The 576716-nt window shown below is 43.9% G+C and overlaps 2 protein-coding genes, 1 long non-coding RNA gene and 1 other non-coding gene across 6 annotated transcripts; all 4 read right to left on the bottom strand.

The window, feature by feature from the left end:
• Positions 1-143933: 143933 nt before the first annotated feature.
• Positions 143934-146592, bottom strand: LOC131414550 (uncharacterized). The gene is made up of 3 exons (XR_009222199.1): positions 146452-146592; positions 145123-145278; positions 143934-144057 (listed from the first exon to the last, which is right to left on the bottom strand). It is a non-coding gene; the product is annotated as an uncharacterized LOC131414550 (long non-coding RNA).
• A 77677-nt stretch (positions 146593-224269) lies between these two features.
• XXYLT1 (xyloside xylosyltransferase 1) lies at positions 224270-399685 on the bottom strand. The gene is made up of 4 exons (XM_058556087.1): positions 399127-399685; positions 366979-367126; positions 300173-300305; positions 224270-225841 (listed from the first exon to the last, which is right to left on the bottom strand). The coding sequence occupies exons 1-4, from the start codon at positions 399628-399630 to the stop codon at positions 225445-225447; spliced, it is 1182 nt and encodes a 393-aa protein (XP_058412070.1). The 5' UTR covers positions 399631-399685; the 3' UTR covers positions 224270-225444.
• Positions 399686-405606: 5921 nt separating this feature from the next.
• ACAP2 (ArfGAP with coiled-coil, ankyrin repeat and PH domains 2) lies at positions 405607-562182 on the bottom strand. Of its 3 annotated transcripts, XM_058556084.1 has the most exons (24): positions 561893-562181; positions 501033-501090; positions 488182-488301; positions 487114-487167; positions 465126-465184; positions 463351-463534; positions 460062-460106; positions 456115-456210; positions 449699-449773; positions 444603-444715; positions 439851-439871; positions 436758-436809; positions 434812-434912; positions 434096-434201; positions 427436-427644; positions 427022-427091; positions 424386-424477; positions 422820-423004; positions 421623-421715; positions 420407-420594; positions 419870-419979; positions 418225-418335; positions 415966-416027; positions 405607-410087 (listed from the first exon to the last, which is right to left on the bottom strand). In XM_058556084.1, exons 1-24 carry the CDS (start codon positions 561943-561945, stop codon positions 409987-409989), a joined length of 2358 nt encoding a protein of 785 aa, XP_058412067.1. In that variant the 5' UTR covers positions 561946-562181; the 3' UTR covers positions 405607-409986. The 3 variants fall into 3 exon arrangements, with proteins under 3 accessions (XP_058412067.1, XP_058412069.1, XP_058412068.1); XM_058556086.1 differs by lacking the exon at positions 421623-421715 and having other exon boundaries at positions 561893-562182; XM_058556085.1 differs by lacking the exon at positions 439851-439871.
• Positions 448752-448917, bottom strand: LOC131415101 (U1 spliceosomal RNA). Its single transcript, XR_009222331.1, has one exon. It is a non-coding gene; the product is annotated as a U1 spliceosomal RNA (small nuclear RNA).
• Positions 562183-576716: the final 14534 nt, after the last annotated feature.

The following is a 576716-nucleotide window of genomic DNA, read 5'->3' as shown; positions in this document are numbered from 1 at the left end:
TGGTGTGGAGTGGTTTGCTCTCCACCGTGGGCCAGGTTCAGCCAACTGTCCCTCAATCAGCTTCCCTGTTTAACCCCCCAGAGTGTCCTGTGGTCCAACCCTCCTCCTCCCACCCCTCTGCCTTATGAACTGCCTAGTTTGTCCCTGTCCCTTGCGTGCCTCTCCCAGCACCCTCCCCTTCCTCCCCACTGAGCTGCACCTCATACCCCATCTGCATGGACTTGGCCAGCTCTCCCTCCTGGGGCCACGCTGAGTTCTACTGACTCCTTCTCCTCCCTTGGATCTGATGCTCCTTGAGGCAGGTGTGTGTATAAGCTAAGGAGTTAAGCATGTGGCTGAGAACTTCAGACATCAGTCCCTCCATCCTTTCCCCCTAATGGGCTGCTTCCCCAGAACAGTGAATAATGAAAATGCACCTCCGTGTTATTCTCCAACAATTTGTATTATCTCACTTCTCTGCTGCAGAGTCCAACTCCGATTGATTGAAACTTTAGACACACATAAGAAGGAAATTTTCATGTTTGTGGGAAGACTAAAGTGCTGAGGCATATATTATTGTCCTCGGCTCTAGTCTCCGGACCTGAATATCCAGACATGGCTACTGTGGGACAGTCAGCGCCGTGGTCACTGACTCTTCTGAAGTCTTGGTCCCTGCAAATACACATCTTAGGCTAAGGCCAGGATTCTGTGTTCTATTTTCTGACAAAGACATAGGTGAGCTCACAGGCAGCAGAGCTCTGCAACCCTTAAACAACACAAAAAATTCTGCAATTTTCCTCCAGGGAAAAGAGAAACTATAAGAACACACACAGTTCCTCCTCAGAACAGCTCTTAGTTATCCCAGTGAATTGGGGGTCATTGGGGTCAACATCATCAAAAAGCATGCATTGAGTGCACTTGGCAAATATTGCCTTCAAAATACTCTCCGCAAGGGGATTGATGGGAGAAAGAAGGGACATCGACATTTTAGGTTTTGCATACTTTTGTATTTGTCCTAAGTTTTATAAACATGTTTTGTTTTGATAACTAAAAACAAACAAAAAATATTTTCCTCTGAATGCCTTCTCCTTTAAGCATAGCATCAGAGAACTGCAGGCTCTCAAGGGGCTATAGGGCCCTTGGAGATGTCTAGCCCAGCCCCCCCCTTGACAGAGGAGGAAACTGGGCTGGCAAAGGGGAGGGACTGCCCCAAGGTCACTCAGCTTATCACATACCAGACAGAACTTTGGAATCCATTTCCCAGACACATCCATTTATAAACTAATTGTTCCACAGCTAATCCAATGGAACATGGGCTGCTGCAGAAAGTGTGGCCTGAAATTTCCCCAAGAAAAAAGAAAAGGCAATTAAGGGTGTGCTAAAAAACCTGAGTGTGACCATTCTGGAGGTGGGCTTGTTAAAGCTCAGAATTGAGTGAGAAAGTGCTGAGAGAACAGGGACAGGGTAAGTGAGGACACTGAGCTAAAGAGCACTTTAGACATAGACAGCATCACCCTGTCTACATCGCTACTGATATTTCTGTACTCCTTAATCTGTGTATTGGGAGAGAGAGAGAAAGCGGTTGAGTGAAATGAGGATGGGGAGGTGGGGGATGGTGACTGATGGAGCAGATCAGGCAATTTAATGGCTTCTCCTTTCCCAAGCTCCAGGGAGAAAACACAAGTTGCAAGAAGATGGGAGAGTGTGGAAAGGGATGGCCCCTGGAGTGCTTTGGAAATCCTGAGAGAAAGAGCTTCCTCGCAGCCTGTAGTGAGGGGACTTGGGAGTTCAGAGAGCTGGAAGGTGATGCTGCCCCACGAGCTAGGGTAAGTTATGGGGGTAAGGATCCTTCTTTTCCTGTTGTTTGCTGGTGTTGAATGCTGGCTTCTTAAGATATCACCAAAGCAATCTGCTGATGAGAAAAAACTGAATTTATTCTTACTGCAGTAAGGGAGAGTTCTACTTCACAGAGTCTTAGGAGTGTTCAGGAGGGAGTCCAACCAAATCAAGACATTTACTGGGATGTTGAAGTCTGGTTTAAGATGAGTCTTTCAACTAGAGGGAAAGGATTGATTAGGATTGGGTAAGTCTTATGGCGGGATAGGTAGGATTGATGGACACAGCAAGGCAAGGACTTTGAGGCAAGGGGTTCAAAGGTTATTGGGTTGTAAACTGTCATTTGATGCTTTCTATTGGAGAGTTGATAAGTCTTTCAGAAAGTTCTTGGAATGAACAATAAAGTTATTTGCAACTTTTATCTTGCTGGGAGAGAATTTTTTAGAATGGTTGATGAAGAGTTTTCTAGAATGGTTCATAATATTATGTTGATGAAGACAGTAGAATAAATAATGTAGACTGTAAGCTGTCTGGGTGTAGATGATTTCCATTCTCACTGGGATGACTACCCTAGAGTGTTATGCTCAGTTCTGGGCAATCACATTTAAAGAATGTTAACAAATTGGGCATGTCCCAAGGTTAATGACCAAGACAATGAAGCAAAGTCCTATGGGAAATGACTGGATGAACTGAGGTATTCAGCCTGCAGAAATGAAAAGTCTGGGACTTGCTCCACAGCAAACGGCTGCTGGGGAGATGAGGCAGTTGCCCTGTTCTCTAGGGACCTAGAAGGCAGAATGCCAATGGATGAGAGACACAGAAGCAGGTCTTAGCTTAGCTTAAGAAAGAAATCTCTAAGAGTTAGAAGGGATGGGCTCTCTCACAAAGTGCTCAGCTCTCTGCCAAAAAACTATTCAGGAAGGTGATGTTGATGCTGTTGTGGAGGCCATTCATGCATTTACTTATGGGTTCTTCTCTCTCTCTCTTTTTAAAGTACTACCCATATTTTAAGACCAAGTTCAAATGCTACCTCCCTTCATAAAGCTCCTTAATCCCTCCCCAGTTGAAAATGATCAATAATTCTGATTGCCTATATTATTTCCGTGTCATTATCACCACCTGCCTACCATTATTGAGAGGCTCTGCCTCTGGATCACCGGGTGACTTGGAGCAGGTCTTGTCCTCTCTCTCAGCCTTGGTTTTCTCATCCATAAGATGATGGGTTTAGGTAGGAGTTTAAGCCAACCTTGCATGTAGTGGCTCTCAGTGACCTGAAAAGATTGCAAAAGCCAAGACACAGATGGACATGAAAGCTGTCCTCATAATAAGTCCTGTTATCTAACGTAATAGGGAATCCTGACACAGGATGACTCCATAGGTAGATGGTGTAGCACATCAAGTATGTGCGGGCTCTGGGCCAGCTTCTCTGGGTTTCCCCTCATGGTCCAAGATGGCAGCCACAGCTGCAAGTAATACTTCCTCATACAGATATGCCCAAATACAGGAAGGAGCAAGTAAGGAGTCTCTGTTTATGAATGAAGAAAATACTCCCAGCAGCCCTCACAGGCTTCCCTTTTCATCTCATTGGCTGGGGTGGAGTCACACTGGCGTGCCTCAACCAGTCACTGGCAAAAAGAAAGGAATTAGCTTAATTGGCTTAAATTGGTCAATGTGCATGTGGCGTGCCCATTGAAACACATGGGCACCCAGTACCTGAACAAAATCGGGGTGCCATTAGCAAGGAAGAAGGAGCTATTGGGTGGGCAAAGCACACAGTCTGCCGTAGCTAGAATTTCTGACTAGACAACTCCTGAGGTTGATTCCAACTCTTTGATTCTATTTCTAGGATTCTTTCCAGTTTGAGAATCCCAATTTTTGTAAGTAGAGGCATGTGCCATATAACGACGTTTCAGTCAACAACCAACTGCGTATACAACAGTGGTCCCATAAGATTAGTACCATGTAGCCTAGGTGTGTAGGAGGCTATACCATCCAGGTTTGGGTAAGTACATTCTATGATGTTCACATGATGAAGTCGCCTAACGACACATTTCTCAAAATGTATCCCTGTCGTTAAGCAACGCATGACGGTAGCCACTTCTTTTTTAAAAACTGCTTTTCTGACTTTCTTATGGCCCAATTTTCCTCTCCCACTCCCTGTCTTTGAGGCTGCAATTAGCCCCTGGTGACACATTTGGCAGGCGAATGCTGTGAACACAGCCCTGATGAGCTGCGTGCAGGCCCAGACAGTAAATGCAGGCAGCTAATTGTAGTTTTATTCTCTCCCTCAACTTCCCTGCAAAAAAAGAAATAAGAGGAGACTGGGATGCGAAGTATAAGTTGAGGAAATGCTAGTTGCTGAGACACACCCTCTTTGATTCTGCTCTGAACCAGATCTGGACAGGCATCTTGAAGGCTGAAATGGGGTGGAGATATGCTTGATGGGTTGGTCTCTCTCATCTGTCTAGGACTCCTGAGATAACCAGGGTTATCCTGAAATAACCCAGGCTGGCAGCCCAAAGCCAAAATCTGCCTTAGTGTCCAGGACCTGAATGCCAGGACATGGAAAAGGGATGGCTGGGCCTTTGACTTTCTCTGTGTGAGACAGAGCCCTGCCTCCCAGTAAGACTCAGTTAGTGAGGATTCTTGCAAAATAGGAAAGGAGCAGTTAGGTTCTAAGCAAGCAAAAATAAAAGGCCAATGTCCATTATGTGGTTTCAGAGGCTCTGGCTCTTCACCCTCTGCCCACCCACTCCCAGCCCGGGCTCCCTGTGTTCTCATGCTGAGAAATTCATCCACAGATTGTGCTACTAACCTGCATTTGCCAAAGGGCAAGCAGGGGAGGACGAAGGCAGAACACTCAGTCTGCTGTCGTTTCTCATCAATTTCACAGTTTTGCATCTGAACTGCATGTGACAAATATGGTCATTGGAAGACCAGAGTTGCAGCCTGCACAGCAGGAAGTGAGGACTGGCGTCAGATTGGGTCATGTTGACGATGATATGCTGCCCAAGGGTGTTGGTTAGAGACCGTCTATCCCACACCCTGTCACTGAAGCCTCAAGTGTTCCAAACCCTGTGCTAAGTGCAGTAGAGGTGACAGAGAGCACTGAGACTGGGATCTGCCCTCAGGGAAGTCACAGACAGCCTGCTGGAGGTAAGGCACACACATCTGAACTCATGACACAGGCAGGCTGCATGGGTTCTGTTAGGTCAGGACAATATCCCACTGAATCACTGCTGGTTCCCCAGCACCTAAAATAGGATTTAATCATTACTGATTTCTTACTATGAGCCCAGCTCCACGTTAAGCTTCTTACATGTGTGATTTCATTTAAATCTTTCTTACAACCTTATGCATCTGGTAATATTATTTACAGGTGAATAAGCTGAGGCCCAGCATGAAGTAGCAGACACAGGATTTGGATAGAGAGCCTCTGATTCCAGAACTTGCAGCCTTAACCATCATACTACACTACCTCCAGCATCAGGCATATAGTAGATACTCAAAATGCATTTGTTAAATGCCCGAATGAACGATTGAAATACCAAAGAACAATTTAAGCAAAGCCCTGTGGGAGCTCAGAAAAGAGAATTCTGTTTGGGATGATTAAAGGAAGCTTTCATGAAATCCTATCTAAGCTCAGGTCCATGGATGGATAGAGAGATTGGGAGAAGGGCATGTGTGGCAGACAGATGCTAAAGTGGCCCCCTCCTCCTGATATTCACGCCCTTGTGTATTCCTCTCCCCTTGAATGTGGGGAGGACTTCTGACTTGCTTCTAACCAATAGAATACACAAAAGTGACTGACGTCACTTCCACGATTACATGACATAAGATTGCAATGCCTGTCTTACTAGAAGACTCTCTCCTTTGCTGGCTTTGAAGAAACAAGCAGTCATGGGAGCCCATGTGGCAAGGAACTGAAGGGCAGGCTCTGGCCACCAACCAGCTAGGAATGAGAGCAGCCTTTCACTGAAAGCCAACAAGAAACTGAGGCCATTGTCCGACCAACTGCAAGGGCCTGAATCCTACCAACAGCCACATAAGCTGGGAAGACAGTCCTTCTCCAGTTGAAACTTGAGATGAGATCACAGAAATTATGAGACAATAAATGTGTATTGTTTTAAGCTGCTAGGTTTGTGGTAACACTGTTATGTTAATAGATAACTATTATAGCATCATTGGCAGAGAAAACAGCAGAAGCAAAGACCTGGAGGTGGAAAGGCATGGGGAACATTAGGAAATTTCTGCTTGTTCTATGAAGTGAGTCCCAGGAGGTGGAGGTTGGAAAGGTTGTTGGGGCCAGACCATGGGGGCTTTCAAAGACAGAATGAGTTGTCTGGGCTCTGTTCTGTAGGAAAGGAATTTCCAGTGCTGGTAGATCCTGGGAGGGACCTCTATGGGGAGCGAGCTGGTCCCTTTGAGCGACTCTCAAATTATAATATGTTGGTGAATGTCTCCAGGTAAGTCTTGTCCATATCTCTGGGGCTTCCAAATGGGGCTCTGGCTCAGATCCTGAGGTAGGTAATCCCAAGTCTCACTTTTTGGGGGACTCACGTTAGCTTGTGACAGAGTAGCAATCAGCAGCAGAGGCCTCGAGGAGACAAGGACACATCTGAGTTGTGTTGGTTCCCTCAGCCTCCCCCTATCCTTGCAGCACTGAATCCAGGACTGAACCCCCAGTTAGGGCCCAAAGGGGACTCCAGGAACCATCAGGGCCACAGCTAAAGTGGCTCAGCCTCAAGCTGCAGTGACATCAGCTCGCTCGTAGCCAATGGAGACAATGCCATGGCTTTTCTTTCTTTCTTTTTTTTTTTTTTTTTGGTGAGGAAGACTGGCCCTGAGCTAACATCTGTTGCCAATCTTTCTCTTTTTGCTTGAGGAAGATTAGCCCTGAGCTAACATCTGTGCCAGTCTTCCTCTTTTTTTTTTATGTGGGACCCCGCCACTGCACGGCTTGATGTGCGGTGTGTAGGTCCACCTGCGATCCGAACCCGTGAACCCTGGGCCACCGAAGCAGAATGTGCAAACTTAACCGCTACGCCACCAGCCTGGCCCCTGCCATGGCATTTTGAAAATGACTATGGAGCATGCAAGAGCATGGCAAATAATTAATGGGGTTTTAAATTCAAGTGTTTGTAGATGGATTAAAGAAAAAGTTGGTCTCATCTTTTGAAAAGGCTATTCTGTGAAGACCTCTTAATGCCGACTCCCTCTCCTTGTAATCAGTTCGTTGAATGATTCAAAAGCCATCATCTTAGTGAGGGGCTGGGGAGGCAGAAGATCAAGGAAACCCAGCTAGCATTGTGATGATGTGTGAGATCTTTAGCTCCGGAGAGGAGGAAGTTGTTCTGAGATGGAAGAGGCCCTTGTTTAGTTGGGGTTCAGGGAAAAAAGAGCTGCCGTGTCTCTCATATCCAGCTATTGGGAGCGTGGTCAGAAGTCTGGCTCGCTGGTGCCTGATGGTCCTGGGATGTTCTAGTGAGGAAGGGAGAGATGAGGTCAGGGTGGCAAGAAGAGAAATGGGAGGCAGTGCAGCAGCCCTGGGAGCGTCACTACCCCGCAGGGAATTTAAAATGTGCAGTCCCTCAGGACCAGAAATGACAAGGGAGTCTGGCCAACACTCAGAAGAATAAAACATCCAAGGGAAAAACCAAGGCCACATTCCAACCGTTCCAGTCACTGCCCCTGGTTACAGAAAGAAAAACAACTTTAAAGGGCATCCCAGAGAGAAGAATTTCATTCATTCACCAGACGCTGAGCTGGGCACGGGCCACGTTGTGGGGATGAGATGTGGCTCCTGCCCTCCAGGAGCTCCAGGGCCAGTGTGGGGGTGCAGCAGGAAACCGATGTGGGGCTCTTGCGGGGATCTGTCCAGCAGGCTCCAGGTGCAGAGGGTGGGGAAGGAGGCTGCCCGAGGAGGAGCCATAGAGCAGGCAGGCGATTACTGATTGCCTGACAGACAAGGCTGGGAGGCCATGGCAGGTGCACATAGGCACGCTGTGGGGAACACACCACAGAGGTGAGGCTGGAAGCCTGCTTTCAGGGCCAGACTGAATCCCAAATCGTATTTTTGAACAAATCAGCTCAGGAAGCTCTCCAGCTCCTGCCTGAGTTGCCATCTACTCTGAGAAAAGCGGTTTGGAATAGGAGTACCAAAGTCCAAGAAATAGCCCCTGACTTCCTCAGACTTCCCCTTCCTCTCAGGGACTCCCTCCAGTAAGTTTGGCAGTGCGTCTCTCTCACTGGGTCTCACTTTAGAGATTTCCTGCTGAAAAGAAGCATTGGTGACCTTTGGTGGGGAGTGGACCCTGTTGTCTTACCTATCATCATTGTCACTCAAGGACCGCCCATTGCCTAAGACAAGGTCTAAAACCCTTGTTCTAGTCTTCACCCCCCTCCACTTAACTGGCCCCCAGCTTCCTGTCCAGGGCCATTTCCCACCACCCTCCTACGTAGCTCCTTCCCTCCAGAGCCACCAAATCCCTGGAGAACTGAACAGGCCTCTCCAGGTTCTGGCTCACATTCCCTTCCTCTGCTCCATTTCCACACACCCAAATACTACCCACACTTCAGGCTCGGCTAATGCAGCCTTCTCCTCTGATCCATTTCCACTTATAGCTGGGAATGATTGCCCCCCGCCCCCAAACTCCCATAGCCCTGCAAGCAGCCACACCTCTCTTGGGGTGCTTAGCACTTGCTCCCTTACAGGATGGTGACTTGTATCTCTGGGTTTGTTTTCCTACAAGACTGGACACTGGAGTCCATCAAATCCTATTGCACCACTTAATAAATAGCTGTAGACCTTGTAGAGGGGTAATATGTGCTTCTCATCTGGAAGAGTGGAGCTTGGAAGGACATTTATCCTCTCCAGGGTGAGAAGTGTTCGATTTCAGGTACTCTGGGGGAGAATTCACCACAACACAGCCCAGCTTGCAAGACCTTACCACCATTTTTCTCCAAGCAGGTTATTTAACCTCATGAAGTCCTGATTTCTACAAAACATGGGGATAATATAGCAATTACCTTAAAGAACCTTTGAGGTGTACATGAGACAATGCATGCAAATTGCTTAGCAGAACACCTAAGCATTCTATTAGTTTATTCAAGAAATACATATGGGGCATCTATCATGTGCCAGGCACTGGGGAGACAGCAGTGAATGAGACAGACCAAGTTACTGCTCCAACGAACCTACACTCATCAAAACTCGTGTAAGCAAATAAAGAATATAGGATGAGATGCTGACAAGTGCTTCGAAGAAAATAAACCAGGATAAGGGATGGAGAGTGTCGGGGTAGGGAGGAGAGATCTAGTTTAGCAAAGACCTGAATTAAGAGAAGGAGCCAGCCATGCAAGACCTGAAGGAAGGTCATTCCTGGCAAAGACCAGGAGGAATAAGTCTGAGCTAGTTACACTTGTAACCTAGTGACCAGTTCCTTTTCTCTGCCCCACAGACCGTGTCTTCTGAGACAGGAGAAGTTGAGGAGATGGACCTTAGCTTCACTCCAGCCAGGCCGACGCCTTCAGAGAGATGGTCCTCACCGCCCAGGAACCCATAACAATGGAGGCCACTGGCCATCGCTGATCAGGGAAGACTGAAGACTTCCCCTACCTGTTCCAAATCCTGCCCCACCTGCCTCAATGCCTCACCTTCTCTGGTCTACAGGGAAGGTTTAAGTGTTTCTTGACTTAAGGGTCATTGTTATTGTGTCATGTACACACAGAGTCAAAGAGGGAGTGAAAGTTCCTGGGGGATGTTGTCCCACACGGATACACCCCAGGCTTTCAGAAGTTGCCCACAAGGATCTCCCTTCTTCCCTCACTCTTTTCCTTCTTTCTTCCTTCCTGCAGCCCACTCCCTTGTAGTGTTTCTCAGCCAGGGGCCATATACCCCTTCACTCTCATTCCAGGAGGGGTTGGAATGAGAAGGGAGCATTTTTGATGGTCACAATGACCGGAAGGTGCTACTGGCATTTAGTGGGCTGGGAGCAGGGAGGGGCTAACCATCCTACAATGCACAGGACAGTCCCACACAATAAAGGATTGTCCTGCCCAAAAGGTGAATGCCGACAGTAATCCCTCAACATCCCCTCAAATGTCACCACGTCCCATTCTTCCCTACCTGGATTCTGTCATTTGTCTCTTCAGAAATAATCAAACCTCAGTCCCCCAAAGTCCCCACTGTGTGTCTTGCAAATTTAACAGTCTCAGGTGAGGAACGCCAGTGCCTTCTGTCTCCAAGCAGTTACTACCGCTCTACCAAGAGAGGAAGGGCTGCTCCCCAGAGGGAGGGGGCAGTTCTGGTCCTGTGCCTGGGCCAGCAGAGAAAAATGGTGGTGAGTTCTTGCAAGCTGGCTTGTGCTGTGGTTAGTTCTTTCCTCTGAGAAGATAAATGTCCCTCCAAATTCCTCCCTTCTAGATGAGAAATACATATTATCCCTACTAACACCACTCCCATCACGCTCAGACTTACATTACAAAGCTTCCTATATGAACTTGACAACAGAGGTCCAAATGCCTCTCCTTTAAAGGCAGTGGCAATGGTGCTGGCAGGGGTGGATCCTCAGTTTGCCATTTGCCACCACCATCATCATCATCATCATCACTATTATTAACGGTACAAGGCCTTGCACAGATCCTTAGACTGGCTGGAGTTATGTCACCACACCAGACTGTGTGGTGACTGTTAAGAAAAGATGCAGCAAGACCTCGCTTCCACCACCAAGATCCTTGGGCAAACTGACTTTCTGATTTGCTTAACCAGCGGCCTAGCGCTTTATTAAAAGTGCCCAAGAGAAATTCTCTCGAGAGGAGGAAAGGTGCCAGGGGGCACTGGAAGGGCTCATTTTTCATTCCTTCTCTTAGGGAATTGGCAGGAAAAGGGGCGATGACTGTTCCCTGCAGAAAGCAATGCTCCAGATGGCTCCTGAGAGCCACCCCGGGGAAGCTGCTCCTTGGCAGTCTCCTTCGCAGGACGACTTTCTGAACACGTAAGCCAAAAGCAGTATTTGTGGGAGGTTCAAAGGAGGACCCCTGACAGCAGGTGTTCTGTCCCACTCTTCCCAAACTGGATGTGTGTGTCTGTTGACTAAAACAGTCAGTAGATCCTACCTGTCCACAGAACGAGGTGTGCCAGTAAGGGCTTTTCAGGAAACAGGTGGCCACTCAATGGGGTAATAGGTCAGAGACAGAGGTGTGGATAGGACTAAGGAAGGTTGAAGAACCCCAGGGCTGGCAGCATTGGGGAGCAGTTACGACCCCAGGCCTGAAGGGGCGTGGGAAGGAGTGATGGTCAGAATCCTGAAGGTGAGCTGTGGCTGCAGCCATTGGCAAAGGCTGTGGCCAAACCATATAGCCTGGCCTCCATCTCAATCTCCTCTTGCTGGCGGAAAGCAGAGAGCCAGGAACTCACTGATGCAGCCTGTACGTGTCACACTCCTGGCCCAGAACAGGAGGGATGGATCGGGGAACTTTTACAAAGCACCCCAAAATTAATGCCTTAAGACAATAACCAACAATTTAGCCTTTGATTTTGTAGATTAGCAGTTTACAGTTTGAGCTGGGCTCAGTTGGGTAGTCCCTTTGGTCTGACCTGCGCCTGGCTTGGCTGACCTCGGCTAGCCTCGCTCATGGGTCTGCAGTCAATTGGTGGGTTGGCCAGAACCGGCTAGTCTAGGATGGCCTTGTCTGAGGTTGTTAGAAAGATGAGGGCCTCTCGATGTGGATCTCTTGCGCCCTCCAGGTTGCCAGCCTGGGCTGGTGTACAAAGCAGACAAAGGGCCCAAGAGCAGCAAGTGGGCAAACCCCAAAGTACAAGCACTTTCAGCCCTCTGCTTACGCTGCATTTGCTTCTGCACATTTGGCCAGAACAAGTCACATGGCCATCCTGAATCAGGGGGTAGAAAAATAGATTCCACTTCTTGAAGGGAAGAGAAGAACGTGTGGCTATTGATTGCAACCTACCATCGTCTGTGCTCAGCCACAGTTATCCACATTCCTCCTACATGCAACATATGCTCTCCCATATCCCAGGACCTCCAAACCTGCATCCCTCCCATCTGGGCTTGTTCCTGTAGCAGTAGCTTTGGCGGAGTAACAAACCACCCCAACACTTAGAAGCTGAAAACAACAACCATTCATTTAGCTCACAATTTTGCAGGTTGGCAGTTTGGGCTGGGCTCAGCTAGGCAGTTCTGCCAATCTCTGCTGGGGTTCACTATGCTTCTGTGGTCAGTGCCCCTCCACATGACCTCTGGTCTTTCGGCATGCTCCACGTGGTGGCAGGATTCCAAGAACAGCAAGAGAGGACAACCCCCAAGGTACAATTACTTTTCAAGCCTGTGCTTATGAGCAACTGCTCACATCCCATTGGCCAGGCACGTCACATGGCTGAGCTCAGACTCAGAGCAGAAGAGCAGTGAAAGGTACAGGGCAAGGGGGCATGGGTCCAGGGAGGGAATAATTGATGATCGTTTTGTAATTACTCTACCACAGTGGAGTGGAGACTAGACCTGGAGAGAGAAATAGAGAATATGCAGCTCACAGGTCTAAATTTTGTAATACAGTATTTAAGCCTTTTGAGAATGGGTCCCACCTATCTCCCCAACATCAACTCTACTTATTCCTGAACACGCCCCACACAACTGCCTAACTGGCTCTTCACAGTTTCGTGTACCTGACCTGGCTTTTCTATCTTCCTACTCATTGTTCCCTGGGTTATCCCTTATCTTTACCTAACCAAATCTTCTACATCCTTCTTAACCCAATTCAGAGCCACTTTCTCCCAGATATCTCTCCTGATTCTCATTCCCAGCCCCTTCCCCTACCACACACACACACCACTACCACCACCTCCGCCACCACCATCACCAAGCTGAACATGACTCTGAATTCCTGTCTACAATTTCTAGAGCCCTCTCTCTGTGCCTCTTTTCAGGCACTTATTTGCAGGTGGATGTTGTCTTCTTTCTTGGACTGTGAGCCGCCAGTGGGCTGGGTCCTTGTGTCACCCATTCTTTGTCTCCCCCACAGTGCCAGCACAGACTAGAGGTCCTCTTCACCTGAGGAGGTCAGTGCTGAACAATTCAAAGACTGCTGAGGCAGACAGTGCAACAGAGCCACGAAACGAGTTTCAGCGAGGACCCGGTCAGGAAACCCATGCCTCCAAGAAGCAGCTTACAGGAATCAGCAGAGAAGAACCCAGAAGAACAGGAGTTAGGGCACTGAGTGAGGGCAGGGCTTTGGGCTTGCCAGAAGACCAGAGGCTGAAGTCACGAGGAAACAGTCCTCAACTCCATCTGAGGAACAACTTCCTCTAAGAGAACAGTGCAGATTTAGAATGGGCTGGCAAGAAGAGGGGTGAGCACCCTCATCGGGCAGGATCTGTCTTCTGGTTAGTTTCTGAGAGAGTGTTTTTGCAGGGTCCTTAGTCTATTTGCATTTAAGGTTTGCACATTAATAATCACTTCATTAGACTCCTGTTGCTCCTTGGCACACAGGAGTGTGCATTCACAGGCTCACAAATGAAGGGATTTCAGGAGCCAGCAGCTCTCTTCATGGCGCAAACCTGCTCTGAGCTGGCAGCCAGCCAGTTCCCTGAGAGTCAGCTGGGCACTGGCACATCGTGTACCGTGGGCAGACTGGCATGTGGTTAGATTGGGGGGTGGAAGGTGTGGGAAGGGAAGGTAGATGACTGGGCAAGTGTCAGTCTGAAGGAATTCTAAAATGTTAGAGAAGGCCATTCCAGTCAATTTCCTACCACACACAGACACACACAAACACACACACACACACTTGAACACACCTGAGGGATGGGGAGTCCTCCCGCCTGTGAGAATCCAGTAGCTCAGCCAAGCAGGGCTTCTCCCCTAGGGTGGGGGGAGGAACTGAGACAGCCCCTGTGGGCTCACTCTTCCCTGACACTGACACTCTTACCACCCAACTCCCCTGGGTTCTAAGTGACAGAAATGCCCCAGAGAGGCGACATGGCCTCCCTAAATGCCAGAACGAGCCAGGACTAGAACCAAGTCTTCTGTTCTTGAGTGCCAGGAGTGACGGAAGGGAAGGGGTGCTCACATCGGTGGAAGGTGGCTCCCATGTGGCACCACGCCTTCAGGTAGGCAGTGAACAGAGGCCCCCTCACTGGGAGCTGGGTCTAGAGTCGCCCTTCTGACCCCTCTCAATAATGGGGGAGGGGATAAAACTCCCCCGGGGACCAAGCTCTTTATCAATATGTCAAAACCCTGCACATCCTACAAGGCCCATGTCAGATACCACCTCCTGCTCTTGTCTTCCCATAAATCACCCTGACTCTAACCCAAATGTGACTTCATGCCCTCTCAGGAACTTTGCACTTCTTTATGGCTCTGGGCAGACTGCTTCTGGAATTTTAGTTAGTTGTGTGTATACCTTCTTGATAATCCCTGACCGTGAATTCCTTAGGCTCGTATTGTTCCTTCTCCCCACTCCCACCCTCAGCACCCAGCCCAGGACCTGGCTAAGGGCAGCATGTGACAAACACAAGCTGGATTCATGATGTCTCTTTGCCTTTCCCCCACGAGCATGACAAGACCATCTTGCTTTCTCGTTGGCCAGCACCAGCACCTCCCAATAAATCAGACCTACATTTCCCTGTCTCCTTTCCACTCCTTTTGGATGAACAGGAGCAGACCCTCGGGCCTCCTTGTTGGGAAACTTTCTGGCCACTTGCCACTGTCTCAGATACTTCCCAGGGCTGGGAGCTATTCTCCAAAGCTCAGGAGGCCCTCAGCAGACAGGGTGGAATTTGATGAACAACGCTTCCACCTGCAAAGCCCTGCGAACAGCTTTGATGCCACCAGCATCCCCAGCGACTGCCATCTGACCCCCTGTACTGGCTGGAAGTTTCTTCCTGTTTGCTACCAGGTGTGCCAAACCTTGTGGGCTGAGCTTTCTTAGGGCTGTGTGAGGCTAGAGAGGGCTCTCTCACATAAAACATTGCCTCTGAGTTTATGTAATCCCTCTGGGATTACTAACTGAAACCACTCACCCTCTTCTGGCTATGAAGAAGAATCCAGTTAATGCCTGAACAGCCTATACTGTTCCAAGGAACTGGCCCTTCTCCAAAACCCCAGCCCTTTCCACATGGGAGTTCCGGAAGCTCAAGAGGAAAGTCAATGTTCTCCTCAAAAGCAGACATCAGCTCAGTGGATCTCAAGTGCATCCCACAGAATCCCTAGCAAGCAGGTGGTTCAGAATGGATGGGGATGGGCTGGAAGAAAAGCATAAAGTTGCTAGACCCTGAGCCAGAGAAGCAGATGCTTGAAGACCTGGGAAGAAAGTTTTCACCACCCTCACCACCTCGTGGTTTCCCATTGTCTACAGGAAAGTCAGGTGATTTTGTCCAGAATTCAGACACTTCACATCATGACTCCAATCATTCTAGTCTCATCTTCTGCTGGACCTCCAAACCACTAGCCATCTTGGAGCATTTGTGCTCCCCAAATATGCCCAACTCATCCCACCTACAGGTCTTTGTTCCATCTACTGAAACATCCTTTGTCTTAGAATGGATTCTCAGACCCTGAGTCATGGATTGAAGAGCAAGTATTTTGTGGAGAGGGGGTGAGGGAGGTGATCGAGAAAACACCAGTAGGATAGTGGGGAAGGAAGGAAATCAATCATTTCATTATAATTGAGCAGATTCCCATTGTGGACACCTAAGTTTCATTTCTGCTGGGGAACTCTGGGAGACAGTGTAGGACCCACTTCAGAGCTGTCCCCACCTAAGAGTAGAGGGAACTGGGGTGCTTATTCACCAACTCCCATCAGTCACTGGTGGTGGGGTTCTGCGGGGAGTGGGGAGGCATTGACTCCACAGCATGCGAGTCCAGCTTGCATGGGAATGGTAACTGCCGTGGGGATATGGACAGGGCACCAGTAGTGTAGCCCTCCCCTTCCATGTCTTGCTTTCCTCTCCCACTGCCATTTTTTAGTCTCTCCAAATGGCCTGCTCATCAAAGTACAAGGACGCCTCCTCCAAAAAGCCATTCTGATCTTCAGTCAGAACCAATGACTCTTGCCTCTGATAACCACAGACAATCACAGTACAGCTGTCACAAAATCCTCATGTTTGCCCTATAGGTTTTGCCCTCACTCAGCTTGATGTTCAAGGCTGAACTGACAACTGGGCTGTGTGGTGGTGATAGCGGTCCTCCTGCATTGATTTCTTTCCTTTCTGCTTTACATGCAGTGGTGTCTGTGGTTTGTATACTCATAGCAGGTCTTCAATCCCATGAACATTAGGAGTTAGAAAATACCTCTTTAAAAGACCATTTGGTACTATTGCCTGAATCTGTTCTTATTGCAAAAAGGAAAATGAAAATTTAGATGATGTTGTTTGAAGCAGTGCATGCTAATTGCTGTGTTTTTATATAATATTAACAGTTTTGTTTGCATAAAGATATTATATCTACAGTCATATAAAAATAAGAACAAATACCTCAATCCAAATTGCTCTCTCCAAGTTACCTGGAGCTGTGATGTGTCATAACTGAAAGTATCTACTCTTGCTCTGAAGAAAGAGGAGAGAATGCAAATTAAGGAAAACAGGAAAGAAAGAAGCCCCAAACTCACAGAGGGTTAAAATGGCTACATGTTCCACCATACACATGATGGTGTTTGCTGAGGAGTATGGCTCTCACTTGGTTATTAACTATTTCTGAGGGTCACGTTCATCTCCACCAGCAGGTGGAAAATCCAGAAGGCTGACTCAGCCTCTAAAACGAAGAAGCACCTCTGTCCACCAGAGCCACCCAACAACAGAAATGGCAACAGACCCTGGGTGAGCATGAGCCTGGGAAGTTATGGAGAAAGTTCCTGTCTAAGGAAGGAGGCTGGGCCCTTCTATTGGCCAAAAAGATCCAACTCTAAGTCTAAGTGCCAGAATCCAGCTCAGCAGCTTCGCATATATCACCATTTCTAGTTCCAAGCGGGTCACCTGCTGTCCTTACTTCCCAGGTGTCCCAAGTGATAGAGGGGATCACCTCCTCCTTGGAGTCACCATGGGCCTGCTGGCTTCCACGGCCTTTCTCGCTTGCTCCATTTATTTACTCGGATCACCACTGTTGCCTACACAGCCACCTCAGTATGGGGGCTCCCAGGGGCAGACAGCCTATTGTCTTCATTTTAGGATACCCAGTTCCCAACACAGCACTTGTTGCAAATAATATTGTATCAGTGACATCCGTATTTGTCATGTAAATGAGTTACGTTTAAGTCCTCTGCAGTCTCCTTCCACTTATTGCCCCTCGGCCCTTCCTGAAGGCCTAACCCCTCACCTCCTCTCCAGTAGTTCCTCTGTTGGTCCCTGTCCACAGAGCTCATTGATAGATGAGTTTGACTCTGGACTTAAAGGAGACAGTTACAGTCACATACATCTTTTAGAGTGAGGAGAGGGTATCTGGATACCTGAAAGAAACAAAACCTACTAAAACCAACCTTATATTTCTACTTATCTACCCAATAAGGAGAGAAAGTATTTTTGCCAGAGAATTATAATAGAGACTCACATCTACCCTTTTTCCTCCATTCAAAAATCCTACCCATCACTCAATACACTTCTCAAACACCACCTCTCCAAGAAGCATGTCTGATCCCTAGCCAGTCATAAGGCCCTGTCCTGCAAGCCCACACACACTGCCTTTGCTATGGCACTCACAATTTACTGCCCTCTGCTGCATTACTCATCACCAGACTGCAGGTCCTGGTGGGTAGGGGTGGGTCTGATTCATCTCTGTCCCACCTCACCCCAGCCCCACTCCCACCCCCAGGGCCTGGCCAAGACAGGAGGTAGGCTGGGTAAATTGAGTTTCATAGGATAAAGGGAAGTATAGCCGGGAGCATAACTTGGCGGGATGGATTTCAGTTTAACTTCCCAAGAAGCCCTGAGCTCTGAGTCTGGGAAGCTGGTGTCTTCCTGGCCGGTGACCTCCTCTCCTGGGCTCTTGGCAAGAACCCAGCTGACTTTCCCTGTCCTCTTGTAGCCCCGCCACAACATTCCCCTGCTCATCATACAGCCCTTGAGAAGGCTTCTTGTACTTATGAAGACAGAGTTGGGCAAGACGGTCATAAAATTCCCACGGGTGTGGAGCTGAGGGAGGTTCTCACCCAAGGCTGCTGTCCCTGCTGTAGCGTGCCTGCCAAGTGGATTTCCAGCCTTGGCTTGAACAACTGCACTGATGGGGAGATAGCACTCCTGTCCTTGGACGGCTGAGTCTAGGGCACACTTTCCTTAGATTCACGTCCACCATTTGAGCCCAATTCTACCCCTGGGAGCTGCATAGAGCAAAGACCCTCCCTCTTCCCCAGAGCAGCCCTTCAGATGTTTGGGGACAGCTCTCTTGTCCTCTTGAATCTTCTTACTCCAGATGAAACATCCTCAGCTCTTACACTGTTTTTACTTGTCCCAACAAGGCTATTGTTTTTAAGTGCTCTTGAAAGAACATTCTCCACAAGGTGAAATAGGAGTGAGTAGTCATGTTGATCCAGCCCCTTGCTGCATCTCAGCAAGAAGAAATACTTTCACATCTCTCCAGTGGTGCAGAAATAATTGGCAAGACTCACATTCGTACACTCACTTGCTCAAATCACGCCGACTGAAGGAGACTGTGAGAGTTTGAAGACAGTGCGTGGGTTCTGGTTTTGTAGAAAAACAGAAGGTCAGCCCCCAATTCAGTTGTTATTATTTTTCTTTAAATATCGATGCGTGTAAAGCAAGGAGCCTGAGAACCAATAATTCAATTGAAAACTTTCCCTTGAGAACTTTGGGGCAGGGCCTGGAGGACCAGAACGTGGGCCAACCAGGTAATAGAGCATCTCAATAGCAAGAAGGGGAAACTGATGGAAGGAAAATTCCCAAAGGATTCCTGAAGAGCTTTGTTTTAGTGAAGCACTTCTTAATCTTGTTTTCCAGAATCCTCCCTTCAGAGAACACCAGATAGTGTTCAATATGCCAGATCTCTTAAAAATGAATTGTAAAAAATTCTACTAGAGGCCGGCTCCGTGGCTTAGCGGTTAAGTGCACGCGCTCTGATGCTGGCGGCCCGGGTTCGGATCCCGGGCACGCCCCAAGGCACCACTTCTCCGTCCAACCCGAGGCCGAGTCCCATGTACAGCAACTAGAAGGATGTGAACCTATGACATACAACTATCTACTGGGGCTTTGGGGGGAAAAAAATGAATAAATAAAATCTTTAAAAAAAAAAAAATTCTACTAGAGTCCTTTCTTCCTCCCACCTCTCCTTCCCTCCTTCCTTCCTTTCCCCCTCACCTTATTCCAAAATGTATTTGAGGTAACAAATGATTCATTGTTTTTGTGTCCTGTGCTTTAATGCTGTTGAATTGCTCGTTGCTTCACATGAGTGGGCCTGTGTTTGGAGTCCAAAATCTTCTTTTGATAAAGAGTTTGGGCCAAAGCTGAACCTGCAGTCATGAGCTCTAACCTATAATCAAATTAAATATCATAGTATTAGATTAATTTTAGCCCCATGTGTCCACTGCTATTTCATTCAATTAATTTTTTAAATTGGTACAAAATCCTCTCTAAAAGTGAATTTTATGTAGACGTATCATATAGATATGTCTGTATAAGACCCTTAATAATCTTTTTATTGAAGAGACTAAGCAAAAAAAATTTTAATGTCTAAGAGTCTTCATTACATCAACTTAAATCCAACCAATGCTAACTTTTGAAAGGGAAATAAGGAGCTGATGATAACGTCTTCACGTTTGCTCGCTTCTAAGCCTAGGGACACGTGGGAGAGGAAAATACATGCTCAGAACGTGCCAACCTAGAAGACGTTCTAGTTTTGAAAAGAGAATGTCTTCTCTCCTTCCTAAACATCACAGCTCCCGAACCTTCCTCAGCCTCATCCTACACTCTTACGTCACCTGAATGAGGAAGTCAATTTTGCTACCTGCTTAAGGCTTGAGATAATAGGCGTGATTCATCCAAACACCTTACCGCATGTCAAAAGTATAAATCCCGGCCTCTGAGAGTCTGAGGAAAAGATGGGTTGAGAGGAGTCGAGGAAGACTTATTAGGGCTTCTTTCCTGAGGAGCCAGGTGCTCTGGCCTGACCACTCAGCCTGGACACTCCACCCTATTCCTCTTTTCTGAACCCTATGAAGTTTGTCATGGCTCATATCCCAAGGAGCCTGTGAAGAAGCTGATGGTGTGGCTTCTTTTCAAGGGCAAATATCCCTGGTGACCCCACACTGGTAGAGCTGCCCCCAGCCCCACCCTTCTAAGGAGAACCCTGCTTAGAAGGCAGCCTCTGGAAAGCTTTACCCCTTCATTCACTGAGTAATTCCCCTTGGCTCAACCAACATGAATGTTTGGACCAGTCCTTGTTCTAGGCCCCGAGGAATTCAGAAATTAATAATAATGATATTAACACAGTAGTTCATATAATCCAGGCTCAAAAGCCAGCATGGATTAGCTGTGGCAGTCTTGTTCAAAACTTTGATTAACAGATAAAGCAATCACTTGCAGTCAAGCATACATGAGGTATGTGTCTGAAATGGTTAAAAGCCAAGAGGACTGAGTGGTTTCCTAGGGTGGGAGGTAGAGCAATGAGAAGGAACTGCTAACGATATAAACTGCAGAGGTAGGAACCTGCTCCACCAGGGGCATGAGCCGGAGGATCTGCAGAGTGGGAGCCTCTGCAGGCTGCAGGTGGAAGGCTGGAGGATCAGAGGGGGATGCAGGAGTGGTGTCTGAGAGGTCAGCTGAAGGCCTGGGTTCCTCCGGAGCTGGAGCTTCATGTTTTCAGTTGGACTTCTAGGTGTTTTTAGCACATTTCTGAGACCAGGCTGGGCTGATTTAAAGGAGATAGGAAGGAGCCAAACAGAGGCTGCAGGAGGAGAAAATTCACAGAGAGGTTTTTGCTGAGGAAAGCAAGGGATGCTCATGGTGAGGGGTTGCTCCTCAGATTACAGAGAAAGAACCTCAGGAACCAGAGGATGAAGACTGGACCTCACGGGGAGAGACTCCTCCTGTGGGCCTCTCTGAGGCCTCTAAACTCCAACCAGCCATGGAAATAGAAGGCTCATCTTTAATTTGTACCAATTTTTCTGACAAACTCAATTTGAAGATTCAGCTCAATTGCAATCAACAAAGTAAGCCAACCAGAAAATCACTTGCTTTCCTTGGAGTGATGAAGACCATCAGCAACCTCAAAGGAGCCAGAGAGTTTGCAGGCCTCCATCAGGACACAGAGGCTCTGCATTTCTGTCCTCAGAATGAACTAAGGCCTAGTCCACCCAGAAGGCTCCTTCCCAGATCCCATTTCCCAAGGTGCTTTTGGGAAGGCAACAGCTTGCAGGGGAAAGAACGCTGGACTGGGGTCAGGAGGCCGGGGTTCTAGTCCTGTCTCTGCTACTAACTGCTGGGTGGCCCTGGATAAGTCACTTCTCCTCCTGGAGGTGCAGTTTTCTCATCTTTGAAAGGGATGGGGAGCAGGAAATAATCCCTGCTGTGCCCACTTTTCAGGGTGATTATGCAGCTCAAATAAGATAATGGATGTGAAAGCTGGTTTCGTACATTATAGGGCATTGAGCAGATGCTCCTCTCTCAGTGTAATGGTGATGATGCACCATTGTGGATAATGGTGGCTGAGTCTCTTTTTATGTGCAACTCCTATAAATATCACACCAAGAGACAAATTCCTGATTTTAATGGCCTAACTTTATGTGTCTCATCCATCCCTGGGTTTTCATCTTGGCTCTGAAGGATCATTTTGAGCTTTGCAAGAGGGAGTTTGGATGGAATATCTCAGAGCATCTTTCTCCGCCTGCCAAGGACAGGACTCCTCTTAGATGTCTCCCCTTGAGAGTCAGGGAATTGGAGCATCAGTACCCACACTGCAGCCAAGCTCTCTCTGGTGTCACCTGGAAGAAGGGGGAGGTGGATGATGTTCAAAGCCTTTCCCAGATCTCAAGCTCCAAACCTAGCACATTCTTCCCCTGACACTCCAGCTGTCCAACCTCATTCAAGCCAGAAAGAAAGGACACACAGAGAGAGCTAGGCGAGTCAGGGTATGCCTTGTAGGAGATTACGATTTTCTGTGTGTGTGTGTGTGTGTGTGTGTGTGTGCACTCATGGTGGGTACACTCAATGAATTGCAATTCTGGTTCTACCCCCTGCATCTCCCCACACCACATCCAATCGCTAAAAGTTTTCTCTAGGATAGATAGAAATGGACATTATTTTGTAGAAAAGGAAACTGAGGCAATGACAAAAGTGAACTACCAGTGGTTTTGAGAGATTCTCTGGCTAAGCAGGGATCAGAATCCTGAATCACCAAGTTCTCAAACTTTTTCTGAGCATGCAGGTGGCCTGTGCTCTTGTCTGAAGTGAGCTTGCAGCCTGATCCTAGGAGCAGATGGCTGGTGCTTTCTGTGGAGGAGGGAGCAGGGGAAAGGGATAGGCTGGGCTCCTTAGCCTATCTTAGGATCTCAAAGCTGAGGGATCACGGGGTTCCACGGGCCTCCAACGCTTTACCATCAAAAACACTTCCAAAAGATATCCTTCATCCTAGCTTCACATTTAGAAAGATTTTGTATACTAAACAAACTAAATATATTAAGTTAAAATAAATATATTTCCCTAATATTTATTAAAGAAATACATGACTGCTGTAGGGGTTTCTAATCAGCATGAGAGCCCCAATATGTGGAATCTATACAATGCTAGTCAAAAGTGGTGGAGTTCTTTAGTCAAGTCAGCCGTTTGCTGGGAAATGTAAATTTCCGTCAGTCCTTTTGAAATTGCAGACGCATGGGCCGGCCCCGTGGCTTAGCGGTTAAGTGCGCGCGCTCCGCTACTGGCAGCCCGGGTTCGGATCCCGGGCGCGCACCGACGCACCGCTTCTCTGGCCATGCTGAGGCGGCATCCCACATACAGCAACTAGAAGGATGTGCAACTACGACATACAACTATCTACTGGGGCTTTGGGGGAAAAAAAAGGAGGAGAATTGGCATAGATGTTAGCTCAGAGCCGGTCTTCCTCAGCAAAAAAAAAGAGGAGGATGTTAGCTCAGGGCTGATCTTCCTCACAAAAAAACAAAACAAAACAAAAAAGAAATTGCAGACGCAGACCATCCTTGAGGACTTCTGGTAATCTAGGGACCCAGAAGTCAGAGCTTCTGGATCAGACCAACTCCCCTTTTACAGATAAAGAGAGTGAAGCCCAGAGGGAAGAAGTGACTTGTCCAAGATCACACAGGGAGTTGGTGGCAGATCTGGGACTCAGGTAGGAATGGGAAGTGACAGCTCATCACACCTGCTACAGAATTCCCGTTACATCAAGTATTGTAAAATCCAGCTCTCAAGTGACTAGACTCTGTCTTCCAGGTGACATCGTAGCAGTGGAATGAGCCCCAGCCAAGTTCATAGTGACATCCCAAAGCCTGCCTGTGCTGTTTTCCCCCATCTCGTGTTTAGCTAGGAAATGCAAAGCCCAATCCTTTTGTGAAGCCAAACAGGCAGATATCTCTTCAGGGCCCTCTTGGCTCTGGCTGGACTCCTGGGCCTCCGAGGGAAGCAGAGCCTTCACTGCACGAGGCTTGCCTACTGAACAGACACCGGCGGGTGAAGAGGGAATGGGGGTGCATTTTCAGTTCAAGCTGGATCCTATTTACTCTAATAATTATGGCGCTCTGATCTGTTTTTTCTTTTTTATCCCTCACAGAGAAGGTGATGGAAATGTCATTTCTTTGTCATTGAAAGTTAAACTTCCTTTGGCTCAGTACTGGGGACTGGGTTATAGAACATTTGCACCTCTGGCCAAGTGACTCTTTTATAGCAGTGACATGACTGTCCGATCCTTAGGTCCTACCTCTGACTTTATACGTGCTTGTGTTCCTTCTTCCTGTGGAGATCTGAGGAAAGCATGAGCTTTAAAAAGACATGTGAATTTATTTATTTATTTTTTTATTTTACCTTCATTTATTCCTTTTCTCATGCTCTCTTTTCTTTTATGGAAATTCAAGTGTCTGATCTATATCATTTTCCTTCTGCTTGAAAATCTTCTTCTAACATTCTTGAAGGGCAAGTCTGCTGGCTGGGAATTCTCCCAGTTTTTGTTTGTCTGTAAAAGTATTTCTTTTTCACATTTGAAGGATAATCTCAATGGAAATAGAATTCATTGATATAGGTTTTTTTTTTTCAGCATTTTAGAGATTTCATTCCACTCTCACTTGCATGTTTGTGTTTTTTTTAATGAGAAATCTGCTGTAATTCTTATCTTTGTTCCTCTGCATTGAAAGTATTCCCCAATCCCTGGATTTCCTCCATATTTTCTCTTTATCTTTGGTTTTCTGCAATTTGACTGTATGATACGTCTATGTGTAGCGTTTTGAGTATTTATCCTGTTGTTTTTAAAACTTTATGGTTCTGTGGTTTGGTATCTGTCATTAATTTGGAAAGTTCTCAGGCATTATTTCTGCATATATTTCTTCTGCTCCATTCTCTCTTTCTTCTCTTTCTGATATTCCAATTACATGCATGTTGCAACTTTTGATATTGCTCCACAGTTCTTAGATATTCTATTCTATTCTATTCTATTCTATTCTATTCTATTCTATTCTATTCTATTCTATTCTATTCTATCCTACCCTATCCAATTCCATTCCATCCCATCCCATCCTATCCTATCTCCTCCGTCCCTTTTTTGGTCTCTTTGCATTGCAATTTGAGAAGTTTCTATTTACTTATGTTCTAACTCAGTGATTCTTTCCTTAACCATGCCAAGTCTATTGATGAGCCCATCAAAGGCAGTCGTCATTTCTAATACTGTGTTTGTTCATTTCTAGCATTTCCTTTTTATTCTTTCTTATAGTTTCCATCTCTCTGCTGACATTTCATCTGGTCTTGCATGTTGTCTACTTTTTCCTTGAAAGCCTTTACCATATTAGGCATTGTTACTTAAAATTCGCTGTGAGATAATTCCAACATCTTTTCATATTAAAGTATCGTTCCAATGCTTGTTTTGTCTCTTCAGATGGTATTTACTCTTGCCTTTTTGCATGCCTTGTAAATTTTGTTGAGACAAGACATATTGTATACGGTAATAGTTACTGAGGTAAACAGGCCATTAGTATGAGGATTTATGTTAATCTGCTAGAAGTTGGGGTCCATTTAATGTTTATTTTAGCTATAGGCTTCAAATATATTGAGGTTTCAAATTATTCTGATAATCTTGTTTTTCTTCCTTCTTGGCTTTCAGTTTCCCTTTGTACCGCTTTTTAGAGAGAGCCTGTCTCTTACTGCTCTTTTTCTGTAATCCATTGTTATTATTTCTGGAGTTTTGTTAGTGTTGTGATAGGTTATGGAGGAAAAGGGGTATGCTCTATCTTCTGATTAAGTGTCAGTCTTCTAATGGGCCTGTGTCTCAGGGGTTTAGTCTATGAAGTATTTCTGCTCCTTCTCCAGGAGTAGAGTTCTTGTCTCTCCCATCTCCCAGTCCCCTCTTAAGCCCCAGTGTTTCCAGTATATTTTCTGTTTTTTTTCTTTCTTTTTTTTTTTTAATTTTTTGTTTATTGCAGTAACATTGGTTTATAACATTGTATAAATTTCAGGTGTACATCATTATACTTCTATTTCTGCATAGATTACATCATGTTCACCACCAAAATACTAATTACAACCCATCACCACACACATGTACCAAATTATCCCTTTCACCCTCCTCCCTCCCCCTTCCCCTCTGGTAACCACCAATCCAATCTCTGTCTCTATGTGTTTGTTTATTGTTGTTATTATCTACTACTTAATGAAGGAAATCATACGGTATTTGACCTTCTCCTTCTGACTTATTTCACTTTGCATTATACCCTCAATGTCCATCCATGTTGTCACAAATGGCTGGATTTCATCATTTCTTATGGCTGAGTAGTATTCCATTGTGTATATATACCACATCTTCTTTATCCATTCGTCCCTTGATGGGCACTTAGGTTGCTTCCAAGTCTTGGCTATTGTGAATAACACTGCAATGAACACAGGGGTGCATGTACCTTTACAAATTGGTGTTTTCAAGTTCTTTGGATAAATACCCAGCAGTGGAATAGCTGGATCATATGGTAGTTCTATCCTTGATTTTTTGAGGAATCTCCATACTGTTTTCCATAGTGGCTGCACCAGTTTGCACTCCCACCAGCAGTGTATGAGAGTTCCCTTCTCTCCACATCCTCTCCAACACATGTTGTTTCCTGTCTTGTTAATTATAGCCATTCTGACGGGCGTGAGGTGATATCTCATTGTAGCTTTGATTTGCATTCCCTGATAGTTAGTGATTTTGAACATCTTTTCATATGTCTGTTGGCCATCTGTATATCTTCTTTGGAGAAATGTCTGTTCAGGTCTTTTGCCCATTTTTTAATTGGGTTGTTAGTTTTTTTGTTGTTGAGATGCATGAGTTCTTTATATATTTTGGAGATTAAGCCCTTATCAGATGTACGGTTTGCAAATATCTTCTCCCAATTGTTAGGTTGTCTTTTCGTTTTGTTGACGGTTTCCTTTGCTGTGCAGAAGCTTTTTAGTTTGATGTAGTCCCATTTGTTTATTTTTTCTATTGTTTCTCTTGCCCGGTCAGACATGGTGTTTGAAAAGATGTCGCTAAGACTGATGTTGAAGAGCATACTGCCTATGTTTTCTTCTAGAAGTTTCACAGTTTCAGGTCTTACATTCAAGCCTTTAATCCATTTGGAGTTAATTTTTGTGTATGGTGTAAGGTAAGGGTCTACTTTCATTTTTTTGCATGTGGCTATCCAGTTTTCCCAACACCATTTGTTGAAGAGACTTTCTTTTCCCCATTGTATGTTCTTGGCTCCTTTGTCAGAGATTAGCTGTCCATAGACGTGTGGGTTTATTTCTGGGCTTTTGATTCTATTCCATTGATCTGTGTGTCTGTTTTTGTGCCAGTACCATGCTGTTTTGGTTACTATAGCTTTGTAGTATATTTTGAAATCAGGGAGTGTGATACCTCCAGCTTTGTTCTTTTTTCTCAGGATTCCTTTAGCTATTCGGGGTCTTTTGTTGTTCCATATAAATTTTAGGATTCTTTGTTCTATTTCTGTGAAAAATGTTGTTGGAACTTTGATAGGGATTGCATTGAATCTATAGATGGCTTTAGGAAGTATGGACATCTTAACTATGTTAATTCTTCCAATCAGGAGCACGGAATATCTTTCCATTTCTTTGTGTCTTCTTCAATTTCTTTCAGCAATGTTTTATAGTTTTCGGTGTACAGATCTTTCACCTCTTTGGTTAAGTTTATTCCTAGGTATTTTATTCTTTTTGTTGCAGTTGTAAATGGGATGGTATTCTTAATTTCTTTTTCTGCTACTTCGTTGTTAGTGTACAGAAATGCAACTGATTTTTGTATGTTGATTTTGTATCCTGCAACTTTACCATATTTGTTTATTACTTCTAAAAGTTTTCTGGTGGATTCTTTAGCGTTTTCTATATATAAAATCATGTCATCTGCAAATAGTGACAGTTTCACTTCTTCCTTTCCAATTTAGATCCCTTTTATTTCTTTCTCTTGCCTGATTGCTCTGGCTAGGACTTCCAGTACTATGTTAAATAGGAGTGGTGACAGTGGGCATCCTTGTCTGGTTCCTGTTCTTAGAGGGATAGCTTTCAGTTTTTCACCATTGAGGATGATATTAGCTGTGGGTTTCTCATATATGGTCTTTATTATGTTGAGGTACTTTCCTTCTATACCCATTTTATTCAGAGTTTTTATCATAAATGGATGCTGTATCTTGTCAAATGCTTTCCCTGCATCTATTGAGATGATCATGTGATTTTTATTCTTCATTTTATTAATGTGGTGTATCACGTTGATGGATTTGCGAATGTTAAACCATCCCTGCATACCTGGAATAAATCCCACTTGATCATGGTGTATAATCTTTTTAACATATTGTTGTATGCGATTTGCTAGTATTTTGTTGAGGATTTTTGCATCCATGTTCATCAGTGATATTGGCCTGTAATTTTCTTTTTTAGACATGTGAATTTAAATTTGCGACTCCCAAGTAAAACTTTCAGATAAATCCTCCTTTGCCAATTGCTCAGTATACACGTAGCAGCCCCCATTCATTCATTCAATAAACATTTAGTGATGCTCCTAAAAGTCCAGGTTCTGAGCTAGGAACTGGGGATGAACGAGTGAGTGAATGTGTGAATGAATGAATGCCACCCTCTGTCTAGGGTGCACTTCCATACCACGTTTTTCATTCCCCTGGTGACACTTGCAATTACTAAATGTCTCTTTCCCTGTTAGAATGTAAGCGCATGCACGTGTGCATAGATTGTTTCTGTCTTATTTATCACTCCAAGCCAGCCCCTGGCACAGCCCCAGGCACATCCATATTTGTTATATGGAGGATGGTTGGTTGGAAGGAAGGAGGGATTGGTGAATAAATGAGTGAACAAATGCACAGGTGAGAGATAGTGGGTTTCACCAAATATTTTTTCATTTCCTTACTTATTCATTTTTATGTATATTTTCATTCTCCTGTATTCATTCATTTATAGCTTGCCTTATTCCAGAAAGGATTTAAAGCATCTTCCTCAGAGGTGGAAGTTTTAATTTTTGGCCCCAAAGCAAACATTTCAGAATGTGTTCTCATATCCTTAGTTCATCATAATTCAGAATTGGACAACATTTCCTGAATACCTGCCCAGGCAAGGCGGGTCATGGAGGGATCATGAAGCAGGATTCTTGCCCTCCAGATGCTGAGTATGGTGGTGTGAAAGACATATCCCCGAGTGACAACAGTTCTGGGGAAAATGAAGGGATTCATCCAAGGAACACCTAATGCACTGGAAACAATGGGGAAGGAAGGGCATTTGTCTGAGCAGAACCAATCCTGTCTTGTTCTTTGTGTATCCCCCACAGTGCTGGCCATTCAGCAATTGCTCAGTACTTTTCAGAGATTTTATTAACATATGGGGAAATTAAGTGCCACTTAGGACAAAGATTTATTTTCTTAGTGTCCATGGAAACCAACTACTTCAGTTGCCCATTTTGCTGGAAGGCAGTGGGCAGAAATAAATACATTGTGGGAATTCTTTTGACTCCTTTTATTGCAAGCCATAATAAGCACGAATAATCTGTCAGTCTGTGGGCTGGGTGCTGGGATGATGTTGAAGTAAACACAGTCTAGCGTAGACAAGTCAACAGGTGATCATAATACAATGTAATAAGCGTAGTGACTGAGGTCCATGCCGGGGATGCCGTGGGAGTAAAGAGGAGGGCCACTTACTCTGGGCCAGCAGCTTCAAGGAAGCTGCTTGAAAAACCAGTAGGACTTAGCCAAGAGAAGAAGGAAGTGAAGAGGATGTTCCAGACACACAGACTCTTCTGAACAGTGGCCAGGGGACATGAAAGGACATAGCATGTTTGGGAAACTCTGAGTCATTCCATTTCATTGCAGCATGGGGTGTGTGGAGGAGGGGGATCACAGAGAAATCAAGAGGTGAAGCCAGAGATCTAGCATGTGCTAGATCATGAATGACTTTATGAGTTGTACTAAGGAGTTCAGATTTTATTTCAACTGCAATAGAGAAGCAGACACTGCAGAATTCTTAAGCAGGAAAGTGACATGACCAAATACATGTTCTAGAAAGATCTCTTGGGCATGACACAGAGTGGTTAGAGAAAGGAAAGGCTGGTGGTGGGGATCACTTAGCAGACTGTTACACTGCAGCAGGAAGGTACGAGGCCTGGACTAAGGCAGTGACACTGGGAATAGTGAGGACAGATGGCTTCAAAACTACTGCAGAAATATCTGTGAAAAACAGAAACTGCTCAAGAGAGAAGCCAGCAATGGGTCTTCTGGTTTTCAGTTTAAACTACCCTTCCCTAGTTCCTGCATTTCATCAGCCTCTGCCGCTGGAACCCATTTCACTTCAGATGGTTTTAGAACTCTCTTACTGGCAAGAGAAAAAGCCACCCCTAAGTATGACTTTATAAGCAAATCTAACCCTTTTCCTTTTAAGCTCATCCATCAAAAGTGAACCCTTTCACCTTAGCTTTCCGCAGGGAGATTTTTCTCTGAATTTTCTTAATCAGCAGGGGTGAGCTGACGGCAGTTCTGCAGCTCAAGTCTATTCAAAGTTGCTCCTTCAAAGTGCCAGGGGCCCTGCTGTTGGCCTGAAACTACACACAAGGGTTTTCACCCCTCTGCACCCTGGATCACCTGGGGGGCTTTAACTTCTGCCCTTTTGTACTTCTGTTTTCAGAGCTGCTCTGGTGTCTGCTGTTTCTCAAAATAATCCTGATGCCGGAGAGGCATATTTTGGGGTGGCACATTGACAAGAGATTCTCACATACTGAGGTATACGGGGTAACTGGGTTCAAAACTGATTCGGCTTGAACTGAAAAGCCTGACTTATGGCCTATCAAACACACATTGTACATCTGCTTAGCCGTTAAAGAATGTACTCTCCTACAACAACAATACTTACTTTCCCTCCTAAGCCCTATTGGTAACGCCCTATTGGTAACGCCCGGATTAGTCCCTTTCCTGACATCATGGTCACGTTGACCTGCTAATTTGCAACTGAATACCTTTTGAAATTTTGGTGAAAATGTATCCTGGGTGTGTTTAATGAATGTTCCTTGCTCTAAAAAGTTATAAGACTGTATTGAAAACCCTGGTTCTCCAGATGCTTTCTAAAGTCTTCCTGGGTTATAACCCTCACTCTGGCTCAAGTAATCTCACCTTATTTCTCTTATCTGTAGAATAGTTATTGGTTATTTTGCATCGACAGCATTCTGCTACCCTTCATGCTCATCTTAGTTTCTCCAGCAGCGGCCCAGTAAATTAGACGGGCCAAAGACAGATTAATGAGAAAAACAAGCAGAAGTTTATTAACATGCATATCACACACGGACACATGGGAGCACTGAGTGATGAGTAACTCAAAGTGGGGCTTAGAATTTGGGTTTGAATACCAACAAAATGAAAAGGGGTTTGGGGCTTCTGGGAAGGAGGCAAGTTTGGGGAAGGTGACTAGGAAAACTATGGTAAACAGGGTTGTTTAGCAAGATTTGTTCTGCAGATTTAAATTGGTGCCTTCTCCATTGACAAGAGTTATTAAGAGTCCTCCTTTTACTGGTACGAGAAAGTAAGACATCTCTACAGAAGGAAATTTCCTTTATGAAAGGAAAATTAATGTACTTTCTTTGGAGCTTTTCCTGAATCTGTTGGTTCTCAATAGCCTTTGGTTCAAAATAATCCATATGCCAAAAAGGAATATTTTGGGGTGGCATATTCTGATATCCTTCAATCGCATAAACCCAGGGTGAAGCCTGAAAGAGCCCACAGACCTGCAGGAGTTCTGTTTTCACCCTAAACAATTCTGCTAATCTTGTCCTCTCTTCTCCAATATGTCAATGTTGATTTCAATACAAAACTAATGTTTATGAATCACCAAACGAGTTTTACCCCAAGAAGATGGTCCATACTTATTTCTGTAGCTTCTTGACCCCACTGACACCCTAGTGTGTACACTGGAGATGATAATGATGTTGATGATGACTACTCTGGTGATGGTGAGTATTGTGTACATAGCCCAGGTTGAGGTAGAAGTGGGGGCAGAATATACCACCCCAAAATATGCCTCTTTGGCATAAGGATTACTTTTGGCTGATTATTTTTAAGACACAGCAGATACAGGAAAAGCTCTGAAAACTGAGTACAAGTTACCCTTTTGTAAGAGATATTTACATTTATAAGGGGAATCTCCATGTGTAAGGATGTCTCCCTCCTTGTTCAGGAAGAGAAGGATGACTCTAAACCACAAGAGACTCTTATCAACAGAGAAGGCAACGACTTAAATCTACACAGCAATCTTACCCTTGTTTACCGTGCTTTTCCTAGTGACCTCTCGTAACCGGCCTCCAGCACCACCTCTCCCCTGCAAAACATCTTCTTTTGTCTTTAGCTGAAGACATTATTTAAGATGGTGGCTTAGGTCATTTCAGAGAGTTATTCAGTTTTCCTAGGTATCGCCCATGTATACAGGAGGTATACATGTTACTATACTTTTGTTTGAGTGGCTATGTCTTATTACATGTGCAGTGGAAAGTGCATGGGATTGTGTGGCCTTGGGAAATACGTTTAACTTCTTGGAGATTCTGTTTGTTTACCCGTAAAATGGGACAGAAATATCAAATTTAATGTTGTTATTAGGATGAGAGATATTCTATATGCCTGGCACCTGATAGATACTCAATAAATGCTGATGACTATTACTATAGAATTCCCTAATATCCACCAAAACTTTGTAACCACGGGCCCTCTAGGACCAGTTCAAACGTACTCCATCTTATCAACACAAGGTTCTTCAGAGGCAAGCCAAAAATTTGCAAGTCACGTAGCCAGAGCATGCACAAGGAGAAAATCTTGACCTGAAATGATAGTGGAACCGAAGATTCTCCCCATCCACAGAACAAAAGGACTGGCGCACAACTGAAACTTGCAAGTCAGACTCTTATCAGAAGTGAGCGAGTCTGTTGTCTAGGAAGATCTGGTGTTAAAGCCCCTTTCACACCTTACCATAAGTGTTTAAAGCCCTTCAATCAAAACCTGCCCCATCAGTGTTTCCAGGTACCAGCCTGTTCTCCATAACCTCTTAAATTTCACCCCAAACCCTTAATCTGGGAGACAGATCTGAGAGCTTTGCCTCCTGTCTTCTTGCTGCTCGACCTCGCAATAAAGCCTTATGTTTTCTCAAAAGCTGATGCTGTAATGATTGGCTTTTTTTATGCACATTGGGCAGAGAAACCCATCTTTGTGTGCTAACAACTTGTCTTGCTATAAGGTGGAGAATTGGCAGCTGATGTCTGCTTCATATTCGTGACCCTCTCAAGTGGGATCCTTCTTTAGGCGTCTCTGAGGCCCCTCAGCTCAGGGCCTGGTGCAGAGTAGATCTCTTAGATGAACACATTGTAAAATCCCCTCTGGTACAGCTGGCGCATAGGGAGACCCAGCAATCAAACATACTGATTACTCACTAATAAGATCACGCACGGGGTCTCATTTTCTTGTGTCACCGTGAGAGAGCTAGTTAAGGGCGAGGCCTAGTGTGAGGACAGCCAGATAACAAAGCACACTGCCACCAGTAGAGACACTGTGAGTGCCTGAACCAGAAGCTATGGGAGTCCAGTGGCCTCCTCTGCAGCCATAGGGCTCACGCATCTTCTACTGGTAAGCCCCAGGAATGCTCTGAACAACAGAATCCTGCATCAGGAGAGAGTAGCTGGCATTTTCCACTGCTCTTAGGCAACTGGGCTTCTCCTGTTCCAAGCCCCCTTCCCTTTAGAGTGCAGACGTCTGGAGAGCAAAGGTGGAGCCTGTCTGAACTAAAGTTGGGGGAACATGTGCTTAAGCAGTCCCCACCCACCTCGGCTCCCCAGCCAGCGCCTAGGAGAACCTGGGGCAGCTGCAGAGCCATCTGTTCAATGTACGGAAAAGGAGGATGGTCATGTCACGTGGAACCTTCAGGCCTGGCGGCCCGCATTGCTGCATGTTCCCAGGGGTGTAGCAAATGGCTAATATCTTGTTGATCCCAAACACCAGGGGTTCAGTAACTGAGGGAGCTATAAACTTTCAAGATTTCTGAGGAGGAGGTGGAGGGAGGAGGTCATCATCTCCCCCCTCCTGCATGGGCCACAGTTTTATGACAGTGATTGACAGCTCACACACTTTGGAGGCAGCAGTGCTACATTCCAGTCCCACCACTGACACATGGTTGCTTTGTGGCCTTGGGCAAAGTACTCAATCTCTCTGTGCCTTTATTCCTTCAACTATACGATTGCATTAATGATACCTTGGGGGTTAGAATTTGCTACCCCTAAATGTGTCTCTTTGGTTTGATTATTTTTAGGAACAAAAGACTCAGAAAGAAACTTTGACCTTCTCCCCTAACTTCCTAAGAGAATTAAGATAACAAGCCTGTCCCAGGAAGGAGCTATCGCCATAGATAACTCTAGGTGTGATAGACAGGAAGGCATCCAGCAAGCCCCATTTTTATCAAAGTTCTCTCTCTATAGATGGCCCAGGAAACATTTATTTACCAAACATTTGCTTTTCTGTCTCCATGTAAATTGCCTTCCTCCCCTTTGAAGTCCCAAACCACTACCCCCAACATCCTCCTTTGTCTTTAGCTGATGGTGTTATTTAAGGTAGTGGCTTCAGCCGTTTTGGTGAGTTACTCAGTTTTCCTGAGTTTTTCCCATGTACACGTGGTATTAAACTTTGTTTGATTTTCTCCTGTTCTTCTGTCTCATGTCAATTTAATTCTTAGACCAGCCAGAAGAACCTAGAGGGTAGATGAATTGTCTTCCTCCCCGACAATACCAACAACCTCCTGGGACTGTGGTAAGGAGTTGAGATAGTCCACTTAAAACCCTGCACACAATGCCACAGCAAGTTTGCAGGAAGTGTTCTCCTAAAGCTGGTTATATTTATGGGCTTCCCTTGGCCTGAAATGCCTCTCCCTGTCCCGAAATGCCTCTCCCTATCCCATCTCTACCAGCAAACTCTTCCTAGTTTTCAGACTCCATGAGAAAATTCCCCTCTTCTGTGATGCCTTCCACAGCTCCCGCAAAGCTGCCTCCCCTTCTCTAAGCCCCGAGAGCCCCCTGAAGGAACAGTTGCTCCTTGAACAACCGTTGACCGAGTGGAGTCTGGGTACTAGGGACTAGGCTAAATGTTATGGATGCAAAGGTTAAAATAAAAGTTGTCCTTTCCCTCAAGGAGATCATAATCTGGTGGTGAAACTGATCAGAAACAATTACAATCCAGTTGGAAAATTGCCGCCTTCATGGGTTTGGAGAGCACTGGGGAAGGAGAGTCACCACAAATGCTGATCAATTGTATTGTGATTTTGTCTATAAGTCTGTTTTCTTAGCTAGACTTCGAGCTGCTCAAGAGTGGTAGCATTCATCTCTATATCCCTCACTGTGCTAAGCAATAAATGGGTGTTGCCCATGAATGCATGAATGCATGAACAAATGATTGCATGTTGAAAGCCTACTGCAATGGTGGGGTCTTAAGCACATCTGCAGGGCCTGAGGCCCAGGCTTTCTTTCAGGGTGCTGCATGCTTAATGGAGACCTGCTCTGCACCCCTACTAGATTTCCGGGCTTCATACAGTAGTTCTGGTCCTGACTCTACTGATGATCATGTGTCTAAGCCTCAACTTCTGCATCTATAAGGATGATAATGATGATTATAACTGCTCTGTCTAGCTCACGGCAGTGTTGGGAGGTTCACATGGGATTCACTCTTTCAACAAATATTCATTGAGCACACCCTTTTACTTTCTCCATGTAACGTGGCCCAGCAGGAGAAAGCAAAGTGTGAGGATGCTGGACCCAGATGAAAAGACAAGGTGATGTCAGAGGGAAGACAGGGAGCTGACAAAGCTAGAATGTGACAACCCTGAACAAGACCAGTGTCACCAGTGGGGTCTTGGGATTCTGCCCGGGGGTCAAAGCCTCTGATTTACCCTTCTCCTGGCTAGAGCTACTCACAGCCTGTGCTCCATAGACTTGTCATATCTGTTAGAGGAAATGTATTTATTTATTTATTTATTTATTGTGAGGAGGACCAGACCTGAGCTAACAACCAATGCCAATCCTCTTTTTTGCTGAGGAAGACTGGCCCCGGGCTAACATCCGTGCCTGTCTTCCTCTACTTTATATGGGATGCCGCCACAGCATGGCCTAAGAAGCGGTATGTCGGTGCACGCCCAGGATCCGAACCGGCGAACCCCGGACCACCGCAGCGGAGCGCACACACTTAACTGCTTGCGCCACCCGGCCGGCCCCTGTTAGAGGAAATTTAAATGTAAACTTGTAAGATGGGGATACATTGAGGGGCTTAATGGGGAGTTCTTTCCAAAGTGTACCTGTTTGCTCCTTCGTGTCTTTATCTTTCAGGAAGAAAGAAAGGAAGGAAGAAGGAAAGAATAAGAAGGATGGGAGGAAGTGAGGGAGGGGGGAAAAGGAAGAAGGAAAGAATATTTTTGTGCCTAAGAGAACCAGCCATCAACAGACAACAAATACTTGTTTCACGTCCCTTTGTGACGGGCATTAGGCTGAACGCTGGGGCGGGGAGTGAGGCAGTGGAGAAGGCGTGTAAGGAAATGAATCAGCTACTCCTTTCAGGAAGCTCACATTAATGTAGGGGAGGACAAGACATGAACATGCATAGCTCTCATGGGAGAGAGAGAGGTATCTTATCTTCATCTTTTTGTTGATAGCTTGCTTTATACTAGAAGGTATTATTACATAAAATATAACTAGGGGGCATAAGTTAAAAGAAAGAATGAAAGGAACAAAATAAGGGTAAGGGTATAGAATGGGGCCAGGAATGATTCGAAACTAGGTGAACCAGCAATAAAAACACATATGCTAAGAGAGTAAACCACAAACTTGCCTCTAAACTTTCTAGGGCTAGTGGGAAAGGCAATCTGGTCAGTGAGCCAGTTCATGGTGCCCATAAAATAAAAACTGACCCGTTGCTCAGGGGTGATTCTGGCCTCTCTCCTCAGGGTCTTAATTAAGAGAGCACCGAGTGAGGAAATGAGCCACGTCCTCACAACATCTCTCTGACCAGGATTCTCACAGGATGTGTTCTTATGTGCTTCTCAGTGCAGACTCTCGGCTTACCTCATCCCTGCCCCCATGGCTATTCCATCCTCGGGATGGAGCACAGAGTAAAATGTGGCGTTAGATTAGGGCACTTAGCATTCTGGAAAGGGAGAAATGCTGGCCAGTCCAGGGAGAGAGGGAAGGGTGAGATTTGGGCAAGGGGAGAGGGGCTGCGGTGAGGGAGAGTATGCTAAGCGAGCACAGGCAGAAGGGTGAGGATGTGCAGGGCGATGAAGAACAAATATTAGGCTACGGAGGATCACCCTTTCCCTCCTCCTGGCCTCCATCAGCAGGAGGAAAGAGGGGGCCCTAGTGTTCTATATGCTCCCGTCTCAAACCCACAGGGAAAGTCTCTCCCGAGGGAAAGTCTAGGTCTTTATTCCAGTGTGGCCAGCAGAAAGGCAGAGGCCACTGTAGGCCTGACCCTGTGAGTACCTCATCTCTAGGATAATATGGTGGCAGTGGAAAGGGGAAATGTTGGGGATGAGATTGGAGATGTGGTTCTCTACTAGGGGCAATTCTGCCCTCCAGGGAGTGTTTGGCAATGTCTAGAGACAATTTTGTTTGTCACAACTGGGGAGGAGATGCTACTGGAATCTAGTGAATAGAGGCCAAGGATGAAGCTAAACATCCTACAATGCACAATACAGCCTAGACAACAGAGTGTTATCTGGTCTACAATGTTAGTAGGACTGAGGTTGAGGGCCCCTGGATTAGGGGGAAAGAAAAGACTATATGGTGGAGACAGAGATCTCTGCCAATCCCTTCAGTCTCAGTGTGCTGAGAGTCAGGAGACTCAGGTTCCACCCAAAAGATAATGTGTAAGATGATGATGGTGGTGATGATGACAACAATGATGACTTCATTTGTCCACACAGTAGTTCCTAATGGAGTCTTACACACATTTCCCCCCATAACCTTCAGGCAATATGGACCCTCATTATGGAAGAGGAGACTGGAGCCCAGAGAACATAAGTGACTTCTTCAATATCTGCTTTAAGCTGTAGTATTTGTTTCTTGTTTCTTCTTTTCCTCCTCCTCCTCCTTCCGGAATGTCAGTGTCTGACTGCCCTCTTCCCCCAGCCACTTACGTTGGGAGAATTCCCTAATGTATAAATCTGGAAGCTGAAGAGGGCAAATACTTGCTTTCCCAGTCTTCCTTGAGGATAGAGTGTGGGCCAATCAGCCTCACCCATCTTGGACTTTGAATTAGGAATTAGTGACCATAGTGAAGCAGGAGCACGGGCAGATTCTTTCTTGCAGTGGTGGTGGTGGTGGTGGTGATGGTGGTGGTGGTGATGGTGGGGGTGGTGATTGCCGTGGTGGTGGTGGTGATGGTGGTGGTGGTGGTAGTGGTGGTGGTAGTGGTGATTGTCACGGTGGTGGTAATGATGATGGTTGTGTGGCAGGTGATGCTGGTAGTGGTTGTGGTAGTGATGATGATTGTCATGGTGGTGGTTGTGGTAGTGGTGGTGGCAGTGGCATCTAGTGCCCAAGGCTGGTGATATTACGAGTGAGCTGATATTACGAGTGATATTACTGAGCTGTATGGTTTTGGCAGTGGAGAAGGCAGCAGCCTTCTCTCCAGGCTGGTTTTGTTCCTGTGGTTCCGGCAATGGTTCTGGCTGCACAGTAACCTTTCGTTTCTGTCTGTTTCCCAGTCATTCTGGCTGGGTACGCTGTAAGCTCTGTGATATCCTCACAACATTCCTTCTCAGCTTCAATGGGCCAGAATCAGGTTTTGTTGCCTACAAGGAAGAATCCTGACTGCTACACTCTGGTGTATGACCTTGAGCAGATGCAGAGGACTTAGCTCTCACTAGAGCTCAAACATGAATCTAACGGGACCTGTGCAGGGGCCAAATCAGAATCTCAGGTACTGCTCAGAATGGCTCATCTCCTCCAACAATGAGGCTGTGCCACTCATTCAAGTCCTGCATGGCCGGCTCCTTCTTCCCCTAGGATGGGTGCTCTCCCCAGGGGCTCTTCTTCCCAGGGCCTCTTAACACCCCCTGCCCTCAAACTTTCCTTGGGCCATAGCTCCCCAGTTTGCAGGATGAACCCTGGTGTGTATAACTCCACCTGTGGATACCACTTGAATTCTTTTCCCAGAATCCATGTTATCCCCCACACCACCTATCATTTCTAAAATTCTCCTTTTTGAGCTGAGACCCACTGTCACATATGAATTTGCTGTTGAGGTCAGTGCAGCGTCCAGGCAGCCCATCCCAGACTACCGCTCACTAGAGGCCAGCAGCCTGTGGATAGAGAGGGGACCAGAAAGGGAGCCCCCTCTCTGCAGGGAGTGCCAGGCTCCTTCTCAGCCTCCCCTGGGGAGAGAGTTAGCAAGGAAGGAATCAGCTGGCTCTGAGGAGCAGCGCTCCATCCCCGGAGACTTCCAGCCACTTATCAGCGAGTCTGTGAGGCACACGGCCTAGCTGCCCCTAGAGCAGGTGGAGTCGTGTTTCTTCTGGGCACTGAGGCCTGGCACACAGCCCCGAGCTGTGAAGGCAGCGTGACACCAAATCCCTCCCTTGTGATACCGGGGCAGCGAAGACAGAACCAGAAAGACAAGCTCCCGCGGCTCCCGGAGGGGCCCGAGGACACTGTCTAGAGGGAGGAGAATCTCTTCACTCCTATCACACAGACGGCCATGAGCTCTAAGCCTCAGATGGGGCAAAGCAAACCTAGCAGGGGCTTTGTTTACGTCCTGCTCAGTCACTGCAGCCTTGGCGGAGTCATGGGGCAGGGGAGAGGAGCGGGGCCTGCACATTCCTCCTCGGGGTGGAGGGGCAACGGGGGCCCTGGCCGGTGACGGAGCCCATGGTCCTCTTGCCAGTTGCTCGTGGTGTCCCCTCCCTGGGAGCCCCCATTCCAGCCTGTGACATAGGCTTCCCTCCCTTTTGAGGTTTCCCCTGAAACTGTTTTCTCTTTACTTCCTTCGATAATAGGTTCCACCATGTCATGTTGAGATAATTAGAAATGGCTTTCCCACCCTTCCCAGAAACACCTAAGAAGGGATTTTACAACGCTGCGTTGTGGAATGGCTTTGGTGTCTTTGGGATGTAGAATTTAAAAACATTTATATAATCAAATCTATCAATCTCTTCTTTTATTGTAACTGCCTTGGTGTCATGTTAAGAGAAGCTTTCTCTGTCTCAAGATTACATTAACAGTCTCAATTTTTTCTTCTAGTAATTTTTTTATAGTTCTCTCTATGAGAAAGAGTTTGTACTATTATTATACCCATTTTATGGATGAGAAAACTGAGATTCAAAAAGGTTAAGTTGCCCATAATTGCACAACTGACAAGCAGGATTTGAATCCAGGACCTTCTATTTCCAAAGCTGGTGCTCCTTCCATTACATCATGCTGCCTCCACCTGGGCGTCACAGAGGGCTTGGCATATGGTAAGTATTTCATTTTAGTCCTCCTCATTCTGTGTCAATAATGTGATATACCAAAATTAATTTGTCTGTGGACTGTATCAGTAGAAGTGTTCTGCCTGGAGCAAGGAAGGAAGCAGTCTTATTCCTGGAACATGGGGCTCGGAGGAGCCAGGCAGGCCAAGTTCAATTCCAATCCACTGTCTTCTGCTGCCTCCTAGGCCGACCCACCCTGGGCATCTTGCTTCTCCTGTAAAACATGAACAATGGTAGGTACTTCATATTGGTGGTTATAGTGATTAAATGAGGTAATGTAGAGAAAGTAATCCACACAAAGTCCGGCACTTAGGAACTGCTCACCAAATGCTGGTTTCCCTTGCCTCAGGGCTCCAAACCTCAGAAGGACTTGCCCAAGCGGAACATACTCAAATGAGGGCATCAGGCTGAGAGAGGGGAGCACTTCAAAATTCAGTCACCTGAGGAGCATCACCTGGAGATGTTCAGCCTGGAGAGCGTTCATAGCCCACGGCACCAGAGCTGCGAAACAGGGTCCTCCATGGCCCCGGAGTCTGGAGCTCTTTCCAAAACCACCTGGGACCCAGAGGCTTCCCGGAACCCACTTTTCTCCTGGGCCCTGGCATGGCTTTTTCTAGGCAATGCTAGAGAAAATAACAAAGGTCCGGACGCAAGTCATTTGTGATTACTGATTTAATAATATTTTAAAAACTCTATTAACAAAAGTTAATAAAATAATAAAAATATAATAAGATAAATTAATAAAAATTGACATTCAACCTGGAAGACTCTCTCCTACTGTTGTTTTAACAAGCATTCACTTCATGTACGTTGATGTGTTTTGAGGGTTTTCTCTGAAACATAAAAATCTGAGGCTAGCTCTCCAGTGGTTGGCCTGGCGGGACCCTGTACCCATTCTCCCGGTGGACCCTCTGCTCTATTCACAGCCACAGAGAGCCCTACTTCCCCTCTAAGTCCTTTCGCAAGCAACCAAGTCACCAGACTGGGGAAGAAAACGTAGGAGACTCACCCCTCAACCCACACTCCATCTTGGTGAGCCCACTTTAAGCATTTGACACACTGCAGGCAAATGACATATTTAAAATATCACGTGCACCCTCCTTCTCCTGAAACCACGATTTCTTGCTAATCCCCAGACTGCAGAATGGAGTACATTCCATTTCCTAGAAACACAGCCTTTGCCTATTCAGCAAGGAGAGGCTTTCAGCCCAAGAACTACGTTTGGGGAGTCCCAGCTGCTGCCTCACTCAGCAGACAGCAATCTCCATAATGTCGCGGGAGTCCTCCCCACCCTGTCCTTAATACACACTCAGGCATACCCATTCCATTAAACTGTGCTTGGTGTTTCACAGAGAACAGGGCTTCTCCCACTACACGGCTTAATGCTCTTACTGCCAAACTTAATTATCGCAGTAACTCAAGCTCACATTAAAAGCGAGAGATGGGGCCACTTTATCCTTATCATGAATTAGTAATCTTTCCCTCTGGAGATGCCTTCCCCGAAAATGCTCACTGAAGGGATCTACGTTGAATTAACTGTGTCCACATGAAGCTCCCACCTCCTGTGAGTGTTGTGGGCTTCTGTTTGGAGTGGATGAGATCATCCACCTTCCTCCTTCCTTCCTTCTCTCTCTCTCCAGGTCAGGTTGGGGCCCTGGTCAGGGAAATCGTGTGCCCCACTAAGCGCCTCCTGGAAATTAAGAGCTACGATAGGGGCAAAAGCGCTGGACTTTAAGAGCCGACTCCACCACTGAAGCCGTGGGACCCTGGTGAGCAAGTCACAATCTCTCTGAACCTCAATTCTTCGTCTGCAAAATGGGGAGTCCTACCTACCTCATTGGGTTGTTATGGGTATCAGAAGAGGAGAAAAAGCCATGAAAGCTTCAAAAACCGTGAACTCTCATAAAATGTTGTTGATTTCTATTAAGTGGCCTCTGGGTTGTAAACCGGACTGTGTGGGGGTGCTGCCCAGGTGTCAGGAGCCACCAGGTTTCTACTTAAAACACTGAAAAAAAAAATCCTATCCCTCAGCAACTCTCAGTCCTGGTAAAGCAAAAAGTTCCGTCTATTAGCACAATAAGAGTAAAGAAAATAACAATATTAATAACCATAATGATAATGATAACAGCTGGTATTTGTCGAGTGCTTCTTATGCGGCAGGGACTGTCCCAAGAGCATCATATATGTTTAACTCCTGTATTCCTCTTTTGTGCTCTCCTGGAGCTAGCTAGTACAGTCCTGGGAGAGCGATTGTTAAATGTCCAGGGATTTTCTGAGCCATTGTTAAACCATTTATAAGTGAAAATTGACCATGATGGGAGTATTTACAGCAGAGAAATCGGCAAATGCTACAAATCAGGGCTATTTGTTCACTTACTTATTTATTGAACCAATTTACCAGGAATTATATAGTCTCCATTTCTTTTTACAGCTGGGAAACTGAGGCCCAGAGAGATTAGATGAAGATAATAATAATCCTTTGATGTTGAAATGTTCAACATGCATTGCTGCTGCTTCTCCTCTTTCTTCTTCTTCTAATATCCCATTTATTTTCTATTTTCCTCCATAGGTATTTCATTAAAAACAACAACAGACGGCCAGCCCTGTGGCCATGTGGCTAAAGTTCTGTGCGCTCTGCGTCAGCAGCCCGGGTTGGTGGGTTCGGATCCCGGGCGTGGACCTACTCCACTCGTCAGCCATGCTGTGGAGGCATCCCACATACAAAATAGAGGAAGATTGGCACAGATGTTAGCTCAGGGCAAATCTTCCTCAAGCAAAAAGCAACAACAACAACAGCAACAACAACAACAACCCATTTCTCACACATCTCATGGATCAGACACTTGTGCTAGGAGCCTTGGAGCCTTGGATACCTGGTTTCAATAGTTAAAGAGGAAGAAAAACATGTCAACAAATGGTTCTCAATCTGGCTACACATCAGAATCACCTAGAGAACGTTTTAAAGACACCAACAGCCTGTGCCCCTTACCAGCTGTTGATCCATCTGATTAATCATCAGCATCTCTAAGGGCCAGAGAAGGGAGTGACTCGTTCAAATTATTGCTGAATGGGACTAGAACCCACAGTTTTAAAGTTTGACTTCAGATTTCTTTCTACTATCCCCACCAATCAATCAGTCAACCAATCAATATTTGATATGTTAGTGCCTTGCACACGTTAAGTGCTCAAACCCACACATGTAAAAAGCAAAAACTTCATGCATTAATCTTCCAAAATTATTCTTTCCTCAGGGAAAAAGGCATTCCTCCTAAGAAGAGCTCACTCAAGTCATGGGAAGGTCATGCACTGAAAGAAACGATCAGGCCACGTGGTTTGCTCAGTTTACAAAGCTTTCAAAATGACCTGCCTAAAAATTACCCGAGAGGCACTGGAAAGTTCTGTAAAAACTGAAGCCCAGAGAAGCAATGACACATAGCAAATAAGTGCCAGAACCAAGGAGTGATTCCTGTGGAGGGCTCCTGCCACCCCACCCTGCTGCCCCTCCTCCCACACATCCCCATGGTCCTGGGGCCATCCCTCCTGAGCCCTGTGTAAATCCAGCTTCCTCCCCTGGATGTGTATGCCCTTTTACCCCCTCCCTCCCCTCTTTCATTTCTCAGATATTTAATGATCACAGAGCACAGATCCTGACACCTAATTTGTGCTCAGTAAATACTAATTTGGGATGGATAAATGGACAAATGACTGCATTCCTCATAACTCTGGGCTCTGGGGCTACAGGAATGAATGAGACATGGTCTGACCCTCAAGATGCTCAAAGTCTAGTTGGAGGCATGTGGGGTGGAGGAAAAAGCTTGGGATTGCACCAAGACAAATACACACCAGAAACCTGGCTCCGCAGGGAAAGTGGGGAAATGGTTTGAGTAGTCTGAGCCCCAGCTTCGTCCTCTGTAAAAGGGGGATGTTAATGCCCACATCATGCAGTTGTGGTGAAATTTAAATCACGTATAAAGTCATCTAGGAAGTTTCTCAGTGCATAGTAGGGATGCAATATTATTATTCATGTCTTAGACCAAGAGTTAGAAAGCCAAAGAGCCAAAAAGATACCGGTCTGAAGCTGAAGCTTCGTGTCAAGTGGTTGCTTGCCTCAAGGAAAAATCTAAAGCGTTCCTTGTGCCATCCTTTGTGGCAGCTTCTTCCTGCTCCACCAAGTCTGCTCCCAGGCCAGGCATGTCAGGGCCAGGCGGCCACATGCACACTTGCTGCTCTGCTGTCATAAATGGCTCAGAGATGCCCGGGTATTCCTAAATACACACAGACTCCTGGCCCAGACTTAGCTGGTAAATCTCTCCCCAGGGCACTGCCTGGCTTATCTCCTTACTCAAAGGAGGTTCTCAGCAAATGTTTGTTCGACAAAATTATCTTTTAAGTAAACACACACACACACCCTCTTCACCTTCATTTCCCTTCCGGGAATATACTCCTCTAAAATAAAAATGCCCAGTTTAATGCATAATAATTGCCGGTTTTCTTTTGGTAATTTTCAGCTGCTGGAGTGGATAAGGAGGGATTGGCCAGTGGATTGCCCCCCCACCAACACACACACACACACACACACATACACACACACACACACTATTCTTTATGGCTATATTCTGGGTTTTTGTGGTTGTTTTTTTACCACCACTACTATAACACTAACCACAATTTGTAAATATATATTTACATGTTTATAGTGTTTTCTACTATTAGATTGTAAGCTTCTCAAGGGCAGCAGTCTTGTCTGTTTTATTCACCACAGACTCTTCAGAGCCGAGCACAAAGCCTGACACTTGGCAGCAGGTAGGAAACACGTGTTGGATGAATGTGTGGGTGATCAGTCTGGGCGGGCTTAGAAGCGGACCACAGTGCACCAGCTGAATGTGCCAGGTATGGGGCACTGGCCTCCAAAGTGGCTGCTCACCCCAGGGCTGCGTGAGATGATCTATTAGGGCACAAGAGGAAAATATTAGGACATTTATCTGCATTTATTTTTACCTGAATAAAAAGGAAGAAAGAAATACCAAGTTTTCTGTTGTAGCCAGTTTATGGAGTGGACTAATCTCAATAGGGTACAAGCAGGAAACAGCTTCATTTTTCTCCCACCTCTGCCTTCAAACATGCCCTTTTGGATCTCCTTTTCCCTTCCTTGATGACAGCTCAGACAGCTACCTCAGCTTGTTGGTCACATATGAATGGTGTCATGTTCAGGTATTAAAAAGTCCAGGCCAGTCTAAATCAAACTTCAAAATCACATCCAATTAGATACTCTTGCTCTTCCCTGTCTCAGGCCTAACTCACGGCTTGAGGACCTGTAACAGGCAGGAGGGAGACAGAGCTGTTCTTGCATGCTTCCTCCACATGCTCCCCTCCTATTGCCGGCTCCTCCAGGTTGGGGGCAGGGAAGGGAGCATCAGAGGAAGAGGGACAAGGTCTTGCATGATTGTTATGCTGTTTTAATCTGGCTATTGGTGCCTTCTGTTGAGGTAGCCATCCACCAAATCCTGTCTGTTTCATGGGACGTGTTTGTGTGTTATTTGGAGATGTCCCTCCCTCTCCCTCTCCCTCTCCCCCCATGGATACCCACACGCTGCACTCACTGTCTCTGTCATTAGCAACATGCTCTCTGAACGACCTCTTACAAAACCCCCTTCTTAGCTCCTGTAAGCCTCCAGCTTCAAGGCCACCCTATTGGGAATGTCCCTCCAGATGCACCATCTCTGAGAGTCCTCTGGACCATCCCCTTGGCCTGTGTGGACTCATGTGTCCTTGCCCAGCCGGACTGTGTCAGTGCAGGCTGCTCCCACCTCTGCCTCTTTTCTGGTCCTGCATCACAGGTGGCACCAACGAGCCTTTCGCCTTCACTCCCTTCTGGGTATGTGGTAGGCTCTAGTGATTATGTACATCTTGGGATGCTCTTTAGTTTCTCTCAGGAAACTTTTCTCACAATGCCCCCCTATGATAAAGCTACTCTCAGGAGCTCAGCAAGCCTCAGGCCAGAGAGTGGGTTCCATAACTCTCTTTCTTGCAGACACTCCTGATCTTTTTGAATGGATCTCCCAAAGTCCCCTTACTTTGCTTGGAGTAAGGTAAGTGCCTTCTATTCCCTCTCACGGGAGCAAAAGACCTCTCTACTTTTATGAATTCCCTGACTTCAATAGCTTCTTTGAAATGTCTAGGTCTGATTTATCCAGGGGGTCTGATAAGCTCTTGATAAGTCTTTGCTGTCTTAAGTCCCATCTGAACATGTTTAGCAGCTTTCTTTAGAATGTAGGGATCCTTATTCCACATTCTCTTTGTATATATAATTGATAAACAAATAAATAAATAAAACATGTTAGGAAGGGGTATTCAATTTTTTTACTGGTAGGTGCTCATTCAACAAAGCTTGGGAACTACTGGTCTCAAGAGTAGTTGCAGAAAGACATTTAGTGACATGCAGAACAAGATTTGGCAAAAATATTTTTGAAAATACAAAATTTTATGTCATGAATTAACCAATGATTTAATGCCACAGACATGTAACCAACATATGGCACAAGAATCTTTACAATTTGAAATGCAAACATGATTTTTTGAAATGAAGGGAGCAGAATGGACTGGCTTTGACATCTGATGAAAAGTCTCCAATAAATGCTCACACTCCATTGAAAAAGATATGATTTCTAAATATCTCCAAGGCCAATCTAAAAGACGTTCACATCTTGTTGCAGATTCTGGGTAACTAGACCAAGCAGACTTAGGACACCAACTTATATATACTTGATTTAGCTTAAAAATAAATGTAGAACTAAATAGATGCTTCCTGGTGGGAAGCAAAGTAGAAAACATCAATGATCAGGCCAAATTGAGAATCCCTAGTCTCAGGGACCTGCTATGCAATCGTCACCCAGGGACCTGCTACAGAATCGTCACCCAGCAAGAGCGGCCCCAAAGGTGACAGGCCAGGGGAAATGTCTTGATAAGGCAGAGTACAAGAACAAGCATGACATAAAAATGTTTAAAAACAACACCCACTTTTGTTCTGGAAATATCTACCTACATTATAAAATATTGTGAATTAAGTGTTACAGTCTAAAGGAAAGGATTTTGAAAGGTAGAACATTTGTCTTTTTACCCCTTGCCGGTAGTAGAGGACCTGGCACAATATGGTACTTCATATATGTGGGTGGATCAGATACCTGAACAATACACCAAGGAGATGCATGCCCCGGCTCAAACGACGTCTTTCCTTCAGGTTGTAGGAGATCAGGTCATTTTAATTACATCTCCCCTGAAAAACACTTCACTTGATCTTGAAAATCACAAATGGTGACATTTGTAGCCTTCTTAAAATGCGAATAAATTGTTGACATTTCTATAAACAGAAGCCAGACCCCAGGGAACTTATTTCCAATCTAGTCCCTCCAGCTTCAGCAGGAGCATTGACTCTGCTTGCCGACAGGAAGTGCTAAGAAGACATGTTTAATAAGTGAGATCACATAACTCTGACCAGGTTGACGTGTGAAAGGTCTGATGTATATTTTATCTATGCTTTGCATTGAGTTAAAACTTCACTGCCAAAGACATTGGCTTCTCTCACAGCTGTTTCTCTACAATGCAATTTCACAAAGACAGGATGTTGTTCTCAAAATGTATCTTTTGGCTCTCTACAGGCCAACAGCTGGCTGGGTGTCACAAACAAACCGGAAAAGTATGTGTAGTGATTCTAGCTCACTAGGGAAGCTGAGTCTACGGCTTCAAAGGCAGAGCAGCAGTGAATTGGAAAAAAAGGTAGTAAATAATGCAGAGAGGTTGCTGATTTCATTGAGAGCCCAGGAAAGCAAAGGCTGGAGATGGTAAAGATCCTAGAGTGGAGAGTGCCTGGGGACGGCTAGTGAACACAGAGAGGAATACAAAACCAGCTTGCGGTGGTCAGACTGGTCTACATCAGGTCTCACAGAGACTTGCAAACCACACTGAGCACAGATGACAAATTTGTTTCTCACATCAGAAAAACCCCATTTGACATAGTTGTGCTAACATCAGCGATATGGTAGCAGTCGTGGTGATAGTAACAGCAGACGTTTATGGAGCACTCACTCCCAGGCAATGTACTAGTGTTTTTCATGCTTTTCTCATTTGACGTCTGTAAGACTCTGAGATGAAAAATTTCCTTCCCCTCAAATACAGATACCGAGACTGAGACTCAGAGATAGGAAGTAACTTACCCCAAATCCACAGCTGGGATATGAAAGCTAGGATGTGAATCTAGTTCATCTAGCCTGAAAGCGTGTTCTCTAAACCATGGCTTTTTATCAATTCCCAAATAAAAAACAAATGGTGTCGGGCCGGCCCCGTGGTTTAGCGGTTAAGTGTGCGCGCTCCACTACTGGCGGCCCGGGTTCGAATCCCGGGCGCGCACCGACGCACCGCTTCTCCAGCCATGCTGAGGCCGCGTCCCACATACAGCAACTAGAAGGATGTGAAACTATGACATACAACTATCTACTGGGGCTTTGGGGGAAAAAAAAAAAGGAGGAGGATTGGCAATAGATGTTAGCTCAGAGCCGGTCTTCCACAGCAAAAAAAAGAGGAGGATTAGCACGGATATTAGCTCAGGGCTGATCTTCCTCACAAAAAAAATAATAAAATATCAATTTAAAAAAAAAAAAAAAACAAATAGTGTCCCTACAGTGCAGTGGAGGAAAGGATAGCCTTTTCATTAAATGGTTCTGGGTCAACTGGGTGTTCATACAGGAAAAAAAACGTATTTTAACCCCTGCCTCTCACTAAACACATAAATCAATTCCAGTTGAGTTATAGAGCAATAAAGGTTTTAGGACAAAACATAAGAGAACATCTTCACGACCTTGGAGTATGTAACAATCTCTTACACAGGGCAAAAAAGTCACTAACTACAAATAATCAAATTGATAAATTGGATTATATTAAAAGTAAAAACTTCTGCTCATCAAAAGACACTGTTGAGAAAGTAAAAGGCAACCCACAGAGTGGAAGAAGATATTTGTAAGACATAGAGGACTAATATCTAGACTATATAAAGAACTGCAAATCAATAAGACAGAGACAGAAAATACAGTAGAAAAATGGGCACAGGACTTGGACACTTCACAAAAGAGAATATCCAAATGGCCAGTAAACACGAAAAAATGACAAGTTATTAGTCATCAGGCAAATGCAAATCAAAACCAATAGGCAATCTGCCTACACACCCATCAGAATGATCAAATTTAAAAAGAATGAGAAATACCAAGCATTGGCAAGGATGTGGAGCAACCAGAACTCGCAGAAGCTGTCAGTAGTTAACTGATACAATAACTTCGGAAAACTGTTTGGCAGTATCTACTAAAGCTAAATATATACATACCTTGTGTATAATTTCACTCCTGGTATAGATCCAACAGGAAAGTGTATATAGGTTCACCAAAAGATACGTACAAGAATATTCGTAGTAATGCTGTTCATAACAGCTGAAAACAAAAACAACCCAAATGCCCATAACAATAGAATGGGAAAATAAATTATAATATACTCAAAAAATAATCGTGAAAGTACATGAACTACAACCACATACAACAATTATGGATCAATCCTATAAATGTGATGTTGAGTGAAAGAAGCCAGACACGAACAAGTGTATTCTGCATGTTTCCTTTATTTTAAGTAGGAAAACAGACAAAATTCTATGCTATTAGAGGTCAGGTTAGTGGTTACCTAGAGAAGGGTGTAGTACTAGAATGGAGTACTAGGGAGGCTGGACTTCTCAAGTCCAACCCCCTCAAGTGTGATGATGTTCTGTTTATTGATCTATGTGCTGGTTGCAAAGGTGTATTTAGTTGGTGAAAATTTATCGAGCTGTGTACTTATTGTATCAGTTAGCTATTGCCATAAGAAACCATCCACAAACCCAGTGGCAGACAGTAAGCATTTATTTCCTGCTGACTGGTTTGTGGGTAGTTAGAGTTCCAGGTTGGGCTGGGCTGGCCTCGGCTCTAAGCTGCAGGATGAGTGCAGGGCTGCTCCACACGTCTCTCATCTTCCTTTAACCGGCAGCTATCCAAGGCATGTTCTTTTAAGGTGAAAGGGAGGATCCCAAGAAGGGTGAAAGGAAACACACAGGTCTCTTAAGATCTTGGCTAGGAACCAGTGCCTTTTGCTGTCCTTTGCCCACATTCCATTGGCTGAAGCAAGTCACGTGGCCACGCCCAACATCAGTGGGGAAATATGCCCCTTTCATGGAGGTCAGGGTGAGGAGTGAATATTTGGTGAACAATAATCTAATCCAGGATATTTATGATAGGTGCAGTTTTCTGTGTGTACTTCATATTCAAAAAAAATTTTTTTTGAAGAAACAGTGGAAAAAAGGTGTGGGAACAGCTATATTTCCCTGTCCTTACATCCTATCCCTCTCGGCCCTTAATGGAGAAGGGATAATGCTCATGAAACTTTTCTATACAAGCACAGGGAAAAAAGGAAGGAAAAACATGTGCTTCCTAGCACACAATTCACGTCCTGTCTGCTGGGCCCGAGAGAGAAATGTCTCCCTGGTCTGCACCCCTGCCAGAGAAATGACAGCAACAATTCAGCCCTTCCTGTAGGTGCAGCTGAGGGATCTGCTCTCAAGTGCTGCCAGGTTTTCCCAGCCTCTGCTCCTTACCTTCAATGGCTCCCTATCATAGTCAAATTGCTTAACAAAGCTTGACCTGTTTTCAATGAGAAGAAAGGAGCTGAATATTTAAAGGCTCAAGATTTGTGCAAGACTGATTAAACCTTTCCCCCTATTAACCAACAGTTCTGAAACAGTCTCTCTTTTCATAGCAGAGGCAGCAGGTTTTAAAAGCAGGCAGTACATTACCATAAGGCAACACTCCCGCTTCCCCCATCTGGTTTGCACTGTGTTGAGAGTGTGGGAAGTTTGAGGACAGGTGTTTCCCCTGCCCCATCTGCAGGCCTGACCATCAACCCCACTCCATCTCCTACCCCCACCCAGTACTAAAAACCAGAGCTTTTCGTGTGCCCCGAAGAGAAGAAAAAGAGTGTGGGATTCTATTCCTTCTCTGTAGGTAGATAACATCGGAATGTCCGCAGTGACCATTCACCCCCCATCACGGCTTCTTGCATATAAACTCTGTCTCCAGCCTCAGACAGGCTGGTGTCAAGTCCTGGCTCTGTTACCTACTTCCTGTGTGGTCGTGGACAAGTCATCTAATCACTCTAACCTTCAGTTTCTCCATCTGTTAAAAAAGGGGGATTTGTTTATTCATTCAATGGACCCTTATTGAAAGACCGCTATGTGTCAGGCAGGGTGCTAGGCTCTGGGGATACAATGTCAAATGAGATAGATGTGGTCCCTGCCATCAAGGAGTTTACATAGGGGGAGGTAGAGTAAAAAATCAAATTTATGTCAACATAATCACAATCACAGCCATGAGTGTTATGAAGAAAACAAACCATGAGCTGAGATGGAGAATAATGGGGGAGTCAAAGAGGTGAAAGGTGACACTTAAGCTGAACCTCAGAGGAAGAGGAGCTAACCAGGGCGTGGGCTTGTTAGGTAAAGAGCATATATGCAAAGGCTCTGGGTCTAGCAAGAGCTTGGTGCTGTCAAGAAACGGAAGGAAGGCCAGTGAGGCCGGGCAAGGGGAGGATGGCATCTGGTGAGGCTGGAGAAACTGACAGGAGCCCTATCCTGTAGGGCTCGGTAGTCAGGGAAGGAATTTGGATGGTATTTAAGGCAATGGGCAGCCATTGAAGTGCTAAAATGAACATACTGGCTGCTGTGTAGAGATTGGGTTGGGAGAGTGTGCTGGTTAAGAATGGAAGTGAGGAGATCAGTCAGGAGGCTGACGCAAGAGTCCTGAGAGACATGGTGATGGCAGCGGAGATGGGGAGAAGTAGACAGAGTCGAGCATCTCATAGGGGTAGAATCCCCAGGACTTATTGACAGATTGGGGATGGGTGAGCATGTATGTGTGTGTGTTGGTAGGGTGGTCTCCCTGAGCCAGTGGGTGAAAGTGGGTGCCACTTACTGGTATGGGGGAGGATTGATGAAGAGAACAGTTTGAAAGATCAAGATTTCTGATTGATTACATAAGTTTTGGGATATGGGTGAGGCAGCCAAATGAGGATGTAATGACTATGGCAGACCGGACTCAGAAGAGGTCTCGTCTGGAGATAAACATGTAGGCACCAGCGACTTACAAGTAAGTGTGAGCTTACTTACTGTCCTAGACCCTTCAGGCTGCTATAATAAAAATACCATAGGCCGGGTGGTTTAAACAACAAACACTTATTTCTCACAGTTCTGGAGGCTGGGAAGTCCAAGCTCAAGGCATCCATGGATGCCAGCGTCTAGTGAAGGCCCACTTCCTGATTCATAAACAGTTGACTTCAAACTGTGTTCTTACATGGTGGAAAGGGTGAGGTTGCTCTCTGGGGTCTGTTTTATAAGGGCACTAATCCCATTCATGAGAGCTCCACCCTCATGACCTAATCACTTACCTAAGGCCCCACCTCCCAATACCATCACATTGGGGGTTAGGATTTCAACATATGAATTTGGGGGAGAAAGAAACATTCAGACCATAACATTCATGCTGACAGCGCTTTAGGAGAGAGGTGGCTTAGGGAGAGAGTGAGGGGAGGGCTGAGGAGAGGGCTCAACAATGGCAGAAGGTCACCAACATTTAGAGTAGGGAAGACAAAGACGGGCCAGCAGAGGACCCTACCAACGATGGCCAATGTGGTGAAAGTAAGGACAGGAGAGGGAGGGGTCACAGACAGGGGGTGTTTTAAGAAGTTAGGATGCTCATCTGGGTCCAATGTTGCTGAGACGAGGACGAAAGCAAGATGTATTGATAAGTGAATAGCAAGACATGGAACCATCTGTATAGTATATCATAATTTGTGTTTTAGAAAGGTGTGTCGGGCGGGTGTGGGTAGAATATTTTAGCTGATTTGCAGGTTTACCTATAGAATAACTCTGGAAGTCTCTGCCAGAACCTGGTAACAATGTCTACCCCCAGAGGGGAGAACTGGGTGGTGGGAGATGGAGCGGGCGGGGTGGGAAGAAGACTTTTCACTGTGTATCGTATCCTTTAGTCACTTTTACAGTTTTCTGTCATGTGACTATATGACTATTCAAAATTACAATTAAAATGAAAGAAAAGTACCTTACATTGTAGATTTGCTGGGAGGATAGTGACACATTCTTGACATGCTTGTCATGAGGATTAAATGAAATGACACATGGAAACTGCTTAGCTCGGGCCCCAGCCCTGTGCTCAGGGAGAGTTGGTTGGGAGCCCTCCGCTGCTGCTTCTGCAGGAAACAGCAGAAAGAGCCTCGGCCCGCTTGTTAGGTGCCCAGGGCTGCCATAACAAGCACCACAAACTGGGGGGCTTAAAACAACGAAAATTTATTCTCTCCCAGTTCTGGAGGCCAGAAGTCTGACACTGGTGTCCGCAGGGCTGTGCTCTCCGTAAAGGCTCTAAGGAAGACTCCTCCCTTGCCTCTGGAGCGTCTGGTGGTGGTATCAGTCTCCGGCACTCCTTGGCTTGCCGCTGCATGGCTCCAATCTCTGCCTCCATCATCACACGGCCATCTTCTCCCTGTGTGTCTGTATCTTCACATGATCTTCTTATAAGGGCATCAGTCATTGTATTTAGGGCCCAACTTAATCCAGTATGACCCTAACTTAACCAACTACATCTGTAAAGACCCTGTTTTCAAATAAGGTCACATTCACAAGTACCAGGTGGACATGAATTTTGGGGGACACTATTCAACCCAGTATAACCTGGCAGGTCAGATTTTCACAGCCACGAACTTATCTCTGATCCACCCCCAGCTCCCTGGGCCATCTGATTCCAGTCTGTAAAATGAAAGGGGGGCACTAAAGGTGCTCTGAGCTGCCCCCAGCCCCAACATGCTGAGTTTCCTTAGATGCTCCCAGAACCCTCTCGAGTGAGTACATAGGGCGGCAGGAACAGGACTGAAGAGGCCGAGACCTGTGTGCTTCATGCTGCCTCATGTGAGGGGGTGTCTGTGGCTGTCACTGCAGACGCCCCCAGGATGCCAAACCATTGGGGAAGATGTCTGAAGACATGGGCTGGGGAGGGTCCAGACTTGGGCCTTAATGAGGCTTGAACTCTGGGCAAGTCACAGCTCAGAATAATAATAAGCAAACCCAGTCCTGCCCAGCGTCCTTTGTCACCTAATTCAGGGGACACGTGCAAACACATTCTTGCGGAAAGAGGAGTCAGAACAAACTGGATTTGGCATGGCAGATTCCCAGGGACATCTGAGGTCATGAACTAAGAAAGCGTGTGCTGCTGAGTCAACCCACAGGAACTGCGAGGTGAGGTGGGGAGGGGAGAGGAGGGGAAGACACCTCGGATGGAAATTTGCTGGAAACCGACTCCACGGTGTTTCCAGGGGTTGAACCAAGTTCCCTCTGGGTAACTGGGTTACAATAAAAACAACGATGACGTTATCCTCCATTTACACAGAACTTTGCCCCTCACAAAATGCTTTTACATCTGTTATCCCATATGATTTGATTCTCCAGAGTGGTGAGTGGGTGGGAACTTTGACTCAGCTTTACAGATGTGGACATTGAAGCCCAGAGTGGTGATGGACTTGCCCGAGACCACACTAACTGCTCGGGTGCTTCAAGCTGTCCTTTTGGGCCCCACCATACACAGGGTCTCTCCCAGGGCTGCTTCCAAGGAGGTTCATCCAGGACGCTGGTCTTGAGAATCACCAGTCAAGTCTCCAACCCCCAAGACACCCCCAAAAATGTTAATGTTAAGATGATAATCTTTGGGGCCAGTCCCGTGGCCTAGTGGTTAAGTTCAGCGTGCTCTGCTTTGGCGGCCGGGTTCAGTTCCTGGGTGTGGACCTACACCACTTGTCAGTGGCCACGTAGTGGTGGCGGCTCACACTTAAAATGGAGGAAGATTGGTACAGATGTTAGCTCAAGGCGAATCTTCCTCAGCAACAAAAAAGATGATAATCTTTCACACGGACAACTTGTTTGCCCATTCTTGTGAGAAGTATAAATACATACATCTTTATGAGATGTTGCTATTTTTTATTTATTTATGACATACAATAGAAACAAAAGCAGAGTGCTAGCTATGCAAACATAGATTCAAGAAAAGCCTGGAAGACCCCTCTAGTGCCTAAGCCACTCCAGATAGATCTCCTGGAGTGACAACAGGGCTGTCCTGACCCACAGGAGCCGCACCATGAGAGGCAAGCCCTTATTCTGCCAGAGAGGGTGCTTGTGGGACCACGTGGTCTTCGGAAAACAGCCTCACCCCTCCCAGATGAGCTTAAGCGTGGGGTCCTGCTGAGGACACTGCCCTGGGAGAGACCCTGCCTTGGGTGGGGCAGGGAGCAGGTTAGACGCCACCGCAGGGCCGGTTTCCATGGTGGGGGGAGCTTGTTCCACTGCTGGCTGGTGGGGGGTCTGGAGATTTGGCCAATTAGGCCAATTAGGCCAACTGCATGGCCATTAGGCAAATATTTGGGGCTTGTTTTTGGTTATGGCTTTAAACAGAGAAAAGGAATCAATTCATCTTGGACAAGTGGTATTTTATACTTATAGGAGGTATTTTATACTTATACTTGGGGAAGTGGTATTTTATACTTATAGGAGGACCAGCATTGAATCTGGTCATCCTTGGGCTGCAACTAAAATTGCACAGTCTCCCCTCTGTGGCTTTCAGACCTGGGCCAGCAGCTCAAGCACAAGAAATCATGGGACAGAGAACACCTGGTATCAGAGAAAGGTGTGGAAGGAAGGAAACAGATCCAGAGCCGTAGACTTGCCCAAGGTCACACAGCTCATAATGGAGTGATTGAACCATGTAGGGGCAGGAACCACGTCTATCCATGACACCATTTGTCCCCAGCACCCATCAAGGTGCCTGGCAGAGAGCGGGTGTCCATGAGGAGAGCTGACTGAGTGAAGGCAGGCAGGGAGGGAGGGAGGAGTGAGCATCAGGGCACCTGTGCTTGGTGATCTGTGTCACCGTTGTGAGCTGACAAACAGAAAGATGCAGGGAAAGAGCGAGCATAGAGAGAGTATATATATATGAGGAACCTGGAGGCCAAGACCAAGGCAATGGGTGTGAGCAGATGTTTCAGGAAGAGTGGCAGGGATGGAGCAAGTCTGAGAGGATGGGGACTCCAGAGAGGGGTCCACGTTCCCAAGTCGGGCTGCTGGCCTGGCCTGGGCTGGCTGTTGGTGGTGGTGACTCGGCCAGTGGAAGAAAAGATAACCAGGAATGTTTTCCCAATAATCCTGGTGCTTCACACCCTGGACATGGACTCTTGAGAGTCAGGCCTCCCTGCATTGTCTGCTGGAGCCCTGCGGGTGGAGTGAACGGAAGCTGGGAGGGAAGAGAGGGTAGGCATCCACCCTCCCAGAAGAAGGGAAACAGCAGCAACCTGCAAGTCTGCTCAGCCTGTTACCTCTTACACATCCCGTATCTCATTTGATTCCTGAACCAGCCCTGTGAGGCCCCCATTCTACAGATGAGAAAACTGGGTCCTTCTGAGCTCTTCTCACATATCGTTTAGTTATCTGTTAAATATTGATAAACCAAACTAAGAAGGACTGTGAGGGTATTTTAGTTTAATAAGGAGTAATTCTTTAGTAACTCCAAGGATAGAACCTCTGATGGGCTTTGCTGATTCTGATTTTTGGTGGGGAAGTATTTGGGGTCAGAGAAATCCCAGCAGCATCAGATCAGTCAACCTTTTATCGAGCATTTACTATGTGCTGGGCGCTATTTCTATACTTATATTGTCATATTTACTCCTCACTCCCCTAAGAGGTGGGGGCTATTATTATCTCTAGTTTACAGATGATGAAACAAGGCACTAAGACATTAATTACCTTGTCAAGGTCACCTGATAATAAATGGTGGCCTCAGAATACTTTTAACTATATTTACTTGCTGATGTATGAGACTAGCCTATGCCAAATATCAGATCTTTGGGGACAAAAGGAGGGGACCTGGAGGTGGTGTAATCTGCTCGTGGGGAGGGAGAGTGGAGCAGGAAGAATAGACGAGAAGCAGGAAGGTTATTTTTTGGACAGTGGCCAAGGTACATGAGAATCACAGATTTAAAAAGCAAATTTAGGGGCCGGCCCGGTGGCGTAGTGGTTAAGCTTGTGCGCTCTTCTGTGGCAACTGGGGTTCGCAGGTTCGGATCCTGGGTGCGAACATACACACCGCTCATCAGGCCATGCTGTAGCGGTGTCCCACCTACAAGACAGAGGAAGACTGGCACAGACGTTAACTCAGGGACCATCTTCCTCGAGCAAAAAGAGCAAGATTGGCAACAGATGTTAGCCCAGGGCCAATCTTCCTCACCAAAAAAAAAAAAAAAACAAATTTAGACTTTAAAAATTCTGCATCTTTTTTGTTATTTCTTAAGAACTGTATCCCATACTGTAAAATACCTATATACATAGAGCTTTAGTTTAAGATGTGTTCTTTGGTTCATCAGGCAAGGATAAATGAGGACTCATCAGGGAGACTATTCTGGAGATGATGACTTCTAATGATATGGTATGTGAGGCCGTGTCTTCGTGGAAAATAAGCTCCCCAGTTTAACAAATTCTGGGCCCTGGTTTTATTGTGTTTAGGGGAGAAAATGTTCTCAAGCTTTCTCTGGGTGCCTATCTCTGGGGAAGAACAACTCTCCTCCTGGTTCTCAGCTGGGCTGAGCTGGGCAGGCCTCTGCTTCATGTTTCCTTAGCTTGGAAAGATCATTTGGTTTCAAAGAACTGGACCCTGTTTTGCACCTGAGTCTCAAAAGACCGTCTGCATGATCTTCCCTTAAAAGCTGTGGGTGTAAATGGTGGTAGAGAGAAAGTGTCACTCAGTACAGAGTCATCTGGCCTCAAGGCTACCGCTGTCCTTTTCAGGGGAAGTTCCCAGAGAACTCTTCTGACAGGCACTCTTGGCCCCTGGATGCACCATCACTGCTGTGAATTCCTTGAGGCAAGGTCTATAGCTTCATTACAGACCCAACAGCTTGAGATGAAGAAATGAAAATGTGAAGCTCTTGTCTGATATTCGTGGTGGTACCTGCACCTAGAATCTGATATTTCTGGATTGATTTAGACCAATGGGCGTGATGGGGAGAGATGAAACCCAGAGAAGCCAAGATGTGATCCCCAGTTAGGTCCATAGTATGCTTCTTTCAGCACTTCCAGCTCCAGGGTCTCACTCCATCCTTACTGGGTCACTCTGAGAGCAGAGCAGGGATCATTAGGTCTGCTTTACAGATGAGGAATAGGAGCCCCGTTGGAGGTCCCAGGGTGAGCAGTGGTGGAGCCAGGCCCCGAATCCTCAACTCCTCTTGCTCTCTCCTCCAGCCCCTATCCTGTATGACTTACACCTCACACACAAGGCTACGGCAAGGGCCCCCAGGACGGCTTTCAGACGTCCTGAAACTCTTCCAACTGAACTCAAGGTTCTGAGTATTGATGCCACCCGTGGAAACAGTGGTGGGGAGCTGCATGCAAAGGTGGTGAAGATGGCGGCCCACAGGGGAAAAGTGCTATTGACCAAGACTGCTGGCAGCCCCCACTCTGGGCAGGAAAATGCCAGAGGATACTCAACACACTGACCTGGAAACCTGAGACTCACATGGCTATTTGGGGCAGAAAGAACACAGCAGTGATCTAATTCAAATTCCAGAGGCTAAAATCCACTTTCCCCTGTCACTTCCTCCCAGATCTGAGTTTTAATCCCCGGATCACACAGAATATATCTAACTGTTCTTCCAACGGTTAGCCCTCAGAAATGTGGCAACAGGCTGGGCCCAATGATCTTATGCTCAGGATTTGTTCCCTTACTGACTGAGCTTCCACAATGTGCATGGGTGCCATGCCCCAGAGCCGAACTCAACACAATTCTTGTTCAGAAAAAATGGAAAGCTCCCTAGCACAGAAATGACAAATGTGCTCACCATCCGGGCAGCCCCCCATGAAGGCCTGTAGAAGGCATGGGCGGGTGATACGTGAATGCGGTATTTCACATCTTACGTCTTTCTGTAAAGCCGTTGTGTTTTTGGTAGCAGAGCAGGGCATGCTATGAAAATCTGAGTGTCATATCGAACTCCTGCTTCATTCTTTTTCCTGGACTCTAGCAAAATGAGAAATTCTCAGTTTTGGTCGTCCAGGGAGGAGTACAGATGAGATATGCTGAATGTCAGGATGCTGGGGTTTGAGCAGCGCCAGCCACTCGTGCTGGATGGGAGAACGGCCTCCCGTGTGCTCTCAGGGGCTGTGGTGAGGGTCACTAAGAAAGTTGCGCTGAGTTCTTGGAGAGATGGATCTTACTCATCCTTGAATGCCTAGGGCCTGGGACAAAGGAGGCATCTGATCATGCCAGTCAGGACTTGTTTTCTTCCTCCTATCTGTATCTCTTTTTAAACATTCTAGGAATAAAGTTGATTTTAGAGGAAAACTCAGAAGGAACGAAAGGCAAGTGGGCCTGCTCTGGTCCCGGGCTTCTTACCTCCACTGGCCAGCCCCCATGAGAGGCAGCATCCCAATGCCCTTCCACTGCCCCCTCCCTCACCCTATCACCACACCACATCCCCCGGGGGAAGCCAGATTGAGGAATCACCCCCAGAGCTCTGTTTCCAGCCATGGATGCTAAAGGCCAGGACAAGGGAGCCAGCATTGCCAGGACCCCAGCTCTCTCCTGCACCCTGCAAGCCCTGTCCTAGTGTAAAGCCTCTCCTCCTCACCGCCCCCACCTCGGCCCAGACAGGTTCAGCAGCTAGGAGAGTGAGGATCAGCTGGTCTGGGACCACCACAGCTGCACAGGACTAGCTGTTTCCTTGACTTCTTGGCTCCTTCCTGACTGGCTGGGTTGTGAGTGGTGGGAGGGTGAGGGACGCTGGGCAGGGAAAGATGCCTCTCTCCCGCTCACTTATTAACTCAGGGAATGCAAGGGCTTTTACAGCTGCTGAAAACATTTCTCACCTTGACAGAACCCAGATAACAAAATCCATCCAAGAAAAACGCAAGTAACTAGTGATAGAGCCAGCGTTTGCCTCTCTGTTTCCATTGTCCCCAAGTCAGAGAGGAGCAGAAAATCTTCCAAAAAGCCGAAAGTTATAACATGCCTTTGAGGAGACTCCATCTCACTTCCTTGCTTTTGCTGACTTCCACCTGCCCTCCTTCTATTTTCCCTCGTCTCCTAAGCAGTATTTTCCTACAGTCCCAAGTTCCCATATTAAAACTCTTGGAAAAAACCAGTAAACTAATTGCTTCTCTTTCCTTTGTGCACGTGTATGTGTGTGTGTGTGTGTGTGTTTCAATATTCATAAGCAACTTGGCTGAAGACAGACACTTGGTAAGAGAAACACAAGAACTTTCCAGAGAAACCCTGAAGCGGATTGATAAAAGTACCAGCCAGAGGGGCACAGCCTCCCTCTCCTCCCAAAGCTGACCTGGACCTACTCCTCTACAGGCCCAGCGTGCTTCCCCTGGGGGTTTGTGAGGCTGAGTCCTTCCTCCTCCATCCTGCCTGCAACAGGGCCAGGAATTTGCAAACAGAACTTGGGTAGGGGCGCAGATGCCCGGACCCTCGCAGACCGAACTCTCTAGCATGGCATGCAAGGTGCTTCCTAACTGGATCCGGGCCCACTCCTTCAGCCTCTCCTCTTGATTCTGTGGACCCCTCCTCAGTCTGTCTCACACTCTGCCCCTCACTCCTTCCCCACCCCCCATGCCCTGGCTATATCTACCTACTTGCCAAACCCCTTTCCCTGACCTCCTGTCTCTGCCTAACCAACTCCTAATGTGCATCCAAACTCCAGCTCAATGTCCGGTTCCTCAGCAAAGCTTCTCCAGACCTTCTTTCCTCCACAGGCAAAGTCAGTGCATGCCGGATTCTGGGGGCTCCCCCAACCCTCGGTACACATCTTTATCATGACACTCAACGCCCAGCATTGTAACCACACGCTATCTACCTCTCTCTCCCTACTGGTCTTTGAATTTCGTGACGCACAATAACGGTTTGTTGAAACTCTGCAACAAGTTTATTTTCTTGATCAAACAACCCTCTGATAGTATATCAAAGAGAGTCAGAACGGATGCAGTGAGGCATTTTCAAATCCACAGACCAAATTGATTTTTCCGAGAACTTCATCAAATTTCGCATGAAGGGTACAGTTCTTAACTTGATTTTTAAATTAAGAAGCAGCTTTAAAAACTATTAAGTCATGCTGTTTTCCAATTACGTTAGCATTTGCAACTCAAAATCTTTGTAATCAATAACGCTGTGAAACTCGGAAAGTATCATATGCTATCAGCTTGCTGGCTGAAGCTGGGAGGGGCTGACGGGGGTCCCCCGGCTAAAGATTCTGTGCTATTGGTGAGCACCAGCGGTCGCAATTGGGACCAGAGGGAACACTCCAGGAAGGCGGAAAACACTTCTACTGTGATATTTATTTTTCCTTTCTGTTTGTCTATATTTTCTGTACTATACAAGTATCACTTTTGTAATAAGAAAAAGCAATAAATTTTTTAAAGTACAAAATGACAAGCAATTAGATTGATTAAAACTATAAAAGCTCAATGAGGAAGGCAGGGAAGAAGAAAGACTCTTTACCAAACATGTTTCTGCCCCTGAGACCTGCAGCCTGAGCCCTGGGCAAGAGGCCTGATGGCTGTTCCAATGGTCACGCGGAATCATAAGGCCAGAACTTCCGGGATGGGGAGGGGGGGACGACACATTGAGAACTGCAGGAGCCCTTCCTCTGCCCAGCTGTCACATGCTCCTGTGCTCACGGCTCAGACAGGCTGCAGACGACCCCACGGGAGCACTGGTAAACCATACCATTTGAGTTTTAGACCCAGCTCCGAGACTCACAGCTGTAGGACCTTAGACAAGAGGCTACTCTGGTTTCTTCACCTCTTAAGGGGATCACGTGTCTGCCTCCCAGGGATGTCTGTGACATGGATTATAAACTATAGAGTGGTACATACACGAGAGGGGTTATTGTAATTATTGTTGGTTCTGGGAGAAAGTGGGACTGACAGGCTGTATGAGTAGAATTCACATCACCTTTTGCAGGTTCACAGACATTTCATGAGCTGAAAAATACTCACATCTCCACAATGGCATAGGTAGGTTATTATGATTATTCGCAATTTACAAATGATAAAACCGAGGCACCAAAAGTTAAGCAAATTGCTCCACTTGCCATCCAGTTAGGGGCAGAAGAGCTCGAATCGGAACCCAGCCAACGACAGCAGAGCCTGTGTTGGTAAAGCAGGCATCGTGATGACTCACACACACAGGCACACGCACGCACATTTGCACACACTCCCCCTTTGCATCCCAAACACGCCACCCAGAGTGTAGCTGCACTCTGCAGTTTCAATCCTGAATTTCGGTTCTTTAAAACCTAATGGCCCAAGAAACTGCTAACAGTTCACCTCTGGGGAGTAGGAATGTGGGGTCAGGGTGGGTGAGGGAGGCTTCACTTTTCATTTTATACAGTTTCATTTTATTTTGACTCTTCCCATGAACATGTGTCATATTTATAAGAATTGCTAAAGAGACATATTGCTCCTCATTGGTAGGATTGTGCTTCAAAACGAAATTTCAAAGTTTAATGGAAATAAAGAATCCTTTGCCGCTCACGGGTTTTGGTGCATTATTTATCCAGTGCCCTGGCTGCTGGGGAGCTTTCCAATGCCCGCTGGAATCAAGCCCGGGTGTCCTGATTTCCCCACCTCCAGCTCTCAGCCAGAGCGGCCAAGCCAACCCAGCCCCTTCCTGTGGTTTGCAGCTCAGCCAGCCTGGTGGAGGGAGCAGGGAGGGGTAGGGGGAAGGGAGAGGAGAAAGGAAGGAGTAGAGGGAAGCGGGGAGGAGGCCAGTGTTGGGCCCCATCCACGGGAAGCCAGGCCTGGGCCTTTCCAGCAGGGAGACCTTCAAGCTTGGTGAGAATAGGGTCAGGTCACAGTCCTGGCCTCCAAATTCTAGTGATGGAGGCCACCAAGGAAAGGTGAAAACACATAGGGAGATCTGGATCTGAGGGGAGGCAGGCTGAGAAAAAAGGAAATGAGATCCAGATCACCTTGTGGGAAGAACAGGAGGCACCAGCTGAAGGGGCACGGATAGAATCCTCCATCTCTGGCCTCAGCGCCCCCACTGGTGGCTCCTCTGCTTTCCTTCCAGGGTCCAGGGCAGTCTGAGGGGCAGGAGTCCACCAGGGCAGTGACCCAGGAGGGGTCCAGGAGCCTGCTCGTGCCGGGCCTGAATCTGGGCACAGGCTGGTGCCATCTTGCAGCCAGCTCTAATTAAGTTTCTGGAGGAACACAGACATGCTCTCATGCATTATTCCCTCAGAGCAGGGCCTGTCAGGCAGAAGGAGGAGAGAGAGGAGGCTGGCTCCCTCCTGTTATGTGTACCCACTTAGCAATGTCACTTTAATTTTTCAAAAACATTCCTTGACAGACCCACGCCTGTGCCCTGCTCAGGGAGCCTAGCCCAGCTAATAGACCAGCTGGGGGGCAGCTGGAGCCTGTCTGCCTGACTTACCAGGGAGAATCCATTAACCAGTCATCAGCTCTTCTGGCTCCAGAGACCTCGGTGCTGGGAGGTCTGAGTACAGTGTGTTGAGTGTACAGAATAGCCCCTGTGGTACTACCGGGAACCAAAGCATCCCTCTGATGCTGAGAGCCCACAGCCTCCGTGGGACGTTTTCTTTGCTACTTCTGCTGCAAACAAGCAATTGGAGAGTTTGGCTTTCTCCTCCAGCTGGCTTCAGGGCATTATCAGGGCTGGGCTCGGCCACTGCTGCTGTCAATATTTGCCCGGCTGGAGAATGCTCACTCATATTAACCAGGAAGCAATGAATGAGAAGCCCTTCTGCTCCCTTATTAGATGCTGTACAGGCATAAAGCAGGCTCTGGAATGTTATCTGTTCAAAACCCTTGGATGTCTAAATATTTACCAAGAATGTGATTGACATTCCCTCATTCAGCACAGCCAGTGTCCACGGAGTGTTGGAGACAGGAAGGGTGCCCACCCCCTCCAGGAGAGCAGGTGCCCCTCCCTAACCCCAGCTTTCCACTGGAAGTGCCAGCTCCCTGCAATCCTAAACCTTCCATCACCCTGTCCTTGAAGGACCTTTGGGACAGCCTCTCCAGCTACACACCCCACACGGAGCCCCAGACTCTGCTGCATGAGACTTCTCAGACTTTTCCAAACACACAGGCCCTTTCTCATGATGAGTGTTTATATTTTCGTGTGTGTGTGTGTGTGTGAGGAAGACCAGCCCTGAGCTAACACATATTGCCAATCCTCCTCCTTTTTTTTTCTCCCTTTTTCTCCCCAAAGCCCCAGTATATAGTTGTGTGTCATAGTTGCACATCCTTCTAGTTGCAGTATGTGGGATGCCACCTCAGCATGGCCAGACAAGCGGTGCGTCGGTGCGTGCCCGGGATCTGAACCCAGGCCGCCAGTAGCGGAGCGTGCGCACTTAACCGCTAAGCCACGGGTCCGGCCCCCAGTGAGTGTTTATATTGATTGCTCCACCTGGCAATCTCTTTCCAGTAGGCCGCTCTTGGCAGCATAGGCACACTTGTAGGTCAAGGATGGCAAAAAGACTTCATCTGGGGTGCCAACTGTGATTGACTCGTGGGCACTGCTGGAAGCTTTGTAATGGCCACATCCAATCTGTGAAGTGACTTCTCAGGGATGTACACTCTGCCTGTGGGGGACATCGAGGCACATGTTTCATGGATTTGTCATTGGTCTACTCAATTGAAAATGCCACCTCCTCCATGATGCCCTCAAGACCCCTACCCTCCAAAGTAAATGTGAGCTCTTCCTCCCCGCATTCCCTGGGCACCCAGCTCATTTTTCATTTTCCACCTTGTATGACAATTATTTGAATAGCTCATTCCCCTTCTCCTGCTAGCCGCTGGGTTCCTTAGGGTAGTGACTCATCTCTGTATCCTCCTTAGAGTGTATCGTTCTTTGCTTGGAGTCAGTACTGTCAAGGTGGCTGAATTGAAGGTCTTTCCTGGGGAGAGCTAGCTGAGAGCAGACTCATCTTGAATACTCCTCACAGCGAGCATATTTTGAAAGGGGGCTGGTTGAGTCCACACCCCTGCTCTGGGGGAGGTGCTGCTTCAGAGCAGGTGTCAGGGCTACTGGGGCCACAAGGCAACTTGCTGGGGTGGCAGTGGGGGTGGTAGGGTTGCCAGATAAAATATATACACCCGTTTAAGTTGAATATAAGTGTAAGTATAGCCTAAATATTGCATGGGACATACTTATGCTGAAAAATTATTCATTGTTTATCTGAAATTCAAATTTAACTGGATGTCTGGTATTTTTATTTGCTAAATTTGGCAACCCTAGATGGAGGTGCTAGGGAGAAGGTGCAGGAGATTGTCTCCATAGACTTGCTAGGATCAGTTCTGTCTACTAGCCTGTGTCTTCATGGCAGAACAGCCTGGTTGGAGGGCAGAGGGGACAAGCAGAGCCAAGCTGGCCCCCAGTTGTGGTTTTCCACACTCGCAAGTCTCCTGGTGCTTCCAGAGGAGGCTCTCTGATGTTCCCCCACCAGGGCCCTCACGGGTCAGGCTTCCTACAAAAGCCAGCTCCAGTGAGACCCAGGCAGGGGGAGCTGTGCAGAGAAACATCAGGAAGCCCTCAGAAGGTTCTTGAGTGTGTTTAGCTGTAAGCTTCATTAGTGAGGACCAAGTCTGTCATGTTCCTCATTAAATCCAGAGGCCCTTGCACAATCTTTGTCATCAAGTAGGTGCTCAATAAATATTTACTAAATAAATGAAGAGCTTGGTGCTACAGGGCCTTGTCCACCCATAATTGGACTTGCCTCATCCACAGTGATAAAAATGCGCAAAAAGGAGTTCGCGTTAAGCCTTTCCTTTACAGAAGTCATCACTGATTTCCATTACCCAGCAAAGTGTCCAAGTGCATTAGGCTAATTTGGATTTAAAATCAATTAATGTACCCTCAGGGAACTTGGCTACTATAAAAGCAAGATAAAACTGCATTTTCTTAAGTTAATTTATTTCCATTTAAAAGGTAATTAATACTTTTCATTGATGTGAATTTAGAAAACAAGGAAAACTACTGTGAAGGGGAGAAGCCCGTGCCGTCTCAGGACCTTGGGCCCACTGAGTTATTACAGTGACTCTGAGTTACAACTGGGTTTTGTGGTGCCGGCCTTCTCATTCCTTGTCTTTACTGAGGGGTGCTGAACACGTTTCTTTTCTCCTTTTCCTCTTCTGCCAAAAACTCTGATGGAGGATGCAGTCTGATCCTGCATTCTGAGATTTGATCAGAAGTAGGTGCTCTGGGATGAGAAAAGCCCAGAGGCCGGAGGAGCCATCAACCAGGCGATAGCTGGAATAGTCAAATGTAATGAGGTACCCCTGGCTTGGGGGTGGCAGTGGGGCCACAGAGGTGAGATGGTGGGGCAGGAGGAAGGGACCTCAGTGACCAATGCTGTGCGAACCATAAAGGGACAGTTAGGAAAGATTTCTAGCTTCCTGACTTGGTGACTCGGGGAATGGTGAGGGTACCAGCCAGGACTTAGTTGCGAACAACAGAAATGATTCTGGATTTCTAAGAAGAAATGGAATTTATTTTGTGTATGTGTATTAGAGCTCACTGAATCCCTGTGAAGCCTGGAGAACCAAACTCAGAAAATAGGCAGGACCAAGAAAGGCTGGGACCCAGGTCACACCACAAGAGCAGCCTGGTCAGGTCACAGCCAAAGCATCCCTACCCCTGGGCACTTGCTGCACCTGCGCACCTCCACTGCTGCTATGAAAAATCTCTACCCTTGCATCACTCTCAAGAACCAAGATCCCTTTTGCATGGTCTGAATGGTCATGCCTAAGTCATGTGCCCATACCCCATCCCTAGGGGGCAGGTGTGGGAATGTCTGGCCCCCTTCAGACTCACATTTATTGGAATTTCCTCCAAATAAGATAGGGATCAGATGATAGGAAAGGAAAAAAAGAAAGAAGAGAGAGAGAGAAACAGCAAGTGATCCATATGGTGGCATTAAACTGGGGAGTAGAAGGGGAAAAGCAGGTCTGTATGGGGTAGGACAATGAGTTCAGTTTTGAGCATACTGAGTTTGAGACACCCACAGGTGTCCAGGTGGAGCTGTGGAGAGAGGTTGACATTGGAGATGCTGATCTGGGAGCTGTCTTCAAAGAAGTGACAGGCCATTGGCATAACATCCTTCCCTGGGTCCCTGTGGCTCCTCCAGCCATCCTTGCATTCCACATCTTCAATAATTGATGTCTTCTGAGAAGCACAGGACTGAAGGCAAGTGCCCTGCAGGAGGTGAAGGTTTGGCTGGGTCCTCTTTTCTCAGAAGTCCCAATTCCTGGCTTGAGTTTCAGATCATGAAAAATGACTAGCAAATAAAGGAAGTTAAGCTGGTTGGGGCCAGGACATAAAGGCAGCTTAGCCTACAGCTGATGAGAAATAAGCTGGAAGAATTACCTCTCCTTTTAGGGCTTCATAACCTTAATTTCCAGGAAAACCTCAAGGGCAGCATGGGAGCTCTGGAATGTTCAGGGCCCTGGAGCCTGTGAACTGCCAGGAGACTTAAGGATCATTTAATCCAACTCCTTACGTTATACACAAGGGCCCGACGCTCAGAGGATCCCACAAACTGCAGCATCCTTTCGAGTTCTCTGATTGTGAAAAAGTGACACTACCTTTCACCCACACCTCCGCCCCATCCTGCCGACAGTGCCACCCACCTGAGAGGAAGGGAGGCCTCGTGTAGGATGCAGCTGGGTGGAACCCCTCCTCTTCCTCTGGAGGCAGTGACGTCCATCACTCCTAGGAGACGATGAAAATGCTGCTATTGTTAAGTTTTGGCGAGTAGATTCTGGATTATTCTCCCATGGGGCTGGTCATGAGTCACTATAGCACATCCTCAGGAAGAGGCTGGCTGGACTCCCAAAATGACCAGACCCTGCGGTGAACTTGGAATCCAGTGAACTTGGACTGTGAACTGGGAGTTTCTTGTGGCTGCTCCTGTCATGAGTGGGGGGCTTAACATCGAGGAGAGACTAGAAACCCACTTCTGGTGTTGGCATCAGAGAGTACTCAGTTAATAGAGTGCAATAGCCCGAGTGTGGTCCTCACTATGATGCTGGAGGGTTAAATAAGGGAACGTGGGGGAAAGGCCCTGCAGGTGCCTGCGCAGAGAAGCTGTTCAATAGAAGCCCACTTCCTCTTTCTCTTCTTATAGGAGGTGGTCCTTAAACCGGCCCTTGAAGATGACCAAGTCCTCTCCTCACTCCAAATAGACAGTAAAAGGAGTAGGTAGTAAGGAGACCGCAACAGCCCTGGGGGAAGTGATATTCACAGATTCCAGAATTTCAGTCAAATCCTTCCTTCCTTTTTGGTGATTAACCTATAGACTCTGGGTAGCTGTACAAGACAGACATTCACCCAAAGTGGAGTGAGGAGGCATGAACTACAGCAATCCTGGGTTAAATAAAGAAGTTAAATGGCTCTACGCCATGGAAAGAGAGTTTAGAGTGAATAAATGAAGGAATGAATGAATGACCATAACCTGGTATGGCCGTGGTATTCATTGGCTATGCCATCTTCTGGAAAGGAAAGGACATTGTGGCTTTGCTCATGCTCTCCCCTCCCCTTCCTACACCTCTCTACCGCTGCATGTCCAATGCCCCCCTCCACCCACGTGGCTCAAATGTCATATCCTCTAGTAGCAAGCCTTTCTTGATTCACCAACTCAGAAATTCTCTCTTTCCTCTGTCCTCTCGAAGGCCTCACTTCCGCTCTCACAAGGCCCTTATTTCCAGGCCAAGTGGTGGTTATTGCTGTGTGTGTCTTATCTCTGCGTGCCCTCCAGTGCCCAGTGCCTAGAGTAGCCCCTTGCACAGGCTGTTAAGGATTTCTTAGCCTTCCAAGGACTCCCAAAGGCCCTGTCCCTTTGTCTAGGATTGTTTGAGTGACTTTGGTACAAAAGAGCTTTGAATAGACATGGGGTAGAGATGCATTTCTTGGAATGAGCGGGAGTGGGCTCAGAGCGGGAGGAGGCCTGGGATGGGAGATGTGTCCTCTGGCAGAGGAAGGATGAAACAGATCCAGACTGAAATGAGTGGAAAAACCCTGTCTCAGGCCCAGAGTGAGGCCCGAGGGGCCAGGTGGAGACGACCATGGCTGTGTGTAAGGAGAATGAGACAGGTAGGTGTGAGGAAGCCTTGAGGTGTAGGGAAGGGTGAAGAGGTCAGCGCAAGGCAGGGCTTTAAAACCAGCTCCCTGTATCTCTCTTCTTGACCTAACCAGCTGGGTGCCCATGGCCCCAAGACAGGGGAGAGCTCACATAGGTGCTCAGTAAATGTTGAATAAAATAATCATGATGATGATGATGATGATGATGATGATGATGATGATGATGATGATGATAGCCAACGTTTTTTGAGTATTTGCTATGTGTCAGGCACTGTTCTAGGTCTTCCCTTTTTTTAACATGTATTTCTTTGTTTAATCTTCTCATTAACCCTGTGAGGTAGGTAATATTATTGCCCTCATTTTACAGATGATGAATTGTAGGCACAGAGAGGTAAAGTAGCTTATCCACAACGTCACAGCCAGTAAATGGTAAAGCCAGGATTTGAACCCACTCTCTTTACCCTCAAAGTCTGGTCTCTTAGCCATTGTGCAATAGAGCATGGTGTTGATAATACAACACTTGCTCATCTAGTTTTTGCCCCAACCTACACCACCCCCTCTCAAGATATTTTCTGCTAAAGCTGCTTGTCCTAAAAAATGATAAAATTTCTCTTTTAGGGGATAATTCATAGCCTTAAAGCTCAAATAATAACTTTTGGAGTAATCTACAGACAAAGTCCTCCTCAAAGGAGAAGCTCTAAAGGACTGATAGAAGCAATTAGAAATAATGGAATCATCTATTCCACTTACTTCTGAAGGTTCGTTCCACTGCAATTCACTTTCTACTTTATTTTATACTTACTAGGACCCAAGTAAGTGAGAAAAAGAAATCCAGATTTTTGTTTGATGGAAAGGAAGACTCAGAACAATGAAATAAACGCTGTTCAAAAAGCAACCTTCACGCCCCTGAGTGTTAAGTAACTTATTTATTCATATCTGTACGGATATTAATTCACTCTTCCTGGATCTATTTTCATGACATAAACAGAGACTATAAATCAACATTTCTACATAATTTTTGAAAAATAAATGCTTTGCTGCTTAGGAATATGGCTTGTGTAGTGGCAGTATATAGAGTTAGGATGCTTTTCAGCTGCAAATAACAGAAGTCCCCAACTCAACCTGGCTTAAGGAATAAGGACAGGCATCATTTCCCAGAACTGGAAGCACAGAGGAAGGGAAAGCCCCAGCCTGGATCAATCAGCAGCTCCATAAAGTCATCAAGGACTCGATCTGTGTTTCATTCTTCCACTCTGCTGTCCTCACCTGCATTTGGATCCTAAGATGGCCTGCTAGATGGCTGTGGCCATCTCAGGTGTAATCCAGAAATGACAACATCCAAAGGAATGACAGAACCTGTCTCTTTCTTATGTCTCTTTTTTTAGAAGCAAGAAAACCTCCCCCAAAAGACTCCCAGCAGACTTCCAGTCAACCCCATTGTTGGCCTTGGGTCATAGTCCTATTTCTAAAGCAATTGCTGGCTTACACAGTCCTGCTGGGAAGCCAACAATCATGACCACCGCAAAGAGACACCAGTCATTTTCCAGGCTGCATTTCTGAAATAAACGCCATTTCTTTGTCCAGCTACCAAACTTTCACAAGACCATGGAATCAAAATCTTAAAAAGAATAAAAACGTGAAATTTCATAAAATTGGGCCTGTATTTTCTCCTAGCTGATGATTAATTGTCACCGTCACCACAGCAAGTCACCTCACTTTCCATAAAAGTAACGGTCCCTGAAGATTGTGAAATATGGATTTGCTAACCAAATATTATTTTAAATGCAACAGAGCAGCTTGCCGTTTAGAAGAACTATTTGGTGAAACTTTTTTTAATGAAAAATGATCAGAACTTCAGGTTAAATGATGAGTTGAATGGGCACATTAATCTCCTCTCCATCCCTAAACATCACTTTAAAAAATAATAACATACTAAACAAAAGGCATAATCTCATAAGGACAAAGAGGGTGGGAAAGAAGTCAGCAGCAGCAAAATTTCAGAGCTGGAAAGCAGATGGATGAGTCGTATGTGACTTAGCAGATTTAAGAAAGCCAAATTCTAAGACAGCCATATGGAAAGCCAAGAAATATTCTGATTTATATGGTAGAACTCTCAAAAGGCTCAAGAATTGGTGGCACTAGGTACCTTTGGGGTGGAGGAATGGACGGCTAAAATGTGAGGATTGATTAAAAACCTGTAGTAGTGGGGCCGGCCTGGTGGCGCAAGAGGTTAAGTGCGGGCGCTCCGCTGTGGGCGGCCCGCGGTTCGCCGGTTGGGATCCCGGGCACGCACCGACGCACCGCTTGTCAAGCCATGCTGTGGTGGCGTCCCATATAAAGTGGAGGAAGAAGGGCATGGATGTTGGCCGAAGACCAGTCTTCCTCAGCAAAAAAGAGGAGAATTGGCTGATCTTCCTCACCAAAAAACAAAAAAAAAAGAAAGTCTGTAGTAGAAATGGCTGGACTTCTGGTTCTCTTCTTCTGCTCAATGTAGTAGGGACTTTCCTCTGCAGAAGACTGGAGGCTGATTCTCAATAAACAATGAAAGAGAGGATCTGTATTGAAGGAACGTAGTGAGATTGAGGGCAGAGGTATCATACACAAAACAGAGCAATTAAATGAAAGTTTTTGTACTATCTGTCGAGATCACCAACTTTCTTCTCCCATCCAGCACCCTGAATACTGGAAACCACGTTCTACTATTCAGGCAGGAGATGGAAGATTATTATTCTCCAGGGCAGCTGAACAATCCAAGAGAAAAGATAAAAAGATATTGATATGACGGGTCCCTAGCCAGATCACTCTGCGGTGAAAACCACAGTTGATAAGCATCCCCCTTCCCCTCCTGCCAAGCTTCCAATCTGTTGTTAAAGCTCCACTTTTAAATATATATGAAGAGCAAAGAATCACCATATATTGGTGGAAAGTCTCTAATATAAAAGAGGCCATCACAAACAAATAGAAAGAAAAAAGTAACTTGGATAACTATGCAAAGAGAGTAAGACTTAAAAAAACACCTATCATTAATAGCTTTGCAGAGATAAGATATTGCATTCTGTGAAACAGAAACAGGACACTATAAGAACAGGAAAAAAGCCTTTGCAAATTAAAAATATGAAAACATAAATGAAAAACTTAATGGAAAGAGTAGAAAATTAAGGTGAAGAAATATCCCAGAAAGTAGAGCAAAAAAAGCAATGGATGGAAAATAAGGAAGAAAATATTTTTTAAAAAAAGATAGAGGATCAATTGTGGAGATCTGACATCCAAATGAAAGGAGCTCCAGAAAGAAAACGGAGAAGAAGAAATCACCAAAAAAAAGTTTAAGAAATTTTCCTAAAATTGAAAGACATAAATTTCTAAGCTAAAAGTGCCCACTAAATGCCCAGAAAAATGGATAAAACTAGATGCAAAGCAGGCACAGAATTGTGAAATTTCAGAACGATGAGGACAAGAGAAGAACGTACAAGCTCCAGGGGGTAAGAGAGAGATTGATTTCATACAACAAGAATCAGAATCAGAATGTCTTGAATTTCACAACAGCTAAACTGGAAACAACGTGACAATGCAGCTGTGCCTTCAAAATTGAGAGACGACACTTTCTCACCTAAAATTATACATCAATTAAGTGTGAGAAAAAAAACTAGAAATTTCTTCAAAAGTACAAGGACAAAAAAAGAAAGTATTCCCATGCACTCTTTCTTAGAAAACTAGAGGATGTGCTCCACCAAAATGATTGAGTAAACTGAGAAAGAAGAGAGAACACAGGATTGAAAATAGAGAAGATCCAATTCCAGAGAGAGGTGAAGGGACTCCTTGTGGTGATGGTAAAGGAAGACCTCAGGTTGGATCACATCCACAAGTGACTTTTTCAAGAAAATAAAATTGACGGAATACTTATTGTGCTTAAATATATTGAGAGAAAATGTACACACTCAGGAGAGAGATTAAATTGAAGTTGAGTATGTAAAAAACTTAGCAAATGAGAAAAAGGCAATCATTAACTCCAGGGTAAACAAAAAGTTGGGCAGAAAGGAAAAGGAACCATAGTATACAACATGGTTCAGCTATAAATAGTGTTTACAAAGTCAGAATAAGGTAAACAATGAATATGGATCTAACTTAAAGTACCGTATAACATTAGTACAGTGGGAGAGCAGGAAGTGTAACTGCATGGATACCTGTCTAGTGGTGGTAACGGGGTAGAGAAAGGTGTTTGAGCCTCATCTTCCACAGTTGGAAGTCAATAGATGATGCCAAAACTGCAAAATCTATGAGTAAAAATATCACCATCTATGAAGGAAATACCAAAAGAATCGGTTGAAAGAGCTAAAAATGGTTGCCGCAGGATAGTGAGAAAAGGCGTCAGAGTGGGGAACTGCTTTTTTTCCAATGGCAAGTAGAATTCTTTGAACTATGTATTTGTGAAACTTCGATAAAATTTTTAAAATGTGAAAAATATACCTCAATTATGTGTTATTAATTCAGATTTTTTGTACCTGGAATTTATTGAAACGGCTCACATTTGCAGGCATGGCTTTGCATTCCCAGAGTGTAATGAAGGATGCCTTATTCTCATAGTGAAGGTCTGACCTAATCCTCTACGGTGCAATTGAATAGCAAGTCTTGATGACAGCAAACAAAAGCCTTGGTAGCCAATCCTCCTGTAGGGGTTTTTATAATTAGTTTTATTTTTCTAGAAAAATGAAAAACAAGTTATTTTCTGTTGAGCGCACATGGATCCCTGGCTTGTGCTCTCAGAGGACGTGGAGGAGTCACTTCAGATTCCTGCCTGGTGCAGGTCAAATTATGAAATGTTACCGACTGTATATTTATCCTCTGTCCATTCAGTGAACAGACCCAGAGGGAGCACCTCACATAGGTCAAGTAGATGGATGGAGACCTGGATGGATAAGACACAGTTTTTGCCTTCAGAATGCTCACAGTCTAGCATCTTGAAGTCTAGCACAGGGGCTTACACTTCATGCTCTCTCTTGCCCCTGGGCTTTTCCTCATGTTTCCCCTCTCCCTGGAATGGCTTTCTCCCAGTCCCCTCCTCTTTTCTCCCCTTGAACTGGTTACCTCTAATTCATTATTTCAGATTCAGCTAAGGGATCATCTCCTCCAGGAATCCCTCCCTGACTCTTCTTCAACCCTGGGTGAATTAGGGGCCACTCCTCTGGGCTTCCATCCCTTCTTCTGGTGACAAACCCCAGCCGCTTAGCCTCAAGAATAGGCACATGATACATACTGGACCAATCAAATCATCCCATCTCCCCCTCCTTGTGATTGGTGCGGGGATTGGTATGGGATCTAAGCAAGTCAATCAAGATCCTTCCTGGAATTTTTCTAACTGGGACTGGTAGAGAAGAGTCCCTTATTTCCCTAAAAGTGAGTTTCCAGGGTCCAGGTTCCCACATAAGTGGAGTAATTTTGTTTAAAAGAGGGAAATCAATATCAAGACAGAAGCAGAAATAAAAGATGGAGAGCATTTGCAATTTGCTGTGGTAGGGCAAAACAAAAAAGTTGTTTGTTGTGTAAAACATTTGTAAAGATAATAAAGTAGATATGATTGAGACATTTTCAGTAAATACATACTGAATTTGATAAGAAGTTTCCTACCAGCAATCAAAAAAGAATCAATAAAATTAGTTGCCTGAAATCAGAATTAAGTATTCAACAAAAAATTTAAACTATTTTTTTTATTGGTGAGGAAGATCAGCCCTGTGCTAACATCTGCCAATGCTCCTCTTTTTTTTTTTTTGCTGAGGAAGACTGGCCCTGTGCTAACATCCGTGCCCATCTTCCTCCACTTTATATGGGATGCCACCACAGCATGGCTTGCCAAGCGGTGCGTCGGTGTGCGCCCAGGATCTGAACCGGGGAACCCTAGGCCGCCGCAGCGGAGCGCGTGCACTTAACCACTTGCACCACTGCGCCAGCCCCAAAACTGTTTTTAACAGTATCTGAGCTAGTGACTTTAGCCAGCTATAAAATGATTTGGATTTTTGCAAACACACACACAAATTTTAGATAAATGATGATAAATTTTTTTTATTATTCATGAAAATTTTGTTAGAAAATTATGAACAAAAAATATATTTTACTAATTGTGAGCGAGTTCCAGTTAAGCTACCAAACAATTGTTCATAGAATGCAAGACCTTTTAATAACATAAAAAACAATTGATTCAACATTTTAAAAATTGCAAGTACTTTTCTTTAGCTTTAGATGAGTCAGGCAACATAAAAGATTCTGCTTGATTAATATTTTGTGTACATTTTGTCTCATAAGACTTCCAAATTTATGAAGAAATGTTGTGAATTTATGGCCAACAAAACCAAACTTGTGGCATAGATATTTTTGAATCTTTTTTATCTGTCAAATAGGAATTTCAGCTAGATGTGAAAAATTAGTCTCTATCATGATGGATGGTGCGCAAGCTATGTTAGATTTTTAAATCCAGGTTTATTGGAATTCTGAAACAAGAGACTGATGTTTTCCTCTACGAAAGTGTCTTTTTCTCAGGTTTTGAATAAGAGTATGTAAAGTGTCATAGATATAGTTGTTCTAATCATTCAATATACACATGCAAATGTGTAAATTATTGCCAGTTTATGGAAATGTTGAAAAAAAAAAAGACAATAAATTTAATGATCTTGGGTCCTTTGCCAATGCTTGTTGGTTCAATGGTAGAAGAATTTTTTAAAAAGATTTGCTGTCCTAGGTCTAATTCAAGATTTTCTTGAAGCAAAGAGAATGCTTGCCAAATATTAAATAACCATAGATAAAATATGGCAATATCATACTACATATGAATGAGTTACATTTGAAGTTCCCAGGAAAGGAAAAGCTTTTTTGTGACCTGGCTGGACAGATATGTTTTTGTCCTGATACTAAAACTGTGTATAATAAAAATCAATAATAATGTTTTTGTACATTTTCTAACATGAATCAGTATTCCTAAGATTTTAATTGTATGTAGTAGCATCATTTAAATTTGCTGCAAAAACTGTAAGAAAATTTGAAGAATGCTTTGCTGATATTAGCAAATTTAGAACTGCTTTTCAATTCATGCAATACATGTTTGAAGTCTATGCTAATAATACTTAGCTGACTCAAGAGTTAGTCAGTTTACTGATTCTGAACAGAAGTAATTTTGAAACTAATATACTTTTTTCTTCAAAGTTAAATTGGTTCTTCTGAAAAAGACAAATCAGTTTTGTTGATGTGGATATGAATATTAAAGAAAAATTACTTTTTGATACTCTATTCAGTTACTGGAAAACTTTTAAGCATGTTTGAAACAACTTGAGCATGTGAATGTACTTTTACAACTGTAAATTTTATGAAATCGAAATACAGATAAAAAATTTCCAGTGAAAATTTAATGGCCAAATTAAGATGTGCCGTAAGTGTAAATTACACACTGGATTTTGATGACTTGGCCAAAAAAAAGAATATAAAATATCTCATTAATAATTTTTTATATTGAGTACATGCTGACATGATAATATTTTGGATATATTGCATTAAATATATTATTAAAGTTAATTTCATCTGTTTATTTTTACTTTTCTTAATGTGGCTATGAGAGAATTTAAACTTAATCTGAGTTTCATATTCTACTTTTCTTGGACAGCACTGGTCTAGATCATGTGTTCCTTCATCAGGATTTGTGTCTTAATAGCTACAATAGTATATATTACTACATGTTGTGTGCCAGAGATTGTGTTAAAGGCTTTACAAACACATTTAACTTCAAAATGACTATATGAGGTAAGTTTACTGATTAGGAAACCAAGGTCAGCGATGTTAAGTAATTTGCCCAAGATCACACAGCTAGTAAGTAGTATAACCAGACTTCTTTCTCAGGGTCTGTCACATCCCCAAACCCGAGCCCTTAATCACAACTGTGGTACCTACCACATGCCCAACATTAGTGTTTCCATGCAGGAATTCCTTTCCTGCATTTCTCAGGTCATTTATGTTTTCCAAATCCTAAATAACAAGAAAAATCAATCAAGAAATTGGGAAAATGGGAACAAGTATTTTAATTCTTCTGTAAGAATTAAAGACTCATAATTAACATACAGACACCGCTAGTCAAAGGCATCCACTGATGTCAAGGCAAAAACAAGAGCAGGAATCACTGATGCACGGAGTTGAAGGCTAAGGTTGACACTTCTGGGGCCTGGGACACAGGAATCACAGTCTCACTGGTCAGTCATGCTTGTGGCTATTGCCTTCTTATAAATGTGTGTTCCTGGACCTTTCTGCTGCTATTGGCAAGTCTTTGCTCCAAACACAATAAATATTAATAAGTTTATACAAATAGTAGGCATTAATACAAATTCCATGAATGGTATTCCAAGGAAGAACAAGTTTTGGAAGCAAAATTTAGTCCTTAAATTGGCATTTCCACAGATGATTCTGTGAGATGCTATTATCCTTGCTAGGAGACCCAGATGTCACATTATTCAAAAACTACCCAATGATGTTCCCTGGTGTTTTCCAATGTTTGAATATTTGCTAGAAACTACAGTTCTTTACAAATACTGCCAGAGCATAAGTGCTTTATAAATATTATCAAGTACAAATATTTTACAAAGGCTGCCAGACTTAATATTTCTTATTTATTAAATAAAAATGTTTAGATATCCATAATAATGACTGAAGAGTATGAAGAATGTTGGAAAGTATTTTTAAAATAACTTACAGTTTTGGTAATTCCAGAGCATTCTTAGAAATTCCAATTTTTTATTCCCAATTCCCAAAGATTAATGTCTGTTGGGAATTTGGAAATAGTACCTGGCATCTTAGGCCTTTAAGAATGTTTTTTGAAAGAAAGAAAAAAGGAAGTGATGGTTAGGATCCAGAACACTGGGATCTTTCTCTCACGGAAGTAGAGGTAAGAAGGGAAAAATTGGATACTAAGGCAAATATATCTGTAGCTGTGGAAATAAGTGAGACAGAGAAAGACAAATACTGCATGGTATCACTTACATGTGGAATCTAAAGAAAAGCCAAACTTACAGAAACAGAGAGTAGAAAAGTGGTTGCCAGAGGCTAGGGGGTGGGGGAAATAGAGAGAGGTTGGTAAAAGGGTACAGACTTTCAGCTATGAGATGAATAGGGTCTGAGGATCTAATGTACAACACGGTGACTACAGTTGATCACACTGTATTGTATAATTGAAATTGCTAAGAGGGTAGAACTTACATATTCTTACCAAAAAAAAAAACAAAAAAAGATAAATACGTGAGATTATGAATGTGTCAATTAACTAGATGGGAGAAATCTTTTCATAATGTATACATCTATCAAATCACCACAATGTAGGCTTTAAATATCTTCACGATTTTATTTGTCAGTTATACCTCAATAAAGCTGGAAAAAATGTTTATTCAATAACAAAACTGGATTCTTTCCCTTACAAAAAAAATTCTGTGGCTGTGGGTAGGAGGTTTTGACGTTGCCGTGGAGTGGCCTCTGTTCTCTAATGAAGTAAAGGAGGGGTCTTTTGTTGAGAGCGAGGCAGGCAATGGCCAGCAGAGGGTTCTTAGGGGACTTGTAAAGGTTTGAAAATGCCCTTGAAGGGGATGAGAGAGAGTCGCCTTGGGGTTTCAGGGACGCCTCTGAGCTCTCAGCTGAAGTCCTGAGCACACGCTAGAGTAAAGAAAGGAAGCACATGACAGGCTCCCAATGCTCCAGGACCCTGTAGATGTTCTCTGTAGACACAGGGGTGTCCACCTGCACACACATAAGCACACCCAAGCACACACTCATACACACACACCTAGAACAATACTTGAAATAACAGGCTGCTATGCAAGGTCCCCGCCGCCCGAGGTGTGAGCTGTCAGAGAGGGAGGTCAGTGCTCTCATGGACACCAGGAAAGACATTGTGAGTGGGGGCGGGGAGAGGAAGACATTCTCTAGCAAATATGACATTTTCGAGCAACTGAATCCAGTGCCAGAAATGACTGCTTTGCTACCCCTTGACTCGCCCTGCATTTTACTGCGTCCTTACAAAACCATGCCTGCGAGCTTTTGGAGGAACCCAAATTTGGCCCCTCCTTCTCAATGAACTAAGAGTCAGGTGAGCTGGTTTCCAGCCTCAGCTGTGCCACTAGTTCAGTGAGCGGCCCTGGGCTTCTCTGGGCCCAATTTCCCGTGTGTATAATGTGTTGGTAAGTGGGGCTTGGGAGGGGAGGCATTGCTTTACTTGTCTTCCGTGCTGTGTTGTTTTTTTGTTGCAAGGAATAGAGACCCACGCAGGTTATCTCAAGTGATGAGGGTTGTTGTAGGAACAGAGGAGCAATGAGGAAGGCAAAGATCTCAGGCGAGCCCAGGCACAGCCATGTGGCCTGACCCTGTGGAGCCTGGCTCGTAGTTCTGCGCTCAGGGGGACCTTCAGAGTCCCCGAAACCCTTTGTGGGTTAATTGTCCACGCACAGCAGCTCTGGTGCTCCACCCTTACCTTAGCTAGGTGCTCTCTCTCTCTCTGCTTCTCCTTGGATGCCTGCTTGCTTCTACCTATCATGGAGCATTGATAGAAAATCCGTTTGGCTCAATCACCCACCTATTTGGTTTGGACTAACCTTTTGGGCTAAGCCACCTCACAGAACAGCTACTCAGCCTACAGATCTGCTGCCTTTGGGTCAGGTGCCCACCCCAAACCTCTCAGCTGTGTCCAGGGAGGGATGGTCACGTGACAGAATGTGGCCACCCTGCTCTAAGGCTGCTCCGTCACAGGGTCCGTGAGATGGCAGATACCCTGTTCCCCAGGGCTCCCTGCCTCCAGCTCTGCCGCTTCAGGAGGTTAACCTCCTGCAACCCCATCCTCTACCCCCAATAACATTTCATCGTTGCCTGCTGGTGCCAGGCTCAGAGCGGGCTGGTTCGCATTACCTCATGTAACTCTCTCAACAGTTCTCACTGTTAGACATCCCCTCCTTACGGAAACAGAAACTGAAACCCAGTGCCACCCGGATAACGGGGGGCAGAACCAGGATTGGAACATAGTTCTGCATAAGTCTAAGACCTCTTTTCTTTCTGTTCTGTTATCCTCATCCTATTCCCTTGCGAGGGAAAACCTCGCAATCTTTACAATCAACTTCTCCCGTAGACTCTACATCCCAAAGAACAGTCATTTATTCAAGAGGGCAATCAGGGCAAGACTCTGCCAGTAACAATCCATGCCTAGTCCCTTCCCCAAGTGCAAGGGGCCCTCAGGCCAGCCCTGCCTTCCAGGAGAGCCTGGCCCAACAGCCACAGCAGCCACAGCAGCGACCACACAGCACGGGCACTCAGCTTGTCCTCCCCAAGCCAGTGAAGGTGGCAGAGGAACAGTCTGGAAATAAATTAAAACAGACCGATTCTTCTCTGGGTTTAGTTTAAACCATATCGGAAAAATTGCCTCTAAATAAAATTGGATAGCAGACCTGGCAAACCAGTGCAAGTAATTATATCAACTTGATGGTGGTAATTACTTTTCATAAAACTTGGTTACTTCCCATCTCCAGTAAATCTACCCCATGATAATTCTGTAATATGTATTCATTGTACATAAAACCAGGAGTCATTACCAAGTGTGCTATGAATGAATATGCACCGAGTTTCATGCCTTCTCCAAAGACCTTGAATGGTCTACGGTTCATGCAGCCCATTGGCAAGCACCCAGGCCACACAAGATGGCTCTTTGGCTGGGGCCTGGGAGTTGCGGCATGGGATAATGGCAACCTTTTAACATTTCTGGATTTTGCTAAGAAACTGGTAGTATCAGAGGAAGACACCCTAATAAGGTGGTGGCAGAGAGTACAACGGAGACCATTAGGAGAATTGAACACATCCCGCAGCCTCCTCATTTCCCCTGACCCTCTAAGCCAGGTTTCCCTGCTTGGGGGCTGGAAGAGACACACAGCGGTAGACACACAGCAGCCCCTCTCCTAGGAGAGCATTGCACTCGGGGCGGGATGCTGCCTCCTAGTCTGGCCTTGCCAGTCGGTGGGCTGTGTGGCCTTAGGGAGCCTCATCTCTTCTTTGCGTCCGATTCCTGGTCTGTAAAGATAAGGATTACACCGTTTTAGTTTTTCATTAATTAAGTTGGTTCAACAAGTCCTCCTCAAGTGCCTCTTCTGTGCCAGGCACTGTGTTTAGTGAGAAGGACACAGCAGTGCTTGAGGCACTCCCTGCCTTCTTGATGTTTATGGTCCAGTAGGGAACACATTGAACAAGTAATAAGAGGTCTGCTAATTATTATGATGGAAAAATAGAAGGTGGGAAGGAGTATTTAACAGAGGATTTAATCCAGCTTATTGGGGAGTGTTAGGGAAGGCTCCCTGGAGGTAGTGACACTTTAGCTAAAGGAGACACCTCAAGGAGATGGTGGAGAAAATCTCTGGCAGAGGAAAGGTGCTGATGGCTAAGAATAGGGAGCTGGCTTCACCCACAGCCTGGCATTCCTTGAGGGCAGGAATCCTGTCTTGGTCTTCTTCATATGCCCTGGCTGGAACCTGGTGGACCTTGGGTAAGTGTTTGCTGGCTGGATGGCCATCTGTTATTTCATAACGCCTTGTAAAGCCGCTCTTCTGACCTGGAGTGGATAAATAGGAACCAGTCCAGGCCCTACAGCCTGCTGTTGGTGGAGCAACATCTGCTGACCTCCAGACCAGTGCTCTGTCCAGATGTGAGGGTCAGACGAGGTCCCACAGGAAACAAGAGTTTGAGACTTAAGAGCTACTGAACACATGAGAAAGGGTGATTATTTCCGTAGCTTTCTTCTTTTTTTCCCTCTCCACATGGCAACCACTGGGCCTTTTGCTCCTAGAACAGCTGCCCAGCTGCCTCATTTTCTGCTTGGACGTCATTTCAGAGTGTGGACTTGACACTCTTGTGCTTCTCTTCTCCATCTGTGCCTGAATTGGCAATTCAAAGGAGCAGTCCTCCCTCCTGCCTGGAAGCTAGAAAGGTGCCTTCTCCCTAGGCCCTGGGGAGCCCCGCTGCTCCCCTGGGGTCAGATCAGGACCAGAGGGCTCTCCATAGCACCCCCATCAGACTCTGCAGGAGCTGCCAGGGAATCTCACCAATGCATGTCTGGGGAGTGGAGGGGAGGAGCATACATTTCCATATTAATTGGTTATTTAGCATCAATTTAAAAAGCTGACAAGTCCCAAACCCAGACACATTATATTGACTCCCTAAACAAAAGGAGGCTCTGCTATCTCTGTTCAGGTTTGAGTTAGCGCTATCAGCTGTGCCAAGGATCTTGAGGCTGACAAGGGGTTACTTTCCAAAATATGTAAAGAAATCATAAACTCAACAACAAAAAGACAAACAACGCGATCAAAAAATAGGCAGAGGATGTGAACAGACATTTTTCCAAAGAAGATATACAGATGGCCAATAGGCATGTGAAAAGATGTTCAATGTCCCTAATTATTAGGGAAATGCAAATCAAAACCACAAGGAGATATCACCTCACACTCATCAGAATGCCTATAACTAACAAGATGAGACATAATAAATGTTGGAGAGGATGTGGAGAAAAGGGGACCCTGCATACACTGCTGGTGAGAATGCAAACTGGTGCAGCCACTATGGAAAACAGTATGGAGATTTCTCAAAAAATTAAAAATAGAAATACCATACAATCCAGCTATCCCACTACTGGGTATTTATCCAAAGAACATGAAATCAACAATACAAAGAGATCTATGCATCCCTATATTCATTGCAGCATTACTCACAATAGCCAAGATGTGGAAACAACCCAAGCACCCATCAACTGATGAATGGATAAAGAAGATGTGGTGTATATATATACATATTTATATATATATATATATACACACACACACACACGATGGAATATATATATGATGAATAACATCATATATATATGATGGAATACTACTCAACCTTAAAAAAAGACAAAATTGTCCCATTCGCAACAACATGGATGGACCTTGAGGGCATGATGTCAAGCGAAATGAGCCAGACAGAGACAGACAAACACCATATGATTCTCCTCATATGTAGAAGATAAACAAATGCATGGATAAAGAGAACAGATTGGTGATTACCAGAGGGGAAGGGAATGGGGAGATGGGCAAATGGGGTAAAGGGGCACATATGTATAGTGACGGATAGAAACGAGACTACTGATGGTGAGCACAATGCAGTCTACATAGGAACTGATATACAATAATGTACACCTGAAATTACACAATGTTATAAAACAATATGACCTCAATAAATAAATAAATAAATGAGGATCTTGAGGTCATTTCTACCTTGACTCGAACGCTCATTATTTCAGAGGAAGTTCCTCTGGTTTTTTGGTCTTATTCTGAATCAATCCCTTGTTGCTCAAGACCCTCACTACTACCTCCCCTTCTCCTGGGTCAGGGGAACAGAGAAATATTTGAGACGACATCCAGGGAGAGTCTGTTTTTCCCGACACGACACAGATTCTAGACAGACTGTGGCTGTGGTCACCCTCATGCTATCCATTTCCCTTTCTCTACCCAACTCGGTGAGTTACAATGACCCCACCTACTCCAGACAGAAATTCACACAGCTGCATCCTGGAACAGCTCTTCCCACTGCTCTCCACTTAATTGTCCCAATTACAGGATTGTTACAGACTTAGATAAGAGAATAAAAGAAGAAATATTGAAACAAGGACAGAATAATTGAAGGTGGTAGGGGATCAGATAATTATGATTGAAAACCTAGGTTAGTAGAACCCACCGCGATTGTGTATGAAACAAGAGAGCAATAGAGTTCAGCTTATTTAATAAAAGGCATACAAGATGGTCAGGGGAGATAAATGTCACCTGAGACAGTGTTCACTAAAATGTTCAGAATTTGATTTGTTGGGTTGTGATGTGTTGAGAGGACAGAGCACAGATTGCCAGGCTGTCCCATCAAAACTGGAAACACCCTGGGGCGGCCCCGTGGCTTAGTGGTTATGTGCCCGCTCCGCTCCTGGAGGCCCGGGTTCAGATCCTGGGTGCGCACCGATGCACCGCTTCTCCGGCCACGCTGAGGCCGTGTCCCACATACAGCGACTAGAAGGATGTGCAGCTATGACATACGACTATCTACTGGGGCTTTGGGGGGAAGGGGATAAATAAATAAATAAAATTTTTTAAAAAATAAATAAAACTGGAAACACCCTGCTTCTTCTCTGACCCGGTGGCAGCAACTCAAGGATGGACCATGGCTCTTGGATGCACTTTTCAAGCCAGGGTAAGAATTAGAGTTAGTTCAAAGTCTCACCTTTAAGGAAGTGATAGCAAAGCTATTCTGCAAAGGAAGAGATGTGAGATTATATCCAGGCAACTTCCCTCAGGATTCAGTGGTCAGGAAGGGGTCCTGAGCCTACCCATTGGCCAGTCATTGGCAAAGAGAAAGTGCTCTGGAGGTAGTCACACGAAAGGAGGATGGACACATAGATCAAATCGGGACTCTGCCAGCAATACCCTCCATCTCCAACATCTCCACCAAGCAGAGTTTAGACCACTGGGAAGAGAGGTGGGAAGGGAATGGGATAGAGTGAATGGCTGAGGTGGGAGGAAGGGGCCAGCACACAAATAACCAGGCACAATTGCAATCAAACTTAGAATGGTGAGGGGTGTACTCCAGGCATTCACAGATTCCCTTAACATGTTGTAGACATAAAATTCCTTCTTGACCTCTCCATGTACCACCTCTCAGAGTAACAAACTCAAAAAATTTCCTCCTCCCTAGGTAAAGTAGCCATTCATTTTACTTGTCCTAAGTTGTCTCCTTTAACAGACATTCCTTGTTGGCTCTTCTGGGATTTGGTCAACACTCTTGTGTTTCTGCCTCTCATACCCTTTTTGTCTCCATATACTTTAGGGAGATCTTCTTTTTGCCACATTCCTAGGTTTTTAGTCTACCCTGCCTTCTTAGATCTTCTCCAGCCCACCAGACCTTCCTCAGGACATGGGGAGTGAACTGGCACAAAGAAAGTTCTACCGGTCTGTGGCTTACCTTATTATTTTCTTAATGTGTCTTTAAAAGAGCAAAAGTTTGTAATTTTGGAGAAGTCTAATTCTTCGAATTCATTTTTTTCTCTTATGAAAATGTGCTTTTTCAGTTCCAAGAAATCTGCCTCCTCCCAAGGTCGCAGATATTTTCCCCTATATTTTCTTCTAGAAGTCTTACAGTTTTAAGTTTTATATCTGAGTCGATGATCCAGGTCTTGTTAATTGTTCTGTATGGCGTGCTATAAGGGCCAAGGTTCACTTTTTTCCACAGAGATATCCATTTGATCAAACACTACTTATTGAAAAGACTTTTCTTTCCCCCATTGAACTGTCTTGGCTCCTTTGTAGAATATCAAGTGACCATATATGTGTGGTTCTATTTCTGAATTCTCTACTTTTCCTCATTTATTTCCATGTCTATCTTTTCACAGATGGGACACTGTCTTCATTACTATGGTTTTATAGTTACTTTAAAAATTGCACAGTGTAAAAAGTCCTCCAATTTCATTCTTTAAAAAAAATTGCTTTGGTTTTTCTAGGTCCTTTGTATTTCCAAATAAATTCTAGAATCAGTTTGCCAATTTGTGTTTTTTAACTTGAATTTTGATTGAGATTGTGAGAAGTCTATAGGTCGTTTTGGGGAGAATTGCCATCTTAACAATATTGAGTCTTCCAAATCTTGAACATGGTGTATCTTAGGTCTTTAATTTCATCAATTTTTAATTTTCAGTGTTTAGGTCTTGGACATGTTTTGTTAGATACATACCTAAGTGATTTATGTTTTGAGAGGACACTATCAAAATCTCCTACACTCAGTTTCCCCTATTATTAATATCTTTTGTTAGAATTGTCTATTTCTCCCTTTAATTCTGTCAAATTTTGCTTCATATATTTTGAAGCTCTGTTATTGGGTGCATGCACATTTATAGTTGTTATATCTTCCTGCAGAATTGCTCCTTTTATCCTTTATAAAACGTTTCTTTATCTATAGTAATACTCTTTATCTTAAAGTTTATTTTAACTGATATTAATATAGCCACTCTGACTTTTTATGCTTTCTTATGTGTTACTTTTCTATCCTTTTATATTCAATCTATCTGTGTCATTATTTTTAAAGCACATCTCTTCTAGACATCATATAATTGGGTCTTGTTTTGTTTTTTTGCTTTTAATTCATTCTGATAATCTCTGCCTCTTAATTGGGGTATTTAGTCCATTTCTGTTGGGTTCAGGTTAGCACTGTGCTCTTCATTTCCTGTTTGTGTCAACTGGTCTTCACTCTACTGTTCTTTCTTTTCTGATTTATTTTGGGTTAATTGAATGCTGTCTAGAATTCCATTTTAATTTTTCTATTGGCTTATTAGCTATACCTCTTTGCATTGTTTTTAAGTGGTTGCTCTAGATATTTCAATATATATCCTTAGCTTTTCACAGTCTGCTTAGAGTTAATACTATACCACTTCACTCAGAATGTAAGAACCTTCTAACTCCATACTCATTTTAACTCCCATCTTTTATGTTATGTTTCTGACAAATATTACATTTACATACTCTATAAACCCTACAGTACAATGCTATAACTTTTGCTTTAAACTTTAAGATGTTTTTTAAAGAAATGAAGAGAAAAAAGATAGTTTAAAAAATATATACCCGCACCGTTGCCGTTTCTGGTACTCTTTACCTGCTGCTGAAGATCTGATCTTCCAGCTGGTACCATTTTCCTTTAGTCCTAAGATCTTCCTTTAGCATTGCTTGGAGTGCCAGGCTGCTGGTGATGAATTCTCCTGGTTTTCCTTTCTCTGAAAATGACTTCATTTTTTTTTATTCTTGAAGGATAGTTTTTACTAGATATAGAATTCCATGTTGACAATTTTTCCTTTCAATATTTTACTTTTTATTTTATTTTAGAACCGTTTTTTTATTTACAGGAAAATTTCAAAGATAGTACAGAGTTCTCATTTACCCCATACCCAGGTTCCCCTATTATTAACATCTTTTATTAGTATTGTACACTTGTTACAATTAATGAATTAGTATTTTCTGGTCGAGATGGTAGAGAACTAGTATAATTTTTTCCTTAATTGTTTGGTAGAATTCACCAGCAAAATCATATGGCCTTAGTGCTTTCTTTTTTGGAAGGTTATCAGTTTTTGATTCAATTTCCTTGATACATATAAGCTTATATAGATCATCTATTTCTCCTTGTGTGAGTTTTGGTAGTTTATGTCTTTCAAGGAATCAGTCCATTTCATCTAAGTCATTAAATTTGTGGGCATAGAGCTGTTCATAGGTCTCTTTTGTTATCTTTTAATGCCCATGGGATCAATAGATGAATCTTTTTTTATTTCTGATACCGGTAATTTGTATCTTTTTCTTTTTTTCCTGGTTAGTCTGCCTAGACATTTATCAGTTTTATTGATCTTTTCCAAAAACCAGCTTTCAGTTTTGTTGCTTTTCTCTATTGTTGTCCTGTTTTCAATTTCATTGATTTCTGCTCTAAATTTTATTATTTCTTTTTCTCTTCTTGCTTTAGGCTTAAATTTCTCTTCTTTCTCTAGTTTTCTAAAGTCTAAGCTTAAATTATTGATTATAAATCTTTCTTCTTTTCTAATATATGCATTCAATGCTATAAATTTCCCTATAAATGCTGATTTCACTGCATCTCACAAATTTTGATAACTGTATTTTTATTTTCATTTAGTTAAAAATATTTCTCTTGAGACTTCTTTGACTCATGTGTTCTTCACAAATGTATTATTATTTAATCTCCAAATATACAGAGATTTTCCAGCTATCTTTCTGTTACTGATTTTTAGTTTAATTCTACTGTGGTCTGAGAATACATTTTGTATGATTTCTAGTCCCTTAAATTTGTTAAGGTGTGTTTTATGGCCTAGGATGCACTCTATCTTCAAGAATGTTCCATGTGAGCTTGAGGAGAATGTATATTCTGCTGTTTTTGGATGGAATATTTTAGAAATTTCAATAAGATCAAGTTGATTGATAATGCCATTTAGGTCAACTACATCTTTACTGATTTTCTGTCTGCTTGATTTATCAGTTCCTGAAAGAGGTGTGTTGAAGTGTCCAACTACAATAGTGGATTTTGTCTATTTCTCCTTGAAGCACATAGTTTTTGACTTACTTTTTTTTTTTTTTTTTGGTGAGGATGATTGGCCCTGGGCTAACATCTGTTGCCACTCTTCCTGTTTTTGGTAAGGAAGATTAGCCCTGAACTAACGTCTGTGCCCATCTTCCTCCGTTTTGTATGGGGGATGCCTCCACAGCATGGCCTGATGAGCAGTGTGTAGGTCTGTGCCCAGGATCTGAACCTACGAAACCCGGGTTGCCAAAGTGGAGCACGCAAACTTAACCATTAAACCACCAGGCTGGCCCCTTGACTCACATATTTTTGATGTTTTGTTGTTAGATGCATACACATTTAGGATTGTTATGTCTTCTTGGAGAGTTGATCCCTTTATCATTAGGTAATGCCCCTCTTTATCTCTGATAATTTTCTCTATTCTGAAGTGTGCTTTGTCTGAAATTAATATAGTCATTCCAGCTTTCTTTTAATTAGTGTTAGCATGGTATATCTTTCTCCATCTCTCCAAGGTTAACGTATCTGAGTCTTTACATTAAAGTAGTAATGTAGCAACATATAGTTGAGTCTTCTTATTTTATTCAGTCTGACAATCTGTCTTTTAACTGGTATATTTATACCATTCACATTTAAAGCAGTTATTGATATAGTTGGATGAAGATCTACTATATTTGTAACTCTTTTCTGTTCATTATATTTGTTCTTTGTTTTATTTTTTCCTCCTTTTTTCTGCCTTTTCTGGTTGTAAGTAAACATTTTATATGTTTATTTTATCTCCATTTGCATTTTATCTCCTCTCTTAGCATATCATATACACTTTATTAAATTTTCAGAAGTTGCCCTAGAGTTTGCAACATACATTTTTTAACTAATCTAGGTATATCTTTAAATGACATTATACCACTTTACATGTAGTGCAGGCGCCTTATAACAGAGTATTCTCAATTCTCCTCTCCCATCCTTTATGACACTGCTATCATTCATGTCATTTATCCATAAGCTGTAGTCACCCAATATGTTGTTACTATTACTATTTAAACAAATATTTATCTTTTATATCAATTAAGAATAAGAAAAGTTGAAGATTTAATTTTGCCTTCATTTATGTCTTCTCCAATACTCTTCCTTCCTTTATGTAGTAAAACCATTTTAAAAGAGGAGGCTCACTCTGTGTCATCCCTTTCTTCTAAATGTCAATTCCCCTCCAGTTTCTGTGTGCTCTTAAGTGCCTTCAGCTGGTTGTTTTTTATATTTTCTTCAGAGTTCATCATTGTTGCCTTCAGGAGGGTTGGTCTAATACAAGCTACTCCACTACTGCCAGTGGAGCTCCTTGATTAGGGCTATTCTGTCCATTTTCATAAGAGGTATTGGTCTGTAATTTTTCTTCCTTGATCAATTTTGTCAATCAAGGTTATGAAGACATTATAAGAAGAGTTTGACCATCGTTTTCAAATATAGATTTGGACCTTTTTCTTACCCTAAATAAATTTCCTCCTCTGTGTCCTCATTCAGTCCATCAGTATTTATTCAGATTCTACTACATGCTACTGTGGGCTAAGCACCGGGAATTCAAAGATGAATAAACTCTGCTTCCTGCACCTAAGGAGATCCAAGCCTAGTGGCAGTGACACAAGCATATCTCACATTTATATAATCCAAAGTCTTGTCACACACGACATCATACTCAATCCCCACAAAAAACCTGTGAAATTCATGTAACGGGTATCGCAATCCCCGCGTGACAGACTTTCTGGCCCCCCAGTGTTATCTGGAGAACTTTTAACCATTACTAAATCAGTGTTTCACTGCTGCTCCTGACCTGGAGCACACTATATAAACTCGGCCATGTGAAAAGCAGCTGAACTACAGATTAACAATGGGAGCTCGTATTTGATTGATTAATCTGTTTATAGTGACTTAACATGTTAAAAAAATATTTCCACATAGATGGTCCCAAAGGCCTATCATTAAACTTTGCTTCAGCTGCTTTCAAGGATGAGTTCTGCAATAGGTCTTATTGCTGGTGGTCAAACATTTCACTGCCCCTCCCTATAATGCTCCTTCGGTAGGAGGAAACTTCCCTCTCCCACTGATGTCAGGCGTGATCCCGTGATTTACTTTGGCCAATGAAAAGCTCTAACTCCAGGATGTGGTTTGCCTTATCTTTGTTCCTTATTCCATAAGCCCAGCAAGGTCCCAGACGAAGGCTTTTTCATCAGCCCAGGTCATGAAGTGAAGACAAGGTGAAGGAGGGCCACAGCAAACCTATTATGGACATATAACATAAGAAAGAAAGAAATTCTGGTTGTGTTAAGTCTCTGAGATTTGGGAATAGCTTGTTACCAAAGCATCACCAGAACTATCCTGATTTAGTACAATTAGTACAAGAGATAGTACAATTACTTACTTAGCATGAGAGACAGTACAATTACTTATCTCTTTGAGGTGTCCCTCAGGGCCACCCAAAGCTAAAGTTATTACGTAGCCTAAATAGCCATCAAATTTCAGTGAAAATTCATCTGGTTTCTTTTGTTTGATACGTTAACAGACAGACATAAATATGATTTTATTCCTAGAGATAATAACCCTGAAATTCAGAGAGGTGAAGTGAGTTGCCTAAAATCACACAGTTTATAAACCAAAGAGTTGGGACTTGAACCTAGGTCTCCTAACTCCTAGTCCACTCTTTTTCTACATCACAGTCTACCTCTTTTTGAAATTCCTCTGTCTTTTGTGTGTGTTTTAGTTATGTTTAATGTTGTGTCATGTTTAAGAGATTAGTTTGGAAGATGAGTTGTATTTTTGTTTGTATTCTCTAAGAGTGGGAAAACAAATTTGAGCATGAGTCTTTACAAAGAGGCTGCAGCCGCAGATCAGTTCCTGCCAGAGAGAGACAGGAAGTCAGCAGAGGCTCCAAAGAACATGTTTAAACCAATGAGGGTAATGAGGACCTTTTGATCCAATGGGAGTCAGTGTGCGCAAGCAACCAGCCAGTTATCAACAGTGGGCAGCTGTATAAACGGACCGGTGCATTTCTGCCAGACCAGTGCTTTGGATAACCGTGAAATCCTGTAAGGAAACTAAAAGAAACAGAAGAGAGAAAGTGGACCATTGTATTAGCCAGTAGCTGCAAGTATCTTTTTTGTTTTTTTTTAGAGTGTTCTCTCAATGGACTCCTTCTAACTGACATGGATAGTAGTCACAGAGGAGAAATCTAGTTGATGTTACTTTACCTGAACGATCAAACATGAACATCCCCTATAATGGGACAAAAGATATCTTGTGCTGCCCCTCTCGTGAAATGCAATGGAAGTAAACAATATCATCTATGTACTATACTTGTCAAAAACGTTTAACATAAAAGAAATCATGGAGAAACAATCAGAAACATTCAAATTCTGCAAAACAACTTGCCTATATTCCTCAAAAATGTCAGCATCATGAAATATTAAAAAAAAGTTAGGGGGACTAGTCTAAGAGAAAAGAGACTAAAGGGGCATAGCAACTAAATGCATTGTGTGGTCTTTGATTGTATCCTAGATATTTTTAAAATCCAGCTATAATGGACATTGGGAAAACTTAAATATGGACTATATGTCTGATAACAGTTTTGTATCAATGTCAAGTTTCCTCAATGTGATTGTGGTTATATAGAATGTCCTATTTGTAGACATATAGTATAAAGTGTGAAGAATCATGATGTTTGTGACATACTCCCACATAGTTAAACAAAATTAAATGTATTCATATATGCACATCTATACACATTTTAATATACACAAGTAGATGTGTTTGTGTGTGCAGAGAGAAATAGATAAAGCAAATACGGCAAAACGTTAAAATTGGTGAATCTAACTGAAGGATATATAGGTGTTCATTGTACTAGTCTTAATATTTTTATTGAAGCATCACAGAAAAGTGTACAGATCAGAAGTGCATGGCATCGTACTGTTCTTGAAACTTTTCTGTGGGACTGAAAAATTTTAAATAAAATATGGGGAGGAAAGCAGCAATCAGAGTAGATTATATACACTAAAAAAATTGTAGTTTATACATTATTTAAAAAGTCGGTTATGTACACTCTTAGTTGCACATGCCTGAATGGGCAGACCCTGAAACGGATGTTACTGCTACCAGGTGTCTCCTCTACTTGGGGCAGATATCCGAGATGGAGGTCAATTTCTTAAGAATAAATTTTGAGCCTTACTAGCATTTGCCACAAGCCTCAAACTCTCTAGCAAGTGACACAGTGACACACCAGAGCTCTCCTCGTGTCTTGTAAGACCTTCCTACCATGGACACAGAATTCTACTTGGGAGTGGGGAGGGGTCAAACCTAGAATTATTCACAGACCTGGAGGTTTTCCAAACCAAGGGTAAGCATGTGCCTCTTCCATCCCATTGCCCTCCTCTGGGAAGGGGCTGGTAAGCTTGCAGAGTTCAAGGATCCTCCTGGGAGGACGAACCCCAAACCAACCCTGACTCCTTCCTTTTGAAGATCCACATTATTAGAAGCTTGGCATGAGATGACTGGGTCTGGGGCCAGCTGACAGGAGAGGACTCCAAGTAGATCCATTCCTCTCTCCCCAAGCTCCCCATGGTGCGAGTTGGGGAAAACAAAAGAAGCTTAGCCCTCCCCCAAGGGCAGAGCACCCTCCCCCCAGCCCCTGTTGGCTGTTGTAAGGCTGAGGAGGAGCAGAAGGGTATTCTCAGGCAGAACCCTGATGGTTTGTTCTTCCTTCCCCTCTTTAGCCCATACCAGGACCCTTCAGGCTGAAAGTACCTGAGAACTCCCAGACCATACAGGGCGGGGAGTGCTGAGGGGGATGGGACTTCCTGTGACTTTGGCTGTGGGGGTGGCTAAAGTGATTAGTTTGAACATTGCAAGCAGATGTAATCATATTTGTCTTCCAAGCTGGTAAAGCAAGTTTTTGTGCAGCAGGGGTCAAAGGCATTTTCAAAGTCAAAGAAACGTTATCAACCTATTCCTCAACTGTAGAACACACTCACTCGAGGACATATGTTCACCTTCTCCCTTCCCCTTCTCCCTGTCTGCCCAGTTCCTCCACACTCCCCTCCCCTCAGGTGGAGAGGCAAGCAGGCGGGAAGTGATGATATGAGCCAGCGCAGAGACAGGAAGGTGAGTATTCAAGAACCTTGAACCTTGGTCCAGTCACTCGGCGTCTCCCTACACATTCCTTTCTCTTGCCTTTGCCTCCCATCAATGAAGCAATACTAGAGCTCAACACCGCACAGGAAGCTTCAGTCTAAAAAACATTTCTTTTCTGGCTTCAAAGAAAGCTGAACCTTCTTTTATAAAGTGATCCAAGAGTAAGGATTATTCATTTCCCTGAATTGACTCGGTTTTGAACCAGGTCTCTGAGCCAGGACACATGTTTTAAGTGAAATCACACATACTCAAAGTGTGTTTGTGTAGCCCAGTCTCGTCTGGAAAAACCAGTGACACAAGGATTTTTTTAAAATTCCAAAGCAGTGAAGTATTTGGAGCTCAGTAGCCCAGGGATGTGAATTATGCTGTCAACTCTGTTATTTTAATTGTTTATTTTATTTATCTTTATTGTGATAAACATTAACCTATTTCAACAAACAGGAGGATCCAACAGTCCATCCTAGACAAAGAAAATCATGGAGTTTGACTCCTGGCAACACTCTCTATTGCCATGAACTCTCTTGCTACTGACAAGAGAGGGTTTGGTGTTTATCATGGGAAGAATATCAACCAAAAGTAAAACGTGCCAAAAACTTTATCTACTTGTGTCGCAGTCAAATAGCACAAGAGGCACTCGTTTCTCCCACCCTGCTGCTAACATCATGGTTTCGCTTTAAGACCACGCGCGGTCTCCAGAAATAGATTTCAACACCCTGCTTGATGTTTTGCTGTACCGTGGCTTGGCACTGTAATTGCAGATTAAATCCAAAGGCAGGCCCCTTTCCTGACAACACTGCCTACGTTTCAACAGCCTGTCTCACTGGACTGCACCTGTGGAGATGAGAGCCACAGCCAAAATCTCTCTGTGGCGGACAAAAGTACCAAGAGCTGGTTGTGTGGAAATCAGGAAGGCGCTCTAGTGTGAACAAGACTCACTTGCAGATAGACCAACAACGAACCCTACATCCTTTTTCTAGAGGGACGTGAAAAATGGCTCCATTAAAATACTGTATTTCACATTCTCTAAATAACTGAGCTTCCTGACGGGCATTCTTTCTCGGAGCTGGAGAGGAAGCTTGACTCAGCTCGGCTTTGTGGACACATGAAGTCCTGAGGGACATGCCAAGGGCAGGATGGGCTTGAGCAGGAGAGCGGCGGGCAGTCCCAGCCCCTCCACAGCTTGAGGCACGAGGGGACAGGGGGACAGAGAGGAAGAGAGTGGGAAAAGTTGGACAAGGACTAACTGCAAGCCAAGGTCGCTGCTCTGATTCACTCATTCCTTCCTGGAAAGAGAGTGTTGTTGTGCTTAACCTCGTGGCCTCAGATTTCCAGGATGTTGCTGGCTCTCGGGATCTCTCTGGGGCTTGCTTATTTACCAGGCTTCTAGGCCCAGGGACAGAAGGATGTGAGAGGAAATTACTCAAGTGGGACACAAAGAAAAACCACAGGCAAAGCAAAAGGCTTTTAAAATGTTGTTCGCATACATCTTCCCATGGACAGTATAATCAATTAAACAGATGCCATATTTTTATTGCCTGCTACAGCTTAAAAGTGTATTTCATGGAGTTTCACACTAATTTTTTTTCTCGAAAAGAATGTCATTTAGAGAATGGTCAAAATGATAAAGCAAATGAAGGAAAGCAAATTTAAAACTTCTGGAACACTTAATTTAACCTTTTGCAAGCCCATCTCTGAATACGCCCAAATATATGCAAGATCTTTCTTCAAGTTATCAAGAGGAAGAGGACAAAGCCTCTGCAAGTAATCTCCCACAGTCCTCTCCTGCAAATGTTGGATTTATCAGACCAACTCAGGCTGAGTTTGATGCTGTGCTTTGTTACCATTCGGCACATGGTCGGGGATCTGTGAAGGGATGCCTGTGAGGACAGCAATAAGCAAGTGACTTCGGGGGGGGGAGCTGGAGGACCTTCCTGGTGTACTTGATAAAACTGGAGATGGGTGGGTTCTCCAAGCAAGGAGATGTTGTCTGGTGAGAGGCCTTTCTGAAGAGAAGATCCAGTCAATCTCAGAAGATCTCCCCAGTGGACAGATTTGTACTGTGTGGCCCCAGTGGACCAAGGTAGGACCAAAAAGGAAACAGGGTTTAGTTCTTTCTATCAGGTGCCTCAGGAGGAGTGAACCCCCTGACCTTGGCATATCTCTGGCAAACACTAGATGGCTATTGCTGGAAGGCTATGGAAGGGGCTCTTGTGTTGTGTAGATGCCAGAACCAGACCAAAGAAAGGCAGGGTAATAAGAGGGTATTTCCCCAAGGAAGGAGGTTTTTCTGTATCAGCATTTTGAGTTCCCAAGCAAAGGCTCATTCTGAAAAGGTCAGAGCACATAAGCACTGTACCTTCCTGAGGGTAGGGACTTAACTTATTCGTTCTTGTGCTCCTCTATAGAGGGCACAATGTTGAATGAACGAATGAATATTGATCTGCTCCGTAGGGAAGATAATGGGGTACTATGTTACCCAAGCACAGGGGACAAGCAGAGGAGTACAGGGAGAAGGCTAGGTAAGTATATCAGGGAAAGATTATGAAGGATCTTAGGTGCCAGATAGAAGAATTTGCACTTAGTATGGCAAACTAGCACATGCCCTAGCCTAAGCATAGGGAATGGTCAGCTTGGACTCCCAAATCTTCCCAGCTCACACCTCAGGTATCTTCCTGCTCACACTCCAGGTCTTCCCCACTTCACACTCTAAATCTCCCAAGGTCACACTCCAAATAACCTCTAACTCAGGATGGTTGTGAAGTATTTCTGTGAAGTCTTTTCAAGACTTAATCCTTGCTAGAACCAATTAATCAACATCATTGTCCACCCAATCTCTCCAAGACTGTGGCAGAGACAGTTAACATTACCAAAGACTGATGTTCCCCTTCTGGAGTGTAGAGTTGCCACTACAAAGCAGTTTCCCTGTTAGAGACTATTTCTCAGCCTCTCTTGCATCTAGGAGGGGACCATGTGACTAATTTTCACCAATAAGGTAATAATAGAACCAATATATTTCACTTCTGTGTTGTTGTGATTAAGAAGTAGTCATGTCTTCTCCACGGTCTCTTTAATTATCCACCAATTGAATGAGGAGGCCCTAGCAGAGGGGAGAGTTTGAGATAGAAAAGGCCTAGATCGTGGAAGCCTGCCTACGAATGCCTGCATTGGACTATGCCATGAATGGGAAATAACGCCTATTGTGTTAAGCCACTGAAATTTTCCGGTTGTTTATCATAGGAGTTAGATTACTCCAATTCATATAGAGACCCAGTTGGAATCATTTAGAGCCCCAAGAATGGACTCAGGATCAAGGGGCACCTAAAAGTGCCTAGCACAAAGAAGGAGCTCAATGAACACTTGGTGGATAAATAAATCAAAATTCTCTGGGTCGTCAACACTTTGGAAAAGCCTCTGAGTAAGAGTCATCCATTCCCCTCTGAGGGATAAGGCCTTAAATTACATCCTAACTTTAGAGAAGGGCAAGATGAGGGAGGGTGAGTGTAAGTGGGCCACTCAGAGAGGGAGAAGGGCACAGATACAGGAATCTGAGGCACAAAAGTCTCCAATTACAATTTTGCAATGGATTTTTTGATCCTTCCTGGAGCACCGTCCCTTCGCCAACAACTGTAGCTGCCTCACTGACCACACGGCTGCCAGCTGCAGAGCCCATTTCATTCCATAAACATTTAGCGATACCCACTTTATGTCAAGTTCTGAAGGTATGTCAATAACCAAGACATAGTCCCTGACCCAAGGAACATGCAAATGATAGAGGTGCACAAGCATTAAGCTCCAGAGGAGCTGAGTACTGCTGAGTTGTGCTAAGGAGCTGGAAAGAGTATTACTCCTAAACCCCAAATGTATAACTTTTCTTGAACCCATCAACGAGCTGAGTTTTCAGGACAACCAAGCAGCCTGAAATCTAAGAAAGACAAAGCCTTCAGAGAAGAGACAATGTGTGAGCACTGGTTCATCTGTGGCAGAGCAGATGGCAGATGGGAGTTGAAGACACAAGGGAAACTGCAGACACAAGAGGAGTTCACACATATTCATAGACTCTTCTCTAAGAATCTCCACCAGGAGTTCTCAAGAAAGATGGTGGCAGGTGGGACAACAGTCAAAAGCTCCCTCAAGTGGTGGAGTCATGGAGGTAGGAAAAGCTGATGCTAAAGGAAAAAGTATAGAGCACTGTCCAGAACCTTCTCCCCTGTGGCCTTAAGCCAGTAGGGGAAGGGCAAATCCTGTCACCCCAGGGAACCCATTGTAAGTAGGGGAAGGGTATAAGATGAAAACCTCTGCCCCTGAGGAGGGGCAGGAAACCATCCAGAGTCCATGATTAGAGGTCTTCTGCCCCCAGGGTGAGGGGTGGGGAGAGCAGGAAACTCTTTAGCAAAAGAACAGCCTAAAATATGTGTCAGAGATTGCCTGCCACAGGGAGAGGGGCGGGAATACTGAGAAAGTTCAAATCTCGAAATCAAGGGACACATAGGCCCTGCTTAAGACTGATCAGGACAACAAAATACACCCCTGCCCCCAGCCTGTTATTTAGGCTAAGAGGCACTGAATAACCAGTAATAGCCATCTACTGCCAAGGGAGGAGCAAGAGCTGGGGAGGGACACTCTCTGAGGTGCACAGGGAAGGCTGAAAGCTGAGGATGGAGCAGAGACATTGAGCAAAAACCCTACCCTAATCACAAAGCAAAGCGAGAGGAATTTGAAGCCAGTAGTACACTGAAGGTAACCATAGCAACAAGACCCCAAACCAGTTCAGCTGCTGACTAGATTAACTCAAACCCCTAAAATTAAAGCCTAGCAGAAAAGAGATGTGTCCATTTCCAGGAATAAATTTTTATCTTCATCTTTACTGTCCTGCACAGGATGTCCAGCATTTAATCAAAGATTATGAAACCCAGTAAAAAGCAAGAAAAAAACAACTAACTATCAAGACACAAAGCAATCAACAGAAGTAGACTCAGAGATTACTCAGATGTTGGACCTAACAGACAAGGAATTTAAAGTAACTATGATTAATAAATTAGAGACTCTAATGGAAAAAGTGAACAATATACATGAACAAATAGGGAATTTTGGCAGAGAGATGGAAGTCTAAGGAAGAATCAATTGGAAATGCTATAAACAAACAATACTGTAACAGAGATAAAGAATGCCTTTAATAGCTCATTAACAGACTGAATGTAACCTAGGAAAGAATCAGTGAACTTGAACATAGGTCAATAGAAATTATCCAGACTGAAACAGAAATAGACAAAAAGAAGGAAAAAATTAGAACAAAGCATCCAAGAGATGTGGGACAATATCAAATGGTCTCTTACATGTGTAATTGGAACCTCAGAAGAAGGATGAGAGAACAGGGCAGAAGAAATATTTGAGTAGATAGCAGCCATAAAATTTCCAAAAATGATGAAATACATCAAACCACAAATCTAAGAATCCTAGAGAACCTCAAGCAGTACAAATATGAGTCCACCAAACCACACCTAACTTTATCCTGTCTTATAATGCAGGTCTGCTGGTAACGAATTCTCTCAGCTTTTGCTTATCTGAAAATATCTTTATTTCTCCTTCATTTTTGAAAGATTTTTTTCCAGTAGGTATAGAATTCTGAATGGACGGTTTTGTTTTCAGCACTTTAAAGATGCCCCTGCATTATCTTCTGGCTTACATAGTTTCTGGTGAGTGATCTGCTGTAATTCTTATCCTTAGTCCTCCGTATTTGATGTATCTCTTTTTTTATGGCTTCCTTCAATATTTTCTCTTTATCTCTGGTTTTCAGTAGCCAGGAGTAAGGATGAAGAATACAGTGAATTTTTTCCCATCAGTGTCTTACATTACAAATGCTATAAATTCACGTAACATTATCCCCAAAACAACAGAGAAGTTGACAAAGAGACATAGATAGAGTCAATGATGCATTCACAGCCACACAAGAAACAGTGAGAATCAGATGTGTGTGTAGGAAACCCAGATATCTCAATTCTTAATCAGCTACTCAAACATCCTGCTTTGAAAACATAGGTGATCAAATCAAAGGATATATTTGTCTTCATCAGCTAAATAGGTTAGGAGGGTGATAAGACAATCACAATGCATTGAGATATTTACTCAGTTGAGAAATCAATAACGGGGTCCTCTTGCTGGTATTGTTGGACGCCTGGAGTGGCTATTCAAATGCAAATAAACAATAGAGAGATTTTCAGCTGGCTGCAGGTTGTTCATCTTATTTATGTTCTGTTTTGCTGGAAATATAGGAGAGTATGTGGTATTGAATATTAAACCTAAGGAGCAGCGAAGGTGCTACAATGCAAGGTTGCTTCTAAGGTTACACTTTTTAGCCAGCCCAAGTGGCTGAAGAACAGGAATGATTTCTCCAGGCTGGATCAGGTTGATAAAAGGAAAGGGTTTTAAATATGGGTCACACTCTTATAACAGATTGGATTTAGGATGGCTTAGTTTCAGAGCATCTCACATTCTTCTTTTAAGCTTTCCATCTCCTGATAGCGTGTTTCCTTTAGAACCAGAGATTATCAAGAACACTGAATTCTCTTGGTTATAGAAAGTTAAGCCTCAAGGCAGTGTGTGGGCAGGAGACACCAAAGAATTCTCCTCTGCCTTTTTAAATTTCAGGCCAGTAGACATCATATGTGTGTCATGGAGAGAAGAATTGGGAGGAGGGCATTAATATTAACACATTAAATTTTAACACACCAGATGCGTAGGTCAGTGGTTCTCACAATTCAATAAAAACAGACAAAAAATGGGCAAAGGACATAGATAGAAGTCCACAGAAAAATAAAAACAAATGACCAATAAATACAGGAAAAGATTTTCAACCTCACTCCTAACTAAAGAAACATAAGTTTAAACAACCCAACACCATTTTTCACCTTTCTGATTGACAAAGATGAAAAAATCTATTACCCAGTGTTGACAAAGGTAGGGGGAAGTAGACCCAAGAGTCAGAGACCCTTAGTGGGGGTTTAAAACCATGCAGTCTTTAGAGATAGCAATTTGATGTATATCACAATTATTAAAACAAATTGCCATTTGACTTATCCATTTCACTCTTACATAGTTATCCAATAGGTATACGTTTGTAGAGTCCAAATGTTCATGGAAATAGCTATAAATATTCATGATTATACATACCATGGATATTCACTGCACACACCAACCTGTTGAATCTCTGTTTCCAAATTGCCAGAATGGCATTAAAAGGAGGCCCCAGCACTTGGTTAGAGCCACTCTGCCCCAGCCCAGCAGCACCAGCACTGTGTGCAAAGTGACATGGAGCTTTGGTGAAAGGCTCTCTCCAAGATGGCCGGAGGAGGCAAAAGGGAAATTCTGCTTCTTCGTTCTGGAGATTCTGTCTTCTCAAAGACAGCCCCATGGGAACGCAACAGAAAAGTCAACAGCAAAGGCAGTCTGACTTCAAGGCAATGTGAAGAGCTATTTAGCCAAATGGCCTCCAGGCTAATGAGAAATCCTACCTTCCAACCCCATAAATTTTCTTTGAGAAACCAAATGGAAATGCAGAAGCTTCCCCTCCTGCCTTTTCTGGGAGCGGACAGGAAAGGACATGAGAACTTTGACAAATGCTTTGGGATGCTCTAAAACTTAATTAAATGAACACTAAAAAGCTCAAGGACCCAAAGGCTGTCTCTCCATAATAGAGCCCTTCTCACAGCTAAATCTCAAGTTGTAGCCGTGATTTACAGAAGCTTTAACCTTAGGGAAAATTAATTTTAAATAATTGCTAAAAAATTCTTTCCATTATTTTAAACAACGTCATGTTAACTTCTTTTCCAGCTAAACAGTAATTTCTCACTCTGATTTTTTTAAAAAACCTTTTGGGTGCTCTGTGCTTGTAAACTAAATATTAGGCATCGCCAACTTCTCGTGATCTCACCTGGAGATCATATGAGGCAGGAAATGAAACAAATTACTCTCCTGATGAGAATAACAGGTACCCTTCGGGCCTTCAGACTGTACACATACAAACCAGTTAGGGAGGAACCGCCAGATGTGTAGACAAGCAGCAAATTATCGATTGAACCAGATTTCTATCATTTGATGATATATTTTCCCCTAATTTTCTTGTTTGCGTAGACCCAACCTCAGCATTTTACATGGACTTAGAGCCTACCACGAATCTTTAAATCTCTAATAATAAGTCCCAATCGATTTCTTCCACAGAACAAAGGCCAACGCTCTTAACTTCCGTGAAGCTGGAGGTAGCACATAAAGACTCGCAGAGTAGCTGAGAACATGGGCTATGAATTCAGACGGGCCTGGGTTCAGGTCCTGGCTCTGCCGTTAATTTGCTGCTGTGGCTTTGGACTAATTATTTCACCTCTTTGAGCCTCAGTTACTTCATCTGTTAAAGGAATAACAACCATCTTGCAAGTGCCTGACAGCAGCTTGAATTAAGCGAGATCGTGTAGCATCAAGCATTTATCAAAGGTCCTAGAATGCAATAAGGGCCAACCAATGTTAGTTATCATTATAATTAGAAGAAGACCCTGGCACTGATGACTCACTGCTTCCATTTCTATAAAATAAGGCAGTCAGACCAGGTCATCTCCAAGGGGCCCTCAGAGCTGACCTATAAGGGGTTATTGCTGAGCTGCTGGCTTAGGATTAGCTAAGCAAATGGTCCTAGTTCCCTAGTTCTGATTTCCATAGTAGAGAGTTTCTGCTGAAGCTATTAAGTGTGAAAACACCGAAGAGCTGCCCTCTCCATCTGAGCTGGCCTAGAGATGTAATGAGTTCTCCATCATTGAAGGCATCCAAGGAGAAGCTTGACGACCACTTGCTGGGAATAAGATAGAAAAGATTCAAACGTCAACAGGGGTCAAACTACACAAAGTTTGGGGTCATTTCTGACCCAAAGCTCCCATAATTACAAAAAACAGAAAGTCACGTGCTCTAAATTCCCCAGGAATCAGCCTTGCTGTTAGAATCAAGTGGCCCCCTAGAAAAGCTGTGTGTCACCCTGTATCTATTTGTCCATCCAAGCCAAAGAAACATTTCTACAAACCAAAACCAAATCTAAGTCTTCCATGCAGAGGAGGTGAAGGACCAGGTCAGATACTTTTCCAAATGAACTACCGCCTGTTGCTGGTGCACCTGGCTGCCTCACCCAGGAATTCGCAATGGAATTCCGGGCCTGGGACTGGGAGGGTGGAAAAAAGAGCCAGCAGCTGAATTTGGTAGTGAGAAGCCAAGTAAAATAGTGAGACGCTGGGTAAAAACTATAGGGGGCTGGGAGTTTCATCCACAAGAATGATTCCCTCTCCTTGGAAACACTAATGAAATCTGGACTTCCTTATTTTATTGCCTAATTTGGTTTCATATGGACTTGGGTACCAAGTCCTGGGAGACAAAGAGGAAGACCCATTGACATCATCATTGGAACAAGCCAAGGCTTCATGCGTCAACATGCCAGCGCTGAAGCCCTGGCCCTGGCAATGGCCCTGCTATCAAATTTCACTTTATTGATATGGCCCTTGGGAAAATCTCAGCACCTCTGGGGTCTGGTACCTGCCGCTGCCCATGCTTCTTCTGTGCAGATGTTTTCTGGTTCTCACTCCTCCTGGGCCTCCAAGCACTTTGCAAAATGCCCTTAATGAATTCTTACTGCAATTGCTTATCAATAGCACCTCCTTTCTGTGATGAGAAAGCAGGCCCAGGACGGTGAGGCGACTTGTTCAGGATTGCACAGGTGTTCTCCCAGCTGACACCAGTGGAATTTTAAATACTGGGCAGAAACAGCAGAACAAACAGTGCTCTTGGAATTGATCACCCTGGGTTCAAATCCTATGTGTCTGTGTGATCCTAGACAAATTACTGAACCTCTCTGTGCTTCAGCTTTCCTAATCATTAAATGGAAATGAAAATAAAAAGCAACTCGCGATATTGTTGTGAGGATTGAAATGAGTTAATGATGTGCAGAGCTTAGAATAGCGCCTGGGGGTGGTAGGTGTTGGGGAATAGTAGTTGTTACTATCGTGGGTGCCCACATCACTCAGATGCCCTGGGTATTGGCAGGGAAAAGAGTGGCTTTATGAGTGGAAAGGATGAAAAGCCTGACCCCCAAAGATATGTGGTGCAAAGACCAGCTTTCTGCCTCACCCTCCTGCGGGCTGCCCATCTTCCAGGCTGGCTGCTGTTCCACACTCAGTGCTGCTCTCTGCTCCTGCAGACTTCAATAGGGTGGTTTGAGGTCCACCGTCTGCCCAGAATGGACACCTTTCAAGGTAAACGGGAAAGCAAGAGAAGCTGTAGGTGGGAGCTTAGAGCTGCTGGTCCCCTGGGAGAAACAGCAGTGAAAGGCTTCCTATGCTGCCTCCCCCCCGACAAATGCCCTTGGCTCCTCAGGCTGCTGCCTCTGCCAAAAGCCAGCCGTGGTCTGGGTTATACATTTTCCCCTGAGAAACGACCTGAGCACAGCCTTTTCGGGGATTAGTAATGATGGCTGGGGAGGGTGAACAGTTCAGAAACCCTCAGGCATCATCCCAGGCTCTGCTTTCCTGCAGGCGATGAGGTCTCCGCCTTCTCTGGGAGAGGAGCAGGCCTTCAAGACTGCAGGGGCAGCACTTCTGTGACTGTCCTGTGCAGCCTTCCTGAATGCCGATGGGCTCACTGGGCCAGCTGGGCCCCCAGTGCTCACCCCAACATTAACTGGTAGTCAGCATGGCCCAGACCCTGCGCTGGTACGCGGTTCAGGGGACTTGGTGGGGATAGGTAAGATGCGTGGTGGGCCAGGCTTCCTGTTCTCAGAGATGAGCCCAGAGGCGCCGATCAGACAAGTGCACAAGTAGCGGTGAGACAGGCTAGGGAGTAAGAAACGCCACTTAGGAACTGAGAAGGGGGCCACATCACTTCTAACTATAGAGACCCCAGAAGGTCTGGCAGAGGAAGTGGAATTTGGGCTGGGCAGAGTTGGAATGTGCTGGGATGGAGTGGAAAGGCTCTCCAGGTTGCATGAGCAAAGGGGCAGGAATCTGCTGGGAAGAAGGGCATGGTCCAGCTTGACTGGGGTGTGGGCCTGAAGGGAGTTTGTGGGAAATGGTGCTCAATCAGCAGCAGAACCCAAACACCAGGCTGAACCACGGGGCTCTCCAGTAGGTAATAGGGATAGGCTGGAAGGTTGGGGCTGCCCTGGATTGGAGGAGTGCAGGCCGTCTGTTGGATCCTGAATTCAAATAGCATCCCTTGTCTTGATGACAGTCCTGAGTTATTGAGTACTGGTCAGGTGACATTGGCAGAGCACATGATATCAGTGGGAGACCACAGGTCTGCAGGACCCTGGGATTCTTGCATGAGCCCCAGGGTATGTACTCCTTCCCCCATCCCATCACAATACCTTCCCGACCCCTTCAGTGTGAGAGGGGCACTGCCTACCCCAGACCTAGGCCAGGCTCCACATGCGTTAGGGACAGCTGTGCCTGCTAGTGTCCCCAGAGGGCCCAGAACAGGAAGAACCAGCTCTGATCTGCTTCCTTCCCTCCACGGTCAAGGGAAATGTAAGCAGGGTTCTTTCACGCGGCCCCACTAGACTGATGGGCTTGCGCAGGCCTCTGCGGCAGACAGAGGCCTTGTGTTCTCAGCTACCAGATCCGAATGCCTGGTGTCAGGAGGGTTCTCACTTGCAGCAGGGCTAGACCAACTCTGCTGGCTCTCCAGCATCTGGGACTCGGGCGCTCTGGCTCTGACCCAGGATGAGGCACGTGCCTGTCCGGGGTCAGAGGATCCGCTCACAGCAGAAGCTGCTCTGTGCTCGGTTAAGCAAAGCCTTTCCCCAGATGGCATCATTTGGTCACCAGCTGCCAGGGCAGCATCTAGAAAGCGCTGGCCACTCTGGTCGCTGCTCCATCTCTGCCTGCAGCACCCCTGGCAAACACGATGCCAACCCACAGACAATACCCACTGCTGGCCAGAGGGCTGATGCTGCACACACCACGTGAAAGCCTAACGTGGGTGGCTTGTGTTGGTGGCAGTCATTGAAAGTTCCCTGTGCCCTGTGCCCAAGCCTGGTTCTGGGGTCAGCAGTGGCCTGAATGAGAGGGTGTGCCTAACTAGGGAGTGAGAATTCAGTTTAATTCAATTTAATTCAACTTAAGGATTTATTGAGCACGTGTAAGAACTGGACCCCGGGCTGAGCTTAGAGATAATCAGAAGCAGATCCTGCCTCCAAAAGGTCGCAGTTGATAGTTCAGGGGTAAGACAGGAGCAGAGAGGGTGATGACACGAGGCTTTTGTGCACGCTGTTCCCTCTGTCTAGAATGCCCTTCCCTCACCTCTTCACCTAATTAACTCTTCCTGCAGCTTTCAGCACCATGTGATTTCCTCGGGGACGTCTTCCCTGCCTTCCACCACTCAGGCAAATCTCCCATCACATTTGCACATTGCCCTATGTTCTGCTCATCGGCAGCACTTGTCACTGTTGAAACTTTAGTTATCTGTGCGGTTATTTTATTAATGTATGTCTCCCCAGTAAGGGATGGAAAGCTCCCTGAGGGCAGGAACAAGGTCCATTCCCTTCACCTTCACTTCGCCTGGCCCAGTAGGAACCCAGTAAATATCTGTTGGGTACACACACGGATAAACAAATGAATACGAGGCCAGGTCACTGGCAGAATGTTGCAGATGGAAAGGTGAGAGCATTTAAACGGCTGGGACTTCAGCTAGGATTGAAGGATAGGAAAGGTGTCCTGCAGGAGCTGGCAGGTAAGAAGGAGCTTGGCGACTTGGTGGGCCTTTGACAGGTAGAGATGGGGGTGAGGGCCTCCCAGGGCAGGGAAGAACAGGAGCAGAGCCTTAGCAGTAAGGAAGCACGGGCTGTGTTTGGTGACTAGCAAGAGTTGGGTTTGTCTGGAGCACGAGGAGGAAAGGCATGGTGAAAAATGAGGTGGGAAGACAGGTGACATGGGGTAAAGGGCCTTGGATGCCAGGCTAAGGGCTGGGATTGTTATGGTGGCCGGGGGGGCCCTCGCTCTAGGGAGAGGGGCTGGACTGGGGAGGACCAATTAGGAGGCTGTGGCAGCAGCTCAGGTAGGAACTCATGAGACGTGGCCTGCAGGGCTGGTGGGGAGAGAGGTCATGGGCATTTAGCTAAGGAAGCAGCTCTGGTTCATCCCTCAGCCAGAACAGGACAGGGAGCAGGGCACAGGGAGCAGACCCAAGAGCCTGCCCCCAGCTAGCTGTGTCGCCCTGATGGAGCTTAGACTGGACTGGATGGCCACTGCCTGGCTCTGATGTTCTGGGACTGTGAAATCTTGCCCAGCTGGGCTACAATGAACTTCTTTCTCCCTCCTCTGGCCTGTGGGAAGAAAGATGAAGGTGACAGATGAAGGTGACCCTGAACAGCAAGTGCATCCCATGCAGGAGTGTGCTGGGCATCCTTCATTTGCCCCTCCAGACCCACTCTCCACTCTTCTCCACTCTGTTCTGGGCCTTGGGAGGCAAATCCTTGCACTGTGCCAACCTGGCTGACTTGCCCTCTGGCTCCAATTGGGTTCAGCTACATGGTATAATAAAAAAATGTGTTTGGTCTTTGTCCCCAATTCCTGGCACAGAGTTCCTAAACCCTTGGAATTTCCTGAGTGATAAGAATGTCTTTTCTTATTAATAACGAGCCCCTTTTGACCATACCTGAGTTCCTGCTAATGCAGTGACTCTGGGTGTGGCCCCTAAATAGCGTCAGGATGGGACTGGTCACCTGAAAAGACCAAACAGGAGATCAGAGGGTGAGAACTTTCAGCTCTAAACTCTGACCTCCAGGGAAGGGTGGGGGCTGGACAGGGGGTTATGAAAACTATTGAACAATGAGATCCAGGGAGCTTCCAGGTTGCTGGACACATGGATGTGCTGGGAGGGTGGTACACCTGGAGAGGGTGTGGAAGCCCTGGGTCATCCCGCCCCCACACCTTCCCCTATGCATGTCTTCCATTTGGCTGTCCCTGGGTTGTATTCTCTACAACAAACTGGTAAATGTAAGTAAAGTGTTTTCCTGAGTTCTGTGAGTCATTTTAGTGAATTATTGAACCTGAGCGGGGGTCATGGGAGCCCTCAAATTTGCAGTCCTGTTGGACAGAAGTGTGGGTAGCATGGGGCCCCGGAACTTGCAACTGGCATCTGAAGTCAGAGCTTGTGGGACTGAGCCCTTAACTTGCGGGACTGAGCCCTTAACTTGCGGGGTCTGCGCTAATTCTGGGAGTTAAAGTCAGAATTGAATTGTTGGACACCCAGTTGGTGTTGGAGAATCAGAAAATTGCGGAATTGGTGTGGAAAAAACCACACAAGCTACTGGAAGGAACCAGCAGAAGAGCAGGGTTAGGGAACGAGTTCCCTCAGCTGCCCCCTGCAGGGCACCACATGTTGACTGCAGCCCCTGGGGAAGGCACAGCTCCTGCCCATTGGCTCTCTCCCATGGCTGTAGCTCTCACTGGGTGCCTGCAGCCCCTCCCTTGCTTTGCCCCTGCCAGCCCTCAGGTATTTCACCATCCCATGTCAATTTCCTCTAGTCCTGCTCAGAATAACAGATTGTTGGCCCTACTCCAGAATTTCTGATCCAGTAGGTCTATGGTGGGGCCTAAGAATGTGCATTTCTAACAGGCTCCCAGGTGAAGGTGATGCTCCTGATCCAGGGTTCACATTTTGAGAACCACTGTCCTAAACGTTTAGTTCCCAGCCTCAGCCAAGAACCCTGGAGGACTGGGGAAATTACGGGACTCAGAATTCCTGAACCTATGTGCATTATTTGAAGTCTGAATAAATAATTCTTAGACATAAATGTACTACAATTTTTCAAATTAATGTAAATGCTGTTGTAATACAACTTTATTTGAAAGTGTTAGAGCTCCGGGTAGCTTTTTGTAAGTAGGCATAGTCTCAACAAAATGATATTAAAAATAGAACTACAATCACAAGGGGGAGGTCCACAAACTGGAGGTTGTAGGAACCCCTAGCCCTGGAACATGCTGCCCATGTGCCTGTGGTCCTGTCCAGAGGAAGGAGTTTGGTGGAAAACCTCGTGTTCTCTGCCTGACTGAACTTTTCCTCTGGTCTGTCTGTATTTCTATCTCTCCACCTCACTTCTGTTTGCCCAGCCCTCTGTGTCCTCCAGTTCAGGATCGAGGACAGCCAGCACCGCATCCAATGCGTTACCAACGTTGTGCTAATGAATTGGCAATGTTGGCATAAGGTGCCCTGGTTGATTTCCACTTGAGGCCATTATCCTTGTAGATTCGAGCTGGAATCACTTTTTTACCCCCTTTCCTTGTTCTGGGTTAGAACACTGAAACAAGGAAGACTCTGGAAATTATTTGTTAATCAATCCCTTTATTTGAAAGGGAGAAATCGTTATCCAGGGAGGGGAATGGTGTTCAAGGTTACTCCAAGTTGGCGGAACACAGTCTCCTGACTCCACTGTAGCCCTCTTTCCATCCTACTGGAAAAGGCACTTATTAAACCCTCAGTAAGTTAGGTTTTAACATTATTCAAGGTCTCTGGTCAATTCATCTTAGGCCTTTGTGCTAGTTTCTATCCGAAGAAATAAATACAAACCTATTTAATGTCGTTCTTCTCTTTTAAGTATGTTGCTATTTTGAGAGCAATTGGGGAACAAAATTCCAACCCCATTAATAGGTCTTTATATTTATAGAGTCTTTTTCACTTTCCTATATGCCTTTCCCTATCATCCTACCGTTTAATTTTCTCCTCTGGAAGAAGACTGGGGCCTGTCAGATGCTGTGTTCAATCTTGGACATGACATTGTCACCATTTGGAGAAGAGGCAGAGAACAATTTGGCTCCTTGATTCCCCAGTGGGCCTTTCAGGATTGCAGGGTGGGGTGGGGTGGAATAGGAGAGCTGGAGGAAGGAAGGCAGAAGGGAAGAATCAAGAACAGAGGAGGGTAGGTGTCTCTGAGCGGCTCCCTGACTCCAGCCTCTCAGATCAAGGAGTAGGGTGCTGCCAGGGTCTCAGGAGGCCTGATCTCTGCAGGGAGGCCTGGGGCTGTGAGGAGAGGGGAGATCTTGGGGCCTGAGGCATGGCACAGGGTCCACACTTTCACCCTCTGGAACCCAAACAAGGCTGGGGAACACATGTGAGGAACAGTGCTGGTCTGAAAGGATGGAGAGAACCCAACCTGAGGTCCAGCAGAGAGGTCCCTCTTTCGCTCTCTCCTCTTCTCTTCCTCTCTCTCTCCCTGGCTTTCTGTACTTTCTCATTCATATATTTTCTCATGTCTTTTGGTTTTCTAGTCTTTCTCTCATCAATCACCTATTCTATTTATTTCAGCTCTATCTAGAACCTTTATTTATCCCCTTTCTCTCTTGACGTCCATCTCTATTTGTGTGTCTATGGTGCTGAGTACTGAACAGATAACAAATTGCTTCAATTCAGAGCAGATGTCTTCTGCTGAGTTTCTTCTTGGCCTCTGAGGTGACCTGTAACAGGGCCTGTACCCTATCTAGTTGTATTGTCTCGTTTCACTAACCCAGTGCTGTTTTATTTCTCATGAAGAATTTGTCTTGTCTCCTCAGCTGCCCCATAAGTGTCCTAGGGAATAGGCCCACAGTCTCTGGATCCTGCTCTCCTCATCAGCCCCTATGGCCAGGCCCATCTGTAGGTGCTCAGGAAATGGGTGTGGAGAGATTGATGTCTCCTCCCACCCCCTACACAGGCTTCCAACATTCACTTCCTGATGGCATTTCTTCAGCTTGGGTGATGGCACATTCCAAGGAGGAGGCTTTATCCCCTAATAATCTCCATTTTTTACTTCAAATAAAAACACACTAAGTAAAAAGAACACTCATTTAGCAAATATCACCTCCAGACAAATCGCTAGACATTCACGCCCTTTACCACCAGTTTTCCACCCAAGTCTTTCTGACACAGAAATTCTGGACTGGCTCCTGGTCTAAGATCTCTCCCCCATTCTTCAATTATTCACACTACGTATATACTCACTAAAAAAAATTTTTGAGTAATGATTAAGTGTCAGGCACTTAGCGAAGAGCTAGTGACACAGAGAAGATGACCACTTAGGCCTTGTCCTTGAGGAGGTGATGGTCTGGCAACGGAGCATGACAGGTATACAAACACATTTAAATAGACATTCACTTAAAAATGTATTTTAGTGAGGATATACTGTGTCAGGGACTGTTACAGGTGTTGGGGCCTTGGCAGAAAACAACAGAAGAGCACAATAATAGAAAAGAACCCTGATGGAAGTACTGACACTATATACCCATTGTGGCAGGTTAGGTTCTCCAAGGAAGCCAACTCTGAGATGGAGCTTAGCATGAGGGTGTTTATTAGGGAGTGCCCTTGGGATCGATACCTGTGGAAAGGAGCGGAAAGCCCAATTGGACAGAGAGAGAAGTCCAGTTGCAAAGCAGACTCAACAACAGCATTGGCCAACCCCACGGGATCCGGAGCTAAAGCATCCCATGTCAGAGCTGTCCTGCTTTGGGTCAAATGACAGGGCCATTATACTCTCTCTTTGATCAGTGTTGGATCGGGGCCACCTCAGGAAGGATGTGACCTTGGTTGAGGTGGCTCTTTGCAGCTGAGGTGATTCCTAAAGGAGAATTCCTAAAGCCTTCAGCTGTCGGCAGATAGCCCTCCCTGAAGCTAGGGCAACAAGCACTTCATTAAAGGGATAACCGAGTGTGTACCTCTGTTTCCATCACTCCCACACCGGGGGGAGGAGGGAAGGTGCAGAGAATGTTCTTGTGCACCAGTATCTGTGTCTCCTTTTCTTCCTGGACTACCAGTAGACTGAGTGTCCAAGAGCTCTTGCATCTAGTGGGGCCATGCAAGTAGTTCTTGCCAATGAACAAGCACTTGCAGGTTTGCCCTAAAAATTTCCCAAGAGCTTCTTCATGATCTCTCTTCTCTTGCCTGCCAACTAGACACCAGAATCCAGTGAAGGAGTCCAGCACCCTAACACATACATTGCACAATGGAAGGAGCCTGGGTTCCTGAGTAGCAACGAGGAGCAGAGCTCTCCCTTCTCTCACCCCACCCCTGAGGTGATATTGCCCTGGAACATGAGAAAGAACAAACTTTTACTTTGTATCAATTGTTACCTTCACTGATGTTTGGCTGCTGTTTGTTTCAGCAATTAGCATCCCTTGAGTAATACTAGTTTCTTGAAGTGGGGCTTTCCCATTAGGAAAATGAAAATATGAGGCCTTGGCTGAAGAAGGAGGAAAGAGATGTAACAGGTTAGGTAACTGGAGATCCTTGTTATACTCAGACAAAACATTTGGTAAAAGCTGTTGCCTGTGATAACTTGGAAGTCAAAAACAGGCTTTAGGGGAAGAGGATGGAAATGAGAATATTAATGCTGTGTGTTGGTTGTTGTTGGCTGCATTCAGCAAGATATTACAAGAAAAAGACGATCTCAGGAAAGAACTGGCCAGTTTGCAAGAAGAAATGGCATGGAATAGAGAGGCAGAAATTCAGGGCCTTGCAGAGATGGGAAAAAACTACCTTTTTACAATGGATCTGTTAATTAACTCGATGGCGGGAATTCTTTCACAATGTTTACTTATATCAGACCATCATGTTGTACACTTCAAATATATTACAATTTTGTCAATTATACCTCAATAAATCTGAAAAAACCCAGAACTACCTCTTCTAGGAAACTGTCTTTTTCTTTGGGCTCTATCCTTCTACCTCCCCAGATAAAATTAATCACTGTATTAATTCACATTAGTGGGGATCTGCTAACTGCTACAACAATCCCCAAATCTCAGGGATTTAATACCGTGAAAGTTTTATCCTCAGACACTGTCCAATGTCTGAATTTTTAAAAATTTTGAGCAATGAAGACCCAATGAATCTTCTCAGCTAAACGCAGTGAATCAGCAAAAGTCAATTTGTGGACTATATCTTCCTACCCAGGCCTGACAGTCTCAAGGTAGCCACCATTAAGTTGAGAACAAACGGCATGAGGAAGCAAATAAAAATAAGGCGGAATTGAGAATTATGACTCCGAAAAAAAACTTTGGGTACAGTTACTGGCGCACAGAACTGACTAAAAGCAAGTAGATGAGCAGCCCTCTAAGTTTGTGAGAGAATTGTATTGCCAAAGAAGCCAGGAGCCTGGATTTAAAAGGCCTTTGACCATTCTAATGCCCCTGAAGAGCCTACATTTTGAGCTAGATGCGGTGACTGGGTGAGACGTTGCTTCTGTTCTCTGGGGAGGGGGTGAGTGAGAGGAAGAAAACAAGTGGACGGTCTGTGGCAGAAACTGCTAATGCTCTCCTGTACTGCTTCACACTGCTGGAGTACTATATGTGTTTGCTTGGGCTGCCATTACAAAATACCATGGACTGAGTGGCTTAAACAACAGAAATTTATTTCCTCATGGTTCTAGAGGCTAGAAGTCCAGGATCAAGGTGTCAGCAGGGTTGTTGGTTTCTCCTGAGGCCTCTCTCCCACGCTTTGTAGATGGCTGCCTTGTTGCCATGTCCTCACATGATCTTTCCTCGGTTCACATACATCCCTGGTGTCAGTCTGTGTGTCCAGATTTCCTCTTCTTAAAGGACACCAGGCAGATTAGATTAGAGACCACCCTAATGGCCTCATTTTAACTTAATCACCTTTTTAAATACTGACACATTCTGAGGTACTGGGGGTTAGGGTTTCAATATATGAATCTGGGGGGACACAATTCAGCCCATAACAAGTATATTTCCCAGCCCCCTCGCATCTAGGTGGGCCATGTTCGCCAACAGATTGCTGGCAGATATGACATTTCAGATATGACATTCCACTTCCAGCCTGGCCCCTAAAACCACCCATGAGAACTTTCAGTCTCTGTCTCCTTTCCCGCCAGACTGTGCAGGGAATCCAGGGGAAGACCTGGAGGCCTGAGAAGACAGGGAGGCCACACAATGAAAGGAGCCTGGGTCCTGAGTGCATGTGGGTAGCAGAGCCCTCTACCCCCCAACCTACATTGAACTATATCTGAGAAAGAAATGTTCACTGAATGAAACCCCTGAGACTTGGAGATTGTTTGTTACAGCAGCCAGCAGATCTCCACTAATACAAATAGAGATTCATTTAATGCATCTTAACCAGGGCTCAGCCAGGCCTGCAGTGTGGCTGACAAAGGAATGAGCATGTCAGTACCTAGTGTGTGGTTTTTTTTTTTTTTGTGAGGAAGATCAGCCCTGAACTAACATCCATGCTAATCCTCCTCTTTTTGCTGAGGAAGACCGGCTCTGAGCTAACATCTATTGCCAATCCTCCTCCTTTGTTTTTTTTTTCCCCCAAAGCCCCAGTAGATAGTTGTATGTCATAGTTGCACATCCTTCTAGTTGCTGTATGTGGGACGCGGCCTCAGCATGGCCGGAGAAGTGGTGCGAAGGTGCGCACCCGGGATCCAAACCTGGGCCGCCAGCAGCGGAGCGTGCGCACTTAACAGCTAAGCCACGGGGCCGGCCCCCCTGGTGTGTTTCTTAATAAAAGTTATGGCTGGAGTTGTGTGGGTTTAAGTAAAAATTTTCAAACATCAAGTGAGAAAATCTGACACTCATCCTCTCTAATTACCTACTCCAAGTAGCAATTAAAAAAAAAAAAGGCAGTCTTCCTTCTTGCCAGTTTCTTGCCAGATGTACATCTGAGTCTGTACGTCACCCTCAGTCCTGGTCAGAGGCACTATTGTTTATCAAGAGGAAAAATATTTTAAAATCTTAAAATACAATTAAAAAAATTTTAAATTCATACGTAATGTGAGTTCCTACCATCCAGGGAAGTTTGCCGTTGCTTCATTGGTTTGGCTTCAAAGGTTGGTTCTATGGAGCACCATCCCTCCTAAGTACTCAACCTGGAACTGAGATACGCCCCCGGGGTTCTGGCTACAGGATTCAAGGGCAATGATCTCAAGCAATTCTAGTCAAGTATGCTTTCTGTAAATGGAAATCTGTATTATTTTAGCACAAATATATAAATAAACAAATGTTACAAATGTTTGCCCCCCTGTCTAAAAGAACATTTAATGGAGGATATAATATGGAGCCAGACTGAAAGAAACATTAGCGCTTTGACTCCGAACTAGTGCCTCGCTGTGCCGACTGTGGTAGGTCACCCAGGCTTTGCAGTCAGGCCACTGGGTTCAGAAACAACCTGCCACCTGGCAGCCATCTGTGACTTGGGGAAGTTGTTTCAGCTCTCTGAGCATGAGTTTCTTCATCAATAAATAGAAGTGGTGGTGACAGTAACATCACCTCCCTCACAAGGTGGTATGACAATGAAACTAGAGAAAGCATGACACTTAGTAGAGCGCCTAGGACACAGTAAACACTCAAAGGTTAGCCATTACTACCTTCTCCTGCAGAACTCGATGTTCCTTCCTCCACCAGCAGATCCTCTGACTTGCCCTCTGAAGCTTCAGTTGTTGGTGAGCTTGTTCACAGCCCGCTGTCCCTTGGCTGTCGGCTCCTCCTGCCTGCGTTCCTCTCCTGGCTGCACAGACTCCATCACGGACTGTCCTGCTAATCCCAAAGTCTAACGTCGCCATGTGGCATCTGCCTGGACACCAAGCAGTCTCCATTCTGCGAATTTCCTCTTCTTCTTGGGCTTCCCTTTCAGCCCATTGAAAATATTTGTGAGTTATTTTATTTATTTAACAAACATTTAGTACGTGTGTGATGCAATTTTGAATTTCTAGCCTAATTATTATTCTAGAGCAACACTTACTTCAATAGGTCATGTTTGCTGATTTTATATAAACCGTATATGGAATTAATCAACATACTTTGGATTACTAGTTTTTAATATGCTCTACATTTGTTAGTCCTTGGAAATCTTGAAGAGCAAACTACCATGCTTACATAACATGATAATGATAGATGGGTATCCTGCAAATGTAAGGAGAGCCTGGATGAAAAGACCCCACTTATCTGTCTTGGTCCAGGGGGCTCTCAGCCTGGGTTCCGTCCTTTGTAGGCACCAGAATAATCCTGATTGCTCCAGCAGGCCTCTGTACGGGAAGATTTGGTGGGAACTAGAAAGGCCCCTGGGTGGATGAGATGCCCAGACTTTCCCCTCTCCTGCTCTTGCTCGTCCTCTCCTGACACAATGACCGGACCTGCGCTTGGGCAAGTCTAGTTGCCAAGCCCTGACCCCACCCCTGAAAAGAGGGGGGCTCTAAGCAAGCGTTCCTGTAGTATTTGCTGAAAAGGAGGAAGCAGCTCCTTCCTCTCTTAACCTTATTATTAGCAACACCAGCTAATCTGAGCTCAGGTGCATGGGAACGGCCTTTCTGCTCTATGCCAGAAAAGAAGCCACATGGGGGCTGGCGGGTTTGTGGTTCCTCTATGTGAATGCGTGCATGCGTGCACGCGTGCACTGTTGCTTGGGGTTTCTTCAGCCTCTATCTTTCTCTCTCTTAAAGATTGTTTGTCTCGTATTCTCATGACATCATCACAACCAACGTCCCCACTGGTTCTTAGTGTGGCCCAGAGAGCTGCACAGGGAAGGAGCTCGTGGAATTTATCATGCCAGGCATGGAAGAGGGCAGAGGCTGCCCTCTGGCTCTCATCACAGGGCAAAGGATTGGGACCCAGGCCTCCTGACTCCAGTCCAGCTTCCTCTCCCTCTGACTCCTGCCTTCAAACAGCTTTGACCGTGTCCTTCCCTGCTTTACAGGATCTCCTGGAGCCCTAATGTCTGAGACCCAAATCCCTCACTTTGGGCTTTGATGGGCAGGGCACTCACCCACCTTAATCATTAGTTAACTCATCCATTCAGTCAAAGGACCTCTCCTGAGTCTCTTGAAGGAGATGGGACACACAGAGGACTGGAAGCCGGGAGCGATCAGGTCAGATCAGTGTGGAGAGTGGATTGGGAGTTGGAGAAGGTTGCAAAGAGGGCTGTGGGCCTGGCCTGGAGGCAAGGAGACCAGCTAGGAGGGTGTTGTCAATCTGGGGAGAAAAAGTGAGGGCCTAAAATAAAGTAGTAGCAAAGTGATCAGCATGGTTGGGGATGCAACGTGGGTCCAAGTAGCCAAATCCCGTGGCTTTCAGCCCCAGTGCTAGAATCAGATACTTCCCCAACTCTCCTTTCCCCTTCATCCTCCATACTGGTTCTGGGGCTCTGCTTATGGCTGGCACACATCCCCTTTGTCTGAGGCCTCACACCCTTTGGTTATCAACTCCTACTCCCACCAGCCTCTCCCAGGCCGATTTCTGTGGTCCCCATTATTTTAGCAGCAACATTCTTAGGGCTCCCTGTGGCAGTTTGTTGTTAATAAAAATGGTCTAAATGACAGGTGCACCCCCCACTGTGCCCATCTTCCTGTCAGATGATTTGTTACACCTGCCTCAGAAGTCTAGATGGAAGTGACCCATTTTGCAGAATTGTGGAATGAATAACACTGGTTGCCTTTACTTGCCTCCCCTGACCCCTTCTATTTTCAGTACTTTTTTTGCGCTTGAGAGTATTGACTCCCCATCTTTCCACATAAGCCTCCACTTCATTGGGAAATGCCAACTACTGAATCAATAAAAGAGAAGTGTGCTAATTCACAGGACATTGTAAGGCGGAACAGGGGCTGGTACTGAACGTTTCAACTGAAATCGATAAGGAAAAAAAATTGGGGGTAGGCAATGAATAAACTTTTGCTTCCTTCATCTTTTGAGATGGGAAAGGAAATTGAATGTGAAAATATTTCAAAACAAGGAGGGCTTCAAAAGGATGTGATGCCAGAGGGGACATTGCTTATACAGAGAAATGAATTGAAAATGCAGTTTGTGGCTCCCAAATTTGGGGTATGTGCCCGGAGGCTGTCCCTTGGCTTTACTCAGGCTGACAAGGACTCTGGAATGGGCAAGGTGAGTCCTGGGTGGCTTTGCACCTTCAAGGCCCATCTGGCCTCAGAGGGGCGTGACAAAGGGAGGGGAGGGAGAAAGAGCCTGTGGGTGGCAGAGAGGAATCTTGGAACACTGTTACCCCAGACAGAGGGAAGGAAGGGGAGAACCCTGCTTTCATGAGTCATGCCCATTTCATAAAGTTTGTTTTAACAATAAAATCAGAGACTCTCAGGATTAAAAATGGACAGTCAGGGGTACTTGGTCCAATCACTATCCAATGATGTTTGAATCTCTTCCACCACGTCCTTGACAAGAGGCTGTGTATTCCGTTGAGCGTCTCTAGGTACAGGTCACTCACTATCTCCCAAAGCAGCATACGACATCCTTGGCAATTCTGGCAACAAAAAATTATTTAAAAGGAGTTGTATTCTGCTTCCTTGTAACTCCCCCCGCCCATCCTAGCTGATTCCTATAGAGCCTAGAGCACGTCACAGCTGGCTCTTCCCCGGGATACCCTTCCGTCCTGGTGGACAGCTCTTAGGACTTTTCTTACCCACCTCTACCCCCAACCATCCTCAGCCTTCCTCAGATGACTCGGTTCGCTGCTCCTCACCATCTGGAAGCAACCCAGTGTTTTGTTGTTCCCCCTGCAGGGTGATGCTTAGAGCCTCAGATGACCCTCCCTGATGTGGCAGGCTACCCTCTTTACTGTGGGTACCACTGGCCTCCTGGGCAGCCTGGGCACTCAGCTGGCTCCTCCCACAGCTGGCTTAGTCGGCCTCTCGTATCCAAGATCACGGGCCTTCCTTGGATATGCTGACCTTCATTCCGGGCCCTCTGGCAGGACTTGGCTTGTCCCCAGGGGGGTGTCAGTCATCTTCCAGCCAAAGAGTGGGGAGGAGGGAGCTATCTGCAGCTCCACCCACCCAAAGCAATGTTCAACGTTGAATGGGGAACCAGAAGTGGGGAAGGCCCACCAGCCCCGAGCTGGGGAGCCAGAGAGAGGAAGACCTCTGAGGCGTCCTGAAACCCTGCTCAACTGGGAGTCAGGACACCAGGGCCTCATCTTGGCAAGCCCCCATCACCTCCTCTGAGAAGTCATCCTCGATCACCCCCTCCCAGGGAGGCGTTAGTCCCCACTTGCAGCAGCTCCTGTGCAGGATGAACTGCCTCTACCACCGCTGGCCCCCTGGAACCGGGACATCGACCAGACCCACAGCTGTTCGCAGACAGTTGTGGGCCTTCTTCATTTCTCTGGCCCCGGGGCCTGTCACCGCACCTGGGCCATAGCCATGCTCAGTCTCCATCGTTCCATGGAAGAGTGAGTGCTGTGGCTCACCAAGGCTCCCGTGGCGGCGGAGAGCGGAGCAGTCTCCCTCCCCACACGGCCTCTAGTCAACTCCCCTTCACACAAGTCTTTGGGAGGACCGTGCATCCCTGTAGATGGCCCTGGGCTACACCCACAGAAGAACCAGCTCAGCAGAGTCACCCCTCGCTTCTCTTCTCTATCAGCCTGAATGTGTCATTTCTGCTCTCGTGTAGGCAGATTGATGGTGTGTGAGGAGAATTGAGCGGGGAGAGTGGGGAAGATCCAGCAGTGCATTCTAGGAGGGCATTTACCTGTGTTTGGTCTTTTCTTTTCTACAGCAGGGGTGGGTATGAGGGAGTCTTTTATAAAATACAGGTATCTAGAAAAGCTAGATGCCAGATGAACCAAACTGAGGTTAAACTGCTCTTCTGCCGCTCTGTTACTCAGTATCACTTAACCTCACCTTTCTGTCTTTGCAGGTGACAGAAGCAGGTAAGCTTTTAGCACGTGAGGTTCACAGCTGCTGCTGCTCACCCCTCAGCACCTCACCCCGCCTTGTGGGAGCCCGTGGCCTGAATGACACTAGAAAGGTTCATTAGTTAAACCACGTCTTTGTGTGTGTGTGTATGTCCAAATGCCCCCACACGGCCCAGTGGTGCTGGTTACCCCTCCCTGGCTCCCGGCCACCATGCTCAGGGCGTCACCTGTACTTCCTGCTTCACCTCTCAGCTGTCACTAGACCCACCTTACAGATGAGGAAACCAAGGCTCAGGGCTGTTCAGTATCGTGGCCAAAGTCACACTGTCTTTGAGTGTAGACCAGGATTTAAATTCAGGCTTGTCTGACTCCGAGCCTGTGCTGTTCCTCTACTGTATACTTGGGCTCAGAGCACTGGCCATTTGCAGCAAGGCTGCAGTAGTTGGAAGTTATAAACTTTATGTTTTGTAAAAAAAGTGTAAAAACTAATTTTATTTATTTAATCTCTAGTAGAAGTATCATAAGTGAGAAACGTTTTTTTTAAGAAACAAAAAAATCCTAACTTAGGATCATATACTTTAGTCGACCCATAAACTCTTTTACTATTGTACATTAAAGAGGCATAGCACACAGGGGAACCTCAGTAAACTAATGAAAAGCCTAGAAAATGATTGATCTAATAACTCAACAGGTTAGCTGAGGGAGGCATGCTCCCAGGAGTTTATTCCAAACCCAGGCCAGCGATCTCTCAGGCTGTTTTTTAGCTCTCATGGCTGAGCCGCCTCTACTTTCCAGGCTTTGTGCGGGGCAGTTTAACATGTTATTTCGTTGAACCCTCACAAGAACCCATTTCTGATGAGAGGCGGGTCCAGAGAGGTTAGCTGATCTGCCTGAGCTAAAACATGGCAGAGCAGTGATTTGAACCCAGGTCTGTCTGATTCCAGAGCCTAAGCACTTCCTTCTAGACACAGTTCCCTTCCAGGGTTCACAGTCCCTCCATAACTGGACTGAGGCCATGATGCCCCCTGGGAGAGGACAAGACCAGAGGGACTCATTATCATTAGAAGATGATCCTCTATGACTTGAGTGATGCAGAACGAGCCTCCAGGTCAGTATTGAGCTCTGTCAGCAGGAATGAGCGAGGCCGAGTGGATACAGGGGTCAAGAGAATGACCAGGAAAGAAAGAGGCAAGAAAGGAGGAGTCCTTGGGTCAGGCAGACGTGGGTTTGAATCCCAGCGACTCGTCGGCTACCTGTAACAACCTCAGTCAGATCATTGGATACTGAGCCTCAGTTTCCTCATCTATAAAATGGAGACAATAACTGAATGTACCCCATAGGGTTGTGTGAGGATTAAATGAGATGAAACGAGTAAAATACTTAGCAATGTAGTTTCTATACAGTATATTAGTTTTTATGAACTTTTAGGAAGAAAAAGAGAGGAAAGAAAAGGGAGAGAACACAGAAGTGTTAGGAAAGGGAGGAAAAGGGAAGACTCCCTCCATGCCTACCCCCCAGTAGACTCTGGGATTCCCTGTTCCCGTGCTCTGTAAGCAATAGAAAGAGGGTGTCCATGCATTTGCTCATTCTTAATCCTTATTCAGTGAACCGTGTGTCAGCTGCTAGGCTAGTTCTTGGTGGGGGTGGAGGGAGGGCTCTGCCCTCCAGGAACACTGCCCCTGCATCTCGTAGGGAACATAAGATGTGCACACACACCACTGCCACTGAGGAAGGCCAGCGGGCACGACCCGAGATAGGCAAGCAGCAGGATTTGGGAAGCCAGCTCCCTGCCCAACTGCCCTTGATGAGAAGGAGCCATGGGGGGTAGCCCCTGGAATGTAAATCCCCAAATTTCATTGAGCTCAATCCTGCATGGTGAAGACATGAATGTGGGGTGTGTCTGAACTTCAGTAAATTTATAGCACTTCAAAATAAAATGAAAAAGAGACAACAGAAAGCCTCCTAGCTTCCTTCAGTCTTGGCATCCACCTTCTCCCCCTTCCCTCAAGGTGGTCAGGGTCACTCAACATCTGCTGAACCACCTCTGGCTCCCAGGCAGGGAAACACTTTCTGTGTTTCTGTCACTTTCTGTCACTAGAGTTCTATTGATGTTTGTTTAAAAAGCTTTTGCTTATGAGTTGATTGGATTAGAGGAGGACAGCCATGCTCCTTGGGTCCCCTGAAACCTCTTATAGTCATGTGCCCAGGGCCTGCAAGGCATGACCAAACCCAACCTCCTGAGAATGAGCTGGGCCCTGGCTGAGCACCCCAGGTCCTGGCACCTGGCCTTGCCCTGACCAGTACGCCATTGCTTCCCTGTTTGAAATAAAGGGCTCTGTTGGAATGAGGCCACACACAGTTAAATGCTTTAAAAGGAAAACAAAACAATACATCATCCGCTCTTCCGCTGTGATGTTTGCTGTGGCGTGGAGGGTGTGGAGTGCAGGTTTGCAGCTCTGTGGCAGGTTGTGTCCTTGTAGGGACAGTGGCGTGATTATGCAGAAGCTGCCTTTATAAATGGCTCATGGTCATGGCCCAGGCGAGCACGGCGCCTGCCTGAATGTCTGGGCTGGAGAATCCATCAGGGCTGCCATGACGCCTGTGGCTGAGAATGCGCCGTCACAGCCCAGGTGCCCTCCATGCTGCCCACTGGAGGCTGAGACGGAAATCTGCCTACTCCAGGGAGGCAGGTTTGGAAAGCTGCTCTATGCTGGCTTGCCACTCGTGGGGCTGCTATTCCTCAAGGGTTTCATAGGTCTTAAGTCACAGTAATTTTCCCAGCCTCCTAACACTCCTTTGAAGGGATGCCCCAGATCATGTTGTCACTCTCCTGGCAGATGGGCCCCTTCTCCTCTTTGACCCCTGACTCACAGTATGATCCAGAACTTCCTTAGGCTCCAGACGACAAAATAGGAGAGAAGCCACCCTAGACCTGGCCTTGTGGCCCCCACAGTAGGAATGGAGTGGAAGAGTCAGGAGTCCCCAGACTTTCAGACAGTCTCTGAGCTTGGTGCCCAATTTCCACTTCCAAAGGCCCAGGAACCTCAGGACGGAGGGACCTGAGGCCTAGGTGGTCTGGTTTATTCTCTCTCACTTGCCATCCAATGCCCTCCATAATGACATCTACCATTATTCAACACTGACTAAATGCCAGGCCCTGTATTGGATGATTTTTCCAAGGAGTACTTCACGTGAGCCTTTGTAACAACATGATCATCTGGCAGTTATTAATCCTGTTTTCGGATGAGGGAAACTGGGACTCAGAGAGGTTAAGGCATTTGCCTTGCTCAGGGTCACACTGCCACTAAAAAGCATTGACAAGGATTAGACTGCATAGGCATCTGATTCCAAATTTCATGTTCTTTCTGTCTTTTTGTGCTGTCTCTCTCTGTACTCCTCCCAAATACTGTTCTAGAACACCTTCAGTGATGAGGAACTCCCTACATCCTGAGGACACCCATTCTGTCCCTGTGCTTCTGACAGTGAACTGAAGTCTTTCTAAAGGTCCCATCACCTGATCCTAGTTCTAACCTTTGGGGCCTCAACAAACAAATCTGTACCCTCTGCCCTCGTGTTTGATGATGGCTCTCAGTCCCCATAGGGCTTCTCTTTTCTAGGCCGACCTGCCTCCAGTGCTTCTCCCATTCCCCAGAGGACGGACACCCACATCCCCCCCCACCCTCCTCTCTCGCCTCTGGACATCACTGTCCTGTTCCCGTCAGAAAGGGTCCTGGTACACGTCGCATGGCAGGAGACTTGGGGACCTCTCAGGCTACTTGCTTCATGTTTTAAAGTGTTATATTTATTTGTATTATTAAACTTTTTTAAACTACGAAGTAATCCATGGACATAGGTGAAAATATTCAAATAGCACAGGAGAATCTAAAGCAAAAAGTAAAAACCTCCCCCCATGCTCTTCTAAACCCGGTGCCGCTCCCAAGAGGAAACTTCTATTTTTATTTCTTATGGTAATTTCTACTATAATGTTTAAAAGCACAATTATACCTTGATTTTTGGCTTATCTTGAGATAGCGTCTGTTGACAGCTCTTCACGGAGAATTCAGCACACTTACACCACCTCTCACCTCTCTGTATTGCTTTTACCTCCCAATTTCTTTAGTTATGTTACTTATTTTAGCTCTTCTACTGGTTATTCTCAATAATCTACCTAAAAATCCATCTTCATTTATATTCTATATACAGCATCCATTAACTCCTCACTATGGAAGTTGAGGAAATCAGCGAACCTCTCTTTTTACTACCTCTCTCTCACTCTCAATTTTATTATATTATTTTTTACAGTTTCAAGGTTTATAACATTTGCACTCTGTTCTGTAGCTACAAGTAAATGTTCCACATTTTGTCCACAATGTCTAAAGGTTGAAAACCAATAAACAGCATTGTGACTAGATGAACAGTATTCACTGGACATACAAATAATATGACCGGATCTACAGAGAAGAAGAAAATGTAATTCGCAGTCATGATGGCTGTGACATTCTAAGGAGGCTTTTCTATGGAGCAAAGAGTCTAGTAGACGCTCATAATGTCCTTTCAGCTTTCTTCGCTCCTTCTCGGTCAATTCCAGCTGCACTTTTTCTTGTCTCTCATGTCATCCTCTTTTTAAATTCCTTTTTAGTTTTGCTAGAGTATTTCCTCAAAATCTGGGTTTTTAAAAATTATTGTATTGAGGTCATATTGGTTTATAACATTGTGTAATGTCAGATGTACATTATTATTTATCAATTTCTGTACAGACTGCATTGTGCTCACCACCAGTAGTCTCATTTCTATCCATCACCATACATACGTGCCCCTTTATCCCTTTTGCTCTCCCCCCACCCTCTTCCCCTCTGGTAACCACTAATCTGTTCTCCTTATCCACATGTTTGTTTATCTTCCACATATGAGTGAAATCATACGGTGTTTGTCTCTGTCTGGCTTATTTCACTTAACATAATACCCTCAAGGTCCATCCATGTTGTCGCAAATGAGGCGATTTTGTCTTTTTTTATGGCTAACTGGTATTCCATTGTATATATATATATATCACATCTTCTTTATCTATTCATCATTTGATGGGCGCTTGGGTTGCTTCCAAGTCTTGGCTATTGCAAATAATGCTGCAATGAACATAGGGGTGCATAGATCTCTTTGGATTGTTGATTTCATGTTCTTTGGATAAATACCCAGTAGTGGAATAGCTGGGTCGTATGGTACTTCTATTTTTAATTTTTTGAGAAATCTCCATACTGTTTTCCATAGTGGCTGCCCAAGTTTGCATTCCCACCAGCAGTGTACAAGGGTTCCCTTTTCTCCACATCCTCTCCAACATTTGTTATTTTTTATCTTGCTAATTATAGCCATTCTGATGGGTGTAAGGTGATATCTCTTTGTGATTTGGATTTTCATTTCCCTAATAATTAATGATGTTGAACATCTTTTCACGTGCCTGTTGACCATCTGCATATCTTCTTTGGAAAAATGTCTGCTCATATCCTCTGCCAATTTTTTGATTGGGTTGTTTGATTTTTTGTTGTTGAGTTGTATGAGTTCTTTATATATTTTGGAAATTAACCCCTTGTCGGATATTTGATTTGCAAATATTTTCTCCCAGTTAGTGGGTTGTCTTTTTGTTTTGTTCATGGTTTCCTCTGCCTCACAGAAGGTTTTTAGTCTGCCGTAGTCCCATTTGTTTATTTTTTCTTTTGTTTCCCTTGCCTGAGTAAACATAGTAGTCAAAAAGATACTGCTAAGACCGATGTCAAAGAGTGTACTGCCTTATTTTCTTCCAGGAGTTTTATGATTTCAGGTCTTACATTCAAGTCTTTAATCCATTTTCAGTTAATTTTTGTGTATGGTGTAAGATGATGGTCTACTTTCATTCTTTTGTACGTGGCTCTCCAGTTTTCCCAGCACCATTTATTGAAGAGACTTTCCTTTCTCCATTGTACGTTCTTGGCTCCTTTGTTGAAGATTAGCTGCCCGTAGATGTGTGAATTTATTTCTGGGCTCTCAATTCTGTTCAGTTGATCTGTGTGTCTGTTTTTCTGCCAGTACCATGCTGTTCTGATTACTATAGCTTTGCAGTATATTTTGAATTCACGGAGTGTGGTGCCTCCAGCTTTGTTCTTTTTCTCAGGATTATTTTGGCCATTCGAGGTCTTTTGTTGTTCCATATAAATTTTAGGATTCTTTTTTTGTTGAGGGTGTGTGATTGGTAAATGATGGTAGGCTGAAAATTGGTCTCTCAAAAGATATTCATATCCAAATCCCTGGAACCTGTAAATGTTACCTTTTACGGAAAAATAGGGGTCTTTGCAGATGTAATTAAGCTAAGGATTTTGAGGTGGGGAGATTATCCTGGATTATCCCAATGGGTCCTAAAAGCAATCACAGGTGTCCTTATAAGAGAGAGGCAGATGGAGATATCTCACCCAGACACAGAGCAGAAGGAGATATGAAGATGGAACAGAGAGAGATTTGAAGATGCTGGCCTTAAAGACTGGAGTGATGCAGCCACAAACCAAGGAATGCCAGCTACCATCAAAAGCTGGAAGAGGCAAGGAAGGGTTTTCCTCTAGAGCCTCCAGAGGGGTGTGGCCCCGCCAACACCTTGACTTCACCCAGTAATACTGATTTCAGACTTATGTCCTCCAGAATGATGAGAGAATAAATTTCTGTTGTTTTAAGCCACCAAGTTTGTGGTGATTTGTCACAGTAGCCACAGGAAACTAACACAGTAACATTGTAAATTCTTCCATACCTGAAAATGACTATTTTGGGTGCTACCCCCTTATTGACAGTTTCTCTATGTATAAAATTCTATTTCCTATACTAAAAACCATTTTTCCTCAGAACTTTGAGGACATTAAACCACAGGCTCCTAGCATCCTGTATAGCTGATGAGAAGAAATTTCATGTCAGTCGAATCTTGTTACTTTTCAAGGTACCTATTCTTCCCTGTTCTGTAAGCTTTTATGTTTTTTGTCTTTATCCTTAGAGTTCTATCACTCCAGCAGAATGTGTCTGGATATTGGTCTTTAGTTCATAAATCCCTCTTGACACTCTGTGGACTGCTTCAATCTGAAGACTCCAAATTTCTTCAGTTCAAGAAATATTTCTTCTATTTTTTTTAATGTCCGTTTCCTGTTGAAACTCCTATTGGACAGATTTTGAACCTTCTGATTTATCTTCCATGTCTCCTGACCTTTCTCTGATATTTTATTCCTTTGTTTTTTTGCTCTATATTCTGGAGATTTCCTTTCCAAATTACCAATTTGGTTCTCAGTCTTGTCCACTACGTCATTCAGCTTATCCCATTGAATTTTTAATTTCATCAATCATGCTTTGAAAATCTGGAAGATCTCTGTTTTTGTTCTCAGATGACTTTTTGCATTTGAGAAACAAGTCTGCTCCTGTTTTATGGATGCAATCCTCTTGATCTCTCTGAGGACACAAATTACAATTTTTTTAATGTTCTTACTAGTTTCTTGAATTATGCCTGATTCTTCCAGGGCTACCTTGCCCTTATTTATGACTTAAGCATCCCTCAAATGTCAAGAGGAAGTTGGCAGAAGGGTATGAATTCAGAAAACACGCTTAAATCTCAAAACAGAGGGACATGTATAGTTTGAAAACTATACATATCCACAAAGAGATAAACATACCCCACAGTTTGAGAAAACGCCAAAGATTATTCTAAGTCATATCCTACCCCCCCACCTACACACCATCTCCATCCCCACATTTTTGTTGAGAACCAGTGGACCAGATCAGCAATTCTCCATCCTGGTGGAACACTAGAATCAACTAGGGAACTTCTAAAAATTACCTGGGCCTGGGAAACCCCAGGTAAAGCTGTTGTGCATCCAAGGTTGTGAATCACTGGAATAGACTATCTCTAAGGTCTTGCTTTGGTAATTGTGGCCCAGGAACCAGCAGTATCAGCATCACCTGGGAACTTACTAGAAACGCAGAATCTCAGGACCCACTCCAGATGTTCTGAGTCAGAATCTGCATTTAAACAATGCTTATCAGTGATTGATAAGCACATTAAAGTTTGAGTGGCACTGCTTTATGGGAGATCATACGGCACTGTGGTGTATTCAGGTGTGACCTCCAGAGTCTCACAAATCTGAACTTGAAGCCCAATCCTGTCACTTAACTAATTCAAGAGCACACTAAAGTTGGAGAAATATGGCTATAGAGCACTTAGCACCATGCCTGGCCAGTGGCAGAGGCTCAATAAACGTTATACTCTTCCTCGTCTACTTTTTCAAAAATTCTTTCCCAGGTCTGAGATTTTTCAGCAGGAATGTTTCTCCTATGCCCCCATTTCTCTCCTGTCTGTAGAACAGCCGATTTATCACACTCTTTGATCTTTCCCCTCTCTGGTACTATCAGAGCTGTACCATCCATTCACTCTCTCTAGCACTATTTTAAATGATGGCTTCTAGTCTCACTTGTAAAACTTAATAGCAAAATACTTTTGATACACAAGCTTCTTTGAAGTCGACCCAATCTATATTCCAGAGTTAAAAAGATGTTCTGCATATGGCTCTTTCTCGTACGAACCTGGTGTGTCAGTTGAACAGACAGCTGTGGTCTCTGCTCTGCTGGTTCCATTTTCCCTGGTTCCATTTTGAGCTCCCTGGAGAAGCATGAAAAATTGATTCTGTGTCAGGAGATGATGACACGTCCTGCGGCTGGATTCATGTTGAGGACACCTCTGATTCACCACCAACTCCCTCTTATGGAGTTCACAGTGAACTTCCTCCTGTACTTTCTAATTTGTCCTTAATCCTCCCCTCAAGTCAAGGTTAGAAGAAGGGCTGTCTGCCTCTGTTTTACAAATGAGAAAAGAGAGACTGGGATACTTTCTAAAGGAGATACACACACACACACACACACACACAGGATGCCTAAGTCGTCTTAACCAGATTCAGTGTTCCAAGAACACAAGAAGAAATTGTGTCTCCAGCAGCCGCTAACCATCAAGTCTGGAGATAATTAACCAGCTAGCATCCCCTCCCCAATGATTCAGGCTCTTGAGGAGTCACCATCTGCAGCCGGTTAAAGCAAAGCACCAAGTGACCCTTCCAAGGAAAACCTGTTGCCCTCTCTTTTACTCCCTCTGCTCTCATCCCTGCACTAGGGGACTCTCCCTTTCCCAACCCATGGACACTGGAAGCTTGGCTCACACATGGGTACCAGATCACATGCAGTAATTGCCCAGGGATGCTGAAAAGGCTCGTGCACATGTGTGCTCATCCCAGGCCTGCTCTCTGCCTTTCTCCGTCTGTCTGTCTCTCTCTGTCTCTGTCTCTGTCTGTCTGTCTGTCTGTCTCTCTCTGTCTCTCTTACACACACACAAGCACCCTAGAACTTCTCTCAACAGCTCTTGAGTGCAACTAGAGGGCTGCCCTGTCAGCAGAAGAGAAATTAGGAAAAGCCATTGCATCATGTTGAAGCTATGTTTCTAAGACTTTCATGAAAGTCAGGTCACATGAACCTCCTGGGGGGTCTCACTGAATGTCAGGTTCTGATTCAGTAGGTAAGAGTGGAGTCTGAGATCCTGCATTTCAAATAAACTCCCTGGCAATACTAAAGCTGCTGGTTTATGGACCACACTTTGGCAAGAGATCAGAATGACCTCCCCTTGGGGCCGGCCCTGTGGCCAAGTGGTTAAAGTTCAGCACACTCCACTTCAGTGGCCCGGGTTCGCAGGTTCAGATCCTGGATGCGGACCTACTCCACTCATCAGCCATGCTCTGGAGGCATCCCACAGGCAAAGTGGAGGAAGATCGGCACAGATGTCAGCTCGGGGCTAATCTTCCTCAAGCAGAAAAAAAAAGAGGGAGATTGGCAACGAATGTTGGCTCAGGTGAATCTTCCTCACCAAAAAAAATAATAATAATTAAAAAAAAAAAAAAAAGAAGAATGACCTCCCCATCCTGGGGGGTCTTCCGGGACCAATGGAGGAGGCAGATGTCACAAGGGAGAGAGGGCCTGCAGTGGTGCTGCCTGCTGAGGGTGGACACCCTGAGCCTGCGTCCTCACGTGATTCTGTCACTATGTCTAACTGATCCATTCGGAAGATGGTTACTGAAGGAATGCTATTATTTTAATTTATTCCACAAAGCATATCAGTAAGTCAAAGGAAAAACGACATGCACATCTCAACAAGTGCTGTTGGGACATTTGACAAAATTCACATCAATTCCTGAAAGAGGGAAAAAAAAGAATATTCCCTTTATATGATAAAGAATATCCTTCTTAAACCAACTTCAAGCATGATACCTAATGGCAAGACCCTTAGGAGCAATCTTATTAAAGTCAAGGACAAACAAATATCTGCTAGCCCCACTATTAATTAACACTCTTAAAATTGGGGGCCAAGGCACATGAACCAGAAATAAATGTAACGATAGAAAAGGAAGAGGAGACATAGTTATCATAATTTGCAGATGGTGTAATTGTTGTCCCACAAAATCCAAGAATCATCTGAAAATTTTTAGCATTAATAAGAAAGCTCGGTAAAGTAGTGGAATACAAAAGGAAGACAAAAAGCAACAACATTCATTCATACACGTCCAACAATCAGTTAGGAAATATGTGGAGGAAAGTTTCCTCTCACGTATGACAACAGAAATAAGACAAGTAGAAATTCACTTAATAATGTCTACATAACAGTAGAAATTTAACTTCATAATTTCTATTTTTTAATGTGCAAGACATCAAAAAAATATAAACCCTTACGAAGAGCCCTAAATGACTGGGTACACGGTGAGACACACCACGCTCCTCAGTGGGCAGATTAAATAGTCCCTGACTGTCAATCACGTTTAAGAGGGAAGCAGGAACATGCTGGCTGAAAGTGCCCAGAGTGGATGTGGCTTGTTGGCTGTGGCCTTCACTGTAAGGTGACCTGGCTGGGCCATTTCTCAGAAAATTCCTTATATTATTATCTTTAGGGATTTTCTCTTGGCCAGGCCCTGGAGAAGATTCATCAACCTCCTGCCTGGAGTGTATACACCTGGCTGCCCGTGTTCTGGGAGCTAAGCAGGAAAGGAAGCCTGGAGAGTCTTAACATTCACCATGCAGACTTTCACATACGCCTGCTGTCTTCAATACAGCACCCTTGCCGTCAGCTGGGCCCTGGGTTCCCCAGTCCAGCACCCACTGTGTTACCCTTTCCCGAGATAAAGCAGCAGTCTTCAGCAGGGGTGCAGAACACATCTGGCTGCATGGAGTGGGGGTGGAGGTCTTAGGATCTATCTGCTTTTTAATTGACTTGCAACCAATCCTCCTCTTTTGAATGCTACTTTGCTCCCACTTACAGAAGAACTAGGTGCCCCTGTTCCTGAGTACCGCACAGAATCCCCAGATTGGGTTATTTCTCAACTTTCCCCACTACTGACTTAGTATTCAGCTGTAATATGTCTGCTAAGTCAGTTACCACTTGTCCAGCTGCTTCTCAGCTTCCCAATTTTGTCGCTATTGCCTCCTCTCCTGTGCTATTTCTGCATTTATGCTTTCAAAAAATCCAATATGTCATCTTGAATGTGACCAGAGAGCAATCAACTCAGGGGCCCAGATGGAAAAAACACTGGTATTGACTGCATACGTTACAGCGCAAATCCATTTCCAAGAGCAATGAGGAGGGAGAGGAAGAAAGTAGGGATCAGAGAAGAAGAGCACCTCGTTTAGAACATAAGGGAGGGGGCATGGGATTTTTTTCTCCTAAAACAACATCTTTTTAGACGTAAATTGGTATATCTCCTTTGCATAGCAAGTTGGCACTAAGTATCAACAGTCTTGAAAGTATTCAAGTGCTTTAACCCAATAATCTCAATTTGAAGCTAGTCTAAGGAATAATTAAAAAATCTCAAATAAACCTCACAAAGTTCATCGAAGCTTTTTTTTTTCCCTTGTTGAGGAAGATTGGCCCTGAGCTAACACCTGTTGCCAATCTTCCTCTTTTTGCTTGAGGAAGAGTGGCCCTGAGCTAACATCCGTGCCCATCTTCCTCCATTTTGTATGCGGCTCACTGCCATAGCATGACTTGACAAGCGGTGCAGGTCCGCTCCTGGGATCTGAAGCCGCGCACCCTGAGCTAGCAAAGGGGAGCACACGGAACTCAACCAGTACGCCACTGGGCCAGCCCCAAAGCATATTTATGATCATGATAAGTTGGAGATAATTTAAATGTCCAACAGTAGGAAAATTTTTTTTTTTTTGGTGAGGAAGATTGGCCCTGAGCTAACATCTGCCAATCCTCCTCTTTTTTTTGCTGAGGAAGACTGGCCCTGGCCTAACATCCACACCCATCTTCCTCTACTTTATATGGGATGCCGCCACAGCATGGCATGACAAGCGGTACATCGGTGCACACCCAGGATCCGAACCGGTGAACCCTGGGCCACCGCAGTAGAGCGCGCGCACTTAACCGCTTGCGCCACCAGGCTGGCCCCAGTAGGAGAATTTCTAAGGAGCTTACAAAACATCCACTTGGTGAAATATATGATACAATCATTAAAAAAGATGTTTATCAATAAAAAACAAGTTAATAAAAATGAGTAATAAAAATATGGAAATTATTTACATTTAGCAAAAAAACAGGATAAAATTAAATATGTATTATCCTCAAAAATATGTAAAACAAATTTTTTAAAAACTTTGCCTAGAAAAGGAGTGCAAGAAAATACCTCAAAATATTAACATATAGTAAAGTTTCATTTTTTCCCTTTCTTTCTACTTTTCCATAATGAGCAAGTATTCTTCTTTATTAACAGCTTTATTGAAATATTCACATACCATACAATTCACTCATTTAAAGTGTACAACTTGGTGGTTTTTAGCATGTTCACAGCTATGCGCAACCATTGCCACAGCCAATTTTGGACATTTTCATCATATCAAAAGGAAACCCTGTATACTTAAGCTACCACTCTCCAACCCCCAAGCCCCTCTCTCAGCCCTAAGCAACCACAAATCTACTATTTCTCTATAAACTTGCATATTGTGGACTGGAATCATATCATGTGTGGTCTTTTGTGACTGGCTTCTTTCATTTAGCATAACGTTTTTAAGGTACATCCATGTTGTAGCATATATGAGTACTTCATTTCTTTTTTGGCTGAATAATATTCCATGGTATGGATATTTCATATTTTCTTTATCCATTCATCAGCTGATAGACATTTCAGTTGTTTCTACCTTTGGCTATTATGAATAATGATGCTATAAACATTCATATACAAGTTTTTACATGGACATATGTTTTCATTTCTCTTGGGTACAAACCTAGGAACAGACTTGCTGGGTCATATGATAGCCCTGTGTTTAACCATTTGAGGAAGTAACAAACTGTTTTCCAAAATGACTGCACCATTTTACATTCCCCCCCGTACTGTATGAGGGTTCCAATTTCTCCACATCCTCTCCAACACTTGTTCTTTCCTGTCTTTTTGATTATAGCCGCCCTAGTGGGTGTGAAGTGGTATCTCATTGTGGTGTGGATTTTCATTGCCCTGATGGCTAATGACATTGACCATCTTTTCATGTGCCTATTGGTTTTTGCATATCTTCTTTGGAGAATTGTCTATTCAAGTCCTTTGCCCAATTTTGAATTGGATTATGTCTTTTTATTATTGAGTTATAAGTATTTCTTCTTGCTTTGATGTTGTTATTTTCCACTGGACTTCTTTGGATCTCTTGACAAATCAATCATCCCAGGTCAACTTTTCACATGCTTTCCAGGTATTTTTGTTAAAAAAAAGTCATTCTCCAGGCAGAAACTAATTGTAGCAGACATTTGTCTGGTAGTTGTTGTCGTTTTGATGGCCCACCATCTGGAACACTTCCCCATGCTTGTGAATTTACCACCCTGTGAGTCATGATAGGAAGCAGAGCCCTCCTCCCACTGAGGAGCCAAGAAGGCCAGATCTATGTGTTTCCAGCCTCCCTTGCAGCTAGGAGTACATGGTTTGGACTCAGCCAATAGATTCACCTGCCCCAGACTTGAGCCAGGAGCTGATGATGAAAAACAGGAGGATCAACAGAAAAAGCATTCCAGTGATGGCAGAATCTGTGGCCGTGATATCCAGTGTTGGGGGTGGGGCAGACGGAGCAGCAGAGCCGGCAGTAATGAGTGCTCCATGTCTTGGGGTGGTGATGGCGGTGGGATGGCAGGGATGCCAGCTGAGGCTTTGAGTTTCCCAGCAGATGTAACAATAGCATCTTCCCCTGCCTTGTTCTGGGCTGTGGTTTAGGTATGAAACTGAGCACTGCTAGTCTTCTCTGTTCTGGTCTATTTTCTAAGCTCATAAATTTCTTTTTGGTTTAAATTAGCAGAATTGCTTTCCACTGTTGCAGTAAGAAGCTTGACTTAGCCAAAGATGATGTTTCTCTTCCTGAGAAATGTCTCCTTTATAGTTGACTCACGTGCAACAGAACATTTAGACCATAATGAGATGACAACAACCTGGGATTGGATGACGTATGAGAAGCTTAAACAGATGTTGTGCCTTGATTGAATGCTGCAGGCTACAAAGCCCCCGAACATAGACAAAACCTGGGTGAGAGGGATTTACTGTTTTACAGAATGAACACAGAGAAGCAAAAGAAATTCTGGCTAAGGTGGCACCAAGTCCTGATTTATGAATTTAAAACATGACCTTTATAGTACCAGGAAATAACCAGCTCCATGGTCCCGTTAACCAAATGCTGGTATCGACTGGGTGCATTAGAGGGAGAACTCATTGCCATGATTCTCAGTGGGAGTCTGCTTTTTATACTGAATCTGGTAGCCAGACTCCAAGATGGCCCCTGGCAATCCTAACCCCCTGGTATTCAAGCCCTGTGTAGTCTCTTCTCAATGGAATCAGCTGGTCTGTGTGAGGAATGGCAGAAATGACAATGTGTGACATCCAAGGCTAGGACACAAAAAGCATGGCAGCTTCCCCCTTGGCCTTTTGGATCACTCTCTCTGGGGAAGCTGGCCATCGTGTCAGGAAGACACGCAGCAGCCCTGTGCAGAGGCCCACATGGGGAGCAACTGAGGCTCCCTGCCACAGCCAGCACCCCTTCTTAACCCAAACTGACATCTGACTGCAATCTCAGAGAGACCCTGAGCCAGAACCGCCCAGCCCAGCTGCTCCTGGCTTCCTGACCCAGAGACACCACGACAGATATTAAATGATTATCGCTGGGTTGTTTTTTTTTGAGGAAGATTGACCCTGTGCTAACATCTGTTGCCAATCCTCCTCCTTTTTTCCTTTTCTCTCCCCAAAGCCCCAGTAGATAGTTCTATGTCATAGTTGTACATCCTTCAAGTTGCTCTATGTGGGACGCCGCCTCAGCGTGGCTTAATGAGTGGTGCATAGGTCCGCGCCTAGGATCTGAATCCACGAACTCCAAGCCACTGAAGCTGAACGCGCCAACTTAACCACTACGCCACGAGTGGCTGGCCCCAGTATTGCTGTTTTAAGCCTCTAAGGTTTGGGCAATTTGTTATGCAGCAATAGGTAAATAATACACCCACTAATAGTCCATATACTTCTTCTCTATTTTGAGAACCCAATAAATTCCACTGTGTAGGCAATGCGAACACTCCAATAACCACTCTTTGAACAATTTGTATATTTAAGAATATTGTTTTTCCAATGTGGTGTGTTCCTCTGCAGAACTGGCATTTTCCTGCTCAATTATGAAAATTTCAAAATAAAATCTGACCTATTCCCCACATATGTGATGCTGGAGATGTTCTGGAGGGTTTTCTCCCTTTTGGAAGGGGCTGGGGTATGTAGAGTGCTTCCTGGTTAGTGCTGGAGCTGAGGGATGCTACAATAAGCCAGGACTACAGGAAGCTAGGGTAAATGCCCAGTGTGGAAGCCACAGCTCAAAGGGTCAGGATCTCAGGCCTGGTCAGGACACAAGTGCCCCAGACATCCAACAGCACCACAAGTTTCTCTCTCAAGGGCCTTGAATCTGCTTCAATCCCTAAGACACAGCAATTTAATAAAATTCTTTTTTTAGCCATTACAGCACACCGCGAAGCCTGTGCTGTCCAAACCTCTTAGATTCTTCACACTGTAAACCATTCCCCATCCTCAGCATGAAGAAGCCTCTTTACCTAGAAAAAAATATTTACAAAACTTCTAAACTCTGCCAACACTACACTTGGAAAAATGTCAACAATGATTAAGCATGTCTTATGCTGTGCTCAAGTAGTTGTGCAGATTGACAGGCAAAACTATTTAACAATCAAGTCAATCAACAAATAGGTACTTTGTTTTTAGAAATGGACCAGTTTACCAATGCTCTGAAACTGGCAAAGCACCCTGTTTTATCCAACAACCACACCCCAGCTACCCTGCTCCCATGCACACACTTGACACTTTGTGATCATTTGCAAAGTAAACAAACATGACACAGATTTTTTGCAAACAGTATTGAGATTCTAACAAAGACTGGATGTGACTGTGTCCTTTGGATATGCTCCATAAAGGCAGATTTTGCCTGCTCCAGGACCCCCAGTCCTCCCACCCCACCTGCAGGTGCTCCTAGGTCCCACTTAGCAGACCAGCAGGTGGCACAGCTTCCCACCTTTCCCCCTAAGAACAGCCACAGCACATGGGTGTGGCTGCCTCTCTCATCTCCTTCTCCTTCTGGTCTTTTCTGGCACCTGGTTCTGCCTTCCTGAGAAAGAAAAGACCTTCAGCCTGCTGAACCCTCCACAGCTGCTGATGCTTCAAGGACAAGCGTCTCCTGTTGTGAATTTCTCCAATGAGACCTTTGGAAGTTAAATAACAAGTTCACTTCAGCCAAGCCGACGCCGTGCACACTCACCCTGGCAGCTGTAGTGGGGCTTTGGTCACACTCCCCACTCCCTAGACACAGTGTCCACTCTCATCCCCAAGGACTCTGACTCAGTAACTCCAGCCCTCCTCATCTCCATCCAAAAGGTGAGTCCAGGTCAACCCAGCAGATGCCAGTTCACAGAAAACTGAGAGACCAATTCACTGAGAGCCAACTATAGAACTCAAGAACTTGCTAAGCAAACACTTTGCCAAATTTATCTAATTCACTTACTGGAATGTGCAATGGGAATATTTAGCATCACTAATGGGAATATTAGATTTTGGTAACTGATGTATGACACATAGAAAGGTACATTTCAACAGCAGCAACCAAATATCAGCTTTTCTATTGGAAATTTTTAGTTGTTGTTGATATTTTGGATGAGATTATTTAGGCTAATGTTGACCTCTTTCAAACACTCTTGAATTTAAATTTGGATTACCATCCATTGGATGGATCCATCTCTAGAACCATTCAGAGCCTCCAGTCACAACCCACCCGGAAAACATGCCCTCATGCCTCATCTCTGGGAGGGGGGTGCTTCTTCAGAGCCTATGCCCCTTGGCTCTGTCAAGGGGAGTCTTGGCAACAACTGTCCAACACAGCTGGCTCTGGTAGGGCCCAGCAGTCTCCAATGGCTGGTAAGAAAACTTGCAAGACGCGGGACCACAGCAGGCCCTGCCCACGAGCTGCTAGGGCTAATGCCCCACCCTTGGGGGACAGGTGTTGAAGGGCATAGCAACCTATCAGTCCCCTCCCTTGCCACCTTCCACTGGAGAGGCTGGAGATGGTAAATACTTGCTTTCCCAGATACTCTTTCCTCAGGGATGGCCACAGGACTCAGCCCTGCAGTCAGTAGACAACCACACACAGGTCTGTTAAGGGGGTTCTGTATGTGGGGGATAGTGGCAGTGAGAGCAGTCCTCCATGGGAACAAAAAGAAGGGGTGCATTGCTGTAGAAAATTTAAAAGTCATCCTGCTCTTTCCTCTCACCAAGTGTCAGATACCCTCCCAGCTAGGTGGATCACTCCCCTTGCCACACCCACCACCCCCTCCAACCTCAAAGAGCTCCTGAACCAGTGCAGGAGATGAATCCATAAATATACTAAAAGCCAGAGCCTGTTCTAGACACTAAGAGGAAAGTACTCATCAGGCTGCACAAATCACTCAGGCTCACTTTGGGGAGAGTGATGATTTCCCCTCCAGTCAGCCCCATGTTCTTTATTAAAGCAGCTCATTAGTGAGTGCAGTGACCTGGGTCTCCCTGTTGTTTCCTGAGAGCATCACTACCCCCAGACATTCAGGGCCTGGGGAAGCTCATGTCCCCTTGTCCTGGCTATGCTAAAGGAGCAGCTGAGGGAAGAGCCTCTGCTTCTGCTGATTAGATGCTCTCTGGGGCCTGTGCCTTCACCCACCTGCACCTCTCATCCAGGTGCTCCCCCTTCCTTCAGGCTCAGGCACAGGAAACCTTCCAGGACCCGTCCCGTGGGCTTGCTCAGCAATCCCCATCCCCACAGCTGATCTACACCCTGAGGCATGGAGGCCCAGTGGGACGAGTTCTAAACTAGGACTCAGGAAACCTGGGTTCTACTGACCTACTGTACTGCTCTACTGGTCAGCTGTGTGACCTGGGATAAGTCACTCCCCCTTTCGGAGCTCAGTTTACCTGGCCGTACTGAATGATCTTTAGGGGGTTCTTCCTGCTCTAATGTTCTCTTCCCCTCCCCCTTTCCCTCTGTCTCTCATATATCTGTCTGTGTATGTTTTACAAAAACTATAACATTATGTTAAAAAACAAAATTCAACCAAATAAATTTAAAGATCTAATTGGTTTTATTAAGTGATTCTTGATTCGAATTGGGCAGCATCCCATCTAGCAAGTAGAGATACTCGGAGGAGTTAATACAAAATGGAAGGTTTTTACAGAGAGGAGAGGAGAGCAAGGAAGTTATTAGCAAAAGAAAAGAAAGGGTTATTTTTGGGCCAGGCTATCTCCTCATGGCGAGAAGGGAAGGCAAGGCTTTTATCATGCAGATTGCCTCTTCTTCCTCTGAGGGATGGAGAGGGCCCATGTGACAGATTACCTCATTGGTACTGACCAGAAAATTCCAGACTGATTGATTAAGATTACATTTTTGGGGAAGGTGGAAACTGCAATTAGGTCAGGTATTAAATCTAGGTTTGGTGTCATGGGCTTTAGCACAAGTGATGCCATTTTGGGCCTGTGGTTTTCTCTTTAACAATTGTATTGCTCTAAATTTTTAAACATGCTTTTAAAATTTTGAGAAAAATAATATATTAGTTATATACTTTCTAATGATTTTTTAAATGATTCCATTTCACTTTCCACAAGGCCTGGAAAGCTCATCTTCAGTGGAATGGAGAAGGATTTGTAACTTCCTAAGCACTTCACTCTTGATTTAATCCACCTGGGATTTTAGTAGCTTTGCCTCACTTCACGAGCCAGTGTGGATAATTAAGGCAGAAGTAGTGCTACCTCCTGGAGTTGAGTTATTTTCAGTGACACAGCTTCTAATTTTGCCAAATGCAATGCCATTACTTGCCCAAATTGTTGGGCAACTAGCGTGCACTTGAAGTAGATGCCAGTGCTGATGCCTTCGTGGATGCTGAGTCAAGCCCTAGGGGTTCATTTAGGCACTGAGCACAGGATGGATGCAGCACCGACTACAGCAACCCAGCACTCCAGGGAGATCCAACCCTCACCAGCTGCAGGAAGGACCCAGCCCCCTGGGGCAGAATGCACTTCAAGGACATCAGAAGCAGAACCCTGGGGGAATAGGAGAAAAGATAAAGACCCAGTATCTAGACTCAGAGAGCAGGGCAGTTCCTGCCACCCAAAATGGTGCATGCTGCTTATTCGGAAAATGCATTATCATTTCCAGGTACTGAGGCCTATTGGGGGACTTCATGTCCATCAGTGCAATGGCCTGAAGGGGGCACAGTGGGCATTTGACTTCCAGTTAAGGGAGTGATCTGAGCTGATGTAGCAAGGCCCCTTCCTGCTCCAAAAATATAGGAATGCTAGGTAAAATACAGACAATTAAATTTCCGAATCTATAACCAAGTTCAGAAGCTAAAGAAATCTGTGGCTGCTCGAATGAAAAGGAGACTCGCACTGGTGATCAGGGGTTGAAACACACCCTGCATATGCCTTAGAGGGTGAGCTGTTTTGTGGGGGTTTTTTTTGACTTATCAGAAATTACATTTAATTGAATATGCAGTTATTGTCTTGTGTCTTTTTAAAATTAAATTAAGGTACAATTTACATACAGTAAAATTCATCATTTTTAATGTAGAATACTGTGAACTTTGACAAGTGTATACAGTCATGTAACCACTATACCAGTCAAGGCATTGAACAGTTCCATCACCCCCTAAATTCCCCTCTGCCCTTTGTAGTTAACCATTCCCCCACCCCCTGTCCCTTGCAACCACTAATCTAGTTCTGTCCCGATAGTTTAGGCTTTTCCAGAATTCCATATAAATGGAGTCATATCATGTTTAGAGATGCTGCAGTTTTAATTCTCACCTATGGAGGGATATCAAGTCTATAGTCTTAAAAATAGCAGAGATACTGGAACTGAGCTCCTTGAATAAGCCAGGAGTCAGGAAAGGGCTTTCCTATTTAGGATCTGGGATTAGAAAAACTCTGCTTGCTGGGCCAAATATTAGGCAGAAAATTGGGCCACTTATCCTGGCCTATGATGGACATAGCCACCCATGAGATATCTGTGTGGTATAAAGATATGGAAAGGGATTCTCATACTACAGCATGGTGTGGATGTCATGTCCTGAGCCTAAAAACGCACATGAAAACTGGTCCATAAACTGTTTATCTTTAGACACAGCAGAGGTAATCACAATATCACACCATAGGAATATCCCCACAATTGAAGCATGTGTAGGACCCCCACAGAAGACAATTCCTCAGCCACAAAATTACAAGGCATGAAAGGAAGTCCAAAGCCATGAGCAATAATCAACAGGTACAACAAACAAACACAGGTGAGAAACTAAAAATTATACAGAAGTCTGAAAGGGACTTCAAAATAGCTATGCTTATAGTATTCAAAGAAATTAAAGAAGAAACAGGTTTGTAAGGCAAAAACAGGCAAACTTTTTATCTTTACTATAAAAGATAAAAAGAAGGATTGAAAAATATGCCAAACAGTAAATTACAGAAATGAACAATATAATAATAATAACAATTACCAGACACAACCAAAGGAGGAATTAGTGAATAGGATGATAGAGCTAAGGAAATCACAGAGATGTAAAATATGAGAGAGGAATTAAGAGACATGGAGTAGAGACTGAGAAGCCACAATATATGTCTAATAGGAATTCTGGAAGTAAAAAATATTTAGACTGGGAAAGAGGTGATATTTAAAGAAATAGTGGCTGAGATGTCTCCAGTGTTTAGGAGAGACATGTGGCCTTACACTGAATAAGCACATTAGGCTCAAGCAGGATAAATAAACATATATCCACATCTACAAAGAAAAAAAAAAATCATAAAAGCTAGTTTAGCAAAAATATAGATACCTACAAAAGAATGGCTATCAGATAAACAGCAGAGCTTTCCTCGTCAACATAGATACCATAAGACAATGGAATTACAGTGCGTAGCTTTACTACAAGGATATGTTCTGAGAAATATGTCGTCAGGCAATTTCATCATTGTGTGAACCTCATACAGTGTGCTTATACAAACCTAAATGGTATAGCCTATTACACACCTAGGCTATATGGTACTAATCTTATGGGACAACCATCATATACAGGCATGTCTCAGAGATATTGTGAGTTTGGTTCCAGACCACTGCAATAAATTGAATATGGCAATAAAGTGAGTCACACGAAGTTTTTGGTTTCCCAGTGCATACAAAAGTTTGTTTACACTATACTATAGTCTATTAAGTGTGCAACAGCATTATGTCTAAAAAAAAAATCTATATACCTTAATTAAAAATATTTTATTGCTAAAAAATGCTAATCATCATCTGAGCCTTCAGTGAGTTGTAAACTTTTTCTAACAGAGAGTCTTGTAAAAAATGCAATATCTGTGAAGTACAATAAAGCCAAGCACAATAAAATGAGGTATGCCTGTATGCGGTCCATCATTGACCAAAACGTCATTATGTGGTGCAAGACTGTATATCTTCAAAGTGCTAAGGAAAAATATCTTCCAAGGGGATGCCATTGTGGGACATTTCCTTCTCCTCTCTCAATATGTTTAGACTTAAGGGAGTCAAAATACTTGTAAATAAGCTCTCATTTACTTTAGCATGTTCCTTTCAGGAAATGACCAAAGAGTATCACTCCTGTGAGGGGTGGGATTGGTGATATAGGGCTTACTAAGTCCAGATGACTTTGGGACTATGAATCACTCCCAGAATTCTATACCCAATTAAACTATCATTTAAGAGTGAGGCAAAATAAATACTTTTTAAAAGATCTACTGAAACAGTTTAAGCCCAGAGATCCCCCCCAAAAGAGCTAAAACTAGTAAACAATTTCATTCTGAAGGAAAAGAAAAAAGAAAATAAGCCCTGAGGCAAAGAGTTACTAAAAAAAAAAAAATTAATTGAAAAGTAAGGATAAGCAAAGAAATCAGTAAGATCTAAATAAGTATTGAATCATCAGTTTGAGGAGGTTTAAAAACATGGGGGAATTAAAATACTAGAGATAGTAACAGGATGATGAGTGGGGGAGGATAATAAAGAAACTTACAGTGAATAAAATTTCTAGTTTTATTCAGGAGGAGGACAAAGATATTGATTAACCTCAGATTTTGTTGGAAAAATGTACAGTGAAGTAAGTATATTAAAAACTTTAGGAAAACACTAAAAGACCAGAAACAGGATGCATAACTGCCAAATCAATCGAAGGCCAAAGAGGGAAGGAAACCAAATCAATCCCACAGAAATCAGGAAAAAGGGAGTGGGTAAGGCAAAGAAATGATACATGGAAAATGAGAAATGAGATTATAGATATAAATCCAAATAATCACAGTAATCATATAAATCATAAACAGATTAATATTGCCTATTAAAAGATAGACACTCAGACTACACTTAAATATCCAGATATGTGCAGTTTACAAGAAGCACACCAAACATAACGATACAGTTGGAAAATAATTAGAGAGAAAAAGATATACCAGGTTATCAGTTAGAAAACTTTCATTACAATTATTGAAAAGTCAACTCAAATTGGTTAACAATAAAGTAGATTTATTAGCTCAGATAAGCAGAAACTCCAGAGGCAGGATCAGGTTGATTCAGCAACCATGTCATCAAGGATCCAGTATCTTCCCATCTCTGCTCTCTCTTCCATAGTTATCAGCTTTATTCTAAGGCTGGCTTCCCACTGGGAGGAAAATGGCTACAAGATTTCTAGGCTCCATGTCACATATCCCACCAAGAAAAGCCAAGGCCATTCTAAAGAAGAAGAACAAAAGGGCAGGGGACACGACTTAACCAACAGGCTATAAAGACTTATTATAAAGCTGTAGTAATGAAAATAGGGTAGTATTTGTACAGTAACAAAAAATAGACCAAATTAACTGACCAGACAGTCTGGAAACTACATCTATACGGTGTTGGGACAATGGCTTTCCAAGAAAAGAATAAATTAGGTTTCTATCTTATAATATGCACAAAAATAAATTCCAGATAAATTAAGGTCTAAATATTAAAAATAAAACTTTTAAGCTATTAGAAAAAAATGAGAATATCTTTACAACAGCAGATAAGAGAAAGCTTATAAGACATAAAAAGAAGAAACCATCTAAAAATTAATAGATTTGATGATATCAAAATCAAAATATTTTATGCCAAAAAAGTGACAGAAGTCATTTGCAACATGTAACAGCAAAAAAAAGTGGTTACCGGAGTATATAAAGACCTTCTACAACTCAATAAGAAGAAGACATTCAGCCCAATAGAAAGCAGAGTAAGAGAGACGAAGGGGTAGTCATAGAAGAGGAAGCCCAAGTGGTCAATGAACACAAGAGAAGATGCTCAGCTTCCCCAGCACTCAAGGAAAACAAACTGAAACATTATCATACAGTTTCAGTTCTCGTGTTTCGGAAAGAATTCAAAAGTCTAATACTAATCCTTGTGCGACTATGAGAGAATGGGAACATATACGCTGCTGGTTGGGGGGATAAATTAGCACAGCCATTGGGGGGACAGCTTTACAGTTTCCATTAAAATTGAAAAATGGACAGACTAAATGACCCAGCAAATTCCCAAAGTATTGACCCTAGAGAACCTCTTCTATGTGGTCACAGAGCCACCTCAGCATTGTTGTAATAATGAAAAAAAATTTAAACATCCTAAATTTCCATCAAAACTATAATGAATAAAGTAAAAGTGGTATATATTAATTAGCAGCAGTGAAAATGAATGAACTAAATCTGTATGTCTCAATATGAACAGATCCCCCAAACCCTACACTGAGGGAAAAAAAGCAAAATGGCAGAAAGATGTAAAAAGTGCGATATTATTTATTTATACTATTACATAAATTTTTTAAAATACAAAAGACAATACTTTACATTGCTTTTAGGAACATGTATATGTTATAAACATTTTTTAGGTGGACAAGAAGGAACATATCAAATTTATGACAATAATTTCCTCAGGAAGGGGAAGGAGAGAAATAGGATTGGGTAATGATAAATGTGAGATTCGATTTCATGGGGGATTTTTCTTTCTACAGCTCCCTGTGGGAGCAGCCTGAGGCTGGGGCTTCAGATTTCACACTGCTGGGCTTCTTCCCCTTCCCCCATCTGCTTCTCCCACTCCCTTACCAATTTCTTCCGGGAGAACTTCCTAATAAGCCGCGGCATGTGAATCTTCATCCAGGGGAGCCTGTCTTAGGACAGTGATCGAAGGCATCAAGTCTCTCCCCCAATCCTCCAGCTGGTCTCTCTTTGGTAGGCTGAAAAATGGTCCCTCCAAAGATATCAACATCCTGGAACCTGTGAATGTTACCTTAAATGGCAAAAAAGAGTCTTTGCAGATGTGATTAAAGGTCATGAGATGGGGAAACTATCCTGGATTATCTGGATGGGCCCTAAATGCATCACACCTATCCTTATAAGAGGGAGGCAGAGGGAGATTTGACCACACACGGGCAGAGGAGAAGGTCAGGTGAAGACGCATCAGGGAGAGAGATTAGAAGATGCCAGCCTTGAAGACTGGAGTGATGGGGCCACAACCCAAGGAATGCTGGCAGCCACCAGAAGCTGGAAGAGGCAAGGAACAGATTCTCCCCTAGAGACTCCAGTGGAGGCCACAGCCTTGCTGACACCTTGATTTTGGACTTCTGGCCTGCAGAACTGTGACAGGATAAGTTCTGTTGTTTTAAGCCACCCACTTTATGGTGATTTGTTAAAGCAGCCAGAGGAAATGAATACACCCTCCTATTAATAAAAGCTATACCTCCATCATGCTTACCATGTTCCAGGCCTGTGCTAAACTTTTTACACTAATTATCTAATTTAAGCCTCAAAATAACTCTCTGGGTAATTTAGAGATGAGTAAACTGAGGCTTGAAGAGGGAAAATGACTTGCCCAGGGTCACAGAGTCAGGATTCAGACACAGGCAGGCTGACTCCTGAGTCATCCTTCTCTACACACACTGTGTCCCATCTTCCAAGTTGAGGTGGCCCAGCAGGGACGGTTATTAAGCAGAGAAGGAAAGGGAGGTATGTCCACCCGCTGCTGTGTGTCTGGCCCCCAGGAAAAAGTGTTATAAACCTGGATACAGACACCTCTCCACCCGCCAGCCCCCCACCCACCAATTCCAAGGAAAGGCAGCCTGGGGTCTGGCTGGTAGGCAGCCCTCTCTGCCAGTACCGAGCAGGGTGGGTGGGCGGGCAGCTGAGCAGATGGAGGGAGACAGGTGCTGACTGTGCTGAGGGCATGTTCAGGAAAATGTCACTCCCCATCCTAGCCCCTGTGTCTAAACGTCACCAGACACCAGAATCTTCCCACAAGAGTGGCTCATTACAGAAAAGAAAAGAAAAAAAAGAAATAGCCCAAACCACTCCTCACCTGAGAGCTGCATTCAACAAAGGAAAATTAAACTCTTAAGGAAGCAGGTGCTTCTTGGCTGGGAGGATGCCAAGGGGGCCCAGGAACGCCATCAGTCCTCAGGACTCCATTAGCTTCCCTTTGAGGCACTGGGGTCTTTGTTGATCTCTTCTCTGGCTGAGAAAGAGGGCCCTGTGTTTTGATCCCCTCCATCTACCTGCCAGGGTCCCTCACTGAGAAATGTCACGTCTGCCACCACTCACACCACTGCCTCGGCTCACAGACCCACTGCTCAGCTGTGGCCTAGGCCGTGTTGCCATGGCAGAACCTCCTAACACTCACTCAGCCTTGACCGTGGTCTCCAGATACACCGCACATATTCTCTGGGCACAACACCCACCAGAGAAAAATCAGACACAGCCCCTACCTTGAAAGAACTCAAGACTAGTGATTTACCCCCTCACAGCCTGTCCCCCTGCTGTCCTGCTCTGAAGCGGCTGGAGGCTGGGAGGCTCAGGCCTTACCCAAGGAGTCTACTCAAAGTCTCAGCTGATCTGGAATTCGTTGGGAGCCAGAGGATGGTGCTCACCTGTTCTCCTGCTTCCTTCAGGTTGGTGCAGAGCCCCATCTCCCTCCTTGCCTTCTCTCCACCTTTGCTCCCCCTCCCCACACCATAGTGCCATGCTTCATCCTGCAGCTGTCCCGTGCACTCTGCCCAGCAAGCCCCACTTGTCCTAGGTCTTTACTTTTCTCTGAACTAAAGAGATCTCTGTCTTGCTAATACTGACTGCCTTTCAAAGCCTAATTATGAAGCTAAATTATCACTCCCATAAGGGGCAGGAGAGAGGGGAGGGAAATGGACATGGGGTGGAGAGGACCAAGAGTTTCTTCTTGTCTCTTGGTGCAGAGATTAAAGGACTGAAGGGGGAATTATAGGGAAACTGAGGCTCAGAACGGTCCACTAAGCTGCCCAAAGCCACACACTTATTAGTGGGGGAGCTGAGACCCTACCGTTGACTTTCTCAGAAAGTGGGCAAGGATAAGAAACGGGTTGTGGGCACATCAACCAGGCTGGGCAGAGCCTGCCCCAGGTTGTTCACAGTGTTCAACACCCCCTCCCTGGCCCCAGGCAGCACCCCGGAGAGAGCCTAGAATAACACCCCCTGTGAAAGCAGACAGGCACTCTGAAGGCTGGTCAGGGAGGGCCGCGGAGTTGCCCCAGGACACGCATGCGCTATGCTCCTGCCATAGAACTCATTTCAGCATAGCACATACTCACGAAGGCCTGCTCTGCCCGGGAAGGGTACCACTCCCTGAGAAGGACACACAGATATCAGGGCTGTCCCTCACCTCCAGGAGTTCACAGCCTTCTGAAGGAGATGGACTGCTGCTCTGGAGGCGGCACCAAGCAGATCGCCTCAAGTGAGACATCTGGGTCAGTTATGAAGTCACTGGCTCTGCGCTGCCTCGAGCTGGGAGTCTGCACGCACATTTCCGCTTTACCAGCTGGCTCTGTGTTAGGCTCTGCCGACAGGGGGCGCTAGGAGCAGACTACAGGCTGGAGGAGGGAGCCCGGGCTCGCTCTTTCCTGTTTGTTCCCCGTCTGCTTCCTGTGGGCTTCCTGTTTCTGTGAGCACCATCCCAGCAACCGTTCTTCTGGCTTGCCGCAGGCAATGCCAGACTGAAGCAGCAGCCGAGTCCAGTTCGCAGCTTTTCCAACTCTCGCAGAAACAGTTTCACCCCAGCCTGCCCCCCAAGAGACGCTGTCAACAGCCTGCTGGCACCCCTGCTCAGAGGTCTGGGTCCCAGGCACATGGGCCCTCCCTCCTCTGAAGTCTGAGTTTCAGCTCCACAGGGCTCCTGCTCTGTGTTTCTGCATTTTTCCCTTTGCTCCCTCAGCCAGAGGAATGGCGGCTGCTGCCTGCAGTTGCTACCTCTGTTCCTCCTGAAGGGTATCCTTTTACCCTTCAGGTACCCAGTTACACCTTTATGCCTAACAGTTCTGTCTATTAAGTTCTCTCTGTTCTGGTTACTGGACACTGACTGATAGACTATCTTCAGCGGATACCTACTGTTTTGATCTCTCTCACAGTATCCCTCTGATCCCTCTCTGATAACAACATCCCCCACATTTACAAAACTGCTCTTCCCACAGGACCCATTCCGTATGATTCTATTTGACTGGCAATGGCAGTGCCCTGCTGCCCTAACCTGGCCTGGATGTGGTGTTGGTCCCAGAGGTGGGCAGGTGGCCTAAGCCAGACAATTAGAGCCTTCCCCTGGGACTTTATACACTGAAGTCTTTTTTCCAAGGTCATTGCTGGGTTGGTTTAAACTGAGTTGTCTGCAGCCATGCCTCTCCCTTCCCCCACCCCACCCTCATGTCATCCTATCTGTAATAGAAAAGAACAAAGAATACACAAAGAAAAAAGATTGAGCATTGGAGAGAGAGAGAACTGACAACATTGTTGAGCTCTGAATCCAGTCACGTCCGATGTCCACTGTCTTTCCAGTCTTTCCCAATTTCCTGAGCCAAAAATTCCCCTTTGTTTTTAAGCAGGTGTGAGTTGGGTTTCCGTCACATTCAACCAAGAGTCCTGACTAATATAGCTGAGGCCAAGCTCCTCAGATCTGAGTCGTCCAGAATCAAGGTGAGTCAGGACCTCGTCTAGTCAAATTCCTCACCAGGTACAGCAACCCCTCTGCCATGTCTCCACCCCACGGCAGCCCTGGAGATACGAGAAGACAACTCACATGTCCCTCTGGACAGAAGCAAGGAAGCTCTGGAGAACGAAACCAACCAGAGCACAAAAGGAGCCACCTGAGATCCTGTTTATGAATGTGCTTGGCAAAGGGCGGAGGTGCCCAACCAGCCGTAGCTGAGCCAGGATCAAGTTGAAGAAGCAAAATCTAAGAGGAAACCAAGAAATAAAGGAGTCAAAGTATAGTCCAACTCCCATCCCAGGGTCTTGAGCATAATCCTGCCCTGTACAGTTTTTTTGCCTCCCATTTGTGTGAGAAATATATAGACAATATGTGTTATGGCAATTATAGGATCGTATTAGTATAACTTATTTCCCTAGTCAGGCTCCTTTTGGAAATGTTGGGTTTCAAAGCTTGCTGTAATCAAAAACATTCTAATCCAGAGCAACTTTCCCCTTCCTGCAGGAATAGGGTCACAGGGACATTAGAGATCATTTAGTCCTGCCCAACCCTCACCCTGCCCCACACCCCAGATAAAGAAATGGAGGCTTCTCACTGAATCACGCAGCTGGTTACTCTCTAGGTCAGGAGCAGAGCCCAGGTCTCCTTTCCAGATTGTCAGGGGTCTGACTGAATGGAAACCTCACAGAAGGCAGAGGCCTCGCAGCCATCACCCCTCCAGCGTTAGTCTGACAGGATTTCCTGCAAGGTTCTTACGGGAGGAACAGGACAGCTGAAGGCCCTGGGGTCAATAGGCCCGCAGGGCCATCCTCTCCAGCTGCGGTCATTTGTACGGGATTTCCCAAGAGTCAGAGCTTCTCTCAGCTATATTTGCAAAATTCTTCTCTGCACCAGAAACTTGAACAAAAACACAGTTAAATGGCACCAATTTGCCAACCTCAGCCAAAATCCAGCAGGCATGGCAGTGATGGAAAAGATCCCTGGGCTAGCAGCCAAAGTTGGGCTTTAGGTCTGGCCCACAACTCGCTGGACAATTTGGGGTGAGTCATTTAGCCTCACTGGGCTTTTGCTTCCCCATTTGACACATGGGGGAAATGGCATTATAATTCCCATCCTTCCTACTTCCTCGGGCTGTTGTCTCCAACTCCCGCATCCTAGCACACTGCCCTGACCCTGCCAGCCCCTCAGTCAGTGCCTCCCCAGGCAACAATGGGACAGCGCCCATCGCTGGTACATGGTTTCCAGGAGTGCTGAGGAGGGGGCGCGCTGGGCCTGGGATTCACTTGAGAGACATCCATGAGCGGGTGTCACACACCCTCACTCCTGTCTTCTGAATCACAGAAACTGCAGCTCTCAGGGCTGCCAGGTCAGCCCCACATCTGCAATCACCCTGCTGACTACGCCTAAGAGCTGGGAGACCAGGACGGATCTCCAGGGGCCTGCGAAGCAGAGACTTTTATTCCTGCTACTCTGAGAATTCCCTTCATGGCTTGACTCACCTTTGCCTGGGTCTCAATTTCAACCCCGAGAGTCACAGAAACCCAGCACGTCAGAGCCGTGGAGGAGAACTCACAGACGTTAGCCTCCTCGCTCCCCACCCATCTTATAGATGAGACAACGGGGAGCCAGGGGGTAGAAGAGGCTTCTCTGAGATCACACAATAAGCCAGGGACAGGGCAGGGACCAGGACCTGAGCGCACAGGTTGGGACAGTTTTCCAGATCAAATCCCAGACCCACTTTATTCTAGACGTGTGCCCTTGGGAGAGTCACCCAACTACCTTGTGGGGTCCTGGGGAGGACGAAGGGTGTTTATCTATGTAACTTAGAACAGTGCCTGACAGAGTAATTTGTAATTATGGGCTCTTGTATTATTGACCTGCTCTAACAAACATATCCCAGATGTTCAGAGTCTTAACACAATAGAAGTTTATTTATCACTTTTGTAACATTCCAATGCTGGCATTCCTTATTGGTGGGTAATTTACCCTGTGGTGACCAGGAACCCCTGCTCACTGGATGTTGTGGTTTCACCATCCCCTGGGACTTGGGAGTCCTCTGTTTCCAGCTAGCAGAAGGGGAAAGAGAAAGAGAAGCCCCATCAATTTCTAAAGCCTCAGCGCAGAGGTGTCACATGTGATTTCCACTCACATTCCATTGGCTAGAGGCAGTTACGTGGCCGTACCTGAGTGCAGAGGGAGTTGGGAAATCTCATCCCTGGCTGAGCAGCCACCTCCAATGAACAAGCCCACAATGTGGAGCAGGAGCACAATTTTTTAAAAACAGCCATCTCTGCAACAGCTAACAAATCGTCCCAAAACTTAGTGGCTTAAAACAACGTTTATTGGTTCATGATTCTGTGCATCAAATATTTGGGCTGGGATGAGCAGGGGTTTTTCTGCTGGTCTCGTCTGGGCTCACTTCTGCAGCGTCAGTTAGCTGACAGCTCGGCTGGGCCTGGAGGGTCTAGGATGGCCTCAGACACATGTTCAGCCCTGAGCATGCTGTCAGCCAGGGTACCTCGGTCTCCTCCACACGGCCTCTCCAGCAGGCTATCACTCGCGTGATAGCAGAATTCCAGGGTAGCAAGAAGAGATCCCGCAAGGCTTCTTGAGGCCTAGATTTGGAACCCACATAACATCACTCCTGCCACATTCTGTTCATGAAAGCAAATCACAAGTCAAGTCCAGGTTTAAGGAGTGGGGAAGCTGACTTCTGACTTCTTGATCGGAGGAGCTGCAAAGAATCTGTGGTCATTTGCAATCTACACACATGGTTGGAGGAGGAGAAAGAGCAGATTTGGGAAGAGCAGGTGTATTCTAGGCAGACCAATGTTGGGGGAAGAGGGAGAATCTCCCTCTGCCCTTTTCCTTAAGGTTCTTATGGCTGGCCAAATAATTAACAAGACAGGTTAGCAGGAGAAAATAATACCAAGTTTAATAACATGTATACATGGCAGAAAGCAGGGACACTGCGTTTCTCAACACAATAGCAGAAATTCTCGTCTTAAATACCATGTTCAGCCAATGACAAAGGAGGATGTTGGGGGTCGGGGCGTCAGTTACAGGAGATTACCACTAAAGCACAGTAAACAAGAGTAAGGTTATTATGCAGATTTAAGGCCTCACCTTCCACATTGATAAGTCTCTAGAAATGAGGTCATCCCCCCTCTTCCCAATACAGAGAGGGAGATACCTTTACAAATGGAGATTTCCCATATAAATGTAAATGTTTGTCTGGCAACTCCTTGCAGGGCCATCCAGAGAATGTGGCCAGAAAGACATAAGATGGGCTTATTGATGCCTTTTCTATTGTAACATCTATTTTACATTATATTACAGCCATCAGATAGAAGATCTGTTCCAGGAAGGAGTTACTACGTCAAATTCTTTAGACAGTTAGTGGGGGAGGTCAAATGTCCCTCAGAGAAAACAATCAAGGTAAAGAGATATATTTCAGGGTGGCCAAATCTTGATCTCCCACACCAACAAAACACTAACGTCCTCTGCCATGGCTATCTGCTCGTCAGGATTCAAGATGACATATGGCTGCATCATACACACATGTTACTGATGGAATCCACAAGTCCACTGGGGAGAGACAGAGAGAGAGAGAGATGATTTCAATAGCACCACTAACTCCAGAACACATGCCTGGGAGTGAACATGAGACACTGGAAACCACTTGACTTGCAAAAGGATTTTTGCCCAGTCTTTCGAGTTATTCTCCACCATTTTTTGGAAAGCTCACAAAAAATGTTCTACTAAGACTTATGAAATGACTATTAACCAGATCTGTTGTTATTTCCCTTAGAGGCACCTGATTCAACCCATTATTTTCAGATAAGGTTGGGAAATCTAAATCTATTAATTTATTTAAACTCTTGCCAATACAATATTTTTAATAAAATCCTTTTGTATTATCACTTGCTTTAAATATGTTTTCACAATACCTAGAAACTGCAAATTCAGTTCATCAATCTACGGAAAACATCTCTCACACAACTTCTCGTACAAGTTGTTAAATCTGCCAACCAAATCAGATTTACTTTCCATCAGAAAATTATTGGTTATTTCAAGGAATACCATAAAATCTACTGGAAAATAAATTTTGGAATAAATCTCATAAGATAGTGTCCTAAAAATAGTCAGGTCAGGAGTTACATGGTTTCGATCCAATATAATTATTTAATCTATTTTGTAAGTTATAAAAATAAAATAATCCTCCTTCCTGCCCCGTCTGGGACAAGTACGGGGAGCTGCTACCCTGTCTCCCTGCCTTGCACCCTCCAATCCCAGCGGGCAGGCTCGGCTCTCTGGGCTCCCCCTTCACCAGCTTCTGGCCCAGCCCCAAAGGCTTCCTCGGACTTCACATTCAGTGCCCTTCCCCTCCGAGCCTGGACCAGTAGGTGTCACACAAACACACACACACGCATGTACACACACCCCAGAGGTTGCCTCCCTTTGGGTTTGAAGCTGAGCCCAGAGAGAAATGCCAAGTACAAAAGAGAACAATAGAGTTCATTTTTCACATTCTTCCAGGATCCATGAACTTTAGGGTAATTAGACAGATGTGAAATGAACGTGGGGCTCTTTTTTAATCTATGTCTACTTAATTGCCTCAGTTGGGAGAGCCATTAATACATGATTCATGGAAATAGCTGCTGTAAAAATTAAATTATCTCAGATGTGTTGCAACCTGCTGTCCAGATACTCTTTAGAGAGTTTAGAGCTGTTAATAGTTTCAGGTTGACTCTCTTCCTTTACACAGCAGACAATGCCCCAGGCAGAGCGACTCTCTCCCCAGAGCTGAGCATTTGACTCATTGTCAGAGGGAAAAACTAAGATCAAGGCTAAACACAAAGTGCCCGACGCAGGTGGTGTCTAAAGCAGAGTGGGAGCTCCAGGGCTGGGGCCTTCCAACTGGCAAGAGCCAGGCTGGCACCCGATCATCCAAAATGCCTCCCCACCGCCATGGGGATTTAATGCAAGCCAACAAAACGCCAGAAAAGTGGAGGAAAAAGACAGAAAGCACATACCCCCAAATGCAGCAGTGGTTATCTTCAAAGTGAGGTCAGAGAGTCGACTTGATTTTTGTTTTATTGTGCTGTTTTTCTGCATCGAGTTTGCATTACTTTTGAAATTAGGGGAAAATATGTGATTTTCAAGAATCTTGCACAGAGCATCTCAAAGCACACTTGATTATAAAAAGGCAGACAGACTGCACACAGATGATCCTCTCACCTCTCTTTGTCAGTGTGAAGATGTTTGAGTCCAAGGTGGGTAGAGATCACGAAGACCCCATCACGGCAGGATTGACGTCAAGAGAGTAGAGACCCTCGTCATGCTGTTAACATGGCTCAGTCCATCCTCTGGAGCTCCAGGGACTTCCCAGCCTGCTTGCCCATGACGTCAGGCCAGAGAATCCACTGCCAGACATGTTTTCACAGCCAAGGGTAGCGCTGTATCCACGTGAGCAAGCTTGGGGACTGCGGAAGAGCAGGAAGCCAGCTACCCAAAAGGTACAGGAAAGAAAGGTTTTCCCTGACCCAAAGTAGAAACTGTGCTTCTAGGGGTGCAGAGCTCTTGACTGGAGCTTCCAGGTTCAGAATTTCACCCCAAAGGGCAAAGTTAGAGGACATGGAACTGCTTTTCTGCTATAAAGAGGTAACCGCCTGTGTCCCCAGGTTTCACAGTTTTCCTACAATTACCTTAATTTAAGGTCCAGATGCCATCCTTTAAAACATAATCCTGCAAACTTAGAGACAGAAAATAGATTAGCGATTGCCTAGGGATGGGGGTGGGAATGGGGATTAACTGTAGATGGTACAAGATATCCTAGCGCGAGAATGAAAATGTCGTAAAACTGATTTATGGTGATGGCTGTGCCACTCGGTAAGGTTCCTAAAACTCATTGAATTATACATTGTAAGGGCTGAATTTTATGATATGTAAAGTACATCTCAATAAAGCTGGTAAAAAAATTAAAATTAGAACAACCAAACACTTGCTATTGATGTACCCTTCTCCCTGAAAACTCCCCAGCCGCCTTCACTGCAGGGAGCTGGCAACTCCCTCCTCAGGGCTCCTGAGGCCCTCCTGGGGCTCGCTCCCACTTTAGGCTTGAATATTTGTAATACGGTAATATTTGTGGCTGTGCCTGCATTTCCATCTGGACTGGGCCTCATCGTCTGATTGCCTCCCGTCCCTGGCCCAGGGCCACACTGGTCCTGCCCATTGGACCACATGGTAAGCGTGTCTGGAGTGAATGAAGGGAGGGAGGAGGAGTTGGCCCACAGGTTTCCACCTTTCTGCCTTCGTCCTTTGCTGCCTCCCAGCCCTCTCGTGGAGGAAGCCGACAAGTGTCCCAGGTCCCGCAGGCTGAACACAGCCTCCCTGGAGACCCAGGTGTTTTGGTGGAAAGTGCTGCTGGAGAGCAGGAATCAGTTCCAATGTTCAGGACCTGCCTTAACAAAGGACATTAGGGCGAAAATTCCCCTTTCCCAGATCTACTAGATTCTCTGGGAATTCTCTACTTACCATCTTTATTCCCTAAAAGACTTTGGGTCCGTTTCTCATTTTTGCTCTAAGAAGTGATACAACGAACATCACTGGGCATGTGTTCCTGCACACATAAGCAAGTGTTGAACTAGAACAGTGGTTCTCCAAGTGTGGTCCTGGGACCAGCAGCATCAGCATCACCTGAGAACTTGGTAGAAATGCAGATCCTCAGACACCTCCCCAGACTGAATCAGAAACCCTAGCATTGGGGCCAGGCAATCTATTTTAACAAGCCCTCCGGGTGGTTTGGATGCAAACTACGGTTTGAGAACCACTGCTCTAGACTAGCATGTGTCTCCAGAAATGGATCACTTGGTCCTTGGGTATGCACATTTTAGAGTTGACCATATACCCCCGAAGCAGCTTACCAACTTACCTCGCCCATGGCCTATGGGGCCTCCTCACCTCTGCACCAGTACTGGCACGGTCAGTCCGTTCCCTTTTTGCCACGCTGATGGATGGAAATGGTATCTCATTTTGGTTTAAATTTGCATTTCCATGATTATTAAAGAGGTTTTCATATACTTATTGGCCATTCAAGTTTCTTCCTCTTCTTTCATTAATTTTATAAACATAAAAAATGATTGAAAAACACACGCGAACTTCAAGCTGTATCCACTTGCCTCATCATCATGTTTATGAAATGGAAACCCGGACCAGAGCTCCACAGTGTGTCTGGCTGCTCAGACACCTTCCTGGTCAGTTTCTTGTGCCCTCAGCTCTGATCTCAGTGCCCAGGCCTCTCCCAGGACCACCTTCTGGGCTGAGGCTTATGTTCTCTTCTCATAACCACAGCCATCACATCCTGGGCCCATCTGCCTGGGAACAATCCCTGCCCAAGAATTAAGACAGGGAAAGCATCTCTCCCCAGCACAGCCCAGCCACGTGTGGATCAGGCCTCATTCAAGAGATCAAGGACAACAGATACTTAACAAGTCCAGAGATGCACTCATTCAATCATTTATTCATTCAACCAAGAACTATGTATTGCATCAGCAATGTGCCAGGCACGGGGCTCCGCCCAACGGTGAGTGAGAACCATCACTGTACCTGCCCTCATGGAGCGCACGGTTCCCTGGAAGAGAGACATTAAATGAACAATTACACAAAGTAATGTCAAGTTGCAACCAGCACAAGTGCCAAGAGGGAGAGGTTGATGGTATGATGAGAACTGGTAGGTGGTCAGGGAAGGCTTCTCGAGATGTGATGGCTCAGCTGAGAGCTGGAGGCAGCAGAGGAATGCTGTCCAGGACCACCCAGAGTCCCCAGATCCTGGAAGCCCACCCCAGCCCTGCATGCACAGCTCCAAGTACACTGTGAGAGCTGAGAGAACGGGGCTGCCTGGAGCTGGGACCCTAGACACTGGCCCAGGCCCACTCAAGTCTCTTGGCTGGGCACCCACACCCCAGCGTCCTAGCCCGAGAGGCCCACGAGGTCTTATGTCTGCCTCAGCAACAGGACAAAGACTGCATTTCACCAGCCGCCATCAGAATCAGACAAGTCCAGGAAGATTCAACTGCTCGGGGACTGAAGATCTCGGAAGCAGAGAGCCCCAGAGAACCTCAATGGGATGCTGTCAGCTATCTTTTTAGGCAGATACAGTCTAATTTGTTTTTTAAAGTGCTGCAAAGAAAGGAGGGAGGAATCATTTCTTTCCACCAACACTGACCCTCCCACTTGGGCTAGAGATCTCTTCTCCGTGAATTTATGATAATGTCGCTGTTAACAATTCACAAATGCGGTGGAGGGGTTGAGTCGCTGCTGCCTGGGCATCCACAGGGGAGGGAAGCTGTCATCCCCAGCTCTCTCTCTCAAAGATTGTTATAAAACCCCCTTCTACCCCTTCCCCTGGGTAGTGAAATGGAGCATCCACTGCGTTGATTCCTAATGGGCACAGAGAGCCAACTCCCTGCAGGGTCTAGAGTTCACATCAGAATGATCTTATTTAAAATGAGTTATTTGTGAAAGGCCTGCATTCTGCCCCCTGTGATGCAGAAGATTACACCCTCCCTAGGCTTTAGACAGAGCATGTTGACCTGACTGGTGGTGCCAAGAGATTCCCGGAGCAGCAGGATGGGTTATTTCAGAGATGGTTCTGTGAGACTGCATGGAAAGGTTGGAAAACTCCCCTTCTGGATTTTGGTGATTCAGTGACATAGCAGAAAGAAGAGTGGTTGGGACAGGCTCCCCCTTCCTGACCCCAGCCCAGTTTCCTGAGGCACCCTGAGACTTCACTCCTCTCAAATCTTAATTGTATTCTCTATAATTTAAGGGGCAGGACCAGATTTTCTCTAAAATTTTTTCCATTTTAATGTCCATGACTATTAATCAATTTTCATTTTTCTATCCCCATGGTGTATTCATGTGATTCTTGGTGGCTTACAAAAATAAATTTGGCACAAATTTTAACAACTTCAGCGACGAAGTTGGAAAGCAAAAAAGAGTAAACTTGAGCCCTATATACTTTGTTAGAGGTAGGCCAAAATTTGCCTCTGAGCTTCCTAGTAGCCAATGCAAGGAGGGAAATACAATCAATTACAAGACTAAGAGCATAGATTTAGTGAGGATAAGTGAGTTGTTTAGGAAATGGTCAACTCTTCTTGGTTCTAAGGTCTGAGAGAAATTTCTCACTTAGGTCTTCAAAAAGAGAGAAGTCTGTCATGTTATGAGTAAATCCTCAGCAACATCTTTTCAGGAAACACATTAACCTTCTTATTAGGTCTCCCAGTGTCAGCCAGTGAATTGGGCATAATATAATTTGACCCAGATCAAAAAACTGCAGTCCACATCTCAAGTTCTCTGGTGGCTTTTGTAAGCCAAGAGGACAATAGCAGAGTAGCTAGAACAGTATTTCTCAACTGAGAGCCCAATGACTCCTGGGGGTCACCAGATAAGCTCTTGAGTTTGACCACACTAATTTGAGGAGGTACTTCTCAATCATTTTTATGTAAGTTCCTATAGAGGCAGAGGAAAAGAGAAGCATACCCTAGGGGCCACCTGGGCCAAAGGTCATCTACCTGCAGCGCCAATATAATATTACCATAATGGGACACAGTTGTCCCTTGGGCATACCACTGTTCCACCTCTCCCCTCCTCCCCGTGCACCTCCGTGCTGCCGCTGTCTCAGCTACTCTGGGACAATGGCTGGCCCAAGACTCGCTAGCACTGGTCTGGATGAAACAGCCTTTCTTGGCTCCCAATCGCCCCGTAGAGTAAGGCTGAAACTCCTCTGCATGCCCCTCAAGGCTCCTCTATGCCATCCACCCCACCTTCTCCTCTCCACGGAGAAACTTCTCCCTCCTTCCCTCCCATCCCTGAGTCAAGTCCCCAACACTCCAGCCAACCCATTGATTTGCTTCGTGCAGACACTTACCAACTTCTGCGTGTGTTCCATTTGCCTCTCCCCCACCCAAATAAGTTTCGCTTTTGACATTTCTCCCATCCTCCAAGATTTGCTCAAAGACCACCAAAGCCAAACCTTCCCTACTTTTCCAGGAGACATAACCTCCCTCCCTCCCATAGCACTTGGTCAATGCCACATTCATTCACACAGCTCTTGATCCTGAGGCCTGCCAGCCCTCAGCCCACAAGAACTTCAGTTTCCGGGGTTTAGGTCTGTCTCCCCAGCTTGAACAGAGGCTTCTTGAGGGCAAAGGACTCAGCTCGCAAGTCTTAGCCCTCCGGGGTCTCAGCCCTCTCTCCAACTCCCCAGCAGAAGTTCAGCAAGTGTGTGCAGAATTCACCTGCAGAAGAGAGAGGCATGGTGGGGCTGCATCAGGGGAGGGGACGCCGCAGGGGGCACCTTGCTCTGATGGGTGGGGAGGGAGCCAGCCAGTGGCAGGCCTGCCAGCTGGATGAGCTGGGGAGGGGCAGGGACTTCTAATCCCTTTGTCACAGCAGGGTTATCCTGGACAGTGGCCAAGGCGAGAACGGGAAAGTGGTGGCCTCCCCGCACAGATGAGCACCTGACACGTTTTGTGCTTATTAGCACAAAGCACTTGCTGCATCTGTTTATTTAACCAAAGCTTTCTGATCACAACGGCCATCAAACACATTGACGTGTTTGAAATTCTGCATTCATGCAACTCGAGCGTCAGCCTTCCATCTGCCAGCTGTGCCATGTATTAATTAAAACAGTGGATGAGGTGAGCCTGGTTAATCCTCTGGGGGAAAGGTGGGGCTTCTTTTTCAAAGGGATAGGGATTCAGCTTACAGGGTGTGCTAGTTTGCCTTTCAGATTTCCAAATGGGCATTTGTTGGGCACCACCGTGCCCAGCACCTTCTGCTAGGTTCCTGAGCATTCCGGAACACTGAGGTACGTGTGCAGGTATGTGCGATTGTGTGCATGTGACATACACGCGTGTGAGGGCTTGTTTGAGCCCTTGGGCTTGTTGGAGGGTGCACGTGCACGTCTGCGTCTGTACAACTGACAGGGCGCAGCCCCCACGCACTGCCTCAGTGAATGCACTTGGCGGGCAGACCAGGTTCCGTTTGCTCTTTGTTGTGCTTAAAGCATCAGGGAAGTGTACCGCTCACATGGATCACCTGAGATTAAGAGAGAGAGACTTTGTATTGACGCTGACGTCTTTGTGCTGCTCAGAACTGGGACTCTATCATTTCCCTCGCGAGAACCCAGTCCGCAGGCTGGGAATACTTTGATTGTCGCCAGCTCCTCAGGGAAGGGCTCATTAACTCCTCCCAGATGAGTTGTTTAGTTATTTGTCTCATTCCGAATGGCAGCTCAGGACCACGGAAGGCAGGACAACTCCGTGGGGGAGGCTTTTACGTGAAATACGAGGAAAGGGAGCCCTTGGAACCGTGCAAGGACACGGGGGCCCTAAGGGAAGGAGCCTAGGCCTGGAAGTTGTGGGCTCTGGGGTCTGGAGTCTGGGGTCTGGGCCCTGATCCACAATGTGATCTTGGAAAAGTATCCCCCTGTCTTGGGACCTGTTTTCTCATTTGCAAAACGAAGGAGTTAAATTGTGTCATTTCTAAGGTCTCTTCTGTCTACCAAGCTCTAAGACTGTTGCACAAAATGGAACTATTCTGCTGTTTTTGGTGGGAATCATAGACTCCTAAAAATGTCAGAGCTGGAAGGGACCTTAGCCCAACCTCCACACTTCCCAGAAGCCAGCAACTTGTTGAGTGCAAGTCCAGGTAGAATGGACAGAATATCTATTCTGGGATAGATTAGAACCACCCTGGCTCCTTGGTGCTGTCTTGAAAGCATTTCATTTCTGAGAGGTGACAGAGCTCATATACCCTCACCTTTGGTCAGGACTTGGCTCAGGCCTCAGCTGCTTTCCAGACTCCCATTCTCTCATTGAGCCCCCTCCCCCCAGCACCAGGCATATGTTCCTATCATAGCATCTGAAATCTTCGGGGGTCTTGCCACACAGAGGGTGGTCCTCAGCAGCAGCAGCATCACTCGGGAGCTTGCTGGAAAGGCAGAGGCCTCAGCCAGACCTCTTAACCAGATCCCCAAGTGATTCAGTGGCACTTTAAGCTTGAGAGCTATTATTCTAGGGCACCTTGGTCTATTCTCTGTCTATTCTACTCACTGGTCTGTCTCCCCAACTAGACAGTGAGCTCTTTAAGGGTAGGGCCCACAGTTCATTCGTTTTTGCATCTCAGGGCTTGGAATGCTCCCTGATGCAAAATAGGTGCTCACTGGGTACTGAATAAATAAATGATTGAAGGGAGCGTGTGCAGGCTTCTTGAAGAAAGTGAACTTGGTACCAAATCTTAAAGAGAAAACCTGGTGCTGATGGACAGAAAAAGCGGGCATCTGGGAAATAGCCCCCTCCCTCCTGCCCAGAGGCAGGGGGTTAAGGACTAGCCTGGCTGGAAGGGAGAAGTGTGGCAGGAAAAAGCATGAGAGGAGGGTTGGAAGGAAAAGAAGAAGGGAGGGAAGGATGTTGAGGAGTTGAAAGATGGCTAGATCCGGGCATTGGGGACAGATCCCCCCATCTCACATCCACCTCCTCTAATCTCATTTCCGATTGTCAATGAACCTTGGAGGTGAACACAATGGTTGGAAATGAGGCTATGGGTCCAGAGAGACTGGGTTCAAATCCCAGTTCCACCACATACATGGTGTGTGATCTTGGGCAAGTCACAGAACCTCTCCATGCATCAGTTTCCTCATCTCTAAAATGGGGAGCATAGAAATACCTTCCTCCGAGGGTCCCCGTGAGGACTGAAGGAGATAACCCAATGCACTGGCACGAGGAAAGGGCTCGTGGATGTGAAAGGATTGAAAGTGCAAGAAGAAAGTCGCATCACCAGCTTGCTGGGGGCCTGTCCCCCCTGAGGGTTTGGCACCAAGCTCGTTTGCAGGCTCTAAACCTGGGCTCTTGCATCAAAGGCTGCAGTTTTCCCTCCCACTCAGGAACTCTTCTCTCCCTGAGACCCTCGGGCTTGTATTTCTCAGGGGGGTTTTCCCTCTAGTCTCCAGGAGTCCTCACTTCACAGAGGAGAAGACTATGCCATCCACTCAGCTGTTTTTATTGTAGGGCAGCTTATCTGAGGAGCCGTGCGTGGCATGGCTTTCCCAGGGCATAAAGTCTAGTCGATGGCTTCCAGCCCTGCCGCCCAAATGCCATTGCAGTTATGTTGGCAACTGACAAGAAGTGTGGAGCGTGTTTGTATCATTGGATGAGAGAAAGCCTGTTGGCACCAGCCAGGGGTCTCCTAGCTGCCTCCTTGTACCCTTAGCTGTGTCCAGGCTTCTGTAGCAGGGCCACCCACCTACAGTCATGCAGTTGGTGCACACTATAGTCAGTGTGAGTGGCATCCCCCTGGAACTGGACAGTGCACAACCTGAGCAGATGCACGCAGTGTTCCTCTCCCCAAGCCCCACAGCAATTCCTGTTATGTTCCTTGTGAATAATTTAAGAGCCTTAGGAACAGCCCAGTATGCGTTGGGCACCAGCAGTTCAAAGTGGTCAGAGATCTGCTCTTTTAAAACAGTCCCTGCCAATTTTAAATGATACTCTGGTAAAAAGAATATTAATCTCCATCCAGGCCCTCTAGCAGAGGGAAGAGCTAGGGAAAAGGACACAGCAGGAGAAGTCCTAGAATATGCACTCAGCTCATTCCTTTCTGGGGGCCCTGTCCCCTGGGCTTCAGATTGTAGGCAGGTCTGCCATCAGCCAAGCACAGGGGACACACTCTCTGAGACACGTCGTGTCCAGGGCTGTGAGGGCAAGTGCTGAGCAGTGAGCCCAACACTGAAGGCAGCTGCAAACCATTCTGTCTGCACCAGCCAACGGTTTTGGCACCATTCGTTCCAAATCACCTGACAAATGTGCCCTGAGCATTGCCAGAGTCCTCTCCAAGAAAATGGCCCCTTAACCCCCCCGCCCCATGTCTAATGAAGCGCTTCTCATGTTTGAATGTGTACGGCAGTCAAGAATTGGTGGCCCATTTATTCTTAATAATGTTACTGAAAAATACCAGTAATTACATAATGACGACAGAAAAATCGCATTTAAGTAAATGAAGAGAAGAATGATTTTTTTTATTACATTTCCCCAATGAATATGTAATTATAAGCTATAAAAGCACCTTCCCGACTCACAAAATGACCACTTTTTGTCCTTGTGAGAAGAGATGAGATGTGTACTCATTCATGCAGGTCAGGTAGCCTGAGATATTTGGGGTAAGCTGCCCTCCTTGGTCCTCCCAATTGCACTGCTCCATCCTGAGCCAGCTGGGAGGATCAGCTCTGGCCCCACATGCCCCGGGAGTTGCACATGGGGAGGAGAAGAGGGGGCGGGGAAGAGTCTATGTGCGCGGAACCTCTCTGTACCCCTGCACACAACACCCACCCCATTTCAGGGAGAAGCCCACCATCCTTCCAAGCCCAGAGCCAATGCTGCCTCCTCCAGGGAGCCTTCCTGATGGCCCAAACTGTGCTCTGATCCATTTTTAAAAGGAAGGGAGGGATCCCAGTGTGGCAGAAACTGCTGTTTGCCTCTTCCTCCTGGGCACACAGCTGGAGCACATTCCCCGGCCTCCCCTTATAATCAGGCGCGGCCCCATGACTGAGTTCTGGCTGGTGGAATGTGGGTGGAAGCAGTGAGTTCCAAGCATGGTGCATACAAACGTCCCACGTGCAGTATTCGCTCTCGTTCCCCACCCACTGGCTGATGGAGAGGCCTCTGAGCAGTGAGGAGGGGAGCCACATGAAGGAAGGACATTGGGAGCCTGACTGATTGACGGAGCAGGGGGTACCCTGCTTTAGACTGTGCCATAAGTAAGAAATAAATCTGTATCGTGTTAAAGCCACTAAAAACTTTGAGTCATTTGTTATAGCAGTGAGGCTCTCCTGACCGATAAATCCAAAGATCTGAGGCCCCTGGTGAGCCCAGGTCTCCATGGAGGCCCCTCTCTGAGGTCCAGCTGTGGGTGAAGCCAGCAAGTTCCAAAACCCACTCTGCCTAATTTCCCACTTGCAACATCTCTCTCTCCATTTTCTCCCAGCCTGGCGCCCTCCACCTGCTCCTCATCGGGTCCAAACTCCCTCACACTAAGGTCTGGGTGACTTGATGGCCCCAGGTGAGCTTGCATTTTCAAAGAAGTTGCTAGACAGGGCAATGTTTAACTCAAAGGCAGAAAGCTCTGAGTGTGGAATCTTAGGCGTGTAAGACAGGCCATTGAAGGAGACAATTTAGGAAAAGGGGTCATTCCAGGCCCTCTCGAATCACCCCAGCCTCAGGCTCAGATGCGAGGGTGAGACTAAAAGGCCTCTAGAGTCCCTTCCGGCCCTAAACCTCTCTGTGTCTTGTCACCAGTCACTCTGGTGCACCAGCCTCTTCCAGCCCCCTTTACTCCCCTGCCCACGCATCCCCAGATCGAGGCTCCTGCGAGGCTCTATCTCCTGGTAGCCCTGGTCCTGTGTGGAGCGAGGCTCAGGCAAGCTTTGCGGGGCATACAGCACTGCCCGTTGGCTTCCCAAGCCGCCAAAGGAGCCATGTCTGGCCCACCACACTGCACCAAGGCTGCTGACCTCTGGGAGGGTGGTTCCAGAAGGAGACTGGATTCAGGAAAGAGCTTGTCTTCCCTGAGGTCCCTGGGTCTGAATCTTTCTCTCGCCCACCCCGGAGAAGGCTTTGCCCAGGCCCTCTGGGCGCACTGACAGGTGCATGCAGGTGGGGATGCCCTCTCTTGCAGCCTCCCCTGCTGCTGGCTGTCCAAGGAGCAGAGCAGCTAATCCAATCCAGCCCTCGCCACACAGCTTCAGTTTCCAGATGAGGACAGTGGGAGAAAAACTAACAGCATCCCTTGACTTTTAGATTTGTACAACACTGCAGTTTCCCGAGTATTTTCAGCAAGGCCACAACAGTGCTGTGGTGCAGAGCAAGGATTCTGGATGCAACCCGCGTTGAATCCCAGCCCTACCACTCGACCTTCGACACGTTCCATTACCTTTCTGAACCCTGCTCCCTCCTCTGTATCACGGGCTCATAAAAACAGCACCCCCATCATGGGGGCATTATAGAGATTCAACGATTTCATGTATATAAGGCCTGGATCAACGCCCGGCACACAGTAAACACCGTATCAGCGTCAACTATTAGAATTGTCCATTTCCCCATCCCTCTGTCTACTATTTATTTTGATTTTCAGCTGGCCTGGAAGACTGGCAGAATGACTACCCCATTTCGCAGCAAAGGAAAACAGGCTTAGAGAAACTGTGTGACATCTCAGATCATACAACCAGGCAGTGGCTGAGGCAGGATAAGAGGCCAGTCTCGACCCCGAGTCTAGTGCGTTTGCCTCGTGCCTCGCTGCTGCCTTGTGTGTCTTTGGGGGCCTTCTTAGACCTCTCATCTGGGAAGGCCCCATCTCCTTCCCTCAGCAAGGGTGAGACTCTGGAGGGCAGGAATCTTGTCCTCCAGTTCTCAGGACCTCCCCGCCTCCCTCCAGGGATGGAGGACTGGGCTGCTCAGGTCAGCCTGCTGCTCGCCAACTTGGTAGCTTCATGCTAGCCCCGGATTTCTCATTTGTCTCTCCCCGGGAGGCCCCAGACATCCTGGGCTTCCACTTCCCTGCCTCTTGCTGCATGTCTCCCAAGTGCTGAGGGCTGGGGGAGGGTGATTTGCAGCCTGCAGCTCTGACTGCCTAGGCAGGCGCTCCCAGGAGGGCTGGTGCACAGTCTGAACAGAGCAGGCAGACCCAGAGTGGTGGTGCTGCCGATGACAACACAGAGCGAGGAGGCTTCCGCCAGCTCCAAGCATCAGGGGTCCCCAGGCAAGAGGCAGCCTCTCTGCCTGGCCAGATTTGGGGCCATTTCACCATCTCTCACGTTTGAGTTAGCCAGACATGACCGGCCTGCAGTCCCCTGAATCCGCGATGGAGCATTAGCTCTTGCACACAGGCTATCTGCCCACAGAGGAGGGGCTCGGGGTCCGTGAACTCTCAGCCTGCAGGCTCACATCCTATGGTCTGGTCTGAGGCCACGGCCACCGAAATGGCCTCGTTCTCCCCGACTCTCCCCACCATTCTGTTTTAGAAGCCAGTATCATGTCTCAGGTTCACTTACACCTTTTGTTATTAAGGACAAGTAAAAGAAGCAAAATGCACGAAGGATGGCTTAGGCAGCTCTGGAGAATTCTGACCCACATTCAACCAGCAGCTACCTCAAAGCATTTGTGAAAGGATCATGGAGTTTCCGAGTCCTTTGTAAAACACCTAAAAAAGAAAAGAAGAGAACTCGCACCTCATCCATCATTCGCCTATGGCCTCACATTTGGGTCTGATTGCTAAAATTTCGTTTATGAAAAATCTTCAGCTCCGTGGACTTTGCCTTCACAACACTTGATATCTATGGCTAATCAAATCTAAAAGCAGATTCTAAAATTTAGACAGGAAATCAGAGGAACCGGCAGAGCCAAAGCCATTTTGGAAAAGAGCGAAGTTGGAGGATGTACACCCCCACTTCAGACTTCCTGTGACAGATGGACGGTGTGGAATTGGTAAAGGAGAGACTCAGACCAATGGGGCGGAATAGAGAACCAGAAATAGACCCACGCCTATTGGGTGTTGAATTTTGACAAGGGCACCAAGGCAATTCATAACCCTTGTCACTGCCGTCATTTAAAATGTGTCGACGTTTTGGTAAACTGCCCGTCTCTCCTCCCAGGCTGCGTGCCCAGAGAGGAGAAAGACCATCTTTCTTGTCCACAGCCTTGTCCCCAACCCCCAATACAATGCCTGGCACAAACTCGAAGCTTAACAAATACATTTTGAAGAAAAGATGGGGGAAGGCTGGCAGGCGGGCAGGCTTTCTTGATCCTTAGGGCGTGAGTGGGATCCTTTTCCAGACTCAGACTTCTGTCATCATCCATGTAGCTATCCCGCTTTCTTCGCACATACAAGATGTTGCATAATGTTTTATTTGCTTTACAGCTCTCTTTACTTCCACAATGTGGTTTTTCCAGTTACAAAGACATGAGTATCAATAGCAAGCAGCCTTTTGTGCCATCTGCTCTGGCGGGAAGGATGGCATTCTTAAGATTGCTCATCTTCACTGCAGCTCCATGGTTTAATCAGCCCAAAAACCTTTTGCAGCTTCTTCTGTCATCTGGCTGTGGTCTGGGTGAGGATTTCTTCTGTCTTTTATAAGGACACTTGTTATTAGTTTATAGCCTACCCAGATAATCCATGATGATCTACTTTCAAGATTCTTCATTGTATTACATCTGTAAAGACCCATTTTCCAAATAAGGTCACATTCTCAGGTTCTAAGGATTAGGGCATGGGCATATCTTTTTAGGGGTCACCATTCAACCCGCTATACGTGTGTACCCACAAACTCACATCCAGGACCAACACCTCATAACTATGAGCTGGGCTGCTACATAGGCATCATTTAACTAACAGTTGTTTTCACAAACGTCAAATTATATCATCCTCAAAGAGATCTGGGAGGTGAGTATTATCATCCTATTTTAAGCAAGAGGAGACTGAGATCCAGAGAGTTTAAACGATGGCTCAAGATCACACAACTTCTAGAAATTAGAGCTAGGACTTAAACCCAGGCCCATGTGGCAAGAGACCACAGATTTTTTTCTCTCTTTAGCAAAAGGAGGATGTTTTTTTCCAAGGAGAAAGTTGGGGCCCTCAGGCTGCTGCTGCAGAAACCTCATTGGAGGTACCCTTCTTCCCCTCTCACTACCTCCTACCACTCCCAAATCTGGGCTCACATCTGCCAAGCCACCCCTGCATGGAGAAAAGGCCTGGGCTAGGCCGACGTCAGTCACCCGTCTGCTCCTCCCCCATCCTGTCTGAACTGAGGTCTCACACAGGCCTCCAATGCAGGCCATAGGTGGCATTCCTTCAAAGAAAGAGGAAATGAATGAATGGCCTATATCAGTCATACCACTGGAGGAGGGAGTCAGGTATCTTGCGGACTGACCAACATAAGGAAGAATTTTCTAGCAACTTGCATTGCCCTCCAATGGACTTTCAAAGGAGGCAGTGACCTCCCCCTGTAGATGTTCAATCAGAATCCAGATGACCACCTGTCAGGGACGCTGTCAGGGGCTCCTGCCCTGCGGGAGATGTGGCACTAGAGGACACCTGAAGGTTCTCTGAAGAGGACACCATCTATATCCAAGGCCGTGCCTTCCTTCTCCACAACATGGGCAGCTCACAGACAGATGATGCAGAAAGGAGCCAGATATGGGGGAACACATACCGTACGCGTGACAGTTCAGGTCCTCCAAGAAGCTGACACCAACCAGAGTTTAGATGTACAAGGGATCTACTGGAGAATTACCTGTGAAGGGTAAAGGGGAGAGAGCCAGGATGGGGAGAGACCCTCTAGACCACAATGCAAGTCTGACCTGGGAAGGACAGGGCCCTCGGCCCTGGGGAGACGTGCAGCAAGAGATAGGGAAGTGGACAGGCCCCAGCCAGCGACCAAGCACAGCAGGGCTTCTAACACAGCATCTTCCTGCCTGACAAGGGACTCTTCCAGCAGGTGACTTCAGCTCAAGGATGCACCATTGGGGGTCTGAGACTCTTCCTCCCCAGTCTCTCCTCCTGTCCTCTCTCCTTCCCAGGTCAGGGCTGAGCTGCCTATAGATTGCCTTTGCCAACCCACCCCCCCCAGTTCCCAATACCAGCCCCTCTGGATCGTGCCACCCTCTGCCCCCTGGGGCACAGCTGGGCAGCTGCTCCTGCCCCAGCTCTCCAGCACTCACTCTTGACAGCACAGCCCCAGCTCTCCTCCCTCTGGCACTGGCTGGCTGTTCTGGATCTCCATTTCCGTGGAGGGAAGGAAACATCAGGGGGCTGACTGAGGTCCAGCAATCCGGGCCCTGGGCCGTGAGCCTCCCCTCTGTCGGCCCAGGGGAGAAGCAAGAGCATTGGTGCGGGCGAGACACGAGAGCAATCCAGGCACGGCAGAGACTAACTCCCCACTGAATAGCTGAAGGAAGTGAGGCACCCACTTCTCAGGCCGATGAGACAGCCTCCTCTCTACATGCAAGGCAGCCTAGTGGCAATCTCAAACGGCCATTCCAGAGGGTTCCAGAGGCTCCCTGCCCCCCGGAAATGAGGGACAATGAGAAACTAAGACACCAAAGATTCAGCACCCTGAGCACTTATACAGGTCAGGTCCTGCAATGGCTGTGAGAGGTGGAAAACAATGAGGTCGCTCTGGAACCTCAGGCCTTCATTTAGCAAGCGTTTACTGAGCCCCTGCCACGTGCCAGGGATGGAGGCAACACAGGCCCTGCTCCTGAGCTCAGGCTCTTGGTGCTCACCCTCAGGCCCTGTGCTCCCCACGGGCACACGCAGGAGACTCTGCCTTCAAGCAGCCTGGGCAGCTCCAGACGCCCGCCCTTAACACGAGGTAGAGTGAGAGAGGACAGGTGAGGGGCGGGTGAAGGCTGAGGGGCTTCCGAGGAACGAGAGATGGGAGCAAAGGAAGAGTTCAGGCTGAAAACAGAGCAGAATGGAATTGGGCAGCCAGAGAAGTAAAGCTGACCTCACTCCTCTCGGAGGGACTGGTTTGGGGAAAGGCCGTATAAGTCAGTCCTATCTTCCCATTAATTGTTGTGATTTCAGAGATGCTCATCTCCCCCCCACGCCCCACGCCATTTCAGTACCCAGCATCCCAGGCAGTCCCAAGGGGCAGTTGCCTCGGCTCTGCAATCTAGGTCCCTCCCCCGCGTGTATAGCCTCAGAGAAGCAGTAGGAGCAGGGAGCAGTGTCTGTCTCCTCAGCTGGGCTCAACCCAGTCTAAGGCTAGCAACACATGGTCTTGCGAGTATCGCCCACATCACCAAAACTCAGGGGGCACACAGGATTACAGATCAAAGCTCCTACTTCTAGGCCTCGGTTCTCTTCTCAGAACACTCGGAATTTCAGCCAGATTTACACAGTGAAGAATTTCTACAGTTCCAGGCCAGGGACAATGCAGATCGCCCTATATTAAAGACTGCATTTTACTGCTGTTCCTATCTTTATAGGATAGAGAGTTGAAAGCAGAGCTAAATACCACTATTTAGGTATTTATGGTAAACATGGGTGGTTACCTGCAAGGCTGCCTTACAGAAGCCAGGACATTACTTAATACCCTGTCTCTGTCCTCTCGCAGCCAGAGCACCTAGCCATAGCAGGATAAAACATCTCAGACAGCTTTACATCCGCAATATCGGAATCCAGCTGCTTTCTGCTGCTGGTGGCTGCAGCATTTACAGTGACTCAGATCATTTTCACAGCTTTTAAGTATATTCTCTCAGAGCAACCAAAATACATGATAGGAAATGATGCAGTGTTAAATTGGCCCAGTATCTTATACCAAATGTTTCAAGAAGCAGAGAAGTATACTTAAGAAAATATATGGAGAATGCACAGTTTGCTTTACCAAATGGAAATTGTTTCTCCCCCAAGCTTCCCTCAGCATTGTTAGGGGGAGGGAAGGCTTTGGGAGAAAGCTAATTCTCCAGGAGATGAGAACCCTGGATGAAGATAGGATCTCTGGCAGGAAATGAATGGGGTACTTCATAAAGGTGCTTTTCACTCGGAGCGCTGCTTAGAAGGTACAGAGCCAAGCTAACAGGCCTGTGTGATGGTTCTAATTATTGGTTACACCAGGCCTCAGTGCCCAGCCTTGTCTCCTGATGGTATCTCATACTCAGAGTCACCATGATCACGGCGCAGTTTTATGTACTGCAATTTCCTCACCAGGCTGCTCAGTGCTCCAGGAGAGGCTGCCCAGAGCACAGCTAGCACACTTGGTATTTTCAAGGTTGACTGCAAGGGCCTCAGGAAGCCCCCTTTGACCAGTCCAGACTGTGCTGGCTTCTTTCTCGGAACCCTTGCAGCACCTGGGTCTGCACCTAGGAATGTAGCTCCTAACTCAGAGAAGGGCTGGACGGGGCCATGGGGCTCACAGTTCCCCTTGCCCACCCTACCCCTCCATCACCCATTCTCTCCTCAATGTTCCCAAGAAGAACTGTCTAGACTCTGCACACCTGCAGAGGTGGGCACTCACGACCTCATGAGGGAGGTCGGTCCGTCCTCAGGCAGGTCTTACCGTCAGGAGTAGCTCCACAACATTAGACCAAGACGAGTACCCCCCATTTCCACTCAAGGCTCACAGTTCTACCTCTGGCAGCCACACAGCAATTCTGACTCTTCTTCCATCTGACAACTCTTCCAGAGTCCTGGCTAAACAGCTCCTTTTCTTTTTATAATTCTCACCCCCAAATACCACTGATTCTTCCCTAATGGTTCAGCTATCTTTTCCCATCAAGGGGAACTTAGGAGCTGGCCTTTTCTTCCTTCGTGTTCAAGAGCCTCCCCTGCCCCACCTCCAGCTCCCACATCTTTCTCGCCACAACCCTTGTACAGGACGGAGCACATGGTAGACGACTACCATGCAGATGCCCAGCAGACTCAGCACCCTCTGCCAAAAGCCACGCCAAAGACTGGCTCCTATTCTTCTGAGGCTCTCTGAGTGAGGTTGGGGAGATCAGTAAGTCTCTTGAGAATATATCAAGCACTATGAAGACCACATAGCAAACTCAAACCAAACACAGAGCAGTCCTGAGCTCCACAATCCATGGTGGATAAAAAAGGACCTCCTGATAGCCCATCACAGATGGCCTCTTGGTCCTGAATCTCAGCAGGGAGCTCCTGACATCAGCAGACAATGACCTGAGGTCTGTTTTCTGACTGTAGCTTAGATGGTGAAGAATTTTCCAAATCCTTTAGAGATGGGCCTTCTTTTACAAATGAACTTTCACAAGAATATAAAACAGCTACAGCAAAGCTTCACAGGATGACACTCTAGCAGGAGGCCTAAGCCCCACAGCTGAGCTTCCCTTCACCCCTTAGAGACCACTGAGAATCTTTCTTGGAACCCTGGGGTTCCATGGAACACAGTGTAGGAACCACCACTCCAGCTCTTCCACTGTAAGTTGGATTTATGGAGGACCTGCCAAATCACCAAACATTTCATCTCACACAACTCTTGCAGCTCGTAGAAGATAGGACAACTCAGACTCAAGAACTCTGAGGTTGGAAAGAACCATAGACATCACCTGGACAAACTCTCTTGCACTTGACAGGGAAGGAAATGAAAAATCCCGACGGGAGAAAAGCCACGTAAGATGCAGAGCAGGTGGCAGCCGAGCAGGATAACAACCCACAGCAGAAAGGAGAAGGTGCCCTCACTGAATGAGAGATGGCAAGGCCTTGCTGAAGCAACGTTGAGACCCTGGGAAAGTGGCCACCAGAGACCTACACTGTCCCTGTTGGAGCTCTCTCTCAGGGCCCAAAGTCCTATTGGTGGCCCTCAATGTCCATTCCCTCCCTGCATGGTGCTCCGCCTAGGCCTGCCCCATGGACCACTGCTCTTCCCGCCTCTCATTCTGTTCCCATCCCTTCAGCATCCTCCTCTCTATAAGTTAAACTGATGAGTGTTAAAAAGCCTGAGAGGCCTGTTCTCTCTCAAATAATATACAGTTTGGGGGTGAATTTGCCTGTTTCTTTCACATTGTCTAATTTATTGGCATTAATTTGTTCACAAAACCCTCTTCTTATCTTTGCAATGTCTGCAGCGGCCACAGCGATGGCCCCTTTACATTCCGGAATGGGTTCTTTGAGCCTTGTCTCATGTTTTCTTTAGCAGTCTTGCCATAGGTTTGTCTATTTTATTAATTTTTGCCAAGATCACTATAGCCATTTCATTAATTTATGCTTTTATCATTATTTTCTTCCTTCCATTTTCTTCAAATTTACTCTTTTGTACTTTTGCTGATTTCTTGAGTTGTAGGCTTAGCTCATTCATTTTCAGGTTACTTTGTTTTTAATAACAGCTTTATTGAGATATAATTCACATACCATATTAATTCACCCATTAAAAGTGTATAATTTGATGGGTTTTAGTATATTCATAGAGTTGTGCAACTGTTACCATAGTCAGTTCTGGAACATTTTATCACCCCAAAAAGAAACCCCATACCCATTCTCCCAAAACACCTCCTCCTTCCCACCCTCAGCCCTAGGCAACAATCAATCTACTTTCTGTCTTTATGGATGCATCTTACATAAATGGAATTATATAATATGTGGTCTTTTGTGATTGGCTCCTTTCATTTAGCAAAACAATTTGGAGGTTTATCCATGTTGTGGCATGTATCAGTACTTCCTTTCTCTTCATTGCCCAATAATATTCCATTGTATGGACATATCACATTTTGTGTATCCATTCATCAGTTGATGGACATTTAGGTGGTTTCTGCTTTTTGACTATCATAAATACTGCAGCTATGAACATTCATGCATAAGTTTCTATGTGGATGTAGGTTTTCATTGCTCTTGGGTACATACCTAGGAGTGAAACTGCTGGGTCATATATGGTAACTCTACGTTGAATGTTTTGAGGAACTGCCACACTGTTTTCCAAAGTGGCTGCATAATTTTACATTCCCACCAGCGGTGTACGAGGGTTTCAACTTTTCCACATTGTCATCAACGTTGCTATTATGTGTCTTTTTGATTATAGTCATCCAGTGGGTATGAAGTGGTATTTCATTGTGACTTTGATTTGTATTTCCCCAATGGTCAGTGATGTTGAACCATCATCATGCACCATTTCATGCGCTTATAGGCCCTTTGTATGTCTTCTTTGGAGAAATGACTATTCAAGTCCTTTGCCCATTTTTTACAGCGGGTTATAAGTCTCTCTATTGTTGAGTTGTAAATATGTTCTAGGTATAAGTCCCTTATCAGATATATGATTTGAAAAATTTTCTCTCATTCTGCGGATTGTCCTTTCACTTTCTTAATGGTACCCTTTGAAGCACAATTAATTTTGTTGATGTCCAATATTTTTCTTTTGTTGATTGTGCTTTTGGTATCATATCTAAGAAACCATTGCCTAATCCAAGGTCATGAATAATTACACCTACATTTTCTTCTAAGAGATTAATAGTTTTAGCTCTCAAATTTAGGCCTTTAATCCATTTTGAGTTAATTTTGTGTGTGTGCGTGTGTGTGTGTGTGTGAGGAAGACTGGCTCTGAGCTAACATCCATTGCCAATCCTCCTCTTGTTGCTGAGGAAGATCAACTCTGAGCTAACACCTGTGCCCATCTTCCTCTATTTTTCATATGGGATGCTACCACAGCATGGCTTGATGAGTGGTTAGTAGGTCTGTGCCTGGGATCCAAACCTGCAAACCCCGGGCTGGCGAAGTGGAGAGTGCAAACTTAACCACTACGCCACTGGGCCAGCCCCTTGAGTTAATTTTTGTGTGTTGTGTGAGGTTAGAGGTACAACTTCATTCTTTCGCACGTGGATATCCAATTATTCCAGCACCATTCGTTAAAGACTATTCTTTCTCCATTGAACTGTCTTGGCACCATTGTTGAAAACAATATATGCAAGGGTCTATTTCTGGACTCCCGATTCTATTTCATTGATCCCTACAAGCTACTTTTTAAATATATGTATGTAAGGTTATCCATTTTCCTCTAAGGACCACCCTTTAGATGTATCCTACATACTTAATATGTAAAGTATTAATTATTACTCAATTTCAAATATTTTCATAATTTTTGTGTGTGTGTGTGAGGTAGATTAGCCCTGCGCTAACATCCGATGCCAATCCTCCTCTTTTTGCTGAGGAAGACTGGCCCTGGGCTAACATCCATGCCCATCTTCCTCTACTTTATATGGGATGCCACTACAGCATGGCTTGACAAGTGGTGCGTCTGTCCACGGCCAGGACCCGAACCTGCAAACCCTAGGCTGCCGAAGCGGAGCTCACAAACTTAACCCCTATGCCACCAAGCCAACCCCAATATTTTCATAATTTTAGTATTATTTCTTCCTTGATCCATGGATTATTATATTAGTTATTAAATAACCAAATAAATTTGGTGTATTGATTATATATTAATTTTTAGTTTTATTATATTATGGTCAGAGAATGGGGACTATAGATATTAAAACTTAGAGGATTTTCTGGAGATTTATTTATGACCTAAAGAGAGTTCAATTTTTGCAAATGTTTCGTGTATATTTTTGTGTGTGTGTGTGAGGAAGATTAGCCCTGAGCTAACATCTGTCACCCATCCTCCTCTTTTTTTTTTTTTTTTTTAGGTGAGGAAGACTGGCTCTGGGCTAACATCCGTGCCCATCTTCCTCCACTTTTTTTATATGGGACGCTGCCACAGCATGGCGTGACAAGCAGTGCATCGGTGCATGCCTGGGATCTGAACCTGCGAACCCGGGGCCACCACAGCGGAGCACGCACACTTAACCGCTAAGCCACCAGGCCGGTCCTTTCGTGTATATCTTAAATGTAGTCTCTAAATGTTGGGTGCATGGTTCACATACATACCATTTGATCAAATTTATTAATTACATTATCCAAATCTTCTCTTTTCTTAGTAATTTTAATAGTTAATACCACCTCATGGTTTAAAAATCAAAACATGTCCCTTCTACACGTCCATACTCCAATCCCTATGGTCAACAATAGTTATTAATTTTTTTTGCATAGTCTTTTCATGTCAATGCAAAGACAGAAAGATAAGGATGTAAATTCTTATTATCACCATCTTTCTTAGATAAAGTGCGGCTAATTATATAGACTTTTCCTGGCTTTGTTCAGTTCACAATATACCCTGGATGTCTTTCCACATCAGTGCATAGAGAGCCTCTCCATTTGTTTTTATACCTGTGTAGCAGTCTGTTGGGTAGACACACCACAGCTTGTTTAACCAATCCTCTACAGAAGGACATGGATTGCTTACAGTTTTTTGGTATTACAAATAACACTGCTACAAATAAACTTGTCCATATGTCATTCTGTACGTGTGCAAGTTCTTTATTCGTTTTAGGAACACTTTCGTTCTTTATCTGACCATCTTTCTATTATCCAAATTTCCTGGAACTCTAGTCTTCTGTTCATTATATCTTCAGACTCTTGTACATGATGGATAGTTTCCTCATCTTTAGTGTGGCTTGTGTTTTCCATCCTAGAACACCTTTCATCCTAGATTATGGAATAGTCCCTCCAGAGTATTGCTGTATTTTCTTCTCCAGGCAAATCAAAAGTATTAGCAGCCTGGGCCACATTTTTTTATTAAGGTTTTTGGCTTGGGAGTTTCCTAGACTTCTGGGTAGTATAAATTCAAACCTAAATCTCTATGTGAGACACAGGCACTGAGTTTTGATTTCTCAGGGGAGAATTTTTCACTCTGAGCCCAAGCAGAGACAGACATGCTTTCTTGTTATCTTGCAGAGCCAGTGGACAGTTTTTTTCCTAATCTATGCTTTCTCTGAGGGTGTGGCCCTCCAAAAATGCTGGCTTTAAGCAGGGGTCTCAATCTTACTCTCTGCCTATGTGGCCCAAGTTCTCATTTCCCGCCCCCATGTGGACGAGAGCCCAAGCCCCTAGGTCAGTGAAACTGACAACACCATGACAGCCACACCTACCTCTTCATCAGTCTCTCCCCACACCAGCCCACCTCCATTCCAGGAGTCAGCAGCAGCTGATTCCCTTTCTGCCATAGCTTTAGGTCTCTTCATTTCTGGTGCCTCGTCACTTTTCCTTCTTGTTTGCACACATGGCTATTCATTTACAATAATTTTTGTTACATTTTATCCAAGTGCTTGTGGAAGAAGAATTTATGTTTATCCAACATTTTCCTACAGTCCATTTTCTCCCTGAGCTTTACAGCGATTCACATCAACACACTTTACCATCCACCTACCACCTGTTTGGTAAACGCAAGTAACTATTCCTTATAAGAATCATGGTATTTTGGGCTGGTAGAGGACCTCACAGATAGTCCAAGACTCCGAGGGCTAAGTTGCAGTTGCTTTTGCAGGAACTCTACTCTGTCTAGGATTCTGGGACAATTCTTTTCTCTTTCCATTTTGCTACACGGTTCTCCTTTTATTCTACTTAATCATACAGATTGTGGATTTTTTATTAAAACGATTTAATATCCATTTTGGAAACAGCCAAGGATGGTGTCAATAAATAGATTCTCATTTTAACCCCAATATTTTCAGATGAAACATGAGGTCAAGGGAGTTTAACCAACATACTTACTTAAGGCTCCATGGGTGGGGTGACTTTAACCAGAAGTGAAGAGATCTTTCTGACTCCCTACACAAACAGTGAGTGATTGGAGTCTTTTATTGGTATTTCTGCCCTTTTGTTCTGTATCATTAGACACTACGATGCTATTTATCAATGTCGGTTTATTATCTATAAGGAGTTTATTATCTCTTATCTATATCCATATCTGCACTCCCTTTGATCTTAGAATATTTTCCCTCGACCTCTCCCCTGACATGTAGGACTTATGTAATGTTGATATTCCCCTACTCCGCTGATGCTGGACTTGAAAAAGGACTCAAGCAATATTTCTTATGCCAAAGAATATTCAAGCTCCACTCCATATGGAAATATTTCAGTGCGTTGGGCAGATGGTTTATGTCGCAAGATTCTCCAAGCTAACTGGAAGATAGAAGGAGACCTCCGAGGACAAACATCTCCAGATTGGGGCTGGAGGTCATGTTGACAAGCTGAGGCCTCCCACTTCTCCTGAAAATACATCTGCTGCTGGTCATGGAATGGATTGTTATGGTGATGGAAGTATTGCGGGGAGTCAATAAAACTAGAAAAGAATTGCAAAATGTTCAATGGTTTTGTGACATATAATGAGCTTCGTTCAAAAGGTTACCCTTTGATCTAGGCTGGAAATATATGGCTCCCTCCCAATATGAAGCAAGCATCATGATGTTGAAACAGTCTTTGTTTTCTCTACGCTATTCCAGGACACCTAGGGTAACCAGTCCTCAGATGGGGTCCTGTTACCAGTTTGAGATTTGTCGTACCTTTGGAGCTAGAACCATTCAGGATATCTCGTCTCTCACCGGCTGCCTCCTTTTCTAAGATGCTTCCAAGATAAAAGAACTAATAAAATTCTCTAAAGAGGACAAAACTTTGATAACCCAGAGTCAGCAGAGGAAATGCTGAGTTTAGGAAAGAAAATTCCAGAAAGCACCAGCAAACAAAAATATCAAATGATACGCCATTTCCAGCCATTCCATCATGCCTGCTCAAGTGAGATGAATACTATGCTAACTTATCAGTGAGCACAATGGTACATCTGCTCCATCATAATTATCCGATACTTAGGAGAACTGACCTGGAATGAGAGTACAAGAATCACATAATCTATTCTGAGTGCACAGCATTTTTAAGTCCATTCCCTTGGGGAAGCTGAAAGGCAGGTCACTATCATTTGCGTAGGCTAGAAGTAATTTGATTTTGTTAAGTTTCTTACAATACATAGAATTATAGAATCATAAAATCTCAAGGTTGGAAGAGAACTTAAATGTTATTTAGTCCATCCAATTCAAGAATCTCCTTCACAATATCCCTACAAATTGGTTATACAAGCTGTGCTTCAACAGCTTCAGTGATGTGGCTTGCTTTTTCTCAGGAAGGCTAAAGGGACTGTTCTTTCCCCAATATGAAGAGGCACAGATTTCCCAGGGAAGGTCACAGCTTTTCGAAAACCGGGTTTTCTACAAAGTCACGCTGACCCATTTCAGCAGGCTCCTCCTCTTCCTCACCACCCCCTGATTCACCTCTTGGGAGTTCTTCAAACCCTTCTCATTTGTCTCAAATCCTGCCCCACCACTTCTTCCCACCTCTCACCAGGCGTCTTCATTTCCACATTTACTGAGGACATCCAGACCACCAGGCAAAAGCCATCAGACCCTCCCCTCCAGCTCTCTCTCATTGTTCATCTTTTCCTACCCCCTGTGCTCAAGGAAGAAGTATCTCTCTTCTTGTCCCAAAGTAAACATTCCTCTCACTGTGCAGGGAGCGGAGTTTATGGTAAGAGTGTGTCTCAGCCTTTCCTACCCCTTTTTATGTGGATATTTTCTCATTCACCTGACGTGTAGCAGTTGCTCTGTTAGCTTCTGGATTTCCTTCAGAAGAAACTGTTCCATGTATAGCTGTAGATTCAGTGTATCCATGGGAGGAGGTGAGTTCAGGAGCCTCTATGCTGCCATCTTGGACAGGAATCTGTAAACCTTCTTCTCTTGCTGGAAATCACACACCTGCTGTCATGGGTTAAATCTGAATGACCAGGCAGGTCCTCTCTTTCCTGTAGCTCCAACTTCTCCACCTCTCCTGGATCATTCTCCTCAGACTATAGATATGCTCAGGCCTTTCCTATATTTAAAAAGAGGCTCTCTTCACTCTGCCGCCCGTCTCATCCTTCTTGCCTCATCCTTCTTGTATTAGTTAGGCAAGATTAGGTTATGCAGCTGTAACAAACAGTCCCGAATCTAACACAACAAAAGTTTGGTTTATTTTTCCTCACTCAGGCAAAGTCCACTACAGGTCAAAGTGACTTTCCAGAGCAACTGTCTTCCATGCAGAGACCAGCAAAGGAGGGTGCTTTAATCCTGTGCCTCCCCCTTCTCAACACAAGGCCTCCCCCACTTGCTCCAGCAGGAGTAGTGACAACCCCCTCTTAACTCCAAGGAGGTTAAGAAATGTTCCTCCTGTGTGCCAGGAAGGAAAAAAGAACTGGAAACAGATATTAACTAGAAGGTTTTACCACACCTTCACCAATTTCCTTAAATACAAATTCAATGTCTGCTGTCTCCACTTCCTTGCTTCCTAGTTGTATCTTAACCCCGAAAATGGCTTCTGCCCCACATTCTATAAAAAATCCTCATTCTCCCAATGACCAATGGTGAAACCTTACAGTCTTGGCTTTTCCTACTTGAATCACAGGAACTCAGCCTCTTGCAGAATCCCCTTCACTGCACTGTGCTTCAATGTTGTGCTCTGGGCTTTTCTTGACAGTCACTATAAGAAATAGCCAGAATTGATTTTCCACACTTACTATGGAATTTTTATGAAGAATTAGTCTATGATATGCCCCTATTTTCTTTATATAAAGTCTAGGTAAAAAATAATTTTAGAATTTTGTGCTACAAAAGTGCCGTCTCTCCTAAGAAAACATGTTTGTATCTTTTTTTGGGGGGCATGAGGAAGATCAGCCCTGAGCTAACATCTTCCAATCCTCCTCTTTTTGCTGAGGAAGATTGGCCCTGGGCTAACATCCGTGCCCATCTTCCTCTACTTTACGTGGGACACCGCCACAGCATGGCTCGACAAGTGATGCGTCAGTGCGCGCCCGGGATCTGAACCTGTGAACCCCGGGCCAACGCAGCAGAGCGGCGCACTTAACAGCTTTCGCCACCGGGCCGGCCCCATGTTTGTATCTTTTATATAACAGTCAATGTTTGTTTATTATCCTAGCTGCCAAGAAGCTTGGAACCAAAGCATATGATCCATTTTAATACTAATACTTATAAAGATATATAAATCAGAAAGAAGTAAAATTGTCTTTGCGGGTAATATGATCTTATATATAGAAAATCTTAAAGATTCCATCAGAAAACTTAAAACTAATCAATGAATTCAGTAAAGTTTCACGATACAAAATCAACATACAGAAATCAGTTGCATTTCTAAACACTAACAATAAAACACCTGAAAAAGATATAAAGACAGCAATCCCATTTACAACAGCATCAAAAAATAAAATACTTAGTAATAAATTTAACCAAGGAGGTGAAAGGTCTCTATACTGAAAACTATAAGACTTTGATGAAAGAAATTAAAGACACAAACAAATGTTCATTGATTAAAAGAATTAATATTGCTAAAATATCCATGCTACCCAAAGCCATCTATAGAGTCAATGCAATACCTATCAAAAGTCCAATGACATTTTTCACGGAAATAGAAAAGACAATCCTAAAATTTGTATAGAATCACAAAAGAGCCAAATAGCCAAAGCAGTCCTGAGAAAGAAGAACAAAGCTGGAGGCACCACACTTGCTGATTTCAAACTACCCTACAAAGCTATGGTATTTAAAACAGTATGGTACAGGCATAAAAATAGACACATAGACCAATGGAACAGAGTAGAGAGCCCAGAAATAAACCCACACATATACAGTCAACTAATATTTGACAAGGGAGCCAAGAATACACAATGGGGAAAGGATAGTCTCTTCAATAAATGGTGGTGGGAAAACTGGATAACCACATACAGAAGAATGATATTGGATTCCTATCTTACACTTACAAAAATTAACTCAAAATAGACTAAAGACCTAAACATAAGAACTGAAACCATAAAACTCCTAGAAGAAAACAGGGAAAAGTTCCTTGACATTGGTCTTGGCTATGATTTTTTGGATATGACACCAAAAGCACAAGCAAAAAAAGCAAAAATAAATAAGTGCGAATACATACATTAAAAAGCTTCTGTACAGCAATAGAAACAATCAACAAAATGAAAAGGCAACCTATAGAATGGGAGAAAATACTTGCAAATCACATATCTGATAAGGGGTTAATATCCAAAACATATAAAGAACTCATGCAACTTAATAGCAAATAAACAAACAAATGGGCAGAGGAACTGAATAGAAATTTTTTCCAAAGAAGATATACAATGGCCAACTGATACATGAAAAGGTGTCTGACATCACTAATCATTAGGGAAATACCAACATAAACCATCATGAGATATCGCCTCACACCCGTTAAAATGGCTATCATCAAAAAGACAAGACATAACAAGTGTTGGCAAGGATGTGAAGAAAACGGAACCCCTGTGTACCATTGGTGGGAATACAAATTGGTACAGACGCTATGAAAAACAGTATGGATCTTCCTCAAAAAATTAAAAATAGAACTACCATATGATCCAGCAATCCCACTTCTGGGTGTACGTCCAAAGGAAATGAAAACGGGATCTCAAAGAGGTATCTGCTCTCCCATGTTCACTGCAGCATTAATCACAATAGCCAAGATATGGAAACAACCTAAGTGTCTGTCAATGGATGAGTGGCTAAAAAAGATTTGATATATATACACAATGGAATATCACTCAGCCATGAGAAAGAAGGAAATCCTGCCATTTGTGACAACATGGATGAAACTTGAGGGCCTTATGCTAAGTGAAATAAGTCAGACAGAGAAAGGCAAATACTGTATGATTTCACATATATGAGGAATCTAAAAAAGCCGCTCATAGAAATAGAGAGTAGAGTGGTTGTTACCAGGGGCTGAGAGGTGGGGGAATGGGGAGATATTGGTGAAAGGGTACAAACTTTCATTTATAAGGTGAATAAGTTCTGAGGATCTAACGTACAGCATGGTGATTATAGTTAACAATATTGAAGCCACAAAACAAGTCTCCATAAATTTAAGAAGATTGAAATAATACCAAGCATCTTTTCTGACCACAACGGTATGAAACTAGAAATCAACTATAGGAAGAAAATCAGAAAAGCCACAAATACGTGGAGATTAAACAAAATGCTACTGAACAATGACTAGGTCAATGAAGAAATCAAAGAAGAAATCAAAAAATACCATGAGACAAATGAAAATGAAAATACGACATGCCAGAATTTATGGGATACAGCAAAAGCGGTTCTAAGAGGGAAGTTTATAGCAATACAGGCCTAGCTCAACAAACAAGAAAGATCTCAAATAAACAATCTAACAATGCACCTAAAGGAACTGGAAAAAGAAGAACAAACAAAGCCCAAAATCAGTAGAAGAAGGGAAATAATAAAAATCAGAGCAGAAATAAATGAAATAGAGACCAAAAAAACAATAGAAAAAATTAATAAAACCAAGAGCTGGTTCTTTGAAAAGATAAACAAAATTGACAAACCTTTAGCTAGACTCACCAAGAAAAAAAGAGAGAAGGCACAAATAAGTAAAATCAGAAAGGAAAGAGGAGAAATTACAACAGATACCTCAGAAACACAAAAGATTATAAGAGAATACTATGAAAAGCTATATGCCAACAAATTCGACAATCTGCAAGAAATGGATAAATTCTTAGAATGATACAACCTTCCAAAACTGGATCAAGAAGAAGTAGAGAATTTGAATAGACCAATCACCAGTAAGGAGATCAAAACAGTAATCAAAAACCTCCCCAAAAATAAATGTCCAGGACCAGACGGCTTCCCTGGTGAATTCTACCAAACATTCAAAGAAGACTTAATACCTATCCTTCTCAAACTCTTCCAAAAAATTGAGGAGGGGGGAAGCTCCCTAACTCATTCTACAAAGTCGACATTACCCTGATACCAAAACCAGAGAAGGACAGCACAAAAAAAGAAAACTACAGGCCAATATCACTGATGAACATCGATGCAAAAATCCTCAACAAAATACTAGCAAATCGCATACAACAATACGTTAAAAAGATTATACACCATGATCAAGTGGGATTTATTCCAGGTACGCAGGGATGGTTTAACATTCGCAAATCCATCAACGTGATACACCACATTAATAAAATGAAGAATAAAAATCACATGATCATCTCAATAGATGCAGAGAAAGCATTTGACAAGATACAGCATCCATTTATGATAAAAACTCTGAATAAAATGGGTATAGAAGGAAAGTACCTCAACATAATAAAGACCATATATGAGAAACCCACAGCTAATATCATCCTCAATGGTGAAAAACTGAAAGCTATCCCTCTAAGAACAGGAACCAGACAAGGATGCCCACTGTCACCACTCCTATTTAACATAGTACTGGAAGTCCTAGCCAGAGCAATCAGGCAAGAGAAAGAAATAAAAGGGATCCAAATAGGAAAGGAAGAAGTGAAACTGTCACTATTTGCAGATGACATGATTTTATATATAGAAAACGCTAAAGAATCCACCAGAAAACTTTTAGAAGTAATAAACAAATATGGTAAAGTTGCAGGATACAAAATCAACATACAAAAATCAGTTGCATTTCTATACACTAACAACGAAGTAGCAGAAAGAGAAATTAAGAATACCATCCCATTTACAACTGCAACAAAAAGAATAAAATACCTAGGAATAAACTTAACCAAAGAGGTGAAAGAGCTGTACACGGAAAACTATAAAACATTCTGAAAGAAATTGAAGAAGACACAAAGAAATGGAAAGATATTCCGTGCTCCTGGATTGGAAGAGTAAACATAGTTAAGATGTCCATACTTCCTAAAGCCATCTATAGATTCAATGCAATCCCTATCAAAGTTCCAACAACATTTTTCACAGAAATAGAACAAAGAATCCTAAAATTTATATGGAACAACAAAAGACCCCGAATAGCTAAAGGAATCCTGAGAAAAAAGAACAAAGCTGGAGGTATCACACTCTCTGATTTCAAAATATACTACAAAGCTATAGTAACCAAAACAGCATGGTACTGGCACAAAAACAGACACACAGATCAACGGAATAGAATCGAAAGCCCATCTATGGACAGCTAATCTTTGACAAAGGAGCCAAGAACATACAATGGAGAAAAGAAAGTCTCTTCAACAAATGGTGTTGGGAAAACTGGATAGCCACATGCAAAAAAATGAAAGTAGACCCTTACCTTACACCATACACAAAAATTAACTCCAAATGGATTAAAGACGTGAATGTAAGACCTGAAACTATGAAACTTCTAGAAGAAAACATAGGCAGTACGCTCTTCGACATCAGTTTTAGCAACATATTTTCAAGCACCATGTCTGACCGGGCAAGAGAAACAGTAGAAAAAATAAACAAATGGGACTACATCAAACTAAAAAGCTTCTGTACAGCAAAGGAAACCATCAACAAAACGAAAAGACAACCTAACAATTGGGAGAAGATATTTGCAAACCGTACATCTGATAAGGGCTTAATCTCCAAAATATATAAAGAACTCATGCATTTCAACAACAAAAAAACTAACAACCCAATTAAAAAATGGGCAAAAGACCTGAACAGACATTTCTCCAAAGAAGATATACAGATGGCCAACAGACACATGAAAAGATGTTCAAAATCATTAACTATCAGGGAAATGCAAATCAAAACTACAATGAGATATCACCTCACGCCCGTCAGAATGGCTATAATTAACAAGACAGGAAACAACATGTGTTGGAGAGGATGTGGAGAGAAGGGAACTCTCATACACTGCTGGTGGGAGTGCAAACTGGTGCAGCCACTATGGAAAACAGTATGGAGATTCTTCAAAAAATCAAGGATAGAACTACCATATGATCCAGCTATTCCACTGCTGGGTATTTATCTAAAGAACTTGAAAACACAAGTGCATAAAGATACATGCACCCCTGTGTTCATTGCAGCGTTACTCACAATAGCCAAGACTTGGCAGCAACCTAAGTGCCCATCAAGGGACGAATGGATAAAGAAGATGTGGTATATATACACAATGGAATACTACTCAGCCATAAGAAACGATGAAATCCAGCCATTTGTGACAACATGGATGGACATTGAGGGTATTATGCAAAGTGAAATAAGTCAGAGGGAGAAGGTCAAATACCGTATGATTTCCTTCATTAAGTAGTAGATTATAACAACAATAAACAAACACATAGAGACAGAGATTGGATTGGTGGTTACCAGAGGGGAAGGGGGGAGGGAGGAGGGCGAAAGGGATAATTCGGCACGTGTGTGGTGATGGGTTGTAATTAGTATTTGGGTGGTGAACATGATGTAGTCTATGCAGAAATAGAAGTATAATGATGTACACCTGAAATTTATACAATGTTATAAACCAATGTTACTGCAATAAACAAATAATTAAAAAAAAAACAATATTGTATTATGTACTTGCAAGTTGCTAAGAGAGCAGATCTTAAGAGTTCTCACCACAAAAAAGAAATGGCAATTATGTGATATGACGGAGGTGTTACCTAATGCTACGGTAGCAATCATTTTGCATTATACTAGTGTAGCAAATCATCACATTGTACACCTAAAAAGTATACAATGTCAATTATATCTCAATAGAGCTGGAAAAAAAATACTAATACTTATTTAGTTTACTTGCTTCCTCTTTTCCTCAGTCTCACTTTTCTCTTTTCATCCCTCCAGCCTATTTGAAAGGTACCTTTTCTTGTGAGATCTCAGACTCATTTTTGAAAGCATTGGGTGTGTAAAAACATTAAAATGGCCTTTTCTAACCAAATTGGAAAATCTGTCTGCAGTGTTCCTAAGGGTCCCACAGGTCCCAGGGAGGCTGAGATAAATCACACTCTTCTTAGAAAAGGTGGGGGGAGGCGCCCCAGGCAGCAGAGATCCTCAGCTCCTGTTTGAACCTTCCAGATCTTCCTGCCTGAGCCCCAGGGCAGAGGCAGGAGATCCGAAGAGAGACAGATCCTGGAGCTGTCAGGTCTGCAGCAACCTCCTTTCCCAGCAGCACAAGGTCTGGGGAAAGTCATTGTATTCAGAGAAAAAGTGGGGAATGAAATCAAAAGTTTGAGGAGAGAGATCTGTCCAGGGAGACAAAATGATGATCAAGATTTGGGTTTCAGGGTGATGCTATCTTCGTAGAATTAAATGGGACATTTTTTCTAGACTCTGGGATAAATGGTATATGAATTGTGCTTTAAAGTTTTGACAGAATTCATTCATGGAGCTGCTCTGATATCTGTTTGACCTTTCAGATTCTTTACTTTTTCTGTAATCAATCATTGTTCATTTTACGGAGATTTTCTAATCTATTAGCAAATATAGTGCGTAGTGTTGTCTTTCATTTGAAAACAATGTCCTTTGCTCGTGTGGTTATACCCCCTTTCTCAAGTCTAATGTTAGATATGTCTTCCTTTGTCTTCTTGATTAACTCTATTAAAGATGTGCCTATTGTTTTTTTCAAACGAGCTCTTGGATTGTTTATTAATTCTAGTATTTTCTGGTTTATTGATTTCTGCATTTGTTCTTGCTGCTTTCCTTCAGTCTTTTTGTTGGGGACAGAGAAAGATTAGTCCCCTTACTTGAAGGTGAGGTCCATTTATTTTTATTATTCTTTGTTAAATAACATTACCAATGAATGCCATAAAATTTCCCCTAGGTACAATTTCGATTGTATCCCTTGAGTTTGATATATAGTTTCTTGTTATTGTGGTTTTACTTTATAGATGATTTATTGTCTAGCCATATTGCTTTGTTACTAGAAAATGTAGCCTCTAAGGTTTCTACCTTTTCAAATGTCTGGTGTATTTCCTAATGATTCAGTGTAATAGGCAGCTTCTGACGTGGCTCCCAATGATCCCCACCTCCTGGTATTCATGGCCTTGTATAATTTCCTCTGCTACAGTGTGGGCTGGACCTAGTGACTTGCTTCTAATGAATAGAAAAAGTGATGGGATGTCACTTTCAAGTTAAAGTTATAAAATACTGTGACTTTTGTTGCTCTTTTTGTTGCTCATTTTGTTGCTCTTGCTCTCTGTCTCTCTCTCTCATTTGCTCACTGTTATGAAAGCTAGATGCCATGTTGTAAAGCCCACATAGCAAAAAACTGAGGGCAGCCTCTGGCCAACAGCCAGTGAGGAACTGAAACCCTCAGTAAAACAGCCAGTGAGGAACTAAATGTTGCCAGTAACCATGTGAATGAGCTTGGAAGTGGAGCCTTCCCCAGCTGAGCCTTCAAATGAGACCACAGCTTCAGCCAATACCTTGATTGCAGTCTTGTGAGTGACTCTGAGACAGAGGGCTCAGCTAAGCCATGCCCAGATTATTGGCCCATAGAAACTGTGATAATAAATGTTGTTTTAAGCCCCTAAGTCTTGGGGTAAGGTCTTATGCAGCAATATAGAGCTAATTCATTCAGGTTGATCAATGTGTGTATGTTTCATAATTTTTTTCTTTGGAGAAATATGTATTCCCTATTTGCTCAATATACCTTTATTAGATGAAGTTTATCCATTTTTTACAAGTTTTTCTCTCAGCATTTGACATCATTGACTACTCCTTGAAACTCCTCTTTGGGAATTCCCTTGACACCACTCTCTGCTGATTCTTCTGCCTTCTCTCTGATAGAAATGATCTAATCCAAACCAAATGTAGCCTTCCCCAGAATTTTGCTCCAAAATTTATTATGAAAGGAAGAAAAAGAACTTTCTATTTAGAGTTGATAGAGTTGCTAGTGGTTACCTTGCTGCCTCATGCACAGAGCTTGTAAGAAAATAAAGCCAAGCATAGGAAAATAGGGCAGAGAGATAAGTGCCTGAGACCTGCGAACACTGTGTGAGCCCCTGGATCCAGCCATGCTTGGACTATGTGGACTTCCTAGATCCACACATAAATAGAGGCTTTTGCCTAAACTAATTCAAGCTGGACTTTTCTCTTTTGCAACTAAAAGTCCTATTTAATATCACTCCCAGTACTATCTCTAATCTCAACACTTTCTTGGAGTTCCCCACCCACATTTCCAACTTCATACTGAATATCTCTCCCTAGATTCCTTCACACACCTAAAACACATCCAAGAAGTCATCTTTTCTATGAAACCTGCGCATTCCTTCAGGATCTCTGTTTCTTTAGAGGTGCTGCCAACCTCTGAATTACTTGGATTTAAAACTCCAAATTTGGGCCGGCCCCATGGCTTGGCGGTTGAGTGCGCACGCTCCGCTACTGGCGGCCCTGGTTCGGATCCTGGGCACGCACCGACGCACCGCTTCTCCGGCCATGCTGAGGCCACGTCCCACATACAGCAACTAGAAAGATGTGCAACTATGGCATACAACTATCTGCTGAGGTTTTGGGGAAAAAAAAAAAGAAAGGAGGAGGATTGACAATAGATGTTAGCTCAGAGCCGGTCTTCCTCAGCAAAAAGAGGAGGATGAGCATGGATGTTAGCTCGGGGCTCATCTTCTTCACAAAAAAAAAAAAAGCCTCCAAATTTTCTTCAGTACACTTTCTTCTCTCTTCGTATTCTGTTGTTATGATGTCTATCTTCCCTATTCATGGCCGCTGAGCTGCCTCAGGCCTTCCTCTTCTCCGGCTTAGACTATGTCCACAGCCTCCTCCCTGGTCTCCTTGACTCCCATCTCACGCCCTTGCAACTTGCCCTGCACAGGTGACTTTCCTAAATTCCAGCTCTGAGGATGTCACTCCACTGACCAATACCTGGACTGTCTTCTCATTGCCCTCAGAATAAACCGGCCTTAGGAGCCCTCCAGTCATAACAGGACCTGAGACGGACTGAGCACCATGCTGCCAGGCCTGGCCTGAGCCCTCTACCTACCTTACCCATGTAGTTTTCATAAAACCCTAAGAGGCTCTATCATTATGTCCACTTTACAGAAGGCAAATAACTCCCAAGGTCACAAAGCTGGTAAATGGTACAGTGTTCGACCTGGTTGTCGCTAACTCTACCCTCTTGTACCGCTCACTTCTCAGTGATCTCATTCAACATCCCTTGTAGAAATATCTCCTTAGCTGTCACTTTACTAAAGATGACCTTTCAGTAAAATTATTATGTGACTCTCTCCAATTCCCTCCTCCAGCTTCCCACCTTCGTGTCTTTGCATGTGCAGTTCCCCTGCCCAGGATATTCTGGCCCAATCGTTGTCAGCCCTTGAGACCCAGATGGTGCCTCTTTACCCATGAAGCATTCCTGAATATCCTAGTCAAAGTAAGCTCTTCCCTCCATCAAATGCTTTATTTATTTATTTTTTCAATTCTGGGTAAGTAACTCATGACAAACTATAAATCACAAACGTATAGAAGGATTTGGAATAAAACGAAACAGTCTTTGCATCCTATTAACCAGTTTCCCTCCCCAGGGGCAATCAATGTTAACAGTTTCTTAAGTATCATTTAAGCGATATTCTATGTATTTTAAGCAAATACATATGCTTTTTACATTTTTTACTTACAATGTAGCAATATAGCATATGTACACATCATTCGGAATCTGGCTTTTCTTACTTCATATATTGGAAATTGTTCCATATCAGATATGTAAAGCTGTCTCATGTCTTTTGTTTGTTTAGAGAGAGAGAACTGTACTATCGATCCATCAATTTATTTATCCATTTGTCTTTTGAATTGAATTGGGCTTTATCCATATACATTTTAAGTTCCTTGAGCATAGTCATAGCTCTTTTACTTCTTTTATAGCACAACAGTGTGCCCCTGGCATGGGTGGCCCACAAGTTGTTTTGTTTGTTTGTTTTCTTTTAGAGTAGTTTCAGATTTATAGAAAAGTTGAAAAGATAGTGCAGAGGGTTTCCCTGTATACTTCCCTTGTTCCTTTTTAACAGCTGATATTATTCCTCATACGGATGATCCACACGTTATTTAACCAATCCCCTACTGACAGTTATTTAGGTCATGTACCATCATTTGCAATGACAAAATGTTGCACTCAATACTCTCAAACATAAGTCATTTTGTACACGTGCAAGTGTATCTGTAAGATAAATTCATAAAGGTGGATCTGCTGGATCAAAGGGTTGTGTAATTTTTTGCAGGGTGTTGCTAGAGTGTTCTTCAGAAAGGTTGTACCCATTTATATCCCCGCGAGTAACATTGTGACAGAGCCTGTTTCTTCCCTCCCTCACGGCTTCACCACACTCTGCAGCTTTCTCATCTTTGCCAATCCGACAGGCAAAAATCACAGCTCATCGTAGTTTAATTTGCATTTCATTTTTATAAGTGAACATTTTTTCATTTGTTTAAAAACTATTTGTAATTCCTCTTCTGTGAACTGTCTGCTCATATATTTTGCCCATTTTCCTATTGGGTTGTGGGTCTTTTTCTTATGGTTTTGTAGAAGCTCTTTAAATATTAAGAGCCTTTTATCTATGATGTAATTTGCAAAGATTTTCCCCAATTTATATTTAGATTTTGTTTCTTTCCATACTGATCTTTTAAAAAAAAATTATGCACTTAAATTTACCAATTTCTTATGGATTCTGGGTTTGCAGTTATACTGAAAAAAACTTCCCTACTCTGAAAAATGGGGGAAAAAATCTCGCATCATTTACTCCAATATTTTTATATTTAAATATTTGATCTATTTGGAATTTATTTTGATGTAAGATGTGAGGTATGGATCCAACTTAATTTTTTCCAGACAGCTACCAATTGGACCCATTCTGTTTATTAAATAATTCATATTTTTATCAGTTATTGGAAATGCCTTTAATGTGTTGCTGTATTCTTTTGGCTAATATTTCATTTTGGATTTCTTCACATTGATATTCATAAGCAAAATTGGTTTGCAGCTTTCTTTTTGGGGGCTTTTTTGGGTTTTGGTATCAGTGTCATGTTTTATAAAAAGAATTTTCCTATGCTCTGGAATAACAACTAGCATTATTGCTATCTATCCTTTTAGATTTTCATAGAATTCTCCGGTGAAGCCATGTAAGTCTCCTGATATTTTGGGTAGCTGTTTGACAATATTTTCTCTCTTTGTTCTTTGTTAATTTTTCTGCGTACATATTCCATCGTTTTTGAGAGTAAGTTTTGAGAAATTGTATTATCCTGTAAAATAATTGATTTCATCCATATTATCAAAATGACTTGCATACAGTGGAGCAAAGTAATATCATACAATCTTCCTAGTTTCCTCTGTATCTGAGGATATTACCTTCTTATCAAGGAAAAAATTAATAAATACAGACATTAAAGATTAGTGAATCTTTAGATTAGAAAAATGGTAAAATTAATAGATCTGAGAGCTGTTTCTTTGGGAGAAAAAAGATGAACCATTAGCCAACCTAATCAACCACTGATCTCTTTACTGTCTCCATAGCTTTGCCCTTTCCAGAATGTCCTATAGTTAGAATCATACAGTATATAGCCATTTCATATTGGCTTCTTTCACTTAGTAATATGCATTTAAGATTCATCCATGTCTTTTAGTGACTTGATATCTCATTTCTTTTTAGCCCTGAATGATATTCTATTGCACGGATACACACCATTTATCCATTCACCTACTGAAGGACATGTTGGCTGCTTCCAAGTGTTGGCAATTATGAATAAAGCTGCTATAAACATTTGTTTGCAGATTTTTGTGTGGATGTCTCAGTCAGCTTGGGCTGCCATAACAAAATACCATAGACTGGGGGGTTTAAACAACAGACATTTATTTCTCACAGTTCTGGAGGCTGGAAGTTCAAGGTCAGGGTGCCTGCATGCTCGGACTCTAGCAAAAGCCCCCTTCCTGGCTTGTAGACAGCTGTCTTCTTACTGAATCCTCATATGGTGCGGGGGTGGGGGGAGATCTAGTCTCTTCTTATAAGGGCACTAATCCCATCATGAGGACCCCACCATCATGACTACATACATCTAAAACTAAGTACCTCCCAAAGGCGCCATCCCCAACCATCCTCCCACTGGGGATTAGGGCTTCAACATAGGAATATTGAGGGGACACAAACGTTTAGTCCTTAACAGTAGACACGTTTTCAACTTATTTGAGTAAATACCAAGGAACGTAATGCTGGTAAGAGTATGTTGGTTTTGTAACAAACCGCCAAACTGTCTTCCAAAGTGGCTGTGCCATTTTGCCTTCCCACCAGCAATGAATGAGAGTTCCTGTTGCTCCACATCTTCACCAGCATTTGGTGTTGCCAGTGTTCTAGAGTTTGACCATTCTGATAGGTGTGTAGTGGCATGTCGTTGTTTTAATTTGCTTTTCCCTGATGGCATATGCTGTGGGGCACCTTTTCACATGCTTATTTACCATCTGTATATCTGCTTTGGTGAGGTGTCTGTTCAGGTCTTTTGCCCATTTTCTCCCAGTCTACGGCTTGTGGTCTCATTCTCCCAACACTGTCTTCACAGAGTGGAAGTTTCTACCTTACAGACTTATCCACACTGAGCCTTCATCGATTACAGTTCAGGTTTTCCTACCCTGGTTCTGGTTCCCACAAAGGTTTCTGCTTGTGGGTTTCTGCTCTAGTAAGTTGTGATTCTCTGTGTTTGCCTATCTGTCTCTCCAATTTTGGGGGCAGTGGTTTCCATTGTGACCTCACTTCGCTGACAGATCTAAGAAGAGCTGGTTTTTCAGTTTGTTCAGTTTTTTATTTGTTTTTAGGATGGAGTGGCAACTTCTACACTCTTGACATGCTGGACCAGAAACTGGAAGAACAAAATTTGGTTTTGTTTGTTTTTTGGTATTTTGTTTTTTCCTCCCCAAAGCCCCGGTACATAGTTGTATATTCTAGTTGCAAGTCCTTCTAGTTCTTCTATGTGAGCCACCGCCACAGCATGGCTACTGACAGACGGGTTGCGTGGTTCCACGCCCAGGAACTGAACCTGGGCTGCCATAGCAGTGAAAGCACCAAACTTTAACCACTAGGCCATCAGGGCTGGCTCTGGTTTTGTTTGTCTTTTAAATTTTAAATAATGGGGATTTTTGCTTTCTAGTTTTATCAATTTTTATTTGTATTGCATTGAGATCAAAGAAAGTCTAAAGTAGTTCTACTTCCTGGAACTTATTGAGCTTGCCTTTGTGGCCTGTGGTAAGGTGTGACCATGGTCATCATATTTTCCACTGATTTCTGTCACAGCACAGGCAGGAGGAAGGCCTGAGTCAAGGTGGTAGGGACTGTAAGAAGTGGTTTGGGAATAGCCATGATTCTGTTCTATTTAGCTCTGGAGCAGACTGTGCTAGTTATGAGTTTGTTTGCCCTGAACCCTTGCCCCTTCTCTTTTCTTCTGCTAACAGAACCTTTCCTTAAAAGTGAGAGCCCATTCCATGTGGATAACTCCTTCCCCACACTACAAGGCTGTGCACATGATCCAGGCCTGGCAGATCAGAACACTCCCTTTTCGGTAATAGTGATTAGTTCAGAAATGGGCACATGACCCAAGAAGAGCCAGTCAGAGTCTTGGCCACGTCTTCTTATCGGACTCATTCAGATACAAGTCTCGAGCTGCTGATGACCACTTTGCCATGGTGGAGGAAAGTCTGTCTGAGAATGAAGTCAACGAAGAGGGAAGCAGGATACAAGGAGGGAGGATAAAGAGCCATATTACTGATATCGACACTTAACCTTTGAATCCAGCCAAGACTTAAGCCACTTGCACCCTTTAGAACTTTCTAGTTACGTGAGTTAATAAATACCTTCCTATTTGTTTACATTAGTTTGAGTTGGTTTTCTGTCACTTGCAAGTGGACGAGTCCTGACTAACACAGGTACACAACCACTCCTTGGTTGGAGTGTGGAAAAGAAGAAGACTGGAAATGTCGGTTGGGCCAGGTGCCTTGGCAAGCTCATAGCTAGCTTGTGCCCAGCACAGGGCTCAACAGGCAGCAGGCACTCTGTTGAGTTGACTTGAACTCACATAAGTAGTAAAGCCTGTCGGTAAGGCAGAATTTCAGGGGCTGGTCTGACCCTTTATCCATGGGGCAGAAAGCAGGCCCTGCCTGGGCAACCTGGCAGAGTCCCCTCTCTGCCCACTGTTGGCTGTGAAGTGCATTGCTGCTTACCTTGGGGAGCCAGCTCAGCAGGGCAGCCACGAAACAAGAGGGCAGGCTGAGCCGCGCTCCCAGAGAGCATCTACCTCTCCATCCTTCCTGTGCCCTGAGCCTGTGTGGGAGATGGCTGGCAGTACACCCCAGAATCCAGTACCCCCAATCCCAGCACCAGGCTCACCTTTTTGAGGCTTTCCCAAGGGTGAGGGACAATTTTAAATAATTCTTGTGAGGATACAAAAGAAAACGCAGGATATTGTCAGGGCTTAGAAAGCGTGCAGCTGGGGAAGTATACTAGTTTGCTAGGGCTGTCATAACAAAATACCCCAGAATGGGTAGTTTAAATAATAGACATTTATTTTCTCATAGTTCTAGAGGCTGGAATTCAAAATCAATGCGTCAGCAGGTTTGTTTCTCCTGAGGCTCCTCTCCTTGGCTTGCAGAGGGTCACCTTCTCCCTCTGTCCTTAAGTGGCCTTTCCTCTTGCACATGCACCTGTGGTGTCTCTCTGTGTGTCCAAATGTCCTCTTCTCATAAGAACAAGCTCATTGCATTAGGATTCACCCTAACAGCCTCATTTTAACTTAATCACTTCTTTAAGGTCCTATCTCCAAATATAGTCACATTCTCAGGCACTGGGGGTTGGGGTTTCAAAATATGAATTTGGGGGGGACAACTCAGCCCGCAACAGGGCTTCCCCCCTTCTCCTCTTCCTGCTTCTCCTCTTCCTCCCCATCTTGCTAACTGCAGGTTCTAGCCTCCCCAGGGTAGGCACCCTGGGAGAAAGAGAGGAGGCGAGGAGCATAGGAAAGTCCTCACTTTGGTGGTTTTCTTTGCTGCTTTTCAGAGGCCACCCCTCACCCATCGCTGCGAACTGCTCACTGCTATTCCCCTGACTGGGGGAACCCATCAGCATCCCAGTTCATCAACGCCCCCTCTCTTCAGACACAAGGAACCTGTGAGGCCTCAATTCCTTCCTGTGAAGTCAGTTCACCCCGCACACCTGCCCTGGATTACCAAGAAGAGCATGGTTCAGGAACAGAAACCCAAGGTGGTGACAGGTGAGTCTGTGGGCACAGCAGGACCGGGGCTGAGACAGGAACAGGCACAGGTGGAATCCGGGTGCAGGTGAGAGCCGAGCACAGGTGGCAGTGGGAGCAGGCTGTAGACAGCGAGGCCCAGGTGCGTCTGAGAGCAGGTGGGTGGGGGAACAGAAGACAGGCAGCTAAAGGGGGTAGGTGCGCCGTCCTGGCATTACAGACTGCTTATGCATCAGCAGGACAGAGTTGTTGTGCAGAGAAACTTCCCTTCCAACCAGGAGGCAGGGTGTTGAGCCTGCCAGCCTAATAACAGCCGCTAACATTTAATGAGTGCACATTAGATGCCAGACGCTGTGTGAAGCTCTTTATATGCACGCACTAACTCACTTTACCCTCCCAACCTCGTGGAGTATATTCTCTCATTATCCCTATTTTACAGATGAGAAAACTGAAGCACAGATAGGTTACGTAATGTGCCCTGGGTCACACAGTTAGGAAGCACCAGAACTAGAGTTAAACCTGAGCAGTTTGCTTCCAGAGCCCATGCAGTCAACTCCCATACTATCCTCCCTCTCAAAGGAGAGGCTGTTCAAAGGAGACAGTCACTCGACACTTCAGGTTTGCAACCTTATGCAGGAGGAGTCAAGGGGAGGACCCCGTGGTGGGAGCTGGGCGCCGGCGCCCCCAACTTCTCTCCCAGCTCCCGGAGCCCCCAACTTCTCTCCCAGGAGCTGTGGGTTGGGATCGGCCCTTCCCCTCTTCTGCTTCCTGTGACAGTTGGGTGAGAGACTGGGAGAGACCACCCCTCACATCCTGGTTTCCTTCCACACCCAGGACAGTCTAGGTGATGCACAGATTTTTGCTCAGCTAAAACTTGAATTTAATTTGCCAACAATATGCAAAACCTTGGGCAAGTCCCTCCCCTCTCTGGAAAGTTTCTTGACTTACCATATATAATGAATCCCATCCACTGACTTCAATACTCTTTCCCTCTTTCCATCCAATCCAGGAGTTCTCAGCCCGAGCTGTTTATTAAAGCCACCAGAGGCACTTTAATAGATACCCATGCCTGGGCCCTCAAGTCAATTAAACCAGAAAGGGGGCATCGGGTGATTATACCTCATAGCCAGGCTGAGAACCACGGATCCAGTCTCCCCATTACCTTCCTGCTCAAAGCCGTAGGCCAGGATTATTTATTTCTCTCCTCAAGCAAAATAAATCAGAGACACTTTACTGCGAATGATTTTAGAAGCAATCGCTTTTTCCCAGGCCATTTTTACACAGACCAACACTAGATGAGATGTTCAGGGTTGGACAGGCAGATCCTAAGGCCCCTGAGGGGTCTGGCAGGCTGGGGGGAGGCGTGATATAAACTCTGGGGAAATTTCATGGCGATATGGCCCATTTGTCTCAGCTGAACGCCCACGTCAGCTGAGAGAGGCCCTGGGCCTCAGGGTGAACTAGAGCAACACCCTCATCAGTCAAGTGCTCTAGGCGGGCCGGGCCCAGCCCTCGGGAGGGACTGATTCCAGAATTTATAAATTCAACAGGATAATTTTGTTCTATAAAGTGTTAGCAGCTGGCAGATTGGATCCCTCTCACAGAGCCCATCTCTTATAAGTGATGGAAAAGGAGAAAATTTTCCTCAGCAGAAACAGAGGGAGTTACAAGAAGCCATGATTTAAGTTCTGGGCTCTCTGCAGCCCAGAGACAAGTTCCCCTTACACAGACACCTGCTTGTCAAGTTCAGGGACAAAGAATGAAACAACAGGAAGGGACCTAGATTTGCAGATCAAAAGACCTGGATCTGAAGGCCAGCGCTGCCCTCCCCTCACTCCCTGCAGGCGTGGCCTGGCCTCCCCATCTCTGTGGCCTTTGTTCTCACAATCTCTGCAGTGGGTGCATCAGACCCACGAGCACTGAGATTCTCCCAGCTCAGAGGCTCTGGGATTCCTCCATTCCCGTGGGAAGGGCCTTTTCTCTCCTACCCACTCACTCTGGAACAACCAGCGAGCTGCGTGGACAGCTCTTACTCCTGAGAAACTTACCCTGCGAACTTTGAGGGAAAAGTTCTCTGGAGCTTTGTTGAGCATCTTTTCATTGCCAGAAGCCTGCGACCCTGAAGGAAAGGGTATGGCTCCACTGAGCCCCCGTGCCCCCAGCATGATGATTTCTGGGCTCCAGCTGGAGGGGAAGGTTCTGAGGTTCTAGCTAGAACTCTGTTCTTACCCAGAAACCTCATGAATGCCAGATCTGGCAAACCTCCACCCCCAACACTTTAAAGTACCATACCCCAAAACACAAAAGACTTGACAGATTTTTAAAAATTGAGCAAGAATTAAAATATAACCAGAACAATTGTCCAAGATATGTAGTGCTTGTTCATTTTGCAATAGTTTTAGATTTACAGAAGAGTTGTACAGATAGAACAGTTCCCTACACCCTTCACCCAGCTGCCCTCACATTCACATCTTACATAACTAGCGTACACTTATAAAACTAGGAGGTTGACATTGGCACACACTATTAATTAAATCGTAGACTTTATTTGGATTTCACTAATGTCCTTTTTCTATTCCCTCATCCAATCCAGGAGACCACATCATTATGTCTCCTTAGTGTCCTACTGTCTGTGACAGTTTTTCAGTGCCAGCTACTGTAAATCAGGGGTTCTCAGCCCCAAGTGTCCACTGGAATCACCTGGGAAGACTTTGAAAGGCACCGAGGCCAGAGCCATGCACCAATTACATCCGAGTTGCTGGGTGCAGGCGGGACGAGCATCACTGTTTCCTAAAGCTGCTAGTGATTCTGATGTGCAGCCAGCCAGAGTTGATATACTGCTCTTAAAATATCAGAATTCCTACTCATCCGGCCAAAGTTCTTCTTGGTATGGGAAAATGACTATATCTAAATTAATTTTTGACGACACATGAATATTTAAGTACATTTCTTACATAGTGCTTACTAGTGCTTTATAACTATTTAATCAAATCAGAACATTACAGATAAAGGTTAAGTCCGTTATAATTATCCCTCAAGTATAATCTCTCCTCCTTCTGCAGAGAGCCAGACACTCACCCTTATGACTTTGGATTGTACCCTTACATACTTTCTTCTATGATTTTTCATCGAAATATTAGGAAATGAGATGGTATTGTGTGTTTGTTTCTAAATGGTATCACATCATATGTAACTTTCACTTCATATATCTTAAAGGTTTATCCACAATGTGACATAGAAATCTAGCTCATTCATTTTAATAGTTTCATAGTATTTCATCGTATGAAAATACACTAACTTATTTATTTATGGACGTTTAGGTTATTTCTAAGTTTCTCCTCTTGCAAACCCTGCTGCCATGTGTGTCCTTAGGCACGTCACAGAATGCTCCTTACAGTATAGCAGTTGGGTAAATAAACACAACACCATCTTGTTTCCAGCATGTTTTCATGTAAAAGAATGAATAACTACAAGTGGAAGTGCTGGGCCTCAAAGGGTGAGGAGTCTGAATGTTTCGTTTCAGTTGATATTAGCTCATTCTCATCCTTACCAGCTTTCCCAGTTGATTCTCCATCTATTCTCCCAGAAGCGTGTATGAGAGAACCCACCTTTCCAACATCTTTGCCAACACTTGATTAATCAAACTTTTTAATGTTTGCCAACAAAGAGATGATAAATGTTATCCCATTCTTTTAATTTGCATTCAGTGACTATTTTAATAGAACTATAAAACACCAGAGTTGAAAGAGATCTCAGTGATCACATGGTCCAACGCCTCTGTTTAAAGAATTTTTTAATTGTATATAAGTAATACATGGACATGTTATCATAGAAAAAAATCTAAAATAAGATTGCAATATATTGAATAAAAGATGAAAGTCTTCTTTTGCATCCTCCTCTGACCCCCCCCACTGCCAACTGTTGTTAATAGTTGGTATATTATGAAGGCTCATTTACTACATGTGTACATACTTATGTAAATGCGTATAAACTATAGCAGTGGTGATGGTGTTTTACATAAAAGGAATACAGCTTTGTGTGTTTTTCTGTAGTTATTAGTTTCTCATAACAACATATCTTAGAAATCTTTCCATGTCAGCACACAGAGATTTACTCCATTTTTTCACTGCTGCATAATATTCTATAGTATGGGATGTATTTGTTATTAATTGCTGTATAACAAATTACCCCCAAATTTAGCAGCTTAAAACAACAAACAGTTGTCATCTCTCACAGATCAGGAACCTGGGAAACGCTTATCCTGGTGGTTCTGGATCAGGGTCTCCCATGAGGTTGCAGCTGAGCTGGGGGCCAGGGCTGCAGTCAGCTGAAGACTTGACTAGGGTTAAAAGATTGGCATATAAGGTGGCTCACTCACACGGCTGTTGGCAAGAGAACTCAGTTCTCCTCCTCATGGGGCTTTCTACAAGGCAGCTCACAAAAAGGCAGCTCCCCCAGTGATGAGAAGGAGACAGAGAGAGAGAACCCAAGATGGAAGCTGCAGCCTTTTTATAACCTAAACTCAAGAGTGGCACGCCATTGTTCTGCCGTGTGCTGTTGGCCATTGGTCATGCAAAACCACCCTGGTTCAATTGGGAGAGGACTATACCTGGGGTGATACCAGGAGGTGAGGATCGAGGGCCACCTTAGAGGCCACCTGTCACATGGGGCTACCATGGGCTAACCTGGATCATCTTCAGGTCTTCATGATCTCCTGCAGTGCTGCCATGAACAACCTTGGGCATGCTCCTTGATGCACGTGTGCTTCTCTCCTAGTCCTAGAAGTAGAATTGCTGCAATTCCTTCATTTTCAAACGGGGAATGTGAAACCAGAAAAAAGTGACTTCTCCAAGGTCACACTGCTAATTACCTGCAAGCCCAGGATTACACCTTCAGTCACCTGACTTCTAGTCCATTCCATTTCTGGAGCCATTCTGTGGGCGAGATAAATATGGGCTGATATTTCAGCAAATAACCTGAGATAAAGCCTGGCTGGTAATCGCCAACAGTTAGTTCCCAGAACACCAACAAAACACATAACAGCTAATCTCACTTTGTAGGTGCTAAATATATGTCACTGCACTCAAGGCTAGATTCGCCAATCCTGAACACCTAATCTGCCTGGGTTAACAAGAAGCTAGTGGAAACAAGGAATCCTCTCCTTGGTATAATTAGCAGAAACACTGGAGTCAGACAGACCTGGCTTTGAATCCTAGCTCTAGCTCTGAGACTGTGGACGAGCCACATAACTCCTCTGACCCTGTTTCTTCATCTGTAAAATGGGAGAACGCAGAGGACCCACTGCACACGGTTGTTCTGAGGACTAGACGTGACGATGTATGTGAGGGGCCAGCACAGGGTCGGGCCTACTCCAGAGATGGGGCTGCTATTCTCTGTATTCTTCCTGGTTGACCCACTTCAGTTACCCACAAGCTTCCCAAATGAATGAACTCCATTTTCTGAAAATATGTGGTATCTACAGAGCCATCTTATTTCATGTTCCCACCTCCTGATTCTCTGCTGTTTACACTGACCATTTTTTTGTGGCCTGTGTTTCCTGTTGCAAACTGTCCAGATTTTTGAGGAATGGGGCAAGGTCTGGATGTGAAGTAAGTGTGGGGGCACTGAGGGCTGCCCCTCCCGCCTAGGGCACAGCTCTCTTCCCGCCCCTTGTGAGGGTGTTAGTCATACATGCCACTGTCCCTGCAGACACAGCCTGAATCCTCTTCACTCTGTGACTCTAGCTCCAGCATGGTGCCCAGCACTTCAGAAGTGTCTGGAATGAATGAATGAATGAATGAGATCAATTTAACCAAATCAAGTGACAGGGGGTTCCTCACACAGGACATCTTTGGGACATCAGACTATCGTCAGGATTCTGATTTAAAATGTTAAGAGGATTGAGGGGTGTGGAATAACTTTGAGTCCTCAGACACCCAGAAGGAGGAAGGATGGATGGAGAGAGATGGGAAGAGGGGTGAGTGTGGAGGTAGTTTTCCATGTGGAGAGTCTAAGGTGCCCTTGGGACCTCCAGAGTAAACACCATCTACCAGGTGGAGCGTGAGAGAGACCCATTACTTTTTATCTGCTGATTAGCAAATGGCCTTCTGACCACAGGCCACTGGATTTTCCTGAGCTTCAAGAAAGGACTTCTGGGACCCTATAGTTCCTCAGAATCTGAAGGCCACACAAGGTTTCTGGCCAGAGCCAGACAAAGACAAAGAGATGTAAAGGGGAAGTAACAAGTGTCCAGGCAAGTGATTCCCAGGCCAAAACCAGACGCGTACAAGCATCCTCTCTGTCAGGATCCTGAAAGGTCAAAGGACGCCCCACAGGGAACACCTAAGTTTGGCCTCCCAGTCCTCCCCCCTGCCCCAGCACCGCCTCCACAGCCCTGAGGAAGAGCCGGCTCCTGGAGGGAGGCTGGCTCGCTGGCTTCAATGGTGAAGACCCATTTCCTCCCCCACTTGGGAAGCCACAGGGAGTCAGGACAGGCTCTTCAGCTGCCCTTGCTGGTCCAGAGGGAGGTGCACCCCTGGAGGGACCTGGGTGGGAAGGGCTCAAGACTGCCCATGCAGCGGTGGGGCTCAGCATGGCCACGAGGTCACTCCTAGCGAGGCTCCATCGGGGCACAGCAGGCACTAACCATGACAAGCAAAGGCACGGACAGGCCGACGCTTACACAGCACACCTCATTCCAAACCCCTTCGCTGCTCTTCCTCAGGAAGCCTCCTGTTGAAAGATAAATGTTCTGTGACCAAACAGATTTATATTTATTTACTTTCCTTTCCTCCCAGGCCCAAGCCAGCCTGGACAGATCAAAGAGCAGGATTCCAAGCAACCGAGATGGTCTCTGAAGAAGGCTGGCATTTCCCTGTACACAAGTGTGGTAGAACAAGGCGGGGTCTCTTGGCAGCCAGGGCAGGGGTTGCCAGCCCCCCAGGACTCTGTGGCAAGTGGGGCACCTCTCAGGGTGGGAAGGGGCCTATAGGAACCTGGCCATCAATTCCCGAATCTCTGCTTTCAAGGAGCCTGAGGGTTTTATGTCCCAGGAACACGGAACAATCACAGAGACAAGTACCTCCGAAATCCATCTTCCTTCAAAACAGTGCCCAGGTCTCAGTACGGAAAGGCGATCCTGTGTACTTTGGTAAATTGGTGGTTTATCTACACTGTAACTGGGCCTTTAGAACTGAGAGTGAGGTTTCTTATGTGACTTCTCACAGGAGAGCTCTCCAGAGTTCCTGAAAAATCCCTCATCAGACACCGCCAGGGAGCAGGGCCTTCCACAGAAGTGAACGTGGTGGGCAACTGAAGACCATCCCAAACGCAAACTTAAAAAAAACTTGTACTCATTTAGACGTAAAACTTCCCCAAAACACTGCACTCAGCTTTGTGTTCTTAAGCAAATAAATTGAACATAATTTGATACTCAGGGGCCACCTCAGGCCAGTGGGGGAGGGTGGGGCAAGTGCCCGACAGTGGTGGCTCCCAAGGGTCTTGCAGTGTCGACTTTTTATAGTTTTGTGACCTGCCCCTTTGTCAAGCTGTCAACCTGTCACCCCCAGCGGCTTCTCCACCGCCTTGAAGTCGCTGCTTCCAGGATGGGAGCAGGAACCTGATATGTGGGTAAGAGGCAGAGGCGGCTGGGGAGGGGGCAAGGAGGCCTGGCTCTGCCCCTCGTCCTCCGCCCTGGAGGGTGTAACTTCTCTTCATGGACCCTGAGCTCCTCATTTGTAACACAGGGAATTAGAAAGGCTGATTCTGTAAGACTCGGTAATTCCCACAAAAATGCTTTAAGGTCAAATCAAACTCAGCATATCAACCCAAACAAAACATTACCCTGGTTATCTGTTTCTCTGCCTCACTATTCTTGTGAACATGCACTCCTGAGGCAGGGACCATCCTGTATCCATCCTCCAGTGCCTGGCCGGTAGCAGGCCGTGGTACATGAGGTAGACAAACAAAGGGACTGACTAGCTGAGGCCAAAGCGCTGATTCTCTCCAGCTGTGAACCTCTCGCCTGTCTCCTCAGCTGGGTTGCAAGCTCCCGCGAGCGAGGAATAGATCTTTTCTTCACAGGATCTCCCAGCAGGGCTGGTGGTCAGTCAGGACGCACTGGTGTGCCCGGGCCAGTTGAAGTATTGATATACTTGTGTACAGTTGCTGCCTGAGCCCTGGAGATCACCCCCCCGCAGATGGCCAGCATCTCCTCCAGGCACCCCCCACCACCATCTGGCTGCTAAAGGGTGACGCCTGGTGTGGCAGGGCCTCTAGACTCTGCTCCTGTTCTATGGCTGGCGTCCTTCTGATCGGTCAGTGCATTACTGTGTCGTTGTTAAATGTCCAAGTGATGGACCAGCCCGATGCAGAGGATGGGGATGCAGATGTCTGGTAGTGCTACCTGTTACCTGAGAAGTGATCGACATGGGCTCTGGGCCCCCAGTGGACTGAGGGAGTTCTCAGCAAGGAAGTGGGTAGTGTCTGCTGCCTGACCTGGAGAAGACACATGTATGGGGTCCCATCTGGACAGCATAAGGCCCTCCAAGGACACTGGCAGGTGAAGGAAAGTACAGATTTGCTGCCTTTGATGCCCCCATCCCTGTCCATCCATCCATCTGTTTAGGTGCCACAGCGCGGACACGTCTGCTCCAGGAAGGCCAGAAAGCAGGTCACATGGTATAGCCAGCTCTGCCGGAGGACGGGCAGAAGATAGTATGAAGAGGGCAGAGTTGGTGCCAGGGGGGCTGCTGAGCCCCAGTCCCCTGACTGACCACCAAGTGGCCACAGCTATCAAAGCCTGTATTTCCTCTTCTGTACAAGAGAGAGAGATCAACCTACCTTCCAGCTTGTTGTGAGCACTGGCAAATCTCACACAGCCTCTGATCTGGTACCCACAGTGGGGCTTCCTCTCCTGATGGAATCTTCTTTTGATAAATCAAGACTTCGAAAATGACAGTAGTTACACAGGTATGTTCAGTTTGTGAAGACGCATCAAGCTGCGCACTTAAGTATGCTATTCCGTACATAAAGTATATGTCGGTAAAAAGCTAAAACACCAAATATGATCTCAGGCATCAAAAATATTACCAATAAAAAAGTTGAGATGCTAAAAAAATGGCTGAGCAAAATCTAGGATTTTAGTCCTAGAGAAAGGTGCTCAGATAGGTCACTTTCAATCCTAAATTTCCTCTTTCAGCGTGCAGATGGGAGGTATAAAAACAGTACTGGATACGCTTTTCTCCCTGAAGCTAAGTATATAACTGGTGCATTTCAGCAACAGTAGAGCTGGAAAAATAAGTCTGAGTGAGAATTAGCAGAGAGACAGTAATCGGGAGCGCCAGGAGGTTGTTTAGTGGGCCTTGGGCGGACACACCTGGCAGATTAAACCCTGAGTCAGACAGGGTTAATTACATGGCGATTGATGCCGGCTTAAAAGGGAAGCGAGAGGCATGCTGTCTCACACACTCAGAGGTGGGCCTTGGCTAATTAGATCTAACGATCGATCTTTTTATTTCTGATCCGGGAAGTGCCGCAATATTGACCTTCAAGGTTCAGAGAAGTCGTTCAGGACACGGTGAGGTAGGCAGCTGCATCCCAGCCACAGTGGAATCTCGAGCGTTTCACTGGTGCAGGAAGGGCGGAGTGGGGAGACGGCTTTCAGGCCTTTATAGTTGAAAAGGACGAGGGGCTGGAGGACTTTCCATTTCACATCTGCTTCTTCCCACTTCTGAAGTGTTTATGTTCCTCCCGTCTTGGCAGGTCTTCAGACAGGGCTCTCCGGCCTGGTGCGTGGAGATGCAGCAAGTCCCTAAGTTCACCAAAGACAGCTTGTTCCCACGAGCTTATTTGAAACCAGGCTGTTTGGAACTCCCAGTGCGTCTCATGCAAACAATGCCCTAAACAGTGCCGAGCGTGCCCAGTTGGCCCCTCACACCTGTCAAAGCCATCCATGTACCCCTGACATCCTAACAGCTCCAGGCACCTACCACCATGTTGCCACGAGCAAACACTTAGGTCTTTACTTCTCATTCAGTAGGAGTGGGGAGGTGGGCTAACCTGTGTCCACCAGGGTTCCTTCAGCACACACTCGCTGAGCACCGGCTCTGGGCCAGGTCCTTAGTTGAGGAAAAACACAGAGATGGCCCCTGTACCTTAACAGTCTCAGTCTAGGGCAGAACTCGGGACAGGTGTCAAATACCCACACCCAAGACCAAAAGGGGTCCCATTAGGAGAGGTGTGTGTTGAGTGCAAAGGGGATTCTGAGGGAGGCGTCACAGCCAATTGGGGTGGAAGCAGGAAACTGAAGAAAGAGGGTACAGGGGACTTGGGGATGGGCTGGACTTTGAAAGGCAGGAGTGGGGACGGCATTCCAGGCCAAGGGGCAGTATAAGCGAAGGTGGGACAGGCTTTTTCACCAGACTATGGAAGAACGGGGACAAGGCAGGCACGGGCCAGGGCGAGGCCTTGAGCTGGGTGAGGCAGCCTTTGCAGGAAGCTAGGCAGTGGTGGGCGGTGGGGAGATGAACACTAAGAGGCTTACAGGACACCCCATGTTCCTGAAGCCTGGGCACCCCGAGGAAGGCAGCAGGTGAATCTCTCTGTCACACTTCTCTTTGCAACTCTGTAAGCTCCTCCCCAGGGGAGGCCAGCCATACCTGTCCACGTGGGAAAGTGGAGGTGGGTCCAGGAGACATTGAGTCTCGTTCCCCACCACTGGGGAGAGGAAGGGCGAGTCTCCATCAGCTGCTCAGACAGCCTTCCCGCCTGGAGCCTCAGAGAAGCCTCAGAGAGAGGACCCTTCCTGTCCTGGGGAGAATCTTCAGATCAATGGATTCTCGCCACTGAGGTTGTGCAGGCACCAGTGCACAACCCCACACTGCAGCCCTCCGCTCCTGGCAGAGCTCTCTGGAGCAGCTGAAATGGTCTAACTTGATATGCCTTCCCAGGGCAGTCAGAATTAGAGCCAGCTGGCCAATCCCCTGCAGGTTCATTCTCCCGGATACCAGATGGGAGGGGCAGAAAGAGGTCTCCTTAAAGCAAAAAGGAGTGAGAGCTGGAGGCGGAGTCTGCAGGCAGCCAGAGGCCGGCCCAGCTGCAGCAGCTGGGCTTGTTGGTCTCAATATCTGTTTCCCTCTGTTCTATGCGATATTTAGCTGAGGACATGGCCACTCAAAATAAAGACTACATTTCCCAGCATTTCTTGCAGTAGATATGGCCATATGACTAAGATCTAGTCAAACAAAGTGCCACTTCAGTGACATTTTCTTAAAGGGAAGGGATGTGCCTTTCTCCTTCCCTTTCCTCCTTCCTGGTGGCTGGAATGTGATATAATGGCTGGAACTGGAGCAGCCATTTTGGACCATGAGGTAATCATGGGACTGAAGCTATATATAGAAAAGCAAGAAGCCAGAAGATATTATGGGTCTAGGGCTATACTGGCCCTAGACCACCTACCTCTGGATATTTCTATGAAAAGAAATAGCCTTGTATTTTGTTTAAGCCATTTGCCTTTTTGGATTTCTCTGGCACTAACAGTTGAACTTAAGACTAAATATCATATCATTTTTCAAGGTGCATATCCAATCTCCTCCAAGAAACATACCCAGAGCTCCCCAGTCAGAACCTACCTCTCCTGCTCCTGCATGACCACTGTAACATTGTGTTGCTGCTGGCAAAGTCCTTTCACATGCATTATTTTATTCATTTCGTGTTTTCTGTACAACAACCCCAGGTAGGTATTGTTGGCAGCATACCACAGGTGAGGAAGTGGTGGCTCAGACAAGTAAGTGGTTTTCTGGTTTGGCGACACTCTTCAGCTTAAATCTGAATTATTAATGCCAGCGCCCATCTCCCCTCCTGCCTGTGAGCTTCTCTATGGCCCAGTGGGGCCTATTCAACTCTGTCTCCAGGGCCGAGGGCCCCACCCACAGCAGGTGCTCTGTAAATTTGTGCCAAATTGATTTGCTGTAAATGCAGCAAGTTCTCCTCCATCCAAGGATATTGATTTCTTCTAAACTGCAATTCTCTGTTTGACATTCTCCAAGAAAGGGAGGAAAACTATGAGGAAAGAAAAGAGCTTGGGGCCTGCCCTGTGGCTTAGCGGTTAAGTGCGCATGCTCCGCTGCTGGTGGCCCGGGTTCGGATCCCGGGCGCGCACCAACGCACCGCTTCTCCGGCCATGCTGAGGCCACGTCCCACACACAGCAACTAGAAGGATGTGCAGCTATGACATACAACTATCTACTGGGGCTTTGGGGGAAAAAAATAAATAATAAAGAAAAGAGCTTGGGTCCTTCCTGAGGAATCCTTGGCTGTAGTGAGCCAGATGGCCGGGGCTTGGCAGTGTATGGGGGCCTGCTCTGGAGGTCCCAGACGCTCTGCAACAAACTGCCCGGGACCCAGAGCTGCCGCTGTAAGAGGCAAGTGTGCAAGGGAGCCTGCAGAGGAGGGGCCTCTGAAGCTGGGGGCTCGGTAAGGATTCCCAGCCAGTGGCTTCCTGATGGAATGAGGCTAGCTGTGGCTGCGGGATGCTGGGCTGGAGGACTCTGCTGAGGGCCTGTGGTCACGTGCTCTGGCCTGGGTGGCAGTCCCTGAGTGGGCAGTCATGAAGCCTGGAGGCGTGGGCAGGGCCGGGCAGCCTCTCAGCAGCGCTCTAGCGCTCTAGGCCAGGACTTTCCCTGGGGAGTTGGCCAAGCCTTGGTGGTGGTGGTGGTGGGTGGTCCATGAAACAACCCAGGTCAGCGTTCCTGTGACTGTAGCTGCAGCCCTGTAAGAAACCTGCTAGTGGGGGTGCTTTAGATGCCCCAAGAAAGGCCCTTCCACCCCCATCTACAAAGGAGAGGTGCCAAGCCAGATCCTGTCACCCGCAATGGGCCTTCCTGAACTGCCCTGGAGTCTGCTGGGGGTGATGGGCTCAGCCCCAGCAGCCATCACCCTGTCGGGTCACGCTCTGCCGAGGCACTGAGCAGTGTAATGCCCTCCCCAAAATTCACGGTCCCTCTGGGCTCCCACCTGCACGCCATTCTTGATAGTTGTATGTGTGTAATTTAAATAAAGCCAATCACAAGGAGTAATCTTAAAACTAACGAGAATCTTAAGTCAGAAGGAGCATTCTCCCTCTTGTGTCTTAAAGAAGTCACTTTCCAGCTGAGGGGCAGACAGCTGGCAGCTCAGCTCTGGGGAAGTGGGGAGCCAAGGTGCTGGCAGCCACACCTAACACTCACCCTCACCCTCTCAGTCCTTCTCTGCCCTCCCAAATGTATCTAAACGAAGTTTTGAAGGAAGTGAATATGCTTGAAACCCCAGGCCATGCCACAGATATGAAAGAGATTGTTTATTACTTTTTTACTAACTTCAGCCCACAACTTCCTCAAAGGTAGCTCCCAGGACTATAGCATCTAAATGCTTTTGAACGTGAGCTTTATTCCTTAGATTTCACCTTCGTGGTGTTTCAGCAGGATTCTTGCTCCAGCATTCCCACTCCCCTTGGCTCCCTGCCCCCTTGGAAGCGCCTCCACACTGCAGCCAGAGGAACCTTTCTGAAACTCCAGTGGGGCCTTCACTCCCCTGCATCAGACTCTTCCGTGCCTCTCCAGGACCCAGAGCAGGTTCTCAGCCTTGACTACACAATAGAATCACCTGGGAGCTTTAAAAATATATCAATTCTCAAGCTTCACAGAGACCAAATAAATCAGAATTTGGGGAGCAGACGCTGATCATTTTTAAAAGCTCCTAGGTAATTGAAATATGCAGCCTGGGTGCCCCCAGGGCATGACGCCCCTTTGTTTTAAAATTACTCATTGTGGTTGGCTTTATTCACTGGTCTAAAGGGTAAAGAGAGGAAAACCTCCTCTTTACTGTAGAAGGCCAGCTAATGAGTCCAGAATGAATTAGAGAATTAGCAAATCGCCATTTGCAACCACTGATATCATAATTGACAGCGGTAAGTCTATGGATGCTAAAACCATTGGGTGGGCGGTTGTTGGGGAACAGGATATTCACATAGTCTGTAAGTATCTGCCCATGGATGAGTTATTGTTTACAAAGGGGAAAGGATAGCTTTCTGTTGGAAAGATTTGGCTGATTCACCTTGACAAAGTTATTAAACCCAGCACCACCCACAGTGGGACCAGCTCATGTCCCCTGCCTCCCGATGTGGATATGAAGGTGTGGATACGTCACCAGCTCTGTGGAATTCTTGCCCAAAATTTTCAACGTGAATCTAATCTGAAGAATCCAGATTGTGGGCCTTCTAGAAAACAGCTGGCCTGGGAGGTGGCATACAAGGGAGGTAGTGAATTCAAGGAGGAGGCCTCACACTAGCACCCATGACAACGTAAGCCCTGGGAACTTGCAGAAGTCCTGAGGAAGATAATGGACCTCACAGGGTGTAGGGCAGGAGATGCACCCCAGCCTTATTTAAAATCAATATCAGATGACCTCGGGGTTATTATTATTATTGCTGGGATACCTCAGCTCCCTCAAAAAGGGTGTCTTAGGAACCACCAAGAGTGAGTGGTGAGGTTGTCGGGTTCCAGGTCTGCGCCTGCCTGCCCCATTTCTTTGAAACAAGCAGGGCCTTGGAGACAAGCGTGGACTCCTAGGCTGCTGGATGGGCCCTTCATCTCTCCCTGCTCCCCTCCTCAGCTTGACCAGCCAAGCCCAAAGCAGACTAGAGTCAGGGCTTCCTCATGCTGCTCTGTTGTTCATGCACCAGGAACAGTGTTTAGGCTCCAGTGACTGTGAGAAAGAGAGGGGGCTTCCAATCATACAGCCAATTATCCATCCATTCATCCAGCCATCCAGCCATGCATCCACTCATCCATCCATTCATCCATCCATCTACCCACTCATCCATGCATCCATCCATCCATCCACATAACCAACCAACCAATCAGCCATCTACGCATCCAAGCATCTGTACATCCAAGAGAAATATTCAAGGAATTTATAAGCAGTGATGTACTGACACATGTTTAACCGCTGGCAATCTGGGAGGAAAAGCCCTGGTTTGTGGCATTTGCCAATTTCCGTGGTGTAAATATTTCTACTGTGGTAGAATTCAAACTACCAATATGATGCCACCAATGCCAAGTTCAGAAGAGGTGCACAGTAGCACACTTTTAGATAGTATCTCCCCTATACAGATACAGATAGACTCGGGACATAGATAATTGTAAAATAGAGCCAAATAATTAGGAAGTGATGAGTTTTGAGTGTTGGTTATTTTTGCTTTGAAGATAATTTAATTGAAAGTTTACATAGTTTAATCTTTAATGATGGTTGTATTTAACAACCAGAATGCAAAATTCCTGACAAATTAATCATCAGTTCTTGCAATAGATGAGATAGCTCCCGCACAACGGACATTTGGGGTGCAAGGGAGAGTCGTTCTCTACTGGGGGCAGGCTTTGAAAGGCAATTGCAAGTGATATTATGGCCAAACCTTTTAGATCTATACTGGGGAGAAGACCAGTCTGATTTAGTGAAGTCTGAATAACACAGTTTAAAATACAACCTTTAATTCTATTACATTCTTGTACCAGAATAACTCCAACCCTGTCTTATTTTCCAGGGACAATAGCATTCAGTTAACCATCCCACCTTCTCGAAACTCTTCTCTTGGCTCCTCTGATCTCTCCTTCTTCCTGTTTCCCTCCCATCCCTGTCTCCTGTGCTGACTCTTCCTCCCCGTCAGATCAGCATCTAAAGGCTGGAGCATCCACAGCTTCCTCCCAGGCCCTCATCTCCTCCCTATTTACACTCCTCCTAAGGATTTCAATCAGTCCTGAGACGTTAACTACCTCTATCTGCCAGTGACTTCTTATTTTGTCAAAACATTGCATGCAAATAGTTTTTTAAAAAGCCAAACAGTGCTAAAAAGCTAATTTTCTAAAAGCCAGAGGTGCCTTCTCTATCCTTCCTCAAACTTCCTCAGAAACAATCTCTTTCAACTCCTTTACTTTCCTTCCGGTTTTTACCTCCATGTTCCTAAACAATATGCATATCTTGCTAGCTTTTGACGATCAGTTTTATATATTATCTGTCAACTTATTATTATAGTAAATAATGATTTAAAATATTTTACATCCCTTTCCCTCCCTCCTTACATTTCAAGTTTAAAAAAATCTGCAGTAGCATTTTATTGATGTGATTATGATAATAGTACTCACTGATGGGCCATGTGAATGTATTTTCTTTCTTTAATCAAATGAAAATGATTAACTCTAGAAAAAAAGTTTTCATTTTCTTTTACTATCTATCTGGCTAGATCTTCCTACACCCCCTAAGGCCTGTCAAGATAATTTTTTGGTCAAATATGTCGCTAACTTTGTCTGTTCCATTCTCCCTCCGGATCCCTCTGACCTCCTGCTCCAAACTGTCCTGCTGTTCTCCAGGCAGGCTGTGCAGGTGGGCATCCTCTTCACTCCTCAGCTCGATTGGACCCTGCTGCCTGGATCCCATGCATTATGCTTTCTTGGTTTACTCCTTCATTGTGGTGGAGCTTTTCCTCCAAAACCTTTCTCAGAAAAGATACATAGGAGGCAAATATTCTGAGATTTTGTGTGTCTGAAAATGTCTTTATTCCATCCTTGCAATTGACTAGAAGTTTTTAGGAGTTTCTCTTTCTCTTGAGCATTCTTAAATTTCATGTTGATTGCACTGCTATCGGCCTTCTTGCATCATTGGACTGGGCATCATGCCCTCCAGTTCTGGGAACTTTTCTTGTATTATTTTTTGTATTTTCTTGTGTTTCTTATATCATTCCTTTGTAATATCCTCCCTACTCCTTTCTCTGGTTTCTCTTCCTAGAACTCCTACTGGACCTTCTGAAATGATCTTCTAATTTTTAAAAATCTTTTCTTTCCTGTTTTCCACCTTTGTCTTTTTCCTCCTACTTTCTGGAGATTTCCCCAAATTTATCATCCAACCCTGTTATTAAATTTTTTATTTTAGCCATCATTTCTAATTTCCAAGAATATTTTATGATCTCAGGCTGTTCCTTTTTTTACAGCTTCTTTTTGCATTTCATGGATGAAGTACCACCTCATCTTTCTGAAGATATTATAATTTATGTTGACATTTTCTTTATCTCTGGGTATGATATCTGCTTCTTCTCGGTGCTTTTTTTCTGATTGTTTGTTTTGATTTCTGCCTTCTATGTTGGAGGCTTTCCCAAATATCTGATTGAACTTGACCATGCCTTTGTGTCTAAAAGCTATGGGAAATTCTGGGGACAAGGAGACTGGTGAGCTTCCTGTGGGGTGATCAGATGGTCTGTGGTATTTTCATCTAGGGCCCCCAAAGGCAGTAGCTACAGATATTTCTGGGCAGTTCAGTTTCCCCAGAGAATAGAAGGCTCCTCCTCCAACTGCCTGCGGAGGATGGAAACCTAGCTGCTGGGTTCTGGGGGCAGACGGGGAAGAGCCAGGGGCAAGCCCAGCTTTCAGGGGGCAAATTCTTGTCGCCAATCTTCCTCTTTTTGCTGAGGAAGATTAGCCCTGAGCTAATAACCACGCCAGTCTTCCTCTATTTTGTATGTGGGATGCTGACACAGCATGGCTTGATGAGCAGTGTGTAGATCCATGCCCAGGATCTGAACCTGCAAATCCCGGGCTGCTGAAATGGAGTGCGTGAACTTAACCACTATGCCACCAGGCCAGACCCCCTCCCTGGTTCATTTTATCCACAGAATACAGTTTTCGTCTCCTGCTGGATTGGGGAAAGGGTCCTCACTGGTGGGGATCTGGGTGGGGACTGCTTCTTACATAGGTTTTCAGAACCCCTTCCCTGTTTTCAGCCCCATTTCTCTGGCCTCACTCCCACCTTTCCTGCCCAGTGCCTCCCACCCCTGTTCTTTGCAGGGTTCTGCGGGTAGACCAGCTCCCTTCCTGCCAGGACCTACTGCCTTCGGGCACTCAGATGGGGGCTTTCTCCTCTCTGCTAAGTCATTTATCATTCCTCTCTCTACTTCCTATCTTCGTATGTTGTGGTTTGGGGTTATAGACAGCTCCTCACTTTGTCAGACTTGAGTTTTATTTTAGGTTTGTGTTCTCTTTTGTTTTGGGGGTGATTTCCAAGAGGAGAAGGAGAGGCAATATGTCCTCACTTAGCCATCCTGAAACCACAGATCTGACTCTCAGATTGACAGCCCATAACCGACCTATCCCGGGCACTCCGACAGTGTGTTTGAGATCTACACTTCATTGTTTAGTAGACATCTCAAATTTGTCATCAACAAAACATGATTTCTTCTCTCCCCTAAAAAAAATTGCTTCTCTCCAAGTCTTCTCAATTTTAATTTAGGCATCCACCAAATTACTTGAGCCAAAAACACAGGAGAAACCCTTGACTCCCTGTCTTACTCATCCCCAGCCTGCCTGCAGCCCTATTCCTCACAAGGCCTGGATGCTCTCCCTTCAAAATATATCCTGCTTTTCTACTTCTCGTTGCATCTGGGTCACTCACCAGACCAAGCCCACCATGGCCTTGTGTCTAAACTATTTTATCACCTCCTGATTGGTCTTCCTCCAGACACGCTTGTCCACCTACTGTCTACTCTCTACACAGTGACCAGATCATGTCACTTCCCTGCTCCAAATTCTCCAGTGGTTTCCCATCACACTTGGGATAAAACTCCCACTCCTCCCCGTGGCTGATGCGGCCCTACACGAGGTGGCCCCTCTCTCTGATCCCCCCTCTCCTCTCGAGGAAGTCCTCTCTATCCTGGACCACAGGGGCCTCTGATAGTCCTTCAACAGGTCTGGCTTTTTCCTTCCTTGGTGCCTTTGCTCTGGCTGTTCCCTCTGCCTGGAATCCTCTTCCCTGGGCTTCACAGGCTGCCTCCTTCCCCTTGTTCAGTTCTTGGTTCAAATGCCACCTACACAGAGAGGCCTTCCCTGACCTTTCTTCTAAAGCAGCTCCTCCCCCTCCAGTTACTAGCTGTCAAATCGCTCTTTACACCACCCATCACTGTATAAGATGGTCTTGCTGGTTCATCTGTTTGCTTCTTTGCTATCTGTCTCTCTCTATTAGAAGATATGTTCCATGAGGACAGGGACCATGTCTGTCTTGATCATTGCTCTATCTTCAGTGCCTGGAACAGTGTTTGACATGCAGTAGGAACCAAATGAAGGTTTGTTGAAGGATAGAAGAGCTGGGAGCCAGAAGTCCTTTGCTATAGTACCAGTTCTACCACTTGCCAGCTAGGCAAGCTTAACAAATAACTTCACCTCTCGGAGCCTCAGTTTACCCTAGATGTACAATGGGAATAATAGTCTCTTTCCTTCCCAATGGGGAGGGAGGTGCGCACGCTGCTGTAAGGCTAAATGGGGTCATGAAAGTGCAGACCCTCCGTAAGTGCTAGTTGACGAATGGTGAGGTCCTCTGAACCCATATAGAATTACTCCCATCTTTTCTGCTTCCCTAGCACTCCCACTTCTCCAAGTGGGACTGGAAGAGAAAGGAAGGTTGGGAAGGAATGAGGGTAACGGGGTTTAAAACCCTTGTTTAAGAGTGAAGGCCCCACTGCCATTGATACAGCAAGAAGCAGCTGGGGAGCATCTCTACAGTAGTTAAACACCCCAACTTGAGGCCGGCAGGGCTCCTGCGCTGGCCCTGGCCGGGCAGTAATGTGGCCCCGGCTCTGCAAGCTGAGCCCAGAGAGAGCTTAAGCCAACATGGGGTCAAATCGTGACCAAGGACTTCATGGATTACACTCACTCAACCATAGTCAAGAGCATCTGTAGTGTTTATTGATGACATCATTTTTTGTTTGTTTTAAAAAAAAAGAAGTCACAGCGAGCACCTTCTGGCACTGGTACATGTTATCTTGGTTGGGTCAGGACAGTTCCTTCTCCATTTGCTAAAGTCTTCAATCTTCTTTTTTTAAATGTAATTTTAAAAAAGAAAAGGACATTGCCTTTTGCTTTCTAACGCTTCTTCTATGAGTCCCCCGGCCTTCTCAGGGTTTCAGCCCATGTGTGTGGTTTGATCTGGGAGCTGACCAGCGCATGAATCAAATGCCTGCAGCAACGTGGGTTTCCTTTCAGGCCAGGACCAGCCTGACGGCCTTTCCCCAAGCCGCTCCCCTCCCTTTGTATCTCTGTTTGCCTGTAGGATGCTCTCAGTGTGGCCTTCCGCAGTGCTTCTTATAGGACACTGAGATTACCACATGGAAAGGGGGAAAGGGAGGAGACTACGGAAGGGATTTTCATAGGATCCTGGTCCTACAGTGATTTAGAGAAGCAGGCAGAGCCTCTGGAACTGGGACCTGAAAATGTTCAGCGTAGAGTGTAAATATTTCCCCATGAGGTTAGTTGTAGAGAAAAAGGCAAGAAGTGGACTTGGAAATCAGAATCTCAAGGTTATCAGGAACACATAGGTCGGCTCTGTGAGCTTCCATCTGTTGCTCAACTTGCACCTCATGTCTTCTCACAAGAAGGCACAGCCTCTGCTGGCATACCTCCAGTGACGTGGAGCTCACTACTTGTCTAAGCATCCCTTTCCCGCTCTACCTGCACTTCAGGGTCGTCCGCCTAGGTCCCACAGAGAGGGGCTAACAGAGCATTTGAGGGCATCCTCCAATCAGATTCTGGGAATTTTATGGGCAAAACAACTGCCACAGGGACTGTCAAGTCCCAGGAATTCATCGAGCTGGATGAGAGGACGAATGTGAACACAGGAGATTCATTGAATGGGGACACCAAGAGAGCTTTCCTGCCATGAGTGTTTACTTCTGGGCCTCCACTCATTTTCCCCAAATCTGCCCTAATGCTAAGTCCCCAGGCGCCCAGAGCTCTCTCCCTCCTTCGGCCCTTACTGGGATTCTGCGAGGTGGGCAACTCTGGGCCTGACTCCACTCTTCCCTCTTGCTCCCCAAATCCACTGGTGCCACTTCTCTTCTCTCCTGAAGGTGTGAGGATGGTTTTCACATATTCACGCAGTCAAGCAACGACGATTTAACGAGCGTCCCCAGTGTGCCAGGCACTGTGTCAGGTGCCGGGAACACAAGGATGCAGAGTCTCTGCCTTCAAGGAGGGCACAGCTACAGGCAGAGTCGGGTGACCGAAGAGACAGTAAGGTTACAGAGGTGTCTGTGCAGCAGACCCCGGGCCCCATGTGACCCCGTCTCTGCCTTTTGTGGCATCCAATGACATGTCGCCCAGCAGTCACAATTAAATAACGAAGCAAAGTCGCTCTGTATGTGTGTTTCTTGAAAAACAGTAAAGGTGATCCCATTCATAACCCCTCCCACAAGTGTCACCGTCTCTTATACTTTCTGCCAACTCCTCTCACATGCCTCTACATGCCCCTCCAGCTCTGGAGCCCTCACTCATGACTCCTTTCTTAAACCAGGCCCTAGCACTTCTCTTTCCTTTCCCTCAGTGTCCAGGCCTCCCGGCCTCCTGCCAAGAGGCCCCTGGACTTCTGCTTCCCTCTGCAGGCCAGGCCAGGAACTATAGGGTGCTACTAGTCGGACACCCCGGAAGCTCCACGTTCCCGACCTCCTTCATGACTCTCAGGAGATGGAGCTCATTGCTCAGAGTGACTGTTTGTCTTACAAGAAACCTGTGACCAGTGAAATTCTCCACCATGTTGCAGAAGGAGGCACAGTGTCGTGGGTGACAGAGGAGGGGTATCTGACCCCAGCTGGGGGTTCAGAGAAGGCCTCCTCCTGCCCTGAGCCCAGTCTTCATGGAGGAGCAGGAGGTGGGAAAGAAGAAAGCGAGCGAGGAGCAAGGAGGGTGCTCCAGACGGAGCCGCACAAGAATCTGGGGTCATTCAGGGAAACACAAGGACCGGGCATTTGTTCCTTCATCCTCACAGGCCATTGACTAGAAAGACTGGATCTGGACTGAAGTGATCTTCCCACGCAGGCACATCACGCAGCCTTGAGTCAGGCAGGTGCTCTCTGCACTTCATGCGGTTTCTCCTTCCTTGTCTTTGGTACCAAGTGCCTGCAACAGCCTTCAGACTCCGCTGGCTGAGAAGATCAAGGACGGTCACTCAGCCCCCATCTTGCCTCACCCAGACTACACCTGCGAGGCTTCCCCCTCCCCTTGGTGACTCCCTAGGACACAAGGATGCCGACTTGGCTTTTAAATGTTCATTCCCACTTAGGCCTTGAATGACAGACTGTGGTCCAACTCCCTTCTCTTACAAAGGAGGCAAGGAAGGTCTAGAGAAAGGAAGCAACTTGCTCTGGGTCACACTGCAAGTTGGTGGCAGTGGCTGGGCAAGGATGAGAATCCTAGTGGTCCGAGTCCCACCCAGATCCTGGACGGAACAGAGTCCTCAGCTCATATTTATCCACAGATCTCAGAGAATTTCCTCATTCCCAAAAAATGGTAGCTCTGTGTATTTATTGTAATAATAGCCATCATGAGTTGGGATGCTAGTCCATGTGTTGGGACCAGAGAGTATGTTACCTAGGTTATCTCATTTAGTCCTCACAACGGCCAGCAGATGGGTATGATCAGGAGGCTCAGAGAGGTCAAGTATATTCCTCAAGGCCACACAGCCTTGCTCTCTCTCACCAAGGACATATGTCTTGGGGTTCTTGTCGCATCCTCCAGGAGGCATCCTTCACCACCAGTCTGGATCCCGTGGTACCTCTAGGTGCATCCCTGGCCCCCTCAGAGCACTTACCTGTATCAGTGAGACCACCTCACTGTGTGAGAACTTCTGTTGGAATGGGGACTGACCCACCCTCTTCACCGCTGTGACCCCAGAATCCAGGCCAGGGCAGGGCCTTGGTAAACATCTATCACCTACACATATGAACAGTGTCACAGCTGGGGTCCCCTCCCCCAAAGCCCACGGTCTCTGCACGAATTCCTCTGTCTTCTCCCCCACGGTGAGCAGTAGGCAAGCCCAGCAGAGGCTCCCAACTTTCACATCATGCCTGGCAAGGGCAGATGCCCCCTTGTGTTTCGTGGGGTTCCTGACCTTGGAGAGCCCCTCAGTTGTCTGCCATAGTGGCCGAGGTCCTGCTCCTTCCTACAGCCTGTCGGTGTGCCCTGGGCCATGCACAGATCTTGGAAAGCACAGAGGAAGGTGGGCCACCAGGCTCCTGTGGTTACCGAGTCCAGAGGGCAGGAACAGAGATAGGCCCTTGCTCCCTACCAACAGCAGACGACCGTCCCTGGTGTTGCCATTGGCACTGGCTGGCACCGCGGGGCGTGTGAGCTGTAACAGCAGGGCAGTGTCACCATGGAGAGGTGGCAGCCTGCACAGGAAGCCTGAGCCTCAGCTCCCGCTCAGGGAAGGGTGCCAGGAAAGCCGGAAGAGGGCAGAGCTGAAGCAGGAAATGCCCCGAGCTGAAGGACTTTGAGGGAAAGAACAAAGAGTAGTTCAGAAGAAAGCCAAGGAGGAGGAGCAAGGGGAGGGCTGTGGGCAGCTGGACCCACAGGTCCAGCAGGGCTTCCCTAGTGGACACTCTGCTGTGCCGCCCAGACCCTGCTTCAGGACGAGGCCTTGTTCCCCCAGGAGTGTTGGCCACTGATGGCTCAGAGCTGAGGCCCTCCCAGGCGTTACCCTGGCTGAGGGAAGCTGCTTCACCTAAGGGGGCTCTCTCCCTGGGGGCAGCCCATAACCAGTGACTGGACAGGAGAGAGTTGAAAGCCCTACTCCCCGGCTCCAACCAGGGCTTCTCCACAAGGGCCAGCCCAGCTCTGGAGCTCTGTGTGGGACTGGCTGAGGCCTTTGTCATGACTGCCTCACAGCTCAGCTTCTCCCTGCCTGGTCCTGCTCCCCTCCTCCCCAACAGTTCCCGGGAAACCTCCTGCACATGAATCTCCATCTCAGAGCCGCTTCCGAGGACAGCAGAAGCCCTGTGGGGAGTGGGGCGGGATCACAGCACACAGTGGTGTGGGTGCCGGTGAGACGGTGGGAGCCCCAGCTGGGAAGTTTCAAAGCATAAGGGGGTGGCAGGGGGATCCTGGGGCCCCTGGAGAAGGAGGCTGGGCTGGGGAAGGCAGGTGGGAGGGGAGAGGCCACAGAGGTACCCAAAGGGATGCCCGGAGGGGAGGGTTGTTATGGCCTCCTGGATTAGAGATAAGGTTAGTTTTCCTGAAAGGTGGGGCAGGATGAGATGGACCCAAGTTTACCACGAAGCTGCCTGCTCATGATCGTGAACAAGGACTTACATTTTTCAAAGCATGTATTTACTTAGCCTTGGAAGATCATCCACATTTCTGCCTCTTTCTGGCTCAGACTGTTGCTTGAACAGAAGAGGATGACCCATGTCCCTGACAACATGCCCTGAGAGCATGGAAATCCTACACACACCCAGCCCCGGCTTCGTGCCCTGTGTAAAGGGGTTCTGTGCTTTGGGAAGTGACAGGCCCTGGCTGGATGAGGGTCAGAGGGCTAGAGCTTCCTGGCTGCCTGAGGTGTGGGAGAGGAGGCCCTCCTGAGAGAGGGTAGGATGCCATAATGGGGAGACACCAGGTTCTACCCACAGGGCAGCTTGGGCGTGGGGCTAGATGGCCAGGACAAGCCCTTGGGCAGAACTCAGGCTGAGCACAGAGCTTGTGACAGAGCTGCCAGTGGCACTGGGGACAGGCTGGGATGCAAAGGAGCAAGCGTACGTCTAGGGCCTTGAAAGTACTTTCCTACGGGTTATCTCACCTACCACTCACAGCCATCGTGGGAGGGCAACAAGGCAAAGAGCCATCTGAACCCCCCGCAGTTTACAGAGGGGCACCCTGCTGGCCACGGTCAGCGTAATACTTCTCACACAGAGCAGCTCTGACTCGGGCCACACGTTCTGGAGGACTCCAATATGATCACGGGTCCACGTGTGTGTCGATGCACAGAGACAAGTGAACATGAACACAGTCATGCTGAGAAAATGAGGGCTCTTGCCAGTGAAAATGGGGAGGGGGCAACCACTGTGGCGAGCAAGGGGCACCACTTGTCAGAAATTTAAGTATCTGCAAACCTTATGATCCACCAGTTTCATCCCTGGATATACAACACAAAGAAATTCTGACCAGCTCCACAAGGAACGAGGACAAGGATGTTCACAGCAGGGTCATTCGTGTGTATGGGGGGGGGTAGGGATGGAGTGAGTAGGTGGTGGGAGTTTATGTGGGTGTCCATCACTGCGGGCGAGGGCAGGTAAACTGAGGAAGAAGCACGCCACGGAGGAGCAGGCAGCAGGTGGGTGTGCACATAATGGGGATGGATCTTAAACACAGTGTGAGTGAAAAAGAGAGAAAGAATTTACCAAGAGTTACCTAAATTAAAACATGTGTACACAGAACATGAATACCATTTGCAAAAGCGCAGTAAGATACACAGTGACAGATGAGAATGTCTGTTGGAGGGATGGGAGTGGGGTATGGTGATAAACGAGAATAAATGAATGAAACAAGAGAGGAGCCTTACAGGGACCAGTGATGGGAGTGGGTCAGGCATTGAGCAGTGTCAGGAACTCAACCCTCTACACCTGAGGTTAAAAATAATGGTAAGAGGGAAGTGGAAGGAAAAGGTGGGAGGGAAGTGTTGGGACCTTCTGGCTTCACCCACATCCTGCACTGAACAGCATTCCAGCCCAAGCACCCAGGGAACACCGCTCCCCTGGCCCTGTGGCCCCTGCTCTGTGCTGGCCCTGAGCAGGCGCTGGTGAACATGCAGAGATGATGTCAGCCAGATCTCTGCCCTCAAGGAGCTCACAAGCCAGTATAGACGGTGTGTACAACGTGCAAGTCAGCACGCATCAGGGAGAAAGCTTCCACTCTTGTAAGGAAGGCAGGAGTGGGAATGCCCAGGCTTACTCCAGCAGGGGGAGAGGGAAGGGCAGCTGGGAAGGGCATGTCAAGGTGTGACAGCAAGCTCCAGGAGAGGAGTAGCTCTAACAAAGCGCAGGGCTATGGGGAGTTCTGCTTTGCTAACCGGAAAGTGTGCGTGGCGGGGACACTAGGGGCACACTCTCCCGCACAAAGGACGTTGGGAGAAGGTCATGAGTCTTGGGCGCCACGCTCAGCGATTGGTACTTCATCCTGAGGATGGCAGGGAGTCATCAAAGGGCTTCAGCAGGGCATGTGCTGGGGAGGGTGAGACCACCACAATGCAGCGAGGAGTCCACAAAAAGGGAGGAGGGCCAGCCCAGGGAGAAGGGGCTCTGTGGGAGGCGGGACCCACAGGCCTTAGCGATGGAGGGCGTGCTGGGCAAGGGTGGAGACCCTCAAGCTGAGCCTGGGGCTCTCCACGTGTCCTGGAGGTGGCCCAGAGCACAGGAGGGAGGAGGAAGAAAGGGGGTTGAGTGGAAGCACTTTCCTTTTTCCACAGACACGCCCAGGTCCCTGCTGTCTGCCAGGCCCTGTGGGGAGAAGTCAGGCTGCTGGTTCCCCACTGGGGCCAGAAACACGCCAGGCTCCAGGCTCCCGGCTCCCATGGTCCTGCTTAGGCCTGTGCCGCAGGGAGAGAGGCTCAAGGAAGGACTGGAGCAAATCCTGTCAGGAAGGGTGACTGGAGAGGAGGACAGCTGGCCTCCGAGGCATGAAAACGCCCCTCCAGCTCTGAGGCTGCGCGGTGCTCAGTGAGGCTGCAGAGTCTGCAGCGGGTGGACACATCTCCCTCAGAATGGGGGGACACACGTGGAGACACTCTGGGAGCTGCCAGCCCCAGTTAAAGAAGCCTTCACTCCAGAAGGTTTTTTGGCCTTGGCAAGCACCTCTGGGAGAGCGGCTAGCCAGTCTGTTCAATGTGTCCTGCAGGGCAGCTCCACGGGCCTCCCTGGCTGGGGGCTGAAGACTCAAGTGTTCCCCAAGGTGAGGCCTGTGGGGACATGGGTCCATTCATAAAGCGGCTCTGCCTGGAGGCTCTCAGGGAGCTGTCACATAAGCTGAGAGTAAAGACAAGATTGTAGCTGCCATAGTTAACATCAATGGACCATGAACAGGGGGCTGGGGCTCGTGAAGGTGGTCAATTCTCTGGATTTTAAATATCCCCATAGCTGTCTGCCTCTCTCACTTTGCCTATCCTGATTGGGAGGAAAAAGTGTGCTAACAGTACCTTTCAAGTGAGTTTTGGCTTGAATGGTCATAAATGCCAAGCTGGTGGATGATGCGTTGAGGTCTGGAGGTCCTGCCTTTGATTTGGACTCCTGGCCACGTGCCTGTGTGAACCCCGAGGGATGCACACAATGTCTGTTACTCCACCAGAGCGGGGGCAGGGGGGCTGCTCGGCGATCTCGTCCAATCCCCTGACCCCTCATTTTTACAGGTGAAGAAACAGCCCAGAGAGGGAAGGGGTTTATCCAAGGACCCCCGACCTCTTGGACATACCCAGGCATCTGCAGAGTGGTGTGACTAACAAAAAATCGGACAGCCTTCCAGGAAGCTTCTGGCCAACCACTCGGCTTAGGGAGATGCCACATTTAGTGTGCCCCAAATGGCTGTCATTTACTATTTAGAAAGAATGTTTTAAGTAGGAAATAGATTTCCTTGCACCTATGTATTATTTCTCAGCTCACCAAGCCGTTTCACACCTCTTTTCCTCCTACAACACTGCTTTGAGGGAGCTCTTATTACCTGTGTCTAGAAATGGGGAAAGAGGTGGCTTTGCTTGTCCAAGATGGCCCCGGTGGTGAGGGCAGAACGTGGGTTCCAAGCCGGGCCTCTGTCACAGGTGTGAGGTTCTGTCACCACTCCACCCTGCTTGCTCAGAAATCTCTGCCGGCCCCACCAGTCTCCACGTCCAGCCCAGCCTTTGGGCCTTCCATATTGAGACTAGCCAGGAGGTCTTAGAATGAGCAGAGGTTTGGTCTTGAGTCAAAGCAGGTGCCGAGTCAGAGCTACACTTGCTCCATTATCCACAATCTCCCGGTGTGTTCTAGGCTGGGCCCTCTGAACAAGCAGCCACTCTGGCTTGATGAGATGCTGTCAAGGGGAATGCTGTAGCTAGTTTGGTTTTGACACACATACAAGAATAAATCTCTTCGACAAGCCCACGAGCTTTCCAAAGGCCATTATCATTTATGTACACATAAAAGATGATGGTATCGGAAATCAAAGCAGGGCCTGGAGATGCTATTATTAGGTCACTTTTATCTAGAGAACTAGGGCATCCATAGGGAAAGTTGAAAACCCAGAGCTCACGTAGCCCAGATTACGTTTTCTTAATGCCTGACGGTAACCATGGCCAACCGTGGGCTGTGAAGTGGCCAGGATGATACTTACCTGTATTTGGGGAGAAGGCAGGGGGCTAAAATTTTATAGCATTTATTATTTATCTTTATTATAAAAATAATATTCACTATGGAAAATATAGACATAAATACAGGTAAAGATAAAAAGCACCTTAATCCTAGCACTCAGAAATGTTCTCTTTTCTGACTTCTGTTCTACTCACACGTACAGGCATATGCTCTATGTGAAAGTTTTCAGAAGGCAAATTAAACACAGCACAATTAATGATGTTTGCATTGCACTGATTATAACAGGATTTCAATCAGGAACCAGCCCCCCAAGATTTGTCAAAAAGCTGCTCGTGGTAAAAGCACAGGAGCACACGGCAGCTTTGTTGGTCTGGCTGGATTTCCTGTCGAGGGTTATTTTGTTCATGCATGGAGTTCACGGTCAAGGCCACTGTGACAGAGGAGGCGGAAGGTCCTCAGTAGGTGATCCCAAAAGTAAATGAGATTTTTGTCTGTCTTTTTTGCCCATTTTGATCAACCAGTTTGTTTTTTCCTTGTGATAACAAAAGGCACTCATAGCTAGAGAACCACTTTAATTATTGAAATTATTGCAGGAAAAATACCTTTGCTATTCTGGGTCTATAATTCTCTAGTGTTTCACTCACTCTTTTCACCATTGAAATAATTGTTTTTTTAATGTGATGTTTGAAACACATGGTTTTTTAGGAGATGAACTAATGAAATACAGCACAACAGGCTCTCTCTCTCTTTATGTATACAGATACACACACACATATATACAAATACACACATATATAATTTTAAAAATAAAATTAGGATCATACTATACATATAATCTTTATTTTGCATTCTTTACTTAATAGCACATTGTAAGCATTTCTTAAGGCATTAAATATTTTTCAAAAATATGATTTTTAATGCCTAAAGTATTTCATTATATGTATGGAACATGCATTATTTATCCACTCCCCTATTCAACATTTTAAGTTGCTCCCAATTTTTTTCTATTATAAAAAAATGCTGGGGCTGGCCCAGTAGCGTAGCAGTTAAGTATGCGCGCTCCACTTCAGCGGCCTGGGATTCACAGGTTCAGATCCAGGGCGTGGACCTAAGCACCGCTTGTCAAACCATGCTGTGGTGGCGTCCCATATAAAGTGGAGGAAGATGGGCACGGATGTTAGCCGAGGGCCAATCTGCCTCAGTAAAAAGAGGAAGCTTGGCATTGGATGATGGCTCAGGGCTGATCTTCCTCACAAAAAAAAAAAATTAAAAAAAAAATTCTTCCTCAGCAAAAAAAAAAGAGGAAGATTGACAATGGATGTTAGCTCATGGTCAATCTTCCTCACCAAAAAAAAAAAAAAAATCCTGTGATAAACAATGACTCTCCATCCACATCTCATTATTTTCTTACAATAAATTTTAGAATCTGAAATACCTTTATGAGATTTTCATAAGTTTATCGATAGTGTATATAAATCCTCCAATACAATTGCTTGGCCCAGAGCAGGCATTCAGTAACTGGTAGCTATAAATAGGAAATCAAGTACCTAAGAGAACAGAGCAGTTCTGTCAGAGCTGAGAGTGAGGAGAGTTTGGGGGATGACGTAACCGGACAGTTTGGGGTAAGCTGGATGAGAAGCAATGGGGCTGTTTTGGCTCCCAGGAGCAGATGGGCCTCCAATACCTAGAACGAAATGATGCTCTATTTTGAACCTAATACAGCACTACTACCCTCCGCGTTACCCTCTCAGACGAGCTCCCCTTTAGTCCTCAGAGACCCGCTGTAAGCACACTCAGCTTAATCACGTGGACAGGGAGACTCTGAGTGACACTGATTACACTTGACTCAGAACCTTCGTGCAGCGGAAAACTGTGATCAGAGAACAAACAACATAAGTCACTGTGTTCTCAAAGATTATTTATTAGCTATTCTCACTCACAGCGAGAAGAAATAAAAAAGTAAATAAAATAAGATGAAAACCCAACAACATCTCTTCCCCAAGGACCTCAGCTGGACTATACAACATGGACCACGAGTGGCTCCATGTTTGCAGCCTCCTTACAGGAGAACTCATTAAAGGAAGAAATAAAGAAATGACACCCTAATTTCTTCTAAGGCACAGGGTCTGACGTGGTGCAAGAAGAAAATCAGGACCATTTCTCTAAATAAAGAGACTAGAATGCTTACAAGCCTAAGAGCGACGCTCCTTCCAAGCCACACGGCTACACTCAGGCACTGCTGGGCTCCTCTTTGGGAGTCTTCCCAGTCCGGACAATTCTACTGCATGTCCTTGGGGGTGGCCAGTCTGGGTTCTTTGATGGCGGATTTGATTTCTGGGCACAGTCTGGTCACCTGGAGCTGGCTCAGATGAATAAGGGATAATGAGGTTCTGGGACGATGTTGGGAGATAAAAGCTGGGAACGCTGGAATAACAAGACCAGTTTTCTTTGTGGGCCACAGTTGGTGCTGAAGGCCCTCCCCAAAGAGGTGGTGATGCTGACACCTACACCAGGTGATGTGAGCATCGGGGAATAAACACACGACCTCCTGGGGCACGCACATGGAAGGTCGGCATTCGTTTGGTGCTTAAAACTCTGGGCCGCTTGTTAAAACCCTGGCTCATGCATTTAGAGCTCACTGGGAGCTGCTGCAGCACTGTTTGTTCTGTCTCGCCTGTCAATTTAAAATAAATTTATATTTGGTCCCAGAAAGGCCGGTTCTTAAAAGGATTTCCATTCTTTGGGGGCTGAAGGCAAGAGGCACCATTTTCTTTCCTTGCTTCTCTTCAAACGCTTGCTTTCTGGCCCACAGGAAGATGTCTCCATGTTTGCCCTTCAGGATGCCTGGTCCCCCGGGGAAGGAAAACGGTCCCGAGCACCAGCAATGTGCAGGCCAGTTGTCACCGGGTGGACTCGGGACAGCGACCCGCGGGCTGGGAGAGCTGCAGCACCTGATCACAAAGGACGTCCCTGCAGTGTCTCTCTAGGAGTTCAGACCCCGCCCCTCGGCCTGTCCCAGAGGCGCCCCTCTGCTCCCCCAGATGCAGAGGCCTGAGGGCACGGCAGGCGAGCCTGCACCTAGACCTCTGGGATCGGGGTGTTGCAGTTCCCGTGGTAGATCTTGACGTGGCCCTCGCACCGGAAGTAGGCCTCGAAGACGTCGCCGTAGCCGTGGTCCCTCCACCAGGTGCAGAGCTGCCGGTTCCAGGTGCAGTCCAGCACGTGGAAGAGCTCGGGGTGCTCCATGCCGATCATGGTGAAGAAGTCCTGGTCCCCGAGGTGGCCGCGGAAGTGGTACTTGTCGGCCAGCCGCTGCACCTGCGCCGGCTCCAGCAGGCGGCTGTAGAGCGGGGACTGGCGCATGGCCTCCAGGTTCAGCAGCATCACCCCGCTGTTGAAGCCAGGGAGCCCCTCGGGGGGAGGGCCTCCAACCCGGGTCTTGGGGTTCTCATGGCGGAACTGCCAGAACGTGTGCCTGGGAAGGGGAAAGCGAACAGATTTAGTGCCGTTTGTGGGGGTGAAACAGTTCGCCTGCCCTCTTCCCCTGGTCTTCACAACCCCCTGGAGGGAGATGCCATTCTCACCTCCAGTTTTATAGTTAGGAAAACCGAAACATTCTGAGGTTCAGAATCTGCATCATACCTCCAGCAAGCGGCAGTGTGGGAACTTGGACCCAGGTCTCCTGATTCCAAGCCTCATGTTCTTCCCACCGCCCTCTGCTGCCCCAGATGACATCGTCGTCGCCATCGGGAACATTTGCGTGGACTTAGGAAGCCCCAGGCACTGCACTAGATCCGCTCATTTACTCCTCACCACACTCCTACGAGATGATACGTCACTTCATGGCTGAGGAAACTGACGCACAGAGAGGTTGAGTAACTCGCCCAAGTCACACAGCTAGTCAGCAGCAGAAGCAGGGACTAAACCCAGGCATCTGGCTCCGGAGTCCGCTTCTTAAGGAGCAAGAATCTAGGTGGAACTTTCCACCCCCTTGTCTTTGTTTGTGATCTTGAAAAGGAGAAGAGAGAGAGGAGTGGGGGAAGCAATTCTCAATGGCGAGCTGGAAAAGACATAGGAAGCTAAACGCAGGCTGAAATAAAACAGTTTTCTGCTTTAGAACAAGCCTCATTCATTAGGATCCCCAGCCTAGCATTTCTGAAAGGTTGGGCAGGGGCGGGAGGCCTGAAACAGCTCAGGGCCCACCCCCGGGGTTGGGGGAAAAGCAGCTGTGGATAGCCAGGTAGAATTATGGCTGTTTTGGAGGGAATGTCACCTCAATTTCAATCCCTCTCTAGGCAGATGTAGAAATCTGATCTAGGTCCACAGTTCACGGGACGTTAGTACCAGGGGAACCCTTCTAGGTCGTCTATCCAAATGCTGCCATTTAGAGAAGGGAAGTCAGGTCCAGAAACCTTCCCGCGGGTGACATGGTTAGAGCACTGGCCATTCTGTTCTCCAACCTCCTTAATATCAACATCCTGTGTGTTCTGCAAGGGGTGGGCAGCAGGAGGGGGCACAGAGGGTCCCGGGCTCCAATCCCGAGGGATGAAGTCACAGCAGAGGGGCCTGTGACTTGGAGGAAGGAGGAAAGACGGAGGGCACTGTGTAGTGGGCAGGGGGCAGGAGCGGGGCAGGCGAGTGTTCTACATCAGACTACATCCCACCCATTTTTACCAGCTTCATCCTTTCTCTAGAGAGTCCATGGGGTGGGCAACCCATCATGGTAAATCCGATTCTGCTCCCTGCCTGGCAATGCCACCCCTCTGGCTTCCCACAGAGACAGTCCCCAACCAGTCACAGGGTAGGAGCTGTGTGGCAAAGTGTACGGTGCAGCGGAAACAAAACCAGAGACCTGGCCCAGGGTGGGCCCCAGCAATCCATTTTCCAGTTCCAACACATTTCTCTGTGTCTAGGAATAAAGAAACCTTCCTTGAGGTCTCGAGTATCACAAAGGGGCCGAAAGTTTGCTCCCGGCCAGGGTAAAGCATTCCCTTTGGACATTCTTACAAAGAGAATACACAGGTTCCTTGTCTGAGCTTTGCCATCACTGGACTGTGAGCAGCACAGAGCTCGGGCACCTGCTTGGTGATAACAACCTTGGCAAAAAGAAGCTTCCAAAGCAAACTGAGATGCTGGAGTCCATCTAGCCACAAAAGCCTGCAGAGATGGGATCATGGGGGGTTGGAATGCAGTTCAGCAAATGTTTGTTCATTTTACCATATTTCCTCAGGTTGCAAGCCAGCTAAAATTCTACCAAACAGACCTGGGCCTCCACAGCATGGTAGAGGAGGGACTCTCCAACTGGAGAGGGGGTGCTTTACTGCCAAGGCCCTCGATTCACTCATCAGGGGTGAGAACAGGAACATTCACCGGGGAGGAGACCCCAGGGAAAGACGACGGCAGTGGAGAGGCAGAGCCAGTGCCTGCAGAGCTCCTGGACCACCTCCTATGCTAGCGAGCCCACCTGCTCTTTGTACTCCCCTCACGGTTCCGTCTCCTCCCTTCCCAGAGGACCAGGGGAGGGAGAATGCGGCACAGGCTGGCAGTGTGGGATGTGGGGTCAAGTCTGCCTCCCCTCTCTGTGAGATCTCCCAGGACCGCCACCACTTCTTCTTCTTCAGTATAGCAGAGCCTCAGGAAGGATGAGGCGACTGACAAAGAATGATGGAAAAGTCGGTGCAGTTCAGGCTAGAGAGCCTTCCATGTTGGCTGGAACCCAGGGCAGGAAAATGTCAGGACACAAAGTCGCAGCTGCTGGGAGAAAACCCGCTGCTTCTCTGTGCACTCAGTTCCCCACCGCTGATCTATTCTAGGGGAGAGAAAGGAGCAGGGAACTGTGAGAGGGGGCTCAGATGTTTTCAAAGGGTTTAGAAGAGTTTCTACTCTGGAGCAAGCTGGGAGCAGAGAGGCCATCTACAGCCCTGGGGCACCCTTACCAACCTCAGCATGGAAGCCCCCTCAAATCTTCCATCTATGCAAGAGTGACCTGGCACCAAACTGAACAGGCCCAGGACAGAAGGGTCAGAGGCAGAGAGAGAAAGACAGAGCATCCCTCCAGGCAGAGACCATAACCCAGGTGGCTCCTAGGAACATAATGCCTAGCACCACTGCTCACTCAGGATGAAGAGGCATTTTATAACAAAGAGGCAGAAAGAACCAGGTCTGGGACGTCAGCACATTATGGTTTGTAAGAAGAAGCAAAGGAGGAACAGGAAATTGGAAACGCAAGCTGCCCAGGGTGTCTGCTGAAGCAGAAACACAGCCTGAAAATGAACCAATGAGTCTCTAAGTACAAATATCTTCCCAGGGTGCCCCTGTTCAAAGCATTCCTAGTACCCCCAAATGAACTCAGAAAAACAGAGAGGCCAGTTAGGAGAATGGCAGGTTTCTCTGGCCTCCAAGTCAGCTGATTCTTGTGGAGGAGCTGTGCCAGCCTTGGGGTAGAGAGAGTGGTACAGGGTCAGGGATGTGGAAGGGATTAGCATTCACATAAGGGGCTCTGATACCATGTGAAATGGCCTAACAAGGAGGTATCACTAAGTCCTCATCCGCCGCAGCATGGCGAGGGTTGCAAAGCCCTCCTACATTCTCTCCCTCAGCTCCTTCTCTCCAGCTGTGCAAGAACATTATTGCCTGCATTTTAACAAGGAAGGAACAGAGGTCCTCAGTTTGTCAAGGGCAGGGCCCCAACAGGAATCCAGGGATTCTGGTCTCTAATGTCCCTTTCATTTTTGACGGCCTCAGATTCTATGGGCTAATGTTCCAAGGAGCAGCACTTGGATTCCAATCTTATTTCTGAATTTGGCTGGTGCACCCCAAGGCCATGGGCACGGGGGACCAGGCCATCATCAGGTGACATAGCTGCCACTGGCGCCTTACTGACTCGGGGGTGGGACCCGAGAGCCTCTCTGAGGCAGGTCAGTGAGGGCCCCAGACCCTTGCCTTCCTCACAGGCCACTGCCAGGGGCATGCGTTGAGGCTGCAGAAAGCCGCTCTATGAATGCAGGTATCTGGTTCTGAGTCCTGGAGCTTCCAGAAGTTTCTCAGGTTAACCTCCCATGCCCACAACCCAGCCATGTGGCCCTGCCTAATTGTCTGGATTTGGGCCTGTGCAGAGGCTTGTTCCCATCCTCCACGGTCACCTGGAAACTCACAGTAGAGGGGATAAGGTTTCTTCCCCTTTAGAAATTCAACTGCGAAACAAGCCCCCATGCAGATGGTCCATTGCAAATACTGAGTCCTTCCAGAAGTCAACAAGGCTTATCAGGAAAATACAAATTAAGAACTTTCAAGTTTCACATTCTTCCAATTATGGGTGATGAATTTTCTAGATTTTTTTACATCAAGTATGTCCTAATAATCATAAAAAAGGCTATTAAAAACTAATGAACTAGTTTTCATGAAGAAAACCCATCTTTGTGGAAAGAGGTATTTGAAATAATTTTGAAAACCGAAGTCATTTCCTCCCTCAGGTCTTTCCCTGATGATCACTGTGAAGGTCACTCCAACAAGTCTCTCAACCAGAGACCCTGGCCAGAGAATCTAAAGCTCATGTTCTCCAGAAAAGAACACACATTGCCATGAATAATCCCTTTCTCCTCCTCCTACCACCCCAAATCACAGATCCTGTTGACTCCCTGTCTCTTCATGATTTTTTTCTCCTGGCTTGGCCTTTCTCAGCTCCTAAGGCTCAGAGGTTTCCACTTCCACTTCAAGAGGGAGAAGCAAAGATGGGAACACACACTGAGCCTGGGCAATTCCACAAGGCTCCCCAGGAAGGTTCTAGAAGCCTGTGCTGACTCAGGCTGAGTTCAAGCTGTAGGCTCTCAGGCAAAGAAGGCTCTGTTTTAGGTCTGAGATTCATAAGGACAGCATCATATGTGGTACGTCTCCTCATGGTGGCTCACCCCTCAAGTGTTCATCAGAGCCGAGTACAAAGTCACTAACGAGCAAGGGAGGCTGGGTCTCCTCCCCGAGGAAGCACACCGTCTGGAGGTGTCTAATCAGCGACGGCCGGAATCAGGAAACACTATTTCCCTTATGCCCATGCTTGTGTACCAGGCCCAATTAGCTCTTGTTTGACTTGGAAGGGACGCTCTTTTCCAGTCCTCTGAGAGGAAAGGTCAGGAGGGAAGAGCGACACTCGGTGGCAGCCTGGTGTTCCATCCGCCCCAAGTCCTGTGAGGTAACCAGGGGCAGTTCTGGGTGATGTGGGCTGATTTCAGAGCAATGACACTCTCAGTCCTGCCTTGAGCTCAAGCTCAAGTTCTGTGGGATGGGCACCTACTCTTCGGTTCTCTAGGGGAACCACTAGAGAGAACCACAAACTAGAGAGAGCAGGGGCTTCCTGGAGAGTGCGGCCACCACAAAGCTTTAAGCTGCCCATTTCCTCAGGGCATTCTTTCCTGCCAAGACTCACAAGTGACCTTATCAGGATCTCTTGTTAGCAAGGCCTGGAGCAGTATAGGTCTCTAGCTCTGCTGGACAGAGAGGGTAAGAAACGTTCCCCAAGTCACACAGGCTATTGGTGGGAAGACTGACAGGGGCCCCTCTTGGAACCACAGCCTACCAGAACCTGAAGACACCTACAGCCTCCTAGTTCACATTCCCATTTTACAGATGAGGAAACTGAGGCTCAGAAATTGCCCTGCCTGTAGTCACACTGCTGAAAGTCACACCACGATCCCAGGCCAACCACTTGTGCTTCTCCATAAATGCCTCTGCTCAGAGAAGGCAACTGCTCCCTCCCACCCCCAAACAAGCCGTGTGACGAGGTGAGGCAGCGCAGCTCAGACAATGCCAGCCTTTCAGGAGGCACAGAGGTTGTGCTTTCTGATCTGCCAGGGACTACCCCCTCCAAGCCCAACACACCTGCACCTGGAAGGGGAGCTGGGCACCAAAAGGACTAATGGCCTCACTTGGGGCAACAGGAGAAAAATAAAGCAGGTGGAAGATGTGTGCCTCATTTGCAGGACCTCATAAGAAACGTGTGTTGGCTTTCAAACACCAGGCCTGTTTGCAGGCCAGCAACTGAGTTTCCACACCACAGTATGCCCAGGACCGGGAGAGGAGGCAACTGCGGGTGGAGTTCGGGCCCTCTGCTTCACAGGCTGAGAGGGCACCTGGGCAGAGCTGGCGGCAGCCCTCAGTGCTAGAAGCAGGTTGCCTGGCAGGACATGAAAGGACTTCTGGGGTCCTGAGACCCAACGGGGGAGGCACTGCAGGGGTTTCCTCAAGGCCCTCCTCCCACTTGAGCCACAGCCTCCTCCCCTCCAGAAGGAACAAGCATCGGGGCCTCCTGTGCACCCCTCCTTCCCCTCCCGGCCCAGCCTCGCTGCAGCCTCTCCCCACACCAGAGGCTGCAATTGCTTCTGCTTTGCAAACTCCTGGCATCTCTGCATGGCCAGCCCCAGTGTGAGAGAATGGGGGCTCATGGAAGTGAGATGACCTGAGGAGGGTCTGGGGGAGAAGAGGAGGGAGAAAGGAGTTGACGTCTGCTGAGCACACCTTCCCATAGTCTGTGTTTTTTGAACTTTGCCACATTGGAGCGTTCAGCTGGGGGAGGGAGGTCACAACGGGGCGCTGGGCTAGCTATTACAGGAGCCGAGTTTTCTAGAGAGCCAACTCTGTTATGACCCGTATGGTGGTCTCTTTCATTTTTACCTACAAGACCACTGAGCTCTCTGTATTAGTTTGCTAGGGCTGCTGTAACAAAGTACCACAAATGGGCTGGCTTAAATAACAGAGATTTATTCTCCCGGTTCTAGAGGCTGGAAGTTCCTTCTAAGGGCTGTGAGGGAGAATCTGTTCCATGCCTCTCCCAAGCTTCTGGTGGCCACGTGGGCTTCCTCCCACACCTGCTGCCCCCGTGAACACAGGTAGGTAGGGCTGGGGAATTCACCATCACTCAATCCGACAACCACTGGAGATGCATGTGCCTGAACTGAGCTAGGCCCTGGAGGGCTGCATGGGGGCGGGGGCCTGGGGGAGGGACAGAGATGATGGAGGAAGAGGCATTGGAGGGTTCCAACAGGCAGAGGGAACTCTGAGGGGCTTCAAGCCTGGGTTATTACAGGGATGGTGGAGCCACTAGCAGCCACGGCAAGGTAGGAGGAGGAAAAGGGGAATGGCCCGTGCAGTCTTGAACAGACGCCAGTGAGAACAGTGGCGTGGAAAAGCCCAGCAGGTGGCTGGATACAGGTCACAAGCATAGAATGCAAAGCAGGCACAACAGAATTCTGGAGAGCGCTGACATTTAGGGGGCAGAAGAAGAGGAGTCAGGAAGGATGTAGGACCTTGGAGTAGCCCAGCCACCTGTCCCCCACACTGATGGCCTGAGCAGCTGGTACTGTCTCAGGCTGTGGGCCCTCTCTTTGCCCACACTCTAATGCAGACACTGATCTGGACAGAATGAGAGCCTAGACAGGACTAAGTATCTCCACCCCTCCCCTCCCCAAGTAGAGACCAACTCTGCCGCCAACCCCCTTGACCCCAGGGATGCACACTGCCTCCCCCCAACACTTCCAAGACTGTCCTCCCACAATCCATCGCACCCTGCACCATCAGTCTACCTGCCTCCTCGCCCCCCTGCTTGTCACCTCTGCCCACCATCCATACCTTCTTCCTCTCTGCTCCCTCCCTAGGGACACCCTCAGTAATTGCAATGGCCATGATGATGGCCTCACCTTGGCCTCAGGGTCTTCAAACCCCACTTAAGCTACCCACTCGGCTCTCCCTCCGTGAACCTTGCCACCAGAAGGCACTCTGCTCCAATGACAGACGGGGAACTGAGACAGATCCCCTCTGACCACAATGTTCCCATGAAACCCGCTCTTCAGCCCTTTGGGAGCCTACCTCTCTCTCATCTCTAGATCGTCAGTCTCTCTGGATCCTCCTTGCTCCCCACCCACTCTAAACTGGCCCCCCGGCACCTCACCGCATGCCGAGAATATGACAGTGTTGAAAGCTGCAGAGTGAGAGCTTGGAAATGGTGCAGGAGGTGACCGAGACCTTTGAGAGAGGTGAGTGAGAGACCATGAGGCCAGACACTTAGCCCCGGGGAGCACATGCACAGGAGGGAACCGATGCAGGGAAGGCAGGGGGCACCTCACAGCCAGGAGACGGTAGAGGGAAGAATATTTACAGAGACGGAGAGCAGAGCACGTCTATCCGCCAAGGGAAGGGAACGTGCACGCCAGAGGAGAAGGTGGATGCCAGACTGAAGAGAAGAAATAGGGTGAATGGCAGGGCGGGTGCTGGAGGAATGACAATCATGATAACGGCAAGTATTCAATGAGTACTTACTACGTGCCAGGCCCTGTTTTAACTCCTCAAATGTATTAACTCATTCAATGTTTGTAACAAACAAATGAGGAAGTATTATCATCTCCATGTTATAGATGAGGGAGATGTGATAGGGAAATAGAAAACATTTGCTCAAGGTCGGAGGAGCCAGGCAGAAGAGTTTGCCAAGAAGGGGGAAATCCTGGGACACATCTGAGAAATGAGGAGACGCAGCAGTTCCGAGGTGGGAGTTAGGGATATTGCAAAAGCTCATTTTTGATGAACTCTAAATCTTGGGAAGGTAAGAGGTGAAGTCATCTATGGAGATAGAGGGACCGGGGTGCAAATAAGGATTTGAGAAAGAGAAATCGTTTATAAGGGCCCTTGGGAAACGAAACTCAGAATCAATAGAAGATGAATGAAAGGACTGCCAGAGTATTGAGGGCAGGAGTGGGGTCGGGAAAGCCTGGGATTGACAACCGGAATATGTCTTATTTATCTTTGTGTCTTGAGAGCCTAGCATGGGCATTTGATTCACGGCAGGCCCTTGAGAACTGTCAAGTTTCAAATGGATGGATGGATGGATGAAAGAATGAAGGAATGAGAGTCTGTAAAATCAGATGGCAGAAATTTAACAGAGGAGAATGTTGAATGAAGGTGGTGGAACAATAGCTCAGAAAGGCAGGTGGGGGAGAATATGCCCTGGGCCCTGTGAGCTGGAGCCACCTCCCTCCAGTGTCTTCACTGGAGGGAGCCAGGTCTCCCTGAGGGTGCGGACAGAGAAGGCAAGGCAGAGAAGTTGGCCCCGTGAGCCCAGGAATCCACATCTGTGATGATGTCAGTGTGACAAAGGTTAGCAATGAAGAGGCCCAGATGGTAACCTGACCTGGGGTGCCCACAGCCCTCTGGACAACATCCTTCCTAGTGCTGGCCCTGGAAGACCCCCCTGGCCTCCAAGTACCGGAGCTTGTACGTCACCGCTAAGAGCAGCTGGGAGAGAAATCTGGCGGGAGCCCCAGGACCCAATCAAGAGATCGCAGGGCCTGCAGCCAGCAGGCTGGGCTGGTGAGGACCCACATGAGTTGGCCTGGCCTGGGTGGTCAGGCCCCAGCTCAGCTAAACAATCCTGCCCGTTCCCTGAAGTTGGGCTGAGGGAGGGACTATCATCAGGGTGAAGACAAAGCCAGACAGTCACCTTCAGAATCAGCTTGCTGCCCCCAAGAGCCCTACGGCACAAGGGCACACAGGAGAGAAGTGCCCAGGACACATGCGGAGGTGCTTTCTGGGACAGTGAGCAGAATGTAGGTGTGTGCGGTAAGGGTGATGGGGAGGGGTATGGATGGAATTTAACCTTGTGCCCAGAATTAACCTCAATCAATCCAGCCCAGCGCTCTTCACCCTCACAGAAGGGGGTGTTCCAACCCGGGAACCAGACGCTGGGGAAACTACCTGGCCGTGGCTAATCCAGGCACAAAGGCAACCAAGCTGTAGCAAAATGTGCTACTTTTCAGGTCCAGGAAAAAATCTGTGAGCCCTCCCATTTCATCTAAACCAACCTCTACCTTTGTCCGCCCCTGCTCGTTGTCCTACACATCTGTGACATAGGTCTTGGTCAAGGGTAAAAATAGTGATTGGCACATTGACACAAATGCTGAGGATCTTCCACTTGTCAGGCACAGAGCAAGGCACTGTGGGGGGACAGTGAGGGGCCAGACACAGGCCCTGCCCCGCGGGGGCCTGTTATGGGCGGCAGCACTTCTCAGATGGGGCATTTCTGACAAGCTCCCAGGTAATGCTGATGCTGCTGGCCTGAGGATCATGCTCAGAAGAAAAAAAGGGCATTTTTATTATTTTTATAAAGAGATGAAAACCACAAGAGCAGCAATGATATCATTTAATCTTGAAAATGGCCATAAAATGGCATACCCACTTGCAAATTTTTTACAAATTTTATGCTGATATTTACTGCCTTCTCACTTTGTCGTAGTCCTGGGGTTGGGGTTGGGGGGACCCGATGAGGAAGTGCCAGGAGGGAGGGCCACCTTCCACCCCTGCGGATTAGCAATCAGTCTGGGGTGGAGAGGCAGAACAGGTGTGTATTACTTTTCCACTGCCTTCAAAAAAAGTACCAGCATCATGGGGTTAAGAATGCAGGTTCTGGGGTCAGACAGTCCAGGTTCAAATCTTGGTCTTCTGCTCACTACCCTGGAAAAGGAACTAAAACTCTCTGTGCTTTAGGCTTCTCACATGGAAACAGGCTTGTTGAGAGGATTTTATGAGATAACACACGTAAAAGGCTCAAAAGGATCAGAGGAGATGCAAGCTGCAGACAGGTCAAGTTCGGTGATAAGCAGTGTGGATTCTCTTTGGCAAACCACATGCTTCCCCCACCTCGTCTGTGGCAGGCAGGGGTCCTGAGCCTGTTCGCCAGGCTCTGACCCTGGGCAAGTCACTTCCTCTCCTGGGGCCTCAGTTCCTGCATCTGTTAAACAGATTAATCAGGCCTAGGATTCATCATCCATGAAACTTTTGGGGTAAACTTCAAGGGAATGTAGTAATCACCAAACTCCAATAATTCATCTTTAAATGCAGTGTGTGAGTACAATGTGGGTATTTTTTTTTTTTTTAGTTATTTGCTTTTGTTTCAAAAACCCATTTCCATGTATCAACAAAGCCCCACCATCTGTCTGGTGTTGGGCATCTGGGTGTTCCCCAATATCAGCCCTGCAGCCATGTGCCGTGTGTCGGGGGACGGCGCAAGGGGCAATCACTGTGTTTGTTTATTTCTACTGAGTCTTTACTTTTGTCCTGGGGGGGGTGCTTATAGATACAGGTTTCAGGAATTAGGGGTGGACGTTCCTAGTTTTTTGCCTCCCTCCCTCCCTTCCTGGAGATTTCACGGATGTTCCTGAAACCTGCCCGTCTTCTCTCCCCCTGGTGCCGCTCTCTGAACAGCTGTGCAGGAGCAGCCGGGAGGAATGGGCAGGGCAGGAAAACTCCCCCTTCTCTCAGTTATTTCAGCATAAGAGCACGGAAGCTCCGTGGGAGTGGGAGTCAAAGCAGGGGTATATCCCCTCCCCACGCCCCCACCACAAGCTGTAGACGGCTGCCCATCCACAGGTCACAGGGGCACAGACACCAGGCCTCAGCCTCATGCAGCCGAGCGAGCGGCCAGGAAGCTCAGTTAACCCCCTCCCCACCGAGATGGTCCCTGGGGGCTCCCTCGTGTCTCCCCAGCACCAGAGGCCTCTCTCCTCATCAGCTCCTTCTCAGAAGTCAGGACCATCCATATACCTAAGTCTTCAACACATATCTGTTCAAAGCCTATTACGGACCAAACACTGTACCCGAAATAATGAGGAGGACGAGAATAGCTGCGGCCACTCATTGGAGCCCTTACACAGCTTTACATCCATTCTCCCAATTCCTCACGACAACTACCTATGGTCAGTATTGTTTCCATTTTACAGATAAGGAAATGAAGGCCCAGAGAGGTTAAGTAATGTGCTCATGGTCACACAGCCCTCCTGCACAGCTAAACCCAGAGGTAAGGTTGCAGGGGCAAACGGAGGTGCCCTCCCTACTGAGCATTTTGCTCCCAGAGGGGCCCATGACTGTGTGGAGCCTACAGGGTGTGCTCTCCATCTCCTGTGCTCTCCCTAAGTTCAGAGCCGGCGTGACAAATATCATCAGAGAATGGATTCCCAGAGTGCTTTGGTTCTCAGGGAAGGTCTGGTTGGTGGAGCAGAAGGCAGAATATGGGGATTCCACACACCAAGACTGGCGGGCGGGGGGGTCAGAATTTCATCAGGCCAGTTCCAACCACGGAGGAGGCTGTGTGTAAGGGCGAGAGGACAGGAGGAGTCAACCAGCGTGCTCCCCGCCCAGAGGCACTGGTTCCAGTCGTGGCCTCAGCCCTAGAGCCAAAATCCTATGGCTGAAGAAACCTATAGAGATCACCTGGGAAAACAGAGAGTGGAGGCAACTTGCACAAGGTCACTAGGACATAATAGCTCACACCCCAGGGCACCACAAAGCTAGCTGCGGCCCTTCCCACACCAGCGAGATGGGAGCCTCAGCTTTTGTCTCACGCTTTCCAGACTGTGACTAAGGAAAATCACACTCCTTTTTAGGGTCATAGCACATCCAGTTCTTCCCTAAAATACTTAGGTCAGCCCCTCCTGCCTGTTCTTCACTTGCCACTGTCTTTCCCAAGGATGTCTTTTCCCAACCACCCAAGGATGCTCTCTCCACAAGTCCCACCACTACACACAATCCCAGGACCCCATCGGCCTTGGAAACCAAACCACAGGGATCCATCCCAAACCATCTGTGCAACCGAATCCCAGGGGCATGCCGGGCACTGAGGACACAAAGGTGAACTGCCGAGACCCTTGTCCTGTAGAGCCCACGTTGGATAGGACAACCAGTCAGGATGCTGGGGACAGCTCACCTTGGCTCTTGGCAGGGAAGCCTCTCTGATGCCCAAGACAGGCATCCTGCCAGCCCCAGGAGCTCAGGGTAAGAAAGGGAGGCCACAGAGGCAGCACTTCCCAAATTCTCTCAAAATACCGAAACCTCCAGAGCCCATGCTTCATGTGAGGCGCCACAAGGTCTTCACGTGGACATAACCTTCTCTAGAGCAAAGGGCACTCCCGGTGGGATTCACATTATTCAGGCATTCTAAATCCTCCTGCAGGAGGTCAAGTAGGAAAAGAAACCATCGCCGTTTGAAAGTTCAAGTTGGGGACAAACGGAACCTTAGTGGGGTCCCTGCAGGGCGGTTCAGAGAAGGGGCATGGGCTTTGGAGAGAGAGTATCTGGGTTTGCCCCATGGCTCCACCCCTTTCTGGCCTCTCTGCAGGGGATGGTGACTTGGGACCCGCATCAGAGAGTCGCGGCCTCATTCCTGGCCCTGCGACCTGGCCCCAAGCAATGCAGTGCAGTCCAAGAGAAAGGGAGTAGGAGCTGACCTCCATGTGCCCCCTCACAGCTCTGATAGCCCTGCCATGCCTGCGGGCTGTGGCGGGCATCGATAACCACAATCTGTGTATGGTGACAACTGGGCAGAGTCCAGGACGGATGCGGGCAGACCACTCTGACCCTCAGGCTCATTCTAACCATCCCACCAGGGGCTGGCCCAGGGTTTAGTTCATAGCCTCAGGCCCCCCAGAGCCTCACCCTGGGGCTGTGGTGATGGCACAACCATGTGAGCACCAAGCTCATGCTCAGCACAGGAAAGAGGCACCTACAGAACTGGCTGGGCTAGCCCGCTCCTCCAGCCCAGGGCTAGCCTGGAGGCAGCCACCCCATCCGCCTCTGCCTCCTGTGCTGTGCAGGCCTTCAACAACTCCGTGATGCCCCAAGATGCAGACAGACCGTTCTTGACCTTTTAAGCCTCTCCTCACCCAAGGGCTGCGGGCGCCTGTGCACAGGGGCAGCTGCATCAGAGGGCGTTTGTATAAACAGAGCACACCTGAGCAAATGCCGGGCCTCCAGCCCACCCAAACATCCAGCTTGTCCCCGGGCGGCCCAGTGTCCCCACGCAGCTGGCTGCACTGCGTGCACTGAAGCCTCACAGCTCGACACTCCACTGTGTTTTCGCTTTTTTCTTTGTTTTAAAGAAGGAAAAAAAGAGAAGAAGAAAATCTATGAAACAATCTGTCCTCCTGACAGACCAGCTCAGATCACAATCGTGCGAGGCTGGATCAAGGAGCAACATGACCGGGGGGTTATCAGGACTGTCTGGTTCAGAAAATAAACAACTCCTCAAAGGGCCTGGAATCTCAGCGGCACCCCCACGCCTCAGTGGCTGGAACGGAGGCTCCTTCCCCGTCTCTAAGCACACCAGGGGGTTAAGCAGAGATCACAGACCTGCAGGGGAGAGTCTACACAATTCCAGTCAAAAAGCGTAGCGGCTAGGACAGGGGCTGAGGAGTCAGGCTCCAATCTCAGGACTGCCCCTTCCTAGAGGTGGGACTACGGCCAGTTACTTAACTCTCTGAGTGTGGTCATCTGTAAGACTGAGAATGAGATTTTTTTTTTTTTTTGGTGAGGAAGATTGGCACTGAGCTAACATCTGTGCCCATTTTCCTCCACTCTATATGTGGGACGCCTGCCACAGCATGGCTTGATAAGCAGTGCACATGTCTGTGCCCGGGATCTGAACCCATGAACCCCGGGCTGCCAAAGCGGAGCGCGCGAACTTAACCACTACACGACCAGGCCGGCCCCAAGAATGACATCTTTTTTAGGGCTCTTATGAGGCTTAAATAAGCAAATATATGCAAAGTGCCAGGGGAGAGCCTGGCACATTCACTCATTTAAGAACTATTTATTGAAAACCTACTGTGTGCTTGACAATGTTCTAGGCCCCGGGAGACAGCACTAAATAAGACAACTATGATTCCTGCCCTCACGGAGCTTGGTGTGGGGGGATGCAGGCTAGCCAACAGGCGATTACAGTTCCGCGTGATAAGAGATGGGGTGGCACAACCATGAGGGGCTATGAGACCCCAGCAGAAAGGCTCCTCCACCCATCTTGGGAGTTCAGGGAAGGCTCCCTGGTGAAACTAGCATCTAAGCCCAGACTTGAAGTGCAGAGTAGGCAGGTGAAGAGTAGAGGTGGGCAGCAAGAGAGCACCTGGCACAGTGGGAGATGAGATGGGCACTGGGCAGGGGCCAGACCAGGGAGGCTCCTGCGAGGAAGGTCAGGGAGGCTGACCTGGGCGCTGAGGATAACAAAGGGTCTAAAGCAAGGCAGCCTGTGTATGACGAAGGCCACGGGCTGGGGTGGGGTGGCTTAGAGGAGGCAGGGCTGGAAGCAGCAAGACAGGTGGGAGGCTGCTGCAGTGACCCGGGGCAGGGGGTGGTGTCGAGGATGGAGAGAAGCAGAGGGTTCAGGAGATATTCAGCAGATGCGTGACTGGATCTGAAGACTGACGGATAAGAAGATGAGGAGGATAAAGAGCTCCACGTCCAGACTTCTGTCTTGAGCACCCCAGGTACAGCGTAAATGCCAACAGCTATTTTAACCATTATCACTAACTTGCACAGCGACACTGGCCAGGTCACTCCCCTGACTGGGCCTTGTTCTCCCACCTGTACAACAAGGAGACCGGCCTCCCTGGCCTTCCCAGCTCAGAAGTGCCGTGGCTCTGCAGTTCCTAACGTCGTGTCGCCCATAACCGCCTCGGCAGCAGCACTGTACTCACTCCACCTGCATTTGTGCATTTCTCCAAACACAGGCCCAGGCTGGGAAGATGGGAAAGGGACAGCTGAGAGGCGCTGGCCTGTGTGGCCCATTTACACACCACCTTCTTTCCAGATGACTTGGAGCAAAGCCGCCTTTCCCCTGCTCCTCTGGACTTCAGCCCCCGTCACTCTCACCAGGGCGGGTGAGCTCTCCCTCTGCCTCCCTGCCCCATCGAGCCCATTTCCTAGGCAGACATTTTCCCCCTTCAAACTGGAAGTGTACTCCTTAGCCCCTCCTTGGATCTGTTCTGCTCAAGTCTCTTCTCCAGGCCTTCCAGACGGTTCGCCAGAATCTCTGCCGTGCCTGGGGTGCTCCCTATAAAGGCAGAAGAGAAGCAGAACTACCCTCCCCATCTCTCCCCACCCAGCACTCTATTCAGTGGTCCATACAGGCACGTCTGGTGCTGGAAGATCACTGCAGAAGAGGAATCCAGCCACTGCACGTAGGGCCCACGACTTCTCAGCTCTCCCAGGGATGGAATACAAAGGATGCTGGGGCCTGGGGTTAACCAGAACAGCCAACTGACATATGAGTGAACATGAAGAGTGGAATTTTTAAGAACTAGATCAAAGTTGGCATTAAAATTAGATGCTAATCCAAGCCACCACCTGAGGAAAGCAATCAGAATCCTCTGGGGGCCGGCCCAGTGGCGTAGCAGTTAAGTTCGCATGCTCTGCTTTGGCAGCCTGGGGTTCACTGGTTTGGATCCTGGGTGCAGACCTACTCACTGCTCATCAAGCCACACTGAGGCAGCATCCCATATAGAAGAGCTACAACTCTACAACTATGATACACAACCACGTACTGGGGCCTTGGGGAGAAAAAAGAAAAAGAAGATTGGCAACAGATGTTAGCACAGGGCCAATCTTAGTCAAAAAAAAAAAAAAGAACCCTTTGAAAACAAAAGCAGTTCTGCTGGACACCATTGCTGGAGCCGTTCTTCATCTAGAATTCTATGGCTATTCAGAGGGTGGCCTTTCCTCCTGGCCACCCTCTCTCTGTCTTTCTCCCCATGGCAGTTCAGGCTGCTGGACTGCTGACTAAGTGTCCTGACCCGAACCACATCAGGACTAATTAGGAACTTCTCTTCACCCACCCACACCCCGGGGAGGCACTCATCCTGCAAATCCAACCACCAAGGGGAGGGCTGAGCTGTTGTGCCCTGGGGCAGCAGCCCCTCCTTTGCCCTGTGTGGAACCAGCAGGGTATCTTGGTGGGGAGGACACAAGTTTCCCACTAGGTCTCAGCCTGAGGAAAAGCAAGAAGAAACCTCGGGTGTGGACACACCTTGGGAAGGAGGCAAAGGAGGAAAGAAATGAACCCGCCCAGCAAAGCTGGGTCCAGGCTCCATGGAGGCCACGTTACCACCCCTGCCCGTCAGTACTTAAACCTGCATCCACGCCCCTAGGCTGGCTGGTATCCTCCGCACTCCCCTCCCATCGGGCCTCCTCCTTCATGTCCTCGGAGTTGCTGGCACCTTGCCCAAGGCTGACAGACACCTGCCCACATGCACGCAGGCCCAGAGTGGCCCAGCCAGGCCTTCGCCACTCATTCTGTCCAGACACAAATGTGCCAGGGTTGCTGACAGGGCACGCGACTTGCTGACTCATCCTCCACACCCTGATCAGAGCCAGACTCTTCGCGGGATCTCAGGGAAACCTTTACCAAACTACGCCCTTCAAGCTCCATGCCCCTCCTCCTCAGAAGGGCGTCCCAGGTGCAAATGTCTCACTGAGCGAGCTCTGGGATGACTGTGCCTCCCAGCAGCCCCGTCTCTGGGTGTGTGGGGACCCGAGGCCTGTGCAGGTGTCCATTCTTCTGTCTTCATGCCATCTGCTCGTCCACACAGGCAGAACAACAAGGTGCATCGTCTGAGGCCCCTCTCTGCACAGACTGGGAAGGTACTTGCGCTGCCATTCTGAGTAGAAAGCGCTGCTTCTCCTCTGTAGCTCAGCGCACGTCTACCTCTAGGAATGTTTTCTCAGCTAACCCTGCTCTTCCTCCACTTCCCCTCTCAGGCTTCTCTTACGTAAGAGCCGTGCAGTGAACAGCAGTGCTTCTCAAACTTCACTGTGCACACAAAATCTGTGTCCTGAGATCTGGTTAAAATGCAGATTGGGATTCAGGTGAGAGGGGCGGGACTCTGCGTTTCTGACAAGCTCCCAGGTGATGCTGATGCTGCGGTCCACAGGCCACACTTTGGGTAGCAAGAAGGTAGAGGAAAGAGCGAGGACATTGAGTCGGTCAAACTGTGTCCTGGCTCCAGCTCCACAGAACCAGCCATCGCCCCTCAGAAGACCACTGAGAGGATTACAAGAGGGGATGCAGTGCCTGGCAGTCCCTGCAGCAGCTGGTGCCCACAAATGCCATTTCTCCTCCTTTTGCTTCAATTTCCCCCTGCAACAGTCGGGAACGTGATACCTCAGAAGAGAGGTATTGCCAGAGAATTAAGTGAAATAACCTATGAACACCGTGGTACACGGCAGATGACGGATGATGCGAGTTCGCCTTCCCTTCCTTCTGCTGTCTGGTTCTGGGTCTAGCACACAACCTGTGTCCCAGATGATCAGGGATGGGGAGGAGGGCCTGAAGGCCTCTTAGACCAAGGGTCTCCACATCTCGGTCTGAGTGCTTGTGTGTGTGGTGCTGGGGAAAGGGAGTGTTTAGGTCATGCCGACAGGCAATTGCTCAAGTGACTTTGTTACTTGGGAGCTTATGCATGAGCAAGGAGGCCTGCTCACACATGGGGGGAGCCATGACAGAGCAAGGGCCTGCAGGCAGCTGCCCTCCTGCCTCCTGATCTGCTGGTTGGGACAGCCTTCACTGGAGGGGACTGTGTGTCTCCACTTAGTGAGTCTGACTCGCACTGAAGGTCAGCAGCTCAACAGAAGAGAGCCAGGCGCTTTTAGAAGCTGCATTACCCTGGTGGCCTAGTGGCTGCTCTGCTTCAGCGGCCCCATCGCAGAACCACCATCTGTCAGTCACCATGCTGTGGCAGCGGCTCATATAGAAGAACTAGAAGGACTTAGAACTAGAATATACAACTATGTACTGGGCCTTTGGGGAAGGAAAAAAAAAAAAAAAGAAGAAGATTGGCAACAGATGTTAGCTCAGGGCGAATCTTTCCCAGCAAAAAAAGAAGCCGTGTTAACCAGTCTGGCTGGGAAAGGATCATTTACCAAAACCCCTCCTTCCCTGTCCCTTTTCCTGGCCTATAGGTACTCAAGCAGCTTCACAGAGGGTCTTGCTTATTTCCACAGAAAGGCTAGGGGTTCAGGGAACCCAGCTCAATATGTGATATGTAGCCATGTTGTTTCTAGGGTCTAAAGCAAAGGCAAGAGGCGAAATTATGCTGATGGCCAATCCATCTTCAGCAAGCATTTACTGATAGCCAGTCGGCATCCTAGCCTCCCCCGCCCCCTATACATACAAAAGCAAACCCCTTGGATCTTAATCAGAAAATTATGCTGTTTCAACATACTTGTAGGGAGTACCGCTGAGCCCGAAACCACCTAGGGGAGACTGGGGGATCCCTCTAACATAGTCCCAGCCTGCGTCCAGCACGGAGGGACACATGGCCAGGGAGGGAGCACCGTCAGTGACGGTGGTGCAAACACGGAGCCTAGGAGGCTCTGAGAGGGAGAAACAACACATGATCCCCAGACACCACACTCTGTCCCCAGAGTACATCCCCCAACACACGTACACACATGTGCACAAGCACATACACACACATGCACACATATACACACATACATTTCCCCTGCCTTCAGGAAACTGAGGTTCAACTTTCCAGCTGCTTCTGAGTCCTCTTTTCTTTAGAAAGAGGCACAAATTTGCAAGGCGGCCATTCCGTCTCCAGCCCCAGCCCTTCTCCATGTCCTGGTAAGATTTCACACAGCTATTTAACCAACAGGGTTGAGGTTTCTTTTAACTGGCAATTAAAATTAGAGCACAGAGACAAGTTTTGTAAAGCTTGGTTTTCACAGAGGATAACTTTTCTTCTGTGGGTTCAAAAAAATGAGAATCTTTGATTGAAACTGTAGGCATCCACGTAAACAGTAAAGTCCACTCAGTCTTCCAAATTGAGATGGAATGTGAAGGTCTATTGCTTGAGGTTAGAAAGAATTCCAATTCGCATGATTTGTTTCCAAATTTAAAAAGAAAAAAAGGTGAAAATGCTGAAAATACTCTGAACTCAGATGACACCCAAGTGCAGGCTGCACCAATTTTTACTTCACTAGACTCCTAAGAAGATTTCCCTCGGCATCCGTCTTCTGGGGCTTCCTATTTCTCTGTTCTCGTCGTCAAAAGAACAGGAAATGCAGGCAGGTTAGTTTTGATCTGTCCTCGGAGTGGTCCAGTCCCCTCTATCAGAACAGTGGCAACTTCAAGTTGGAGACAGTCCCTGAAACTGGTCTCAGGGCTGAGCTGGTTTTGACGTAAAAATGCATATGCACACACATACATACACTCACACACACACACAAACACACACACACACAGATACATTCACACTCATACAAACACACAGATACATTCACACTCATACAAACACTCACAAATACACACATACATACACACAAACACAATACATACATACATACAGGTAGCTGACATTTACTAAGTGCTTATTACATGCCAGCCACTTTTAAAACAATTTATATCATTATGCTATTTCATCCTCACAGCTTTGTGACATAGGTTACAACAAAGGCAAAATAATGGCAAACACTTATAAAGCAGCACATGGAAGCACTGTTCTAAGTGCTTTACACACTTGAACTCATTTACTCTTCAGAAGCTTGTGAGGTAGGCACTATTATTATCCCATTTTGTAGATGAGGAAACTGAGGCTTACGGAGGTTAAGGAATTTAGCCAAAGCCACTTAGCTAAGTGGTAAGTGGTAAAGCCCCAGTTGGAACATAGGCAGCCTGGCCCCGAGCCCTCTCTTACAACACCATCCTGCACCACCCCTCAGTGCACGGGGAGCATCCTGTGGACACTTCCCTGAGACAAACACATCCCTGAGTATCTACCCTGTGATGTGGTCCTGCCGCCGCCTCCGGCTGCTCCTGATTCAGCAGGGGAGTGGGGTGGAGACAGACCCTTGCGCAAATAATCTCATACAGAGCAGTCAGGCTGGGCAGAAAGAGCACTTCAAACCAGACAGAGAAAGATCAGGCTAGTCGAGGGGAATCAAGAAAGGCCCATGGAGAGTACAGCCTCAGTGAAGCATGAGAAGGAAGGACCAGCAGAGCCCCAGAGGCCCAGCGTGGGGGTGGCGGGTGGAAGAACAGTGTGCTCCAGGGCCTAGAGGCAGCCAGGATGGCAGAGGAGACAAATATTGTATGAGTCCACTTACATGAACTATCTAGAATAGAGACACAAAGTAGCCCAGAGGGTACCAGAGGCTGAGGAAGGGGGAATGGGGAGTTATTGCTTAATGGGTACAGAGTTTCTGTTCGGGGTGATGGAAATATTTTGGAAATAGATTGTGGTGATGGTTGCACAACATTGTGAGTGGAACTGATGCCAAGGACTGTACACTTAAAAATAGATAAAATGGCAAATTTTAGGTTATATATTTTTTACTACAGTAAAAAAAAAAAAGTGGCAGAGGAGGCAGCCACCGGGCCCAGACACTGGCAAGGACCCCAGGGAATCTCGCACTGCACCGGCCCTGCTCTGAGCCAGAGGTGAGCCATGTCTCCCCTTCAGGATCTGCGAGTTGGTGCCCTCATGCCGCACGATGGAATCAGATGGACCGAAAGCCTGGCTCTCTGCCTGTAATCCCAAGGCCACTTGCTCCTGCGATCCCTCCCTGGCCTTGCTGCCCTCAGGCTGGGGGTCTCCAAGCCACCTTAGGGCCTTCAGTCCCCACGGGCTGTGGCTTTCCCCTTCTCACTGCTTCAAGCACAGACGGCTCTGCAATCACAATTTATCTGTTTTCCAAAGCTGTGGATGCCAAAGGAAAAACCGTGGAGCAGCGCACTGTATAATTAACATGGAATGTTCTGACGGAGCCAAGGACATGGGACAGAGGTCAGGCTCTCAAACAACAACCTCTTTCTTGAAGAGGGACTGTTTTTTCCTCTCCTTCTCCCTTCCCGAGAGATTAAAATAATAAAACTCGCAGAGAGAAAGAAATGAACCTGTTCAGCTTCACGCATATGAAGGAGACCCCGGCACAGGTGCATGGACTCACATTTAGGGTAACAGCTGGACAGACTCTCCTCTTCCTCCATCACCACCCAGGCCACACAACCACAGGGAGACACATTTAGCATACACCATCGAAGCGCTCATCAACTCCGCGAGGCCACGTGGGGCCTGCCCTGGCAGTCTGGATGCAGTCGAGTTGCCAAAAGGGAGGTCCACCATTTATATAAACGGGTGCACAACCCCTTTCCTTGTGCAGTTTAGCAAAGACAGAACCACTTGAGAAGAATTCAGTGCAGTAACTATGTTTGAAATCTTGTTCAGTGTAAGTTCGCAGAAAAATTTATCTGTTTTTTAAGTGCAGCTTTGGTAGCATCTGAGATCTGTTTCTTGCTGAGCACAAATGGGAGAGAGAAGAGAAAACGTCTTCCTGTCTATACTTAAAAAGGGAAAACAGACTAAATAAAGTACTATAAGAAAGAAGAAAAGTTTGGGGGAATCTGGAATGTCCAATTCCTACACAGCGACTTCCAAAATCTTGCATTTGGAATGAACCCCCTACAGCCCTGTTCCCACTGCTTCATACAACAGGCTGTCACTCCTTGCAGTGAGTGGTCCAGCCATGTCTGTCCTTCCCCTCCCCCACCAGCCTGTGGACCTCCAATGGACAGGTGGACAGGGCCTGTTTCCTGTTCATCTCTGAATCTCCTGCCTACAACTAGTGTAGGGTCTTGTCTCAGAAACTGTGGACTATATGGGACGGAAGTGAGTTATAGCTCGGCATTTTGACTGCCAAGATAACAAGACAGTATGATTGAGCCAGGACTGGGTCAGGGTTCGACTGTTCTCCTGGAAGGCAGTTATCTCGAGTCTTCTATCCTGACAGCAGGGTGAAGCCCTGCTGTTCACTGCCTATAGAATTAACTCAACTCCTTAGCACAACACATCAGCCCTCTCATGATCTGGCCCCTGCCCCTGTCCAACCACAGCCTTCTCTACTCCCCAGCCCCTCCCCTTGTGTGCCACCCAGACCAAAGTAGCTGAATCCCTGCACGTGCCACCTGCCCAGCCCTCTGTGCTGCTGCTCCTCTTGGCTGCAGTGTCTTTCTCCCCCTCATCCACCAGACTTCTCTTCAGTAAAACCCAGCTCCCTCCTCCATCCTCCAGGCCCTGGACACTTCTGTGGTTGTGGTGTTTATAATCACCCTGTGTGCCTCTCTGTCTTATGAACCTGTGAGTTCCTGGAGGACAGGGACTGAGTCTTTTTATATCTGAATCCCTCTGCCTAGCCCAGGCACAGAGGAGGGACTCAGTCCATACTTACTGAAGTCAATTCTTCTAGACAGGCTTACTCTCACCGACAAATAGCAAGGATAAAACCTGCCTTTTCCAAGACAGCTAGGCTCCACATTGCGGCCAAACAGGCGAGGCCGCTGCCAGCGTCTGTGAAGGGCTCTGGGGGCAAGTGCAGCCACACTCAACCTCAGTGGGTCATCCACAAAGCACCTCCAAGCACATGACAGTGAGGCCGCAACCAATAAATACCATGTTGTCTACAGAGCCTGCCGGGCCACTGCCAGGGCTGTGCCACCCTTTAGAGCCTGGCCATGCACCACCAGACTGAACACAATCTACTTAATTAATTTACAGCACAGAATAAACACTGTGCTCACTGCCGCCTTCACCAAAGCCGCTCTCATCACACTGGGAAGAAACACACGGCATCTCCCCAGCAGGTTAGTATTTATACTCTCAGGGCATCGCCATAGCGAAACTGGTAAAAACACCCCCTTTTTGCAAAATGACTCCCTTCCCTCTTATTAATTTTTCTAGAAACGTATACAACTTCCATCTGCTTCAAGTAAATATTTTCAAACATTAATTAGTCCTAGTGATATTCCTTTTGTACACTACGCATTTCAGTGAGATTTGGGTAAAATGTGGTGGTTATACATGTATCTCTAATTAACTTCTTTTCTGAATGAAAATGAAAACAGCTGGCCCTTTATTAAGATGAAATATATGAAATTGCAATGTGTCAGAAAATATGTCTGGCAGGTCTGATTCCACATTTTTCCAACACTGAGGTTGGAATGAACGTTTTCTGACTTTGCCTACTTTTTATATACCTAAGGAATGAAAAAGGCATGGCTACACTCACAGCCAGTACCTGATGAGAAGAATGGGGGCTACGCCAGTGGCCGGCAGTGCTGAAGGCAGAAGACGGAAGGTGTGGCTGGGCATCCTATGTGGAAATGGCGATTTGCTCAGGATAAGAGCCTGGGATGCAGGGCCCCGAGGCTGGGCCTAGTTTCTCAATTTCGGCCATCCGGTGATTTGCTTGCCAAGGAAAAGAGGACAGCAGACATGTAACCCCACCCAGCAGCCTGTCTTCATCATTTCTGGAATTGTTAGGGGCTGCGTGGGTCTAAGTCATACATGCTCAGGGCCCAGAAAGAATCAATCCCAGTAAGGCCAGAGAGGAGTTAAATCTAAAAAGGAAAATGTTCTTTGCCTTTTTCAAGGTTATTGATATTCACCATCTCTGTGCCTTTGCCTAGACTCAGATAAATGAGGGAAGAGGTGATGCTCTGTGAGATCTTTGGAATCCATGGAGGGGAAGATGCTAGGCAAGAGAAATGTGATTCAGGCCTTGGACAATAAAAAAAAAAATTAGAGAAACAACATAATCCTGTCAAGCGACCAATACAAATGGCATCCTTTGACCTCACAGAATAAAAGAGAGCCCCTGTGACATCTCAGAAGAAAACAGGAGCGCGAGTCATGCTCCTGATTGCTGAGTAGGGCCAGCACAGGCCGACAGTACCTAATGTTCCTGCCAAGCCATGTGCTCACGCACAGCCTCCCAACAAGGATACAGAAGTATGATGCTCTAACAGTTCATCGCTTCAAGCCTGTTGTTTGGAATACTGAACATATTTTCCTATAAGGAACTATCGCCTCGTCACAAAGAGAAATTTTTTCTTTTTTTTTTTTTACTGTATCTGTATGAGATGATGGATGTTAACTAACCCTATTGTGGTAATCATTTCACAATATATGTAAATAAAACCATCATACTGTACATGTTAAACTCACACAGTGATGTATGTCACTTATTTCTCAGTAAAACTGGAAAAAAACACAAGATAGATAAAAAACTATCTCCCAATGGCATCTGAGCTCCTTTTTATCTATTAAACACAGATGGACCTGGAATTTAGGGTGGACCAATGGTGAAAGGAAAAGAGTAGCTCATGCCCATGAAAGTTACTGGTCACCAGAGGCATTCTGGGACAGCATTTCCATTACGATGGCCGTTATGGATCGGTGTGTGTGTGTGTGTGTGTGTGTGTGTGTGCATGTGTGTGTGTGTGTGTGTTGTGCCAGACAGCAGGTCCATGAGAGAAAAACAGGGCTGTAGAGACAGACACAGAAGTATAGGGAAGTGACTGAAAGACAAGGAGAAGTAATAAGCATTGGCGATGATTCTGAGTCCCTGTAACTCTTCAATCGAAGCCCTTCTCTCTAAAATGATTCACTTCCCAGGTGGAAACAAAGGTGAGTGGTTCCCTGTGGGCGGGGGAGGGGCAGTGGGGACCGCAGTACACTCCTGCCCCTCACTGGAAAAGGATGTTTGTGACTCAGCTGTTCAAGTTATGGCTGAAGAACATTATGCACAACCACACATCCACCGAGCAGAGATCAAAACCTCAAGTGCCCAGAGGGCCGGCCAATGACGTGAATGAGTGAAGCTGGCTGGGGGAGACCCAGGTCATGGAGACCCGGAGAGCACCGGCCAGCGAAACAATGGGCTGCTACTGCTCAGCTCAGGCCACAGGCCATGCAGAGAAGGCAGCCCTGGTATTGTCCCAACTTCTGAGTTTTATTATTATTTTTTTTGTGTGAGGAAGACCAGCCCTGAGCTAACATCCGATGCCAATCCTCCTCTTTTTTGCTGAGAAAGACTGGCCCTGGGCTAACATCCGTGCCCATCTTCCTCTACTTTATATGGGACGCCGCCACAGCACGGCCTAACAAGCGGTGTGTCGGTGTGCACCCGGGATCCGAACCGGCGCCGGGTTCCGAACCGGCGAACCCCGGGCCGCCGCAGCAGAGTGCGCGCGCTTAACCACTTGCGCCATCAGGCCGGCCCCCAACGTCTGAGTTTTAAAGGAAAGCTATTAAACATCCTGACTTGAAATGTTGGCAACTAACACACACTAACAAAAAAATGCTGCAGGAAAAAATCTCCACCCTTTCCCCTGGTCCGTGGGATACCAGTTTACTGCCCCTTCCCCAGCGCCTATAGGCAGAAGAAACTGTTTGTTTCTTTGGTTCCCAGATCTAGCTACAGGCCATACACTTTGGGTGCATATCCAAAATGCAGATTTGGAGGCCCAACTCTAGATCAACCGAATCAGAATCCCCCTGGGAGAAGCCCCAGCAACCTGAATTTTGAGATGCTTCCTGGGTGATGGTTATGTGGCCACAATGATGTCTGGGAACCACAAGCTAGTTCGTATTACTTTCCTTGTATTCATAAGTATAACCAGACATTCCCTTTTGTCTCATACCTCTGGTTCATAATGATAAAATGATATAAGAATGATAAAAAGATAATACCACAAAAAATACTGACCAGGGCTTCTAAAATGGCCCCCTGGGGAAAGGACAGATGCCAGCATGGAGGGGACCTGGGACACAGCTGATGCCAAGTGTGTAAAACCATGTCTTATCTAAAAGGTCGATGAAACTTTAATACTCTACAATATATCCATGTATGTTTTAACATATCAATTTTCCCCTCACTAAATCTCTGAGTAAAGCGACTTTTCAGGAAGCTGCAGTACATTTATTCTGTGATTTGGAGTACAAAGTGTACAAGCACAAGTGTCCCCAGGATATTTACCAAAGTTTGAGAAGCAAAGACATACCTAGATACCGTATTATCTCATTTGATCTAAGCCCAATGGCACAATGTCACACAAAGTCCACAGTAGGGAGGCTCACATGCAAAATTATTTAGCAGACTTATATTGAAATTTCTGCTCTAAAAAAAAGGCATGTGTGTTAAAATGTGTTAGATGTGGGAGAAAATGATGACATAATAACAAGAAATCATCCTTTAACAACACATAGCTTTAAAAGGTTAATGGCTCAAGAGTGGTTTATTTACATTTTCCATAAAAAGAAGCAAAGCAAATGAAACACTTAAATTGCTCTAAAGGCCTGCTCATCTGGGCAGCAAGGGCCACCTTTGGAGGATTTGCTCACTGTGCTGCTTTGTGGTGTGAGTGGCTCAGATCCTCCGGAAACCGTAGTCCATCCCTGGAAGCTCTGGGCAAGTGTATGCCTCCGTGTCCACACACAGGCCACAGATCAATGACCTGGAGACCTGTTTCAACCATCAGCGAGGTCCAGGGATCAGAGAGAGGTATCTATACCCCAGGCATCCCACCACTGTCGGTGAGGCTGTGAATGAACCAAGGTATTCCCAGCCACATGGGGTTTACCTTTTCCTTTCTTTGTGACATAGCCAACAGTCACCAGCATATAAAGTTATACCTCCTGTTTTCCCACCTTCTCTCACTCTAACATCAGTGCTTCTCTGTAAGCTTAAAGCCTTACCTTTTCCTGGAGTATTTACATTTTACTAAGTGTGAGAATTTCTGATTAATTTCAGGCAGCATTTCATTGATATGCAGCATTTAACTATTGATTTGAACTCCAAGGTGACGATTCCTATTGAAAAGGAATGCTTTAAAGATTTTATTTATTTATTTTTTCCCCCCAAAGTCACAGTAGATAGTTGTATGTCATAGCTGCACATCCTTCTAGTTGCTGTATGTGGGACGTGGCCTCAGCATGGCCGGAGAAGCGGTGCGCCAGTGCACGCCCGGGATCCGAACCCAGGCCGCCAGCAGCAGAGCGCGTGCACTCAACCTCCAAGCCACGCGGCCAGCCCTGAAAAGGAATGCTTTAAATTAAACGTGGGCTCTTTATGTCAAACTGCCCAATTTGCTATCATTAATAAAGTGATAAGCAAACAATCAATAAAATTATTTCATATTGTCACTCTGAGAAAAATAATAAAATCTCTTTGTGGGAGCCAAATATACCTTCATTCCGTTATTCACTAATGTTCGTGATGGAGAGATGCTCTTGTTTACTCTGCACCCCCAGCCCACCCCCAAGAAGGTTCAGGTCCCAGCTTGACTCCAAACACACCCTCTCTCTATTATGCAAAGTGAAATAAGTCAGAGGGAGAAGGTCAAATACCATATGATCTCCCTCATTAAGTAGTAGATAATAACAACAACAAACAAACACACAGAGACAGAGATTGGGATTGGTGGTTACCAGAGGGGAAGGGGGGAGGGAGGAGGGTGAAAGGGATAATTCAGCACATGTGTGTGGTGATGGGTTGTAATTAGTATTTGGGTGGTGAACATGATGTCATCTATGCAGAAATAGAAGTATAATGATGTACACCTGAAATTTATACAATGTTATAAACCAATGTTACTGCAATAAACAAAAAATAAAAAAAAAAACACACACACCCTCTCTCAAGGGATTAGCCACTTCCTCTCTCAGAGCCTCAAAAGGGTGTCTAAATCTCATGGGGCTGGAACGTTCCAGAGTTCAGTGATTCTAAGCCACTGTGGGGGAGGAGCCCAGAGAAGGCTCTCCCACCTACGTGCAGCCCTGGACGTGACCCAGGTGAGACCCCTGCTGGCGAGGTGGGAAACTGCACTCAAGCACGAGGCGAGGAGGGTCAGTCTGCATAGGAAGGGTCTGGGGGTGCTCTCAGCCCAGAAGCGCTGAGGGTGGCCACCCAATGGAGTCAACAGGCACAAGTCCTCTTTCTACCTTTCTTTCACCACTGCCTTTCCGTTGCCACCTCCACCTCAGGATACAGCACAGTCTCCCTCAGTAACCCACAGGCTGGAAGGCCCCCATCTGCAGAGGGGAGGCAGAACCCACCGTCTCACTTAACTCTCCTAGGCCTCAGCTGAATTCTCCAAACCATCCCCTACGGGGAGGGGCGGAGACACTTCGAGCCCTGGATACCTGGCCAGGGATCCCACCGCCGACAGATAAACTGCTTCCCACGGCAATAAAATCAGAGGCTCCTCAGAGTCTTTTTCTGTTGCTAACAGGATTAGAAAATAAAATAAATCCCAAACACACCGAGCCCCCCCTCCCTTTGCCTTGTGCAGAGAGCATTTGTTTTGTTTTGCCTGGGATGACCCATTTACAGCTTCACTCCAACAAGGCTAAAAGCTGCCTCCAAAGTCCTTTCAAAAAGAAGAAAGAGGGCCACAAAGTGCCAGGGGGCAAAATTAACAACAGCCACCCTACACTTCCCACCATGAACCCCTGCCCAGTGCCCCCCACTTCAAGTGGATCATCAAGCCCTGTCAGCGTGTTCACCCTCACGGCTCAGGAGGCAGGCACGGTGGGGACGGCCACCTCCCATCTTAAATGAGGAAAATGGAAACGCAGGCCTGGAGACATCACACGCCAGCCCCAGCTTCCTGCACAGCAGGACCCCGGGGTGCAGGGCAGGGTCCCTGCCCACAACAAACGACAATCCTGTCTGGGTGACACAACGCTAACACCATCCACCCCTCACACAGTCGAACACGTCCCACTCGAGGTAAGGTGAACACATCCCTCCCCAGCTGGTCGGGTTTCAGCAGCCCTCCTCACTCCTCTCCCGCGTGGGAGGCAGCGCCCTACCAGGTGACCTGCCGGGGGCACCCTGGAGGGCGCCAGGGCTCCAAGGCCCAGTCCTGGGCAGGGCCGACCACATTATAGTGCTCTTTCATCCATTCTTGTTTTTCTTTATGAAATATAACTGCATATTAAAACCAACCAGGCATAAACATTAATTAGCAATGCAAACCGCTACATTTACAAAAACATGCAATCTGAGCAAGATATAAAGAAATCCGAAGAACTAGGTAAAATTGGAAACTTTCTCAAGAACCTTCCACTGTTATCAGACTGCTGAATCGAACTCTTGTTTTACCCATTTGAGACTCCATAAAATATTTCTCCTTTTTAAAAAATAAATTCCTTGTTTGTAAAAAAAAAAAATGTTCAAAGTAAAAAGCTGGAAAACTCTACAAACCATAAGGAAAGAACAACACTTACATATAACTTAATCATTCTCTCTCTCTCTCTCTCACACACACACACACAGAGGAAGCTAGAACTCAGGGTATTTCAGCATAGGAAAGGAAATCCAAGGATTGTCCTCTCCAACAGGATCCTGTTAAAATCATTTCCCACAAAGTGCTTATTAGTAATAATAATTAAGGCAGCTATCATCTTGTGAGTCAAGCACTATGCTCAGAGCTTTACCTGTATTTTCTTCAGTTCTCACAACAATCCCAAAGGTATTATTATTTCCAATATATCCATAAGGCAGTGAAGTCTCAGTGAAGTAACTAAAAAATTGCAGAGTTGGGATTTTTAAATCACCCCAGTCCATCTGCCCCCAAAACTCATGCTCTCTGCATTACACCAGAGAGCTTTTCTCTTCATTTTGCACAATTTTAAAAAGGACGGCACACGTGTGGTACTTCCACAGGGGAGGCCAACACCCTGGCAGCCACCTTCATTACAAGAAGTTCCTGTCCACCTAACCACCCCAAGGAGCATCCTGCGAGAAGTGATAACAACCAGGCCTGGCTGTACAAGTCAGAGGGGGCGTGTGTGTGTGTGTGTGTGTGTCTGTGTGTGTGTGTGTCTCAGTTTGCCAGTTTGCTAGGGCTGCTGTAACAAAGTACCACAAACCGGGCGGCTTAAACAACAGAAATGCACTGTTCCACAGTTCTCGAGGCTAGAAGTCCAAGATCAAGGTGTCGGCAGGGTTGGTTCCCCCTGAGGGCTGTGAGCGAGAATCTGTTCCATGCCTCTTCCCAGCTTCTGGTGGTTTGCTGGTAACCTTCGGCGTTCTTTAGCTTGTAGAAGCAAAGCCTGATCTCTGCCTTCACTTCACGTGGTGGTCTCCCTGTGTGAGTGTGTCTGTGTCCAAATCTCCCCTTTTTATAAGGACACCAGTCACACTGGATGAGGGCCCACTCGAACGGTCTCACCTTAACTAATTACATCTGTAATGACCCTGTTTCCAAATAAGGTCCCATTCTGAGGTACTGGTGGTTAGGACCTCAGCATATGAATTTTGGGGGAAACACAATTTAACCCATGACAGTGAGTGAATGGCAGAGAGAAATGGTGAGGGGGAGATGATAGAAGGGAGGGAGTGAGGGAGAGAGGGACGGGGAGAGGGTGACAGCAGAGGGGCTGGGCTGACTTGTGGGTGAGCTGTGTGTACTCCATCTGGCTAGGACAGTTCTCCAGGGCCAGGTGTTGGATGGCGCCCACGGTTTCTCATGAAGAGGCTGCACTGTCATTGTGAACATCTGTAAGCAGTAGGTAAGGGACGTGCTAATTGTCACCAAGTTTGAACACCATTATGCCATCTCTGGCCCACCCACCACCATTGTTAGTAAGTCTTGAATCATATATTTTCCCACAGAATTCTGCTGCTTCAAGCGGGTGAGGCTGACAGAAGGGCTTCTAATACATTCTGTCCTCAGAGAAGCTTGGGGCTACATTACCTGTTGCAACAGAACACAATTTTCAAAAATATACATGCAACTTAAAGATTTAACACTTTAAAAACATGTAAATTTAAGACATCAGTTGCTTGACTCAGTGGTGGAAGCTTGCTTCAAATAGCACGTGCATGTTATACATGCAAAGTGTACAGTAAGATGGGCTGTAAATGCCTTAGGAACTCCTTTCTTCTACAGTTGACTCGGCATTACTGTCGCTGCGTAAATGTGCAAACGACGTGGGTGCTAATAACTGTCAGTCAATTGGTATCCCACATCAGCTGAAGTGAGAAAAAGATGGTTATAATTATTCTTAAAAGCAACAAGACCATTTCTAGCCAAGAAGAGAATCCTCAGACTAGAAAACTGAAACAAGGTTTGCTGACACCTCAACTATGTCTCAGCAAAAGGCTACAGGAATCCAAGCCGAGTTCTGTGAACTATTACAGCTAAACACTGGGCAACTGATAAACATGGGTTTGGTGGATGCTTGGAGGTTTTCCAGGCCCCAGGAGATCTGCCCACCTGATCCACTCTTACTCCTGACACCCATACTGCTAACCTCCGAGGCCACATGGGGCAGGGCCGCCACGCCCACCCCACCCCATCAGAACCACCCACACTCATCTCCAGCCCCAGGAACACGGCTGTGGAGTCTGATCTGCATTTCCACTGCAGCCACGCCACTAACTGGTTGTGTCATCTTGGCCACATGCTTATCCTCTTTGAGCTTCAGCTTCCTGTAAGATGAGCACATTAATACACACCTAGAGGCTACTGTGGAGATTAAACAGCATTTCGTACGAGTAGCCCTCACACAGAGCCTGGCCACAGCCAGTCCTCAATCATTCTGACTTGGGCACAGCGTGGGATTTAAACAGAGGTGGAGATCCAGAGGGAGCTCAGAAAACCCCGACTTCTGGCACTGTCTTCTGACAAGCAAGTAAAAAGGTTTTGAAAGTTTATTTGGGGAGGGGCGTGTATTATGGATATTAATACTTATTAAGTGCCAGCACTGTTCTAAGAACTTTATATACTTTGCTGGTGTTAGTGCCATCAAGTCAGTTCCGACTCCTAACCACCCTGTGTACAGCAGAGCAGAACCCTGCCCGGTCTTTTTGCGCCACCCTCTCACCTTCCGGCGCTCTATCAGACAATGCTCCACCGCTATTCATAGGGTTTTCATGGCCAATTTTTCGGAAGTGTGTGGCCAGGTCCTTCTTCCTAGTCTTCCTTAATCTGGAAGCTCCGCTGAAACCTGTCTACCATGGGGACCCTGCTGGTATTTGAAACAGCAGTGGCATAGCTTTCAGCATCACAGCAACAGCAGCAGCAGCCACAGCATGACAGTCAAGAGATGGGTGGTGTGATTCCCTGACCAGGAAACGAACCCAGGCCGCAGTGGTGAGCGCGCTGTATCTTAACCACTAGACCACCAGCGCTGGCTTCATATAACTTTAAAATAGTTGAATTCTCACAATAGCCCTGTGAGGTAGGTATTATCCCTACTTAACAGATAAGGAAACTGAGGCACAGATAGGTAAAGTAGCTTGCCTAAGGTCACAGAGTTATTAAGTAGTGGAGACAGGACCAAACCCAGGCAGTGTAAACCTAGCACCCACGGGCTTAACCACACTACTATGCTGCCCTCTTTTGTCAGAATCTTTCTCTCTGTAACTGGTTTGGGATTTCCCCCTCTCTTTTATGGATGTTTCACTTCACTTTTTAATCATTCACTCCATAAACGTGTTCGCACCTACTCTGAGCCAGAACCTGGAAGACACAGCTTGGCTGGGAGGGTGATGTGCACACATCCATGGGACTAACTAACAGGCAGAAAGGGGTGAGGGCCAGGAGAAAAGGAGAGAAAAGTGCTCTGGGTGTTCAGATGGGGCAAGAGGGAGCTCCCGTGGCTGGTGGTCAAGGAATGCTATGAAGAAGGTGTGGCTGTGGTGGCCGTGAAAGACAGAGAGGACTTCTCAAGGTCGAGATAGGTGAGGAGAAGCCCCTAGAGGGCAGGGGCAGCACAAGCAAAGATAAGAAAGTGAAAGCTTGGCACAGCATCAGGGGACCACGAGCATCCAATGTGGCTGGAGCATACTGAGTCGGTCACGAAGGCCTTGAACGCCAGGCCCCAGGGATTAAAATTCAGAACGCATTCCAAGATTCAATTCAGGAAGCCGGATGAAGATCTGCTGCAGAACCGTCTCTGGATTCTGCTCCATAATGGTAGCAACTTATCATCCTGCAAGAACTGTGCCCTGTTCCAAACGCTCTCCAGAAAAGCTCCAGGGGGTGGCCACCGTCTCTCTCCTCCAACGGTGCCCTGAATATAGCTGCCCCCACGTGCTACCCCCAAACAGAGGGCCCAGGCAATGCCTACTGCCTGGAGAGCTGGGAGGCGCTGAGAATCAGGAGTCTCCCAACCCCTACCTGTGTTTAATCTCTTTTCATTTCATTCCACGTAATAAACCGTTTTGAGCACTTCCTATGCAGAAGGCACCACGCCAGGATCTGAGCAGGAGACCCAGAGGACTCCGCCCGGGGCACCCAGAAGAAGTGCATCACCCGGGGCATATGATAGCTTCTGAATCCCATTTTCCTCCTATCACAAATCAACCCTGCCTCCTAGGCACCAAACACCCAGCCGGCCGGTCCCGCAGCCACAGGCCAAATCACACCAGCCTGCTGAACAGGCTTCCACACCCCCAGACTGAGAGCCTTCCCCCAGGCCCTACGAGGCCCAAAGCAGTGTCATCTCCTTAACACCTGAAATGCATTTCCCCCCAAACCCACAGGCAGTCGTGTTATACAACCATGTCACGTGCAAGAAAAAGTTCTTGCTAATTACAGTGCTGGGAGAACATCCCTTTACATGTTTAATAATGAGACGAGGCCGGCCCCGTGGCTTGGTGGTTGAGTGCACGCACTCCGATGCTGGTGGCCCGGGTTCGGATCCCGGGTGCACACCGAGGCACCGCTTCTCCGTCCATCCTGGGGCCGAGTCCCACATGCAGCGACTAGAGGGATGTGCAGCTATGACATACAACTATCCACTGGGGCTTTGGGGGGAAAAAATAAATAAATAAAATCTTTAAAATAAAATAAAATAAAATAATGAGACCAGAATTGGACACAAAATCCTAATGACCCACAACGAACATCATCTAATGTTGAAGCCAGCACAACTTAGCTCAGTCATTGCACCTCTCTCAAGCTTGTCATTCTGGAATCAGGTAAAACTAAGTAGAAATAAAAATATAAAGTTTTGGAGCACTCAGGAAGGCAGCAGTATCTTATATGTTTAGAAAAGCAGAGAGACGCGATGGAATACCGTGGTCTTCTGGTGCAGTGGAACCACACCTGCTGGGAAGGAAGAACTTACTCCACGGGGGGGCTGCCACCTGCAGAAGATGCTAAAGCCCAGTCCAGGAAGAAACCAGGGTCTGGCCTCTGTACAGTCATTCCCTTGGGTAGAGGCAGGTTGAATTTTGGAGCATGAATGTAGAATGCCTCCACCCATTGCCACCTGTCAAAATCCTAGCTATCCGAGGTAGATGTGTGGTTGGCTCCAACCAAACCTCCCTCTCATCCTCCTATTGAGAGACTGGACCCAGGGAAGCTCTGTTTTCCAGACTCCTAGGCAGCTGGAGCTCCGCAAGTGAGTCAGGTCCTGCCAATCAAATGTACACGAGACGTGGAAGGAGGGAGTGCAGCTCCTGGTTGTCACTGCTGGTTAAGAAGTCATGGCCACCCTGAACCCAGACGTCATGCTGAATCTTCCTGGGTATCAAAAAAACAGGGCAAAAAAACAGGGCAAAAAAACAGTGGTAGCAGCTTCTTGTCCAACTTTATAATCCCTGGACCTCAACACCTCAAGGTGTCCGTCCTTCAGCTTCCTGGAGAGTCCAGAAATGGCTGTGGGGCTGGCAGCAGCTGCTTCTGTACGATCTAGCAGTCATTCAAAAGGCCAACCTAGAACCTGCCCCTTCAGCCCCTCCAACAATGTTGTAAGCACCTCTTCCCAGTATTAAACCCCTTCTGCTTACAATACCTGGAGTGGTTTCTGTTTCCTGCACTGACTCCTGGTTGATAAGCCATGCTGAGAAACCAAGCAAGCTCGAATGCCGCAGGCACCATAGAAATGCTCCTGGGAGCACTGCTACGTGAAGGAGTACCACGTGGCTCACTTGTAAGTCCCTCGTGCAGCTCTGGAGGAAGGCCCTTGTGTTCTCACCTTAGAGCTGAGACAGAGGGGTGGGGCGTGTCTGAGTGGACGCAGAGGGTGAGGGCAGATGGCTGAAGATGCAGGCCAAGCGGGTCAATGCGGGACTGGGGCTTACTTACCTCGAGAGGGACTAGTAGTGTTGACTCAGAGGGTGAGAGGGTCTGATGGGGGATGTTCAGTGTGAAAACTGGAGAAGTCGAGGCTGTGTCCAGGCTCAAGAGAGAAAGGATGAAGCCAGGTGACAGAGCCACTGATGAGGAGCTGGAAACACAGGAGCCCACAGAGAGCTGAGAGTCGAGGCGGCTGAAGCATGTGTGTGGAGTCACAAATGGAGTTGGGACGGCTGGAGCAGGTCATTTACTGTGTGGGCTTGGTGTGCCTGTAAGGCTCAGGGACAGGGAGAACCAACTGGATTTGGGTATACTGAGCTTTCTTAAACTGAGGTATCCCTGTCACCAAGGGGGCGGGGGGCAGTATTCTGTTAGGTCATAGGCACTAAAAGACCTCAAGATCAAGAAGGACTTGTGCTACTGTGAGATGTCTAATCCATACTACATTGGATTTATTGATGCATCCTAAAAATTCACAATTGCACCAAAATTTCTGGGCAAGTAAGTTCTACTAGATTTTTTTTCTCATGACTCTAATCAACGAGCTTTAAGCCAGTGCTTCTCAAACCTTCACGTGCATAGGAATCACCTGGGGATCTCATTAGACCGCAGATTCGCATTCAGTAGGTCCGGGGTGGGGTCAACATTCTGCATTTCTGGTCCACCAAGTGCCGCTCTGCCAGTATCTGTTCCCTATCTCACAGATGCCGATTTCACATAAGGAACTTGCCCAGGGCCACACAACTAACCCACACGCCAGCCCAGCAGCTCTCACCTGCTTACAGCTTCATTTTCTGCTTTCCCCTCCCCCCATCCTGGGACCCTTGCAAGGATATGATTTAATTTCTCATTTCTATGGACTCCAGACAGTGTGCCCTGGGGCAGGGGGGAGGAGAGAGGGAGGAAGGGGAGGTCATTGAAAGCCGACTGTCACCAGGACCAGGTGAAGACTGTTATGGAAACACGCCCCTTGCTGCTGACCCAGTCAGTCAGTCTTGTTGGTCCTTTGCCCCCGGGATCCTGGGAGAAAAACAGGTAAAGGATATAAACAAGCAATTCATGGAAGAGCGATGCAAACGGCAGATAATCCTATGAAAGGATGCTCAGACTCAACAGAAGTGAGAGAAATGAAAATCAAAGTAACAATGAGATATTACCGTCTACCCGTTGGACTGGCTAGCACTAATAAGGAAATAACAATGCTGCGAAGATGGGGGAACGAGTATTCTCACCGACTGCTAATGGAAATGAGAATTGTGGTAGTTGTTTTGTAAAACAATCTGGAAACATCTATCAAAAATAAAAATACTATACCCTTCAGCTTAGCACTCTTACTCTTGGGAATCTATTCAGGAAATAAAACCGGTAGTTCATAAGAATACACACACGTACAAGGATGTTTACGGATGTTTATGGAGGTAGTTATTTATAAGTAAAAGAAAATGGAGACAAAGTGAATGCCCATCACTATAAGAACGGCTGGATAAAATATGGGCCATCCCTTCTGTGGAATAAAAAGACTGCAGAAAGAGGCATTCCAGTGGACTTGGAGGGGTTTGCTATGAAGTACTGATGAAAAAGAAAAACAGTATACAGTAGGAGTGATTAATATGATCCCATTTTTGTAAAACGATTACTTTTTTAAAAAGCTTATACATGTATATATGTTTTTATGTGTGTATAACTATTTAATTTTTATAAACGTAGATAAAGGCATGGAAGGAGTCCAAGTTATTAAAATGAGTTATTTTGTGTGGAGCTCAGACAGGGAAACAAAGAAAACAAAACTCATGCATCTCTCTCTCTCTCTGACACACACACACACACATACACACACACACATGCACGCATACGCGCGCACGCACACACACACACATACATTCCTGCACTGATGAATGATGAATAATGAAAAGGTCACAATTTGGGGAGGCCTTGCTCTCTTCCAGTCCATGCTTCCAACTCACAAGGCTGCTAGAAGCAAAGACCTGTCACTCTGCCACGCTGCTGTTTTTAGTCAACTTCTCCCACTGCCTGCAAGGTGTGAATCTACAAATGAGACGTTCTCTCTCTTCTCCCGAGAATCCACCCAAATAGCCACCAGTCATGACAGCCAAGACGTGCTCAAACTCAGCTCTTCTTCTCTATAAAAATCCCTGATAGGCCTTGTTGCTACCATCATCATCATCAGCCAGAGAAATTAAGGCTGAGACCAAAAGCATGGGCCCCCTGGAGTAGAGGGGTCAGGGGCCTCCTCGTTCCCTGATCCTCTTCATCCTTCGTGGTGCCTCCCGGGGCCCGTCTGGATTGGCTCAGTCCTCATGGGTGACTGTCTCTAAAGGACACTGTGGAAGGTGCCATCACAGGCCACTAGGCCGAGAGGGAAATGGTTATCTCATTTCTCACTTGGGTTGGAGTTGCCATTCCCTGGCCTCCGTGTCATAGTCTCCCCCTCAGAGGAACGCAAATTTCCAGAAGGAGAAAATTCACTCTGCTCAGGGCAACATATTCTATTTTCTGAAAACTATGCTTTTTACTGAGTTCATTTTTACATTGTGTTGAATTGCATCCCCTTAAAGCTTCTACTGTCTGGTCTAAGTCCTCCCCCCCGAAGCCACAAGGAACCAGCGTATTTCCTCTCACGTGAAGCCAGTGATAGTGGCCCCGTGGGTTTTCTCTTATCTTGACTAAACATCCCCAGTTCCTTCGACTGGTGCTGAGCATACACCTCAGGAATTTCCTGATGGCAGGTCAAGTTGTTACTCCTCCAGGGAAACATGGGGATTTTGATAGGATACAGGCAAAGACCCCACAGGACCAAGCCCTCCAAAGGAACAATCTCTATCAGAAGAAATTTGAGGGAGATATGGAGCAGGATGGGGAGGAAGACAGTTCCAAAGGCCCTTCCAATTTCCTCATGGCCCTCCTCCGAAGAGTGTGAAAGAAGCCCACCACTGGTGTTCCAACACAGATAACTACGACCCAGCTTCCAGACCCAGCTCCAAACGCATTTCACTGAGCTTGTCGGGCCATGACTTACACAGGAAAGGCTGCACAGATTAAACCAGACATGGAGGGCCGGCCCCGTGGCTTAGGTTCGGATCCCAGGCGCGCACCGACGCACCGCTTCTCCGGCCATGCTGAGGCCGCGTCCCACATACAGCAACTAGAAGGATGTGCGACTATGACACACAACTATCTACTGGGGATTTGGGGAAAAAAAGGAGGAGGATTGGCAATAGATGTTAGCTCAGGGCTGATCTTCCTCACAAGAAAAAAACAAACCAGACATGGACATGGCAGGACGAACAGGGAGATGCACTTACGCTGTGTGTCCTCGAGAAGGCAAGTGGGCCTACTGAAGGGCCATGGGCTGTGGTGGGGCACTGGGCAGGCCAGGCTAACGGCAAGTGACACCTTTACAGGCTTGCTGTGGGGTCATGGGCCTGGGGCCTCCAGGGTAAACTTTGGGGGCTACACATGGATTCTAATTCTCCAGTTCAGAATTAGCAAGTTTTAGAGCCCCAGGCCTAGAAAGAGGGTTCACGGATAAAGACAACAGTGGGTCCACACTGTTTTAGAATTTCCAAAGAAGCTGAGGTGGTAAGCTTTCAAAATTAAGTTCCTTGCAGGAGGAATCTTAGCAGAGTTCTAAGAGTGCTGTGTTCATCGAGGCTCTGTTAGTTATTAGCTGAGCAACATCTGGCAGGTCACCTTCCTGCTTCGAACCTCAGTTTTGTCTTTGATAAAATGGAGATAACATCTATATAATGAAACAGAAATAAAGATCCAATAAGGGAAATTACTGAGTACACTATGGATTGCTATATAAATATGACTTTATTATTCCTGCTGAGGATAGGAAATTGAAGGTATCCAGTAAGAGAATTGGGTAGCTAGTAACTAGTATGAACCTATTGTGACTGCGTGATAACATTGAGCCACTTTTCTCAAACAGATGAAAAGAAACGACTAGAAACCGAGTGAGAATTAAAGGTGATTACAAGTATAAACACGTTCCTAGCCCAGGACACCCGCTCAGAGGAGGTGCCTGACACGGGGGGGAGATGGCTCTAACCACATTCCACAACAATCAGCTGGATGCTCCCAAACGAGAGGAAGCCTGTTTCATCCTCGCTCCCCTGGAACAATGCTGAGTCTCCTGAATCCCTCTTTTGTTCCATACAGCCCAAAAATCACAAACAAATTTCAACTACGCTGTGTTTTTCTAGCTGTTTGTTCTCTTCTCAAAGGTCCCAAGATCCCAGAAAGGCTTCCAAGAACAACAGCTGGTAAACCTGCTCCGTGCAGTTGAAACACAAGGCTGAGGGTTTCTGGCTGAAAGCGGAGGCAGGCAGAGGGTCAGGGGCTGAGCCGGTGGGGTGCAGGCTCTGTCCCTGTGCCCCCCCAGGATGGGAAGTTCCCACTGGGTCTGCAGGATTCCTGCGGGATGACTAGGGCAGTTGCTGCCTTTCTCCAGGATCAGATTCCAGTCAAAACTCACATGGTCTCTCTCTCTTTTCTCTCTGAAAATAAAAAAGCTTAGATTTCTACCCTGTCTTCTAAGGACTACATCAAGGCCCCAGAGAGGGGATGATCTGCTCAGAGAAGGGCAGACTAGAGGTCCAGCTAAGGGCCTCACCCCTCCCACTCTGACACTGTAGCTGTCCCATCCTCCCACCCAGGATGTCCTCCCTCCAAACACCACTGCTGCCCCTCTGCTGCTCAGATGCCCCCTCTCGGACCACAGAGAGGGAAGGCTTGGTAAAGAGCCTCAGCCTGTGTGTGGACTGCTGGCTCTACCACTTCCCAGCTCTGAGGCTGGCCTTGAGCAAGGGTGTAAACAATCGTGCCTCAGTTTTCTCATCTGGAAAATGGGGGTAATATTAATAGTGACTTTATAGAATTGCCATGAGAATTAAGTAACACTCCATATAAGGTGTTTAGCACAGTGCCTAGCACAGGGTGCCCCCCAATAAACGTTAACATTCCCACTCCCACTAGCAGTAGCATCCAAAGTACAAGCATCTCTGTATTGCTGTACTATCATCAGCATTACTATTATTCCTTCAGTGTTCTTCTCAGGTGAGTCTGGGTCCATGAAAAGCACTTACTAATTGCCAAAGCGAAAGTTTAGCACCTGTTTTCCTCATTCTCCTTTCATTCAGGATTTCCCTTCTCCATGGCTCAGTTACTGAGCAGCTACTACGTGGGGTCCTGGAGGGGAGGACAAGGCGAGCCCTGTGCCAGCCCTCAGGGAGCTCATAGCGCTGGAAGATCATGGAGGGGGGTCGAGGCTCTGGGCTGGCACAGCTCCTGCACACCACGATCCTCCCCTTGGCTGTTCCTCTCTGGAGTCAGGGCCCCAGAACTTGTTTCCCAGATCCTCATGTGCCACGGGGCTCGCAGGCAGGTTTGCGTGTGTTGTGGGTGGCTCATGAGCTATGTCTGACCTGCTGCTGCACCGCCTCCCCCCCACCCCCCCGGGGCCAAACACCTGGCAGCCGTAGCATCCTCAGCTCGGCTGACATCCCGCCCTTGGAGACACTGCACTTATTTAAAGTATCCCTGAGCTACGCGGGGGCCCTGGAGTCACCCAGGGGGTCTGAGGCTGCCAAGCCAGCACAGACGCCTGTCTTTCCACCTGAGGATGTAGTCAGCCCTCCACTCAGGCCAGCCTGGGCCCTGTCTGGCTGCATCTCCTTGCAGCCTTCTAGGCAGAAACTTGGCCAAGTGCCCCAGCTTGAAATTCAAAGAAAAAGAAAGGTTAGGAGAGAAGGGGCTCCCTCTCGTGCACAGAGGAAGTGAAGAAAGCCTGGGTCCCTGCATCCAAACGGATGGAGAGCAGCACCTGGGACCCCCCTGACTCGTCAGGTCTCTGCTCTTTAACCTCTTATTGGCCTCACACCCTCTGGAGATCCCGGGAGCACAGTTCCACTGCTGAAGAGCCCCTGAAGCCTCCTTGGCTGCCCTGCCCACCCACTTTTCCATCTTATCTGTCCCTACACCCCACTGTAGAACCCCCATCGGCCAAACTGGAGTATTCTCTGCTCCCTAAACCTACTCTGTACTTTCTAACCACTGGGTTTGGGGCTATGAGACAGGCTGGTCCTACAGTGGAGAACAACACCCCCAACTAGAAAGGCTGAGGGCCCATCGCTGAGACTCTGCAGGAGAAACACAGAAGGCGTGTCGGGCAGCCTGTGGTTCAGCCCAGCTCTGCCATCAGCTGGTCCTGGGACCCTGGACCAGGGCTACCCCTTCTCCAGGCCTCCAAGTCCTCATCTAGAAATAGTGGGTGTGGACCCAGCATCCCTAAAGGCATTCTAGCACTGAGAGGCATCAAAAAACTCCAGCCTCCAGGGCTATCGTTTGTCACCCTCCCACCCACATGTAGATGAGGAGGTAGGCTCTGATCACCCCACCCCTACCCCTTCTCTTCAGGCTCCAGGGGAAGGTGGAAAAACCAGCTCAGTGTCTAGCAAGAAAGTACCTTGTGCCTGAGCACCCCATAGCCAGGCCCAGCAGAGCCTACAAGAGGATGCAAAGGGCTGATTCCCAATGCCCCGATTCCCCTGAGCAGCCAGGTTTGACTCCACAGCCAGGGGAGAGGGGACTTGAAGAGGTGACAGCCAGCACTAATCACCACACATTAGCAGGGAAGCTAAAAGGAGGAGGGAGGAGTCCCTGGCTCTTTTACCTTCATCATCTTGACTGCACCTAACAAACCTGCCTCACAACCCCAGCGGCATGACAGCCAGGACAGATGCACTACCCTTGGCATCACAGTGCCAGAGAAGGCAGAGAGCATCTGGTGTCCAGCATCGCTGTGCTGGGACTGTGTGCAGCACTCCAAGGAGGACGCTATGCTCGCTGTGCATAGTTGGGGGGAAGGGGGGGTGACAGGCTGGAAAGGATGCAGGGCTATGAGCCAGGAAGCCTGGGTACCCGCCTGGCTCTGCAACGACCCAGCTGGGTGACCTTGAGAGAGTCGCTTTTCTCTGGTCTCATCTTCCTACACTGAAAAACGAAGGAGCTGGACGAGATGATTTCTGTTCCCATTTAGCTGTGACATTCTATAATTCTACTAAATGGGAATGAGAATCAGATCTAATCAGCTGGAACTAATTCAACCAATATTTTTAGGTATCTCTAACTAGCAAAAAAAAAAAAAGGTCCTATATAATTTTTTTCTGAATGGCTGAAGATGCTAGAGACAGAAACAGGAATGGAGGGGGCCCCTCACCCATCGGTGGATGAGCCCTCCACCCTACCCCAGCACCAGGGACTTGCCGGAAGCCTGATGTTGGCATCCACCCCTAGAGCCTCACTGTCAGCAAGCCTACCCTCTCCGAGCTGGCTGATATAATTAGAGTGGGGTTAACCCGCATCAATCTCCCCTCTCCCGACTGATGAGGCTTTGGGGATTCCAGGAGAGCATGGAGGCACTATTGCCTGAGTCGGTAACATCTGTAACATGACAGAGAACTCTCCCTGGAACATCTTTGGAGGCAGAAGACAAGTGAGTCCCAACGGCTGGAAGGCATCCATCTGAAGAAGCTCGTCAGCTGAATTATTAATGGGGCTCTGAATACTGCTCAAGTTTCCCCTGACAGATGGTTTTGCGAGCTGATGGTTCTGAGGCCAATTAAGAATGATTGTGGATTCTGAGGCAGCGCTACCACCGGTGAGTGCCTTAAGATGTCTCCAGAACCTGCCGCAGGAAATTCAGTCTGCTGTCTCCTTGGACACAGGCATGATAATTGCAAAGGAGGAAGGGGTGCCTGATGCTACAGGGTCTGGGGCCACTGCCCCAGACCAGCTCCTGTCCCCCAGCCCAGAGCATCACCAGAGCCCTATTTACAGAGTGCTAGAGCAGAAGGGGCCTTCATGAGTCCCTGGCCCAGCAGGCTCCGCGGAGTCACAGAGCCTTGGGAAAATGGGTGCCATGTGAAAAAAAAGGGATCCGGGTCTAAAAGTTTAAAAAGGTTACGTTCAACAAAGCTAGACCAGATTGTGTACTTCAGGACTTCTCAGAGCCTTTAATGTGCTCTGTGACTCTAGAAAAGGGAAATACAAAATATATATTTATATAAAATATTCAGTTTCCCAAACTTACTTGATCATGAAATCGTTTTCTCCAGGACATGTTCTGCAACTGGTATTCCGTGGAACTCACTTTGAGAAGTGTGGCCTTAGACCACAGCCCTCGTTTTATAGACGAAGAGACAGAGGGCCAGAGTGATCACACAGTGAGCCAGAGCCCAGGTAGAGTCCCTCGTGCTAAAAAGGTAATGTTCCAGGCGCATGGCAGCTGCTTTAGGGCAACTGCAAGGCTTCATCCAGGAACTGACAAGAATGCTTCTGGGAAAACGATGGGTATAGATCCAAGCCCCGGGTCACACCTAGGGGGAAATGGATTGCTAACAGCATGAGAGAGCTCTGAGACCTTGTGGCTTGGCACAGAATAACACCTTTTTTTCCTGATAGTAATTTGCTTAATGTTTCTATGTCTCTCCTGCTAGACTGGCACTCCATGGGGCAGGGACCATGTCTGTTTTGTTCATGAACACGTCCCCAGCCCCTGGGACAGGGGCTGGCAAGCAGACAGCAGTAAGTAAATATTTGCTGACTGACTGACAGACTAACGAGCACATGCCTTAATGTCTACTTCCAAGGACCCAAGACACCTTGAAAATGAGCCCCCTTATTTCCAGATGCAAGAGCCCCAGGAGAAATGGACACAACCTCAGCCCTGCGAGGCTGCCCCTGCTGCTTGAGGCTGTAGTCAGCCAGGCTCCAGGGGCCACAGCTCCCACTAGAGCCGACCAGAGGAGGAAAGGGCCTGGCTCCAGAAAGGCTGGAGTCTGAGCCAGCTCTGGAATCATTTCTCATGGATGCAAGATACATCTGTGTTTCTATCAATGATGCAGAGTGAACAAGGCAGCCCCGGGTTATCTGAAGTAGGCAGGAGAAAAGAGATGCAGTAGGAATAAATGGCGTCCCAGCTTCTTTTAAGCCACCCCAGGATCCATTCATTTGTTACACATTGCTAAGCAGTTACTCATAAGGAAAGACAAAAAAAATGAAAGGTTTGGTCCCCAGCCTCAAGAAGCTGATAGCCTAGAACGAGAGAAAAAAACGTGTGTAGATGTAACCACATAGCAAGGAAGACAGTGATGTCAGAGATGCACAGATAAACTCTTCCCCGAGAATGGGACAAGGAGCCTGATTTTGACAGAAAGCTGCATTGATATTAAATTTGGGGCCTGAAAAAGATGCTCCTTGCCTCCATTCCTCCCAGACCTTTGACTAGAACAGTCCCAAAGAAGTAAGGGATGAAGGTGGGGAAAGCCTGGGGCCCCGGGTTCCTTTCATTCCCACCTCCTTCCTCTTGAGGGGATCAGGAGTCAGAAGGCAGGCCCTCCTTAGGAAGTGCCAGGAGACAGTAGGGGCCTAAGCAGGCCTGTCCACAGGACAGTAAGGGAGGGAGCACTCAAGCTGGGGCGGCGGGTGGGGGGACGATGGGGCAGAGCCCAGGGTGAGCAGCAGAGGGCTGGGACAGCCATCCTCCGGCCACTTGATTCAAACCTCTTGGGGTGGGGGATGACCCCCACTCAGAATCCAAGCTCAGTCAACCCCCTGGTAATACCAGATGGCCCCCAGGCTTCCAAATGCCAATTATCCCAACAAAGTGAAGAAAATTCATTGTTTCTCAACTGAAATCTTGCCTGAAATAAGCTGCAGTGTCCACAGTCAGAATCTGTGGCCAAGAGTGAGATTAGACCAAAAGGCCCTGATGGCACCAATCTGGTGTCGGGGGCTGAGCCCAGCGTGAGGACAACCCCAGGAGGCACAGCGGCTTCAGTCCACACATACTCATCTTCCAACAGCTGGCAGCCCGACCAGACAACAGTGCCCGCTAACGGGGAAAGCGGGCAGAGGGCAGTTCTAGGCAGAACAAAGGAGAGGGCCCAATCCATGAGTGGCTTCCTTCAGTCTTCGTCATGACACAGTCTCTTCTCCTAAAAAGTGATGGTGAAAATAGGAGGGTTGCCTCCTCCTGCTTGGAAGGATGTCTGGAGATGGAAGTGGAAATATGGGGACTGCTGTTCCTTGAGGGTCTAATGCAATTGTTGGGGACCCTGGGCTAAACTAAAGGCAGCCTTTAATATGCACATGCACACTGAGCACCCCTGAATGGGAGACCTGGAGGAAAGCAGTGTCCGCCCAGGAACTGGGGTAACAGGGCCTGCGAGGGGCCAGGCAAGCAAGGGACACCGTGACACTGGTTTTCAAGAACTAAATACACTTTTTTGGCCAAGGTAGACACTAGGCTGGACACAAAGAAGAAGGGCCCTTTCTAAAACAAAGTGCTCTAAGAAGGGGGCATCCAAGGTCCCATCCAGCCCTACAATCCTGGCTGTTTTCTGTTGTTCGGTTTCTGCCTATATCCTGACCCACGCACTATGGACAGAAGTGGGGTGATGGTTTGGAGCAGAGCCAGAGACAAGAGGTTGGGGTGCAGATGGTTTGTGAGGTGACCCCAAAAAGCAGAAGGAGACAGAAAAGGAAGAAAAGCCAACAATAAGGGTGCATTATCAAGAATGCTGCGGTAGGCCTGGGTGCTCGGTCCAGCCAGGACCACAGAGAAGTGTACAGGTACCTCCAGAATTGCCCTCCAAACGGGCACGAGGTTGGAGCATTCACTCTCCGGTGTCCACGCCTCAGGGGTGGGGGTTGCCCGGGAGCGTTCACACCCACGCCCACCTCTGGGCTGTGCGCATGTGGACACCCCCAGGCTGGGAGAGGTCCCTGGGGCAAGTCTGAGCTCTCACAAGACGGTTCACCAAAACTGTAGCTGAAATCAGAGGTGGCCAAGAGCATTCGACTCGGGCATCCCAGGCTTCTGCTACAAAATGTATCACTTATTTCACCAGATATTTTTTTTCTTGGCCTCCAAGAAGCTAAGTGCTGAACTGAATCCTCAATCAAAGCAATTAAAATATCTTATTTTTCATTTCCTCTTTTTACATGTGGTTTTGATCTTTTATTTTTTTATTTTAACATTACCAAAACTGGTGCAGCCACTATGGAAAACAGTATGGAGAGTCCTCAAAAAGTTAAGAACAGAACTACCATACGATCCAGCTATTCCACTGCTGGGTATTTAGCCAAAGAATATGAAAACACGAATGCGTAAAGATACATGCATCCCTATGTTCACTGCAGCATTAGTCACAATAGCCAAGACGTGGAAGCAACCTAAGTGCCCATCAAGGGACGAATGGATAAAGAAGATGTGGTATATATACACAATGGAATACTACTCAGCCATAAGAAATGATGAAATCCAGCCATTTGTGACAACATGGACGGACATTGAGGGTATTATGCTAAGTGAAATAAGTCAGAGGGAGAAAGTCAAATACCATATGATCTCACTCATAAGTAGAGGATAAAAACAACAAAAAAACAAACACACAGAGACAGAGATTAGATTGGTGGTTGTCAGGGGGGAAGGGGGGAAGGGAGGAGGGGGGAGGGCGAAAGGGATGATTAGGCACATGTGTGTGGTGATGGGTTGTAATTAGTCTTTGGGTGGTGTACGTGATGTAATCTATGCAGAAATAGAAATATAATGATGTACATTGGAAATTTATACAATGTGATAAACCAATGTTACTGCAATAAAAAAAAAATTACCCAAATCTTTATCAGATGCCACCTCAAAATCTTTGCAAGGAGATGGGGCCTAAGGTAGAAATAAATCAATAAAAATATGTGAATTAAAATTTTGATGCAAGCAACTTTTTGGCAAGTTCATGACATCCCTTGAGATCAGTGAGAAAGCTGCCAGGGAGTACCACGAAACCGTGTCTAGAATTATTGCTCCATACTCAGCAAATGAAAAACGTCAACAGTGACAAATGGCACATCAAACACACACGCTGTAAGGTTATTTTTAAACTTCTCTCCTCACAGATCTTCCTTGAGCAGGCTGATGCAATTTTCTTTTTTTTTTTTTTCCTTTTTTTAAACGAGTTGGGTTCCACTCCTAATTCACAGAGGTGAGGTTGAGAAAGCCACTCACCCCTGTGCAGCCTGAGGCTGGGTAAAGCCCCGCATGAAAGGCTGACACACCTGCGTACCAAGAAGCCAACCCCAGCAACATAGCAAAGGGGCAGGTATTTGTCATCAACCCACCCCTTGGCATTGGGCTGGCCTGTAGATGCAAACATGGCCAGGACACATCGCCTGTGCCTCAGAGAGCACATGGTCCAGAGGGCACTAAGAGAATCAAGTCCCCCCTGATGAAGGCAGGTCAGAGTCGCCTCCTCACTGGTAAATGAGATCAGTCATTCTGTGATTCATTCATTCACTCAGTGAACGGTCATGGAGACTCTGTGCCCAGCGTTGTGTTGAACACTGGAGATACACAGGTGATGAAGGCACCGTTCCTGCTCTCTAGGAAGGAGCTCATGAATTTGGACTGGATCTTCCAACTCTGACACTCCTCAGTTCTGTGACAGTCTTGGCAAAAGTCCGACAGGGCAAAGTGACTTCCAGAGAAGGAAGCGTACAAGAACAGAATGTCCATTTTTGAGAAAGAGGTGATACAGAAAAACAGGCAGCCCTGAAGGGTTCCTCCTCCCTCCTCCAGTCTGATCCCAACACTCCCCTCCCTGGAGAAAACAGACAGTTCAACAACAACGCCACACTGTCTGTCAGTCGGCCGGGGGGAGGGCTCAGCCTCTCAGAAGCCCTCACTCTGCCCTGGTCACCTAGTGGAAAAACTGTAAATGTGGTGGGAAGTGATTTGATTTTCTTGCCTGGTTGTGATGCAATTATGACGCTAGAAAGCAGAGGGGCCAACAGCTCTCATAGGGAAGCAGAAAGGGAGGCCTTTCATCTTTATTTGCACCATTCTGCAACTCGAGTGCAGCAACCAACACCTGGGTCCATTGTACAGAAGGTTCTCCTTGTGGATTTTCAGAACTAGGCTAAGAAATTAGAAGAAGAGGGCCTGAGAGGTAAAGGTGGGAGGAACCTGAAGGACCTGGGAGGGGTACTGTATTCTGAAAGAGTCTTTGCTTTGTGCAAAGCCTTCTCCAATGCAGCTCCCCAGGAAATCTGAATGTTCAGAGATTAGTGCTTGAAAGAGAGGCCTTGGGAAGTTGGCACAGTAAGACTAAAATCTAAGCTTTCAGAATTATCTAAGAGGACAGAGAATCAGAAATGAATTTTGAGGTGTCTTTGAAATGATTATGTAAATCATCGAAAGTGGTTAATTGTGCAAATGTGTGATCTCCCAGCACACAGAATGATAGACTATCAGAGCTGGAAGGTAGCTCAAACACCAGTAAATCCACCTCCTTGTTGCACAGATAGTTAATGAACCCGGAGTCCAGAGAAGTGAAAGAGCCTGGCATGTCGGGAGCCCAGGGCCCACGAGGACCTGTGACCTGTGACAGGGCTAGTGAAGGCAGACTGCACATGGCCAGACCACTGGCTGGTGGCTGATTCAGGAACACTTCTGTCACTTTCTAGCTTGTGGTTCAGGTCTGCTTATGGAAGCACTGACAGCTCAGACTCAATGCAGCCCCCCAGGAGGCAAACAACGAATAAAGCCTGCATACCCTCCAGTGCCTCCTGTCTCACGAACAGGCATCATCACCCACCAAGATGTCCGAGCCAGAACCCCGGGTGGCATCCTTGACCCCATGGCGCCCTCACCCTCCAACCCAATTTCCCCTCGTTAAATCTCATCTCTACCCCAGGCATTCATGTTTTCACTCCTCTCCAATCTAATTTCCATCATGCAGCCAACACAACCTTCCTAAAAGGAAAATGAAACCAGGCCTCCCCACTCCCTACAGGATGAAGTCCAAATGTCTTCATGTGGCTTCGAGGCTCTCCCTGTCTGACTCTTACTCGCCCACCTTGGCGCCCTGAACTCACAGTTCCCTGAAGCACCACGGCCATTACCCATGCAGCTCCCTTTACCTAAAATGTCCTTTCTTCCCGGCCAACTCCTGTTTGTCTTCCAATAAGTCACCTCTTCCTGATGGCTTCCCTGATTACCCCTAGTTGAGTTCAGGGGCCTCTCTGGTGTGTTTACAGATTCCCCCACCACAATACCAATCCCTTACTTGCTTACTTGAATGTCTCTCCCATTGTACTATAAGTTCCTTGAAGGTAGAAACTTATTTCCATCTCTTCAGATCCTAAAACACTGGTACACAATAAATATTTGCTGTGAAAGAATGACTGACTGGCTGGCTGAATGAATGAATGAACGAAGAATGAAAGCAAGCACCAACCAATCTACAGTCATGCATCAGTTAACGACAGGGATACCTTCTGAGAAATGTGGTGTTATGTGATTTCATCATGCGAACATCACAGAGTGTACTCACACAAACCTAGATGGTAGAGCCTCCTACACACCAAGGCTACAGAGTGCTAACCTTGTGGGACCACTGTCGTACACGCAGTCCATCGCTGACTGAGACATCGTTACACAGCGCGTGACTGTACTGAAAGATCAGTGGAGCTGTCTTGTCCCAGTGGCCAACAAAGAAACCCAAATGCAAGCTGAGTCATTTTAATTCTTTTGGAAACTAAAAGGGCAGCTAAATAATAAAAATTAAATAAAATTTTTCATCTTTAACAAATGACTTTATACAGGTCTGTCAGTACTTATACTTGTTCCGTTCTGGAAAAAGTATTGCGCGGGGGAAAGGGCGTAGGCTACAGGCAGACAGGGAAAGCATTAAAAGATGTCTCCTTCTGTGAAAAACAGACTTTAACACATATATTGAAGTCTACACTTATATCGCAGCAATATACCTTCTCCTGCCCTTATTTTTTGATAACAGCTTTATTGACATATAAGTCACGTACCGTACAATTTGCCCATTGAAATGGTTTTTAGTACATTCACAGAGTTGTGGGACTATAACCACAATCAATTTTAGAACGTTTTCATCACCTCAAAAAGAAACCATGGGGCCGGTCCGCTGGCATAGTGGTTAAGTCTGCGCGCTCTGCTTCGGTGGCCTAGAATTCGCGGGTTCAGATCCCGGGTGCAGACCTACACACTGCTCACCAAGCCAGCTGTGGCAGCATCCCATATACAAAATAGAGGAAGATGGGCACAGATACTAGCTCAGAGCCACTCTTCCTCAAGCAAAAAGAGGAGGATTGGCAACAGATGTTAGCTCAGGGCCAATCATCCTCACCAAAAAAAAAAAGAAAAGAAACCATGTACCCTTTAACTAACACTCCCACAAACCTTCAGAACCCAACCAACCCAGCCCTAAGCAAATATTTTGGCCTATTCTGGACATTTCATATAAATGGAAGCATATAATACATGGTCTTTTGTGCCTGGCTTCTTTCACTCAGCATAATATTTTCAGGATCTTCCATGTTGTAGCATGTGTCAATACTTCCTTTTTATGGCCAAATAATATTCTACTATAACACATTTTGTTTATCCATTTATCAGCTGATAGACATTTGGGTTATTTCCACCTCTTGGCTATTGTGAATAATGCTACTATGAACACTGACATACAAGTTTTTGGGTAGCTATATATTTTCAATCTCTTGGGTATATACCTAGGAGTGGAATGGCTGGGTTATGTGGTAACTCTATATTTAACTTCTTGAGGAACACCCAGACTGTTTTTCAAAGTGACTGCACCATTTTATGTTCCCATCGGCAGTATGCGAGGCCTCCAATTTCTCCGCATCCTTGCCAACACTTGTTATTGCCTACCTTTTTCATTATAGCCATCCCAGTGGTATGAAGTGGTCTCTCGCTGTGGTTTTGATTTGCATTTCCCTGATAACTAATGATGTGAAGCATCTTTTCATGTGCTTTTTGGCCATTGGCATATCTCCGCTCCCTTTCTGCCAGCCTCAGTAAATACGTGGTATAATGCCCTCAGTTCCCAGGATTTCCTGGTAGATCTCTGGGGCCCTCTCTGAGCACTGTTGGGTACAGGGCCAGCATCCCCACCAACAGGTAGGACTCACCCACTAGCACCTTTAGAGATGACTCTGGAGCTGACCTGGAAGTGACAATGATTCAGCACAATGGATAGGGACTGTGCAGCCTGCTATCTTCTAGAAACTGCGAGGTGGGGCTGCGCTGGGAGTGCAAGCAGAGATGAGTGAGGGTAGACCCTGCTTGCCTTCAAGGACTTTCCAGTCGAGCTGTGGTGACACCAGGGTGATTCAGACACCAGACTAAATCCATGTTTTGACGGAGCCAGAAGCAAAGAGCTTCACGAGCAGAGGCGAGGGGAGAGGTGCTCTAACTTAGGAGTGGAGTGTAGATCAGGGAAGGGTTCATGGAAGTGGCTATGCTTGAGCTCAGTTTATCAAATAAGTAGGATTTCAACAGCTGGAGTTGGAGAAGGGCATGCCAAGCTAAGGAACTGCACATGCAAAGCCTTGGAGGTGGGAAGAGGAGAATGGAGGCAACAGGCAATCTGGAGGGGCTGGACTCAAGGCCAGCACCTTTGAACTGAACAAATGCACCCTTGCCCACAGCCAGCTCACTGTGCACACAGTTTCAGGGTGTCGAGAGAGAGGGAAATGGGTATGAAAGAGCAGGTTGAAGCCAGATCAACAGGGGCCTTCCCACCATACAAAGTGTGGCTTTGTCTCGCAAACCACAAGGAAGGAAGGAGGGTAGGGCCCGATGGGGGCAGGATCCCCAAGGGTCTGCACAGCTCAGGACCTGCAAATACAATACCATAGCCAAGGCCTGTGAGTTCTGCAAGCAGCACCATTCCAGGGCCTACCTCCATGTATGCCTTCTGGCCCCCCTCCCCTGCAGCCTGCTGTCAGAAATGGACCACAGGAAGCCTTCTGCCTTATGCTGACCTATTCTGTCAATCCGTTCCTTCTCCTGGGGGAAGCAGCCTCTCTCTGTCGCAGCCATCCTAATTACCAAAGATCTGACCCCCACATTGCTCAATCACCCTAGAACCAGAACCTGAACCAGCTAGAGACGGTCTCCCTCACCCCTCCCTGCCCATCCCCACTCATTTCCAACACACACCGTCTTCCCCCACGAGAGGGACACGCAGGCCACTGCCAGCAGGACATGTGCTCTGGCTTGGTTGTCTATAGGGAGGTGATTTTTCAGTCCTAGCTCCGCATTCTCATCAGCACCTTGCAAGCGAGGGCAGGCCTTGATTTTGGAGCTAGCTGTCCCAGAGCAAACTAGAGACAGAGCACTTGGCTAGCTAGAGCATGGCTATTTCTGCAACTGCAGCAAAATGCACAACTCAGCAGTCACAAAGAATGGCTTAGAATCTGCTGCAGCAGGAAAATGCATCTCCAGAAAGCCCCACTCCACTTGTGAGACACTTTTATCATTCTCCTTCCTTCACTGTGGTCACAAGCACAGTGACAGGTTCAGTGAGAACCTCCTTCTGAGAAGCCAGTTCTCTGAGCATGAGTTGGGGAGGGCTGGGGTGGCAGAGCAGGCAGTAGATGACAAAACTCTATGTAAGTATTTACCAGTGGCCCCAGCATAGCGAGGCTGTTTTAACCACAAAGGATACAATGCTATAAAATAGTGAAAAGAATACTCAACTATGCTGGAGGCCTGCCTCCTCCATTTTCCAGTGTGGTGACCTTGGGCAAATTCTGTAAAATGGGTACACTCTCTCTCCTGGCTGTCCCCTAAGGGGCTCAATGAGTAGATGTGTCCATAAAGAAGTCCAGGTAGGTGGTCAGTATCTGGGAGGGCTGAGGGGAAACTGCAGGAAGCCAGCCAGTGAGACTGGGGGTGCCAAGCAGGGCTTCACTCCTAAGGGCCTAAGGAACCCAATGGGGCGGAGGCAGCAGGAACTCGGACACGGGGCACCAGGCTGGAGCCCGGCTGTTGGGCCGGGAGACTGCAGGCTGAGGGCCTGCCTGGCGCTATTGTGAGGGCCATGGCTGCACCCTGAGCCTGTAGGGCCAGGGTGTGAATGGGGTCAGAGATGGGCTGGAAAGAGACGAACACGCACATCACGTGGCCCCTGGGCCAGCCCACAGAGAGGGGATGAGCACAGATGAACATACTTGAGTTTTTAAAAACTGGCTGGCTTCAACTTCCCTCTCCAGGCATACTTCCAGCAGTCCTGCTGTATGCATCCCCTGCACCTCAGCCAAATTGCCCTCCTTCTCAGTCTTGAACCCAGCCCGACCCTTTCCCTCCTCTGCCCTCACTCCGGCTGTTCCTTCTGCAGGGAATGGCCTTTCCGAAATCTCAGCCTCAGCACACACCCATCTCTCCCACCCCAACCCCTTCCGAGTCCTCAACCTCAATATCCCTGAGGGCAGCAGGCCTGTGTCTGACCCCTTTCTGCATCTCCAGGGCCCAGCAGTGCCTTACCAGAGCAGGCCCCAAACACCAGCAGTGAGCTTCATTTTTATTTCAACTTTAAGGGAAAGGTATTAAAGGAACCACATGGGTCCTGGGCACCTACCATGTGATCACCCACTCAGGGTCAGGGCGTCAGCCCCGAGCCCAGGGCTCAACACTAAGGTCCAGGGAACAGCGCGGCGTCCCCTACAGGTGAGTGAAGAGGATGGCTGTAAAACCTGAAATGCCAGGCTGCTGATTCTCAGGGGCATGATGCCAGTGTCTGCCCTCAAGTCCTTGTTTAAACAGACCCCATGTCAACAGATACAACACTTCCTTCTCATCCTTTCAGAAATGCAGACCCCTCCTAGGAGACAGACAGATTCTGAAGGTGGCTGAAAGGGACACCATACCGAGTCCCTTTCAGGAGAGCATTCCTTCTTTAGGGTCCGGACAACCACAAAGAGGGGCACCCCTGGAGCCCACCACTGCTGACGTGCACACCCTGGGGACATGGGCACGACAGTGATCGGGAGCAGCGCCGAGGTTTGGACCCAGTCTCCACGTTCACAAGGTGAGACACCCTGGGCATGAGGTCTTACCTTCCTGTCCTCTGCCTCCTCACCTGTAAAATGGGGATGGAAACAGTATTGACCCATGGAGTTGAGATAATTAAACATCTAAGCACTTCAAACAGTGCTTGGCACATGATACACATTAAGTTGTTATTATTATTACAAAGTATATTTCTGTTCACCATTAGTTTATTTTTTTATTATTTTTGTGTGTGTGTGTGAGGAAGATCAGCCCTGAGCTAACATCCATGCCAATCCTCCTCTTTTTGCTGAGGAAGACTGGCCCTAAGGTAACATCTATTGCCAATCCTCCTCCTTTTTTTTCCCTTTTTCTCCCCAAAGCCTCAGTAGATAGTTGTATGTCATAGTTGCACATCCATCTAGTTGCTGTATGTGGGACGCGGCCTCAGCATGGCCGGACAAGCAGTGCATCAGTGCGCACCCGGGATCCGAACCCAGGCCGCCAGTAGCAGAGCGCCCGCACTTAACCGCTAAGCCAGAGGGCTGGCCCGTTCACCATTAGTTTAAACTGTAACAAAGTTTCGGAGGCACGAATGACGTCAGCCTTAGCTGGGGAGATGACGTGTGAGCTTTCTCAATGCACCAAGTCAGAGCTGACGAGCCAAGGAGTGATGCCACATTTTCATTCTTTGTTTACCTGGAGATTTGTAGCTGACACCCCCTATTTAGGAGACTCCGACGAAGTAGAATGCTTAAAGACTAGTCATAAAAATAATCTTTCACGGATGTACGTAGCACTTGAAGGTTTATGCAGATCTTCAAACGACTCTGTGAGACACACAATATGATTCTCATTTTATCACTGAAGACAGTGAAGGAAGATTTTAATTCAGTTTGTTTAATTCCACGCATAATTCTCCATCTATCAAAACTGTATGTTCTGATGAACTGGATTTTCTAGTTAACGAGGGCAGAAGTAGCTACATTCTGTAAACCAAATCTGCTGGTGAATTCAGTTCTGGTGAAACACAAACTTATAGCATCTTATCCAAAAAGACCTGCTTTGGGGAGGAGGTGGTGGGCGGGTGTTCACACCAGCACGGTCTCAGGAGCTCATGGAATGAGGATGGTGCAGGCAGGGAATCAGGCGGATCAAGGAGCATGAAATGGGAAGGAAGAGGCAGTTGAAGCTCGAATGCTAAACAGACAGGTGGCTGCTGGGCTATGAAGCTCTGATGAAGAGTAAAAGATTCATGTTTTCTGAATGACACTAGAGGCACAACAGCCACATCTGCAGGCAGACGGCTTTGCCAGGTCTGTGAAGGGAAAAGGAGGGGGCCTTCCTCCCAAAGCAGGAAGAAGAAAACATTTTGGAGCATCTAATAGGTGCCCAAGAGCTCTGGAAGGACAACATGTGACCAAAGACCTTCTGGAGAAATTGTTCCATAAGCGACAGCATCTGTCAGTCTCTAAAAGAATGTGTCTGTAACGAGAAAATCAGATTTTCAGCCCCTAGCGTGATAACGGTCCATATTTTAATCACCTCTGCTAGGAGTAACAACCACAGGCAGATGATCTGGTGTTTAGAAGCCTCAGATGCATATTCTTGGTGAACAGCTGCCATGCTGCACTGTGTATTCTGGCACAACTCCTCGACTTATTTTACAAATACTCACGCAGCACTCGTGCCAGACGTTGTTCTAGGCGCTGGACAAACATTAACTTAGTCAATCCTCACCACCCCATGCCCATGGAAGGTACTGGTTTACAAGATAATGCCCCGAGGCACAGTGAGGTCAAGAGGCCGGCTCGAGGTCACGCAGGCGGTGAGTGGCAGGGCCGGAATTCAAACCCAGATAGTCGGCCTCCACCCAGGGCCCTCACCTCTCCACTATGCTGGCTTGTCAGCACCACCCACAGCCCAGTTCTGAAGAGGCAGGAAGTGACTGGCTTCCCCAGACAGAGGCTGGGCCCTTCCTCTTGGCTAATGCTGGGACACCCACTCTCCAGAACCTCCTGGCTAGTGAGACTCTCTTGCCAGGAAAGCCACTGCAGAACAACAGCTCTACATACGCTAGAACTCCATGCATGGGAAGCTCAAGGTTTTCAAAACCCCTAAAGATCAACCAGGTGTATACCAGAGACATCTAGGGGTTCAGTTCATTTTTATTCCAATATAAAATTTAAGCAGTCAATAGAAGTGGTACAGTCTCAAAGTAGCCATAGAGAAATCCCCCAAAACTGTGACAAATGCCCCACGGCCATGAATTCCAGCTGTGAGGAAGCTCCAGGGAGCAGAGGCCTGTGGAGCTAACAGCTGTGAAAATGCGCTGCCCACACCCGGCAGGAAACCCAGAAGGTACAGGCCCCCCCAACCCAGACGGCAGGAGGAAAAAGCAGCTCCTTGGGACACTCTGGTTTGGAAAAGACTGACAGAACTTGCTGTGTCCGTGCTTGAAGCTGCTAACATCCATCCTACCGTGGTTCTGTGGTTTGAGATGGCCAAGCCAGCCTACCAATCAGGAGAAATGACACAAGCACAGAGAATCTATCTTTTTCTTTAAAATGGAGATGGGAGAATGCAAGTGAGGAAGGGAAGGCAGGGAATGTGGTCTATGCAGCCACATCTTGGGAAGTCACTGCAGCCCCTACTTGCAGGGATCCTCCAGGCGGCTCCTGACAAACTCAACATTTCTTCCAGACACTGGCTGTCCCGAAGCTTTCTTCTTCTAATAGCCCCAGACATCCTGAAAAACTTGTTGGTCCCTGTACGCAGAGCAAGAGCATGATCCTTGCTGATCATCAGGCCTCTGAGCTGTGTGCACAGGGCAAAAGCCTCAGGCAAGGCCGGGGGAATTGGGCCCCACGGGGAGTCTGCACACACATTTGTGTCCCCACAGCAGACAAGTCAGCCCTCAGGAAAGCTATAAACTGGGACCCTGGCTTGCCAGGCAGGAACTGTGTGTCCACATAGCCTTGCTCTAGAGAGGGAAGGCTTTCCACCCACATTCCAATTTGCTGGTGTTCAGACATGGAGTGCCCTTCCTTGGGGAGGGAGAAGGCATGTGTGCGTGTGCGTGTGCGTGTGTGTGTGTGTGTGTGTGTGTGTGTGTGTGTGTGAAAGAAGGGCTATTAGCAGGCACAAAAGATGACAGAGGAAATGAGAGCTTCCCTGCAAATCTGAATAGCTGAAGGACTTTTGTGGGGAAGAGAACGTACACATGTTCTATGTGGCCCCAGAGTACAGAAGGGGGGACGATGGGTAGAAAACACAGGGAAGCAGATTTTTTTTACTTAATACACAGAAAAACATTCCAACGAACTTGTCCAACAATAAAATAATGGGCTGCTTTGGAAGTGGGGAGATCCGCATTGTAGGAGGTGATCGAGTTGAGACCTGATCAGTCAAGGATGTTATAGGGGCAATTCAAACACGAGAAAAGATGCCCTCAGAGGTCTCTCCTATTCCTGAGATTCTGTAATTATATTAATGAATCTGTAATTGTCTGTTAGAGTTAGGAAAGACACTTCAATTCATCCTTCTCATTTTATAGAGGAAGAAAACAAGGTAGAGAGGAAATGACTTGACTCAAGCCATCCAAGTCTGTCTCTCCATTCCCTCATCATACAAAGCCATTCAGCAAGATGCAGAATGCCTGTTAAGCATTTCAGTGAGAGGAAAGAGGCAGCAAGGAGATGGAAGGCAGGGAGGCAAAGTACAGGTGGTTTCAATTTCCAAGAGCCGATGACACGCTGAACACCCCCATACTTTCCTGGAGAACCCAGGCTGGCTCTGAGCACAGCCCCCAGGCCTCAGCACCAAGAGGATGAGACCCATGGGAAAGACACTGTAGTAGAAACAGGCTGCTTTTGCAATAAACAGCAGAATGGAATTTCTGTAAGTTAAGGAGTAGATACTGAAACTCATCAGATTCAATGACACACACAGTAAATCTTTCCTGTCATCTTAGCTGGATGATGGAGGATGGATGGATGGGAGGGAGGGAGGGAGGAAAAAAGGAAAGGAAGGAAGGAAGACCTTACTCTAACGCTTCCATAACGATAAGAGAAGTTTTGATCCAAGTCACTTGTAGACATATCAAAAAAGTGAAACCCACACCCTTCATAACAAAAAACATTCCCTCTCTGGTGTAAAAACTGTGAGTGGCCTGACTGGACACAATTCACACTAACACCTACACCACTGAGATTCCTCAGTGATCAAAACCCCCAAGAAGCAGCCTAAGAGCAGCCATCCGCACGTCTCTTTAATCACACACTCATCGCAGCATCACCAGGGACGTCACTGTGCTGTGAGGAAAAGTGATAAAACCGTTTTGCTGGAGGGACCCGCATGGGTTGGAAGAGAATCCAGCCTTTGCCAAATGTGATTGTGGATGGACATGTGAGGGTAGTTTGTACGGAGCTCAAACACCAAGATAGAAACCTGAGTGCTCTTAAATGTTTTAATGGAAAGACTGTGATTATCTTTAACATGCAAGTTAAGTATATGCTGTAATTCCCGAAAAAAGGGACTCAGTGGCCCAGGCTGCAAGGTGGCTGGATCCGAGGCTGTGAAACCTCCCCGAGTCTGCTGTTGCATAATTCAGGAAACAAAGGGCGGAGTCCAGGAACCTCACCCAGGACCTCAGGGGCATAGGGGACAGGCAGGGCACCGAGGCCAGGGACTGGAGTTCTAGTCCTGACCAAGTGACCAAGTGACCCTGGGCTAATCTAACCTACCCACGACTCAGTCTCTTCCGCAAAATGGGGATAAAACTACCTGCCTCCCTACTTTGCTGAATTCGTATGAGGAGCAAGTGTAAAACCAATTTGGAAACAGTGGAGCACTGTTCCAGCCTAAGGGACTGCAGCACTGTTCAACCAGTGGAGGAACAAAGAAGCTGCAATGGAAGCTCACAGCTCACAGTGCACACCTGAGTTGCTGGTAAGGTGATGGCATGTCTGTCAAACGGTGTGGAGACTTCGGGCTTGGACAAGAAAGGACCAAGCGGAGGCCCAATGAAGCAAATAACTTATTCTTTGCCTCTGGAATGGAAGTGGCACGGGATGATAAGACCTTAATCATAAGAGTCTGGACCCAGAAGACAGGTTCTCAAACTGAGAAATGACTGCAGGGAGCGAATGTCTAGAAAGCAGTAGTTAGACTTCAACTTGGTCAAGTCACATGAGGCTGTCCATAGTTTACACTTAGTTACAGGCAGCCCTGGGTCATCCAGCACTATTATAGCATGCCATGGTGCCCAGGCCCACGCATCGCAGAGAAAGTACTCTCATCAGCCGGCTTCTCCAAGCCGGGGCAGAGAAAGGGCCCCAGAACAGAAAAGCAAAGTCATATTTTTCATCATGGCCAAGGGCCTGCAACTGGCCTGTAACCTCAAAGACTGTGAAGAGAAATGGGCCAGTGGCAGCTTCATATAAGGCAGGATGTGGCCTCTTCCTGCACAGCATGCTCCCTTTCCAAGCCGGGACAAATTCCTTCTGGGTTCAAAAGGTGGTCCACCTCACACTCTGCAGCAACTTCTCTGTGTTCTGGAAACACTGTCCACTACTGACTAGCACCAAGAGAAGATATGGATTATGCAGGACGGGTAGAAAGGGAGAGAGCTAGTAACTCTCACTGAGCACCTCTGTGCCTGGTGTTGTGCGATGTGTAGATGACATCATTTCATTCTCAACTATTTATTGAGCATCCACAAAGATCTAGGCCAGTGATTCTCAAATAAGGGAAAGAGGGAAGGCATGAACTCAAATTACTAGGCAGGCTCTTTCAGACACACCCTTTCTGCCTGTATTGCAACCTATGAGTCACATATCTCAAATATGCATAGAGGGGGGAGGATAAATCATTTTATAACCCATATGTTGGGTGTATCCCCCCATTTCACAGATGAGGAAACTGAAGCTTTAAAAGGTTTAAATGTGTTATGCAAAGTCATAGGGCTAGTAAGTGGTGGAACCAGGAATCAACTCAGCTTTGCCTGACTTCAAGGTCAAATACTTTCCCAACATTCTAGGCTATTGCCAAAACGCCATAAGAGCATGTATATTCCCAGAAAACTAAATGATGAGGTTTTATCCCTACGACTAAAGTTCAGCTCCCTCTACCTCCCCTTGATCCTTCATGCCATTATCGGAAAATAATAACTACACCTTAAGACTCCAAGATGTTCTTAGAGAACCAGAGCTGGATAATGGCTGGAGGAACGGTTGCAGTTCCAGGCCCCCAGACTGGACTTATGAGACTGGAAGGAGGGAGAATGGACAACATCTTATTAGTCAAGGGCCCTGTCCTCAAAGAGTTCATAGCCTTGTCGGGGAAGACACACACATATAGGAAGCATCTGTCCTCCAAGTCATGACCTGTTGAACGATCTCAGGGCAGTGAGTGCTGAGGAGTGGGGGTTACAGGAGGAGCAGGGAGGCCCTCAGAGGGCTTATCTGGAAATGGTGGCTTCTCACCTGTGTCTTGAAGGATGAGTAGGGCAAAAAGAAGAGCAGGATGGAGGGAGAGCATCCTAGGCAGAGGGAAGAGTGTACTGAGAGGCCACACATGTGGGTGAGCACCTGTTTGGGAGATCGCTGGGGGTTCAGCGCAGCTGAAACAACAGGTACAGGGGAGCTGGTGGGAGCAGGGGAAAGGTGGGGTGGAGGGGGGCAGATTGTGGAGGTCCCTGAGTGGTGGCCTAAGCAGTTGGACTTTAGAATTGGCACAATGCCTAGCATACAGTAGGTGCTCAAAAAAGTTTGAGAGAGCAAAGTTATCAGTTAATTTGGGGACAGAGATGGGATAGGTGATAACCTTTGGCTGCAGAACACGGAGATGTCAGTGACCCAAGAGACTGTGTCCCATATGAAATGAAACTGAAAGCCAAGCAGACAGTCTGCTAAGGAGCTTCTAAGAGGCAGGAACTGGTGCGAAGTGATGGAGAGGGAACCAGGGCTCCCAGCATCAGAATGAGCAGTGGGAAGGAAGCAAGGGTTGGAGGCACCTCTCAGTTACAGGAGTGTGGCCACAGACTCTTTTATAGGGTGCTCAGACCCTCAGCTGCAGATAGGACCAGCCCTCCAGACTGTATACTCTTGGGGGCAAGGCCTGCGGCTTGTCCACCAAGCCCTCAACAAATACCTGTGGAATTCTTAACAGGTAAGCTGTTAAAGTCACCAAGATAGCTTGGATAAGCTCAGATGTGCTGAGACGAGAGGACAACAGCCACCTCCCAAAAATGCACCCAGGACTGAGGCCCAGCTCACATTAATTTCCTAAGGTCTTCTTCATCTGGGTGATTCCAGGGCCAGGCCACATGGGTGAAATCTGCAGTGGGAGGCTGAGCTTCCATTCCACTCCCCTCCCAGAGGTGGGCTGTGCTGGGCTGGGTTGCCTTCACCTGCAGCCCCTGCTGGTTTCTCCCAGATGAGGACCCCTCCCAGCTCCCAGATGTAGTATGAGCCCATCCAGGAGGCAGAAGGCGACATTTTATGAGCCCTACACCCCCGTCCGGGAGAAGATCCCTCCCTGCCACGTATCTGCAGGCCCTCTGGAGTGCACGGAAGCACACGAGGCAGCCTCTTCCAGTCACAGGCTGAAAGGCTGCAGCCCGGGTGAAATTCTGACGCACAGCTCATGCACACTAAGAGCAGCTCTCGGGAATTTTTGAGACCAGCCAAAAATCGATGGTGAAGACAACGCATTTACACTTTTGAGAGGCAGTTGCCTCACCTCCACTTCTTTCCCTTGATTCCTTCTACGTGGAATTATGGCCAAATCCCAGTGGTTAGTTCTCACAATTAGCAAATTGGTCCTACATAGTGTTAGCACCATCCAATGGAGAAAGCCTAATCTTCCTATTCAGTCCAGGGCCAAATTACAGCTCATGAGCTGACATGGACCACCAGGACATGTGGGGGGCAGACCCGGTAAGATACATTTACAGAGACAGGGGACTTTTCACCTTTAAAGTCCAGTCAAAAGCCAAATTCCAGCCCAAGAGTGGCCCGACACTCCCCTCCTGGTTCTAACAGATGATGGGTCCAGATACACTGCCAACCTCAGCAGTATTTCTGACCCTAAATACCTCAGCCTTTCACAGCTTCCTTCCCCTGCATCACCCCCTCCCCAACCCTTTCCCTCCATCTTTCCCTGCTCTGCCACCTTGAGCTTGGGGTGATTACACGTCCTCGGGTGGCCCGGGACAGTCCTGGTTCACACATGTTGTCCTAGTGTGATCATTCATAGCATCCTCTCTTTACTCTTAAAAGTGTTCTAGTTTAAACAATAAATTAATGATGAAACTAAATGGTCACCCCACCCACGTTGTACTTTCTCTCAGGACTATTTCTCATGATGTTTATCTTTAATTAATATAGGCAGGCAGATCTAGAAAACGGAGTCTTAAGTAGTAGGGCCCAATTCAGAAGGCATGCATCTTCCTTCCTCCTCTCCTTTAAATTTTATCCCCCATTTTGTTCCAGAAGGAATTTATCTTAGCTAGAAAAGATGCCAAAATGCATCCTATAAAGAGCCATAAGCTTGCTACAGGTGTCTCACATGTTTGGCTCTAAATTTTCTGTTAGTCAACTGAAAAAAAGGACATCTAATTAGTTGTAGAGAAGGAGAAACCAATTAATTATCCAGGAGAAATACAACTATTTGTGACTCTAAGACCAGAGAGAAGAGTCTCCAGATGGGCTGTCAGAGAGGCCATTCTACGTGTCATTAACAATGTCCTCACTACCATGCCTGAGCAGACAGCAAGGCTTGGGGGCTGGAGTGTGTGTACACACTGGGGTCTCCGTGGTCCAAAGCTGCCCTGGCTTGTTTACGAGGCAGCACTGAACAGAGAGCATGGTGAAATGAGAAGCAGTAAACACACAACGGCCGCCTCCCTCCTAGGCCTCTCCCTTCTCATTTCCTCTTTCCCTTGCTACCTCTCCATCCTTTCCTCCCTGTCTAGACCTTCAACCTCCCAAAAGCATCTTCAGATACCGAGAGTAGTTTAAAGATATTCTTATACATATTGACACATAAAGTAGTCAGCTCTGATAAATGGTAAGTCTGGGGATCTTTTTATTTTCTTCCAAAATTACATTTCTGGACAAGAATTATGCTTGGCCTTGACGTGTTGTTATTAGGTAAGTCTGAGATTAGTTAGAAAAACATTTGGTGGAATTTTAAATTACCAATAAAAATCAACTATTTCAAGGAATGGGAGAAAACATTTGAGAAAAACAAAGTTTGAGCAACCAAAAACTGTCACCATCAGCATCCAACAACGGCTAGCCAACCAAAGGCTTTGGAAGGTCCAGGCTGACTGGCGGAAGCATTTGGTCAGTTTTTTGCCTCAGTGAACTTTTAAATCCAAAGTCTCAACTTGGCACTTCTTGGGCTGAATCTGGTACACCACTGTGTTTTGTTTGGCCAGCAGATTGTTTTCTTAATTGTCAATATTTAAAAATCAGGAGCTTTTACAGTCACAACATGGATTTCTGGCTTCTCTTGGGAAAAAAAAAAATCAGATCTGGCAACACTGGGCCCATACTCATGCAAAACCAACAAGAACATCAGAAACACCAGTCAAGAACCAGGGCATAGGGGCCGGCCCGGTGGCGCAAGCGGTTAAGTGCACGCGCTCCGCTGCGGCAGCCCGAGGTTCGCCAGTTTGAATCCCGGGCGTGCATCAACACACCGCTTGGCAAGCCATGCTGTGGCGGCGTCCCATATAAAGTGGAGGAAGATGGGCATGGATGTTAGCCCAGGGCCGGTCTTCCTTGGCACAAAAAAAAAAGGGGAGGATTGTCAGATGTTAGCACAGGGCTGATCTTCCTCATACACAAAAAAAAGAACCAGGGCATAGATGGGTTTTCAATCAATTGCTTGCCTTCCTTCTCTTTCACAATCCATTATTAAATCTTCAGAAACTTGATTACTTCCTGGAGGCATTTACCTGAAATTAAGCTACCGCAGGCTGTATCCTGAGTTTCTGAACCACAGACGGCCTCTTCTTGTGCCTGTTACGATACATTATATTCACTGGATGAACCCTTGTTCTTTTGCGGGCCTAACCAGATGTTCTCTCATTTTACAATTTTTTATAAAACAACACTCACATCCATCTGATCTTGAATGTGATCAGGCGTGTGGCCTGGGGACCGGAGTTCCTCTGGTCTGGTCTGCGTCGGTGGCTGGTGGGCACCTGTACTCGCAGCTAATCACGTGCAATCCAGATATTCCATTTCATCCACAAATCTCCCCCAGATTCTGGCTAGCTGTTTCAGTCTCCTCTGCACCAACAAGGCCTCAAAGACTCTCTCTTCTCCTTGTATACAAAAGTGCATTGCTCGATCATCTGTAAGATGCCTTTAACCTTTGACAGCAGCTGAAAGGATGTGAGGTGTGAGCAGAGAGATGACCCGAAGGACCAAGATCACCGAGTACTCTTCCCAAACCCTGCTGACATCCTGGCAGGAAGGGACAGGCAGAATAAATGGGGATGGCTCTACGCTGCTCTAGCTATTCCTTCCAAAAAACATGATTCATCTTTATGTCTTTACCTTGCTTAGACGCTATCTTCCAGGCTGAGAGCTGAATACCAATGAACTGCAATTACATTATTATGAATGAGAAAACCTTGTTTCCTGCTGAGCCAAGCAGAGTGCTAGAATTTTACTGCCTTCTTAACAGTTTCAAGTTCACAGTTCTTGAGCCAAACGAGATAAAATGGTCCTAGCAGGTAAGGAAAGGGTTTCCTTTGCTTACATTCCACGCAGATACCGCGTTTCATTTTATTAGGGGAGGCAATGTTTCCTTACAGGGCCAAAGGGGATCAAGTGGAACCAGAGAAACGGCCAAATGCACCGGCACCTCACTCCACACTGACTGACAGTAATGAGGCCCCGTGAGCAGCTCTATGACTTCACATTTCTGAAAGTCCATCAGGACTGGCAGCCTCACAATGAGTGCTCATCTAGAGAGACAGGCAAATGTCCAGGCACATTATTACATAGGAAGCAATTCTGGCTCCTAAATAAGCTTCCTCTTTTAGAAATAGTGACAGAAAAGTCTCAAAGACAAAGACACCTGGGAAGGCTAGGTCCCCGGATCAAAGTGTTCCTATGGGCAGCTCCTTGACGTTGGAGGTCTACTCTGCCACCTCCAAACAGAAGATCACAGGGGTTCTCTAGGATCAGCACTAAAGGGCTCATTTAAAGAAGTCACCCAGTGCAGGGGTAGGAGGTAAGACATTCATTTCAAACTCGAGTCCAGTTTAAATGCTTGATACTTCTTCAATAACCAATTCTGCAGCTACCCTGGAGGCAGAGAGCCTGGGGACTGAATATCCAATGTACTCAGTCACCTGCAGAAACGCAGTCATGCAGGTGAAACGTGTACCGGAGGTGGCTATGGAGTCATACTGAAATTCCCCTCACATGGAGCCAGTCATGCTTAACTCCGTCCTTTCTGCACGCTGTTTGCCACAGAAAGTCCCTCTTGTACATATGTCACTGTGATTCAACCATGCTATTTTGCTTTTTTTCCCCAGGAAGATGCTTATAGATAAGTCTTTTTTGCTGCCTAGATTGCAAATGAGGTTCTCTCAATGAGATGTTTATTTGACAAAAGAAACAAGTTATAGTAATGTAAAAAAGGACAGTCCTCCCAGCCATCATCCTTTGCTGTGTCTCAGCCGGAGCACCTGCCCAGGCCCACCTCCCAGTGGAGCAATCTGGGGAGATGGTCCCACCAACCAGGCTGCAAGCTTCTGGAGAAGAGGGTCTAGGTTCTCTCTACTGCTCAGGCAGGCCCTCAGCAAAAGCCCATTGAGTGATTTTTCTATTTGTGCACAGAGCTAGGTCCATCCTAAGTGCATTTCCTGGAGGCTGTGGCCGCACAGCAAATCCCACCACCCTTCCAAAAAGGGGAAAGATAGAAGCATCACATACACACACATCTTAGAATTCCAAAAGCAGAATATTAAACTGAGGATATTGCGGGCCACACAGTGAAGTTTACAGTTCCTGCAGCAAAGCGTCCTTGTGGCTTGTCCAAGGGACACCTGTAAACAGCAGTGCTGACTTGGTGTTTGCATCTTTGGCATTTGTGTCTTTACTGAGTTTTACCTCCCTTATCTCCCTTACATCATAATCTCCTTGAAAGCAGGAATCATATCTTCTACTGATAGTTCCTCAAAGCACCTAATCCTGTGCTGCACAAACATGATGAGCCCAATAAAAATTAAGAATGACAGGGCCGGCCTCATGGCTTAGGGGTTAAGAGCGTGCACTCTGCTGCTGGCGGCCCGGGTTCAGATCCCGGTCGCGCACGGATGCACTGCTTCTCCGGCCATGCTGAGGCCGCGTCCCACATACAGCACCTAGAAGGACGTGCAACTATGACATACAACTATCTATTGGGGTTTTGGGGGAAAAATAAATAAATAAATATAATTATTAGAAAAAACATTTAAGAATGACAATGTTTCCCATGTGTTGTCTTTAAAAAGAAAAATATGAATGGAATTTCTATAAGAACACCAGTCATGGGACTATGGACCCTTACTTAATGGGTGGCCAACAAACTGTTGAGGATGCATCCTCTGATTAAACATTTGTTCCTTCATGTAGTCAACGAACAACTACTGTGTGCCTGGCACTCAGTCTGCACACCTGGAAGAGAACACACAACCTGGTCCCACCTCATCCGCTCATTCATTTCCTCACTCATTCTTTCAAGAGACATCTCTGTCAGGTACCACGTGATGGATCTTTCTTATTGATTTGGTAGTGCCAATGGACTCATAATGTGCAGGATGACGAAAGAACTAAAATGAGTTGTGTTTTCAGAGAAGGGAAGCCCCTCACATGGTCAACCAGGACCTCATCTCACCCTGAACATGCAGTCTTCAGCAGCCTCCCTGATTCCCATGGCCTTCAGGTGGCATAGGGATGTTCACAGCTTACGCAGGTGGGCACAGCCATCAGATGGGAAACAATTACATTCCACTTGGCTTCTTCTATATACAGCTTTTTCCTTTGAAAATACATTTTTCCAATAGTATCATTAAAAAATAACAACCTTATAGTAGATATTTTTATCTCTACCACAGGGCAGGTATTTCTCTCCCCTTTTATTAGTAATTCCTGTTGGGGCTACATCACTGCCCCTGGTTAAATAGGCTATGCAAAAACAGGCCAGTCTTCTAACTCCTAGGGAGTGAAGGAATACTGGGCTTCTTTATCTGTCACTATTTATTTATTTTTTTTTTTTCTGTGAGATCAGCTCTGTGCTAACATCTGCCAATCCTCCTCTTTTTTTGCTGAGGAAGACTGGCCCTGGGCTAACATCCGTGCCCATCTTCCTCCACTTTATATGGGACGCCGCCACAGCATGGCTTGCCAAGCAGTGCGTTGGTGCACGCCGGGGATCCGATCCCGCAAACCCCGGGCCGCCGCAGCGGAGCGCGTGCACTTAACCACTTGCGCCACCGGGCCGGCCCCCTATCTGTCACTATTGATAAAGGTGACAGGCTTTTCTCTCTTTCACTCAGATTTAACTCTAATAGAAACTGATAGGTTCAATCTTGGTTAATTTCTTTTAAAAAACACAAGAACACAAGCCAAGAAGTTCATCCTCGGGTGTCATAAAGAAGAGAGAATCTAATACCTTTCATCTTCAAGGCCCATGTTTACTCATCCTGAAATGGTGGTGGCTTCTCTTATAAAGCAGAGCTTCATGCCCAGTGAACAACAGACCTGAATGTATATCGGCCGTAAAACCTTCCAGACATAACTGTTACATTAACATCATGACAGAAGACAATCTGGAGAGAGATGGAAATGCTGGTTGACTAGATGTTAGAGCTGTGTCTATTTTCCTCCCTCCTACAAATTGACTTCAGACTGAGGAATTTGAAGACAAAATGACACTATGAGTTCACACAACCCTCCTCAGCTCCACACCCAGTAATGGCAGAGAGGATTTAAAAATAATAATAATAGATTAAAAAGGACATTTACAGGTGAAATGGTATGCTCTCTGGGATTTGCCTCAACATAATGGAGAAGGGAGTGGGTGGAGCAGAGATGAACCAAGATTGGCCAAGGGTTGATAATTATTGAAGCTCCACGAATATGATAACACTGGAGCACTCATATACTATTGCATATGTTAGAAGTTTTCTACTGTAAAAAGTAAAAAAAAAAAAAATTATATTGGGAGACTAGCAATGTTTAATTAAGGAATATACTGAGTTAGGTATAAAAATGGCCAAGATGCACTGTTAAATGAACAAAAAAAGATGCACAAGGGTATATACAGTATAAATCCATTTACACACACACAATACACTGACAAATTTGTAGAAAATGTCTGGAAAAATAATAATTCTCGTATACTTTTTGAATGTTTAATGAAAATGTATTAATTTTATACAATGATTTTTTTAAATTCAAGGGGTGTGGCAGGAGAAAGGACAGAGTAGGGTTAAAAAATTAGATGAACTTCTCCATGGACCAGAAACAGAACAGAAAGCAGGTTGGTGATCTGGGGGCCAGAAGCAGGCAGAGTGGCCAGAAGCTCACCCTCTGTAGGGTGACAGGGACGGAAACACCCCATGCCTTTAGGGAGTAGGGGAGAAGCCAGGCTCCCAGCATCTCTCCCCTCCCCTCCTCTTTCCTTACTTTCCTCCTGGGCTGCGTCTGTGACTATACTGCAATCTTCTGTACGCATTCCTTCCCCCTCCCTGAGCTCTTGGTTTCCACAGAGGCACGTTAACACTTCCTTCCGTTATGGTGGACTACTTGTTTTCTCCTTGTAATACTGTCAGTTTCTGTTTTGCAAATACCTTATATTGCTGGGGGAATATAGTAAAAATATAAAAGCCAGTCTACATAGATACTAAATTCATGGTGGTGGTTTCCTCAGGGGAGGGAGAGATGGAGGAGAACACAGCACCAACACCCCAGCTGCAAGCAGTCCAGGAAATCAAGTCTCCAGCCCTTTGTCTTCCATAAAAGGAGGCAGGCTTACATGGCAGGGAACTTAAACACCGGAAGGGGGTTCAGATGCTCAGAAGCCAAAATATTAGCACTAATTACGCTAAGTTATCCATGGCTCCAATTTTACATATAAGGAAACTGAAGCTCTGCAGTTAAGTGACTTCTCTAGGGTCACAGAACTAATAAGTGACTGTGCTGGAACTGGATAAAATTGCCACTACGACTAGGGAGTATTGCTCTGTGCCAGGCACTATAAATACATTGTCTAACTGAATCTTCCAATCAACTCCACCATATATAGCTATACAGTGCTATAATCTCCATTTCTCAGCTAAAGAAACTGAAGCTCAGAGAGGGCAAGAGACTTGCCCAAGGTCACACAACTGTGAGTGGCAGAGGTGGTGTCGTCCATCCTCCACTACCTCTGTGCTAGTCCTCACTTCCTCCACAACTCCCCTGAGAGCCCTGCACCAGTCCTAGGAATGGGATAAGGCAGCCTGCAGATAAGCCAGACATTTTCACTCCAAGCATCTGCAAGAAGGCTAGGCTGGCACGAATGCTATCAATAAAAACCACGTGAGCAAAAAGGTGAAGGAGTGGGCACTATTAAAATACCTAACACAAAAGCAAATTCCTGCCTAGTGGCGTGTTATGAGCAGCTGACAGGATTAGCCTGCTGCTTCCACCTCACGGTGGGTTTTGACTCAAACCAGCACACAGCTGGCCTGTGGAGCCAAGAGAGAAAGAACCGGAAGGCTGTGGCCCCCACCAACAAAGCTCCCATTCAGCAGCTCCTCAGGCTGCCAGCTCTGAGACAGAGTGACCATAACCAAGGGCTGTGACCCCAGCTCCACACACACACACACACACACTCCCCCCCCCCCCCCCCCCCCCCCCCCCCCCCGCTCCCTCTCCCTCTCCAAGCTCAGCAGGAGACCTGTGGCCTGAAGCTATGCCACTGGCAGCCTTCCTGGCCCCAGCGGCCTTCCCAAACACCACAGTCGGGCCTGCAGCTCCTGCAGTGTGAGGAACCCCAGGCCTGGAGACCTTGCAGGCTGCCTCCCACCCCCTCACTCTCTCCCCGGGTTCCCTCACAAGCTCACTTCCGTGCCCTTTGTTCCTGCTCGCTCATGGATCCTGTAGAAAAGCCAGACCACTCGCTTCTGCTAAAAAGGGGCAGTTTTAACTCTTGGGTAGGGGTAGGGCTGCCAGATTTAGCAAAAAACACAAACGAAACAGGACACCCAGTTAAATTTAAATTTCACATAAACAACAAATAATTGCTTTGTATAAATATGTCCCCATGCAATATTTGGGACACACACAAAACAATTATTTGTGGCTTATCTGAAATTCAGTTTAACCGGATATCATGTATTTTAACTGGTGACCCTGTAGGGTTGGGGTGGGGCAGAGTAGGAGGAATCCAGAAGAACAAATCATCTGGAAAAGAAAACACAAAAAGGAGATGTGGGGATTAAGGGAGGGAGGGGGGAAATGCTCTTTACCGAGGGTCTCTTTTACACTAGAAACTTTCATGTGCGTTATTTCATGTGAGTTTTCCAGTAACTCGGGCATTAGATGTATTTATCCCCACTTACAGATGAAAAACCAGGGGGTCAGAGAATCAAGTGACTTGCAAAGTGTCACATGGATTAAAGGCGGGACTATAACCCGTGGCTTCTGAGCACCAACTGACTGCTGCTGCTTCTCCCTACGACTGCTTTGCCCACTGAAACACCTGTAGAATTTGTATAGGCTGTACATAAAGAGGGTCCAACAGTTTTTCTCACTCTTCCAATACGTCCCTAGGGAAGTAAATTCAAAATGGCACCCTGGACTAATATATACAGTATTTGCAAAATACAGTTGTCTATTTAGAGGCCATTCTATTTACAGAGAAACCACTAGACTCTTCTCTCCTTTTAGCCACTTATCCCAACTAAACACATCACCAATGAGGACCTGTCCAGTGGTCTAGTTCCCTGACAATGAGGCAGAGAAAGAGTCAAGATAGGAAGGGAATGCTCCACCCAAGACGACCATGAGGAAGGTCATGGGATATTTGACTCAACAGAATCTTAACGGGGGAAAGGTTCCTCTGTCACTATCCTAGCATCTTACAATCCATCATTTTCCAGAAAACACAGTCAGTTTGGTGTACATTTGGGGGGAAAAATTAAAGGGAAAAAAAAAAAAAAGCCATTCGTCAAATAGACAGTGGGAAATACTTTCTCCCCCACCCCTGTCCAAGCTTCTAACATTCACAACACACAAAAGAGGGGAAATAGCTATAAAAATGACTTAATGTGTCCCTTTGAAGTACAGTAACTGTTGGACAAGTGACTATAAAAATAACAGAGCTGAGGAGATCCAAATTTATTTCCACTCAGTGAATTTCCAGATCAAAATGTGCCCGGTTAATCAGTCAAGTTATGCTTTTGTGCTGTTTTGTTCTGTTTCTAAATCTTCCTTTCTTTTTATAGATGCTAGCAGAGTCTGCTCATGATGAAAAACTTGCCCACCTCACACTCCCCTACTTAGGGAGACTTAGGTTGTCATAACTCTGCTGCCAGTTCCTCAAGGAGCCTCAGGGAGTGGCAAGTACCCACAGAGGTGGGCAGATGGCCGGGCTGGGGATGCCCCTGGGACCAAGTCCCAGGAGATGGGGGCTGAGACTGCCTGCTCAGGAGAAGGGCCCAGCTCTGCCTGTCCTTGCTCGGGTACTGTTTATTCCCCTTCCATTCCCCCTCTTTCTTCTCCCACCCCCACCCCCCAACACACACACACCCAGGTGCAGCCTCCAAAGTGGCAGACAACTAACACTTGATCTGGAGTCTCCAGTTTTCTTGTGCAAGACAGAAAAAGCACACCATTCCCTGTCTGCCCCAGCCAGCCCCAAAGCATCCCCAGCCCCAGCACGAGACTGCCAATACTCAAAGGCAATTATCCAGAGCCAGGAGGGTGCAGATTAGCGCAGGGCAGGCATTTGCAGACTTAATTACTAGAGGCCTTTAGAAACATTTCAGTGGGAGCCAGGGGAGCACGTAAAGGAGTTTTCATTTCTGTTGATTCTGAGGGAGCAAGCCCTGCAAACAGGGCATTTTTTGGACTCTACCAGCAGCCCTGCAGCTGAGGGCCCATCTTTCTCATTGTACACAGTGATAATTAAAGGCTCTGAAGGTGAGAAAAACTCAGTCTCATTTTGGATCTAAAATCCTTCAGAGATTTCTTTTGAGAAGGCCAGACGATTAAATTGATTTAAATTTCACTGTTCATAAAATCCTAGATCTAGAGAAAACATAAATTCTGGCCAATACTATTTAAATTAAGTGTGGTCAGGTTTCCATTTATATCACAGAAGATTCCAAACTAGAGCTTGAAGGCATCACTGCTCCAACTGCATTTAATAATCAGCCTGGTTTAAATACTGCACGGATGCTGGCCCCCGTGGGGCAGCGAGGAGCTCACCAGCAGACACGCAGCTTCGGGACAGAGGAAAGACCAGGAGGCAATGGTGGTCGAAAGAGCTGGGATCACAGACACCAGAGCTGGGGGAGGGAGGTCATGGAGCACACCTACTCCCATCCTCAGATGGTGAGCCAGGGCCCCAAGCATGGCGGCAGAGCTGGGACTAGCACAGAGGACCCTGGACCTCAGTTCAGTGCTCCTTCCATCACCTCCCTTTGCTAAATCAAGAAACCCAGACACAAGACACACCTTGTAAGAAGGTGAGGGAATGAGGTGGGGAGGCTGCTACGAGTTAAAATGGCAGGTGTTTGCCCAAACCCTCCCAGCTCACGCCCCATAGCAGGGTAAGAGGCTCTACTTTGTGACTCGGGGGCGCACGGTGAGAGGATTATATAAGGAGAACAGCCCACGAGGCCCGGGAGTTATCAGCTCATTCGGAGGCCTTGCAGGCATTTCCTGTTATGTGATCTAGGTCTCACACAGAGCCACAACCAAGCTGAGGTGGTCACTCCTCCCCTCTCTTAGGGAAATGCATGCTGCTGAGTGCCTTGCAGCTCTCCAAAGACTGGGCCCAGCTCCAAGAATGTCCACAGGGAGCCAGCACGAGGGTCTGTGCTGAGAACAAAGAATGGGCCAGCCCAGGGGACAGTGAAATCCCAGCTCCAGACAGCCGGACTCTGGGTGAGCCGTGGCTCTGTCCAGAGGAGGAAGAGTCAGCAACATGGAACTCTCTGGCCCCAGAGCCACAGGCCTAGTTTTTAACAAAAATCTGTAGGTGCTTCTGCCTTTCCTTTTTGTTTTCAACTGTAAGACATATATTACACACGTGCACAGCCCCCCAGGTGGAGAACTAAAGCATCGTATCACTCCAGAGGCATCCCCACCATGACCCCTCCCCATCACTCCCCACCTCTCCAGAGGTAACTACCACGCTGGATTTGGGGAATCATCATTTCTCTGGTTTTCCGTATAATTTTCACCACTTGTGTATGCATCCCTAAAGATTAGTCTAGTTCTGCCTATCAGTGCACATAGCTACCATCGGCTCATTTTTGTTTTGATATTGTACTCAATTGGATGAACAGATTTTATTTATCCATTCTGCTGTCTATGGACATTTAAGTTTTTCAGTTTTGGGCTACTATAAACAATGCTGCAATGAATATTCTTAGCCCTGTCTCCCAGTTCTCAGGTGCTGGAGTTTCTCTATGATACACACTTGACAAGGAAACACTGCATCACACAGAACGTGCTCCTTCACCGAGACCAGTTGATGTCCATCTGTGTTCCAAAGTCATGCTGCCTTTCCCTCCTTACAAGACACTGAGAAATCCGTTCTGCTTATACAGAGGAGGGCCACTGGTGACTCAGAGGCCAACAAAACCTAGTTCATCACCAGCCTGGCAAATTAAAGCCATATCCTGATACCTCCCCTGTAAGACAAAGCCCAAGATTTTAAAATTCTGAGCTTAACCAGAACCAATAACCAAAACAGTGGCGCTTTCCACAGGAAAAATGTAACAAACACCCCCAAAAGAATAAGGTAGCATCTATGGCTTCGAGCAAACCCACCTGCCCATACTATCAACTGTAAGCAGTAAGTACAAAGGTATCCCTAAGATATTAAAGGTAGCAAGACCACACACCAATAACTCCCAATCTGCCATGGGTGGCAGGAGTGGGGGTTTAGGGGTGGGGAGGGGTCCTGGAGGCCACCCCTCCACAGCTGCCACATACCTGTACACTGGCTGCATCTCTCGTGCAATGCCAATGACGGCGCCTGGCAGGAAATTGTCAAACTCCTCAAACAATTCCCGGACGTTGGTTTTGTATTTGAGGTCTAGGTCCAGCTGAATTATCCGCAGGATCTCTGGAGGAAAGAAAAAGACAATAATAAGACACAGACATACATCCTGGGAGGCTCAGCCAATGGCAGAAAATGAAACAAAAGGTGCAGAAACGGGTACGGGATTATTCTTGCTGTCATTGAAAATGCAAAGTTACTACTGGAAGCAAAGACCCTTCATCTGCCAGCAACTCCCTGCGTGCTAGAAGCCTTCAGAAACAATTGCCCCATATCTTTCCTTCCAATTGCAGACATACATTTTGTTTAAAACTAAGTGTCCATATGGTCCAGTTTAGGGCCACTGTCCTGGTATAATGTCCAGAGAGCACCATTTCCTTGTCAAAAGTATCTGATTTGGATAATACAGTATACAGACAGCCTACTGAAAACTCAAAGCGTACAGGTGTTTCTCTTTGGGGCACAGGTGGTAAATGGCCCTCTGGAGAGAGAGGTGAAAAGCGTTATTGTCTTTGGCCCTTGTTAGTACCAAGATCCGTGTCAAGTTAGGATGCTGACCCAGAGAGAAACAGCTAAAAGACCTCAGATACTGTTGTTTTTAATCCACTGTCTGAAAGAGAAACTGGGCTATAATTGGATAGACTGAGTCTCACAATTCCCTGGCACATAAGAGCTGTTTCCTTCCCTTGCCTCCAGATGACTAGGGGCGAGAAGGGAGGAGGGAGGGAAGTTCATTCTCCCATCCTTCACCCCAAGCCTAACTGAGCTCCTGTGCTGTCAGTGCTGGGAGGGGACCAGATGCCAGGTTGACTAGGACCCTGGCCTTGAGCAGAGACCCTGCAGGGGACTAAATACAGAGAGGGAGGACCTCGTGCTGACATGAAATGGAAGAGGGGCTGTGGGAGCTCTAAAGAGGGGGCGCTGGGGGTTAAATGACGAAGGAGAGAAAGTACTCGGTGCTAAGGAGAAGCCTGACCTGGGACTCAGCACGTGAGGGCAAGCCCAGTTTTGCTGCTGATTAATTCTGTGACTCTGGGAAAATTCTTGTACTTCTTTAAATCTTGCTTGTTTCATTTGTTAAAGTGCGGATGATACGACGTGCCTCGCGAGGCTGCGATGCAGAGAAGATGAGATAATAGATGGGAAACCTCTTATACATAGGCCGTCAAGTGCTACAGGAATCCAGGGTTTGGAGAGTAGAGCTGGCTGAGGCCTGAGGCAGTCAAGGAAGACTTAACAGAAGCGGGACATGGGCTGGGCCTTGACGTGTGGGCAGGTGTGGAGAGTGAAGTCACACCGACACCAGTCCAGAACATCAGGGCTCTGCCCTCGGCTCTTCACCAGGCTTTTCATGCCTGCCCAGCTGCAGAGCACGACAGCGTCTGAGGACAGGCCGCCTGTGGAAGCCCTCTGAAGACAGGGACCTATCTTGGGCATCTTGGCCTCCATCTACCTGTAGGGCAGCACTGAAATGCTCCAAAATGTTTGTGGACTTCCAAAGCCATTCTATACACTAGTTTATGAAGAAATCACAGCTTACAATTCAAGAAAAACTGATTCATTTGTTCCTTGTTTATTTTCCTCTGTATGCAGAAACAAAACATTAGTTGACATCCTACATGAATTTTCTGAAAAAAATAAGTTACAGTAGGTGAGCATCCACCTGCCCAGGTCAGAGGAAGGCGAGGGCACCAGAGCCGGGCTTCTCTGGCCCTTGCAGGGAGGGGTAGAGGAAACGGGCCTGCCCAGGCCAATGTGGACCTTCGGCCTGCCTGGCTTCACACTGCCCACCCCCACACGGGATCAGTAAAACCACCGCTTTCCCTCCTGCACTGAAAGCAACAATAACAACCACCTAGAAACCAGGAAACCTGGGAGTCAACCTAGAGACCCGGGAGTCTGGATGTCGGGAAGCCCTTGTGGGGACTTCGCTGGTCTTCCAGAAAGCTGCCCTAAACCAGGAGTGGAGAATAGAGACAGGCCATGGGGCAGAGCCTCGGGGTGCCTGCTGCACTCAGAGGTGGCCCTGGGGAACAGAGGGAAGGAACCTGATGGCGACCTTAAGGAAGGACACTATGTCCCAGGAGAAAATGTCCAGGAATGAGAGTTGCAGCCATCAAGAAGTCATGATGGAGAACCCACAGCACATACCCACCTCCAGGCATTTCTTTTCTTTCTTTCGGTCCATCTCCTGTGCCCCAAGCTCCCACATTCAGGGTCTCAGGCAGCACTTATGAAAGGTAAAGCAGAGCCCTAATGAGACAGGGACAGGATGTATCACCACCCCAAGCAGAGAAACCACGTCATCCCAGGTTCTGTTGATGAAGGAGGGAGGGGGACAAGGGCATCTGACCTAGAGATGAGGAGGCCTCAAGAATGTATGAGGGTAATTTTGTGGCATTGTCAGGGCTATGAAAGGAGGGAAAATCTCATCCTCATGGCCCCAGGGAGTACTTCCAATAACCTAAAAATGGCCACATAGAAGCCCCCTTTCTTTGAGTGTTTTTTCAGTGTCCAGCTTTGCACAGGCAATAGTTGATTTCTCAAAACCACCCAACCAGTTAAGTGGAGTTATTCCCATGTTTAGATGAAGAAACAGACGCTTAGAAAGGTAAGAAACAATAGCACAAGGTCCCACAACAAACAAGTGTTGGAACTGGGATCTGAACCTTGGTCTTGAAAGCCCAGCACGCTCTTTCCAGTAGACCCTGATTCCCCTTCTGATGGGCGAGGAGCTCCAGGGAGGCAGATTTTGGTTCCACTGCTACCCACACAGGGGCCCCAGGAGCACACGGAAGTCCCAAAGACCATGATAGACAAAAAGAATTCTGGAGCAGAGCAACAAGCTGGCCAAATGCAGAATTTAACGGAAGTCCTCTACATGAAAATGGTAATTTCACCATAATTAAAGAAACTCCTAATGGTAGAGAGCCATTCACTCAGTCAGTCGATCAGTCATTCTTCCTTGAAAGCCTACCACATGCTATGTGTCCTCTCTGGTCTTTCAAAGTCATCTAAATCCTACCTATTGTGCAAGAAGCAGCCCCAGTGCCTCCTCCCTGGCCTGTCTGGACGGACCCTCGTCAGAAGTCATCGCTGCCTGCCTCGGGTCACTGCCCCCTGTGTGCCTGTCTCACTGCCTCTGGCAGAGAGAGTGCTCCTTGAGGATGGGGACGTGCTGGGAGGGCAGAGCTCAGGGACATCAGATGTCTCCTGAAGAGACCCAGCTCCCTCATCTGGGCAGAGCCCTGGCCTTGTCTTAATAAGCCACTCAATAAATCTGAGCACTTTCCCTGACCTTTAGGGACTGGCTGGGAGCGAATCTGGAAAGGTCATGCACACCCCTAAGACACAGGAATTTGAGATGCTTTAACATTTTTTATGATTCCTCATTTGTAAAGCACCTTTCAGGAAGGGTTCGCTAACAGTTGCTAACACTTCTTTCAAGAGGGACTTCACCAAACGAGATTAACTGGTTAGGAAGGAAAGAGGCAGCAGCTCCAGCATGAAGGACCCCCTCACACCAATGTGAAAGGACTGACAGCTGTCACCTCTCAGGTTGAGGCAGGAGGACACTCCCTTCTATTCAGGGAGGCCGACGGCCCCCAGCGGAGCCTGTACTGTCACACGGGCATCTGTCCAGATGGCTATCCTCTTATGTAGTTGTGAAATAAGATGCCAAGTTGTAAGTGTCACTGCTGAAAAGAGGAAGATGCTTACTAGGAATGCTGGAATTCATTAGGATGAGATTTTTTTAAAAGGGCCCTGTTCCTCTGGCCTCTGGTCTTGATGTAGTCATCTCTCTGCAGGAACCACATCCAAAGGGTTTTATACATAATGCTGAAAGGCTATTCTGAGGATGGAACAAAACTGACATGTGGAAGTGACAGCCACAGTGATGGTCCAGAGAGGATGCTGGTTGGAGGACAGCTGTAATGACAGCAGTAGGACCACTGAAATTTAAAGAATAAATGAATGAGATAATTGCCCCCAACACAAAGAGGAGATGAAATCTATAAAGCATGGAAAAGAATGTCAGAAAAAAGAGGACTAGACATCTACAAAGGAATATCCACTATGTCAGAATCCCATGGGAAGATAACAAAAAGGTGGAGGATAGAGTAATCTAGGATAATAGATCTGAAAATAGAGCCTGATAATAATTGAGGCCAATATACCCATTGCACAGATGGGGGAACTGAGGTCCAAAAAGAAGAGGGACTTGTCAGGAGTCACATAGTCGAGCTAAGTGGCAAAGCTGATCCCAGAACTCAGGTCTTCTGACTCCCTAGCTCATTCTCTTATGTTAATTAGCTCCCCCTCCCACCACCCACTCCCAACATGGGCCATAAACTAGACAGCAGAAAACATCATGTAATGGCCCAAAGGGTTGTGCACAAGACTTGCCAGGTACCCAACACAACTAGCTCATGGAGGATTTGCATATCGTCCCATGAAAATGTAAACCTGATGATGAATAAGTAATAGCCAAAGAAAAGAAATTAGAGATCTCCATGATCCACACACTTTATAGCCAGCTTTTGGGAATGAAAAAATTGCTCTCCATATTCTCACATTAACATCAGGCAGGGATGTTAAAAAACAACTCTTTACACTCCTCTAAGACCATGCCTTGAGCTGTGCCAAATTCAAAAGGAGGCGGGAACCTGACTTGACATCCGGGAACCATCCATGGAGACACAACGTCAGCCCCTGGTATGAGAGCCACAGCAGCGGTAAAGCACTGTCCACCCCACTGTCCAGCCCTCCTCTGTGCTAGCTAGACTTGTTCATTCCTGGCAATGTTTGCTGCTACATCTAATTAATCCAATTAACCGGCTGCTCATACTTACGAATCTTCTCATGTATCTGTTTAAATCACAAAAACAACTGAAGTATCAATGTGCACCTGTGTCACTGTCTCAGCTAGAAGCAGCTTGCCTGTGTGTTAGGGAAAGGCCTGTGTGTGCACCTGGTGTCTGAGGAACACACTTGTGCTGTGCATCCTCCTCGGACAAGGTCAACTGCCTGATGCTGGCTGACCAGGCCTCTTGGTAGACGACAGAAGAGCTTCCAGCACTCCCGCCTCATGGGTCAGCAGTTGGACCTTTCAACACTGGTTTCCGTGGAGGACAACAGTTTGGCAAGAGATCAGGCAAGCTGACCTAGGCTATTTCAGAAAATGGAAGAATTGCTGCGTCCAGCGTTCAGAAGGTGGTTCAGGGGTCCTGGCTGAAACTCCCAACAATAGAACTGATGAATGTTTGACCACAAGACAGGATCCACTGAAGTAGGTCAACTCAAAGTGGGAAAAGATGCTAAGGATCTAGGCAGGCTTTCTGGTCTGAGACATATTTCCACTTGAACTTCAACCCCAGAGGGTAAAGTAAAAAACGTAGTGCCATCTTCACATAGGGACATGTCTGCTCTCCTCATCCTCTCATGCTCTAGTTTCAGGCTAATGAAATGGTGCCACTTGGTTCTAACAAGATGGAAAAAGAAACACAAGAGTGAAAGTGCTGGCTAAAGGTGCAGCTTTCAAGACTTGAGGGTCCATCACCACCCTGGCCCCGCACAGCACTGACTGTCCAGCTGACCGCTCTCGGGGTTCAGGAGGCCCACACCTGGCGTCTGAGGCCCTGAGCGCCAGCCTGGCCGGGCCGTCAGGGTCGATTCCTCTGCACAAGCGCACTGCACAAGGCAACACTCAGGGCCTCAGAACCAGCTTGGAGGCTCCCAAGTCAACGTTCCCCTGTGGACACAGGCTCGGGACAGCTCATCATCAGCCTCCAATTAAACTAGCCACAAGGCGTGTCATCTGACCATGGATGGAATTACAACCGCAGTGAGTAATTAATGATACCCGAAAACAAACAAAAGGCAAAAAAGCCTCCTTTCCTCTCCCCTCCCTTCTCCTATCCCCAGAAACAATTCCTGGTAGACACATCTTAACACACACAAAACAACATGCAACAAAATACACCAGGAAATTATGAAAAGGGAGACACATTAGGTAAGCCCTGGGCTCCCATCCCAGGCAACAGCCTTCTCCGAGGGGCAGATTAACCATGCGAGCGCCTTCGCTCCCTTTCTGTCTTGAAAGAGCTTCTGAGCCTCCCAGAGATAAATATTTGTAACACATCGGAGGGCTTTCACCTCAGAACATCAGCCCAAGCTTTCCACTAACAAGGAAGGGCTCGGGGAGAAGGGGAAATTATGACAACCCCAAGCTATGTGGGGCGTCATGAGGCTGAGAACCTGGAAGCAGCTGCGTGGAAAGGAAGCTCGACTTCTTATTGTCCCCTTGGAAATACTGCAGCCATTTGCCACCTGCTTGATTATCCTCTGAAGCTTTTCAGTCGCTGCTCAGTGGCACCTCTGGCCTGCAGGAGCCCAAGGGCAACTGAAAGGGTGGAGGTTTCCTCTAACGGTAAGAGGTCATGACCTGGAAGGAGCTGTTTTGAGGCTCATGGGACAGACACAGTCCCAATGAGCCACTTTGGCCACACCAGACTGGCTTCTCCCCCTGGAGGGTCTCAGGCTGTGGAGGGCCCGCCACCCTAGGCAAGACCCAAGCTGTGTCCCCAAGGGGGGCCTGCAGGTGGAATTGGCTGTGGTGGTTCTCACATCCAACAGGAAACTCGGGTCACTTGCCAGCTGGGCTTTTCCCTGCCCCTCAAAGCCTCTTCTCCATTCCCTTTGCTGTGTAGGGCTCAGCTGCAGGACAGCTGGCTAACTATGGGAATAGCTGCTACGAAGGAACACAGTGGATCACACCAAGGGTCCAAGGCCTTGGGCACAGATTCCTGGGGCTCCTCCAGCCTGGTCAGCCAAACGCTCCCTCCCTAAACGCAGGGAGAGAGTAGGTGTCCGTGTGCCAGGCCCACGCTTTGGCTTCACACTTACTGACTCAGCTCGTGAACCTCCACTCCACTTCTGCCAGATGGCTATCAGTACTTCCCCTTTTTAAATGAGGAAGCTGAGGCTCAGAGGGTTTTGGCAACTCTCCTCAGACGACCTAGCATGGAAGCGGAGTTGAAAGCAAGCACAGATTTGCCTCACTTGATAGTTTGTTTGATCCACCCCATACAGGCTTCAGAGAAAAGCCTTCAGACACCTCTGAAGTCCCTTTTAAAATCCCGCTTTCTTCAAAAGGAAGAGTGCTGCCACATCAAGGGTGAACGTATCAGCAGCTCCTGCTCATCTCGGTGCAGCGACTGGGACTTCTGTGGACAGAGAAGGGGTTCTCCACTTCCCACGGCCACCTCCCTCAGGACCCCCACCCCCAAGGAGCTTGGAGACTACAGGGGTTCCCTTTTACTGAGCAGAGACCAATGGAGAAATCTTAGGAAAAAAGGGTTTAATGCCACAAAAGTTGAAAGGAAGTTTTTAATGACAGTAGCCAACATGAATAAATATATCATACTCATTTAATCATCCAAACGCTCTGACAGGGATTATTATTTCTGTTTGACAAATGAGGAAATCAAGAAGTGAAGTATGGTGATCGAGATCACTCAGCTGATAAGGGCAAAGCTGGAATTCACACTCAGACTTGGTGGGCTCTGAAGCCCCTGCTTGCTCTCCATCCCCAGGCTACCTCGCTTCCCGGAGGACCCGGGATGGCAGGATACGCCCAGCGCCCAGCTCTGCAGCTGCTGCTCAGCCAGGAAGTCCTGACTCTCCCCTGCTAATCGATGTTCTCCACATTAGCAGCCGGCCCCCCGAGGGAGGAGGGGAAGGGAGGAAATGGAGTTCATAAGAGTGATTTATACAACCTGTTAGCAGCTCTGGTAAAAGGTTTCGGGGCCAAGAGGTTGACATTAACGACCAGAGTCAGTTTTATGTATTAGCTGTACAACAAATTCTTTCTCCTAGCCCCACTCGCCCCCTCTCAAAATTAAGCATGGAAAACTGAGTGTTAGCTATGTCTCCACCATACATTTTTTATACTATCAGCTCCTGTTTTATAGACAACACAAAATGAATTCTTATGAAAAGACATGGTTTTTACTTCAGCAACAGTGTAATATGAGTCTCCTCCCTCACCCTTAGCACCTCTGTGACTAGCTATAAATCACATGCTTTAGGATAGGAGAATTTACTTCCAGCTTGGCTGAAAAACTTTAGGGCCATATATAATAAGACAACACATACAGCACCTGGTCTCAATTTTCCTCTCACTTCTATTGCCAATATGAAACTAGAGTTCACGTACTTGTTTATGAAGTTCAATATGCAGGGGAAATTGAATTTTCGATTTGAAAGCAGACTATCCCCCAGTCTTTCATTTCTGTGGTATAGATGTCCATGGTCCCTGCAGGCCTTTCCCCAGCTTATTGCTCTCTGGTGTCTGCTATAGACTTTATTTTTTGTCTCCAAAAGCGTGAGCTCTCCTTCCTGTTTGGGGCAGGACCGCATTCTGACTTTGCTCACCAACACTGAGACCTACGCCTGGCCCCTGCCCTTCACCAGCAGGCTTTTTTCACAGACCCCTGGGGATGGCAGCTGTAGAAAGCACTCCTCTTTGGGCAGAATTAAAAGGTGTTTTCTGGAAACAGTGATATGGCTACCTCTGGTCTGCCCAAACGGTCATAGCTCAACTTTCCAAATTCCCTATTCTGAGGTTCTTTATTGGAGCTATGGGGCTCCTGTTTCTAATCTCATCTGCCCTCTCTCTTTACATCTTCCAACCTCTCTCCCTCTTTACTGGCATTTGAGCACACGCCACACTTATGGATTCAGGGTAAAATTAGGAAAACTAACAAAGGTTTTATCCCACTCCCTTGGAGCTCCTCATCGCCATGCTTTGCCCTGACACACACTCCTGCCCCTGGGCCCGGCCAGCCTGTCAGGGCCTGTCCACTATGGCCCTGCCCCTTCAGTTTACTCAGATGACAATGATGATAATATTTTCATGTCACATTGCAATGTTCAAAGAGCATTCCCAGCTCATAAAACTCTCACTCGTGCTTTAGCCCATTTAATCCTCACAACAACCCTAGGGGGCAGGTGCTTCTGTGTGGGCTGGGTCCAACTGCATATAACAGAAGACCTAAAGTAACAATGGTTTGAACACAAATAAGCCCATAGCTAAGCCATCCAGGGATGGTATGGCTCCTTCACGAAGTTATCAAGGGTCTAGACTTCTTCTAAGGCCTTTCCATTCTGCTATCCTAGATCTGGTTTCCAACCTCAAAGTCACCTCATGGTGCAAGATGGCTACTGGGGCTCCAGCCAACATGGCTGCCTTCCAGGCAACAGAAAGGAGGAAGGGGAAAGGACTCCATCTCCTTGCCTCCTGCAATAAGGCAGGTCCTCTAAGCAACTTTCCTGGAAGTCCTTAACATTTCTTCTTATATCTCACTGGACAAAATTTGGTCACATAGCCACACGTAGCTGCAAGAGTAGCTGTGAAATGTATTCTTTTATTCAGCATAATGCTGCTCCCAAATAAATGGGATTCAGTTATAAATGGAAAGGGGGATAACAGAGCAGAAACCAGCAGTAGTTACACAGGGCAAGTATTCATTCCACCCACGTTGCAGATGAAGAAATAGAGGCCCGAAGAGATTAGGTTTTGCTAAGATCACATGGTCAATAATGGCAAAAAAAGAACTAAGTCCATGTCATCTGACCCATGTCCAGATCGCTTTTCCTTGTGCACAAGTTCCCTTGCTGCAGTGGAGCCACTAACATGTTCCTGCCTGGACTCCTGTCTGCTCCCCTTCCAGACCTTTGCTCAGCCCTCACCTGTTCGTAGCTGGCCTACCACTGAGATCTGTGCCTGCCAGTCCTGGGCTGCCATCCTGAGGACTCCTGCCCTTCATCACCTGCCTCATACTTCACTCCCTGCCTGGCTCCCTGCCCCTGCATCCCAACGTGTCTCTTGGAATCCAGGCATGGTCACTAGGAAGGCAAGCCAAGCCAGAGATAGCCAGACCCCAGAGAGCTGGGCAGACCCTCAGAGCAGGAGCACAACCCCAACTGTCTCTGTAATGTCCGTGGGAGTTCTGTGAGCAGGATGTCTCAGTTGGGGGCACTCACACAAGGATGGCTGACATCTCCTAACATTGTTTCTGGTGGTGAACCTCTCGTGGGGCCAGAATCTTGTTCCCTTCTGGCATTGAAAGCACATTTCACGTGCATTGCCTGGTCGTGTGTAGCCCAGGATGCTGACCCACAGGTCCCAGACGACAACACCAAGCGAGCCCAGGCAGTTTTGCTTCAATGTTCTAGCACCGTGGCCACCCCCTCACATCACTAGTAAAAAGGCTTCTGTATTTTGGGAGCAGTTCTTCCCAGTGTGAACAACGGATGCGTCACTCTGGCCTGGGGCTAAACTGCCCACAGCCCCATCCTCCTCTACATGGAGGCTTGCAGCCCACCACCACCCTCAGACTCAAGGCTGGGGGTCTCCTTCAGCACCCCCCTAGCTGAGTACAGCAGAAAGACCTGCAACCAAGAGACGGTCATGAACTACAGAGCTGCTTACACAAGATGGGGAAGTGGGATCAGGCAGAGAAGAGCCAGCTTCTTCCCAAGAGGAAGAAGCCTGCCCTTGGGCACACGCCTGACTTCTCCCTGGGACCACGCAGGAGTTGACGAAAGAGTGGCCCCGTATCATTCCTTGTGCCCAGAAATCTACACCATGGCAACTTTCAAGGAGAAAAAACAGTTTTTCTACTTTATGATCCCAGAAACACCTCTCTGAGATTTATATGTGAAGAACTAACTACCCATTCCCTTACCTTGTGCAGCAGGAGAAAAAATATATAGTTTCAGTCTTTTCAGGAGGAACACCTGTTGCTCTGTGACAGTTCACAAACTGACTTGTCAATGGTCAAACGGTTCTTCCGTTTTCCCGTCTCCTGGGCCAGGCCTCTTGCCAAAATGTCATATATTACTTTACTGATTTTTTATGCTACGTTAAAAAAAAAAGATGAACTATCTATCATCATCTATAAAATGATGAGGTTCCTACATGCCAGGTACTGAGCTAGGTACTTTCACATATTTTACCTCATTTAATCCTTACAAGTAGGGTTTATTGTCCCCCTTACGTAGTTTTCTCCCACCCAAGATACAGTCTGCATTTCATTGCTTTCATCCCTGTTTACCAAGGCTAAGAGGAGCCCCTCCTACTATGAGTCTAATAAGAACATGGAGAAGTCAAAAGACTGCCCTGTGCTGGGAGTCCAGACTCCAATTTTCATTTGAAACTCAGCCTGCCTTCCCACAGAGCAGGGGTCCCGAGGAAACCCTCTTTATAACTTGTTCCCATCACGGACGCTACAATCGAGAAGATTCTGTCTACCAAATCATACTTAAGCGCTAATTAATTCATGCCTCTGTTTTAAATTTTAATTTCATTTAATTTAGTTTCTATTTTTTAATTAAATAAAATTTAAGTTGTTTTAATTTTTTAATTAAAGATATAAGATATAATGCCAAATTGACATAATTACAGACGAAAGCAAAAAAAAAAAAAAGATGTAACCCCTAAATATTTCAGTCCTTACTTCCTAAGAAACAAGGACACTCTCATAATGACAGTAGAACCTATCAAAACCAGGAAATTAACATTAATACATCACTGCCATTTAATCTACACTCCCATTCAAAATTTGTCAATTGTCCAAAAACGAAAACAAAATTTCTGGTCCAGGATGGCATATAGTTGTCATGTCTCTTCAGTCTGAAATAGTTCCTTAGTCTCCTTATCTTCCGTGAGCTGGGATAATTTGAGGAGTACAGGCCAATTATTTAGTAAAATCTCCCTCAATTTGGGTTTGCTAATGTTTCCTTATGAGGAGATTCAGGTTACGCATCTTTGTCAAGAAGAGCACAGAAGTGATGCTGTGTTCTTCTCACTCTATCATATCAGGAGGCATAGCACGACAATTTATCCCATTATTGGTGACGTTAATTTTGATCACTAACTAAATAGTAAAGTTACTATTTTTTCTTCATAACAGTAGCATTGAGTGGGGAAACATTGTGAGACTGTGAAAATATCCTATTCCTGAACAAATTTTTGCTTGCTCTTAAGAGTTCAGCATCCCTTGATTTTTCTTATCTGAATAAATTATTGCTACAACAGTTGTCACCAAATGGTGACTTTCTAACGCCTTTATTCCTTCTATGTTTATTAGTGGCATTCTACTGTAAAGAAGAGCTTTCTGTCATCCCCACTTATGGTAGAATTGTACCAAGCAAGTTCTTCCCTGACTGGAAGGTTCTGGTGCTGCCCGCTGCGGGAGAACGGAACAAGGAGGTAGTGTAGGAGTCGCCACCGTTGTGGCTTTGAGCCCATCATTCGAGCACTCAGAGGTGGCCATGACCCTCTTGAAAAATCTCCAGCAGCATCAGGCTAGAAGGTCCTTGCCCACTCTTTACCAAAATAAATAAGTAAATAAAGAAACAAGAAGGAGATGACTGCATATCATAGGTACTTTTAGAAGGCAACAGCTGACCCCATCTTTTCTTTCCCCTATTTTTTTTAAAACAAGTAATGCAATGGTCTCTACCTTATTTAATGAAATGTGAACTTGGGAACTTTAGGCAAGTAGACAGGGCACTGAGTTAGAGCCCTGGCCACAGGCCTGACTCTGCCACTATGTCCAACCTTGGGCAAGCCACTTCCCCTCTGGGCATCAGTTTTCCCAGACAGTAAAGACAAGAGGATTGGAACAGACACTCTCTGAGACTCCTCCCGGCCCTGCCACCCCATGATTCTGAACAGGGTGGCCTTTTTCCCTCACTCATAACCCAGCTCCTTGTTCTCAGAATAGCACAGATATATATCAGTCACGGAAGATACGCCTCCCTGTGCTGACCTCAGCCACGCCAAGACAAGCAAGCCATAAAGTCCCTGTTGTGTGCCAAGCACCATGCCAAGTGTGAAGGAGGTTGAGAAATGAATGACATTGTTCCTATCCTCAAAAAATGCCAATATAGGACTTTATATATTCTCTGCCACTGCCACTGCTATTTCTAATTTTTCCTTATTACCTTTCTTCATGACTATTAAATATTACCATATGGACACTAACATTTACTTAGTACCTACTATGTACAAGACACTGGAATACTTCTAAATCTCCCAATTTCTGTTTAATAAACATAGAAAACTAAGGTTTATAGTAGCCAAATAACTTGCCTAAGGTCACACAGCTAGTGAGTGACAGAGGAGGAATGTACGTCACGCCTAACTGGCCCTAGAGTCTGAGCTCTTTTGCCTCAATATGCTCCCTTTTAATGGGTTTACTTTGAAAATAGCCCACGCCCCATGCCAGTTTTCTGTTGCTGCATAATAAACCACCCAAAACTTAGTGGCTTAAAATAGTGTATGATTATCCCTCATGGTTCTGTGGGTCAACTCAGCTTAGCTGGGTGGTCCTCACGTGAAGTCTCTCATGTGGATACCAGAAAATGGCGGCTGAGGCCGCAGCCATCTAAAGGGTCAGCCAGACTGAACATCCACATTATACATATTGCTAGCAGTTGATGCTGGCTGTCAGCGAAGAGCTCAGCTGGGGCTGTCAACCAGAGCCCTTTCATGTGGGCTGACCCTGGGGTTTTGGCTTCGCCCAGCATGGCAGCTGGATTCCAAAAGGGAGCTTGCCAAGAACAAGTGTTCCAAAAGACTCAGGCTGAACAAAGCTCCTGGTGACTGAGCCTCGGAAGTCATGCTGTATCACTTCCACTACATATCCTGTTCGTCAAAAACAAGTCACAGAGCCAGCCCAAATTCAAGGAGAGGAGACTACCCAGAAGTGTGAACACGGGGAGGCATGCCTCACCAGGAGGTCCATCTTTGGAGACCAGCTACCACATACCCTCGCCCCATAATAGAATTACAGATTATTTTATATTTCTTCTTTATACTATTCTAAATTTTCTACAATATATATGTATTCTTTTGTTATTACAGAAATAAATTCATATTTTAAAACATAATATTGTAATAATAATATATGATTATCAGTATGTCAAATAGATATTAATATATTATGTATTTCTATGTGTGTATATATATATACACACACACGACTAGAAGAAAATGTGGATTTTTAAGTACTTTTTCATCTTTTCATGTATTGCTTTTAAATTAAAAGCCTTTTTAAAGGGATTACTTAACTACCTCATAGAAAATATCTGGGCATTTTGCCATGAACCTCGAGTTTCTTTAGGATTTCTTCTTAAGGTAGCCTGAGTTACTCATTTTTATAATCCTTTTCCTAAGCAAGTCCATCTAGAAACTTCTGCCTTCCTCCTACTTTACCACGAGGTGGTTTTCTGGGTTTCCAAATGCATTTTTTAAAGAAAAGGCAAATAATAAGTGGGCAGTTGCTCTCATCTGGCTTCTTTTTCCTGTCATTTATCTAATCGTATTTGTGCTACATTTTTCCCATCTCCTCTTGCGAAGTACATCTTCGAAGTCCAAGGCAAATGGCAGGCGCTCTGGGTATCTGAGCAGCTTAGAAAAACTCGCAAGTCTACTGGGATGAGGCTCTCTCTCAGAGGCCAATTTGCATTCTCAGAGCTCCAGGCCTAGAGAAATTTAAAAAAAAGTTGACCCTTAGAGATATATGAGGACACAAGAGCACAAACTGGAAAGTTCAGTCAGCCCTCTGCGGCAAGGAAGGTAACCTGAGGCAGAGCAATCCCCTTCTGTCAGTTAAGTGTGTGTAAACCGCACACGGACAATGAAGGTGGAAAACAACAAAGCTGCCACTGCCCCAAAAACGCAGAGACCATCTAAACCTAACACCAAAGCAGCCGGGGGGGGGGGGCTCCCTCTGAGTCACACCCACCAAGGGACACTGGGGAGCCTGGAATGGAAACTTCTGGAATTGAGTATGGACGGAGTAGGGAACCCAGGCAAGAGACGACAAAAGTGGGACTGAGTTCTCCTAGTGGCTCCACCTTCTCAAGGGCAGGTTCTGACCAGCCACGCCCTGGGGTCTGTTACCAGAGTCCGCACGCATCAGTGGCTCTTGGAGCCTGAAGAGACCAATTTGTTGAGTCAGTCAGTGCTATTTCTGCCCAGTCACTTTCCAACCATAAACCCATACTTCCAATTTCACTGTTTGGGGTGGATTAAGAAATTCGACTTGGCCTTTCTTGTGGTTTAATTTCCTGCATGCCTGTAAGAAGGAAAAACTTCAGGATTCCTATGGAAACATATGACATTTTCAACTTTTCTTGGCAGGATGGTATCCAGATTATTGGTGTCTTGACTGTTCTCTAAACCTACACTGCTCTGATTAGGCAGGGAGGCCATAACCTGCCCCTTCCATCTTCTACCAAGGCAGGGAGATTCCCACAGGTCAATGTTGATGGTCTGCCTACTGGAATGCTGGGTCAGGGCAAATTTGCCCTATGAATATTCTAGTCCAATATTCGGAGATAAAGTGGCCTTTGCACAATTCCTATAAAAGTTAATTGTGACATTATTAGAGTTGTCAGTGATAAACATCCAGGTACAGAATTTGGTAACTGCCAGTGATGGAAGAGTTGAACAATCTTAAAACTATTCCCAAATGATTTCAGTTATAAAGCCAGGCATGACTGTGGGGTTATAGAAACAAGGAACACATACCAAAAGAAAAAAGAATGTTCCTTTTCTCGGGAACATTTCTGGGGAAGCCAGGACACATTTTACTTTCTTTTTAAAACACTTTCACCTCCCCTCATATCTTAACTACAGTCACGATGCTTGGTAACTTTAATTCTTCGAATATAAACAAAGTCTCTAAAACCTCAGGGTCTTCCTGACTGTCAAAAACACTTCTCGTTCGGGTAGAGCTACGATTTTCTGTTCAAGGATGGAGCCCTTCTGCTTTTCAAAAGAAAAATCTGGAACTGCACCAAATTTTCCTTCTGCATCTAATGAGAGGCTTGAGATGCTGTAATAAAAATGGAAAACTCAATGATGCTAGAAGTAAACTGCTCAGGAGGAAAAACGCTCCCCCAGGAAGCTGACAGCTGGGCACTGCTCAGTGTGAGCCCAGCCCACAGTCCCTCCCATTTCAGGGCAGCACCAGGCTAGACCTCCAAGTGCTCGTCCCACCAACAGCACACCCGGCTGGTGACACACTGCACAGTTCTGAGACACTGGATGCCTTTCCTGGTCATGACAAACAGCTACGCATTCTCTCGATCATTCAACAAATATTTATTACCCCCCGACTGTGTGCCAGGCCCTGTTCCCACCACTGCAAATACAGCTGAGAAAAGACAGGAAGGGCCCTGATTTCACGACACTCACAGTCTAGACAAGACACAGACTTCAGGCAGAGAAAAGAAAACCGAGTGCTAGGATGCGACATGGTAATGTGAGGGGCTCCTGAAGTTGAGAAGACAGGGAAGGCCTTGAGAACAAGCAACATTTGAGCTGAGATCTGAAAGATGGGGAAAGAGAAATGCAAAGACCTGGGGGAAGAGAGGGTAAAGGGAGCCACAGGGAAGAATCAGGGAAGGCCTTCAGCACATTTGAGCAAAGGAGAGAGAGGTGTGACAGCTGTGGCTGGAGAGCCAGGGGGGCACCAGACCCACCGAGGGGCTTCAGGCAGGGCGGGGGAGTGGCCTGATTTGCAACCTCCCACCTTTGTAGACTCGGCACCTCTCAGTGCTCTGTCCTGGTACCTGATTTGACGTGCCTCTCAGGCACCCTGGCTCTCTGGGCTATGCTCCCAGTGGTTCAGCTGGAGAGATGTATTCGAGCCCCCCACTGAGGGAAGTGTTTCTCTCTGCCACCTAACGTTTGTGAGGCTGGGGTCCATAGACAGAGGATGTGGCTGCTACTCCTCAAGGAAGACAGTACCAGGGAGGCGCAGGGACACACTCTCTCCTTCCCCAACTTCTCACTTGTGATTATGGTCTGGCCTGGTCCTGGCCTCAGCTCTCTTCTGTGCTATCACCAAAACAACTCCTCTCTTCTCACCAACTTAGCTGGGGAACGCTGCACATTCAGGCAAACAAGGGCATAACGAGGGTGGAAAAATAACACCATGGGCCCTACCCCAACCGCATGTCGGGACGCTGGAGGAGTCGGGTTAAGTGATCGTCAAGAGGAGGGATAACAGAAAAGCGGCCCTAAAAGACTCCATGCAGCCTAAGGGCCAACTGTAAAGGAGCAGGGCATGTGGGGGTGTGTCTGTGTTTAAATCATTCAATTATCAGTTGAATAAACATAGAATATCTGGCATTCTGATTAGGATAAGCAAAACAAGGCCCCTGCCCTCAAACTGCTTATCGACTAGTGATAGAAAGTAAATAACAACAAAATCCCAGGAAGCCTGTGATCAGCATCCAGGGAGGGAGAGAGGCAGTGCAGTGGGCACAGTGAGGAGGTGGTTGGGGAAGAGATGGTGGTCCGTTGGGCCTCGTCTTGGTCTGCTTGGGCTGCCATAACCAATATCCCAGTCTGGGTGGCTTACACAAAAGATACTGATTTTCTCACAACTCAGGAGGCTCGAGTCCATGATCATGGTGCTGGCAAATTAGGTTTCTGATGAGAGCTCTCCTCCTGGCTTGTAGACAGCCAGCATCTCGCTGTGTCCTCACAGGGCCTTTCCTCCGGGGCCACTGGGAGAGAGACAGCGTTCTGGTGTCTCTCCCTCTTTGATAAACACATGGATCCCATAGGACCGGAGCCCCCACTTACGACGTCGGTTAACCCTAACATCCTCCCAAAGGCCCCATCTCCAATACCATCACCTTGGAAGTGAGGCCTCAGCATATGAATCTGGGGGTCACAATTCTGTCCACAACAGGCTTTGAAAGACAGATATGAACCCGAGTCTTTCTACATGGGAAGTGGAATTACAGAAGAGACTGTTGACAGCAAAGGCAGGGACATGGGAGCCTGGAAGACTTATTGGGAGAGCAGAAAGCAAGCCATTCGGCTGGAGTAAAGGATGTATGAGGGGGATAGAGGGAGATGAGGCTCTGGGGGCAAGTTCTGGAGGACTGCAATGCCACATCTTGGCAAGGAGCCAAGGAAGTTACTGATCAGAAGACTGACAGATCAGCCTGCCTAGTACAAAGCTCCCCCAGGCTGCAAGTGTGGAGGCCAGACTGAGGAGGGAGACGGATAAAGGGCAGCTGCAACAGGCAGGACAAGAGAGGATGAGGCTCTGAATTAAAGCCATGGTTCGGAATGGTGTGATGCTACGGACTGATGGGCTCGAGCTGTTCTGGGACTGGCTAATTGGAGCCCACGCTGGGAAGTGGGGAACAAAGCCGAGGTCTCCATACCCGGGACTGCTTAGCCCAAACTCCTCTCTGGGCACCAAGAATCTGCCCGAGTCCCCTGGACAAAAACGTTTTCCTGTTCTCAAGCTACCCAGTGAGGAGGCCCTGGCCCAGCACAGCATGGCACTGCCAGCTAGGAGATAGGGCCACACACAGTCACTTGTGCACAAAGGGCTGGGGCTCCAAAGACAGTATTCACAGGTAAAAACGGGGGGCTCTCTCCAGTTACGCTGAAGTTAACTGCTTCTCATCTAATCAACCTCCCCATGCCCCACCTCGCTCCCGCTGACTCCTCGGGTAGAGAAACTGCAGAAAGAACAGAATCTATGCTTACCAATCCACGCACTGGCCCTGCCCTCCACAGGGCCCTAAAGAAAGGCAGCTCCTTTGCCCAGTGTTAGATGCGAAGGCAAGAGGGGCATCCAGAGGTTCCAGGAAGCTGAACACATCCCTGTGACCCAGCAGGCAGCATTCTTGATACCAGAGACCAGAGCAGCTGCTGTGGTTTTCTGGTGAGGCCAGGAAGCCAGTGTCGCTCACAGGATCCTACATGGTCTGCCTCACTGTGGCCCCTGAGTCCACTTCCTCACCTGCAAAACAAGGAGCTAGACCTGGGTGGTCCCTCAGGCCCCTCCAGTTCTAACCCTACAACCACCATCACAGTACATACGCCAGGGAGGCAGCTGACATAGGAGGTGCCTGATACCAAATAACATTCTGGGCTTCTAAGACCTGGCAGAAGAACAACTCCCAGAGCATACTCCATATGTGCCTAAAAACTGTCATGATACTATATTTTTATTAACTGAATCCTATTTTCTCAATAATTAAAACCATCATTTCAAAGCTCTTTCATTTTCCTTTCTGGTTTTCAAATGGCCAGTAAGCTTCCTATCTCTCCACATTTCCTTCCTCCCACGATCCCCACCATGGCAGTCAAACAACCCAGGTTAAAATACAGGTTCCTGAGAATCATATTTAAAGGACTCTCCCTGGATGAAGCGAGCTTCCATTTAGCAAGTGGGCTCTGCTCCGCTCCCCACTGGGCACCTGCTCGCTGCCCAGGAGAGCAGCAGCTCCCGCCACAGAGCCACTCCTATTTGTTCATCAGAGGCCACGATCCCCTTTCCCTGAAGGACGGTGACCAGATGTCACTCCTGCGATGTCTCCCACGGGTAGCAAGCAGATCACAGGACCCATGTCAGCAGGAACGCTGCTGAGCACAGCCTTTGGCTCCCTCACTTTGCAGGTGGCAGAGTCACTCAGCCAGCGGCTGGACAGGAAGCCTATGGCACAAGGAGGACACCATGTCATGCGGACACTGCTCCGGTGATCTTTTTTTTTTTTAATGAAGACTGAGGATCCTTCCATCTGTCAGCTTCCTGTAAATCAAGTCTCACGGCAGTCAGGAACCCTAGCGCTCCCCATCCCATCTTTGTCTCAAGTCCCCAGACCCTCAAAAGGAGATGAGCCTTTCACTTCCCTCCACGAGGACCCCACAGACCAAGTCCAAGGACTGCTCAGACTCTCTTGCTTTAGGCACTCCATCTGTTTCTTCTTAGGATTCTTCACGATTTGCAATTGTACATTTATTTGTTTGCTTATTTATGGTCGTCCTCTCCTGTGAGACTGTAGGCTCTATGAGGGCTTATAATGTCAGCACCCAGCACAGTACTTGGCACATTCAACAACTATTGTTTCTAAAAGGAGGAAATACAAGATTCTCCCAGAACCAGACTCACTTGGGAAGGAGCTACCCACTTTAGGAGCTTGGTGTCTTGGGGGATGACCACAAAAAGAGCTACTCCACAGAGCAATCAGGCTGTGATCTCAGGGACACAGAGGTGGGCAGCAAACTCTGCTGTGGAGGGGGTCAGGGAGGATACTCAGGAGGTAATGTTCAACCCAAGTCCTTAGAAGACAAGTGGCAGGACCTTACAAATGACAAGGGGGCCCACAGGTCGGCGGGGCACAAGGCAAAGCCAAGCAACGGGAAAGGAAGCTGCTGGAACACTGGAGCAGAATCCTGGAGGCCCAGCCAGTGTCATTGGGCATTAGGGAGCATGTCAACCAGAATGTAAGTATTCCAAAATTTTTGCCATGCAGTGTGCACTGATTGAGCACCAGCCCCGTGAACAGAACCAGAGAGCAGAAGCTAGCAAGAGATATGTTGGGGGGAGAACTGGTGAGGCTTCATGACAATCTAAGAGGGAATGAGGAAGGAAGGGAAGTCTAAGATGAGTCTTTTGTTTCTGGCTCAGGCAACCTCTCATTTGCCAAGATAAGAAAAGGCAAATGTGGGGAGAGGAAGATAATCAGCTCAGTGCTAGTGTTGACTTTGACATACCTAACGGATATTCACATGGAGATTTCCAGGGCCAGTCCTAACTGAGACCTTTTAAAAACAGGTCTCAGGTGGACATGGTGGTAAGAACATTACTAGCCCTCACCATCCCCTGTTCTCCTGGCTCCTTGCAGTTTGGTGGCCATATGGCTAGTTCCAGGCTAATGGACTGGGAGCAGAGGGGATGGGTGTAACATCTGGACTATAACAGTGAAAGCCACTGCACAGCCTCATCCACTCCTCCCCTGCAAGCCATGTGTTCCAGGGGGCGTAACTACAGGATGGAAGTGGCCTGGATCCCTGCGTTGCTGTTTGAAAGGAAATTGCCCTAGGGAGCCACTGCACCCAGAGTGAAATCTGCTTGGGGGAAAATAATTATGTATTAAGGCACTGAAATTTCAAGGCATCTTTGTTACTGCAGCCCAGTCTAGCCTAGCCTCACTACTGCAGAAGTCATCAGTGAGCAGGGAGTAGCTGAGTCATGCCATGGATAAGGGGAGCATGCACCATCTTTTATCTGTCCATACACCTAAAAGATCTGACATAACAACCACAGGATCACACTTCAGTAATGACTTGTAGGGGAGAAGAGGCACCCTTGCCCCACTCTGGGGTGCATATCATAATCTTGGGAGGAAGGGAGCTATATAGAATGGTTAAATCCTCTCCAGGTAATTCTGGTACCTCTGTGCTCACCCTCCACCCCCATGATCTCAGAACAACTGGGATGAAATGAGAAAAAGCAGATCTTGAATATAAATCCCAGTTCTGTTACTCAGTCTCAAACACAATGCTCCACACTTGTGAACCATCAGTGTGTACCACCTCTCTGATACTCTGGTATTATTTGATTAATTTATCATGTCTATTAAGCTCTCTTGGCTTCTCTAGTTCCTCACGTATGAAGATACATCGATGTTGAGAAGGTTGGAGAACTGGAGTGCAGGATGACATTAGCTTATATCTCACACCCCAGCCTGCAGGCGCTAACTCCCTTACGCTTACGTAGGGACTCTGAACACACAAAAGGCAGAAGTTTAGGGCTGGAAATGACAATGGAAATAGCCCAGTAAGAAGATGCAAAAGTCACTGTTCCCATAGCAACATTCCTTACCTCACAGAACACGTGCCTACAGGGTCTGCTGAGAGTGTGATTTTAAACATAGGACATGTCTATCTACTCAGAACCAATGGGAAGGAACTTTCCAACCCTTGCCTGGGAACTAACTCCCCAGGCCTGCTGACACCGCCGACGTCCCCTCTCTAGCATGTCAGGGACCACTTGCCACCCCCTCTCTCTGGGCCTTCACATCAGCACCACCAGCCAGGAGCTCCTCCTCTGGCAGAGGACAGAGCCCTGCTCGTAAGAGCTCCATCTCTTTCTCAGGCTTCAGCAGGCGTCCTCCTGCCAAACTCATCCTCTTGTAGACTTTCTAGGCCATCCCTGCAGAATTACTCGCTCCCTTGCAGTATTTTTTACATAAGTCTACCATATGCACATGGTATTACACTAGCCGTTTCTGTCTGTGATGTTCACCAGGCGGCAGCCCCACAAAGGTGGGCACTGTCTAACCCTCCCCTTATCCCCAGCCCTGGGAACAGGATCTGAAGAAGGGCCTCGCTTGCAAGATGACCTCAGATGAATGAATTCAGGACTCTCTCTTCAGACTTATTCTGTTAAATACTTCCACCAAGGACTTGTTAGAAGATAGAGAAACCTGCCTACCAGGCTTGCCGAGGTCACGAAGCAGAGACACAGAACGGTAGTGTAACTCCATTTTTTGGTATTTGACTACTGACAGCTTTCAAGCCCCATGCGTCCCTCTTCTCCTTCAGCCCCACACCTGGGCAGGTTCATAAGAAAGCCTGGGTGACCCTCCTTTGGTTACAGCCGAAAGTTCAAACCATGCAAGCCCCGGCCTGCATCAAACCCTCGCCCCAACCCCACCCCTACTCACCATTAAACCCCATGCCAGTCTCCTTTCCCTACTCTCACCAGTCATTTTCAGAGCAGTTTGGGAAGGCCTCCCTGCTCTCCCCAGGAAGTCTCATTATGTGGTCTCAAGCAAACCAAATCTGGGGTGGGGTCTATCCTGGTACAGTAGGATGGCCACAACAAAGAGGTTACACAGGGATTTGCTTTAAGCGCAAGCACTGCATCTCCAGCAGGATGCAGCCATCTCCTAAGAACTTAGGTGCAGCTGCATCAACAGAGGTATTAGCACTTCACATGTGGAGGTGACAATATCACCCTACTCTGAGCTCCAGTTTGCGTCCGTCCCTCTCACAGTGCTCACCTCAGAAGCACCGTGTTCAAATCTAGGCCCCATATTTTAAGGGGAGCAGAAACCAACGGTAGCACACCCAGAAGCAGGCATCTGGGTCATGAGCAGTCTAGAAATACTTCCTATGGGGAACACACGAGAAAACCGGGGCTGTTTCCCCTGATTGAAAGCTGCCTTTGAATTTCTGAAACAAAGGAACTAGGCTTCTTCACTGAGGTCAAGAGCTGGTATAAGCATCAACAGATAAGAGCAGATTTTGCACAATGTAAGAAACAACTTTCTAAAATCAAAATAGGTCCAAAGACGAAAGAGGCTGCTTCTGGCGGCAGCAGCTCACTGTCATTAGGAGTCCAAGCAGGCTGCACTGGACAATCTCACTCTCTAGGAGGCCACAGAAGAGATTCAAGAACTGATGAAGGGATCGCACCTTCCAGTTTTTTCCAACCCTGAAATTCTCTGACCCAATTCAACAACTTCCTTATCTCCCCCCAAAACTGCAATGTTCCATCGTCAGACCAGAAAAGGATATGGAAGCTCGAGGACTGGTTTGCAGTCACGTCCTATTTAAAGTGAACCTGAATCCTGGACAAAGAATCAGTAAGCTAAAGAAATCTGTGTGTGCGTGTGTGTGTGCACACACATGAGTAGATGGTGGGGAGGGGCATGAGATACAAACCCCAGAACGGATATTGTTAGGTTACAAATTCATTATCAACCCCAACAAACAGAAACAAACTGGTCTGACGTACCCAGAGGAAAGCAGTTTCTAATTGAGGACTCGAATTCATCCTTCCGGTGAGGAAAACATGGAAAGGTGATCTCCCAAATTTCACTTAGAGTAGTAAAAAATATAGCACAAATTTAAAAGCAAGTGCACAAATCTCAGATGATTTCCTAAGTGTGGTTTCTGGCCTAGGAAGCCCTGTGTCTGCACCCTCTGTGCTGTATGACTTATGTGCGCACCTCTGAGAACGCCTCCTCTGCGCTCCCCACGCTGCACCTCCACTCCCCCCTCCCTCCTGCTTTGTCTCCCTCACACACAGGCTGCTCAGGCCAGGACTCCATGCTGCAGACTGAGCAGGACCGGGGTGAAGTGCAGTGACGAAGCCGCTGATGAGGGCCTGAGGCCCCTGAGCAGCATCGAGGAGTGAGCCGGGGACCCCTGGGAGAGCACTCCCGACCTTGCAGAGGAAGGAGGGGAGCAGAAGAAGAGGTGCAGGGAGGGGAGGCAGCCACGCAGCACACCTGGGCGGGTCTGGCCCTGGTCGGCACAGACTCATTTCTAATTCCAGATCCCGGATCTGTCAGAGCGATCTGCCAGAGCGAGGGAGTGGCACAGACAGTCCCTTAGTCACAGGAGAGGTCACTTCCATCCTGGAGACCTGGCTGGTCAAGGTGAAGAAGGAAGGAGGCCCAAAGGTTTGGGGATGATTTATCCCTCTGGCCTGCCTGGTCCTCAAAACATATTTCCTTTGGCTGCAGTCTCCCCTGATACTCGAGCTGTTTCCTGCTGCTTTTCTCATTTCATCATACCCTTTTGAAGAATTTCCTGTTTCTTTTTCCTTCTATGGGGGCTGTACTCCTCTTCCCGGCTCTGTAACCCTTGGAAATAAGCAAACAAACAGATAAGGGTCAGCCTCAGGGGCCAGCCCCCGCGGCCCCTCCCACCTCTCACAAGAGCATGATGCCCCGTCTGGCCAAGAGGACTGGGCAGCAGAGGTGGCCGGAGCGGCAAGTGCCACTGCAAACATGACCAGGCTTACGGCCCAACGGCCCCACACACACCAAGGGCAGATCGGAAAGGCCTCCACTGCTCCCCCGCCCTACAGCTGCACATCTGCTCGCCAGGAGCAACAACAAGGCAGGCACCCAGGAGAAACGATGGGAACCCTATTCCTATCCCAGGATTTTGTTCATGAGAGGTTTTCAAAGCTGGCACTGCATAAGACCTTTAACTGTAAAAACGTAAGTGACATGGTTCATCCCTGCTTGACCACAAACCAAAACAGAAAATGCACAATTGATTCCAAAGAATTAAGTTTAGACAAAAGACGTAGGGGTGGGGGGTACAGGGTGTGAGAGAGAAAGGATGTGGTTAAGCAACGACAGAGGCTTCCCCAGTGTCCGACTGCGCAGAGAGCAAACCCCATCGATGGAACAGGTGTTCAGAACTTAGAGCCCATTTTCTCTAATAAAACAGAAATAAAGGTGTTCATTTATTTTAGAAGTCAATGCTGGGGAAAGCTCTGCTTCCGTCTCTCTAATGACAAATGTAAATGATGACAAGCTCACTTTTGCACTGGTGGCCAGGCTGAAGGGCTTCTTTTGCAACCATGCATGTCCTGATGTCTTTTTCTATGAGGCCTCAATTTTCATTTTCCATATTTTTGACCCCTGGCCCTGAGCCTCTATTTGTTTTTATTTTTTAAACTTTGTATTATTTTAGTGAACGCCTCAAATTCTCTGAGGAGTAAGGCAAGGGATTAAGCAGGAAGATGATAACAATAAATAGCAACAATAATAGTACATTAACAACGTTTGAGTGCTTATCGTGTGCCAAGCACCATTTTAAGCCTTTCCTGTATATAAACTTATTTGGTTGTCACAACAACCCTGGAGACAGGTATATTACTATTATCCTCTCTTCACAAAGGAGGAAACCAGGGCCCAGAGTGCCCACAGGTGGGATCTGGCAGAGCGAGGGTTGAACTAGTGAGGTCTTCCTCCAGGGCCGTACCCTTACCCACCGCATGCTACATGGAAATACGAGGGGAAGACAAATGAATTATCGAATTCACTCACAGATAATAGTTAAGCTCTCAGGCTAAATTCTGAGGTTAGTGCCAAATGAGCTTCTGTATTTTTCTTGATAGCCCTGGTCCCCCAAGAGCTCCCATGAAACACTCTACTACAAACACATTTTCCATCTCAGGAGATGCCCCATTTCTCCAGTCCAGTCCCAGATCAATATGACTAAAAACTACCATTTCTTGAGTTCTTGTCTTGTGCCAGACACTAGGAAGGGCACATTAATTAATTAATCCAAGTCCCCTGATTCCTAGTTGTCATCTTTCCAAATATTGTGCCAGCCACTTAACCAGGTGTGTGCTCATGGGCAAGGTGACTTCACCTAACCTCTCTGTGCTGGATTTTTTCACCTTTAAGGTGGGAAAACTACAGTACCTACTTTCTTATCTCATATGGTGGCTGTGTGGATTAGGGGTTAGCACTCATAAAGCACTTAGAAAGTGGCTAGCATCTAGTAATTGCTCAATTAATGTTGTCTATTGCTGCTGTTATTATCTGACAACGACAACTACATAAGGCAATCTGTTTATCTATTGAAGCGGTAATAGTAGCTTTTACTATACAAGGGACGGGAATGTAGCATCTCCATTCTAAAGGTTCTAAGTCTCAAATCCCTCTCTAAATAAATCAATTAGCCCTACATTCAAGTGGACAAGCCTCAAGACCACAGAGCCAGACTCACTAGTGAGCAGGGTTACGTTACTCCCACTGCCAAAAGCTTGTCAACAGCTCTGCAGAGGAGAAAAACATCCTGCTTGTTGCTCATTCTCCTTCCCCCTCCTGGAAACCTAGCAATAAGCCAAGGTCTGCTTTCACCATCAAGAGGAGAAGATCTCAACACAAAAGGCATTGGTGGCAGGAAGGGTATTTGGAAAAAAACAATAAAAGACCTTACATTTTTCATCCCTTTATATGAAATCTATTTTTTTTCTCCCAACAATAACAATAACAATAACCTCCCTATAAAGGTCAGAATTAAAAACATTAGGATGGGGCTGCCAAAACAACTCTCTAAAACCAAAAAGATTTACTGAGAACCTTGTAATGTGCCCGGTGTTAAAGCATGTACTGAGGATAAAAGAATTTTAAAATAGAGCAGAAAAAATTAACTATGTTACTAAAGCTTACATCATGTTTTCATATATTTCATCTCCTTTATTTTCTATAAAACCTTGTGTGATATATATTATTATCCTCATTTTACAAATCAAAAAACTGAGGCCCAGGCATGACAAATAAATGATGAAGTTCACACAACCAGTGAGCGGCAAAGCGAGGATGAGGTTCAGGTTTGAGAACTGTTAAATTCAACACTCTGTTCCACCCCCTGTCTGCTTCCCACTGAACTCTTGGGATTCAGGCTGGGATTAGTGTGCTCTGGGGCTCTCTGAGAAACTGGCTTCTATCTGCTGTAGCTACTGGAAGAAGGTCAAGTCATTTCCAGGAATCCAGGAGACTCAAGTCCCTCCAGACTGGGGTCAAGGCTCTGCTATGCTTGTGAACAAGAAGGAAGTGAAATTACCAAGGGGCCCAGAACCCAATTGTCACTCCTAGTCCCTAGGAAAGGGGTAATTTGGAACCAACTCGGATCCCACCCCTCAATACCCAAGGCTTGAAGGGAACAAGTGTGAGAGCTAAGTCATCAGAAAAAGCTTGAAGGCCCAAGACGTCCCAGGGTCAAAGAGCTCTGTGATCCACTCAGTGGCCCTAGGTCATCTGTGAGGCATCTCATTTTGGGAGAGGAGCACCATCCTAAATTCTGGAATGAAAATCACCTGTTAGAAGACAGGCTGAGTTCATCACCTAGAGAAGAGGCGAAGGAAAAAAACAAAGATGAAAACTAATGATCTAGTTTGTACAACACTTCCCGGCATATATATAAATACCTTTAATCTCCATAATTGCCCTATGAGGTCCTCCAGGGACAAACAGTCAGAGCAAGATACACAGACAAGTCATGCACCAAGGCCACCTGTCTAGAGCACCATCTGAGTTCTTCTATTAACAGTGAGTTAATTCAGTGCAAAGGAACAATGGACAAGCTTGGTGATTGTTTCATTTTTATAACAACAAGACTACACAAATTTTTCAGATAACATCTTCCAAAAAATGCTAAATGTGGAATGAAGAATGGTCGTTAGCACAATGTGTGGAGCCCTCCATACCTCGTTGACTGCCTTTTGGATTTCAAACTGTCAACACCATTGGATCATAATAGAATGGCATCCATCTTCCCCGCCTTTGCCTATAAACTGAAAACATGATTAAAATCCCAACTCCCCTTGTTGGCTATCACACCCTCAGACAACCTTAAGACATGGCCTCCTAATTCTGGAAGTTTAGGAAAATCCTCAAAATGGTGCAGAAGGAATCCCCTACACACACACCCCCCCCACCACCACCACCACCAATCTCATGAGTCTATCTGATCCAGGTCTACTTACCCAGAAATAAGGTCCCTCCCTCCTCAGGTCTCACTGGACAGTCGACACAACCCCCTCCCCACTCCCACACAGCTTGTAAAACCTCCAATGTTCGAATTACCATAGACACTGTGGGCTGAGAAAATATTCTGGGAAAATTATTAATCCTGAAGGAAGTGGCTACACTTCAGTTAAGGAAAATAATCTGAAGTTCCTCCTTCATGTCAAATCATTCTTATCTTTAACAACAAAATGGACTACACTAAAAAGGACTTTTAGTTTTCCCTGTATCTTAAACAATCCTTTCGATTTCATTTTCCCAAATGTTGGGTATTTTATATGGCTCACTTTACAGACTGTACAAATCAGAAGTCATAGCAAGGAGAGCTGGTGTCCCTTATGTCAGCAGTGACAGCTCCACAAATGACCTCACTCTGTTAAAGAAAATAAAGGAAGGAAAGAAAAGAAAGAAGAGGAAAGGAAAGAAAAGAAAAAAAGGGAAAAAGAATGAAAGGATAGGGTGCCCTGAATTATTGGGAAGGATGAAACAGAGAAGAACAATCGGGGTTTGGAATGCTCAGTGTCTCTGACCTTAGAAGAATAAAGAATAGAAACAGCAGCTCGGTTGGGGAATGTTCCATCATGATAATCTGATTAGTGGAACATGAAACTCTGAGCACAGGTGCGGTGAAATGGGGAGGAATAATAAGACTGAAGGGACAGTCCCCAGACCCAACACCATGAGGACGGAAAGACTTGAGCAGAAAAGAAGCCGCAAGGTCCTGCTTGAGGAGCAAAGCTGTGGTCTGGAGGGGCTTTTGATCCATTTTTGTTTTTTCACTTTAATCTTTGAAGTCACTGAATGACTTCAGGGGTAATGAGGTGAATTTGTGCTGATTTATAAAAATCAGCTTTCTGACTTTAGAGCTGTGGCACAAATTATATTAGCCCTCCACTCTGAGGTCGTGTAATTACTGGAACCCGGCTGACCTGGCCTAAGCGATAGGTCCACTCACCATCTGGATGCTGAGGGACACAGTGGGGACAGTGGCTTCACTTTCTTCCTTCAGATCCTTCCTGAATGTTGAAAGTGAGCCCCAACTCTTATTTCTCTAAAAGGGGCTCCCAGACCATCTCTACACCTGGATGCCCAGCTCTCCTTTCACAACAAGCCCAGAGGCCCCTCCTTTCCCTTTTCCCACTTCTCAATGGCTTTCACTCTGATCTGTACCTCTTTATTTTCCTCCGAAGGCCTCCTCCTCCCCTAGCACTCAAGCTCTGAAGACTTCAGATGACGAGAGCCTTCCCGCTCCACCATCCCACTGACACCTGCCATAAGTGCTAAACCTCCCCTCTCACTTAAAAATTCCAAGCCACTCCTCTCCTAAATGCCTGGACCGGCTTCCTCAGCCGCATTCTGGTACATGCTAAATTTCTCCAGAACTTGTAAGCCACCGCAGAGCTGCTCCCAGACTACGTCATTCTCCTCTTCAAACCTTTCCAGTGCTGGCTCCCCAACCACAACTCCACACACAGAACTCTCCCCTGGGCTTTGATGTGCTCCATCGGGATCCTCTAGTCCCAGCTGCTCTCAGGTCCACTCCACAAAAGAAGGCATGACAAAGCATTTAAGCCACTAGACGAAAATGTAAACCACGTTACTCTCTTGCTTAAAACTCCATCAGTGGTGTAAATTCCATTGATACCCAATCCTCATCGAAGCTCTCAAGGCCCTGCATGGCCTCACCCCAACCACGCCTCCAGCCCTGGTCTGCTGCTCACCGGGCTCCAGCAACATTGGTAGGCCTCAGTGTTTAGGGCACCACAAGCTCCTTCCACCCCAAAGCCTTTACATCGCTATGCTCTCAGTCTCTACCCTTCTCCCTCTGCCTCCTGCCCCGGCTAAGTCCCACCCACCCATCAGTCTCACCTTAAATGTCACTCTCTCCAAGGAAGCCTTTCCTAACACCCCCACACATACCCCGAAACCCCACTAACACAGCACCTGTAGTTCCCCTTCACTGACCTAACCACAACTGCAATTAATTAACCACCTGTTCAGTAATCTGATTAACATCTATCTTTGCTGTACTTTTCACAAGGACAGAGACCACATCTGCTTTTCTAACCCCTGTATCCCTAGCACTTAGGGCAGGATTTGGATCATGGCTGGAATTCAATAAATCTTTGCTGAAGGAGTGAGTGAGTGAAGTTCTGGTGACAACTTCTCCACCTACCTGAGTCCTCTTACTGGCAATATTGGCTAAAGCTTTGCTTCTGATACCCCTAACCTTCTCTCCTGTGTTCCTTCTTTTGACAGAACCCCCATTCCAATTTTTCGGGAAATTTCAAATTATCCATGTAGCACTATGAGGAACCCTAAGAATACAGTCAATCAGGGGCAGCCCGGTAGTGTAGTGGCTAGGTTCGCATGCTCAGATGTCAGGCGCGGACCTACACACCACTCATTAAGCAATGCTGTGGCAGCATCCCACATACAAAATAGAGGAAGATTGGCACAGATGTTAGCTCAGGGCCAATCTACCTCAAGCAAAAAGAAGAAGATTGGCAACAGCGTTAGCTTCAGGGCCAATCTTCCTCACCAGAAAAAAACAATACAGTCAATCAATCAGAGAGGCTATCCTGTACTAAGGTCTATTGGAGTGACTTAACTCAAGAGCTGCAAGGTATAGAAGGAGAAAGAAATGGGATTCCACCTCTGGAAACTATTCCTCTAAGCTTCTTTGATTTTAATTGCTCTGCATGCAAACTGAAGTAGAGACCCAGTTATTAAAACTTTTTCATTTGCAGCCAGAGTGAATGATGCAGGCTGCATTCCTGTGAACAGACTCTTAATATTATGGGAAGACTTGGGCTAAGAACATGCCTGGACATGATTAACAAAGTCGTGCACTTGCAAATTAGACGAATGCCAGGAAATATTTAAAACTTCCTTTTCTTACTAAACACTTCAAGACGTGTCCTTGTTTATTGTCAACCTTTTAGCCCCATTTTTATTTTTTAAAAAAAGCAAATCCTTTCTCTCTGACAAAGGTCCTATGAAAGAAAGTCACTGTGATATGAAATGCATCCCAAGAACATGAGTTCAATTCACACCACAACAAGTGTGCTTCGCTCTAAATTTAGACATAACAAGTAAACGTCTGACTCTAGGAAATGTTTGATCTCAGAGATAACACTTCTAGACAGGAAAAAAGTCTAAGGGACAGAATTCAATTAGTTTACTTCCCAAAGGTTTAGTTAATAGGAACAGTCTCTAGCCATCTAACCACAAATCTAGGACTTGCCCTTTACTCCTTGGGGAAGGAAATCCAGGAGGCGAGTCTGAAACAATCCTCTGTGCTGGCTGGAGGAGACTGGCGTGGCGGGAACCACAGGGACTGCACATTACAGCAATGGCTGTGTCTGCTCTGCAAACTGTCTTCTGCAGTTTCCTCTCATTTCCTTAGCTGGGCAGACAGTGACGTGAGCTATGCTGGCCCCAGGGAGCTCTCTAGAAATCCAGACTCCTGCAAAGGCCCTGGTGAGATGAGCTCTGCCAGGCACTTTCCCAACTAAAGGCCAAAAATGCCTTCTGAGTGCATGTGGTCTCCACCACTTCTGATCCTCAAGAATCTGAGGCCCTGATCACCAGCACCAGATGGTCATAAGGGGCCAACCAGCTCAAGGTTCAACAGCTAAAACTGCTTGCTTCCATTTCTGTCCATTGTGTACTATCTCAGAATCATAGAATCTTGGGGTTAAAAGAGCAAAATTTCTTCCAATCCTCACTCCAGTGCTTGATTTTCCTCCACACCCAAGCTTGTGTAAACATTAAGCACTTACTCATTTTGTGATTTAACTTGACCAAGATATCTCAGAACCAGGAGGTACAGCCTGGTAGAATAGCATCAGACTGGCCTGGATTCAAGCTCTGCTCTAGCTTTCACCAGATGTGTGATCTTGTGTCACTTCATCTCCAAGAGCCTCACTTTCCTCACACAACAATAGTAAATTATAATAATGCTCACATCCATTGAGCACTTACTATACCAGTTCCTCGTAAAGTATGCTGAGTACTTGACACTGATTAGATCATTCAAATCTCCCAAGAACCTTATGAGTTAGGTACTATATTACTCCCATTTTACATAAGAAAACCAAGATCTAGAATATATGTGACTTGCCCACTATGCTACATAGACACAAGGCAACCTCTAGGAATCCAGGCTTAAAAATAAAAAAATAAAATAAAATAAAAAACAATGAGCAAAGACATCAGTGGCCACACTGATGCCACACACTGCAGGTAAGACAGATTTCACAGAGTTATTCCTGGAAACTTACTAAACAAAGAAACAAACAAATAAAACAGAAACAACAATCATCAGGGGAAAACTATCAGAAACCAGAGTTGCTGCAATATATTATCAAAATGTTAAGTTTTCAACAAAAAATTATGAGACATGAAAAAAACAGGAAAGTGTGACCCACACTCAGGAAATACAGCAATTAATGGAAACTATTTTTTAATGTACCCAGATGTTGGATTTAGCAGACAAAAACTTCAAAGCAGCTATTATAAACATGTCCAAAGAACTAAAAGAAAATATGTTTAAAGAATTAAAAGAAAATATGATAACAATGAATCAACATAAAGATTTTCAATAAGGATAAATAATTTTTTTAAAAGAACCAAATGAAAATTCTGGAGTTAAAGAGTCCAATAATTGAAGTGAAAAACTCACTAGAGAGGATCTAGAAAAGACTTAAGATGGGAAAAGAAAGAATCAGTGAACTTGGATATACAGAAATAGATACTATCCAATCTGAAGAATAGACAGAAAAAAAAACTTCAAAAAACAGAACAGTCGCAGAGACCTGTGGTACAACATCAAACATACCATATATGTGCAATGGGAGTCCCAGAGGAGTAGAGAAAGAAAAGATAGCAGGAAAAACATTTGTAGAAATAATGACTGAAAATTTCCCAAACTTGATGAAAAACATTAATCTACACATGCAAGAAGCTCAGTAATCCCCAAGTATAATAAATACAAAGAGGTCTACACCTAGACAAAGCATAATCAAACTTGAGAAAGAAAAATCTTGAAGGCAGCATGAGAAAAACAACTCATCACGTACAAAGGAGTATCAATATAATTAATGGCTGACATTTCATCAAAACACTATGGAGGCCAGAAGGCAATGGGATAACATATTTGAAGTACTGAAAGAAAAAAAAAAACTATCAACCAAGAATTTTATATCTAGCAAAACAATTCTTCAAAAATGAAAACAAAATAAAGACATTTCCAGACAAAGACACAAGGAACTCATTGTTCACAGACTAGCTATATAAGAAATACTACAGGAAGTCTTTTATAATTTTATTTATTTATTTTTTCCCCCAAAGCCCCAGTAGATAGTCGTATGGCATAGCTGCACATCCTTCTAGTTGCTGTATGTGGGACGTGGCCTCAGCACGGCCGGACAAGCAGTGCGTCGGTGCGCGCCCGGGATCCGAACCCGGGCCTCCAGCAGCGGAGCACGTGCACCTAAGTGCTAAGCCACGGGGCCAGCCCCAGGAAGTATTTTAAATTGAAAGGAAATGATGCCAGATGGTAATGTGAATCCACAGGAAGAAATAAAGAGTACTAGATGTGTTAAATATATGTGTTAATATAAAAGAGTAAATATATTTTTCTTATTTCTTCTCTTAACTTTTTTAAAAGACATAAAATTGTATTAAGCAAATATTATAACACTGTATTGTTGGGATTATAATATATATACGTGTAATAAATATAACAATAATAGCACAAAGGAAGGGAGAGAGAATGGAGCTTCACTGGAGCAAAGTTTCTATTTTACAGGAATTAAGTTCCTATTAATCTGAAGTATATGGTGATAAGTAAAGATGCAACATTGTAAGCCCTAGAGCAACCACTAAGAAAATAATTCAAAAAACTACAGTAAGAAATCAACAGAAGAATTGAAATGGTACCCTAAAATATATTTATTTAACATAAAGGAAGGCAATCAAAGAAGAACACAGGTAAAAAAAAAAATACAGAAGACATATAAAACAAACAGCAAAATGGCAAATGTAAACCCAACCATATCAATTAATTATATTAAATATGGATGATCTAAACATCCTAAACACAGGCAAGGATTTCCAGACTGGGTAAAAAAGCAAGATCCAAACTATATGCTGTCTACAAATGACACGCTTAAGATTCAAAGACACAAATAGGTTAAAAGTAAAAGAATGGGAAAAGCTATACCCTGCAAACAATAATCATAAGAAAGCTGGAGTGGCTATATTAATAAGAGACAAATAGACTTTAACACAAGAATTATTAGTAGAGATAAAGAGGGAAATTCCAAAATGATAAAAGGGTCAATACATCAGGAAGATATAAAAATTATACATGCATATGCACCTAAAAACAGATCCCTAAAATACATGAAGCAACAACTAACAGAACTGAAAAGAGAAATAGAGAATTCAAACATTATAGTTGGAGATTTAAATACTCCATTCTTGATAACTGATAGAACAACTATACAGAATATCAGCAAGGATATAAAAGACCTGAATAATACAATCAACCTACTTAATCTAACTGATATATATAGAACACTCCATCCAATGATTGCAGAATATACAATGTTCAGATTCAGCACATTAAAGTACACATGAAACACTCCCTGGGACAGATTATATGCTAGTCCATGAAACAAGTCTCAAAAACTTAAAAGATCTGAAATCATATCAAGTACGTTCTCTTTTTAAAAGTAGAAATCGGCAACAGAAAGAAACCTGGGAAATCTCCAAATATTTAGAAATTAAACTACATACTTGTAAACAACCCACTAGTCAAAAAAGAAATGACAAGGGAAATTAGAAAATATTTTGAACTCAAGGAAAATGAAAACATAGCATATCAAAATATGTGGGATACAGCTAAAGCAATGCTTAGAGGGAAATTTATAGCTTTAAATGCCTATATCAGAAGGGTCTCAAATAAATAACCTAACCTTCACCTTAAAAAAACTAGACACAGAAGAACAAGCTAAAACCAAAGCAATCAGAAGAAAAGAAATAAAAAAGATTAGAGCAGAAATCAATTAAAAAGAAAACAGAAAAACACTAGAGAAAACAAGAAACAAAAGGTCAATAAAATTGACAAATCCTTAGCTAGACTGATGAGAGAGAGAAAAAGAGAAAGCAAGAGAGAGAGAAGAGACAAATTATAAAAGGATGAATGAAAGAAGGAATACCACTACCAACCCCACAGGACAACTTTATGCCGACAAATTAGATAAAATGGAAATGTCTAGAAAGACATAAATTACCAAAACCAATCCTCGAAGAAACAGATAATCTGAATACAAGAAACTGAATTCATAAGTTAAAATTTTCCCACAAAGAAAAGCACAGGCCCAGATGATTTCCTTGGTGAATCCTATCAAATATTTAAAGAAGAAATAATACCAATCCTTCACAAAATTTTTCAGAAAATAGGAGGAAGGAATACTTCCCAACTCCTTCTCTGAGACCAAAAACATCACAAGAAAAGAAAATTTTAATTCTTAAGAAAATATTGGTAAACCCTATCAACCAACATATTAAAAGCATTGTATAATGTAACCAGTAGGGATTTATCCCAGGAATGCAAGGTTGGTATAACATCCAAAATTAATTAATGTAATACACCAGATTAATAGAATAAATGACAAAAATCACTGATCATCTCAACAGACAAGAACTAAATTCTCAATAAATTAGGAAAATAAGAGAATTTCTTCAACCTGATAAAGGGCATCTATCAGTTTCTTTTAACCCTACAGTCAACCATCATACATAAACGGTGAGAGACTGGATGCTTTCTTTCTAAGCTCAGGAACAGGGTGAAGATGTCTGCTTTTGCCCCTTACAGTCAACACTTAACTGGAGGTTCCAGTGAGTGCAATAAGGCAAAAATCATCATCATCATCATCAACTAATTAATTAAAGGCATCCAGACTGGAAAGGAAGAAGTACAACTGTCTTTATTCACAGAAGACATGACATTGTCATGTTAAAAATGTTAAAAATCTCAAGGACATGACATTGTCATGTTAAAAATGTTAAAAATCTCAAGGAATCCACAGAGAAAAACCATTAGAACTAATCATCTCCCAGAGGTCCCACCTCCAAGTACCACCATATTGGGATTAGGATTTCAATATATGAATTTTGCACAGACACAAACATTCAGTTCATTGCACCTAAGAATCTACCCAAGAAAAATGAAAACTTATGTTCACACAAAAACATACACACGAATGTTCATAACAGCATTATTCATAATAACTCCAAACTGGAAACAATCCAAACGTCCATCAACTCAAGCACACATGAACAAAATGTGGTCTATCCAACGGAATACTACTCAACAATTAAAAGGAATAAACTACCGATACATGCTACAACATGAATGAACCCCCAAAACATTACACTAAGAATCCAGATGCAAAAGATTACATATTGTATGAGTCCATCCATAAGAAATTTTCAGAAAAGGTAAATTTATGGAGAAAGAAGGCAGATCAGTGATTGCCTTTGGCTAGGGGTGGGAATAAGGATTAACTGCCAACAAGCACAAGAAAACTTTTTGGAGTGATGGAAAGGTTCTAAAACTAGATTGTGGTGACAGTTGCATAACTCTATAAATTTACCAAAATCATTGAATTGTGCATTTACAATGGGTGAATTTTACGGTATGTAAACTTTATCTCAACAAAGCTGTTGGGGAAAAAAAGACAATGTATGTAAACATTCTTTTTAAACCATAAAAGGTTGTTGATGCTGTTAAACGCTGTGGTGCCAGGCCTTTCCCACTGGGAATCCTCTAATGATAAACTTTGCTACTGTTCTCATAAATGTTCTCTTAAATGAATTTATATAAATCCCTTACAACAGTGCCTGGGTCTTAGAAAGCATTATGTAAATGTTAACTATTATCATTATTATTATTACTATCGTCCTCAATGTCATTATTATTATTAATGTGACAGGCACACCTTGAAGTGCTCTGAGAAGGTGGTGCTGGGCCCTCCAGGGGTGGCCATTATGGACTCCTTCTCCAGAGACTCTCAAGCAGCCAGAATTGTTCCTACAAGGAGTCCCACTGGGAAGTGGCCCCGTTTCTTCCATTGGATAGAGCCTCTTTCAGCTTTAAAAAAAAAAAAAAAGGCATCTTTTTCTTATTTGTTCCTTTGTTCTGGAACCATCCAAACTCCTGGGGGAAAGGCCACTCCTAGTGGATTGTAAATGAAAGAGATTCAGGAGTGACAAGCCTTTTGTGTCTTGGTCCCTCAACTCTCTCAGAGCGTCCCCCTTCCGCCCACCCTGCCCTCCCCCCAGCTCTGCTCATAGAGCTCTCTGGAACAGCTCTGAGAGGCAGGGCAGTTCCATACTGGGAACCCTGCCTCCCTTGTACCCCAGATGGAGCCTCTCCCAGCAGGCTCAGCCCCTCTTGTAGGCAGGATCTCAGCAAACCCAGCCACAGCTGCAGGGGTCCAGACTCAGTCTTAATGCCGTTAAGGTGTCCATGGTGCTTCAGTGGGCCTGGGCCTCCTCATGACCTCCAGGTTACAGTCCCCTTTCCTCCTCACTCGGCTGACTCAGTGTGTGCCTGGGATTCTGCCTCAGTTTCCTCCCCTGGCACTGCCGTTCCCTCCAGCCTGAGGCTGCAGCCAGCTTTCCCAGATCACCTACGACTTCCCTTCTTCAGGAAGCTGAACTTCATTCCCTGTAAGAGGGGCTTGGCCAACAAGTACCCTAAATGTTGGCCTGTCAAACCACCCAGGAGGCTGCCAGTCCCTCCAGAGCAGGGCTATCTAATAAAACTTTCTACAATGATGGAAATGTTCCATATCTGCACTGCTCGACGCAATAGCTACCAATCACATTTGGCTACTGAGCACTTGAAATATGACTAGTGTGACTGAGGAATTGAATTTTTAACTCTATCTACTTTTAATTAATTTAAATTTAAATGGCCACATGCTGCCACTGGCTACTGTATCACACAGCACAGCTTTAGATACTGAACACCAGCCCAGCAACCTCTCAGGGGGCGGCTGGCAGCAGGGTTAGGTGCTCCCTAACCTCAGGCCATTCACCCTGCCCCATTCCCCCCAGCACACAAAGGCCCTGGCTTCCTCTGCATCTCTGCCAGCATCACTGTCACGACTAGATGCCCTAAAGAACTTTGCGTTTGGAAGCATTTAACTGTTTTTCCAAATTGTTTTTTTTTCCTTTTGTTCTGTTAAGGAGATGCAACCACCAACCACCCTAAAACTGACCAAGCCTCACAAGAGCTACGTCCAGGACCTTTGCCTTATTTTTAATGCTAAGATCTCTCCAGGGAGAGCTTAGCCCTCATTACTGTAAACTGCGGTGTACGTGGAAGCATGTTTTCCAACTGAGCCTGCGCAAGCGAATACCTGCCTCCCCCTTTTGAATATTCATTCCCCATGGAAATAAAGGTCCCTGCTTCCCTTTGTTCAGGGACGCCATGACTTTGGAAATGATTCCTCATGGTCTCCTATTTGCTGCAAATACACTTTACTTTGTGAGACAACTTCCACTGGTGTAGAGTCTTATTTAACTCGCCAGGAGGCGAACCCACTTGGCTCGGTAACATCACCACTGGACCAGCAACCCTGACATATACCAATACTCCCCTAGGGCAACAGGTGTGTTCACAGGAGTCTGAGGACTGCTCCTTGGATCTTTCAGGAACCCATCTTAGGGCAAAAAAACAAAACACAGAGGGAGAGACCACAGAGATGAGTCAGGCCTATGATGCAGACATGAGGGATGGACAAGGCCCCTGCTTTCTCTTTTTAAGCCTGAATAAATAACTTGCTTGGAATTTTGTCATAATTTCACCACTATATTAAGAATTGGGGCCCAAATTATGTAAAACAAAATGTAAGTCACATGAGATAGGAAAAATGGGATGACTATAAAATGCTTTGCAGTAACTAAAATACCAAAGTAACAAGGAGTATCAGGTGAGATGAGACTAAATCAGCTATAATTTCAAGTCATTAACTGTCACTTCGCGGAAATTTTTTAAAAAAAGAAGTAGCACATCTGAAGACCGAGGAGCTAGCAGAAGGAAAATCCTTTGCTTTGGGACTGCTATGTCCTTTTAAAAAGCCAGTGTTGGTCAATTATCTGACACCATAACCACTGTGCACGGAAAAAAATCAATATGCACGGAGGCAATTATTTTCTGCACCTCCAGCTCCTGAATTGGCAATGAGTTTTCATGGCTCAATTAGCTTTTAACTTAAAACAATAGCAGCCAGTCTCTATTTTTATCTGGGATATTTATTTACAACAAAAATGCAATGCTATTTCAAACTGTTTTAGAGAATCTGCAAAGGACTGGGAGTCAAATAATAGTGGCATAATATTAAAATGTTTTAATCTTTTGGTCCAGCAATCTTACTGTGATGATTATCCTCAGGAAATAATATTCAGAAAGAAAAACTATGTACCTGAAGATGTTCACAAGCATCATAATCTAAAATGGCAAAAATTGAAACAATCTAAACAAATTAAATGTCCTATAAAAAAAAGGAAACGATTATATACCCACTCTACTCAGGCTCACACTTGTCACTGCTCCAGTGAAGCTGTTCATCAAGGTCACTGATGTCCCGCACGTTGCTAAATCCAGCCCTCATCGTACTTACCTATCATCAGCATTTGACACAGGTGATCACTCTCCCTCTCGAGAAATGCTCTGCTCCCTTAGCCTCACACACTCTCCGAACCCAGACCAGGAGCTTACAGAAAAGCAAACCCAGAGGCCTCCCCCTGAGGCCCTGCAGACACAAGACTGGGGGGAACTTACACTGGCCCCATTCACCCACTACACCTTCCATTAAAGTTGGAGAGAGGAGACGAGCCAAGCCTGGCTCACGTGCTAATCACAGGCTTCACCTTCAGCTTTCCCTTATCCATAAAATCAGACTAGCCGAAGTGTGACAAATTCACAATAGCAGATAATCCAGTAACCATTCAACTGGGGCTCAGAGATATACAGATATACAGTATGTCAGGTTCACCCAATTCTGTCTGGCTTGGATTATAAACACGAAGTTGCATTTCCTAACTTTGGAGCAACTGTTGATGAAAACATCCCAGAAGTATGCTTGGGAAGGAAGGGATGCAAACTAAGGAGGCAATAATTGGCACAGATGATTCATGAACAGGATGAGTAACCCTAAGTAGGAAGTAGGCTCAAAGAGAGGAGTCGTGTAACGCAGAACTTCTCTTCCCACTCCCCCTCAGTTTTAGAAAAGAGTCAATTAGGAGCAAGCCACCCAGGCGTTTCATCCTGGGAAGGCCAAGGGCCTGCAGAAGTTCTAGGTCACGCTGACTCCACAGTAAGAAAGGTCATCAAGTACAGAGTCAAGGACCTGGGTGTCAGGAGAGCTGGTCGTAGGGCTGTCCCAACCGAAGCCACACTAACAAGAGCAGTAACAGCAGCACTTCTGTAACACTTTTTATGTGCCAGGTATCATCTAAGCATGTCATATATTAACTCAATTAATCTTCACAAGCAGACATTATTATTTTCAGGTACTAAGAGGCAGAACTGCATTCAAAACCAGGCTGTGTTGTTCCAATGCTCTTAACCATTATGCAATACATAACAGAATCTTTAAACACGAACACCCCAGTCATCAGAGAAAAGTTCCATGATGTCTGCAAGGTCACGGCATCCACAGTTCTTGATAGCCAATTCAGGAAGTGACTCTTCCATCACAAGGAGCAAAATATCCCCTCCCCTCCCCACTGAGAACATTGCTGTCTACAGAAATGAGGACAAAAGCCACAGAGTCTTCAGATGGGAGCACAAAAACCAGTTCTCAAGCTAATGAGTAAATATTGGTAGGCATTTTGCCAAGCACACTGGAAAAAATAAATCTCTATAAAAATCAGCTGATACAGTCTTGCTGCTTGGAAATAAATTTTGATCAGCTGCATTACCAGGGAGTAAAATTAATCTGCAAAGTGAATGAAGAGCTGGGATATGTGGATGCTACTACCAGGCCCAGGAGTCAGTGTGGGATAGGAACAAGCCGGGCCCACAGAAGAGGCCCCATCGGCAGAACCAGAGAGGAATCCAGATCAAACAAGCACAGTCTGTTCCCTTAGCCACGGGCTCAGAGCTCCCATCACCACCTTGGGAAAGAAGGCTTGAGATTATATCCAAAGCCCCCCAAAATACCCTTAGTAGCTCTGTATACCCACGTATAGAACTAATCACTTCCAACAAATCTTTCTGCCACCTTTATAACGGCAAGCTAAAGGGCCTCTCTAGGGGTTATCATCTACCTGTGTCCCACCAGGATTCCAGGGGCCCCCTTGAAGATGGCCATCCTGACAAACCTTAGGCTGCAGAGATCCCCAGCCCTGCAATAGACTCATGTGGGGCCTTAGATAATTCTCTGCCCTTCCCTGGGTCACATGTGTTCACTGAAAATAAGAGAATTGGATTTATAAGCCATGATGGTGTTTGGGGAGCACTGGCCTGTAAGCCATTTAGGATAATGTGGAAAGAAGTGTTCCGTGGGCGAATCAATTTGGAAACTGCTAGCTAAGCAAAGTTAAACAGATTTCCTCAGTGCTGTTCTTCTCCAAGTCTTCAGTGTGATGGAGCACACTGTGAATCTCCAAGAAGGGGATTGAGTGCTCCGTGTTTCCATATATTTTTCCATCACTGCTTTTCACATCTCCTATAAGGGTCTTCCCTGGAACATGCAGTTTAAGGAATGCTGCTCTACAAGATTTCTTTCAGATCCAATGCTCTGGAAGGCCACGGAGCAGCCTGGGTAGGAGCCCAGAGCTGGAGTCATTCTGCCTAGGCTTGAACTCTAGCTCCAACCCAGCCAGCTGGGTAACCTTGGCCATGTCACTTAACCTGCTTCTTTGTGTGTAAAATGGGATAAATGACTGTACCCACTCCCAAGGGTGGATCACACGAGAGAATTCATCAAAGTGCACAGCATGGTTCACTGGTAGCAGCAGTGGAAACAGTGGTGGTGGAATTCCATAACTCCTCTGGAATCAAGCCTGGAAAATGCTTTTCCTAGTGCTTACCGAGAGACCTGCAACAGAACGTAGAACTTGCCTTTCATCCTCACAACTTGGCTCCCCCCAGGCAAGAGCTTCGGTGACCAGGGCTCACCAACCTACAATCGGTTGACTTATGTGAACCCCCTCTTGGACTCTGTAGGGCAGGGATCTTGGTGACATGCAGTAAACCTGGAATCATCTGTCTAGACTGGGTGGGTAAAAGAGGGTCAAACAGCCTTGTTCTAGTATGACTTCATCAGTCACTCATTTAAAGTCACTTGGTAGAAAGAGCCCTGGACCACAAGCAGGAAACTTGGGTTCAGATCCCTGGTCCAACATGAGCCCCAGGGTCCAACGTCCTCTTGTGCTCCACCACTAGTCATCTCTCTGGGCCTCAGTCTCCCCCATTAGTAAAATTTAGGAGTGAAGAGAACAAAGGTTCTCAATTAGAGATGTACATTGAACTTATCCAGGGCACTTTTCTGAAGTAATTCTGTCTAGATCCAACCCCAGATCTACTGAGTCAAAAATCTCATTTCACTGTATATAAAATTCACCTCAATTAAAAAAAAAATCTCTGAGTGCTGGAACCCAGGCAAAGGATTTGAAAAAACTCCCTGGGTGATTCTGATCTGCTCTCTTATTAAGAGCCACTGGCCTGGATGATCACCAAACACTCTTTCCTGCATTTTATAAAAGGCCACCAGAATTCTGGTCTCCTCTGCGAAGAGGGTGTTGAACCTACTGCCTTTCAAATCATTGGCTGGATGAGGTCAGGCTCGTTGGGAAGAGCCCTCAGTCCTTGCAGAGGGAGGGGCTCTATACCTCCTGGAGCCGCAGCACAACTTTTACCCAACTGCTTCTGGGACATTCCTTACAGCTACCTATCACTGTGAGTCCATCTCAACCCTCTGCCTTTATCCTAACACGTTCTCAAACCATGTGCCAACAAAAGCAAGCACCAACTGTCCCAGATCCTCCTCCCTAATCTACACTCACTTTATCCCAAGTCCTGTCTTGATGTTATTTCTTATTGATGATCCCATTTCTGCCCTTCTGGACTCAGAAATTGAACTGGAGTCTCAGGCTTCCTTTTGACAAGGACCCTGGCTTGGGTTCACTCCATTGGCTTTTCACACTTTGGGCTATCTCAGGTAAAACACCTATCCTGGGTGGCCCCTCCAGACCCAAGCCCCAGCTGGGCTGACTGGACTGATGCACACGTCCCAGGGACCATCCAAGACTCACAGGACCTCACTGGCCAGGGGAGAAAGGCATCATAACCTGAGGCCCAGAGGGACCCAAACCCTCAGCATTCTGATTAATTCCAAGTTTGGGACTTAGCCCCCTCTCTGCTCCTCCCCTCCATCATCACAGGTAATTGAGAGCTAACGAAGAGCCAAGAGTACAAAAGGATTGGCCAAAGCCAACTTCAGACTTAGAATGAATCTCTAGAGTGTTGAATCCCACTTTGTTCCAATTGTCAGCACAAAGGACTACAGAGACTCCCAGTAACATGGAAACGAAATAAACGTAAATGTTTAAAACCAATCCTAAAATCAACACAACACACAATGGAATAGGACAGAGATTACAATGTCATCTTAAAGAGATCAACTAGGTCCCTGTCCAAAAAAAATTGGCAATAACCTGATAGAACACATTAATAAATTTAAAAATGTAAGTTGTCAATCAAAAGACAAAGAGAATCTCAGAAGCAAATGCTGGCAATGCCCATCCAAGCCCTATTCATGGGAGAGGAAGCCTTAGTCATGGGCTTTAGAGCATTCTGGTTCCAATGCCCACCATCCTGTCCATCATTCTTCAAATTTCTATAGCTTTCTCTCCCATATGTATAGACTGTCTTGTCTACCAGCAGCCCCTAAAGGTGAAAACTTAGGAATCCTAAGAACACTGTCGATTTGGGGTCCACGAGCCCAAGCTAAAAGGACATCCTAAGACTACCAGATCCCTAGCTTCCAACCTTCTGTATCCAAAGTCACCCACTTGGATCACCTCGAAAGAAGAGTTACTTCAGATAAATTTAGAGGAGAAAGTAGGCCAGGATTATTCTGAAGGATAATAATAGTTCATTTCTCTGATAACACACTAAAATTTACAAGTGCTTCACCAGAAATCATGGGATAATGTTTTTTACAATCTTGGAGTGAAGACGACTTTTCTAGGTGTGACACAAAATCTGAGAGTCACAAAAGACTGATACATCTGACAACATAATTTTTAAAAATCTTCATTAAAAAAAGAATCATAAGACAACAAACTGCAAAAAAAATATTTTCAATGTATATCAGCGACAAAAATGCTAATTTCCTTAAGAAATAAAGAGCTCCTTGAAATCAGTGAGAAAAAAATCAACCACCCAATAGAAAAATAGGCTAAGGATATAAATAGTTCACACAGAAGGAAACTGAGTGGTTCTTACCATATGAAAGGAGACTCAATGTCACTCAAAATACGAGAAAGAGATATTAATATTTCATTGAGATATAATTTTTCACCTATAATATTGGCAAAGATCAAATAGTTTGCTTACATTCTGAACTGGGTGTGGGGAAACAGACAATCTCATTCACCGCTGGTGGATTTAGAAATTGATACAAAAACAATGGAGGGCAATTTGCCAACATCTATCAAAATTTTAAATGCACATACCTTTGACTCAGCAATTTTCCTTTTAGGAATTTATCCAATAAAATCTTGCATATGGGTAAAATCACTTATGAACAAGAGAGTAACTGCAGCATCGTTTTTAACTAGAAAATTTGGAAATAATCTAAAGGTACTTCAACAAGGGACAAGTTAAACAAGTTAAATTCCATACAATGAAACACTCTATAGCTATAAAAAGAATGAGGCACCCCTAAACACACTGATTTGAAACTATCAACAAGACATATTGGTAAATGAAAAAAAAAAAATAAGGTGCAGAACCTTTCTAGGGAGTTGAGAACTTAGTGGCAGGGGATGAGGGTAAGAAGATTTATTTTCTCTGTATATCTTTTTGTATTTTCTGAATTTTGTACCATGTGGATGTGGTTGAAAATTAGACAAAACAAACATTAAAATGAGTTTCACCTATGTGGTAAATCTATATGCATTGATATCTCTCATGTTATTAAGCGGGGGAACAAAAGCAAGCTGCAAGTAAAATGTAGAGCTTACTCCCATTTATATTAAAAAAACCTTGTGTTGTGTGTTAGCATATGTGTGTTCATAAATGCATAGAAAAAGGCCTAAAATGAAACACACCAATCTATTTGCAGTGCTTACCCTCGAAGAGGGGAGTAGAATTGAGGTAGGAAAGAAGGAATTTGTGCACTGGTTACCTTTAAAAATCTTTATTTTTAAGATTTTTCTAATTAACCATCCAAAAGTTTTTGTTTTGACTACTGTATTCTTTATTTCTAAGAGTTCTATTTGCTTGTTTTTCAAATACGCTGGGTCACTTTTTACAGTTTCCTGCAGGGATTTTCAGGCTTGTCTTTTGTTTCTTTAAAGATGGTTAGCATACAGTTCTTACGATCTGTGTCTGATCGTTCCAGCATCTTAAATCTTTGAGGGTCTGCCGCTGCTGTCTCTTGTTTTTGCCGGTTCTCACTCATTGCACCTTGTTTTCTTTGTGCTTGGTTATTTTTGGCTATGCGCTGTTCATCGTCCTTGAAAGTTATTTGTGAGAACGAAGGTGGCTAGGACAACATTCAGCTAAGTTCCCCCAAGGTTTGTGGATCATCCAAATCCCCTTTTACTGGTAAAAACACAGGCCCTGGAGTCAGGCAGTCCAGGTTCCTGTCCAGCTCTCCCACCAGGGCTGTGTCTGTCGTGGGGCAATTTACCTGATCCCTCTAGGTCCAATTTTCCTCACCTGTAAAGTAGGGAAGTATCCCTCCCTCTGGGCTTACAGGGGATGAGATAATACATATAGTAAGGCACACAGCACATGCCTGGCACAAGGTGAGCCTTCTTGAAATCATGCATTTATACTATACGTGTTACACTATAACATTTTGCAGTGAGGATCTGACCCAAGGAGATGGCAGCAAGAATATGGAGAGGGGGAGGGAAGCTGGGCGAGAATGACTGGGAATGGGGTCTCTCCCTAACTAGCCTGTAAGCTCTGCAGGGTCGAGCGCCACGCAGTCTGCCTCTTACTTCTCACAGGCGACCTAGTCCATGGTGGGTGTTAATAAAAGTGTTATAGAAAGTAAGACATGAGTGACAGGAACTATGGAATAAAGAATGTGCCCGCTGAGCCCTCAGAGCCTCCATGCTTGATACCCTGAGGGTGACTGCCCACAAGAAGGCGATTGCTAAGTCACAGAGGCCCAAAGAGAGGAGCACTTTGCCACCAGAGAAAGGGCTGGCTCCTTGGAATTCCCAAGATCCCCGCCCCCAGAGAAGGGGGCATGTCCAAGACGATGAGACAGAAACAGCTAGTAGGTTGCACGCAGAGCAGCCCCAAAGATACCTCTAACTGCCCTCTGGCTGCAATTCTTGCTCACATCTCCGTCCTGCATTAACGTGAACACTTATGCCAGCGTCCTGCCATTCCTGGACCTTCACTGACCCACTAATTCATTAACTGAGTGGCTTGTACCCACCCCTCCACCTCACTGGAAACCCTTCTGGGGGTCCACATATCCTTCAAGAGAGCAGCAGACACAATCCCAATCCTAGACCTGGGATTGACAGCAATGCAAAAGCGGAGCACGCCGACACTAGAGAAAACCCACAAAAGAAGTGAATCCAACAAAAGAAAAATCTCATTTTCTCAAACACAAAGAAGAGAGATCTAGCAATCACTGGGCATTTAAGGTAAGGTGCAAACAGCATAACAGATCCATTCCCTCTGCTGTGTCAGTGTCTCTCCAACACAATTCCTCTGCACAGTGTTTTTCCGTAAGTCTATTATTCATTCCTCACAGCCCCCCTGTGGTACGCTAGGACTGTCACTCCTAATGCTGATGGGGCTGAGAGGCCAGGTAACTGCCATGCCTCTTGTCTGAGGTCACCAAGGAACCTGGGGATATTTAGTCAGGTCAGCCCCTGGAACAGAGGCTGACGCTAACATCAGTCAACAGCTCAGCGAGGGAGAGGGAAGGATGACGACAACCGAGGAAATTACAGTTGTGTTAGACACAGCACAGGGAAGAGACGAGGAAAGTGCTTTTAAAAGGCCTCACATTTTCATTTCTAATAGAAACTGGAATTTGCTATACACAGTGTTCTAGAAAAATATCATCATCTTAAGCAAATCTGGTATAGACCTGTAGCTAAATGGCCAGGGCGTGCGCGCGCTGCACACACACACACAGGCACTGTCACCCACACACTCTGGCATCTCCGTGTTCTGGTCAGCAGAACTGCTGGCCGGCCAGGACAAAGAAGAGAGGGTGACCGAAGAACCAGTCCCAGCAGCCAGAGGGGTCGTGCTGGAGCGTGCCTGGTAGGTGGGCAGGGACTACGGTCTCATGGGCTGCTCAGGCAAGCTATCTCACTGCAGCCTCCAATGTCTTTCAAAAAGCCAAGCTCAACTAAAGATGCCTGACTTGCGGCTACCCTGGTGACCAGCTGCCCTGCAGCATCCAGCCAGGCTAGGAAACGCAGGGGAGATAGTCAGTAAGCATCCACAGCACTTCCCTAAGGTGCTGTGATGACATGTGCAGATATCCCCGCAAAAGAAAAGCGCTGACAGTCCCAATTTGGGACAGTTTATAAAGCAGTTTTACATGTATCATTACAATCATGCAAGAAAATCAGAGCACAAGTTTTTATCCCCAGTTGGTAGGTCAGAAAATACAGGCAGAGGGAGAGTGGACTCACAGATTAAAAGAGACTCAAGAAACGCTCACACATTGCTGGTGGGCATGTAAAATGGTACAGCCACTCTGGAAAAGTTTGGCAATTTTTTATAAAACTAAACATGGAACTACTATAGGACCCAGCAACTGTACATTCAGGCATTTATTCCAGAGAAATAAAATTTATGTTCATACAAAAACTTGTACACAAATGTCATAGCAGCTTTATTCATAATAGCCAAAAACTGGAAACAGCCCAGATGTCCTTAAATGGGTGAATGACTAAACAAACTGTGGTATATCATACCATAAAATACTACTCAGCAATAAGGAATGGATTATTGATACATGCAACAACTTGAATGAATCTCCAAAGCATTATGTTGAGTGAAGAAAAAAAGCCAATCTCAAAAGGTTACATACTTTATGATTCCATTTATATAACATTCTTGAAATAATAAAAGTATAGAAATGGAAAACAGATTAGTGGTTGCCAAGGGTTTGGGGGGGAGGTGTGGCTATAAAAGGGCAACATGAAGGATCCTTGTGGTGATGGGACTGTTCTGTCTCCTGACTGTATTACTGTCAACATCCCGCTGTCATGTTGTATTATATCTTACAAGATGGTACCATTGGGAGAAAGTGGGTAAAGCATCTCTACATTATTTCTTACAACTACATGTTATCTACAATTATCTCAAAATTAAAAGTTTATTTTACAAAAAGAGAGAGAGAAAGACTTAAGAGACATGTAGCCCTTGTCTGGATCCTGATCTGAACAAACCTATAAAAACACATTTCTAAGACAATTGAAGAATGTGAACACTGCTTGGATATTAGATGATAATAAAGAACTATTGTTAATTTTGTTAAATGTGATAAAGACACTGTGTTTATATAAAAAAAAGAGTACTTATCTATCAGAGACACTTATCAAAGTATTTAAGAATAAAATAATAATATGATATCTGGTATTTGCTTTGAAATAACCCAGGGTCAGGGGAGAAGGCTATGGGTGGGAGTAGAGACAAAATAAGATAGGCCACGAATTGATAGCTATTGAAGTTGGGTGAGGGGTACACGGGAGTTCATTATGCTATTCTCTCTACTTTTGTATATATTTGAAATTTTCATAATAAAAGGGGGAGGAATAAAAAAAGTCCCAGAGAGCACACTCAGTGCCTTGCTTAAGGCCACACCATCAGTAAGAGAGAGAAACAGGACTTTAACCCAGGTCTTCAGACTCTTCTAGCAGAGGCTGAGCCAGCCTCTTTCTGGAAGAGCCATTGAAGGCACGGCTCACAACTGAGCTGGCGAGAGGCTGTCCCAGCAGACTTTCGGAGAGCGCAGGTTTAAGGAGCAACTGGATTGCTAGGCCTATGAACCCCGAGTTGTTGCTCTCTAATCAGTATATGGGATGCTAAGCAGCCTCACACACAGTTGGCAGAGCAGTGATGGAGGCCACCAGGGCCTAGGAGACCCAACCTTCATCAGAGATACCACATGTCAGGCTGAGTGGGGGGCTGGAGGTAACAGTAAATCCTGCCCTTCTTCAATAGATGATTTGGAGGTTCTCAAAGGCCATTCAACAGAAAAACAGTGTGTTCATGCAATCCACCTTGGAAAGTGGGACTGCCAGATTAGCCTCCTTGCCTTCTGTTATGTAAAGATGGCCCACCTTGTAAGAGAGACCACACTATGGAAAACAGGTAGGTCTCCCTCAAATGCCACATCCTTCTTAAAGCCTTCCCCACATTCCTTAGCCCAAGGTGTGCCCTCCTTTGCTCTCCCACAGCTCTGTGCTTATACCCCCCTGTATCAGTTAGCTATTGCTGCCTAACAAGTTAACCCAAAACTTAGCACCTGAAAAGTTACAAACATTTATTATCTCAGAGTTTCTGACACAATTCAGGCACAGCTTAGCTGGATGCCCCTGGCTCACAGGCAATAATCATCTCACAGTTCACTCATGTGGCTGTTGGTGGGCCTCAGATCCTCTTGGCTGTTGGCCAGAGATGTCAATTCCTTATCATACACAGGGCACCTCATAACATGCTGTTGGCTTCGCCCAGAAAAAAGACTGAGAGAGAGAAAAAAGTTATCCAAGATGGAAGCCCTAGTCTTTCACAGCATAATCTCAGAAGTGTTATGCCAACACTTTTGCCATATTCCGTGCACTAGAAGCAAGTGAATAAGTCCAGCCCACACTCAAGCGAAGGGCATGAACACCAGGAGGTGGGGATCATTGGGAGTCATCTTAAAAGGCTGCCTATAACATGCCCCAAGATATGATATTTGTGTGACAGGAATGTCTAACATAATTCCTCCACTAGAAAACGAAGTCATAAGGGCAAAACATCTGATCATGAGGACAAAAATCCCATCTGATCCACGTCTTTTCCCCTCCCCGCCACGCCAATGGCTGCTCCGTATCTGAAAGTGGCAGTCACACACCTGCTGAAGAGGCAGGCCCAGGTGGCCAGGTTTGGTACCACATGGCCCCACCCACTCTCGTCCCAGCTGACTGGATCAACAACAAAAAAGTCAAGAATTTATGGCCTGCGGGCTGGCCAGAAGATTCTCTTTCAGGATCTGAAATGGAAAATCGCAAGAGATGATGCCTGTTATGGGGAAGTCATAACAAAGCAAAGCTTCGTGCATGCTTCAGTACCGTGGGAACAGAAAAAACACATTTAAAAAAGAAGTTGTAGAGAGAAAACGGAGAAGCGTAGACAGAAACAAAGACGCCACTAGAGAGACGGAAAGAGAAAGAACCACCCAAACAGATGGGTCCCCAGAGCTGCCCCAAGTTCTGAGCTCTCATTCCAGCCCTTCCCATAATAATCCCTCTTTTCTTGGGTTGACTTGCGTGAGTCTCAGTTTCTCATAAGAGAGGGAGAAGGAAAGAAGAGGGGAGGAGGAGGAAAAGCAGGGAAGAGAGGTCATCGGATGAGGGCCAGGACACTCCGCCACAGGCTTGCAAGAGGGAGTTTACTTGAGGACAGCCACAGATCGGTTCACGGTCAGAAGTTCACGCCTATCCCAGGCACTGTTTGTTCCCCAAATTTCAGGGTTCTATGATTATTGACTATAATGGACAAATCTGATTATGTGATAGGTGATACCTTTAAAAAAAAATCAATATTGTACCTGACACCCCCCAACCCAATGCAGAAGGGAAACCATCACCCACCACACCCCACATGCTCACTCACCTCTCAGGGAGAAGTTATGGCCCAGAGCCTAAGACGTGAGTGAGACCAGGGCAGGAACCAGCTAAGCCTAGTTGAGAAGTCAGTCCTGAACTGGGGCACGAAGCTAGTATGAGGGAGAGAAGAAGTCAAAAAGCCAAGGCTTAAGGGGAAGCCATCCCAGGATAGCTCCCTGGGAGACAAGCAGCTAGAAACAGGGTTTTATCATCAGAACGCCACATTCATGTGGCCGATTCTACTCACTTAGTGGAATCACTTGGCTGCTGACAGTTCTTATCTATACATGATGGGAATCACCCTCCCCCTCCCCCCAAGGGCTTTCAGATTTTATAACAAAGTTAAGGTTCATGTCACGTCACATCATGCCTGACTTAGGGCTCTCAAGGGGTTTTCACGCCCCACAAGTCTAGCAGAAGCAGCCCTGCTGACACTCTATCTACTTGGAGAGCCTGCATTCAGGGCCCTTCTGATAAGCAGAGCCAGTGATCAGGGACTTGGGGGACAAAGGAAGAGCTGAGTAAGCCACGGAAGTAGGAAAGCAGAGTGTGTGTTTGACCTAGAACAATTTAAGGCAGCCGCTTTGGCTGGAGAACAGCATGGATGTGGGGGAGCAGCAAGAAACTGTGCTGAAGGGGGAAACGGGCCAGACAAGAGGAGTCAAGGCATCAGTCCCTGCTGCTCTCTCTCTGGAGGCCCCGGCATGGTCAGAAACCTTCCGAAGGATGTCCAAAAGCCAGAGTAAGTGGGTGGGGAAAAGAAAGGAAGAGCAGGTCTGAGATCCACTCAGAGATGGTTACCCAAAAGGACCTGGTCCTGAGCGATGACACACATGGCGTGGGTGGAGAAACTGAATATTCTACTGCCAGGCGACAACGCACAAAGGTAGGGACAAAGAGAAGAAGCTGACTTCACGTCAACCCCAGAGGTGCTTGTTGAGCACACTGAACTGAACGGATTTGGGATCTGACACCACCTGAAGAGTCGGCACCCCCAGGGCATGCTGGCCTCTGCCCAGGCCAAGGCCCGGGCCGCCCAGCACATCCCTCATCCAGAATGCCTGCCCTCCTCCTCCCCCACCTTAACCCCTCAGCCCTCAAGGCCTGGCACAAACCCACCTCATCCTCCTGGACAAAGCTTCCTCTTTGAACTCTGACAGGACTGACAGTATCTGGTCCATTCTCCATGCAAATAATCCCACACGATCTCCCTTAAGTCCAGGCCCAGTGCCACTGACCTCCGACCTCTGGTTTTGTTAGCACCCACTTGCTTGGGCTCTCTCCCCACCCAGAAGGTGAGCCCCCCAAGAGGAGGGCGGCAGCACCTACCCTGTACCCTGAGCACAGCAGGAGGGCAGCAGACCCTTTCACAGATGACAAGATGACAAAAAGTGCTGCTTGACCTCCTGACAACAATAAACGCTGGCTGACGCCTTTGACTGGTAGCCAAGAATTTAAGAGGATCTTGAAAAGTTAAAAGACAGAATCTAATGGAGGGGACCAAAATGGAAGATATTATTGTTCCATCAATTTGGCAACTGTTTTCATTAGCTCAGAAAGAGCTTTTGGCATTAAGTTAACAGAAAGTAGTCACCATCACATTACTATTTTTAACGTTTTATGACAAATTCACTCAGCTGTTCCTCTTCAGAATAAGAGGACTCAAATTTGCTTCAGAGGAGCTGCCAGAAAACAGTTTTCACTGAAATCACTAGACACATGTTTATAGTCTTTGTTCAATATTTACTCAGATGTTTTTACTCAGGCAAGTTCCTGAATATCTGTTTCTCCTTTTGCTTTCTTCCACACCAGAATTCTGGCACCTCACGCCATGCCGAACGCTGGCAGCCCAGGCATTACCCTCTACACCAGGAAATCAGAATCCGCTGTGTTTCCTCAGGGCTTGGGGGACCCATCAAGAAATGGTTGTCCAGAAAATTCACACTCCTGGTTGTGTCTAACCCACAAGGCACGTCCAGTTTCTAGGCAACTTATCAGAAGCTGCTGGACTTCATCCCCAGGCAGTTCTAAATGGGCTTAAGAAAAAGTGCTGAGGCAGTGGCATACGGAGGCGACCTGCAAAATAGACTGGTTCAAGATACGCACCTCACAAAAATTTATTTAGTTCACTTGACAAATATTTATTGAATGCCTACTGTGTGCCTGGGTGTGTTCTAGGCACTGGGAACACAGCTGTGAACAAAACACATGAAATTTCCTGCCCTTGTGGAGCCTACTTTTGGGTAGGGGAGATGGATGATCAAAGAAAAAGTAAAATACACTCTCTTTCAGATGGTGATAAGGACTAGGAAGAAAAACAAAGCAGGGTTGGGGTCAGGGGCGCTCTACAGGAGAGAAGTACAATTTTACACAAGATGGTCAGGCGTGCCTCACTGAGGAGGTGACATCTGGACAAAGATCTGAGAGAGCTGAGGGAACAAGCCATGGGGGTATCTGTGGGCAGGGTGGTCCAGGAGGAGGGAGCAGGGAAGCTGGTGCAGCTGCAGTGGAGTGAGCAAGGGAGAGCTCCGTAGGAGCTGAGCTGACCATCAGAGCTTTAAGGAGGGCTTCAAGCCCAGGGGGCATCACAGGCAACATAAAGATATGGAACCAAGTGAGTAGAACAGGTGGTACCCCTACCCAGGTACACTGCCACTTAAAGTCCCTGTAAGGATGATGAAATGGCCAGACTGTGGTCTGCAGCCGTAGGTGGCCAGTCTGCACCTGGATCTTATCCGACCCTTAGGTCTACAGGTGAGGACCTGCCACCTGGGCAGGAGAGGGCCTTGCCCATGGGCTCACAGAAAGGTGCTGAGTTAGAAATTCTAGTCAGCTGCACCTGGTGTCACCTTCCAGGGCCACACAGAACAGGCCTGCTTTCTCTTTCCCAGGATGGCCCTTCAGAAAACAGTGAGTCATCTCTGGTGTGGAGGCCCAGTTTCCTCAAGGGTCGATTTCAGGATCCCTCAGCCCCCCTCTGGGTCACCGCCCTCTAAAACCGCTCCAGTTTGTCAGTGCCGCCAGGGTGCCCCATTTGCAGAGTGGCGCCAACATACAGGACCCTCCTTTTAAACAATTCTGTCCCTGGGGTCCCACCATGAGTCACGATCCAGGGAAAGTCTTCCCAACACTTCTGGGTCTGAGGCAAACATCGGGCATACCCAAAGCTACCTCAGATCCACTCAGGAAGCAGTCATGGTGTAAGCAGCCAGGTGAGTGAATAATTAAAATGCCATTCCCAATGGCATGCTCCGTTGGCTGTGCTGCAGGAAGAAGAGGAAAGACTAACAGACAAGAAGTGCCTTTCTCTGAAGGCTGAGGCTCTCCTGCCCCCACCTCCGCCTCAACAGAGAGGGCTACACAAGTGTTATTTATTTATTACTCTTATTTTAGGGCAGCTTTTTTTTTATTGAGGCAACACTGGTTTATAACATTACATAAATTTCAGGTGTACATCATTTACCATTCATCACCGAGGGCAGCATTTCTCAAAGTGACTTCTATGAAACAGCCCTCTCTCAGAATGTGAGTAGGTACTCCTCAAAAAGGAGCTCTGTGACAAATTATGTTTGAGAAATGCTGGACTAAACGAAGTTAAACTTTTTTTTACTTCAGTACTTATCAGAGCTTTTGAATTGCTGAATGCATGTGACCCTCCAGAGGAAAAGCACTAATAATATCGACCACTGAGTGTCTCTGTGTCAGGCACTGTGGCTCTTCATACACCATCTCCGTCACAACCCTGTGACGTCTGTACCATCATCATCCCCATTTTATAAACAAAGCATCGGCGGCTCAGAGAAGTTAGGTTGTCCGCCCACGGTCTCTGTTAGGAGTCAGGAGGAGGTCAGGCAGTACTAGATGTTGTTTGGCCAGAGGACTCAGAGACAGCCCAGTGACCCATACTCCTGAGGAGGTTTCTGAGACATTTAGACACACCAGGAGTGACAGCAGCTGGAAAAGCCAAGGACCACGTTATTATTAGCTGGGGTGCGACCCAGAACTCTCTGGCAAACCAAGCTGGAGAATATGGTTGAGGCCCAGAGTCTCTGTAGGACCTCGCTCTCCTCCGGTCAAGTAAGCACAAGGAGTAGAGGAGAGAAGAAAATGGTGTCCCTCCTGCTGCGCTTCTCCTGTCCCAGGAGTGAGGAGAAAACTCTAGAGAGCAGGAGAGCCACACTCGTGCATGTGACCTTTACACGGTGACCATGCCCACTAGTAAACTGGGTCCTAGAACCAGAGTCTATTTCACCTCCTCCGGGGAAGGAATGAGGGAAGGGAGATGGCTCTCCGTCTCCTCTACCTCTGAGAGCCAGGACAGTCAGGGGCAGAGCGAAAACTCACTCCCAGGCTGCTGACCCCACGTCCACACTAAAGCACCCCCCCGGCCATCTTCAGGCCACTTCACCTTGCAGTAAGCAGAGGCCACAGGACTAACTGTGGGTACGGGCACGTGCCGGCCAGCACCTTTCACATTAAGAATTTCAGAGACTAGAAAACCAATTAAAACAGCATCAAGGAGTTTAGGAGGCCCTTTGTCTCTGCTTTCTCCTGATGTTGAGGCTGATGGGGTGGGGGTAGAGAAGAGGCCACCTCAGGATCCCCACCCCTTCTCCACCACATCCCAGGTTCCAGAATACACATGCATCCCCCTGCAGGACCCCTTCCATTAGATACATGTCTGCCTCACTGATGGATAATTCAAGATTGATTATAGACCAGTTTCCTGATTTGCTTTCAAACTGAACAAAGTTGTAAAGTTCTATAAACCAGCCTTAAAAGCTTTCTCTGTTTTATGAAACTGCTATGAAAGAACAGCAGAGAACATTAAAGACCTCCCACAGTAGTGAGTAAAAATATCAAAAGCACAGAACAAAGAAATCCAACCTGAATGTGGCTTTTACTACATTTGCTGAATTTCACGTAAGGGGGAGAAAAAAGATGGATTTTAAAGGGTTTCTGCAAAAGGCTGCACACTGACATCAGTGTTTCAAAGCATGAATGAATGAATGAATGAATGAGAGCTGCCAGTCTGGATTTTCCCATTTGAGTTTTGTCCCAGCCTACAGGCTTTCTGGCCCTGCCTCCATTCTTTCTCCCGGGGGCCTGTGAACCTGGGCTAAGATGCACCCATGCATGAATAACCCGAGATTCACACCAGCCTTTCCCATCCAGCACCACTGACCCAAAGTGGACCCAAGAACGTCCTCGCAAGAATTCAGTCTGCATCCAGTCTCAGGACAGCAGGGCCTCAGCAACAGATTGATGAAATAAAGATACTTAGGGGTGACGGCACCCATGAGGTCAGAAGAAGGGGGCTGGGAGCAGGACTCGGCCACCTCCTGTTCATCACCAGTTGGCTTTCTCATTCTTCTCTACAACAGAAAGCGTCACACTAGGCTTCAAGAAGGTGACTCTGGAGCAGAGGCGGCTCAGGCCCCAAGTCCTACATTTGCAAGGATTTTACACATTTTGCATTCGCCTGGTCTTTTTACACACATAGATCTCCTCAGGAAACACGAGCAGGAGGGGGCTGACGGTGGTGGTAGTAATAACGTGCTATGATTGTGCAGATTTCAGGTACCCTGATTCTGGGAGCTGGTGGAAAAGCTCTTCTGGGGCTTGGGGGAGATGACACATTTTTAGCTGCATTACTCCATTTCCAGCTCACAGTAACCGAGAGGAAGGTAGGTCAACGATGGCCATCCTCACCTGGGAGATAAGAGGGGATATGGCTTGCCCAGGTCATCCAGAAAATGTTCTTATCCCACATCAGAAGCTCTTTTTAAAAGGCAAAAAGTCTAAGCATCTCAGAATAACTCCAGCCCCACACCATTTGGTGCTGTTTATGAGTGCCCGGACTCATCATTGGCACCCGAATAGCTAACAACTACTGGGCACTCGCCATGGGCCAGGCACAGTGCTAGGGCTGCTATAGGTATCATCTCATCAATCCTCTGAAGTAAGTACTGTATCATCCCCATTTTACAGACAAGGAAACTGAGACTCAGAGAGGAGACAAGCTAACACTTTACCATGTTCCAGGCACTGTTCTAACCACGTCACATATACTAACTCATTTAATACTCATAACAACCTCATGAGATATGAACTGTTGTTATCTTCACTTTATAGATGAGGAAATCAAGGCATAGACAGGTGCAGTAACTTGGCCAGAGTCACACAGCAGGTCAGTGGTTGGGCTGCCATGAACACAGGCACTCTGGCTCCAGGCCATGTTCTTAACCACTTCACCATCCATGGTCACAAATCTAGTGAGTCACGGAGCTGCAATCTGCACCCAGCTCTGTCTGACCCAGAGCCTGAACTCCTATTCTCTATGACATACCTACCAACTCCCCCTTCAGCCTACTTCAGACCTGCCTGGCTCGGTGCTCCCTGCTCCCAGACACCGGCCTGGAAGTCAAGAGAAGCTCAGACACTGACCCATATATAGGATGGGGTCAACCCTCTGGAACGGAGAAGCAGTCTTTCAAAATCTCTGGGCTCCCACAGACCATGGCTGGTGGCACTGTGAAGAGGCAGACATCACCAGCAGGATGTGCGGGATGGGCCCAAGCAGTGGACACGTATCCTTTGAAAAGTGACGTCCACATTACTTAAGCACGGGCAGGGGAAATAAGAGTAACTTGACAGTGGAGAAATCTGACCAAAACCACCTCAGCCAGGTGACCAAGGTCAACACCAACAGTGATGAATCACGTACCCTTGATATGACGTGACGTATCACTGAGATGATGTGATGACAATGGCACTTTACCTCTCGGCTTCCTCCCAAAAGACCACGCGCCCCGTCTAATGAGGAGAGAAACACCAGACAAACCCCAACTGACAGACACTCTACAAAATATCTGACCAGGACTCCTCAAAACCATCAAGGTCACCAAAAACAAGGCAAGTTGGAGAAAATGTCACCGTCAAGGGAGGCCTAAGGAGACGTGACAACCAAACATAATGTGGCATCCTGGATGGGATCCTGAACAGAAAAGGGACATTGGATTAAAACTAAGGACATCTGAATAAAATGTGGGCTTTAGTTAATAATAATGTAGCAATACTGGTTTATTAACTGTAACTAATGTACCACATTAACGTAATATGTTAATAGGGGAAATTGGGTGTGGGGTATATGGGAACTCTCTGTACTATCTTCACAACTTTTCTATAAAAATAAGACTGTTCTAAAAAATAAAGCTTATTTTTTTAAAAAGTGACTATCCAAGACTAGACAGTGAGACAGATGTGGAGAAGATGCGAAGGCCCAAAGTGTCCAGGACAAGGGGATTCTGAGAAGTTCGAATGAAGGAAACACACACACACACACACACAAATATCTGGAACACACACACAAATATCTGGAAGGGCATACACCAAATGGAAAACTGCGGAACATACAGAAAACAAATACATCATACACAACCTACATGGCCAACAGGCCCCAGGTACATATATGGAGGAAGCGTGTGCCCCAAGGAACACTCAGAGAATGTCAGAGGAGAAGATGCAGGAGACGATGGAGCCCAATACCCTCTGTGAATAGCTGGGGAAACTGAGGCCAGGAGAGAACTAGAGTTGGACAACCTAGGTCCTAATCTCAGTTCTGCCTCCTAGTCACTAGGTGACTTTGATCAGATCACCTCACTTCTCTGGGCCTCATGTTGTCCATCTGTAAAATTGGGATGTTAATCCCTGCCTAAGCCACAGGATTGTTAGGAGGCTTAAGATAGATCGGGTCAACCACCTTCAACAATCCCTGTTCCCCGCAACTTAACAGGACGGACACAACCTCCTGTGGCTTACAGGGTCACACAGTAATGAGACGACATGTGCCCTGTTCCAGCCCTGAGCTGACAATAAGCCAGACCCCACCTCTCTGGACAGCACACTCAACCCAGCACAATCCTTTCCCTCTACCTGGGTATTAGTTTTCTCCTGATGGCAAATGGGAGAGAGAGCCATTGGTGGTCTGGCCAGTTAGAGGGGTCCCTAGATGGCCAAGCTTGGGAGCCACCACTTTAGGGGCATCTGACCTGAAGACACCAGCATGAAGTAGCAATCATCATCATCACCATCACCATCACCATCACATCACTGTTCATTCAATATTTTCCCACAGTGACCTCTCCTCACAACAGCCCTGGAAGGTAGAAAGGGTAAAATTATCCCCACCTCACAGAAGAGGAAACCAAGGCTGCAGAGGAGTATCAGGTGGGGAAGCTGTGCTCTGATGCCGCCACCACGCCCACCAGCCCCTCCCCACAATGGGGGCAAAAGCTCTGCCGTTTCTCTAGAATTGTGTGGCTTGTGCCTGCTTTCTCACCCTGACTGAGCTTTGTCTCACTTGAGGCAAAAATGAATCTTCACTTGAGGCACAAGGCTGAGGGCGGAGGTGGCCCTCAAATTTTGGTTGATGGACTCACAGGCAAACAGAGAAGCTTCGACAAAAGGGAACCCTCCCTGCACTGTCCCAGAGCCAGGCCTGAGTGGTAAACACGGACACTCGAGCAACAAGGCTCACCAGCCCCTCGCCCAAGCCAGGGAAGTGTAGGGACGTCCTCGGGGCACACGGGAGCAAAAGCGTCCGCCCACAGACAGCACTGGCTGAGGTCAGGGAGCCTCGGTCCTGCCCTTGCTCAGCCAGGCTCTGCGACCCTGGGAAAGTCTCTCCCCACCTCTGTGCCTCAATTCCTTTTGTCTGAAAAATGGGATCATGATGGTACTGCACCCCCGTTTTAGGTGGACATGAATGTCCTCTATAAAGATGAGAGGTTTTGACTGATGGACATTTTGTCCCCAGGCAAGCAGAGATACCCTGTTCTTCATCTCAGATGGCCCCTCCTCTGTGTGGCCCAAACAGAGCGAACCAGAGTGACAGTTCCCACACCCCAAGGATAGGCCACCTGAACCCTCCCAGGCACAGTGAGGAGGCTAGACACCAGTGCTGCCAGCACAGCTGACAGCCAGCAACCGTGGGAATCCCGAGCCCAGAGGTGCCAATCCGCCCACCACAGGCCGAGTCAGGAGAGGCTGCCACAGCTCGAACCCACCCCTCCTCTGTGTAGACACAGGCAATGTGCAGAACTTCACTCCTCAGTTGCGGGAGGGAAACCAACAGAAACACAAGGCCGCTGGAAACATGACCCCGTAATGGGCACAGACCAGAGCACGTGGCTGTCCCAGACTCCACTGGGGCCCAAGCGGTATAAACCACTATGTCACATGGAGCTGGTTCTGCCCAGAGCCCATCAGGAGGTCAATCAACTGGAACTTTTTACACCCCCCATCCCAACAGAAAGCAGGGTAAAAAGGGTCAGGTGCCCAGGCTAGCCCACAGAAGCCAAGTGGATGTACAGTACGGCTAAAGCCTAGCTCTGTTGCCCAGGCCTGGGTGCCAGGGCCCAAAGGCAAGACTATGGGGTCTAGGAAGGAAAGTACTAGAGAGAAAAACAGAGTTACCTCGACCATTCCAGGACTCAGACCTCGCCAAGGTCTAAATCAGGTAGTTGGCCTCCTCCTCCTGACTTCCCTCTGCCTAGACTCAGGGGTTTGTCAAAATAAGCCTGAGCCTCTCTCCAAAAGACCCAGGAGTGCACCAGGCTCCAAAATACTTCTTTCCTCCTCCCTTCCACCTTTCCCTCAACTTCATTTATTTATCCAACAAACATATTATTCATCTCATTCCCTTGGGACATCTATCTCAATTCAGTGTTCAGAGGAAAGCAATCAGATGGGGCTAATTTATACTAAAGTGCAAAGGATTAACAAGCAAGTAGTTCCACAGCAGGAATATCTGCATTGGTTTTACAGGAGCTTATGACCGCCCCCAGTTGGAGCTCTGAGTGGAAGACTGTCTGCTCTGCCTACGCTCATAACTTCACTTCCTGTTTTTATGAACCCACAGGGTTCCTGAAAGCTGCAAGTTAGTTCATAACTGTTCCCACAGCAGCCAGTGTAATGATCTCTGCAGCCCCTGGGTTCTCAAGGAAAGAGGGAGGCTGTGCAAAAGCTGGGGATGCCTGTCAGGTCTCACCAGGTACTTTAAGTCACCTTCTGTATGTGTTCATGCCTGATACACATAAGTACATGTGCACACACACATATACACATGCACACTCTAGATCAGCTGCTGCTTGAGGCCAGGGAGAGACAATGGGTCTCTCACAGCCTGTCCATACCGCCTGGCCCAGCAGACACTCAGTCAACATATGCAGCTGGACCCGAACATCTCGCCTACAATCCACTCCCCACCTCAGACATGTCAGCTCTCCTAAAGCATGGATCTGGTCAGATCCATGTTCCTCCATGGATCTGTTAAAAATGCCCACAAAGGCTCTGTCTCCTGTGCCCAGGGCCAGCCTCTCAGCCTGGCATCCAAGCCTCCACAGCACACGCCAGCCTCCCTTGCCCATCTTCTCTCCCACTACTTCCCAACGTGTGCCCTAGTGTGTTTGTCAAAGCAAGTGGGGTGCTGTTCCCAAACACACTCCACAACTCTTCCCAACTGCCTGAACTGCTCACTGCCTGTCTCCACACAATGAAACTTTACTTACCCTTCAAAGCCACCTCATGTCCACCTCCTCCATGAAGCCCTCCTCCTTCCTGCCAAGGGCCTGTGACTCGTCCTCTTCTGAAACCCTCAGCATTGTGTGGCTCTCCCTTGTGGCTTTTATGACATCCCACCCTAACTGCTGGACCATGCCACCCATCCCACTGCCATGAGCCCACGAAGCAGCAACCCAGCAAACACCTCTGAGACACCCAGAGTGGTCAGTACCATGTCATGCAAACATCAGACCTTGACAAAGGGTTGGCGACAGGACAGGAGAGCCTCCCAGGACAGTCTCCTGGGGGCTCCGGCCAGCCTTACGCACTGCTGGTTGTCTGGGCACCTGCCTTCCCTGCCCAGGGAGAACCCCACCACACCCATGCAGCATCATGGCTCAGCCCCAGTAAGGGCTGTTTTTATGGTCCATGTCGCTAAGCCGGAGCCAACAGCTCCCTGGAGCACTGTGACACAGGAGAGGGAAGCTGGCAGCCCCTGAGGAGTTGGGGCTGCTCTTCACTCCCTCCAGCTCCAGTTGAGCAAAAAATGTTTTCTTTTCCTCTGCGTAAGATGCTTCCAACAGTGACAAACCTCACACCACCAACAGGAGGAGATAAAAGCCCTGTGAGTATGAGTGAGGAGCAGGGAGTGGCTGCGTGTCTGTACAGGACACACGGGCAGGCAAGTGTGGGTGACAGGACCAGCCAGCCAGCCACACGTGACCCCTCCAACAAGCAATGGAAAGAAAAATGAGGTCTGACCAAAATCAGAGCCAGCGTGTTCCACAGGCAGGGCCCCTTCATTTCTCACTCTGCAGACATGGTCTGGGCAGCACTGCTCCAAGGGACCCCATCAGGGCAACACACACCGCGTTAACCAGCCCCACCCAGCCCGGCCAGGCCTCCTCCGCAGGGCTGCAGCGGGAGGCCAAGAAGAGGAGAGAGCAGGCCAGGGTTCGTAAGCCTTAAGGCGCTGTGTGGTGTGAGAGGCTGGGCACTCAGGTCTGGCCATCAGAAGGAGCACAGACCAAGGCATCAGAAACCTGGGTGGGAGGCCCAGCTCACCCTAGAACTCGGAGAAGTGGCCTGACCCCAGCTCCTCACTTCCTCTCCTAGCAAGTGGGGACAGCAACTGTCCTGAAGTTCTTATGTGTCTGCCTGAGGTCCCTCCAAGAGGTCAGACATCGACGGGCTTAGAAAACTGCACAGAATTCACATGTGCAGGCTGACGCGACACTGGGGCGGGGGGAGTTGACACAGGTTGACTTTGTAGGGATCGCCTCTGGCCCAGGAATTCTACCCATGGGGAGTTATCACAAGGAAATAATCCTAATTAGAGAAAATAATCTTTATGCATGTGAATATTCATCACAGTATAATTTATGGTCATAGAAAAGAAAAGAAAGCATCTAGCTAGCCAAGAACAGGGAAATGATAAAGTAAACTAAAGTTCATCTACTCATGGAACCATTCAAAAAATTTTCAAAGACTATGATTACAGAGAAGATGGTGATGAGTGACATGAATTGAAAATGTCATGGTACAGCTTTACTTGTACCATTTCTTTCATTTTTTCAGTTCAAATAAAGGTTCAATTTCATATTTTGATATGTAAAAAAAGATTCGGAATGCTTTAAGTATATAGTATAACTCCTACTTTGCCTAAATTTTTAAAAAGCTACGTGCTGAGAAAATATTATAAGATAATCAAAGAATTAGCAGTGATGATGTTTATGTAGCAGTAAAGAGATAACTTTTTTTCTATTTCAATGTAGTTTTCAGATATTTTATGAATGAATGTTACTTTTAAATAGAAAAAGAAGTAAACCTATTTTAAAGGTATTTTAGGTACATACAGCTGACCTTTATGACACAGGACGGGGAAGAGAAGGAGAGGCTTCGACGCAGAGAAATAACCTGAATTTCTGGGGCAGACGCCAGACAGGATCTCCTGAGACATAACTCGGGGAACACAAGTTTTTCTGACCCAGCTTTCCTGGGTTGGGACCAAGGGCTTATGACCCACCCACACCCCATTCTCACTTTCCCAGAAGCAAACAAACAAAATAACCAAAACAGCAAGAACGCAGCAATCACACAAGAACAAAACCATCAACAAAGCACAAAACAACAGTGATTCCTATGACTGAAAAAAATGAATACCAAAAAGGCAGCAATAAAGAGCCATGAAAAACAAGAAAGCACTAACAGTGCCTGAAAAGAAGTATCCTTCTGGAAATCACAGGCATTCCAAAAGATCTGCCCAGCAGGAGCTTTGCAAGGCTGCCAATACGTGCACAGCAGCCAGACTGCACAGCAGAAACACCCCAGACTCCACGGGGAACTCCAGGACTGCCCGTTTTATCTTATGACTATCAAATTTTAGGAACTCCTAATAGCTCTCTTCTTAGGAAGCGGACTTTGGGCAGATATAAACATGAATCTCTGGCAGGGCATTATCATTTGCCTAAGGAACCCAAAGAAAGACTCGGTGTTTGGGTCTGCTCCCGGCACATCTGGAACAGCTCCTTTCCGACATCCTGACACGGGCCCCGCCGAGCCCATGGATCACGCTTGTAGGGCACCGATGGTCTGACCTACTGCATCGACAGCAAAGCTCTGACCAAAGCCTTTTCTCTGGAGATGTCGCCCAGGGCAAGGCCAGGCTATCAGGCAGGGCACAGAGAGGGTGAGGCACCTATAACACTTGTCATCTGCAAGTCACAGTTCACCCCCTGGTCCTCCCCAGGCCTGTGAGGCAGAAGTATCTTCTCTGCCCTGAGAATCCCCAAGGAGCTGTATTTCCCCTCCCTCTGAGTGCCCTGGAACACAGCCTGGCTAGAGTTTAGCACATGATGGGCAGGCATCTAACAGCTGATGAGGGAGAGAAGGAAAGGAAGGTCAGGCATGCCTCCCGCCAGATCTGCTGTCCTTTGCCAGTTCTTCTGTCACAGAGTTTCGTCCAAGGCCAATCACGCATACAGGACAATCACGCATACAGGACAACAAAACTGCTCAGGCCCTTAAGGCCCATCTAGTTGAGACATTTCAAAGTAGTTTGTTTAATCTTGAAACCTTTTGACCAAATAGAGTCCTCTCCAGAGCCTGGTCCACACAGCGGTCAAGATGGACGGCAGGGAGTGGAGTTGGGGCGGGAGAGAGGGAGGGTAAGGGAGAACCCTCTTCCCTCAGCTCCCCAGAAATACAGAAACCCACAGGGGGATTCCTGAGCCCCTGGACTCTTCCAAAGACAAGCTGAAACAGCTCACTATCAGCTCCCTCATTTTATAGATGGGGAAACTGAGGCCTAGAGGATTAAAGTGGCTCAGCAAAGGCACACGCATAGTCAGTGGCAGAGCTGGGACCAGCATCTAAGGGATTCTTCTCCCCTAGAATCCAGGAGAGCTGGAACCACACCTTCCTCGAGTCTGAGTCGCCCACAGCACCTGCACTGGGCCTGCCCAAAGATCCTAGACAGCCCACCTGAGGGGACAAAAATAATTGCTATTTGGAGAAGTAGGTCTCCAAGTCAGACAGACCAGGGTTCAAGTCCCAGCTCTGCCACTTAAAATGGCTGTTAACCCCTAGGCAAGTCACTCCACTGCTCGGTCAGTTCTCAGCAGTAACCTCGCAGAGCCGGTGGGAGGACGCAGTGAGCTGACAGCTGCACCTGGTTTCTGTGAAGGATCACAGAAGCTGGCTCTGCTCCCCGTGGCCTTTCGGTGAGCTCATCCCCTCTCTCCTTCAGATCCCCACTCAAAGAAGCTTCCTGAGCCCTTGCCTTGTGGCTAAGAGAACATTCAGAGGCCTCCATGGTGCAGGAACATGCCTTGTGGAGATAAAGTCCCAGCCAAAAGAATGGACTAGATTTTCCTGTGGCTTGACAACCTGCCAACGAGAACACAGCTTCAGCCTCCAGCTCCTGAACTCCTGCTTCCCAGGCCCCTTCAAACGGTGACGCTCCTGACTCCTCTTTCACATCTGGTCTGCTGGGCCGGAGCAGCAGGCCTCCATCAAACAGCCTGGCTGCCCCCTGCTGTGGACACAGCAGTCATCAAGTCCTGCCTGCTCTGGGAACTCAACCAGTCATAGTTCAGACAGCTGCTACCCTAAGACCCCGGAACTCCCCTTCTCACCCCTAAAGGCTCAGGTCATGGTTCACCATGGCCAGAAATTGGGAGGGTAATATCTGGGGCTCTGGAATCAATCAAGGACCATTTGGAGGAGAAGAATCCAGAAGCCTGGGACACCCCACAAATGAGACTCCCCCGCCAAGGCTTCTAGACCAAGGATGACTTGCCAGCACTTCCACACAAGGCCGACCTATCTCAGACCAGATGATCGCATCTCTTCTGCCCTGGAGGGACCAAACACAGAAAATACTTTAATTGTGCATCAGAGTTTCAAAAAAAGTGCTACTCAATGATAATCTGCACCTCACAGCTAGATTTGATATTTTACAGTCAGATAAGCACAGGTTCAAACTAGAAAGAACAGGATCACAGATTTGGATGGAGAGTCATCTAGTCCAACCTACAGATGGACAAACTGAGTCCCAGAGGCAGATGTGTACAAGGAGCAGAGTCAGGGCTGGAGCCCAGGTGCCCTGAGTCCAGAGACACCACACTTCACAACTCATACTGTGTCCCTGTGAATGGGCCCCAGGAGCTGTGCAACCTAGGGCCCTGCCCTTGATTCTCTGTGCAGGAACCTCTGTTATACAAAGGGAGTGGCTGGCCCCTTGTCCTCTCCCTCACATTTCAGTGGAGCTCTTCTCTCTGATGCAGGGCACTGGCAGTACTGGAGCCAGGAACATGGGCGCAAAAGTCAAATACCAGGCGCTGCTGCCCCCGGTAGTCCAGGTTACCTTTGGGCATGATCTGATGCATGGCGACCGAGAGGAAGAAGATGGAGTCGCTGTAGTAGGTCCCCGAGCCGGCACTGAAGTGCTTCTGCATGGCCTCCACGACGGGGAAGAGCTTGTCCGTCAGCACGGCAACATCGTGGAAGACGACCTGCAGCAGGGCGTGAGGAAACCGCAGGAATGAGCAAACCAGGTCCGCACACCCAGCACGCACGTGGGCCCATGGAGGGGAGACACACAGGGCCTCTAGGGTCCACGAGCAGGGTCCCAAGTGAGGGTTAAGAAAACGAGGAACAAAAGGGAGTCAGCAGAGGCTGGCCATGGGGACAGGGACGTCGTGTGGGAGGGGTGTGCAGGAATGCATGTAGGGGGGTGCAGGGGAAGAGAAGAGAGAATGAGGACGGGAATGGGAGCGGCCCCCAGTCTGCCTTCTGCTTCTGAACTTCAAACAGAGCCACCTTGAAGGTAGCTCTGTGCCGAGTGACTGGAAACCACGTTCAAGTATCTGGTCCTGAAATCAGGACCCTCAGCAAGTCTGGGTGGCTGGCCCGGGCCCCGGTATTGCCGCTCCTGGTGGCCACTACACATGTTCCACAGGCCAGTCAGATGCTCCACCTCCCTTGTGTCCAACTGTCTCACTGTGGGCACAGTGAGAGCGTCTGGCCACTGGAATACTGGGCCTGGGGATGCCTAGTGCCTCAGTAAACTCATCCATCAACTCAACCAGCATTTCTTGAGCGTCCCAGACACTCTGGAGACGCTGTGAGAGGTATGAAGAATAACCAGGTACCACTTTCCCCAGAACACTTAAGAGTCTAGAGATGTCACAGCTGCTGAACAGAGCCCTGCAGTTTACGAAACGCTCTCACATACACACACGGATCCCCATGACAACCTGGGGCTTCAGCGAGGCAACCATCACTATCACAGCTCCAAATCACAAACGAGAAAGCAGATGCTCGCAGACGTTACACCTGCCCAAGGTCACACACCTCATAAGTGGCAGAGCCAGAACTTGAACCCTGGTCTCCAGATTTCAAGTCCCACACTTTTTCACTAAAAATGCATCCTCTTTCCTTAACAGCAACCAACAGAGAAAGACGTCAGCATGCCAGTGATTAGAGTAGACGAGAGAACTAATAGGACGCTAATGAGCTGGCTTCCTTGTTTGACATTAGTCTAGATTATAAGTCCATCCCACATGCAGCCTCAGCCTCACATAAGATACCAAATTACCATGCATTCTGCTCACATATGTCTTGCAAGTTTTTCCTGTTGCTCTGTGTGCCCCATGACATCTAGAACATTCCACCACACAGGAGGCACTCAATAAATGCAGCCCAAGCCAGAGCCTGGATCCTCCTCTTCCTCCATCTTCAACCTTCACAAGAGATCTGCTGACAACCCCCTCCACTCCCACCTCCCTGGTACTAACAGGACAGGACGAGCCTGCAAGGCTGTCACATGCTGCTCAGCCACCACCCTACCGACTGCAGGGCCAAGAGCCTACCTGAACAGGGATGGCACGACAGCGAAAGGAGAGGCCGCGGACACCCTGACTGGGCTGGGGACACCGTCAGCGGCCCCACCAGCAGGAGAAATGGCACGTGTGGGTGGTGCCCGAGAAGTTCTCAAACAGGGAGGCTCCACTTGGTCATCCCTCTGCCCGGGTTCCTTCCTGGCCCAGTCTCCTGGTGTCACCCCAGCCTGCACGCCCAGAGCCATCTCGCGGCCCAGCAGTGGCAGTCAAGTGCCCTGTCTGTTCTTCCTTTCTTCAGGCTCTGCTTTTGACCAGAAACCTGTTTTTCTCTTACCTCACTAAAGTGTTCACTTTTGTCCTTGGGTCTACTTAAATTTCTACAACACTATTAAATGTAGAAAAACTTTTCTATTGCGTTAGTCCTCAGCATTCTGTAACTGTAACTCTTTAAATCTTTTCTCTCTTTATAAAAATCTTTTTAAAATTTCTTGCGGTTTCTCTTCTAAGTACTATTTTCCTTTAACCTTTTTCTGACTGCTTTTTAATTTATTTATTTATTTATTTATTTTTGTGAGGAAGATCAGCCCTGTGCTAACATCTGCCAATCCTCCTCTTTTTGCTGAGGAACACTGGCCCCTGGGCTAACATCCGTGTCCATCTTCCTCCCTTTATATGGACGCCGCCACAGCATGGCCTGACAAGCGGTGCGTCGGTGCACACCCGGGATCCGAACTGGCGGACTCCGGGCCGCTGCAGCAGAGCGCGCGCACTTAACCGCTTGTGCCACTGGGCTGGCCCCATCTGACTGCTTTTTTAGTTTGACTTTTTCTTTTTCGTCACCTCTCGACCTGAGGTGGAGAATCCAGACCAGTCCTGCAGTTTCCCGACACAGACACCAAATTTCGTCTTTCACCTCCTGCTCCCACGTGCTCCCCTCACCCCCACCGGGGACTTCCTGGCTGCACAGACAGTCACAAACCCTGACAGGTCTCCCCATCTCCTGCCTCGCCCTCTCCAAACCAGTCTCTGTTGTGCCTCTCGAGTAGTCTTCCAAATATACAAATTCATTTCTCTCTCTCCTCTGATGGCTCCTCACTGCCCCTGGTTACTGTCCGAGTTCCCCAGCAAGGCTTATGAGCCCCTGCACTAGTAGCTCTGGGTTCCCCTCCCGCCCTCCCCTCCTCTGGGGACTGGGCAGTCCCCACTCTGCCCGCCACATCTTGGTGTCCTATGTCCTTATATATTTGTACCTGCTCTTTGTCGCACCATCGGGACTCCCTCTCCCAGCCTCACCCCTCCCGCCCAGCCCCCATCTGCCTGGTAAATGCCTATCCAGTCTTCCGGCCTTGCTCAGACACTCGCTCCAGGCTTCGCACAGCCTCCCACAGTCCGTCACACCCTCCCGTGCACCTGTGTCACACGGAGGGAGGCTCCACTTCCCTGTCTGACTCCTCTACAGGTCTTTGTTTCCGTGTCCACTGGGTGGGGCACTCCTTGAGGCCAGAGGCTGTGACTGCTCCTTGTCCAGCCCCTGGACACATGACAGGCCACTGGTATAGATTTGATGAACTAAATGAACTGCACTTTCAGTAAGTTACCAAGCCCCTCTGAGCCTCAGTTTCTTCATGAATGTCCAGGATGGTAGCGCCTCCCTCCTATGTGGCTGTTAGGAGGCCCCGGACAAGCAGATAAACCATCTAACACAGGAATTGCCACACTGCACTTACTCCTAAGTGTAAGTAGCCACACACATCCTGCCCCTCCCCTGCTCCATCCCCTTCCTCAGACCCCCGAATCCCCTCCCCTCACAGATCAGTCTTCACTCATGAGCCAGCTTTTCCCTCTGAGGCTCATTACACCTCCAAACCACTGCTGGAAGCTGGAATTTGACAAGAAGCTGGAAGCTGACGAGAGGGCTCTCTCAGAAATGGAAGCCTCTGTATTCATTAAAAGGAAGACAGGGAATGGATACGTACACACAAACACAGAGCACGTACACACAAACACAGAGCAGGGCCTGCCCCAGCTGAGCCAGGGGAGATGCAGAGAGAGCAGCAGCCAGCTTACCCCTCTATCCCGGCCCCCATCTTGCCCCAGAGCTTCACAAGAGACAATTACATCCCATCGGCATTAATAGATTTATGAGGACAAACTGTACTCAGTACATTGTTCCAAATGCAGTACGGTGAAGCCCGCTCCAATGAATATTTCATATAATAAATCTCTTAAAAGATAAATTAGTATGTTCCATGGAATACACTTTATGCAGCAAGCAGCAAACCACACACACTGCAAGTGTGATCAAAACACCCAGGGCTCCCGATGTCTAAAACAGGTCTGCGTCCTGGGATCTCCAAGGGCACACTTTGAAGCCCCCCGCCCAGGGTCAGTGCCCGGCAGGGGGCAGCGAAGCAAGAGTGATGGAAAGAGAGAAAAAGAGAGGGAAAGGGGCAGAGAAAATGCCACTCCTCCCTCTGTTGTTCCTCCTTTTCAAACTCCCACCTCACGGGCTGCAGGAAGAATTATCATAGAATCTAGAAAACCAGGAATATAAGGTGACCCCCCTCTTGAAGGCAATTGGTCAATGAGAAGATCCAAAACAATCGCTTACGCCAACTTGACTACGTGATTTTTAGGGATGTAGATTAAAAAGTCAAATCACTATTTGTAACTTTTATTAATTTATATATGCACATTTAAAATTAAAAATCATATTATAAAATACTATTTTCGGGCCAGCCCCATGGCTTGGCAGTTAAGTGCGTGCGCTCCGCTGCTGGCGGCCCAGGTTCGGATCCCGGGTGCGTACCGACGCACCGCTTCTCCAGCTATGCTGAGGCCGCGTCCCACATACAGCAACTAGAAGGATGTGCAGCTATGACATACAACTATCTACTGGGGCTTTGGGGGAAAAAAATAAATAAATAAATAAAATTAAAAATAAAATACTATTTTCCCCCACCTAGCTTACAAAATCATTTCTTTTTCAAACCCTTCATGTGCATCCTCAATGTTAATGCCTTTATCAACCCCAGAGTAAAGCTGAGTCATCAGAGCACTTTTTCAGAACACATCCTCCACTTGAGATGTTTTGGATACAGCTCCTTGTGAATTTATACAGGATGCTATCATTGGAAATGGTACCCCAACCCACAGGAACCCATGTTCATATCATTAAGGCAGTTGGTGTTTCCATCAACCTATAATCGTGAGCCATTTAGTATCTTCCTTTTGTTAATCACCTTTAAAAGGCTCACTTAAATCAATATTCCACACTTACGAGATCAAAACCCCAGAAATAATGGCTAAATCTATGTTAAATTTCTTTGCCTCCTTTTATTTTTAATGAATTCTGTCAAATGACTTCCAGAAACACCTAAATTCAGTAATGACTGAGGTTGTCCCAGACTAAGGTGTTCTAACACTGTACTTTGTTATTCAAAATAAAGCATGTAGTCGAGAGAGCATTATGTAATATAAGAGGCTCTGATGGGGGGGGGAAGCTTGCCTCGTATACACCACGCACCGTACATTCTTGACACTTCCGACACAGGGAGGCCAAAGGAACTAGAATGGCAGAGCCTGGTGCCAGGCAGGACAGACATCTTTGCCAGCCTGGCCCTGGGCTCGCTGGCACAGACAGGCTTGAATAGCCAGGCCACTGCTCCACTAAATATCGACTAGGGACATAAAGCCATGCCAAGCCTGAGCTCAACTTGATGGAGAAAACTCATTTATCACTTGGCATGCCCCACTGGAGTCAGGTCACACCACGCTCTTGGAGCCAAGAAGGGAGGTGGCAGGGGCTGACCCTGTGCACAGGGAGATGCCAGGTTTCCAGGAAACACCAAGGCCTCCTTGAAGAACAGCAGCTCCTACAGCCACCGATAGCAGTGCCACAGGAGGGTGATGTCGCCTCCCCGTGCTCAGCCAGAGACTGTCCCCAGAAGAGCTGCTGGAAAGAAGAGTGACAGCACAAAGCTCATGGAATCCCTGAACTGCAGGAACACCAGATAGGGTTCCATTTGCCCCGAGGGGCTGCCAGGAGCACTGGGTAGGAAGGCTTCTGTGGGACACCTGGACTCAGCAAGAAAGCGTCAACGGCAATGTCTGCCAGTGGGTGGGCAAACTCGCCTCCCACGGAGCCATCACCCCAGCTCTGTGAGCACCCAGTTGGGCTGGAATCACGCCTGTGATGGGGAGTCGGTGCCTCCTGAGAGCCAAGCCCAGGCATGGAGTGGGCAGTTCTGGGATCAGATGCAAACTCCAACACTTAGTCGCCTGCAACCCTGGTCAAAACAGTACATCAACTCTACCTCGTCTAAAAGATGGGAAAGAAGCATGGTAGCTGTCTCATAGGGCTTGTATGAGGGATGAGTAGGAGCTCAATAAAGGACAGCTGACATACCACCCCACTCCAGTACAGTTAGAAAGTCTTCCCCACACAAGAATACCTAGATTTGATAAGAGAATATGTTCTGTAATAAACAGTCCAAGATACTACATGGCCATAATCTGCCCGGCTCTGCGGTGCTCTGCCTGGGATAGAAGGTGGTCCCAGGTCCTCCCTCCTGGGACACTCAGCCCACACCCCGGGTCCCGCCTCTGCTAGGTAGGGGCTGCCCAGTGCCCAACCAGAAAGTTCCTTCCTCACTCTTCATGCTTACCACGGAGTATCTATTTGCAAACCATGCTTCTAAAGTTACTAAAACAATCCAAATCAGTAGGAAGATAAAACACAATTCTGAATTGAAGAGATCTTAATATACAAGAAAAGTCACTAAGTAAGGACATCTGCCTCGCAATTAGAAATAGTATGTCTCCTGTGCCAGTCCCCTGCTCGCAGGCCTCCCCCCCGCCTGGTAGGACACCAGGGAAGACGGGAGGAGGACAGGCCTCTTTGAGCTCAAGAGGCAGGGCAGGTCTTTCAGGAAACTGACAAGTACTTGGCACATTCTCAAAGAGGAGCTGTTTGGCCTTCTTGGAGTGGGGGTAGGTAACCCATTGTCCCCCCAGCCCCACAGCACCCTTCAGGACAAATCAGGGAACAAGCATCAGAGAGTAACTTGCTCTGAGGGCAGTGAGTGGGGACAGGTGAGCCCCACCACAGGCCGGTCAGCCCCCACAAATGCATTACTAATCTGTATGATCTTAGTAACCAATTCCAATAAGAGCTGGAGGAAAAATGCTTTTCTGGAAAAAAATGGGTTTTCTCACTGACTTGCACTATGAATGTGAAGGCATATTTCTACGGAGGAAAGAAAAATCTGCTAACAGACTGGCAATCTTCCAATCCCACAAACATGCCCAACACCTGTTACACCTCAGGGCTTTGGTACTGCCTTGTCTCTGTTCAGAATGCTCTCCCCAAGAATCTTCACGTGCCTAGACCCTTCTAGCCATTCAGGCGTCAGTTCAAATGTCACCTCCTGAGATCTTCTCTGACCAAAAACGTAGCCACCCCCTCCCCAACACACACACACAGTCCCGGCTGTTCCATTACCAGATTTATTTTCTCCATAGCACTTATCACCACCTGACATGTTATATTTTCAAGTGTCTTGTCATTTATTGCCTGTCTCTCCCCAGGCCCCAATAAGCCTGGAAGGCACCACGATGGAGGGACCTTATCTGTCTTGCTCACTGCTATGCATCCAGCTCTTGGCAAAGTGTTTCAAAAAGTAGAAGCTCAGCAAACACTTGTAGGAAGGAATGAGTAAGTGAACGGGCAGAGAAAAGCACCCAGGACGAGGGGTAACCTGACAACCTGCTCCAGGACACAGAGCAGTGGCCCCACAGGGCCTGTTCCTGGGAAGACTGAGAACTCAGGGGCTCCTTCCTAACCCCAGGATCTGCCCCTGGGTGGGTCATGTGCTTCCCCAGCTCCGCCCCAAAGGAGAGGAATTTCTTCTATATGGGACTTTATTCTAAACCTTCAGGAATATGGGTCTTCTTCTCACCTTTAACCTGCTGGTCAGAATATCCAGTAGGGCCAGGCTGCAATATCTCACTTTGTCAATAAGAGGTGCTGCCTAATAAATTGTATACCCAATCTACAAATTGCCTCAGAATAACTATGCTCTATTTTTTAATTTTACGTCTGAAATTACATCAAAGGTCTTTCCTTGAATGAAGTTTTCCCGGACTAGGGAGTAACAGATAGCTGATTGATTGACAGATGGGTAGAGTAACAGAGTGCTCTATTGATCTGTTTTTTTAATCACTATCAAGTCCTAAACACACTATCCGTTATCAGTGGCTGCCTGTTGCCCCCCACTAATAACTTTAACTCTCTTTTAAAAACAAACATCTCCCAGGATAAATGAAAAATGCTCTGAATTTGTTAGTTTTAAATGAAAAAGCTAAAAATTATCATTGATGTACAGTTTTTATGAGAAAAGAAAAATATAAATCCACAGGTTGGGCCCCTCCCTGACTTGTATCACTTCTGCGAGATGTCCTAGATATAATTTAATTTTGTCACACAGAACCACAAGCAGCTAAAAAGGAAAAAGAAGCCTGCCCATTTAATTTCCAAAGTAACTTCCAACACCCATGCGCACGACCCACTTTACTAACAGCTCAAAAGCAACAGGCCCTCCCACCGTCCTCACCACAGGGCGTCCAGTCGCCACAAAGCACCGTGTCTGGTTCCCCCCGACCCTCATCTCCACCTCCCGCTCACTGCACCATCAGTGGTTTCCAGACAACCAAATCTGCAGTTAACGTTTTGGGATCCCTACAAGATTCCCAACATTTCAGCAGATATGGGCTATATTCCAGTTCTCCAAAACCCTGATATGATCACGGTAGGGTAGGACAAGGGGGAAACAGAACGTAAGAGAGACAGGCCCGGCACCTGGACAGCGGGTGACTGAGGGCCGAACCACGTCAACAGGAGCTGTGTGTCCAGCAAGCCTGCAAGCTCCAGCCACACTGCTGGGGCTGGCCTGGATCCGAGGCTCTCCAGCTTCAGCGTGCACAAGCTCTCGCCAGGGAGTCTTGTAAAACTGCAGACTCCCAGGTCCTGACCCCAGACATGCTGAGTCAGGGGCTGGGGTGAGGCTCAGCAACGTTCATTTAATGAAAACCACCCCCACGTGATTCTAGGGCAGGTGGCCCCCAGAAGGGGGACTTTGACAAGGGAGGTGACAATAGCCCCACTCTTCTCTGTGCCAATCAGACCACCTCAGAGTCCTGGTTGGGTTCGGCTCTGGAAATCACACCGCAGGAAGGCTGTGGGCAAACTTCCAAAACGTGTCCAAAGGAAAAGACCAAGGCGGCAAAGGTCCAGACTCCTTTCATCTGAGCAGGTGAAGGATCCGTGGGATTTGCCCTGGTTGAGGGGGGACGGAGGGATTATACACTCTCACACACTGCCAGGGCCTTCTCTCCAGTTCCTCCATCTGTCCCCACTGGTATTCTCACCATGTTTCATTTTCTTGCCCGTAATGGAGACAGGATAAACAGCAAAGATAAACCTGTTTTCCCTTTCAAAACCTCAATTCTCTGTTGACTCAAGCACCCCTCACAGAGCGATCAAGGAAGAGCAGGCCATCACAACTGGAAGGGAGGAGGCCCCAAGCTAAGGAACTGGACCCAGTGCCCTCTGTGAGCCCTGTGTGGCTGCACCAACTTTTGTTCCCCCTCGCCCTGTCCTTGTCCTCCTCACTCCAGTAGTAAGAGGATCCTTAGAAAATGGATACAGAGATGAAGACCCTGTTAGCATAACAATGTATAGAGACTATGTATATGAGAAAAAGCAAGAAAAAGCTTGCTGTGTCTTGTAGATGCTCCGCTCTGTACACCTTCGAACACCTGGGCCTTCCAAGTGAATCTCCAGGATGACCTCCAGGAACTATGGCAAATCACTGGGACAGAGCCACGTCCCTGGAGGGCAAGGAAGAATCCGAGACAAGACGAACACGTTGAGAAAAGCAGAGGGAGACAGAGGGAGTGGCTCAGACACTCCTCCAAGGCTGATTATGAATGAATCATAAGGCAACTCCAAAGGAAAAGTGGAGTCTGTGCCATCTTCTACACTCTGTAAGTGTTCATGACCAGCTAACAGTGACATCAGACCGTGGCCCCATGCCCTTCCAGATATTCTTGACACAGCTGAGGGGTTCCATAAGCGCAGATCCACAATTTCTATAGCACAGTCCATCCAACTCCCACAGCCCCACAGCTTCACCTTGCCATTCAGCACCTGCTGCCCCGGCCTCCTGTTCCCAGCGCCCATCACTCGACACTGAGCAGTCATTCTTCAAAACAAATGCACTCCATCACTCCCTACCTCTTTCCAGCACTCACCAAAGAATATGTTTAGTGATCTCTTTTTAAAACAAATAATCCTTACATAGTGGGTGTAATCATTCCTCATTTCACCTCTTTTATAAATTAGGAGGTTGTAGATTTTTATAGTTAATGCTAAATTTTCCTGACAGTAGAAGCCAGTTCACTACAAAATAATGTGTTCCAACCCAAAAGATAAGAAAAGGTCTGAGAGAGAAGGAAAGCACCGAAAGGAGGAAAGATGGAAGATGAGAGGGAAAACTGCAGTATCGGGATTTTGCTGTGAAATCCGAGGATAAGCTGTCCTAGTCTACCTACTCACCAGGAAGTTGAGCGGTTGTAGGTCTGTCAGGTCTTCTTCACCAGATTCCTTGATTTGTTCTTTTTTGTGTGGTAACCTCCCATGACCTATGACATATGACCTCCCAAAGAACACTGCAGTTTTACCACAAGTGACACCCAAACGGATGCATCTGGCCAGCTTCCGGCTTCACTGGACAGGCAGAAAGGTGGCCTCAGCCAGGGAGGCCTGCCCCACACTCCCCCGCCCCGCCTGTGCACGGCTAAGCCTCAGTCCCACTTCCCACTGGCCCTCTGGGCTGGGGACCCAGCTGGACCCCAAGTAGGGGGTCCATGCCCCCGAGGACCCTGCTGAGCTCAGACCAGTCAGATTCCAGGACGGTCCCCATCACTTTCAGGGGCTGCCCACTCTCCTAGGTCTCATGAAACCCCCTCATCCAGTGCTCCCCAAGATGTGGTACACGCCTCTGGAGGGGTACAAAAGGGACTTCTAAGAGGCATAAAGACCAACCATTTTATTTTAATATTTATGGACTCATTTTGATATGTAAAATACTAGAAAAATTAGCAAAAACACTTTACAATTATGACTTAACAGATATCACCCAAGGAGAGGCTAAGGAAAAAGGAAAAACAAATGGTGAATCAGTTTAAAATACATAAGTGGGTAATGCTGCAGGCAGTTCTAGGGTATTGGCAAAAACGGTGAAGGAAACAGTCAACAACCAGACTTCGGAGGCACTATGCACGTCCATCGCCTCCCTTTGTGGGTGAGATGACGTGCTTAAAATGCCAAGCACAGCCCCGGCAGCCAGGAGGTGTTCACAGACTGAGCCCATGCCTTCCCCAAGGTCACACACGGCTGACGTCAGAACTGGATTTGCTGACTCCTCATCTAAAGCCTCCCCACTAAGTCCCTTCCTGCAACCCCAAGCTAAGACAGCTCCCCCCTGGGTGACGTTCGAGACCCAGCACTTCTCTAAGCCCCACCACGCTAGGCATCTGCTCATCATGAGACCACAAAGAAACGAAAGGAAACGTGTATCAGGCAGCCATGTAGACAAACATGAGCTCATCGGATCCTCATCATGACTGGGCTCTTTATAAAGGAGGTGGCTAAGGCCAGAGAGGTAAAGTCACCTGTCCAAGGTGACTTGGTGATGGCCAAGGCCCAGATTTGAGCCCAGGTCTTTCTGATTCCAGAATGCGAACCACCTCTCCATCACTAGGGACTGCCGTCCTTCCACCTTTCTTCTTCTTTGCATCCCTCATGACGGGGCAGAGCCCCACTGAGTGGGTACACGACAAACCCAAGCTCTGTCAAAGAGGTAACTTGTCTACAGCCCTCTTGAGGCCACAAGTCCGTGTCTGAATAAACGCTAATGTAGAAAACCTTGTGGTTCCCTGCAAGGGCCCTTTTCCTGGATGGGTCCAGAATCCCCCCAGTCCTCCTCAACCGCACAGCTCCCACTTGCTCAGGCCACGGTCATCTCTCCCCTGGGCCAGGACATTGGCCTCCTAACAGGTGTCCCCTTCATTCTGTCCCCCACACAACGGCCAGAGTGACTCGTCTCTACTCAACACCCAGAAGCGGCTCCTCCTACCACTCAGCCAGAACCTCACTGGAACTGGGGCTAGGATATGCCCTCCTACTGGGTCTGACATCTTTCCGCACTGGCCTCGCTGCTCCTCAAATGCACCAGGCACCTCCCACCCATCCCACCTCGGCTTGGCTGACCCCATCACCCAAATGCTCTCTCAGTAGCTGCCTGGCGAAGTCCTTCATCCCTCTGCTCAAATGCCACCTTCTCAGTGACGGCGTCCCTGCCCATCCAACTAAAAATCGCCCACCCCACACTCCTGATGCCTCTTAGCCTGCTAAGACACTGTATAACTTACCTCCCAGGACACTATATGGTTTACTCATTTGCTTAACATGGAACAACAAAGAGATGAAATGAAACCTAACCCTTTATGAGCCCATACATCACTGCGTCCCAAGCAGCAAAGCAGACAAACACCATTAGCTCATTTAATCTTTTTCCTGCAGAATGGAAACTCCACGAGGGCAGGGATTTTTGAGCTGTTCTGTGTCTTTTGCTCACCAACACACTCAGTGTATCAATGGTACACCCAATCTCCTAGGACAGGGCTGGCGCCTATTCAGTGCATGGTAAATACTGGCTCAACGATGGTGTCACACGGCAGCCATACTGGACAGGGTTACACGGACTTGAAAGAAAGCAGTGCTCCTTTGCTCTGGCTTTCGTGAGCATCCCCTGGGCCAGCAGCAGCCCTTGGCTTTCCCTCTGTCAGCATGAATCTGCTTTTGCCTTAAGCCCCTGGGATCTGAGGCCCTTTCTCAAGCCATAACGCACAGACCATTTCACTGAGGGGTCGGTTTCATACCACAGGGAAGAGACAGGTCATCGGGGAGCCCCAGGCCACTGCCACCCTGCAAGGCAGCCCCCTACTCGCGACTCAGACCTGCCAGCCTCCCAAGACTCAGGCCTCAGCCGTGGCTAGAAAGTGGAAACCACTTTGCTAATCACAAAAATAAAACTGGGTAAGCAACACGTGTAGAGTCAACAGGTCATACAGGTCACTGATTCAACCCTCACGATCCAGACAGGGAAACTGAGGCCCAGCGAGGGGGGATGGAGCTCTTCCCAGAGTATACAGCAGGTCGTGGAGGAGCCAGGCCCACAGCCAGGCCCCCTGCCTTCTTGGACAGCACTGTGGCAGTCAGTCAAGACCTGAGTAAAGGTGACTCCACCTGCAGCTGGAGGCACCTTCCTCTCTACTCTCATCCACAGAAATTCGGAAAATGCTGGAGAAGACTGGTCCAACTCTCTACACAGCCAGGAAGTTTCGAGTGTGCCAAGGGACACTCAAGTTTGCCCTCAGAGTTTCCCTCCTGTCCCATTCCCAAAGTTGTCCTGAGGTTTCCACCTCCTGACACCTTCATGGAGCAGGACCCACACCAAGAAAAGGGAGTCTACACCAAGTGCTCGGGAGAACGTGGAGCAGGCAGTGGGATGACCACACTGGAGAAGAGCTTAGCAGGATCTCGGGAAGGTGCACGCACTCCCGGAGCAGGAAATGTCCTTCCAGGCAGGGAACCTAGAGAAACCCAAGCACATGTGTGTGTACGCGGACGTGCACCTGATGTTCACGGCAGCTGTGTTTACGCCAACAAAAAAGTGGGAACCACCCAGCCATTTCTCAGAGGGAAAATGGATAAACAAGTCTACCTGTAACAAAATCCTACACAGCAGTTAAAATGACCAAATAGGACCTACAAGGATGAACAGGGATAAGTCTCAAAACCATAATGTCGAGTGAAAAGAGAAATAGCAAAAGGATATATAAGAGCACTTATGTAACTGTTTAAAATACACAAAGCAATAAAATATATATATTCATATATATGTGTGTATATATATTTTTTATGGATACATTTATATGTGGTAAAAGTACAAAAACACAAATTCCACAAAGCACACCACCTTCTTGTGTGTGACAAGGAACATCTGTGGAGGGGGTGGGATGGAGAAGAAATAGGGGTGGGCTTTAGCTACTTCTATATTTTATTTCTTTAAAAAAAGATTCTGAAGCAAATACAGCAAAATGTTAGTCCCTATTTAACCTATGTAATAGGAAAATAGATATCTATCACATTTTTTCTGAATTTTTCTGTATTTTGATGCTTCATAATTTAATGTCTAAAAAAAATTTTTTTTAATAAAATACTGCATAAGAAGAGAGAAATCAGGGCCGGCCCCGTGGCTTAGCGGTTGGGTGCGTGCGCTCTGCTGCTGGCGGCCTGGGTTCGGATCCCGGGCGCGCACCGGCGTGCCGCTTCTCCGGCCATGCTGGGGCCGCGTCCCATGTACAGCAACTGGAAGGATGTGCAACTATGACGTGCAGCTGTCCACTGGGGCTTTGGGGAAGGAAAAAAAAAAAAAAAGGAGGAGGATTGGCAATAGATGTTAGCTCAGAGCCAGTCTTCCTCAGCAAAAAGAGGAAGATTAGCATGGATGTTAGCTCAGGGCTGATCTCCCTCACAAAAAAAAAAAAAAAGAAGAGAGAAGTCAGGGCTGTGCAAGGTAAATTAGCTGGCAAAACTCCTTATAATGGAAAGCCAAGGGCGGGCATTGAGGAACAGTAATGCTGATTTTCACATATTCATTTGTGGGTTCAGGACCATATAGGACTGTGACGAGTTCCTGATGAAGACTCAAGGAAGGGTTCCTGGGAACAAGTCAAAAGAAGAAAAAACCATACACACAGAGAAGTTCTCTGTGGTTTACTTATAGTGTGAAAAATCAGAAACTCACAGAACAGCTTACAAAAGAAATATGATGAGCACTTACACTACAGCCATACAAACAATAATAAGCACAGGGCCGGCCCCGTGGCTTAGCGGTTAAGTGCGCGCGCTCCGCTGCTGGCCACCAGGGTTTGGATCCCGGGCGCGCACCGACGCACCGCTTCTCCCGCCATGCTGAGGCCGCGTCCCACATACAGCAACTAGAAGGATGTGCAGCTATGACATACAACTATCTACTGGGGCTTTGGGGGGAACAATAAATAAAGTATAAAAAAAAAAAAAAACAATAAGCACAAGACAAGACAGAAAGATGGAAAAATGTTTCTGAGGCACATATGTGCGGGTCCCATATTAAATGAAACAAGCAGAGAACCAGACTCCCCTGCTAAAGAAGGCCTGCAGGTGGACAAGGTTCAAGGGAACATGGAGAAATGAAGACGGCTCAGCAGAATTAGATTGCTAGTTTTATACGCTTAGAGGCAGATCACGAAGGGCTCTCAGTGGGGTCCGGTCACTGCTCCCACCCGCCCACTGTTCTCTAAGCACTTCCTCCTCCCCCTGTCACACGCCCACCCCATGGCCCAGGGACGAGGCTGATTTCTCAGAGCTGAAGACTCTCCTGGGGCAGTAAGAATTCCCTTTCATATTTCCAGGCTATAACAAATCCCCCAAAGATTTCCATAAATCAATTCCAGATGCTGCACATGTCACAGACAAGGGGTTGGAAGTCAACAGCTCCAGAAATCAGGAGGCTGAGTAGCAAGGTCATATTTCATCTCCCAAAGCCAGCTGCTTAAGACAGAGCCTTTGCCTTAAGTAAAGAGAAATGTTTTCATTTTGCATTTGCCCTAAAAGTCTTGCAACTCTGAGAGAGCCATATCGGCAAATAACTTCAGTTGCTCACGTTCTGATCAAAGTAAAAGCTGCTGAGTCTGAAGAACAGACAAGCAAACGGAACCAACCCACACAACGTCTTACATCATCTGCAAATTAGCTCTTCCCTCTTTACTGGTTAAGGGAGTCACTAGATAGGTTGAGTTTTAAACTGGAACACGTGGAAGAAATGATGCTCTCAGACAAGTCACAAGGGCACCCGCCATCAGCTCACACCAGGGAGCACCTTCCATTATGGACTGCAGGGTGGCCAGTGCCCCTGAGGCTGGGCAGCACATGCCCTATCCATCAGGCCCCTCCCGGCTGAGTGGGCCATAGGCACAGCTGGACCCTAAGTGGACGATCAGGGACCCACGATTCTGGCCATGACTCAGACATCAGCAGCGACCAAGCAAGACTTGCCTGCTCTCCAGTGCCCCACTCCCAGGGACTCAGGACCAAAGTCCCACCCTCCACTGACCACAGGTTAAACTTACCTTAAAACAAGTAGTCAGCAGCGGAAATAACGCAGGGTGTCTCGCCCTGCCGACCACAGGGCCCACTTCCCTACGGGTATTTCCAAGTCACTGTCTCCTCCCTACGAGCCATTCCCTTGAGCTGAAAGCTTGTTCCTTTTCCACTGTGAGAAAACTGGGGACCACAGGGTGTAACGCTGCTCAGCTGACCCCTCTGGGCTCAGTCACCACCTCACCCTTACTCGGCACGTACACAGGATATAGTAAAGTATGTGGGCCAGGGGTTTCTGTGCCAAAATTCCTCTTTTATAAGACAAACTTAAGCATCCATGCAGCCAACTCAGGCGTGGCCACCTGTACTAGGATCTGACCTGTGACACAGGATGAGCAGGTGCAGACCGGAGGGGCAGGGCCATGAGATGGTACTGTAGGGGTGGACCCAGAGAGGGTCCGGCTGCTGGAGGGCAGGACCTGCTGGATGGCCTTCACAGGGGATGGGGCAGCCGTGCCTAAGGTCCACAGCAGACATCTGGTACATGCTGGGCACAAATACATCCTTTAGACACGTTAATTAATTTAACTTCATCCCCACAACGTTTTGAGGTAGGTGATATTATTGTGCCCCTTCTGCAGATGAGGAAGGAGTTCAGAGAAGGCAAACAACTACCCATTGCCTCCCAAAGGGATGAGGAAGACCTGGAATTTGACCCAGGCCCATCTGTAGCCAACACCATACTCATTCAAGAGACACGAGCCCACCCCTACACTAGGCTGCATGTATCAGGAGGGAGAGACATCAGACCTGGACCCTACCCTGGAGGCCACCCATCTGGCAGCTTCACCAACAATGCAGACAGAGCAGGGGATAACAGAGCATCAGAGAGAGTGGACTCTCCAGGTGGGGTGCATCAGCTGCACCTTAAAGATGAGCTAGTCGGACTTTGAACCAGCAGAAAAAGAGGTATGCAAGGCCCCTACTGTGCATCCTATAGATCAGCTCACATAATGGGGAGCCTGCTCCCTGGCACCCAGAGATCCTTATAATAGACATAGCAGGACTGGGGTTGATGGGGTGCAGATCTAGGCTGGAGACAGCAGTGGGATTCCTTATACCACCCCTGTCACGCACACAATGCCCTACACAGACACACACAGGCTCAGTCCCCAGGAGGCCAGCAGTGGGCTGAGCAAGGCCAGGCAAAGGGTCGGTGGGTGCCTTTCAGAGCGGCTCCAGGCCTGCACCTGAGGAGGCCCGCTCAGCTTCATTCTGGAGCAGCTGCTCAGCGGGGCGTGAAGCAAAGCCATTCAATGTACACAAAACACAAGCGACTGCAGGGCAGGCACAGGTGAGCAAGATCGGAAAAATGTGTCAGGCTGGGAACAAAAACAAGACAAACAAGCACACAGAAACCAGCACAAGTCAGAAATGGCTTCAGACACACACAAAAGGGATAGCAGGCAGGGAGACAGCGGGCGGCAGGAGACCTGAGTCCCACATCCCTCGTCCACTGACAAGCTGTGTGGCCTTGAGCAAGTCGCTTGGGAGGTGGGACTCTGAACATACGGTCCTCTACGATCCCACCTACTAAACCAAGGCTCCCAGCTGGTTCTATAGGGCAGAACCTGGAGAAGGACTAAGAGATCTGCCCCAGGCAGGCTCTGAGGTTCCCCCGCTCTTCGCAAGCCACCCAGTGGGCCCTCGACCTGCTGACCAGGGCAGGAGGGTGCACGCGGTCCCAGCGAGCAGCAGGCACAGGGGCGCCGTGGGAACCCTCCTGGGGGGACCCCAGCTCTCATAAAGTACTCCCTGTTTGGAGGGACTAAAATAAACAGACATTACAGGCATTAAGGAACACCCCTTAAGAGTCAGAAGGACCAGGTCCCACCCCAGTTCAGCCACTTCGTAGCTGTGTGGCTCTGAGGAAGCGACTAAACCTGCTTTGTGGTCAGGATGCTCATCCGTGAGGCCTCGTCCTGGGGGAGATCCCTCCCTCCTCACTGGACCGCCTGCTCTGAGGATTAACTAGAGAACAAAGGTAGACTCTAGCAGGGTGCCTGTCACTGACATGGTGGCAACTGTTGCTCTCACTGACCATGATGGTAAACACCTGAGAGCTCGGGTGGTTCTGCGTATCTCCTCCCTCATCCCGAGGTGCAGCCTGGCTTGGGGCAGAGACTGAGAAATGGACCCATATCTCCCAAAGGGGGAAGGAGAGTCAGCAAGGAGCACTTGGTCAGAGCCATTCCAGGGACTACTGGCTTCCAGACCCCCCAATCTCTCTCCCTCCATTCAGGAAAGGTCTGGAAAGGACGTGTGCTTTACAACTTCCCAGCACCCAGTTTCCATATGCCAGTAAGAGAGCGATGGAATACTACTCAGGGCTGGAATGTCCCTACCCATCTTACAGGTGAGAAAATGAGGCTCAGAGACACGAAAGGCCTTGCCAGTGGAAGCCCTAGAACCCAGGAACACAATACCTGGACAGGACTTGGTCCACCATACTTCAGCTGAGAGTGAGTACCTATGGGCAGAGGCCAGGCTGCTTACTGGAGAGCCTGAATAGCCAGCCCCTTACCAGCTGGGGGCTCTGGGCAGATCAAGTGGTCACTGCAGCCCCACCTCCCTAACTGTGTAAGGTGAGAGAGAGAGGTGAAGCCCCTAAGACAGAAACACAAGCCAAGCTCCTCCACCTCCCCCAGACCAGCGTCCGTGTTTCTTCACAGTAATACAATGGGGATAGTTCTGAAAACCAGAAAGAAGTCTCCAAAACAGACCTGGATCTTCCCAGCCGGTCTCAGGTTGGACACTTCCTGTCTGGAGAACTGCATTAAAAGGTACAAGGAAGTCTTCTTTAAATCGAGAGGCCTCTACAGACAGCCAAGGACTCTAAATGTTGGCCACCCACATCCTACACGTGTGAGAGCATGCTCACAGGATGTCTGAGAGGAGCACGGGGGTGTGGCAGCCCATGCCTTCCCATGGGCCCCAGGACACAGCCTCCCAGGTTGCATTTATACTTATCTGCCCACTTGCGCTGCAAATATCTCCTCTAGTTCAACAAGCTTGTGCCACGTCTTACTCTACGGCAGACCCTGTGCTACACTATGTCCTGGAGACACAGAAGGAAGTAAGACACTGCCCTCCCTCCAGGAGCTTGCAGAGGAGCACAGCGGGAGCTCAGACAAGGGCTAACCGAGGGTGGGGTGGTTAGGGATGGCTTCCCCACATAAGGGGCACCCACCAGAGCTCAATCTTGAAGGGTAAAAAGAGCTAATCAGATGGAGGGAGGGATGGGTGTTCCAGGAGATGAGGCACCTGAGCAAAGTCCCAGAGGCGTAAATGGCTCGGGGTGCATCGGGGTGTACCATAAATTCAGCAAGGCAGAGCCACGGGAGGCCAGCTGCTCCCAGAGATGGCCGGGCTGGCACAGGCTCTGTGGCTCCCTCTGCCTGATCTGGAGTCCTGACTGCCCAGACTAGGTCTGACCTCTGCCAACAAACCGGAAAGCCACACAGTCACTCAGCCAGATTGCCACTCCCCTGCCACGTACAGGAGACAAGGCCAGTTTGTTGTCCCAGCTGCCTCAGTTCCTTCCTCTGTGAGATGGGAGGGTCACATCCTAGCCACTTACAATGGAGGCACATCCCCAAAGCTCAAGGACTCCCACAGACGGCCCCTCCATCCTCACAAAGCCAGCCCCGGGCACACCTGGAATCCCATACCCCGTGTCTTCCAGCCCCCATCAGACAGTAGGTGGCCTGGGGCACTCTGAACAAAGCTTGCACTATGCCTGATCCTGTAGAGGTTTTCCAAACAACGACTAATCCTCCTGTCCACCTGCCAGAGCCAATGACGCCCCTCCAGAATCCCACGCTGACCAGGACTCAAGGAGCCTGACCATTTGGGCAGGTCTCACAGATGATCTGGCAAGAGCAGGGCCCCCTCACAGCACTCAGTGGGGTATGAGCCACAGAAGGTGAGGCCCAAGACCCCAATCAGAGGGATGGGCAAGAGCGGGGCATATGAGCAAGCTCTGGGGGTATGTGGGTCTCCCCAGTAGCCTGGCATTTTAAAATCACTTGCAGTTTATACTTCACTGAATTCCCAAAAAGATTATAAACAACTGGTGTATGCACTCAGACCAAGAAAACAAATCAAACACCATTAAGAAGAGGTAAACAAAATGTGAGAAATGCTCACAGTTTACTATAAACAAGTTTGAACTAGAAATTTCTAGAACTGGAACTTCTAGAAAGGAACATTCAAAGACTCCATCCTCCAGAAGATGCAGCAGGATCGCCCATGTTGCCTAAACAAAGACTACGAAGCACAGATCCGGCTTCACCATCCTGACAAGAAACAGCAGCACCTGCTCCAGAACACAGGTGAAATCAACTTAGCATTGCTGAGCCTCTGCCCAGAGCCAGGCATGCGCTAGGCACAGTCAGGAAGGGAGAGAGGAAGATAGGGGCCTCTTCCTTCTAGCAGAAAAGAGAAAGCATGGGCACAGCTGAGCACCAGATGAGGCCACAGTGGTGCTTTCAGAGAGAGACCAACAGTGCACTGTTAAGGGGTGTTGAGGGGACGAGGGGAGGGTCAGAGCAGGAGAGAACACTATAGTTTGGGGAATTGAAGATGACTGGAAAGAACATGAGGACACCTGCGCCATGGTCTGAGTGTTTGGGTGTCAAATGTTTGTGTGTCAAACAAATTTCTATTGTTTATAAGCCACCCAGTCTGTGGTATTTCAGCAGTTTGAACAGACTAAGACACCCTGAGAGAAACCTGGCCAGAACGCTGTTTTTCTGAGCTAGCTCCACTGCCCTCCAATTGAATCAACAGGCATTGTGCCTTCTAAGATGATGAGAAAAGGGTCCCTCCTCCCAACACACCTACTCAGGTACCATCAGTAGCAGCCACCATTTATTAGCCACCTGCCATGTGCCAGGCCCCATGCTGCCTCATTTTACCATATGGCCACCCTGTCAGGTCATGTGTGAGGGGATGGAGGCTCAGAGGGGTTACACCCAGGGCCACACTGTTCCCAAATGTCACAGACTGCATCTGAGCCCAGGTCCTGGGCTCCAAGCCATGCGCTCGGGCCCCACGGCCTCTCCCTGGCAGGCAGGGCAGACTCTGCGGGTGGTGAGCTCCAGCGAGGAGAGGAAGAAGAGGTCAGAAAGCACAAGGGTGCTCCCAAGGCCCGAGGACCAGAGCAGGGCAACAGAGGTCTGCTTCTGGGACACTCCGTCCAACCAGCAGGAGGATCACTTAATCGGGGCTGCTTAACAGTAATTACCCCAATAAATAAAACAAATGGCTTTAATTTAAAACTCATTAAGTTAACAGCAGGCTTTGTGCCAGCTGACAGGGCCTGGCTCTGCTGCTCAGAACAGGCACTTGAAACAGAGATGGGAGCACACAGGGATGGGAGCACACAGGGATGGGAGCACACAGAGATGCCAGCACAGACTCGCCTCTTGCCGCCAGGGTCTCTAGTAAAGGGCCTTGCAGTCTGGGGGTGGGAAGGGCAGAAGGTGATATCCTGGTCATCCTGACGAGCCCTCTGCAACCCACAGGCCAATGTGAGTGGCAGAGGCCAAAGGCAAGAGTCCTGGATGGGAAAGGGTGTGAGGGAGGGAAGCAGGGAGTCCCTCCCAGGCCCTGCCGGGTACCCCAGATGGCCTGCTCCAGGTGCGGGAGACGCAGGAAGCCGCCCTTCTTGACCCCTCTGGCCGCAGGCGGGCTCCTCCTCTCCTCTAACGGCCTCCGTCCGCCAGAGACAGACTGCGGACGCTCACATTTACCGCTCAGACGGGGCCCATGTGGTGGGATCAGAGCCCATGCCACAGCTGAGGACGCAGAGGCTTCCCGCAGTCAGGCAACCCGGCCACAGGCACGCGGCCTGCCAGGACCAGAGCCAGGACCCGCACCCAGGCGCATGCGCCCCTCCCCACCACGCCTGCCTCTCTCGGAGACTCGGGCCACTTGCCCAACTTTCCACCAAGTGCCAGGATGCCTGGGGCCGCAGAGCGAGCGCAAACCGAGCTCATCGTGGGTGAGAGGGCTCCACGTTCACGCAGCTCCGAGAGACACACTTTCCCCTTTTAAGCGGAAGCCCGCCTCCCTTCACCGGGAGGGCCCGTGCTAGGTGCGATGGGGACCGCAGATTGAGGGGAAAGGATGCGCCCTGGGAAGCTGCGAGGCCCGTGGGCGGCGCTGGCTGGGGTCACAGGGCTGGGACCAAGGAGGGGCGAGGAGGCTGCGACGCGCAAGGACACACCCCACCCCGGTCCTCACGCTTCCTCCGACTGTGCTGCAGGGAAGCACTAAAGGCTTCTCCAGCCAGGATCCCGGCTTTTCATCCACCTTTTTCAAAGGGCCGCCTCAAAGCAGGTTTACACCGGCGCAGGAAGGAAATGACCGCCCACAATCGCCACGCAGACTCCCTTTCATTTCAGTCTTCCTTTCTAAAACACGGAGGGAAAGGGAGGGGGACCCTCGTGGAGAAAGAACAAAAAGAGCTCTGCGTGCGCCCCAGACTTCGGTGGTGAGAGAAGCAGCGTGGACCGGGCGCCCGGCTCGCGCCAAGCAAACGCGGTGCAGCGGCGCCCCCCAGCGGCCGCGCAGAGCGCCGCACTCGGCTCGTCGGCCAGGGAGCAGGAGGGCAAATTCCGCCCCACTGCCCGCGGGCCTCAGGGTGGACGCCGTGACCGGCAGGGGTGCCCGGCGGTCCAGTGTGGGCTGCACACCCGCTGTTCCTCCTCCTCCTGGTCGGGGAGGCCCGCGCGCGGATTCTAGCCCTGGAGCTCCTTCCAGCGCGCACCCTCAAGCAGAGGACACACCACAGGATTCCCCTTCCAGGCATACGGCTCCCCCAGTACTAACTCCTTGGTCCCTCTCAAGCACAGGACAGCTGGAAAACTAGCCTCGAGGAATCGGCAGGGGTTCGACCTCCTGGGGTTCAGGGTAGTGCCCCCACTCCCCGTCAGAGATCCGTGGGGACACAGGGAGTTGAGCCCCGGCTGGACGGCCCCATGCCCTGCCCACTCTGCTGTGGGGGTAGGGAGAGCTGGCTCTCACCCACCCTTCCAAAAGGTACCCAAGGCTGCTAACGCTGACACTCAAATGGAACAGGGAAGGACCCAGGCTGGTTCTAACCCCAGCTCTGTGTGGCACTAAGTCACTCTGCCCCAAGTCTGTCACTGGGAGGATGCTGCACCCAGAGGTTCAGTTTCCTTCCTGCTCCAATGCTTGGTGACTCTGAGATGCCCTGTGAAGCCGAGGGAGACTGAAGCTGCACTGGCAGCAACCACCATCTGTTCAGATTGAATGTGCGCACTTGGGGGTGGCTTGGGAAGGAGATGATGCAGATTGTGAGGTGGGCTACAGCCCACCCCTCACTAGCTCTCTGTCTTGTGGTGCCCCCTACTCCCTAAAGCACATCACCAAGCCCAGCCCCATGGCTTACCGTGGGAGCTCAAGTCCACAATCTCTCAGCCCTGGGGAGTCCTTCACCGTCACACTGATGCTCCAATGAGATGTTTGTGAAAGCTCTTTTATAGCTCTAAAGTGCTGAACAAATGTTGCTATTCTCCTAATGACTGTTGATTATTCTCCTAATCAAGTCTTAATACTATAACACCGTCTCGTTGGTTTTAGGCATAACATCACTTTACGCATCAGACATTTCCAAACCGTGTTCTCCAGAATACAAGTGTTTCCAGAGATGGCACAACATCTTTCAGGGTGAGGAGGAGAGAGTCAAGGTACCTGGTTTTTCTTGTAAAATGCATTTTGGTAAATATGTAAGAAAAATACCAAATACATTTATGCAGTTGACCTTATCAATATATAATCATCTCGTCATTAATCATTAGGGAAATGCAAATCAAAACCACAATGAGATGCTACTTTACACCCACCAGCACAGCTATAATCAAAAAGACAGACAAGTGCTGGTGAAGATGTGGAGAAATTGGAACCCTCAGAAATTGCTGGTGGGAATGAAAAATGCTACAGCTACCTCAGAAAACAGTCTCACAGTTCCTCAAACGGTTAAAGAGAGCTACATGTGACCCAGCCATTCCACTCCTAGGTATATACTCAAGAGATGTGAAAACATATCCACACAAAAACTTGTAAATGAGTATTTACAGCGAATTATTCATCATAACCAAAAAGCAGAAACAACCCAAATATCCATCAACTAATGAATGGATAAATAAAATGTGGTATATCCATACAATGGAATATTATTTGACCATAAAAAGGGATGAAGTACTGACACATGTTACAACATGACCCTTAAAAACATTATGCCAAGAAGCCAGATGAAGAAGGTCACAGAGTGAATGAGTCCATTTATATGAAACGTTCAGAATAAGCAAATTTATAGAGACAGAAAGCAGATTAGTGGTTGCCAGGGCTAGGAGAAGGGAGAATGGGGAATAACTGCTAATAGTTCTGGGGTTTCTTTTTGGGGTGATGAAATGTTCTGGAATTAGTGGTCATGACTAAACAACCTTGTGAATATTAAAAACCACTGAACTGTGTATCTTAAAGGGGTGAATTTTAGGGCCGGCCCCGTGGCTTGGCGGCTGGGTGCGTGCACTCTGCTGCTGGCGGCCCGGGTTCAGATCCCAGGCACACACCGACGCACCGCTTCTCCAGCCATGCTGAGGCCGCGTCCCACATACAGCAACTGGAAGGATGTGAAACTATGATGTACAACTATCTACTGGGGCTTTGGGGGAAAATAAATAAATAAATAAAATTATAAAAAAAAATAAAGGGGTGAATTTTAGAGTATGTAAATTATATTAAGTTTTTTTACATTGCAAAAAAATGTAATTATCTGTCTTTTTAAAATGGCCCATGGAAACAGAACAGCCAGGAAATCGTGAAGAATCACTGATGCCCAAAGCTGGAACATTTCATCTGTGCATTGAGGCCCCCACAACATTTACAAATCACCCATGTATCAGCGTATTTCATCTATATGATGATCCCTGGCCTATGTTGTGGGCTTTGCCTTATCATTTCAACCCATACCTGTGAAATTATCCAGAGTTTCTTGTATATGATACAATAATATTATACAAAGTTATTCTCTACAGATCCATGAGTAAAGTTTTCCATGAGAAACATGCATTGGTACACCAACAGTTGTTTCACGCACGTATTATAATTTAAGAGTTCTACTGTTAAATGAGTTTGGTAAAATACCACTGTTCTCTAAATTCTGGAGTATAAAATGTCAGCCTATCTTTTCAGAGCCTCTCATTTCAGGACACATTTGTCTGATCACCTCTTTCCCAGACTGTCATAACTTATTCGAAAGTTTCATTCTGGTGCCAGGTGCCTGGTGCTCTGACCAGCTGGAGAATCTGCATTTCAATGTCACCTGTGTGTCATTAGCTTCATCAGTGAGACAGCCAGCATCGAGGTCTTTACACTCAGGCTTCTTTAAAGCCCCAGCTACGAGCTGAGCTATCATCTTTTCAAAGCCATGCAGAGTTTTAAGTTTTCTTGCAGTAAAAGAAACTCTGGAAATTCCCTAGTGTGCACCAAGAGCTTTCACATCTGTCTAGTCACTCCTAGGACTCAGCATACCTTCCTCCTGGAATCCACCGATCACTTTAAGTGTGGAATGCACACGGCTCCCTTCTTATTCCTAACTTGTCATCTGGAGACTGAGCAACCCAGTGTCACACTCCGAGGAGGCAGAGGTTTGACAGACAAGGGACAGATCACCGAGCACTCTTCTAGGATTTCTTGGGTTCAATTAATACAGCCATCAATCGGTCAACTAAAAATATTTATTGAGAGCCTAAAATGTGTCAGGAACTGTGCTAAGAATATGACAGTGATGGAGGAAAGATGGAGCACCTCCGTTTCCATTGTTTCGTGCCTTCTATATGGAGGAGGCTCCACTAGACCAGCACGCCTGGCCTCCTGCTCCCCACCCCACATCTCCTTCCCCACCATGCACACCAACGCCTCCCTTAAGGCAGGAGAAGAAACTGATCTGATGGGTGACTTTGGGAGTCTTGTCTGCCAGGTCCCTTCTTCCCCTCTCCTCTCCTCTGGAATTACCTGCGGAGAGCCTGCCCATCCCTGCAGGGAGGCCTGTGGCCGTCCAGGGCCTCCTGTCCTTCCGGAAGTCTATCTGGTTAGGAGGCTGCCTGCCCCATGTCTATCACTTCCAACTTAGGCCAGAAATAGGAGTGGCATTTATGGGGCTCCTGACAACCTCAACAGATGAAGAAGGTAAGCAGTGCCCCTGCCCTCATGGACACTATACTCTAGTAGGGAGAGGCCGGCTGCAAACAAGTGACCAGGATGTTTTCTCAAACTTGTGGGGCACACCCCCACGTGACGTCTTCTCACATGCATTCTGACTAGAGCTTTCCCTTCCAGACTGTCCAACAGCTCACCTTTCGCTCCTTCAGCCCCGGCTCAAATGCAGCATATCCGTGGGGCCGGCCCTGACCACCTATGCAAACGCCAGCTCCTCACCCGACACATACTCCCCATGTCCTTCTCCTGCCTTACTTCTCTCTACACACCTTATCACGATCTGACTCACTCTACATGCTCGCTTATTTGTTGGAAGTCGACCTCCCACACATCCCCCGCAACCCTGTAAGCTCCGTGAGGACAGGGACTCTGTTCTGTTCCCGCTGTTACAGGCACCTAGGACAGGGCCTGGCCCAGGGTATGCACTCAGTAACATCTGTTGAATGAATGAATGAACAAATGAATATGTGCTACCAACAAGGTGATGGGAAAGATCAGGAGGGCTGGGATGGGGGCTGCTTTAGAAAAGGGGTTCAAAGAAGGGCTTTCTGAGCGATAACACAGTGACAGCACAGGAGAAACACCACAAAGAAGCAACACTGCTGACCGCTTGAGGGTGTACCAAAAGAGGCGGTGAGCCCCACCAGGCCGCTTCAGGGGCTGGCCACCCCGAAAAGGAGGGAGATGACCACAGGGCCCTGTCAGAGCCGAGTCATGGCGAGGTGCTCCGGGGCATGCTCATTGTGTTGAACTCTCCACAAGTCAGCAGAGTAGGACTGTGTTGTGAGACTGGACACACAACACAGCAGCCCTGGGCTGGAGGCACCACAGCATGGCGGCACTTAATCCTCGCCACCACGTGTGAGGTGGGTGTGTAACCCTCACTTTACAGAGGAGGCCTCAGAGGGCCTGAGAGGGGGATTGCCCACGGTCACCCAGCAGTAACAGGCAATGGGGCTTTAAACTCAGCGCTGTCTCACTCCCTCAGGACCGTATCCTGCCCACCCCACTGGGTTTTGCAGGAGGACAGGATGTACGTGAGTGTGATGCTAAGCAACGTGGTTCGTGGATGGCAGGCGCTGTGCCTGACCCCTGCCTGCAGCCCCTGCAGCTGTGAATTCAGGGTCCCACACACAGCAGGTGCTTGGTCATTCCTGGTGCTTCAAAGTGCAGGGTGGGCTCCTGAGGGGTGGGGTGGAGATGGCTGGTTGCCCGCCCAAAAACCTGCTCTCCTCTCCTCCCTTATTAACTGAACCTCTCTTTTTAACTGGGTACTCCGCTTTGGTCCTACCTGCATCCTGCTGCTGCAACACAGATGTGACGGCTAAAGCTCTGGCAGCCATCCTACACCATGAGGACAAGGACCACTCCCTAGGGATGGTGAAGCAAAGAGCTGGAAGGAGCCCAGGATCCAGATGACTTCATGAAGCTCCTATGCCAGCCCAGGAATGCCTATCTCTGGACGTCATTTAGATGGGAAATAAAGCGCAATCTTGCTTAAGCCACCACTATTTGGGGGTTCCCATGGCATATTCCATCAAACCTGATACAGCAAGGAAGGCTTATGGAAGAGGTAAGTCTTGACCTAAGTTTTAAAAGCGTAGGATTCCACTTGACAGACAAAATGAGACAACAGATGGCTCAGAGGCAGAGCAAGCAAAGTTTCATGATAAGGAACAGCTTTTTCTACAGCTTAGGGAGGAAAGTCTGGACAAGGAAGCTGAAGCCAGCTGCTGCGGGTCTAGAATGTTGGAATGACCTGGGATGACAGTCAGCCAGGAGCCAGGAGGTTTTGAGTGGAAATGATGTAATAAAAGCAGCATTTTAGCAAGGGGAAGGCAGCAGGCTTTCCCATGCCAACAGAGCCAGGATAGCGTGGAGGAAAGAAAGCTGTTCAGCGAGATGTTTCCTTAACACCTACTATGTGCCGGGCACTGTGCTCCCAGGGAGGGCTGCACAAAGGAATGGACGCCTGAACCAGGTCTGAAAGACTGGCAGGAGAGCACCAGGCACTCCTGTACCCCTCACAGCAGGACTCCCATGCCTGCCTTTGCAGCCCCATACAAACTCACATTCCCAGCTCCACCCAGGACAGTCTGACCCACAGACTGGGGCAGGGCCCAGGACTCTGGCTTTTTTGGGGGTTTTTTTGGTGAGGAAGGCTAGCCCTGAGCTAACATCTGTTGCCAATCCTCCTCTTTTTGCTGAGCAAGATTCGCCCTAGGCTAACATCCATGCCCATCTTCCTCTATTTTGTATATGGGACACCGCCACAGCATGGCTTGATAAGCAGTGCATAGGTCCGCACCCAGCATCTGAACCTGCAAACCCCGGGCCGCCAAAGCGGAGCGCATAAACTTAACCACTACACCACCAGGCCGGCCCCAGGACTCTGCATTTTTAATAAGTGTCGCCAGGTGATTCTATGCAGTTAGACCTACTGCACAGAATAGTAGGCATATAGACCTACTATATAGGCTAGAAGCAGCTCCTAACCTGGTACCTGGAACCTAGCAGGTTCAGATGGTTATTAAATAAACGAACAAATAATATACTCCAATACTGTAGGAGTTACTAATCATAGGGTTTTCAAGGTAAAAAAGTTTAAGAGAAGGAGAAAAAGAAAAAAACTCTGAGTAGACCTGTGAGGACAGGACATTGTGTACATCACTCATTCATAAGGTCGCCAGGAGTCAGAGCCGCCTTGACAGCACATAACAACCACTGTTAGGAGACAAACCAGTAGATTCTAAAAAGACTTTCAATAATAACTGAAACAAGATTTTTCTGGCTAAGTGAACGGTTTTTTAGCTAATATTTAATTAACCAAAACATAATCTAAGGTCACTATGATCTATTTCCACAACCATTTCAGCAAAATGGTGCTCCTACGTCACTTGAAAATGGCCCTCTGGGTGTGAGCACATCTCTGCTGCTCGTGGTAGCCCTGCTCTGCATCCTGGAGACGTGGTGGGGTCCCAGAGCCCACCCTGAGGGAGGAGGAGCCCCCAAGCTGTCTCCAGACAGTTGGGTGAGCAAGGAGCCACCTTCCTCTTCCCAAGGTGTTCTAACACCCTTCAAGGCAACTCTCCCTGGAAGTGAACTGTCCTCCTTACCTTTCTGATAAGGGAGAAGTGTTCCTTAAAGGGGAAACATGGTACAAAGAGAAAAACACTGGCCTAGGTCACGGGGTCTAGCCCAGCCGGTCAGCGACTCCCCAAGCAGCCTTGGGAAGCTTCCTCACCTGTTGTGCTATATGCTCTTGAAGATCCCTTCCAGCTCTGATGCAACCAGGGTGAGAATCTCTACAGTTTCCTTCTTCCTAATTAATACTGAATAAATAATTCTCAGTATAAGATGCACTCCAACATGTACGGCATAACGTGTAGTGCTGGGGATACAACGTTTCAGAGAAGTCAGGGCCTTTAAGGAATTTATAGTCTAGCAAGGCAGACAAATAATTCATTCAATAATTATATAATTACAACTGTGATAACTGTTACTATGGAAAAATACTTGACGCTATGAGAGGGTGGAATAAGGGCTCAGGAAAGGTTTACCAAGGAAACAACACGTACGCTGAGACCTGAAAGCAGAGCACCAGTTAAGGATGGGGGCACAGGGGTATTCCAGGCAGAGGGAACAGCATGTGTGAAGTGGTGCCTGAAGATGCATTCCTTTCAGGAATATTCCAAACCTGAGAAAAAATTAGATGACAAATAAAATGAGGAAAATCTTTTAGGACCACACATTTAAAGAAAAAAGAGCACCTTTTATCACAAACAGATTCACACAATATGAATTCAAAAGCACTTTTATGCTGGAACTGATAAACCTTTATCTGACAACGGCCATCTGGCTAGAAGCCGTGGACCCTCACCTCTCTTGCCTCAACAGGGGTGGTGTCAATTCCCTCAGGTCATTTGCAGCTGCCTCTAGGCCTTGAGTGACCACTATGGCTGTCGGAACTGGGCTCAGCAGAGGGAGGGAGGGAGTCAGAACATGAAAGACAGACTCCAAGACAGGAACCTGGCCCTGAGGCTGGTCTGACCCTGGACCAATATTTCTGGTGCGACTATGTGCCAGGCATTATGCATACGGATGGGAGGTAAGATGTGACAGTCACAGCACCAGGAGGTACTCAAGGGAGGAAGAGGAAGACACGCCTTTCAAGGAGCAGTTCCTCGGACAGTTCCAAGGAGGGGATGGTATCTGAATATGGGCAAGACTTGGAGGGGGACAGAGAAAGAGCATCCTGACAGGGGACGACATAAGCAAAGGCAGGTAGGCTGGAAAGCACCGGGTGTGCAATAAGCGGCTGGAGATTGGGATTCGGGGATGGCAGAGATCCGGCAACGGCGTGGAGTAGGCCTGAGTTGCTTCCTCTGTCTCAGAAAGGGAAGAGATGACAATGCTGGTCAAATCTCAGCTCTGTCCAGACCGGACCTATGACCAAGGGCCCTCAGTTTTCTCCATTTGACTAGCACAGTTTCTCAAACATTAGAGTCCTAAGGACCACCTGGGACAGGTTACCAGGCCCCACCTCCGGAGATTCCAATTAGGGAAAGTGGGATGAGCCCCAGGCTGAAAAACCACAGGTCAGACAGTGGGTCCCACAGGCCTCTCCAGCCACAAGCTCCAGGGCCTGGACTCTTGGCCTCCTACAGCATGAAATCCAGACCCAGGTACCCTTCCCCATGGTGGGTGTCCCTGACGGGCTCATTTGTCCTGGGCAGGGAACAGACCTTCGATGCTACGGGTGGAAGCAGGAATGGAGAGCTGTGGAGCGCTGGGCACGGCCTATCTCCAGGGTCTAGGGACACTCCCAGGGGAGGTGAAAGCTGAGTAAAAAGTGGCCAAGGGCCCAGGAAGGAAGTAAGGACCTTCTGGACAGACAGAACAGCTTGGGTAAAGGCACATTCAGTACAGTTAAGATCTAAGGTGCACCTAGGGGAAGGACAAGAAGCGAGGCTGGAGAGGAAGGCCAGGCTCACAACACAGATGTCCCTACCAAGAGATTGGGACTTGATTCCGTAGGCAACAAAAAGCTGACCCCTGAACCCTCAGGACCCTAGTAGCAGCTCCCCTGAGTCACTCACTGGGCACAGATACATGGAGCCCTACTCTTGCTTCACTCCCCTCCCTCAACATCAATCTCCATCCTTTAAGATCACCTACTACTCCAATCCAAAAATCAGACCTTGGAGCCCCTCTCTGCAACCATTAGGGCAAACTGAGGCAAGCAATTTGAGCAATTAACACTAAGCTAGGAACCCAATCTCTGATAGGCAGAGCCAGGAAAAATTACATGATGGGGAGAGGTGGGAGCTGCGACGGAGGCAGGCTGGTCCAGCTTGGGACCAGGGAGCCAGCTCTGCTCTCCCCAGATCATATCTGTACCTCTTAGGCTTTCTCTTCCTCCTTTGGAAGAACCTGCAGCTTCTCTAAATGGGTTCATGTCCCTTGAGGGTAGAGGAGAGGGGGCACAGAGAGGGGATGAGATAGTTCACACTGGCTGTGTCTGGGCTTGACCAGTTCCAAGCGAAATACCCTAAGAGCTACGAGAAATGTCACTGCAACGTCAACCATTCAAGCAGCCTCACCAAGACCCTGCCCAGCAGACTCGGCACAGGACTACTGGTGCCTTGAAATGACCTGCTCCATCCTCAAAGGAGGATGAGGAGAATCAAAACAGGTGCAGACTCTGAAGGCACTGCTGAATCCTGCAACGCTAGCAAAGAGGGGGCGTGCCAATTCTCTAGGGGGCCCCCCTTAATGGGGGGAGACCCAGCCAGGGGGTCAGCGAACACCGCGGCTCCTCTACTGCACAAGCTGAGCGCGACTGGCTCTAGGACACGCCCCCGGGCGATGCCTCCAGCATGCTGTGAACACACATTTGGTGGGGGCATGGCGGGGGCGTTGCCTCCAGCATGCTGTGAACACACATTTGGTGGGGGCATGGTTAAGGGGTTAGGCTTCTACAGCCGTTGGCAGTAGACAGAGCAACGAAGACACCTCCCTTCCGACCGCTGACCGCACCGAGGACCGAGTGGGCCACCCGCCGGGAGCCGCCAGCTGCGGCCCCGCTCACCTTGCACTTGAAGCCGGCGGCGGGCGGCAGCAGCTCCCGCAGCAGGGCCTTCGCCACCTCACGGCTGGCCTCCTCGCTCACGAAATGCAGGTTAAGCACCTCGTGCGCCTCGAACTTGGCAAGGTGCAGCAGGGAGCGGAGCGCCACGCGAGCCTTGGCCTGCAGCGCGGCATTGTGTTCCGCCTTGGTGAACATCATCAGCAGGTGGTAGTCCACCGGCCCGGCCCCGCCGCCCTCCAGGCTCTTGGCCTTGGCGCCCGGGGCCGGCTCCAAGGAGCCCCGCGCCAGCTCCGGCGCGGGCGGCGAGGGCGCGGCGGGGGCCCCGGCGCGGGCCTCCTTCAGCCTCTTGGTGGCGCTGGAGAAGGTCTCCCGGCCCGAGCCCAGGTAGTAGAAGGCACAAACGGCAAGCGCCGCCGCCAGCAGCAGCGCGCAGTAGTGGGAGCGCACAGCGCCCAGGCGCGCCATGGGCCGAGAGCATGGGGGCCCGCCCCGGAGCAGACCCATGCGCCACGGGGCGGCGGGCCGAGCAGCCCGAGCAGCCCGAGCGGCAGCGGAGACCAGGACCCCAGCAGCCACTTAGCAGCCCCGGCGGCGGGCGGCGGCCATGGCGGGGGCGGAGCCGCGCTGCCCAGAGCCAATCCGCGGGCGCGGAGAGGCGGAGCGAGGGCTGTCCGGCAGCCGCTAGGTCCTAGACTCCGAGGGATTAGAGGCCAGACGGCCCGCACGTCCGCAGCAGCCGCCCCAGCGAGGTCGGAGGAGCCGGTAAGGACTCCGACGAAGGGGAAGCCAGATGGCTGTACGGTCTGTGAGATGGCCCTCTTAAATGCCCAGCCCCAGACGCTAGAAATCGAAGCTGAGCCTTGAAAGGAACTGAGGCTCCCCAACGCAGGACCTTCGGTTAGCAAAAAGACTAAACTGGACGCACAAAGAGAGAAAAATTTTCTCTCTCTACCTTTTTTTCCCCTAATATCTTGGAGGCCTTAAGTTCTCTCCCCGTCTGCCTTCACACCTTGAACACTAGCTGGGGCTGGGGAATTTAAACTAGCAAGCTCCTTCCCCATGCACGGTAAGGTTAAATGTCGCCTGAGGTGGAAATCGCCTGCCCACCTCACTTGGCATCTCTGAGGATGTGGCCAGCAGGGGGCCCCCGCTGCCCAAAACTTCGGGGTAGTTCAGAGAACCCCAGGGGAGTAACTAACACCCGAGACTGTGATACGTTTTTTTTTTTTTACACAAACTTGAACACTTTAAAAGAGCCTTAACATATACCAGGTAGTTTTGCGAATTCTTAATTAAGGCACATTGAGGTAACCTGCCCAAGGTCACACAGTGGCAGTTTTGACCATGGACAGTTGGACACTGCCAATGACATAAAAACCTCATTAACTTCAATCTTCTAAGGACTGATGATATACCACAGTGTTTATGTGTGTGTGTGTGTGAGAGGAAGATCAGCCCTGAGCTAACATCCATGCCAATCCTCCTTTTTTTGCTGAGGAAGACTGGCCCATCTTCCTCCACTTTATATGGGACGCCGCCACAGCATGGCTTGACAAGCAGTGGCTCTGTGCGCGCCTGGGATCCAAACCCAGGCCGCCAGCAGCTGAGCGCGCGCACTTAACCGCTATGCCACGGCGGCCCCCTACCACACTGTTTAAGTAAACATGTACAAATGATCTGCATGCTTGAAAGAGGTGGAGGTGAAAATGCATGGACGAATGCATGTAGGAATTCTCTCACTAATTTGTCGTGCCATGCCATTATTTCCCAAAGTGTGGTTCCCAGAACCACAATTCATCTCATTTTTCACTCTTTGTTCTTTTCAATTGGAGCAACACTTTCTGGAAAACACTGGACCTCTGAAGCAGTCTAGGCAACAAGTTAAATACATATTACTCACCTTGAAACCCAATGGCATAATTAACTCACTTGAGTAACAGTCTCTTGGTTTAGTTCATCTAATCCTCACAACTCTTAAAAGGTTATTATTTGCACTTTACAATTGAGGAAATTGAGATTTAGAGAAGTACATCACCCAAATCTAGTTGGCTAGTAAGTAATGGAGCCAAGATCCCAACCCAAGTCTTACTGCTTCCAAAGCCCAAGATTTGAGCCAAGATTAGCGCAGAAAGCAGTAATTCAAGCTCTGAGTTGTGTGTATTTTACCACAACCTTCAGCAGATGGCTGTGGTTGAGACAGCAAGCTCTCTCGGCTTGTTAAAAGCAAGTTAAGAGAGCTGGAGTTCCAGGCTGGAAGTCCACTCGACCACTACAAATTGACAGACTTCAGGCAAATTACTTACTCTCTCTGAGCTGCCATCACGCCCATATGTAAAATGGGGCTAATACTAGTACCTCTGCCTCACAGGAGTATGAGAGACAATAGACAAAAAGCAGTTAGCCCAGTGCCTGACACTTAGTAAACAATAAATATCAACTATGCTAGAAACACCAAACTTTTTAAAAGTCTAAATATCCAAGTACCAAAAAATAATTTAGCAACTATAGATTTTCTTGGCTATTTACAAACACTAAACCCCAAATCTAGGGCCGGCCCCGTGGCTTAGCGGTTAAGCGCGCGCCCTCTGCTGCTGGCGGCCCAGGGTTCAGATCCCGGGCGCGCACCGACGAACCGCTTCTCCAGCCATGCTGAGGCCGCGTCCCACATACAGCAACTAGAAGGATGTGCAGCTATGACATACAACTATCTACTTTAGGGCTTTAGGGGAAATAAATAAATAAATAAATAAAAATTAAACCCCAAATCTCCATTAAGACTTATGACATGTTCTGTCATGTTCATGTTCCCCAGAATCCCCACAGCAGTGTGCTACAGCTGTATTATTACATCTTAATTACTGTTCATTAATAAGGGAGAAATAATTCTGAAATTGCACCTCCTAGTCCCCCCACCTATACCATCAATAAAGTATTTTTTTCCTCTGCCACTTATTCTAAAATTTATTCAACAAATATTTTATTTTTCAGATCTTTATAAGATCACTACTCCTGGCATTTATGGATAAGAAATGAATAACAAGATACTTTAAATTTTACGTAGAAAGTCAGTTTTTTTGTTGTTAGCACCGTCAAGTGCATTCCGACTCCTGGCGACACTGTGTCCAGCAGAGCGCAACCCTGCAGGGTCTTTTTGCGCCGTCCTCTCACCTTCCGGCGCTCTATCAGACAATGCTCAGCTGCTATTCATAGGGTTTTCATGGCCAATTTTTTCAAAAGTGGGTGGCCAGGTCCTTCTTCCTAGTCTGTGTTAGTCTGGAAGCTCCGCTGAAACCTGTCTACCAGGGGTGACCCTGCTGGTATTTGAAATACTGGTGGCATAGGTTTCAGCATCACAGCAATAGGCAGCCACCAGTGTGACAACTGACAGACAGGTAGTGTGGTTCCCTGACTGGAAACGAACCCAGGCTGCAGCAGTGAGAGCACCAGACCTTAACCACTGGCAGAAATCAGTAGACACAGGAAAATACTCGAGACTGGTTTTTTCTCCAGCTTCTTCATTCCCAATTCTTTGACTATAAGGAAAAATAAATGCTGCAGCTTCCTGAAGTATATAGCTGAGTGGAAGCTAAAATAGTGACTTGAAGGTAGCCATTTCTTCAGTAGATGTTGAGTGACTACCACATGCCAAGCATGGTCGCACCAGGGGATACAGCAATGAAAAAACTCCCTCCCGTCAGAGAGCTTATATTCTAGCAGGGGAAAATAGAGAAGTAGGAAAAAGTATGCGGTGTGTCCGATGGTGATGTGCTATTTTCTCAGCTTAAAACAGATATATCTGGGTGTATAATTAGTAGATAAAGAACTTTGGTAAGCACAATAACCCTTCGGTTCTAACTTGAACTTCGACCAAATTCTGACTTCTGACCAGAGGAGATTATAGAGATACTTGGTTTTTCCTGTTGTGTAATTTCTACATCTGTAACATTGGACAGATTATCATTTTTTTTTCTGTATTGACTACTACCCAATATTGCCAAGAACACAGAGAAACAGGCAGTTTCCTCTGCAGCAGATGAGGGTATGTACATTGGTACGACTTTTCTGCACTTTGGCAATACTAAAATCTTTCTGGCCTCTAAGAGAACTTTTAATTCTTTCTCTTATGCAAAGGAATGTTTCTCCCTGAGACAGTGGTTCTCAAATTCTGGTTGGCATCAGAAGCTCCTGGGGAGCTTGGTAAAAACACAAAGGTGCAAGCCCCATTTATCTTCACTGAGCCTGGGCCTCAATGGTGCTTCTTTTACACACCAAAATTTGAAAAGCACCGCCCTAGAACTTCACCCAGCCCTCTCCTTATGCTTCAGATTTTGGCGTAGATGTCACTGCCTCAACAAGTGGTCTCTAAACACCAACCCATCCAGTGTCCAGGCAAGGCACCATCTTCAACCATCCTGTGAGGACCACCTACAAACTACCCACTCCCATCTGTCTCCGTCACAAGAAGACTCCAAGACAAAAGGAAGTGTGTCTACTTTTTTACCATGATATCCCCAGCACCTAACACAGTGCCTGAGACTCATTAAATGAGGCTCAAAAATATACCCACTCATTGTGAACCAGCATTTTCACTTCTAGGAATTCATCCTAAGGAAATAATTAAGAATGTACTCAAACATTTAGCCATAAGGATAAAGCAGAGCTAGGTTTATGATGGCAAGAAATTGGTATCTAATGTTCATCAATAAATTGGTTAAACTAAAATAATGAAGCTGTCATTAAAAGTGATGTAGTCAACAAACTGCAAGTGGAAATTTTTAAAAAAATAAGTGGAGGAAGAACCATAGATTTAGAAACTCAAGACACATATTAGCCAACTGCAATAAATGAAACTTACATGAATTCTGATTTGAAGAACCTGTTTTTAAAAAACACATTTGAGACAATTGGGAAAATCTGAATACTGACTATATAGTTTTATAGTTTAAGTAAGTGTGATATTATGATTGGGTTTTTTTAAGAGTCCTTTTAGAGATACATACTGAACAAGTTGTTGGTGACATGTCTAGGATTAGGTTAAAAAAAAAATCCAGGGAAGAGGAAACATGGGTGGGAGTACAGATAAAACAATGTTAGCCATGAGCTAATAGCTACTGAAGTTATTCTACTTTTGTATACGTTTGAAATTTTCCATAAGATAAATATTTTTTAAAATCCTCCTAAAATGATGTAGAATACTTAACTTAGGACTTAAAAATTTGTTCCCCATTTATTAAGTGAAAGAAGCAGGTAACAAAACAGTACAATCCCATTGTATATAAATAAAAATGCACCCACCCAAAGGTCTAAAAGGGCATAATACCAAAGACGTAACAGTTTCTTCCTTGATATTCTCCAACAGAACTTCCTATGATGATGGATATTTTCTATAATCTGCCCTGTTCAAAACAGTAGTCACTAGAGCCAGCTCTGATGGCCTAGTGGTTAAAGTTCCACGTACTCCACTTCAGTGGCCCAGGTTCCATTCCCAGGCGTGGAACCACACCACTCGTCTGTCAGTAGCCATGCTGTGGCGGTGGCTCACACAGAAGAACCAGAAGGACTTACATGTAGAATATACAACTACGTACTGGGGCTTTGGGGAGGAAAAAAAAAGACAAAGATTGGCAACAGATGTTAGCTCCAGGTGACTCTTTCCCAGGGGGAAAAAAAAAACAGTAGTCACTAGGCACATGACTAGTGAGCTCTTAAAATGTGGCAGTGTGACAGATGAACTGAACTCTTAATTTTGCCTAATTTTAATTAATTTAAATTTCAATAGCCACACGTGCCTAGTGGAAACCACACTGGACAGCATAGGCAGATGATGGAATTACGGCTGTCTTCTTTTTTACTTATCATTATTTAAACATTTTTCTACAATGAAAAGACATTGTTTTGCAATAATGAAAATGTGGGCTGTTTGTTTTCATTTAAAACATTTACTGACTATCGATGTGGGTTCTTTCCCTCACAGAACTATTCTGAAAATGAAATGAAGTGGAATAAAACAAGTTATATATAAAAAATTTATGTTTCCACTTTCAATTAACTTTTAAAGGCAAGGCAAAGGCAGGCAATTCACTTCCAGGTCTGTTCCTTCAATCCATTCCTTCATTCTCAATTCACATAAAAACATGTTTTTGTTCATTTACTAAAAGGATTGAGTGTGAATGTGTTGCCTCGATTAGGAACTTCAACAGATATGTCAATCATAATGGAAAAAAATTAGAGCTGGGTCAAAAATTGCCTTTGTGGTTCTTAGCTAATGAATTAATTGGGAGCCATATAGCTCTGTGAGCACGCAGAATAAAATATTTAAAAGATCAAAATGGATTTCTTGATTGAAGCAATCAGCAAATAAGAGCAATCTGGATGAATCTGACAGGGCTGGAAAGGAATATAGGACCTTAAACATGACAGTCGTTAACAGATACGTCTGCAGTTGTAGTTCACAATAAAGTGGAAGTCTGAGCACAAAAAAAGTATGCCAGAGGTGAGATTTTTATTGACTTATTATCATAATTTTTCAGCATACAAAGTATTTAATCAACTATAATATTTACAATTCTTACATAATGTACATTTTAGAATAACTGTAAAGATAATGTACTTTGCTCCATTTACAATGACAACCTACAGTAGAACTACATTCACGAATAGATACAAATCCTCTACATACTAATAAAAAGTAAATGGAGTGTTGGTTATACATTCTTTAAAATATACCTTTTCACAGGTAGCAAGAAATATTACATGTAATAAGTCTTTATGACTGGAATGATCCAGAAATACCACAAAGCACAAGTAAACACATATAGAAAAGTAGCTCATCATTTCCAAAAGTTAACCTTTAGCCTTTGTGTAAGATAAATGGTGCCAACAATCTTTATAATGTAGCGAGCTTTCCCTGTTTAAAATGAACACCCAAAAGGTGGGGAAGGGTGTTGAGGAAAAATAAGCAAGTCTAGAACATAAGATAATGAAAAGATCAACAGAGAGAAAAGTTTAATCAAACTTTGCTTCCCTGCCCCCACTATCCCATTTTAAGTACATACATTTATGTAAACAGAAAAGAATGTCCACAAAACCATATTTATAGATGTCAGGATTCAGCCAAACTGAATCCAAGCCCCTAAAAGTTATCTTTCATTTGGAAGCATCAAGAAATTGATAAGTATATGGTGAATTAAAATTATGTTTTTCTTTCATTAATGTTTGTTATTGCAAAAATGTAAAATTCCTACAATTCAATGTCTTCAAATCCTAATCTATTCCTTCAAGGTAATTTTATATCCAGGTTCTCCAGAATATCTGGAGTCTTTGTTATCAAAACACAAGGAAAGCTGGCAGTCATTATCAGATTTTGCTGCTTTACAATGATTCAAATCATTTCATGATACGAGTAAAGTGCCTCTGACTAGCAGTCAGTCAGACAGGGGTTCTGGTTCAGCTATACCACCAACTAGCAAAGCAGTGACCCCCTCTGTAAAACAAGAGGAGCAGCCCAGGATCAAAGAAGGGACAATGCTGGCGCTCTTAGATTACGATCTCAGAAGTCCTACTGTGAGATCAGGTGAGATAAAGTAATGTCTCAGAGCACTGTTTTTCTGGAGGGCACTGTGAGGAGCAGAACAGTACACAAAGGGATGTTGTTCTAGTTTCTCCTTGTTTCATCCACTCATTTTATTTGTGAGGAGCTCTGATTCCAAAAATAGTAACTACTAGTCATGCTCTTTCCACAGTATCATGCAGGTCTGAAGTCATTCTGGACATACCATTCTATAAAAATATATCATTTTTCCAGCTCATGTCCATGATCAAAAGTGCTGTTAAACAGAGAAGTTAATTTCACAATATAAGAGAAATGTGGGAATGTCTTATTATTCAAAATGGGCAGTAAATTTAGTCTTAAATACAATTTGGTTTATTGTGACCATACTTTACACATGTAAAATCATATTTTTAAAACACTGCTTAACACATCACAAACTTAAATTGTCCAGACTGTGAAAGTACAAACTTCTTTTCAAAATGCACGCATGAAGAACCAAAGTACATATTCCAAATTAAATCTATATGTTTTGGAAAGTAAACACCAAAGTTCATTAAAATCCACAGTGAAGAACCGTATAAATTAGGCAAACACTGAATGTAGTGAATCCCTGGAAATTTCTGAATTTCTAAGGATTGTACCAAAAGTAATTTTTAAAACCTTAGAAATCTTAACCATATAAGTGTTACAATGAAAAACTGCAAGTAACTACTTAATTACCGTTAGTCTAGTTCTAACGTGAAACTGCACTTTATGAACTCCTCATAGTCCTGCTATTCTTATTTTTATATTAATCTAACTTTTAAGTCAATGAGCTAATGATAATGAGCTACAGAATGATGATAAGGAATCAGAAACTATTATCAGCCAGTTAGCAAAAGAAAACAAAGAGCAATCACATCGACTTATGAAGCCCAAGCGTATGATTAACATTGTTTACACTATAATTTCTCACAATGCATTGAATAATTCACAGCATAATAACACTTTGATTTGTTACATACTATAGAAAAGCTATTAGTTGACACAGCTAAATTCACCTTGGTAAGAGCCAACCGACTTTGTTACTACTTGTAACTATTAATTTACTTTCAAGCCTTGCTGTTTACTGCATCATTTCTGCCAAATTTAATCCAAATTGGGTCTTGATATATTCAAGAAACCAAGCCACAGAAATGTATTTTTGTATTGGCAGGCTCCCTGTACTGTTCAAGATTTCGCTTTCTCTGAAGATATTCAGAACCATGATCATCTTTAGCACTCTTCAATTACATACTCTAACCCTTAAATACAAGTGGACACTAAGTACTGCCACATGAACAACTCCTGACTCAAGCCATGGGAGGTAAAGGTGTCATCAAGAATTGGCTTCACAACCAGAGATCTCAGAGGTGATCTGAAGCACCAAAGGCTGGATCCAAAAGGAAAACTGCCTAGGCTTCCTCAGGTAAACATAAGGAGCTTTAGGAGTGAAGTCCTAGGATTAAAACAGGAAGAGGCACTACAACGGGAAAGTGAGTCTCTCTTTTCTTTTCTCTTTCTATTTGTTCGTTTTCGACATATTTTCTTATCCTTGAGTTTTTCGGACAATTAATTTCAAAGTACACTCTAACAAAAATGTTACAAATCAGACTGTTGCAAAGCCGGATGATCCGTGACTCTGAGGTGAAACAGGAAAGATTTAATGTTCCTGTTATTATTGTAATTAAAATACAAGGCTTTGGAAGTTGGCCTTTTCTTAGAAATAATTCACAAATATATTTTATCCTTATCTAGTATACAGTGATTATTACTAAATAAGCATTATATGCATGCAATGTGGACACACAAATATGGAAGATTTTTCTGTGATGTGAATTGATTTCAGTATAATATACTCCTATTTAGATAGATCTGTTTTGACATTTAATCAACTTATAAAACTCTAGTTACTGGAGGGGAAATGTTACAAAATTTATCATCTACCCAATTAAATATAATTTCTCCACTTACTTGATAACTCAAGTTTAAAAACTTCTCTTATTTAGAAACTGAGTGCCAATAATATTACTTATATGTAACTTATAAAAGAAGATTAAACTTAATTGTTGACAATTTTAGAAAGAAACCATAAGGCCAATTACTTAATTATTTTATACTCCTGACAAGATATGTCAATCAAAGATGTAATCAGACTAACTTGTAACATGTACATATAAATTAGTATAGCCACAATATTTTGGAATTCAAAGGTCTGTGATTCATGTAAGCAAATATTAAAGCTATATAGATGCTATAATTTAAAAGAATGTACACTGTGTACAAGTACACAGGACAGATGTTGGAAAAGTTAAAAAGCAACTTACTGCTGTATATTTTAGTTTAAACCAAGAAAAACATGAGTTTTTTTCCTCCTTTTAGAGAGATTTTTCTCTCAACTAGGAGCAATAGCAAAAATGTATCTTGAAAAGAACAAATTTCAAATATAAAAATGTTCTACATTATTTTATAAATCAACTTTTCCTTTGAAAGTTACAATCTGATGAAAGCATAATTTTGCAACATTCAAATAACCTCTGAAACAGAGTTTTATTACATCAATAAATTTGTCAAGGTTTTAAGGAAATCAGCCCAACAATGAAGAACTACACTTCTATAACTGAGATTCTTTTGGTGATTAAAAAACATTAAGGGCTTCTTTTTGCTTTATAAACTGGAACAAACCTAAAGGACTAAGTTATGTCTACCTGTAGAGCCATTATATGCCTGTTAAAGTACTGGACAATAACCAGACATCTAAGGAGTATAACTGCATTTATGAGCAAATGGGAGAAACATAGTCTCTAGTTCTAATAATTAAATAATATTGTGTGTATAACAGCTTGGCTACCAAAAAGCAAAAAACAATTTCTGAACCACCAAAAATCATTAGGGAAGCTAAAGAAAAGACATAATTCTCGAGCAGGCAGGACAGTCGCCTCCCACTTGATGCAGATATGCTTGACTGAATGATCCTGGCACGATGCATAGAAAAAAATCAATGCTACCATCCACTGGCAAAAAAAGAGGTTTTGTCTAAACTCCTAGCATCTTGTAACCTAAAAAAACAACCCTTTAAACAGGCTTTTTTTTTAATAAAAGAAGTCTCTCCCAACTACTAGAGATCAATGTTTTAGTTTATAAAAATATCAATGAATGGGTACCTTTTTCTAAACCATTCAACATCTACTAAAATTAAGAAGCAGAAGTAAAGCAGTAAAAATCTGTGAATTTTCAGATGTACACATTAGGGGGTCACCAGACTTAATATTTTTTCCTTCTTAAAAAATTCAGAATTTCTGTGAATCTTGCTGGAAACGATTTAGTTTCTCTGGATTATTGGAGGCCATTTGGGAAAAATCACGAAAAATGTCCTGGTAAGTTTCATCACCTGCATGAAAGTAAAATAAGGACATTTTTTAAATTTATACATTGAAAGTATTAAAAACAACATTCGTTTTTATGACTAGTAACTATTTCATAATTCATTACATTAAAATTTTGTTCAGATGAGCATTTTTGGAAGGAAAAAGACCAACTAAATATAAATGCTGGGAAAGTATATAGAGAAAGAAAAAAAAAAACTATACCTGAAAAGCACCTCAGATGCAGCCACAGAGGAAAGTTCAGAGTTAGAAAAGAGCAAAGATGCAAGTGTTTTAAAGCAATGTAAAGAAATACATTTATTAACACATGAGAAATAAAGCTCATTCTAAATGAGGTATAGTAAACAAAGCATTCTTTAAATAAATATTTCCCTTGATCAAGGCCAAAAGAAAAGACCAAAAACAAATACTAATGTTTCTGATGGATGCAAGTTATTAACAAGACAAAACTGATAATCAGGTGGGGAAAAAGCCTCCTATTTTAATGTTATCTTTTAATTAAAAGGCATTTTAATTTAAATAGCATGTGAAAAAGTAATTCTTTACTCAAACTTTAAAACTAATGCACTAATGCACTGCTTACTAAGCTTATAAAATAATAAAGTCTAGAAAATGACTATAAAATCATAGTTGCACATTTAGTCAGAAGTTTTTTGTCTACTGTCAGTGATATGAGCAAGAATGCTATGACAAAAGGGGAATAAATACCAAAGACATCTGTTAAATTAGTAATACACATATGTATAAACGTACAAATATGCCTGCAGAGAAGCAGATTATAGATATTGATCCTACAGCAGACTGAATATGACATTTTTCTTGCCATGAGAAACTAAATATATACACACACAGATTAATTCCTCAGACAAAGGATCTGTATAAAGTAAAATCTTATTTTCAAGATGAATCATTCATCATAAATGCTCCCTATTAAACATTAGCTTTATATAGAAGCTTGGGATAGGGCCGACCCTGTGGCTTAGCGGTTAAGTGCGCGCGCTCTGCTACTGGCGCCCTGGTTTTCAGATCCCAGGCATGCACCAACCCACTGCTTGTTGGGCCATGTTGAGGCAGCGTCCCACATACAGCAACTAGCAGGATGTACAACTATAACATACAACTATCTACTGGGGCTTTGGGGAGAAAAAGGGGGAAAAAAAAAAAAAGAAGCTTGGGATAGTTCTGTTTTCAAGATTTAGACCATCAAATACTGTTTTAGATAATTATTGTTGCAACACAGTTTTATAATTATTTCCCATAACATACCTTGCATCCATCTTATTACAAACTCATTACTACAGTTGTTAATAGTGCAGTAAGTTTTGTCAGCTTTTAAAAAGCGAGATTTTTGAGGCAATAGATGTCATACCAAAAGCTAAAGAATTAGAAAAAAGATGGGGGAGGGGGATAAAGATCTAGTAAAAAGGTCTAACAGCATAACCCAAGATTTTCAATAAAAAATTTTAATACTTTTAATATTTAGTCACTTTTAACATTTAGTCTACGTAAAAACCAAGTTATTAAAATCTCCATATAGTTTTCATTTAGCCCTGGAAATTTTCTCATGACCTGAATCAATCTACTTTAAAAAGAAAACATACAGTGAGAAGAGAATCTTAATAGGTTGGCTAAGAGTAATATCTAACTCATATTATTGTTACTAAAACAATAAAAATAAAGGTTGATATGCTGGAACAACTGGTAAGACAATCCAATTACACCATGATTTCTTACAAGTTTACTCCCACATTAAAAGACAAACTACAATTTATTCCCATTTTTAGCCACTCTAAAAGATATAAAATAAACTGAGAGAGACCAACATTAAATATCAATTAACAAACCATACAAAATATTTTAAAATTTTTCTTATTCTTAGATGTTGAATTAAAATATTTAAAATATTTATTGTAAACATTATAAATATTTTTAAAAGACTATTTAAACTGGAGAGTGTGGAATTTTACTTTCCAACAAAGTGTAAAGTGCCGATTATAATACAAAAATATCACACTGATTTTACCGTTCAACACCAGAAGTAACATAAAAGGCACACGTTATACATTCAAGAAGAAATAGGAAAAAGGATCTAGCAGACACTAATGCCAAATAGTTTACAGATAGCACCAGATGAGCATTCTTAAGTATTACAACAGTACAATGGCAATATATGGCTTCTACTATTAGCAATGCATATTTTGTATAACAAGCTGTGGGATTTTTTTTTCTTTTTGTGGTTTTCCAGTTTTTGTTTTTAAATCATCTAGTACCTATTACACAAGTACATTTTAGTAGAACCATTGTACCATGCAAAATAAATTATAAGATCTTTTATTCACTGAATTAAATGCTTCCTTGAAGCAAATTGTTGGTGCTACACTAATTATTGGTTTCACTTACCGAATACATTTTAAAAGAGTTAATACAAAAGGAAATCTCACCTTCACACATACACAGAAAACTTTTTAATATTCAGTTTCTAACAAAACATTAATTAATGGACTATCAATATAATACCTTTCTTAGGCCTCAAAATGTGTTGTCAGAAAGCAAACACTACAATAACAATAGTGACTAAGATATTTAATATAGTTAACACAAATTGAACTTCAATGTGATTCTTTAAAATTTAAATATAATTTTAATCATTTAGAATTTTTCCCAAGGCAAATATAACTTGTCTACACTAGAATACAGAATCAAGAATCAGAATATGTTGCCCCGGAAAGTTCACAGAAGTACATTTAACAGTTCATAAATGGTCAACAACCAATCACCCAATATTTGTAATGCTAAGTTATATCCTTTAAATTACTTAATCACATTCTATTTCTCTTCAGCAAGTTAACTTTTCTATGTGCTTAGACAGTTCTGAGTTATTAAAATGTGGATTGTCATATTTCCACTGATAGTTTAACATAGTTTTTTATTTTTGGTATTCAAAATATCCATTGCAACAGTAGTTATGATGATCCAAGATTTTGCTGATTTTGCTCTAGAAATGCACTCCCCTCAAAGAGATGGCAGCATGTGAGACCCCACCCTCAGGTGATCAAGTGTATGATTCTGCCCCTTCTGGGTGATTACAGCTTCCTCTTTATAACTGACTAGATCAGTGACCAACCTTTACCAGCAACATACTCACATAACCAGCAGCGGTTCAATAAACCAATGATTTTCAACTGGCGGAGAAACTCTGCCAACAGTCAAGAGGAGTCAACGAGCCAGAGATTGTGGGAACTACCAAACTGGTTTCCAACAATTGAGACCAGGGCACGATACTTCACTCACCCACCCAGTCCTCCTAAGAGTTGTAGGAATTGATAAAGAGGGATACATCTTCCCTTCAGGAAATGTGTGCTTTTACATCACCTTGCAAAAAATAGAGAGTCTCAGGTCCTTAGGATTGTAGACAGAAAATTCAGAAGTGGGGTTTCCTAGAAATAGGTCTATGATTCCCAAAGATTATATCTGAGTCTCTTAAATGGTAGAGCTCTTCATTATCAAAAGATTGAAAATACCTGCATTTAAAAATTACCCAGAATTCTGAGGTTTTCTTTCTATTGCTAGGCAACAACAAAAAAAAGGGTCTAGATAAAACAATCAACCAAATCTATGAGACAAAAATTTACAGTGATAAGCAGAGGGGAAAAATAAAGACCTACTGCCTGAGCAAACATGTCTGCTCTCCAAAGACTCACAAAGGAAAAGAAAAGTCACCAGACAGCAACTGCTGTGCCATTTCACCACGTCACCTGTATAAGTACAAAGCATTCTGCTTTAAATATGAGACCCTCTAAATGAATTAAAAATCGAATTATCATCAAGATGATCCTCAAATGATCAAAATCTCATTTTATTCTGCTGATAATGCCATTTCCAGAATTCTGATCTATTTTTTAACCTCTAAACTAAAATTTGAGAGTGGTAGGAAAGCTTGTTTTTTAAAATGAGGCTTTTTTTCAAATTTTCATTCAAATAAATTGGAAAAACTATTTTTCTACTGATGAGTGGAAGGTGTATACTCATAAACTTATACATAAAACGACAGTGAAAGAGACATCTGAACGCTCCTAAAATGGTGGCAGCAGAAGCCCAAGCAATTTGGGTGGAACTAGAAGTTGCGAGAACATAGAGGCCCTGCCCTTTCAAGCTTCCAACTCCAGAGACCTTCTGACTAATCAGTTGGGTGTAACTTCATCAGCAAACACCATAAGGAAAGAGCAGCTAACCAAACATTTAAGTTTAAAATTTCAGGGAAAAAAAATTGCTTAACTTAAAATCTTGAAGTTCACACTTATCTCACAAATCTCAGGTCATATCCTTTGAATAATTTTTATTTTAAAGTGCTTAAACACAAAGGCCTCAAAAGTGGCCTAGTAATACTATCACTTAAGTATATCTGTCACAAAATTATAACTTATTTAAAATCTAACATTCACGTTTAAAACATATGGGTGAAATTCAGAATTAATGCTGAGACTTCACCCTTAATCAGCACTCTTACATCTTGGTCTATCATGAGTCAGTAGTACTGTTTGATCCATAGGATTCAAGTGGGACACTCTAGATTAGAACTATCTAGCAGAAGTGCTTCTATTCTCAAAGTCCTTACTTGTTCCCTATTAAATTAGACCAAAAATAAGTAGTAAACACAGTCCTCTGAGAAAAGAATGGCCCCACATTTTATATTAATTATATATTAATCTGATTAAAATAAAAGTAAATGGCTGAAGCTAGCATAAAGTACCGAAATTTCAAAACAATATTTAAACAAAAAGAATAGATGATATTACCAAGCCACTTTTAAAATAATATATTAATTTTCATTGAAAAAAAATCAAATATATTAAACATTCTCAATTATTTTAGTCATGAATTCCTGAAATTTTTTACTAATATGTATATGAATTTAAAACAGATAAATTAGTAATTCATATACTCAAATTCATGAAACTAGAGATCCAATTATTACTCTCTTCATTGTAAAGAATGTCTAATTAGGATGTGTTCAAAAAAATGAATCTGATCAGCAACACTGCTTCCTTTTCTTGACATCTTGACTCAAAGGTAAATATTATTCAAAATGAGACTTGAACTGATCCTGAGCTGATATTTCTCTAAAGGAATAAGTCTACTTTGCCATCAGATTCATGAAATATTGTTATAAACACTTCCATTTATCCAACAGATATTGTCCAATTGCTTGGGGCAAAGCTACAAGATAAAATTAGACCTTTTCCCTATACCTTTTAAATGAACTCTACTCCCATTATGGACTTCCTAACCTACTGGTAAATTTTATTTTTAAACTTTCAACTCATTTTTAGATCAGAGTACAAAACTCTGAATTCAATAAACTTTTTCTAGGTATTTTCCATACTGATTTTTTATATGCCCAACACATGGTGATTTGTTTTCTCCCTGAACACAATTTATAGAAATTCCCTGAATAAAAAAAAAAAAAAAAAAAAAAAAATTTTGTTATATTCACATGACAGCTAAAGAGAATTCCAAAAAGAAAACAACTATTGTGCTGCTGTAAGTGTATAAAGATGCATTATCATTCCATTCACTTCACTGGAATGTATATGGAAGACACCTGTACAGCAGACAAAGGAGTCAGCAGCCCGAGTTAAATGCAGCAAGTAAACGTGTACTGCAATAGGAATAGTTATGGATTTTTAAAGGCCCGGGAGTTAGTCACCCCCAAGATTTCAGTAAGTAGTACAGACCTAACAACTCTCAATTTACAAGTTATAAAAACTCTATAGTAATAAGTGAGTTTGCTAAAGAACTATGAATCTTCCAATTGTAAACTGATAAATTCCTGAATGCATTTCTTATACTGCATTTCAGTATGGTTATTAGTAGAATATTGACCTGGCTGTCCATAAAGTCCTTCTGATTCCCGCATCTCTTCATTCATTCTTGCTAAACGTAACCTAAAATTAAAGAAAATTATTTTTTAGATGAAGTTATACAATATAAAAATTCATAAACTAATGAATTACATTAGCAGGTACATGCACTGGTGTAGTTTTTTTCTTTTACCAGTATTCCCCTCTAAAATAAAGAGCCTTTTAGTTTATCAGACCCAGCAATCTGAGATACAAAAATAACTGTATTTTACTTTAGACAATTCTCATGACCGAAGACAGTAAAAGATTTCTGACGACTGCATTTCGGCTCTGGTTAAGCAGGATTCTTGTAGCACCTCCAGCAGCTTGATTCCTTCAGATGCTCTCAGAGAATTCCTGGCTTCTACAGCAACCTGTCAAACTTTAACTGCCAAATGCTGAAATTACTGCTTCTATAGTATGGAAGCAATAGTCTGTCATAAGTTCATTCTGGTTCACCCTGAGGTGAGGTAGTTCCGGACATATAAATAGCATGTGTTATCTATAAATACTAGGAATATATTTTGATATACAAACATTATAATAAATGACCACAAGTTACCAAGATTTTCCCAAAGTTACCATATTGGTTATATATTCTTTTTTGCGTTATTCATCCTGCAGCAGGCAGCCATGTAGCACCAGATTAAGATGATGAGAATTTCCTTCCATTTTCTTACTAACTTACTAATTTTGAAACAGGCAAATGCTGCCTTTGGTGCCCCTCTCCTACTTTGTACTACTTGCCTGTCCTTCAAGCCACCAAATACTCACTGCCTTCCCAGACCTCTATCACCCTCGTGTAACATGCTCTCTCTGGCAAATGCAGCATCTGACATGGGCTTTTCCTATCTTCAGTACCACAATTCTCTCCTGTCTCCTTTCTCAACCACTGTGTGAATTAATAATAGTGCCATAAGTCTGCCTTTGGTATTTGAACTTTTCAAAGAAAACATCTATTTTCAAAAATTTTTAAGTGAAACTGAAGTCCTCACACAAAGTGTAATGAGAAAATGTAGACAATTTGAGAACAGATATTTTTGAGGAAGAGGGGCCACTACTATAAGAATTGCCTGGGAACCTTGCAAAACCAGGGTTTGTTTCTCTATACTATTCCTACCTTTTCTTTAATAACTTATCTTTCTCCAATTGTAACTCTATATTAATTTAATAGTTCTAAATTAGCCTACAATAGCCTCCACAATAACAATAATTCCTCCAATGGTGAAAGGAAGTTGAGTACAGAGAAAGTATGTTTTGCTGTTTTGTTTGTTTTATTTGGCAGGGGTCAGAGAGGGGTGATATAGGGCAAGTCAAGAATTCTCAGTGGGAGCTCAGGAGTTCAAGGCAGTCGTGGGAGTTTCTCTTTGTAAGTGACTGAGATTCAGCAGTCTGGATGGAACTCTCTCTACTCATATGATAGAAGTTCAACAGTTCTGGGCTTCGTTTAGCCCAGAATAGCATGAATAAGTGACTTCATACAACATATGCCTGAGATTTCCTATATAACAACGAAGTGTACGTGACAATCACATTTCTAGATCCCAAGTATAACAAACAACTTTGATTTAAGACGAAAATCAAATTAAGACCTCAAAATTCTTTAACAGATAATATTAAATTGTATCTAAACATTCAAGAACAAGGATTTTTATTTTAAATAGAGTATTCATGTGAGTAATTTTTAAAAAAACAAGCACAAACCGATCCCTAAGTATCACTGCCCAAAGGCAATGCAACTGCAAAAGTTACTACTATCAATGCAGCCAGCCCCCTACTTATAATACTCCGATTCCTGAGTTATTAGAATAATTGCCTGTTCCTATACCAGTCCAACCCCCGCCCCAGTGCTGTACTAACAGTTAGAGAATACATATTAGACAAGTCACTGGTTTTCTGTTCCTACTGGTCAAGCAGTATAACAGAAGTGGCTAAGAACATGGGTTTTAGAGCCAGAATTCTTGGTTTCAAAGCCCAACTCCATCACTTACTAGTGTCTCAAATTATCTGTGGTTTGGCTTCCTTATAAAATGAGGCTAATAATAATAACAACAACTCTCCCTCATAGGGTTGTTGTGAGAACCAAATAAGTTCATGTATGTAAAGTGCTTAATACATTTAATGTGCTTAAAGAAGTACATGGCATATAGCAAACAACCAACCAAGTTTAAAGTTCACACCTACGCATGAAACTCGATGTTAAAACCCTGTACAAGTGATCAAGTAAAACAAAAACACTTACAAGGTCACTATATCAGCGTTGGCTGCTTCCACAGCTATACTCAAAGGGTCTTTCCCTTCTTCATCAGTGGCATGTTGATTGGCACCTCGTTTTAGGAACAAACATACCTGCCTATTTAAAGAAACAGCATTTTTGTGATATTGCCAATAAGAGAAAAATTAGTATTCACCTTAAAAAATAAAAATCACTACCCAACTTAAAGAAATAACATTTTCATTAGGGAATTCTTGATTCATTCTACAAATATTTATTGAACACTGACTCCAATAATAATTTACCATGATCAGCATTTTACAAATCTCAAGATATTTTCATGTTTAACCAGGTAATGTATAGCATAGTGGGAGCTATAAATTATGGTCCTTATCCTCAAAGAATATCATAAAAAGATGTCCACAGATATCTAAACTTAAATAAAACAAAAATCACTAAACGTCATTATTTGGGAAAGAAGGAAGCCAAAACAATGTTAACATCATAATATGTTAATAATACAGCAACAAAGAGTGGGAAGCAGTCCTCCCGCTATACTCCACAAATATTCATAACCTGAAGAAATTGACAAAAATAAAAAAAATGGAAGAATGAGTAAATGAAGTCTATGAGGTAAAATGAGAAGAATTATGATTAAGAAGAAAACAAAAAGGATGAGTTAAATACTATCATTTTTAAGTATAGAAAAATTTTTGTGATGATATAATTGAACTGAATCTCTTTGCTGACAGAGGGAAAGAAAACAAGCTATGATAAAAATAAAAGATGCTTGGGGCCAGCCCGGTGGCACAGCAGTTAAGTTCACATGCTCCGCTTCAGATCCTGGGCGTGGACCTACTCACCGCTCATCAAGCCATGCTGAGGTGGCAGCCCACATAGAACAACTAGAAGGACCTACAACTAGGATATACAACTATGTACTGGGTGGGGGCTTTGGGAGAAAAAGAAGACAAGAGGAAGATTGGCAACAGATATTAGCTCAGGGCCAATCTTCCTCAAAAAGCATATAAATAAATAAATAAAACAAAAAAAAGATGCTATAAATAAACAAAAAATAACAGCTTCTTACTTGTCAAGGTAATAAGAATTGGAAATCCTGAGATGCTTCATTAAAAAAATAATCACCATGATACAAACTTAAAGTCCAATTTCATGCCTTTAATGTTCCATGAGTCTAAATATTACTCCAGAAGCCACAACATCAATGGCACAGACTAAGAATTTACTTTAAAATTTGACTTTAGCTACCCTACAGGAAAACTAAAGTGTCCAAAGTTACAAAATTCTCCCAAAATATGTGTGCTATGTACATAATGTATGTGTACATGCATAAATACACACAAACACAGACTTGAGCTATCTGACAAAATTGCCGTAATTTCAGTAACAGTTTTAAATACTTAAACTAATCTATACAAATGACAAGTGAAATTCAAAGTAAGCATTGCAATTTTCTTATCTGAAAAGTTAACAGCAGCATTTTTCTGAATGAGATTTTTAAAATTTCAAATTCCATCATGACAGTATAAGTCATAGGAAAGTATCACTTTACAAACTCTATCTAATGGCCTTAACCTTAGAAAAAGCAAAACATTATTTCAAAATAACTTTTCAAATAAAATCTACTTAAATATGTAAGCACTATAGTTACCCAGTGTGCCCTAAGACGGTGGCATGGTGCAGTGGTCCCCGCCCTTGCACATCTCTTTGGTTCACGTTAGCACCATTCTGTAGGAGAAACTCGCATGTCACCAAAGAGCCCTTAGAGGAAAAAAGGAGATAACAATGTACAAAAAACAAACAATAATATATTTCTATTAAAAACAGAGTATTTACTTCACTCTAATAGTCTTTCTATTTCATTCTCCCCAAAAGAGAAAATACCCCCCAGCAAACGCAGAGAAATGATAAATTATACTATTTTCTTCCCAAGAACTACTTCTAATACGGATTCAATATGCAGCTTGTAATCCAGCAAAACACACTACTTTTATTACCAGAATTCTCTTCCATTAAGAAAAACAAATTGAACCTACACAATCAAAGTGATGCTCAGAAATCATTACTAGCTTCTTCTATTTTTCAACCCATCTCTTACAGCAAAAAATAAAGCTAAGGCTATGTTCAGAATGAATTATGATTTCTTATATTTTACTACCACTGAAAATCTCAATGTACAAATTCATACCCCTAATACAGCCTGAATAAGTGGTGTTGCTTTGTTTTCATCTGAATTAGCCCAGTTCACATCTGCACCATGAGCCAAAGCCTCAGCCATTTTAGGAAGATTTTTTTCATATGAAGCCCTATACAGCTGGAGTCCTGGATTAAGATGTTTAGAGTCGAGAAACACAGAGGAGTCTTGCCTTTCTCCCTCTGAAAAGCAAACACAAATACATCAATAAAAATGAGCTCTTGGCAGACAGGGAGAGAATGGGAAGTTGTTTCATAGGTACAGAGTTTCAGTTTCGTACGATGAAAAGAGTTCCGTGGATGGATAGTACTGATGGCAGCACAACAATGTGAACAGGCTTACTGTCACTGAACTGTACACTTAAAAATGGCTAGGATAGTAAATTATGTTATGTGTATCTTACCACAATTTTTAAAAAAATGAATTCTTAATTGTGTCACAATGTGAAAGTTGGGACTTAAGAAACCACTAATTTAACAAAATGAGCTAATGGGAGATTTTCACAAAGACATTTTATTTCTAATAAACTAATCACTCCCCACTCAACGTTCTTCTCTTATAATGACACTGATTGGTATGCCAGGACTTCACGATCTTGCGAGTATCCAATGGCTAGGTTAATTACCCTGTACTAGATTAAAATTAGGTATATTCCTATAAGCCTGAACTTAAGGACTTGGAAGAGGCAGTAAGAATTCCTAAAGAATTTCACTACTAAACCAAACCTCACTTTATTCCTAGGATGGTCACACTGACAGTACAAGCAATTCAAATAATCTGAAGAATGCTTATGATCCTGAGTATTCTGCAAGACCAAAATCATAAAGGAGAGAATATAGGAGTAAAGCACAGGTCAGAAGAAAAACCTAATAGTGAGGGAGTTGATGATCTCTTTCTCTTGATAAGAAAAGACAGCTATAAAAAAAGATAAAGAGTAATACGACATAAAGTTCATGTGGACTAAAAATTATCCTTAGCTATTAACAAGACACTTTTAGCACATATCATGAAGCTTAGGAGAATGTACAGCTAGGAGAAAACTTCCAAATATGAAAAGAAATAGCTGCTTTCTCATTTAACTGTATTACTCCTCCCTTAGTACCTTCTAAAAGACTAACCACTTCCTTTAGAAACCATCTAATCAAGACTAATTACACATATATTTTTCAGCCAACAATACCAATTAACAATGAATTTCCTCAAAACTCACCAGGCTCATATAAACTATTGGCTGACACTGTGGAGGGTAAAGATTCTCTTCCATCATCAGAGCTCTGCTGGATTCCACTGTCATTACTTTTGACTGTTTTAAAGAAAAATCAGCTAGTGATTAAAGTTCGAGCCATTAAGAAAACCATCGCCCACAAACAATGAGGTTTTAAAATGAGCTCTGATACATCAACATGAACTCAGCCACCACCACTAGAATACATTTAACATGACTTTAATCCTTTTGAACACTTAGCTTATCAAAATATGAAGCAATCACAAAGCCTGAAAATAAACTTATTTTCAGAGTTGTAACACATCTCATTACCCCATAATATGTCAGGGATAGTAAGAGCTTAATTTATTGTATGACTGTAAGTAATGTGTAATTCTGAGACAATGGGTAACATCTAGAGAAATGGCCACACCGCACAATGACCACTGGCACAGACTTGGAATGCTCCACAAGAGTAGTACTTACTACTACGTAGTTTTGAAGAAGTATCAAAGTAGGAGAAGAGTGAATCTAGCTCATCAGGACAGAACAGAGACTCCCGCCTGGCCTCGTCGCTATTTACAGCAACCACTGGGGACATGCAAGTTAGCAAAGCACAAAGCAGGCCATAAGAAGGGAAAAGGGCAGGAAAAAATGTTACTGGGAAAAATTTAGGAGGAAAAAAATAGGAAGGATATTAGGTAGTTAATCAGATATTTAGGGCTTTTTACCATAATAGATTTATAATTCCCATCTCCCCTCGCATTTTAAGCAGTTTTACTCCTTAGAATATACACATTACCTAGAAATGTGAATTACCTAGACACTACAGTCATGGGCCGCGTAACAACGTTTCAATCAATGACCGACCGCATATACAACAGTGGTCCGATAAGATTAGTACCATATAGCCTAGATGTGTAGTAGACTATACCACCTAGGTTTGCATAAGTACACCCTATGATGTTCATGCAACAATGAAATCACCTCAGGACGCATTTCTCAGAACATATCCCTGTCGTTAAGCGATGCATGACTGTATTTAAAGTTAATTGTTTTAAAGACACCATTTTTTCTTAGAATATGAAGAAGGAAACAAATTTTTAGTATTTATAAAACCTACAATAGCTACTAATTCAGAGATTAAGAAAGAGACTTCAGCTTAAGAAAAGATTTATATACACATTAAGTAAACTGTAATACCTGAACTTTGGGGAGATGCTCTGATTTGGTCACCTGGCCCAAGTTTAGAAATGCTCAGCCTCTTTTCTTCGCAACTTTTGGAGATAATCTTTTTTTCCTGCTCAGGAGGTGATGATGATATAGAATATTTATCCACAAATTTCCTCTCCACATATTTTGCTCTGATATATGCCTCTTTCTCCTGTCTGGTATACATAAAAATGTCATGATGTTCTGCTTAATCTCTTAGCATTGCTAATACTGAAAAGAAGCCATCATATATTCACTATTTCAAAGAAAGTCACTAAATGTATTACTAGTTAAAACTGAATTTGTGACATTACGCAACATATTTTCCTTCCAAATATTTAATGAACTATGATTTCATGTTCAAATGAAATACAAATAATAAACTAACTGAAAAATCACAAGTATTAACATGGCACTCTCTTATTCTCTTAATTTCTGTGCTCATTCATTTCTATACATATTCTCTTATGCTTTTTACAGAATGAAAAACTTTACCAAGAAAACTATAAAATTTATAGCAATTAATTTTAATTTCATTTTTACTCCAATAAATAATGACACATACTAAACTATCACTAGTGATGGCGATAATTTTTCATAAGACAACTACTTTAAAGCAATATAGCATTCCTAACTTAAGGGGGGAAAAAGATGTCACATTTTAAACTTCTGATTTATGGTACAATCATAAAATGCCAGGTCTGTTCTGTATCTTTTCTTATATTGTTAAAATGCTTAGGTCTTTGACTAAAACAGAAGGATATTTCAATGTCTGAAATAACTCAAACAGCTATGCTTTAGCAAATAAATAATCTGATTTAAGTGACACTGATTTAGAGAGCAATAACTTTAAAATAGTATTGATTAGACATAAAGATTTAGTCAAACATAAAATGCCAACATAGGATTATGGCAAATAAAATTTTAATGCTAAAAATAAAGAATCATAAGGACTAAAAACAACATCAACAACAAAAGCTAATTATGTACCTTAAAGGCACTTTTAGCCACTTGGTTCAATGAGCCTCCATATGTAGAAATAGAAGTATAATTTCGAACACAGCAATTAAGTACTCTGCAAACAGAAGCTACCTTTTTCACTTTTAATTCTTCAACATCATAATGCCATGTACGAAGTATGTGATTAACAAATATTTGCGGAACTAAATCAAACAATGTAAAATTATTCATTGTAAGTAGTAGAAACTTGATTCTTGGACACGTTAACAAACAGATTATCTCGTTTTAAAGGCCTGTCACTAACAGAACTTGGGTCCACTTTAACTGCTAAGAGCTTTTACATTCCTACATACAGACTTAATTTTTAAGATTCTCTCTCATCTGGAGACTATAATTGATTATCTGATCAATAAAATATAATTATCTAATTAACATACCCAAGAAAGAGACAGCCACGTTTTAACAGAAGCAGTAATGATCTCTTCTAAACAGTCTGTCTCAATATTATGTATCCCTTACAGTGAAATAAAATCATAGCTGTATTCCTGGTTAGGGGGGAAAAAAAAAAGTAACAAATTAAGACAACTGAAATAGTACCTTTGTCCTGGTTGTGGTTTCTTTATTCCCATTTTTTCCACGTTAGCTTCATAAACTCGATTTATAACATCATTCCCCAACTCACACATAAGCTGTTTGATAGGAAAATAGAAAAAAATAAGCTATAAATTTCTTAAAATACTAAAAAATTCATTAAAGCAAGTTTCTTGTTAATGCCATCCAGTCAATTCTGACTCCCAGGGACCCTGTGTACTGCAGAGCAGAACCCTGTTGGGTCTTTTTTGCACCATCCTCTCACCTCCCGGCATTATAATAGACAATGCTCTGCTGATATTTGCAGGGTTTTCACGGCCAATTTTTCCAAAGTGTGTGGCCAGGTCCTTCTTCCTAGTCTGTGTTAGTCTGGAAGTTCCACTGAAACCTGTCCACTATGGGTGACCCTGCTGGTATTTGAAATACTAGTGGGACAGCTTTCAGCATCACAGCAACACGCAGCCACCACAGTGTGACAACCAAGAGACGGGTGGTGTGGTTCCCTGACTGTAAACAAACTTGGGAAACGAACCCGGGCAACAGCAGTGAGAGAGTCAAATCTTAACCACTAGATCACCAGGGCTGGCCATTGAAGCAAGTGCAGCTAATTAATTCCTTTGCATATTCTGTAATTGCTCATTCCACATAGAAGTTTAAAGTTAAAACAAAATGACACAAGGACTGAGAGCAGTATCACCATTTTGCCGTTCTTCACCAGAATACCTCCTCTAGAAGATTACCAGTCATACAAGAAAAGGTTTCTCCTCACCCATCTTCTACTAGTTTTCTATCCCTCCACTGTGACTAGCACAATGCTGCATATTATTCACGATGTCTGATGAATTAACTGGCAAAAGAAGCCTAAGGCAAGAGAGGTAAAGTTTAAACAACTCAGAACTGAGGTAAACTATTGTCTCCTTATACTTTATATATAAATATTTCAAAATACACTGTTTAAAAGTTTCAGTAATTTTTTTAAATGTATAAGATAGTTGTGTTTCAACCAAATTTTCTTTTTTCTTTTTTTAATGATTTTATTTATTTATTTATTTATTCCCCCAAAGCCCCGGTAGATAGTTGCATGTCATAGCTGCACATCCTTCTAGTTGCTGTATGTGGGACGTGGCCTCAGCACGGTCAGAGAAGTGATACTTCGGTGCGCACCAGGGATCTGAACCCGGGCCGCCAGCAGCGGAGCGTGAGCACTTAACCGCTAAGCCACGGGGCCGGCCCCAAAATTTTCTTTTTTTATAATTTTATTTATTCATTTTTCCCCCAAAGCCCCAGTAGATAGGTGTATGTCATAGTTGCACATCCTTCTAGTTGCTGTATGTGGGACGCGGCCTCAGCATGGCCAGAGAAGCGGTGCGTCGGTGCGCGCCCGGGATCCGAACCCAGGCCGCCAGCAGCGGAGCGCGCGCACTTAACCGCTAAGCCACGGGGCCAGCCCAAGTTTTCTAAATTGAATCTGCTGAGTTCATATCCACACACAAAGTTGAGGCAGATATTAGATTTCTACCCCTCAATCCCCACTCCATCTTCTCATTTGAATTCATAACAATTACTAGAAGCTATCTAAATAGGGCTCTACCTTAGGAGCCAACTTATCACTTTCATTTAGATATTTATACAATAATTCCACAAAGCAAATTTTTTACTTTACACAACAGACAGGATTACCAGTTTATCTATGGTTTGAAATAAAAACATAAGCACATTAAGAACACAATTTTCAGACAGAAACAAATGCAGAGAACACTACAACCTTTAAACTAAAATATTTTTTTCAATATAGTAAACTAAATAGTTAGAATTAAAGGAGTATCCTATTAACTGTTCAGAGTTTTATAAATCTTATTAGAAATCCAGTTGTGATCTAAAATTATTTATGACATTTTCATACACATGAATCCTTACACAGGGAAAAAGGATGTCTTGGTTTGATGATTACTACCCTGACAAATACAAATTCGCAAACAGTCCTACGCTAAAACAACCCAATGATAACAACATGCGAAACCAATCCATTATGGAGCTTACCATATAGCAATATGTCTCGTATTTCTAACAAGAATTTATATAATTATAAAAGATTAAAATTAAGGCACAGAATCTAAAATATTTTTTGAGAAAACATAAAAATGTAGGAATGATGGTTTCCTTAATAAGTGAACTGACTGGGAGTTAAGAGTATTACATAAACTTAGCAATTTTTTTTTTTTAGGTGAGGAAGATTAGCCCTGAGCTAACATCCGAGGCCAATCCTCCTGTTTTTTTGCTGAGGAAAATTGGCCCCAGGCTAACATCCGTGCTCACCTTCCTCTACTTTATATGGGACACCGCCACAGCACGGCTTGACAAGCGGTGCGTTGGTGCGCGCCCGGGGATCCAAACCTGCGAACCCCGGGCTGCCAAAGCAGAGCGTTTGCAGTTAACCGCTACGCCACTGGTCTGGCCCCAAACTTAGCAATTTTTAAAACCCAATATGAAAACACCAAATTGCCAAAACAGCCTCAGATATGTTCCAACACAATTTAGTTCATTGTTAGCATTGAGAAACTCATACATTTGTAAACTAAGATTCTAAATCCTGACTTTTTCGGTGAAAATATGAAGTATTTTTAAGCAAATATTTATTTTACCTTTAAAAGTTCAGGCTCCCAGGTGTCTAATGTTAAAGAACGTACTTTTGAAAAATGAACTCCAAGACTCCTAAGCAGGAAAAAAAAGACTGCATTAATATATGAAACTATCAAGCCTCTACTCTATTTGCATATTACACAAATTATTTTTCTCTTTCAACGTGACATATTCTCTAATATAGCCTCAACACGTATATAAGTAGGGATAGATCTTCTGGTTTATAATGAATGGTGAATCAAAGTCCTCAAAAGACTTCACAAATCAGAATTTTAACCACTCTACAACAGGTACAAAGATACAAACTGGCAGTCAAATTAGGCAAATGAAAAAGGTTCTCAAACCAACAGGACATGATTAATTTATAATGTGTGTTTATCCAAAAGAAGTCTCTCACCCTAGGATGGCCTACCCACCGGTGAATCCCAGAACACTCGATACACAGGGTGATGCCCAGGTTGATGCTGGCCCACCGTGGGTCCGCCAGACCACAGTCACAACAGCTGGCATTGCCAGGGATACACTGGACTCGCTGCAGCGCACTTTCTCCTTTCAATAATTTATCTTTTGACTCACTTCCAGAATCCAGGCTTCCTGTGGATGGAGATGATTTCTTATCCAGCTTCTAAAAGAATTAAGAATTATTTGTTTAAAAAAAAAAAAAAAGATTGTAATACTACACTGCACACTACATGCTCCTAACAAAAGCTTCCAATCAATAAATTGAAGGCCTATAATGGGCCTAAGCCAGACATTGTTCTAGGCATTAGAGATTCAAGGATAAAAAAATATAGATTCCTCCATCAATTGGCTTTTAGCTTTGTGGGGAAAAACATACAAACATTGAAAATTGTGTGTGTGTGTGTGTGTGTATATATATATATATAAAATAACTGACACAATGAACCTATGTACAAGATATGAAGGCAAAGAGAAGGGGAATACTAATTTAACATGCAGGGTGAGAGACAGAGGGAGTAAACACAAGACTACTAAAACTCAAGAATAAAATAAATATTTTATATCAAGTTTTTCCAAGATACTCAGTGACCTGCAAACAAGTTGTTTCAATGACTGCAGTGAAAACCTGGAAATGGTATGGCCTTTTACTAAAGAACAGATCAATTACATAATTATAATTATAGAGTCTATCAACAATAGAATGCACAATGTCTAAAATCTCACAGGCTATTAGGAAACCAGGAGAAAAGCAAAAGGTGGCGGATAGGTAAAAAGCTAATTTTCGTGTGTGTGTGTGAGGAAGATCAGCCCTGAGCTAACATCCGACACCAATCCTCCTCTTTTTGCTGAGGAAGATTGGCCCTGGGCTAACACCTGTGCCCATCTTCCTCTACTTTATACAGACGCCACCACAGCATGGCTTGACGAGCAGTGCATTGGTGCGCCCCAGGGATCCGAACCTGCGAACCCCGGGGCCACCGAAGCAGAGCGCGCGCACCTAACTGCTACGCCACCGGGCCTGCCCCCTGCAAAAAAGCTAATTTTTTAAGTGCACAGCAAAGTCTATACCAATAATGACCAAATACGAGGATGCAGTTTGGGGATCCTAAGCAATTAAAAACATGATCTAAAAAGTCTTCTGGTTTAAAAACATTTCAACCTTAACAAGGCAGTATTTTAGTATAGAGTCATTAGAAATATAATTTGGCCCTCGCCTTATCCTTACTGAAAACTCAATTCAACAGCTGTTAGGTGGGGCCAAGCAAAGAAAGTGTAGGGATATGATTTTCCAGAGAGGATTGAGCTAGGTGAGGAGCATATCCTCAACCGAGAGCAACCCCATGCAGGTTGTTGAATCCCAAGCAGGATAAGGAGGGTATCTGCATAGGGAGGGAGCCCAGCAAGGAAAGTGAGAGCCTGAGAAGGGAGAGGAATGTGGAGTGGGAGGGCCACAACTAGAAGGTGTCAGAGTCTGAGTGGGGTGAGGGGGCAAGTGGCAGCAGAGAAAGGATACTGGTTACATACAGGGGGTACTGATCATATAAATAAATATGTTAAAAATAAATGGGAGCCAGATTTCTCTCTGTAGAGAAAGGAGTTATTTATATGGAAAGGGAGAGAATTAGAAAAAACCCTGATTGCATTAGATTAGAACTGGAGATACCAATATGTACACTAATGGTTTTCAATACAGATATAGAAAGAAATATAGACGTAAATGTATATATGTGTATATCCATATATATATTCCCTTATCTTGGTTTCTAAAAACCATTCTCCACCAAAAGGGACTACGGCTCTTTGGAAAAATTGCTGATTTCAGAGCTGGTACAGAGAAAGTGTAAGAAGACGAACCCATAACATCTCATCATGCTATAAATTAAGGAAGAACTCAAAGATTAAGGAGAGCACGTCAAAAGGATACAGAAGCCAAAACTCCACTGGCCAAACTTAGGTCAATCTGAGCAACAAAATAAATAATGACAGTAACGGATTATAACATTGAATAAAATAAGGGCCTGTCCTGACATAATTACATTAAAAATATTTTAAGCTTGATGAGGAACAGAATATTTATATAGTCTCAAAGTACCTCTCCGAAATAACTACTACCTACCAAGATAACCGCACAGTAGAGAAGTCTAGCAGACACCACCTTAATCAAATGATCAAGGTTAATATCACCAATAATGGGACAAATCAAAATCAAGTGACACCTGAGAGGATGCAGTGAGAAGAACACAGCATCATTTATATAATATTCCTGCCAAAGATGCATAACCTCGTGACTAAATGTCAAACAAACCCACACGGAGGGACATTTTACAAAATACCTAGTCTATAATCTTCAAAACTATCAAGGTCAAGAAGGTCAGAGAGTTACGATAGCTAAATGCTACCTGTGCTTCTGGACTGGATCTTTTTGCTAATAAAGAACATTACCGGGACAACTCGATGTTTGGGAATTAAATGGTAATAATGTATCAGTGCTCATTCTTGATTCTGACGGCTATAGTGTGATTACATAGGAGAATGTCCTAGGTTGTGGGAAATATTCACTAAAGATTATTACTTTGGGTGATGGACATCATGTTAGGAACTGACTCTGAAATAGTTTGGGAGGAAAAAGCCATTTGTACTATACTGGGAACTTCTCTGTGAGTTTGAGATTATTTCAAAATTTAAAAAAAGAGATACAATCTGTTTTACTAGAACATGTTCAATTATACAAATTAGCTCATAAGCAATTATCATACAGGGAAAGGATGTCAATATAACAGAGAAATCATGTTGGTTCATTCCCAATTTTTCTCTATAACCTATCACTTTTGCACCAAACTAGAGAGTGGAAAGCAAAGGACACTAACAAAGCAGAACTTGGGTTAGCCACCTCAAAGAACACAGGACTGAACATGACACCCATCCCCCCCATTCTTTTTCTTGGCTCATTTTGGCCATGTGTTCTGACTTGAAAGTGTTTATTGCACTATTCTCCCTGATCTTGATGTATTTTGCCTTTGTCACCATTAGTGAGTAGCCTCAACCCTTCTGACCCTTCCATTAAGCTATCTTCACCAATTACTAAAGTTAAGTCCTATCTATATATTCATTTATTAGGAATTTAACTATGTTAGTGTTTTTATTGAGATTCTAAAGTTCCTGCAAGTATTCTAGTTACAAATTTAAACAGGTTTTTAGGTCGGCCCTATCCCTATTTGTCCCATAATCCCCATTATTTCTAAGTGTATGATTTTCTATAACCCAGGTATTTCAGCAATGCCATCAGCTTCTTCATCAAGATGATCTGGATACACACCTGATTTTGCTCCCTCTCAAAACTCTGCTTAAAACTAGAGGATTTGTTAAGAGGCATTACCCAGTGTCCTTAATGGACAAAGTTGTGATAATTTGAACATGAAAAAGAGTAATTATTGCAATTAATTTTTTTTAAATTTTATTTATTTTTTTTCCCCAAAGCCCAGTAGATAGTTGTATGTCATAGCTGCACATCCTTCTAGTTGCTATATGTGGGACGCGGCCTCAGCATGGCCGGAGAAGCGGCAGGTCAGTGCACGCCCGGGATCTGAGCCTGGGCCACCAGCCGCCGAGCACGCGCACTTAACCGCTAAGCCACAGGGCAGGCCCTAATTATTGCAATTAATTGGGACCCCCGTATTTACAAAAATCCATGAGTTTATAATGATACCCAAAAAACCAGATATCTGTCCCCACTTAAGGTAGCTAATAAATCAACCAAATGTGGTAATTACAAGCAAAAAATAAGCATTTTATTACAGTAACTTAGCTCCAGTTGATGAAGAAAAGCTATATTTCACATTAGAATCCAAGTTAATAAATGCAGATGGGACGACAGAATTAGAAAATCATTTTGCAATTCCTAAAGAAATCACAAATTCAGTTATAAAACCATTAGATGAATGGTTGATGGGGGAGTAGATCTCACCGGGTCAAAGTAACACAAAGTAGATTTGTTATACAAAGTAACAAAGTTGATAGGGGACAACGGAGGAAATGTAAATTTACAATGGAAGGATCATACTGTCATCTCCCTAACCCACTGTGTCCACTTTATCTTCATGCAGAAGCCTGGACCTTAGCATTAGCAATGGTTGGAAAACCAAGCATTGTGGGTCTCCTGTTGCAACATGAAGTATATACATCACCTATGATGTAATCTTATGAGATGAATGGAATTCTATAGGAACAACTAATCTCTTCAGCAAGTCATTGTCATGAAAAAAAGGGATTGTTCTAGATTGAAAGACTTGGAGGACATAACCAGATGCAAGGCCTAGTCACAGATAATATCCTACTTTGTATAATAGGTTGCAAAAGACATTTTTAGGACAACTGGGGACATCTGAATATAGACTGGGTGATAGATGATATTAAGAAATTACTATTAGATATAGAATGACATGATATCTCTAACTTACTTTAGAAAACTTTAGCATTTTTTTAATTAAAAAAAAATAAAGACATTTACCCACAAGAATAGGGAGAACAGGAAAGAAAATAAGAGCAACAAAATTTTGGGAGCCGGAAAATGGCTGGATAAATGGTAACTGAGCAGACCAAGGCCAAATCTAAGGATGGTATTAAGAAAAATCTAAGAGATCATCCATTTACATCACATAATACTCAAAGGGCTCAAGGATTTATACCAGTCAACCCTGGAAGTGGGGGTGAAAGTAGGAGGAACGACTATTTAAGAAGTTAGATCTCAAGGTCTCCTGCCCAGCTCCATACCATAGGGAACTACTCTCTACATATAAACACAAATGACTGGAAGCTTATTCTCTGGAGCAGAAAAACAGAGAGTCTCTGGATGGGGTTTACCTGAAAGGTGGAAGGCAGAGGATTATATGGACATATACACACTGAATGCTGAGGGCCCCAGCAATTAGCTCCCAGCCAGCCCCTTACCCCTATGCAGTAGATTGGTGAGTCTTCTCTAGGGAATCATAACAGCTGAAAAGACTCCAAAGATCCTAACTCTGGTTGTTCCTCAACAAATGGTCTAGACTTCAGCGAAGCTCACAGTCGACAAAGTCCTATGTTCTCAGAGCTTCCAAAGAGGTTTTTAGTCCGTAACTTGTTGGTGATCACGATCAGATTACCAGATAGCCAAGGAAAGCCTCTTAATGCAATGGTTCTCAACATTGCCTGTACCCGGAAACCACCTAGGAAGCTTTTAAAATATTGATGCCTGGGTCCCAACTCCATTCAACTGTTCTGGGGTGGGACCTAAGCACTGGGATTTTTTAAAGCTCCTTGTGTTATCATAATGTGCAGTCAAGGTTAAGAACCACAGCTCTAACGTTGCATCCATGAAAAAAGAATAGATTTACATGTACAAACATTCAGCCAACGAAAAGGAACTCTTGGAAATTAAATATGTGCTAGAACTGAAATATTCAAAAGAAGGTTTGGAAGATTAACTGAGAAAAATCTGCCAGAAAACAGAGCATATAAGAAATAAGAAAATCATTAAGACCAGTCTAGAAATTCCAGAAAAAGAAACCAGGGAAACTGGAGAGGAAGAATAGAAAAGATCAGTAATAAGAAAGACTCCGACAACACTGCTGCAAACTAGAAAAACAATGCTGTTAAAATTCTTAAGTATTACTATTCCCAAGCTAAAAATTCCATACCCAACCAAACTATCAAACAAATGTGAGGATACAATAAAGACATTTTCAGACATGCAGGGACTCACAGATGCCTCGTCTTCAGAAAGCCACTGGAGGAAGTGGTGAGTTCCATTTCTCAAGACTCACTCATGGCCTTGCTCAAAAAAGTTTGTAAACTCATTGGGAAGCTGAAGCCAGACTATGACCCACGACTCCATATCCAGCTTATCTTCTCCAGGGAAATGTCAACTAAGAGACAATTTGAGCTTTCCTTTTTTTTGCTTTTTACCCAGTTTTAATTTTAAATACTTTTCACATTCATTATTTTACTATTAATTAAAATATTTATTATTCATTAAAATGTTAATTAAAATAATAAAATATGGTGGGAAAAATACATCAGAATACTTTGTCAATTTGGGATATATATTCAAATATTGAATTAAACATATACTGAAATACTGAAATAAAATGATAGGTAAAGTCAAGAGAAATAAACAAAAAAGAAATTGAATCTAGATTTTTAAAATAAAACCCATTTCAATTACAAAACATCATCCTCCATAAAAAAGAATGTTATAGGTCATGGGGGTCAAAAGGTATAAACTCCCAGTTATAAAAATAAGTAAGTCATGAGGATGTAATATACCACATGGTGATTACAGCTAATAATATTGTATGGCATATTTGAAAGTTGCTAAGAGAGTAAATCTTAAAAGGTCTCATTACAAGAAAAAAAGTTTTTGTAACTACATATGGTGACAGATGGTAACTAGACTTATTGTGGTGATCACTTCCTAGCGTATACAAATATCAAATTATTATGCAGTATACCTGAAACTAATATAAAGTTATATGTCAATTATATCTCAATTCAAAAAAGAATGTTATAATTATACAAAGTTGCAACTAAAAAACTTTGGCAATATACCATTTGGTATTGCAGTATTGTTTACTAACCTCTGATTCATCACCTTTCTCTCTATAAGCAGTAGCAATACTGGTCTGAACAGCTTTAATCCATGCCTGGCGCAGCTTTTCAGAATCTGCCTGAAGCATACAACTTCTAAAAGGAAATAACATTGTTTTTTCAGATACAAAATTAACTCAAAAAATAATACTAATAAGGTTTACTTTTTTGTCCATTTTGCTATTAGTAATTTTCTAACAAAAAATAATAATTTCTGTTGAAAGGTTTTATTTCACCTATCTTTAGGACAGAGTATGCTCATAAGGAAATCAAGGTACCAATGAAACAAGTTACCTATTGAAAAGAAATCACCCATTCCTGCACATTTAAAAAAACAAACTTTAAATTTACCATATAAACATAACACTAATTTTTTCTATTGGGTAGAAATATGAAATGATAAATATCAAAGAAATTGATCTGATGTATGACTTCAGTTCATCATCATGAAAGCTAACAAGTTTTCATATGGCCACATCAATGATCTTTATGGAATTTAAAGAATATGATACTGGGTAGAAATTACATAAATATCTGACTGTAATACCTATAATCATTAATTAATGAAATTTACTTTTAAAATACTTTTTTCCTCTTTAGCACAGATATTCACAAGTGAAACACAAATCTTTCTCTACTCTGGAAACTTCTTTAAGACATATTATAGAACATAAAAGCCACTCTCAAATTCTTTAGAACCGCTCACTTTGTTGGAGAGACCACCTCAAAGCAGAATCGTCGTTCTATGTCTTCACAATGTTTCACTGTGCAGAGCCTTAGGTCTTCCACTACCACAGTAGGGTTATCCTATAACAAGGAAACAAAACTCTCATGTTTTCAACCTAGGTTTTAAATACTACCGCCAACAATAACATACTTAAAAATATTACTTGGAATAAATGGTCTAATTTTAAAGATTTATATTTTATCTTATTTTAGATTAGAGATAGAAGTTATCAACATAGATATAACTAATAAAGGTAATTCTGTCCTGTTAATAATTTTATCTGCCTCATAAAATTCCTGTATAAGGATTAAATGAAATAGCTTTCATAAAAAGCTTAGTCCAACACTTGGCAATTAAATAGTAAGTGTGCAACAAATGTTAGTTTCATGTTAATTTTCTCTCATATCCATTACTCTCCTGGTCCTCATTCACACATAATAAAAGCTACGTTCCTCCAAAAAGGAAGCCTTTACTGAGTCAAGTTTTAAAAAACTGGAAGAAAAATAAAAAGCCTATATATCCTTCTTAAAATACCTAAGAAAACAAGAAAGGTTTTATCATTTTCTAGTACTTAATAAAAACAGAAACTCAAAACCAAATTATCAGAGTAGAAGAAGCCATAAACTAGTTAGTAAGAATAAATGACTTGTGGGGCCAGCCTGGTGGCGTGGTGATTAGGTTTGCGCGATATGCTTCGGCAGCCCGGGGTTCGCAGGTTCAGATCCTTGGCGTGGACCTATGCACCGCTTATCAAGCCACGCTGTGGTGGTGTCCCACATACAAAAAAAATAGAGGAAGATGGGCACAGATGTTAGCTCAGGGACAATCTTCCTTAGGAAAGAGAGGAAAACTGGCAACAGATGTTAGCTCAGGGCCAATCTTCCTCACCAAAAAAAATAATAATAATAATAATAAACTACTTTTATGGAATAAACCTGCTACCACAGAACCTAGCAAGTAAAATTTCATATTGTGTCATCTCAAGGGTAAAGTGAATATTTAAAATTTACAGTTGAATAATCATTCATAGAAGCTTACTAGGTAAAAATCGAGTTATCAATTAATTAGTGGTTCTTTTCTTCTCATTATTTTTAATATTCTCAAGTCACATGTAATCTTAGTATGCCTTTCCAATAAATAAAAATTCCTCACCCTTAAAATAATGTTCAGCAAAACAAAAATATAAAAACAATTTTAACAAATTTAGAGGTTGCTATTTAAATTACTTCAATCTTACATTTTAATGTCATTTTTAATCTTTCTATATTATCACCTTTGGCCCTAAGGTGATATTTCTTAAAAGGTACCCTTTCCTTCATCCTCAAAACAGTACTACGTAGGGAGTGGTATTGTTATTCCTGTCACACACAGTTAAACAAAGAAACATATGAAGAAATGAAAATAATAATCCTGGGCTCAGAAAAGTCTACTTCAAAGCTACGAATTAAGAATTCAGGATTCACAATTACTCTGCTTTTAATGATCATATGTTGTGGGCTGGCCCCATGGCTTAGCGGTTGAGTGTGCGCACTCCGCTGCTGGCGGCCCGGGTTCAGATCCCGGGCGCACACCAACGCACCACTTCTGCGGCCATGCTGAGGCCGCGTCCCACATACAGCAACTAGAAGGATGTGCCACATACAGCAACTAGAAGGATGTGCAGCTATGACACGCAACAATCTACTGGGGCTTTGGGGGGAAAACAATAAATAAACAAAATCTTTAAAAAAAAAACAAATGATCATATCTTGATACTTTCCACTTTTGAGTCCTCTTATACATGCCCAAACATGAAACTAATACGTAAATGATAATTTTCCACACATGAGTGTTTATGGACTTCAATGCTTTATCAAGACAAGCAGATAAAGAACTGAAACGGGGACTCAGTGGGTTTTCACTTCATTACTTAACAAAACACCTACCTTAAACTTTTTCTGGTAAACCAACTGATTGTTCTGTATTGAAAACCAGCGTCTAAATAAACACAAAATAGATTAAGTTTTCACAAACAATTTATTTCAGTTGTTGTTAGAAATGAAATATTTGGGAAAGCACTAAAAAGTCAGTTTATGATAATTATGTTTTGAGAAGTGCATTGTTTTGTTTTGCTTTATATAAACTGATGTCAATGAGGTAACTACTGAAAGTAAAGAACAATTTTAAAATCACAGATTAGGAAATATTTTGATTCATTTTATATCAGAAATTTGTATCCTAACAAAAGCTATTATCCTTTAGACTATCACCAAATAATAATTGTTTTAAAGTAAAAACTTAGTTTTTTGACCTTCTTCAAAAATAACTAAAATCCTTCCCCTGAAATAACTGCTTTTATTATAAAGTAGAAATAAATTTATATTGTAAATAAGACTATCCATTTGTATACAGTAAAACACTGAAATAAATGGTGCCTTGTTTTCAACCTTTCTGCAGCTAATTCAGCAAGCATTTGATTTGTTAAGCAAAACGGGAAATTAAATCATCATTTTAGAACTGATATCAAACAGGAGATAACTGCCAATTCACTTGGCCTTACTTTCACACAAAATACTTCTAAGCAGAATAATCAAAGTTAATTAAAAATGATTCACCCAACTATTTATATTATTCTGCTCTTTACTGTAAATTATTAGGCAAACAATTTACTTGCAATCTTCTTTAGAAAAAGCTAAGCTAGGTATGACATATTCATTCATTCTAATTAATTAGAACAGTAAAAGGACCTAAAGACTTATTAAAAAAAAATCACAGCCAAAAGCCATTCATAAAAGAAAGCAAAAATTCTCATCAAGCATGAAAGGTAAAACAATATTTGAGTCATTATTTTAAAATTAGTTTCATGTGAAATGATTCCTATTATAAACATTAGTTATTAATCTATTAGCAGATAGAGATTCTACCTTTTCATTGTTACTAATACAAAGCACTAGAAATTGTATTTAGACATATTTAGAATTTCTATTTTAAAAATTTAAGTTAATGCTCCAAAGCTGAGAAAATGATTAGATGCTTTCCTACTTTTAAACTAGACAGATTGTTAGGTTTTCTCGCTACTTAAAAAAGTATCACCTTTACCATTAAAATAGAGATTTGTTAAATAAGCATCTACATAAAACCAAGTGGGTTGCCTCTAAATGCAAACCATCAAGAGGCAGGCTAGAAAAGGAAGAACTTCTGGGTTTCTTTGCTTTGGGACACATAGTTGGTTAGAAATGTTAAAGGAAATACCTACAAACAAACAAAATGGTGCAGCCCTGCCACATGGGATGACATGCAATGGAAACAATCTCTGATATTGATTAAAGTGTTTTTTAAAAAATCATTTTAAGTAGGGTGAACTACATTAATAAAAATTCTTATGTTTTACAGTAATCATTATATAATTTGATGAAAAACTACAAAGAGTTTTACTGCACAATGGAAAAACACCCACGTAACCATGTAAACTTTTCATGCTTCTGAGGTTTTCAAAAAATAAATTTCTTTTGACCTGCTGTATCTTAGGGTAACAGCCTCTAAAAATAATAATAAAATACTACATAAAAACTTACGTTTTTTGTCAGAGACCATTTCCTCTGATTATTAACTTTACAGATCATATACATTTCTGAAACCCAGTTCCCCTGCCATCTATCTGCTTCTGGGTGACTTTCTCACATCATCAGTTTTTGAACACTCAGGAAAGATACTATACATTCATCTTAATTTGACAACGCTTCCTAAGGAAAAAAATCATGATGTATTCGAGGTAGAAAAAAATTTTCAATTTCAATTACTAAGATCTGTATGTCTTATGACACTATCTTCCCTCCTCTGTCATTAAAAAAAAAGAAAAAAGAGCTAACTTACTCATTTAGATTGATCAAGACTTGTAAGTAAGTAAAAAGGAATATAATTTCTAATTGCTTCTACAGATAATCCTAGTTTTTAACAATATTTCTAATAAACAAAAAAATGAGATCGTTCATAGACCATGGAACATAGAAATAATACCTAATAATTTAAGCTCATGCTACCTGCAATTTGAAGATACTTAAAAGGATAATTAAATAATAAAAAAGACAAACTTTGGAAAGCATTGTGCTGACAACTACACTATATTCGCAAGATTCAGAAACTGACCACAAAGCCAAAATATAAGAGTTTTTTCAAAAAGGAAATTCCTTCATTCATTAAGAAAAATAAAACACCACTCTATCGCAAATTGAAATAACTCAATATAATAAAGATTTTAGACCAAAATATTAAATTCATAAACAATTACATATTATTAATTTTTAAATATCAATGAGAGCTTGTAGATGACAAAATTTGGGGGAGGGAAGGAAAAAATCTATAAAAAAAGAAATCAAATATCTTTTACCATATTTGATCACTAGTCCCAGAACTGTACTTGACATAAAGAACATGGGTAAAAGTCAAACTTCTAAATACGTAGAAATTTTATCACTAAACCTATACAGATGATGGATTTGTGCACACATTCTTATAGGTGTCAAATAGGTAAACATTTAACAAAATTAAAAGCTTGAACATGTATGCTCCTTTATTTCAAATTCAATTTAATTTTTCAGAGGGAAAAAGACCAAAATGGCAAAAAAAATATAGGAACTGACAATGTTTCCTTTCTCAACATAACTAATATGGTTATTACCAAAGGGACTAACTCCTAGCTACTGCTGAAAGTTTTTAAGAGCCTTTACTAGCTTATGTGCCTTAAAAAAAAAAAAAAGATATAAAGGTAGTCATATTACTCAATCTGTATCTTCTTTGTGTAACTATAAACATATCAAATGTTCTTTTCCAGATTAAAACAAATTGAGGAGATAGGCAATGAAAAGCTATAATTCCATTCCTCAAATAAGGTATTTCTATTGTCTTCCCAATTTAAAACATAAGAGACTTTATATCCATTGCAAGTAATCCAACTGAAATGCAGGTTAATTATGAGCTTTCTCGTGCCAAAGAGGAAACTGGTGTAAGGTAGGGCGGAGGGGAAGGGAGCCATTTGGTACCTGATATGATCGGGCTTTTTCCTGTCATGTGAAAAAATGGGGCAGGATTAAAACATAAGGGAAAGGTGGTAAAAGAATGAAAACGCAAATGTGCAAAATAAGCAAAGGACTAGCACGATATGAATATAAAGCAAGAATTAAAGGAACAAGCTTAAGCTCATAACCTAACAAAATAGTCAAAAATATCTTGCATTTTGTTCACATATTACACGTATATGCATTTGTACAATTAATTCCAACTCTTAGGAATCTGAAACCTACAAACAATATTTTGAAATATTCAAAAATATTTCAGAAATATTCAAAAATTTTCTTCAAGTATTATGGTATAGAAAGTTCTGGTAGGACTTAGCACACTTGGGCATACTTTCTGCCTTTACTGTCATAGCTATAAAGTATAGATAGCACCTTTCCTCATCTTAATAAGCTGTTCCTAAAAAATTAACTATATAATTATTAATTATATAAAATTATATAATCACTATAGATATATCTACATAAATCTGAGACAAATGAAAACTTTTCATGAGGAAAGTGGGATCACTAAGAATTTCAAAGATTATAAAATATTATCAGCCAACTAAACCTTCCTCCCACCTGCTCCCCCACTTTTCTTTAAATGATAGCAGAGACTCTAAGGCCACACATAAGTAGAGTTTATCTGTAATCTATGTATACACTTATTTTAAAACAAAAAAGACAATAAAAATAAAAATTTATATCTTTACTAGCAGCATATAGAATACTTTGCTTTAAGAAACTGTATAATACATTTTATGCTTTTAGCTATATTTTTTAGTTCAACGAATACTGAGCATAGCACGTAATTATTCAGCTTCTTTACTAGTTTTACCAGCTTATTACTAAGTAAAGTATATTAATATTTAACTGTTTTCCTTGTCCATTCATCTTTTCTGAATTTATCATGAAAAGCAAAAGAGAAATACAGGTAATAATAATCCATCTAGCACTGATTTGAGCCTGTAGTGAAGCTGCCGCACTGAGAAAATGGCCTGATACAGAAAGGTTACTTTGTAGATCTCACACATCTTCAGAAAAATATATATTATAGACACATAAGAATCTTAAGAGACACCACAAAACTAGAGATTTGAAACCAAGCAGAAACAACTTAAATAATTCACATAAGATATAAAACGTTTCACTCTTTACGCTGTTTCAATCACCTCATACAAAATATGATCTCTTCAGTTAAATTACAGAATGATACTTTCAAGATATACCTAGACTTATGAAGCACAAGGTCAGGTTTTAAAACTGTCGGGAATTCCTAGTTAAATTCACATTTCCCTCAGGAAGGAGGTCTTTTTAAAAAGTTGATTTTGAAAATATTATATGTTACTATTTCATAAAACTATAGAAAATGGAAAATTTGTCATTATATGATTGGTACCTTATGGTGACTACAAAAAAAAAATGATCCCGGGGCCGGCCCGGTGGCGCAAGCGGTTAAGTGCGCGCGCTCCGCTGCGGCGGCCCGGGGTTCGCTGGTTCGGATCCCGGGCGCGCACCGATGCACTGCTTGGTAAGCCATGCTGTGGCGGCGTCCCATATAAAGTGGAGGAAGATAGGCACCGATGTTAGCCCAGGGCCGTCTTCCTCAGCAAAAAAAGAGGAGGATTGGCAGATGTTAGCTCAGGGCTGATCTCCTCACAAAAAAAAAAAAAAAAAAAAAAAAAAAAAAAGATCCCTAAAACTAATGCACAAACAATAAAAAAAAAAACTTAGTGAGCAGAAAAATCTTTATGTTTGAATAGCTGGATTCCTGGGTTTTTAAATTTAAGGCACAAATATCACAAATACACAGTCTTGTATTCAGAGGCTGGTAGGATATATTAAATCAAGCTGGACAGAGAACTAGAGAAATAGGTCAGACTCTAAAGTCATAAATAGAAAAAGGGAAATTATTTGTATTTCCTGACATTAGACTTTCGATAAGCTTCATATAAGAAATTCAGATACATTCCAAATTTTTAAAATTCAAAAGCAGAAGAAAATTCTAAGTAACATTTAATAGATTACTCTTTCTTCTCCCTTTTATAGTTACTGACATAACCTAGAAAGTATTTAAGACTTTTGTTACAAGGTTTTGACTTGTTTGTGAAGAGTTTTATATAACGCTTATATGCTATATTCCTACAAGTCTGCTTTTTACTAGTGTTTTCATCAATATGTGCTTTAAAGGCATGTGAAAATGAAATTAATTTGCCATGTATAATTTTTTCCTAATAATGCAAATGAACTAGGAAGGGGTTTTTAAGCTGTTTTTTTTAAATAAAGTTGTATTTTGTTTTATAGAAAGACAGATTGTTTGGAATTTCCATATCAAGTCAAAGAAAAAGTGCCAGATTTTGACCCTCAAGCTTGTCACAAACCAGCTATGTGACCTTGAACGAGTGACCATCTCTCTGCACTACCATTTCTTTACTAAAAATTAGGGTGTTGAACTACAATCTATGATTCTAATCAGTAACTGTCATCCCACACATATAGATGGCATCTCCTTTAAAAAGCAGCCCCATTTCCAAAGATACTATCTTTTTCACTCTGCAAGTGGTAGCTAACCTGTCTACAATTGAGAATGTAATAGTTATTCCCTACATCTTAATATCTTAATAGTTATTACATCTTAATATCTATGCCAATTAATAGAATTCGTGAAACAAATAATAAAAACTGAAAAGGTCCATGCTTGAATCAGAATTAATTTTCTTCTATTGCCCTAAATACAACGTAATTTTCCACTAACATTTACTGTGCTTCATTTTGAAGTCTGAGATCATTTCTTACTGGAATAGTCCATGGAAGTTCATTTCACTTCTTCTTAACATAATGGTATAGTTTCTATGGATTTATTGTGTTTTCACTGTGTTAAACTTTAAGTAGGTTGTTTGAAATCTGAAGGTTAAAATTCAATTCTAACATCACCTCACGAAACTGCATTGGTTGAGAAATCTTTATTATAAAAATTTGACCATCACACTATTTTTTATTTTAATTTCCTACTCTGGCTATGGAAATTTGCTAGGAAAAGCTTAAAAGATGATTGTCTTAATTTTTACAGCTTAGAAAATGGAATTTTAATTTTTTACTTTCATTTTACAATAGTTACAAACATTATTTCTAACCAGACCATCTTAGTTGGTCCTTTGATATTCACATATTGTTTTAAAAGATCTACATAACTCGAGGCGGCCCGGTGGCGCTAGCAGTTAAGTGCGCATGCTCTGCTGCGGTTCGGATCCTGGGCGCGCACTGACGCACCACTTGGGAAGCCATGCTGTGGCGGCGTCCCATATAAAGTGGAAGAAGATGGGCACGGATGTTAGCCCAGGGCCAGTCTTCCTCAGCAAAAAAAGAGGAGGATTGGCAGATGTTAGCACATGGCTGATCTTCCTCACAAAAAAAAAAAAACAAGATCTACATAACTCAAAGAGGCTTAATATCAAATATAACCATTATTCTTTGCAGTTTATATTCATTCTCAGATAAAGAAAAATTATTTCAAATAAAACATGCCATGTAGCATTTAAATATCAGGCAATATAAAATGCCAATAAATCACTAATATTTGAAAATATCAGTAAATCTTTTTTCTATACAGCCTCGTCACCGAAAAGTCAAAGTAAGCACACTAGGAATCCATTTTGATATACTGAATATTCAAACATAATTATTTCCATTTAAATTAACAAAAATGTATACTAAATTAAACTTACCAAGAAAATTGTATTTATTTTGCTAATGTCTAGTTTTTTAAAAAAGAAAATAATCTTCTCTATCATTAAGTGAATTCATATCCTGTTCAAGGAGCAAATAAAATATATACATTCAACCGATAATACAAAAGTAAATCAATTAACCAGAACCCAATACTACTCTCAATTATTACAAAATTGGTTTTTTTTTGTTGCAAAAAGAGAGGCATCTTTGAATAAAAGACTAATCACTGCTATTCAGAAGGATGATCCTGAGACAACCGAATCTTTTTTTTTATGCCTTAATGTTTGAAATTATTTCACTTTATTATGTTAATACATGGGAAAATACAATAAAATATTTTATACATTCATTCATTTAACAGACATTTACTGGATTATTATTTCATAAAAATCAGTCTAGCAAAAAAATTCAAAGTTTTGGTAGCCATCAAGTTTAGAATAAAGGAGCACTAGCTGCCATACACACTTTATACACAAAAACAATCCCAATCCCATAAAACTCCTGGTTAAAGTTACTGCAAAGATCAAAAGATCAGGATCACTTAGTCTCAAGATTCATAATCTTAGAAGCAAACACTAAGTAAAAATGTACATAAACATGATATAAGGGAGGAACTCAAGAGGGGAAAAAAGCTCACTTGTATTCATCCATTATGTTCAACATATAATTTGTAATCAGATCTATTTCATAACAAATATGAGAGGTAACTCACATTCAAATTTACTTATTATAATAAGTAAATAGTCTAGTCACTATAGACCAAGCATTATAAGAGTTCTCCTTGATTCTTGGTTTAAACTTTGCTTAAATTTTAGAATTTAGAACTGGTGCTGTCATTTTTCACTTGCGTCTTAGGGTCTCCTTTCCTAGAAGGCATTTTATCTTCAATGGAAAGTTACTATGGTCCGTGAATTTAGAGAATTATGAAAGAAAGAGTTGCCAAATCATAGGAAAAGTCATAAAATTGTGAATATGGAAAGATCAAGACTAGTATTTGAAATATATTACCTGTTCCAAGTTTTGAAGGCATTGCTGGCTCGTTTGAACAGATATCCTTCCATAACAATGCCATTTGCAGCATCTACATTATATTCTAACTTAGAATCATCACTGGAGAAATCCTAGACAAAACAACACATTAAAAAAGTTCATATGATTTGACTAAGTTCCCTAGACAACAAATTTACCCTAAAGAAACAGCTCAAATAGTAGAAAAGCTTTGTATTAAGATAGTTACATCAACAATATTCATAAGATGGGGGAGAAATAAATGTTCAATAATAGACGAATGCTTCACCATATTAACATGTTTCAATTCAGTGGACTATTATGCAATTACTATGATGATATAAAAATACAGACAACTATATATACTCAAAGAGAAAGCAGAATATAAATTGTATATACACTGTGATTAAAAGCACAAAATAATATGTATACAAATAGACAAAGGGAAGAGCTAAATATTATACATGGTGTTATGTTCAAAATGTTTTCATTTTATCCCAAGATTTTATGGTGACGTGTGCTAACAAAACAAAAGGAATATGAATATATTTAATTGGGATTATTTATATCTACCACTATTTTCTAAGTATAATCCTATTATGGTAGTTTTTTAATCTGATAGGAATAGTAACTCCACCATTTGGGAGTTCAGAAATAGGATAAAGGCATTTTCTTCCTAAATAAAATTTAGTTTTGCAAAGGAAAAGAATCACAATTTGAAGTGGGCATGCTGAGCTAAGTTTTTTTTTTGAGGACTATGGAATAACTCATAGTCTTTCATCATTCTAACCATTCTAGTTTTCACTTGAATACAATTCAAACTTTCAATTTTCCTCCAAGAATTCATGAAGTTTTGAAATGAGAAATCCTGTATTTAAAATATTTCCTGATGAACTTCCAAAGTAATTTGAACAAAACTGCAAGATTGCTAATATCCTCAATTTTAAAACTCTAAAAATCAGCCTCAGAACTTTCAAAATTACTTCTGGACCAATGATCAAAATTAGAATGCTATCCTACTAGAGAGTAGTAAACTTTCTGTCTTGAGAAAGATTTTGGCAGAGGCTGTGTGTGTGTGTGTGTGTGTGTGTGTGTTTTGTGTGGCAGGGGCGGGGGGTGGGGGGCAGTCCTGAACTGGAGGGGAGGCAGAGTAAGAAACACCTAAGGGCTTTCCAAATCTAAGAGTCTACAAATATGGGAAAAGGAAATAGACTCAATTCAGAATTCAAAACTCTCCTGGTGTCCCAAAATTTAACCATAAAAGGACATGATAATCCAAAATAATCAAATGAAACAGAATCTGTAAATGAATTGTTACATTTCTTCCTACTTTTTCTTTGGAAAAATCAGGAAAACTTAATTTTCTTATTTAAAAGTTATTTGAAGCTATAACATTTAATTTTGTTTGACAGGATTAAGTCAGCAACAGATATAATTGAGTTTAGCAAGATTCTAAAGGTTTCATTTGTAACAGTTTTTTAATAACCCAGATGCTACTTAAAACATAAAACTTCCTTGAAAGTGCAGTGCATTTTAAGTATTTTTCTAATTTTCAACTATATTTCTTGAGATAAACTGTCTTCAATTTAACTACTACTAAAATCAATTAATATTTTATAGTACTTAAAATGTAACGGACTATATGATTTCATAATGAAAGCAACTAATAATGTTGGATAAAATATATAGTATTAAATACATTGACGAGTGGACAAATTAGGATGGAATACTCAAAGGCAAAAGATTAAGTGAAAACTGGAAGCCAAAGAGATAAGGACATTTGCCTCATCAGGAGAACCTGAAGCTTTGGTGTGGGGCCCAGGGAATAGAAGGCAAGACCAAAGTTGGCCAATGAAGGGAATCTAACAGAAACTTTCTCTTTTGAAATTGCAAGCAAGACAAGAAGGACCATTATTACCACTTTGATTCAAGATTATGTTGGAGAGCCCAGCCAGCAAGATAACAAACAAAAAAGAAAGGAAAGGATTGGAAAGGAAGAAACGAACTATCATTATTTGCAGACCATATGACTTTATACACAGAACATCCAAAAGAATCCAGAGATAAATTAGTATTAAAAAGAGATTAACAAGATTACTGGTTACAAAATCAATACAGAAAAATCAATTTTACTCTAATATATACAAAAGTAAACAGTGAGAAAAGAAAATTTTAAAAGAAAACTTTTATACTAACAAGTGTCTAGGAATAAATCTAAAAACAAATGTACACAGAAATTATCAAACTTTACGAAGCACTTTAAAAAAAACTTAAATGGAGAAATATTTCAAGCTCATGGATTAGAAAATATAAAATAAAGATATCAATTCTTCCCCAAATGATTCATAGATCCAACGCCATCCCAATCAAAACCCCAAAAGCTATTTTTATGCAACCTGAAAAGCTGCTCCTGAAATTTATATGGAAATGCAAAATTTAGGCAATTCACTTTTGAAGAAGAGAAGGTAGAAAGGAGGCTTTCCTTTGCCAGATATGAAGATATACTTTAAAGCTAAAATAATAAAGACAGCATAGTATTGGCACAGTTAAGACAAAAAGACCAATGAAACGGAACAGAGAGACTGAAACAGACCTCACATATATGGAAATGTGATGCATAACAGAGGATATAACAGAGTAGCAGGGGAAGAACAAACTTTTCAATAACTGATCTGTATCAGCTGGCTACCAATGGAAAAACAAAAGGAAACTGGATCTCCACCTCAGAGCACACATAAAAACCCAATTATAGATGGATTGAAGATGTAAACACAAAAGGCAAATCCATAAACAGTTAGAAGATTATACAGGAGATATACATGATCTTGGTTTGGGATGGATTTATCAAACAAGACACACTAAGTACCAAACATAAAAGACATATTAAAAAAACTATGTGAAAATTAAAAATACACAAACCCCAAAAAGGGACTTATATCTAGAATTATGAAGAATCACATCAACAGGTAGGGAACCTGTTGGAAAAATGGGAGAAAGACTAACAGACATTTACAAACAGGATATTCAAATGACCAACAGACAAAGGGGAAGGTGACAGAGCTCATTAGTGACTAAAGTACAAATTAAAACCACATCGAGATGTCAATATCTACTCACCAAAACTGGCAAAAATTAAAAACCCTCATCATACAATGAAGTGGCAAGGAGCAATGGGAATTCTCACACAGTGCTGCCTGCCAGGAATGGGACAATATTTTGAAAAAAAATTTTAAATTATCTACTACCACTGAACATATATACACCCTCTGATAACAGCAGTTTTACTCCTGGGTATAAATCCATCAGGAAGGTGCGCACACATCCAAAAGGCATGTACATGAATGTGCATAAAGCACCAATGTTTCTTCAACAGATCAATTTCAATTCTTGAAAAATCTAAATAATTATACTAGACACACGTTCCCTTAATTTTTAGTGACTCGATCTTTGTCTTTGTTTTTTTTTTACCTGTAATGCAGCCTTGTGTCAGCATTTAAGGGCAGAAAAAAGGTAAGTATTCATAATGAGCAAAAATAGCATCACTTTCTTTAAAGGAAAACAGTAAATGACTATTATTTAAAATCAAATAAATTAATCTTAGATTTAATAATCTACTACTTCTAGATATTCAGTAGAACATTGAGCTATGTATACAATAGGGAACGATATTAAAAGACACATAATACTCATTAAATAATTCAGTTTAAGCAAACAGTCACATATTTCTACAAGTATCACGAACTCTCATTTTTATTAGAAATGATTGGTCCCAAGTTTTAACAATCTTTCCATGGTAATGTCATTAAAACAAGTTACTCAACCAAAAGTGATTCTGATTTTAAACAAAACAAAACACGAAGTTAGTCTTACCTGACTATAACTAGAAGTAACTAATTTAAAGATGGTCTGGCAGCAAATATTTCCCTTTTTAAATAATGTTTCTCTTTGACTATTAATAACTTATAACCAATAAAATTTTCCTTACTTTTATTACTTACTTTCATTTTTTTCCACTGACATCTTCTATGTCAGATCTAGTTTACTAGTATTTTAAATTCTAAATAAACCACAACAAAAGTTGATTTGACTGCTCAATACCAAGCAACAGATTTCTTAAAGCAATGCTAGAAGGCATTTTTTTTTTCTTTGTAGGGGAAAGTACAAACAAACGCAGTCCACCTCTTCCACAAATTATGCAGTCAAGTTTCCCACATTTGGGGAAATCGCAGGGCAGCACATCCAGAGTGCAATGGATAAGCCTCGCCCTGGGAAAACCACCTTCATGACCATGGTGTCTCCCCTGCCAGGTAAGTATAGAAGACATCTTGTCACATACTTGTATTATTACATTCAACCTCCAATTCTCTCCTCCTATTTTCAGATTACCTCACAAAAGATATCACTGACGATATAGGATAAAATACTATTAGGCTGAGTTTCAGGTATGTCATATTCAAAGCTTTTAGCATGCAAAAATAAAGACTGGTTTCATATTTAAATTTTCATTTTTAAAAATACATTTTTCAAATATGAGTTTAGCTAGGCTTAGGCAAATTAACAAGAAATGCAAGTGCAATTTCAGCATCACATGAGAGAGGAGGAGTGCAGCCTTGGAGTGACTGCAACTAGAAAGTCCATAATAGCAAACACACACATTGATGCTCCACCACCCCCTTCCCTATGCCCTTCCACCCACTCATCCCTTCTCCCTCCCTCCCTCTCTTCCTCTATCTCTCTCACACACACACTTTTACAGGGGTTGGTGGATTATCCTAACTGAAACTATGAATAGTGTTTTAAACACCAACTAAGGGCCACTTTTTAAATTAGTTAAGGCCCTAAGAGATTGGTGTTTTTATAAACTGGTTCAAGAGCATGGCTTTCAAATATTTTGATGTAAAAGAATAATAAAATGCACGCCTGAACATCTGAAAATATCTTACTTTTCACAAAAAAAGGAGGAATTTATCTGAACAATTTAATTATTAAAGCAACTCAAAGGATTTGTTCCAACACAATGGTATCTTGCTGAAACCAATAATCAAACAGTTGCGTAAAACGGGAATTAATCTCCTTTAACTTTTCCCCTCCAGTACCTTTTGCTGAATGGTGGAATGTTTTTGCTCCATCTCTCTTTTCTCCTTTGCTGCATCCACAACCAGTCGATCCAACTATAAAAGGGAAAAAAAGAAAATTATACAGATTTAAAATTCTTTTTAAAAAAGGTATGATTATTTTTTTAAATCATATTCCCCATAAGTGAGTCAATTTAAGTTTACTTAAAAAGGCATTTTGGCTACAACTTTAAAGTGGAAGTTCTGGGGCCGGCCCCGTGGCCAAGTGGTTAAGTGCGCGCGCTCCACTGCTGGTGGCCCGGGTTCAGATCCCGGGCACGCACCGACACACCGCTTGTCAGGCCATGCTGTGGCGGCGTCCCATATAAAGTGGAGGAAGATCGGCACGGATGTTAGCTCAGGGCCAGTCTTCCCCCAGCAAAAAGAGGAGGATTGGCATGGATGTTAGCTCAGGGCTGATCTTCCATGCGCACGTGTGCACACACACACACACTAAATACATAAATAAATATTTAAATAAATAAATAAAGTGGAAGTTCTTTTTTTTTTCTGGTATCAAATCTTCTTTGAGAATGTCTATAACTCCTCCAGGGAAAACGTTTCTAAGAGCAGTCATGGTGCCAAGCAAATGTGACAGGAGGCCTTGTCAAGGGCACAAGAGTGCCATGTTCATTCCTTGAATAAGGAAAATGACTAGCTTAAGTTTCCTGTTGACCCACTCAGCAATTCTGGTAGTCACAATCAAAGATAGAAAGAATATACATTGGTGATTTTTTTTCCCAAACGGCAAAAAGTAGCAGCTAAGCTAGCACAGGCCAGCTCTCACAAGTTCAACGAAACAGACACTTCCAATCACTCAAGATGCTTCACGTTTTCAAGTTGGCTTCCTAATGTTATAATCAAATCTAAAATGTAGAAAATATAATTCACCAGATAAAAGAGAAAGCTAAAAATAATAATAATAGAATAATCATTCATAAAACCAGGGTATAAAATCACCAATTTTTAATGTTCTTTTTTAAAACCTCAAAAAATTTATGAAACCATAAAATCCCATTTCTTTCTTGTTCTTTTCCATCAGAAAAGATGATTGTCCATCAGAAGAGAAGTATCTGATTTCCAACATTATGAAAAATGCACTGGCTTCTTGAACTCCTCTTTGCTGAAATAACAAACAGTTGAATTATAAAATATTCCATTATATGGGTCTACTCTTCTAGACAGTGATGTATGTCGTTTCGTCTTTGAAGCCCCATCACCTCTAACTGATAAATGTGTGATAAAGGAATAAATGCAAATGTAAATATCAACAGGAATATAGAGGAAGATAAAGTATTAAATGTCCCCATGTTTGAATTGATATCCTTTAAAAACTAAATTGAAAAAGCCTTCTTAAAAAACTATTTGAGGGGCCAGTGGCATAGTGCTTCAAGTTGCACCTTCCAATTCGGTGGCCCGGGGTTCACACCTACTCACCGCTCATCAAGCCACGCTGAGGCGGCGTCCCATATAGAAGAACGAGAAGGACCTACAACTAGTATATACAACTATGTACTGGGGCTTGGGGGAGAAAAAATAAAAACAGGAAGATTGACAACAGGTGTTAGCTCAGGGCCAATCTTCCTCAAAACAACAACAACAACTATTTGACCCCTTATTCACTATCACAAAGGATGTTTTTTTCTATGGGAGAATAATTCTAGCCACAGAATCTTAATATCACTGAAGAGTAATAAAAAACAAAAGAAAATACTGAAACAGAACCAGTATCACTATTATAAAATATGTGATTTTGATGGCAACTACACTACTCCACTTTAGGATCTAATACATACATATCTTGGTGACAGATTTAATGGGTAATGCTGGTACATGCTGCACTAGAAAAATGTTTGTCCTCAATAGTTTCTTATACTGAATGAGTGGAATAACCATTATACCATGGTTTTATAGCCTTTAATTGAATGGCATATAAACACTATTCATTCATTCAGACTGAAGTTCAGTAAAAGGCAGCACCCAAGATTCAAACTAATATTTATAAACCTGAGTGCATGTACCTTCCACACCAGCACTGCAATGCAAATGATGGTTTTCTGCCAGTCAAACTGGTAGTCAATTCCTCTGCCGCATCCCACCCCACTGCTATTGCAGCAGAAAGGGGGAAACTCCCCTCTCTCTGTTGGGGCAGAAGCATAAAGAAAAAATATCATTCAACATGGTGGAGGGTTGGGGGAGGTATGAGTTGGGGAGATGTGAAGACTGGCAGTCCTATCTCCTAGAGGCTGGGGACTGTATCAGGAAGAGGGAGTTTGGAGCACAGCAGAAGTGTCCCCTGTTTCTCAGTTATGTGTTTAACAGGCTCCTGTAAATAGTCAGGTGCCTCCAATCCTCTACCTGTGCTCTGAATCCCTTCCACTCCCACCACCTCAAGTACCATCACTTCTCTTTCTGCTTTTCAACTTCTCCCATTCCCATCTGCCTTTAAATTTGTGCAAATCATACTACCTTCAATAAAACCTTCCTCCAATCCATATTCCTCTCTACCTATCACCTTCTCTCTCTCTTTCCTTCACAACACAACTTCTTGAAAATTCTTCCCTGTTCTCCACTTGCTCATTTCATATTCATCTACCCACTGTAATTTTAGCTTCTGTCGCTCGGAACCTCAACTCTAACAGAGGTAACAAATAACCTTCTTGATGCTAAATCCAATAGGTAGTTCTCAGTCCTAGGTTTACTTGACCTTCTTTCCAGTACTTATACTGACAACCACCCCCTCGTTTTTGAGACACTCTTTCCTTGGCCTGTGCTACCACAGTCTCCCAGGTTTTCCACCTCCTCTCTCATCCATGTTTTCAGGGAGCTCCTCTTACCTAGCCATCTCTTAAAAGTTGTCGTTCTTAGGGCCCTTTCCCAAGTCAGATTCTCTTTTTACTCTATACCTTGACCTTAACTTACAAAATCAAAATCTTTAGGCATGGTATTCTGGCACTTAAATTTTTTTAAAATAGCTCCAGGATTTTGAGATACCTATTAACTGTTCTTTGGTCAATTCACTCACTCTAGTGGCTGCAAATAGCAATTAAATGCTGTTGACTCCTTTTGTCAATATTCTTCCCTTGAGCTCCAGATATATCCACTTACATGTCCTATTCTCAAAAATCAACACACACAAACCTGAACTCATCAAGTCCCTCCACCCTCAAATTGGCTATATCTTAAATATCCCTCAAGTCTATCTGTCTCCATCCCAACTGCTACAACCCTAATTGCAGATGCCGTTATCTCATAACTGAATTACTGAAAGAATATCCTAACTGGCCACCTCCAACCAGGCCATATTATCCACAAGGCACTATAGGCACTGGGGCTCAGATGCTTTTCAAGGACTTGTAAAATTATTTAAGATGTGGGAGGGGGAAAACTGCAAAACTAAACTTAATAAATGTCTAACATATACAATTATTTAAACTAGTCAATTACAATCTAACTCATTTTTTTAATAAATTATACTTAATGAAAGATGAGGGTGGAATCTAATGTTTGATAGGATGTGGGGGTGCCTAGAGCATAGGAAGGTCTTGCTTCCTCCCAAGTCTGGGTTAGATGTCCTATCTATATGTTCCTATAACACTTTGATCCTCCACTATGTGGTAGAGACAGCTAGTTGTCCCTCAGTATCCATTCTCTCCTCCTTTCTTAACAATAGAACCCTCAAATTCTAGTACGTCACATGGCTATTGGCATTAACTCTATTATTTCCCAGCTTTCCTTGCAGCTAGTGTGACACTGGGGTGTAAGCAGACGTGGTATATACAATTTCCAGGAAATATCCTTAAAGAGAGAGAATGCAACTTTCTTGCCCCTTTCCTCCTTCCTATTGGCTGGAATTTGGGTATGATGGCTAAAGACTGATCAGCCACTTTGAACCATGAGGTAGAATCAAAAGATATAATAAGCCTGGGTCCCTGCAAATCAAGCAACCACCATACCAGGCCTGTGACTTACACAGGAGAAAAATGAAGCTACTACTATTTTCGGTCTTCTATCATATGCAAACAAACCTAATCTCAATTTATATACCCAGACAGGGCACTCAGCACAGTCTGCATAGTCTAGTGACTCGTCAGTTTCTTCCAATAGATTAAGTTCTGTAGAGGCAACAAACAGTATCACTGTAATTCATGGCATACGCCCTGCACACCATCCCTCTCCCACACCATTCCAACACACACACACACACACACACACACACACACGTATGTATCATATTTATTTTTGGTTAATGAACGCAATTCTCATTCAGCTCTTACCTTTTTCCCATTTCCCTAAATCTATTTTTCATTCTTAATCCTCTCTCTTCAAAACATAACCTGAACCATTTTGGGAAAGAAAATCACCAAAAAATTGATAGTATTTAATCCAGAAAGCTCATCAATCAAATTAAAAAATGTTCTAGAACAGATCTAATATAAAGTTCTGATCAGATATCAAAATTAATTTGAACATAATGAAATTCCTATATAACATTCTTATATATGTATAATTCATGCCTGTGTATGTGTGTATAAAATGAAAATGTTTCCAAGAGTTCTATAATCTTAAGCTTCTAAAATTTTATTATTCAAAAGAGCAAAATACAAACTTTTTTGCAAATAGAAAGAGTTATAACTCAAATGAAAAACCACTTATGACAGTAACTCAATTTATCCAAATGTAAGAAATGAAAAAATAAATCCAGCTATGTATACGGTAAAACAGACACTTTGTTTTTGAATTCTCCTTTTCAGTACCTTCACATCCTATCTGTAACATATTTTTTATTTAATCTCCTTTTTGGTTATACATTTAACCCATTTATAAATCTGCTGTAGCATCAAACTTCTTCACTAAATAAATGAAATGTTAAATTTCCCAATATGCTAAATTTCTTTAAAAATACCGATATCAGAACAAAGGCAACAAAAGCAAAAATAAACAAGTGGGACAACATCAAACTAAAGAGCTTCTGCACAGCAAAGGAAACTATCAACAAAATGAAAACATAACCTACTGAATGAATGAAAATATTTGCAAATCAAGTATGAGGGGTTAACATCCGAAATATATAAAGAACTCATAGAACTCAATAGTGAAAAAACAAATAATCTGATTAAAAAATGGGTAGAGGGGGCCGGCCCCGTGGCTTAGCGGTTAAGTGCGTGCGCTCCGCTGCTGGCGGCCCAGGTTCGGATCCTGGGCGCGCACCGACGCACCGCTTCTCTGGCCATGCTGAGGCCGCGTCCCACATACAGCAACTAGAAGGCTGTGCAACTATGACATACAACTATTTACTGGGGCTTTGGGGGAAAACAATTAAAAAATAAATAAATAAAAAATAAAAAAAAATCTAAAAAAAAAAAATGGGTAGAGGATCTGAAGAGACATTTTTCCACAAAAGACATACAGATGGCCAATACACAGCTACATGAAAAGGTGCTCGTCGTCACAAATCATCAAGAATATGTAAATTAAAACTACAATGAGATATCTCGCTTCATACCTGTTAAAATGGCTATCATCAAAAAGATAAGAGATAACAAGTGCTAGCAAGGATGTGGAGAAAAGGTAACCCTTGTGCACTGTTGGTGGGAATGTAAATTGGTGCAGCCACTATGGAAAAGAGTAGGTTCCTCAAAAAATCAAAAATAGAACTACCATACAGTCCAGCAATTCCACTTCTGGGTATTTATCTGAGAGAAACAAAGACACCAACTCCAAAAGATATCTGCATCCTCATGTTCATTGCAGCATTATTTACAACAGCCAAAACATGAAAACAATCTAATCGTCCATCAACAGATGAATGGATAAAGAAAATGTGGTATATATACATGATGGAATATTATACAGCCATAAAAAGAAGAAAATCCTGCCTTTTGCAATAACATGGATGCACTTTGAGGGCATTATGCTAAGTGAAATAAATGAGACAGAGAAAAACAAATACTGTATATCTCACTGATCTGTGGAATCCAAAAAAAAACCAAACTTATAGATACAGAGAACAGACTGAAGGGTACCAGAGGCAGGGGGTGGGGGATGGGCAAAATGGGTGAAAGGGGTCAAAGGGCACAAACTTTCAGTTATAAAATAAGTAAGTCCTGTGGATGTAATGTACAGCATGGTGACTACAGTTAATAATATTGTATTGTATATTTGAAAGTTGCTAAGAGAGTAGATCTTAAAAGTTCTCATCACAAGAAAAAAAAATATGTAACTAAGTGGGGTGATGGATATTAACTAGACTTATTGTGGTAAGCATTTCCCAATATATACATATAGCGAATCATTATTTTGTACACCTGAAACGAGTATATGTAAATTATGTCTCAATAAACAAAACACAGATTTCCGTGTATAACACAGAATCAAGAAGTACAGTACAACATCACCTGTGCACCAAGATCCTTCATGTAGGGTCCAAGTTCACTGAACAGATCATATCCTTGATGAAAAAAGGCCAAATGGGCATACATGAAGGATAACATCTAATAAGAGAAAAAAAGATTCACATTTTAAAATCAACTCAAAGACATTTTTTAAAATGCTGATCCTAGATAATGTTTAAAAATTATTCCACAAGAGCACAAAATATCAAATCTATTTAAAATTAAACTGTCATTTTTCTTAAAAGAATTATTTCAGAAATATTCACAAATATGAGAATAAATTTTATTTAAAAGAAATTTCCAAGTGGTTTAAAATTTTAACAATGCCCTAAATTTTAGCTGTTTAGATTATATCCAGATGATCAAAATTTACATAGTAATAATTCAAAGAATCAAATTTTCAATAGCTTCACCATCTTGCTAGGTACTTTATAAAATATCTATGTGCCTTTCAACCAAACTCATCGGCAAAACCTTAAATTGCAAATAAGACATTAAAAGATTAGAAGGGGAAATATGAAGCTCTCAAAATAAAACAATCACAAACACTTTACAACCTATTAGATCATTAAGAACAACTCAAAGTAAGGGAACGCTCATTTTTTCCTCAAGATACCAAAATAAAATGAGTCAGCAGACTTTGCCAACATGGAAGTTTCTTTATATTCATGCCAAAAACTCAAAAATGCCACTAACGGATTGAGAATTTTTCCAAGTTTTCTTATATTTTACCTGTTCATGAGAGAAAAGTCACCCTTATTTTTATTAGTTAAGTTGTTACATGAAAAAGAATTAAATAATTCAATCACAATACTGAAAGAATCCTCCAAACATCTATGCTATTTTTAGCAAGAAGAGGCATCTCTTTAATTCTTTGAAACCTAAAATAGGTCACAAAGTCCTATTTTAATACTCAAGCATCCTTCAAAATAATTTTTATTTTGAAGAGAAAAACCAATTCAATAAAACACAAAGACAAAAAGACAAAGCTCACTAAAAGATTATTCTGGAATTAGATAACGGAGGTTGTGAAACTTTGCAATATAATAAAAAACACTGGATTATATAAAAGGGGGCAGATTAATAGCTACGACTATATAAAAATGTAAAATATGCCTGCAGATCAAAACACATAATAATCATATTAAAAGATAAATGAAGGGCTAGCCTGGTGGCATAGTGGTTAAGTTCGTGCCGGCAGCCCAGGGTTCATGGGTTCGGATCCCAGGCGCAGACCTACACATCGCTCATCAAGCCATGCTGTGGCAGTATCCCACATACAAAATAGAGGAAGACTGGCACAGGTGTTAACTTGGGGACAATCTTCCTCAAGCAATAGAAATAATAATAATAATAAAAATGTAAATTCCTCATAATCTGACATAAAATAAAGGATGTAATATACATTTTAAAAACAGATAAATTATCAACTGGGAAAAAATACATGACAGAGGGTTAAGAGTTTTAATACATAAGAGGTTACAAATCAGTATGAAAAAGATGAATACTCCAACAGAAAAAGAGACAAAGAACATAAATAAGGAACACAAGTGGACAATATGGAAAAAAATGTTCAAATTCATTTGTATTAAAGAAATGCAAAACTAAACAATGAGATCATATTCTCTATCTATCAAATTGTGGGTAGAGTGGGGGAAACTAATACCCAGTGTTAGTAAAATGTGGAAAAATGTTCACTCACACACTATTAGTGGAAATGTTGTGTAACCCTTTAAATTTGACAATATTTTTTTAAAATCTTAATAACTGCTTAAACCCTATGACTAATGAATCTCTTGTCTTAATCTATCCTAAGGAAACAATCATATCCTTCATTAGAATGATCACTATAATGCTATGCTTTAATGTCAAAAACAAGGAAATTAAAAATCCATTAATAGGTGAAGTTAACCTATGGTATGTTCAAGGTCAGCAACCTACGACTAGCAAACTATATCCAGTGCACCACCTGTTTTTGGATGGCCTATGAGCTAACAATGGCTTTTGCATTTTGAAAAGGTTGAAAGAAAATAATAACACATGAAATTCATGACACATGAAAATTATATGAAATTCAAATTCCCATGTCTATAAAAAAAGTTTTATTGGAACACAGCCAAGCCATTCATTTACACATTGTTTATGGCTTTCACATAATAACAGCATAGTTGAGTAGTTTCAACACAGACCATATGGCCCACAAAACCTAACATATTTACTACCTGGTCCTTCAAAAAAGTTCGCCCACCCCTAGTATATTCACATGGTAGAGTTCTACCTGGTCACCAAAGTCATCATTAAATAAAAAATATTTAATGACATAAAAAAAGACAAAATCGTCTCATTTGCAACAACATGGATAGACCTGGAGGGTATTATGTTAAGTGAAATAAGCCAGAAAGAGAAAGACAAACACCGTATGACCTCACTCATACGGTGGAATATAAACCAACACATGGACAGAGAAAATCGTATTGTGGTTACCAGGGGCAACAGGGGTAGGGGGTGGGCACAAGGGGTGAAGGGAGATATGTATATGGTGATCGACAAACAAAAATATACAACCAAAATTTCACAGTTATAAACTATTAAGACATCAATAAAAAAATATTTAATGACATATGATGATTTTGGAGTATATTAGTGAAAAAAGAAAGTTATAAACAGCATGTAGAAATGATTCCTATTTTGTTTAAAAAAATTAAATGCAATTTTAAAAGGCACATATGCATGTTCACGTTTACATACATACATATATACACACAGAGAAAGAGAGTAAAAAGATGAAAATATACACCAAGATATTAATAGTGGTTTTCCCTTGGTAGTAGGATTTATAAACATTTTAATTTTTTTCTTCATACATTTTCTTTTCCAATTTAACACACATTACTCTCAATCGTGAAAAGGAGGTGGGAGTAAACATGAAGTACAATGTACTTATCTGATAAGAAATAACATAAACATAGAATTTAGGAAAAAGCTAGGTGGAAACAAGGATCAAAAGCAATTTAAGTACACTCTTTCAGAAAAAAATAACAACTTCAGTGAACAAAGTCAGAGAGGAGAAATTATTTCTAAGGTTCTCAAAATATGAAAGAATGTAATGCCATACCACTGCCATCCCCTGCCCACTTCCTTGTTAGCTTTAAGACAAAAAATTGGCCAAAAAAATCACTGTCACCATGGGTGTAGAGGCTTAAGAAATAAAAGTGATCCTCATATTTCATCCCATTTGTTTTCTAACTGCACACCAAAAAATAAACCAAAAGGCTGATACATCATCAACAACCCTAAGAGAAAAATTCTCTAAATGATACTATTTATGTATGTCCTCAATCTCCAATATTTAAATGTCTACTTTAAGGAGCTCACAGTGTATTAATACATGAGACACACATAAATAACTGTAACATGAAGGAGACAAAAAAGTGGTTAAGAGACACATAAGAAGTATAATAAGGGGGGCCAGCCCCATGGCTTAGGGGTTAAGTGCACACGCTCCGCAACTGGCGGCCCGGTTCAGATCCCAGGTGCGCACCGAGCCACTGCTTGTCAGGCCATGCTGAGGCGGCATCCCACATACAACAACTAGAAGGATGTGCAACTATAATGTACAACTATCTACTGGGGCTTTGGGGAGAAAAAGGGAAAAAAAAGGAGGAGGACTGGCAATGGATGTTAGCTCAGGGCCGGTCTTCCTCAGCAAAACAAGAAAAAAAGAGGAGGATTGGCATGGATGTTAGCTCAGGGCTGATCTTCCTCACAAAAAAAGAAAAAAAAAAAGAAATACAATAAGAAGATTAATTATGAACCTGGAAGAAATAAATATATATACACATCTATATTTTTATTCACACATATATACATCATGTTGCTTTAAACACTTAAATATGTACGTTTAGTTTCATATTAAAATATTTAAAATATCATTTCGATAAATATCTTACTGATTTTAGGATTTCTGATCTCCTTTTTGATTGAAGGACATTAATCTGAGGGAAAATACATTTGGTTAATCATTCACGCATTATTTTAAAAACTAATCCATAATGCAATATTGTAAAAGTTGCTAATTCTAACGGTTTAACACTTTTCCAGAAAAGTAAAGAGAAACAAAGTTCAAATTTTTCATCCTTTGACCCACTTTTTGCAAAAACAGTTAAGACAAACACAACAATGAATCTCTCTTCCATTTCTGAACTCAAAGTAAAACCGACTGTGTTTAAATAACTGTAGTGATAAAACTATCACTTTGATAGACATTTTAATTTCTTAGAATTCCATTTCTTCCCCACCCTCATCATCTAATTGCTCATCAAGACCCTTCAACATATAACCTAATGCAAATTCTCACCACGTTTACCACTACCACCAACCACCATCTTATCTCGTCCAGACTGTTGCAATAGTCTATGAACTAGTCTGTTTCCACTCTTGACTCCCTACAATCCATGCTTCACACAGCAAGCAGAGTGCTCATCTTAAAATATAAATAAGATCATGTTACATCTAGCTTAAAACATTCCAACTCCCTATGGTAGCCCTCAAGGCCCCTTGTGATGTGGCTCCTGCCTGCCTCTGCAACCTAGTTTTCTCCTACTTTCCCTCTTTCTGTGCTCCAACAACAACCCAAGACTACGCCCGCCTCAATGCCCTCACGCTAGTTGTTCTGTCTTCACGTCATGATTTCCCACCCAGATGGGCATGAGGCTCTCTCTTCCCAATCAGGTCCCAGCTTAAATACCATCTCCTTACAAAGGTTTAAAGTAGGCCCTTACGCGCTCTAGTACATCAACCCTCTTCATTTTCTTCATAGTATTCATAACTACCTTATATTTTATTTATGTCGTTTCTCCAACTAAAGTGTAAGCTTCATGAGATCAGGGTCTTGCCATATCCAAAGAGGTACACAGTAAGCATTCAATAAATATTTGTTAAATAAATTAATAGATCTTAAATAAATATTTTACTTAGACTAAACTCACTGAAAAATAAGTGAATTATAAAATTTGCCTCTTATGGTACCTCTCCCCACTCTAGAAATTCATAACAAACATTTTATTTTTGTCTGTTTTTATGTATCAGCTTAATGAAATGTTTATACAAGAATCATTCACTCTCTGCTAATACTGTCAAAAGATTACAGAATATCTGCCTTTTAAATATGTCCTTCCCACTGAATATTCTGCCTGCTGCTTTATAAGATAATTTTAAAGCACTAATCAGAAAACAAAAACAAACCAAGGAAAATCCAAATAACTTTGCTTAACTAAGCACTAGTTTCTTCTGCATGTCTGTTTCAAGGCCTATTCAGTTTTGAGAACTAAAATATTAACTTTCAAATGCTCTAAGTATTATGGCAGCACAGAGGAAGCAGAGGCAAGAATGATTCATTTTGCCTGGAGAAGTCTGAGTAACTCTGACCACAGAATAGAGAATGAATTGGTAACGGGGAAGGTAAAAGCAATGCAAGGAAGACCAATTTTATGAGAATACCTTAATACTTCAGACAAGAAACAATAAGGACTGGTGTTAAGGCTACAGCAAGGGTGAGACGTACAGATTTAAGACGTACATAGAACTTTTCAAGGCAGTTTTGGTTGTTAAATATAGTAGCTGAGAAGGAGGAGAATCCAATTTTGAACATCTATGATTAAGAAGGTGATGCCATTTAGTTAGGTAAGGGCAAAAAGGAGCCAGTTGGGAAGAAGACAGATTTCTGTTTTGGACACAAAAAGAAGGAGGTACCTCTGTGAAAAACAGACTTTGCCATCTACATATGATGGTAATTTAAGCAAGGGGCATGATGGAACTGTCAGGGAAATCATAGTCAGAAAAGAATAGGACCAAAGAAGGAACCCTGAAAAAGAGACTGAAAAAGTGGACAAAGGACAGAAGCCCAAGATGGAAATTGAAAAGGACAGAAGCCCAAGGTGGAAATTGAAAAGAAAAAAGTTAAGATGACCTAAAAGTGGTTTGAGATAAATCAAAACAAAAGTATGTTTCAAGAAGGAAGGTGTGGTCTATCTTTCCAGTGAAACATAACAATCAAGTTGGTTAACAACTGAAATGTATCTAATGAAAAAGACCTTAACATGAGCCGTTTCAGTGGAATGAGGTAGGAAGACTGAGTACTCATACTACAGCAGGAAGCGGTATGAATGTGAGGTAGGGAACAGGAGACAGGAAATACAGACTACTCCATTCTAGAAGCCTTTCATTAATAAATGAGTGCACTCCATTTTTTTAAAATTTAACTTCCCACTTACTGAACAGGGATTGAATAGAAAGAAATCGTAAAGTCATTTTCTATTGTCTTGCAAAGTTACCTAGGTAGTTTTTAATCACTAATTTAATGTATGGTTACTTATGTATTTTTTTTAGAAATACTCTGTGATTGTCATAAAGTCAACAATCTCTGGGGACTCCACTGATGTTTTGTAAAAGGAGATTTAGACAAGATAATTCCCTAAGCTTTAAAAATCTTCTAAGCTTTAAACTCCACGATACATAGGAACACATAATGTACATGTGATATAATGTATAATATATGCCTTCATTTTTCATGTCTCTCCAATTCCTTTAGAGACCTACCATATTCAAACTGATTTCAATTATACATTGGACCAGAAGATCACCAAGCAACTTACCAAATACTGACCTCCAGTTTTAAAAAGCAGCACCTAATGCAAATATGAAAACACTATTTCTACAAATATTTTCCATGTGGTAATATGTTGAGCCTCAGTACCTCTAAGAATCCACTCTAAAAAAATAATCAGAAATGTGCCAAAGGATTTGTATACAAACATGTTATTATCATTTACAATTATTTAAAATTACATTTTCACTATTGCCAGTAAAAACTGGCAACACTATAAACGTCTGATAATTGGACATTAATTAAATTCACACAGTAACTCCATAGAATAAAATACAGCAATTAAAAATGCTTTTTACCACATTTAAAAATTGGGGAAAGTATAATGTTAAATGAAAAAGGGAAAAAATCAGAACCAAAGGTATATGCATCCACACACACGTATGTACATATACAGAAAGATATACAGACAAGTGAAAATTTTTGACAAAAGATCATGGTTTAATTTTAAACTCAAAGTTTATTTTTATTTATTGAGTTTAATAATAAATTCATTATTTATTCTTTTCAGTGCAATCACTCAAAAGTAATGACATGTTTAGTAAGCATTTTTTGAAAATATATAATAAATATACCTGAAGTACGTAGTCCAGGGCTATGTGTCGAAAACATTTTCTTGTTGCTGTCAAAATGTTTGTGGCTTCTTCAACTTCATGCTGTTTGTTTCTTTGTACTTGAGCATTTTTTACTAATGCATTTTCTTTTTCTTCGCTGACTTTTTCAAATTGCTTCTTGGCATCTTTGAATTTTCTAAGATCTCTAAAAAATAAAAGCAACGAAACTTTATTGATCAAAAACTTTAGCAAAATAACCTTTAGAATTTAAATCTTATGATCCTCAATTTATTTGATTCACCGTGCAATGACACTCAATAGCTCTTCCAACTAAAATATATATTGTTTTTCAATTCCATATTATTTCTGACGTAGTCAGCTAGCAATTCTTTACTTAAATCTATAAAAGTTGAGGTGAAAATAAATTATCAAATTAACATTACAGAACATAAAAAGCAAAGTTTATTTTTTTCTAAAGACAAATCCAGGGACATGCGCCTTTATTTAACCAAATGATTTTTTAAACAGCAGCATACATAAGCATCACCATAGGGAACTTGTTAAAAATGCAAATTCCAAGGCTGCTCTCCCAGAGATTACAATTCATTAGTCTTTGGAATAAGTCTTAGAATCTGAGGATTTCTTAAGATATACCCTTAATTTTACTGCTATGGGTGGTCCACAGACCACACTTTAAGAAACAACATTAATTTCTTGTTGAAGGGAACTACTGGGCCAAAGGGTATGAATAGATTCTTAAAACACAAACACGTAATGCTTTCCAAAAGAACTATGCACCAGTAAAGGGTAATAGTATCCATTTCAATAGTGTGAAAATCTGAAACCCTTGATTCATTAATGATCTTAGGTAAGCAGGTACCATCCCTTTGCTTTTACTTTTTCTATCAGGGAACTAAACAAAATAACTTCAAGACAAATAATTTTTTTAAAAATAATAATAAAGTATACCTAAGAAAGATTTTAAATTCTTTTAAGAAGCCATAAATTTTCATGTATACATTCTATAAGGACATTTTGAATGTTAGTGTATTATGATGAAATTTATAAAGAATCTGCAAGACATCACCTCCAGGACAACAATTTCTAACCTACTAAAATGGCAGTGCATTATATTCATGAGATCTGCCACTATTTATAGCTTATAACATCTATAATTTATCCTGAATACTGTATCATAGTCAATGTTATCTGTAATTTTATATATTCTCAGTCAAGAATAAAAGAGAAAAGCTGAATTATTTATGTGGAAAAGAAAAACTTTCCTACCTGGAAAGTTCAGATATTTTTATTTCTAGTTTCATTTTATTTCACCTAAAAAATGTGATGAATGTGACACAAAAGGCTCATATGTAGCAAGAAGCAAGAACTTTCATTCCTGATTCTCATGTATTACATTTTCCTCTCTTCAAAGAAAATACCATATTGAGACAATGAAAAACTTAGCTTCAACTATAATAACTGATAGTATTTCAACCACTTTTGTGATTTTCTTTGATTTTAAAAGGTCATTAGATTATTCACATTAAAAAATTTTTTGTAATCTATAACAATTCTAGTTATGTACCCTAAACACATATTTCACACTATAAATGATTCACTGAAAAGCATGAAGTCTGAGTAATTCAGGAAGAAATGCAAAATACATTTCACAAAGCAAACAAAAACTCTAATATTTTCAGTAATTCATGGTCCATAATTTCTCTCAAAAGATACCAACTCCCAGGTGTGATCATTAACTGGTTGCTTTTCTTTCCTCTCCACTGCAATTGACTTACTCTTTAACAAAGTTCTGAAGCTGTGCCTTAATTGATCTCTGAGTTTGGTCAAATAGGATCTAAAAGATAAAATGTAACATTAAACAATTAGAAAAGTAAACAAAATAATTTTCATGTAGTTCTATAAATATTACATCCCTCCATCAATACTCTAATTTCTAACAACACCTACATTTCTTATTGCAGATACATAAGAAATAAACATTTAAAAAAGAAACGAACTGGGCCGGCCCCGTGGCTTATCGGTTAAGTGCGTGCACTCCCCTGCTGGCAGCCAGGGTTCAGATCCCAGGTGCGAACCGACACACCGCTTCTCGGGCCATGCTGAGGCCACGTCCCACATACAACAACTAGAAGGATGTGCAACTATGACATACAATTATCTACTGGGGCTTTGGGGGGAAAAAAAATTAAAAAAAGAAACTAATTTTCAGGCCAATTTTATCTCTCTAAAAAATAAAATTACTTCTATTTACAAAGGAAATCAAACCTGCTTTAATATTTAAATAGAATGCTCCAACAGTAGAGCAATTTATTTCCTTGATTTTAATTCCGGCTTTGGAAGACAACCTAAAAGAGTAATACAAATTTCACTCCATCCATTACAGCAATTTCTTAGTCTCATGTACCAAAACACACCAAGTGAAAACAACCTCAAAATTGCCTTCTATCTTAGTTAAAGGTTACTCATCTGGGGAGACCTGGGGATTTAAATGTTTTACATTCTGAGTTCAAGTAAACATTACATAGTCCTTTAGGTTAAATGACTGCTGAGATTAGAGACAAGAATAAAATTGTATTCCTCAAGACAGTAATTTGCCCCACTTAAATGATGCCACAAATTTAACTCTGATAGCTCTGTATGTGGTATATTTCACAGGCTTGTCATGGGAATTTCAAGTACTTTCATAATTTACAGATATATTTCATTCAGAGTTTGAAACAGATGTCAGATGAACAGGCAGAAAAATCAATATTCAAAACAAAAAGAAAATCCTATGGTCGTCATACAAATTAATAACAGTACCAATTTCATTCTCTCTGACATCTTGCTATTAACAAAAGTCTTTTGTTCTCACCTAAATACCAAATACACACACACAGAAAATCTGGATGGAGTACAGAGTTTCAAAATCTGTCAATTAACTTCCAGAAAGAAAAAATTTTTTTCTGTATTACGTTAAACCCGAAGTATTAAATCCAAAGTAAGCAGAAAGCAATAATAAAGATGAGAGTGAAAGTCAACTAAATAGAAAACAGAAAATCAATAGCCAAAAATCAATGAAATCAAAAACTAGTTCTTTGAGAAGATCTATAAAATTGATAAACCTCCAGCCAAAGTGATCAGGAAAAAAGAAGATTCAAATTTCAAATATTAAGAAGAGAGGTGACTTCACTATATTCTACAGATATTAAAAAGGACAATCAGGGGAGTTGGGGAATAATTTTATGCCTATAAATTCAACAGATAACATGGGTAAATTCTTTGAAAGACAAAAACTACCAGAGCTCTCCCAAGAAGAAATCAATAACCTAAACAGAATTAAAGAAATAGAATCTATAGTTAAAAACCTCCCATATTGCATAAAGCTAAAGCTACACTTACATAAAACCTAGCAATCCCACTCCTAGGTTATTTGTCCGAGAGAATGAAAGCTTAGGTTCACACCAAAACCTGTATGCCAATGTTTAGAGTAGTTTCATTCCTAATCGCCAAAAACTGGAAACAACTCAAATGTCCTTGGAGAAACAAACTATGGTACATTCATACAATGGAATACTACTCAGCAATAAAAAGAAACAACTATTAGTACATACAACAACATAGATGAATCTCAATGCATACTGCTAAGTGAAATAAGTCATATTCAAAAGGCTACAAGCTGTCTGATTCCATTTATATGACATTTAGGAAAAGGCAAAACTAGAGAGATGCAAAACAAATCAGTGATTTCCAGTGATGGGGGTGGGAGGAAGGGTTGACTACCAATGGGGTAACATGAGGGTATTTTTAGGGTTAATGGGACTGTCGTGCATCTTGATTGTGGTGTGGAGACCCAAATGTAGTACGCATTTGTCAAAACTCACAAAGCTGTACACCATAAGGAATCAATTTTGTTATATTTAAATTTTAAAATAACTTCAAAATATGAAGAACAGTATAGACATAAACCAATAGATTTTTTAAAGAATTAAGAAGAAACCAACAGCATGACTAATGAGGTTGATTCAAAGGACAGATAAAGAAACATAAAACCAACAAAAAGAAAATACTCATTCTTCTCAGGAACACTAATGACATTTATGAAAACTGACCATGTAACAGGGGATAAAGCAAGAATATGGCATCATACAGAACATGTTCTCTGACCACAATGAAATTAAGTTACACTATAAAATATTAAAAAGAAAGAACTACTGATACACGTAACAATACTGATCTCAAAAACTGTATGCCAAGTGAAAGAAGTCTCTCTCTCACACACACACACACACACACACAAAAATACTATATGATTCCATTTCTATGAAGTTATAGAACAAGCAAAACTAGTTATGGATGGAAATCAGAACAGTACTTGCCTCAGGGGTGTGGGCTGAGACTGTCTGAGAAAAGTATGGGAGAACTTGATGGGTAATGGTAACGATCTTTATCTTAAAAGGGATTTGGGTTACACAAGTATATGCACTTGTCAAAATTCATTGAATGGTACACATGAGACATGCATTTAAGTGTATTAAAATTTTACCTCAAGAAATAAAAAAAAACTAAAAATATTAAACATAAATTATGCATGGGAATGTGTTTAGGAGTGAAATATCCAGTTGTCTACAAATTATTTTGAAATGCATCAAAAACAGGTAGATTGATGCATGGATAGAAGGGAAAATAAACGGATAGATAAGTGATAAAGCAAATATAGCTAGTACGTGAGCACATGAAAATTTATTACAAAATTACTTCAACTTCTAATAATAAAGTATCAGAAAAAGTCAGTCCCCCCAAAAAATAAGTAAGTAAAGGAAAAAACCCCTCCCAAAAGAAAACTCCACAAAGATGTCTTCACTGGTGAATTCTATCAAACATTTATGGAAGAAAAAATACTATTTCTATTCAAATTCTTCCCTCAAAAATTCCATTCTATCAGAAAATCTACTCTATGAGAAAATTCTTATGGGACAAAGCCAGACAAAGACATCATAAAAGAAGAAAGGCACAAACCAATATCCCTAATGAACACAGATGCAAAAATTCTTAGCAGTATGTAACAACGATATATAACAATGACATATACAAAGGACAATATATCATAACCAATTGGGATTTATCCCAGGAATGTAAGACTGATTTAACATTCAAACATCAATCAATATAATACTCCAAGTTAACAGACTACAATAAGAAAACTATACGACAATCTCGATAGATACAAAAAAAGCATTTGACAAAATTCAACATCCAGTCCCGATAAAAATTCTCAGGAATCTAGCAATGGAAGGGAACTAACTTCCTTAATCCAATAAACCGCACATATGAAAAACCTACAGCTAACATCATATTTAGTGGTGAAAGGCTATTTTCCCCCTACGATCAGAAACAAGGCAAGAATGTCTGCTCTCATCACTTCCATTCAACATTGAACTAGATATCCTAGCAATACAATCAAGGAAGAAAAATAAAATAAAAAGCATACATATTAGAAAGGAAGAATATAAAACTGTCTTTATCCACAGACGATATGACTGATTATATAGATAATACTACGGAATCCGCAGAAAAACCTACTAGAACTAAGAAGTTAATTCAGCAAGGTTGCAGAGACAAAGTCAATATACAAAAATCAATGGTATTTCTATATAACAGCAACAACCAATTAGAAATTGAACTTTTAAAAAATATCATCTACAATAGCATCAAAAAATAGGAAGTGCTTATGGATAAATTTGACAAAAGATATGCAAGATTTGTACAGAGAAGATTACAAACCTTGCCAAGAGACAATAAAGAAAATTTAAATGCAGAGATATACTGCATTCATAGATTAGAAGACTTAGTACGATGTCAATTCTCACCAAATTGATCTATAGATTTGATGCAATCCCACTGTAAATACCAGTGGAAACCTTATTCTAAAATTTATATGGAAACATAAAGGACCTAGAATAGCCAAACCAATTTTGAAAAGACGGAACAAAGTTGGAATACCTACACTACCTGCTTTCAAGACTTATTATAAAAGCTACAGTACTCAAAGCAGTTGTGGTATTGGAAGAAAGACAGGCAAAAAAAAAGATCAATGAAACAGAACAAAGTCAAGAAATGAACCAAACATATGGTCAATTTTTTTAACAAAAGGTGCCAAGAGGGAAAAGATAATTTTTTGAGCAACTGGTGCTGAAACAAACAACTGAAGACCCAAATGCCAAAAGAAAAGAACCTCAACCCTTACCGTGCAACATATACAAAAATTAACTCAGAATGGATCACAGATCTAAACTAAACAGAATAAAATAAAATCTATTAAGAATACAAAAGGAAAATTATAAATTAAAAAAAAATAATAAATTGATTTCAATAAAATTAAAAACTATTGCTTTTCAAAAGACACTGCTACAAAAAAGAAAACGACAAGCCAAAGCCTGGGAGAAAATATCTGCAAAACGTTTATCTGACAAAAGACACGTCTGGGATATAGAGAGGACTCCCACAACTAAATAAGAAGATAAACAACTCAATTTTTTTTTAAATGGGCAAAAAATCTGACATTTCACCAAAGAAGATACATGGATGACAAATAAACACATGAAAAGATGCTCAGCATCATTAGTTATTAAGAAAATGCAAATTTAAACCATAATAAATTTAAAAAGAGTAATCATACCAAACACATGGAGCAACTAGAACTCTCCTATACTGCTGGTGTAAAATGATACAATTAACTTCGGAAAACTATGTCCAAATTTGGGGAGGTTTTCTTTAATTGCTTTAAAGAAATTAAAACTTTTTAGAAATTTATTATATATATTAACATTACTATAAACATTAATAAATAATAAAGAAACGAAATTCATTCTTCTTAATTTCTCTTAGCAATGTTTTATAGTCTTCACTACAGAAGTAGTTTTGTAAAAAGTTAAACATAGCCCTACATTATGAACTAGCCAGTCTACTCCTGGCTATTTACACAAAAGAAATAAAAACATATGTCTATACAGACTTTTACATATATTTTTATAAGCAGTTTTATTCATAATAGCCAAAACCCAGAAACAAACTCAAACGTTCATTGCGGTGGCTTTAAAATATATCCACAAATTCTTTGACACTCCTCCCTTCAAAAGTGGAGCCTGATTCTTCTTCCCTTGAGAGTGGGCTGGTTGTAGTGACTTACTTCTAACAAACAGTAATATGGAGGAAGTGACAACATGTGACTTATGAGACGAGGTCATGGAAAGTACTGCAGGTTTCTCCTTGCTCCTACTCTTTAGATCACTTGTTTTGGGAGTAACCAGATGCCATGAAGTAAGGACACTGAAGCAGCCCTGGAAAGAGGCTCCTTGGTGAGAAACTAAGGCCTGGAGCCATGAGCCCTATCTTGGAATTGGATCCTCCAGCCCCAGTGAAGCCTTCAAATGACTGTCGCCCCAGCCAACATCTTACTAGCAATCTCATGAAAGACTCAGCCAAAGCCACTCAGCTAAGTCTCTAAAAATTCCTAGCCCAGGAACTGTGAGATAATAAATGTTTGTTGTTTTAAGCCACTATATTTTGGGGTAATCTGTTACACAGCAATAAATAACTAATACATCCATGAACAGGTAAATGGATAAACAAACTGTGATACCTACAATGCAATACTATTAAGCAACAAAAAAGGAATGAACTATTGATGCACACAACATGACTGAGTCTCAAAATTATTACGCAAAGAAATTAGACAAAAGAGAAAAGATTCCATTTACATATAAGTCTAGAAAATGCAAACTAATCAATAACGATAGAAAGCAGATCAGTGATTGGCTAGGAACGAGGAAGAGGCAAACAGGGGAAGGAGAAATTATGAAGTGGCACAGGAAAACTTTTGGGGTGTGATTGTTTTGTTCATTAAATTAATTGAGGTGACAGTTTCATGAAGGTATACATATGTCAACATTTATCAAATTGTATACTTCAATATGTTTATGTCAATTATTCCTCAGTAATGCTGTAAAAAGAAAAATCAATACATTCTAGAGAGACAAACAATGTTTTTCTGCATAGTACTGTCATTGTTTTAAAACTATAAAAACATTACTATCTACATCCCCCAAAATACAGCATTACCTAAACTAAATTTTATATTTGAATAGAATGAGAAGTATTTCAGGAAACTGTCCATAATCTAGCCAACATATTTTTGACTCCATTAGAGTGGAAAGTATGTTGTTAATGCAAAGGCAACTACGTAAAAGCTCTGTCTCCTACCTGCCAATCTCAAGCCACGCAGTAAGCTAAGCGTGGACTCTTTTTTTCTGTGGCACTGTTGCACAGAGCTGCCTCAGTCTCATTTCCTAAGTCATTAATCTACTCCCTGCTGAGAGAATTCACAGCATTTCTTTTCATGTGCTGAAAGTAAAAAGCCATAAAAGACTTTAAAGAATCAGAGACTAAAATAAAAGCAGCCTTGTCAATGTCCCTGAAGCTGGGTACCAAATGAAGTTTGCCATGCTCTTCCCTAAGTTTTTGCCCTCGACCGTATTCCCCCATTTTCCTTGAGTTCTACTATCGTCACTACTAGGGGCTTCTGATCTGGATCATACCCAAGTGCTCAGCGGCCATCCAAAAACTTTATCTAGGTTTTAGACCACAAAAACTGTTTTATTCTCAAAATTGAGTACATCTCAGGTCTTCTCTTTTGTTTCTATGCCACAAAATCTGGGATGGTATAATAAAGCCACAGCGCCAGATTCTGGGGAGGGGGAAAAAAAAAAAACCATGCTACCAACACAAAAGTTATGGTTCAGTTCCATTTCCGGAAATTAACGGTATTATGTCTAGCAACATATGTATGACAAATAATCAATAATATGTCATTAGACCTATCTGCTAATTATAAAAGGCTCTTACTAAAGTGCATAGATAATATATGGCTGTTAAAAACTAATGGCTTGGGGCAGGCCCAGTGGCGTAGTGGTTAAGTTCGCGCGCTCCGCTTCAGCGGCCCCAGGTTCACGGGTTCGTCCCAGGCATGGACTAACACACCACTCATCAAGCCAAGCTGTGGCAGCATCCCACATACACAAACCAGAGGAAGACTGGCAGGGACGTTAGCTCAGGGTTAATCTTCCTCACCAAAAAAAAAAAAAACTAACAGCTTACACCCAAGTTACTGCCCTTTCACGTCTGGACCCAGTTAAATCAACACTCTCTCTGCTGTGTTCAGGAAAAGACGAAAGCTGAGATGCACTACAAAGACGGCAGACACCCTAGTCTAGGAAGTTTAGCCTATTCTATAGGCTACACAACCATAGTTAGCATTAGCCCTGTTTCCAGTCCTTATCATTTAGGTCCCATTGGCTCAAAGTATACATTTTGTAGTTTCTTTATAATCCATTTAAATATTATTCAGCTACCACAGCACTCTGTTCTGATGAGTCTACCTGACATAATCATTCCTGTCCTTTCCAGAATCTATAGAAAGGCAAACGACTGTGGCTGTTGGCACTGTGGATTCATTGAATCTTTTGGTTAATCTCATTAGGCCTGTAATAAATAGGCCCACAATAAATCAAGAGGACTATTCTTTGCTATCATCACCAACAGGTACCAATATGATAAATGAATGTTTATTTGTTCCTCTTTTTCTATATCCTCTGCCTGTCCTAACCTGTTTCTCTAAACTCTTCTTTCTCCCTTTCTTCAGTCCTCTAAGGCAGTGGTTCTTCACCGGCTTGGGTGTGAATCAAAATCACCTGCAAATTGGGGCTGGCCTGGTGGCATTACGGTTAAGTTCACGTGCTCCACTTCGGCAGCCCAGGGTTCGTGGGTTCAGATCCTGGGCACAGACTGACGCACTGCTTGTCAAGCCATGCTGTGGCAGCATCCCATATAAAGTAGAAGAAGATGGGCACGGATGTTAGCCCAGGGCCAATCTTCCTCAGCAAAAAAAGAATAGAAGGATTGGTAACAGATGTTAGCTCAGGACTAATCTTCCTCAAGCAAAGGAAAAAAAAAAAAAGAGGCAGATTGGCAACAGATGTTAGCTCAGGGCAAAGCTTCCTCATGAAAAAAATATATATATGTTGATGTTTATAAGCTTCTATAGTGATTTTAAAAGTTGTAAACTATTTGGTACAACCATTGAGAAATTAACAACTGCTGAAATTATATTTTAATACTATGTGTATGACTTGCTCTGTTAAGTGTTTAGATGCAATAACTATCACTTTGGTAAATATATAATTTTTCCCCTGGCATTACCATTTGAATATCCAAAACTATTTTAGTCACAATTTGTTTGTCATCATTTCTTTGTTTTATAACCATTGTCAAATATTTCCTCTTTCTTTTGCTCTTATTTTTCATTTTCCCACTAACAAGGGAGGTATGGTGTTGCCTTAGCATTATCATCATTTGTTATGAGATACTCCTATTAGAAAGTAAGTGATTTTATTTTTTTGGCTGTTATCCTTAGTATTTATTTATTATTGGCTTTGACGTTAATAAGCCAAAGTCTGACTCTTGATAAAATTCCATTATCCTTTTTTTTTTAATTATTAAAAAACATTTGTTTCTCCAGGCAGTGGAGGAGAGCTGTCCAACCAGGAACACCTGTGCTCCTGTCACAGAATTGTTCTGGAGAGGAGGCAATGTTGAAGACAGAGCCCACTGGAACCCTCCACCAGGTTCACCAGGAGAGTCTCAAGAGCGAAAAGTTCCCTAAACTGAGAGTTTCTCCCAAGTCCGACATGCATTCTCAGCTCCCCCTGGTAGTGATGATGCAGGAGGCACTTGCTATTCTCCAGACATGGGGCCTGGACCTGGCCACCAGCCCATTGGCACCACCCTTCACCCCAGGTGGAGGGAGGCTGGACCAAGCATAGCGGTTCATTCTGGGCCTGAGTGCATTCTGCCCACCCTCCATCTCCGCCTGTGGTAGGCCGAATAATGGCCCTTCCTCCAAAGATGCTCATGTCCTAATCCCCAGAACCCGTGTATGTTTTACCTTATACGACAAAAGAGACTTTGAAGATATGGTTAAATTAAGGATCTTGTCATGGAGAGATGATCCTGGATCATCCCAGTAGGTCCAAAGTAATCACAAGGATATGTAATCACAATGTAATCCTCATAAGAGGAGACAGAAGAATTCGAGAGAGAAGACGGAAGGATGGAAGCAGAGGTCAGAGAGGAGAGAAGATACTATGGTGCTGGCTTTGAAGATGGAGGAAGGGGCCATGAACAAAGAAATGCAAGCAGCTTCCAGAAGCTGGAAAAGGCAAAGAAATGGTTTCTCCCCTAGAGTCCCCAGAAGGAACATAGGCCTGTCAACACCCTGACTATAATTTAGCCCAGTGAAACTGATTTCAGACTTGTGACCTCCAGGACTGTAAAGTAATAAATTTGTATTGTTTTAAGCCATGAAAAAAAAAAAAACATTTGTTTCTGAAGATGAAATTAAATGCACATAATTAAATCATTTTAAACAAAATTATAGGCCTTTGCAGATTCAAAAACACTTTGAAATTTTCATTTTTTTAATCATACATGAGAGTAACATTTATTGAATTGACTAAAATGAATTAATATTTCCTATTTTATTTATTAAGTGCTTAATTTACTTAAAAAATTTTAAGAATGCAGAAAATTATACTCACACATAAGCAATTTCTGAACCTTAAGACATACACTATTTCACTTCATATTTAAATAGATTTGCTTTTTACTAATTGTTGTTTTCCTACCATAACAGACAACTTTTTCATTAAATAGTGCTGGAAAGTCATTACATTCAGAAGACAAACACAATAGTGCAAAATTCTCCTCTTCAACCTAAATATCCTTTTGTATCAAAGAGTTATTAAATAAAGCAAAGGTAGAGGCAAATCATACAGGACATCAACACAAAATATCCTTTTCATGTAGAAAAAGATTTGTACGCTAAACTTCTACAAAGACAAAATAAGAAACAAAGTGTTTTTATGAGATTAGTTACAACAATATCATATTAAGAAGCTAGTTACAAGGTTACCCAATAAAGAGATAGAGCCAGAATCCCTCATACAATTGCAAAATGGCACAATATAGCTGCAAGGAAAATGTCAGAACTTTGTAATTTTCAAAGAAGCAAAGAAATAGAAAAGGTGCCACATTTGAACAACAAAAGTAACAGATGCATTTGATGCCATGCCAGATAAACACAGCAATCATCACTAACCCAAAAGACAACTGTATCAAAAAGGTTTTAGTGCTGAGTGATGATTCTATATGTTAATAACTGTGCTCAAGTTAACAGCAATAGTTAAAATTTCTGAACAGAAGATTATCTTGGAAGAGCAGTGATTGTTTTGCAGAGTACCAAAACAAATTCCTAGGGACGAAATACTCAAAATGCTAGAAGAAAACTTTAAACAAATAAAAAGATATCATGGAAACACTGTAATTTTGCATACTGATGGTGCAGCCACAATAACAGCAGGATGTAAATTTACATTAAGAATTCATTTGGAAAACTCTGAAGATCTAGTAATACATTATTTCACAAAGGATCTCTCATATGTAAAGTTTGCATGTAGATACAAATTTCAAATTAAATGTTATCAAAATGATGCATGAATCTAAACAAAATATTCAACACATTTAGTTTCATGCATTTTCAGCCTTTTGTAAAGAATGATACAAGAATATCACTCTGCTGTTTCATGCAAAAGTGTACCAGCTATCCCAAAAAATTTTTTGCCTAAATTTATGAGTTAAAAGTAGAATTCAAAAAGTTTAGGAGGAACAATTCTCAACTTGCAGATTTGTTTAATGCTAATTATTGACTTTAAAAGACGGCTTGCTTAGCGGGCCTGCCAGGTGGCGTAGTGGTTAAGTTTGCACGTTCCGCTTCGGCGGCCCAGAGTCCGCAGGTTCGGATCCCAGCGCAGATCTACGCACTGCTTATCAAGTCATGCTGTGGCGGTGTCCCATATAAAGTAGAGGAAGATGGGCACGGATGTTAGCCCAGGGCGAATCTCCCTCACCAAAAAGAGGAGGATTGGCAACAGATGTTAGCTCAGGGCCAATCTTCCTCACCAAAACCAAAAAAAATAGGGTTATTCAACTGATGTTAAGTTCAACCTAATGAATTTGTTTCAAGCAATCCTCAATATTTTTGACAATTAACATATACTGACAAACTTTATGGATTCAAAGTGTTGGAAATGAGAGGCTGAGAATGAGTTACTAGGGAGTCAGTGCTATAATCTGAATCCGCAAAGAGAATTATTAAAAGTGGGTAGAAGGGAGGAAAAAGTAGGTAGAGTGACTTCTGTGAATAATTGCAGGAAAGCTTCATCATTATTTTACTCAAAATCCATTCAACTTATCCCAGAAAATTTAAGCATTCCATGTGTCAATGAAAGAAAAGGAAGAGCAGTCCTGCTTAATGAATGATTGCTCATTTAAAGTACAATTTGAAGAGATGGTATTATTTAAGTTCTAATTCTATAGGATAAATGAGCTCCTGTCAGTCAGGAGGAAAGGGCAATAAATATTCGTCTGCCTTTCACTAATATGCCTACTTATGTAGAAAAAGTTTTCATCAATGACAATGACCAAGGATTTGAAAAGATCACCAATTTTAAAATCTTGATCAGGAATTGCTTGAAACCATTTCATGCACAAAATCTATTTTTTAAAAATGATGTTCACAGAAGCTAGTTCAAGTTTCTCATTAAAATATTTTTTAAATATTTGGAAGCGTATGTTATATCTTCCCTACAAAAAAACAGTAGAAAGGATTAATGAAACAAAGAGTTGGTTCTTCGAGAAGATAAACAAAATAGACAAACCCTTAGCCAGGCTAACTAAGAAAAAAAGAGAAAAGGCTCAAGTAAATAAAATTAGAAATGAAAGAGGAGAAATTACAACGGATACCATGGAAATACAGAGGATTATAAGAGAATACTATGAGAAATTATATGCCAACAAATTGGACAATCTAGAAGAAATGGATAAATTCTTAGACTTATACAACCTCCCAAAATTGAACCAAGAAGAAATGGAGAATCTGAATAGACCAATCACAAGTAAAGAGATTGAAATAGTAATCAAAAACCTCCCAAAAAATAAAAGTCCAGGACCAGATGGCTTCTCCAGTGAATTTTACCAAACATTCAAAGAAGATTTAATACCCATCCTCCTCAAACTATTCCAAAAAATAGAGGAAGATGGAACACTTCCTGAATTATTCTATGAGGCCAACATCACCCTGATACCAAAACCAGACAAAGACAATACAAAGAAAGAAAATTACAGGCCAATATCGCTGATGAACATTGATGCAAAAATCCTCAACAAAATATTGGCAAACCGAATACAACAATATATTAAAAAGATCATACACCATGATCAAGTGGGATTTATACCAGAGACGCAGGGATGGTTCAACATCCGCAAATCAATCAACGTGATACATCACATCAACAAAACAAAGAATAAAAACCACATGATCGTCTCAATAGACGCAGAGAAGGCATTTGACAAGATACAACATCCATTTATGATAAAAACTCTCAATAAAATGGGAATAGAAGGAAAGTACCTCAACATAATAAAGGCCATATATGACAAACCCACAGCTAACATCATACTCAACGGGGAAAGACTGAAAGCCATTCCTCTGAGAACAGGAACGAGGCAGGGCTGCCCACTCTCACCACTCCTGTTCAACATAGTACTGGAGGTTTTGGCCAGAGCAATTAGGCAAGAAAAAGGAATAAAAGGAATCCAAATAGGTAACGAAGAAGTGAAACTCTCACTATTTGCAGATGACATGATTGTATATATAGAAAACCCTAAAGAATCTGTTGGAAAACTGTTAGAAACAATCAACAACTACAGCAAAGTTGCAGGGTACAAAATCAATCTACAAAAATCAGTTGCATTTCTATATGCTAATAATGAACTAACAGAAAGAGAGCTCAAAAAGATAATACCATTTACAATTGCATCAAAAAGAATAAAATACCTAGGAATAAATCTTACCAAGGAGGTGAAGGACCTATACAATGAGAACTACAAGACATTATTGAGGGAAATCTACGATGACATAAAGAAATGGAAAGATATCCCATGCACGTGGATTGGAAGAATAAACATAGTTAAAATGTCTATATTACCTAAAGCAATCTACAGATTCAATGCAATCCCAATCAGAATCCCAATGACATTCTTCACAGAAATAGAAAAAAGAATACTAAAATTTATATGGGGCAATAAAAGACCCCGAATAGCTAAAGAAATCCTAAAGAAAAAGAACAAAGCAGGAGGCATCACAATTCCTGACTTCAAAACATACTACAAAGCAATAGTAATCAAAACAGCATGGTACTGGTACAAAAACAGACACACAGATCAATGGAACAGAATTGAAAGCCCAGAAATAAAACCACACATATACGGACAGCTAATTTTCGACAAAGGTGCTAAGGACATGCAATGGAGAAAGGAAAGTCTCTTCAATAAATGGTGTTGGGAAAACTGGACAGCCACATGCAAAAGAATGAAAGTGGACCATGTGCTATCGCCATTCACAAAAATTAACTCAAAATGGATCAAAGACCTGAAGGTGAGACCTGAAACTATAAAACTCATAGAAGAAAATATAGGCAACACACTATTTGACATTGGGTTTAAAGGAATCTTTTCGGATGACATGCCTACCCAGACTAGGGAAACTAAAGAAAAAATAAACAAGTGGGACTTTATCAGACTAAAGAGCTTTTATAAGACAAATGAAACCAGAATCAAGATGAACAAACAACCAACCAGCTGGGAGAGAATATTTGCAAAACATACATCTGACAAGGGGGTGATCTCCATAATATATAAAGAACTCACACAATTGAACAACAAAAAAACAAACAACCCAATCAAAAAATGGGCAGAGGAAATGAACAGACACTTCTCCAAGGAAGATATACAGATGGCCAATAGGCACATGAAAAGATGCTCAACATCACTAATCATCAGGGAAATGCAAATCAAAACAACACTAAGATACCACCTCACGCCCGTTAGAATGGCTATAATCACCAAGACAAAAAACAACAAATGTTGGAGAGGTTGTGGAGAAACAGGAACCCTCATACACAGCTGGTGGGAATGCAAATTGGTGCAGCCTCTATGGAAAACGGTATGGAGATTCCTCAAAGAATTAAAAATAGAGATGCCCTATGATCCAGCCATCCCACTACTGGGAATCTATCCAACGCACCTGAAATCAACAATCCAAAGAGGCTTATGCACCCCTATGTTCATTGCAGCATTGTTCACCATAGCCAAGAAGTGGAAGCAACCTAAGTGTCCCTCGACTGACGATTGGATTAAGAAAATGTGGTATATATATACAATGGAATACTACTCAGCCATAAAAAAAGACAAAATCGTCCCATTTGCAACAACATGGATGGGCCTGGAGCGTATTATGTTAAGTGAAATAAGCCAGAAAGAGAAAGACAAACACTGTATGATCTCACTCATATGTGGAATATAAACCAACACATGGACAGAGAAAACTGGACTGTGGTTACCCGGGAAGTGGGGGTGGGGGGTGGGCACAAGGGGTGAAGGGAGTCATATATGGGGTGAATGACAAACAAAAATGTACAACCCAAAATTTCACAATGTTAGAAACCATTAAAACATCAATAAAAAAAAAATAAAAAAGTGAGAAAAACGCAAAAAAAAAAAAAAATATTTTTTAAATATTTGGAAGCGTATGTTATATCTTCCCTACATTATGTGTTTTATTTTAACATAATTCTATAAAAAGGAAATAATTTATTAAAATATATATTATTTTAATGTAATTCCATAAAAAATAAATTTAAGCATTTTTCGCCAACACCCAAATAGGACATGACACCCTCATGTCTCCCTGCAGTTTTCTCCAGTGTCCCACACAAATACGACCATCAGTTTCCCTCTGTGCTACGAGATAAGAACAGGTGAAAGGCACTGAACTTCTGTATTCTCATTACCTAAAACCATCTGTTGAGTGAATGAACAGACAGTTGTAATATGGAAAATCAAACTTAGACAAAACAAAATGGGTCATACATTTTCACAGAATTTATGCAGCAATTCAACATTAAATCTTCATTCAGCAAAGATAATAAGCAAATAAATATTCTGGTTCCTTATACCAACAGCAAATTAGAATTCAAGAGAATCATCAGTGAGGTTACAGAAATCTTGCTAAGTTCCAGGAAACCAAGTCAGTATTCAAACCAACTCTAGTATGTAGTAGAACGTAGCATACATGACCTGCTCTGGAAAAGTCATGAGTTGGCATCTTATCAAGACATGAGTTAAAAGAGCAACCCTAGGAAATTCTCATTCTATAACGCATAAGAAACAGTACTATCTATTTTTACAAAGAAATAAATCACAAAAGAATCCAAATAATTTATTTTTTAAATGACTGGATAATCTAATCCCAATCTATTTTTAATCTTATTTGGCTAATAATCCAAATGACTCTATTATTTCAAACATTTCTTTAAGCCCACAAAGTTATTCATAAATGACACTTCTAGAATATCCAGCCTTTTATCCTGACACAAACTGACATGCCAAAACTGTAGTGTTATGAACTCTGAAATAGAATGTAAAGCAGATTCCATTGTTTATCATCTTTTAGAAAGCAGTTCATCTTACCCTAGAAAGTCTCCTTTTTCCTGTAATGCTATGTCATTAAAATGTCATTGTAGAGAATGTTACTAGAATAAAGCATTTTATATAACTAGGTTTTTCCCACATTTTAACAAATGACTCTGAGGTCATATTTAAATCTTATAATAAACAATGCTTTATAATCTTAGAATTTTTATAATAAAAAGTCATCTACTAAAGCCTCTTCATTTTACAGAGGAGGAATATAAGGCTTAGAAAAATTAAATGACTTTCCCAGGATGAGAATTATAAAGTATTGAAGATATAACTATAAACAAGATATGTCATCTCTATCCACAGTCTAGTTAAAGACAAGTATACAGTGTTATGATGGGGGAAGAACATTTGACACAAATATAAGAATTCTGATTCAACTACACACAAGTCACTCCTACTGGGAAAAACTAAGAGAAAAGTATTTGTTAATGAGCAACAAAAAGGCCAGGTAAAGCAGACAGCATAGCAACCACAAAAGGAAAGAAAATTGAAGTAAACGAAGGTCTCAAAATTTCACACTTATGTCTATTAGTAGGAAAATTTCTGAGATGCAGTAGAAAGGAATATGGGAATAAAATTAGAAAGGCACTGTATATCTGGGTGTCCTATCAGACAGAATTCTCTCTATATACATATATATATACATATATATAAGTGTATATGTAAATACACACAAGCTCACCAACCTATAGCCTTCAGACCTCTAGGCAGACAGGCAGACAACTAGTGATCTCATCTTAGTTTACAAATTATCTTTTGAAAGCAACATAAATTTTATAGTCAAAATAGAGATCCTGAAGTGTCTTTTTTGTTTGTTTTTTGCTTTTTTGCGAGGGAGATCAGCCCTGAGCTAACATCCGATGCTGATCCTCCTCTTTTTTTGCCGAGGAAGATTGGCCCTGAGCTAACTTCTGTGCCCATCTTCCTCTTCTTTATATGGGACGCTGCCACAGCATGGCGAGACAAGCGGTGCGTCGGTATGCGCCCGGGGTTCCAAACCCGCGAACCCCGGGCCGCCAAAGTGGAGCGTGCGCACTTAACTGATTGCGCCACCAGCCCAGCGTCCTGAAGTTTTTTAAGTACAAAGAGCAATAAAAGAAAAATTCAATACTCGTAAAAAATTAGAAGAAAAATACTTTAAATTGTCTATATGGCGTGCTTTGTCCCTGATTCAACCAATTTTTGTTCATTTAATGACTATAAAAAAAAATTTCAGAGTTTTCATAAGGTCATAACCTCAGTCTCCTTAACACTACCAGGAGTAACTCTTTTTCTACCAAGAACTCTTCCAATAGCAGTAGTATAAGTAGTGTGGTTGGAGGAGAGATGAAGATAACAAAGCGCCTGCAGTCATGAAACTGAGAAGAACAAACAACAAAATAAGTACATATATGTAAGATCCATACATACACATGATCTGTGTATGTGTGAGTGTGTATGCATGTGTAAAAGGCAGGGGAAAATGATAGAGAGTGACTGTAGGGTGGTCAAGGAAGGCTTCTCTGAGAGACAGTGATCTAAATGAAGTGAGAGAGACTTGCAGAAAGAGAAGGAACATCGTAAGGAAACTAGTCACAAACAGATGCTGAGGAAGAACATTCCACACAGAACAGATAACGAGTGCAAAGGCCCTAAGATGAGAGTTACTTTGGTATGTTCAAAGAACAATGAAGAGCCCACGTGGCTACAGATGAGTAAAGATGAGATCAGGGAGTCATCAGCAAGAGCCTGATCATATAGCGTGTGGTAGGCCATGGTTAGGATTTTATCCTGAGTGTGACAGGGAGCTACAGCAGGGGAGTGCTGTGAATTAATTTATAATTTTAAGACTTCATTCTGGTTACTGGATATAGAACTCATTGTAGAAGGGCAAGAAGAGAAGCAGAGACACAAGTTGGGAGGCTACTGTATAATCCTAACCAAGAGGTGGTAGTAGTTTAGACTTGGAGGTGGCAGAGAAACTCTTGATAGTTGGATTTGGGGTATATTTTGCTAATGTGTTGGATATGGAGTACATGGAAAAAAGAAAAGTCATAGGAAAAAGTTTTAAGGATAAAAAGTCAGTGAGCAACTGCGAGCTACTCCAACTTTCTGTAGCATCCGTGACCGAGCCAGGCAGTGTCAATGGGACTGCAGGCTCCTTGGCTCTTGCAGCAGCAATAAGAAGGCAGGCTCCTGGCTTCCTGGCTAGGTAACAATGGCAGTATTCTCAAAAGTGCAGTACTTTGGGGCTCTGGTAACACAACTTTCACTTTTGTTCTCCAGCCATAGGGGCAATAGCTGCTTCCCAGTAGCTATATTGGCAATAGCTAATCTCTACGTGGTATCACCCTGGCTTTTTTTACTCCTCCAACCCTTCCAACACTTTTGCAACCAATTCCCTGTATTAAAACCTTTCTATCAGAAATACCCTAAGTGGCTTCTATTTCCCTGAATGGACGCCAATTGATACAGTAAAGGAAGAGATATCACTCTCCAGAGTCTACTTTCACATATTTTGTCCCTCACAACATCCTTACACACAAGCGAGGCAAATTCCATTATTCCCTTTTTACGAACAGTAAACTGAAAAGTGAAAGTGATTAAGTAAATTGACCCAAATTATTCGGCTATTAACAGTGGAGCCTAAACTCAATCTAAGATGTCTTTATCTAAATCCTATGTTCTTTTCACAACAATAAAGTCAAGAAATATTGATTGCTTTCAATGTTATAAAAGGAAAAAACACACATAATTGGAATCAGCTCAGGAAACTAGCCACACATTAACAGCACTAGCACTAAAAAGACCAATCTCTATCCTCTTGAAGCAAACTATACGTACATACCTTGCTTCAAACAAACCTTTTTTTCAAGATTCAATCTACTCTCAAGAGAGTGATTCATAAAATACTTTGAAGTAAGATTTCTTGACAAGAAAGCTTCCAACACGCATTTAAATAATTTATTTACCAAAAGTTTATCTTAACCATCACTTTTCACATATAAAACTATAATAAAGAGCAAGGTATTCTCATATAAAGCAATAACATAAGACTTACTGATTTAAAGAAACTATCAGAAACAGGACTATACAAAGGATAACATATTATGGAGAAAACATTTAACCTATTATGCTAATTTAAAATCAATAACTTTTACTAAAAAAACTAATTCTCACATGTAACATTTTTTAAGAAGTCTGAAACCAGGGCCAGCCCTGTGGCTTAGCGGTTAAGTGTGCGCACTCCGCTGCTGGCGGCCCGGGGTTCAGATCCCGGGCACGCAGTGACGCACCACTTCTCCGGCCATGCTGAGGCCGAGTCCCACATACAGCAACTAGAAGTATGTGCAACTATGACATACAACTATCTACTGGGGCTTTGGGGGGAAAAATAAATAAATAAAATTTTTTTAAAAAAAATGAAAAAAAAAAAAAAAAAAAAGAAGTCTGAATCCAAAAGAGCACTTGATTTAAAGAGAAAACAAATATACCAGACACTAACTTCTAAAGTCACCAGAAGGCAAAAAGAGAACTAATAAGAGGTCATTAAAAACAAATTGATGCAAAATATTAGACCTAAAACCATAAAACTCTTAGAAGAAAACAAAGGGATAAATCTTTATGATCCGGGATCAATGGATTCTTGGACATAACCCCAAAAGCAGGAGTAACAGAATAAAAAAGACACAAACCAGACTTCACCAAAATTAAAACTTTTGTGCATCAAAAGACATTATCAAGAAAGTGAAAAGACAACCTACAGAATGGGAGAAAATATTTACATATCATATATCTGATAAGGGTTTAATATCCAGAATATATAAAGAATTCAATAAAAACAATTAAAAATGGGCAAAGGACTTGAATAAAAACAGTGGTAATAACGGTGGAAGAAAATAAACAAATGGCCAATAAGCACATGAAAAAATGCTCAACTGCATTAGTCATTAGGGAAATGCAAATCAAAACCACAATGAGATACCACTTCACATACTAGGATGCCTATAACAAAAAAAAAATGAAAGAGGGGGCCAGCCCCATGGCGTAGCAGTTAAGTGCACGCGCACAGCTGCTGGTGGCCCGGGTTCGGATCCCAAGCGCACACCAATGCACTGCCTGTCAAGCTATGCTGTGGCGGTGTCCCATATAAAGTGGAGGAAGATGGGCACAGATGTTAGCCCTGGGCCAGTCTTCCTCAGCAAAAAAAAAAAGAGGAGGATTGGCATGGATGTTAGCTCAGGGCTGATTTCCCTCACAAAAAAAAAAAAAAGAAAGATAAGTATTGACAAGGATGTAGAAAAGTGGAACACTCATATATTGCTGGTGGGAATTTAAACAGTGCACTCTCTCTGGAAAACAGTTTGACTATTCCTCAAAAAGGTAGACATAGAAGGGGGCCAGCCCGGTGGCACAAGCGGTTAAGTGCGCGTGCTCTGCTGCGGCGGCCCAGGGTTCGCCAGTTCGGATCCCAGGCACGCATCAACGCACTGCTTGTCAAGCCATGCTGTGGCGGCGTCCCATATAAAGTGAAGGAAGATGGGCACAGATGTTAGCCCCGGGCCAGTCTTCCTCAGCCAAAAAAGAGGAGGATTGGCAGATGTTAGCTCAGGTCCGATCTTCCTCACAAACAAAAAAGGTAGACATAGAAGTACCACATGATCCAGCAATTCTACACCTAGATATACAACCAAAAGAATTGAAAGCAAGAACTGAAGCAGATACTTGTACATGCTAATTTTGGTATAGCTAAAATTTGAACTACAATTAAAATAAATATTATCAGATAATTTCATCCTTAATATGCTGATCAAAAAAAAAAAAAGAAAATCAAATTGACTAAGAACCAAAAATTAGCCGATTTTATCAAGAATATAAATGTTGACGGCCGGCCCCATGGCTTAGCGGTTAAGTGCTCGCGCTCCGCTGCTGGCGGCCTGGGGTCGGATCCCGGGCGTGCACCGATGCACTGCTTCTCCAGCCATGCTGAGGCCGTGTCCCACATACAGAAACTAGAAGGATGTGCAGCTATGACATACAACTATTTACTGGGGCTTTGGGGAAAAAAGTAAATAAATAAAATTATTAAAAAAAAAAAGAATATAAATGTTGATATTTTTGTTATAGATAGCTACTAATAAATTTTGAAGCAGTGAATAACTATACGACAGCAATATATGTTAAGCTTCTTTAAAAATTATAAGTATATAGCTTATGAGCTACCATATCTTCAGTAAACTTTTACAAAATTTATAAAGGAATTTCCTGACATTCCAGAAATAACACATATCCCTCATTCTTGAAGGATGAATGCCTTCAAATCTTAAACACATATATAAATAGCTCAAAGACTACAGTAGCCTTTAATATTGGCAACTGATTAGACAAAGGGGATGTATTTGTAAGTATCTTAAAAGAAATAGCTAGGGGCTGGCCCCGTGGCTTAGTAGTTTAGTGTGCGCATTCCACTACTGGCGGCCCAGGTTCGGATCCCGGGCATGCACCGACGCACCGCTTCTCTGGCCATGCTGAGGCCACGTCCCACATACAGCAACTAGCAAGATGTGCAACTATGACATACAACTATCTACTGGGGCTTTGGGGGAAAAAAAAAAGGAAGAGGATTGGCAATAGATGTTAGCTCAGGGCCGGTCTTCCTCAGCAAAAAAGAGGAAGATTGGCATGGATGTTAGCTCAGGGCTGATCTTCCTCACACAAAACAAAAGGAAAGAAAGAAATAGCTAAATTTAGAATTATGATTTTTACTTCTTTATTCTTGAAATAATTGCTTAAAAACTTACAAAGGCACAACTTAAAGGGAAAAATAGCTTTTATGGGTGTGTACTTCATTGATATTAAGTTCACTATTTTACAAGGGGAAATAAAATGTATATACTTCTCTCTCTCTCCCTCTCTCGCTCTCTCTCTCTCACACACACACACACACATTTTAGATCCACCCAACTAAAAAGCTGCTGGCAAATCAAAGTCACTGAATTTCAACTTTAGTAATTTTATAAAATACTACCACGAAAGAAAAGTACCAAAATATTAACATGGTCATAGTAACACCTACCTACTGACACTTACCGTGTGAAAATTTATCATTTCTTGAAGACTGTCAGAAAACTTGGTCAAACTGGTCTATAAGAAAGAAACCAAAAGAAAACCAAGTCATTTAAGAGTCACTAAAATAGGGCCGGCCCGGTGGCTTGGTGGTTAAGTGCGCGCGCTCCGCTGCTGGCGGCCCGGTTCGGATCCGGGCGCGCGCTGACGCGCCGCTTCTCCGGCCATGCTGAGGCCGCGTCCCACATACAGCGGCTGGAAGGATGTGCAACTATGACATGCAGCTGTCTGCTGGGGCTTTGGGGGAACAAAAATAAATAAATAAAAATTATAAAAAAAAAAAAGAGTCACTAAAATAGGACATAAAAATGTTACTTCAGCATTTCTGATAAAAAGATCAAGTTACATTGTAAAATAACATTTATTTCCAAGGACAATCTCACTACCTCATGGGCATGCTCTGCAGAGAGGTCAAGTCTATATAGTAACATAAAACCCTAGAATAGTCAAAAAAATTAGTAATGCCATATCAATGGTACTATGCTAACAAATAGGAATGGAGTATATAAACCTAAAGGTAAAATTGAGTGTATCAAGTCTGTGCCCATTTAGGCATCAATGCATCAAATAATCATCAAACTACAACCATTTTTTCACCAGTTATTATTCCTCATGAAAGAAATATAATACCACATAGTACTGCAAGGGGTCTAAGCTAACCCAGCATAGCTAGCTGACCAGAACTTTCCTAAGCAGCCCCCCAAATAAACAGTTAGATACTATTCTTAGGTTAATGCTCTCTGCTTGCCCCTATAAGCAGCTACCAGTAAACATGATCCTGTTCTCCCTGCTCAGGCCCTCTTGTAGATGCTTCAGCTCACCTAGCAGCAAGTAAACTTACAATGACAACGCAAATCAACCATCAACTTCTAACTATCCAAGAAAACAAGACTGTACAAGATAGCACTAACGGTGATAGCTTTGCTACTTCTAATTTTAAGGACCACTATAACTATCAATAAGGTAAATGGGTGCATAATTCTTTAATGTCTTGCTGCAATTATCATTTTAACTAATTTTAATAATACTAACCTCAACTACAGCATCATTACTAGAATACTGTGCCAGGTCTCGAATCCCATTCATGAACTGTTTATTTGCAACACAAAAGGCTTTTCCGGTATCAATCATCGCAATACAAAGCTTCACAAGCTGAAAAAGAAAAACATTATCACAGTTTGAACACAACTTTTCAAATTACTTAGTTGAACAAATGTTAGCAGTAACCACATGAGTTAGCCTAATTAAGATAAACTATGGTTCATCAATAAACCCAAAATAAACTAATTAAAAATTGTTCTTTTTTTTTCTTTGGCTTGTAAAGTAAATTCATAAGAAAGTTGTACCAAGAAAATCAACCTTTCAGGACCCAGAGGCTGTCTGATAACAACAATAAAAAAATCATTTTATCAAGTTAAAATCAATCTCGTAAGTTAACTCCATAAAAATGTATTAAGCACCTCTTAGAAGGAAGAAAAGGGAACTTCAGGCAGAAGAAGCAGCATGATAAAAGAAATTTAAATTAAAAAAAAAAAACTGTGTATGTTAGAGGAAAGGGGAGTCAACTGGTATGGTGGGTTAATAATGTTGGTCATTTCAATATCAGTCTATCAAAGCAGATGTCTGAATTGATTAATCAACCACGTTTCTCCAATGCCTACTGTTCTAGGCATTATGCTAAGCCTCAGAACTGAGTTTTTTTTTCCTTCCTTCCTTCTTTCCTCTCTCCCTCCCTCCCTTCCTCTCTGTCTCTCTCTTTCATTCCTTTCTTCTGTTTTTTCCATTCCTTCTTTCTTTCTTTCATTTAGACACAGAACATTTTCTTTAAACAAAATCTTGAGAGAATAACAAATATAAAAAAGATAAAAGTAGAGTGCTCTAGATGAAGGAGAGAAGGGTACTGGATTGGGGAGAGGAGGCCACCAAGAAGAGGATCAAGAGCCCAGGAAAACTTGAGAGAACACCTAAAGGATCTCAGGAGTATAATTTGAAACTGTGGCCCTAGAGCCTAGAGGAACACGAATTGAAAACATAATCTCTGCTCTCAGAAGCTCTAATTCTAACCAGTAGACAAGCAGATAAATTCTGTACAGCACAAACACAACTGCCATGCATGAGAAAACCATGCACAGGCAACAAAGGAAGAACATCTAACCAGGACTATAGAGATCAGGGAAGGATTCCAAGAAAATGTAACACTTGAGAAAAGCTCCAAAGACCAACAGGAATTAGCCAATCAGATAAGGGTAACAGGAAGACACTACTCCAGGAAGAGCATGTGCTAAGGCCCAGAGGCTTAAGAGGACAGGGCAAACCAGAGGCACTAAGTAGCTTAGTGCAGTGTGGAAATGTATACAAGGGCCAGATGAGAAAAAGCCTTGTGTGCAATGCTAAGGTGTTCAATTTTATATGAAAGGAAATGGGAAACAGTTAAGGACATTAATTGGGTGAGTTGACCAGAGTTCCACTTTAGAATGATGACCTAGGGCCGGCCCCGTGGCTTAGCGGTTAAGTGCTCGCGCTCCGCTGCTGGCGGCCCAGGTTCGGATCCCAGGCGCGCACCGACTCACCACTTCTCTGGCCATGCTGAGGCCACTTCCCACATACAGCAACTAGAAGGATGTGCAGCTATGACATACAACTATCTACTGGGGCTTTGGGGGAATGAATGAATGAATGAATGAATAAATAAATAAAAATTATAGAATGATGACCTAAAAGGAAAAAATATAGAGACAAGGAAATAGAAAGAATAAAGATAAGATAAGACCAAAAACCACAAGAGCCTGAATTCAGGCAGTAAGCAGGTAGAGAAGAGGGGAGACAAATTCAAGAATTACAGTCAAGTACCCGTGTACAGTTATGCAGACTATATCCTACCACGGGTAAAAGCAGAGGGTGAAATCCAGCCTGAGCTCTGCTTGCCAAAGGCTACATCTGCTCCAAGACACTAATTCACACAAAGACACTATGCTGGCCAGCAGAGACTCTTGTTTGAACCGTGTTAGGCCCGTGAGGTGGGCCTGAGCTAGATGGGCCTGTGAGACAAGCCAAGTGGAAAGTCTATCAAACAAAAGTGAAAACAGATGTTTGAAGCTCAAGAAAAGAGGAGTGTGCTGTGGATAGAAATACAGGAGTCATCAGCAAATACACAGTGACAGCGCCACAATGCCATATCCTAGACAGAAAGCAGAGGGCAGAGCATGTAGACTAAAGAGGAAGGTGATTAAAGAGGAAGAGGGAAAGGTAGGAGGAAAAGCAAGAGAATAACTTCACCAAAGTCAAGAAAGAACAAAGCATCAAAAGATGGATGATGAAAAAGTTGAAAGTCCATAAAGGTCAAATTTTAAAAAGACTTAAAGGGGCCAGCCCCAGGCCGTAGCGGTTAGGTGCACGCGCTCTGCCCGGGTTCGGATCCTGGGCGCACACCAATGCACTGCTTGTCAGGCCATGCTGTGGGGGCATCCCACGTACAGTGGAGGAAGATGGGCACAGATGTTAGCTCACGGCCAGTCTTCCTCAGCAAAAAGAGGAGGATTGGCATGGATGTTAGCTCAGGGCTGATCTTTCTCACAAAAAAAAAAAGACTTAAAAATGTCTATTGAGCTTGGTGACAAAAAGTCACCATCATCCCTGGCAAGAATAGTTTTAAGAGAAACTGACTGGGGAGCCGTAGCCAGATTACAGTGAGTTATGAACTGCAGATAAAGAAGACATAATGATAGATAAATGTTTCTCAACATATATTCTACAGAATATCCTGCAGGAACATTCTGTACCAAAATAAGGATTCGTGATCAAACAAGTCTGGGAAACTCAGTTTACAAGTTAAACCAGGGGGCCAGCCCCGCGGCATAGCAGTTAAGTGCGCGCACTCCGCTGCTGGCGGCCAGGTTCGGATCCTGGGCGCGCACTGACGCACTGCTTATCAGGCCATGCTGTGGCGGCGTCCCATATAAAGTGGAGAAAAATGGGCACGGATGTTAGCCCAAGGCCAGTCTTCCTCAGCAAAAAGAGGAGGATTTGCATGGATGTTAGCTCAGGGCTGGTCTTCCTCACACACACAAAAAAGTTAAACCAGATTTCTTTATTGCTAAACTTGAAAGAGCTTTTGATATATTAACGTGTGCTGTGAATCCTAGAGAGGCGTTATATACAATATGTAGCATTTCTCAAAAATATTTGACATGGAATTCTCTTTAGAAGAAGCATTCTCGTAAGACCAACGTTCCACAAAACCCACTAGGAGAAATGCCAGCTGAGAGTAGTCTTTTAAATAGTTTGCTAATTACAAAAAAAAAAAAAAATAGTAATAACAATAAGACGTCTTAAAAAACAGAAAAAGTAATTCTAAAATTCATATGTAGTAACTAACATGCAAAAAGAGCAAAAAAAATTGAAAAAGGGTAATGAGGTGGGGACATTAGCTCTATGTGTTATTAAAATATACTAGTCAGTAATTAAAAGTCTGATAACGGATGTTAACAGACAAAATGGTCAATCAAGAAACAGATACAAATATGCAGCACTTGATTAAAGTAACACTCCAGCTGGGGGGGGGGGGTGATATTATCCAATAAATGACATTGGGACACTGGATAGCCATCTAAAGGGAAAAAAGAAAGAAGGAAACTAAGTAGAATTCCAAACCCCCAAATTAATTTTAGATGGAATAAAGATTTAAACACAAAAAAATTAAATGAGAAAACAGGAGTTAATATTTTTTATAATCTCAAAGCAGGAAAAGTCTTTCTGAGAAGGACGCAAAACTCAAAAGCCACAGAAGAAACCGATCGATTCAACTACATAAAAACAAAACATTTCTGCAAGGAATAAATAAATAAATAAACTTAGTCAAAAGACAAACAACAATATGGGAAAACAACATTAGCAACAAATCACAAGGGACTAATTTCTCTACTATAACAAAGGATATACAAATCATTTTTGGAAAACCAACCAGCCACTACAAGAAAAATGGCTGACAGACATGTACAGATAACTCTCAGGAAAGGAAATTCAAACACCTATTATCCCCCAAAAAAGAAATTCAATCTCAATCATAATAAAAGAAATGCAAACTATTATTTTTTACACAGCAAAGATCCAAAAGTTTGCTAACATGCTGTTTTAGAGAAGGTAGGTACAGGGAAATAGGCACTCTCACAAACTGTTGTTAGCAATGTAAATCAGTACAATTTCTACAGAAGGCAATTTAGCAAGAGCTTTCAAAATTTTAAAAACACATAACCTCTAACCTAGCAATTTCACTTTTAGAAATGTATCATACAGATATATTTGCACATAAGCCCACATGACACACAAGTCATTCACTGCAGCCGCAGTAAAACACTGGTAGCAATCTAAGTGTCCATCAGTAGGCAACTAAGCAAATTATGATATATCCATACAATGAAATATAATTCAGCCATTAAAAGGAATGAGGCAGCTCTATAATTAATAATAAGGAACACCATCCAAGATACATTCTTTCAATAAAAGTAAAATGTAGAACAGTGTCAATATTTTTATTAGAGTGGGGAGACAAAAGTACAAATACACATGATCTTTTTATACACTTAGAAAATTTCTGGAAGGACAACACAAGAAACTAGTTCAATGTTCCTCTAGGAAAGAGATTAGAAGATGACAAATTTTTCACTAGGTACACACTTTTGCACCACATAGGTAGTATTACTTATTCAACAAATTAAATAATTCAAAAATAAATAGAAAGTTTCTATAAAAAACAGAGAGACACAGGTTGGTAGTATAATATTATGGTTAAAAATACAGGGTTCTGGGCTCTGTTGGCTTAGGTTCAAATCCTGCTGCCACACTTAACAATGTAAGTGTTCCCGAGTGACCTTAACCTCAACAAGCTTCAGTTTCTTCCGTATGATACAATAAAAAAGGTAACAAGCCGTGTAAGGTTACTATAAAAGTTAAGATAATGCACATAAAGATCTTAGCACAAACTGTCACTGGCACGTAGTAATTACTCAATAATGATTTGCGCTTCCTTGTGAGAGGTGAGGTTTTCTTACTGTTGTTTGCTTTTGTTTTTGTTGAAGAGAAACTTGAGCATCTTTATCTACTTAAAATCAAGAGGTAGTAGAGAAGAGAAAGGAGAGAGATGGCTAAAGCAAAGTCCTCAAGAGTCGGAGTTCGAAATTGCATTGGAAAAGGGATACCTTTATCACTCAAAGGGAGGAAAAACAGAAAAAGATAAGGACGGATTCTGTTAAATTTCTCGATTAGGAGCAAGAAGTAAAGGTGTTCCCACCAAAAGAAAGGAAGAGTCATGGTTATCTACTAAAAATGAAGAACAAGCTGATAAGTCTTGAGAAAATGGTAAAGTATAAGAGCTGCTAAAGATAACAAGATAACATGACTGAGTCTTGGAAAAACTGCTTTGCATCAAGAATTCCAGGAACCTGTAGCTCCACCAATCGGTTCCACCAAGCAGTTGTGTAACTTCTCCTGTAGGGCTTTATAGCCCAGATATGTGGCAGAGAATACAGATGGTTAGACTAATACAGAGAGAATTTTATAGAGTAGGTGTTATGGAAGGGAAATGAAGGTCTCCAGAAGAGAAATAATGTCACAAAACTAAAAGCAGACTGAAAGGGTTCATAGCAGTATTATTCATAAGAACCTTTTAAAAAATGGAAACAACCCAAATGTACATCAGTAGATGAATGGATAAACAAAATGTGGTACGTCCATACAGTGGCATATTATTCAGTCACAGAAAGAAAATATTGGAATATGTTACAACATTGAGGAAACTTAAAAACATTATGCTAAGTGGAAGAAGTCAGACACACAAGGCCAAATATTGTATGATTCCATTTATAGGAAATGTCTAGAATGGGCAAATCCATAGAGAAAGAAAGTAAATTAGTGGTTGCCAGAGGATTTAGGGACACAGAAATTGGGACTGACTGCTAACAAGTACAGGGTTTCTTTTTGGGGTGATAGAAACGTTCTGGAATTAGATAGTGGTGAGGGTTGCATAATACAGTGAATATACTTAAAACCACTATATTGTACACTTTAAAATGGTGAATTTTATGTTAGGTAAATTTTATCTCAATAAAAAAAATTACAAAAAAAATACCATGAAAAGCAAGTGAATTTAAAAGGGATATGAAATACTGAAAGTGGACAGATTGAAAGACTAGAGGTCTAGGGCCGGCCCCATGGTGTAGTGGTTAAGTGCGCGCGCTCTGCTACTGGTGGCCCGGGTTCAGATCCCGGGCGCGCACCGATGCACCACTTGTCAGGCTATGCTGTGGCGGCGTCCCACATAAAGTGGAGGAAGATCGGCACGGATGTTAGCTCAGGCCCAGTCTTCCTCAGCAAAAAAAAAAAAAAAAGAGGATTGGCATGGATGTTAGTTCAGGGCTGATCTTCCTCACCAAAAAAAAAAAAAAAAAACAAGAAAGACTAGAGGTCTAAATAAGCTTGAAGAACAGAAGCATTAGGAATGAAGATGAGAAGCGGAAGGACTATAGACTCAAGTCAGAAAGTAAGATGTGGGGGCCTGCCTGGTGGCGCAAGCAGTTAAGTGCACGCACTCCGCTGCGGCCCGGGGTTCAACGGTTCGGATCCCGGGCGCGCACCGATGCACCGCTTGGCAAGCCATGCTGTGGAGGCGTTCCATATAAAGTGAAGGAAGATGGACACGGATGTTAGCCCAGGGCCTGTCTTCCTCAGCAAAAAAAGAGGAGGATTGGCAGATGTTAGCTCAGGGCTGATCTCCTCACCAAAAAAAAAAAAGTAAGATGTGGTTCAACATCTTTAAATCAAACAATATGATACACCACATTAACAAAATAAGAAATAAAAATCACATGATCATCTCAATAGATGCAGAGAAAACATTTGACAAGACCCAATATCCATTTATGATAAAAACTCTCAATAAAATGGGTTTAGAAGGAAAATACCTCAACATAATAAAGGCTATATATGACAAACCCACAGCCAACATCATATTTATTCAAGGAAATAGAACAAACAATCCTAAAATTTATATCAAACAACAGAAGACCCTGAATAGTCAAAGCAATCCTGAGAAAAAAGAACAAAGCTGGAGGCATCACAACCCTGACTTCAAAATATACTATAAACCTAGAGTATTCAAAACAGCATGGTACTGGCACAAAAACAGACACACAGATCAATGGAACAGAATTGAAAGCCCATGAATAAAACCACACATCTATGGACAGCTAATTTTCAACAAAGGAGGCAAGAACATACAATGAAGAAAGGAAAGTCTCTTCAATAAATGGTGTTGGGAAAACTGGACAGCCACATGCAAAAGAATGAAAGTAGATCATTATCTTACACAATACCCAAAAATAAACTCAAAATGTATTAAAGACTTGAATGTAAGACCTGAAACCATAAAACTCCTAGAAGAAAATACAGGCAGTACACTCTTTGACATCAGTCTTAGAAGCATCTTTTCGATGAAGAGTCATGGTTATCTACTATACTTTTCAAATACCATGTCTACTCAGGCTAGGGAAACAAAACAAAAAATAAACAAATGGGACTATACCAGACTACAAAGCTTCTGCAAGGCAAAGGAAACTAGGAACAAAAGGAAAAGACAAACTACCCAACTGGAAGAAAATATTTGCAAATCATATATCTGACAAGGGGTTAATCTCCAAAATATATAAAGAACTCATACAATACAACAGTAACAAAAAAAACAACCCAATCAAAAAATGGGCAGAGGATATGAACAGACATTTTTCCAAAGAAGATACACAGATGGCCAACAGGCACATGAAAAGATGTTCAACATCACTAATTTTTAGTGAAATGCAAATCAAAGCTACAATGAGATATCACCTCACACCCATTAGAATGGCTATAATTACCAAGATAAAAAATAACAAATGTTGTAGAGGATGTGGAGAAAAGGGAACCCTCACACACTGCTAGTGGGAATGCAAACTGGTGCAGCCACTATGGAAAACAGTATGAAAATTTCTCAAAAAATTAAAAATAGAACTACCAAACGACCCAGCTATCCTGCTACTGGGTATTTATCCAAAGAACACAAAATCAACAATACAGAGATTTATGTACCCCTATGTTCACTGCAGTATTATTCACAATAGCCAAGATGTGGAAGCAACCCAAGTGCCCATCAACTAATGAATGGATAAGAAGAAGATATGGTATAAATATACAATGGAATACTACTCAGCTGTAAAAAAAAAAAAAAAGACAAAATCATCCCATTTGCAACAACATGGATGGGCCTTGAGGGTGTTATGTTAAGCGAAACAAGCCAGACAGAGAAAGATACACACTGTACGATTTCACTCATATGTGGAAGATAAACAAACATATGGATAAAGAGAATAGATTAGTGGTTACCACAGGGGAAGGAGGTGGGGAGTGGGCGAAAGGGATAAAGGGGAACATATGTATGGTGACCGATAAAAACTAGACCACTGGTGGTGAGCACAATGCAGTCTATACGGAAACTGATACATAATAATGTACACCTGAAATCACACAATGTTATACACCAATATGACTTCAATAAAATAATTAAAAAAAAAAAGAAAGTAAGATATCAGCATTCCAGATTTCAGAAATTAGAACTTTCAGTGGTGAGGCATACAACATAGCCACGACAACAGGTATCAGAATCAGAATAGAGGTCACTATCATAGGACTTGGAAAGAAAATGAAACTGTCATATAGCTGAACCACATATACACTGCAGCTATTCAGGAGGAATAAATGCCTTGGTGATAGATAGATACTTTGCCCACTGTCAAAATCCTTATTAGATGACAGTGATGACAGATATAACTGAATAATATAAGCCTACAAAGAGGGAAAATTTTTACCTAAGAGTAAGAATAAATGTCAAATTAGTCAAAATTATCAAGCTAGTAGCCCCAATTCATTCAACAGTTTTTTACTAAAGTGATAACTTTAATTATTGGTTAACTAAGTAACTTTAGTTATTTAGATAACATGTCATCAGCACTTAGCCTGATGATGGGAATACAAATACCTTATTTGCTGACCATCCCTGAGTAAGCAACATCCTCTATAAGTCTCATTTTTCTCATGTGCAAATTGGGTATAATACCAACTTTGCAACAGTGTTAAAAAAATTGACGATAATACAAGTAAAACATAGGACTTGGTACACAGGAAGTGCACAACAAATGAGAGGTTTTTTTCCCTTTACAGGCAGTCTCTCTTCAAGGGGCTAATAGCCTACTGAAGAGAAACCATCATCACTAACATTTATTTAGAACTTAATGATGTGCCAAGAACCGTGCTAAGCACTTAACATGTATTAACACATCTTATTCTCATAATAACCCTGAGATAGATAGATACTCTTATTTTCCCCATTTTGGAGATGAAGAAACTGAGGCATAGGAAGGTTGAGGAACTTGCCCAAGGCCATACAGCTCAGTAAGTGGTAGAGCCGGATTTTTGCTCTAGGCTTTGTGCTCCTAACTACTAGACTATGCTACAAGCCAAAACTTATAATAATATTATAATAATTTAAATGGAAATATGTGCAAGAAACAATGCAATACAAGAAAAAGAGGGGCTGGCCCAGAGGCATAGCAGTTAAGTTCGCGTGTTCCACCTTGGTGGCCCAGGGTTCGCCAGTTCAGATCCTGGGCGTGGACCTACTCACCACTCATCAAGCCATGCTGAGGCAGTGTCCCACACAGAAGAGCTACAACTCTACAACTATGATACACAACTATATACTGGGGCTTTGGGGAGAAAAAAGAAAAAGAAGAAGATTGGCAACATACGTTAGCGCAGGGCCAATGTCTCTCAAAAAAAAAGAAAGAAAAGGAATCTAAATTTGGTAGTACTTGAGCTGTGATTTAAAGGGTATCTGCTTAACGAACAGGCAGCAAGCATTCCAGTGAGAAAATGCAACAGATACAGAATTTATACCTAGATGGCAACTATGATGCTCTATGATGCTGCCAGTGCCAGAATCCTGGCAGAATGGACTAATAATTGTACCCAGTAGAGCAATGTCATCCATGAAGCATTATTCACCAGGAAGAGTCTAACTATTGGTGGCACACATTATAAGCAAAATAAATATAAGCTAAGTCATCAAGCTAGTTTAACCTGTTGCTGGAATGATTTACAATGATCTTACAGGTGGAACTTGCCCTGCACAAAGTTATGAAATCACTAAACTAGTCTTGGGCAACCCCTTCCCTCCATTAGTCCTTCAATGCCACCACCTTCAATAACAACCATTTCTTGCTCCTCTCAGACTCTCTTTTCTATGCTAACTCCCCATAATTCTAAAGTAAAAATGATAGATAAGAGCTTAAGAATTTACAAGAGAACAAAATTTTAAACTAGAGAAGTATGAAAGTAACTATGGAAACAGAAGTGTTTGGGTGGAAGATGATATTTTAAAAAGAAGTCAAAGTTTCCATGATGCCCTTAGTAGCCCTTTGAGTAATACAGACTCTAGAAAGGGCTTAGAGTTCTTAGCACTGAATGCCAATACTTTAATAACTTGTTTTGGATTTGAATCTTTTAGTTATAAGATTCAACCAGTCTCCCAACCCCAACCAAATGATATAAAGAAAAAAAATTGCTGCTCATAAAAGCAAAATCATTAACAAAAATGCTGTCAGTGGATTTTATCTGTTTAAATACTTTAAATTTTGAGGTTTCTCCCCCACCACAAAATGTTTCATATGATTTAGATGCAGTTCTACCCAAAGAGAACAGATATCCTTATTATACTTCTCTGTCATTCTTTAAAAAGGCTTGCCCATGGGCCGGCCCGGTGGCTTAGCGGTTAAGTGCGCGCGCTCCGCTGTTGGCGGCCCAGGTTCGGATCCCGGCCGCGCACCAACGTACCGCTTCTCCGGCCATGCTGAGGCCGTGTCCTGCATACAGCAACTAGAAGGATGTGCAACTATGACATACAATTATCTACTGGGGCTTTGGGGGAAAAAATAAATAAAATTATAAAAAAAAAAAAAAAAAAGGCTTGCCCTTCTATATACACTCTCATAAATGTACCAGACAATCAAAACTACATCTTCTGTCTCCTACCTTAAGGGAATAAAAACTTTGTTTCAAAGATTGCTTAAAAATAAATGTAATACCCTCAGGGTAAAATAATAATAAAAGCAACAACAACAATAATAACAACAATAATAATCCTATACATATAATTTTAAATAGAAAATAACGTTTTTGAAAATAATATCCTTACCAAAAATTATAACATTAATTTTTAAAAAACACTTGCCTGGAGGCTTGCTAGTGCTCCTCAGAAAATTTCCAAGTGGCATGTGCTCCCCCAACATGGATCCAGAAGTACAGAGGTGCACAAGAGCACTGAACTAAGAATAAAAACATATGGGTTCTAACCCTGGTTCTGCTTCTTCTCTCTCTGTGATGTGAAGCAAGCCCCCTTCACTTTCTGGGTTTTGGCATCCTCATCTACAAAATGGGAATAATACCAATTGTCCTACCTACCTCATAGGATTATTGTAAAAATCAAAAAACATACTGTATCTCAAAGTGCTTTGAAAACTATAGAGTACTACACAAAAATAACTTATTACTAAACATTTTCTAAAACTTTTCTTTTATATGTATAACTAATACTACTGCTTTACATAGTTTCCATACTATTTACATTATAGACATATACTTCAAGATTTCAAAACACTGGAAAAACTTCAGTCTAATTAATCTATTTTATATCCTTGCTACTCAAAGTGCGGTCCATGGAACAACAGCATTGGCATCACCTGAAATCTGGTTAAAAACACAGACTCTCAGATACCCCAGACTTACTCAATCAGGATCTGTATTTTCACAAGATAAGATCACCAGGTGATTCCTATGCACAGTAAGGTTTGAAAAGCACTGCTTTACATAGCAATACCATTTACAATAACAATTACATAAATAGGAAATTATTTCCAGAAAAGGTATTTCAAATATATGCATCTGATTTATCTGATTTATCTGGTTCACTGAACCATGGTTAATTAAGATCAGAAGCCATGTCCTACTCATTCTCATATTTCTGCCTGTTATATAGCAATGTTTCTTGAGTAATGGCAAAAAACAAAACATTATCAATAATTAAATAGAGAACTTAGGAATCAATGTACATTTACCCTTACATAGAATATGACCATTTAATATCAATTATTAAATATATATTAAGCATTTGTGGCATTAGCTTTAAAAAATGGAATGAGTATTTTAAAATTTTATTTATATTTAGGGCCGGCCCCATGGCTTAGCAGTTAAGTGCGTGCGCTCCGCTGCTGGCGGCCCGGGGTTCGGATCCCGGGCGCACACTAATGCACCGCTTCTCCGGCCATGCTGAGGCTGCGTCCCACATACAGCAACTAGAAGGATGTGCAGCTATGACATACAACTATCTACTGGGGCTTGGGGGGGGGGGGAGTTAATTAATTAATTTTAAAAATTTTTTATTTATATTTGAATGAGGCCACACCCAAATTTATAAACAAGAATGGTCAGGTTATGTAAGAAATCCATTAAGGATCAAAAAAAGATAGATGAAATGTTTTTGATGGAGAAGGAAATAAACTTCCAACAATATAAATGATGTCTAGTGGGCTTTGAAGTCAGACATGGTTCAAATTCTTGCTCTGGCACTTAGATTTTCAACAAGCTCCTTAATGTCTCTAGCCTCAATTTCCTCATATGTAAAATAACAGCATTTATCCTCATAGAGATAAAAGAAGTAACGTGAACCACCTAGTGTTATAGGCACAAATCATTATTTATGGAAAACAAGAATTAATGTTCTAAAAAGCTAAAAAAGTAAAATTTACCTTATCAAGTTTTAGTTCCAATTCTGCCACATCTCCTTCTACTTCTTCCAAAGCAGCTCTAGAAAAATTAAATATAAAATATGTTATTTTATATGTTTAAATGTATACTTTACTCTTGAAAAATAACTCTAAGTGAAAAATAGATATGAATGCTTAAAAATTATACTTCACATAAAGTAATAATTACCTTAGGATGAAGTATAAATACTTCATAATTATGCAATACAACAAATAATACAATTATTGTTTAAGGTAATGAGAGAATACATTAGGTTGATTTACTCAAAGCCTTCATATCATTCAAATTAATGATACTAATTAAAACTATTTAACATAGGTTTTTTTAAAAATGAGTAAGAAATTTTAAAAGTTGAGCCATACAAAGACTCAGATTTCTATTCAACAAAGCACATGTAACCAAACAGCAAAGCACCCTTGGCAACCAAAAAGAAAGGCTTTTTACTTTTAGAAATAGTTCAGAATGTTGTTACTCTTGTTTAATGCCCCATTTTGTTTCCAATGTATTTTTAAGAAATCAGCAGATACTCTTATTTGTCAGGAGAATAATAAAATTATAGTATTAGTTAGTACTTGATATTACCCTACAGGGCAACATTCCAAAATTGGAAATTTGGAACAAAACAGCAGGAACTAAAACTTTTTAAAGATAAGATTTTACACTTAAGAGTAATACATAAAAAAGCAAATAATACATAAGCCATCTATGCCATTTTCAGATACCTACTTGATAAACTAGCAACTTCCCAATAGCTATTTTTTGAATTAACCAAAATTTGTTTCAACTGGATAATAGCAGGGGACTAGCCACCCAAAAAGCTATTTTGAACTCTGGGTAAGAAATTCTCAATTAGACAACAGAGCTAAGAAAACAAAGATAGCTAAGACATAAACTCTATTCCGAACTACCCATTTAATGCCTGTGTGATCTCTGAACAATCATTTTCATTAGTTTGTGATTTTACTTCTCCGTCTGGTAACATTTATTGAAAATACAGTTTTTAATCTCCAAAATAAGAAAATTATATAACTAAAAACTATTCAGTACAGAGATACCTATTCCATAAAATGAGCTACTCTAGCATACAGCTCAAGAAAACAAGAGGTGCTATACTTTCACAGCATGGAAGCAGAAATGCTTCTCCCCTAACTAAAAGCCTGTCATTTTCTTCAGCAGTGTTTTTCAAATTATATATTATTCCCCTAGGCTAGAAAATATTTCCCCTTCAAATTAATCCTTACTCCCTTCATCTGCCAATATGCTATTCTTCATTTAAAACTTAATTCACAAAAGAAAATAAATATATCAGTACAAGGATATCCACTGTTTGTAATAGGTTGAAATCTACATGTCTAGCAATAGGAAATAGATGGTATATCCATCCCATTATGTAAAGCAGCAAGTTTTGTTGTTTTTTTTTTTGTGAGGAAGATCAGCCCTGAGCTAACATCCATGCTTTTGCTAAGGAAGACTGGCTCTGAGCTAACATCTATTGCCAATCCTCCTCCTTTTTTCCCTCTTTTCCCCAAAGCCCCAGTAGATAGTTGTATGTCATAGTTGCACATCCTTCTAGTTGCTATATGTGGGACACGGCCTCAGTATGGCTGGAGAAGCGGTGCATCGGTGCGCACCCGGGATCCGAACCCGGGCCGCCAGTAGCGGAGCACGCGCACTTAACCACTAAGCCACGGGGCTGGCCCAGCAAGTTTTTAAATGAGGTTGATTTATATCTACTGACAAGGAAACATGTACATGACAGACTATTAGTTACAAAATTATATATAGTCTGAGTCCAATTTTGTGGGGAAAAAACTTGTTGGTATATGCATAGGAAAAATCTGGAAGCATATTTACCAATCTATTAAGTCTAAGCTTGAAGAACAGGGATTGGAGAGCAGAAAGTGTTAATAGGGATTTACACTTCTTACTACTTATATTTTTGGATTGTTTTAATATTTGCAATAACTAGGCATTTTAAAACAATTTTTAAAGCTTAACGGAGAAAAGAAATAAGTTCAGACATCACCTTCCCAGGAGGTGGGTCCCCTTGGAATCTCTTCCCCTACCCCCTCAGGCTGGATTACATACCCTTCTTGTGCCCCCACAGCACATCATTCACATCTCTATCACTGTTCACTTCTCTCACTAGTCTGAGCTCCCCCACAGCAGTACAGACACTCAAAATGTTTGTTGAGTCAAGAACCTCCACAATTATTTACTCTGTCAAAAACTCTAATTTACACTTTTGATCTTTACCCAATTTAGCTTGACTCGATTAAATTTCTTTCAAGCAAATTAGTTGGAATGGCTGGCTTTAAAGTTTGATTTAATCATTTGTTTCTACTAAACATACAGTTTGATAGAAACTTCATGTAATTCCTCAATCTTATTTCATTGTGCAATTCTACTAATTTACTTTTGTGAAACAAGACTTTTAAAGAGAGGTAAGAGTTTATGTACAAAAACAAGAGGTAAAATGTGTTTTACCTGTCATTTAAAAATAAAGCCCTTTAGGGGCCGGCCCTGTGGCTTAGCGGTTAAGTGCATGCGCTCTGCTACTGGCCCGGGTTCGGATTCCGGGCATGCACCGATGCACCGCTTGTCCGGCCATGCTCAGGCGGCTTCCCACATACAGCAACTAGAAGGGTGTGCAACTATGACATACAACTATCTACTGGGGCTTTGGGGAGAAAAAAGGGAAAAAAAAGGAGGAGGATTGGCAATAGATGTTAGCTCAGGGCCGGTCTTCCACAGCAAAAAGAGGAGGATTGGCATGGATGTTAGCTCAGGGCTGATCTTTCTCACAAAAATAAATAAACAAACAAACAAACAAATAAATAAATAAATAAAGTCCTTTATAATCACATATTCAAAGAATCTGAAAGTTTATCTTGGAGGTTCTTCAACACTTCACCTTCTCTAAAAAACATCTCTATCCTTGGTCATCTAAGATGCATATGAAAACTTGTAGCAATAGGTAAGTAGCTAGCATCTAAGGCAGCCTGGTTAACTGCTGAATATCCTTTAGTGTAAAAAGAAAAAAAAAAGTATATGGAAAGAGCATGGTCTCAGTTCAAATTCTGCTACACCACTAAGCCTAAGACATTTTATCTAAGTTTTTTCATCTGTAAAATGAGTAAACATATACCTATTTAAAAGAGTTGTACAAGTTAAATAGGGGACTGTCCATATCATTGACCATAATATATACTATGACACAAAGAACACAATAAGAGATTCTTTCTCTCCTTTCTCTTAGCCCTGCATTCTGAGGTGAGTTTTGCCTCCCCATTACTTCTATTCATTATTGCAAGAAAACCATTCTGGAACATATGTTTAATATATAAAACAATCTACACAACAGTCCTTCAAATACTAGATGACAGATATTATTCCTTTCCAACTCTTCCAAATATGTATTGAGCATTTAACTTTTATAAATGTGCAAGGCGTTAAAGAGGCCAATATTATAGACCCTACCCTTCACAGCTTAAAATTTAATAAAAAATTATTAAAATTTTTAAAATTATTAACATTAAAAAGTTACACACACATTAACAATGAAAGAAACATATGATTAAATAGCAAAATAAGCAAAACAGAAAATAATGTTAAAAGAAAGAAGAAAAAACAGAAGGCAGTCAGCAAAGTCTCACAGGATTATTATGAGCAGGGGTCAGCAAATGATAGCCTTCCAGGCAAGTCTGGTCCATTACCTGGTTTTGTACAGCCCATGAGCTAAAAACGGTTTTTACATCTTTAAATGGTTGGGGGAAAAAAAATCAAAAGAATAATATTTAATGACACATGAAAATTATATTAAATTCAGATTTCAGTGTCCATAAATAAAGTTTTATGGAAACACAGGCAAGCTCATTTATTTACATATTGTCTATGGAAGCTTTCATGCTATAATGGCAGAGTTGAGTAGCTGGAAAAGAGACCATATCTCCCACAAAGCCTAAAATATTTACTACTATCTGGCCCTTTACAGAAGAAGTTTGTTGACTCCTTATTATGAATATAAAATACAAGAACATGATGAAAATCCTTTCTCATATATAAAATACATACAAGAAAATTTTTAGGACTTAGCTCTGGGTGGCTGTACCCTAAGAAGCTGAATAAGCCCAGAATTCAGAAAAAAGGTCACTTTATTTTTAATTACAACACTTTCATTCTTTTATCTATTCATGCATCACAGTGTTTTACGATCAACTCAGAAAATAGTTAATTAAAAACATAAAACTATAATAGGAAAAAATCTAGCAGCAAATATTAACACTGACACATTTCTAATCAGATGGTGATCACTTTGGGCTCTGAATTAAATGAATCTCTGAGAAGTACAAAAATAGAACTCTCACCACCCAGATAACTGTATATATCCTTGATGTAGCAATAGACTTTTTAAACCACTATTTTTACCAGATTATCCATAAAAATAGCTAGTATGGGTAATATGAGTGTTACACTTTCTTTATAAAAGAAAATTTTTTGCAAGAAACAGGAAGTATGACAAAGAATTATTCTACCCATCCATTTGAGATTCTTTAAAAAACTACTTTCATTTCAACCTTGGCAATATCCTTAAAATGGAATTAATAATCTAATACTAGGTCACATGATGATGCAATTTAAAATGCAACAAAGGATATTCAGGATTACTAATAAGCACATAAATATCCTCAAACAATTAAAGACGGATTTGAGGCTCTGCGTCATAACTACCTCCTGAAGAATTATCAAAGAGGGCCAGCCCCATGGCTTAGCGGTTAAGTGCGTGTGCTCCGCTGCTGGCGGCCCGGGTTCGGATCCCAGGGGTGCACCAACGCACCGCTTCTCCAGCCATGCTGAGGCTGCATCCCACATACAGCAACTAGAAGGATGTGCAGCTATGCCACACAACTATCTACTGGGGCTTTGGGGGGAAAAATAAAATAAAAAAGAAAGTCTGCATCTTAAAAAAAAAAAAAGAAAGAAAAGAAAAGAATTATCAAAGAGATAACATACTCAAACTATATAATGTAGATTTTGTATATATAATCTATGTTCCTTATTTTATATAATAGATATAGTCCTAAAAGTTGCATATAAATTGAATAACCATTTAGATACTCAGAGAAGTTGCCTGTATGTCCATCATGGTACCTATCATCCCCAACCAAATTCCTCTTTCAGCTCAAAAGCTTTATCCACCATGGGCAATGCTGGGCTCTTCTTTTCAAAGAAAAGAAAACGGCTGGATCAGGATAACCCACTGACCCAAGGGCAGCCATGTAACTTAATAGCTGGCAAAACTAGGTGACCAAAACGCGCCATACCAATGAGATGGCTTCCTCTGGGTTTTTGACCAGAGAACACACCCTGGAAACCTGCTTTTTAAAAGAAATCTCTCATTAAATCATTTTGTAATGGGAATGGGCCATCCCTTATTTTGTTCAGTAGGTTCTGGGCTTCATAATTTCATCTCTGTAACATCTTTATGTTGAGAAGCAATGCAATGGAGTTTTAAAAACTGCCTGTTTGAATCCACACTTTACTTCTGAGTAGCCATGTAACATCGAACAAGTTCTTTGTGTTTCAATGTCATCTATAAAATACAGATAATAACAGTCTCTCCCATGGAGATGTATGACAATTAAATTTTAAAATACATATAAAAACCTTAGCACAGTGCCTGACGCTAAGCAATCAATGAACGTCAGCTATAATTATCTATAGTGTTAAAGAAAATACACAATTCTTCATTTTCATTTTATGGGGCCAGGAGGAAAGAAAGCAGTAACAAGATTAAGTTATCAAATACTTCCAACAAGAATATGAAATGGTTTGGAAACTGAGCAAAAAAAAAAGGTTACAACAGATCTAACAGCAAATAAAACAAGAAGTCCAAATTCCTTTAAGAGGAAACACTTCAGTACTCTTGCCCTTTTCCAAAAATTATATGTCAAACACACACCGGAGTCTCCTCCTAACTTCTTCCTAACTTCAATCTAGGTCACAGGACTATACAATATGATAAAATATTATTTGAAAATCTATTTGGTTTTCCAGGGTTATCAAGGTCAGGTCTGTCCTGACACCTCTAAGAAGGCACAAACAGAGGAGAACCAACATGCAATCAGTAGGAAGGGGAGTTAAGGCTCTGAATGTATATTTATTACACAATAATAATAAGCCGCTTTTTTTTTTAAGTCTGTGCCTTTATTTTTGACAAATCTCAGTAAAATTAAAAGGTCTTTCTTCTCCAAATATTATGTTAGAAATGTTGTCACTGGCTCCTATTTGCTCAGATTGGAATACTAAGAAAACTTGGCAAGATCCATGAAAAATTCAGTCCTGTAATGGGAAAGAGAATAGTGGAAAAATAACTAGAAATGCAAACCAAACTTTTAGTCTAACGTTCTACCAACTAATATGAGTTCCTGAGAAAATCATTTAATCTCTCCAGACCTCAGTTCTCTCATCCATAAAAAGTGAGGAATGCACTGGATCATCTTTATTATCACTTCCAGATCTTAACATTCTATTATTCTGGAATAAGCATTCAAAGGAAAGTAGAACCTGGATTTGATTATCTTCTCTCAAGCAAGATTTCCTCTAGGCCCTTACTCATGCTTTCAACAGTTACAGGAAAAAAAAGAAAAAACTGAGGCCAGCCCAGTGGCGGAGTGGTTAAGTTCGCGTGCTGTGCTTTGGTGGCCCGGGGTTCAGATGCCGAGCGCAGTCCTACGCACTGCTTACCAAGGTATGCTGTGGCAGCCGTCCCACATAAAATAGAGGAAGATAGGCACAGATGTTAGCTCAGGGCCAATTTTCCTCAGCAAAAAGAGGAGGACTGGCAACAGATGTTAGCTCAGGGCTAATCTTCCTCAGAAAAAAGAGGAGGATTGGCAACAGATATTAGCTCAGGGCCAACCTTCCTCAGCAAAAAGAGGAGGACTGGCAACAGATGTTAGTTCAGGGCTAAATTTCCTCACAAAAAAAAAAAAAAAAGAAAAAACTTATAAGCCATGAAAACCCTTACCAAAACTTAAGTTCCACTCATCCCTTTCAAAAGCCTCCTCTATGTACTTCTTAAAAGGCAAGATAATGAATACAGATGAAAACAGTGCACTTTAAGTTTTTTGTTCAGCTTAACATTTTAGGGAAAAAAAGATTTTATCTTCTGTCCACACATGTATGTTTCTGAGTGAGCTCCACTATATTTCTTTTTAAAGGTTGTAAACATTATTCTGCCATTTCACAGAGAAAAAAGAACTCAAAAAAAAAAGGTAGTTAAAGGAACATGTACCTCTTCTCCCCTAAGTTCCTCCCTGTTGATACACAGTATCCAAAGTAAACCATCAGGGCCAGAGAAGAGTGTAATTGAAAAAGCAACCAAACCATAGCCGCCTAAGGTCAACACACAAGCAGTATGGTCCACAGGAACGAATACCACACTCCCAAGCCATTACTCAGATGTCAATAACCCTATGAGTCCAAGCTCATCATAAAAAGAGGTGACACTCAAAATATTATCCAGATCATCATGCTGCACAGAGAAGTAGGGGTTGGAGAAAGAGAAAAGTACAAGATCTTCTGTTCCTAGGGGTCCAGATTCTTTCCTTAACAGGGCCACGATTTCAACAATCACTTCCAGAATTTGCTCTGCACAGCAGATAGGAGCTATATACAAAGTTACTTTTTTGTGTGTGTGTAAGGAAGATCAGCCCTGAGCAAACATTCGTGCTAATCCTCCTCTTTTTGCTGAGGAAGACTGGCTCTGAGCTAATATCTATTGCCAATCCTCCTCCTTTTTTTTTCCCCCAAAGCCCCAGTAGATAGCTGTATGTCATAGTTGCACATCCTTCTAGTTGCTGTATGTGGGACGCCGCCTCAGCATGGCCGGAGAAGCGGTGCGTCGGTGCACGCCTGGGATCCGAACCCGGGCCGCCAGTAGCGGAGCGCGAGCACTTTAACTGCTAAGCCACGGGGCCGGCACCCAAAGTTACTTTTTTATCATGTGCAGTGGCAAATATTCACTATTTACAGGAAACTGGTCTAAAGAAACACTAGTAATGTTTTATTTTGATCAGATAAGAAATTACTTTATATTTTTTCCTCACAAAAAATCAGTACTAGTTTAGAAAGCTATGTTTCCGTTTCACCCTTCTCTAACAGCCTGAATTTCTTGTCCAGGGAGTTAGCATACTCAAGCAGGTGAAATGGCACTATAATCACAGTGAGAGTTAACATCATTCTACGGTGCCATAAAAGAAGGTGGAGGAAGAAGAAATGGTCCCTCTATTATGCTGGGATCAATAAGTCAACAGTGACATATGACTGGTTAACAGTCCCTTCTAGTTTTCACAGTAGAAAGGGTTAAGCTAGAATGAAGGCACTAGCCATCTAAAGAGGGATAAGGTCACCTTAATAAGAAAAGAAGAGGGTTAAGGGAAAAAAAACTACAAACTTACAGACTACATAATGGTGCCTTTGACGGAGCCCAGAAAAATAAAAGCTGAAGAGGAAGGTATTTGTGTCTTGAAATCACAACAAACTCAGGCAGGCCTACTTAAAAAAATTGTTTTAAGTTGACTTTCCACAAAGTCAGTCCATTCCCAAGAATTCTTATCAGTGTAGTAGGTTTTGACATGATAGGAAAATAAAGTAGTTACCATCACTGTTTAAAGGCTTAAAACCAAATGTTCAACCAAAGCAGTTAAACTGCAATGCTTATTATATTAGTGGAGTATCACAGGCAACATCTTTAGGGAGAAGACAGCACTGTAAACTTTACGGTTCATAATGGGAGAGAGGCGATTTCTATGAGGAAAGAACACTGTGACTGATAATACTGTCGGATGACGAAGTAGTTCAAATAAAATAGGATTATCAGCAGACTCACAAGGAGAGAGAAAGAAGCAAGATGGTAGGGACATCTAGGGCCAGGTCCAGACAAAACTGTCAAAAATTATAATCAGAGACCTGCCATATTCCCCCTTTTGTGGCTGTTCCTCCACTACCCTTTTCAGCAACTGGAAATGGTACTTAAGGCACAGGATATCCGGCAAATCAGAGCAGGTAGGTAACTACATACTGGGCCTTTCAGGATTCTCTCCATAACATATCATAGGCTGCTAAACAAATCATATCTATAACTTTCCTGGGCTCCTCCATTAACAAAAAAAAAAATCCATTTTAATATATAATGAAAATAATTTTGCCTTACATCTTCACTATGTTTTACAATTTGCATAGCACCTTCCTGCATGATATAGCATTTGTTATATTAAGAGAAGAATATAGAATAGTAATGTGAAATAACAGAGAAAAACATTGAGAGGAAATGAGCGACAACCACAGAAGCACAGATTCTTGAATTAGAAGAAACCTTAGCAAATTGCTAAATGTCAGAACCGTTTAATGAAAGTAGAACAGCTGTGTTTAGAAAAGCATTTCACATAGCATTTCATCTCCATTAAAACCCTGCAATGTTACAAGAACTGTAAACAGGATGCAGAAAAATACAAATTTAATAGCCTAATAAATAGGCTCAGAGTTTTGAAGACAATGTTCACACCATAAACCAACTTAGGATAGTAAATTTCTAACACTGAAATGCCTTCTACTCCTCAGTAGAATGAGCACCTCACCACTACCACCTCCACAAAGCACCCTACACTCACTTCAAATATAGCACTTGGCACTTAATATGATAATTCAACTACTGGTCTGGATGCCTCAACTGAGAGGCCTTGAGCAGAGACTATGGTTCATTTAGCTATATAGCCCTAGTTCACTTAATTACCAAGTAAACAACTGTTAACGAGATGGATGGATAGAAGCAACACTGAAAACAATTATGTAATCTGGGGCCCAGGGCCACTCATGATGGCTATACTTGCATCTCAATGTACACGTATTTACGTGTTAACTTTCCAATTCCCTCTTGCTCCAGCTGTTATTTATTCCAATCTGCCGTGACCTCTCCAGCCTCATACAGATATTACTATAAAAATCTTTAGAGAAAATAAAAGAAAAAAGAACACACAAATAATTGCATTAACCTCAAAACTAGATTTACAATGAAACAAGGAAAAAGTCAGTTCTTTCCTCATACAAGGACGAGCCTATATACCTTTATCTAACCATTACGATACTTATAATTACTTTTAAAGCTGAGAGAAACGGGAAATTTTTATAATATAATACTCCAGAATGTACAATAATATAGGATTTGGCCTTCTACAACAGGCCTTACACGAAATCTCTGTTGGGGCCCAAGGCAGTCTGCCCCAAAATATCCCACAACAGCATATTGATTATTTTGAATTAAAGTTACTTGAGAAGCAGCCAATGCAAAAGGGCATTTTGACCCTCTCTGTTCCCCTTGAAAGCAGGAAATAAATCTCCCCTGTGAAAGGTGCCCTCCCTGCACCACAAGATACAAAGACATCCTTATCACCAGAACCAGGGAATTCAGGGCTGAGAAGCCTATATAAACACCTTGTTACTTTTTTACTGATTTATTACCCCATCCCAAACTCTGCTTAAATTCCTTATTAATTAAGCACCCAAACCTAACTTTCTTTGCCCTATCAAATCCTCACGAATTTACTCTTTCTTTGTGTAAAAAGATATAAAAGCTCCCTCTTTCTGGTCACTGTCTGAGCATTATTTTTATGATCTCCCATGTACACGTATTAAAATGGCTTTTCCCCTGTTAATCTGTCTTCTGTTAATATTATTATTAGTCCAGCCACAAGAACTCAAGAGGAGTAAGGGGGAAATTTCCCCCTCCCCAACAGCTCAAAGGGGCTGAGGAGGAATTCACTCCAATACCACCACAAAATTACACTACCATGATTCCCTCACTGTATTCAACTCATATTCAAATAGAATTCTTGAACATTCAAAGAGAAGAATCAAAATAGTCATACTAATCAAAGGTTGAAAAAACAAAATTTAAAGCAACTTAAAAAAAAAACACTACTAGAGGGGCCGGCCCGGTGGTGCAGTGGTTAAGTGCGGGCGCTCCGCTGCGGCAGCCTGGGGTTCGCAGGTTCGGATCCCGGGCGCGCACCGACGCACCTCTTGTTAAGACATGCTGTGGCAGCGTCCCATATAAAGTAGAGGAAGATGGGCACGGATGTTAGCCCAGGGCCAATCTTCCTCAAGAAAAAAGGGCAGGATTGGCGTCAGATGTTAGCTCAGGGCTTGTCCTCCTCGCAAAAAAAAACACTACTAGAAAAATTCAGACAAATGAAGAAACTTAAGATTTCCCTTCCTTTCTAATAACAAACAGGAGCAAATACCTATTGCTTGGGATACGTGTATGAAATAAACAAAGATCCTTGCCCTCCTAGATCTTACAGTTGAAGAGGAAGACAGGCAATAAACAACAAACAATAAATAAGTCAATTAGATCGTATTCTATAAGGCAATAAGCACTATAAAAAGAAAGTAAAACAGAATGGGGGTTGGGGGGACAGCTACAATTTTAAATAGGGTGGTCAAGATAATCCTCACCGCGAAAGTGACATCTGAGCAAAACCCAAGCGAACCATGCAGAGAAGGGTGTTATAGGCAGAAAAAACAACCAATGCAAGGGCGCTGGTGGGTCCAAGGAATAGCAAGGAGGCCAGAACGGCTGAAACAGAACAAGCAAGGAGAGAGAGGCACAAGAGAGGAAGTCAGAGAAGTAATGGAGAGCCCCATCACCATTAAGAGCCTTGTAGGCCAACAGTAAAAATTCTAGCTTTACTCTAAGTGAAATGGTGAACCAGCAAAGGGTCTGATGCAGGGAAGAGACAAAATATGACTTATTTTTTCAAGAATCACTCTGGCTGCTGTGTGGAGAATATTGTAGGGAAACAAAGAGACCAGTGAGGAGGCTAGAGATCATCCAGGTAAGAGATGACGGTGGCTTAAACCAAACACTAGTTAGTGGTAAGAAATGCTCAGATTCTGGATATATTTTGAAGGTAGAGACAAGAGGATTTCCTCACGGATTGGATGCGGTGTGTGAGCATATGCACGGGTACACCAGTGAACAGGTAGATGTGTAATCAAGGATGGATTCAAAGTATTTGGGGGGAGCAGTCAAAAGCACAGAGTTACAACCAACTGAGATGGAGAAGACTATGGGCAGAACAGGTTTGGGAGAAAACATTTGGATTTTGGTTTTGGACTTGACTCTGAAATATTTATTAGATATATAAGTAATGACATCAAATAGGTGGATAAATATAAGAGCCTGGAGTTTACAAAGCTGAGCTGGGGATATAAGTTTAGGAATCATGGGCATATAGTTATTTACAGCCAGGAGACTGGACATTATCAAAAAAAGTGAAGATAGAAAAGAGGATTAAGGACTGAGGTCTAGAGCACTCTGTCAGGAAGAACAAGGGGAAACAGCAAAAGAAACTGAGAAGGAGCAACAAGCGAGATAAGAGGAAACCAAGAGAGTGTGGCATAGAAGGGAAGTAAAAAAAGTATATCAAGGAGGAAGGAGTGACCAACTATGTCAATAGCTACTGACAGATCAACTAAGATAAGGGCTGAAAATAAACATCAACTTTATGACAAGTCAAAATGGTTGAAAAACAATTTTTATTTTAATGTTGAAAACATTTCTGGCCTGATACTTTGATGAACCAAGAGTGTGCTCTTACAGAAGAGATTAATTTAATATTTTGAAATGGAAGTTTGGAAAATTTTTCCAGGAATATAAGCAACATGAAATTAAAACAAGAAAAAAAAAAAATTTCCCAAATAGAAACTTTGAAAATGCATACAAACAAATCAACAAAGAAGACAAGTAGTGGGCCGGCCCCGTGGCTTAGCGGTTACGTGCGCGCACTCCGCTGCTGGCGGCCCGGGTTCGGATCCCGGGCGCGCACCGACGCACCGCTTCTCCGGCCACGCTGAAGCCGCGTCCCACGTACAGCAGCTAGAAGGATGTGCAACTATGACACACAACTATCTACTGGGGCTTTGGGGAGAAAAATAAATAAAATTATTAAAAAAAAAAAAAAAAGACAAGTAGCTAGGTTCCCCTCCTCCCCTCTCCATTCTCAAACCCTCCCTGGAAACTAAAAGTAATTACTCAGATGAAAAAGAAACCTTCATATTCTGTCTCAGGAAGTCTGGAGCAAAAGTTCTATTGCTCATAACATTAAACACAATCTAACTCCTACAAATACAAGGACTGCTAATCTAGCTCTAAGTCTCCATGAAACAAGGTACAGATCAAGGTCTGTGCTTTCTTGTCTTTCTATAAAACCAGCATTGATGACATTCCAACTCTATGGTTCATTCTGTAGAGCTAGTTACTGTTACCCTTTGCTGACAAATTCTCAAAATTAAAAGCAACACATATACACAAGACCAATCGCTTCAAATTAATTTCATTAACTGTTTAGGGATGGATTATAATTCTACCCCACAAACTTACCAATCATGTCTTTCAGCAGTAAACAAAACTGGAAGACTGAGTTATCTTTGTTTGAATAACCTAGCTACAGTAACCTTAATGCAATCACATTATCTATATTGCTGAGGAGCCCAGAATCTTTATACTTCAAATTTTATTTTCTCTCAGCAAGTCCTCATCCTCTTGTTTAACCATTGTTATACTCTAAAGGAGACTGTGTAATTTAAGAGATTGTATAACTTTGGTAATATGTGTATTTAAGTTGAGCATTAATTCATATTCCATAGTTCATCACTAGATCTAATCCACTATTTACAATGGCTAAGAAAGGACTACAGATACAATGGATGCTCATTAAACACTTGCTGATTTACAGCATCTTAGTTTCACATTCCTGGTGATACTTAATACTACCAATTAAATAACAGGAAACTATTCATTCTAAGATAGCAGATGACTTAACTGAGAGAACTAATTAAAGCAATATATATATATATAATGATGATGTATTTACCTTCATAAAACTGCTAATGTGACACTTCCAAGTAAGTATAAACTAAGATACTCTGCAAGTTCAAAATATTTTGTGTTTGTTAACACAATTCAAGGGGAAAGAAATACGAACTACTACTTCAACTTTTACAGACTTATTGGCTTAAGTCTTATTTGTCCTATGGTATGACCTATAGCATAGCACATCTAAATCTGTGTCTAACAACCCACATTATAAAAGGATTCTACTGGAGTCTCAAAATAGCTGCTGACAAGTCTATTTTGAATTTGTCTTTCATTTAATGCCATTAGGAAGGGAGATACATGTGTATACGACATACACTAAAATCTAGACTATATAAAAATGCCAGTAAGAGAGTCTCCTGGAATAATGGTAACCAAACCTATCCCTGACCAAATAACAAGCATGTCAAAATACAGACTCCTGGATCCCTATCCCACTCCCTCTGACATAATCTTCACAGTTGAGGAATGTGTAATTTTAGTAAGCTCCTAGGTGACTCTGATGCAGTCAGCCACAGAAAACGTCACTACCTTCAAGGGCAAAAAAAAAAATACATTGCAACACATAAACGTGAACTTTTTCCTATAAATCATATAATAGTTTTAAATAAAAAGAAATCATACATATGTTAATGCATTCAGAACAAAACTACCCGTACTTTTAAAATTCTAGTGACTATCTTAAACTATTACTGTTTCCAACATTGCTGAAGAAAAGTAAAAAGCATGTTTCTTAAGGAAACAGCCTAACACTAAATAGATGTATTTATTGTACAAATATGGGGTTGTAACATGTTCTAATGAGGCTGTATTATTTAAACCTACAAGAATAAAACCACATTCCTATAAGGCACAGGGGCTCTCCAAAGGGGTAAAGCCATTCCCAGTGGCAAGTGTTAAGGTAGCACCCAGCATCTTGATAAAGACCATGAGCAAAAACTGCCCTGTCCACCGACAAATGAATGGATAAGCAAAATGTGGTAAGTACATACAATGGAATATTATTCAGTCTTAAAAAGGAAGGAATCCTGAGAAAAAAGTACAAAGCTGAAGGCATCACAATCCCTGACTTCAAAACATACTACAAAGCCATAATAATCAAAACAGCATGGTACTGGTACAAAAACAGACACACAGATCCATGGAACAGAATTGAAAGCCCAGAAATAAAATCACACATCTATGGACAGCTAACCTTCGACAAATGAGCTAAGAACACACAATGGAGAAGGGGAAGTCTCTTCAATAAATGGTGCTGAGAAAAGTGGACAGCCACATGCAGAAGAATGAAAGTAGACCATTATCTTACACCATACACAAAAATTAACTCAAAATGGATCAAAGACCTGAAGGTGAGACCTGAAACTATAAAACTCCTGGAAAAAAATATGGGCAGTACACTATCTGTCATCGGTCATAAAGGGATCTTTTCAAATTCCATGTCTACTAGGACAAGGGAAACAAAAGAAAAAATAAACAAGTGGGACTTCATCAGATTAAAGAGCTTCTACACGGCAAATGAAACCAGGATCAAAATGAAAAGACAGGGCCAGCCCCGTGGCTTAGCGGTTAAGTGCGTGTGCTCCGCTGCTGGTGGCCCGGGGTTCAGATCCCAGGCTCGCACCGACGCGCCGTTTCTCTGGCCATGCTGAGGCCGCATCCCACATACAGCAACTAGAAGGATGTGCAGCTATGACGTACAACTATCTGCTGGGGCTTAGGGGGAAAAAAAATAAATAAAATTAAAAAAAAAAATGAAAAGACAACCCACCAGCTGGGAGAAAATATTTCCAAATCATATATCCGACAAGGGATTAATCTCCATAATATATAAAGAACTCACACAACTGAACAACAAAAAAACAAACAACTTGATCAAAAAATGGGCAGAGGATACGAACAGATACCTTTCCAAGGAAGATATACAGATGGTCAAGAGGCACATGAAAAGATGTTCAAGATCACTAATCATCAGGGAAATGCAAGTCAAAACTACACTAAGATATCACCTTACACCCATTAGAATGGCTATAATCACCAAGACAAAAAACAACACATGTTGGAGAGGTTGTGGAGAAATGGGAATCCTAATTCATTGCTGGTGGGAATGCAAACTAGTGCAGCCTCTATGGAAAACAGTATGGAGATTCCTCAAAAAATTAAAAACAGGGCCAGCCTGGTAGCCTAGTGGTTAAGTTCACGTGCTCCGCCCGGGGTTCACAGGTTCGGATCCCGGGCAAGCACTTATGCACCGTTTATCAAGGTGTGCTGTGGCAGCCATCCCACATGTAAAGTAGAGGCAGATGGGCATGGATGTTAGCCTCCCTCAGCAAAAACAGGAGGATTGGCAACAGATGTTAGCTCAGGGCTAATCTTCCTCACAAAAAAAAAAATTAACTCGACTGATGATTGGATACAGAAGATGTGGTATATATATATACAATGGAATGCCACTCAGCCATAAAAAAGACAAAATTGTCCCATTTGCAACAATATAGATGGACCTGGAGGGTATTATGTTAAGCGAAATAAGCCAGAGAAAGAAAGACAAACACTGCATGATTTCACTCGTAAGTGGAAGATAAACTAGTACATGGACAGAGAGAACTGTTTGATGGTTACCAGGGGCAAGGGGGTTGGGGGTGGGCATAAGGAGGGAAGGGATGCATTTATGCAGTGACTCACAAACAATAATGTACAACTAAAATTTCATAATGTTATAAACTATTATGACATCAATAAAAAAATTTTTTAAAAAAAGGAGGGGCTGGCCCGGTGGTGCAAGCAGTTAAGTGCTCGCACTCCGCTTTGGTGACCCGGGGTTCGCTGGTTCAGATCCCAGGCGCGCACCAACACACCGCTTGTCGGGCCATGCTGTGGCAGCATCCCATGTAAGGTAGAGGAAGATGGGCACGGATGTTAGCTCAGGGCTGCTGTTCCTCACAAAAAAAAAAACAAAAAAGGACTTCCAGCTCTGGGTGCACAGAAAAAAAAAAATAAAAAGAAATGAAAAGGAAGGAAATTCTAACAAATGCTACAAGATGGATGAACCCTGGAGACATTACGCTAAGTGACATAAGCCAGTCACAAAAAGACAAATACTGTATGATTCCACTTATATGAGGTATTCAGAGCAGTCAAATTCAGAGACAGAAAGTAGAATGCTGGTTGCCAGGGGCTGAACGGAGGGGGGAATTGGGAATTACTGTTTAATGGGTACAGAGTTTCACTTTCGCAAGATGAAAAGAGTTCTGGAGATGGATGGTGATGATAGTTGCACAACAATATGAAAGTACTTAATACCATTGAACTGTACACTTAAAAATGGTTAAGATAGTACATTTTATATTATACATATTTGACCATGATAAAAAACAATTGGAAAATACGTAAATTAAAAGAATTTCTTCACAGCGCCAGCCCGGTGGTGTCGTGGGTAAATTTGCGCGCTCTGCTTCAGCAGCCCGGGCTTTGCAGGTTCAGATCCCAGGCTCGGACATACACACCACTCACTCAAGCCACGCTGTGGCAGGCATCCCACTTACAAAATAGAGGAAGATGGGCACAGATGCTAGCTCAGGGCCAATCTTCCTCATCAAAAAAAAGAATTTCTTCACATCAGAAGACAGCATAAACATTTTATTTAGCTATTTCCTTGGTAATGTTTACTCTTTTTCCTATGTGTGGCATATTCCTAGTACTGACCAATTTCAGGCAAATTTATAAGTCAAACCATTGAGAGATATACAGATAATTAACATAATAATTATGTTGCATTAAAACTCATATTGAATGTCAAAACTTTTTTTTAAAAACTGGGTCTTGATAATGGTAAAGGAATGTATCACATACTACATAGACCTGCTGATCAACCACTTAAGAATCTATGCTTGGCTTAAAAATAAGAATTAGCATACTCTATTAAGGTAGCATAACTTGCTGCTCAGAATGTGAAATTTGAAATTCTGAGTAGTAGTTAGTAATGAGCAGAGATTTAAGCCCTTTTGAGCTGTAAGAACTCCTTGTAAAATCAACCTGGGAAATAATAACAAAACCATAACAACTGCCTCTGAAATCAGCAGTAATTATAAAATCAATCTTGCAAATAATAACAAAATAAGACAGTAACAACTGCCTTGAAATCAGCAGTAATTTTAAAAAATAGCTTGTATACTAAAATATAAGTAATGTTTTTTATTCATCTAACAAATATTTATCTAGCATTTAGTGGATGCAGACACTGTACAAAGAACTTAGAACATGGTGGTAAACAAAATAAACAAATGGAATCTAAGTGGGGGTAAGGTAATTAATAAACAGATGTAAAAGATGTATACATATTATATCAGGTGTATAAGTACATTTTTTAAAAGCAAAATAAGGATACAGAGTGATAGAAGGGGTTCAATTTTAAATATTTAAGAAAAAATATTCATGGTTGAAATATACTGAGGAATAGAAAGAAATTGCTTCAACAATATAAATTGAAGAAACTACGAAAATAGTTGAATAAATGTGATTTTCATTACATTCCATAGAAAGGAATTTCACATACATATTTAAATTTAGACCTTAAAGCACTCAAACTTTGTTCTTTTTGTAACCAGTTTTGGTTGAAAGTGTTTGTTGATTTAAAATTTTACTGATTCTGCCTTATTTAATTTTGTGGGCTACACCACAGTCTTTATTTCTTATGTTAGGACACTAATCAATTAATTAGAAAATTATAGTCCACAGACATAAAAATGCCTGACATTTATTTAAAAGTAAATATTGCTTAAGAGAATGCAAGGACAAGCCACAGTCTGGGAGAAAATATTTGCAAAACACATATCTGATAAAGGACTGTTATTCAAAATATACAAAGAACTCTTAAAACTCAACACGAGAAACAAAACCTGATTAAAAAATGGCCTAAGATCTGAACACCTCACTAAAGAAGATATATAGATTGTAAATAAGCATATGAAAAGATGCTCCACATCATATCATTAGGGAATATCACCAAATCATTAGGGAATTGCAAATTAAACCAACAATGAGATACCACTATATACCTACTAGAATGGCCAAAATCCAAAACACTGACAAAACCAAATGCTGGTGAGAATGTGGAACAACAGGCACTCTCATTCACCTCTTTTGTGGGATCGCAAAATGGTACCGTCACTTTGGAAGACAGTTTAGGGGTTTCTTACAAACTAACCATATTCTTACCATACAATCCAGCAATTGTGCTCCTTGTATTTACCCAAATGAGTTGAAAATTTATGTCCACACAAAAACCTGCACACAGATGTATATAGCAGCTTTATTCTAACTGCTAAAACTTGGAAGCAACCAAGATGTCCTTCAGTAGGTGAATGGATAAATAAACTGTGGTACATCCAGACAATGGAATATTATTCAGCACTAAAAAGAAATGAGTTATCAAGCCATGAAAAGACACGGAGGGGCCAGCCCAGGTGGCCTAGTGGTTTAGGTTGGCATGCTCAGCTTTGGCGGCCTGGGTTTAGTTCCCAGGCACAGACCTACCCCACTTGTCTGTCAGGGGCCATGCTGTGGTGGTGGGTCACATACAAAAAGAGGAAGATTGGCAGCAGATGTTAGCTCAGGTCAAATCTTCCTCAGCAAAAAAAAAAAAAAAAAAAAGACATGGAGGACATTTAAATGCATATTACTAAGAAGCCAATCTGAAAAGGCTACGTACTATATGATTTCAACTACACAACATTCTGGAAAAGGCAAAACTATGGAGACATTGAAAAGATCAGTGGTTGCCAGGGATTAAGGGGGAGGGAGGGATGAATGAGTAGAGCACAGAGGATATTTCAGGGCAGTGAAACTATTCTGTATGTTACTACAATAGTGGGTGCATGTCATTATACATTTGTCAAAACCCCCCGAGTGTACAACACCAAGAGTGAACTCTAATGTAAACGATGGACTTTCAGTGATGATAATGTGTCAATATAGTTTGTCTATTCTAACAAATGTACCACTTTGGTGCCTGATGTCAATAGTGGGGGAGGTTGCAAGTGTAAAGGGCAGGGAGAATATGGGAATTCTCTTCTTTCTGCTCAAGTTTGTGGTGAACCTACAACTTCTCTAAAAAATAATTAAAATTAATATTTTAGGGGCCGGCCCCATGGCTTGGTGATTAAGTGCGCACGCTCCACTACTGGCGGCCCGGGTTCGGATCCCGGGCGCGCACCGACGCACCGCTTGTCCGGCCATGCTGAGGCGGCGTCCCACATACAGCAACTAGAAGGATGTGTAACTATGACACACAACTATCTACTGGGGCTTTGGGGAGAAGAGGGGGAAAAAAAGGAGGAGGATTGGCAATAGATGTTAGCTCAGGGCCGGTCTTCCGCAGCAAAAAGAGAAGGATTGGCATGGATGTTAGCTCAGGGCTGATCTTCCTCACAAAAAAAATAATAATTAATATTTTAATTACACTTCTCTAAAATAACTTAAAAAAATACTTGCTGATGTTTGTATCATCAACATTTATAATTTTAAAATATTTTCAAATGCATGACCATTCAAAACCATTGATTTGATCAATTTTTCTCTGTGTGAAAGATAACTTTCTTTAAAAAAATAAGATACATATATATAAGCAAAATAAGTGTATTTTATGAAGGAGTAAATTTTAAAAGTCTCAAGTCATAGAAGGTGAAGTTTTAGGGTGAAAAAGAAAAAAGAACCATAAAAAAGTAAAGACAAAGCACAGCTAAGGAAGAGAGATTTTCATTGATAAAAGATTAGCACATCTGTACAAACATCCTACAAATCAAAAAGAAAAGGATAAACAGGCCAATAGAAAATAGGGGGAAAATATGAACATGCAACTTATAGAAGAGGAAACATGAATGGACTATTACCATGAAAAGATGCTCAATTTTACCAGCAATTAAAAAACAAATTTAAAATCACAAGATACCATCAGATTGGCAAAAGTTTTAAAGTTTGACGATATCAAATGTAGGAGAGGATATGAAACACATATACATAGCTAGTGGGAGTGTACGTTGATATAACCCCTTTATAAAGCACTTGGCAGTATGGTAAGACTGAAGATGCACATACCCTTCCACCTGGTAGTTCCACTCCCTACCTCTCACACACGTGCAGGTATGCACAAGAATTTCATAGTAACACCGAGAAAAATTGGAAACAACTTTAAGAGTTATTTAAACTCTTGTTTAAAAAACAACTTTAATTTCTATCCACAGAAGAATGGATAAATAAAATGAAGTATTTTCTTACAGTGGATTTCCAAATGCATGAAAACTGTGAAAATAAATAAAAAGAATATGCATCAATTAGATTGAAATCTCACAATTATAACACGGGAAGTAAAAACATGTCCAACAAAATACTTTCAGATAGCCTGTTACCTGGCAAGCAGTTCTTTCAGCATAAGTTTAATATATATCTGTCATAAACTATAAAAGGAAATTAATCCAACTTAAAAAACTCATTTACCAATTTGAAATAAATATCAAGATCTCAAATCTTTATCTCTATCCCATACTTCTCTCAGAGCTTCAGAGTGACCACTGAAAATATATGCCTGAATGGACCATACACTGGTCATTATCTTCACCACCAAAAATCCGCTCTTCTGTATCTCAGTGAGCAGCAACACTACTCACACAGTTGATCAAGACATAAATCTGGACATCATTCCGGACTCCTTCTCCCTCATTCCTCAAATCCAAGGCAACACAATGTCCTATTATTCTACCTCCTAAATACTTTGATGCTATCCCACTTCTATCTCCACCAACTACCTAGAGCAGACCACCATATCCTCTCACCTGAATTGCAGCAACCACCTTCTAAAGGACTCTCCTGCTCCAAGGAAGTTAATTATATCAACACACTGCAATCAAAATGTTCTTTAATAAGCAAAATATGATCAAGATACATCCACTTCCTACTTAACATTTCTGATAGCTCTCTACTATTCTCAGGTTAAAATCCTTAACGTGACTGAAAAGGTCCATGATCTGGCCCTTATTTACGCCTCTATCATCACCATTCTACACTGTTACCTACATCTGGGCCTTTGCACATGCAGTTCTGCCAGAAGCCCTTCTCCCCTTAAATTCTTCTCCACCTTGGTAATTCCCAATTTGTCCTTCACCTGTCAGCTTAAACATTCCTTACCTCGGGAAGCCTTACTTGCCTATGCAAGACAGAGATCTATCTGCTCCCAGGATTTACTTCAATTGTATCACTTAACACACTGTAATTAAGTGTTCATTTGCCCCATGAGGGCAAAGACTGAGTCTTGTTCACCATCAAAGCTCCAAAACCTAGCTCAAAGGATTAACAGGTTGAACTTGCACCAAAAAGCAAGAAACTGCAATTTCTTGCAATTTGCAATTAACTTGCTCTTGGGTGGTTGCTCAGTCTGTCCTAAAATCCATCTTAAAGATTGCTGTTTTTAATAACTTCTAAACAATCAAAGGGATAAATAAGAAGTCCAGATAAGAACACTAATTCTTATAAAAGTGTTTTGTAGGGAATACCATCCCCTAAATACGTATACGTACGGGGCTATTCCAAATATTGAGACTTTATATAACATGGAGATACTTGCAATAGATTGTTAAGTGAAAAAAAGCCTCAGCTAAATTTCTAAAAGTGGAATTGCAGAAACAAATGTTTTATGAATATAAATATTTTAAGGTTTTTTGTTACACAGTGATATATTATCTATCTCCCTGCCCCCTCACAAAGGCTGAATCAATTTACACTCCCATCAACTACCTATGAGTATACCCATCTCTCTGTAATCTGGGTATTAACCATTTGAACCTTTGTGAATTGAAAGATCTGAAATAACGGCATCTCAATTTTGATTAAATTCCCATTTATTTAATTAATACAAAAGGTGAAAAACATTTAGGTTTACTAGCCATCCACATTTTTCTTTTTTCAATTGCCTGTTTATAATATTAGCCTATTTTCTACTGAGATAGGTTTCAAATAAAAAAAAAATTTAACAGCTTTATAAAGATATACTTCAAATATCATATTCATTTAAAGTATACAATTCAATAATTTTTAGTATATTCATACAGTTGTGTACCCATCACAACCTAATTTTAGAACATTTTCATCACCTCAAAAAGAAACACCATACCCATCAGCAGTCACTTCCCATTCTCCCTCCCCCTGCTTCCAGGCCTAGGCAAGCACTAATCTACTTTCAGTTACAGTAGATTGGTTTATTCCGGACATTTCATGTAAATGGAACTGTAAGACATTTTTAAGAACTCTTGAAATACACAGGATTTAAAACATCTTTCACATATTCCATATATTTTCCCAGCTTCCACTTATGGGGGGTAATATTTTTATATAGTCAAATCGATTTTAAGGCTTTTATCTTTGCTGTCATGCTTAGAAAGACTGCCCTGATCTCAAGTTAATATATATTTCATGTATATTTTCCATTAGTATATTCATAGCTTCAATTTTAACATCTAAATCATTACTCCACTTAAAACTTATTCTGGAGAAGTGCATGTATCCCACTTTGTTTTTTGCCGAACAGTGAGCCAGTTGTCCCTCATTATTTCTCAGGTAACTATCCTTTTTTCTCATTGATTAGAAATATCACCTTTATCGTACTCTAAACTCTTACATACCTTTGAGTCTATCTCTGGATTTTTTTAAATTCTGTTCCTTTTATCTATCAGTTCCGATCTCAACCACACTATTTTAATCTTGGCACTCTAATAACACATTTTAAATTCTGATAGGCGACACTGTCTTCATTGCTCTTATTTTTCAAAATTTTCTTGGCTAATCTCATACATTTGTTCTTAGATTTACTAGCCTTTAGTGATGCAAATATTGCATTTAAATTTATAAATTAATTTAGGAAGAATTTACACTTTCACAATGTTGAATCTTCAAGCAACAGATATGATTCCTTAGTCATATTTTCCCTTTCTGTCATCAAGTTTTACAGTTGTTTCATAAAGCCCTACATATTTTATGTTGACTTCATTTCTATTTATTTATATCTTCGTTATTAATTTAAATGAGATTTCCCCCACAATGTTTTTATTTCTATCTGTTTATTGGTATACAGGAAAGTTACTAACTTTAATGTATAAACATGTTCAAAGGCCTTTTTGAATTATTAATTTTCATTATATCTGCTTATACTTAATCAGACCTAAATATTATAAGCTGAAAAAGGCATACAGGAATACCATTAGAAAATGTATTCACTTCTGACCATACTCAACAAGCTAAATTTCTCAAGGAAGACCATAGACATTTCCAAATAAAGAGCAGAAAGAATTACACAGCCAGGAACTTGGGAGAAGAGGACCATGGATGGAAGTTAAAGGCAAAGAACCCTATTTCACTCAGAATCCATCTGACAAAACTTTCAATCTAAAAATGTGACTTACTGTTTGACTTTGAAATACTAAATTTGTCTCACAAACTAACATATATTTGTTTTCCCGGGAAAAAAAAATATATTGTCATGCTACAAAAATGTATCATTGTGTAAGAGAAATCTCACTAAGTCTGGAATCGATTATGATAGAAAAATCATGAAAATCTTTTCAGCAGTGAACCATCTGGAATGATCTTTATGTTACACTGTTAACTTGGGGGTGAAGAGGGTGACTACGCTGCTCTTCCGTCTTTTAGGCATTTGGTAACTCTTTCTTTTTGAGACTCATGATCAAAATAAATGACCTCTTAATTATGCTGATCATACATAATAAATCTTAGCACGCTAACGGTTTCCCTGCGATTAAGACTGTTAGAGGCTGCCTAGTACTAGAGCAGGCAGGGCAAAAAGAGAGCACTGCTTACTATTGTCTTCCTTCTTCTTTCATGCTGACAACACTTTTCTAAGTCTTAAATGTTTCACTTAGTTTCCAGAATCAGGTCTGTGTCGTAAGAATGTTCATGAGGGGGGCCGGCCCCATGGCCTAGCGGTTAAGTGTGTATGCTCCGCTACTGGTGGCCCAGGTTTGGATCCCAGGCGTTCACCGATGCACCGCTTGTCTGGCCATGCTGAGGCGGCATCCCACATAGAGCAACTAGAAACATGTGCAACTATGACATACAACTATCTACTGGGGCTTTGGGGAGAAAAAGGGAAGAAAAAAAAAAAAGAATGTTCATGAGGACAGACTAGCTTTTAACACAGGCAATTGACTCAAATACTCCTTTTTTTATTACTCAAATTATATTTCTGCAGCCTGTACAGTTAAAACAAAAAAGAATAGAAAAAAATATACACAAAATTCAGCAGTTAGCCTGGGATTCAAGTAAATTTACTGGCACTATGGTCATTTCCAATCAACTTATTACTTTGATAACTCCTCATTGCATGATATAAAACAGAGAATATAAAGCATCTAATAAATGAGACCTTTAATCCCTATTCCTACATTATCTACTACTCCATTCAGCAGTAATAAACTAATTATGGGGAGGAGGTGACATCCTTTCATAGAAAGTAAATCTTAAAATTTCTAGCACCCAAACAACAGAATGGAGATGATATATCCCATCTTCCAATCCCTACTGTCATTAATTTGCTATGTCATATGAGCCAACCACTTTAAATCTGACTTATTCATTATCTATATGTTCAATGCAGCATTATTCACAATAGCCAAGACTTGGAAACAACCTAAGTACCCATAATTGGATGAATGGATAAAGAAGATGTGGTATGTATATATACACACACACATATATAAATACACACACACATATATATACACATACACACATATATATACGCATATATATGTACAATGGAATACTACTCAGCCATAAAAAAGATGGAAATCTTGCCATTTGCAACAACATGGATGGACCTTGAGGGTATTATGCCAAGTGAAATAAGTCAGACAGAGAAAACCAAATAGTGTATGATTTCATTCATACATGGAAGATAAAAAAACAACAACAACAACGAAACAAATAGATAAAGAGAATAGACTGGTGGCTACCAGAGGGGAAGGAGGGTTGAGGGAGGGCAAAAGGGGTAATGGGGTACATTTGAATGGATTTGAGGGGTGACAGGTAGCAACAGACTTTTGGTGATGAACACGATGTAGTCTATACAGAAACTGAAATATAATGATGTACATCTGAAATTTATATAATGTTATAAATCAATGTGATCTCAATAAAAAAAAGAAAAATTAGAAGTTTAAGATTTAAAAAAAGCTACAAATAATATCACCTACTCAACTTCTCCCAAAAGTTTTGAGAATCCTAAAATCTCTGAGCTGAGAGATATCAAAGACAACCCATTTTAACTCTTCCATTTTACAAACAGAGAAAACAAAACAATTCCACTAAAGCACTTGAAAGGAATTAGATAAATACAAAAGAATAAAACACTAAATAAATACAAAGAATAATTATTTCTAAGAAATAAATCCTATAGAAGTTTAGAGAAGATAGAGATCAGTGAGGGCTGGAATGATGAGATGACAGTTTTAACAGGGAGATTTCAGTTTTTAAAAAGAAGAAAAAGAAAGGAGGGGCAGTAGGGGTATGTTTACTTCCTTTCTTGAAATTAACAAACATTAATAAAAAGAAAAAACAGTAATTATAGGAAACTCCATCTATTATGAAACTAGAGAATGGCTACAATCCCTTACCACACATGAAAATGTATGTCCAATACCGTGAAAACGAAAAGTGGAGTTCCCACAATTTCACTAATCTCAAGCAAAGTACAGATTTTTAAATTAAACCAGAGTTCAGAAAAGTCATATTAACACACACATGATACCCAAATAAACCTGTCTCAGTCTCAGCTGAGGTTGCAAGGCACTCTATGCCAACTACTCCACAACGCAAAATGAAGCGCTGGACCACACGGACAAGACCTGCAAAGGAAGTTTTACAATACTTCACTGATCGCCCACCTCCGATTATTTTTTTAAAGGATGGAGGTGGGAAGAATTTAGAGAGATCTAAAAAGGAGATTGGAATTGGGGAGAAGGGATTTCTTTAGAGAGACTTATCAATATGATTCTCAAATCAAAGAGGGATGGATTGGTGCTTTACCCTTACCTCTAGCCTAGTAAGGGGGGTTTCAAGAAGACCACTCTGAAAGTTTGACATTTGTCTTTTGGAGATTAGGGCCTCTGTGGTCTGGTTATCTGACTTCTCCCTGAGAAATCCAAAGATGAGCATTTGATTGAAGTGATCCCTGGCAGCAGAGCAGCAGGGCACAACTGCAAAGATGCTGCACTGTCACTGACAGCAGGCCAAGGTGAGTGTTTCCATGTAAAGATGTGAGCCACTTGCGAGTTGTCTTGGGCTTGTTTTATATCCTGGAATAAGGAGACCTCTGCAGAAAGAGGCTGGAAGTGTACCACTGCATGCCAAGGGACTGACAGAAATATTGTAAACAACCAGCCAACCAGAAGCACTGGCCTATAAGGGAAAAGCAGTTAGAGATCCCCACTGACGGAGGTCGGGGAGTAATAGTCATGGGAGTCTAACACACTCTCTAGGTTGGTTTGTCTTCTTTTAAACAGCTTTATTACGGCATAAATGACATACAATAAACTGCACATATTTAAAGTGTACAATTTGATCAGTTTTGACTTATGTAAATGCTCATGAAGCCATTATCACAATGAAGAAGATAAAACATATCCATCATCCCAAAAATTTCCTCATGCCCCTTTGTAATCGCTGCCTCCTGTCCCTCCCTTCCCCAGGTACTTTCTGTCACTATACATTAACTTAAATTTCCAAGAATTTCATATAAATGGATTAATATAATACGTACTCTTTCTGATCTGGGTTCTTTTACTCGGCATACTTATTTTGAGATTCATTCATGTGGTAGTACTTTTCAATTGTTCATTCCTTGTTATTACTGAGTAGTATTCTGTTTTAAGGATATGCCAGTTTGTTTATCCACTCACTTGTTGATGGACATTTGGGTTATTTCCAGTTTTCAGCTATTACAAATAAAGCTGCTATAAACACTCATGTATAAGTATTTTTTATAGATATAGCTTTCTTTTCTTGTGGGTAAATACCTAGGAGTGGAATGGCTGCATCATATGGTAAGTGTATGTTTAACTTTCTAAGAAACTGCCAAAACTGTTTTTCAAAGTGGTTTTGCCATTTTACATATGGGGTATGAGAATTCTAGTTACTCCACATACTTGCCAATACCCAGTACAGTCAGTAAGTGTCATTTTATCCACTATACTAGGTGTGTAGTGGCATCTCATTGTGGTTTTAATTTGCATTTCCCTAATGACTAAAGAAGTTGAGCATCTTTTCATATGCTTTTTTGCTATTCTTACATCTTCTTTAGCTAGTCCTGGGAGATGAAGGCAGGCTTCTGGGAGGTGTGACATTTACACTGAGACAGAAAGGATGAAGAGGAGTAAACTAGGAAAAGATAGTGGAGAAAGCCTTCCAGGCAAAGGGAACAAACAGCCTGTTCAAAGCCTGGAGGCAGGAAAGAGTATGAGCTGCTTAAGAAGGTGAAATAAGACCTGAGGAAACTAGAAATCCACATATGTAAATAAAATCTGAAAAATTTTATATGTTGGCAACTTTCTAATCAATGTTAGTTTTTAATATCATGCAGGCCAACATAATGTATGGTAAGCAAAATATGTCTAGGGGCCAAATAAGAACATATTAGCCAGTCTGTAACCAGTAATAGAAAGAAACTAAACAAGATCATTAATAGTTGATCCAACAGACATACAGCCATCAACTAAGATTTATACTCCACAACCAGAGTATACACCTTCAATTTAAACATTCATGGACCGCTTTAAAAAACTGATTTATTAATCCAAAGAAAATTCATAAGTTTCATAAAGCAGGAATAGAACTAATCACACTGACTCACCACAATATAATGAAATTAAAAATAACAGAAGGAAAAAACCCAATCACTTAGGAATTTTTAAATTTTTCTCCTAGTATTGAGCTAAAGAGAAAATCAAAACTACACAGTAACAATACATGGCAAACAATGATAAAAACATTTCACATCAAAATAGGTGAACTGCAACAAAAGCTAAGCTCAAAGAAAAATTTACACTCTTGAAGACTTTATACTGAATATTAAATAAAAGAGTGTAAATGAACTCAAAAAGTTAGATTTACTTCGTTTTCTTTCTAAGAAAAGTAGACCGACAGAATTATGAAGACTAAAGCAAATACAAGAAAAAATAGAATTGATAAACTCAAGAATTTGGGGAGGTAGATAAAAAATAATATGGGACACCATTTTAACAAAACAAAAAAGAGAAAGCATCAATTAAAAAATAAGAAGATAAGTCCAAAATATTTTGCATGACTGTATGTTGTGCAAATTTGAAAGCTATACGGGGTATAGCTTTCAGGCATACGGGGTAACTATTCGGGCTCAAACTGATTCAGCTTGACCTAAAGAAGCCTGACTTATGGCCTATCAAACACACATTGTACATCTGTTTTAACCATTAAAGTAAAGAATGCACTATCTAAAGATAAGAATGCATACTTCCCCTTCTATACCCTATTGGTAACACCCTATTAATAATGCCCAGATTAGTGCCTTTCCCAACCTCAGGGTCATGTTGACCTGCTAATTTGCAACTAAATACCTCTTTGAAACTTTGAAAATGTATCCTGGGTGTGTTTAATGTACCTTCTTTGTTCTAAAAGGCTGTTAAGACTGTACTGAAAACCATGCTTCTGAGGATTTCCCGGTTTATAATCCTCTCTAGCTCAAGTAAAACTCACCTTACTTCTCTTATCTATAGAATGGTTATTGGTTATTCGCGTCAACAATACTTTGTTTCCTAGGGCTCCCATGACGAATTACCACAAACTAAGTGGCTTAAAACAACAAATTTATTCTCTCACAGTTCTAGAATCTGAAATCAAGGTGTTGGCAGGGCCAAGATCCCTCTGAAATCTGCACAAGAGGATCCTTCCTTGCCTCTTTTTAGCTTCTGGTGGTAGCCATCAATTCTAGGCTTGCAGCTGCATCACTCCAATCTCTACCTCCGTTATTACATGGCTATCTTCTCCCTGTGTGCCTATCTTCATGTTGTCTTCTGTCTTCTTATAACGACACGTTCTTATAATGGATTAAGGGCCCACACTACTCCAGTATGACTTCATCTTAATTACATCTGCTATGACCCTATTTCCAAATAAGGTCACATTCTGAGACACTGGGGGTTAAGACTTCCACATATCTTTCGGGGGGGACACAATTCAACCCATCACAGACACTTTTTAGTAAGATAAATTACTGAAGAGCAGCAGTCACAAAAGTCCTAATCTAGGTGAATTACACAAAGACTTCAAGATCAAATTATACTAGAGCATGAAGAAAGAAATGGGCATTTTTGCTTTTGATGTTAAAAAGTCAATATAACACTATTACCAAAACCTAAGACAAAACAATAGCTCATTATAATTTATGAATCTTAATGCAAAATCATAAATAAAATATTAACAAATAAGATCTAGCTGTGTTTTTAAAAATTATGACCAAAAGAAGATTACTTATAGGCTGTAATAATATTGAAATATTAAGAAATCTATTAATTTACTATGTTAATAGGCCAAAGAAAAACAATATAATTATCTCTGCTATAGACTGAACGTTTGTATCCCCCAAAATTCACATGTTGAAATCCTAATCTCCAATGTGATGATATTTGGAAGTGGGGCCTTTGGGAGGTAATCAGGGTTAGATTAGGTCTTAAGAGTGGAGCCCCCATGATGAGATTAGTGCCCTTATAAGGAAATGAAGGGTCCAAAGCTCTCTCTGTAAACCAAGAAAAAGGCATTCATCAAGACCCCAACCATGCTGACACTCTGATCTTGGACCTTCAAAGCCTCCAAAACTGTGAGAAATAGACGTTTGTTGTTTAAGCCACTCAGTCTATGGTATTCTGATATACAGCCCAAACTAAGCCTCCGATGATAAAAAAACAGTTGACAAAATTAAACATCCATTCCTGATTTAAAACCCTATTTATTTAAAAATAGTTACTTCTTTAAGATGATACACACACAGAGAAAAGAAAGAAAAGCATTTATATTTGGCTGGACTAGTCCTCCTTCATTTTTCTCCTTTTACTGCAGCAAAATTTAGTACTATCTTCTAAAATTTTAAGTGTATATGCTCTTTGACCCAAATTATTATGATCCTCCTAGGTACTTTGGTTACAGATGAAACAAGGCAAATACATCAGGAGTATATAAGAAGTGCATAGAAAAAATAAACTAAAAATGGAAAACTCATCAGGGGACTGGCTAATCAGATTACCATTCAATAATTAGTATGCAGCCATTTATAGAGCATGCAGCCATTTAAAGAGTCGGGTAGATCTGTCTGACAAAGAAATATGAACATTACATGTTAAGTGAAAAAAAAAAGCCAAGTGCAGTAGACTGAATATAATGTGATCTCATTCATTCAGGAAAAATGCATGTGTTAGCATAGAGCAAAACATCTGAAAGCATAAACACTAAAAACTATTTATTAGAATTTATTTAAATGTTTGTATTGTATTGTTTTTCCAATTAACATAAATTGTTTTTAAAACTTGTACAAGAAAAAGTAAAGTTTCATAATTTTTTAAAGACAGAAGAGAAGTGCACTGCATATAAAAGTTTGAAGTGGTAACTATGGCAATGTTTAGGTGACATAAAAAAAAATATTAGAGATGGGGCCAGCCCCGTGGCGTAGAGGTTAAGTGCACGCGCTCTGCTGCTGGCGGCCCGGGGTTCGGATCCTGGGCGCGCCCTGAGGCACTGCTTGTCGGGCCATGCTGTGGCAGTGCCCCATATAGAGTGGAGGAAGATGGGTACAGATGTTAGCCCAGGGCCAGTCTTCCTCAGCAAAAAGAGGAGGATTGGCATGGAAGTTAGCTTGGGGCTGATCTTCCTCACAAAAAAAAAAAAAAAAATTAGAGAGTAGAAGAAACAGAAGGGAGTAAATTAGAAAGGCTTAGCAAAGTTTACCTCAAAGGCAAAGACACTGAGAATTTCCGTGTATAAAAGTAAAAATGATGAGGCTGGCCCAGTGGCATAGTGGTTGCGTTCGTGCGCTCTGCTTTGGCGGTCTGGGGTTTGTGGGTCTGGATCCTGGGCAAAGACCTGCACACCACTCATCAAGCCATGCTGTGGCAGCATCCCATAGGCAAAATGGAGGAAGACTGGCACAGATGTTAGCTCAGGGACCATCCTCCTCAAGCAAAAAGAGGAAGATTGGCAACGGATGTTAGCTCAGGGCCTATCTTCCTCACCAAAAAAAAAAGTAAAAATGATGAAATTAGTATCTCAGGAAGACTATTAATACAATACAATAATAATAGGTAGCACTGGGTTGGGCAGGGAACATGTTACCTAACGAAGTACCATAATGATGTTGTCTACGGCGGGTGGTTATTGAGATCAGTCTGAGGTATGACATAATAATTATACTACTACTAAGTGGAATACAAATGTTATCACATCCCTCGCCTGCTAAAAACACTTTAATGGCTATCCACTGCAATTGTGAATGATTTACTTATTCTGGAGAGACAGAAGAAGGAACGGAGTTAGAAATAGCCAGTGGGAAACTGTGCCTCGCGAATTCTTTTTTTTTTTTTTTAATAATTTTATTTATTTATTTATTTATCCCCCAAAGCCCCAGTAGATAGTTGTGTGTCATAGTTGCACATCCTTCTAGTTGCTGTATGTGGGACGCGGCCTCAGCATGGCCGGAGAAGCGGTGTGTCGGTGCGCCCCGGGATCCGAAACCGGGCCGCCAGCAGCGGAGCGCGCGCACTTAACCACTAAGCCATGGGGCCGGCCCTCGCGAATTCTTAAAGAAGAATTCTGACACTCTTAGAGCAGTAGTCCTTGAATAAAGGTTCACATCAGAATCACCTTAAAAGCCTTTTCAAAGTATCTATGCCTAAATTCTATTCTCCCCAAAAGTTCTGATTCAGTGGGTCTGGAGCAGAGTCCAAACAAAGGTATTTTAGAAAAAGCTCCCCAGGTGATTCTAAAGTGCACCTCTGGTTACAAAATGCTTCTTTGACTGTATGGACGACTTTAATTAATTAAACATTAAAATAAAAACTAAAACATTCTTAATGTAGAGGGTAACAAGTCATCTGTTAACTTTCTTTCTTAGAATCAAACTCGACCTTCACAACATTGTCATATTTTTACTTCAATGACTGCTAGCAGCACCTGTGGCCAGAACACAGCTGCTGGATTCAAATGAAAAGAGATACCATTGTTTATATCTCTTGGAACCATAGTAAAGCAGTACTAGCAATGCATTAGTGCTGTAGTCAGAGGAAAGATTACACACAATTTACACAATAGCTGATTGATAAGCAAAAAGTCTCCACAACAGTGTTCTACAATTGTGAGTGATGATTTCAATTAAAGAGTTTCATAATCTGTATAGAATTTTTCTATTGTCATAAAGAGTTTCATAATCTGTACAGAATTTTTCTATTGTCATAGCTAGCTTTCTGCCATAATTGAAAGATTGCAGTTTTAAATAAATACTGTAAGAGCAAGATTATTTCTTAATATCTTAAAATGTTAGATTCTTTTCAAGAGATTCAGAAACATATAACAAATTATTTTTGCCAAGAATTACTTTTCTAATCAAATGTTCAGAAATAAGTTTCTTTGGTATACATATCTTTTGGTATATATATAGCTATATATAAAGAACTCCTCTGGAAAGTAAGAGAAGTTTTGGATACCAGACAACTTTCACATAAAAGTTACCCCTCTAGTTCATTTTTCGTGTCAAAAAAATGGGGTGTCAGTGGTTATGTCTTTTTAACCTGTTATGAAATGCATCACACACACATAAAAATAAAAGTGGGGGCCAGCCTGGTGGCATAGTGCTTAAGTTCAACATGCTCCACTTCCGCAGCCTAGGGTTCGCGGATTTGGATCCCTGGCACAGACCTACACACCACACATCAAGCCATGCTGTGGTGGTGTCCCACATACAAAACAGAGGAAGCTGGGCACAGATGTTAGCTCAGGGACAATGTTCTTCACCAAAAAAAAAAAAAAAAAATAGAGAGAGAAGTGTATGATGCACTCCCACATACTCATCACCTAGTTTCAACAATTATCAAAACTTTGCCAATCTTGTTTCATTCAGTCCTATTTTTGCTGATGTACTTTAAAGCAAACCCAGATGTTTTATTATTTTATTGATCTTTTTTTTTTTAAGATTTTATTTATTTATTTATTTATTTCCCCCCAAAGCCCCAGTAGATAGTTGTATGTCATAGATGCACATCCTTCCAGTTGCTGCACGTGGGACGTGGCCTCAGCACGGCCGGAGAAGCGGTGCGTCGGTGCGCGCCCGGGACCCGAACCCGGGCCGCCAGCAGCGGAGTGCGCGCACTTAACCGCCAAGCCACGGGGCCAGCCCATATTTTATTGATCTTTAATAGATAAGATATTTAATAGAATCTTTTTTTTTTTTTTAATTTCTTTTCCCCCCCCCGAAAGCCCCAGTAGATAGTTGTATGTCATAGCTGCACATCCTTCTAGTTGCTATATGTGGGACGCGGCCTCAGCGTGGCCGGAGAAGCAGTGCCTCGGTGCACGCCCGGGATCCGAACCCGGGCCGCCAGCAGCGGAGCGCGCGCACTTAACCGCTAAGCCACGGGGCCGGCCCAGAATCTCTTTATTATATCACAGCATAATATTAATAATAATTCCTTAATATCCTGTACCATTTCATGTTTGACTTTCTGAGATTGTCTCAAAAATGTATTTTTCACAGTTTTGTTCAATACATCATTTTGTACCAAACTGTGATACACTAAAATATTTTGCCTCAAGAGTTAATACTACATACACTAAAGTGCCACATAACGATGTTGTGGTCAACAACAGACTGCATGTGCAACAGTGGTCCTATAAGATTAGTACCATATAGCCTAGATGTGTGGCAGGCTATACCATCTAGGTTGGTGTAAGGACACTCAATGATGTACCCGTTGTTAAGTGACACACGCCTATTCAAATTCGAACATTATCACATCTCTTTAAGAGCTTCCCACTATGTTTCTATGATGATCCACCAAAATCCTTAATATGACATACAAAATCTTGCATGATTTGGCCTTTACCCAAATCAAGGCCTCAGATATGACTGAGACCTTTCCTAGGTCCATAATAATCCAATATTTTCTTTTTTTTTTGGTGAGGAAGAGTGGCCCTGAGCTAACATCTGTGGCCAATCTTCCTCGTTTTTCATTTGAGGAAGATTAGCCCCTGAGCTAACATCTGTGCCAGTCTTCCTCTATTTTGTATGCGGGAGGCCACCACAGGAGTGGTATGTAGGTCTGCATCCAGGATCTGAACCCGCGAACCCCAGGCCACTGAAGCAGAGCACGCGAACATAACCACTACACCACCAGGCCAGCCCTCAACATTTTCTTAATGAGTAAGTCACTCCAGTGAAAGATGATGGATTAAAAAAAAAATCAAGAATATATAGTCAGGGGCCGGCCCCGTGGCTCAGCGGTTAAGTGCGCGTGCTCCGCTGCTGGTGGCCCGGGTTCGGATCCCGGGCGCGCACCGACGCACCGCTTCTCCGGCCATGCTGAGGCCGCGTCCCACATACAGCAACTAGAAGGATGTGCAGCTATGACATACAACTATCTACTGGGGCTTTGGGGAAAATAAATAAATTAATTAATTAAAAAAAAAAAAAAGAATATATAGTCAGCTAAAGTAATGAAAAAGCAAGGCACTGCACAAACCTTGACTGGATGCCGAATCAAAAAAAAAACAACAAAACTACTTACAAAAGACATTACTGGCAAAATTGGGAAAATCTGAACAAGCAATTAGTGTTATAAATGTGGTTATGAAGGAGAATGTCCTTATTTTTAGGAGATACATGCTGAACTTTCAAATGATTCAGAAAAAAAAAGTACTTGCTGTGTGTATATACACATATGTATAATGTGCCAAAATATTAACAACAGGTGACTCCAGATGAAGGTTAGGTAAGTAGGTGCTCATTGTATGATCCTTTCAATTCTTCTGTAAGTTTGAACATTTTTAAATAAAATGTTGTGAGGAGCAGAGAGGAAAAGGGAAGAATATTGCCTCCTTTTCCACCTAATATATTTGGGTTTTTCTTGTCTTTTTTCTTTTTCATTTTTCACTCATTTTGCCACCAGTTTTTTTTTTTTACTAATAGCACTGATTGTTGTAAATAAAACTTTAAAAATAAAAGCCAAACAGCATACTCCTATTTCCCAGAGATAAAATGTTAATAGTCTTTCCAGACTTTTTAATATATAGCCCTTTTGACATATGCAGTGTCATATTATACATTCTAAATTATATTCCATGTTCCACTTTTTCTTTTCACATAAGATATCTTGGCCATTATCCCCATAAATTGAGATCTACATCCTCATTTTGTTTTCATCAAAAGGCAGAACGTGCAGTAGTTTAGAGCAAGGGTTGGCAAACTTTCCATAAAGAGCCAGACAGTAAATAGTAAGCTTTGAGGGCTGTACAGTACCTGTTCCAACTACTCAATTCTGCTGTTGCAGCAAAAAAGCAGCCATTGATAATATGTAAATAAATCAGCAAGGCTATGTTCCAATAAAACTTTATTTATAGACACTGAAATTTAAATTTTGCATAAATTTAAATTTTGCATAATTTTCACAAAATTATCTTTTGTTTTTTTTCAACTTTCAAAAATGTAAAAACGTAGCTCACAGGTAGAAATGACAATATAATTTGCAGGGACCAGTGCAAAACATACATACATACATACATAATATGAGGCCCTAAGGTTCAAGAATTAAGAATTTCAAAATAGTGACAGCAGAGCATTAAACCAAGCACAGGGCCTTTCTAAGAGTGGGGGTGGGGCCCTATCTGACTGCACAAGTTATATAAAGTACTTCAAATGGTCCTAGTATGTATGAAACACTTTCTAAGTGTTAGCTATCATTATATTTTGAGAGCTAAACAGTATTCTACTTAGCCAACATTCTACCTCCACAATTTTTCCTATATATAAACAATCTAATAAATTTATCTCATAAATATCTTTGTTCATATAACTTTGCAAACTTTTCCTATTATTCCTTAGAAGAAATTCCTAGATGGAAACACTCTGAATCAAAGTACACACATTTTTAAATTCTGAGATATTTTACTACTTTGTCCTTAGAAAAAGCTCTACCAAACCACACTCTTTCCAACATGAGGACTGTTTCCCTAAAGCTTTCCCAGCAATAGGAACGCTTAAAATTGTCAATTTGACAGACAAAAATAGCTCACTTTAGCTTTAAATATGCAATCTTACTGCATCTTAATAATTTTCCTCATGTGATTTCAAAGGCACTTCTGGACACAATGTATAGCAGATGGTGTTTTCCAAAGATGGCCACGCGTGGTCACTGCAACATGACCTTGCCATTGCCCATCAAGACTCAGAGTCTACTTCTCTACTCCCTTGAATATGTGTGGCCCCTGTGACTGCTCTAACAGAACACGGTGGAAATGATGTGCCTGTTCCAGGCTTAACCCTTAACTGCCCTCTAGTTTCACGTTCCTGTCTCTTAAAAACAAGCTGACATGTTAAGTGTAACTGCTGTAACACTAACATTCTGTGAGAAGCCCAAGGCACATCAAAAAGCCCTGAAAGATAAGATGCCATGTGAAGAGAGGACAAAAAGACCAAGAAGGGCCAGGGCGTCAGACATGCATGAACAAGCCATGTTGGAAGTGGATCTTCCAGCCTCAGTCACCCAGTTGTCATAACATGGATCAGAGATGAACCATTCAGCCAAGACCTTTCCAAACTCCTGACCCCTGAATAATGAGCAAAATAAAATGGTTATTTTAGGTCACTAAATTTTAGGTTGGTTTGTTACAGAACAACAGATAACTAGAACACGACTTAAACACCAATAAAAATTTTAAGATCAAATATCTCCAAATCAACGTGCACTTCAAAGGTTACCTTAGAAAAACACACTTATTTCAATGGTTTTGCAATTGCTAAAAACATCTTAAGAACAACACTTTTATAATCACTTAAGAAGCCTAGTTACAGTTTTTTCAAATATCTCATTCTGATTCAGGTGGTCCTAGGGACAACAGTTTCAAAAAGACTGTCATAGGGGCTAGCCCAGTGGTGTAGTGGTTAAGTTTGTGGGCTCCGCTTCGGCGGCCCAGGGTTCACGCTTTCAGATCCTGGGCACAGACCTACACACCGCTCATCAAGCCATGCTGTGGTGACGTCCCACATACAAAATAGAGGAAGACTGGCACAGATGTTAGCTCAGTGACAATCTTCCTCAAGCAAAAAGAGGAAGATTGACAACAGATGTTAGCTCAGGGCCAAACTTCCTGACAAAAAAAAAAAACACACAACAAAAAGACTGTCACAGATTTTCTAAGTAGACAGTCAGATGAAAAATTAAGAGTTTATCAAAGTGACAGGATAGGAGACATTTTTTAAATTTTCCATACAACTGCAACAGGCATTAATTCTCTGAATAGTTCAGTTTGTGAAATTAAATACAATATTTCCTTAGAAATCCCATACATAAATATTCTGGGGGCCGGCCCCACGGTGTAGTGGTTAAGTTTGGTGCGCTCCACTTCAGCAGCCCAGGTTCGAGGGTTCAGATCCTGGGTGCAGACCTACACCACTCGTCAAACCATGCTGTGGCTGCATCCCACATACAAAATAGAGGAAGACTGGCACAGATGTTAGCTCAGGGCTAATCTTCCTCACCAAAAGAGAAAAAAAAAATTCTGGTAGCCTACAAACAGACTAATCAGAGTCTCTCAAGAATTATGACAACTACCCAAGGGGACCTAAAGATTTTGGTTTGACTTAATTACTACATTGTGAAAGAAAATTTAAACAAGCCCTAGCCACAGTCATACATTACTTATAGTTTTGCAATTTACCAATAGTACAATAACAGAAAAACTCCTAAAATAAAAATTATCAAATGTTATATGAAAATGGAGAATGTATGACTATATTATGAAAGTAATTTTTGGCAAGAAAAGTCTGTAGCCTAACTATTGTGTGCAAGGAATTGTGCTAAGAGTGAAAGGATACAAAGATATCAGTGGTCTCTGTACCAGAGTTTATAATCTAAAAGGGAGTATGGGATAGGATCACATCAGTTTCAAAGGTAAAATTACAAAAAGCTACACAGAAATGCCGATTCTACTTAACAGCTCCACTTAGGTGTCTACTAGGTATCTCAAACTTAACAAGTACAAAAACAGAACTCTTGATTTTTTACCAAAAACCTGTTCTTCCCTTGCCTTTCACTTTTCAGTCAACAATACCTCCATCCACTCAGTTCCTAAACCAAGAATCTCGTTTTTTATTCTTCTCATTCCCTACAAACAATTCAACAGCAATTCTTCTGGATTCTACCACAAAAATTATTGATTCTACCACAAAAATTATCTCCACTATTCCCAAGTCACTTCTTACCTGGCCTAGCCTGATAACCAGTTTTCTGTAACAGCTTCCTTAACTGGTCTCTCTACATCCACTCTCTCCCTCTACAACCTGTTTTCCAAATAGTAGTCAAAACATTTTTTAAATATAAGCTAAGCCTTATCATTTCTCACCACTGCTAAAAGTTTTCTAGGCTTCTTATTGCACTAATCATAAAATCCAAACTTCTTACTATGGATGACTGATACAGCCTAACATGACCTGGTCCCTGCCTCTCTCGCTAAACTTATCTCCTACCATTCTTCCTCTTGCTCACTCTGCTCCAGCCCACACCGGCCTTCTTTTTGCTCCTTGAAGATAAAGCTCCTTCCCACAACTCAAGGCCTTTGACCTATAAGCCTCTCCCTCCCCCTGATCCCCTACCCATGGCACTGGTGATCAAACTTTGCATTGTCAACAAGACGACGACCAAACTTCATGGGCCTCTAGATGGAAATGACAAAATATATCATGACCTATGAGTATTCTTGCCCAAAATGTTTAAATTAAACTGAATCTATCCAGAGGAAACAATCAGACAAATTCAGAATGTGGGATATTCTATAAGATAATTTTTCTACCTTCTTCAAAAAGGTATGTAACATGAGATTGTTAGTTATACCATCTCTAATCCAGAAAAGTGGGGGAACAACACATCCAAAACAGGAATAAGGAATAAGTGTTATGCCATAGGATCTTGATAGAACATACGATACAACCATTTTTCTTAAATCATAAAAACTTCCTAGCAATAGTGAAAATTTATAACATACTATTAAATAAAAACAGCAAAGCTACCAAAAATTTGCACTATGCTTATAAGAAGGTAATACATAAACTAATGAACAGAGACTAGCTCTTTGGCAAAGCTGCAACCCGGATGAGTTGAGACTCTTGGGGATGTTGGGATGGGGTGAGTATATTTTGCATGTGGGACACAGGTAAATCTTTGGGAGCCAAAGAATGTAATGAGGTAGAGAGAATAACGGCTTCTCAAGGATGTCAATATCCTAATCCCCAGAACCTGTGAATCTGTTAGGTTACATTGTAAAGGAAAATTAAGACAGCAGATAGAATTAAGGTTGATAATCATCTGACCTGGAGATTGGGAGATTATCCTGGAATTACCTGGGTAGGCCCAATGTTACCACAAAGATCCTTATAAATGAAAGAGGGAGGCAAAACAGAGAGGGTCCCAGTCATTACTGGCTTTGAAGATAGAAGGTGACCATGAGCCAAAAAATGTGGGCAGCCCCTTGAAACTGGAGAAGACAGAAAATAAAGATTCTCCCCTAGACCTTCTAGTACGGAATGCAGTCCTGCCAACACCTTGATTTTAGCTGAGTGAGACCTCCAGAATTATAAGATAATAACTTTGTGTTGTTTTAGGTCACTAAATTTAGGGTAATTTGTTATAGCAGCAATAGGAAACTAAAAGCTTTTCTGTGATTGGACTAAGATGATTATCTGCAACTCTATCTACCTAACAAAGAAAAAAGTGAACACTGTCTAGAGAAAGATAATATCATCTAGAGCACCTACAATTTTTCATATACCATGTACAGCATTAAATCAAAAACTGGGCCCACCAAAGGAAAGAATATTAAAAAAAAAAATGAAAGAAAATAAAAAACAAATAGAAAAATACCCACAGATGATCTAGATATTGGTTTTATCAGATAGGGACTTTATCAGACTGGCAATATTTAACATGTTCATGAAACTAGATAAAAATATGCAAAAACAGATGAAAAATTGGCAAGTTTCACCAAAGAACAAGAATCTATAAAAAAGGAAATCAAATGAAATTTCCAAAAGCGACAAAACGAAGAACTCCACAGACAGGTTTAATAGATTAAAGACAGCAGAAGATGAGTTTAATAAACAGGAATATACGTCAATAGAAAATATTTTAATTCTCTATGAAGTATAACATTTCAGAAAAGAACATAAGAGACATGTAGGACACAGCAAAAAGTTCTAACGCGTGTAACTGAGCCTCAGAAGGAGGGAAGAAAGTGAAGCAGAGGCAATATTTAAAAAGATAACAGCAAGGAATTTTAAAAATTGATGAAAGATACTCTACAAACCCTATATATGAAGAAACTCTACAAACCCCAAGCAGGATGGACACAACAGAAACCACACCTATACACATGATAGTAAAACTGCTGAAAACCACAATCAAAGAAAAAAAAACTCAAAAGCAGCCAGAACAAAAAGGACACATTATCCTCAAAAGAGCGACAATAAGACTAACAAACTTGTAACATAAATGATAAAGACATAAAAAATATAAACAAAACACAATGAAATGACATTGTGTTTAAGGGGGGAAAAAAGCCAACCAACTATTCTATGCTTTGGAAAAATAGCCTTCAAACATCAAAGAAAAACAAAGGCGTTTTCAGACAAAAACTGAGATGGCTCTTAGCCAGCAGATAAACCCTAAAAGAAACAATAAAGGATGTCTTCAAATTAAATGATAAATGTGCTAGGAAGCATCTTAACTGGTTTTTTCCATATAAAACTATTACCTGACAATGAACAATAAAACCTAGTCTTTTTATTATTATATTAAATACTTTGATTCAAAGTATTTAGAGATGGATTTCTAACTTACTATAAAACCTCTCAACAAGCAATGGAAATCAAAGTAAACTAACACAACAACAGGTTAAAAACCATTTTAAAAAATCAAAAGTTTATTTAAAAATGAACACGTTTCTGGCTAGAACTACAGAAATCAAAATGGTTAGTCTCATCAACTTTAATTTTGCATGAGTCATAAAAAAAGCATACACACTCTATTCACATCTTGTCTAAAAATGACTCTAAAATACTACAAAGTTAAATCCTTGATGTTAACAGTCCTAGTGCCCATTCTCCATTGCTTGCCTTAAACTGTTTTACCATGTTTTACACTTAAATACCAGAATGTATTTTTTAAGCAGTGAAAATTTTAATATTCAAATTTGAGTATGTCTGTGGAATCACAGAAAATAAAAACTCCAAAGGGAAAAATTGACCATACTTCAATAAAGAATCCTAACTTATTTCAGGTACAAATTACTATAAGATTATAAACAAGTCAATTCCTTCTATGAGAATTTCTTCATCTTTGAAATAGGAATAGTGACATTTTCATTTACCCAAATCTTTATAGAGGTTTAAGTCACATTGCTTCTCATCTGTCTAAGTGAGATAGGGAGCTAGGTAGACATGAGCGGGGGATCATAGTTGGAGACCTTGCTGCATCAGTGAAGTGTCTTGCTGGCATCCTACAAGATGCAGATAAAGGAGAACTGAGACCCGCCTGGCGCCACCACCGGAGTCTGAGACCACCAACCGCAACGATAAAAATAACGGGTGCACAAACAGCACATACAAAGCCTTCTGCTATATACCTCCAGAGGACACTGACCTTTCTTTAATTTACATACAAATTCTATATGCATTAGCCCCCCTTCCACGGGAGATGACTGCCATGACAGTTCTGGAGATTCCCCTAGAAAGTCAAGAACTCCCCCTCCCAACGTGTGGGTGGAGGAACGACCATTATTGGTGGATAACCAGATAATGCTAATTCCCTTCTAAACAGCCCAAATAAAAATAAACCTAACCAAGACACACAGCAGATGTGTTCTCTGGTACTGCCCACTCCTCAGTTGGAGTGTATCTGACTTTTCCTCTAATAAATCTTTGCTTGCTTGCTGTTGCCATTGTGTCCCAGTCTGAATTCTTCTCTTACACTGACCAAGAACCTGGGCGATCGGACTCTCCAGTCCATAACATAACCTCCAGATCGTTCTAGATACAATTCAATGGAAACAGACTTCATGTAATCTCAAGTACACATACATATATCCTCACAGTAGTTTTCGTCTATGACCTCTCAGTTCACTTATCCTTTGCTCTGACATCATTTCAAATTTAAATCTTTAAAGCACTGTGTCCTCATTTTTTTTCTCCTCCTTTTCTTTTCCTTACTCTACCTTCTTAAATATTCTGAACGTGAAATCTATATACAGCCCTTTTTTAAGACCTTTACTACTCTCCTTCTACAAAGTTAAGTGAAGTGTGTCCGTCTACTTTCACTGTTTCATCATCCACAACACAGATGATTTTCATATTTACAAGCAACATGCCTGATCCTTCATGCATTCTAGATGCTTCCAACCAATGGTTTATTTCTACATGGGAAAGCCAGCACCTTAACTGAATCATCCAAGCTTCTCTTCAAGGATATAAGAGAAAGAGAAAGAGGAATTAGCACTATTAAGCAGGTACTCCCTACCTACTTCTGTGAAAGGCATTTTGAATTCTCAATAATGCAGTATTATTCTCATTCACTGAGCCCAGGAAAAAGAAACCTGCCCAAGGTCTCACACTGGCAAGTGAAAAAGACAGAAGTCAAACAGGTCATCTGCCACCAGAGCCCACATACTTAGTCCATATTCACTACCCTAAAAGAGTGTTCTCCAGTATAAACTGTGCTTTGCCTATCAACAGCACAGAACTTCCAGTTAAACATCACAGATTGAACACACACATTTATCTCCATTTTCTCCAAAAGTCCAATTTAAATGACAAAAATATCAAAAAAACACCTGCTAACCCCAAGGAGAAAAACAGAAGCAGTAACAGTAACAACACAATTCTGGAAACTAATGGCAAATAAAAGAAGAGTAACTCACTTAGACCAGAGGAAGCCAAAACGTAAGTCTTCAAAGTGCACTGGTGAAGTCAGTTTGAAGCAAGAAGATTCACAACACAGAATCCCAACATGGTTAGAGGCATGAAGACGTCATATGAATCAAAATGCAGAGATGGGGGGGTTTGTGAAAACAGGAGGATTGTTTGAAGTTTTATATTTATAAAGAGCTAAGAGACTCCTCAGATCTTACTCCACTCCTCGATCCTGACATAACCACCCCTCCCCACCCTGAGAAAAAGATGGTAGCTTTATTTTCTGTAAGGTTTTAATAATGATATTGAAGCCCAGTACCCAAGGGTTACTGTAAATATTCAATAAGAACATGATTACCCTTCCACCTTGTTCCCAACACAGACACAGATGAAAAGAAGTTAATCTCATTAATTTGTTGTTTTCTTGTTTAACCTAGGGGGTGGCTCAACGGTCATAAGGATTCATGAGCTTGTTTTCCAGAAGAAAAAGAATGCCTTTAAGGAAGTTACAACCATCACATAACCAGCCCACAGCTGCCACAGGCACCAAGAAGTCTGGTTGCCCAAGGGCTTATCTGGAGTGAAAGAAACACAGACTTCCTCTTTGTTTCTCCAAAACTCCACCTCCCAAGCCTCTTAGCTCTATAAAGAGCCCCTGCTTTCTTCTTTTGTTAAGGTGGATTTGAGAGAACCTATCCTCTCACCTTCTCATTTTGGCCAATTCAAATAAACCTTTCTCCATTTCCAAGTGCCAGTGTCTCAGTGATTGGCTTACTGCACATCCGGCACACGAACTTGAGATTAGGAGGTTCAGTATCAATTTCAAAAATACTGAGTAAAGGTCAGTGTAAAACTCCCAATGAGAGAGAAACTTCAGTGAGTGCTCCCTACTCCACAGCCTTTCTCCAGTCCCCTTCCCCAGCTCAGCTCCTTGAAAACAAGCACTTAGGCTATATCTACCCGGCAAAAGAGAGCTCTTTAAGGGCATCTGTCAGGTAAACAAGAAGAAACCTAAAGATACATTTGGAAGTGGCTCTAATGAAAATACTACCCTGTAGTGAAACCTATCAGTCAACAAGTCATAAGAAAGTAGACCATATGTCCAATAACCTTTTAAGTGCCTCATTCTTTGATGTGAACCAAGAGAGCCAAGGATTAACAGAAACATTTAAGGAAAACTTCTAAAAGAAAATCTGGGGCCAGCTCCAGTGGCCTAGTGGTTAAGTTCAGCATGCTCCGCTTCGGCAGGAGGGGTTTGGTTCCTGGGCACAGACCTACACCACTCATGGCCATGCTGTGGCGGCGATCCACATATAAAATAGAGGGAGACTGGCAACAGATGTTAGCTCAAGGCAAATCTTCCTCAGCAAAAAGAGGAAGATTGGCAACAGATATTAGCACAGGGCAAATATTCCTGAGCAAAAGAATGAAAAATAAAAGAAAAGAAAATCAGAGACAAGAACAACAACAAAATGACTTAGAGGAAAGAGAAAATTCAGAAAGAAAAAAATTTTAAACTATGATTAATTTCTTCAGATGTCTAAGGAAAGCTCTTAAAGAATGAGCCGATAGGGGCCGGCCCCGTGGCTTAGCGGTTAAGTGCACACACTCCACTACTGGCGGCCTGGGTTCGGATCCCGGACGCACACCAATGCACCACTTGTCCAGCCATGCTGAGGCGGCATCCCACATACAGCAACTAGGAGGATGTGCAACTATGACATACAACTATCTACTGGGGCTTTGGGGAGAAAAAAGGGAAAAAAAAAAAAAGGGAGAAGGATTGGCAATAGATGTTAGCTCAGGGCCAGTCTTCTTCAGCAAAAAGAGGATTGGCATGGATGTTAGCTCAGGGCTGATCTTCCTCACAAAAAAAAAAAAAAAAAAGAATGAGCTGATAGTAAAAAGGAATATCCACAGAATAAGAAAGACCTTGCGGAAACTAGGATTAGAAAATAAGTTGGATATATCATCCAGAAAGTACAACAAAAACATAAAAAGTTTTTTAAAAAGATGTACCGTTTCCAAAATCAATCTACAAAAATCAGTTGCATTTCTGTATGCTAATAATGAACCAACAGAAAGAGAGCTCAAAAAGATAATACCATTTACAATTGCACCAAAAAGAATAAAATACCTAGGAATAAATCTTACCAAGGAGGTGAATGACCTATACAATGATAACTACAAGACATTATTGAAAGAAATCGATGATGACATAAAGAAATGGAAAGATATCCCATGCAGCATGTGGACTGGAAGAATAAACATAGTTAAAATGTCTATATTACCTAAAGCAATCTACAGATTCAATGCAATCCCAATCAGAATCCCAATGACATTCTTCATGGAAATAGAAAAAAGAATACTAAAATTTATATGGGGCAACAAAAGACCCCGAATAGCTAAAGCAATCCTAAGAAAAAAGAACAAAGCAGGAGGCATCACAATCCCTGACTTCAAAACATACTACAAAGCAACAATAATCAAAACAGCATGGTACTAGTACAAAAACAAACACACAGATCAATGGAACAGAATTGAAAGCCCAGAAATAAAACCATACATATACGGACAGCTAATTTTCGACAAAGGAGCTAAGAACATACAATGGAGAAAGGAAAGTCTCTTCCATAAATGGTGGTGGGAAAACTGGACAGCCACATGCGAAAGAATGAAAGTGAACCATCTGCTACTGCCATTCACAAAAATTAACTCAAAATGGATCAAAGACCTGAAGGTGAGACCTGAAACTATAAAACTCATAGAAGAAAATATGGGCAACACACTATTTGACATTGGTCATAAAGGAATCTTTTCGGATGACATGCCTACCCAGACTAGGGAAACTAAAGAAAAAATAAACAAGTGGGACTTTATCAGATTAAAGAGCTTCTACAAGACAAACGAAACCAGACTCAAGATGAACAGACAACCCAGCAGCTGGGAGAGAATATTTGCAAAACATACATCTGACAAGGAGGTTGATCTCCATAATATATAAAGAACTCACACAACTGAACAACAAAAAAACAAACAACCTGATCAAAAAATGGGCAAAGGAAATGAACAAACACTTCTCCAAAGAAGATATACAGATGGCCAAAGGCACATGAAAAGATGTTCAACATCACTAATCATCAGGGAAATGCAAATCAAAACAACACTAAGATATCACCTCTCGCCCGTTAGAATGGCTATAATCACCAAGACAAAAAACAAATGTTGGAGAAACAGGAACCCTCATACATAGCTGGTGGGAATGCAAACTGGCGCAGCCTCTATGGAAAATGGTATGGAGATTCCTCAAAGAATTAAAAATAGAGATGCCCTATGATCCAGCCATCCCACTACTGGGAATCTATCCAACAAACCTGAAATCAACAATCCAAAGAGGCTTATGCACCCGTGTTCACTGCAGCATTATTCACCATAGCCAAGAAGTGGAAGCAACCTAAGTGTCCCTCGACTGACGACTGGATCAAGAAGATGTGGTATATATACAGAATGGAGTACTACTTACCCATAAAAAAGACAAAATCGTCCCATTTGCAACAACATGGATGGGCCTGGAGGGTATTATGTTAAGTGAAGTAAGCCAAAAAGAGAAAGACAAACACTGTATTATCTCACTCATATGTGGAATATAAACCAACACATGGACAGAGAAAACTGTACTGTGGTTACCATGGGCTATGAGGGTGGGGATAGGGGTGGGGGGTGGGGGGTGGGCACAAGGGGTGAAGGGAGACATATGTATGGTGATGAACAAACAAAAATGTACAACCCAAAATTTCACAATGTTAAAAACTATTAAAACATCAATACAAAAAAAATTTAAAAAAAAAAAACCTCTAGGGCCGGCCCCGTGGCTTAGCGGTTGAGTGCACGCGCTCCGCTGCTGGCGGCCCGGGTTCGGATCCCGGGCGCACACCGACGCACCACTTCTCCGGCCATGCTGATGCCATGTCCCGCGTACAGCAACTAGAAGGATGTGCATCTATGACATACAACTATCTACTGAGGTTTTGGGGGGAAAAATAAATAAAATTAAAAAAAAAAAAAAAACCTCTAAAAAAAAAATTTTTTTAATGTACCTTTTCAAGGGAGTAATGGAAACTGTGCTCTGCCAAAACAAGCAAATAGAAAGGACAACAGGAAAATCAAGAAAAAGTAAATCCGGAGGCTGGCCCAGTGGCACAAGCGGTTAAGTGCGCGCACTCTGCTGCAGCGGCCCAGGGTTCGCCAGTTTGGATCCCTGGCGTGCACCAATGCACCGCCTGGCAAGCCATGCTGTGGCAGCGTCCCATATAAAGTGGAGGAAGATGGGCTTGGATGTTAGCACAAGGCCAGTCTTCCTCAGCAAAAAAAGAGGAAGATTGGCAGATGTTAGCATAGGGCTGATCTTCTTCACAAAAAAAAAAAAAGAAAGAAAGAAAGAAAAAGTAAATCCTAAATAGGAAAGACAGGGAATTCTCATAACAAAAGTAAAGGAAATCAAGAGAATGAAAGGACAAGCCACAGACTGGGAGAAAATATTGGCTAAACACATATCTGATAAAGGACTGTTATTCAAAACATACAAAGAACTCTTAAAACTCAACAATGAGAAAACAAACAACTCAAAAAATGGGCCAAGGACCTTAACAGACACCTTGCCAAAGAAGATATACACATGGCAGATAAGCATATGAAAAGATGCCATACATCATATGTCAACAGAGAAAAGCAAATTAAAACCACAATGAGATACCACTCCACTACACACCTATTAGAATGACCAAAGTCCAGAATACTGACAACACCAAATGCTGATGAGAAGGTGGAGTAACAGGAACTCTCTCTTTTTTTTTTAAGGAATTCTCATTCATTGCTAGTGGGAATGCAAAATGGTACAGCCACTTTGGAAGACAGTTTGGGGGTTTCTTACAAAACTAAACATACTCTTATCATACAATCCAGCAGTTGTGCTCCTTGATATATACCCAAATGAGTTGAAAACTTAGGTCCACACAAAAACCTACACACACAGGTATATAGCAGCATTATTCATAACTGCCAAAACCTGGAGGCAACCAAGATGTCCTTCAGTAGGTGAAAGGATAAACAAACTGTGGTACATCCAGACAAGGGAATAGTATCCCTTGCCAAAAAGAAATGAGCTATCAAGTCATGAAAAGATGTGGAGAACCTTAAATGTATATTACTAAGTGAAAGAAGTCAATGTGAAAAAACTACATACTGCATGACTCCAACTATATGACATTCTGAGACAGGCAAAACTATGGAGACAGTACATAGATCGGTGGCTGGGGTGTGGGGGTTGGGAGGAGAATAGATGGAACATAGAGGATTTTTAGGGCAATGAAACTACTCTCTAAGGAACATGTCATTTTACATTTGTACAAATCAATAAAATGTATAACACCAACAGTGAAACCTAATGTAAACCATGGACTCTGGGGGATGATGATGTGTCAATGTAGGTTTATTGACTGTAAGAAATGTAGCACTCTGGTGGGGGATGTTGATAATGGTGTAGGCTAGACATGTGTGGGGGCAGGGAGTACACTCATGTGCAGCATAATGATGTTTCGGTCAACAACGACCTGCATAAACGATGGTGATCCCTTAAGATTAGTACCACAGAGCCTAAGTGTGTAGCAGGCTATACCATCCAGGTTTGTGTAAGTACACTCTATCAGTGATGAAACTGGGGCCCACCTGGTGGCATAGTGATTAAGTTGGCAGCCCAGGGTCCACAGGTTCAGATCCCAGGCACGGACATAGACACCACTCATCAAGCCATGTTGTGGCAGCATCCCATGTAGAAAATAGAGGAAGACTGGCACAGATGTCAGCTCAGGGACAATCTTCCTCAAACAAAAAGAGGAAGATTGGCAACAGATATTAGCTCAGGGACAATCTTCCTCATAAAAAATAAATAAATAAATAAAGATGAAACTGCCTAACGACAGATTTCTCAGAACATATGCCTGTCGTTAAGCAACATGTGACTGTATATGAGAAATCTCTGTATCTTCCTCTCAATGTCACTGTGAACTAAAACTCCTCAAAAAAATTTAGTCCATTGGAAAAAAAAAGTGAAGGGAATAGTCACAAAACACGTATCTGACATACATACGACGTATCCAGAATATATGAAGAACTGCAATTCAAAAATAAAAAGACAACCCCATTTTTTTTAATGACTAAAATATCTGAACAGGCATTTCACAAAGAAGATATTCAAACAGCCAATGAGTACTTTAAAAAGTGCTCAACATTATTAGTTAACAGGAAAATTAAAAACAAAAACCACAGTGAGACTTGTGGATCAGCACGCAGAAGTTTAGAAGTCACCACTCCTTCCTAACAAGTAAAAAGCTGAACAAACAGAAAAATCAACAACTCTTCTTATTAGCTCCATCAGAGAAGTGAGATCACAGGGCCAACTGCTGCCCCAAAAAGTGGAGAGACAGATAGGTGGACATAGAGAATCACAACTTTACTGGAGTAGAAACTTCTGTGGGAACCAGTGCCAAGGTGGGAAAACCTAAACTATAACTGAAAAACTTCTTGAAGCTCAGTGTGGACAAGTCTGAGAGTTAAAAACTCCCGGCAGATTCATAATGAGGGACCCCAAATTTCTGTCGAGTTTTATCTCCTGGAGCTCTACCAGGTCCTCAGAGAGAATATGTAGAAAAATCCCCTCATGTTTCCAACAGGGGAAGGAGAAAAGGAACCATTTTGAAATACGCCAGAACATTCTGTCCTTCTTACCAAGGCCTGCCCTCAGGATAAACTATTTTAGCAGAGTCTAACCTGCTGGGGTTTTACCAGAGACTAACCTACCTAGGTAAGTGAAATACCCAGCTCTGGCTTTCCATATGGGGGAAGAGAAGTACCTAAGTCCAGCCCCCTCTAGCCATCTTGTCCCACTGGGAGAAAAAGTGAAAAGCACTGATCAAGTCCAGTGCAGGGACACAGGCTCATCAAAGGACTGAAACCAAACCATTAGACTACAGAACACTTCCCCTCCCCCTACATCTTACTGTCAACAACAAAAGGCCTAGTTACCACAGTTCCTTTTACCCAATGCATCATGTCCACCTTGCAACAAAAAATTACAAGGCATACTAAAAGGCAAAAAACACAGTTTGAAGAGACCAAACAACCATGGAACCCAGAGTCAGATATGGTAGGATACTACACCTACATATACCATACTCAAACTTCAGAATATCAAAGATAAAGAAAAACCTTGAAAGAAGCCAGAGGAAAAAACACCTTACCTATAGAGAAGCAAACATATGAATTACATCTAACTTCTCCTCAGGAACCATGTAAGCAAGAAGAGAATGGAGTGAAACATTTAAAGTACTGAGAGAAAAAAAAAAATCACAAACCTAGAATTCTGTACCCCATGAAATTATGCTTCAAATGTGAAACGGCATTTTCAAAAGTTAAGGAGAAATTAAGACTTTCTCAAGAAAAATTGAGAGAATATAGAGCCAGCCCTGATAGCCTAGTGGTTAAAGTTCAGCGCTCACTGCTTCAGCAGCCCAGGTTCACTTCCAGGTCACAGAACTACACCACCTGTCCATCAGTTGTCATGCTGTGGCTGCGGCTCACACAGAAGAACTAGAACAACTTACAACTAGGATATACAACCATGCACTCTGGCTTTGGGGAGGGAAAAAAAAAGAAGATTGTAACAGATGTTAGCTCAGGGCGAATATTTCCCTGCAAAAAGAAAGAATAAAAAAAATTGAGGGAATATGTTGCTAGTAGACCTGCCTTGCAAGAAACGTTAAAAGAATTTCTTCAAAGAGAAGGAAAATTGTATGTCAGAAACTCGTATCTACATGAAGGAAGATTATCAGACAATGAACATTTTTTGTATTCTTAATTGATCTAACAAGATAACAGTTTGTTCAAAATAATAACAGCAACAATGGATTTGACTAGCAATACTTACGTGTGTGTATATACGCATATATACACAATCGTCCTCTCCTATCCGCAGGGGATTGGGTCCAGGATCCCACAGATACCAAAAGCCCGGGATGCCCAAGTCTCTCATATAAAATGGCATAGTATTTGCATATAACCATATAACATCCTCCCATATACTTTAAATCATCTCTAGATAACTTATAATACCCAATAAAATGTAAATGCTATGTAAAATAATTGTTACACTGCGTTGTTTAGGGAATAATGACAAGAAAAAAAGTGTGTACATATTCAGTACAGATGCAACCATCATGTGCCTTTCCATTCGCAGTTGGTTGAATCTGCGGATGCGGAAGGCCGACTGTATACACACACACTTACGTATGCTTATGTATAAATAAAATGAATGACAGCAATGATACAAGGGACAGGAGGGAGGAATTATACATTTGCCAAAACCCACAGAAAGTACACCACCAAGAGTAAACCCTAATGTAAACTATGGACTTTGGGTAATGATGTGGCAATGTAGACTCATCAATTTTAAGAATGTACCACTGTGGTGCAGGACGTCCATAGTTGGAGGGGTTGTGCATGAGTGGGGACAAGGTTTATATGAGCACTCTCTGTACTTTCCCCTCAATTTTGCTGTGAACCTAAAAGTGCTCTAAAAAATAAAGTTTATTAATGAAGAAACACACACACACACACACACTGAGATCACTACACACCTACACAATGGGTAAAATTAAAAAGTGACAGCACCAGGGGGCCAGCCAGTGGCATAGCGGTTAAGTGTGGCACTCCACTTCAGTGGCCCAAGGGTTCGCAGATTCGGATCCTGGGCACGCACCCATGCACTGCTTGTCAAGCCACGCTGTGGCAGCGTCCCATATAGAGGAAGATGGGCATGGATGTTAGCCCAGGGCGAATCTTTCTCAGCAAAAAAAAAAAAAAAAAGAGGAGGATTGGCATTGGATGTTAGCTCAGAGCTAGTCTTCCTCACAAAAAAACAAACGTGACATCACCAAATGTTGGTGAGGATGTGGAACAACAGGAACTCTCAAATATTACTGGCAGATATATAAATGGTACAATCACTTTGGAATAATGTGTGGCAGTTTCTTATAAAATTAAATATATATCTAAATCTTGACATAGCAATTCAAATCTTAGGTATTTATCTTAAAGAAATGAATACCTATGACTATAATAAAAGGAGTTGTGCAAGAATGTTCATTACACTTTATTGATAATAGCCAAACAATGAAAACCATTTAAATGTCCATCAACAGAAGCATGGATAAACAAATTATGGTCTATTCATACATAGGCATACTACATAGCATTAAGAATGAACTACTGATACAGAGAACAACATGGATGAATCTCATAAACAAAATACCAGGCAAAAGTAGCAAAAAGCTGAGAATAATAACTTGTATATAAAAAACTACATGATTCTATTTATAATATTCTCCAATAGGCTAATCTAAGGTTAAAAAAAAAAATCAGAACAGTGGTTATCTTTGGATGGTAGGGGGAGCATTCTGGGGAAATGGAAATATTCTATATGGTGACAGAAGTGTGGGTTACACACAAGTATACAACTGTGCATTTCTTTTTTTTTTTTTTTTTTTACTTATTTATTTCCCCCCAAAGCCCCAGTAGATAGTTGTATGTCATAGCTGCACATCCTTCTAGTTGCTGTACATGGGACGCGGCCTCAGCATGGCCAGAGAAGCGGTGCGACGGTGCGCTCCAGGATCCGAACCTGGGCCACGAGCAGCGGAGCGCACACACTTAACCGCTAAGCCATGGGGCTGGCCCCAACTGTGCATTTCAGTGCATGTAAATTTTACCTCAAAGAAAAAGAACTATAAATAATAATAATGGAGAGAGATATAAGAGAGCAGAAATACAGATGAAATAAGAATGGCAGAATGCTGATATTTGTTGAAGCTGGGTAATGAAGGTTCATTAATACTATTCTGTTTAATTTGTGTATATTTGAAATTTTCCACAATAATAAAAAAAAAATTTTTTTTTACGTGCAGCAGACCCAGAGAGCAACTAGTCCAGGTCAGAGAAGAAGATGAAAAAGTATGAAAATTGGTCCAAAATAGTCCACAGATGACTGCCAAAATAAAGTTCTCTGACTGATGATTTTTTTCTTCCAAGATGATCTACAGAGATCTCTGATCTACACTGAGATTATTGGGAAGCAAATTCACTCTCAAGGGAAGAAAGTTCTCTGAAATGACAAAGGACACAAAATAAGCCCTAAATAAGCTATGAGGACTAATGGATATTTGATGATATTAAGAAATTATCATTACTTTTTCCTGATGTGATAATGGTATGCGGTTATATATTTTTTTAAGTGTTTACGTTTTTAGAGATACACATGTAAATATTGATGGAATTATGTACTGTCTGAGATGTGCTTCAAAATCATATAAGGGGAGCCGGCCCAGTGGCGCAAGCGGTTGGGTGCGCGCGCTCCGCTGCGGCGGCCCGGGGTTCGCTGGTTCGGATCCCGGGCGCGCACCGACGCACTGCTTTGGCAAGCCATGCTGTGGCGGAGTCCCATATAAAGTGGAGGAGGATGGGCACTGATGTTAGCCCAGGGCCGTCTTCCTCGGCAAAAAAAGAGGAGGATTGGCGGATGTTAGCACAGGGCTGATCTCCTCACAAAAAAAAAAAAAAAATCACATAAGGACATGGGGAAGGTGGTGGTAAAGGTTAAACTGTTAAACCAGGGTGAAGGGTATATGGGACCTCAATATATATTTTCTATTCTATTTTTTGCCTTTGATTATAAATTTTATACTTCAAATATTTTTTAATCACAGCTTTATTGAGATACGTCACACAAAATTCACCATTTTAAAGTACACAATTTAGTGGTTTTTAGTATATTCCGAGTTGTACAACCATCACTACTATGTAATTCCAGAAAATTTCATCACTCCCAAAAGAAATTCCATACCCATTAGTAATCATTCCTCATTTCCCCTCCTTCCAACCCCTGGAAACTGCTAATCTATATTCTATGTCTATGGATTTACCTGTTCTGGTCATTTCACAGAAATGGAAGCATACAATATGTGGCCTTTGTGTTGGGCTTATTTCATTCAGCATAGCGTTTTCAAGGTTCATCCATATTATAGCATGTACCAGTACTTCATCCCTTTTTAATGTGGAATTCCATTGTATGGACATTCAATATTTTTAAATCCATTTACCCAATCATGGTCATTTGGGTTGTTTCCACTTTTTAGCTCTGAATAATGCTCCTATGAACATTCAGGTACAAATTTTTGTGTGGGCTTATTATGAATTCTCTCGGGTATATACGCAGGTGTATAATGGTTGGGACATATGGTAAGTCTCTGTCTAACTTTTTAGGAACTGCCAAACGGCTGCAACATTTTACATTCCCATGAGCAATTTATGAGGGTTCCAACACTTCGACATTCTCAACAACACTTATTATTATCTGTCTTTTCAAGTATAGTCATCCTAATGGGTATGAAGTAGTATCTCATTGTGGTTTTTATTTGCATTTATTTGATTGCTAAATAATAAGGTTGAGCATCTTTCATGTGCTTATTGACTACTTGTATATTTTCTTTGTAAAAATGTTTATTCAAATCTTTTGCCCATTTTTTAATTGGCTTATTTGCCCTTTTATTCTTGAACTGTAGAGTTCTTTATATTCTCTGGATACAAATTCCTTACCAGATCCGATTTGCAAAGATTTTCTGCCACTCTGAGGGTTGTCTTTTCACATTCTTGATGTATCCTTTGAAGCCCAAGTTTTAACTTCTGATGAAATACAATTTATCAACTTTTTCTTTGATTGCTTGTACTTTTGGCATCATATCTAAGAAATCATTGCCTAATTCAAGGTCACAAAGATTTACTCCTATGTTTTCTTCTTAGAATTTCATAGTTTTCACTCTTATATTTAGGTCTATAATCTATTCTGAGTTAATTTTTGCATATGGTGTACAGGTCCAACCTCATTCTTTTCCATCCGGATAAAGAGCCCAGCTGGAATGACAGGGACTGTTGTTTAGTCTGTAGATCAATTTGGGGAGTATTGTCATCTTAATATTAATTATACTTTTGAAAAAAAACAATAACAAGGGAAACCTTGTTCCACCAGAAATCATAACAGACTATACAGTATTGTAACTAAAATATTAATGGTATTTGCTGGAGAACAGACAGATAAATTAGTGGAAAAGAGTAGAATCCAGGAAAAAACCCATGTACGTATGTTTGTGTGTATAATTTTAAATCAATGGGGAAAGGATGGATTATTCAAATAAGGTATTAGGACAAGTGGCTTCCATTAGGAAGACAGTAAGATTAGATATTATTTCACACACTCAAAACTAAAATCCAGTTGCATTACATGAAACTAAAAATTATTACAAAATGATAGAAAAATATCCTACGATAATGAGAGAGTGGAGACTTTTCTAGGCAATACACAAAAGTCAGTTTTTAAATTTCAGTAAGATGAAAGACACCGTACACAAACTTAACACAAGTTTACTTAATGCAATTAAAGCCTTGGCTTGTAAGAGAGAGTAAAAGAGTGAATTCAGGGCCGGCCCCGTGGCTTAGTGGTTAAGTGAGCGCGCTCCACTGCTGGCGACCAGGGTTCGGATCCTGGGCTCACACCGACGTGCTGCTTCTCTGGCCATGCTGAGGCCGTGTCCCACATACAGCAACTAGAAGGATGTGCAGCTATGACACACAACTATCTACTGGGGCTTTGGGGGGAAAAAATAAATAAATAAAATCTTTAAAAAAAAAAAAAAAAAAAAGAGTGAATTCACAGGGCCGGCCCGGTGGCCACCCGGTGGCCACCTGGTGGCGTAGTGGTTAAGTTCGTGCACTCCACTTCAGCGGACGGGGGTCCCTGGTTCCGATCCTGGGTGCAGACCTGCACACCGCTTATCAAGCCATGCTGTGGCAGGCATCCCACATGTAAAGTAGAGGAAGATGGGCACAGGGCCAATCCTCCTCAGCAAAAAGAGGACTGGCAACAGGTGTTAGCTCAGGGCTAATCCTCCTCATCAAAAAATATATATATACATCGAGTTTAGGATTTTTTTTAAACATTTAAAAATGAGGATAATAATTCCTACCTCACGATATACTTTAACATTAAATGAGAGAGTAACTATAAAAGCATCTAGCATGAGTTCTGGCACACTACAAAAGCTTTTTCTTCCTTATTTCAACTTAAGTTGATATTACATTATTAGAAGCTGCAATGAAGCACAGCAGGATTCCTGTATTTTGGTTCATGATAAAATTACCTTATAATTCAATTCTGCCTCTTCTGAGATGAAAACATATTTCCCCTCATCCTTTGCCCACTATATTTTCCATGGATACAGTGCCAGTTATTAGTATCTGTCCTAAGGTGGAAGACGAAGTGGCAAAGCAGCCAGTGCTGACACCAGCTTAACAGCAAAACATAACCGACATAAGTATGTCGCGCACCAGTCTCTCACCCTTTAAAACTTTTTGCCCCATACACTTTCTAAAGATTTTTATTGTAAGTTATTGAACAAGGATCAGATCTGAAATAGAATCTACAAACAAAAACCTTCAGAATGGTGCACAATAAATATTGTTAAGGATAAAAAATACATATATGAGATAAAGACTAAAGTGTCTGAAGGCTTGCTAATGCCAATATTTTTATATTTGAGCATTGCTCAGAGCAAAAATCTTTCACAATTCAGAAAGCACTGATTAATTCAACTTTTTGTTTCAAACATAATATTCACTTTCTAAGTGACCCATAACACAATTTTTACTAAAATTTTATGAAATTCTAAAGAGCAGCTATACATACAATTTATGGCCCAAACAAGTTCAAGCTTCTTCAATAAATCTTGGTCAAAATGGAAAATTCCTACTTTAAAAAAGCACACTTAGACACATTTACTTTCTTGTAGATTTTTATTTTTTAGATAAACAAGATTTTGACCTTTAGACTGGTTTTTAAAAAACTAAAAAGAGAAACCAAAATTACACAATGAAATGTGCCTTCCAATCTAAAAACAAAAACAAACAAAAAAATGATCATCGGAAGGTAAATGTACCCACTGACTTTATTCAAATTACTTAAGACAATGTTGCAACGGCAAGATTCTTCTCTCCCTATTTCAACCAGTCCCCCTGCTGTTTTATCAATTTAACAGGAAAATTAATGATTAATGGTTGAACACCGGTGAAATTTTTCTTCAGCAAGATGTTCCTTTTGGGTTAATTCTACAGCACTCTAGGCAGTTATGTCCACATGGCAGAATTTAATGCCACAAGATTCATTTGTGAAAGAAAAGAAAAATAGTAATTAGTCTAAAAACAGCACAACAGATCAGGACACTACAAGGAATAAATAGTGCAGCTGCCTTGCTATCAAAAAAAAAAAGTCCAGCTCTCACAAATCTTCTATTTTGATATGAAAGGTTCAATATAGCATTCATAAACATGCACAATACTATTAAAAGCCAAGTTTCTCTCATACGTAAAGCATGTGAATAAAAAGACTTCTGAAATATTCTTTCCAAGTGCTGTAGAAACCTAAATAGTAATGCAGTTATAGAAAAACTGTAAAAATTAGGAATGTAAATGATGAGCCTTTTATTTCTTGGCATTCTTCCCTCTAATGCAAATCTAATCTAGTCCCAAAAATGTGTACAAGATATTGCAGTTCTTTGAATCTTGGTTTCTCTTCCCAATTTGCAGCCCACAATAATTGGAATATTGGAAACAACTCTTGAAAATCTCTAATATCTTAATTAAAATAGAATAAGTATTATATGCAAGTTTAGCAAAAGTTCACTATAATAGCCCATACAACTTAACCAGTATCTTTCTCTTATTTTATATTCAATGATTCCTTTATTTCAAAAACAAAGATATCACATGGTTTGTGACCAACACCAGTGGCTGAAAGCACTTCCATATCACTTCTTTCAACTTGTTTTTTAAAAAAAATCAAACTTAAAATGTGAAACAAACTGAGCACAAACCCACATTCTCCAGAAGAAAAATGCTGTGACTAATTCATTAAAAATAAGTAGCTGAGTCATATTAATAAAAATTTCACAAAAAGCAGAACTTTCTTAAGGTACACTTTAAAAATTACTGTATTTGCACATGGTTCTGGAATTTAACCTGCAAACTGTCCTAGACAATCCATTTGTGTCTCCTGCGAGTCCTCAATTCACTCAGAACATAAGTTTCAAAAACTAATACCAACAAAAGCAATCAAACCAGGTGCAGCTTTTTACAAGCAACAGCCCTAAGCTCCAAATAAAATTAACACCAAAAAAAAAAAAAAAAATCAAAGGTCAAAACCAAAAAGCGATCTTAAATTTTCTCTTAAAAGCAGGAGTTCCTTAACTTTACAATACTTTTCTTTGCTTTTCACTGAAAAGAGACTGGGAAATCAAATTAACAGTGATAAGGATGAGAACAGCTAGTTCCCCGGCGGAGGATGCAAGAACTTACAACCCAGGCTGGGCAGAGAGATCAGCGAGCACCCACACACCAATGAATGCTCTGGGGGTGCTTTCAAGAGATGTCACTATCCAATGTAAGTTTTAAGGCCTTATTTTTTAAAGCCTAAGGACAGCCTTGTAAATGCACTGTAACGTACAACCTAGCAAAACTCCATTCTCCAAAACAATTCAAGAGTTTCCTACGATGCGCGCCACGGAAAGAGCGCGTACTCTGGACACCCTGAGGACTGCCGCCTCTCACATGGGAGGGAGGGCGGCCCATGTGAATCTGAGTGCCACCACGTCAGTTGATGTGACAGATCCACTGGGAGCATCCGACTGTGCTCCGGGGCCCTCCCGAGCCGACGCTGCTGGAAGAGGAACAGAAATGCAATCTTCAGGGCCCTCCTACTTCCGTTCTCAACACAGAAATGCACTGTTGCTCCTGGTCCTCACCTCTCAACGCAGCACCTTGCGACAGCGGTGCCTCCTTCAAAGAGCTTAAGCGGAAAAAAAAGCAGACATCTCGGCCAGGGCTCGACAGGAGGCGGCTGGTCAAAGCACTCTCACCCCTGACCCCCGTGCAAATGAACCGCCAGCGCCCTCCTGAGAGCCCCTCTGGCAGGGGACACGCAGGCGGCAGTAATCGACGTCGAGGTTCGCCCCCCACTCCCCCTGCCAGGGTAAGGGGAGCGGAAAAGCGCAAAGAGGAACTAAGTGAACTGCAAGAGGGGGCCCTGCGAGCTCCCTCCAAGAGGGGGTGGGGCGGGGGTGGAAACCAAGCAGGAGCGGAAGGAAGGGGGAAGGATGAGCGGCGCGAGGAAGGGACGAGGGCGCGCGCCCGCAAAGGGCACGAGTCTTCGGGTACGCGGCTGCACCCCAGTTCCTCGGACGGAGCGCTCCGCCCCGGGCACAGGGCGGAGAAGGGGGATGAAGCGGCCACGTCCCCCTCCCGGCCCAGCCTCGCCCCTCAGGAGGGGTGGTCGGGGCTGCAGTGCCCTCGCCGGGCGGGAGGGCGGCATCGGCCACTCGCCCGGTCGAAGGCGCGGGCTGCGGGGCCCTGCGCGCGTTGGCGGGCCGGCTCTCACGCCCCCACCGCCGGCGGAGACAGCTCTGGGGGACGCCGGCCAGGCGCTGGGCAGCCGCGCCGGTTACCTGAAGCGGGGTGAGTCCTTCAGACACTCCTCGAAATCCACCGTCATCTTCATCCTGCCTCCGCCTCGCCTCGCCTCGCCTCGCAGGCGGCGCTGGAAGGGCAGAGGGAGCGGCGGGAGCGGCCGCGCTGGGGACCCAGACGGCTACGGCGGCCGCACTGCCGCGACTAGGGCCGCGCGGAGCTGCGGAGAGCGCCTCGCCCGCTGGTCATAGCAGCCTCGAAGACGGCGGCGGCAGCGACGGCTCGTCAGGCCCCAGTCCGGCCCCTCTTCCTCCCGCCCCCAGCAGAGCGCCGGCCTCAGGGAAACGGCCCGGGAGTGACAGGCTCAGCCAGCCAGCCACGAACCCGGCGGCCAGTGGGCGGGGCTTCCGGCAGCACCGCCTGCGGTCGCTCCGGCAACGCTCCTGAGTGACGGTAGCCCGAGCCAATGAGCAGCGGGACCGTGGGTGCCTCTTAGCCGCCAGCGTCCCCGAGGGCCAACCGGGATGCGCAGCCCTCGTTAGGCGGGACGCCCCGGTTGCTGGGAGGCCGCAGCTGAGGCTCCTTGGGAAGGAAGTCACGTGGCTGTGTGCCGCGCTTCCCGCGGAGCCCCCGCCTTTTCTCCTGCTTCTCCAGCCCCGCCCTGCTGAGCTGCCAACGCGGAGGAGCCGCCGCCTGCAGGTCTGAGGAAGGCGAGTTGCTTTTTGAGGCAGCTTTGGCAGAAATCTGAAGAGGTTAGGAGTAGAAATTATAAAAGGAAAAGATTGGCTGAACCACCGCTTCCTTTCAGTTTAGAGAAACTGAGGCCAGGAGAGGAGCGAGGGTAACTTTAATGATAAAATCCGCATTTCAGTTATTGGCTTCATCTCTTAATAATTTGGAAATATCTCCCATGTATATCTTTTCATATAACCAGAGACTTGCTGAAGGAGCTGGCATTTGAGGTGGGCATCGAAAGATCAGAAGGATTTAGACAGGTATGAGAGGTAGGGCGTTCCATGTGGAGGAACCGCTCTCAAAACCACGGGAGACATTCCTCCTTACTGACAGCTTTCCCTCAGTAGCCTTGCCAGTTCTAAGATGACAGGGTTTCGAAAATCAGGCTCACTCCAACTTGCAACACCTGCCCTCTGATCCACGATTTTTCTAGGAGCACTGCGAGATATTCATCATCTGATCTAACAATAATCCTATAAGGCATGTATTTACCATACTTGTGATCTAAGATGTCATTGATTGTAAAAAGCACCATGGATATGTTATATTTAAACGTATACTTTTTAACCCAACCTAAAAAGCATAGGCGTATCCGTAAAAATGCACAGGTAGAGTGTTGTAACAGTACAGTGGCTCTGAGCCGGTCTGGAGGCAAGCTTCCTGGATTTACCTCCTAGCTCTCTCTCTGTAAAATGAAGATAACACCACTGATCTGATAGAGTTGTCCTGAGGCTAAAACAGATAAGAACTCTAAAGGGACTTAACACAGTACCACATAGTAATCATTCGGTAAATGTTGGCTATTATCTTAACTGTACCACTTTCTTCTTCAGTACCATAATCAAAGGTTAAGTTTAAGCCACCTCACTTCCACAGCCTAAAGTCTTATATAACCCTTTTGACCATCTGACTAAGTATAGCATGATGACATGCTTTTTTTCATAACCTATAGTTATATCTTGATCTCTTTAGCACCTTTAAAAAAAAATAGCAGTATAATTTTGAGACATTTCAAAGAATATACAAGCTTATATATGTTTCTTCTTTGAATGTAAACTTCGTTTCTTTTTTAAATTGAACTACATATCCCTGGAATCTACACAGCTTCTCCTGATCACTAGAAACTATTGACAGTTAAACGTTCAGTGTCCTGAGACACCAGTTGATCAAGCCAACCTCTTCTAGATTTGTAAATTCTATGTCAAATTTAGAAAGAGAGTTGGCCATTTCTACATTTAATTGTATTCCTGATGCATGACTACTATCTGTATAGACAATAGCTTATTGTTTCAGGGCTTCAACACAATGTAACCTTTTGGAAGACACCTAAAGTGACACTTTGGGATTCAAATTAAAACTCAACTCCATGGCACCATCAATGCAAATAATTCAACTAAGCTAATTATCAGATGAACATCTTCTTTCTGTGGATGGCTGATATACCCAGTTAGTGATAACACTGTCACAATTTTTGTTTTCTGCTCTATGGTAAAGCAAGAATTTTGAGGTATCAATTATAAGATATGTCCTAAATTAAGAAATATTAAAAGTGGGGTAGGGTGGGAACAGTTAGTCTTAGAATAGAAGAAATACAACATTATTATTCTTTTTTTTTTTTTTTTGGTGAGGAAGATTGGCTCTGAGCTGACATCTGTTGCCAATCCTCCTCTTTTTGCTGAGGAAGATTAGCCCTGCGCTAACTAACGTCTGTGCCCATCTTCCTCTATTTTATATGTGGGACACTGCCACACATGGCTTGATGAATGGTGCGTATGTCCGCATCTGGGATTAGAACCTGTGAACCCCAGGCCACCCAAGCAGAGCGTGAAAACTTAACCGCTGCACCACCAGGCAGACCCCCAGTATTGTTATTCTTAACTTATAACAATGGAAACCAAGGCCTCAAGATATAAAAATAACCTGTTAGGTGACTCAGGCTGAACACAGGTCTCGTGACAACAGACTCTTAACTTCGAACTGCTCATTCTCGCCTTTAGAATTTGACCTTTGCAGTTGTGCTCTGTCTGCCTGTGACACATTTCCTTTTCTTCTCCTCTTTAAAATGCAGCTCAAATGCCACCTCTTTCAGGAAGCCTTCTCTGTTTGCTAAAATACAGACCTCTCTTTTCAACACACAGTGAAAGTTAATTACCAGGCCCAGTCTACACTCTTAAAGAATATAGATGATCAAACCTTAAATCTCCTCCAAATTTTTTCTCCCCAGACTTCCCAGTCCCTTTCTCCAAACCCTGCATACCTATAGCCCTTCCCAGAATGCTTCTGATTTCCTCTGAAGATACTTCTGATTATACGTTCTCTTGAGCAGAGGTTGTTCAGTCCCCCCCTTCTTGATCCTCCTGGGCCAGGATACATGGTCAGCAAGAGTCTAACTCTTGACAGCAACTTACAATTTACATTTCACCTTCAGGCAAGAATTTCTTCTTGTTTCAAGCTAATCATCTGGCTATACCACTGTCTCACTTTCTTCATTGGTGTTATCTACCAATTTCCTAGTAACTCCTTGCCTTAGCTTGGCTAATTGCATTGCAAATTCTCTGAAGAAAAGGAAATTATGATGAGCATAACCGTGGGCAGGTACAGGAACTGGGAAGCCCAGGAACCCAGGCATCGCTGGGAACTGGTTTCCCTCTCTTGGTGGCTGTATCCTCTCTCTTTCTCACCTACTCCCCAACTCCATGCAAGTCTCCTCTCTGCTCTCTTGTGGGTTCTGTTCCCCTGTGAACCTGGCTTACATATAATCCCTTGCTGCTACTAGTTCCTGCAACAAGTTGGTTGTCAGATGGCTACAGGAGCCAAGCAGATGATGTAAAGGAAGAAGCTGGCCAAGTGTAAGCAGTATGGCGGAGTGGAAGGGAAAGCATGTGCCCTGTGTACTGCTCAGCTCCAGTAAGTTTTTGCCATATCAGATCTTCAGGTTTCACAGGAGAAGCCAAATAGCCAGATTTTAATGTGAAACCTCCCAATTTTCAAATTTAACAACTCTTCCAAAATATTAGAAAACATTGCACAGGTCATAAAAATAAGTTCCAGGGCCACTCTGCAACTTCTGCTATATATGTCTTGACAATTATTATTACTTTTTTTTTTGTGAGGAAGATCAGCCCTGTGCTAACATCTGCCAATCCTCCTCTTTTTTTTTTTTTTTTTTGCTGAGGAAGACTGGCCGTGGGGTAACATCCATGCCCATCTTCCTCCACTTTATATGGGATGCCGCCACAGCACGGCTTGCCAAGCGGTGCGTCAGTGCCCACCCGGGATCCGCACCAGGGAACCCCGGGCCGCTGCAGCGGAGCGCGCGCACTTAGCCGCTTGCGCCATCGGGCCGGCCCTGACAATTATTGATATATCCTTTCAACCTCTGCTCCTGGAGCTTATCGCTAACCTGTTTCCCAATTCCAAGATCCCAGGAGAAAATCAGATTAACCCAGCTCATCTTTTCATGACAGGTCACACAGTTCCCTGCCAAGCCAATAGAAGGGTGGGATTACTCAATTTACTCATTTGTACAGGAATGGGGTCAGGATGGGGGCTGCCAGACAGCTGACTAGTAGACAATGCAGTTTCTCTAAAAGAGGTTGTTGATGACCAGGCACCATGAAACCCAGCTGGTAAACACTCCCGTTCATCCAGGACTTCGGCCTGTGACTCACAGTCCTCCACCCCAACTCCTACCATTAGCTAAGGTGATTTCAACATTCATTCATTCTCTCTTCATTCAATAATATCCATTGAGCATGTGCTCTGGCCAGACCCTATGGTAGGCTCTGAAGTTTACAAGTGAAATGAACATTATTTCTCCTCCAGAGCTCTCAAACAGAGGAGGAAGCACATGGTAAGTGCTAGGCCAGGAGAATGCACAAGGAGCTACTCAATCTTTGACAGTCATTTCTCCTGGGGAAGGAAATAGAGGTTCTCATATCTCTGCAGGTATGAGGAATCTTGAAAAAGTAAGATCCAAGAGAAGGTGAGGGAGGTCTTTCCAAGGACCTTTAGTCACAGGGAACTATGTGACTAAAGCACAGAGGTAAACAGTGACCAGATACAAAGGACCTTGTCTGCCTTGCTAAGGAGTTTGTATCTTAAGGCAATGGGAAGCCGTTGGAAGAATTTAAGCCAGGGAGTGATGTGTTACAATTTGAATTTAAAGGAGAGTGGGGCAAGGGGGTGTGACTATCAGGACTGAGGCCAAATTCTGTAAGTGATTTCAAGGTTTTCAGCTGAGGCAATTGTAATTGAGATGTTTAGGAAATACAATTGTAAGGATCTGATGGCCAACTCAACGTGAGGGAGGAAAAAAGACCAAACTTCTAGAGTGACTCCAGATTTTAGGTTTAGGTGACTGGTGGGAGGTGGTGCTGTTCACAGAGAGAGAAGAAAGTTTATCTCTTTGTCTCAAAATATGTCACTTCAGACAGTCCTTAAGTATTTCCACCTTAAAGCTTGTCTCATCCAGAACATTCCATGCACAAGCTCAACCTTGAATGTCTCCTGCTGTCTCACTCCCACACATTCACTTCACACCCCTAAACCCCCACTCCAGGACTCTGTTTATCTCCCAGGCTGTTAGTATCCACCTATCTTGCCTTCCTCTGCCACTTCATCCCTTTACGATGCCCCAAAACCTTTCCCAAGGTCATTCCCTGGCAATTCACACACCCAGCACTGGGTCAACCCAAACATTTCCTTCATGTTCCCCCCTCCTAGTTGCTGAGCAATACTGGAGACAATTTATATCTTAAAGCAATCTGAGCCATTGGAACAATTTAAGCAATTTAAATTTAAGGAGAGTGAGATTGTATTTTAAAGGGGCTGGGTAGGCCGGAAGTGAAGGCTTTTAAGGCTGAGACTCTTCATCAGTGCTTTCAGTGATACAAGACCTGGATACTACATATATAGGATTTCAACTGTCTGTATTATTTATCTGTGGCCAGATCCCTGGCCCACTGGTGCAATGGCTGTTCCCAAACTTTGCCACCCAAGCTGTGGCCCACCCCTCTCATGATTTGTAGATAATTTTGTTTTTTTTGGTGAGGAAGATCAGCCCTGAGCTAACATCTGTTGCCAATCCTCCACTTTTTGCTGAGGAAGATTGGCCCTGAGCTAACATCTGTGCCCATCTTCCTCTACTTTATATGGGATGCTGCCACAGCATGGCTTGACAAGCGGTGCATCAGTGTGTGCCTGGGATCCAAACCTGCGAACCCCAGGCCGCTGAAGCGTAGTGCTTAACTGCTATGCCACCGGGCCAGCCCCTGTAGATAATTTTGACTCTTCACAAAGAGAATAGGAGTCATTAGGTGGGAACACTCTTCCTAAGCCCAACCCATATACTGGCACATTCCCATCTTCCTTACTTCTTACCCACCGATCTCAGAGGAAAGTGAACCTCTTCCTTCTGCCTGGTCCTTACCCCTTCCATTCTCTGAGAATGTCTCTATCAATTATCCCCTTTCTCTGCATTCTCAGCCTTTCTGTCAACTGACCTTTCTTTTCTCTTTGAAGAAGAGAGAAAGAAATAAAAGCATACGCCCTCTGTATCAGAAATAATCATTTTTTTGTAAGAGAGACTATTTGAGTAAGGCAAAAATGGTAAGATAGGATAGTTTCACCCCAAACGCAGATGACTGGCTTTCCATGGACCTTGAGAAGGACTTAGAACCAGGGCCTGTAAAGCCTGGAGGCTCCCTCCCCTCTGTCCTTTCTACACATCAGCTTTATTCTTCTGCATACCTGCAGCTCATTTCATCTGACTCTCCAGGCCCAGCTTCCAAGATTAACCAACGAACCAGAGAGAAAGGGTTTTCTCTCTTGGCCCAAATTCTAAATTTCTTGGGGGAAGTGTTGACCCAGCTTGGATCATGTACACCATCAGGGGCCAATCAACTATAGCCAAGGGGGCAGCCTTGTATAAACATAGCTTCCAGAAGCCCACCATATGACCATGTGGATGGGGGGGGGGTCAGTTAGCAAAGGAGGGGGACTTGTGAGTTGGATAAATTCCACTTTGGCTATTGCCAAATCTCCTTTCGTTGCTTTCTATCTAAGACTCTTAAGAGCATAATCTCCACATTTTCCCCTTCTATTCATTCCACTATCTACGCATTCTCTTCTTCCCTCTGTACCCAACCCCATCAACTGTTTTCAATAAGGTCACTTTCCAGTTGCCAAACTAAAGGATACTTTTCAGGACTTGCTTTTCCTGACATCTCTTCAGCGCTTGGCACTGTTGGCAACTCTTTTCACCTTGGAAACTCACAGCACTCTCCTGCTTAAAATTCTTCAATGGTTTATCATCACCTAGAGCTATGGTTTTTAAACTTTCTTTAATCATGGAACCGTTTGTTTAAAAGAAAAAGTGTTTCACCGATGCCCACCAATAAATGGATAAAAGTGGAGCTGGTGTGGTTGAAACAGGGATGGAGACCCAGAGTCCTGCCCACCTGGCCCCACACCACCCCCAGATGACCCACTGGTGGACTCAGAGGAGTACTCACAGCCCCTCTGAGTATAATTTGAAAACCACAGATCTGTAGGATAAACTCCAAATTTCTCAATCTCATACATAAGGTCCCTTCAACATCTAGCACCTTCCAACATTTCCTACCTTCTTTGCTGCCAATCTCTCTACTCCAGACGGGTTCATCCATCCATGGAGGAATTCTCTTAGCTGCTTCAGTGTGCTTCTTTCTCTGCCCCACCTTGGTACATATGTTTCCTCTGCCTGAATGGCTCTCCTCCCTTTGTGTGCCTGGTGAGCTCCAATTCACTATTTAAAACTTGGCTTAAATGGAATCTCAGGTACTTCCCCATCACAGTGACATGACTTCTCCTTTGTGCTCTGGTTGTTCTGTCACCTGTTGTACATAAATTTATTAGAATAGAGTTCAGTTCAGTATTATAATTTGAGATTTTTATACCCATATTCTCTTCAGATCTGGAGCTTCTGGGTGGTGACAGTATGTTCTTTTCATCTTTGTAGCTCTAAAACCTAGCCCAGTGCCTGGCACTTGCTAAGTGTCTGATAAATGTTGAATAAATGGATGTATTCCTCCCCCGAAAGTGATCTTTTCCTTATTTAAATCCTCACAATTACTTGTGCACATGTGTGTATTTCTCCACCAGATTGTGAGCTCAGATAATGATACTTGTATGTTAGGGTGTTGGGAGAATTAAATAAGAGGTACATAAAAGTCCTAATAATGCCTGACTCACCGGTAGTTTTTCATTGTAGCTGTGTAACAGAATTCCTTGTAGAGTCTTTTTGTGTTTGTTTGTTTATTTGAATATAGATTCATGGGCACTACTTCCTAAATGAGATTTTCCAGAGGTGGGGCATGGGCGTAAGCCCCATAAATGATTCTGATGCATCGCCTTCATAATCGAAACTCAATCAATGCTAGCTAATGTTCATTTTCTAACTCTAGGACCTGGCACAGAGACCCCCAATGTAGTAGGTGCTCACTAAATATAGGTTGAGTTGAAACTGAAATACATAATGTTTTCAACATTTGATACATAACATTTTTTATATCTAACAAGCCAAGAGTTTGAGATGAAAAGGTAGATTTAGGCTAAAGGGGCCCAGACCACAACTTTATTCTCAGTCCCTCATTGCTGAGTCTGTACTTCAGTGAGCCCTCTGCTGTCCTTCCTTCCTTCCACCCCCTTCCATCTTCCTGCCTTTATTACATAGTAAGAAGACTTACTCTCTGCCCAACTACAAGCCTCCTAGATCCAAAACACCAAGGTTTCTAAGCATTTGTTTCCTAACTTCTTGATTTGGCTGTGGTCTCTCTCCGAGAGATTTCCTGGAAGTCTTCCTCTCTCATAACCATCACATTTAATTGATCCTCAGATCCTGCTGTTTCCCATGTAATAGCTCTTGAATTTGTGCCCCCCTTCCAAACTTCAATGCCACTGCCTTGGTTCAGGCCTTCAGTATCTCTTGCCTAGATTATTTCAAATAGCATCCTATCTGGGGTCCTTGCCTGTTATGGGCTGAATTGTGTTCCCTCAAAATTTATATGTTGAAGCCCTAAACTCCAGTACCTCAGAATGTGACTATATTTGGACATAAGGCCTTTAGGGAGGTAATTTAGGTTAAATGAGGTCATAAGGGTGGGGCCCTAATCCAATATGACCAGTGTCTTTGAAACAAGAGGAAGGGACACCAAGGATGCATGTACACAGAGAAAAGACCATGTGAGGACACAGCGAGAAGGCAGCCGTCTATAAGCCAAGGAGAGGCCTCAGGAGAAACCAAACCTGCCAACACCTTGATCTTGGACTTCCAGCCTCCAGAATCGTGAGAAAATAAATTTCTGTTGTTTGAGCCACCAGACTGTGGTATCTTGTTATGACAGCCCTAGCAAACTAATACAGTTGCTCTGTCTTTGAATTCCCTGAACGTGTGGAGAATCCTCCACTTTACACAGGAGAGTTCACCTGCCACTCTCAAAGCTGGAAGATGGCTGTCATTCTCTTTCCCAGCCCTCCTCACACACAGGGAGAGGGACTGTGACCTAGGCTTGACCAGTGAGAAACTTGGTCTCAAGTCATAGACAGAAGCAGCAGTTGCATAGGATCCAATCTGGGGACCAGAGTGGCAGCAATGGGAGATACATCTTCGTTCCCAGGGCCCAGTGGCAGTGGCTCAGGGTGGCAGTGTCCAGTGTCCGTGATGGTGCTGGTGTGGGTCCAATGTCTGTAGTGGGTGCAGAGGCATAGCATCTTCACCAGACTCATTCTGGGCTGTGATTATAGGCATTATCACTGTCCTCTGGGGAGCCCAAATCTAGATCTCTACCCTCCTGGTGATCTTGGCAACTACCTGACAGCCTTTTTATACTTTTTTAGAGAATCAACTTTACTGAGGTATGGTTTCCATAAATTAAAATGTATCCATTTTAAGTATATGGTTTGATGTCTTGACCACAATCAAGATATATATGACATTCCCATCATCCAAAAAAGTTCCCTTGGGACCCTTTGTAGTCACTCCTCGCCCACTCCCGTTCTACACAATCACTGATATATTCTCAGTCACTATAGATTGATTTGTATTTTCTAGAATTTCATATAAATGGAATCATACAGTGTATATTCTTGTGTCCAGCTTCTTTCATTCAGCATAACATTGTTTTAATTCATCCATGTTGTGTGCATCAGTAGTTTGTCCCTTTTTATTCCTGAGTTGTGTTCTACTGTATGGATATACCATATCCATACAATTTATTTATCTTTTTACTTGTTGATGGATATTTGAGTTGTTTCCAGTTTTGGGCTATTATGACTAAAACTTCCATGAACACTGTTATGGACTGAATGTTTGTGTCCCCCTAAAATTCATATGTTGAAGCCCTAGGCCCGCAGTGTGGCTGTATTTGGAGATGGGGCCTCTAAGGAAGTAATTAAGTTGAATGAGGTTATAAGAGTGGGACCCTGACCAGATAGGGTTAATGTTCTCATAAGAAGAAAGGCCACTGAGCTTGCTCTCTTTCTCCCTCTCTCCACACGTGTAGGGGGAAGGCCATGTGAGGACACGGGGAGCAGGTGGCCATCTGCAACCCAAGGGGAGAGCTCTCACCAGACTCCAACCTTGCTGGCACCTTGATCTTGGACTTCCAGTCTCCAGAACTGTGAGGAAATAAATTTCTGTTGTTTAAGCCACCCTGTCTGTGGTATTTTGTTATGGCAGCCCGAGCTGAGTAATACAAACACCTAACAGCATTTTAAGGAATTCCTTTCTTGCTTAAATCAGCCAGAGTTGGTTTCTGCTGCTTGTTAAACTTAAAGACCATGGCTGAAATGGCCTACAGGACTGGAGGTTTGCAAGTAGTGTTGCAAGGATAAAAAATGAGGCTGCTGAGAAAGGCCAGAGCATCTCCTCTGTTCCATGCAAAGAAAGCAATGAGAAGACACTATAGTATTTTCAGCCAGGGCGTGATGTGACCAGATTAGCTTTTTGGACAGATAATTTTTAGTAGTAGTACAGAGACTAAATTGGAGAGGGTGAGACTGTCAGTGTATTAGTTTCCTAGGGCTGCCATAGCAAAATGTGACCATCTGGGTGGCTTAGAGAACAGAAATTTTTTTTCTCATGGTTCTGGAGTCTAGAAGTCCAATGATCAAGGTGTTGGCAGATTTGGTTTCTCCTGAGGCCTCTCTCCTTGTTCGTAGATGGCTGCCTTCTCCCATGGTCTTTTTTCTGTATGCATGCATCCGTGGTATCCCTTCCTCTCATTATAAGGACACTAGTCATATTAGATTAGGGCCCCACCCTTATGACCTCACTTAACCTAAATTACCTCCCTAAAGGCTCTATCTCTAAAGATAGTCACCTGGAGGTTAGGGCTTCAACATGGGAATATGGGGGGAGGGGTCAAAATTCAGTTCATAACAGTAACCAAAAAAGGATGACATTGCCCATTACCCTGACCTACCCTATTTGCTTAGTAACACACAGCGTGTCCTGTGCTCAGACCAACCTTCTCAGGTCTTCAGCAGGATTACTGCTACTCATCCTTCAGAATCCATTTCAGATGCCATCTTCTCCAAGAAACCTTCCTTCTGGATTTGGGCCCCTTATTGCACTCCCAATGCACCCTGTGTATACTCCTCATCATAACATTACCACACTGTCCCTCCGTAGACTGTGAGCTCAAGGGCGGGAAGTGACCCTGTTATTTATGTGTCCTAGTGTGTAGTACAGTGCCTAGCTCTCTGGGTAGATACTCTACAGGTGTGTGTTGAAGGAGTTTCTCTCCATTCCTCTTCTCACACTTTATGCTCAAATAATGACAGACTGTCTAGAGTTCCCTGGTGTGCTGTGCTGTTTCAGGTTCCTGGGCCCCTGCATATGCTGCTCCCTTCATGCTGCTCCCTTCATGCAAGAAATCACTTGCCCCCTCCTCACCATCCCCAAATATATGTATGTATGTATATGTGTGTGTATGTGTGTGCATAAATACATAGTATAATGAATAATATAATAAATGCCTTGTACCAACCACCCAGTTTATGAAATAGAACATTACCAACACTGCTGGCCCCCCCATGAATTCTTCCTTGATTGCCTCTCCCTACCTCCCCCTCAGAAATTACTATCCTGAATTTTGCATTTACTACTTCTTACTTTTCTTTCTACTTTTATTTGTATTGCTAAACAATATATTGTTTAGTTTTGTATATTTTTGAACTTTATGTAAATGATGTAGTACTATATATATATGTATTCTCCTGTAACTTTTTTCCTTTTTTTTAGCTCAAAATCATGTTCATGAAATTCACCCATATTGATGCCTATAGTTCTAGATCATTCGTTTTCACTGCTATGAATAAACTTTAACTTATTTATTCATTCCCCTGTGAACATTTAAGTTGTTTACAGTTCTTTGTTTTTAGAAACAATGCTGCTGTGAGCATTCTCGTCCATGTCTCCTAGTACACACGTACAGGAGTATCTCCAGGGCATATACCCAGGAGTGGAATTGCTGAGTCGTGGGTATGCATATCCTCAACTTCTAAGATAGGGGCAGCTTAAGTGTTAAACCACTTTGTATTACCTCCACCCTGTGTGGGCTCCCATTACTTCAAATCCTCTCTAATACCTGGTGCTGTCAGGTGTTTTAATTCTTGCCAATCTGATGATATAAAACTATGTCATTGAGTTTATAATTTACATATATATAAATTTCTCTGATTTATATAATATATATAAAATTATATACATAAATTTCCCTGATTATTAATGAGGTTTGAACATGTTTTTACATGATTATTGGTCATTCATGTTGCCTCTGCTGCAAAATGTCTATTCAAGTCTTTTGCACAGTTTTTATTAGAGTTATTTCTTCTTTACTTGCAGAGTATCTTTCTATGTTCTAGATGTCAATCTTTTGTCAATTATGTGTGTTGCTAATATCTTCTCCCAGTTGTGGATGCTCTTCTTTTTATATGATGACTTTTGATAAACAGAATTAATTGATTTTTTTTTTTTTGAGAAAGATCAGCCCTGAGCTAACATTCATGCTAATCCTCCTCCTTTTTTGCTGAGGAAGACCGGCTCTGAGCTAACATCTATTGCCAATCCTCCTCCTTCCCCCCCCCACCCAAAGCCCCAGCAGATAGTTGTATGTCATAGTTGCACATCCTTCTAGTTGCTATATGTGGGATGCGGCCTCAGCATGGCCAGAGAAGCGGTGCGTCGGTGCGCGCCTGGGATCCGAACCCGGGCCGCCAGTAGCGGAGCGCGCGCACTTAACCGCTAAGCCACGGGGTCGGCCCAGAATTAATTGATTTTAATGTAGCCAAATCTATCTTTTCCTTTATGATTTGTGCTTCTTGTGTCCAAAGGAATTCTTCCATACCCTGAGATTATGAAGACATTCTTTTATATGATCTTCTTAAAATGTTGTTTCTCTCATGTAAATCTTTAATTCCACATGGACTCAATTTTTGTGAAGGGTGCAAGATAGCTACCCTTAAAAAAAATATTGATAACTAATCGTCCCATTGCCCCAGTGCTATACATTGAAAAGTCCATCCTAGTAGATTACTTTTTGTTTCTTTACACATCTATTCCCCCCTACTAGCCCATAAATCCTTTTAAAGTGTTTTATTTTTCTGTGTATAATCAGTGCCTAGCATAGTTCCTTGCATTGTAAACATGCAATATGTATTGCTGGGTTGGCTTCAGTACTCTTAAATCCATAACGCCCTAGACTGTCTGAGCTAGAAGGAACCTAAAAACATTGTCTTGTCCAGCCTCTTTATTTTACAGGTGAGGAGATGGAGGCCCAGGGAGAGTAATCTGTGCACTTATGAGATCACATGGGGATTCAGCCCCAGAGCTGGGGCTCAGCACAGTTTCCTGTTTCTCCTAAAAGCCCAGGCAGCGAGTCCAACTCCACTTACCATGGTCATCCAGCACCTGAATAAAGTCAGGGCCTACTTAGCAAGGACAAAAAGGGGCACTGGTGTCTGTCACCATCGCAAAGGTGATTAACCCTGACAAATCAAAAAGAAAAAGAAGGAAAAGATCAGAATGGGCATGTTAAAAAGTGGACAAGGGACCAGCCCTGTGACCTAGTGGTTAAGTTCGGTGTGTTCCAGTTTGGCAGCCCAGGTTCGGTTCCTGGGCATGGACCTATGCCACTTGTCGATGACCATGGGGTGGCGGCAACCCACATACAAAATAGAGGAAGATTGGCACAGATGTTAGCTCAGGGTGACTCTTTCTCAGCAAAAAAAAAAAAAAAAAAAAAAAGTGGAAGAAATACAAACGGACCAAAAATGATTGAATTCACAAGTCAAACAGATGCAAGTTAGAAAGATATACCTTTTCCTCCTCTCTCAGATGATCAAGATGGAAAAGAATGCCTTAGGAAACAGTCCATTAGAATATAAACTTCCTGAGAGCAGAGACAGTCTGCTTTGCTCAGCACTATATTCCTATCACATGGCACAGGGCCTAGCAGATAATTAGGGCTCAATTAATATTAAAAAAGTGACTATCAGACCTGTGAGAGATGGGTTTTCCTTGTTGCAGAGGAAGGTGGCAAATCCAGGTCCTCTAGCCTTCCCTCTGCCGCACACACATGTAAGGAAATGCCTGTTCCTTGCAGAGAAGCCTAGTCGGCTGTGTTACAGGTTCTGAAATCTCTGGCTCATGACAAGATAAATGACTTTCAAAAAGGAAACAGGAAACATGTATAAGGGGAAAAAATTAAGTAAATATTGGTGAGACTGTGCAGATAGAGTTTTTTATACACTGTTAGTAGGATCATAGAACTTTTCTGAAGGACAGTTTGACAATATGTATCAAAATGCTAAATAGGTGTATCTTCTGAATTTATCTTAAGAAAAGGACAGGACATATTACATATGCATGTTTGCTTCAATGTTGTTTCTAGAGAAAAAAGGGACATATCCTAAATGTTTACTAATAGATTGATTGAATAAATTACAATATATCCAAACAGTAGAATACCATGTAATGTAAGTTACCCTTCGGAAAAAAAAAGAGAAGGAAATAAATCCAGTGTTAGCAATAATTATTTGTTTTGCTTTATTCCTTCATGTAGACTCTCCTTTTTTTTTTTTTAA

The sequence above is a fragment of the Diceros bicornis genome, chromosome 15 (assembly GCF_020826845.1).
Source record: "Diceros bicornis minor isolate mBicDic1 chromosome 15, mDicBic1.mat.cur, whole genome shotgun sequence".
Lineage (NCBI taxonomy): Eukaryota > Metazoa > Chordata > Mammalia > Perissodactyla > Rhinocerotidae > Diceros > Diceros bicornis.
Note: the sequence above shows the minus strand (reverse complement) of the source record. Positions and strands in the feature narration are given on the sequence as shown.

Coding starts and splice junctions, on each gene's coding strand:
- XXYLT1 (XM_058556087.1), bottom strand. CDS start 399,630: ATGGGTCTGCTCCGGGGCGGGCCCCCATGCTCTCGGCCCATGGCGCGC. Junction 367,127..399,126: donor CCGCCGGCTTCAAGTGCAAG/GTGAGCGGGGCC, acceptor GCCCTGCTGCAG/GTCGTCTTCCACGATGTTGC. Junction 300,306..366,978: donor GCATCAGATCATGCCCAAAG/GTAACCTGGACT, acceptor TCTTTCCTCCAG/AGATCCTGCGGATAATTCAG.
- ACAP2 (XM_058556084.1), bottom strand. CDS start 561,945: ATGAAGATGACGGTGGATTTCGAGGAGTGTCTGAAGGACTCACCCCGC. Junction 488,302..501,032: donor TGGAACTAAAACTTGATAAG/GTAAATTTTACT, acceptor TTTCTTTTTCAG/CTTGTGAAGCTTTGTATTGC. Junction 420,595..421,622: donor CAATAGTTTATATGAGCCTG/GTGAGTTTTGAG, acceptor TTTGCTTTTCAG/AGGGAGAAAGGCAAGACTCC.